The 576,716-nt window shown below is 42.9% G+C and overlaps 4 long non-coding RNA genes and 2 pseudogenes across 5 annotated transcripts, besides 24 other annotated features; 2 read left to right on the forward strand and 4 right to left on the reverse strand.

Annotated features, from left to right (window-relative positions):
• Positions 22,918-23,118: a silencer, noted in NCBI's record as "peak3419 fragment used in MPRA reporter construct". NCBI's record gives its function as "represses an SCP1 promoter by STARR-seq MPRAs in K562 erythroleukemia cells {active_cell/tissue: K562}" and the evidence as "EXISTENCE:reporter gene assay evidence [ECO:0000049][PMID:32103011]".
• Positions 23,139-23,339: a silencer, noted in NCBI's record as "peak3420 fragment used in MPRA reporter construct". NCBI's record gives its function as "represses an SCP1 promoter by STARR-seq MPRAs in K562 erythroleukemia cells {active_cell/tissue: K562}" and the evidence as "EXISTENCE:reporter gene assay evidence [ECO:0000049][PMID:32103011]".
• Positions 37,010-37,246: a silencer, noted in NCBI's record as "fragment chr19:28881947-28882183 (GRCh37/hg19 assembly coordinates)". NCBI's record gives its function as "represses an EF-1alpha promoter that drives an FKBP-Casp9 reporter gene in an ReSE screen in K562 erythroleukemia cells {active_cell/tissue: K562}" and the evidence as "EXISTENCE:reporter gene assay evidence [ECO:0000049][PMID:32094911]".
• Positions 45,877-46,531: an enhancer, noted in NCBI's record as "H3K4me1 hESC enhancer chr19:28890814-28891468 (GRCh37/hg19 assembly coordinates)". NCBI's record gives its function as "activates a minimal SCP1, AML or CMV promoter by ChIP-STARR-seq in naive and primed H9 embryonic stem cells {active_cell/tissue: H9 hESC(naive and primed)}" and the evidence as "EXISTENCE:reporter gene assay evidence [ECO:0000049][PMID:30033119]".
• Positions 46,532-47,185: an enhancer, noted in NCBI's record as "NANOG-H3K4me1 hESC enhancer chr19:28891469-28892122 (GRCh37/hg19 assembly coordinates)". NCBI's record gives its function as "activates a minimal SCP1, AML or CMV promoter by ChIP-STARR-seq in naive H9 embryonic stem cells {active_cell/tissue: H9 hESC(naive)}" and the evidence as "EXISTENCE:reporter gene assay evidence [ECO:0000049][PMID:30033119]".
• Positions 48,553-49,513: an enhancer, noted in NCBI's record as "H3K27ac-H3K4me1 hESC enhancer chr19:28893490-28894450 (GRCh37/hg19 assembly coordinates)". NCBI's record gives its function as "activates a minimal SCP1, AML or CMV promoter by ChIP-STARR-seq in primed H9 embryonic stem cells {active_cell/tissue: H9 hESC(primed)}" and the evidence as "EXISTENCE:reporter gene assay evidence [ECO:0000049][PMID:30033119]".
• Positions 65,678-65,878: a silencer, noted in NCBI's record as "peak3422 fragment used in MPRA reporter construct". NCBI's record gives its function as "represses an SCP1 promoter by STARR-seq MPRAs in K562 erythroleukemia cells {active_cell/tissue: K562}" and the evidence as "EXISTENCE:reporter gene assay evidence [ECO:0000049][PMID:32103011]".
• Positions 68,891-69,576: an enhancer, noted in NCBI's record as "H3K27ac hESC enhancer chr19:28913828-28914513 (GRCh37/hg19 assembly coordinates)". NCBI's record gives its function as "activates a minimal SCP1, AML or CMV promoter by ChIP-STARR-seq in naive H9 embryonic stem cells {active_cell/tissue: H9 hESC(naive)}" and the evidence as "EXISTENCE:reporter gene assay evidence [ECO:0000049][PMID:30033119]".
• Positions 71,784-72,303: an enhancer, noted in NCBI's record as "H3K27ac-H3K4me1 hESC enhancer chr19:28916721-28917240 (GRCh37/hg19 assembly coordinates)". NCBI's record gives its function as "activates a minimal SCP1, AML or CMV promoter by ChIP-STARR-seq in primed H9 embryonic stem cells {active_cell/tissue: H9 hESC(primed)}" and the evidence as "EXISTENCE:reporter gene assay evidence [ECO:0000049][PMID:30033119]".
• Positions 72,304-72,822: an enhancer, noted in NCBI's record as "H3K27ac-H3K4me1 hESC enhancer chr19:28917241-28917759 (GRCh37/hg19 assembly coordinates)". NCBI's record gives its function as "activates a minimal SCP1, AML or CMV promoter by ChIP-STARR-seq in primed H9 embryonic stem cells {active_cell/tissue: H9 hESC(primed)}" and the evidence as "EXISTENCE:reporter gene assay evidence [ECO:0000049][PMID:30033119]".
• Positions 73,532-73,826: a silencer, noted in NCBI's record as "tiled region #924; K562 Repressive non-DNase unmatched - State 14:Gen5'". NCBI's record gives its function as "represses a minimal TATA promoter and a strong SV40 promoter by Sharpr-MPRA in K562 cells {active_cell/tissue: K562}" and the evidence as "EXISTENCE:reporter gene assay evidence [ECO:0000049][PMID:27701403]".
• On the reverse strand, positions 81,358-373,664 carry LOC100420587 (SHC binding and spindle associated 1 pseudogene; annotated as a pseudogene). The gene is made up of 10 exons (NR_110759.1): positions 373,550-373,664; positions 372,264-372,307; positions 370,789-370,959; positions 370,174-370,288; positions 368,540-368,750; positions 112,372-112,750; positions 107,257-107,467; positions 83,455-83,688; positions 82,886-83,104; positions 81,358-82,785 (listed from the first exon to the last, which is right to left on the reverse strand). The product of NR_110759.1 is annotated as an SHC binding and spindle associated 1 pseudogene (transcript).
• LOC105372349 (uncharacterized) lies at positions 91,254-96,471 on the forward strand. The gene is made up of 3 exons (XR_935886.3): positions 91,254-91,467; positions 91,558-91,658; positions 91,752-96,471. It is a non-coding gene; the product is annotated as an uncharacterized LOC105372349 (long non-coding RNA).
• Positions 91,760-92,467: an enhancer, noted in NCBI's record as "NANOG-H3K27ac hESC enhancer chr19:28936697-28937404 (GRCh37/hg19 assembly coordinates)". NCBI's record gives its function as "activates a minimal SCP1, AML or CMV promoter by ChIP-STARR-seq in naive H9 embryonic stem cells {active_cell/tissue: H9 hESC(naive)}" and the evidence as "EXISTENCE:reporter gene assay evidence [ECO:0000049][PMID:30033119]".
• Positions 172,052-172,346: a silencer, noted in NCBI's record as "tiled region #12624; K562 Repressive DNase matched - State 5:Enh". NCBI's record gives its function as "represses a minimal TATA promoter and a strong SV40 promoter by Sharpr-MPRA in K562 cells {active_cell/tissue: K562}" and the evidence as "EXISTENCE:reporter gene assay evidence [ECO:0000049][PMID:27701403]".
• Positions 191,367-191,573: a silencer, noted in NCBI's record as "fragment chr19:29036304-29036510 (GRCh37/hg19 assembly coordinates)". NCBI's record gives its function as "represses an EF-1alpha promoter that drives an FKBP-Casp9 reporter gene in an ReSE screen in K562 erythroleukemia cells {active_cell/tissue: K562}" and the evidence as "EXISTENCE:reporter gene assay evidence [ECO:0000049][PMID:32094911]".
• Positions 235,381-236,023: an enhancer, noted in NCBI's record as "H3K27ac-H3K4me1 hESC enhancer chr19:29080318-29080960 (GRCh37/hg19 assembly coordinates)". NCBI's record gives its function as "activates a minimal SCP1, AML or CMV promoter by ChIP-STARR-seq in primed H9 embryonic stem cells {active_cell/tissue: H9 hESC(primed)}" and the evidence as "EXISTENCE:reporter gene assay evidence [ECO:0000049][PMID:30033119]".
• On the reverse strand, positions 247,603-266,955 carry LOC124904681 (uncharacterized). The gene is made up of 2 exons (XR_007067212.1): positions 266,694-266,955; positions 247,603-248,513 (listed from the first exon to the last, which is right to left on the reverse strand). It is a non-coding gene; the product is annotated as an uncharacterized LOC124904681 (long non-coding RNA).
• Positions 251,881-253,080: an enhancer, noted in NCBI's record as "CDK7 strongly-dependent group 2 enhancer chr19:29096818-29098017 (GRCh37/hg19 assembly coordinates)". NCBI's record gives its function as "activates an origin of replication core promoter dependent on BRD2, BRD4, P300/CBP, MED14 and CDK7 cofactors, with strong dependence on CDK7, by STARR-seq in HCT116 cells {active_cell/tissue: HCT116}" and the evidence as "EXISTENCE:reporter gene assay evidence [ECO:0000049][PMID:35650434]".
• Positions 252,658-261,199, forward strand: ERVE-5 (endogenous retrovirus group E member 5). Its single transcript, NR_135636.1, has 4 exons — positions 252,658-253,074; positions 256,230-256,301; positions 256,952-258,124; positions 258,409-261,199. It is a non-coding gene; the product is annotated as an endogenous retrovirus group E member 5 (long non-coding RNA).
• Positions 279,652-279,946: a silencer, noted in NCBI's record as "tiled region #736; K562 Repressive DNase unmatched - State 5:Enh". NCBI's record gives its function as "represses a minimal TATA promoter and a strong SV40 promoter by Sharpr-MPRA in K562 cells {active_cell/tissue: K562}" and the evidence as "EXISTENCE:reporter gene assay evidence [ECO:0000049][PMID:27701403]".
• Positions 313,592-313,886: an enhancer, noted in NCBI's record as "tiled region #5210; K562 Activating DNase matched - State 9:DNaseU". NCBI's record gives its function as "activates a minimal TATA promoter and a strong SV40 promoter by Sharpr-MPRA in K562 cells {active_cell/tissue: K562}" and the evidence as "EXISTENCE:reporter gene assay evidence [ECO:0000049][PMID:27701403]".
• Positions 326,755-328,879, reverse strand: LOC124904679 (uncharacterized). Its single transcript, XR_007067211.1, has 2 exons — positions 328,631-328,879; positions 326,755-327,816 (listed from the first exon to the last, which is right to left on the reverse strand). It is a non-coding gene; the product is annotated as an uncharacterized LOC124904679 (long non-coding RNA).
• Positions 390,999-391,199: a silencer, noted in NCBI's record as "peak3425 fragment used in MPRA reporter construct". NCBI's record gives its function as "represses an SCP1 promoter by STARR-seq MPRAs in K562 erythroleukemia cells {active_cell/tissue: K562}" and the evidence as "EXISTENCE:reporter gene assay evidence [ECO:0000049][PMID:32103011]".
• On the reverse strand, positions 436,580-439,040 carry MAN1A2P1 (mannosidase alpha class 1A member 2 pseudogene 1; annotated as a pseudogene).
• Positions 526,786-527,537: an enhancer, noted in NCBI's record as "OCT4-NANOG-H3K27ac hESC enhancer chr19:29371723-29372474 (GRCh37/hg19 assembly coordinates)". NCBI's record gives its function as "activates a minimal SCP1, AML or CMV promoter by ChIP-STARR-seq in primed H9 embryonic stem cells {active_cell/tissue: H9 hESC(primed)}" and the evidence as "EXISTENCE:reporter gene assay evidence [ECO:0000049][PMID:30033119]".
• Positions 527,538-528,287: an enhancer, noted in NCBI's record as "NANOG-H3K27ac hESC enhancer chr19:29372475-29373224 (GRCh37/hg19 assembly coordinates)". NCBI's record gives its function as "activates a minimal SCP1, AML or CMV promoter by ChIP-STARR-seq in primed H9 embryonic stem cells {active_cell/tissue: H9 hESC(primed)}" and the evidence as "EXISTENCE:reporter gene assay evidence [ECO:0000049][PMID:30033119]".
• Positions 529,038-529,787: an enhancer, noted in NCBI's record as "H3K27ac-H3K4me1 hESC enhancer chr19:29373975-29374724 (GRCh37/hg19 assembly coordinates)". NCBI's record gives its function as "activates a minimal SCP1, AML or CMV promoter by ChIP-STARR-seq in naive H9 embryonic stem cells {active_cell/tissue: H9 hESC(naive)}" and the evidence as "EXISTENCE:reporter gene assay evidence [ECO:0000049][PMID:30033119]".
• Positions 550,637-550,834: a silencer, noted in NCBI's record as "fragment chr19:29395574-29395771 (GRCh37/hg19 assembly coordinates)". NCBI's record gives its function as "represses an EF-1alpha promoter that drives an FKBP-Casp9 reporter gene in an ReSE screen in K562 erythroleukemia cells {active_cell/tissue: K562}" and the evidence as "EXISTENCE:reporter gene assay evidence [ECO:0000049][PMID:32094911]".
• Positions 557,144-557,643: an enhancer, noted in NCBI's record as "H3K4me1 hESC enhancer chr19:29402081-29402580 (GRCh37/hg19 assembly coordinates)". NCBI's record gives its function as "activates a minimal SCP1, AML or CMV promoter by ChIP-STARR-seq in naive H9 embryonic stem cells {active_cell/tissue: H9 hESC(naive)}" and the evidence as "EXISTENCE:reporter gene assay evidence [ECO:0000049][PMID:30033119]".

Consider the following 576,716-nt stretch of genomic DNA (forward strand, 5'->3'; position numbering starts at 1 on the left):
TACGGTGACTAACACCCACTTGAAGAAAGAAGATACATTTCAAATTAACAACCCAACGTTATACCTCAAGGAATTAGAGAACAAAGAAAAGCTAAGCCCAAGGTAAGCAAAAGGAAAGAAATAATAAAAGTCAAAGCAGAAATAAAGGAAATGAAGACTAGAAAAATAACAGGCCAATGAAAGTAAGAGATCGGTTTTTGAAAAGATAAACACAATTGACAAAACGTTAGCTAGACTGAGGAAAAAAAGACAAAATTATAAATAAATATAAGCATATATAATATAAATATAAATATATATAATTTATTTTATATAAAATATATATTTATATGTATATATATTTATATATAATATATTTATATTTTACATGTTATATAAATATATTTATATTTTATAAATATATAATATATAATATAAATTTATATAAATATATAAAACTGATACGACAGAAATACAAAGGATCAAAACAGGCTGCTATGAATAATTATATGTCAACAAATTGGATAACCTAAAACAATGGATAAATTCCCAGAAACATATAAGTAATCAAGACTGAATCATGAAAAAAAAAATCAGAACAGACCAACAGTAAGTAAAAGATAAATCAGTAATTAATACGTTTCCAGCACAGAAAAGCCCAGGACCAGATGACTTCACTGCAGAATTCTACCAAACACTTAAAGAATAATTAACACCAATCTTTCTCAAACTTTTCCAAAACACTGGGGAGGTGGGAACACTTACGTATACTTTTAATGAGGCCAGCATTACCTTGATAGCAATGCCAGACAAGGACATTACAAAAAAAAAGAAAATTAGAAGCCAATATTCCTGCAAGAAAAAGGGGGGGAGTTTGTCTGTCCCTTCCATCACGTAAAAACACAGGGAAAAAGCACCATGTATGAGGAAGAAGGCCCTTAGGAGACAACAAATTCTTCTGGTACCTTGGTCTTGGACTTCCCATCCTCTAGAACAAGGGTCCCCAACCTCCAGGCCATAGACCAGTACTGGTCACAAAGCAGGAGGTGAGTGGAGGGCAATTGAGCAAAGCTGAGCTCTGCCTCCTGTCAGATCAATGGCAGCATTAGATTCTCATAGGAGTGTGAACCCTATCGTGAACTGTGCATGTGCGGGATTTAGGTTGCATGCTCCTAATGAGAATCTAATGCCTGATGACCTGTCACTGTCTCCCATCACCTCTAGATGGGACCATCTAGTTGCAGGAAAATAAGCTCAAGGCTCCCACTGATTCTACATTATGGTGACTATGTAATAATAACAGAAATAGAATGCACTATAAATGTAATGCACTTGAATTATCCCAAAACCTTCCCCTCCCTAGTCTGTGGAAAAATCGTCTTCCACGAAACCAGTCCCTGGTGCCAAAAAGGTTTGGGGACTACTGCTCCAGAACTGTAGGAAATAAATTTCTGATGTTTATAAGTTGCCCAGTCTCAAATATTTTGTTATAGCAGCCCAAATGAACTAAGATAGACTTCAATCAACATTTCTTCAAAAAAGACATACAAATGGCAGCAGATATGTGAAAAGATAACCAACATCACTAATCATCAAGGAAATGTAAATCAAAACCACAATGATATGTCACCACACACCTGTTTAAATGACTATTATCAAAAAGACAAGTATTGGTTAACCCCAGGCACATTGCCTATGAGTTAGCCCTACTTTGGAAAAAAAAAAAAAGAAAAGATAAGTGTTGATGAGGATATCGAGAAAAAAGGAACCTTTGTGCACTGTTGGTAGAAATGTAAATTGGCACAGACACAAGGGAAAATGATATGGAGTTTCCACAAAAAAAAAAAATTGCTAATAGAACTACCATATGATCCAGCAATCCCATGTCTAGGTACATATACTAAGGCATTGATCAGAATCTTGAAGATATATTAGCACTTATAGGTTCTTTGCAGCACTCTTCACAATAGCTGAGACATGAAAACAATGTAAATTTTCATCAATGGAAGAATGAATAAAGAAAAAATGTGGTATTTACATTCAATGAAATATTATTCAGTCTTAACAAAGAAAGAAATCTTGCCATTGGTAATACATGGGCAAACCTGAAGCACATTATGCTATTTGAAATAAGCCAGGCAAAAAAGGACAAACACTACATGATCCCACTTATATAAGTAATCTAAAATAGCCAAGCTCACAGAAGTAGAGAGTAGAATGACGGTTGCCAGGTTGGGGTGGAGGGGAAATGGGGAAGTGTTGGTCAAAGGATACAAAGTTGCAGTTATGCATCATGAGTAAGTCTTGGATTTCTATTGCACAGCATCGTACCTATAGGTTAACAATTCTGGGCCGGGCACGGTGGCTCACACCTGTAATCCCAACACTTTAGGAGGCTGAGGTGGACGGATCATGAGGTCAGGAGCTCGAGACCAGCCTGGCCAACATGGTGAAACCCCGTCTCTACTAAAAATACAAAAAGTAGCCAGGTGTGGTGGCACATGCCTGTAATCCCAGCTACTCGGGAGGCTGAGGCAGGAGAATAGCTTGAACCTGGGAGGCAGAGATTGCAGTGAGCCAAGATCCCACCACTGCACTCCAGCCTGGGACAGAGCTAGACTCCATCTCAAAAAAAAAAAAAAATCTGTATTATATAGCTAAAAGTTTGCTAAGAGTTTAGATTTCAATTCCAGCGTTCTTATTACCAAAAATGAATAAAGAAAGAGAGAGGGAGATATGTTTTGGAGGTGATGTGTATATTTATGACCACTGATTGTATCAATAGTTTCATGGGTATATACTTATCAAAAAAAAAACTTGCATACATTAAATGTGTGTGGCTTTTTGTATGTCAGTAATAATAAAGTAGTTTGTTTTTAATGTAGCAAACAAAATCCAGCAGCATATTAAAAGATTATATACCATGACCAAGTGGGATTTATCCCAGGAATGCAAGGTTAGTGGTTTGATGTATTAAAATCAAACAATGTAACGCACCAGTAGGAGGAAGGCAAAACACATGATCATCTCAATGGATGTATGCATTAGTCTGCTTGCACTGCTGTAACAGAGCACCACAGCCTGGGTGGCTTAAGCAGCAGAAACATGTTTCCCACAACTCTAGAGGCTGGAAGTCCCAGGATGACAGGGCTGGCAGAGTTGGTTTCCGGTGAGGCCTTTCTTCCTGGCCTGCATTTGCCACTTTCTCACTGAATCCTCATGTGGCCTTTCCTCAGAGCATGTGCACTTCCGGTGTCTTCTCTGCTTTTTATAAAGACACAAATCCTATTGGAGTAGGGCCCCATTCTTATGACCTCATTTAACCTTACTTACTCTCTTAAAGGCTCTACCTCCAAATATGGTTGCATTGAGGGTTAGAGCTTCAGACTATACATTGTGGGCGTGAGGGGGAGAGCAACTAAATCCATAGTGATGCAGAAAAAATGTTTGATGAAAGTCAGTCTCCTTCACTATGAGAATCTTTCACAAGCCAGAAACAAAAGGAAACTTCCTCAACCATATAAAGGGAATCTATGAGAAACTCACAGCTAACATCATACTTAATGGTAAAAGACTGTAAAAGATTCTGTGATCAGGAATAAGACAAAGCTATGTGTTCTTGCCACTTCTATTCAGCATTGTGCTATAAGTTCTAGCCAAGGCAAGAAGGAAATGAAATAAAAAAAAGAAAGGCATTCAAATTGGAAAGGAGGAAGTAAAGTATCTATGTTAACCGATGATATAATTTTATATGTAGAAAATTCTAGAGACTCCATATGAAAACTATTAGAGCCAATAAACTCAGCAAAGCACCCAAGTTGCAACATCAACATCCAAAATCCAGCTTATTTCTACACACTTGCAATGAATAAGCCAAAATTTAAGGTAAGAAGACAATTCCATTCATTATGATAGCATCCAAAAGAGTAAAATACTAGAAATAAATTTAACCAAGAAACTGCGAGATTTATACACTGAAAACATTCAAAACATTATTAAAATAATCAAAGAAAATCCTTTAAAACTGGAAAGACATCCCTTCTTCACAGATTGAAAGAGCTATTGTCAAGATGGCAATACTACTCGAGTCTATCGATGCAATTTCTATCAAAATTTCAACTTTTGTTTGCAGAAATAGACAAGCTGATTCTTAAAAGTATATGAAACTGACAGTAAGCCCAAATAGTCAAAATAATCTTGCAAAAGAAGAAAAAAATTGGAGGACTCATACATTCCAATTTCAGAACTTACCTTAAGGCTATAATAATTAAAAAGCATGTAGAATAAAGAATAAAATTGTTATTTTACCTCACAGAAATGTATGTTTAAAAATTAATTCAAAATGGATCAAAGATCTAAATATAAGCTAAAACTCTGAAACCCCTAGAATAAAATATAGGAGTACATTTTCATGACCTTGAATTTAGTGATAAATTTTTAGGCATGATACCAAAAATACAACAACAAAAGCAAAGCAGATAAATCTGGCATGTTAAAAATTAAAGATTTTTGTACATTGAAAAATAATATCAATAAAATGAAATGAAAACCTACAGAATTAAGCAAAATATTTACAAATCATGTGTCTGATAAGGAATTAGTACACAGAATAAAGAGCTCTTACAACTCAATGACAACAAAAAAACAACCCAATTTTTAAATGGCCAACAAACTTGAATAGATATTTCTCCAAAGAAAATACACATGTGGTCAATAAGCACATGAAGAGATGTCTCACTTAACACCATGAGGCATGAGGAAAATGCATATCAAAACCACAAGACACCACTTTCCACCCACTAGGTTGGCTCTAATCCAGAAAAGAAAGGAAAGGAAAGGCAAGGGGAGGCTAGGGGAGGGGAGGGGAGGGGGAACAATTGCTGGGAAGGTTGTGGAGAAACTGGAGCCTTCATACACTGCTGGTGGGAATGTAAAATGCTGCAGCTGCTGTGAACGGCTTGGCAGTTCTTCACAAAGTGGAACATGGAATTACCATTTGACCGAACAATTCCACTCTTAGGTGTACACCAAAGAGAACTAAAAACGTATGATCACACAATAACTTGTACATGAATGCTCATTCATAGCAGCATTATTCAGATTATACTAAATGTGGAAATCACCCAAATGTCCATGAACTGAGGAATGGGTAAACAAAATGCGGTGTATCTATACAATGGAATATTATTTAAGCATTATACAATGTTTAAAATAAGCAAGGTATTAAATTCTCATGTATATTACAACACAAATAAGCCTCACTGAAAGAAGCCAGATATTAAAAAGCCACATATTTACAATTCCATATATATGAAATATCCAAAATATGCAAACCCGTTGAACCAGAAGGCATATTAGTGGTTGTCAGGACTCTGATGGTTGTTTCCTTGGAAGATGACGTGGGAGATGAGATGAACTCTTACACATTGTCATTCACCACTTTTTGCAGTAAGGACCATTTGTTTTTTCTTCCTTTTTTACAAAGAGACTCAGGAGAAGGCTATAAACCAGGCAGCGAATCATGCCTCAGCCTCCTGTCACTATTTTAAACAACAGCTTTGCAAACAAAACTAGAGGTTGAGGGTCCACTCACTCCACAGCAGCCCACATAAATGCCTGGGATGCACCATCTCACTCCTGCAGATGATTTATTGACTTTTTTCATCATTTGAATAAATGACTATATCACAAGGGCTCCTGAAAGGTTGCTGATTAAAGTACCCTCTATTGTTAAAAACATAATTAAATAATGTTTGGATTTATCACTTTCTTTGTAAAGATGAGACATAAAAGATATTAGAATCTCAAATGACACAGTTAGAAAGTCATCCAGTTAATAGTACTCTTTAATTATCACAGCTAGCCAGCACTGCAGCATGTCTGCAATGCTTTGTTATTTATGGACATTAAACTGCAAATCAAGTTGTGAAGCTCTCCCCTCTTATAAGTAGTACAAAGACTGTTAAACAAAACAGAATTTAAAACAGCATGGAGTTATAAATAGCCTGCTGTTTGGTATAGTTTGTCAATCTGTTACCACTTAACAGCTCTCTAATTAGCACTCACTTTTGATACTACTGTTCCTAAAATGTTTATGTTGGAAGTTACAAATTACTGTCTAATTATACCGGCTACTTTGTTTTGCATAAACAATAAATAAAATCCCATTTATGCCATAAAAATACATGCACTGTCATCACTTTTTCTATAGGATGAGTAATAAACTTTGCTAGCTTTACACTGAAAATCAGCAGTGAACAACTTTAATTAAATTTGACAGTGTGAGGATTCATGACTTTACTTCTTTAAGGGGTGAATTGCTTGCAAGCAGGAAAAGTTTGCACAGAATCAAAAGATACCATCCCAGTAGAATAACAAACTCAGCATCTAAATTGCACATTCCAGAAAAAAACTTTTTTTCAAATTTTCAGCTTTTTATCTTTTGCCCTGCACCAAGGAAATTGGAATATTTGTGCTTCTACAGACTCAGTCTGGGTGAATCCTAAAAATCAGTGCTAGGGAGAATCAGAGCATGGGAGAAACCTCTATTTGAGGAAAAAATAATCAAGGCAATGCTTTTGATAAAATTCATTTCTTGGTAGATTTACTTAAGTTCTTCCCATGTCATGATGTCTCCTTGTGAAATAAGCCAAATTAATCATCAAAACCAATCATTCTATCATTGAGAATTCCTCATTCAAACTCTCCTGTTGTTTATGTGAATGTGGATCATATTATTTGTTCAAAAAATTCACTGTTTTTACTATGAAAGAGAGGGAGTCGTCATAGGAGGCTTATACATCTTACTTCACTGACAGCTAGCATGGTGGCATGATTTGCTTTAACCAGTGGAATGTGAGCAGCCACGTCTGAACAAAATTTTGAGAGCCATCACGTGGTCTGTCATGGCACATGAAGCCATGCATGTACTAGATAAAGGTTGCTCCTTCTGTCGTGGTCCTGGAATGAATTGAACAGAGCCACATCAACCCATGATACATGTGAGCTTACAATGATGAAATGGTGGAAGTTATTTGTGCCTATAGCATAACTTAGCCTAGGCTGACTGATACATTCACTTAACTGCTATGGGCTACGTTAGCATTTAGTAAACATCCAATAAATAATAGATGAATAAACTAATAGATAGATGGAATGAAAGCTGTAAAAATTATTACTTAAATTATATCTGCATATGCAAATGCAGGTTCTCCATGTAACAGAAAATTATTTTACATTACATTGAGACCAGCTATATTGTCTAAACACAAGGCCTACACATCTATATTTTACCCAAAAAGTGAAAGTTGATCCACACCTGTATTCTCTGATTACAGATACAAAATTTCAGCTTTTTATCTTTTGCCCTGCACCAAGGAAATTGGAATATTTGTGCTTCTACAAACTCAGTCTGGGTGAACCCTAAAAATCAGTGCTAGGGAGAATCAGAGCATGGGAGAAACCTCTATTTCAGGAAAAAATAATCAAGGCAATGCTTTTGATGAAATTCATTTCAATACAAAAAATTGTATCCTATGTCAGAGGCCGGCTTGTTAGTTTCCTTTATAACCTGGTCAGTGGTGACAGTCTTTTCCTAACACCCTGTACAATCGTTGCAATACATCTCCAACACAACAGCACTGTGCAGTCTCATCAATGTGTTTCACACACTCTCTTATGTTGGAGACAGGGCCAAGTGGCAGCTCCAACACATCTGCACAATGAGGGTCATTTGAATTTGGAAAATAATCAGGGCATAATATAGGGCATAGCTGCCTCCCACATAAGCAGTCTCCTGGTTCAGCCTGAAAACACACCATTTTGGATTTGCTTGTATCCTAATCGCACTGACTTATGTAAGTACATAAAATATTCATACCCCATATAAAATCTCAAATCGCAATGTCCCTAGCAATCTTCACTAAGTGTCACATGTTGTGGAAATTATTCACTCTGGTCTGTCAGTGTTGGCGAACTCTACCTTGCTGGTAGAGTTTTGCTGGAATATTAAATTTCATAACTGATATGATTTCATATACTCCAAGTCTGCCACACAAGCCATAACTGAGACCAATTTCTCATGAAACCAAAAGCCCTCAGCAAAGCAAAGCACTGATCAACACTGCATCTCTGGCTGGACTTGTCTCAGCATTCTCTGCACGGTGGGCATAGAGCACTGTAGAAACAAGGAGCCCTTTCTTGCTGGTAGCAGGATGTGCAGACAGGCAAGACCAGCTGTGAGCCATGATCTGTCATTCTCCCTAAAACAAGTTTCAATATTTCACAGGGAAGGGACAACATTTTTTTTCTATCCAAAATAGTCATCCTTTCTTCTATTACTCCCTTACTTATAAACCACAATTACTGTGGTTGAAGGGATGAAGTCACAGTCAGTCCTGGCCAATAGAAACTTAAAGGTCAAGGTTTCCATGAGTGCAGGGCAAGTACAGCTGGAGGTACCCACAAAATGTTTAAACAGTCAAATTGCCCCTTGTGAAGGAACTAACCTTCCTTTTCTCCCTTCAACAGATGCACAGTGAGCTCCCACTATGTTCCAGGCCTCTGTGAGGTGCTCAGGTAAAGCAAGGAGCAAAGCTGACATCGTTCCTGATGTCACAAACCTGCAAGTTGAGCTTTTTCTTTACTGCAAGAGGCAAGTAAAGAAATCTTCACAACCACGAGTGAACAGCATTGCAATAGAGAAATCACAGGGTGCTGTGGAAGTGAGAGAGCAGCTCTTCACCTTGTCTATAGGACGGGTCAGGAAAGGAAGGCTTCCTTGGATTAGTCTAAAACATAACGGATGGCTCCAAGGTAGCCAGGTAAAGAGAAAAATGAAAGGAAGCTTCCAGCAGGAGAAAGAGCAAGTGTGATGGACTAGAGATGAGAATGACCACGAGGCCAGGAGAAACTGCAGAAGACTGATGGAGAACGAAACCAAGAAGAGAAATCGGGGAACTGAGCCTGCAGGGCAGTCAACAAAGATCTTTGACCAAATGTTGAAGACTTTGGGGTATATCCTGAAGGCGATGAGGAGCCATGGAAGGAGTTTCAGCAATAATCAGATTTACATGTTAATCACATACCTTTGGCTACAGTGTGAGGGACAGCAGGTGTGAGTGTGGAAAGTCTAGTTAGGGTGCTGTATTAGTTGTCATTGCCATGTGAGGAATTATTCCAAAACGTAGTGCCTTAGAACAGCAGCATTTATTGTCTGTCTCACGGCTTCTATGGGTCAGGAATCCGGGGGCAAATTTCCTGGATCCTCCGGCTCAGTCACCCTCAAGGCTGCCAAGTGTCATCCAGGACTGCAGTCACCTCAAGGCTCCACTGGAAAAGGATTTGCTTCTAAATTCAATCATGGCAGTTTGCAGCTGTTGGGCTAAAGGCCTCAGTATCTCACTGACTGCTGATCAGAGGCCATATGGGAGCTGACAGCACAGCTGCCTATGACCTCAGATTAAACAAGGAGAGGAGCCAGAGGGAGAGTTGGTGAGCAAGATGGAAGTCATGGTCTTTCATAGTCTAGCTTCAGAAGTTGCATCTTGTTACTTTTGCCGTATTCTGTTCGTCAGGAACAAGTCACCACACCCAAACCAAACTCAAGGGGGAGAATATGTCATGTGGGCATGAATTCCAGGAGACAGGGATCAAAGTGAGCCATCTAAAATGCTGCAAACCATAAGAGCTATTAAAATAACTCATGCATGAGATGCTGATGGCCTATATGAGGGTAGCAATAGTAGAAAGACAGAAGTGAACAAATGATAAATGAATCAAAAGGATTTGGACACTGGAGTTAGAAGACGGTAGAAGTCAAGAATGATTCTCAGGTTCTGGTTTGAGAAAGTAGGAGGATGATTATGCTACTTGCTGAAATGTAAACACTCAAGGAGAAATAAATTTTTGGAAAGAAATTTTATGCATCTTGTTTTGTAAATATTCACTTTGTGGTGCTTGTGAAACACTGAAGCAGAATTGTCAAATAAGTTGTTATCTTTCCAGGTCTGATTTGGAACAAGAGAACTATTTGTTTAAATGTATATATTAAAATGAATTCTACTCACTTGTTAATCTGGTTGTACAAAGCCATGGATGAATGAATGGATAGATGGATGGATGGATGGATGGATGGATGGATGGATGGACGGACAGATGGACAGACGGATGGATGGATAAATGGATGGATAGATGGATGGATAGATGAATAGATGGACAAATGGATGGATGGATGAGGTGATGGGTGGCCCATCTGGTCCAAATATGAAAAGAAGATCATAGCAGTAGTATCCATCATTCCGTAATTATCTAGTCAGAAAAGATATAGATCAGCCCAGAAAAATTTTTCTCCGGTTGCAATGTATTGAGATTGTACAAATCCTTCTGTCCTTCCTTTGGATATGACACATTGACTATGACAACCACGTTATGGAGCTGGTGCTCAAGCCAAATTTTAAGTTGTCAAGAATGTGAAAGCACCTGAAATGCAAAGGACTTGTATGACAGCTTTCAGTTGCAGATGTCTCTGACCAATAAGAGTAAACAGGATAGGCTCAGAGGATTGGAGTTGCAAAATCAAGGGCCATTTGCCTTCCGAGATCCAGAAAGGTCTCTCAGGATTAATTGATTTTGGGATATGAAGTCTGGTCTCACTAAAAAAATGCAGGTGTATGACGGGAATCAGTTAACTGTGTTTTAGTTTTATTGTTCAATGACATCTGTTTGTTGTAGCCTCCCATGAATGTTCATGAGACATAACTCTGAAACTTTATTTTATGACAAAGCCAAAAGATGGCAAGGCTTTTCAGAAAAGCCTTCTGCGAAAACAGGTAGAATTATCTTGAGCGAACAGATCAGTCCTAGCAAATCCTGGTCTTATTCATATTAATGATGGTAGGCCAGGCGTGGCGACTCATACTTGTAACCCCAGTGCTTTGGGAGGCTGAGGCAGGCAGAATACATGAGGCCAGGAGTTCCAGGCCAGCCTGTAAACATGGTGAAGCCCCATCTCTACTAAAAATACAAATATTAGCCAGATGTGGTGGTGCACATCTGTAGTCCCAGCTACTCAGGAGGCTGAGGCAGGAAAATCGATTGAACTTGGGAGGAAAAGTTTACAGTGAGCTGAGATCGTGCCACTGCAGTCCAGCCTGGGTGACAGAGTGCGACTCTGTCTCAAAAAAACAAAACAACAACCAACCAACCAAATTAATGATGGGGGGATAAAAAAGGAACAGCATGTTGGAAACAAATGTTCCTGGGTATCCCTCCACTAATTCACACATAGACCAAAATCCTGGATGTCATTAATGTGCAAGATGGTAGCAGCTTCTTTGGCCACACTCCTCCTTTCAGGAGCTCTGGAAACAAAGCCACATCCTTTTATTCCCATCTACAAAACCAAACCAACAGTCCTCCTTTAGTTTTTTCATTTCAAGGTTGTCTATAAATCTTTGCTAAGGAGAATTCTGGTGAAACTGTCAATGAAGGCCTGACTGAAAATCACAATAATTTCTTCTATTAACTAGGGGAAAACCAGCTATTCATTACGGATGGTTGCTAATTAATTTTCTAGGTGCAATTGTTAATTATAACAAGAATATATTATACCTGCTGAAGGTCTGGTTGAAGATAAAGTAGTCACCAGAATCCTATGAAGAACAGCAAAATATTAATAATTATTAATTATTAATTAATTTAGTTAAGTGATCAACTAAAAATCAGTATTACATGTCTATTGAGAATTTACAATGTGCCAGGCATGGCTCTAAGCAGTTTACATTGAACTTTACAACCCCACCATAGGGGTGGGTATTTTGTACACAAGGAAGCAGATGTACTAAAGGATGAAGCAGCTTGCCCAAGGTGACAGAAAGAGAAACTGATTTATTATGGGAGGTAGGGTAGAACACTTCAGAGCACTGTATTTTAACCTTTGTGTTCATTACAAAACTCATTCCATACAACAGTCCTGCAAGGCAGGCAGTGGAACCATCTCGTCTTATAGATTTGAAGCTGAGGCTCTGAGAAAAGAAATGACTTTCCTAAAGTCATGCCGCAGCAAGAGTGGGATGCAACTCAAACCCAGCATGAAATAATTCACAGTCCATGACCCCAGCTGCTGGGGATAGTACATGAATGGCAAAATAACCATTTTCCAACATAAGAGGATAAGTTCTGTTTAAGGAAGTTTCAAACATTCCACAAAACTCAGCAGTGAAAGATGAGCAAGTAAAGGGAAAACTAAAGTCACTCTACATGAAGAATCCTTTAAGAAGAGAAAGACGTATCACAGTGGTGTGAGCACCTCATCACTGATAGAGTTGGGCCCAGCCTGACTGGCCTTATGTGGAGGCTGATGAAGGAGGGATTCTTACATCAAGAAGAGGTTCAGCCATGAACCTGAGGTCCTCTCCAACCCCAGGACTCCATAATTCACATAGATAAAGCTCCTGTTTCTTTAATTCCTGGGAGTTTTGTTCTTTGTATTTTGCATTTCTTACTGTAAAGCGAAAAAAAAAAAGCAGATTGGGAACACAAATTTTCTTAATTTTCTAATTTTTTATTTTTCAGGGACGGGGTCTTGCTCTGTCACTCAAGCTGCAGTACAGTGGCACGATCACAGCTCACTGCAGCCTGGAATTTCTGGACTCAAGAAATCCTCCTGCCTCAGCCTCCAGAGTAGTTGGGGGTACAGGTACATGTTACCATACCAGAGTAATTTTTATTTTTTAATTTTTTTGTAGAGACGGGGTCTGGCTATGTTACCCAGGCTGGTCTTGAAGTCCTGGCCCCAAGCAATCCTGCTGCTTTGACCTCCCAAACTACTGAGATTACAGGAATGAGCCACCATGCATGGCAAATTTTTTTTTTCCATTTCAATCATCCAACAGAATTAGAGATCAGGTTAGGTGATATGAAAAATATAAAGAACTAAACTTCAGTGGTTGAATCTCTAAGAAGAAAAACAAGCCCTAACATTAGTAAGAGTCACATTTGAATTTAGCAGGGATATTTTATTTTTCACCTGCCACTGAAGTGATCTGTGTGGCAGAGACAGACACATTGAGCTGTGAGCAGCATGGGTGGATGGTTCAATGCAGACTGGATGTCCTTGGGTTTTAGGTTCGGTACTTGCTTTAGATAAATTTCTTTAAAGATTTTTGTAAATTTGACTCAAGGAGATCATGCAATAGGAATTCTTTTGCTGAGACCTTGGATGTTAGACACTTGGCTCACAGATCCTAATTCAGAATGTAAACCACCCAAGTGCTGTCAGCCTATTCAGTTCTGTGACATGAGAATGCTGTGCTTTGAACACCATGCTTCTTTCTTTTCTAAGAGCAAGCTTCTTTAGCCTGCCAAACTCATGAAACAGATTTTCAGCAAAGAATAAAAGCAGAAAATAAAAGAAGTTGGCAATTTGCACGTGTTCAGCTCAGTCTCCCTCTCTTACCCTATGCAGGCTGAACTTCCATGTTTCTGGACACATTGGCTCAGGGACATAACACTGCACTTGAGAAAGATGCAATCCTCAGAAGCCACTAAATAGAGACCCTTGTCATCCATCTACCAAGTCTATCAACCTTGCAGCATCACTGCCTCCTCTCTTTCTGTCCTCGTACAATTGAGGAAGGTCCTTCCACATCTGTGCGAAAGGCCCACTGCTCTGCTTGAGCTGTGCACCTCAACCCCTTCATCCTCATGAGGGACCCCACTGACTCTCTTGTTCTCTGCCCCTCCTGTATCTTCACCAACCCCTTCATCTTTGTATATATTCTGTTAACCTGCAAAATACTTCAGTATCTTCTACCTTTAAAAGAAGAAACTGTCTACCTCACACACTCCTTCAGAGTCTGTTCTATCCTTTCCCTCCTCTTCACAGCCAGTCTTCAAAAATATTTGAGTTGTCTACCTACCCACCTCTACCTCCTCCCACTCCCATTCTCTCCTGAATCCACCCTGAATTGGCTTCATCCTCATGTCTCCATCCAAAGAGCTCTTATCATGGGCACAAGAAGACCATGTTTCTAACTCCTATGACCTTTTCTTTTTTCTTTCTTTCTTCTTTCTTTCTTTTTCTTTCTTTCTTTCTTTCTTTCTTTCTTTCTTTCTTTCTTTCTTTCTTTCTTTCTTTCTTTCTTTCTTATTTCTTTCTTTCTTTCTTTCTCTCTTTCTCTCTTTCTTCTCTTTCTTCTTTCTTCTCTTTCTCTCTTTCTTTCTTTCATTATTTTTTTTTGACAGAGTCTTGCTCTGTCCACCAGGCTGGAGTGTGTGATCATGGCTTACTGCAGCCTCAACCTCCTCATCTCAAGCAATTCTCCCATCTCAGTCTCCTGAGTAGCTGAGACTACAGGCATGAGCCACCATGCTCGGTTGATTTTTTATCTGTTGTACAGAAGGTGTCTTTCCATGTTTCCCAGGCTGGTCTGGAACTCGTGAGCTCAAGTGAGCCTTCCAAAGCGTTGGGATTACAGGCATGAGTTACCACTCCTAGACCAGTGGCAAGATTTCAATCCCCGCTTCACCTGGTCTCTTGAAAGCATTTGCCATTTTTATTCAAATGCCTTCTATTCCTGGCTTCTGGCTTTCCTTGGACCTTTCAGTCTGTGTTCCTGGAACACCACCTTCCTCACCCTCCTTTACATATAGAAGTGCCTCCCACACGTAGACTCTCTAGTATCTTTGCTGAATTAATTGACTTGAGGCCATCCTGGAGAATGGTGCAGCCAGTGATGGAGCAAAACACAAAACTCACTAGTGTAAGCTTGGGAGTCAGATCTGGGTTCACGGCCCAGCTTTCTTCTTACCAATTCTGTGACCTTGAGCCGCTACTCTCTTTCCTTATCTCTGAAAGAGAGCTAAATGATAACTATAATAGGATTTTTCTGAGAATTTAATTAACACTAGAATTAAAATTTCATAAGGGCAGAGATCTTCATCTTTTTTACTCAATCAATAATCCATATCACCTGCATTCTAGAGGTGTTCAGCAAATAATACCTGCACACCAAATCTAGCTCTCTGCCTGTTTTTGTGTGGCCCCAAAGCTAAGAATGGTTTTTACATTTTTAAACAGTTGGTGAGGAAATGAAGATTATGTGATAGAGTCAGTGTGTAGCCCACAAAGTCTAAGATATTTACTACCCACCCTTCACAGAAAAAGTTGCTGTAAATCCTGACAGAAGTTAGATATTCAAAAACTATTAAATGAATGAGTGAATGAATAAAGTATGTGCGCATCTGAAGCACTGAGCAGTGAATGCATGGAGTGTATGCCACTAGCTAATGTATTGAGTGCTTTCCCAAAGGACATGCTGCCATCATCATCACTATCGCACACGTGGAACTTCTCCAGAGGAAGACCACTCCACGGCTCCCGATACTTGATACTTGTCAGACAACCTGCTGGAAGATGAAATATTCGGAATACCTCTTGGTCTTTCTAATATCAAACCACTCACTTGATGCTGCTTTAAAAAAAAACTGTTTACTAAATTGAGAGGTTGTTGTAGTTATTTTATATATTTGACGAAAAAATATATTTTATGAATAATTTATTTCAATTTCACTGCTAGTGACTCAAGCATGATGATGCCTTCTTTTTTTTTTTTTTTTTTTTTTTTTTGAGATGGAGTCTCACTCTGTTGCCCAGGCTAGAGTGCAGTGGCATGATCTCGGCTCATTGAAACCTCTGCCTCCCAGGTTCAAGTGATTTTCCTGCCTCAGCCTCCCGAGTAGCTGTGATTACAGACATGCACCACCACACCCAGATAATTTTTGTATTTTTAGTAGAGACAGCTTTTCACCATGTTGGTCAGGCTGCTCTCGAACTCCTGACCTCAGGTGATCCACAGGCCTTGGACCTCCAAAGTGCTGGGATTACAGGGGTGGATGTCCTTACTCTTAAGAACAATGGTTTCTATGCACTCAGGACCTTCTGATAACTTGTTTCAGGCAAAAGAAACCCAAATGTGATGGATGGACATATATGATTTTTGATACACTGCATCCATTCTCTGTTCTTTGGATAATTTTTCCCTGTTCTCTTGTAGGAAATCACCCTTTCCCACTCCCAGTCCATGAATGTCTGGTGGGACTGACTCTACCCTTGACTGCAGGAGAGGGCATGGGACACAGGACTGACCAGCCAGTAAGTCCCATTCCTATGGACATGAAAATTGGTTAAAGAACAGGCATGGCACGTTCGGAGTCAGAGAGAGACAATGAGACTTTAGTGGGCCCTTTGGGAAGAAAAGCATACTCTCTTTTCCACCAGGCTTAAACTGGAAACAATGAGGGATTTGAGCTACTGGCAGTCATCTAACAAGTGGAGTTTGTTCTTAGAGCCAAAAGAGAAGATAATAGCCACTGAATGAAGAGAACTTGAGCCCAGTGCCTTCATGGGAGCCCCTGGATCAAGAGTTCACCTAACTCTAGTCTTTTCAGTCATCATGTGACCAATAGATTTCAACTTCAGCCAAAGCCAGGGTGAGTTAGAGCTGTTTGCTTTAGAGGAATAAAAACCAAATGATGCACCTGTCCAGTTCATCACTTTCCATTCCATGCTTCAAGTTAGTCACCCAAATAAGAGAAGCAGGTAGCTTTTGATGAAGCACCATCAGGAAGCAGCCATTCCCTCAAGAAACATGGTACTGAAATCATCATGTCAGACACTCCATGTCTGTAAGAGGCCTGCTGCATGATCTTTTGAGACAGAATGGCAGAATTTTAAAGACAGATGGAACCTTAAAGAAGACCATATATTTAGGAGATTGAAAATCCAAAAGCACGCAAAGCCAAGAAGGAAATGTGATTGAGTGAAGGGATCAGGAATGAGAGAGCAGCAACACAGGTACCGTGAAAAATGGCAAATGACACTCAGCCTCAGGGACCAGGAGCGGGAGGCGGTGGTGGGCACAGGGCTGCCTGGGGGGCACCCATTCGCCTACCTGAGCAGCCTCTGTTCAGTGACAGCTGACCATGTCGAGGCTCAAAGATGCAAGATTCTATGTGAAAGCTATCTTTATTTTCTCATATTTTAAGCAATTTTTATTTGGTTCTATTATTTGTTTATTCATTTCAATAGCTTTAGAGGTACAAGTGGTTTTTTTGTCACGTGGATGAATTCTATAGCAGTGAAGTCTGAGCTTATAGTATACTGCACCCATCACCCAAATAGTGTACATTGTACCCAATAGGTGATTTTTCATCCCTCATCCTCCTCCCATGATCCCTCTTTTCTGAGTCTCCAATGTTCATTATACCTCTCTGTTTGCCTTTGCATACCCATAGCTTAGTTCCTTCATATAAGTGAAAAATGTGGTATTTGTTATTTTTATTCCAGAGTAAATTTACTTAAAATAATGGCCTCCAGCTTCACCCAAGTTGCTACAAAAGACATTATTTTGTTATATTTAATGGCTGAACAGTATTCCATGGTGTATATGTGCCATGTGTTCTTGATCCACTCATCAGTTGATGGGCACTTAGGTTGGTTCTGTATCTTTGTGGTTGTAAATTGTGCAGTGGTAAACATACAACTGCAGGTGTCTTTTTCACACAATGACTTATTTTCCTTTTTGAGATGAGGGTGAAATGAGAGAATCTCTAAACTCAGTTTCTCTGAAACTCAGGTCTCCTCAGGCTCATGGCATGCACTGTTGTGACATTATAAAATATGCAGGGTTGGTCTTTGATATGTCTTGTTTATGGTTTGTTTTGCCCCACCAAGTCTCAAGTTAAAATTTGATCCCCAGTGTTGGAGGTGAGGCCTGGTGGGAGGGTTTGGGCAGTGGAGATGGATTCCTCATGAATGGCTTGATGCCCTTCTTGCAGGAGTAAATGGGTCCTCACTCTTCATTCCCAAGAGCACTGGTTGTTGACAAGAGCTGGCCCCTCCTGCTAGCCCTCTTACTTCCTTCTCTCACCATGTGATCGCTCCACACACCACCTCCCCTCCATCTTCCACTGTTTTCATCTGAGGCCCTCATAGAAGCAGATGCTGGCACCATGCTTGTACAGCCTGCAGAATCATGAACCAAATAAACCTCTTTTCTTTATAAATTACCCATCCTCATGTATTCCCTTATGGCAACACAATCAGACTAAGAAAAATCTTCAACCCTGTTTCCTAGCATATGACCCCTAAATCCTTAATATTTCCAAAGTGATGTCTCTTGTATACCAATGAATTTGCTGATGGCTGGCAGCCCTAGGTAGCTTCAGGATGGGTGTGGTCAATGGAAAGACCGAGGCACGACTAGACAGTTTGGGATTTTCAGCCCCACTCCCAACCTCCAGGGAGGAGAGAGAGGCTGAAGAATAAGTTGATCACCAATAATTTCTTCAATCATGCCTCTGTAATGAAGCATCCATAAAAAACCAAAAAGACTAAGTTCAGAGAGCTTCCAGAGAGTTGAACATGTGAAGGTTCTTAGAGAGTGGTGCACTAGTGAGGGAATGGGAGCTCCATGCCCCTTCCCCCATGTATCCCATATGAATCTGTTTAGCTGCATCTTCTGTAATATTCTTTAAAATAAGCTGATAAACGAGTGTTTCCCTGACTTCTGCAAGTCACTCTAGCAAACTAATCAAACCCAAAGAGGGGTCCACAAAAACCCTGACTTATAGCTGGGCTGTCAGAAGCACAGGCAAAATAACCTGGGGCTTGTACCTGGGTTTGGAGGCAGGGGCTGTCTTGTGGTACAGAGCCCTCCTCACCCTGTGGAACCTGATGCTCTCTTCAGCTAGGCTGTGTCAGAACTGAATTGAATCAGAGGATACCCAGCTGGTGTCTACTGCAAACTGACTGCTTGCGTGGTATGTATGGTGAGGGAACCTTCACATATTTGGTCGTAGAAATCTTCTGTGTTGATTGTTGTGAGTGGGATAAGAGCACAGGAAAAACAGTTGGTGTTTTTAACACTCAACTGTTAAAAAGTCATGCACCTAAATGAAGGATTCAACTTCTTCAAAGATGAGTCATAATTTCCTATTTCCAAACATAGTCATTGCAAATTAAGAGCATTTGATCTAATTTCAAAGACCTCAGCACCACCCTGGGTAAATATGTTAAGTGAGTCCTAGAGAAAATGTGGACACTCCGAAACATGAGCTTGCCTCTGATTTTAAAACAAGCAGCACAGCACCAGCACAGCTTAGCTGGGATCTGTTCATCTGTGCATAGACAAGCAGGCATAAATGACCTTGGTTTTTTTCGAGCTGTTCTTCCCAGGGGTTCAAACCTCTAATTAACTTAGCTTCTCATTGTTTATCCAGGAAAAAATCCAGAAACATCTCCTTTATGTCCATTAAACCATCCAGTCTTAGGAAGCATCCAAAACCAGATTTTAGCCCTCCTGAGATGCCCATGTCCAGAAAGGGATTTATTTTAACTATGAAACATAACATTCCATTTGGTCCTAATTCTCTGGCACTATAATTTTTTGGACACATTGTTACTGAATATATTTGTTGCAGATGGTTATGTAATAGCAACATTGGAGCTCGGCACATAATCAGTCATGAAAATTGTGTCCAGCTCATGAAATAAAAATCAGCAATGCTTGGAAGTGGGGCCAGATACTTCTATTAACTTCCTAGACATTGGAGGGCTGGGAATTTGCTCTAGGTGTTAATGAAAAGGCAGAGAGGCCAAAAAAAAAAAAAAAAAAGATTTCCTCTCCCTTGGGGGTAGTTTGGCTCTTCTTCACCTCTTGGAATATGCAGAGCTACCAAAAAATATATACAATTACAGGAATACAGAGATAGCTGCCTGTTTACACAGTTAAAGAAAGGCTTCCCTCAGGGTGCAGCAACATTGTTCTTTAATTTTCTCTGGCCACAGCTGCCTGCTGTTTTACTCTGTATATAGTCAAGAATAGATTATTTCATTTCTGGAAAAAGTAGGATGATAGACTAAGCAGGGGTTCCACCTTGGGACCCTGGGTTCAAGTCCTGGCTCTGCCTCTAACTGGCAAGTCACCGAATCTCATGGAGTTTTGAAATATCTGATAAACTACATATGGACAGCTTTTATTCAAATAAATATGACCAGGAAAAATCTCCCTACTAAATGCATCTCTCCTTAGAAATCTTATCACGGTTGTCATTTTATAGGTTTTTCTGGGTTAATCTTTGATGAATGTTGGTCCCTATGGCAGACGTTGTTAGTGCCTCCCCTACAGCCTCTCATTTTAGGGGGTTCAACCAGTTTCTGTGTCTCTGGTTCTGAGACCTTTTATTGGAATCCCGGAAGGCGATTGTCTTGCAGGCTATAAATGCTAAAGAATTAACAGCCAGTGGCAGCAGCAGTAGACCAGTTATTCTCTGGAGTTGATGTATAAACACCCCAATCTCTTACCCTTTGGGAGGAATGATTCTGAAGTATGTATTTTTAAATATTTTTAGCTTCCCATGGGTTTAAGCTTCAGTAGTTCACTGTGGCATCTGGCTTAATAGCACCCCCTTTATTGACTACCTTCTCTTTCCTGTGTCACTACACCACTTCTCTACCAGTGTCACCTGAACCTACAAAGTAAACTACTTGCACTGGAATCCTTGCCTCAGGATCTGCTTCTGAGGCATCCCAGCCTAATATAGGCTTTTTCATAAGACTTTAAGCCTCAAAATCACTGTGTATGACTTATTCACCATCATCCAAAGCCTACCACAGCATATGGTAATAGGACCTCAGAAATAATTGAGGAAAAATGGAGGAAATGTTTATTATTGCTGCTGTTGCTGCTGCTGTTATTCAGTGTGTAACACACAATCAACCCTTCACTGAGCAGAGTCAACAATTCATCTCTGATTCTTGGAAAAAATCAGGTTTAGGGATTCCTGTTTTTCATTAGTGAAAATGAGAACAGGGTTGGGAATCCAGGTCTTTGGGGAAAGGCTGTCAGGCAAAAGGTCAGAATCCCAGAGGCAGAGGGGATTTGATCTTTAGTGTGAGAGCCTCTGCTGACAGATACTTACCGTCTAAAGGAGGTAATCCAGAATTAAAGTCAAATTGACAAGCCATTCCTGTAATTGAGGCTAAAAGCAAGATAAGCGAGAAGCTGTAGATATAGTTAGTGGCATGAAGGACAGGCATGTCACCTCTGGAAAAAGTACGAGTTAAGCCGGCACACCACCTCCTAGTGCCAGTGACTCAGAGGTTTCAGTGAAACATGCTTGGGATTAGTCTGCACCGAAGGCCGGCCTCACCCAGCTCCTGACAAGGGGTCATTTTTAGCTTAAAGAGGTGCCATCAGCTTTAATAGGCTTCAAATCTTACCTTAAAGTCACTGACTCTTCACAGGGCCCAGTTTTCCAGTATAGTTCCCACCTGCTGGCCCATTTCACCTCATTCAGGAATAAGCTTGAAAAGCAAAAGAATCCAAAGACTGTGCTTCAAGATCAAAAGAATCACATTAGCCCAGGAATCACAGATTGAAATGTCTACAGTCACCTGGCCAGGACCTGCTAAGTCCAAATGAATAACTGCTCTTCAGTTACAAGGCAGAAGTTCAGATCCAGTGTGGCCAGACTTTTTCATGAGAAGCTATATATCCGGGTTTATGAGTAAAAATTCTTCTGTTCTTCAATATTAACAAGTAATTACTATTTTAAAAGTAATAAAACCAAATAATAATAATAAAATTACTATTTAGGCAAAATTGGTAGTCAGTTGGTACTCACCAGCTCAGCTGTCAGGATTGTTAAATATTAAAATCATTCCACTTAAATTGGTAAACAGGCCAGGTGCAGTGGCTCATGCCTGTAATTTCAGCACTTTGGGAGGCCAAGGCAGGAGGATCACTTGAGCCTGTAAGTTTGAGACCAGACTGTGCAACATAACAAGGTCCCGTCTTTACAAAAATATAAATAAAAAATTAGCCAGGCATGGTGATGCATGCCTGTAGTCCCAGCTAGTCAGGAGGCTGAGGTGGGAGGATTGCAGGAGCCCAGGAGTTCAAGTCTGCAGTGAGCCGTGACGGTGCCACCCCATTCTAGTCCGGGCAACAGAGTGAGATCCCCCCTCATGATAAATAAATAGGTAAATAGTCATTATCCTAAACCCCCTAAATAACCTCCCCACCATCCTGGCTCCTGTGGTCTGCCCAAGAACCTGTCAGACTGCTCCATCATTCAGCAACTAAAGGGCAAACAACTAACCAAAGGATCCCCTCAAGAATCCTGTTTCATAAATCAACAAGCAAGAGGAAAATCCATTAAAAAGTGGGAAAAGAACATGAACAGACACTTCTCAAGAGAAGACATACAAGCAGCCAACAAGCATATTTTAAGAAAGCACATCATTACTAATCATCACAGAAATGCAAATCAGAACCATAATTAGATACCATTTCACACCAGTTAAAATGGCTATTAAAAGTCAAAAAATAAATATTGATGAGATTGTGGAGAAAAGAAAATTCTTATACATTATTGATGGCAATGTAAATTAGTACAGTCTCTATGGAAAAGAGTATGGAGATTTTTCAAAGAGTTAAAATAGAACTACCATAAATCATTCTACCAAAAAGACACCTGTACTATTATGTGTATTGCAACACCATTAACAATAGCAAAGACACGGAATCAACCCAGGTGCCCATCAATGGTAGACTGACTAAAGAAAATGTGATATATATATGTATATTATATATATATTATATATATTTTATATATATATATCCCAGCTATATATATATATATTTATATATATATATATATATCCCAGCTATATATATCCCATATGTATATATGCATGCTATGGAATACTACACAGCCATAAAAAAGAATAAAATCATGTCCTCTGCAGCAACATGGATGGAGCTGAAGGCCATTATCCTCAGTAAATTAATGCAGGAACAAAAACCAAATACCACATACTCTCCCTTATATGTGGACACTAAACATTAGGTGCACATAGACATAAAGATGAAAACAATAGACACTGGGGGCTACTTCAGGGGGGACAGGAGTGATACATGCTTTGAAAAACTTTTTATTGAGTACTATGCTTACTATCTGGGTGATGAGATCAGTCATACCCCAAACCTCAGCATCACACAGTATAACCATGTAACACACCTGCACATGTACCCCACCACATTTAAAATAAAAGTTGAAATTTAAAAAGAAAGAAAAAAGAAAAATTAATAAATATAAAAATCTCTCCACGTTAATTTAAAAAAAAAAAGGAATCCTGTTTCAGCACCATGGCCAGCGTCGCTTAGTCAGTGCCTGCACTACTCTTTTTTGTTTTTTGTTTTTTGTTTTTGACAGTCTCGCTCTGTCACCCGGGCTGGAGTGCAGTGACGAGATCTCGGCTCACCGCAACCTCCACCTCAGCCTCCTCAGTAGCTGGGACTACAGGCACTCACCACCACACCCAGCTAATTTCTGTATTTTTAGTACACAGGGTTTCACCATATTGGTCAGGCTGGTTTTCAACTCCTGACCTTGTGTTCCGCCTGCCTCGGCCTCTCAAAGTTCTGGGATTACAGGCGTGAGGCACTGCTCCCAGCCTCTTTTTTCTTTTCTTTTCTTTCTTTTCTTTTCCCTTTTTTTTTTTTTTTTTTTTAAGATGGAGTCTTGCTCTGTTGCCCAGGCTGTAGTGCAGTGGTGTGATCTCGGCTCACTGCAACCTCTGCATCCTAGATTCAAGCGATTCTCCTGCCTCAGCCTCCCAAGTAGCTGGGATTACAGGTACCCACCACCACGCCAGCTAATTTTTGTATTTTTAGTAGAGACAGGGTTTCACCATGTTGGCCAGGCTGGTCTCGAAATCCTGACCTGACCTGATCTGCCTGCCTTGGCCTCCCAAAGTGCTGGGACTACAGGTGTGAGCAACCGCACCCAGCCTTCTTTTTCTCTTTAAAAAAAACTTTATGGAGATGTGGTTGACATGTAAAAAGCTGTGCATATTTAATGTATACATCTCAATAAGTTGGTTGGATATGTATACACCTGTGAAACCATCACCACCATCAAGGCCACAAACACATCCATCACCTCCCAAAGATTCCTCCCACCCCCTTTATTATTATTAGTGTTAATTGTTGGGGGGGAGGTGGTAAGAACATTTAACATAACATACACCCTCTTAGCAAATTATAAACATAAAACACAGTATTGTTAGATACAGGCATTGTGCTCTTAGGTAAATCCCCAGAACTTACTCATCTTGCATACCTGAAACTTTGTTCCTTTTACCCATCACCTTCTCCTTTTCCCCTCCTTTAGCCCTGCCTGCACTATTCTTTGGAATTATCTTTAATATCATCTCTGGGCACAAGTCATGAATTGAAACACATATGATCCTACAGGAATCCAGTTTGAGATTCCTAATTTATTCCAATTCCCTTCATTTTATAGTCGGAGAAACAAAGTCCAGCACAGAGGAGGGTACTTACCAAAGTCATGAAGCAAGTCACTGACAGAGCCCTGACAGGAGCCCAAGACCCTGAGCTCCCAGGCCAGGGCGCTGTCTTTTAAATCAATGGCTACCAAACCTGTGGAGGGATATGGTTTGTTAAAAACAGATTCCTTCTCTACCCCACTGCTGCCAAAACTATGGGGTGGGACCCAGCCCACGCTGTTTTTAAGAGCTCCCTAGATAATTCTGATGATCAGAAGATTTGCAGAACATTGTTGCAAACTGTGCCATTGTCACGCCAGCGACACGTTAGCCACCCTCATCCCTATGCGGGAGAAATTTTGAAATAAGAGGAGAATCTCTGAACATATTATTCATATAATTTTTAACAGATTTTTACACAGAAGACATGCGTGTGTATATGTATGTGTGTGGATGTGTGTATGTGTGTGTGTTAGGATGGTAAAACGGTTTCTCCCAAGCCCCTGAAATGTGTCTTATTGCTATACTAAATAAATAAAATTAAAAAGGAAAGTTTCAAAGACTGATAGTGATGGATCTGCAGAGAAATGGAGATGTCATGTTATCAGAATGGGACAGGTCCTGGTTTAAACCCTAGCGCCACTGCTTAGACGATGTTGTCCTTCCTCAGGCATCTCACTTAAGGTTCTGCACTTTACATCTCCATCTATAAACTATGGCACCAACTCCTACCAGGCGAAGTAATTGTAGGTTTTGGAAATAAAGTTGTCAGTTCTGGATTACGCTAGCAGTGGATTCATCAGGAACAACAGGAGCCTCATCACAGAGCCGGGTGAACATGTGGCATCTGCTCTGCTCACAGCGATGGCAGAAGAGCCTTAGCAGCCTGTGTCCAAGCCCAGCTACAAAAGTGAGGGCATCCCAGGCCCCTGTGATCCCTTTGCCACCTCTGACGCTCACACTGATGAGGCCCAACTCACCCGCCAACAACTGATTCTGGGTTTCCTTTTTCTTTCTTTTTCCTTTTAGCAGTGATTTGGAGTTACCTATATATTTCTACTGTCACACCCTCCATGTAACTTTAGAACCAACCTTAGTCATAAAGCATTTTGCACAGTACTGGCATATAGGGGCAGCCACAATGAACATGACTATGGCTGGAAGGTGTGGTATGTTGATTGAGAATCCCACTGTAGACCAGACAGACCAAGGTGCAGCTACACAACTGTGGATGTTATTTTTAAACAATGTCTTTGAGTCTTAAATTCACTATCAGTGAAATGAAGACAATAATGGTAGCTCCTACATCACATTATTGCAAAAGCTAAATGAGCAAATCTAGGAAAGGGCTTAGCATAGTGCCTGGCATGTAATACATATTCAATAAATGTTGCTATTGGTGATATTACCATTAATGTCATCATTAATTTCATCATTCAACCTCAAATTTGAGGGAGGCTTGACAATAGCTTGTAAGATTTGGTGATAGGACTAGCAGCCTAACGATGGCTACCAAACCTAAGATAGACCCCCTCAAGTCTCTGAGTCCAGGAGAAGGGTGTTTGCACTATGGCTTCAGGCCACAGCCAGCTGAGGAAAATAGTTCCAGAAGAAGGCATCTCTAAGTCTGAAGGCTTGCTCCAGAAGGACTGCTGGAAAGCCATCAACCACTGTGAGCCTTGTTCCTGGGGCTCAGCTGAGGGATGCCAAGGAGGAGTTCTGGGAGATCTTGAGCTTCTGGTGGCCCACGGGTGTCTGGGAAATCTCAGATCTCCCAGATCTCAGATCTCCACCAGTTTTTATGTACAACGTGTAAGTTAGACAGGCAGGCCATCAACCCAGGATTCGAAGACAGGCTTCATGTTTCTTGATCTAAATGTTGACTCTTCCCTGAACACTCCAGGATGCAGCACAGAGCCCAGCAACAAAGAGACAAACTTCCAGACATAACAGCTGTATTCGGAGTCCAGCTCTCCAGCAGCCTCAGGGTGTCATTGTAAGGATCAGACACCATTATGTAAAGTTACTATAGAGTGTAAATCAGGATAATTATTATTAACATCATCACTACATGGGCTAAAGTTTTCATCACAATACTCAGTGTGCAAAAATGTAACTTTCTGTAACTGAACTCAATTTTTTACAGTTCACATTTTTGTCCGACGCAAAAGTGTCATATAGTTACCTCCAGATAAACTCATTTTCTTCTGGGTAAATGCAGAAGTTTCAGGATTAAAAGTGTTTCCTCCTCCCCCACCTTCTTCTTCTGGATGGGGGATCTCAGATAGCCCAGGTGGCGGTGGGGGACAGGGCAACTCCTCATCTGAGTCTTGGTATCAGGGAGGCGTCAGGTCCACAGTCATTCTGACATCCGTGTCTCCTTCAGATCCAGGAGCCTTCTCCTGGCCACTTCCAAACTGGCCTCAGGTGCAGAAAACTTTTGCCTGCTTCCTCCTGTCTCTACTTTGGGGGACTGTCTCAGGCCCTTTGGTACCTAGACACACAGAGCACCGTTTGTTTGCCTTGACTAGGGTAGAGGTGCTTTGGGGCTCCCTTTAAAGGCACTATAAAGGCACTCGTTTATAGCCGGTCCCCTGAAATACATGCGGGTCTCTAAGCGTTCAGCCACCAGCTGTCTTCAGGTCTCAGCAAGGCACAGACCCATGAGCAGAACAGATGCTGTATCTGCCCTTATGGGGCCAGCAACAGAAGACAAATAATAAACCAGTGTGCAAATCAATATACCTGGGATTGCAAATCAAGAAAGCTCAATCGAGGTAAAGTGGGAGGAAGTGGTAAAATAAACCAGGGTGGGGGGCCTCTTCTATAGTTATCGGGACCAGGGAGGGCTGCAGAGAAGGTGTTCGCCGCGCTGGGGCCTGCAGAGAGGAGAAGCCTCTGCGTGGAGAGGAGGGTGCAGGAGGAGGCAGGGTGGACACTCAGGTGGGAAAACAGCCTGTGGGGGAAAGGCCTTAGGAGGCCTGGGCCTGAGCTGGGCTTGGAAGCAAGGTCAGCATGGCTGGAACACAGTCAGTGGAAAGGCAGAGCCAGGCCTGAGGGGCACGGCCACAAGTGGAGTTTATCCTGAGAAAAATGCAAAGTCACAGAAACTTCCATTTTAGGGATTATTTTTAATTATTGAAGGATTTTAACCAAGGATGACATATATATTTTTGCCGGTAAAAATATTCTGTTAGCAACAGATCTCAACAGAGGCAGTCCGGCCACTCCCAGAAGACATGACAAAACTGTAGGGACATTTGTGGCTGTCACAATGCTTTGAGCACACTATCAGCATTGGGGATGTCCAGCGATGCTAAACATCCTTCAATGGATAGTAAAGTCCTGCACAGTGAAGACTGTTCCCCCCCAGATGCCACAAATGTGTTTGTGATGAGATTCACTGGGGATCTAGTAGCTGCTTGGAAACAAAGAGTAGAGGGAGGCTGGGCACAGTGACATGAGCCTGTGGTCTCAGCCACTCAAGAGCCTGAGGCTGGAGGATCACTTGAGCCCAGGAGGTCAAGGCTGCAGTGAGCTCTGATCTCCCTTCTGCACTCTAGCTTGGGGGACAGAGATCCTATTTAAAAAAAAAAAAGAGTAGTACCACACAAGTGGTAGCAGGGACAGAATTAGGACAGTACTGGAGTTTTCCAGGTGGGAAAAGATGATGCTGAGATGGGGCTGGAGCCTCAGAGACAGAGAACAGTGGGAAAGTAGGCAGACACTGTGAGCTGAGCACACGGTGTTTTGTGTTAGTGAGATGTGGTCCCAGAGTCAGCAGTGCTCCTGGTGGCCAGGAGCAATTGTCTAGAGGTGGCAGCTAAAGAGAACCTATGTGAAAAGCACGTGGCTCAGGCAGTCACTCAGAGGTGGCATAAAGAGGGTTTAGAAGGAAGCAATGGGAAGTTCATCTGGAAAAGGACCCTGTGGGCAAGTTTTTGCTGAAGGGCATGGTATCTATTCAGGAATGCTCCAGTGAGCTTCCTGAATATAAAGACACTAGCTCCTTCCTCTATGAGGGGATTCCCCCTAGAAGCCCACCAGACTTGCCACCTCCCTTCCTTCCCCACACCCCAAACTAAGCCTCACAACTGTAATTTGAGTGTTCTCCACAATGTTTTAAAGCCTCTGAATACTTGCCTATTACTCCGAAAATTAGCTGCCATACATAATTAGGCTAATTTGGTATAATATTCATCCGAAATGTGAACATGTTATTAATAATGAAAGCAAACATATGGAGCAGGTGTCCTTGCTCTGTCGAGAGATGGTGGCTAAGTCATGAGCTCTGCCCACGAATCCTTGCTGTGCCTCCCCCAGTCAAGAAGGCAGCATGACTAGGAAAGACCTTGCAGAGCCCCAGGACCTTGTGGGAGTCCTCACTGGTGGTTATTTACTGGGGCCCCATACTCTGAATGTAGCGTTAGCATTTATTCCAGTAGATTCTCCTCGCTTCGGGCAAATTCAAAAAACAATCCCATTCAGAAAACACTTATTGTGTCTCCTCTCTGCCTCTCAATCAGCCTTAGTCTGTATCCTCTTGTGGATTGACAAAGATTGCAGAAGAGACCCTAGAATGAGGACAACCCAAGGTTCATGGGGTGGACTGAAATATACTAGGTGAGAAATAGGAGGTGCAAATGATTGGGAATAATTAGGGTCTCTGCCCAGCTGCCCTGTCATGTTACAAATGTGCCCACACCTCATGACGCTTCCTGTGGGCCTGCTGCCCTTTTCCACAGGTGGCATGGCACTGAGCTGGACACCCACATGTACAAGTGTCCATGTGAGCTTCCAGACATCAAGGACAGTGTTTAAAACAAGCATACCTAAAGCCACGGTATTGAAACTAGGCTACGGTGGGGAAACAAACCATGCTCTCTCTCTCTCTCCCTCTCTCTCTCTCTCTACTCCCTGATTAACTCACTATAGCCAATTTGAATTTGGAAATTAGAATTTTTTTAAAAGTTTTCTAAGTTTTTAGGTCAGTTTATTCTGTCTGTCACATTAAATCACCAGAGAGAATGTATTTGCCATAGATCAGACTTTCTTTTCATTTAAGAGCATTCTCATCAAGAAGGCTTCCCTAATTATGTTCAATCATAACAACATGGAATGGGGAATCCGTGCATTAAAAGGCAGTCTCACAATGACACGTGGCTAGTAGGAACTAGAGATGTGCTGTCAGACGTTTCTGAACCATGCTGAAACATTAGATCTGAAATTGACCCTTGCCTTATCCATGCCACCATACCAGACTGGCTTGGGGAAAATTAGGTAAATCACTTTTCCATTCCAAATACATTTGGAGACCTGTGACTTTTTAGAATCATTTATATGGTTATAGCAGACACTGTTGATGGGACCAATCCCCTCAGTTCGCCTGAGGTCATGTGAAGATGTAATAGCTGGTTCCCAGCTTGGTGACAGCCTCCTGCCTCAAGTATTTGCACCTGTCTGCTTCTCTGCTGAACTTTCTCCAGCACCACAAGTATTTGCTCCACTAAGTGGGGACATATGCCAGAATTTCAGGGGCAGGGTACCAGGGAAAACCCTCAACCAACAGAGGTGGGAGTCAGTGAATAAATGCCTCCACCTCCCCACCTTCTGGTGAGACAATTCTAGGTGTGTTCCATGGAGTTTCTTAAAGGGCCTCCAGCCAGGTGGATTCCCAGTGACCACTCATATGCACAACCCTCATCAGCTTTCTCCGTCCCTGTCTCATTTCCCCACTCCCTCACTTGTGCTTCCTGAATTTGTCTACAAGAAGATAGAATCACATGTCCTCGAATCTGAGTCTGCTTCTGCAGGAACCCAAAATAAGATAGAGACAGAGATAGTTTCATAGACAAAATAATCCCCCCTCAACTGATAGGTTTTAGAACATGATGTTGCAGTAAACTCAGGCCAAGCTGCTCACCACCTGTCATGCTGAATACAAGAGGTGAGGTATGGGGAGAGGGAAGTAACTTTTATTCCAAATGCCAGCAGCTGGGGAGATGTCAGGGCTCAAGTCATGAAGAAACCATCTTCAATTGCAGGCTGGGTGAAGGGTGTAAGAAGGGAAACTTAGTATGAGAAACATGTGGGGTCCTGCTGGGTAAGGGCCTGCATGTCTCGTTCTGAGGGCTGTCTTGGGCGTCTGGAGGTCTGGTCGTCATTATCTTGACTGCAGCCCTAGTGGTGGTGAACACATTGTTCATGACTCCCCCTAAGTGGGAGGATTTCATAACAGGGGCCCATGCCTGGTTTAAGATGAGCCTCTGGGAGTGTTAAGTAACCATGCAGTTAGATAAGCATGCATGGGACAAGGGAGTGTCTGGTGGGAAAGAGAGAGGAACATGAATTTCAAAGCACACTTCAAGGCTATATTTCTAAGCTTAGGAAAAAGAGTTCTGAATGCATTTTGAAGATATTTGGTTATAGTATTTTATTGTAAGCTTTTGGAAATGTATGTGTACTTATTTTTATATGCAGATACATGCATAAACATTTTAAATAAATGAGATCAAATTATGCAATAAACAGAAAGATACACCACCAAGACCCCCTTACTTAGCAGGAAGCTTTCTGTCCCAGATGCTGAGAGTGCTGTGGAGGTCTCCTCCGAGACTGCCTACCCCAGAGTGCATGCAGCCCCTGAGTCGGTCCCCATATTGGGTTCTTGGCATTTGGAGGAGAAGCTGTAATGGGGAAGACCACGTGGAAGCTGCATCACTGGCCAAACTAATGAGTCTGAAACAATACCATATTCTAAGGGTAGGTGGGGAGGTGGGATTAGTGCCACCCTTAAAGGTCTTAGGAATGCAAGGGTAATGGTCCCTATTATATATTCATTTAACTCACTCATATGGCCCCTGAAGAACTAAATGAATTCTGAAAAATGGCTTTAGACTACTGAAGACATAACCAAGTAGTAGCCCATTTATAACTGAAATAAACTCATAAATAAGTATGTGGGACATTTGTAAAATAAGCAAAAAAAAAGTACTAAAGAGCAGAAAAGAAGACTTGAATAAATGGAGAGCCATACTAATGTTCCTGAAACTGAATATTTAATCAAAACCCCAGAGACTGTAATTCTTCCCATATGAATCCATCCTTTTAAGGGTCTTAATCAAATATCAAAAGATTTATTTTCAGAATATGAAGGCAGTATTCCAAAATTAACTTTGAAAAACAAATGAACAATAATAGTAAAAACTACATTCAAAAATATATTATTAATAAGAAGATAAATGGCAGGATGATTCTATTATTATTATATATAATACACTGTAAACTAAAATAATTTATACAGAGATAACAGAATTTTTTAAATTTAAAAATAGAATACAGAGTGACACATCCAAAATCTCAAAGACCTCTAAAACTCAATTCCTTCTTAAAAGCAATGAGAACACTGGGAAAAAATACCAAAATAACTCTTCCAGAACTCTAAAAATTAACTGAAGACCTGCAAAAATGTGAGCCATGTTTATTCAAGAACAGCAGGTGAGTCTTGGTAGGTCGGTGAGCTTTGTGGTTCTGACTTGTCCCATATCACCCCTCCCTGGCCCGCAGCAGCCTTCAAAACCAGAAACCCCACAACCATGTTTGTTCCCAAAACCAGCAGTCTTGTAGCAACTGGAGAGTCCCAGTTTAGGGAGCTGCAAAAAGCCCCAACCCCAGAGAACTGACCCTATTTCATCTGTTGGGCAGCACCTTGGAAAAGCCCCATGCACAGGTCTTGTTATCATCTCACCTGATCCAGAAACTCCTCAGGGAAAGTCTTCAGCCAGGGTGGGTGTGGAAAATGGTAAGTGACAGTTGTTTAACCTCACAGCTGCCTGAGAAAGTGATAGCAGTTGCAGCATGTAAAAGACTGTGCAGAAAACGTAACAGGAAGTCTTGAAAAAGAGATGTTTACAGGGGACTTCAAACACTCTGAGATATTCCTGTGACCCCACAGGTCGTGGGCATGAGCAAGGCTCTGGCCCACCCAGGAAAAGACCTGAGAAGCCCCAATCTCTCACTTCTGGCGGACCTCAAGTTCCTGCACCAACAGGCAGCAAAGGCTGAAGCTGAGCTCTAAACTGCCAGAGTGCTGGAGGCATCAAACCCTGACACAGAGAGAGCCCTCAGAAAGGTGTAGAAGATTCACTGGAGACATCACACCCAACACAGAGGAGAGAGAACCCTCGGCGAGGTGTAGAAGACTCACTGGAGACATCATACCCAACACAGAGGAGAGAGAGCCCTTGGTGAGGTGTAGAAGGCTCACTGGAGGCATCACACCCCAACACAGAGACAGAGAGCTCTCGGTGAGGTGTAGAAGGCTCACCGGAAGCATCAGACCCCAACACAGAGAGAGAGAGAGCCCTCAGCAAGGTGAAGAAGGCTCACTGGAGATATCACACCCCAACACAGAGACAGAGAGAGCCCTCGGTGAGGTGTATAAGGCTCATTGGAGGCATCACACCCCATCACAGAGGAGAGCGAGCCCTTGGCAAAGTGTAGAACACTCACTGGAGACATCACACCCTGACACAGAAAGACAGAGAGAGAGCCCTCGGCAAGGTGTAGAAGGCTCACTAGAGGCACGACACCCCAACATAGAGGGAGAGCACCTTTGGCAAGGTGCAGAAGGCTCACTGGAGGCATCCCACCCCAACACAGAGAGTGAGAGCCCTCAGCGAGGTATACAAGGCCCACTGGAGTCATCACATCCCAAAACAGACAAAGCTCTTGGCAAGGTGTGGAAGGCTCACTGGAGTCATCACACCCAAACACAGAGAGAAAGCTCTCAGTGAGGTGTAGAAGGCTCACTGGACACAGAGAGAGAGAGAGAGAGAGCCCTCAGCGAGGTATACAAGGCCCACTGGAGTCATCACATCCCAAAACAGACAAAGCTCTTGGCAAGGTGTGGAAGGCTCACTGGAGTCATCACACCCAAACACAGAGAGAAAGCTCTCAGTGAGGTGTAGAAGGCTCACTGGACACAGAGAGAGAGAGAGAGAGAGCCCTCGGCAAGGTGTGGAAGGCTCACTGGTTCAAGACATCCAAGGGATTTGTTCAATCATTTGCTGACCACTGAGCCAACCAAGCATAGATGTCAATGGTTTCACTGTATTTTACAAGAAACAAGGACCTCACAAAGTTAGTCCAGAAAAGTCACTAAACAGCAAATAGCAACAACAGATCCTAGGGAGAGGGAGTGACTCGTTTCCAAAGCTTTCAAGTTATATTATTTTAAATGTCCAATTTTTAACAAAAACTTCTGAAAGATGCTAAGAAACAAGAAAGTATGATACACACACACACACGCACACATGCATACACACATGCACACACACGTGCACACACATGCACACACATGCACACACACATACACACACATGCACACAGTCATCAGAAACTGTTTGAGGGACCCCAGATGTTGTCTTTACTAGAAAGACTGTAATCGGCTTTTACAAGTATGTAAAGTATGAAAACAATGAACACCAAATGGAGAATATTAATAAAGAGATATACAATACTTAAAACACTAATGGAAACTCTGAAGGTGAAAGAAACAATATTTTTTAAAAAAATCAATGGAGATCAAACAGCAGATTTTAGTTTAAAAAAAAGAATCAGAAAACTTGAAGATGCATTAATTGAGATTGTTCAGTCAAGAAAGAGAAAAAAGAACTATGAAACATGAACAGAGCTTCAGAGACCTGTAGGGCACCATCGTGCAAGCCAAATAAACATGAGTCACAGGAGGAGAGGAGACAAGAGAAAGAAGCTAAAATAGCTTTGCAAAAAGAATGGTCAAAAACCTCCCATATTTGGTGGAAATCATTAAGCACTGTGAAATTCAAAAAACTCCTAATAGAATAAATTCAAAATGGGCCAAACCCAGACACATTATAGTCAAACTGGCAAAATATGGAGTGCAGAAATAGGCAATCAGAGCTGGTCATTTAGTATATAGTATAAGCGGCATTTCAATTCACTGAGGAAAACTGCATTGTTGTTAATACAGTTGGGCCATCAGGTTAGTAATTTAGAAAACCTAATATGTATCTCCCTAGGTTCATCTGCATCATCACAAATGACATAATTTCCTTCTTTTTAAGGCTGTATAGTATTCCATTGTGTGTATATGCCACATTTTGTTTATACATTCATCCACTGTTGGACACTTAGGTTGATTCCATACATTGACTATTTTGAATAACGTTGAAATGAAAAAGGCAGTGCAGATATCTCTCAGGCATATCCATTTCAATTCATTTGGATATGTACTCAGGAGTGGGAGATACAGTGTGGATATTTGTCTTCTCCAAATCTCATGTTGAAATGTGATCCCCAATGTTGGAGGTGGGGGCTGGTGGGAGATGTTTGGGGCGAATCCCTCATGAACAGCTTGGGGCCCTCCCCACAGTAATGCATGAGTTCTGGCTCTATTAGTTCACATGACCTGGTTGTGTAAAAGAGTGTGGCGCCTCCCACGCTGCTCCATCTCCCACCATGTGACACCCAGCTCCCCTTTCCCTCTGCCATGACTGAAAGCTTCCTGAGGTTCTGAGCAGAAGCAGATGCTGGTGCCCTGCTTGCACAGCCTGCCTAGCCATGAGCCTCAGGTATTTCTTTATACCAATGTGAAACAGACGAACACAGTATATTGCTGGCTCAATTATATTGTTAATTTTTTGAGGAAACTTCATACTATTGTCCAAAATGGCCGTAATAATTGACATTCCCACCAATGGTATGTCAGTGTTTCTTTATCTCCACTTCCTGGCCAGCACTTACCTTTCATCATCTGAATCATAGCCATTCTAACAGGTGTTGAGGTTACAGCACAAGTTGTAAATCTCTCACTGAGGTTTTCATTTTCATTATGTGATGGTTAGAGGGGTTGAGCATTTTTTCATACATTTGTTGGCTATTTGTGTGCTTTCTCTTGAGAAATGCCTGTTCATTTCATTCGTCCATTCTTTCAGCAACTTATGTGTTTTCTTGCTATTATTTGAATTTCTTACATATTTTTGACAATAGCCCCTTATCAGATGTATAATTGAAAAATATTTTCTTCCAACTCATGGATTGTCTCTTTACTCTGTAGATTGTTTCTTTGTTATACAGAAGGAGGACATAAGTGAAGTAAGCCAAGCACAGAAAGACAAATACTGTATTACTGCACTCATATATTGAATCAAAGAAAGTCAATCTCATAGAAACAGCAGGTAGAAACGTGGTTACCAAGGCTGGGAGAAGGGAGAAGGAAGGGGAAAGGGGAGATGTCGATCAAAGGGGAAAGGGGAGATGTCGATCAAAGGGTACAAAGTTTCAGTTACACTGCAGGCATAAGTGTTTGTCATCTACTGCACTGCACAATGACCACAGTTAAGACTAATGTATATATACAGATATATATTTTTTGAGACAGGGTCTCACTTTGTCACCCAGGCTGGAGTGCAGTGGCATAAACATGGCTCACTGTAGCCTCAACCTCCCAGGCTCAAGTGATCCTTCCACTTGAGCCCTCACAAGTAGCTGGGGCTACAGGCACATGCTCTACCAACTTAATTTTTTTATTTTTTGTACAGAGTGGGTTTCACCATGTTGCCCATGCTGGTCTTGAACTCCTGAGCTCAAAGGATCTGCCTGCCTCGTCCTCCCAAGTTGCTGGGATTACAAGCGTGAGCCACTGTGCCTGGCCAATCATGTATATTTTAAAATCGCAAAAAGAATAGATTTGTGACATTCTCTCTACAGGAAATATGATAAGTTGTTGAGGTGATGGATATGTTGATTAGCTTGTTTTAATCTTTACACGATGTATCCAAACATCACATTGTACCACATAAAAAATACAATTATTGTCTGTCAATTTAAAAATAAATAAATAAGCCAGTTAAATAAATAAGGATATAACCAAATAATGGAATTCATAAAAGTTATATGATTAATTTACAGCCACCATAAAGATATGACACATATGTATTAAATATATTCTCTGTGCCAGGTCCTATTCTAACATGGCGCTAAAGATATAGCAGTAAAAAAAACAAAATTCCTGCCTTCTTGGAGCCTGTATTTTAACGGAGGGTGACAGACAATAAACACATAAATAATTGGAATGCATAAAATGTCAGATGGTGGCAGCTGTGATGGGGAATGATACCGCAGGAAAGAGGACTGAGGAGTCTGAGGAGCTGAAAGAAGGGAGGGTTGAAATTTCATATAAGGTGGTTGGAGAAGGCTCCAATGAGAGGATGATGTGTGAGCAAAGACCCAGTGGAGGTGATGAGCTAACAAGTTATGTCAATAACTGCAGGGAAAGAATCCAAGGCAGTGCTAAGGTCTTAGGTAGGGTGGCAGTATGCTTGGTGTGTTTGAGGAATGTCAAGGAGGCCAGGTGGCTAGAGGGAGTAAGGGGAACAGAAGAGTGGGGGCCAGATAGGCAGGAGCTTACAGGCCATGACAGGGATATTGGCTTTCACTTTATTATTACTATTTTTTTAAGACAGAGTCTCACCCTGTATCCCAAGCCAAAGTGCAGTGGTGCAATCTCAGCTCACTGCAATCTCCACCTCCTGGACTCCAGCAATTCTCAGGCCTCAGCCTCCCCAGTAGCTGGGACTACAGGTGTGCGCCACCACACTCGGCTAATTTTTTTGTATTGTAGTAGAGACAGGGTTTCACCATGTTGCCCAGGGTGGTCTCCAACTCCTGAGCTCAGGCAATCCGCCCCACTCAGCCTCCCAAGGTGCTGGAATTACAAGCATGAGCCATTGCGCCAGGTGGCTTTCACTTTAATTGAGATAAAGCCATGAGAGAGTTTTGAGCCAAGAAGTGGCATGATGTGATAATAAAATGTAAACTTCAAAAGTTGATACATTTCAAAAAAAAATCTGCTGGAATTATTTATTTTTTCCAAAATAAACTTTCTAAATGATGAAAGATTTAAATACAAAAAAGAAACCATAAAAGCACTAGAAAAAAACATAAGGGAGTGTATTTATTGTCTGAGAAAAAAAGACATTAGTTTTCACATCAAAACTAAAAATGAGGAAGAAAAATGCTGACAAATTTGATTATGTTATAAATTTTAAATTTCTGAATAGCAAAAATCAAAATTAAAAAAAGAGAGAGCTGTAAAATATTTACAGACGCATAGAAGCCTTACTACACAAACGTGTTTGCAAATCAAAAACAAAAGGCATTAACAGAAGAGAGAATAAAATAGCCAAAACCAAAAATTATGGTGAATGGCACGCACATTGGAAGATATAAAATTAAAACACAATCCAATGCTATGTTTCATATATCAGATTATGTTTTACCTTCTTTAAATCTGTCATTGTAAACAAAGATATGGTAACTAAAGTCAACCTGAAAGGAAGAAGCTGGGGTGCAAAATAATATTTATTTATATGAGATGGAATTTCACTCTTGTCGCCTAGGCTGGAGTGCAATGGCGTGATCTTGGTTCACTGCAACCTCCACCTCCTGGGTTCAAGCGATTCTCCTGCCTCAGCCTCCCGAGTAGCTGGGATTACAGGCACCTGCCACCACACCAGGCTGATTTTTGTATTTTTAGTAGAGATGGGGTTTCACCAGGTTGGACAGGCTGGTCTCAAGTCCCTTACCTCAGGTGATTCACACACCTTGGCCTCCCAAAATGCTGGGATTATGGGCGTGGGTCACAGCACCCCGCCCCAAAATAGTATTTAAAGAATTTACTGGAGCCAACGTGAGGACACCTGCCCGGGACACACTTCCCAGGTGCCTTGGGGAGTGTTTGGTCTGCCTCTTTCACAAGGTTTTTGAAGTCAAGGGGAACAGGGGGTGGGCTGGTACAAAGTTGTTTGACAGGAGTTCTCACTGGTTTAGAGAGATAACATTAATTAGAGATTGACTCTACATTGTTGACCTATAGGGTATGAGTTAAGGTGTCCTCCTAGGGCATTTTATGGCTATGGGGTGTCAGTTAGTTTAGAGCCCATAGAGGAAGTGGCTTCAAGAGATAATTACTTAGCTCCAGGGGTGATGGCTGTTGCATTTTAAATTCCTCTCTGGGTCTAAACATTTAAAGGGGCTCACATTTCTCACATAAAATGGTTTTTTGTTTTGTTTTGTTTTTTTGTTTCTTTCTCACTAAAGGCATCCCTGAACAGCAATTTGGCTGGATCTGTTAATATTTTAAAGTTTATCCTTTGGCCTAGCATTCCCATCTATAGCTATTTCACCCCGTAGAAACACCAAGTGCAAAAATATGCCAGGCTGGCCAGCCACAGTGGCTCACGCCTGTAATCCCAGCACTTTGGGAGGCCGAGGCAGGCAGATCACCTGGGGTCAGGAGTTTGAGACCAGCCTGGCTAATAAGGTGAAACACTATCTCTACTAAAAATACAAAAATTAGCTGGGCTTGATGGTGGGTGCCTGTAATCTCAGCACTTTGGGAAGCCGAGGTGGGCAGATCACTTGAGGTCAGTAGTTGGAGACCAGCCTGGCCAATATGGTGAAACCTCATCTCTACGAAAACGACAAAAATTAGCCCGGCCTGGTGGCACCCACTTGTAATCCCAGCTATTCGGGAGGCTGAGGCAGGAGAATCACTTGAACCTGGGGGGCGGAGGTTGCAGTGAGCCGAGATTGCGCCACTGCACTCCAGCCTGGGCTACAGAGTGAGATTATGTCTCAAAAAAAAAAAAAAAAAAAAAAAGAAAAAAAAAAAGCCCAGGCATGGTGGTGAGCACCCATAGCCCCAGCTCCTCAGAGGAGGCTGAGGTTGGAGGATTGCTTGAGCCCAGGAGTGTGAATCAAGCTGGGCAACATAGCAAGACCCCATCTCTAAAATAAACAAATTAATTACTTAACTAATTAATTAAATATATATCCAATTGGATGTTTATTGCAGTGAAGTAATAGTAAAACAATTAGAAAAATCTAAATACCCATCAACAGATTTTGATCAACTTATCTGTGAATGATGATAATATTTAATATTAGGGTACCTATATTTAAAATCATATAAACCTTAAATATGTTACCTCAGTGACTGTGTCATAGAATACAAATATAAAAGCTTTTTTTACTACCTTTTAAACTTTATGTTGAGGCCTCATCTCTAGAATCCAGAATATACAAAATGTTGCTAAGAGATTAAAGGCAACTGCCAACCTTAAAGAATGAAGTTCAGAAGATATGATTAAGGGTGGAGTTTATTTGGGCACACAGCTTGAGGATGCCCGTCTGGGAGACGCCGACCCCAAATGAATAGGGAGAGCTGGTGTTTGTTTCACTTCTAAAGCCAGAGACAGAAACATCGGTGAGATCAGGACACTTTCCACAGGATAACAGGGCAGAGCTGGAGCAAACTGATCAGTCACATATTGTTCCATTCCAAGGAAGATGACTCCACTCCAGGAAGAGGGTTAGTGACCTAAGGGGGTCTTGACACTGTTGGGTTATAATTATTTACGAGCAGAAAAAAGCGGAAGCCGCAGCTGCATTCCACGTGACTCTGCTGCATAGCCATGTTCCTCACAAGGCTCAGAATAAGGTAAAATTCCAATAACTTTAAGTTTAAATTATTTTAAGTTTGAATTATGTGATATCACAAAACCAAAATACTTCACCCCAAAATATGTGTCTTAGGCATATTCTGAGCTGGCTGTTCAGAGGGCCTGCAAACACAAGGAGCCCTGCAAAGCTGTCTTTTGTGGGGCAGATTTGCACCTGCAGAGGAAATAAAGGGAAGTAAACAACAGATGTGAAAGGCTTTCTCCGAAGTCCTCCTTGTCAAGGTCCAGGAAAGATTAACTGAGAGGCTGACACCTTTAAAGGTCTTGCAGAGAAACATTTACCAGAAGCTGCCACCCACCCCCTTTGAGGGCTGCCACCTGAGAGGCTCCAGCTGTGTACCAAGACTGCCTCTGCTAACCAGGCCTCTTCTCCTCTTCTCTCTCTCCCGTATCCTTTTTGCCATGATCCAAGCCCCTATTTTCTGTATATTCAAGAGGGCTAAAAGCATCAACCATCTTGACATTTGTTTGAGTCTTTATATTTTGTATGACTCCCAAGCCCATATGAATGCTAATAAAATGTTTACACCTTTTTCCCCTGGTAATCTGTGCATTACATTTATCTTACAGACTCAAATTACCAAAACTTCAGGAACAAAGTTAAATGTTCCTTCAAAATATAAGACTAGGAAATCAGAGTTGGGAGAGAAATTAGAGTTCATCTATCCTCTCACCTCCTTTTTCATATGGAAATTTATGACTCAGAGAGGGGGAGTAACTTTCTTAAAATCATGCAGCAAAAGACAAGGTACAAGATCTCAAGTTTTCTGACTTCCAGTTAAGCATTTTGCTCCCAGAATTTTCTCAGACTCCAGAAAATGATAAGCCCTTGCAGGGCTGGTCCTTTGTCTCATCTCCCTTTTCTCCTCTATGATCCACACAGTGCAATGCACAGAGCAGAGCCTCAACGAGCAGGTGACAGAAGGAAATTTAATCAGTGGTTAAAGTTAAGCACTTGGCTGAGCCTCACCAGTGGGTGTGCTTGGTCTGTCAGCACACAGGACTTCCCCTTATGGCTCCTCTGCCCTGATGCCATGAAAAACAGATCAGGTCCCATAAATCGTGAGGAGTACATCCCCTCAGCAAGGTGACTGGAGTCACACGGTTCACTCCTTCAGAGCAAAGATCTTCCCGTCTCATAAAGCAAATTCCATAAGGGGCCTTAAGAAGACTTTGTATGTAATTTGCTGAACCTTAAGCCCAACATTTGAACTATTTTCCATGGAGACCTGTCTGTTACGCGCCTGGTGCGGAGCACTGCCTGGATTTCAGAAATCCACCCCGGTCCTGTGCTTTCTCACCAGAGCAAGACCCAGCCTGGAGGCTCCATGACTCCTGATGCCATTTTTCTCTCTCATTCTCTAAGAAACAGATCCTGAAACAAAAATTCATGAATAAAAAATGTATCTGGGCCCAGGCGCAATGGCTCACACCTGTAATCCCAGCACTTCGGGAGGCCAAGGCAGGTGGATTGCTTGAGGTCAGGAGTTCAAGACGAGCCTTACCAAAATGGTGAAATCCTGCCTCTACTAAAAATACAAAAATTAGCTGGGTGTGGTGGCAGGCGCCTGTAATCTCAGAACCCAGGAGGCAGAGGTTGCAGTGAGCTGAGATCGCACCACTGTACCCCAGCCTGAGCAACAGAGCAAGACTCTGTCTCAGAAAAAAAAAAAAAAGTATCTGGAAGGTGATCCCAGGAAACACAGGTAAGGGAATAGAAGAGTGAGATGGGGCCAGGTGCAGTGGCTCATGCCTGTAATCCCAAAGCTTTGGGAGGCTGAGGTGGGAGGATTGCTTGAGCCAAGAATTCGAGACCATCCTGGACAACATAGAAAGACCCCATCTCTACAAAAAAAAAATTCTAAAAAAATTAGCCAGGTGGTGGTGCACACCTGTAGTCCCAGCTACATGGGAGATCGAGGTGGAAGGACTGCTTGAGCACAAGAGTTTGTGCCAAGAGCTATGATTGTGCCACTGAACTCCAGCCTGGGAAACAGAGTGAGACCCTGTCTCTTAAAAAAAAAAAAAAAGTGAATAGAAAGGCTGGGTGTGATGGCTCACGCCTGTACTCCCAGCACTTTGAGAGGCTGAAGTGGCAGATCACTTAAGCCCAGGAGTTGGAGACAAGCCTGGGCAACATAGTGAGATTCCATCTGGACAGAAAATTAAAAAAAAAATAGCCCTGTGTGGTGGCATGCAGCTGTAGTCCCAGCTGCTTGAGAGGCTGAAGTGGGTGGATCACTTGAGCCTGGAAAGGTCAAGGCCACAGTGAGCTACAGTCATGCCACTGCACTCCAGCCTGGGTGACAGCTAGACCCTCTCTCAAAAAATAGTCATCATAATGAATAAGAGGATTGCAGGAGGTAACAGTAAAGGATGGATTATCAAGCTAATTACCAATGTGGGCAACTGGAACTTGATCCTTCTGAGGCAGGAGGTGCAACCTGACTCCAGAAGCGGGACTAGGACGCCAGAACAAACTGAGGACTGTCTGAAACAGGAACTGCGCAGATGTAGCTTTCCATAAGACACGCCCACTAGTGAGCCGCGTCAGTTTACTGTTGCCATGGCAACACTGGGACGTTACAGTCCCTTTCCATGGCAATGATCTGATGACCCTGAAGTTACCACCCTCATCCTAGAGATGTCTGCATAGAGATGTCCTTTAATTTGCATATAATTACAGGTGGGATAAACGTGGCTGCAGAACTGTCCTGAGCTGCTCCTCCAGGCACACAGCCTGTGGGGTGGCTCCGCTCTGCGAGGAGCAGTCCCCCTGCTGCTGCACACAGCCGCTTCAAGAAAAGTTGCTGTCCAACACCACCGGCTCGCCCTCAAATTCTTTGCTGGGAGAAGCCAAGAATTCTCCCAGGATAAGCTCCAATTTGGGGCTCACCTGCCCTGCATCACTTCTGGGCATAGAACACACTCTTTGGAGTTAGCTCCCATGAGGACAGAGGGGCTGGGACATTTGTACTGACTCAAGGCAGCCTCCCATCATGGGCTGTCCATGGAGGCAGGGAAGATTATCTTGTTTATCAGATCTTCCAACGTGCAACAAAAAGATCCCGGGGTAGTTGGAAGTCTACACTACACTACACTACAGTGATAAGACCCAGGGAGGGATGAGTGAGGCACAGACATTATCTTTTAAATATATTTTGTCTGTAAAGTGATACTTAAATTTTAGTTAAGAGGAGAGACTGAATGAGAAACTATTGAAATCTTAGGACAGGGCTTTAAAGACTTAGCTCAAGTCCCCACCCAAGATTGTATTTGTTGCCCAAAACTGCCCACCTACCCATCCATTGACTTCCTTGCATCTCTCAATGCAAAGAGAGACTTAAAAACTGTTTCAGGTTAATCGGAAGTAAAATATTTTGGCTTAGCAAAATCACTGTGGATGGAAATTGGAGCAACCCCATGAGAGCGCGTGCCTGAGCTCAGAGCTGCCATGTGCACTTTATTGGCGCTGGGAGGAGGTAACTGAAGCGGAGAGGTTCCTCACTGATGGTGGGGAAATCGGCTTTAACAGCTAAGGCAGGAATTAGTCACCCGGGGACTATCTGGGCATGCTCCGTGAAAGAGGCCATCTGTGGCTGTTTATGAGGATGTGTTTGTGAAAAGCGCCTGGCAGGCTCTGCAAGAGGGTTCTGGCGCCACTTCTGAGTTTCCTTTTCCTCCCTAGCCCACCATGCCTTGTGACAAGAGCGCTCTCCCTGGCCATTGCTCAGCCAAGGGGTGGGCATGAACTATCCCATGTTTCAAGGTGGCACCTCCACCTCTAGGGCTCTCTCAGTCTTGGCCTGGAAGAGCTGTCAAAGGAAAATGGGGCCCTGAAGGAAAAGGAGGAGAACCTGACAATTCCGAGTTAAGAGCAAGGAGAAAACAATAAATTTACAAACCATATTAGTGGTTCGTAACTCACTTTGTGACGCCTGCTTTGGTCCACGTGAAGATGAGGGAGAGGCATGCTCATGGGGTGGCTCTTAGTGCTCTGAATGGGTAGAGGAAAATTGTGGCCACAGGGCCGCAGGGCACAGGCCTTGGCTGATCTGATTTTCCACCATCCCCCATTACATTGTTCTGCATTGAGACACTCCCTTTTGGAGAGTGGTCATACACTCGATTTGAAAGAAAATCTTGATGGAGAGGAGGCAGTCATGTGGTTCATGAACTGCTCAGGCAGCAGCAAATCTGGGCTTCCAATTCCAGTACATATTTGCCTGATGTCTGTGTCTCAGACACCTCATAAAACATTATCTGGGGGTCAGGGAGCGGACGAAGCCAGGGTGGGCAGACTCTGGCATCCAGTGTGACTGCTGGACCCTCCTATCCCCAGCCAGACACATTTTCACAGCAGCAGAAGGTCATCAGGAGATAATGAAGGAAACAACAGAACAAACAAGGAAACGTGAGACCTTGCTCCTCAGAGACATGGAGAAGCCACCAGTCTCAGAGCCAGGGCATGCATAATTCCTACAGTTCATACCAGAACAGAGTTAGAGGCTTCCGTCCAAGTCCTTTCCAAAGGCAAATTACCATGCCTCTCCTTGAGGCCTGTGTTCTTGTCAAGCCCAGGAGCCCTGCAGGATGTGATCCCCCAAAGCAGGCCACCTGCCACCATGCACGCCCACCTCCAGAGTCCCTGCTTTTCCTAGAAAGGCATCCAGGACTTCTGTACATGAACCTCAGCCTGCCTGGCTCACAGCATCCCTCCTCTCCCCTCCTATCAACAAGGCTGTTATCAAAATAATTTTTTTGTTTTTGAGGCTGAGTCTCTCTCTGTTGCTCAGACTGGAGTACAGTGGAGCTATCTCGGCTCACTGCAACCTCCGCCTCCCGGGTTCAATCTATTCTCCTGCCTCAACCTCCCGAGTAGCTGGGACTACAGGTGCCCACCACCATGCCTGGCTAATTTTTATATTTTTAGTGGAGATGGGGTTTTGCCATGGTGGCCAGGCTGGTCTCGAATTTCTGGCCTCAAGTGATCTGCCCACCTCGGCCTCCCAAAATGCTGGGATTACAGGCGTGAGCCACCGTGTCTGGCCCAAAATAAATTTTTAAAAAATTTTCATCAATTATTTATTTATCCTTAATTTTTCAACCTTTAAAAAATTTTCAACTATTTTAGAATCAGGGGGTACACGTGCAGGTTGTTACATGGGGATATTGTGTGATGCCGAGGTTTGGGCTTCTATTGAACCTACCACCCAAACAGTGAGCATGGTACCCAACAGGTGGTTTTTCAACCTTTGCCCCTTGTAGTCTTCTCCTTCTTGTAGTCCCCAGTTTCTATTTTTGTTATCTTTGTGTCCATGTGTAGTCAGTGTTTAGCTCCCACTTTTAAGTGAGAGCATGTGGTATTTGGTTTTCGTTCCTGTGTTAATTTGCTGAGGAGAATGGCTTCCAGCTGCATCCATGTTGCTGCAAAAGACACAATTCTATTCTTTTTTATGGCTGTGTAGTATTCCATGTTGGATATGTACCACATGTAAAACAAATTATTTTTGGTCTCTTGAAATTTCCCTGTATTTTCCTGCTCTCTCCTCTAATTAGGGTGGTTGCCTTCCCAGATCTCCACTTGTGGAAGGGGAGCTACTCCAGATTCAACTCAATGGCCTTCTCCCCAGAAAGCCATGCATACTTCTCCCATGCTCTCACTCTGCTTGGTTCATCCTTGTTGCAGCTTTATCAGCCTTTGCCTGGGCTGCACCTGCTGATGCACATGCAGGCCTCTTCCATTGGGATCCACACTTCCAGATGCAGGGCTCATTCCATTCACCCATGCCTCCTCCTGACCAGGATTTGGATGTTCTGTATATTTGTATGCACACACACACACACACATACACATATAAAGTATGTGTAGGCACTCAATAAATTCTTGTTGAATGAACAGATAAATGAATAGACATTTTCCTGAGTTTTCTAAGACATAATATTCTTTACCCCCCCTGAAATTGGAAACATGACCCTTAAGGCTGATGGTATTTGTTGAGCAACTGCTATGTGCCGGATGCTGCGGTGGTAACTTGTACACTTGCTCTCTCATGCAAAAGCTACAACTCTCTCATTCTAAGGCTGAATCACACTGTGGTTGGCGTGAGGTACAATCCCAATGCCATCTATCTGCTCCAGGCTGTGGATAGGAATAGAGGTCCAATTAGACTTCAGTTCAAGCCACCTGCTGAGAGAGGAGCATAGGCCTCCCAATATCCCCTCCCATTGTTTCTGAGTCCTGCAAAGACAGTCTCGTGAGCCACAGACCTGGTCCAGCTCCATCACCAAGCAGTGTGGGCCTGATTCTGCCTGCCATGGCCAGTCACCCCCATCAATGCCTGTGCAAGGTGCACCGCCTCCGAACATCCCAAAGCTCCCAGATGTGCTGGAGGTGGCACAGGATGGAAGAATCCTGTCCCCGGCCCATGCCACTCTCTCATGGCCTGCAAATACCAGCAGAGTGGCTTTGGGGCCCAACTCATAAAAGCTTTGGCTGGCTTCTGGTCCCCACCCCTATACCATGGGATTCACACCAGGGCCAAGGGCTGGGCAGGGCATGTGAGATGCTGCTCCTTGTTTATCCTTGTCAGCCTGTTCCAAAGCACCAACATCTCCTCCCAGCCTCCCAGTTATGAAACAAAATCCCCCCTGCATTCAATGCGTGCAGCAGATGCCATAGGTGGGAGGAGGGGCAGCAAGGGCAACCTTGGCAGCCTGAGCCCCAGCCCACCCACCAACATGCTCTGCCAAGATTCATTTACACTTGCCAAGCTCTGGGCTATGTACTCTGCCTTCATTATTTCATATTAACTCTTAGTTAATACAGTTTAAATATCTGTGAAGATACCTATTATTGCCTTCAATTTCTAGATTAGGAAACCCACTGCAAGGGGTTAAAAAAGTTGCCTAAGTCCTCAAAAATAGCGTCAGGATTAGAGTCTGAGTTCAGGCCCATCTCTATCCAAAGCAGTGCTTTTAATAAGGTAGATTTCTCATGTTAGTCTTTTTCTTCTAATTAATCTGTAAGTTTCTCCCCCTGCTGTTTGGATATTTACACCTCTCTTGTTCATGGGGCTTATCCCTGGGCTGAGTAGAAACTTGTTGAATTAGGTTAAAATCCTGAAGTCATCCTAAGCTGCTAAGGAAAGTTACTTTTCCCAGAAACCTATAACCTCTCTTGGGAGCTCCTTATCTCTTTCCTCAAAGCAGGGAATATGCATGAACAAGACATTTAATTACTCCTCGTGATCAGCTCCTACATTCTGTAATAATTATCTTTGGCGATGTTATCTTGAGTCCCCTGGGTGGTATGGACATTATGAACCATTAGAGGCTGTTCTGAAAGCTGGCCATCAGTCTGATTCATATTAGGCCAATTACTTTTACTAAAATTAAAATTTGTCAAGGATAGCTTGATCATGAGTCCTGGCAGCTAAAAGGAGCCCTTTAACCAGCCATGAAGCACTCTTTGGCAGAAGCACAGTGATTTCATCTCAAGCTGAAGGTCTGGTTCTTAGTGAAACTACCAGAGATCAAAGGGACCAACTTCCCTGGATTTGTCACCTTGGACAAAAGCCCTGGCTCCCGGTAACCACTCCCGCTGGAATCACGCAGTCAGTCATTGCTTAGTTCTCTTCTATGGCACTCAGAGGTCCTCAATAGAGACAAAGACCAGCTCATGGACTCAGCAATCATGGGTTTTATGGTGTAGTTGGTATAACAAATCTATGTGTTACCCACACAACACACATTCCCATGTTTCACTTGCCAATAGAATCCCAGTTTTGCTAGGAGCAGCAACAGGACGTGCTAAAAAATAATTATTTTCCCAGCCACCTTTTCAAGAAAGCTGGTCATATGACCTAGACATTAAAGAGACCTAAAAGGAAGTCTGCTTCTAGCTTTCTGGGAAATTTTTCTTTTCTGACAACAACAACAACAACAACGACAAAATGCATGTGCTTCCCGTTTTCTTTTGTCTTCTCCCTTCTGCTGCATGGAGTAAGCATGCACTTGCTGAAAGTGCAGCTGAGACAGGCCGGCTGGCTGATTTCCTATTTTGACATGGGCTAATGTTAAAGGATAAAAGCCCTTCACTCAAACTCTGGCTCATCTAACCCTCAGGCAATCAGTACAAAAGACCTGGGAACCTATTGACAGCAAATTTCTATCAGGGGGCTAAGGGCTTTCCTCAAGTACTGCGTGTGCAGTCAGACTTAAGCTCCAGCCTAAAGTTACTCTTTCCTCATCATGATGCTAAAATTCATGCCCAGAGTGGAGATTTAGAATGCTAATACTACATGCAATGCATAAAGAAACGTGCTGAGCCACTGTGCAAGCACTGGACAAACTCCTAGACACACCCTGACATAACCCTTCCCTATAAAAGACCCTATAAGGCTGAACTACACAGTCTCCTTGGGGGCCACCGCTCTTTTTTCCTGTCTCACGCTGGCTCCCCATTGCACAAGGTAATAAACTCTCCTTTATTGCCACGTCTTTCTTGACTTCTATCCTGGGAAATGGAAAAAACCCAGGGCACCAGTCTCATCTGCCACCCTGCAAACATGAGATGATCAACTTAAAAATGAAATCTGACCTGGTTAAGAATGGAAGAACGGAACTGTAAAAAGACGCTGGGTCCTTGGAGACACGGGAGCTGTTGCACAGCGTTGTGTGGCCCTCCTTTGAGCTAGGTTGAGGAAGTTAGGTTTCATGTCACTTACTGCTGAAAGTAACAGGTACAGTTGCAAAGACAACCAAAGAAAGATACATAATGACCCCAGCTGAGCAGGAGCATGAAACAGTGTGATGGGTGGTTCTATCTAAAGACCACTCAGGTCTGGTGTGGTGGGTGGTTCTATCTAAAGACCACTCAGGGCTGTGGCCGAGGATGGAAGGCAAATGAGATCAGCATGGGCTGAGAATTCTCTCTGCCCGCACCCTTCACAGCATGTCTTCATTCTCACGTGTGGAGCACCTGCTGTGCTTATGTGTCAGGCACTGGCTGTGTGATGCTATAAATATAATACGACTATTACATGGTTGCTTGAAAACATGAATATTTGTAGGTTCGGTATTTCCTAAGTACCCATGTCCCACTGCCGGCCATCCAGGCCATGTGAGCCTCCCCCCACCGAGCCCCTGAAGAGGGCTCCTTGCTGCACTGGCCGGCACACATCACCACGCTGAGCATGGGGCAGAAAGGTCCCGAGGAGAAGGGCTCACGAGATGCCACCCAAGGGCATTGTATGCTGTTGCTGTAAAGGCCCAGTTCTCACCTTGTGTCACTTGGCCTCATCGTCACATTCTCTGGCTGACCTTTCTGTAATAAATATGTTTCCGAAATTTTATGTTAAGCTGATTTACATTTTACATATGCTATGATGGTTTCCAATTTTACTATTATAATCAATCCTGAGTCTAAACTTTTCTGTAAAGTGATTACTTTCTCCATTTATCTGATTGTTGGAACTAGATAATCGATTATCAAATTTTTATGCAAAATGAAAAAATCAGAGATAATGTCAATAAAATATCACGGAAAATGCACCTGTGATGAAGTTACCAGCATGTCCCTAAAACCTGCTCTACCCACAGCTGTTACTTCCTAGCTGATGGGAAGTCCTCCTTCCAGGTATGTAGGCCAAAAGGAAAAAAGTGCTGTTCTAAACACGCATCTTTCCCTTACAGCCACATTCAATCCTTTAACAAACACTGTTGCTCCTGCTTCCAGAATGCACACAGAATCTGAGCTCCTCTCGCCACTTCCCTGCCACGACCCTGCTCCAAGCCACCATCATCTCTTAACTGAATTATTGCATCAGCTTCCTCACGGATATCCTGTTCCCACATTTACCTCCCCGCAGTCTATCATCCACCACAAGGATCCCCCAGGTCACTGTTGTGCTCACAACCTCCAAAGGCCCCTGCCTCTCTGGAGCAAAAGCCAAAACCCCACCCAACCAGTGGCCAACATGACCCACGTGTCTCTCTGCGGGCTCTCCCGGGGCTCTCCCTGGGCTGCCTCCTGCCTGGCTGGCTCCACCACACTGGCCTCCAGCTGCTCCTTGGGGCCTGTGCTCTGGCCACTGCCTCTTCCTGGAATGCTCTCCCCTCCGGATGTCTTCATGGTTCACTGCCTCTCTTCCTCACCTCTGTGTTCATGTGTCATATTCCGGGCTATGGGTTGGACAGGACCAGGGTGTACATGGGGAGGCTGGATGGGAGGGCCCTAGTCGCCTCTGCTCCCCATTTTCTTAAACCAGAGCAGCTTCACTTTTGTGGGCCTCATATACTGGAGTTTCACATACGATTTTATTTGAGCAAAGGATACTAACTACTGTCTCAACAGAAAGCTTGAAAAACCACCAGATCGAAAGGGGCATGGCAGGTGGTTGGGAGTCTTGTTAGATATTGTTGATGTATTTGTGGGAAATGATAATGTGTGGCCCAGGATAGTGGGGGAAATGAAACAGATGGCCTTGGGAAACACTGTTGAGGGTGAATTTACCAAGCATGTTTATTGATTGGCTGTGGAAACCAACAAGTATCTGAGGCGGGTCTCAATCAAATCAAAAGTTTTTTTTGTCAAGGTTAAGAACATGCCTGGAAGAAAGGACTACGGGATCCCAGAAACAGCCTGTAGTCTGTGCCCTTCTCCAGAGTTGACTTTGAGGGCTTCAATATTTTAAAAGGGAAAGTGGGTTGGAGGGAAAAGAGGGAGGGCATGGTCACATTACTGAATCCACATGTTGCAAGGGAAAAGGAACAGGTGGGGAAATAGTCAATCATGCATCCTTCCTGCACTCAGTAAATCGGCACTTTACACAGACAAGGTGAACGCAGAGTAGAGATATTAATAGTTAGCCTTTTATCTGTAGCTCTCTGCTTAGGAAGAAAAGAAAAGGCAGCTTCTTGCATGACTCAGCTTTCAGCTAATTTTTCCTTTTGGCAGGGTGCATTGGGGTCCCGAGATTTTATTTTCTTTTCATGGTTGTGGGACAGGAGAAAGAATTAGGGATGCTCTTTGCCTCTGACATGAATACTGGATATGTGGTGATTGTTCATGCCAGATACGCAGGTATCTTAGATGAGAAATTCATTTTTATTGAGTTTCGGGTGTTTGAGACAGTCCCAAGAAAACTATTTTCATTTCCTGGCTGTCAGGAAATAAAAATGTTTTTATTTCCAGTCAGTTTCAGGGATAAGGTGAGAGACAAGGTCAGATAGGACCAGGGATTAAGTAGTCATCATAAATAATAGTGGCTGCCATTTGTCGAGGGCCGGGTGTATGATAGGCGTCGTATTAAACACTTCCTCTCATAAGGAATTAAAATGACATTATAAACATAAAGAGTGTTTGTTCATGTCGTATTTCTGTTCTTCTCATTCACTTAAGTTAGTGAAAAGTGGGATATGCATGATGAAAGAGATGCTTCATAGAAATGGTGGGCAAAGGAGCTGCGGGGCCTCTGGGAGGAACTAGAAGCAGCCCCCGCACACCCTTAGCCCCGCTTTGCCATCTCTTGCCCGTCCTCCTCTTGAAAGATCCTCTTCGCCCTGCTCTCCAGCTGCACCGCAGCCTGCCCTGGGCCTCACCTCCTTCAGTGGAATCAGCGCGCCCAGGAAGACCGAGCCCCTGTTGCCCAGCAGCGGTCACCTGGTGACGAACACACCCTTTTTTGTCTTTCTTTCCTCCATGTCTCACTGTCCCACTGCCTCATCGTACTTCTCTGGAGGCTACCTCCACCCAAATTATTGTTTCAGGGTCTGCTTTGCGAGAGAACTTAAAATAAGGCAGAGAATGTGAGGGAAGTTTCTTGGACTGTGCAGACAGACCAGAGAAAAACAAAGAGGCCAGAAAACAGAGAGCGGAGGCCAAGACCTTCTGCTTCCCGAGGGACGCGGCGCCCTCCGGCGTAGCCTGAGGGGCATTAGCATCTTCGCAGTCACTAACCACGGTCATCCATCTCCTGCCTCCGCGCAGCTCCCACAGACAGCCTGAACGGAACCTGTTAATTACGCTCCCAATCAGTCCATAGATCAAACGTACAAACGAGCAGCCCGTTCCTTCCTTATTATTATTGCCACTGCCACACTCCTGCCCATAATCCCTGGCCCACAGCCAGGTCTTTGTGTTGTTTTGAAACCAGCAAAAGCAACAGCATGAATCTTCTGTTAAAACACACACACACACACACACACACACACACACACACACACACACACACACACAGGCACTCCACTAGGCTATTTTTATTTCCTGGCTGACAGTCCTTTTATCATCTCCAGTGGGTAAGAAATTAATTGGGGGCTTGAAAATACAATTTTTCTATAGGTGATTACTGTAAACCACTGGGCTGCCTTGCAGAGAGGGGACTGTTTCCATCTCAGGCTAGGAAAACTTGGTGCATTTTTTGCATTATTTCTAAGACATCATTTCCCAATTACCTTTGAAATGCTTCACTGGCAACCCTCCAAAACAAGCCCTCTCCTTGCTAACAGGGTACATGGGGGAGTTCTCCACATCATTTAGAGAGCCTTATATGCACAATCTCCCCTGACACAAGCACTCCCTGAAGGATTAGCGAGCAGCCACTTGGACTAATAACAATTCCCCAATATCACAGGTGAATAATTACCAGCTCTTCTTCTCTAAAAATGGGGAAATAAAAGAAGATGGGTAGGACAGAGGTACCCAGAAGAAGAAAGAGAGGAAACAGGACTAGTTTCATTTTTTTAAAAGAGCATTAGGTTAGAATTTCACCTTCAGTTTAACCTAAAACTATCTGTATCTGTATCTCTATCTCTATCTCTGTTCTCTCTATCTCTCTCTCTGTCTCTCTCAATAGATGATAGATACAGCTATATTTTAATATCTCCCTATTTCTCTCTTTTTTCCTATCTCTCTATCTTTCTCAGATAATGTTTCCAGTTTATCTTCAATGTGACATTTCCATAAATTGACGGGGCTCACAGGGTTTACAACAAAGGCATGTAATAAGCCCTGCAAATACTGGGGAGTCAAGATTCACACACCTTGAGTAATTGGGGCACCACAGAGCAGAATATGTAATCAAGTACAAAATGTTGTGAGCACAACAACAATTACACAACAAGTACAATCAAGTTGTGAGCAGGAAGTATTTCTGGAAAGGGAGAGATAAAGGAGGGAGAGGGGATAACAATCTCTGGACACTAGTCTTGGAAGCTCCCACCCTACGCAGGCTGTGACAGGCTCCTCATGACCCCACCAGTTAAGGCCTTGTTGGGTAACACTCATTCCTAAAAAGCTCCACCTTATCTTGAACTGAAAACTGGCTCCTAAAAGCCTTGTTTCTTCTTCCCTCTGAAGCCTCGGAACACTGAGTTTCTTTCTTATTCCTCAAGATATATGAAGGTAGTTCTTCCAAACTCTCAAGTCTTTAATGACCTCTAATTTTCTGACTCTAAAAAATCTTTTTTAAAGAAAAGGATCAGATTAATGTCACTCTACATTTAATTTTTTAAAAGGCATTTTCAAATGAAAGAAGCCAGACATAGTTTAGGATTTACGCTTGACAAAACCAAGCCCAACTCAAGAGAACTGAAAGCAGAGACTCAAACCTGTGTTTGCACACCGGCATTTACAGCAGCATTATTCATTGCAGGCAAAAGGTGGAAACAGCCCAAATTGATGGAAGAATGGATAATCAGAATGTGGTACACGAATACGACAGAATATTATTCACCTAAAACAGGAATGAAATTTTGACACATGCTACAAAATGGATGAGCCTGGAAAACATTATACTAAGTGAAATGTCAGACACGGAAAAATACTGTATCATTGCATTCACATGACCTACCTAAATAGTCTAATAAAAAACACAGAAAGGAGTGGGGTGGTTGCCAGGGGCTGGGGCAAAGGAAATAAGGAGCTATTGTTTAATGGCATGGACTTCCAGTTGGGATGATGAAAAGGTTCTATAGATGGGTAATACTGGTGGTTGTACGACAATGTGAGTATACTTAATGCCATAGAAGTGTACACTTAAACAGGAAAAATGGTTCAAATGATACATTTCTGTTGCAAATATTTCACCACCACCACAGAAAACAAGTCCAATGTCTACTCACTGACTTCCCCAGCCCCTCCCAGTAAAGTTTTCTGAATTACTTGCAGTCAATTCAGACTATACCAGATGAAGTGTTTCTGATCATCCCCTTGGCTCTTTGTAGAAGCAAATACCCAGAATGGCCATGTCACAGCTCCCATATGTTCTCCCACGTCCCCTGCCACATATGGTGACACATGGCCACGGACTGCAGGCCCGAAGGTTATTTTCATCATGGCAGTGTTCCTCTTTGGCCCACATCCCTAACCTGGGATCAAGTTACTGTGGTCTGGGTCAAAGCTGGCAGCCCACAAGGTTTTATAGAGAGATGCTGGAGTATTGAGATGCCAGAGCAGGACTGAAGTTAAAACATTACACAGGAGGCCAGAGGAAAAAAAAGGGATTTGTCCAAAATCACAGAAGAGAAATGAGATTATTTTCAGTCACACTCAGGAGCTTGCTGATCCTGACAATAACCCTGACGCTGTGCTTGGCAATGCCCTCTCATCGGGGGCATCGGGGGCTAAGCACAGAAGGCACATGTTCCTGAGTGTTGTCTGCATCGATGTGGTTACATGATTCCAGATGGAAACAAATAATCTATTCTTTAATAATCTGCCCTCTTTTAAGACTGGCCCTACTTGATCTCCTGTCCCCACTTAGAAGCTCACACCCCAGCTGCTCAGGAGAATGGCGTGAACCCGGAAGGCGGAGCTTGCAGTGAACAGAGATCGCGCCACTGCACGCCAGCCTGGGTGACAGAGCAAGACTCCGTCTCAAAAAAAAAAAAAAAAAAAAGAAGCTCACACCCCACCCCAGAGCAGCTCCATCAGGAAGAAGTTATACACTTCTTGTATAACTTCCTGGATTATAAAATGTGGCAGCTGCCTGCCGATACAGTGCAAATGAATGCAAATCAGTTGCCAAATGAAATTGGAAAAATCTTGCACCTTCTATAAGATTTGCAAAGTCAGTGAAAGTGACAAGGGAAATGCCTTGAATCCCACGCAAATCACTGACAAATGAGGATAACGCAGAGTTACGGTAGTTAGTGCAGAAGAAAAAACCACAAAGCGATGATTTGACCACAGGCAAGCTTCAGAAGCAAAAGAGGCCTGCAGGAGCTCTTGGAAAAAATGGAAAAGTCTTCAAACATTTGGCTGAGGAGATCCTCCTAGGACTGTAGTTACGAGTTAGGCAGTTGTTAATAAGACTTTCAGAAAAATTGATTTGTTCTGTAGTACATGATTGCAACTAAAACAAAGATTGTTTTAAACATAAGATAAAATAAACAAGTGTTTTTTTTCAACTTATATTTGAAGTTCAGGGACACATGTGCAGGACGTGCAGGTTTGTTACATAGGCAAATGTGTGCCATGGTGGTTTGCTACACAGATCACCCCATCCCTAGGTATTAAGCCCAGCATCTATTAGCTATTCTTCCTGAGGCCCTCCCTCCCACAAGTGTTTAATCAAATCTTTTTTATTAAACTTATTATGAAATATTGTTCCATTTTAAATGGATTCCCTTTTAAAAGACCTTTTCTAGTGCTGCTAGCCTGACAAGTGAGCCCACTGTGTGTGTTGTGTACGTGTGTGTGTGCGTGTGTGTTTGCACGCTTACACATCTTCCTGTGTGCAGCCTGCATGCAGCAGTCCCCTTGCCTTCCAGCCACATACCGTCAAGACATGGGCTGAGGTTACCGGCTGCATGTTATATTGAACAAATTAGCAAATGAAGCTGGTATCCACACAGTGCCATTTCTCAGTCACCATCCCCAGAAGAGTATTTTGTATTTTATTTCCAGGAATGGGGCATAAGTTCACAGGAATACTTTCCCCTCCTCCCCCAGTGTTCCTTAAAAAAATCATGCTTTGTGTTTGTACCTTGCACTTTCAGCTTTGCTGAAGGGCTTACCTGGCATTATCCATTTTTACCCCACAACAACCTTGTGAGAGTTTCCAGCAGGAGGTATCAGCCCCATCAGACAGGCCGAGGTAAAGAAAGGCTCTGTCCAGCAGACCCAGTTCCTCTCCACCCTCAAGGCTTCTGCCTCCCAGACCAAGCACCTGTGATCCTGCCCTGTCAGTCCTGCACTTAAACTGACAGCTCTGACGCTCTGGGGTCAGCTTGCATTACGCCTATCACCTCCATAGCTCAGCTCCATAGTGTGATGCTACTCAGCAACCCAACACGTTAAGATGGGGGCGCAGAAAACCTGAACACACAGAGAGAATCTACCGTAATGAAGAGCAGGACATTATAGTGGACAACAACAGGATTAAGCACCAAATTAGAAGCCAGAAGTGGGAAGTTCCCATTCCAGCCTCACTCCTCACTAGTTGTGTGACTGACTTCAGAGAGCAGGTCATTCGGCCATCCTCAGCCTCAGTTTCCTTGCATTTGAATTGAAAATCATTTTTAAAAATGTGTATCTTATTTAGTTCTAGAAAGGGCCTTAGTATTAAAATCTCAGCCCTGTATTGAATTATACAAGAGTATTTGAGGAGCAAATGAGCTCATGGAAATCTTTTAAATTATGACCCTAAAAAATGAGATGAAGGGTCATTGTTATCTACAAAAGACACTAAAAATCTCATTTATGCCCAAATAACCAACTCTTCTTTAAGCAAAAGCATATTTGAGACCCAATCATTTTATTAGCAATAGTAAAAATCAAATGAAAAGAAAACCTCCACTGTCATACAAACCCAGTCAATGCATCCTTTTCTTTTTGTACGTCTTCTATCTCATTCCCTGTTCACAGTTAATCTGACTTAATTTAATTATAATCGCAGCATATATTATATTGTGATTTCTGCATTTACCCATGTTGTCATATCACCCACCAACAAAAACAGAAAAAGGCAAAATATGTAAATATAATTTCTCATTTCCACATCTGATGCCCAATCTCTTTCCATAGACAAACATAGGGTAAAACGTCCTTGGAATTGATGTCCTATAAGACGGAGATAAGGAGAAAGGCCTGGTTGGCTATTGAACCTCTACAGCTATCTCATAAAACACTTTAAAATGGCAGAAATATTTTTATCCATATCAGCCCATGTGGCAGCCACTAGCCATGTAAGACCCGTGAGCACTTGAATGTGGCAGGTGCAACTGAGGAACTGGACATTTAATTCTATACACTTTTAATTTATTTACATTTAAATCAGCACATGTGGGTAGCGGCCACTCTATTGGACAGCACAGGAGTGCCTGGCTGAGCAGAGAGCTGGCTGAGTTTCAGCAGGAGATCCGAGCACAGACCAGGTTCCCACTCAGTGCCAGGGTCCCTGAGGCCCAAGACTCTGCACCCACCCAGGCATACTTGTCCTTTGTCACTTTCTGGCTGCCTAGTGTTCATTTCCCCTTCTAAAAGCAGCTGGATTTCATTTGGTGACCTACTCTTTTCATGTCATGTCCTTGAGGCAAACCTCCCCAGCATCTTGTCTCTCACTGAAGAGAGTAAAAGGGGACTCCTTACTCTTTGGGAATGGGTCTGTGGCCCAAGCCCCCTACCCAGATGGTTCCTCCAGGACTTTGAGTACTTAGAATCCAGAATCACTCGAGTTGTCCTCTGCAGTGGCAGCAGTGGCCACATGTTGCCAGCCACATGGAGGGGACGAAGATTTCCCATCCTTGGGCATCTTGAGCTTCCCAAACCCGTTTCTTCAGCCCACATTATATGTCCCATAAATCCCTTTTAACATAGATTATTCAGACACTGTTGTTTGCAGGGTAGGAACCCTAACAGGCCCCAAAGATGAGCCAGGGATGGTTCTGATCATTCTCCCTGTGTGTCCTCAACCCAGATGTGCTCCAGGAACTTCCTCACTCTCATTTCCATTCTTCCCCTGGTATAGTCTGCTCACCCAGAACTGATAGCATGGCTGTTTAGGTTTTCAGCCTGAAGCACACTGAAGGCAAATGGTGCGACAGGTTTTTCTTTTTGGGAAAAGTGCGTCTCCCCACTTTGAATCTCAGCATGACCAATATCTGTCTAGGGGCCTGCTGTTCATGGATGGATGTGCTAATTCAGAGTCAGCTGAGAAGCCCACCTCAACCTCCAAAAGCTTTTCACCTGGACTCCCCACCACCCCCTAGCACCAGCCCATAAACATCTTATTTAAGCCAAGGAAACTCTATACTGGAGGCTGGAGGGATCTCTTGAAGAGCTTGTACATCTGCTTGAATGCTCAAAGGATCAGCCAGGACCAAAGTATATACACTACCAGACGAAAGTATCCCTTCAAAGGACTCGCACTCTGCTAGAGGAGCACATTCCCAAGACTCCACTTCACTCATTTCATCTGCGCAGCAGAACCCAGCAAGGCAAGCCACTCCGCTTTTCATATCCTGACATTCTGAAGGCAAGTGCTGATTACCAACAGCGCAACCGTGAAACAGCACCACGGGGAACACTTTTTAACATATCTACCTAATTAGCCCCTTATAAAGTGTAATGTGATTTCTTGCCTCATCTTGTCATTAGTTTCATGAGAGTCTTTAAGAAATGACAGAGTCAGAAGGGAGAAGAAAGAGGCATGTCACACCCAACTCCATGTGCTTCCTGAATGGCCCAACTGTCCTTGAATTTAGCAAGGTGCACATGAAGCGCCCCCGAGCTTGGCACAAGGGCTTGACTGCTTTAACAGAGCTGTGGGAAGAGTTCCCCCAAGCAACTTACATGCTCATGAAGATAATGCATAGACCCCAATAACTGCATGCTCCATTCCAAAATAGCTTTGGAGAAATAAGCACCGATGTAGCCATAAGGAAAATTACGTTCAAGTCTCAGCCAATTCATTTATAAATCTGTACCTTGGGAAAGCCATACCCAGTAAGTCTACTCATGGGCCTACAGCATGTTGATAAGGCCATGAGAAGATGACCGTAAAAGTGTGTATCACAGTCATTGCTAATATGTATTGAGCGTTTTACTAGATGCAAAGCATCTTTGGGATGATTTCTTTATAACACAGTCAACATGGTCAAAACCATTCATTCATTCTGATTCAAATGTCAGGGACAGTCTCCCTAAAAGCAACATATTCGGAGAGGTCTTGCCTCATCCCCTGATCAAAAATTGGCCTCTTCTTTCATTCTCTCTTCTTAGTCCTTGAAACAGTTAGAGTCATATCTCATGTTAAGGATTTGGCTTTTTAATTCCCATCTCCCCCATCAGATTGTAAACTCTGCAAGGCAAAGACCACGTCTGTTTTGTTCACCCGATTTCTTAACATAAATCCTGCCATCTAAATGGTGATGAATAAATATTAAAATGATGACTGCCTGCTTTGTAGGCGAGAGAACTTCCAGAAGACCCCCACCATGGCAGATAAACTGTCTATATTTAAAGAAGAGAGCTGCAGAGTGAGACTCCTTAAACTACTGCCTTTTATTTCAAGCATTCCATACAGTAGGGACACAGCCATAAAGAGGACGCACTCTATTGATTGAAGAGTATATTAGTGGGAGAATTAAATTCATGCTCCTGGATTATGTTAATAATATTATTTCCTACTAACACATCTGATTACTGTAGATTTCAATATATAATATTAGTCTTCTTAGAATCAACATTAGGTATGATGATGTTAGCTATAATGACTTTAGCTAGATTCTTTTATTCGCTTAACACAGATTAATCAAATGCCTCGTGTGTAGCAGGCACCATGTTGGTCCCAAGTAGTATTTGCAAAAAAAATGACTGAACTTTATTCTTAGGGTTTTGCGGGGGGGGGGGGGGGGAGGACGGGTTGGGTTTTTTATTTTTTTGTTTTTTTTGCCTTTTTTTTTTGAGACAGAGTCTCGCTCTGTTGCCCAGGCTGGAGTGCAGTGGCATGATCTCAGCTCACTGCAACCTCTGCCTCCTGGGTTCAAGCAATTCTCTGCCTCAGCCTCCTAAGTAGCTGGGATTACAGGCGCCCACCACCATGCCTGGCTAATTTTTGTATTTTTACTAGAGACAGGGTTTTACCATCTTGGCCAGGCTGGTCTTGAACTCCTCACCACATGATCTACCCGCCTCAGCCTCGCAAAGTGCTGGGATTACAGGTGTGAGCCACCGCACCTGGCCTATTCTTAGGGTTTTGGATAACAGTCTGAACACCAATATCATATACCTTATACCACCTGCTCACCATCCCATTCTCACTCTGTTTTCTTTAATTTTTTAATTTGTTAATTTTTGTGAGTACATAGTAGGTGTATATATCTATAGCGTACTTGAAATGCTTTGATACAGGCCTGCAATGCATAATAACACATCATGCTGAATAGGGTATCCATCTCCTCAAACATTTATTCTTTGTGTTACAAAGAATCCAATTATACTCTTTGAGTTATTTTAAAACATATAATTAAGTGTAATTGATTACAAGTACCATTTTATGCTAACAAATAGTAGGTCTTATTCATTCTTCCTATTATTTTTGTACCTATTACCTGTCCTAACCTGCCCCCTGCCCCACCTGTCCCACTACTAATCCCAGCCTATGGTAACCATTCTTCTACTCTCTATGTCCATGGAGTTCAATTATTTTGATCTTCAGATCCCATAAGTACATGAGAAGATGTAATGTTTGTCTTTCTGTGTCTGGCTTATATCACTTAATATAATGATCTTCATTTCCACCCATGTTGTTGTAAAGAACAGGATCTCATTCATTTTTATGGCTGAACAGTACTCCATTGTGTAAAAGCACCACATTTCGTTTATCTATTCATCTATTGAGGGACACTTGGGTTGTTTCAAAATCTTTGCTACTGTGAACAGTGCTGAAACAAACACGGGAGTGCAGACATCTCTTCAATATACTGATTTCCTTTCTTTTGGGTCTATACCCAGCAGTGGGATGGCTGAACCATATGGTAGCTCCATATTTAGCTTTTTGAGGAACCTTCAAACCACTATTCATAGTGGTTGGGCTAACTTACATTCCCACCAACAGTGTATGAGGGTTCCCTTTTCTCCACATTTCACCAGCATTTGTTTTTGCCTGTCTTTTGGATACAATCGATTTTAACAGGGATGAGATGACATTTCATTGTAGTTTTTATTTGCATTGTTCTGATGATCAATGATGTTGAGCACCTTTTCATATGACTGTTTGCCATTTGTATGTCTTTTTTGAGAAATGTCTATTCAAATATCTTGCCTATTTTTTGATCAGATTATTAGATTTGTTTTTCTCTAGAGTTGTTTGAGCTCCTTATATATTCTGGTTATTAATCCCTTGTCACATGGGTAGTTTGCAAATATTTTTTGCCCACTCTGCGGGGTTACCACTTTATTGACTGTTTCCTTTGCTGTGCAGAAGCTTTTTAACTTTTTAACTTGATGTAATCTTTCATTTTATTGGTGTTCTTATTTACAATCAATGTTAATATTGATAAGTAAGAACTTACTCCCGCCATTGTGTTAACTTGTTTTCTAGTTGTTCTGTGATGTTCTCTGCCTTCTTTCTTTCCTTCCTTTAGTGAAAGTGATTTTTCTCTAGTAATATGATTTAGTTTCTAGCTTTTTACTTTTTGTGTATTCATTGTATGTTTTTATGGTTTGAGGTCACTATGAGGCTTGCAAATACTATCTTATGACTTTTTTTTTTCCTTCTGAAACAGAGTCTTGCTCTGTCATCCAAGCTGGAGTACAGTGGTGTGATCTTGGCTTACTTCAACCTCCACATTCTGGGTTCTCATGCCTCAGCCTCCTGAGTAGCTGGGATTACAGGCATGTGCCACCATACCTGGCTAATTTTTGTATTTTTAGTAGCGATGGGGTTTCGCCATATTGGCCAGGCTGGTCTCAAACTTCTGACCTCAAGTGATCCACCCACCTTGGACTCTCAAAGTGCTGGCATTACAAGTGTGAGACACCATGACTGGCTTCTTTATGACCTGTTACTTTAAGCTGATAACAACTTAACATTGTTTGCATAAACAAAGAAACAAAGAAGCAAAAAAAAAGGAAACTAATAAAAACTCTACGTCTTAACTTTGTCCTGATTTTAAACTTTTTGTTGTTTCTATTTATATCTTATAGTACTGTCTATGGCTTGAAAAATTGTTATAGTTATTATTTTTGATTGGTTCATCATTTAGTTTTTCTACTTAGAATAATAGTAGTTTACACATCACAGTTACAGGGATATAAAATTCTGTGTTTTTCTGTGTGCTTACTATTACCCATGAATTTTGTACTTTCGCATGATTACTTACTAACATCCTTTTCTTTCTGATTGAAGTACTCCCTTTGGCATTTCTCATAAGACAGGTCTAGTGCTGATAAAATCCCTCAGCTTTTGTTTGCCTGGGAAAGTCTTTATTTTTTCTTCATGTTAGAAGAATATTTTTGCTGGATATACTATTCTAGGGTAAAAGTTTCTTTCTTTCAGCACTTTAAATGTGTTGTGCCACTCTCTCCTGGACTTTAAGGTTTCCACTGAAAAGTCCACTGCAAGACATACTGGAGATCCATTGTATGTTATCTGTTTCTTCTCCCTTGTTACTTTTAGGATCCTTTCTTTACCCTTGATCTTTAGAATTTGATTATTAAATGCCTTGAGGCAGTCTTCTTTGGATTTAATCTGCTTGGTGTTCTGTTTTCTTGTACTTGGATATTGATATTATTATCCGGGTTTCGAAAAGTCTCTGTTATTATCCCTTTGAATAAACATTCTACCCTTATCTCTTTCTTTGTCTCCCCTTTAAGGCCAATAACTCTTAGATTTGTCCTTTTGAGGCTATTTTCTAGATTCTTTGACATGCTTCATTATTTTTTATTCTATTTTCTTTTGAGTCCTCTAACTGTGTATTTTGAAATAGCCTGTCTTCAAGCTAATTCTTTCTTCTACTTGATTAATTCTATTATTAAGACTCTGATGCATTCTTTAGTATGCCAATTCCATTTTTTATCTCCACAGTATCTGTTTGATCATTTTGAATGATTTCAATCTCTTTGTTAAATTTATCTGATAGAATTCTGAATTCCTTCTCTGTGTTATCTTGAATTTCTTTGAGTTTCCTCAGAGTGGCTATTTTGTATTCTCTGTCTAAAAGGTCACGTATCTGTTTCTTCAGGATGGGTCCCTGATGCTTTATTTAGTTCATTTGGTGAGGTCATTTTTTTCCTGGAATGTCTTGATACTTGTAGGTGTCCATTTGTGTCTGGAATTGAAGAGTTAGGTATTTATTGTAGCCTTTGCTATCTGGGCTTGTTTGTACCCGTCCTTCTTGGGAAGGCTTTTCACATATTTAAAAGGCCATGGGTGTTGTGATCTAAGTTGTATCTGTTTTAGGGGGCACCCCAAGCCCAGTAACACTGCAGTTTTTGCAGACTCAGTGGTATTGCCTTGATGATCTTGGACAAGATCTGGGAGAACTCTCTGGATTATCAGAGAGACTCTTGTTCTCTTTCTTACTTTCTCCCAAAGAAATGGAGTGTGTCTGTTCTGAGCCACCTAAAGCTGGGATAGAGTGACATAAGCACCCCTGTGGCCACCATCACTGTGACTGTGCTGAGTCAGACCTGAAGCCAGTGCAGCTCTGAGTCTCACCCAAGGCCGACTGTAACCGCTCCCCGCCTAGGGCTCAACAATCAGCAGACGGCAAAGCCAGCCAGGCCTTTGTCCTTCCCTTCAGGGCGATGAGTTACCCCCAGTTTCCAGGCTGGTCCAGAGGTGCTGGCTGGGAGCCTAGCTGGTGTTCTATTGTACTGTGGCTGAGCTGGCACTCGGACAACAGGATGCAGTCTTTCTCACTCTCTCCTACCCTTTCCAGAGGCAGGGCAGCCTTGCCCCATGGCCACCACCCCACAGGCCTATGCGGAGTACTTTCAGATTACCTTCTATGTCCCTTGAAGGCCCCCAGGGCTCTTCAGTCGACTGTGGCAAATGCTGCCTGGCCTGGGACTCACCCTTTAAGACAGTGGGCTCCCCCTGGCCCAGGGCAAGTCCAGAAATGCCTTCCAAGAGCCACATCCCAGAATCAAAGATTCCAAAAGCCCCCTTGGTGCTCTACCACCCTGTGGCTGTGCTGGTGTCTCAGATGCAAGACGAAGTCCCTTCTACATTTTCCTCTGCTTTTCTCAGGCAAAAGGAGTCTCGGCCATGGCCACCACAGCTGATAATGTGCTGTCTCCCCTGAAGCCAGTAAGTCTCAGAGGCTCTCAGTGTAGCAGCTGGGTATTACTGTTAACATGGGCTACCCAAAAGGGGCAAGAGAACTCAAATAATATATCACTAAATAGTAATAATACTTATCAATGGAAAGATAAAAGATTATGTCAAATGGAAAAATACACATGGTATTCTGCTAATGTGTAGAACATAAAGTTCTATCAATCCCAACACTACAAAATAATACTTATATAGCTAGGTTTGTCATAGTTGAAAGCAACCAGGCCAATTTCAACAGAAAAACAATTTAATTGAGAATATTCGGAAATTCACGTACATGTTCGGAGGCTTAGGGAACCAAAATGAGGGACAGCATAAACACTGCCCCAAATGACACAGAGAATGGTTTGACCTGCCACTGGCCCTGGACATCTCCACCATCATTGCTGCCTCTGAAAACCTTTCTTGCTAAAACTGCCAATTCTTCCAGAGAGAGGAGGCCCCCAGAGCCATGTTGTTGGTGGATGGGGGCTTCTGAGTGACAGGGCCCATGCACATGGCTGTGCCCTAGTGACAAGAGAGGCAGAAAAAATCAGGCACTGACTCATCTCTTCATAAAGTGGGGAAGAATGCAGACAAGGCAGAGACTCAGATGTGGGGTAGCCAAGGAGAACAACCAGTATGGATTGCACTGGCACATGGAGATGGGCGAGAATCCCTGGCAAGAGCAGCAATGCTTATTGGACTAGATGGGAACAGGGAAAGTTTGACCTTATATTTCTTTGTTATTCTGATATTGTTTTGCAATAAAGCCACTTAAGCAAATGGCTTAAGGAGGCTGAGTGCAGTGGCTCACGCCTGTAATTCCAGCACTTTGTGAGGTTGAGGTGGCAGGATTGTCTGAACTCAAGAGTTCAAGACCAGCCTGGGCAACAAAGCAAGAACCCACCTCTACACACACACACACACACAAATTTAATTAACTGGGTGTGGTGGTGCATACTTGCAGTCCTGGTTACTCGGGAGGCTTAGGTGGGAGGATCGGTTGAACCCAGGAATTCAAAGCTGCAGTGAGCTATGATCACACCATTTCTCTCCAGCCTGGGCAATAGAGCAAGACCTTATCTTTTTTTTTTTAAGGCTTAAAATAAGAGAAAATAAAGAAAGACAATAACCAAACCCCATTCAAGTGCTGCCTGCCCCTGAAGCCCAGCGTGGGTTGGTGGCAGGCGCCCTGAGCTTGAGGCCTGATTGTGGAGTGCAGGCATCAGACTCAGAGGGCCTGGGAGGCTCTGGAGCTTTCATCAGTTCACAAACCTCTGTCACAGCCTGATAACAAAGTTGTGGAAACTGCAACAAAGAATCAGAAAAAATGGGGAATTGGGAAATCACAGCAAATATTTTTCCCATGCTCTCAAATAACAGAAAGTTTACTGAAACAGATCACTTTCATCATGAAAACTGCAGTGAACTAGCTCAAGAGACATGCAGCAGCTCACAGTGTGTGCTTTGAGTAGACTTTCCTGGAAGAAGCAGCACCTCCTAGAACACAAATTCTAGCTTCATCGTCCTGGGTCAGCTTTCTTGGGACCCGGGGGACAAACTCCATTAACTTTTCCTCCTGGCTTTGCATTGCCAAACAGAACTTCTGGTCAACCTCCTTTCAGTCCCAGCGACCTCACAATGTCAATGGCCTCCAAGGGTAGCAGTGCTTGTTCTGGCAGCTTCTCCATGTGGAAATGGTCTTTAGAATCCTGGAAGGAAATCATTTTATGAAGCATGCATACCGTGAGAACACCTGACCCACAGTCCTAGGCTCAGTCAGAATCTACCCTCTGAAAAAAAATGTTTCTTCTCTGGAGCGTGGGTGTAACATAAGCATCTACTGAATGCCAGATAGTTTTATATTTTTTATATTTTAATTTTTTTAGAGACAGGGTATCACTCTGTTGCCCAGGCTAGGGTGCAATAGTGCAATCATAGCTCAATGCAGCCTCAACCTCCTGTGCTCAAGCGATCCTCCTGCCTTAGCCTCCCGAGTAGCTGGAATTACAGGTGTGTACAATCATGCCTGGCTAGTTTAAACTTATAAAAAAAAAATTAAAAAAAAAGATATGAGGTTTGGCTATGTTGCCCAGGCTGGTCTTGACCTCCTGTCCTCAAGTAATCCTCTCACCTCAGCCTCCAAAAGTGCTGTGATTACAGGTGTGAGCCGCCACGCCCAGCCAGCAGGCAGTGGTGACATATAGGAGTCAGATAAGAAGTGAACAAGACAGACTAGGATCTCCACGAGGTGGTGGCTTTGTCTGACTGACTGAGATTGATGCAGTAATGATACCCAAAGGGGAAACTGATGAAGTAAAATGAGGGGGGGTGGGCAGTTTCACTCACCTTGTCTCCTTCTGGCAGCCAAGAGGGAGAGGTGGGCAGCACCGGGAGGCCGGGATGGTTTTGCTCAGGGCCCTGACTGCCTGAACTGCTTCTCTAAATAACCTGAGGCCTCTTTCTGCACTCAAGGGCCCCATATCCTCTGATCCCTGTGTTGCTGCACCCGAATCAGCCCAGGCTGGGGCAGCATGGATTCCAGGTGGAGCAGCTGCTGAGTCCCTGCTAGTTTCTGAGAATAGCTCACAAGAGCAGAGGTGAGATTCTGCAGAGCTTTGTGGGTCTCTAAGCCAGTCATCCATCTTCCTGCCACCTTTGGAGCCCTCCAGGGATGAGCAGAACCCATGTTTCATGAACACATAAATTACTCAGTGCTCCGTAATGCACCCTGTAAGCCACAAAGGCCACAGATTAAATCATGGCAGTTGTGAGGACAGAGCCTGAGGCTGTGGCTGGACCAGTCTTGTGCAAGTGGCCAAGTGGAGAGGGGTTTCAGGCTCCCGGTGCCAGCCACAGCCTCGTCCCTCTTACCCAAGGCCCTTACAATCCCACTGTGTCATTTCCTTTGCACCTGTTGTCACTACACCCTCTCTACTGAGCTGTAGGCATCGCTACAGGGGCTGTGATGTGGCAGCCGTGTGAGCACAACCTCGCAGCCTGGAGGTGGAGGAAAGAGGACTGGACTCAGAGCCTGAGGACCCGGTCCCATTCCCACACTCTCCCCAGCTGCCTGTGTGACCTGACCCTCTGTGGACCTTCATTTCCTTGTCTATAAATGCAGGAAGCGGGGAACATAAAGGTCTGCAACACTGAATGCCTTCCATGGAGGATGCAGCCCCACCAAAGGGCACTTGAGCTCTCTCTCAGTTTGTGCCGCCAAATGACACTCTTCTGTGGGTGAAATTCCGCCAGCAGCCCCCAGCTACCTCGGAAGCTTTCCACTCCTGACGCTGATCTCAACGGAAACCTTCCTCCAAAAGCAGCATTTTCAGGGCTGGGGTGATCACTGCTGCGGCAGGGGCCCCACCATGTGACAGAGAGGCCCACGGTGGGCGTGGGGTCTACGGAGCAGTTATAGCTCCTGTCCCTCCAGCCACATCTTTATTCTGAGTTCAGCCCAACCTTTTCCATGAAGTTTCTATAAAGTTCTTCTGTCACCAGGACAGAAGTTTCTGTGTTTGACCTGGGGCAGATGAATCAGGCAGGAGGACTGAGGAAGACATCAGGGTTCTCCAGCCACCTTATGGGGGCTCCTGTGAAACAGGAATGGGGATCAACATGTCCCCCCACCTCCTACCCTGGATTGATAAGGGAATCACCTCTGGTTGTCACATGTCATACAGAGGATGCCTCCTCACTGAGATACCGGTGGAGGGTCTTGACTGCCAGGTTCTTGGCATTTTGAACAAAGAATTGGACAAAACGCACAGCAAAGCGAGGAAATAATGAGGCAACAAAAGCAGAGATCTATTGAAAATGAAAGCACACTCCACAGGGTGGGAGCGGGTCTAAGCAGCGGCTCAGTGGCCTTGGTTACAGGATCTTCTGGGGTCCAAATACCCTCTAGAGGTTTTTCTTTGTCCACTTGGTGTACACCCCATGCAAATAAAGTAGTAGTCTGTCATTAGTGTGATTGGTTGTGGAAAACAACCAATCAGAGGCTGAAGTGAAGTTACAAAGGTCACGTTCTATGTAAACATCTGATTGGTTGTGGAAAGCAACCAAGAAGCTGAAGTGAAGTTACAAAGATTAGACTCTATGCAAACGTCTGGTTGGTTGTGGAAAGCAACCAGTCAAAGGTACTTTTAATTTTCCATCTGCCATGAAGAAAGTAAGTCCGCGTGGTGACGGGGGAGGAGGGGAGGTGAAAAGGGAGTAACCTCTGGTTCTTTTGTTACTTAGGTGTGGAAAGTTGGGGTTTTCCTTTTGATACATATATTTTTTGCTTTTTAATAAGCTTTTTTTAGATCAATTTTAGATTTACAGAAAATTACAGAACTAGTGAAGAGTTCCCACATACTCCACACCCAGTATCTCACACTGTTAATATCTTATGTTAAAATGGCACATTTGTTACAATTAGTAAACCTATATTGATATATTATTATTAACTGAAGTCTACATTTTTTTCCAATTTCCTTAGTTTTTAACCTAATGTCCCCTTTTCTGTTTCAGAATCATTTGATTTAGTTCTAAAAAGTCAGCATAAATCGGCCTTAGGTTCCCTGTCTACAGCCCCTATTCTCCTGCCTCAATTGTGGCTCAAATACAGAGAACCAGGTTCCCAGGCCATTCAAAAGAAAACAAGCTAGCTAGGCATGGTGGCTTTTGCCTTTAATACTAGCACTTTGGGAGTCTGAGGCAGGAGGATAGCTTGAGGCCAGGAGTTTGAGACCAACCTGGGCCATGTTGCAAGACCCCCATCTCTACAAAAAATTAAAAATATTAGCCAGGCATGCTACAGGTGGCATGCACCTGTAGTCCTAGCTACTCAGAAGGCTGAAACAAGAGAATTATTTGAGCCTGGGAGTTCAAGGCTGCAGTGAGTTATAACTGCAGCACTGCACTTCAGCCTTGGCAACAGAATAAGACCCTGTTGAAAGAAAGAGAGAGAGCACCAAAGAGAGAGAGAGAGGGAAAGATAGAAAAAGAGAGAGACAGAAAGAAAGAGAAAGAGAGAGAGATAAAAAGGAAAGAAAAGAAAGCACACTACACGTGGTAGGATGGGGCACTCACACTCTAGGTTGGCGTGGGCTCAGACTCTTATGCAGCACAGTCATAGCAGAGGGATCCTGCCACGTCCCCTGGAGCTCCTTTGTGGATTTTGCACCACCTCGCATCCATTCGCGTTTCTCCCTGAAGGGAGGAATTTCTTAGTAGCTGTCTCTCTACTTCCCTCCACCATGCTCTTTAGAAGGGATCCAGCCCACATTCCAAAAAGGAGCCTGGCCATCTGCATACTGAAGGGGAGGGCATGTGACCCAGGCTATCCCATCACAGTGAATCCCAGGAACTGGGCAGAAGCAACTAGGGTCAAGAGAAGTTTTCTCTTTTTTTCTGAGGCTAAGACCAGAATGGTGGTGCTAAGACTAGGAGCAGATCTGTATCATAAAAATTGTTTATTTTACTTATCTTCCTTACTCTTTGTCCTTTTCTCCCTCCACAGATTACTTGCACGTACTCATTTTAATAGAGGGCAGTCACTCATAATTGATTAACTGCATAGCTGGACTCCTGGGTGCTGGTCGCAAGAGTAATCTTTGATTTTCTTTAGAAGAACAATGATCCTTAGGTCATGCAGACCTCCTTAATGGTATCTGGAAGTTTGATTGACTGAGGGACACGAACAGCTTCGGTCACCAGGAATCTCACCTCCTGCATACCTCCCTTACACATCAAAGCCCCAGTTGTGTTCAAAGACAAGTCAGATTGGAGTTTGCCTCTCCCAATCTCACACTTTGGTTGAATCAAATAAACCTTTCTCTCCTCCTAAGCACTGGTGTGTCAGTGTTTGGCTAACTGCGCATTGAGTACTTGAGTACTGGAACCTAGCGTCTGGGATCCTGCAAGACTAGAACCTACGTCTTCCGGCTGCCAGCAACACCTCTTCCTCTCCATGGAAACAGATGACTTCCTGCAATTCCAGACTCAACCTTTGGAAGACAAAGACCAACCCTGGGTGGCCCAGATTCCTTAGTGACTTTGGAAAGTTAGCGCCCAGCTTTTAGATCTGGAGACCAAGGAAGATAGAGCAAGCTGAGAGTAACATTCATTCACACACACACATACACACATGCACACGCACACACACACACACACACACCAGGCTTGAGGAAAAGAATCCCATGAGAAAAATAATTGCAAGACAGGCTTAATAGCTAACATTGACTGAGTGCTTAGTCTTTGCCAGGCACTCTGCTCAGCCATTTTACATGCATTTTTTTTTTAATTCTCAATAACCCAGTGATGGGAGCTATTACTGTACCTGTTTTACACATGAAAAACTGAAGCTCACAGACACTGAGCCCTTTCCCCAAAGCTGCACAGCTACTGAATGGTGTGGCCAGGCTGTCTGACTACAGACCCCACGCATATTTTTTCTTTTACAGAAAGAATAAATAGAAATCATTTGTTGAAATAGCACATTATAGACAACTTCCTGAGTTGCAAATTTTACCCCTCTTTTACTCAGAGATACTTTAAGACTTCTCTTTTAAGGATTTTAAGTTGCTTAGAGTGGAGCTTGTTAAGCTGTACACACACGTGAGTCACTGGGGATCTTGTTAAAATGCAGATTCTGATTTGCAGATGGGGATGCCCTGAATTCTTGGTCTCTGAGGCCCTCTCAGGTGGGATCTCTGATGGTGGTCTACACACACATCCTAACACAACACTCACACACACACGTACCGTAGTGCCAATACTGGGAGACTGAAATTCTATATTTTATATGCGCACCTAAGCTTCCTCAGAAAAAGAAAGAAATGCAAATACTTCATCACTAAGAATTTAAAGGAGCACATTGTGGCTTCCAGCGTCAGAAGCAGGAACCATTAATCTAGTGGGGATGACAGGAAATGAAATGTAAGAAAGCTGATTAGCAGCACCTTTAAAAATTAGACAGCTCAGCTCCAGAAAGGGAAATAAAAGTTTGGAATCTGAGCTTTCCCTGGCATAAAAGGGCAGAATAGCTCTTTTCAAAATCTCGAGTGACTTTTAGTTGTTTTGTTGTTGTTGTTTTCTCATCACCTCCTTAAAATCAGCTCTTACACTGCCTCTTGGGGGTGCAGATAATCCGAGCAGACTTGGACTGCTGCCATGAATACACAGTCTCACTCCTTTGCTGCTCCTCAATATTTTATTTTCTTTCCTGTGGAGAGGTCGGCGAAGGTGAGGTTGTGCTGCTGGTGATTAATTGTGGTAATAAACAGGGTGAGAGAAAGAACTGGAAACGCGAGAGGGGTTGGAGATTTATCTGAAAACATGGATCCTGGGTAAATAACGGGATGACTGTGAGATGATTACAGGCTGAATTGTGTCCTCCCCAAAAGATATGTGCATACCTCAGTGATATTGCGAGTTTAGTTCCAGACCATCAAAATAGAGTGAGTCACGCAAACTTTTTGGTTTCCCAGTTCATAGAAAAGTCATGTTTACACTATACCGTAGTCTATTAAATGTGCAATGCCATTAGGTCTAAAAAGTGTACTTACCTTAACAAAAAAAATACTGCTAAAATTCTGACACAGAGGAAGAAAGTAAGCATATGCTTTTGGAGAAATGGCACCGATAAGACTTGCTCAATGTGGGGTTGCCATAACTTGTAAAAAACACAGTACCTGTGAAACCCAATACAGCAAAGCACAGTATAAGGACATCTGCCTGCGGTAGAGATTTCAGCTCCTAGGGCCACAGAGTGCACCTTTGGTTGGGAACAGGGTCATTGCAGATGTAACTAGTTAGGATGAGGTCAGACTAGAATAAGGTGGGCCCTAATCCAAAATGACTGGGGTTCTTATAAGAAGATGACCTTGTGCCGGGCATGGGGGCTCATGTCTGTAATCCCAGCACTTAGGGAAGCCGAGGCAGGCAGATTGCTTAAGCTCAGGAGTTCAAGACTAGCCTAGGCAATATGGTGAGACCCTGTCCCTACCAAAAATACAAACATTAGCTGGGCATAGTGGCATGCACCTGTAGGTCCAGTGACCAGGGAGGCTGAGGTGGGAGAATCACTTGAGAGGAGGCAGAAGTTGCAGTGAGCTGAGATCGTGCCACTGCACCCTAGCCTAGGCAACAGAGCAAGACTCTGTCTCAAAAACAAACAAGCAAAAAGAAGATGGCCACGTGAAGTTGGAGGCACAGGAAGGACAGCCATGAGATAAAGACGGCAGAAACTGGAGCCCTGCAGCTGCCAGCCAAGGAACAGCACAGATTCCCTGCAAACTGGAAGAAGCCAGGAGGAGGCCAGGAAGCGTTCCCTGCAGAGTTCAGATTGGCCACGGCCCTCCCAACACCTTGATTTTTGACTTCTGGTTTTCAGGACACAAGATGATAGATTTCTCATGTTGAAGCCGTTTAGTTTGTGACACTTTGTTATTACAGCCCTAGCAAGCTAATACCATGAGGTTATCTTTCCACCTCTGACAAACTCCTAAATCCCCCTCCCAGGCCCTCCTCTACACTCACACCCCTCACCCCCCACCCCCCACCACCACAGTGATTGACCAAAAGGGAAGCAAGGAATGGGGCCAGTGTGGGAGGCAGTCAAGCAGAGCTTCTCGCCTCCAGTGAGGAGGCAGTGTAGGGAAGACACTGAAGAGCCTCGCAAGGCCCCACCTCCAGTCCAGCTGAGGGGCCTAAGGACAGGAGGGTGGGAGGGGTGGAGGGTAGAAGGGGAGGAGGGGAGGAGAGTGGAAAGGGGCAGGGGGGAGGGGGGAGGGTGCGAGGGGAGGAGTTGGGGAAGGAAGGAGGTGGGGAGGGTAAGAGGGGAGGAGGGCAGGCTCAAAGATGCTTCCCGCCTGCTGTCATCAGTGAGTCAGAGCACCAGAGCCTGAAAGGGGATGGGAACTGTAGGGCTGAGTTTGACTTTGAGCCAGAATTGACACCCCAGGGCCAAGAGCCTCTCACCAGGTGCCTGGAGATCTAATGAACAAATCAAGGAGGCCCCTAAGCAATAGAAGGACTGGAGATTTGGGGATGGTGAAGCTGAGGCTATAGAGTCCCACAGTGGACGTGAGGGGACCCTAAGGGATTACCCTTCTCTGAGTTCCCTGTCCTCCATGCCTTTATATTCCTAAAAAAGCACTAAAATCCTGGTATCCTCTGAGCCGAAGGCTCAGTTTTCCATCCCATCCCCAAGCCTCGTGGAGGCCGGAACTCAGCTACTGTTGGTTTATGCACTACTCATCAGCTCTCGGCATCTGTCCCACAGGCTGGGCAGCTCCGGGACACTGCCTGGCAGCAGGGGCTGTGATTCCAGCTGGAGTTTAAACACACACCCTCCACCAGTGCTCTCCAGCAAACAAGGACACCCATCCTCATACTCCCACCTGGAGACACTCGCACAGCACCACAAACATTCCCACACACACGGACACACCCATTCTCCAACATGCAGAGCCACACACCCTCACACAGACTCACACATGCAGCACAGTCACACACACTCAGCGTGGGTTCATAGAGCAGCCACCCTTGCTCAGAGACACAGACACACGTACACCCACAGCCACGTTCTCCAGGGCAGAAACAGGCGTCCCCTCTCCCTCCCTCTCTCAGACACATGCAGGACTCAGGAAATCCACAAAGGCCTTCACAGCAGAGCTGGGAGATTTTATACATCAAGGTCCTCAACTTCCAAACAGAACTAATTCATGCCACAAATAAAACAGTTACAGACAAATCTGCCTAGTGTGGAGTTCTACTTGGTGTTGGGTTTTGAGGAGGGTCACATGGCTCCTTCTCTTCAGGACCCCCACTTCTGGGAAAGCCTCCAGGCCATGCCCTCCTCACTGGGACAGGCAGGACCCTGCCTCCCCATCCTCTGAGCCTCAGGGCACCGAATGTCCACATCCCTCACGAGGCGCTTAAAACCAGAGAGAAATCCCGGCCCTCACCACCACACACCAAAGACAGACGAGAGAGGGAGGCCGTGAGAGGGGACCCCAGGGCAGTCATGATTAAATGTGTGGACACTGCCCTCCCCAGGGTTCCTGGAGGGCATCACATGGGGAGGGACCCTGGGTGCCAGCTGGTGAAGAAAAGGGTGCTTCCAGCCGGGCTCCAGTATGACATTGTCTACACTTGCATTCATCATCACGTGAAGGCTCAGACCCCTGGCTACATTGCCATTGCACCTAGCCCAATAATTATTTTATGTAGAAAATTAGTGTGTGAGCCAACTATGCATTTAAACAAAGCTCCATTTGAACACCAGATCTGTTTTCCTATAAATACCAGTATGCAACTGCTAAAACAAAATAGTAGGTCCTCTGTGCCATCTAGTAGCCTCTGTGATGGGAACTATTAGCACAAGAAATTCTAGGTTGGCCGCTTGGTGCTAACTGTGAAAGGGTGAAGGATGGGATCTGACATGCGCCAAGTTTCCAGCTGCAAACACCAGCACATTGTCAAAATGTGTTTTGTGCTTCTCCATCCTTCCATCACTCTTCCTAATGACAAAAATAATTAACACGTTCATATAAAAGCACAGAATGAATGGGAGTCCTAATTTATCCACCTATTTCAGGGTCATGCCTTTATCAATATATGACAAGTTAATGGGTCTTAATTAAAAAAGCAGCAGTAAAGCAATTTAGGAAACTGAAGGGTTATTATGAGTCATCACTGTGACAGCATGTTTTGTGCACCATGGAAGATAACAGATTTGCTTTCCATAGTATCACAGATCCATCATCCTGAAACTACTTGCTCTCGGTTGCAGAGAGCCATTTTCTTCCCTTTAAAAGAAGTGCATGAGCTGGTGGCTGCTTCCAGAGTGACAGCAGCAATGCATGATAGGAACCAGGAAGGCTATGGGAACCAGCGTGAGGGAGGGGGCAGCAGGCCTGACCACAGGCAAGGGTCAGGGCCCTGGGAGAAAGCATGAGCCAACGGTCAGGACAGGACCGCACATCAGGGTCGTTCCCAACCTGTTGCTCTTTCCCACCAAAAAACTCAGTAGTTTTCTAAGGACTGTCAGGATCCTCCCCCTCCACCCCGCCATGGCCACACTTCCTCCAGGTTCCTCTGAGACCTTTCCAGGTGGGCTTCAGCCTTGACCTATAGAGACTTGAACAAACACTCACATTGTTTCCAATGGTGCGAGGCCGCATTCCCTAAGATGACACTAGTCCTCTTCATGTGCCCGCATGAGAAAGCTCAAGGCTGCTAAAATAAGTTACCATTTCTTTCAGCCAACACCTGAAGACAGGGTCTCTGCCTCCCAGCCTCTGTGGGGGTGGGAGTCTAACTTCAACAGGAACACATTAGTAAACCCAGGTGGGTTTCACATGGACCACCCCACTTCCTGCTTTTGTAGTGTTTCACTTCCCTAACTCTGCCAAGCCCCTGCTCCTTCCCTCCCTAACCCATCATTCTCTCATGTTATCCTTTTCTCAGACAGAGTCTTGCTCTGTTGCTCAGGTTGGAGTGCAATGGTGCAGTCATAACTCACTATAGCCTTGAATTCCTGGGATCAGGCAATACACCCACCTCAGCCTCCCAAGTAACTGGGACTGCAGGTGGGTGCCACCACACACAGCTATTTTTTAAAATTTTTTGTTGAAACAAGGTCTTGTTCTGTTGCCCAGGCTGGTCTTTACCTCCTGGCTTCAAGCAATCCTCCCACTTCACTCCCAAAGTGCTGTGATTACAGGTGTGAGGCACTGAGCCTGGCCCATTCTCACTTTAAAATGCCCAGTGACCTCCACAAATCAAAGTTAAGTTCAATTTCTGCTGGGCTCTTTTCCCAGCTGCAATAGTTGTTACTGATTAAAATCTGTCCTTACCACTTTAGCGTTCATCTTTGTTCATCTTTGACAGGACTAAGAAATCTATTTCAGAAATATTTCTAAAATCCAGGTCTTCTTTGTCATTATTTTCTGGCCCTCACCATCTCGTCCCTGGAATGATGCAGAGGCTGCTTCATAGCCAGTCCCCCTACTGATAGCTCATCTTGTCCATGGCCATTTGGATCATGTCCTGCCTTTTTAAAACACCCTCCAATTGCTCCAATTTGCAAAGCAGAAATTAAAAACTGAGCATCTGACAAATGTGTACTTTGGCTAACTGTGCCTTTGTCATGATGTTAAATATTTTCCCTAAAGATGGGGTCTCACTCAGTTGCCCAGTCTGTAGTGCAATGGTGCAATTACAGCTCACTGCAACCTCAACCTCCCTGGCTCAAGCCATAATCCCACCTCAGCCTGCCAAGTAGCCGGGACCACAGGGGCACTGCACCACACCCAGCTAATATATCTATATATATATGGTTTTATTACCAACAAAAGCCCTTTGGAAAGCTGAGGAGGGAGGATTGCTTCCCGTCAGGAGCTCAAGACCACCCTGGGTCTTCCTATGTTGCCCAGGCTGGTCTTGAACTCCTGGGATTACAGGTGTGAGCCACTGGAATTCATTATAGGTGGTCTTGAATTCATTTCATGGGTAATTGAATGATTTTGCATAAAACTGTAGATTTCTTGCAAGACTGGCCTACAGTCCTGAATGGCAGCATTGAAACAGACTGATCCCATTTAGGCAGTGTGTGCACTCACCAGGTGGCCCAGTTCCCACCACTCCCTGCTACCCTTCACTATCCTCAGTTACGAACCTGCTGGCCCCATAGGCATCAGCGTTTGCCAGCCATCACAAGTAGGAGAACTGAGGCTGGAAAAATGGAAAATGAGACCCCAGGACACAGAAGGGTTCTAAGGAAATGTGAAGATGTTTCTTGCTAGCAAGGAAAACAGTCTCAGGGACTGAGCTGAACTCACAGTTCAGTGCCCACAGTGAGTGCAGTGAGAGGTGCATCTCCAGAGAAAAGCAAAGGCCACAGGAAAAAATGCAGGCTCAGGGCTCCTGGTGCCCCGTGTTTTGTCACAGAGTAAGAAGCCAAGCCTTCCTACAAAGAAAGGAAACACAGCACGTCTCCTCAGAACTAGCCCATCTTTAAACTTGACCTAGATGGCATTGCTCAGGGTGGCCCCTTGGAAATCCATGAAAGCCAGAAAAGAGGCCAAGGAGGAACATGGCATCTCTCACTTTCCCTGCCGTGCTTTGAGTATTGAAATGTCTGGGCAGGAATTCCTTTGAAATGCCTGAATCAGAGAGTGGATTTGCAAACCAAGTTTCTCCTTTATTTTTAAAGACTTTTAGCCTGACTTTTACTTTGAGAGTCAGGGACACGTGGAACATAAATTCCGGGTCCAAGAGTCATGTGATTCCTGGCCAATGGGAAACCACAATGGTGCCTCCCAGCCCTGGCTCTTAACAGCACCACTGCGCAGCTGAGCCAGCCTCAGAAACATGCGTTACCCTCCCAGACATGAGCCTCTGTGTGCCGCTTCTCCCCTCTGTCAAGTCGTGTCTTCTTATATTAATAAGAAAAATAAAATGAAATAGTGGTAAAGTGTTGGAGTGGCGAAAATTTTTGGGGATGGTATGGAGAGATAATGGGCGATGTTTCTCAGGGCTGCTTTGAGTGGGATTAGGGGCGGCGTGGGAACCTAGAGTGGGAGAGATTAAGTTGAAGGAAGATTTTGTGGTAAGGGGTGATATTGTGGGACTGTTAGAAGAAACATTTGTCATTTAGAATGATTGGTGATGGCCTGGATACAGTTTTGTATGAATTGAAAAACTAAACGGAATAAGAGAAGGAGAAAAACAGGTATTAAAGGTCTAAGAATTGGGAGGACCCAGGACATCTAATTAGAGACTGCCTAAGGAGATTCAGCATAGTCCTACCAGCAAAGATTATTTATTTACTTCAAGAGTTAAGAGTGGCAGTTTGGGGATAGCACCAGGAAATATCAGCTGTGATGGCTTGGAGAAACAGTGTAAACCGGCAGTGTAAACAAGAGCAGGGCATGTATGAGTAGTTGAGAATGGTGAATAGGAGTTTGACTAGACAGAAGATAGTAGGGATGACATGATCAGCAGGGAGACCATGTCATGTGTTTTTATGGGAACTATGCCAAGATAGGTAACAGATGAGGATGAAATTTGGGCTTGACTGAAGTAATGGGGGCTGTCTGTGAAGTCTTGCAGCAGTACAGCCTAGGTAATTTGCTGAGCCTAATGGGTGTCAGGGTCAGTCCAAGTGAAAGCGAAGAGAGGCTGGGTATGAAGGGTGCAAAGGAATAGTAAAGAAAGCATGTTTGAGATCCAGAACAGAATAATGGATTGTAGAGGGAGGTATTGAGGATACGGGAGTATATGGGTTTGGCACCAAAGAGTGGATAGGCAAAACAACTTGGTTGACAAGGCGCAGATCCTGAACTAACTTGTAAGGCTTGTCTGGTTTTTGGACAGGTAAAATGGGGAAATTGTAAGGAGAGTTTATAGGCTTTCAGCGAAGGGAGATAAGGGTGATTAGGTTTTAATGAGATGGTAAGGGGTGCATGATCGGTCACCAAGGAGGGAGTAGAGGTATCCTATACTTGTGAGTTAAGGTGGGGGGATACAAGAGGAAGACGCAAAAGAGGCTTTGGATTGGGAAGAAGGGTGGCAATGAGGTGTGGCTGTAGCCTAGGAATAGTCAGGGAAGCAGATAATTTAAAGTGTCTGGGCCTAATAAGGGAACTGGGCAGGTGGGGATAACTAAAAAGGAGTGCTTAAAAGAGTACTGTCTAAGTTGGCACCAGAGTTGGGGAGTTTAAGAGGTTTAGAAGCCTGGCTGTCAATACCCACAACAGTTACGGAGACAATGGAAACAGGCCCTTGAAAAGAAGGTAACGTGGAGTGGGTAGCCTCCATATTGATTAAGAAGGGGACGGACTTACCCTCCACTGTGAGAGTTACCTAAAGCTCGGCATCCATGATGGTCTATCGGGCTTCTGAGGCGATCGGGCATGTCAGTCTTCAGCCACTAAGCCGAGAAGATCTGGGAAGAAGTCAGTCAGACAGCCTTGGGCCAGAGTTCCAGGGGCTCTGGGAGTGGCTGCCAGGTGAGTTGAACAGTCCGATTTCCAGTGGGGTCCCCCACAGATGGGACATGGCTTAGGAGGAATCCCGGGCTGCGGGCATTCCTTGGCCTGGTGGCCAGATTTCTGGCACTTGTAGCAAGCTTCTGGGGGAGGTGGTGCTGGAGGAATGCCTGGCCACTGCGGTTTAGGCATTTGGAAATTCTTGTGTGCTGGAGATGTGGCTGGGGTTTGTCTCATGGTGGAGACAAGGAATTGCAACTCAGAAATATGTTACTACTTGGCTGCCTCTACTCTATTATTGTACACCTTGAAGGCAAGGTTAATTAAATCCTGTTGTGGGGTTTGAGGGCTGGAATTTAATCTTTGAAGTTTTATTTAATGTCGGGAGCAGATTGGGTAATAAAATGTATATTGAGAATAAGATGGCCTTTTGACCTTTTAGGGTCTAGGGCTGTAAAGCATTTCAGGGTTGCTGCCAAACGAGCCATGAACTGGGCTGGATTTTTATATTTGATGAAAAAGAGCCTAAACGCTGTCTGATTTGGGATAAAGAAAAAGGAGCATTAACCTTGACTATGCTTTTAGCTCCATCCACCTTTTTAAGAGTAAATTGCTGGGCAGGTGGGGGAGGGCTAGTCAAGGAACGAAACTGTAAGCCGGACTGGGTGTGAGGAGGCGAGGTGATAAAAGGATTACAGGGTGGAGGAGCGGAAGCTGAGGAGGAATTGGGACCTAGCTCAGCCTGGAGAGGAGGGGAGAGGTCAGATGGGTCTGTAGAAAAGGAAGATTAGAAAGACTCAGCGACACTTGGGGTTGGGACTGAGGGGACAGGTGGGAGGGAAAGAAGGAAGATTTGGGACGAGTTGCATTGGGAACAGAGACTAGGGAGGGACCAATGTGTAAAAGAATGCCTGGACGTCAGCACCTCAGACTGTTTGCCTATTTTACGACAAGAATTATTTAGATCTTGTAGGATGGAAAAATTGAAAGTGCTGTTTTCCGGCTATTCGGAACTACTGCCAAGTTTGTATTGGGATCAAGCGGCATTGCAGAAGAAAATAAGGCATTTAGGTTTTAGGTCAGGTGTGAGTTGAAGAGGTTTTAAGTTCTTGAGAACACAGGCTAAGGGAGAAGAAGGAGGAATGGAGGGTGGAAGGTTGCCCATAGTGAAGGAAGCAAGGCTAGAGAAAAGAGAGAGTAGAGACATGGAGGGAAGGGGTTCGGGGGTTCTTACCCTCCAGAAAAGTGGGAAAGAGGTGGGGGTGCAGAAATAAGGGGTTGGGGTGCAGAGATAAGAGGTCAGGGCACAGAAATAAGGGATCAGGGCACAGAGATAAGAGGTCGGGCTGTGGAAATAAGGGGTTCTTGCCTCTCCCCCAGAAAAGCGGGACTTGCCTCTAAGGGTGAAGGAGAAGGGGTTGAGAGGTTCTTGCCCCTCTCCCAGAAAAGCGGGACTTGCTGCTGACGGTGAAGGACAAGGGTTTGAGGGGTTCTTGCCCCTCCCCCAGAAAAGTGAGACTTGCTGCTAACAGTGAAGGACAAGATGTTGAGGGGTTCTTGCCCCTCCCCCAGAAAAGTGGGACTTGCCATTAAGGGTGAAGGAGAAGGGGTTGAGGGGTTCTTGCCCCTCCCCCAGAAAAGCAGAGAAGAGGTAGAGACATGGAGAGAAGGGGTTGGGGTTCTTGCCCCTCCCCCAGAAAAGCAGGACTTGCCACTAAGGGTGAAGGACCAAGGCAGGCGTCCCTGTGTGGTCCGACACCTCTGAAACGTGGGTGAATAATCAGAGAGGCATCCCTGCAATGATTAACACCAAGGGAAGGCTGCCTTCCCAGGCCGTGACCGGCGCCGGAGTTTTGGGTCCACAGATAAAACGTGTCTCCTTTGTCTCTACCAGAAAATGAAACGAATTGAAATTAAGAGAAGGGAGAGATTGAAGTGTGGCACCAAGATTGAAAAGAGAAAGAGGTTGAGGGATATTGAGGGAGGTTGGAGAAGAGAGTAAAAAGAGGCTGCTTTCCAGATTTGAAATTGGTGAGATGTTTCTTGGGCTGCTTGGTCTGAGGACCTGAGGTCGTAGGTGGATCTTTCTCATGGAGCAAAGAGCAGGAGGACAGGGGATTGATCTCCCGAGGGAGGTCCCCCTATCCGAGCCACAGCACCAAATTTCATGCGAGTCCCTGTGAAGAGACCACCAAACAGGCTTTGTGTGAGCAACAAGGCTGTTTATTTCACCTGGGTGCAGGCAGGCTGAGTCCGAAAAGAGAGTTAGTGAAGGGAGATAGGGGTGGGGCCATTTTATAGGATTTGGGTAGGTAAAGGAAAATTACAGTCAAAGGGGGGTTGTTCTCTGGCAGGCAGGAGTGGGGGTCACAACGTGCTCAGTAGGGGAGCTCTTGAGCCAGGATGAGCCAGGAGAAGGAATTTCACAAGACAATGCCATCAGTTAAGGCAGGAACCAGCCATCTGGATGTGTACGTGCAGGTCACAGGGGATATGATGGCCTAGTTTGAGCTCAGAGGCCTGACACCCTCCTATGCCTTGCCTGGCCCCTGACTGCCTAGGGACCTGCAGTCTATCTGGTCCTCTGTAAAGCTCTTTTTAGTTCCGTGTAAAACAGCAGGAGAGTAAAATTGGGGTCCAGATGAAACAGAACTATTCAGGCTGATATCCAAGAAGCGCCCTGGCTCCTTAACGTGTTTTCCTTTTCATTGGCCTCTTAGGACTCAGGTTTGCCAAGGCTCAGAAGCAAGAGCCAGGAGTGAATATTGCACATAACAGCGGTGAACCTGGCCTGCTTCTGAGTGTGCAAAAGCCCTTTACACAGGATTTCCTGAGGTCAGCCCAAGCCCAGGCTCCTCACCCTCCCAGAATGCCTCAGCTAGCTGGCAAAACATTGTAAGTGGAAGTAGAGATTTGTCCAGTGTCAAAAATCATTTCACACAATAGCAAGACACACCCTGGGTGGAAGTCACTGCTACAGAAACTGTGCCCTTCCTCCAGTCTTCATCTCGGCACATCTGTGACCACAAACGCTGTCTGTCTAAATTCACATCTTGTTCAATTTTAGATTCATAGTTTTCTCTACTCAAATACTTTACGCTTGTAAGACATGTTGTGTGGAAGTGGGTTAAACTTGTCTTTTAACATCACCAATAACCATCTTCTACATTTTTTTCAGTCATTAATTTGATATCTTCACTAAAAGAAATGCCAGTAATTTGAGGGTTTTCAGAGTAAAGTGCCTTGAGCTCCCCCAGACAGAGAAGAAGCAGAGGTGTCACTGTTATTATTCTGAGCTGATAGGAAACACATCATGGATTGGAGGCAAGGAATCAGCCACCACCTGCCCGGCACGCACATAGAGCAGGTGTTGGCTATAATTGCCTCTAGACTTCCTGCCATGGTCAGTTGAAAGTCAAACCTGTAAATGCTGCCTGACTGCAATAGAACTGGAGTCCACAGACATTTCTGCAACACTGCCTGGTGAAAATATACTGACTGGGTGGGATGAGATGGAGGGCGCGTATGGAGCAGACACGACTGGAATAGCAACCAACAGGCTGTCAGTCTTCACTGCCTTTTCTCGTCTTCCATTTTTTTTGATTCTATGACCAAAAGAGATGACAGACCTGTAAGAAAATGGATTTGGTCATTTCCGGAAGAAGCTTTTTCTTTGATCTGTCTGAGAGCAGGTCAGTAGAAGGTATTTTTGTTAACCTGGATCCTCACCATGGATATTTCCTGAGCTTCTACATGGCAGTTCTATGTTTTAAAGTTCCCTTTGCCGTGGCAGCACAACTGCACACCAGACAGTCACCCTTCTTCCTGAGAGCCACTGTGATTTCACTTCAGGCTCAAGGTGTCCTCAGCAGATCTGAGGGAGGACTAAAACAGATATACACGCTTTGCTTTTCTGCATCACCACCGTTCACAGACTCCCAGGAGCTCCTGCAGTCAGTAGAAAGGAGATCATTCAAGTGGCTTTCACCTAGTACCAAACCCACACAGCCTTCAGACCCAGCCCCTCCAATCTCCCGACCTCCTGGGCACCATCCCTGGCCAACCTGGTCCAGAATGGCCTCCGTCCTCTAGAGGCCCCAGGCACCAAGATCCACACCCTCTATTCCAGAGCATTCTTGGCTTCAAGTTAGGTCCTATTTATCAAACATTTGTCTAGAGAGCAGCCCCAGCACATAAGTGTGTGTGAACCGCAGAGTAGAGGCATGGCCCCTGCTCACTGTCCCCTCTGACTCTGGGCCTGGGTAAGACTGGGCTCCCCAAAAGCAATATAAGTGTACCAGGAATTTTCTATGGTGCTCCTGGGAGAAGTAGGAAGGAGGAGGGAGACGGAGAAATCAAGTAGGGGTGTGATTCAAGCCCCATTCTTGCTTGCACCTGCAGCGTGACTCCCAGTGTGAGCTGAACCTTAGAGCTTGTCCGGACTTGAATCAAAGCAACGAGCCTCAGGTATTGGTGTGGGTCAAGATGGGGAGACATAAACTCCCTGGAGCATCACTTCCAGCTTTCTGCACCTGTGAACAAAGCCCAAAGGTGGGTCACTGAGGAGAGACACAGGTATGGTATTAGTTGCTGAAGAACACAGATGCTGAGGAGTGGTCCTGGGTGGGAGGGGTTGGGCGGAGCAAACACCAGCTTCACGGCCACCTTCATAGGCCAGTCTCCTGCCAGGGGCACGAGACGCTCCAAGGAGCCAGAAATCAGAGCTTTCATTTCCTTTGTGACTCTACCAGGTACTCACAGAAGCAGGAAGGGAGAGGCATTGTTTAAAAAAGCAAACACTTATATAGCACTTACTATATGCCAGGCAATGTTCCAAGCATTTTATAAGCACTAATTCACTTAGTTTCTCAATGTCTCAATTTCCTTATAGGTAAAGTCAAGCTAATAATATTAGCTACTTCACAGGCTTGCAGGGAAGCTAAATAGCCTATGTAAGGTTACAGAGATGATCTGCCAAGAGTTGAACCTGGGCAGTCCAGCTCTGAATCTAAATGCTTAACCAAACCATTAAAATGAGTGCAGGCTCATAGGACCAGACAGACACAGGTGCAAGTCCCGGTTTATGTCAATAAAACTGCATATCATCCACAATGGTTGAACACTCCCACCAACAGTGCAAAAGCGTTCCTATTTCTCCACAGCCTCACTAGCAGCTATTGATTCCTGACTTTTTAATAATCACTATTCTAACTGGTGTGAGATGATTCCTCAAGGATCTAGAACCAGAAATACCATTTGACCCAGAAATCCCATTACTGGGTATATATACCCAAAGGATTATAAATCATGCTACTATATAAACATTCTACTATAAAGACACATGCACATGTATGTTTATAGCAGCACTATTTACAATAGCAAAGACTTAGAACCAACCCAAATGCCCATCAATGATAGACTGGATAAAGAAAATGTGGCACATATACACCATGGAATACTATATAGCCATAAAAATATGAGTTCATGTCCTTTGCAGGGACATTGGTGAAGCTGTAAGCCATCATTCTCAGCAAACTAACAGAGAAAACCAAACACCGCACGTTCTCACTCATAAGTGGGAGCTGAACAATGAGAACACATGGACACAGGGAGGGGGGCATCACACACCAGGGCCTGTTGGGGGTGGGGGGCAAGGGGAGGAAGAGCATTAGGACAAATACCTAATGCATGCGAGGCTTAAAACCTAGATAACAGGTTGATAGGGGCAGCAAACCACCATGGCACATGTATACTTATGTAACAAATCTGCATGTTCTGCACATGTATCCCAGAACTTAAAGTAAAATAAAATAAAAAATTTAAAAAACTGCATATCATCTCTGAGTCTTCACTTTCCTGTTTTTGAAATTGGTTTTTCTTAAAAAACAAAAAAGCCACTAATACCTGTATCTGTGTAAGAAATGTCCAGCAGGTGCTGAAGCCTTGCTGGGAACTCAGTAACTCTCAGGGATCATTACAAAAATCCTCGGTAAAATTGACTGCCTGCAATCTTTGATACAGCAATGCCTGTCCCCAGTAGCTTCCAGTGGCAGATGTGTTATGTGTGTGCATATGAAAAAACTAAACATGTAAAAAAACCCAAATCCAGGCCACCCAGTACATTCATATGGCATTACCCAGGTCTACACCCCTGGGGACAGTCGGCCATGCCTGGAGACATTCTAGGTTGTCACTGCTGAGGGAAGGGTGCTGCTGGCATCTCATGCGTAGAGGCCAGGGATGCTGGTAAACACCCTGCAATGGCACAGGACAGCCCATTCTGTATTCTTTCTTTCCAACATAACAATAATGATAAAAGCAGCTGCCAACACACATATTCAAGGCACAGGTCTGAGTATATTATAAAGGTGATCTCTAAATAACCTATCTCTGAGAAACGATCTCCTTTTAGCCCCTTTACAGTTAGGGAGAGGAGACTTAAAGAGGCTGAGTAATTTTCCAGGATCACACAGCAGACAGGGAAGCTTGGATTTGAATCATTGTCATGCAGAGTCCAGGACTTACACTCTTCACCATTATACATTCGTTCACTAAACTTTCCTAAGTTTGACCACAAATTAGAAGGCAGAAAATGAAAAAGCATGTAACTTGGTAGTTCTAGCAACTGATTTACTTCCATCAAAGGCCCTTTGGTTCTAGAAAGCTTTATCTATGTGTTAACGATAGCAGTATATTAAATTATGGGCTAAGTGTGGTATCAAATTGTAAAATAACCTATGAAATCTAAGCTTTACTTTTTCTCATAGTTATTAATGGCTGGGGTCAGACTCTCTTGGGAGCCCCTCAATTGGAAGAAAGACTGACAAGAACACACACACAGGACTTGAACCAAACCCATGTGAATTCAAAGGGAAGGCAGGTTTATTATCTTTCGCTCCCCAGAGATGAAGTCAGCCAGCTTTTCTGTTCATCACTAGGGAGGATATTAAACACAATTCTTTACACGTGGGGAAAAAAAAATAATTGATTCTGAGAACAGCTTTGGTGAAATGGGACTTTGGTTGGAACAGCACACACATAACCTCTCCAAGACAGCAGGTCATCCGCCCTGGAACCTCACCCTTGGTCTCTGGCTCTGAAACTCTGATCACCTTAGGGAGTGTACTGGCAATGACCAATAGACCAGGACCTTTTGCTGCAAATCTACTAATGTTCCCTAAAGGGTGACCTCTGGTGCTCAAGGTTGTTTCCCACCACAGGGCTGCAGGCTGCCACTCTGCAAAGTGAATAACTTCCTTAGTCAAGGCTGGTGGATACATGAAAACCTGTCATTAAAAGAAACACATGCTGGACTGGTTCTCCTAGAATTAGCCATTTGGAGTCTCCTCGGGAATCATTAAGGGGACATTTTGCCTGACTTTGAAAGCAATCTTTTTTTTTTTTTTTAACAATAGAAAACTACAAAGTACTATACAAAGGGGACTTTGGGCACCATCAGCTCCTCTCAAATCCCCTATGATGAGATTATTACTTAGAATAGCCTAGGCTATTCGACAGCAACATATTAACGCTGAAATCTCAGTGGCTTAAAAAATCTAAAAGTTGATTTCTTGCTAATGCATATTATGATCCTGGACAAACAATTCTGCAGGGCAGTCATCCTCCATGCAGTGCCTCAAGGACCCAGGCACCTCCACACTTGTGGTGCCACCATATCAAAAATTGGCTTCCAGGTCACCACAGCAAGAAAGCACAAAATTTGGGACTTGTGGATCACTTCCTAAATGCTTTGGCACTTCTGCTTATAGCCCATCGGTCATAACTAGTCATAGAGCCCCCCCAAGTGCAAGGAGGCTGAGAAATATATAGACGGCACATGGTAAATATCTCTATCATCATTTATTTGTGTTACACACTCTCCAATTATGCTCTTTTAGTTCTCTTACAATGTACAGTATTGTTGACTGTAGTCACCCCGTTAATCTCCCCCATATGTAGATGAGGAGCCTGGTGAGTGTGGCCTATTGCAAATATTTTTTCCCACCAACCCAAAACGTAGATTCAAAAACTAATGCTGATTTTTAGAGAATTTTAGGTGATACTTAATTTGGTAAAATTTATTGAAACTATACTTCTCCTAATCACATTATATCATTTTCTATAATCTTATAACTCTAACATCAAATTTAAGATAAGAAATATATTTATGCCCTATATCCATAAGCAACAAGATCATTAAATCTCTTTAGGCACTATTGTCTAGAAAAAAGAAGAAAAAACCTATCTAATTATTTTCAGCAGGAAAAAATTTACAGAGCTTACAGCCCAGCATTTTACCGCTTTTCTTTTTTTGCATTGGTGAATCATTTTGAGCTTATAATTTCAAAGTAAATATTTTTTAAAGCCTCAGGACATTCATTGTGTAATGATCATTTGAAAGATTTTTTGGTTATGGTGTTCTCAAATGAATAAAAAGGCTGTTCATAGCAACAGTTATTTCTATATTAAAAAGATGAAATTGTTCATTAAGTGGTACAAGTCAATTTCTTTCATCAGCCTAACTGCCCATTTTAGCAAAGATTCCATCTCTGAATTAAGCAAATAGCTACACATTTCAAAGTCAATAGCTATACTATGTTTCCTTTAACGTGAACATCTCAGACATATCAATGTTGTCAGCCTCTTTACTAAGCCTTTCTCTGAAAAGACTGAAGACCGTGTTTTGTTGTTATTGTTGTCATTGTGTGTTTTGTACTTTTGCTTTTTTTAAGGCAATATTTTTGTGTGTTAGCTACAGTCTGGCCGGTCATGACATGCACACTCAAAAGAGAGCCAGATATTTTTTAAAAAGTATGGTGAGGCTGAGTAGCCCATTTGACAATAAATGTAAAGTGCTCACATTTCCATTGGTCTGTTTGGAATTTCCCTAAGAAGAGTTATTTCTTTCTGTAATAAAACCAGAAGTCGAATGTAATAAACCATAGCTGGTCTGTGGGGGTTTGTGGCTAAAGTGAGTATGGAAAAGTCTGTGAACTTTCTGTTTATTTCCTTTTCCCAACCAAACCCTTGAAACTAGAGGCTGGAAGGAAGGGGTAGAGTTGAGGGCCATTGGACTAGGTGGAGGAAGTGACCTTGCAGATCCTTTCACATTCTGTAATGCATGCAAAAAATAATGAGAATGAGATAGCTGAAGTTTCAATTCTTTAGAGAGAGATTCAAATTCATTTGTCGGTTACAGGAAGCAAAAAAAATGCCATTATTAATTTAGGCAATTAGAGAACTTTGAAAGTAATATTTAGTACTTTTTTTAAAAAGCCTGTCCCAGGAGTTCAGCCCACAGCCTAGGAAAGCTTAATTTTTATAGTATTTCAAATGAAGAAAGGTCATTTCTTGGATGTGCTTGACAGAAGATTGTAATTATAAACTGGTAATTTTAATGAGAAGTGGGGTTTCCATAAAAACGGAATGAACTTTTGAGGAAGTAAAATTAGAGTGCATGTTCCATCCACTGTGGCATTTCCAAACAGGTCAGTGTTCCCAACATTGCCACCTGCTCTGCCATACTTTCCTGAAAAACGTTAATGCTTTGGTACCTACATCTGCTTCTCCTGCCTTCTCAATGCACCAAACAAGACATCAGACCTTTTTCTTGCATGGAGGCCTGCCTCCTGCGATGTCTGATCCACACACTTTTCTCTTCTCTGAATGCTAAACAGAGAGAACATTGCATTGTGATCTTCCCAGATTTAGGGCAGAGACAGGGCAGTCAGTCTGGGAAGGCACTTAGTGGAGTGAGCCCACAGTGTGGAGGGGTGAGTGCCTCCTGAGGAATCCTGCCCTCTCTACAGTCCACGTTTTCTGGCAGATCCAAGAGGTCACTTAAGGAGTTTTGAACAACCTGTACTGTAATGTCCTGAGGGTGCCTCAGCGTCATCTGTGCTCATCCCATTGTTATCTAACCAAATGGAGTCACTTTGCCTGTGTGCAATGGAAAGCCAAAAAATTGACACACTGGATTTTTGCAGAAAAACAAAAAAAAATTATTGCCGGTCAACTGGCAACGAGACAGGAGGAAACCCTCAAATCTGTCTCCCTGAGCTGGGGGCTGAGTGGGGTTTTATAAGCACAGGGTAATAAGGTGTGATCTGCTTGGATCTTGCAATGAGGTGATGCTGGGAGGCATAATCTCACTGATCCTGCCGCAGGACAATGCCAGGGTTTGATGTGCTTGAATCCTGGATCCTGCCATGTGGCATCCACTTTTAAATTTGGTCTCACTCCTCAGTTCGAGCACTTGGGGCTGCCCATCGTCGCGCACTTGGCTCATCTGGGCATGCTCCAGCAATGTGACCTTCGACCTGCAGGTCCATGGCAACTGAACAACAACTCACAACCTTGTTACGTGGAAGCTGAGCCAGACCGGTCTGGTGCAGTTACACATCCCTACAGGGTCTGATTTTACTGACTACGGGGGAGCTTGGGTATTGTTTTTTTTAAGCTCCTCAGATGATTCTAACACTCAGCAGGGGCTGAGAGCCACGGAGTTACTTTCTGAGAAGGAGTAAATATCAGCAAAGAAAGAGAGACAGGAAAGGCACTTGGCAGCAGCCTGGTGAGTAAGGGGTCAGGCAGCACCAAGCAAGGTTGGAGGATGAGCACAGTGAGGACCCACAGGGCCTATCAACTGTGTTAAGATAAACACCAAATCCTGCGGCTGGGCATGGTGGCTCACACCTGTAATCCCAGCACTTTGTGAGGCTGAGGCGGGAGGATCACCTGAGATCGGGAATTCGAGACCAGCCTGGCCAGCATGGAGAAACCCCGTCTCTACTAAAAATACAAAATTAGCTGGGCGTGGTGGCACACGCCTGTAATCTCAGCTACTTCGGAGGCTGAGGTAGAAGAATCGCTTGAACCAGGGAGGCGGAGGTTGCGGTGAGCTGAGATTGCGCCATTGCACTCCAGCCTGGGCAACAAGAGCGAAACTCCGTCTCAAAAAAAAAAAAAAAAAAACCCTAGAAAGCCCCAGGAAGTCAAAGAAGGGCGTCAGTGCAGAGCAATGCGCCAGCTCTTGGTTGCCGTATTCCTGGTGCTACAATAAAAGTTTGTTGACCATGTGCACTCAGGTGGGAATCAGAGGCTCAAGAGAAAAGCTAAAACCACCTGGAAGCTAAGCCTTGTCTAACCAAATCTATTGAGTCTCCCTCCAGCTAACTGAGGGGTCAGATGCCACTCATTTCTGTTTGGGAACAGTCATTTGCTTTAACTCTCAGCCTCTTGCTGCAGCCATGCTGCCTTCCCCTCAGTGTCCTCCTTCCTGCCACAGTAAGTCACTCTGGAGTGCCACGCTCCACTTAAAAATAAACACCTTCTGTCTCCATCCTGGCACAGTTTCAGCTTATTTAGCATTCTAACATATGTCGTCTGTTTTCCCAAACAATCTAACATGAGCATAGCACGATGGGGTTGATAATTTGGGCAAATGAGAAACAGCCTGCCATCAGCACAGACACAGTGACATTTGATTTGCTATCGGTAGATTCCATTGTGTTCTCTCTTCTCATCCTTGGATGATAAACACAGAAAAAGACTGCAAGATTTCCAGCCCTGGCTCTGTGGCAGAGAATAAGGTCTGGAGGCAGGGAACCTAAGGCTGCTTCAGGCTGACTTCTTAGAACTAAGTTGAAAGGAAAACCTTAACCTTCCATGCCTAAGTAACAAAAGGACCACAGGCTACTCCCTTTGACCTTTTCTCCAGGGCAAATGGGAAATTGGCTGTTCTGCAACAAATCAGACTGATTACCGGTCAAGTCTTCGTTTGCAACTTTGCAACTTCTCTCCAGCCTCTGAAAGGTTACTGTCCACAACCCATCAGACTGATTGCAGGCCGAGTCTTCATTTGCATAGAAGTATAACTTTGTAGCTTCATCCTAGCCTGTGACTGCTCCTTTAGGAACCAATCAGATGTTTGCACAGGAGGGTGACCTTTGTAACTTCTCTTCAGCCTCTGGTTGGCTGCTTTCTGCAACCAATCAGATTGATTGTGGGCTACCACTTCACTTACCTGAGATGAGCAAGAAGTGGCCAATGGGAAACTTCTAGGGGGTATCTAGACCCAAGAAGATTCTGTATCTGGGCTCTTGAGCCACTGCGGCTCAGTCCACTCCCACACTGTGGAGTGTACTTTCATTTTCAATAAATCCCTGCTTTCGTTCTTTTGTTGCTTCATTCTTTCTTTACTTTGCTGGGCATTTTGTCCAGTTCTTCGTTCAAAACACCAAGAACCTGGACAGCTTGCAGTTATGACCCTCTACCGGTGACGTATCTTGGCAAGCCAGCCAGGAGGAAAGGTAGGCCCAAAGTTTGGGATTTATTTTTCTCCTTTCCCCTTTTAAATCTTTCTCTCTTTTCCTTTTCAACTCGGGACCCTCTGTGGACAGTGCCTAAGCATGGAGACAACTGCAACTTTCTGGCCAGCGCCACTCTGGTGAAACTGAAAGGTTTCCACATGGAAGCGCCTTACTGCCGCCGCCCAGTTCGGGTGAGGGACCTGAGTCCTTTTCTTGTTTTCATTTTTCTGAGTCCTGTTCCTTTTTCCCTTTTTCTGAGTTATTTTCCTTTCCTCCTTTTTCAGTCTTTCAGCAGCTGTTTCCTAGTGGCTCCTTGGTAATTGAGAGGAACTGGCCAGGGCCGCTCTCCAGTGATCTCTGAAGTCCAGGGAGTGAACAGGGATGGCTGCCCTGCCTGGAAGGGGGAAAGACACTTTACTATCCTTTCCAGTTATCCTTTCACAACTGCATGTGACGCAGTTGGCAGCGGCAGCTCGTCCAGGGCAAATTCACACACGTTTCAGGTGACTTAAACTCCTTCTTTTCTTATGCTAAATTCTTCCCTAATCGTACTCAACTGGCTAAGGAACAAAACGGCCCACCCAGCATCCAGTTCTTATTACAGATCATGATTATTTTTTATAAAGCTCACAGTATGCTCTGGAGAGGAAAACCTGCATGTGGCGCCCCCTCCTAAGGCCAGAGACGTCTGGAACTCTTAAGATTGGACCCCGCAGGAGGACGTTCTTTGGGTTCTACGGACCTCAAACTCTCCAAAGGGGATGCCCTTGGCAGAGGTTCAGAGGTCTAGTATTAAGTCCTCCTTAGAATTTCCTCTCGGAGTTGAAATGCTGCTTGGACCGAAAAGTGTCTAGAATCTGAAGTTTACTGTCTAATGGAAAAGTGGGATGGTATTGCATAAATACAGGTCTTATAGGAGTTATTAAGAAGTTATTTTAGGCAGATAGAGAGGAAAAGGGGTCCTTGGGAAGTTTTTCTTTTAAAGCAGCTCCAGAAACCTTTCTTGTCTAGCAGGAAAGGCCCGGCTCTTAGATCCCGCCGACAAGCTTTGATATCCAAATCCCGGCCATTAGAAACTGGGTCCACCCAAACATGGTGATTCCCGCTGTCTTCTTGCCATTGCCCCGACTTGGGCCTGGAAACATGGCCACCCCCACATATCCACAGGTGTGTAGGACACCATGGCGCCCTGTATTCGCATATTAAAAGGTTAGGGTGGGAGGGCCAGGTTTTTGCGGGCCACGTGAGTGATATGCCTGGTCAAACCAATCCCCTGAGCCCTATGCAAATCAGGCACCACCTCCTCCAGCCTCCTCATATAAGCAGCCACTTTTCCCACCACACGGGTTTTCTCTTTGTTCGAATCCCCTCTCCCTCTGTCTCTGTACAGGGAGGCTGTTTTCTTCCTTCTTTCTTGCCTATTAAACACTCCACTCCTTAAAACCACTCCACGTGCGTCCATGTCGTTTTATCCAATTTGGTGCAAGATTAAGGACCCTGGTGTACCTCCATTCATTGGAGACTTATCACAGGCTTTTGTGCTGCCGTTCTAAGCAGGGGCCTGGTTAACGTGTGATGCCTTGCTTTGGTACTGTTTGGCCCCAGTGCTCCTTGGAGTCTGGGGAGGTTTAGCCTTTAAAATTCAAACTGCCAAGGAGACTGCTTTATCCAAAATTTTGGTTCACAGCCTTCCTTGGATTATCTATTGGGGCAAAGTAAAACCGGCAAGCTTGTACTGCTATCTCATGGCTAAGGTTCCGAGCTGTTGGATCTTTGTTTATGTGTGTGTATACATGTCTAGATGTGTTTATACAACAAATGTACACTTATTGTTGTATATTGTGTCTACAAAATTGGCTTATAAGTGAAAGAGCGCTCATGAAAACTGAGTAAGTCTAAGCAATTTTCAAGTTCATGTGACTTAAAGTATAACTTTACTAAACGAGCTAGCTTTAAAATTATTGGTGGAATAAAAATAGAAATGTTTTCAGAATTGTCAACATACATTTTGGCTGAATTTTATGTTTTTCTGTGCTAGATATTTTAAAATGTCAGTGTTAATTCAAGCTGGAAGCTGCTTAGGGCAAATCTGCCTCCCATTCTATTCAAAGTCTCACTGAGATAAATACATAACTAATTGCTTCCTTTGGAAAGGCTAATAAGAAACTCAAAAGAATGCAACCCTCTGTCTCCCACCTGTGATTGGAAAGCCCCCAGCCTCCTCGCCTCGAGTTGTCCCGCCTTCTGGGACCAAATCAATGTTTGTTTTACATATGTTATTTGATGTTACATGTCTCCTTTGTTAAAAGTCAAAATTAAGTACAGTGAGTGGGATAAATGTTTTAGGTAAACTTTTTGTGTAAATTAAAATCTTAGAGCTATTTTTAACACCCATTTGATATCTGGGCCATTTCCAATTGAGAAAGTGTTGTAATATGAGGAAATATGTTTCAAAAATTATGGAATTCATAATTCCATCTATTTTTCTTATCTGAAAATGCCCATATCTGATAGTTCTTATCTATAAATGCCCATATCTGATGGTTCAGGATTTCTTGCTTTTTGGAGTTTCACTAAAGTTTTAGGTTACTAAGGATAAAATTCTAGTTAACATGTAATTCTGTACACAAAATGTGCCGGAAAGGGTTATTTTATTAGAAAAAAAAGAATAATAATTTTGTCTAATCCAGAAGTTATCTAAAAGTTAGTTCAAATTACAGATTTGAAAAAGTTATTTATGAAACAATGTAGTAAGGACTCATTAAGTAGGGGAGAAAAGTGTGGAAAAAGTTAAATAATAAAATGTTCTTTCAAACCTGGAAACCTTGGAGACATTTGGCTAATTAACACTTTCATAGTTAAAGCCCTTAGTATTAATTAAAGTAAAATAAGAAGTATTGTAAAAATGCATTGGCAGTTTGATAATTCTTTTTTATAATATAGTTAAGCATGAAACTAAATTTAGTGTGGAGCCAAATTTCACATACATGTTTGCGTTGTTTCACACTGTTTACTGTTTTGCATGGATAGTGCTAGAGTACTTATTGGTCATGTGCCTTAAGTGGATTTCTTGATTGCACAGAATGTGATATTGGTAAACTTAAGGATATTGAATTGTGTATGGGGAATAAAATATTCATTATGTGGGTTTTTTAGGGCCCGGGATAACACTGCAGCCTCCAGGGTAAACTGAGTATAAAAATTTACACCTGGTTTCCTGCTTATTTGTTTTGGCTTCTAGTTTTCATTTCTTTGCTGTTTATTCTCCTGTGGCTTTGCTTGTATCCATATATATAAATAAATGATGTTTTCCAGTTCCTAGTGGAAGGTTTTATTTAGTTTTGTGATCCTATGCACTTCTTGCAAGTCCTCATTCATTTCATTTATCTGGAATTCCTAAGCTACCTTTGTTGGGCCTGCAGAAATTAACGGAGCACACCAGCTTTTTTTTTTTGTTTTTTTTTTTGAGATGGAGTCTCGCTCTGTCACCAGGCTGGAGTAGTGCAGTGGTGCAATCTCGGCTCACTGCAACCTTCACTTGCCAGGTTCAAGCGATTCTCCCACCTCAGCCTCCTGAGTAGCTGGGATTACAGGCGTGCGCCACCATGCCCAGCTAATTTTTGTATTTTTAGTAGAGACAGGGTTTCACCATGTTGGCCAGGGTGGTCTCGATCTCTTGACCTCGTGATCTGCCCGCCTCAGCTTCCCAAAGTGCTGGGATTACAGGCGTGAGCCACCGCGCCCGGCCCATGCCAGCTTTTTATCCTTTAACTAACTTTTTGAATTTTAGGGTTCCTGATAGTTTAAGTGTGTTGAGTATACTCTCACAAATAGAATTTGAGTCATATTTCTCTCTCTCTAATTTCTCCAAAATCTGTAAAGTATATGTAAACAGTCTAATTCATTGCAATGTATTCATTTGCATACAGTCAAGCAGGGTTGCCAGGGTTGCTCAGGGAGAGAGAACCCAGAAACCTGGCACGCCGGCAAAAGGGTAAGAATTTCTTACCAGTCAGTCTCTGGCCTCTTTCTTTCTGTGCAAACTGGTTAAATATAAAGTAGAAGTCACTATATATCTCCTGTGTAAAGTTCTAAATTAATTGGTTTAATAATAATAAAAGCTTAAATCAAACATTTTGTCAGAAAAGTGAAAATATAATGCGAACTTTCTTAGTTCATTTGACTTGAGTATTCTTTGGGAAATAAAGACAGTTTTAAAAATTATTGGTGAAATACAATTGTCTTCAAAATGTAAACGTGGTCTAAATTACGTTTGAATACTAGGTTTGCTAAACGCTTTAAGGTCATAAACTGCTTCTTTGGCTTTTGAAAATTATTTAACTTGCCTGCTTTCCAGCTAGTTAAGGCCTGGGGACATGTGGAGTTGGCCACACCCTAGCTATGCTGGAAACAGTCAAAGGTTATCAGAACATAACTTAAGAGGTTTTACATTAAAGTTAAAATTGCTTAAAGTCACCACTGTAACATGCGGTTAAGACTACTAGAAATAGTTTTACATGCAAGGTGTGTAAAAACAGTAGAAAGTGTTTTTTCAGTTTTTTTTTGTTTTTTGTTTTGTAAAAGGTTACAAAAGATTTTTACTTCTTTAAAATTTCTCAGTCATCATTTTGGCAAAATAAATAATTTATGGTAATCTGGAATTCCAAAAGCAAACTTTAGTTTTAAAATTGTCTTTCCTAATGCCCGGCTTTTTGGATGAATCAGAGGGCCCCTGAAAACATCCAGAAAGAAGGTATACAGGATTATTTGACTTGTTTACGCACATGGGATTGCCAAAATGATGTTCAATCTTCTTTAGGTTGTATTTTTGTGAATAATACTAATGTATGTTCCAAAAAAATATATGGGATTTCTAAAATTCTAATGTCTAAGTATATGCTATCAATGATAATTATGGTTATTATGTTAAGTTATTATAAATCATAGAAATAACTTGTCAGTGCTACGTACCTAATTTGGAAAATAAACTGGTATCAAAGAGGATATAAGTCTAATGTTAATTAAACATGGACTCATGAAAACCAGGATGTCCACCTTGTCCTTCGTGAATCCTTAAAGCTTTTGTTTCTAAAAGTTATGCATTCCATGACTCATCACGGAAAAGATAAAATAATCCAAATTAAATACATTGGTGCAATGACTTACAAATTGTTTAAAATAATTTATAACCAGTGCTTAATCCCATATTACTGGGAAAACAATTAAAGCTTCAGGTACATTTGGTCACCTGATGGGCCATTTAGACATTTTATAAAGGGGTTTCATTCAATTGTTATTTTCAGTGCATGTTTTCTAGTTGTATAAAAGCTTTCCCATGCAAGAGGGGTGATGTTGTAACAGTAGATTATTATGCTACAGTGTATTTTTACCGGGTAAAAAAGCTTTTTATGGCTTACATCTTCTAGAAACAGCAAAGAAGGACTGTTCTTGCCATCCACACTACAACAAAACTTCAGGACCTTGGACTTTGAGTTCATAGTCTCACAATTGAGAAGGGTCCCTCCACACTTTTGGAGCTGTGCACCCATTGGAACCCTAGAGGTAAACCTAACCAGGGAAATTTCTCCCAAGAAGAAGATGGCATCTTTGATGTGAACAGCTTTTTCAAATTCACAGATTAAGACTTCTACTATCATGAAATTCTTATCTTTGAATTTTTTTTTCTTATGGGGTGTACTTTTATTTGTGAAGGATTTTGCAGCCAGCCTTATACATGGGTAACCTTGTACTTTAATAGATAAAATATGAAGGCCCAATGTAGGTAAGAAACTTTAATCATACATGCACTGCCTCATAATCAGTCAAAAACAAAACATTGGTTTACTCCTCTTAACCCACATCATGGGTTAAAGAGAACATTGCCAGAAGGCCTTCACTTTTCTAAAAGGGCATCCTTTGTTAGGTCTTTTTTCCATGGTTTAAAGTAAAGAAGCAAAGATAAGAAATGTAACCCTCATGATAGGTTCTATAGCAAATTCTACTGTAAAGGCTACAGTTACACAACAGACTTTAAATTCTCTTGTGAACGTTATGCTAAATAATATAATTGGCTAAACAAAAAGTACCTATGCAGCTGCTGGCACTTATGGCCTATGGAGAAATACATCAAATGAAGATTATAGAAATTCAGTGGTAGAGAATTAATGAAGAGATCACTTAGTTAGGTAAGTAAATTCTTTATCCAGCTCATTCTTTGATCTATTTGATGTTAGGAGGTTTGGTTTATGGGAACCTTGGGTAAGGAGCATACTCCAAACTCTTGGTACTATCCTCCCAATAGTCATAATAATAGTCTCCCTGGTGCATTGTATTCTCTCAAAGGTTTTTAATGCTTGCATTTGGCCATCTCCAGAATGTCATACAGTCTCTCTTCAACTGGAATAACAGGAACTGAAAGAAATGTGCAACCATGAGGACACCATAACCTATAAATGATGTGCTGAGATTGGAAACTCAAAATCATGGTAACTGAGAGTGATGCTAAGGCCCTAAATTTTGGTCATGCTCTCACCTAAGTGAAAAATGGGGAAATTTTTAAACAAAATTCTGGGAGGCCATTGTTTTGGACTAAGCTCATGCACTAGGCCACAACAAACCAAACTGAACAAAAATGGAGTCACTCATGCTGACTTTAAGGAAACACATAGATTCTAAAACAGACCAGGTTTTGTTTTTTCTCCTGCAAATCTCTATGACAAACATTTCTGACAAAATAGGTATCAACCTCCTGAAGTTCCCATTAAATCTTTTTTTTTTTTTTTTGAGATGGAGTCTCACTCTGTTGCCCAGGCTGGAGTGCAATGGTGCAATCTCCACCTCCTGGGTTCAAGTGATTCTCCTGCCTCAGCCTCCTGAGTAGCTGGAATTATAGGTGCCCACCACCATGCCCAGCTAATTTTTGTAATTTTAGTAGAGATAGGGTTTCACCATGTTAGTCAGGCTGGTCTCAAACTCCTGACCTCAAGTGATCCACTTGCCTCAGCCTCCCAAAGTGCTGGGATTACAGGCATGAGCCACTGCGCCCGGCTGCCCATTAAATCTTTTAACCGAATCCATTTCCTCTAGCATAGAGACCATTGAGCTTCAGATGACTGTGCAACAAGGTTTCAGCCAGTTCCAGGTGAAGGCACCACCCCTGGCCATCAGGAAGCCACCCTGCCTCCACTAGACAGAGTAAGGTGAGAGTTCCATGATCTCCAACAGGTAGGGACTATGCCCCAAGTCAGCATGAAGCAGTTAGAGAAGAAAGACCTTCAGTGCCTCTGCCTCCCATGAAGACCTATGGGGATCATTTCTCTCAGCGGGGAGATGAGGCAGGAGAATAGGGTCTGGAGGCAGGGAACCTAAGGTTGTTTCACACCTGACTTCCTAGAACTAATTTGAAAGGAAAACCCTAACTTTCCATGCCTAAGTAACAAAAGTACCAGAGGCTACTCCCTTTGACGTTTTCTGCAGGACAGATGGGAAACTGGCTGTTCTAACAACAAATCAGACTGATTGCGGGTTAAATATTCATTTGCAACTTTGTAACTTCACTCCACAACCAATCAGACTGACTGCAGGCCGAGTCTTCGTTTGCATGGAAGTAGAACTTTGTAATTTCATCCTAGCCTCTGATTGGTTGCTTTGTGCAACCAATCAGATGTTTGCACAGGAGTGTGACCTTTGTAACTTCACTTCAGCCTGTGGTTCATGCTGTCCGCATCCAATCTGAGACATGAGGTGAACATAAAGTGGCCAATAGGAAACTTCTAGGGGGTATTTGGACCCAAGAAGATTCTGTATCCGAGCCCTTGAGCCCCTGCTTGGGTCTGCTCCCACACAGCGGAGTGTACTTTTGTTTTCAATAAATCCCTGCTTTTGTCCTTTTGTTGCTTCATTCTTTCTTTGCTTTGCTGGGCGTTTTAATTCTTTGTTCAAAACACCAAGGACCTAGACAACTTGCAGTCACCACCCTCTCCTGGTGACAGCTCTTCCAGTCAAAATGATTGAAACATCATTTGCCTTTAAATATCCTATTCATTTGGCAAGCATAGAGTGGACGCCAACCATGTAAGAGACACGTTGGCTCTGGCGTGAAAATGTAGAAACGGTCTCTGCTAGCAAGGGGCAGATAGGTTCATGAGCGAGACCGGATTACAGAGCATAGCGAGTCAGATCACAGCTGGCAGGAGGAACAAGAAGGAAACTCACAAGACAATGCATGGCCAATCCTACACTCAAAGATGAGGCAAAGCTTCACTGGTATCTCAGTCCGTGCGTGCTGCTATAAAGGAATACCTGAGACTGGGTAATTTATAAAGAAAAGAGGTTGATTTAGCTCACAGTTTTGCAGGCTGTACAGAAAGCATGGCGCCAGGATCTGCTTCTGGGGAGGACTCAGGCTGCATCCACTCACAGCCTGAGGGGAAGAGGAGCTGGTGTACGCAGAAATCACATGGTGAGAAAGGAAGCAAGAGAGAAGAGGGAGGCATCAGGCTTTTTTTTTTAATCCTCTACATTTATTAATTAAAAATAATTTCAACTTTTATTTTAGACTTAGGGGGTACAAGTGTATGTTTTTTAATATGGATATTTGCATGATGCTGAGGTTTGGGGTATGGATGACAGATCACTGAAGCAGACTTTTTAACAACAGTTCTAGGGGGAGCTAATACTGTGAGAAGTCACTCATTATTGCAGGACATCACCAAACCACTCATGAGGTATCCACCCCATGACTCAAACACCTTCCATTAGGTCCCACCTCTAACACTGAGGATCGAATTTCAACATGAGGTTTGCAGGGTCAAATATTCAAACTCCAGCAACCAGAACGAACTGGAAGAAGTTACCGCTGCTCTCAGTCAAGCCCAGAATTCCTGTCCCATGCAGACTAAGCATTTTCACACAGATCTTTCTAAGTCCTTAGGTCATTAGAGGAGTAACATTCCCTCTGGCTGAAAGGGAGACATCACCAGGAGGTCCCTCAGCCTTTTGCACAACTGATTGTCCAGGAGCTCTGTCCTGTTCTGATAGGGGCTGAGCTGAACCCTAAGGCTCAGGATTCCGGGGAATAGCACCACCCAGCCGGACCTCCCCAGGGACCCCAGAATCTACAGTGACTCAGACCCCTGTACAACCTGGAGCTTGCACATCTATTTTTTTCCTCTCACTTATCTGTTCACTGGGTCAATCAGTCCTTCAACAAACATTTACTCAGCCATCACTGCTCACCAGGCACAGAATAAAAGCAACACACAGGACCAGAGTATGGGCCTTAGAGACCTGCCCGTCTACAGTGCAAGTTTCTACCAGGGACATGGGAACCCAGGTATTGAAAAGGGCCTTGTGGATGCTTTATAGAGATGAGAGATGGAACAACTTTGCATTTCCAGAGGGCCCTGGGCTGAGGCCACATCTGCAGACCTTCCTTGAAGTGAGCAAGCAAAGTTGCTTGCCTTGGCTTCATGCCTGACGATGGCCCCTCTGTGGAAGGCTGCATGCTTGGACTCAACCCTGAGTCTTGGGAACCACTAGAGGAAGAGTAACAGGAGGTGGAACCCAGGGATGGCCACATGCAACCTGTTTGTCCCACCTCATGCCTCTTCCCAGCTATGGGTCCATTCAGTCATTCACTTATTCCCATAAAACCATACACTACATTTCTTCAAATTTCTTATGGGCCTGAAGCCCCCTTAATGCTCACCAAACATTTAATGATTTTTTTTTACTCTCTCAGAAATTAAATATGAACATAACGATCGTCACTGTTAACTATTGTCCTCAAGAAAGTTCCACATTTCTCAGATAGATAAATTTTACATTATTACCACAAATGGGCCATACAATGCTTGCAAAGTGCCAAGAGAAGTCTCTGGTCTACAATGGTGCCAGCTCTCTCTGCATGTTGGCACTGAGGAATGAAGAAGGAGCTGGAAAATATGCAGGAGCAGACCCAGACAGAAGTCAACAGGCCAGGCTGATTGGAGGGGAATGTTGGCGGTCTGAAAAAAACCAATTCTTCACCCCCTACTTTTCTTCTTCCTTTCTCAATATTTAGTCTCCTTAAGGAGCAGTAGGAGGCCTAGGTGAATAAAACCAGACATAGTGAATGCAGTAGAAGGAGACAGTCTTTAGTCCCAAACTAGAAAGAGCTGATAGACAAGGTAGCGATCTCCCTTTCCCTGGAGGAAAGCAAGCAGATAACAGACAATAAACAGTTGATAAAGCTATAGAACAAATTTAAGCAAGAGAAGGACTTTAAGGGAGAGAAAAAAAAATAACATTGCCAAGGCATCAACTATCAGGAACTCAGCTTGGCCTTTGTATATTACCTTATTTAATACCCACAACAATGCTAAGGAATGTATTACCATCTGCATTCGCCTAAGAAGGAGATATAGCTCAGAATAAGTAACATATTCCAAAGTCACAAACTGGATGTGGTTCTGACTCCAAAGCCCATTCTCTTTTCATTATGGTCACTGGCTCCCTGGAGGGGCAGGAACAGTGCACAGGAGTCATTTGTGCATTCAGCAGATGTTTGCTGAGAGTGAAGCTACTATGCTGGTGTGAAGATACAAAAATGATTAAACCCCTGGATTATCACATGGAATTCCAAAATTTTGGAAGGCAGCCTTGATGCCTAGGGAACTAATTGCATAGATTGGAATCCATAGGCCGGCACCCCTCCTTCTGTTCCTGCCCATCTGCCCCAAGCCTGGGTGGCCTACATCAGTACAGGGGCGTCCAAAGAGCAGGTGCTGGCTCTCCTGTGCAATTCACCTCTCCCAGAAGCAGTATTTCCCAAAGTGCATTTCTCAGAAGAGTGGGGCTGTGTGTTTTAGACTAAGAGCGTTCTCTGGCCCCAGGTGTTTGGGAGGCCTGCAGGATGCACTCATTATTAGAGGATCACAGTGCGTGCTAAAGCAGGAGAGGGTCTGCCCCCACCCACGCTGGAGCTGGCTCACTCATTCACGTCTCAGAGGGCTCTGCTGCTCTCTACAGAACAAAGGCTTTCAGCCCAGCAGGTGGCTCATGCCTGTGATCCTAGCACTTTGGGAGGCCCAGGTGGGAGGATTGCTTGAGGCCAGGAGTTTAAGACCAGCCTGAGTAACATAGTAAGACCCCATCTCTACAAAAATTTTTTGTTAAAATTAGCAAGGCATGGTTGCACACGCCTTTAGTCCCAGCTACCCATGAGGGCTGAGGTGGGGGGATCACTTGAGCCCAGAAGGTTGAGGATGCAGTTGTCTGTGATTGAACCACTGCACTCCTGCCTGGATGACCCTTGCCCCAGCCTGGAGCAAGACCCTTTCTCTAAAAAGAAAAGCAAAAGAACAAAGGCTTTCAGAATCTTTTGGACTGTGGCCCAGAGTAAGGTATAGATTTTACACTGCAACTCTATACAGATACCACACACACACATACATACAGATGAAGCCAAAGTTCAGTGAAACAATACTTGCCTTTACTATGTGGGTTGCATTCTAACCGTTTCTATTTGGTTTTCTTGTAATACTGAGTCATGACCCTCTAAATCAATTTCATGGCTCCACAGTTTGGAAAACACTCATCTAGAATACAAGAAGTCACTTGAGCTGATTGCTAAACTAGCCCCACTCTGAATGAGAGGGTCGAAAAACTGACATGAAACTGTGAACCAGGAGCCTCAAATCCCAGCGTCACTGCTTTTGGGTTGTGTGATCTGAGTCAGTGGCTTCTCTTTCCTGAGTGAATGTGAAAACCTAATGGTATCATTTAGCATGGATGCATGCTAGAAATACACTGGAAATAGACGTCACTCAAGTGGCGTTCTCAAGGAAAATTTAACAAAGGGACTGTCTGAATCATGTGTGCAGGGTTAAAGCAAGGAAAAGGAGAGGGAGCGTTTACTAGAACCTGGAGTGAGAGCTGTGAGAGAAGGTGCCCCATAGGACACAGGCAGAGAAGAAGCTTGGTGGTAAATACCCTGACCCCTTTTCCTTCCTCCCTGCAATCTCCTATTAATATTTCCATTAACCAACACCAACCAGAAGCCAGAGGGCAGAGGGGTCCATTGTTGAAATCCTTACAGGTCAGCTTCCTGGCACCCCAGCAGAATGAAGAGTGGAAAGTGGATCAGGAGGGCTGAATGGAGAAGAGTCCTCACCCCAGTGATGACAGCATAGTGAGGGACAGTGTTTACTGTGCTGCCTCCCAACAGCCAAGTGCCATTCAGAAAAGTGGTGCCCTCACTCCTACAGCCCTTACAGTTTGGAAGTGTTTCCCATCCATTTTCTTTTTTAAATTTTTCTCTTCTTTCTTTCTTTCTCTCCTTCCTTCCTTCCTTCTTTCTGTCTTTCTCTCTCTCTTTCTTCTTTCTCTCTTTTTTTTTTTTTTTTGACTGGGTCTCACTTTGTTGCTGAGGCCAGAGTACAGTGGTGCAATCTTGGCCGACTGCAACATCTGCCTTCCGGGTTCAAGCTATTCTCATGCCTCAGTCTCCAAAATAGCTGGGTTTACAGGTGTGCACCACCACACCTGGCTACAATGATGCCATTGCACTCCAGTCTGCGTGACAGAGCAGCCTTGTCTCAACAAATAAATAAATAAATAAATAGGAAGAGCCTCAGGGTTGGCACTACAAGGTGTAGACATGGATCAGGCTGAGGGTGGAGAGTCCTAAGGGAAGGCATGGGCCCCTGACATCTGGAAACTGGTCTGACACTGACAGCGAGACCATGTTCTTTATGCTAGACATACCTGATCTCACAGAACACCTACATCAAGTGAGGTCACTAGACAAAAACAAAATCACTGTGCAGCCCTCCTAAAAACCACCACTCTTGGTAAAAAATGAGTGACTGCTACTTCTTTACCAATTACAGCCTTGTCCTCGCTCTAGTCTGCCCTTCCTGTCTGTAACATTTATCAAGATACCAAACTACAACATCCTTCTCGCTTTCTGTCAGTACCCAATCCATGGCAAACGTCACCTTCTTACACCCTCCTCAACATTACCCAACCAAAGCCCAGACTCTAAAGCTTTCATCAATATCTTCTTCCTGAGATGCCCCACTACTTTTCTGTGGAGAGCATCCTTCTTCACCATATCAAGTAATAAACCCAGCTGGCCAACTGCAGGTGTGTTCCTGGTGGTCTGTGACTGGAAGACAGTGACATTCAGAAATAAGGGAGTTCAGAACATGTTGCCCCCAGATCTGCTGCTGTAGAATATTGACTATTTTGAGTTAAAAACGGATAAGAAAACAGCAGATGAAAGAAGACCACTCTGATCTGTTTCTTAAAAGCAAAAAATAATTCCCATGTGAAGAAGGCACTCTGTACCAGAAGCAAAGTCCCACTCCCATCAAGGATGGGGAATTGAGACCAAGAAAAATCTGCACATACAAACCTTGTTAGACTCACCCTTATCTTCCTGGCCACTTCTCCACCCAACTAACCATGTTAGCCCAAGCCCCTTTGCCTTGTCACATTTTCATAATGCACTACCCTTTGTCCAATTCACTATGTGTTTACTGTAACTGCCTTTTTGGGTCTTCATTTCCTTAATAAGGCCCCCGTGTCACATAAAACTTGTGTGAAATAAATGTGTATGTTTTCCTTTCGTTCATCTGTCTTATGTCAATGTAACTCGCAGGTGCAGCCAAAAATCCCTATGAGGGTAGAGGTGAAGTTGTGCCTCCCCTCCAACAGCAAGGATCCAGGGCAGGCCCATGGAGGGTTGGGATCTGGGGACGAGCAGAGGCAATAGCCCTGCTCTTCTGGGTAGTGGGGGATCCCAGGAAAGCCACCGAAGGCAAAGGTCCCAGGCCTGCTCTGGACAGGAAAACAGAGGGCTTGCCCAAACACCATAACAAATAGAACAAAGACCTTGCAGAGTCCAGAATTTACTTCAGAAAAGTTTATTTTAAGCAAAAAGAACATGATAAAACTACAGTTAAAAGAAAAAATCCAGCTGGGCATGGTGGCTCACGCCTATAATCACGGCACTTTAGGAGGCTAAGGGAGGATGACTGTTTGAGGCTAGGAGTTCAAGACCAGACTGGGCAACATAGTAAGACCCCATCTCTAAAAAAAATTTTTTTTTAATTAGCCAGATTGCTGATCTGTAGTCTCAGCTACTTGGGAGGCTGAAGTTGGAGGACTGTTTGAGCCTAGGAGGTTGAGACTTCAGTGAGCCGAGATTGCACCACTGCACTCCAGCCTGGGTGACAGAGCAAGACTGTCTAAAAACAACAACAACAACAACAAAAAAAAAACCATAAAAGAAAGAAAAAGAGAGAGAAAGGAAGCAAGGAAGGAAGGAAGATGTAAAAGAAAGAAAAAGAAAGAAAGAAAAGAAAAGGAAAGAAAAGAAAGAAGGAAAGAGAAAGAAAGAAAGAAAGAGAAATCGATCGAAAGAAAGAAACAAAAAAGAAAGAAAGAAATCCATCTAGTAGCTCTGTGTTGGGGGATTAAAGAGACAAATACTGGTGGCTGGGAGCCCAGTGAGGAAGCTGTGGGGAGGAAGTAAGTACATTGGGATGCTCAGAGACTACCCCAAGACCCTGCTTGGAACTTGGAGTCTTTCTCTCCTTCATTCTCTGCAAACTCAACGTATTCCTTTGAAGCAGAAGTGAAAGAACCTAAGCAGCTCCAGTTCTCAGAATTGCTTGCTGCTCCCAGAATGCAGCTGCCTGTCTCCTTGCTCCTGGCCAAAAAACACCGAGAGGAAGGCACTGGAGAGCAGATAATTCAGCTCCTCAGAGAAACACTACACACAGATGTCAGAAGAGAAAATTAACCCAGAGTTTGTGGACTAGATTCTCCTTCAGTCATACAAGATGCATGTCTAATTAATGGAAATGACTTTGGAGCAATGCCTTTGGTTTCATGAGGGGAAAATATTTGAGATGAAGGATTTGTCCAAATGTATTTTCTTGATGCCGCCTCCAAAGAACCTTGAAAAGGAAGGAAAACAAAATGCAAGCTAAGTGTCAGTGGTAACTGATTTGTAGCTTGCAATGTTTTATTAACAATATCTGGTTCATCTGCTGTTGGGGAGAGAAACTTTTAATTCTAACTGGTACCTAACCAGTCCTAAGCAGGCTCTCTGAATACCTTACTTAGCACCTATGAAAAATGTCTGAAGCTTGAAGTACAAAAGACTAAATAGTAATTTGGAAGTTTGCTGTGCTTTAGAGTGAAGCCCTTTCCTGTCCTGCACAGACAAAGATGTCTGCTGGGTTTCATGAATGTTGCATGGCACGTGTAATTACGCTAGATAATCACACCTCACCCAAGCCCCACACCTGATGATGAACAGGCTGTGGAAGGCTCTGTCTCCATCCTCATGAGGAATTATTCAGCACCTAGACTGTATTCCACTTCTGTTTGGGCCCATAAACATACATATTGATCAAAAGCTTTTGCAATTCTGACACCATCTACTCTAAAACACTATCTTATTTGTGGGTAATCAGCACCTCATGAATATTAGATTTCTCCCTTAATTTCGCTAGCGTGGCTTTCTTTTTGGCAGGGAAAGGTCAGGACTCAATCAGGTGAATGTTGCTAAGAAAAAAAAAAGCAGAACAAATTCCTGCTCTGGGCAGGAGGATGCTGTGGGTCAGGGATGAACGGGCCTCCTCCCTGTTTTTCTTCCGCCCTCTCCTCGGTTCCCAGCACTCCCCTGCCCCCACCACCCTGACCCAGCCTTCCTGTCTCATGGTCCAGAGATGGCTGCGTGGTTAAATGGCTCATCACTGAATAGAGGTAAAGAAGTATCAAAGGCATGAGTACCTGTATGTCAGAAGAACTCAGAAACAGATGATGGGCGAGTTGCCGGGAGATAGCTGAGCCTTGTACTGAGATCGTGAATGGAGATACATCTTCCTGCTCCCATCTACAGCTCGGAAGACCCAACCTTACATCCCAGTCCAGTCCTGGCTCCTCAAGACTCCAGACCCACGGAGAGGTGGCGCTGATGGTGAGACAGCCAGGAGGATGGTTTCTACAGTAATAACCCACAGAGTGCTCAGAACTCATTCCCCAAATCAGCCACTTTCAAATCAGAAACTAGAAAGAGGGAGATGGAATAAAAAATAAAGGAAGGTTGAGATAATCACACAGCTGGACCCTGGGAGGCAGTCCATGGGCTGGGCAGTATCTCAGTAAGGTTTAGGATCCAGGGTCACATCTGTGAGGCCTCCACCCCAGCCCCCCAACCTTCTATCCAGCCAGCCAGCCTTTAATTCATTTGGCTATCACTAAGTGAGCACCTACAATGTGCCAGACATGGGGCTAAGCACTAAAAGTGCAAAGACAAGCTGGACAGTGTCTAAACCTTTTAAATCCATTCATTCATCACTTCTTCAGGCGTGTACTGTCTCTACTAGGTAACAGATATTGCTAGCTGAATTTAAGGCAAAGGGCCAAACAGATGTGGTCACCATCCTTTCATAAAGCACAGTCTTCACGGGTGGACATATGTTTATTTTGTGTTTATTTGTTTGAAGATCAATTATAAATTGAATAAGTACTAGAGAAGCAATACACTGAGTTTTGTAGCAAGAAAAACAGGAAACACCAAATCTAGCCTGGTACCTTTGTGGAGCCTGCTCTGAGGAGGTGAGCTGAGGTGAGGAGTGAGGGACCAGGTCCAGGGGCTGAAAGAACATTCTAGGCAGCAGGGGCAACCAGGGGAGAAGACCCTGACTTAGGAAGCACTGAACGCATTCAAAGTGGCACTGCCATCCCTACACTTTGGGAGGCCAAGGCGGGTGGATCACCTGAGGTCAGGAGTTTGAGACCAGCCTGGCCAACATGGTGAAACCCTGTCTCTACTAAAAATACAAAAATGTGCTGGGCGTAGTGGTGCGTGCCCGTAATCCAGCTACTCAGGAGGCTGAGGCACAAGAAACGCTTGAACCCGGGAGGCGGAGGTTGCAGTGAGCTGAGATCACGCCACTGCACTCCAGCCTGGGCAACAAGAGTGAAACTCTTTCTGCAAAAACAAAACAAAACAGGACAAAAAGAAACACACAAAGTGACACTGCCAGAAGGCCAGGGGACTGGGCAGAGTAACAAGGGAAAGAGAGATGAAAGATGGGGTGGGAAGGCATAGGGAATGAGTAGGGGCTTTCCTTGGGGTCCAAAGACCCCACCAAGGGGTCCACAAATAGAATTCGGTGAGTCTGTGAAGGTGGATAAAAAGTGATTCTTTCTGTTTTTTTTTTGTTTTGTTTTGTTTTTTTGTTTTGAGACAGAGTCTCTCTCTGTTGCCCAGGCTGGAGTGCAGTGGCGTGATCTCGGCTCACTACAAGCTCCGCCTCCCGGATTCATGCCATTCTCCTGCCTCAGCCTCCTGAGTAGCTGGGACTACAGGCATCTGCCTCCACGCCTGGCTAATTTTTTTGTATTTTTAGTAGAGACGGGGTTTCACCATGTGAGCCAGGATGGTCTCAATCTCCTGACCTTGTGATCTGCCCGCCTCGGCCTTCCAAAGTGCTGGGATTACTGTGCCTGGCCAAAAGTTATTCTTTTGTGTTCACCAACCTCGAGCTGAAATTGAGCATGTCCCTAATAGTATTATTAGTACCTGGGACCTTGTCATCAATATAAGCCATAGAGGCCTCCATTTCACAGCACGGTTTTTGCAGATATCATGCTGTGTCATTTATACTGATCACAACGTTGGAATTATGATGCTTATCAGACCTGCTGCTATAATGTATTACTAGAAAAGCAAATCTGTTATTATATTACATTTTAATGTTAATAAGTATATTTCAATATAATTGATTTTGTTAATTCTGTGTATTTTACTACATGCATTTAAAAAATTGTTCAGAAACGGGGTCCACTGGCTTTGCCCAAAGGCATCTATGGTACAACAGAACTAAGGACCCCCAGCTAAAGCTCCCTGGAGGAGCTTGCAGTCTGGAGGAGAAGGCAATCTGGGGCCAGAATGAGCTGAACTATGAATGGGGCAGTGCCAGGGGCTCTGGAAGACCAAGGAGGCAATCCTTGCGCCACCTGGGATGGGTGTCAGTCATGTCCACAACGATGGTTAGAGGCATCTTCTCAGAGTGCATCCCACCCTGCCACCAGCCAAAGGCAGGCACAGCACAGGGAAGGCCACCAAGTCAGGCCCTGCCCAGCTGCTGTGACCTGGTCTGCTTCACCCCAGGAGGGGTGAGAGCAGCCTTCCCCAACCCTCTGCATCCCATCACCATGGAGACCAGGGCGCAGTCTAGCCAGAGGGAAGACAGTACTCTGTCCTTGTTATTTACTTACTCATATTCTCCCTCCTTCTCTTGTTCATTTACTCTCTCTCTCCTCTCTCATTCCCACTTTCTCTCCTCTTTGATTTTTTTCTCTGCCTCTTTTCCCCCTCTCTCTTCCCCTCGCCAACTTCCTCTCATCTCTATTCACTTCTGTGTTTTTCCTCTGCATTTATTCCACAATCCTTCACTTCTAACCTGCCACAGAGCCCCGAAGCATGAGGAACTGGGTGGGAACCCACAAATCTGATAGTCAAGGCTTCTCTCTGCCCTATTTTTAAGGTGGGAAAACAGGCCCGGAGAGTGGAGAACCACACCCTGTCTCTAGATGTGCCTAGCACATCCTAGTCCTAGCCCTGTGCTTTGGCCCCTGTGCCTGGAGAGGGTCTCAGCATGGCACGGGCCTCAAAGGCAGAGCTGGAAGGGCCTTGGCTTGCCTCCTCCTGGCAGCCCTCAGCAGTGTCTATGGGGTGGGGGGGTAAGCACCCTCTTCCTCATGCAGAATCCCTGCCTTGCCCACAGTAGAGCTGGTTCCCAAGCAGAAGAGCAGCAAACTGAATCCAAAGGCAGGGACCTTTGGAAGGCATTCTCTCCTCAGTGGAAATGAGCCTCTCTCTCTGCTCCACCTGCCTCCCCAGCACCTGCCCTGGGAAATAGAACCCCATCATCAGGGGAATGACAAAGAAGGAATGACGGGGTCCCTTGCCAACCTGCTGAGCTTGGCAAGGACCTCACAGCCTCTTCTTCCAGAAAAGACAATGACAGCAGGGAGGGGGAATGAGGTGACACTAATTCCTGTGGAGCCTGCCTGGGATGGGGAGGGCCAGGGCTGGGGGGTGACTTCCCAGGGTGAAGCTGGTGCCCCCAGCCCGACCCTCCCTCCCTCCTCTGTGCTTCTGAAGCGTTTTGCGCACTGGCTCGTCAGCACTGCAGCACTATCTGGTAGCTGCCAATTTACTTTATTATGACTTGTTGGAGCACGAGGCCTGGGAAAGCCCAGGCACTTGGTAAATTTCAGTTGAGGAAAGTGAAACTCAGTGAGCTTTAACACAAATATAAATGACTGTTGAAACATTTCTAAAGTTACAGAGTGAAGGGAGAAAGTGGCATAATTCATATCACACACCAAAGCATATGTCTAAACTGCTTTCTTTCCCTCCCAAGTCAGGAGAGGAGCAACGAAACGGGCAAATGGAATGTCAAAGTGTCTCCCCATTCGTGGCTGCCGGAAGGTGGCTGAGCATGATGGGCCAATCTTCATGAGATCACATAAGTGAGTCTCTGGCCAGGCCAGAGGGAAGTAACAGCCAAGAGCCCTGATGAATTAAAAAAATATATATATATATATATAAATATATAAATATAAATATATATAAATATAAATATATATATATATATATATATGAAGATTTGAATGGGGGCCCAAAGAGAAGGGGCCCTAACATGGGAGAGTGGAGGAACAGTGGGAGGGTTGAGGGGCCACCAAGCAGGAGCACTGGGGCTGCACAAAGACCTCTTCCAGCACTCCTCATGATGGGATCCCCCTGTCTCTCCAAAGCCCTCAGAGAAAGCGTATTTTGGGGTGAGCCACTGTCCATGGGAAGCAGGCGAAAGCCCACAGAGCACGTGTCTGAGCTGTGGCTGGAGTCAGAGGTGGGGCTGAGAGGATGCAGGGCAGGCACAGGAGGTGCTGGACAAGAATGTGTAAGTTATGAGTCAAAATGACTGGAACACTCTCCTGGCTCACTGCACCACCTCCTCCACTGCTCATGGGTTGAATGAGATGGGATCCCCCAGGAGAGGCCAGAGCCCCTGGGGCCCAGGTGCAGCTGAGGGGAAGGGGGCATCCAGCAGGCTTCCCTGACCAGCTGTCCATCTAGGCCCCTGGCCCTGCTGGCAGAGCTGGCTGCAGCCTGATGCCAGACTGGGTGAGGACATTATGCTAAGTGAGGTAAGTCAGGCACAGGAAATACTGCATGATCTCATTGAGATGTGGAGTCGACTGAGGTGTGGAGTCTGAAAAAGAAGAAGAAGAAGAGGAGGAGGAGGAAGAAGAGGAGGAAGAAAAAAAGAAGAGGAAGAAGTAGTAGAAGAAGAAGAACAAGAAGGAGAAGGAGAGAAGAAGGAAGAAGGAAGAAACAAGAATGAAGGAAGAAGGAAGAAACAGAATAGAAGAAAAGTGGCTCCCAGGGGTAGGGAAGGCAAGGAAATGGTGGGGAGATGTAGGTTAAAGAGTGCAAACTTGCAGTTATGTAGGATGAATAAGTCTGGGGATCTAATGTACAGCAAGAGGACTACACTTACTAATATTGTAGAGTATATTGAAAATTTACTGAAAGAGTTGATTTTAGGTGCTGTTAGTGTGTACACACTCAAGGAAACTATAGAAGGAGATGGATATGTTAAATTGGTCATCTGTAAATAATCACTTCACTATAAATATGTATATCAAAACATCTTGTTGTGCATCTTAAATTTACACAATTGAAAAAAAAAAAAGGCTGCCAGACCAAGACTCAGGGCCACTGCATTCCACCAGGGGGTGCTGTTTGACATCTGCCAACACCTTTCACAGCCTCCTCCGCCAAATATTTCAGAAACCAATTTCCAATAAAGCAAACACCCTACTCACCTGGCTGCAGAGTTGGAAAATATCTTGTTTCGTTGCAAATGAGTTTTACCATCTCCTCAGAGCTCTGAACTTAGCCATCATGCACAGTCTCTTAGTTGGGTCAGTGTCCCGGGATGGAATTTCCTGACCTTGTCACCGGTTCTTGGATCCACACCTTAGAGCAATTCATTACTGTTGGAACTGCCTGCATCTGGTTCTGGCCTCTCCTCTCAATTAAGGGAGAAACAAGACAGGAGGGAGGGCTGCAGGAAGCTGCTGTGCTGTGAGAAGCAGGTGCCCTTGGATGGCTTCTGCAAACTCCCCAGGTCCCAGTTTTCTCATTGGTGAAGAAACCAGAATGGGCAGACCAATAGCCTTACAGGCTTGCTCAGTGGCTATCCTGACAAAACAAAAGACCAAAACACAGGTTAGGAGGTGTTACCTAAAATGTACAGGAGGCCATTGATTTGGGCGGAGTTCCTGGCTGTGCATCTGGCCTGCGGTCACCCAGTACTCCGGGCTCTGACACACAGGCGGCAGCTCCTCCCTATGAAAGTGCCACCCAGGTTGGACATGTTTTTAAAAGCTGATCGTTAATGAGCTGGAAAGGAAAGGAATAGAAGCCATTATGATCACTCTAAGAAAGCATCTCTGATTCATGGATCATTTACTATTGATTATTGAAACCAATGCCATCGTGCACGCCCTGTGGCTGGTTTTAAAACCTCTATATCGTGGAGTTTGGGATTTATTTGGAAGCACTATAATAAGCAGCACATGACAATTACTTCCCTCAGTATTCCCTGTAATCAAGATAAATTATCCTGCTATTGATGTAAATGGGATATGAAAATCTATAGAGTCCTCCTGAGGAGAATAAACCCTACATTATGCTCACCTCATTTAACAGCAAAACCATTTTGGGGTCAATCAAAAATACATTCCCCCAAACTTTTATTGCCATCCATCCTTAGTCACCTCCAGAAACAATTAGCAAACAATACCAGTGAGGAAGCACTCAGCCTAGGGGCGCCTGTACTGCTGTTATTATATTCGCCTTATAGAGCCTCCATGTCCACAGACCTAGGGCATCCTTTGACACTCACAGGTGTCTTATCATAAATGTATTTACATAGGACACATATGTATTTAAAATTTGTTTTCCCCATTGCTAAACAACCTCTTATGAAAATTCAAAGTACGATTAATTATATATGAATTTTTTTATAAACAACAAATGGCCAGGCACAGTGGCTCACACCTCTAATCCCAGCACTTTGAGAGGCTGAGGCAGGTGGATCACCTGAGGTCAGGAGTTTGAGACCAGCCTGGCCAACATGGTGAAACCTCGTCTCTACTAAAAATACAAAGATTAACCAGGCATGATGGCTCATGCCTGTAGTCCCAGCTACTTGGGAGGCTGAGGCAGGAAGAATCGCTTGAACCTGGGAGGTGGAGGATGCAGTGAGATGAGGTTGTGCTATTGCACTCCAGCCTGGGTGACAGAGAGAGACTCCATCTCAAAAAAATAAAAATAAAAATATATAAACTCAATTTGCATTACTTCTCCTTCTCTGATTTTTGTCTCTTCTTTTCCATCAAGTGCTTGCCTTTTGAGCCAGCTTTCTGTGGCTGCTTTTCTTCTGCCAGAAAAGGTGCTGCCCTGAGCAGCTCTGTACTCTCTCTTTCTTTGATTTTCTCTGTTTTTCCTGTCCCTGAAACCCCATACTTTATTCATTCAGTGGGGATGCCACAGCCTTCTTTCCTAGGAATTCCTTTCAGTGCAGAACGCTTCTGGCAGTCTCAACTTCTTTTACGCACCTAACCTCTCTTTCTGAATTTGTTATTTAATATATTGTCCTTTTATTCAGCATCTTTACTATAAAACCTTCTTCTTTATAGCAAGACAAGCATAAAATCCTCTCTAAGCCATGTCTTTTCAAGCTATTTTATCTCAGTCTTAATTCTCCTAATCTCACCTGTTTAAATGAGGAGAGAGAAAAAGGAAGAGGAGGAGGAGGAAGATGAAGAGAAGGAGGGGAGAAGGAGGGGAGAAGGAGGAGAAAGACTCACAGTGACAATGATTTGACTATCACTGGATGTTAGGATTATGAGTGATTTATTTTACGGTCTTTATTTTTTCAGCATTTTGCAGACTGTCTGCAATGAACATGTACACTTTATTCCAGTTGCCCTAAAAAGCTGAGCCTACGACAAAAGCTTACAGGCTAAAGCTTTGTTGGAGGTGCAATCCCAAAGAAAGAAGCAGGAATGAGGAAGAAAGAGGGGCAGAGAAAAAGCAAAAACAAATACTGAGCAGTGCAATTCCAAGCCGGTCACAGTCTCACAACAAAACATAGCTGACTGCTCAGTCACTTAGGACCTCACCAGAGAGGCCACAAGGAGCTGTGAGCCACAGTCAGCCAAGGAGGGTCAGGAGGCACTGGCTGTCTCAGCCTCTCCTGGGCAAAGTCTGCACTGACTCCCCACACTGGCAGACCACGTGGCTCCACAGGAAAAGCCGGGCTGCAGGGGACCTGACCCAGCCATGCCCAGGTGCACCGTTCCTCCTGTCACTTAGCACCACACGTGGGGGCTCTTGGTCTGCAGAGCTGGTGGCAGCAGCGGAGGCAGTCAGGGCTCCTGGAACACAGACAGCTGAGCTATTGCTAGAGCTGCTCTGGCTGGAGGCAAGGCAAGTCTGCTGATCAAATGCTTTTATAGCTAAGAAAATAAGAATAGCTTGTTTTAAAATATTAGATTCCATTATAAAGTCTTGATCCTTTTAGCCTCAGCTTGCTGTAGGCTCATTCAAACCTTTTTATATCCCAGATCTACACTGGACACAGTCCTTTAAGACAGAGTCATAAACCACAAAGCCCACGGGGCCAGGCCAGGAACACGCACAGGAAAGTGAGCTGAGTGGAGGCTGCGGAAGTGCCGGCTGGGTGGAGGCGGAGCGCACACACCTCTAAGTCACGACTGCCTGGCTTCGGCCCACGGCTGTTACACCTTTTGACTTTGTTCCAAAATATTTTAAAATTGAAATTCACGACTTCTCTAAACGTGAGAAATCTCATTTTTCACTGTTGACAAGTGGACTTTTTTTCCCCAATATTTTGAGCTAAACAAAACATGTCAGCTCTCCACAGACAGTTTTTATTTGTCCACAAGCTTGTGACGTCTGCTAATAAAAAGACTATGGAAAACACTTCATTTTCCCAACCTCTGCATTGCCTCACATGATAGCTCATGTTTTCATGAAGGTTCCATGTGTAAGACACTGAGTGTTACACATGGAGTTCCTCATGTCGTTTTGGAGCAGCACTGTTACATAGGTAATATTATTAGTCCCATTTTATAGATGAGAAAACTGAGCCTCTGGAAGCTTAAGCATCTTGCTCAAGATCATTCGGATGGTGCATCGCTGGTGTGGACTTTGCACACCTTCAGGGGCCAGGCCTCCGTTGACTTTTCCACTGAAGATGTGCCCACACGTGTTAACCTCTCTGAAACTCACAACCCTGTCTAATTGCAGGCTGCTTGGCTATCACTATTCCGCCGATAAGGAACTTGAGACTCAGGGATGTAAAGTGACCCTCCAGAGGTTCCAAGCGTAAGAGGGGAGGCAGAATTCAAAGGCAGGCATGTGTGACTCCAGGCCCAGGAAGCCCCAGCCTGGGGATCCCCAGCCTGCTGAATTCACAGAGCTTCAGAGCGGTCCTGGGTGCTGGAGGCAGAACAGATGGAGATGGGCCCAGTACTCATGCTGGAGAAAGTCCTCTGGACACAACTTGCCAGTCTCATGCAGGTTTCCCTGGGGCACTCACTAAAAACAAGATTGGTTCTTCTGACATACCCTGAAGGTAGCCACTGCCAGGCAGCCTTCCCCAACTTATTTCCCCAGTGGCTTCATTTCCCAGCTTCCACACCCACCACTAACAGCCTTCCCCTCTGAGAACTAGACTCACTGAAAGCGCGGACTGCGTTTTAAGTGGCTGTGACTCCCCAGGGCTCATTTTACCTAACAAAGGAAGAGATAATCTGTGACACTGTGATATAATAAGAAATAGACATATATACATATATTTTTTAACCCCATGCCTCTTGCTTCTGGCACAGAGCTCTTAAGACCTTTGTAATTTCCTGAGCCATTGACTATCTAACACAGAGCTCCTAAATCCCTTGGAATTTCCTAGGTAACAGGAGTCTCTTTGGTTCTTATGAAGTGACTCTTGGTGGGCTCCTGGGTGGCCTCAGGATGGGGGCTGGTTGGCAGGGGAACCAACCATGTGATTAGGGGGTTGGAAGTTTCAGCCCCACTCCTTGATTTCTGGGAAGAGGATAGGAGGTGAAGGTTGAGTTGATCACCAGTGGCCAGTTGATTTAGTCAATCAGGCTTTTGGGCTGGATGTAGTGGCACACACTTGTAATTCTAGCACTTTGGGAAGCTGAGTGGGGAGGGCAGGATCCCTTGAGCTCAGGGGTCCAAGACCAGCCTGGACAACATAGTGAGACCCATGTCTCTACAAAAAAAATTTTTAAATAGCCAGATATGGTGATGTGGTGGTTCTAGCTACTGGGAAGGCCGAGCAGAGGGATCAACTGCTTGAGCCCAGAAGGTTGAGGCTGCAGTGAGCCATGACTGCACCACTGTACTCCAGCCTGGGGCACAGAGTGAGACACTGTCTCAAAAAAACCCCCAAATTATGCTTTTGTAATGAAGCCCTCCAAAAAATCCAAAAAGACAGTTTGGAAAGCTTCTGGTTGCTGTATGTGTGGAAGGTCCTTGAAGGGGGCACTGAAGCCCCCTGCCCTCCACACATCCTTGGCTGTATGCGACCCACCACCTGGTTGTTCATCTGCATTCTTCACCATATCCATTATTAATATAATAAACTGGTAAATGTAAGTGTTTCCTTGAGTTTTGGGAGCCATGCTAGCAAACTGTGGAACCCCAGTTAAAGCCAGTTGATCTAAAGTGTAGGTGATAACCTACTACCTGCAATTCTCGTCCAAAGTGGGGCAGTCATGTGGCACTGAGCCCTCATCCTGTGGGATCTGCCCTAACTTCAAGTAGATAGTGGCAGAATTGACTTGTAGGACATGCGGTTGGGATCCACTGAAAAAAAGTGTGGGAAAAGCCCACATATTTGCTGTGAAGTTTGGCTGAGTGGTTGTGGGAATAAAGAAAACACAATTTTATTGTCATCATCAAACTCATCAATTAGTAACATTTCTTAGCTTTTAAAACCCTTTGAAAGGCTGATAAAAGCTGTTGGTTCTCCCCTCAAAATAAGCACTTATTAAACCCAGTGCTCCATCTGATTTCGGAGACGTCCTGTGCCGCCTGAAGCCCATCCCTGCACTGAGGTTGAGAACTCCTGATGCAGTCGTGGTCCTTCTTCATCGATAAGTCACTTCCGGCCCACAGGCTTGTCCTCAGATCACTCATGAGTTTCTGGCAGGCCAAGGATTCCTGCTTCCTAAAGTTTATTTAGAGTTCATGGTAGACACAGACTAAAAACCTACTCAAACTGGCCTCAGAAAAGGGGAAGGGAGACATAGTTTCAGTGTGGAATGATGGAAAAGCTCTGGAAGTGGACGGTGGTGACAGCTGCATGACAACGTGAATGCACTTAAAGCTACTGGATTGTATGCATTAAAATAGTAAAAGTGGTAAATTTTGTGTTGCATATATATTACCACAATAAAAAAAATTCAAAAAGGTAAAATAAAAGGAAGAGTACATTTTAGGGGCTGGAGAGTACACCAGGGAAGCTGCTGGCTGCTGGACCTCAGGAGGTAACGAGAACATTGTCACACTAACCCCTGCCCCTCCCCTGTGGCTTCTCCCTGTCCACTCTTCCAGCTTAGGCCCACATCACAGCTCTCATGCTTTTATTCCCCTCCAGCAAGAGAAATATTTCCTCAGGCTGGGAGGCCACAGCTCATACCAAGACACAAACTCATTGGAGGAGGAATCTGATTGCTCCAAATTGGAGCTAACAATCCTGTCTTGGCAGCAGGCAAGAATCTGTTAATATAATCATGGCCACCAGAGAAGTGCCATCACAGGGGGAGGCAGAAGAAAGCAGTGTGGATGCACATCACAGAAACGAAGCCATGAGACGCACCAGAAGGCTACACGCAGAGCAGCACAGATAGAGCTGAACCGTCTATTACCGAGTAGAAAGAGGAAGAAACAGAAGATCTAGGTGGGAGCTTCTCCAGCTTGAATCACAGAGGAAATCACTAAGGGACCCTCTTAAAATGCAGGGACTGCTTCCACAGATCAGAAGCAGGGCCTAGGACTCTGCATTTCTAACAAGCTCCAGGCGAGGCTGCTGGGGCACACACCACACTTTGAGTAGCCAGGCTTTAGAGCCCAAGCTCAGCTTTTGTGTAAATCAAAAATGCATGCCGGAAGCAGCTCTACCTAGTTTACAAGGATGCATGCATTCTCCAGCACATTACCAAACACAAGATGAGAAGCAGGGAAGAGGTGAGGGTGTGGAAGTGCAATGAGAATACGGGAAAGAGAAATCTACAAAATGGGAGAGGGATCTTGCCCCATCGGCCAGTGAGAGCACGCTGAGAGCTGAGGGTGTGATTAACGTGACTCGTACCCACAGTCCACAGAAGGAGAAGGAAGGGCTCTCATGCGATGGAGCAACTTCCTGGACCCTGCTGGCTTGGCAGGTTTCCTGGGCCAGCCCCACCGGCTTCCTTAAGGGACATTTGAAATGGTGACTTAGCTTTCACCTATAAGCAGATGGCTTGGTGAGGGTGGTGAGATTTAAAATCCACTGCCCCTGAACTTCCCACACACTTCCCACACACAACTGCATTCAATGTGTCTTTCCAGGATATAGAAAAAATATTTGCTTAGATTTATGTTAACCATTTGATTTGCATGCACAACGCAAAAAAAAAAAATCAACATCAGTAATCAAGGAGGCTAATATGCAAATGTATCAAATCATCATCCCCAGAATTTTCTAATAAACAAAAGGCTGAGGAGCAACAGCCAGTGACGCTGGCAGAGCTGCAGGCGGGCCACAGCGAGGGGAGAGGGAGAGCCCCACAGCACAGCTCACGTGGCACAGAGCACATCACTAAATGGAAATGGTGTGATCCATTTCACCTGCCCCCAAAACACATGCTGCTATGGCTCAGCTGTGTCCACACCCAAATCTCACCTTGAGTTCTCATAATCCCCACATGTCAAGGGTGGGGCCAGGTGGAGATAATTGAATCCTGAGGGCAGTTTCCCCCATGCTGTTCTCAGGATGGTGAGTGAGTTTTCACGCGATCTTATGGCTTTTTTTTTTTTTATAAGGGGCTCTTCTCCCTTTGCTTGGCACTTCTTCCTGCCACCTTGTGAAGAAGGTGCCTGCTTCTCCTTCACCTTCTACCATGATTGTAAGTTTCCTGAGGCCTCCCCAGCCATGGTGAACTGTAAGTCAATTAAACCTCTTTCCCTTATAAATTACCCAGTCTCAGGCAGTTCTTTTCTTTATAGCAGTATGTAAATAGACTAATACACATGCTATCCAATAGATTAAAGAGACTGAAACACAAGTGTGTCCCCAAGACAGGAAGAGCTGGGAAAATAAAATACCTGACATGTGGCATGGTGCCAAGCGGAGGTCCCATGGTCTGCTTTCCCTCAAAAACTTTATTCCATCTCTGTTTCTCCACTTTCACCCTATTACCTGGAGAGTGGAAAAAATGCTCCTTCAAACAAATCACTCAAACCAAGGAACAAGTTTTAGCTCATGGAGTCTCACTGATATTGAAATATGGGCCTATAGTTTGAATTGCTTACAACACACTGATTAACTCAGGACTAAAATGATTCATCATACTGTTGGTGAACTTAGCAGCTTAGCTTCTGTGTGTAGTAACTAGATTGGCACTTACTGAGCACCTGCTGTATGCTGGGCAGTGTACTAGGCACTGCAACTGAGGAAAAAAAGTATTTTTTTTTTGAGACAGAGTCTCACTCTGTCACCCAGGCTGGAGTGCAGTGGCGTGATCTCAGCTCACTGGAAACTCTGCCTCCGGTTCATAGCTGGGACTACAGGTGTGTGCCACCACGCCTGGATAATTTTTTGTATTTTTAGTAGAGATGGAGTTACACCGTGTTAGCCAGGATGGTCTCAATCTCCTGACCTTGTGATTCACCTGCCTCGGCCTCCCAAAGTGCTGGGATTACAGGCGTGAGCCACCGCACCCAGCCGGAAAAAAAAGTTTTAAAGCCTGGACAACATGGCAAAACCTCATCTCTACAAAATATACAAAAATCAGCCAGATGGGGTGGTGCACGTGCCTCTGGTCCCAGCTACTCAGGAGACTGAGGTAGGAGGATCGTTTGAGCATGGGAGGTCGAGGCTGCAGTGAGCGATGATCACGCCACTGCACTCCAGCCTGCATGACAGACCTTGTCTCACAAAAACTAAACAAAAACATAAACAACACGGTCTTAGATGTGGGCATTGTCTATCATGTGCCACCCACCTATCTATCTAGAGAGACAAGACTAACATATACAGAATAGATTAGAGCAACAAATTGTGTTCCTATACGTCCAGTGGATGGACTTCATGCTTCAGGCATGGCTGGATCCAGGGATGCAAACAATGTCACCAAGACACTGCCGCCCACCCCCTGCTCCCTCAGAGAAGCTTCCTAGGCTTGAAGCTGTCATAGAAGGAAGCAGCCAGGAAGGAGAAGCAAAAAGAAGCGCTGGCAGGCCCCGGCTGGAAGATAGTGAGATGGGGGAGAAAACACAGAGCCCTTCTTTCTCTTGTGTCTCCATCAGTCCCTACATCAATTCTGCTTGGCTCTCTGGGTCACCTGCTCCTCCTGCACACACTAAGCACTGGGCAAGACTATGGCACTCTGGTTGGTCTTTCTGAATCCTGGACCCTTCCCAGAAGGGGAAGGGAGCTGCCTAATGGTCAGGTTCAACAAAGTCACATGGAGGGGCAGAGCACAAAGGTCACTAGAGAAGAATCTGCTGGGCAGACAAGCAACACAATATGATTGAGAATGCAACAATATCACACTGGAGACATCACCATGGGTTGAAATAAATTAGGCGAGAGTGGAGCGTTTCTAAAAATGCTTGCTGTAGACTGAATGTTTCTGTCTCCCCAAAATTCATAGGTTGAAACCTAATCCCCACTGTGATGGAAGCAAGAGGTGGAAACTTTGAGAGGTGATGAGGTCATGGGGCAGAGCCCTTATGATTGGGATCAGTGCCCTTATACACAAGGCCCTGGGAGAGCTTCCTCGTCCTGTTCTGCCACGTGAGGACACAGCAAGAAGCCGCCATCTGTGAAGCAGGAAGCAGCCCTCACAGACACCAAATCTGCCGGCCCCTTGACCTTGGAGTTTCCAGCTTCCAGAACTGCGAGAAATAAATGTCTGTGGTTTGTAGGTCACCCAGTCTGTGGGATTTCATAATAGCAGCCCAAGTGGACTAAGAGAGTGGTAAAATTAAACACAGCAATTACACACATTTGGGGTCTCCCATATGACAGGCAAGTATTCTTTGTTATCAAAATCCAAAATCCAAGACTCAAGGGCTGCAGGAGCCATCTCTGCCCATCCCCCACGTTCATCTTTTGGCATCTGTCCCCCTCCTCCCATGGGGCTTACTTCTATTTTTATTATTTCTGGCTCTTACCTCAGGGCCCTTGCACTTGCTGTTCCACTTGCCAGGAATTCTCTTCCCTGCTTGTCTTAAAACTGATTCTTCTCATCCTTCAGTGTCCATAAGAAGTGTGGCTTCCTTAGGGAGTGTTTCTCCTTCCACCCTTGATGAGCTGGTTGCCCCCCTCCCTCACTCACTACTGAGTCCCCAGGGTGGGGAACGCATCTGTACTGACCATTACTGCACCCCATTGCATAGTCCTAATGCACAGTAGAAACTTGATAAATGTTTCCTTCCTTCATTCAACAAATATTTACTGAGCACTGACGGTGTGCCAGGCATGACAACAAGTGTTTAAAATACATCAGTGCTCAAAACAGCCAAGATCCTCTACTCTCAAAAAGTGTAAATATTTTTTTCAAATCAATGACCGAGCCCGCTGACCAGAACCCCAGACACTGAGTAGCTAAGCAGAAAGCAGCTGCAAGGGCAATGCAGGTGAAGGGAAGAACAAGCCGATGGCCCAGAAGGCAGGATGAGAATCCGAGATCCACTCTCCATGATCTGCCATGAGTTCCACCAGAGGCCTGGCCATGCCTTGGTTTCCCCCAGCCCACAGCCTGCAAATAGCTCCTCGAAACCCTTGGGGTGTTATGGCCCCTGCTCATCCTCCTGAGGGCACAGGCAGCGAACTGAGAACCCCTGTGAATAGCACTCTGGAAAAGTCAAGTGCCCTCCACCTGCTGAATCACACTTGACTTTTGCTAAAATCAAGACAATTACAAGATTGTTCCTGATCCTATTTAGTACGGCTGGATGGCCCTTGAGCCAAATTAGAGGGAGGATGGGCCTGGAATGAGAGAGGATGAGATAGGTTCCATGAAGCTCCCATAAGAATTTCACTCTTGAGGCGATGCCACAGCCCTGGCAGGCTGCACAGAATAAAAGTCCACCTTGGTTAGATGCTTCACCTGTTTCTAAAGGAAACTGTACTCCATCATTGTTCAGGAACTTAAAGCATTCATTTAAAAAGTAATAGCAAACACTCAGTAAAAGCACACTTTGACCACCCACTCTTCAGACCAGGGCCCCACCCGTTTCAGAAATAACCATTCTTACCAAATTAGTGCATGCCTCTTCCAGAATTTTCTATGCATTTACATACACATGTATTGTTTAATTTTTTTCTTGGTTTTGTTTTATATAAATGAGTTATATTGTCATTTCGGTTCAAAAGCTTTTCTTCCTCTACATTACATTCTATCTTGAAAGTCTTATTAGTACATATATATGCTTTTTTTTAATTTTTAGAAATGGGATCTCGCTTTGTCACCCAAGCTGGAGTGCAGTGGTGTGATCATAGCTCACTGCAGCTTTGAACTGCTGGGCTCAAGCGATTCTTCCACCTCAGCCTCCTGAGTAGCTGGGACTACAGGCGAGCACCAACACACCTGGCTAACTTTTTAAAATTATTTTTTGTAGAGACAGGGTCTCAGCTCGCTATGTTGCTCAGGCTGGTCTCGAACTCCTGGCCTCAAGCAATCCTCCCACCTCGGCCTCTCAAAGCACTAGATTATAGGTGTGAGCCACACTGCTCAGCCTGTCTATTCTTGTCAGCTTGTATGTAGTACTCCACAGTAACTTTGTCATTATTTATTCAGCATTAAATCATTATCTATTCCACTGTTAATAAACATTTAGCTTGTTTTCAGTTTTTCCAGATTCCACATAATGCTGTGATGGAGAGCCCTGTTCACACCTTCTCCCTAAGGTACTGCTGAGTGTCTTCCTAGAGCAGATATCTACAAGTGAAATCACTAGTTCACGGAGCACACACAGTTATTTTAACGTATGCTACCAAGCTCCCCCATCGTGGCTGGATTCCCCCTCCCACAGCCGGGCATGAGCATGTTTATCCCTCCCCTTAATGTTTATAGGGTCCTCTTTTTTTCTCCAACCTAATTGATGTTTTTCCCTAAATCCCATCAGGCCTAGTATGACCATCAAATGCAGGGTGCCATTGGACAGCCCTGAGTAAGAACTGATTGCCAAGTAAAGGAAATCCTTAGACTGAATAGAAGAATTATCCTTCAATATTCCAAGTTTTTTCTCCAGGATCCATGACATGCTCATGGTCCATCCAGAAAAGACATCCAATGTAGAAGACAGAGAGCTGGAGTAAGAGGAAGAAACAGAAGCAAAAACACTGGGAGAGCACACTGGCTTTGGGCCTTAGAACAGCGTGTGGCCTTGAGCATGGCTCTCCAACACTATGCATCCTTGTGTCCCATGTCTGAAACCGTCCCTACCTCATACACTTACCATAAGACTTGAAGAAAATTAAAAATGCCAAAAATACCATACTGAGCTGCTGTCGAGGTTGTCGACTGCCTTAAACAAGAGTTCTTAAGCACAGTGCAAACCCCTTTTTAGGGATGACTATTTCCACCAAAAATGATTGAGGAAATCCTTCCCCATCTCATCAACACAGGATGGAACTCAAAGTCATGCCTAGGCAAAGGATATTTGGTCACAGAGCAGAGCTGAGCTGCAGCCTCCCACGAGCATTAATGATTAAGTGACCAGCTAGTTGCTTTTTACACACTCCCCTGGAGGGCAGTGGGGCATCTCTGGACATGGCACTGATGGAAACCAAGCCCCAGGTGAATGTAGAGGAGTGGATCTCAGTGTTGGCGGCGCACTGGGATCACTGCGGGGAGCTTCATAAAAAAAGGATGCCCAGAGATCCAGATTTAATTGGTCTTAGAGGTGACGTGGAGGTGAGATTTTGAAAAGCTCCCCCAGTGATTGTGAAATGCAGCGAGGTTAAGAACCACTGCCTTAGGGCAGTTACAGATATCAATTCTGACCATGCCCTTCAACTAAGAAGAAGAGCCGGGATCTGTATATTTCCTTTTTTTTGCAATTTCTTACTGTAAAAATTTTTTTAAAAGGAGAAAAAGTAGTGTCCTAACACAAGAGTCTCAGAATTGAGAACGTGTGAGACAAAGATAGCGTGAGACCAAGAGGAACAGTGGCAATACTTGAACGAAACAGCAGAAGACAATGGTGAACCATGCCAGGCTAACTGCCTCCATTACACCCTTAGTAAAAAGGAAGGGGATGTTGTAGTTTGCTAGGCATAATTATATGTGACAATTTTGAAGTAGGGTTTAATATTTGACTTTAATAATTCTCAGTGAATTCCTTGTGTGTCATCAGAGATTAGAGTTCAAGGAGGCTGAGGCTACTGGAATTTGCAGGGCAGAGAAGCAGAAAGGAGAAACATACACCAAGAAAGGATTCCTCAAGTCTGTTGCTGAACAGTAAATTTCACTTTTGCGGAAAAAAAAAAAAAAAAAAAAAAACTCCATAAAACTAGGCATAGAGTGACCAGAGAACTATAAGTTTGACCATTCCTAGAGCTCACTCAGGGCTACAGAACCTTCAGGCTCCAACCAGGTGGGGTGGAGAGTCTTTGTTAATATCCAAGGCATTCAGTTAAGAGCCCAGAAGGATTCTGCAGTAGTGGCAGAAATAAGCTTGCCTGGGGAAAAGGCTGCTGTAAACGCAAGCCAGGGTAGCTTCACCAGTCCCAGAGGAATCCAAGTAATCCCCAGGGAGCTCAAGCTCAGGCACTTGATTGCCTGGACTAAGTCAAACACCCTTTGAAGCAAGACAACTAAATCCAGCAATCAACAATGTAGATTCACCACATCCAGGGTTTCATGCAGAAATTACTATACATAGGTAGTAGATATGTAAAATGACAAACATCATAAAATGTGAATTGCAGAATCAAGGTGGTAGGTATATGTCTTAAATTTTTTTTTATAATAAAATGTAGGACTGGGTGCTGTGGCTCACACCTGTAATTCCAGCACTTTGGGAGGCCGAGGTGGGCAGATCATGAGGTCAGGAGATTGAGACAATGCTGGCTAACATAGTGAAACCCCATCTCTACTAAAAATACAAAAAATGAGCTGGGTGTGGTGGCAGGCGCCTGTAATGCCAGCTACTCATGAAGCTGAGGCAGGAGAATCAATTGAACTGGGGAGGCGGAGGTTGCAGTGAGCCAAGATCGTACCACTGCACTCCAGCCTAGGTGACAGAGTGAGACTCCATCTCAAAAAATAAAAAGTAAAAAAGTAGGAAAAACTACTACATAGGCATATAAAAGAGAAATATAACTAAAATAACTACAATAAAAGTTATTCAATAAAAACAGACTCAGCAATGACAGAGCCAATAGAGACAAGCACATAAATCAGCTACTATCTGTGCACATGTCCAGAAGCCATGTTAAGCAGAACTTGTTTTAAGTTGTTTATAATTTAAATTTGTGGATACATATTTTACTTTTTTTTTTTTTTTTTGAGATGGAGTTTTGCTCTTGTTGCCCAGGCTGGAGTGCAGTGATGCAATCTCAGCTCACTGCTGCCTCTGCCTCCCAGGCTCAAGTGATTCTCCTGCCTCAGCCTCCTGAGTAGCTGGGATTATAGGTGTGCGCCACCATGCCTGGCTAATTTTTGTATTTTTAGTAGAGACCGGGTTTCACCATGTTGGGCAGGCTTGTCTCGAACTCCCGACCTCAGATGATCTGCCAGTCTCAGCCTCCCAGAGTGCTGGGATTTCAGATAAGCCACCACACTCGGCCCATATTTTACTTTTCTTAGGGACAGGGTCACCCAGGTGGGAATGCAGTGGCACAATCATGGCTCACTGCAGCCTCAACCTCCTGCTCAAGCCATCCTCTTGCCTCAGCCTCCCAAGTAGCTGGGACTACAGGCGCAGGCCACCCTACCCAGCTAATTTTTAAAAAAAATCTTTCAGAGATGGGATCTCACTGTGTTGCCCAGGTTGGTCTTGAACTCCTGGGGTCAAGTGATCCTTTTGCCTTGGCTTCTCAAAGTTTTGGGATTATAGGCATGAGCCACCATGCCTGGCCAAGAAGAACTTTTTAAATACTTTTTTCTAAAAGAAAAAAAATGATTACAAAGCAAACAGAAATACTCTAACATTACCAATTGCAGGGGAGAGAGTCAAAGTACAAAAATGATTCACAAAGCAGAAGAAAATGAAAGTGATAAGCACATGAGGAAAATAATCAACCACACTAACATAAAACATTGTAAGTAGGATAATATCAGATTAGTCAAGATTTTAAAATTCTGTGTTCAGTGCTGGTGACCATGTAAGAAGACACTGATCCACAGCTAGTTGAAGGTCCATTCTGGGTTCCTGTTTCCTGGAAAGCAATGCTTAGTGGGACGGGTAACTTCCTCATGTGACACAGCTGGTAGCAGTGCTGGCTGGCTGTGTTCCATGTCTAAAGTCGCAGAGGCTACACCAGGCTGGCACCGTGGTCTACAAACCTGCCACTCTCTATCACCTTTTTATTTATAGAGATGAGATGGGTCACTCTCAGACAAAAATAAGAGGCACAGTTGTGGGCCACGACAGAGCAGCAAGCAGGGAAGGTAGGTCCCCAGATAGCGGCCTGAGAGGAAGGACATACATGTGTAGTGGCCCTAGCTTCACTCAGACGCTGTGTATAAGTTGGGGGCAGAGAAAGGTGTGTGGCAGAGGAAGGCCCAGCTGCAGTGTGTTCCCCCAGGCAGCTCTGCGGGTTGAGGACACAGCCAGGTCAGTCCTTTCTGCTCCCACATCTCTCCCTAATCAAACCTGTTACTGGGGAACCTCAGTGACAGGCTGGGTTCTAGGTGCATCTGGGGACTGCCAAACATAACATGGCCTACCACTTGGGAGGAATGCAATATCTGATAGTCCAGTGTTTCCAAAGGTTGGTAACTGAAACAGAGAAGTTAAATAATTTGCCCAAGGCCACACAGCTGAGTCAAGGAAGTGGGGCTTGTTAGGCATTTCGGCCACCTGCAATCCACCTTCCAAATTGCATCCCTATCTTTGTGTCTCTTCTACTATTATTTACCTTAAACAGTTTTAACTTGACTTTAAGTAAAACTACTTTCTAAAGATTTGGCTCAATAAAAAGGTTATAAGTTTTATGAAAAAAAATTAAGTTATAGTGATAGAGGTAGGAGGCAGCCAAATGCCTAGACAGATAGAGAAGGGTCCCCAGTGAAACCCACCTTCAAGTCTAAAACAGGCTAAGGACTGAAAGACGGGACCGCTGGTTTTGGATGAAACCCGTGACCCAGAAGGAGAACTTCTGCCTCCGTTTGCCTGCCCTTTCCTGATTGATTCTTTCTGAATAATGCCTTTCAACCAATCAAATGTTGCCTTTTCCGATACTACCTATGGCTTGCCTGGGCATGCCCACCTGTGTTCTAGGAGAATGGGTGGAGCCACCAGGAATTCACGTCTTATGCAGGGGAGGAGCCTGGGCCTCTTCACCTCCTGTGCAGCAGCCCTGGCATTCAACTGTGAAGGGAAAACCTGCTTGGAGAGCCCCTGTCTTTGCTGGGAGCTTTCCTTTTGCTTAATAAATTCCACCCTCCTCACCCTTCAATGTGTCTGTGTGACTCATTTTTTTCTGGTCATGAGACAAGAACCTGGATTTAGCTGAATGAGGGAGCAAAAATCCTAAAAAAAAAAAAAATCATAGATGTATATTTTGTATATATTTAAATTCACTTTAAAGTAAATATATAACTATTAAAATGTGTAAAAAAATCATCACACACACAACCAGCAGTAATTTTTGACACACTTAGGGGGCAAGGGCTCCCACGACCTCTGAACTATCCTGTGGGTATAGCTGCAGGGCTGTTTGTTCACACATGTGATGCGTGGCCTCTACTTGTTCACAAGAAACACAGTGAGAGGCAGACAATTTGCTCACTGTCAGCCTCAACTGGAAGAAGGCTCACTGCTGGATGCTCCTGTGTGGAAGTTTCCCCTCTCTCCAGGCAGGCAGGCAACAGATCCCAGCCCAACAGACAGCCCCCATGAGGCTCCAATGCACCCTCGGCCACAGTATTGAAGGATGCTGTTTGGACCAGGGCCTCTAATTTCCCCTTCATGAGATGTGCCGGGTTTATGATGTCTCTTTCCCAGCCCCTTGACTTCCAAGCACTGCCCAAGGACCCCAACCTCCACCTCTCTGTTTTCTGCTTTTCAGAGTGAGAACTGTTCGCCCCTGATGGTGAAGTCTAGTGACTGATCCAGAGGCTGCTTTCTGCAACCCTGCTGGGTGCTCAGATGTCCCTTCAGTTGTGTCCTTGTCTAAGCTGGAGACTAAAAAGCGGGACGAAGAGAGTCTTCCTCTCTCTCCTTTTTGTCCTCTCTATCCCCTCTGCTTCCTCTCTCCCCTCCTTCTCCTTTCTCTTCCCTCTGCCCTCTTCTCTCTCCTCTTTCTCTCACTCCAGTGTGTCTTAGGCCTATTTCCCAAATAAGAGTACCTGAAAGATGGCTGCTAGCATCTCAGGGCTGTCTGCATTATTCATTCTTCTACTCCCAACCCTCTATTTATAACCAAGCCTTCTGGCATCTGAAATAATGAAAACTATCCTATTAGCAGCTTTCCGATGGTCTAGACTGCTCTTTGGAACATCCCAAACACTTTTGTATTCAAGTTTCTCTTCTGACTACAGGTACTTCTCACTCTCCAAAATCTGACTGTCAGAGCTCAGGAACCAGCAGTGCCAGGGACACCCCTCCTTAGGTGAACCTCCCACTCTCTGAACCCTCAGGAACCAAACAGACTGAAGCAAGTTGCTTGCTTTTGTTGCCTGAACTCACCGTCCAAATTCTCACTCTCTGAATTTAGGACCTGAAGAGATGACAGCAAGGGACACTGTGTATTAAACTAACTCAGCTGTAACCAAAGCATCTGTCGACATAGTTCCACTGCAGCTTCCTCACAGCAGAACAACAGGGACCAAATTCTCACACAGCAACCCCCAAAGGCATTCTGGGACAGGCAGCATCCTTCAGAGGCTCACATTCTGGTCAGATAAGTTCGATAATGCGTCCGTGTTGAATGCAGCAGATGTAACCCTTCCAGCAGATTCACAAGGCCCACCAGCCCAAGCTGGGCTTCACAAATGCGAAGGTCTCTTTGCTGCAAGACTTTCTAGAGCTAAAATCTATTTGAACATACACCCTTTGTTCAAATAGCCCTTAATATCCGATGTATCTTGTATGCTTCCAAACACACCCTTGGAAATCCAGATTTGGGGTGCATATGCAGATTCGTGGGTTTTAACTAGCACTTTGTCCTAAGACATAAGCCTGCAGTCACCACAAACCAGGTCTGCAGAGGGGTCCAGTTATCTGAATTTTCAAGATGTTTCCCTGGTGATTCTAAGGTATAGCTCTGGTTAAGAAGAAATGTTATCTGTGACATTTTGTGCACAACAAGGACGTAAAGAAAATGAGTGCGTGTGGAGGCCGTTTGTGGGACTTCAGACACGTAACATATAACAGTGATAGAGTGAGATCCAGAATCTCTTGCCCTGAAAGGCAAAGGTCTTTTTTAAAAACAAGTTGGCCCAGCATGGTGGCTCACCCCTGTAATCCCAGCACTTTGGGAGGCTGAGGTGGGCGGATCACCTGAGGTCAAAGTTCGAGACCAGCCTGACCAACATGGAGAAACCCCATCTCTATTAAAAATACAAAATTAGCCTGGCGTGGTGGCGCATGCCTATAATCCCAGTTACTCGGGAGGTTGAGGCAGGAGAATCACTTGAACCTGGGAAGCGGAGATTGCGGTGAGCTGAGATCACGCCATTGCACTCCAGCCTAGGCAATGAGAATGAAACCCCGTCTCGAAATAAATAAATAAATAAATAAATAAATGAGTTTTTCTTAAGGTTTGAACAAACTTCTGGGTTTTTGGGTAAGGGAGGTGGGTTAGGGTTTCTGGGTCTCATTGCTAAGCTCCGAGATTCATTAGAACGAAAGCAGCAAGGCTCACCTACCCACACAGTCCACAGGAGACCCTCGCAGGGGAAAACCCTGATTCTAGACGTAGGTGGCACTTTCCTTAGTAACGTGACCAAGTGCACTTGATAGAGTGGTCCTGTTAGCAGCAGTGAATCCATATGATCTGAGACAACTCAATTCTTGCCTCCTTAGAAGAATTTGACTAAGGGGCATAAGGTAGAGGGAGAGACTGAGGCAAGTTTTATAGCAGGAGCCAAAGTTTATTAAAAAGTTTTAAGGCAGGGGCCAGGTGCGGTGGCTCACACCTGGAATCCCAGTACTTTGGAAGGCCAAGGCAGGAGGATTGCTTTAGATCAGGAGTTTGAAACCAGCTAGGACAACATAGCAAGACACTGTCTCTATTTTTTTTTTTTTTAAGTTTTAGAGCAGGAATGGAAGGAAGTAACATACACTTGGAAGAGGGCCAAGTGGGCAACTGGAAAGATTCAAGAGCACAGTTTGACCTTTGACTGAGGTTTTACACGTTGGCATGCTTCCAGGGAACTGCATCTCTCCTCTTCTGCTTCTTCCTTTGGGGTGAGCTGTCCGCATGCCCAGTGGCCTAAGCTCTTGGGAGGGGCCGCATGCACGGTGTGTTTACCAGAGCTGTGGCTGTGCGCATGCTCACTTGAGTCGTTTGGTCACCGACCGGTTAAATGCTATATTGCTTCTTAATGCACATACTTGAGCCCACCTGCCAACTCCTGAGATCTTATCGGGAAGCTGCTGATCACCAGTTTCAGGTTTTTCTATCTATTGGGAGACTGCCTTTTCTTGGTACTGCCTGCAATCAATTATTATTTTAGAGAGAGACAGTGTAACAACCACCTGACCCTCACCTGCTGGTCGCCTGACATTCCTGGTGGGGGCTCTCCCGCCCTGCTCCTGTCTGCCTAACTACCTGCTCTAACAGTCCAGTGGGAGGAGGTTGGTCCTAAGCCCACTAGCTGCTAGGGTAAATAACACGGTCTCTCTTTTTTTTTTTTTTTTTTTTGAGATGGAGTCTCACTCTGTCACCAGGATGGAGTGCAGTGGTGTGATCTCTGCTCCTCACTGCAACCTCCGCCTCCCAGGTTCAAGAGATTCTCCTGCCGTAGCCTCCTGAGTAGCTGGGACTACAGGCACATGCCACCATACCTGGCTAATTTTTGTACTTTTAGTAGAGATGGGGTTTCACAGTGTTGGCCAGGATGGTCTCGATCTCCTGACCTCGTGATCCACCCGCCTCGGCCTTGCAAAGTGCTGGGATTACAGGTGTGAGCCACCACGCCCGGCCAACATGGTCTCTTTTGGTCTCTGTGTCCTCTTCTGTAAAATGGTGACAGTTCCTGCCCTGCTCACCTTGAATAAGAACTTTGAGGATAAATACATTACTGAAGGTAAAAATGCATTATAAACTCTAAAAATACTACATACATGAGAGCTGATTTTGATTGCTTAAGGTGCAAATAAGCCCAGGCTGACTGAAGATGATGAGGTGACCCTGATGGCCGAACCTTTACGAATCCTTTCCTTATTAGCAAGTTGACTTAGTGGGAGCTTTGTTTCCTCAGATTCTGTGGCTAGAAAGACCCCTTATTTTCCTGCTGCCAGGGTCATCTGTCTAGAACATAAATCTGACCGTGTCACTCCCGCTCCTTCTTGTCAGATCTCAGACCAAGTGTCAGCTCCATAGAGAGGCTTTCTGCTGTCCTCCATCTGCAACTGCAGACCTTTCTTATACCCGAGAGACACTGCAGACTCCCTCCTGACAGGCACCATGACATCAGATGGCTTTATTTATTTCTTTTTCATCTCTCCCCTCTCAAGAGAAGGCAATCTCTCTGAAAGAAGGTAAGGAGATGTTTATGTTATTAACCACTCTTTCTAGGAAGGGCTAGATCAATGCTGTGCAGGTACCTGATGCTGAGAGAAAGAGAGAGAGAGATTGCAAGGGGAACCAGGAAACCATCAATGTTGAAGAGAGAGTTATCCTGATTTCCAGGCCCTGATTCCAGGTTCTCATGAGGCCTGGCTGCTTATGGGTTCAATAAAAGCAGCAGGATCATGGGTTTTTTCCAATACATTCTCACTTTTGCTTAAAGCAAATTAAAATGGTGTGTTGTTGCCTTAACCAAATACACCCTAAGCCACATCTGCCACTAGAGAAGAGGCCTGTGGCTGGCAGGGACTGTTTTCTGCTCACTCATTGTGAGTCCCCAGGGCCTGGCACAGTGATGGGCAAGGAAACACCTGTGAATGGGTAGAGTTTATCTTTATCTCTGCACTGCACAAAAGCTCAGTTCTCATTTTCCATTTACAATGTTCCAAAGTTTTCCAACATAATTCCACAGGTCAGAGGTTACAAACTGACTACCCAGCTGTTGAATTAGCCCATAGGCTTTTTTTTTTTTTTTTTTTTTTTTTTTTTTAAGACTGGGTTTTGCTCTCGTTGCCTAGGCTGGAGTGCAATGGAGTAATCTTGGTTCACTGCAACCTCTGCCTCCTGGGTTCAAGCGATTCTCCTGCCTCAGCCTCCTGAGTAGCTGGGATTACAGGCACACATGACCACGCCCAGCTAATTTTTAGTATTTTTAGTAGAGACAGGGTTTCACCATGTTGGGCCAGGCTGGTCTCGAACTCCTGACCTCAGGTGATCCACCCGCCTTGGCCTCCCAAAGTGTTGGGATTACAGGCATGAGCCATTGCACCCGGCCTTGTTTTGTTTTTTAAAACATTGTTTTTACCTGGACAGTTTTTGAAGAAAGAAAAGAAGGAAGCAAAGAAAGAAGAAGAAAAGGAGGGAGGAAGAAAAGAAGGAAGCCAACATTTTAAAATGGAGTGAGTTCACATGAAAATCAACATTACCAGCCCCTCTTTAAAAACTCGAATATTTTACAGCACTAAGCTCTAAAAGACCTTTCTACTTTTACATCTTATTTTTGATGGTTCAGAAGAAAGCAATCTGTTCTTGCATTTAAGGTAATAAAATCTGAGACCCCAGATTCCTAAAGGGAAATGAGTACAAACAGAAAGCTTACAAATGTGTTTTCCCTTTCTCTCTCTCCTATTATCTGTCCCAACAAGAAAACCCTGCCCCTTCCAGGGACAGATGCTGCAGGATTATAGAACAGTGGCTCAGCTGCGGACTCTGCCAGCATCCCTGCAAGAAATGCCTCTAAGTCCCCACAGTTGCAGCCACATCTTCTGCTGACTGGAGTCACCTGTGAAGCTGATCTGCATATGGCTTCTGGCCTTGTTTGTTGAGAAACCTGCTAAAACAAATGCAAGTGTCGGGAGCGGCTCATTAAAGTTTTTGCGCTGCTCTGCAGCACGGCCCTCACTTCCTGAAACTCTCATACCTCTCAGAGACTTCGGGTTTTTTTCTTTCTGAAAGTCTCAATCCTGGTGCCCCAGGGACAGCAGAAAAGCCCCTCAGAGCCCCCCAAACAGGGCATGGCCCACCAAAGGCCATGGCAGTATCCACCCATTGTTAGAACACACTTTCCTTTTTTTTGATGTGGTTTTCACTGGGAAAAGATGGGATGTGGTGGCGAAGAGACCAATAAACAAAAAGTTAAACACTTAAGTATACAATGGTTTTCTGAAAAATAAGGAGAGAGAGCATGCAAAAATGTTACTTTCAACAACTGGAAAAAAGCTCTGAAAGTCCATGCGTCGGGCAGTAGCCAAATCCATGTTCCATCTTAAGTAGGTTTCCCTCCCTCCCTGCCTCCCTCCTATCCTTCCTCCTCCCTCTCTTCCTTCCCTTTCTTTTCTTTCTCTCTTTCTTCTTTCCTTCCTTCTTTGTAAAATCTTGCCAGGTGCAGTGGTTCATGCCTCTCCCAGCATTTTGGAAGGCTGAGGCAGGAGGATTGCTTGAGTCCAGGAGTTCAAGGTCAACCTGGGCAATATAGTGAGACCTCATTTCCACCAAAAAAAATAAAAAATAAAAATTAGCTTGGTGTGGTGACACATGAATAGGAGGCTGAGTAGGAGGCTGAGGTGGGAAGATCATTTGACCCCAGGAGGTTGAGGCTGCAGTGAGCTAGGATTGTGCCACTGCACTCCAGCCTGGGCAACAGAGCAAGAGACCCTGTCTTAAAAAAATACATCATAAATAAAATCTGTCCCGAAACTATCCTGACTTTCATCCTCCCCAGATTGGGCTTTGTCTTCGGAGCCTCCATCCCCAGATTTCTCGGCCCAGAGCTTGCAGATGTTTTCTTTGCTGCAGGCTCAAAGTGCATTTTGTGATACATGGCTGTCTCAGGCCAGGTTCCCCCAGGAGCAGACACAGAGACAGGGGACTGAGAGCAACAACTGGCTGGGAGGTGGCCCAGCACCTCATCGTAGAAGAGTGTGGGAATGAGACAGGGACAGAAGGCAGCCAGCGGAGGGCAGGCTGTCACACAGGTCACCACTGTGGCCCCTAGAGTCCAAGCCCTGAAGAATCCTGGGAGCCTGTGGAGCAGGGGGAGCTGGGGTCTGTGTTTTCCAGCCCCATCCACCAGCAGCTGAGGGCTGATGCCACGCCTTTTCCCTCCCAGCACTTCTGGCTGGTCCCAAGCATGTGAGCCTGCAGCAGAGTGAGGTCAAAAGGCTCGCCTAGAACCCCAATCAGGGCGCCGCAGCACCTGCTCCAACTTGTCCAGCCCCGGGCCCACCTCAGTTAACAGAGCAGTCCCTCTTCCAGCCAGGAGGCCCTTGTGGCGAGGAGAATGTAGAGGTGGAGCACATGGAGGCAATGTACTTGTCTGGGACAATCATTTCCTTACTCTTATCACAACAAAGCCATTCCTTCACTGTACTTTAGAGACCTCTGTCTCCTCATGCCCCAAAGATGTTCAGCTGGGGTTCTCCTCAAGGAGACAGAAAGCAATGGACCTTAGATTCTGCGCCAGCTGCTCTCTTCTCCGCCAGGGTTTACTTGGGCACTGGCATGTTGAAATGCTGCGGTTTCCAAGCCAAAGGGCTTTTCTCTCCCGGCAGGCCTTTCCAGCTTCCTCGGCTGCGCGGTTCTTCCTTTGTGGCAGGAAGGCTGGGACTTACGGTGGGGTTAATTCTGATCGTGTATCACTGGAACATTCTTTCATTCATGTGCTAGTGTTCACAGCTCACTGTTGCTTCAAAGAAGCTCAGTGCGTGAGTATTTGATATTTTCTTTATCGAGATGCTCAGTTCTCTGAGTCGCTAGAGCGTCTCCCTTTACATCCAAATTCCAGCCCCACCACAGTTCTCTCCCTCTTCACAGCCACTGCCCTCTCATCTGTCAGTCACTCAGCTCTCATCAGAGTAAAAGAACAGCCCTGGGGCTGCCACAAAAAGGGCTCTTCACTGGAGCCCAGCCAGCAGATCCCAACTCCAAGTCCCTGGAATTAGACTCAGCTCAGTGGCCAGGCTAAGCCCCAGCTTGTGCCGGTGACAAATGAGCGCTGGGCAGAGCAGGCCAGGAGGGCTCCACTGTTGCTTGAAAGAAACTCCGATGAGGTGAGAATGATGGAAAAGCAAAAGAATGCCGTGCAATGCGTGTGTGCATAACAGCCCTCTCTGGGAGGAATCAACAGGGCTGGGTTACCAATTAGATGTGGAGGGCGAGGGAGACCTCAGACCCCTGGCTTGGATGAGGGGAGTGTGGGGAAGCAACAACAAAAACAGGGACTGGAGGGCAGGCAGCCTGTGGGGGCTGGATGGTGTGGGAGGGGCAGGGGAAGGCTGCTCAACAGACCCGTGCCATCTTTCATTCCACCGATGCCCTCCATGTGCTCTACGGTGTGCTGGAAACACAACAGGAAGCCTCACAAAGTATTTGTCTTTATGGAGCTGACATGCTGCTGTAAGAAGTCACAAAATAAACAAGATGCTAATAAGTCAACAAGATACTTTCACAGAGTCCCTTGGTTTGGTTGTCTTTGTGGCAATAAGACAGAGAGAGAGAAAGAAAGAAAGAAGCGCTGGAAAAGCTGTAGACACAGCTGCAGATAGCAGGAGTTCACAGCCCTGGCCTTGTATTAGAATCACCTGGGAAGGTTTTAAAAAATGTACTCATATCGGCAGGGCCCGGTGGCTCACACCTGTAATCCCAGCACTTTGGGAGGCCAAGGCGGGCGGATCACTTGAGGTCAGGAGTTCAAGACCAGCCTGGCCCAACATGGTGAAACCCCGTCTCTACTGAAAATACAAAATTAGCTGGGCGTGGTGGTGCATGCCTGTAATCCCAGCTACTTGGGAGGCCGAGGCAGGAGAATCACTTGAACCTGGGAGGTGGAGGTTGCAGTGAGCCGAGATTGAGCCATTGCACTCCAGCCTGGGCAACAAGAGGAAAACTCCATCTCAAAAAAAAAAAATACTTATATCTAATGATTTATTATATACAACACAAAGAATACAGTGATAAAAAACTTGATAAATTAGATTATATCAAAAGTCACATCAAATAGACATTAATAAAATCAGAATATCTGGGGTTGGGGAGTGGTTTGGTTAAAGGCCCCAGGTGCTTCTAAGGTGCAGCCAAGCTGGCGAACCACTGGGCTAGGCCCCTGCCCAAAAAGATCTGACCTGACTGGCTGGGGAGAAGCTTGGGGGCTTTGAATCTCCCCAGGTAGCTCTGATGGGAGGTGTCTGAGAACCCCTGGAGAGAGATGCTGAAGCTGCTGCCTCCACATCCATCCCACCACTCCCTCTTTGAGTAGCATCAGGGCAGTGTGGGTAGCTCAAGTCAGCTTGGGGGCTGTGCCTCATTGTGTTAAAGGTGGTCCCATTATGTAGACAGTGACCACCCCAGGAGTGAGCCAGTGACATACCAGCAGTGCATTGCCAAAGACTTTGGGGAAAGTTTTTTTCTCATTCTTAAGAAAGAACAAGAAGCCATGTTTGCTTCCCTATTAAACATTATATTAAGTGAAATAAGCCAGGCACAAAAAGACACAGTTCACATATTCTATATAATTTGTGGGAGCTAAAAATTAATTCAATTGAACTCGTGGAGATAGACGAAGGATGGTTACCAGAGGCTGGGATGGATAGTGGGAAAGGTAGGGGGTGGGAGATGGGGATGGTTAATGGGTACAAAATATAGTTAGATACCACGAATGAGGTCTAGTATTTGATAGCACGACAGGGTGACTATAGTCAGCAATAATTTCTTGTACATTCAGAATAACTAAGAGAGCACAACGGGAATGTTCACAACACAAAGAAATCATGAATGCTTGAAGGGATGGATGGCTGCCCCATTTCCCTGTGATCCGTGCACACTGCACATCTGTGTCAGAGTATCTCATGTATCCCACAAATATATGCACCTCCTAGGTACCCACAAATATCAAAAATAGATGTGACTGAAGGAGCTTGTAGCACAGGTGACACTGATGGGAAAAATAAGTCTTGGGAAGAAGCCAACACTATGGCTGCAGAAAACAGAGAACACAGGGGCCCTTGATGCTGTAATCAAGCTGCCTGGTCCTGAAACTCTCACTGCCTCTGCTGCCACATATGTGAGCCACTAGATTTGCATCCTATTTAAGCCAGTTTGAGTTGATTTTTCTATTACTGCCCTCAAGTGACACAGGCAGTCATGGAAGGTGCCTGTGAGAAAGTTCAACACCAGAACCAAGTAAGACCAATGGATGGAAATGATCCAGCCCTGTGAAAGCCTCACAGAAGGGATTTGAGCATGAGGAATGGAACCCATCCAGAAATAAGAAGACGCTTGGTGCATTGATGAAACAGGAAAAAATGTCATCGTTAACAATTCCAAGAGCTGGCCTGGCCAGTCACAGAATGCGACTCTGAGCAGGGAAATATCAGACACATTAAAGGGCATAAAGGTCACTCAAGTGAGTCACCCAGTATTACTGAGGAGCACTCCACATGGCACAAAAGAGGGCAGAAGTCCAGAGAGTAGTCCTGTTCTTGGGATGCAAATGGTGTCACTGGAAGAAGACGGGCGTGCTGCCTATAACAAGGGCGGGTCAGAGCTGTGATGACATTCGACCCCTCAGGTTGGTCCCGGGCAGCACACTCTGATGATTAAATCAGGAACAGGCAGGCAGAGGGGTGTGTGTGTTTCAGAGAAAGCTGGTGATTTGCTAACCAAAAATGACAAGGAGAAAAAAATCAGAATTCTTATAGCACATAAAGGACATTAAACATGGAGAGACTTTATTCTTCTAGAGCATTCATTTAAAGCTCATGCCTGCAGTCCTGAGTGTTTCCCTTCATCAAACAAGGATCAAGAAGAGAGGAAATATGGTCTTCAAAGTAAAAAAAAAAAAAAAAAAATGTAAAGGGTCGTTTCTGAAATTAGCCTGGAATGTTTCATTGCTTTACAGGGAGAGAGCAGCCTCCAAGAAGCTTAGCAGCATCTGCCTCTTGTCTGAGCTTCTATGTCAGTTTCTCCCAGGGCAGATTTTATTAAATAAACAGCAAAGAGTCCGGGCTCCTGAGCGGCTCAGAAACTCTTGCATCTTTGAGGAGCTTGCATATGCTCACGCCACTCTGGAAAACCAGGTAGAGAGGCACTTTTCAGGGAGTCCCCAGGGTGCTGAAGCAAGAAGGGCAATAATTTGGTTTTCTTTAAAATATATATATATGAGACATAGTTTCACCAGGCTGGAGTGCGATGGCGTGATCTCGGCTCACTGCAACTTCTATCTCCAAGGTTCAAGTGATTCTCCTGCCTCAGCCTCCTGAGTAACTGGGATTACAGGTGTGTGCCACTACACCTGGCTAATTTTTGTATTTTTAGTAGAGATGGGGTTTCACCATGTTGATCAGGCTGGTCTTGAACTCCTGACCTCCAGTGATGCGCCCGCCTCAGCCTTCCAAAGTGCTGGGATTACAGGTGTGAACCACCATGCCCGGCCAAAAAATTGAGGTAAAATCTTCCTATATAATTTGCCATCTTTATTTTTAAGTGTACAGTTTAGTGCTCATAAATATTTATAATGAGGGTAATGATTTGAAGAGAAATTCAGGACTCCCAGGCCCTCTGTGTTCCTGCTGACTGAGACAGGATCTGAAGCAAGGCTCGAATCTCTCTGCGATCAGTTTTCTTGTTAATAGAGTTGAGATGCACTTGTCCCTCTGCTTCCTCCCAGGGGCACAAAGGAATTACTGGCCTGGAGAGACTTGGAAACACACAAGGAGCGGCGCTGATGGGAGGAGCTGGTTTAGAATAAGGCAGAGACGGAACAAAGAAGGATCTTTCCTGGGGTAGAGGGAGGGTGGTGGGAGGACAATGGGGAGTGTGGGGTTGGGATTCTTTCCAAATGCTCAAAAGAGACTCAAAATAGACTCAGTCCATTCATCTCCTTTATGAAAACCCTACAATATCAATGGGATGATTGCTATGAGTAAAAATTAGGAAAACTAAGAGATTCAGTATTGGTCAAGGCTTATCAGCAGTCTTAATTGCTTTAATTTTAGTCAATAGACATCATCTTCTTGTATAAGGCAACGCTTTTGTCCTGGTGACTGGCAGGCCTGGTACACTAAATGCCTTAGCAAAGCAAGCTGGGCCCCTTGGTCATTACCATTGCAAACATCTGCACGTTCCCTCCAATGCTCCCTTGCAACCCTGCTAAAAATAAAATCGTCTTTTAATAACCTCAAGAGCCCACCACTGTCTCCTCTCTGGAATGTTCACTGAGGACCCCAGTAAGAAATGGAAATTGCCTCGAATGCTCTCTCCTCTGCCTTGACAGTGCTGCTGCCGGCCACGCACTCTGTTGGGGGAAGGGCAGTGTTGATCAGAAAGCGAGCTCCTTGACTGACGTTATCTCCTCCTGGGCAGAAACCAATTTCAGCAAGAACTTTGTAATTTGGAATTCAAGGATGTAAGATGCATTCAGGGAACCATTTTCCCCCTACAAATTACAGTTTGTCATTTAAGAGGTTTAATATCACAAAAAGGGCCTGCTTCTGCCTTTTTAAAAAAATTTTAAAAAATGCCACACCGATGCTCTCAGAACAGAGGCTTAGGAATGAGAAGAATGGCCTGTACTTCAAACAAACCCATTGTTCCTTACTAGAGGCAGAAGAATAATGTCAGAAAAAATAGTTATTTATTCAGCAAGCTCTTGAAGTGCTCAGGCAGAGTGGTGGACCCCAATGCCTGGCATATAGCACGTGGATCCCAATGCCTGGCAATAACCACGTGAAGGAAGGAAGAAGGGGAGGGAAGGAGGCAGGGAAGAAGAAATACGCAGACACTGTGTGGTAGGAATTCCAAGACATAGTACATTATTTTATCCAAACACAAACACAGTATTTAATCAAGATTTTCCCATGATGCACTGGGGCAAGACAATCATGTGGGGGGAGGAGCCCAGGCAGCAAATGTCTAGAATGAGAAGAACTGGGCCACAGGCCAGGCTCTCAAGTCAGAGTCATGCTGAAACCTGCTCCCTTTCTTTCTTTCTTTTTTTTCTATTTTTTATTATACTTTAAGTTCTAGGGTACATGTGCACAACGTGCAGGTTTGTTACATATGTATACATGTGCCATGTTGGTGTGCTGCACCCATTAATTTGTCATTTACATTAGGTATATCTCCTAATGCTATCCCTCCCCCCTCCCCCAACCCCATGACAGGCCCCAGTGTGTGATGTTCCCCATCCTGTGTCCGAGTGTTCTATTGTTCAATTTCCACCTATGAGTGAGAACACACGGTGTTTGGTTTTCTGTCCTTGTGATAGTTTGCTGAGAATGATGGTTTCCAGCTTCATCCATGTCCCTACAAAGGACATGAACTCATCCTTTTTTTATGGCTGCATAGTATTCCATGGTGTATATGTGCCACATTTTCTTAATCCAGTCTATCATTGATGGAAATTTGGATTGGTTCCAAGTCTTTGCTATTGTGAATAGTGCCGCAATAAACATATGTGTGCATGTGTCTTTATAGAAGCATGATTTATAATCCTTTGAGTATATACCCAGTACAAAAATTAATTCAAGATGGATTAAAGACTTAAATGTTAGACCTAAAACCATAAAACCCTAGAAGAAAACCTAGGCAATACCATTCAGGACATAGGCATGGGCAAGGACTTCATGTCTAAAACACCAAAAACAATGGCAACAAAAGCCAAAATTGACAAATGGGATCTAATTAAACTAAAAAGCTTCTGCACAGCAAAAGAAACTATCATCAGAGTGAACAGGCAACCTACAGAATGGGAGAAAATTTTTGCAACCTACTCATCTGACAAAGGGCTAATATCCAGAATCTACAATGAACTCAAACAAATTTACAAGAAAAAAAAATAACCCCATCAAAAAGTGGGCAAAGGATATGAACAGATACTTCTCAAAAGAAGACATTTATGCAGCCAACAGACACATGAAAAAATGCTCATCATCACTGGACATCAGAGAAATGCAAATCAAAACCACAATGAGATACCATCTCACACCAGTTAGAATGGCGATCATTAAAAAGTCAGGAAACAACAGGTGCTGGAGAGGATGTGGAGAAATAGGAACACTTTTACACTGTTGGTGAGACTGTAAACTAGTTCAACCATTGTGGAAGACAGTGTCATGATTCCTCAAGGATCTAGAACTAGAAATACCATTTGACCCAGCAATCCCATTACCGGGTATATTCCCTTTCTTATCAGTTGTATGACAATAGGCAAACTGCTTTATCTCTCTGAACCTCGTTTTCTTCATTTAGAAAACAGAGCTTATGCCTATTTTGGAAGACATTGTTAATTCACTCAAGACCCAGCCAAATGCAGTGGCTCACGCCTGTAATCCCAGCGCTATGGGAGGCTGAGGTGGGAGGATTGCTTGAGGCCAGGAGTCTGAGACTCATCTGGGCAAAAAAGTGAGACCCCAATGCTACAAAAAATTAGCCAGTTGTAGTGGAGTGCACCTGTGGTTCCAGCTTCTCAGGAGGCTGAGGCAGAAATATTGCTGGAGCCTGGGAGGTTGAGGCTGCAGTGAGCTGTGATAGCACCACTGCTCCCCAGCCTGGGAGACAGAGTGAGACCATCTCAAAAAAAAAAAAAAAGAAAGAAAAGCCATTCCTAGCCCTCTTTCTTTCTTGTCTTTCTCAGCTTTAAAGAGCAGAACACTCAGTGCCCCATTTCCAAGTGTGATGATGAGGGCAGTCGGCAATGGGGCCTACGAGAAAGCCATCATGTTCTTGGTAAAGGGAAGATGTTGGTTTGGTCTCCTGAAAAGCAAGGCTTCTGAGAGCAGAGGCCACGTTTTCTCCTGTGGGACCCCAACTTGCCAAACCCAGGGCTGAAAGTGTGGCTGGTGCTCATGGAAAACCCAACTTGAAATCAGGAATGGCCGGACCTGCCTTGAGCTGTATATGTTGCAGTCACCTTTGAATACAAAGGCCAAAAAAATTCTCTGTGGTTGGCTTTGGAGAGGTTGTCAGGAAGAGCTGTAAGAAAGTGATGATTCACAGCAAAGAAAACAATGGATGAAATAAAAAGGCAGCCTGCAAATAGGGAAAAACACATCTGCAAAATATCAGATAGGAGGTTCATATGCAAGATTTGTTAAAAACTCATACAACTCTGCCGGTGCGGTGGCTCATGCCTATAATGCCAGCCTTTGGGAGGCTGAGGCGGGTGAATCACGAGGTCAGGAGTTTGAGACTAGCCTGGCCAACATGGTGAAACCCTGTCTCTACTAAAAATACAAAAAATTACCTGGGTGTAGTCGCAGGTGCCTGTAATCCCAGCTACTCGGGAGGCTGAGGCAGAATTGCTTGAACCCAGGAGGCGGAGGTTGCAGTGAGCTGAGATGGCGCCACTGTACTCTAGCCTAGGCAACAGAGTGAGACTCCATCTCAAAAACAAAAACAAACAAAAAAAACCCCACAAAAAACCTCATGCAACTCAATAGCAAGAAAACGTGTAACCCAATTAACAAATGTGCAAAGGACTTGAATAGGCATTTCTCCAAAGATGAAATGAAAATGACCAACATCATTAGGAAAAAGCAAATCAAAACCACTATGAGAAAACACCTCCCACCTGTCAGGGTGGCTACAATAAAAAAACCAGTGATAACAAGTGGTGGTGAGGGTGTGGAGAATGGGAACCCTTGTACACTGTTGATAGGAGTGTCAATTGGCAAAGCAACTATGGAAAACAGTATGAAGGCTCCAGACAAAATTAAAAATAGCACTACCATCTGACCCAGCAGTCCCACTTCTGGGTACATACTCAAAGGAGATGAAATCACCATCTCGTCAAGGCATCTGCACTCCCATGCTCACTGCGGCACTTCACAGCAGCCAAGGTACGTACACGCCCTAGGGGTCTATCAATGGACAAATAAAGAAACCATGGTGTGTGTACAAAACAAAATGTTACTCAGCCTTAAAAAAGACGGAGATCCTGCCACTTGCCATAACAGGGATAGGCTTGGAGGACATTATGATAAGTGAAATAAGTCAGACACAGAAAGATAAATAATGCATAACTTCACTTCTATGTGAAATCTTAAAAAAAAGGTTACATATATACACACGTATATACACACGTATATATACACACATGTATATATACACGTATATACACACATGTATATATACACGCATATACACACATGTATATATACACGTATATACACACATGTATATATATACACGTATACATATATGTACACGTGTGTATATATACACACATATATACACATATATACACACACACATATATACTATATATACATATATATATACACATACACACAGAGAGAGAGAGAGAGAGAGAATAAAACAGTGGTTAGCAGGGTCAGGATAGGGGAGCAGGAGGAAACAGAGACATAGCTCAAAGGCTCCCACATAGCAAATATGCAGGATGAACAAGTCTAAAGATGGAATGCACAGCAGGAGGGCTGTGGCTGATAACAGTGGATCCTCTTCTTTGCTAAATGAGAAGATTATAACTGCTTTTGCCACAGGGGGAGGCAGATGCCTTAAAAAAATAAAATGATTATTGACAAAGTGATAAATAATAAGAGTGAAGGAAATTTGATGATTAAGTTTGCAAAGGGGAAATAAAACAATTTGTCCAGCACTACACCATAGCAAAACAATGTGTTTAAAATATAAAACAAAATAAAACTGGGTCAGATGTATTTATTTTTTGTTGTTGCTATTGTTTTTAATTTAAAATTCAGCCACTCTCTCAAGGGCCTGCTCATGATGAAAAATACATTCCAGTTTTTACAGCTGCCATAAGACCTCATAAGAGCAGTGGGGTAATTTCAAGGGACTTCTCTTGAACTACAGGGGGGCCCTTGGCTCTATGTTTAGTGAAGTCTTGCAGGAGACTTGATGATAAAAACCACACCTGTGGACAATTCCTTCTCTAGGTCCCATGCTAGGACAGAGCTTACTCCTCCAGCCCCTACTGGCGGTCCACTCTCCAAGCTGCCATTCCTTTACCCAGGACACTCACAGATACAACTCCAACCCACACCTTGGGTGAGACATGTCTTGGGCTAAAGCGCGAGCTATTATTCAGAACCCCAGGACTGAGAACCCTTCACAGTACAAATGTGAGGTTGTTTTTTTCTTCCTTCCTTTTTTTTTTTTTTTTTTTTTTTTTTGAGACAGGGTTTCACTCTGTCACCTAGGCTGAGTGCAGTGCCATGCTCATAGCTCACTGCAGCCTCAGCCTTCTGGGCTGAAGTGATCCTCCCACCTTAGCTTCCTAAACAGCTAGGACTACAGGCATGCACCATTATGCCCAGCAAATTTTTAAATTATTATTATTATTTGTAGAGACAGAGTCTTGCTATGTTGTCCAGCCTGGTCTCAAACTCCTGGCCTCAAGTGATCCTCCTGCCTCAGCCTCTCAAAGTGCTGGGATTACAGGTGTGAGGCACCACACCTGGCCTGATTTTTTTCTTTTAGTTAGCATCAAGTGTTCATTCTGGTCCCCAAAGTTCAGCAAATGTATAAATACTGAGCAGCAGTGTGCCCATGCCCCTCTCCCTGGTCAGCCTTTACAACACTGAACACGTGTGTTATGCTCCCAAAAACCCCTCCTTAAGAATGGGAATATGCAAGGGAAACACAACACTAAACCTCTTTTGTTAGCATTCCTGATAAATTCGCACTTATTACTCCAGTGAAAATTGTCTGTATGCAGAGAAAGTGCTTTAAACACAGCAGATTGGTCAGCCTCTGGTCCCCTCTGGCTCCTACAAACTTTCCAATCCTTTTACTTTGAAGCTGGGTCACTGCAGTGAGGTGCGTGTTGTTGTTCTGCAGAATCCAGTTGCATTTCATCACAGAGCTTTCATAAGAATCCATTTATCAAATTATTCCTTCGAAAACTGGAGTGGCACAGATCAAACCAACTGAGGAGCTGCGTGACACTTTAAGTCCCGATGTCAGTGCTGCCCAAATACAAGCTAGATTATCAAGTGCTTTTCAAGAACACTTTAATGCCTTGTTCTCATGAACTCTGACAGTCTGACGATTAGGATTAAAATGGGTCATTTGTAGGAATTGCATAAGGGCCGGAAGTTACAGCCCTTTCAGAAAGCACTTCTGCCAGCCCTCCCACCAGGAGTCAGGGGTGGCCCAGGATGGATGGGTGTGTCAGCTGGGCTCTGGAAGCTCACTGTGGCACCCTGTCTGCAGCAGATGTCTGTGGGGGCCCCACTTGCACCCCCTTGGTTCCTGGCATCTGCATTTCTGCTGACCAGAGGGCCAACAGCCTGAATGCACTTCTTTTCCTGCAGGCTTGCTTCTGTCCCTGGAACCCACTCTGCCCATAGATGTGGCAGGCCAGAAATGCCAGGGAATTCAGCTCTCCAGGAGTGACCCTTGGCCAATGGCTGACAGAAGCTAACGAGGTGTGCCCCAGATCTCTCATTCATTCGTGGGTAACCCTGAGTCCTGAGTGTAAGTTCCCCCAGAGTGGCTAACTCCAGTGGCCCCTGGCTGACTGGGTAGTTACTCACCTTCTGCTGCTGTCTTCCCCTCCATGCCTCGCTTCCACACTCCCCTATCTGTGCTTCCTGGGTTCACTTCCCAAGTAAACCACTTGCACTCACATCCTGGCCTCGGGGTCGGCTTCCAGGGGAACCCAGACTAAGACACTGCTATCCTTGCTGAGATTTAAGACGGAGCGCACATCTCCCAGGCTAGGGAGGGAACACCCAAAGCCACCGCTTTCCCAGAGACTCTGACCCAGCTGGGACCATTACCAATGTGCATCACTTGACCCTAGATGTGAAATCAAGAGCCGGAAGAAGCCATCACAGCAGACACAGCAGTGGCCACCCCATGAGTTTCCAGAAGCTCTCATGTGTGCTCCAAGGACTGGAGTTGAACAAATGGGAGGAGGAAGAATGAATTGTTTTCCTGCTGTATCTCCTTCTACAGGCAGCTTTCCGCTGGCTGTTGTCCCTCTTGTCATCTTCTGTAGGCTTAGAGAGAAAATCACAAGGCAAGAGAGAGGATCTTGCAAGCATAGAGCTGTGAGGTGTGATGAAATTGTCAAGTTCCTGTGAGCCCGCGTGTGAGAATAAAGGAAACTTGCATCTTTGTGGGTGACAGAAACACCAGTTCTGTTAGCAGAGGCCTCCCCAGGAAATTCAGTGTCTGTAATTCTCTTATTGTGAGAAGATAAATAGCATTCTTATTTTGTGAATTTGAACCCATCAAAGTTTTGTAGTTGAGAATGCCACATTCATGTCCATCCAAGGAGCATTCCCTGACTCTCCACAGTAGGGCTGGCCTGTGCTGAGAGTGGGACACAGGGAAAGAACACATAGTCCCGGCCTCTTCAGTAGCAAACAGAAGAGAGACATACACCAAGAAAAAATGGCATGAAATGACATTCGCCACAGTGAAAAAGCAATGGGCCATGAAATATGGGGCACAGATTCAGTCACTGAAATCGGGGAGGTTCCAGAAGCGAGTGACATCGAAGCTGAGTGTTGAGGGAGAACTGTTAGCAGAAGAAGGGGCATGAGCAGACAACATTCCAGGCACCATCAAAAAGGCAGAGAAGCAAGAAGAAGAGCTCAAAGTTTAAAGAACATCATCTTATTCCAAATAATTGAGAAAATGTTGCTGTTCACGCAAGTGCAAATGATGTGGCTATTTTAATGTATGTTCACATTTAACAGTGTTTTCTTTTTTGTATTAAGTAAAATACAGGACTCAGTAGACAACCCTGATGCTCCATCCTTAAGCTTCAAGTGAGCCTCCCCAGAGCTGAGAGCTGCAGGGTACAGGAAGTGGGGGATGCCATGTGGAGGTGAGTAGGGGAGGAGGAAGTGAAGGGCGGGAGCAGGCAAGGGAAGTCAGAGATGAGGGGCATGGTGAGTTGCGGAGTGTGAGAGGTGATGCAGGGAGCAGCAAGAGATGGAAATAGGAGGGTGGGGATGACCTGTTTATGTTTTCTTAATGCAATTGGTTTGGGGACCATCACAAAACATACAACTTGTCAAACTGCCCAAGGCCCTCCAGCTCTCTCCCTCTCTCTCTCCTCTCTTCCTGTAACATGCACACAGACATTCACCACAAGGAGCTGTATTCCTGGATGATCAACCAAATGGACTGTCTAGGGCCTGTCATTACATTTCCATGACTGTCTCTAAATCACTTTGTCCTGATTTCAGAACCAAGGCGGTAACCTCCCAACCCAATTTCCTTGAATCTTACCAAGGTGATGGTGAATTAGTGTTGATAGTAAATAAAGTCAGAGCTTTGAGACATTATTGAAGAAAAGACACAGGAAAATAAAAACAATAACATTAATTAGCTCCAAGTCAGTATAATTTCCTATCTAAAATAATAAAGAGGCTTTAAAGAAAATAACCACTAAAGCCTATCTTTGTGCCAAAAAGTCCACAGAGCCTTATCTTCTCACAAAGGCCCCTCCAAAGGTCATCAACCTTATTCCCATTTTGGAGAGACCTCAGCCTCTGGAATTGCTGCAAGAAAAGTATGACTGCCCCGAAGGACTGAAGCATTCAGATTTCATAAAAAACATCTGTTTGCCTTTTATGGCTGGTTTTACAGAAGATGGAGATGTTAGTAAATATTCCATTTCTTAAAAAATGTCAGTAATTTTAGTGACTTTGTCCCTCAGTAACACATGAAAAGTGAATGGATGATGCAAATCTTGAAAAGATAAACATCAGTATTTACATAAGGAGCGTTACCCAACGAATTGAGTGGAGCACAGAGGGGATTCTTTCTAAGTAATAAGAGACTGTCCTGAACCTCAAAACACTTCCAGTATTTGTGGAGACAAAATTCACAACAAAGAACACAGAATCTCACATGGCGTCTTGTGGGGTGGGCTGGAAAATGGTGAGAGCCCACGTGTTCTCCAGGAGGAGCAAGGCATGTATACTTAGAGGACTTTACAGTTTACAGATGACTTTCATTTTTCACGATCGCATTTAACCCCCCACAACAAGCAGGCAAGCAGTCTTCTGTTCTACACAAAGCTAAGAGGGGCCCAAGGCTGTGCAGCACTAGGAACAATTCTGGAACTTGAAACCGAAGTCTTCTAGGTCCAGCCCTGAGCGCTTTCTCCAGAAACTCTGCAACAGACCTCCAAGGTAACACCACACTGCTCTCACCACTCGGCACAGTGACCATCCTTAAACGAATGGATGAGCACTCAGAAGAATGAATGAGTGAACCCTGCCCCCACGGCCCTCTGGCTCACTCCACTCTCCTCATTCTCTAATCCCTAAAACTCCAGGCTTTTCACTATTCAGTGGCCGCAGGAAGACTCCGGGTTTTTCATATTTTATGCATACAGCTCCTCAGAGGGTCGCTTTCTAATAAAAGCACTGAGCATTGCAGAGAAAAATCTTTCTTTCTAATCAGGAGAAAAGGGCTTTCAAGGTCCGAGGCTGAAATCTGCGTTGTGAACGTTCAGAAATGAAATGCATGTTTCATTTGCAACTTTTGAAAAGGTCTGTGAGGATGCATTTGGCCTAGGTTTAAACGGAAAATGCCTTCATACTTTAATATTTACAACATAAAATTAATTAGTTTTTCTTTGATGAAACTTGAATCATTCAGCTTTCAGAAGCCAATTTAGCATTTCCATTTTGTTCTCTTCTACACACAAACATGCACACACACATATATGTGTGCTTACATATACATGCATACACAGTCACATCTGTATGCATCACATATATTCACGTGCACACCTACACACCTGCACATATGTACAGTCACACTTCATTCTTCTCATGCACAGACTGATTTAGTCAACACAGAAGAGTAGAAGGAATCAGTATTGGACTGCGCCGCCTGCTGTGTTTTAATATTCAACTATTTAATTCCAACTCTTAATGTACTTCCCCCTTGCTATTCTGCTGATGTTTCACTTTTAGAGACTCCACTCTGCTGAATCATTGTACCACAGAATTCTGAGTTGGGGCAGCTTAAGGCCACCTGAGGCTACTTCCCCTCTAAAGCATGAATCCTCTCCCAACAGTAACCAGACCAAGAAGTTCAGACTCTTTGGGATGCATCCAGGAATAGAGAACTTGCGCCCTGCTGAAGAAGTCTCATTCTTTTTCTCATGTCTCCTGACTGCAAAGGTCTTCAGGTCATAAAATTCAAGTCCTGTTTCTGCTTCTGACCCGTGGATTACCACAGACACATCAGATTCTGTTCTAAGCCCTAGGTTTAGCAAGAGGGTATTGGAACAACTGATCTTTAAGGTCCAACTAAGACGTTTTAATAATGCAGACACTTAAAATATCCTGCCTTATTTGGAGCCAAAAATCTCCTTCCTTACAGTGTCCACCCCCTGGTCCAAGCTCTGACCTCTGGGATTATACCTTCATCCTTGTGTAAGTGAGTGATAGCTGCACCATTTCCTCCAGGCGGGACTCCCCGGCTCTCTGCAAAGCTGTGTCCTGGGTACCTCTTGTGCCTGCCTCCCATCATTGTGGTCCACCTTTCACTCCAGCCGTTGCTGTGGCAACCAGCTTGTGAGGGTGGAGCCCAACAGCTCCTCATCTCAGCTGCACTATATTCCTCCCACCTTCTGCTCTAGAGGTAGCTCACCTTCTGATGCTCCATTGTGGAGTCTACAGGCCAGCCTGGACCAGAGGGACCAAACATCTGGGTGTTTTCAGGATTGAGGGGATTTTGGGGTTGCAGCAGGGCTTTTAGTTTGAAAATCAGGACAGTCCCAGGTCAAGTGGGACAAGTTGGTCACCCCAGCATGGGTTTAGGAGGGCCTTAACATCCACGGAATGACCCTCAGCAATGGGGGGCTCCAGGAGCTGGCAGCTGACCGCTCCCCTCCTCCTGCCCTGGACAGACTTGGTGGGTGCATTCTATACATACAGCTCCTCAGAGGGTCATGGAAGCATGAGGCCCCATTGCCCACAGTGGTGATTAATTTGGTAACTCCCCAATTAGAAAAGGCTTTTCCACCTATCTTGTTTTGTGCTCCTCAGTCCCCCCATGTCTGTTTTCTAGAATAGGATCTCACAATGAATGAACTACACACAAGTTCAGCTTTGGGTTCAGCTTTGGGAGGGGATTCCAGGCTCTGGCAGGCACCTGGGAAATTTGGATAATGAAAATGTCACAGGGTTGCACGTTTTGGATGCTGGACTTCTCATCCTAAGGTCCAGATGGCATTCTTCTAGAGTGAAGATCATGAGAAAGGGTCTTGGTTTCTTGACAGCTTCTCAGTATTCTTGCTTGCACATCAAGACAGCCAGGTTACTGCAGAAAATCATTTCTGTAGTTGTTGGTTCATTTTCTCAAAATACGGGATTTGGGGGTTACGTCTGAGAACCACACAGGGGATCTTGCCTCTGATCAAAATCAAATCAAAACACCTCCTGTGGTGACAGAGCAGGCATTTTATTTCCTGACAATATTTCTCCCATCTGATTCAATTTCAGCAAAGGAAATTTAAGTAGATGCAGGTGAAAGAATTGAGAACTGAGAGCTACCTGACTTGTGTTCCTCAGTAAAAAACAAACAAACAAACTGAAATATGTTTAACGGAAGAGGGGGAGAAGCCCACTACCCTCTTACACATATTCTGAGTCAAGTCGAGCTTTTCTGGGGACAGGATGAGGAAACCAGGTGACTGAGTATTTCTCCAGTACTCATCATGTGGCTTCTGCAGCACATTACACAAAGCATCTTACTTTATTCCTTAGAATGACCCCAAGGTGACCTTTGCCCTTGTGACCCCATTTTATGGCTGGAGAAACTGAGAGTCAGGAAGATGAGGGAATTTCACCAACATCACATAACTAGTCATCTGCAGACTGGGGCTCAAATCTGGGCAGTTCCAGCTCCAAAGTCTATAACCCTAACCAGTGCACTGTCTGGCCTCTCTAGAGAAGTAGAGTTCAGACAGGGTCAGGGGGCCCCTTTGTGGTATCATCCCCCTTCACCACATCTGCCCTTCTATGTCATTACTTGAGCTCTTTCCTCTAAGGAGAATTCCTTTCCTACCCACCCCCACCACCCCTCACCCCAGCCCCCTGCCCCACAGCTCCGGCTGTGAAAACCCTGCCAGTCCTTCTCGGCCCAGATCATGCCCCCCCGACCAAAGCTTCTTCAGCTACGTGCTGGGCAGCATCCCTTCCGCCACTGAATTCCCATAGTTGTTCACTATCGATGCTATGTAAATGCACACATCAAATACTTAATGAACACTTACTATGCACCAGGCCCTGCACTAAGCATTTTACACAGATGATCTCTACATCAACTCTATCTCAAGTTACTATTATCTTTCCTATTTTATAACTGAGGAAAACACCACCCAGAGAGGTTAAGTATGATGGGGCCCACTCTTTCACTCCCTTCTAGACTCCAGGCTAGAGAAAGGAGTGTCCACAGTGACACAGGCCACCAATGCAGTTTGTTGGCCAAAGGTGCTGCAGCACAATAAGTTTTCACATCAGCCTTGATGTCCAAAGCTTTTTACTGGCCCCTTGGTACTGCAAACTTTCCTCCTGGATCTTCCTCCCACTATGTCTAGCTTCAGCCTTCAATCAACAGAAATGTATTGAGTGCCTGCTACATTCTAGGTGCTGTTTCAGGTGCCCAGAAGGTTCTTTTTATTGGGAGATAGACATGATAGATAGGTATAAAAGAACATAGAAAGATACCAAGACCTACCACCAGCTTCTGTTTTGTTTGTTTGTTTTTGCTTAAGATAAATTATCCAGAACTTGATAAGAGACATCTGAATCTTTCTTTCCACAATCTATTAGGACCCAGGCATTTTAAAATTTTATTTATTAATTATTTTTTTAGAGATGGAGTCCTCTCTGTTGCCCAAGCTAGAGTGCAGTGACGTGATCTCAGCTCACTGCAACCTCCGCCTCCCAAGTTCGAGTGATTCTCCTGCCTCAGCCTCTGTAGTAGCTGGGATTACAGGTGTGTACCACCACGCCCGGCTAATTTTTAGTAGAGACAGGGTTTTGCCACGTTGGCCAAGGTGGTCTCAAACTCCTGACCTCAAGTGATCTGCCTGCCTTGGCCTCCCAAAATGTTGGGATTACAGGCGTGAGCCACCACGCCTGGACATTTTACGATTTTATAAAACTGTTAAGGTGCAACAAATAATTTTCTGTCTAGTAGTGACAATAACTTCCAAGGGTGGGATTTTATTGCCCTGCCTGGTATTAACCAGTTTTGATCTAATTTCATACTTCTATCTTAGCATTTATTTTTTCCCTGCTGACATTAAAATCCCAGTTCCTCATATTTCTCTTGTGAACTTGGCTTGTCATTAATGAATTAAATAAAATGAAGAGATATTTGAAAGTTGCAGCTACCAGGATAAAGTTGCTCTTGTCAGACCTGGATAAAATAGAGCCAGGAAGGCATAAAAAAGGAGGGAGGGAGGGTATGCTTTCCTGTCTGAGATGAGAACTGTTCCAAGGACTGTCTGAAAACCCCACAGGAAATCCCTCATGTCCTTCACACATCTCCAGCTCTGCACGGCTTGCATGTTTCTCACGTGTGCACGTATTTCTATGACAAGGTTTATCACTAGACAGTCTTTAGGACCATGGCAATTCAGATAAGATGCTCTCAAAGAACACCTGCTCAGGAATGGCATCTCCACCAACAAATTCATGCCAACTCAGGCATTGAGCCTCCGGCACCCATGAATTCTGTTTCTACACAGTGTAGGTAAACTTCCCCCTTCTGCCAATAAAGCCGCTCTTTACCCTTCCCTCAGCAGATATATCCGGGGCTTGCCACAGTGCAACCTGGATTACAATCCTCTTCTTTACTTTTTCTTTTGGAGATGGGGTTTTGCTCTGTTGCCCTGGCAATCATAGCTCACTGTAGCCTCAAACTCGTCAGCTTAAGTGATTCTCCTGCCTCAGCCTCCAGAGTATCTAGGACTACAGGCATGCACCACTATACCCAGCAATTTTTTAATTTTTTTTTTCGTAGAGACTGGGTCTTGCTATGTTGTCCAGGCTGGTCTGAAGCTCTTGGCCTCAAGCAATCTACCTTGGCCTCTCAAAGTGCTGGGATTACAGGTGTGGGCTATTGTGCCCAGACATCTTTTCTAATCACTGAATAAATTCAACATATTTGGACGTATTTTTCTCTGATGTCTTTTTTTAGGTTGACAAATGCATACTACAACCATATGGGAATTATGTTTTTTTAAATTTTTAATATCCTATTTGACAATCATATTCAGAGAATTAAAATGATTGATGTAATCATGAGTCAATGAGTGGTCCCTCTAGAATGTGTGGTCAGGAAAGACTTTTCAGAAGAGGGGCATGTGAGCTAAAGGCCAAAAACAACTGGGCCTGCGAAAATGAGGACAAGGTTATTTCAGGTGGAGAGAACAGCTAAGCAAAGGACTAAAGCAGCTGGCATGTTCAGTGGCAACCTGATAAATGCTTAGCAGCTGGCTGGGTCAGGGGAGCCCTGATCTGTGGTGTTTGCCCATTTCTGTGGCGTAAATACTCCCAGGATTTTGAGCGATGATGCAAGGTCACTGAGTTTGGAGTTGGAAAGCAGTGAAAATGAGCCAATCTGAGCTGGTTCCAGCACACCTCTTGGTCTGTTCCAAGAAAAGAAATAAAGCCAGAAGAGCAGAGGAGACAAAGGAGACAGTTGCAGGAGATGAGGTCAAAGAAGCAGGCAGGAGGCTGATCTTGGAAGGAGCCTAGACTGCATTCCAATTATAACAAGAAGCCACGCGGAAGGTGTTAAAGCACAGAGTGACACTCCCTCTTCCTTTCTACCTTCTTGGTGTTTTTCTCAAGAGGAAACAAAGGCAGAATAAGGAGTAGCGCAAATCCTCTCCTCGTCTTACGCATCAGCAGTGAACACGTCCTTGGCGTCTCACCTCCTACCTCCTGAGGCATAGCAACAAACACCATGACACAGCAACAAACATCATGGCACATCATTTTCCAGTTTTTCTCAATAGTGAGCACTCAATTGTTTTTGAGAGCAGGTAAGTAAATTCATTCTCTTAAGACTATACAGAAAAGTAACTGTTAAGTAAAATTGTTTTAAAATGGCCTTTACTGTTTCAAACTGTTAAAAATGGTCACAGAGGTAATTTAATGCCTTTTAAAAGGCAATTGCTGTCAGCCACAGCTGGTTGACTGCCTGCACACTGAAGCTGCTGGAAGAGAAAGACGACAGCCGTTGTGGTAATAACATGCTGCCAAGAGAGGTGACTTCGTCCATCTCAGGCGCAGAGCTGAAGGTGGATGCTGGGGAAGGGAGACCTGTTGCTGAAGCTGTTGGAGAGCTTCTTGCCTCTGTGGCTTATCCCATTTAATCTAGTGGGCTATTGGCTCAGGCACCAGGGGGCCTAAGGAATGGCTATAACCTTTCTTCTGAGTTTCACCCTAAATTGGGCGCTAGAGCGGCAGCCACAGAAAATGCCCTTTCCAGTGTGCCTCGTACTTTCTTCTCCCAACTGCGATCTCCTCAAGGGAAATGTTAAAGAAAAAGTTAGTCAGTGCTACTTGTAAAGCATGGTAGGTAAGACTTTATTTAGGACCATTGCAATAGGTATGGGATGCATGGGCAAGTAAGAATTTATGGCCAAGGAGAAGCATAAGGGTCAGCAGATGGAAAATTACATCGGGGTGAGGGAGGTTCTGGGTAAACTGACCTAACAGTTTCTTACTGAGGCATGGTGGGGGGTGATCCTACATCACCTGGGGGATGGCAGAGGATGAGGAGCCTGATCAGATATCAAGGGCGATCAGATATTGATGGTGGTGGGTGCTACCCTGACTTAGCAGGGATCTTTGCTAAAACTAGATCTTACAAGGCAGTGCATGAGTGAGCCCAGCAGAATATTCAGAAGCCGGACTAAACTGGCACAGCAAAGAATCTTTGTCAGAGGAGCCACATATGATTTATTCCTATACCCCCCACAGTGCCCAATGCGTGCTTGGTCAATAATGGATTTTCATTAAATGTCCATCCACCAGCAAGCAAATTTCACTGGATATTCCATATGTGCCTGGCACTAGATTAATTGACAGGGACTTGGAGATAAACAAGATACCACACCACCATCAAATGAACAGCAACAGTCAGAAGACAGAGAAATGAGGGGGCACACAGAGAGAAATAGAGGCAGAGAGAGCTAGAGGTAAAGGAAATAATACACCCTAAGGGTTCTACAAAGGATCTAACAGGGTTAACAGGTTTATAAAGACATCAACAATCAGAGAAAGAGAGCCAAAGAGATCTATAGAAACAGTGGGTGCTGAAATATCAGTTAATTAAAAGGTTATGGCCATGGCAAGGAAATAGTAATGGCTGCTTTAAATTTTTCCAGGTAACACTGTCTTGGCTGTGCCTAATAGTATAGAAATTCAGCAGGGCTGGGCACGGTGGCTTATGCCTGTAATCCCAGCACTTTGGGAGGCTGAGGCAGGCAGATCATGAGGTCAGGAGATTGAGACCATCCTGGCCAACATGGTGAAACCGCATCTCTACTAAAAATACAAAAATTAGCTGGGCATGGTGGTGCGCACCTGTAGTCCCAGCTACTCTGGAGGCTGAGGCAGGAGAATCGCTTGAACCTGGAAGGCAGAGGTTGCAGTGAGCCAAGATCGCGCCACTGCGCTCCAGTCTGGTGACAGAGCAAGACTCCATCTCAAAAAAAATCAGAAATTCAGCAGCCTAAATCACGTGTGGGAGCAATCCCAGAATGGTTTTCTGATGAGTGTTCAGGGTGGCTGTCACCCTGTACAGACTCTGAGGACCCAAAGTGCCATCAGCCCGCATGTGATGTGAGTAGGGATGTACGGGGATCAGGTGCTAAATGGAGTCCTGGCTCAAATATGTCTCACAGTGGAGTGGGTCCCCATGGCAGTCATTGCTCCAGCTCTTGAATTTATCATTGGAATGGCCAAACAATGGCTGCAGAACCCAAGAATTTGTTTCTTGACTTACGGAATAAAAGCTATCACAATAGGAACAACCAAATGGAAGCCTCTGAAGATGCCCCTTATCCTTTAATCCTGACCTGAAGAATAAATCAAACACACCACATCCTAAGGAGAGTGAAGACAGGTGCCACTTCCAAAGACATAAGGGATGCAGGAGCAATGGTCTCCGTTTAACTCACAAGTCTAACCTCTTCAAAAATAAGATAGGCCATAGAAGACAACAGCAAACTACTACACATTTGAGCAAGTAGTACCCCTACTCACAGCTACGCTGGGTGTTTGTTTTTACTAGAACATATGAATGCATACACATGTGGAATGCAGCTACTGATTTGGCATATGCATTATTTTAATACCCACCACAAAAGAGATTCAGAAACAGTTAGCATTCTTATGGATGGACAACAGTAGACATTTACAGGCTGTTAACCCTGCTCTCCATTATAATATAACCAGAAGGGACAGTCCAAAGAACTTCACACTGGTGCACTATGTTGATGACATCATGTTAATCAGACCTATGGACAAGAAGAGCAAATATTCTATATGTTTCATTAAGAAACACACTAGAAGGTGGGAGAGCAACCTGCAAAACCTTAGGGTCCTGCCATTTTGGTGAAGCTGCCTTTTGGGACCAGTAGTCTGGGGTTTTCTCAAACATCACTTAAAAAGTAAAGGACAAGTTATTGCTTAGCGGTAGCACCTTCTACCATTAAGAACAAAGCACATTAACTGGAGGTCTCTACAGGTTTTAGAGTAACACAAACCACGCCTGGCAATACTCTGACCCATTTATTAGGTGACATGGAAACTATTAGTTTTGAGTGGGCCCAGAGCAGTAAAGGCCCTGCAGAAGGTTTAGACTGCAGTGGAAATAGCTCTGCTTGGACTATAACCTGGAAGAATCCATGCGACCAAAGGCATTTGTGTTAGGAAAAGTGTGTAGTAGATGAGTTGCAGTGCAGACCCTTGTAGTTCCAGAAAAAGGCTGTGCCATCCACAGCAAAGAACTATGGGCCACTCAAAGCGAACTCCTGACATCCTGCTGGGCCCTGGCGGAATGAGTGTCTGACCATGGGACATCAAGAGCTTCAGGGAAGAGCTATGTAGATGGACACATGAGGGTGGGCATGGAGTGTGAGGATCTTAGTGTTGTAAGTTAACCCTCACTAGAAAGCATCCACTGCTGTGACAAGGAACCAAGTGGATAGAATGATCCAGCTAGTAGATGTCAGCCAGCCTCTGGCCCTGGCTACTGCTGCTCTTGTGAAGTGGGTTCATGAGTGACACAGTAGTGGAGGCAGAGATGGTGGCAAAGAATGAGGCTAACATGACCCAACATCATGGGGTCCCTCTCCCCAAGGCTGATTCAGCCACAGCTACTGATTGGTGTCTAACTACAGCCACAGAAGGTGGGTGTCTCACTAACCAGTCACTTGCAGGCAAGTTGATTATATTGAACCTCTTCTACACTGAAGGGACTGTGAGTCATCTTCACTAGAAATGGCATATATCTATGAATATGGGTTTGTTTTTTCTGTCCACAGGCCCTCAGCCAGTCCTGCAATCCTAGGGCTCCTAGAGTGTCTGTAGATCTACTCTATGCATTCTGTGACAGGATTCCACATAGCATCACCTCAGACCAAAGGGTCCACTTTACAGCAAGAAAAACATAGAGGCGGGCACACAGCCATGGCATCCACTGGTCCTACCATGTGCCACACCACACAGGAACTGCTGGGGGATAAGCAATGGGATAGCCTATTGAAGACATAGCTGAAGAACCAGCTTAGAGATGACACTCTGCAAAGAGAGTGGCACCCTTTAAAATGTGGTATACACTTTGAACAAAGGGCCATTATATGATGCTCGGTCCCCAAGAGGCAGAATGCTTGGGTCAGGAGAGTGGAGGCTAGCCACTGAAACCAATGGAAGTGCCAGCCTCACCAAGAGACAGGGAGATTCTGAAAGCCTGATGGAGAAGGTGGATGATGAGTATGAGGCATGGCTTCAGGAGTGGCAACAGTGGAGGGCTATGGTTTGTCCCTATTTCTCTTCTTATGAGTTTCCCCAGAAATGGTGATCAACCAGAAGCCTGGAGAAGCTGTGTGCCAAGGAGGAGTACTTGAAATATATATACGCTGGTGATTCTGATCTCCAAGGATAAAGTTAAAATTCCCAAGAACTTTTATAAAAGTAAAAGTTCAGGTTACCTTAAAAAGAATAAAAATCTGACTGCCATCAAACTGCTCATTTGCAACATGGTATTCTGGAAATAATAAAACTTTGTCTTCCAACTTTTTATGGAAAATTATTTTTACTGATTGATTGATTGAGACAGGGTCTCCCTCTGTTGCCCAGGCTGCCATGCAGTGGTGCAATCACAGCTCATTACAGCCTTTACCTCTCAGGTTCAAGTGGTCCTCCCACCTCAGCCTCTTGAGTAGCTGGGACCACAGGTGCACAGCACTACACCTGGCTCATTTTTTTTTGTTTTGTAGAGATGAAAATTTTTATGTTGCCCAGGCTTATCTCAAACTTGGATTCAAGCAATCCGTCCTCCTCAGCCTCCCAAAGTACTGAGATTATAGGCATGAGCTACTGTACCTGGCTGGGAAATTATTTTTAGCCCAGAATTCTATATCCAATATCAAGAATAAGGTTAAAAATAAACATATTAAACTCATAAAAATATCATAAATTCACCTTCTATGGGAAAATAAATTACTGAAGGATGTTCTCTGCCCCTCAAGTTCTGGGACCTCAGCAAAAGCAGCAGGAAAAGGCTGGCATCATCGGGACACACCTTCCCTCAGGTGTCTGTGGCTCCTACCAGCCCAGGCTGGGGCTTCTGCAGGGCTGTCAGCCACAACCTCTACTGTGGGCCCTCCATGTGACCCCTCCACATAAGCTAGTTTGATTCCATGGGTGAGCATCCCAAGATAACAAGCATATAGGCATGGCCTTTCACGGTCTGGGCTCAGAGGTCACATAGCATCACGTCTGCTGCACTCTGCTGATCAAGGCAGTCACCAAGACCCAGCCAGGGTCAGGGAGAGAACATGGTGTAGCTGTAAAAGCATGGGGGTTGGCAGACATTGTTGCAGTCATTTTTAGAAAATATGACCTGCCACGGCAGTGAGCAAGGGCACCAGTGACATCCATGGTCAAATCCAAGTAACTCTCAGTGGTGTGACTGTGAGACATAATGCAATTGACAAGAATGAGAATTTTTAAAGCTTTGGCCTATATAAAAAATTAAAAAATGAATGAAATATAGAACTAAGATTCCAGGTTATTTCAAAATAATGTGGATGTTAGGAGTAGAGGTGGAAAGGAGAGTATAATGTGTGCTAAGTGTCTTGTTCATTTGAAGTAGTTACAGGTAGAAATTAATTCTGGACTTTAAATTATGACTATATTCACATGGATTAGTAAAATGTTTAAAACTCTTGTATAATACTTTGGCATTAAAAATAATAACTTTAAGGCCAACCATTAGAAGACTAGACATAAGATGTAATTTCTAAAACAGTAAAATAATGGAAGTGACAAAAAACAATAAAACAAGAAGAAGATATTTTAAGGCCAAAACATGAAATAAGATGGTAGTAATTATGTAAACACATCATTAGTCACAAATGTGAATTTAATCTCCTTTTTAAAGAGAGAAATTTTTAAATTGGAATGTTTTAAATTCAGCTGTATGTTATTTACAAAAAAGCATGCCTAAATTTGGAAAAAAAAAAAAAAAGAGAGAGAGGAAAATTTGAAAATAAAAAAATAAATGAAGATATACCAGGGAAATGCTAACTAAAAGAAAGCAGAAATGTCAATAGCAATAGTAGTCAAAATGGACTTCAAAGTGAGAGGCATTAAATGCATTAAATAGGAATGAGACATATTTATATTATAAAAATTACAGTTGCCTCCAAAATATAACAATCATTAACCTTTATGAACAGAGCAATATTATATTGGTATTTATAGAGTTAAAACTCCTGGAAACATAAGAGAAACTGACAAACCACAATCTTGGCGAGAGATTTTAAAACCTCTCCAAGAAATTAAGATACCAACTAGATGAAAAAAAATTAAGCCATAGAGGACATAAATAGTTATTGTACTTTCATATAAACTTCCAGTTTCTAATTTAATTAACTATATAGTTGCATTGCTAATATGAATTGTTCTCAGTAAAAAGGCTGCACAATGTTTTCAAATACCTGTTGGATTTTTTTTGTTTGTTTGTTTATTTACCAAACCAGGGTATTTAGCATATACATTACCTCCTACAGTTATTATTTATTTGTTGTGAGAACATTCAGAATTGTCTCTTCTTGCCTTTTTAGAGTATACAACAGAGAAATGTTAACCACAGTCACCCTCCTGTGTAATAGAACGCCAGAACTTATTCCTCCTATCTAACTGTAACTTCGTACTCACTGACCAACCTCTCCCTGTTTCCAGTGGAACAACCTTTAACTACCCTTTTATTAGTCAAAATAAATAAATAAATAAGTTGCCAAAAGTCAAAAATCACACAGGTCACATTCAGTGATCCAATAAAAATAAGTTTCGCAAACACCTCGTTTCGAAATTAAAGCAACTCTAAATATATCTTAGTTTAATGTGAATATCAAAACTGAAATTACATCTCTTGCCTGAGACCTAAAATAGTAAAACACATGGAAGAACACAGCAGGATGGTGGCTACCATGGCATTGAAGGAATGTGATGTGGGGAGTTGTTGTTCAACAAGGATAAAATCAGGTTTTTTTGTTTTGTTTTGCTTTGTTTTGAGACAGAGTCTTGTTCTGTCCCCCAGGCTGGAGTGCAGTGGCATGATCTTGGCTCACTGCAACCTCTGCTTTCCGGGTTCAAGCGATTCTCCTGCCTCAGCCTCCTGAGTTGCTGGGATTACAGACACATGCCACCATGCCCGGCTAATATTTGTATTTTTAGTAGAGATGGGCTTCTGCCATGTTGGCCAGGCTGGCTCCTGACCTCAGGTGACCCTCCCACCTCGGCCTCCCAAAGTGCTGGGATTACAGGTGTGAGCCACTGCACCCAGCCAAGATCAGTTTTAAGATGAGTAAGCTCCAGAGATCTGCTATACAATGCAGCCCCTGTGGTTAAAAATAATTTAAAGGGTAGATTTCATATTAAGCGTTCTTACCACAAAAGTGGGTGGAAACACAAGGCAACTCTGAGAAGTGATGGAGATGTTTATTACCTTGACTGTGGTGAGGGTAGCATGATATAGACACATGTCCAAACTCACTGAAGTGTATGCATTAATTATGTGCAGTTTTTTGATACACCAATTATACCTCAATAAAGCTGGGACAAAAAATTTGCTTACACTAAAATTACAAAGTAAATAGAAATAAATGTCAGTGAGAGTACTAAAGGTAGTTACTTTTTTTGGTCACTTTTATTCTTTTAGTATTTTAGAAATTACATCTTATGTCTAGTCTTCTAATGGTTGGCCTTAAAATTATTTCTTTAAATGACGAAGTATATGGATGTCACCAAAGCCATATTTGATGCCAATTTTGGTCACATTTGCATTTATTAGCACACATGAAAGACCAAAAATAGAATAAGAATTATACTCAAGAAGGTAAATGTAAATACATCCTTAAAAAGTAGAAATTTAATAAAAATACAGCAGAAATCAGAAAATTCTTTTAAATGAATACTAACTCATAACCAAATGTGTCATCCTGAGAATGTAAGAACATGGCAACATTAGGAAATTTATGCAAAAAAAAATACACTATATAGAAAAGGGGATGCCACGTGGTCAGCTCAAGAGGCAGAAACACATTCTGTTCCCCCCCTCCCCCAATATTTTATTATCCAGGAAAAAATTTAAACTTTCTTAACTTGATAAAAGGTAGCTTTCAAAACCTACAATAAATAACATACTTAGAGTGGCAGCATTAGAAATCTATTAAACCCAATATACAGTAACTATCATCTTAACTATCCAGCATTATTCCAGAGGTCCTGGAAAACTCCAGAAAATGAAAACAAGAAATTCTATTAATATTCAAAAGGAAGGCAGGCTGGGCGCGGTGGCTCATGCCTGTAATTCTAGCATTTTGGGAGGCTGAGGCAGGCGGATCACTTGCGGTCAGGAGTTTGAGACCAGCCTGGCCAACATGGTGAAACCTCATTTCTACTAAAAAAAAAATACAAAAAAACTTAGCCGGGCATGGTGGCACGCACCTGTAATCCCAGCTACTCAGGAGGCTGAGGCAGGAGAATTGCTTGAACCCGAGAGGTGGAGGTTGCAGTGAGCCAAGATTGTCCCACTGCACTCCAGCCTGGGTGACAGAGCGAGACGCTGTCTCAAAAAAAAAAAAAAAAAAAAAAAGAAAAAAAATATGTATTCAATAGGAAGAAATAAAACCTAATCTACTGATTATAAACATGATTGTTTATACAAAAAATAATCAGCTAAAAATTGTTAGAATCTATGAGTTTAGTAAGGTGGCCAAATAAAACAACATTCCCAAACCAATAGGTTTCCTGCACACCAGTAGTAATCAATTAGAAAAAGTTGAATTTCAGTATTTATAGTTTTCTAGGAATTAGTCTATTTCTTCTAAGTTGTAGACATTATGAATATAGCATCATCCTTTTCATGACTGAAGGATCTGTAGAGATATTTCCTGCTTTATCTGGACATTGGTGATCTGTGTCTTTTTTTCTATTGTGTCAGCCTTGAAAAAGATAAAAAGAAATTGACCAGGAGATTTGTCAATTTTACTGATTTTTTTTAAAAAGAACTGCCTTTTAAATTTTATTGATGTTCTCTCATTGTTCACCTGTTTTCAATTTTATAATTGAAAACATCTTTAAAAAGCAGAAATGTATGGTATCTTTCTCATTTCTATCTGTTTGCTTTGAGTTTACGTTGTTCTTCTTTTTCTAGGTTTTTCGTGGAAAGCCTCTGAAACGTCTACCTGGAGCTCTCTGTGTAGTTGTATGGATACCTCCCCAGGTGTGCCTCTCTGAGAGGACAGGTCTGCCTTGAGCTATAAACATGGCATTTGTCGGCCAGGCGCAGTGGCTCAAGCCTGTAATCCCAGCACTTTGGGAGGCCAAGGCGGGTGGATCACAAGGTCAGCAGTTTGAGACCAGCCTGACCAACATGGTGAAACCCCATCTCTACTAAAAATACAAAAAAATTAGCTGGGCGTGGTGGCGGGCACCTGTAGTCCCAGCTACTCGGGAGGCTGAGGCAGGAAGAATGGCGTGAACCCCAGAGGTGGAGCTTGCAGTGAGCTGAGATTGCACCACCGCACTCCAGCCTGGGCAACAGAGCGAGACTCCGTCTCAGAGAAAAAAAAAAAAAAGGAAAAACAACCCTGGCATTTGTCAGCATGCATGCTGTTGAAAGCTGTGGGATTAGATGAGGTGATAAGGTGCAATTGTGTAGGCAGGGCCCAGGACAAAGCTGCAGTGTTTTAAGGTCTGGAGAAGAAAATCCAGCAAAGGGGACTGAGGGATGGCAGGAGCGAGGAGGAAGAGAATCAGTCAGAAATAATGTCACTTTGGGAGGCAAGGCGGGCAGATCACCTGAAGTCAGGAGTTTGAGACCAGCCTCGCCAACATGATGAAACCCCATCTCTACTAAAAATACAAAAATTAGCCAGGTGTGGTGGCAGGTGCCTATAATCCCAGCTACTCGTGAGGCTGAGGTGGGAGAATCACTTGAACCTGGGAGGCGGAGGTTGCAGCGAGCCAAGTTTGCACCATTGCACTCCAGCCTGGGCGACAGAGTGAGACTCCATCTCAAAAAAAGAGAGGAAAAAAAAAGGTCAAAAGAGCAGCACTTTTCAGAAGGAAAACATGGACAACTGTGCCATGCTGATGAGAGATCAAACAAGATGAAGTCCTAAATGGTTCACTGGAAGCAGCAACGTGGAAGCCCCTGGTGACTTTGACATGAGCAGTTTCACTGGAGTGTGGCAGACAGAATCTGACTGAGGAGCTGGGGGTCAGGGCGGGAGGGGGTGCTCAGCAGGCAAGGGTGTCACATTTGTTAATGAAGACGGTGTCACATTTGTTAATGAAGATGTTCTCTCCTTTGAATGAGATGATGCATTTAGTGTGTAACAGTGTCCGGCTCACAGTCGGGCCTTGCTAACACTTTGCTTTCACTCACTTCCTTATCTTTCATTCACTGACCAGAAAGGTTAATGGTGGCTGTTCCTCTTTTGAAAAGCGGATTGGGAACACCAGCATAGCTATTTTGACACTGGGATTTCTGTTAGAAAAGTAGATGTGACTTATTCCCTTTGGGTGGAACTCCTTTTCTAGAAAGGGAGGCAACACACATGTTGGGTAAATCTCAGTTTCTAGAGTCAGGCTGCCATAAGTTAAATCTCAGTTCCGCCCCCGAGACATGTAGCTATGGGGATTTTACATGAACTCCCGAGTCTCAGTTTTCTCACCATCAACCATTCATCAGAATAGTGCCTACCTCACCAATGCACACCTTAAGCACCTGGCGCCTCTGTTAGCTACCATTTAAGTTGAGAATTTCCCTGTGAGGTTTTTTCAGAGGAGGTTCCTTCTACAATAAACCACCAAGTACTTGGTCCCCTTTTGCAGAAATCCATCCACACCATGTGTAAACACAGGGGCTGGGAACTTGCATGGTAAACCAGGTCAGCCAAACACGGATTAACAATGCCAGGCCCATTTCACCTGCAAAGTATCAGCGACTCTTCAATCGGCAGGTCCCCAGCTGCCTTGCAGCACAGCCAGGGCCTAGCATAGCGCTGCCTCCTTCCCTTTCACTTGTCCTCAGGAATCCCCGGAGATCCAGGGTGAGGCTCCTTTAGTCTAATGAGAAGGAGGCATTCTGACTTTTTAGGTTATTTTCTCTTCCCAGCCCCTGGCAGATGGAAAAAGAAAACAAAACAAAACAAAACAAAAAAACAAACAAAAAAAACCCCGCCACAATAATTGCTGCTTGCATGAATGACCTCAATACGGGAAGAGTGCTGAGCGCCTAAGTCCTTGCACTGCTGCCAGGCCTGGCGTCATCATGATTAACACAGCAATCACCGGCCAGGGAGCCGGGCCGCTCTGCCTACCAGACACCCTGACTGGGTGACTTACGGCTTTATATTTTTAAATTGGCCTCTCTAGCACCGTCTGATAAATCAACACACAAGTCATTAAATGGTTCATTATCCCAGTAATATGATTCATTCTTTGTGCCAAGAAATGCAGGAGATGTCAGGAAACTTAAAAATATCTCATTTGAAGCCATGAGTGCCCATCTACATAACAGATTAACTGGATGAGAGAGAGTGGTTGGACATGGAGGTCAAAGAGAAGACTCAGCAGGTGGTGGTCTTACCTGCAGCAGTCCTTTACCTCCTGCTGAAAAATGTAAGTCACACTCTCACTAGGCAGGCTCTGTGCTGGCCACACTTTCTCCCTCATAGGCTCAGAAGGCGGTCATGCTGGCTGCAGGCACCTGCTAGAGAATTCACAGCCGAGGGCACTCAGCTAGGGTCATTCCTATAGGAAGAACACCAAGTCCAGAAGATGACGGGGCCATGTGCTATGGAAGAAAGAGCACTCGGTCCCAGTTCTGCCACCAGGTCTGAAACTCTGGGTACATTGCTTGAAATGAAATCACAATACTTTGTTGTCATCATCTGTCAAACAAGAAAGTCATTCTCCACATTTTTTCAAGTTCTTTCTAGCTCTAAGATTCTATGACTCTAGTGTGTTGGAGGAGAAGAGAGGAAGGCAGAGTTGAGAGCTTGGTCAGAGCTGAGTTCCAATGTATCTGATATGTGGATTATGTAGGAGACTCTTCCACCAAATCTACATACACTATTTTGCATGAAGGTTGCTAATTTATGTTGATTGTGTCAGTGATGGCTCCTTTAGTAGAAAGAAGAAAAAAAATCTAAATGAAACTGGCTTAAGCACTAAGGACATTTATTTGTTTGTGTATTCTGCAACCTCTGAATGTTTGCTTTGGTCTCCATTACAACACCTGGGACTAGAAGAGTCCCTAGACTCATGGAACTTAATTCTAGTTGGGGAAATAGATAATAAACAAAACATATGTAACTATATTATCTAATGTCAGGTAATGACAAATGCAATGAAGACAAACAAACAGGACAGGTGAATAGAGAGATCCTTTTTTACACAGAATGGTGATGGAAGGTCTCTTTAAGGCAATTAATAGCTGATACAATGTTGGTAAATAAAGGTATGACAAGAAGACTATGAGACCTTCAGAGAAGATTCCTGCCAGGAAGCACGACTACCAAGAGCACAGATATGTGGTTAAGCATACCAGGCGAACCCAGTGAACTAGATTTCTGTGGAGGATGGAAGGAACCAGCATGGTCCACCCTGTTGGGGAGCTCAGAATGGAGCTGACAGTGTTGGCTGAGAAGTTTGGAAGGGTTCCTATGACAGGGCCACATGTTGCTGTAACCAAGAGCTCAGCATCTGCCAAGGACTCAAGTGAATCTTCAGGCAGATTTCTACAGCCCCCACTTGCTCAGCTCCCTCTTCTCCAGTGGCCTCCCTCACAAACTCCAACAGTCCACAACCCTGATCTCTAAATACTCGGCTTAGTGAGATCAATGCTTTTGTTGAGTTTCTACCTCTCTGCATTTCAGAAAAAAACCCCAAAAAAACAAACAAAAAAAACGGCCCAAGAAAGAAAGCTGGGACCCCCTTTTTAGAGGCACGTGAACCAGAACAACTCCATCTTGAATAGGAGCTGGGTAAAATAAGGCTGAAACCTACTGGGCTTCATTCCCAGATGGTTACGGCATTCTAAGTCACAGGATGAGATAAGAGGTCGGCACAAGATACAGGTAATAAAGACCTTGCTGATAAAACAGGTTTCAGTAAGGAAGCCGGCTAAATCCTCCCAAAACCAAGATGGCCACAAGAGTGACTCTGGCCATCCTCACTGCTACACTCCCACCAGCAACATGACAGTTTACAAATACCATGGCAACGTTGGGAAGTTACCTTATATGGTCTAAAAAGGGGATGCAGGAATAATCCACCCCTTCTTTAGCATATCATCAAGAAATAACCATAAACATGGGCAACCAGCAGCCCTCAGGGCTGCTCTGTCTATGGAGTAGCCATTCTTTTATTGCTTTACTTTCTTAATAAACTTGCTTTCACTTTGCACTGCAGACTCAACCTAAATTCTTTCTTGCGTGAGATCCAAGAACCCTCTCTTGGGGTCTGGATTGGGACCCGTTTCCTGTAACATATTTCTCCGTCCTGCAACATATTTCTGGCCACCATGAACGTATGATACTGAGAAAACCCCCCCGACTTGGAGGAAATGGACTGCGGCACTGATTGGATGACTTCGGGTAAGTGGGTGGGGCACCCAAGTAAAGAATGGGATTGGGTTAGAGGCCCAACTTAGGGGAGTTAGTCTCTCCTAAGACAGAGTGGGTTAGAAGCCCCTCTTAATAAAAGGCAGAATGCTTGACGGACCTTGGGTTAGAGGCCCAACTTAGGAGGGTTAGAGTCCCTTCTAAGATGTATGGGGTTAGAGGCCCCTCTCAGTAAAGTCCCTCTTGGCTAAAACCAGGTTTGGCACCGCAGGTTATGCTCTTTGTATTAATCTGCCTCGTACTGTTTGCTGACGGCTGTGTGTGGGTGACAGGGTTAGGCATGTACAGGATTGTGGGACATGGGGAGCTTTTTCCTCCCTAAAAGGGGAAACTTGAGCACTAATAGGATTGCTGGAAAAGATCCATTGGCTACTGACAAGCAGCCGCCTGAACTTTTCAGTGTCGCTGCAATGGGTGGGTCTTTCTCTGGCCTCCCCAAGCATTTCTCGCCTTCCCCACCCTGCCCCAGGCAATGCTTTTCTCTCTCTCCTTTCCCTTTCCCATCTGTTCTGTTACTCAGGGTGACCATCTTGCCCAGAGACCACGTGTTGAAACTCCAATTTGGAGGCTGGATTAAAGGTGACGGGGTCCACCCATCTGGGGGCAAATTTAAGCCCTGCCAGTTTGACATTGCATGCTAAGCAGAGTGGCTAATGTCTATGTTTTATCACATGTATTTTGCTCTGGCCAGAACGAAAACAATAATTTTCCTTTATGATGCAGCTTGGCCCCCAGGGCGATGGTGCCGCAAGCTGGATTACTAGGGGCGCTCAGGGAAAGGGAATCCAGAAGCCTGGCACGCCAGCAAAAGGGCAAGAATTTCTTACCAGTCAGATTTCTGGCTTCTCTCTGTGCAAACAGTTGATGTATGGAAAAAAAACAAAATCAGTATTTATCTCCTCTGTAAAGTTTTGATTAATGCGAAAAAGAATTCTAAGGCTAGTCTTAACCTAGTGTGTTTGGTGCTATGAATTTGTTTTTCTGTGTCAAGGGGTACTTCAGGATAAAACACAGGCTTAGAACACCTGTCAGTCCGCTTTTCAAGATGACCCAGCAGCTGGTCATAACAAACTTGGCTGCAGGTCCCTGAAACAAACAAACAGACAAAAAAACTGGATGAAGTCTCCACCTTGTTTTATGTCCTTGGGAGCTTGACGTTTTAATCACGTGGTGATACCTTTTCTTGGTCTCTTCCTTGTCCCTTCCAGGGACAGGAATTTTAGGGTTCATGTAATAGCTCTAAAAAATCATACTGAATAAAATCATATTAAATAAAAGTCTTTGCAAACTCAAAATTAACTACTCTAGACTCCTTCTGGGAAAGAAAATGGAGACTGCCCCTTGCTGTAGCTCAGTAGCTAGGGTTTTGCACTTTCGCAGTGGTGGTCCGGGTTCAATTTTTCATGTAGGAAGTTATTTCTGGTTTAGTATCTGTGTGACCTTGTCTATTCTCTTGTGCTTCGCAGACTGTCTTAAATTTTCCTTTCTCTAAGGACATGGGAGGTTACCTGTGGTAAAGTTCAAAAGCTAGAAATATCAGCTATTTGGCATTAGAAATTTTAAAAGGACATTATTAAAGAGTGCTACGGTTAAAATCAATTTAATTAAAAGCAGATAGATTCCTCTCAAAATCAAAGGCTATTTTGTTTTGCATTGTTATCGACAGTTTTGAGTTTTGGGGGTATCAGAAATTACTTTACATTATGAGAGAGCTTTGGTGTGTAATAACTATGTAGGAAATATACTTTAAGGGATGGCTAATAGTAGTTATGGAAGGATACTTGACTCTTTGCACACTTGGATCAGAGAAGCATGCTCTTGGCCACCTGAAAGATGATTAAACATCCCCACCCCACACTGGGGGACGAGACTCCCATAAGGGATAGTCTAATTACAAAATAGGCTGATTGGCTTTGGGTTGCCTTGCAATGAAATGCAGGAGAGAAGCACTGCATTGTCTTCTCCCGAAATATTTCCCTCCTTTTGGGGATCCAGGAACCGGTATAAAATGACACTCTTAATTTGGGGGATCTGTCTTTGCCTTCAGCTGCTTATTTGGCCCTAGAAATGCATGCTTTCCTGGCCCTGTTCCTCCAAGGGCTCCACCCTGAAGCCAGTAATCCAGTTAAGAAAGGTGGTTCACACCTGTAATCCTAGTACTTTGGGAGGCCCAGGCAGGTTGATCACGAGGTCAGGAGTTCGAGATCAGACTGGCCAATATGCTTAAACCTGTCTCTACTAAAAATACAAAATTTAGCCGGGCATGGTGGTGGGTGTCTGTAATCCCAGCTACTCAGGAGGCTGAGGCAGGAGAATCACTTGAACCTGGGAGGCGGAGGTTGCAGTGTGATGAGATTGCCCCATTGCACCACAGCCTGGGCAATAGCGTGAGACTCCATCTCAAAAAAAGAAGGAAGGAAGGAAGGAAGGAAGGAAGGAAGGAAGGAAGGAAAGAAGGAAGGATGGAAGGGAGAAAATGGCAAATGAAAAATCTTACAAGTGCTGAATCTTCTGTCTGTGGATTTATATATGTTGCATGTTTATAGATAAAAGAGCTCTAATTAACTGGCTTAGAAAAATAGGCACTTAAATATTTTGTCAGAAAAACAGGAACTTTAATGCCTTTTTGTTCATGTGACTTTAGTAATCTTTTGGAAATAATGACAGTTCTAAAAATTATTAGTAAAATAAAATGTCTTTAAAAATGTAGACATTTGGTCTAAATTAACGTCAAATATCAGATTTGCTAAATGCTTTAAGGTCAAATTGTTTTTCTGACTTTTGAAAATTGTTCAATTTGGCTGGGCCCAGTGGCTCACGCCTGTAATCCCAGCACTTTGGGAGGCTGAGGCAGGTGGATCATCTGAGGTCAGGAGTTCGAGACCAGCCTGACCAACATGGTGAAACCCTGTCTCTACTAAGAATACAAAAATTAGCTGGGCCTGGTGGCAGGTGCCTGTAATCTCAGCTACTTGGGAGGCTGAGGCAGGAGAATCGCTTGAACCCGGGAGGTGGAGGTTGTGGTGAGTGGAGATTGCACCATTGCATTTCAGCCTGGGTGACAGAGCAAGGTTCCAACTCAAAAAAAATATAAATAAATAAATAAAAGAAAAAAGAAAAATGTTCAATTTACCTACTTTAAAGTCATTAGCTTCTAGATAAGGGCTGGGACATGTGGAATTAGCCATACTCCCTAGCTATACAAACAAGATTATAAAGAAAGAGATTTTACATAAGAAGGGATCTCACATGGTAAATTCTTGTCCTAAAGTAAAATAACTGGTTGTTTAAAAGGAGGGATGTTTAAGGCAAGTCAGAAAGTCCAAGAATGACTCAGATGGTCTGTGTAAGTCGTGAAAGGAACTGTGAAAGGGAATTTATGCAAGAAATGTACAATCCAAAGGTTCTTAGGCCTCCTAAATCCTTCATAAAATGCCACTATGACTCTTACTTAAGTAAGAGTAAGGCCTGGGGACATTTGGAATTAGCCACACTCCCTAGCTGTGCTAGAGAGTCAGCTCTTATCTGCACTTTTGCCTGGTGTGTCCTAGGCAGGCTACACACTAGTACACAATTAAAATCTCGAATTTACCAAGGTTTTCACCAAAAATAAAAGTTGCTAAGAGTTAACATTATAACATGTAATTAAGACTACTGAAGAAACAGTTTTACATGCAAGGTGTGTAAGAAAAGCAAAATGTGTTTTTGGTTAAAAAAAAAAAAAGATTATAAGAAGTCATGGGAATGTGGTTTTTTTTCTGCCTAAAATGTTAAAGGATTGTTTTAAGTAAGAAAAAAAAATTTTTTTAAACTAGTTGTGGAAGGTTTATAAAAATTAATTGTAAGAGATTCTGTGTTTGAACATATTGGCTAAAGTTAAAGGAATATTATTCACTAAACATTGGAATAAAAGCACAATGGGTTTTTCTGCTCTTTCACAAAAAATGTAAAGAGTTATAAAAGGTTTATAAGAATCTTTCCTTATGGTTAAACATTAAAATTGGGTAAATATGTCTATAAGGTTTTATATAAAAATTGGATTTAACATTAATAGTACATTAAAATAAAGGTAAAATTTGGCTTAATTGATGTAAAATTCATACAGGAAGCATTATCAAATGTAAAATGGTGTTTTTCTTTCTTTAGATATTTGCATAAATGTGTTATTGGCATATGTTCCAAAGTTATGGAAAACTTCTATAATTCTAATATAACTTAGTGTATGTTATTAATAATTATAATTGTTATGTAAAATTCTGTGTACCACATAGGTAACCAAATTTCCTGATCAATTATGGCTTTAATGGTGGCTGTCCTCAAACTTTTTATCATCCACAGGCAATTGCTGTCTTGTTTTAATCCCCTTTAAAAGATGGTTTGTAATCAACTATAAAACCCTGGCAGGTGTTAAATACAAGTTTTTCTAATAACTTTGGAAATTGTAATATTAAAATAAAGAAAACAACATTCAAAACTCTCATAAAAAGCTAAAATGTTTACAAATATCAAATACAACAGAAATTAACAGAACCAATAGGAAACTGAAGTAATCTTTTCAACTTTGCTTAAAACACTGCTAATCCTTTGTTTTGTTTTTCAGAGTCAAAAAAAAAACTTTTTTAAGCTATTTACAGCTTATAACAATTGAGTAAAGTATACTGCTGTGAAAAAAAAATGGAAACATATTTTTCTCTACCTAATTTTTCCAAAATTTAGGAACTAGTTGTAAGTATGCTTAACTTATGGCAATATAATTATTTGTATAAGTGCAATAAAAATCTGTTTTCTTTTGTAACAAGACACAATTGAAGAAACTGGTCATTTTACCAAGGCTTTAACTGGAATGGTGTGTTTTCCCTTAAGAAATTAAACTTAACTTGTAGAGCCAATAAAAGCCTCATGGGAAACTGGCCTCATACCTTGCCTACAACAGTGCCTGTACAGGGTTTCTGACCTGTGGTAAGTAAAGAATGCCACTTTCTAACAGGTCCAGAAGCCACAAGTTATCTTGGGACCTCAAGAGGAAAGAAATTTACCAAACTCATAGGTATTTGATGGTACAAACCCATGGATAAGCTTGGCCTTAAAAGCCTTATCTAAAATTCCTTCTATGGAACAGAATTCCATCAAAGCCAATTTAAAAAGAACCTATGTGAAAAATAATTATTCTTGCTGCACTTTATACAAATAATCAGGCCAAGTATAATAAAGCAAATTGGTCTTACCATAATTTGCATTTAGCAAAAATGGGAAACTGGAGAGAGAAATATTTTGTTTCAAAAACTATGGTATACTTGTTATTAAATTCTAGTCTCATCAGTCATTTTGAAGTTTGTTTCTGCAATAAGCAGGCTAACTCTTCTTCTTCCGGTGAACCAACCAGTGATGTCTGACTGTTGCTCAGAAGAAACAAGAGGGATGGGCAATGTAAAAATCTGGATTAGTATTCTAATTCTGGGCACATTACAATCAGCTAGCAACCCCATACCAGCTTAGTTCCAACAGTTGCCCAATTCATGAAAAGCCTTCTAATTTAGTTTACTTGGAATAACTTTACTTATTTTGCTTCACTCTTGTGGAATATATTGCTGTTATACTCTGTGTAGGAATATAAAAAAAGCTTACTAAATGTTTTCTTAAACACTTATTAATCTTCCAGATATCACCTCTTGTCAAAACTCAAGAGTCATAAATGGCCCTCACCATACTGATGTTTTCTAACTGAGCTCCTCTCTACCCTGAACACAATAGACCCTAACAGGCAGAAATATCATCACCCCTATTCAGCCTGAAGAAGTTACAGAAAATGAATCTTCATACCTCTGCGACCCTTAGGATTAAGGGTTCTCTTATAAAAGGGAAGGGGGAAATGTCAGAGGTTTGTGAACCAGAACAACTCCATCTTGAATAGGAGCTGGGTAAAATGAGACTGAAACCTACTGGGCTGCATTCCCAGATGGTTAAGGCATTCTAAGTCACAGGATGAGACAGGAGGTCGGCACAAAGTACAGGTCATAAAGACCTTGCCTATAAAACAGATTGCAGTAAAGAAGACGGCTAAATCCTACCAAAACCAAGATGGCCACAAGAGTGACCTCTGGTCGTCCTCACTACTACACTCCCATCAGCGCTAAGACAGCTTACAAATGCCATGGCAACATCAGGAAGTTACCCTATGTGGTCTAAAAAGGGAAGGCATGAATAATCCACCCCTTATTTAGCATACCATCAAGAAATAACCATAAAAATGGGCAGCTAGCAGCCCTCAGGGCTGCTCTGTCTATGTACTCGTAACCCATTCTTTTATTCCTTCACTTTCTTAATAAACCTGCTTTCACTCTGCACTGCGGACTTGCCCTAAATTCTTTCTTGTGCGAGATCCAAGAACCCTCTCTTGGGGTCTGGATTGGGAGTCCTTTCCTGTATATCTCTGTTCTGTAACACCTTGAGGCTCATTTTGTGTGTTTCCTTTCTCTCAACAATCACAGTTCTGCACTGTGTAATGTTCAGTGTCTGAAAACACCTGCTTCATGTTTGTCTAATTTAATAGTAGTTTTCTGTGGGAATGAAAGTCTAGTACTAGTTACACTGTCATGGCCAAAACTGAGGGCCTTTTGGGTGTCTTCTAATACCCTTGATTCTTATTGGCAGCTGCCTACTCTGAGTAAATGCCCAACAAAATACGAAACAGCTCAGCTTCATGTCTTCCAACCAACCTCAGAAAAAAGATAAAGTCTGATTTAAATTTCATATCAAAAGCAATATTTCAACTATTTAAAGCTACAATAAATATACAACCATACGGAAATCTGTAACCAAATATAAAACCCTCTAAACTAAAACATTTAACACAGCAGAGACCACCAATGTAACACTGGGTTAATTCATTTTTGTGTAAAACCTGTAATAAAGTGTACCACCACATTTATGTTTAATTTAAGAGCCTCTTTACTCCAGAAGTATAAGGGGCCCAAATCAGAAAACCTATTGATATAATTTACCACATTAACAAACCAGGAAATTATATGGTTATTTCAATAGGAAAAGAAACAGTATTCAATAAAATTCAATCTATACACATAATAAAACATATATTACAATAAGAAAAGTAAAAATGAAAAGCTTAATGAAAGATATTTAATTTAAAAGCCACAGAAAACATCATATGTAACAGTGAAATTTAAAAATCATTCTCATTAAAGTCATGCTCAACACTAAGGTGTCAAGTGTCTCTGCTTGTATTCAACATGTCATTCACCATTTTTTTTTTCCCTGTGGTATCTCTTGACCTGGTCTCAAGGCAGCCAGAACTCCAGAAACACAATAAGCATTGATAAAAAGATCTCGAAGAGAAGCCCTCTAGTTCAGGCTCAAGAAGAGGAAAAGGGGTCTCCTGTTAATACAAGTTGTGGCAGCCAGAACCCACAGCGCTGGGAACTCAAAGAAAGAAGAGCCTTCCTCTTCAGTGAAAAGAGCTACTGTCCAAAGGGGGTGAGGCAAGTTCCTGTTGATTTTTCCTCTCTGCCCCCTACTCTCTCCAGATACACACTGGTTGGCCTTGGATATAGACATAGTTCCAGAAAGAAAGTGCAAAAGCAAAGTAAATAAAACTTCAGGTTTTTGGCTAGAGGACTAAAAAAGGAGAATCCCAGTACCAAGACTGCAGAAAAGGAGGAGCTTGGGAAACAATACCATTAAGGTGTTTATGAACTCCTGAAATCAACCTCAAGTTTAGCATTCAGGTTCTGATTCAAAGCAGCCTACAAAGACATTGAGAACTAAACTAAGAGACCATGACCCATGTCCCAGATTGACCACCAGAGGGTACACATGTAGGACAAATTTAAATAGGACTGCAAAGGCTGTTAAAAGTAAACTAATATAGAGACTTTATCCCAGAGAAGGCCACTCAGAATTTACAATCTAAGCCCAATCAGGTCAATTGGCTGCTAAAACAAAAATGTCAATATTCTCCACAGGGTATATACAAGACCCAGTCCTGTAGTACACAATATTGAAAATGTCCAGAATATAATACCAAATTACATGGCACATGAAGAACCAATGAAATTACAAATTGCATGAGAAAAGACAACCAACGGATGACAACAGTCAGATATTGGAACTCATCCAACAGTAAACCTTTCCAACTGATGCTAAATTTGTCTGACAAAGGCTTTGATAATTATCCCACTAGTAAGGGTAAACGTATTTATTTTTATTTTTAATTTTTTGAGACAGAGTCTGGCTCTGTTGCCTAGGCTGGAGTGGAGTGCATGATCTCTGCTCACAGCAACCTCTGTCTTCTGGGCTCAAGCCATCCTCTCACTTCAGCCTCATGAGTAGCTGGGACTGTAGACAGATACCACCATGCCCAGCTAACTTTGGTTCTATGTATGTATGTATGTATGTATGTATGTATGTATGTATGTATGTATGTATCTATCTATCTATCTATCTATCTAGTAGAAATGGGGTTTCACCACATTGCCTGGGTTGGTCTTAAACTCCTGGCTCAGGCAATCCACTTGCCTAGGCCTCCCAAAGTGCACGGAATAAAGGCATGAGCCACAGCACCTGGCCTAAGCATCTTTAAAATAAATCAGGTAATAGAAAGTCTCAGCCCAAAATAGAGCCAAACATACATAAATGTATATACAATACACAAAAGAACCAAATATAAAATCCAGAACTAAAACATACAATGAATAAAATGTTAAAACTCATTAGGTGTACTCAATAGCATAATTGAGATGACAGAGTGAAAAGTTCACTGGAACTTGAGGATAGATCAATAGAAATATTCAACCTTAAAAACTAAGAAAAGATTGATTAAAAATTAATCTGGGCTGGGTGCGATGGCTCATGCCTATAATCCAGCACTTTGGCAGGCTGAGGCAGGAGGATCACCTGAGTTCAGGAGTTCGAGACCAGCCTGGCCAACATGGTGAAACACTGTCTCTACTAAAAATACAAAAATTAGCTGGGTGTGGTGGTGGGCACCTGTAATCCCAGCTACTCAGGAGGCTGAGGAATGAGAATCGCTTGAACCTGGAAGGCAGAGGTTGCAGTGAGCTGAGATTGTGCCACTGCATTCCAGCCTGGACAACAGAGCAAGACTCTGTCTCAAAACAAAACAAAACAAATTAATCTGTGGGATAAAATAGAAATGCCTAGCATTTGTTTCATCTGAGTCGTAGAAAGAAATAATAAAGACTGCAGTGGAGACATAATATTTAAAGAAATAATGTATAGAAACTCTTCAAGTTTGGGGGAAAAAATAAACCTACAGATTCAAGAAGCTCAGAAAATTGCAAACAGCGAAAACACAAATAAATCAATGCAAAGACATATTACAATCAAACTTTGAAAATAAAGACAAAGAAAAAATCTTAAAAGCAGCCAGACAAAAAAAGATGCATTGCTTAAAAAAGGAAAACAGTACACAAGACAGTGGATTTCTCATCAAAAATTTCTGATACCAAAATAATAATAATAAAAAAATTTCAACCAAGAATTCTAGGTCCAAGAAAAATACTCTTCAGAAATGTACATCAAAACCACAATAAGATACCACTTCACATCTACTAGGATGGCTATAATAAAAAAGAGACAATAACAAATGTTTGCGAGCAGGTGAAGAAATTGAAACCCTTACACATTGCTCATAGGAATATAAAATGATGCAGCTGCTTTGGAAAACAGTTTGGCAGCTCCTAAAAAAATTAAATATAGAGTTCCATATGCCCCAACAATTCTACTTCTAGGTATAGACCCAAGATAATTGAAAACACATATTTACACAAAAACTTATACATGAATATTCATAGCAGCACTATTCATAATAGCCAAAAGATACAAACACTCCAACTATCAATCAATTGATGAGTAGATAAATATAATATGTTATATCCATACAATGAAATGCTATTCTGCTGTAAAAAATACTTAAGTTCTGATACATGCTAATATGGATAAAACTCAAAGAAATTGTGCAAAGTGAAAGAAGCCAGAAAGAAACCGCCACATATTCTATGATTTCAGTTGTAGGCAATGTCCAGAATAGACAGATTCATAGAGACAGAAAGATTATTGATGGCTAGGGGCTAGGTAGAAAAGAAGAATGAACTGCTAATGTATACAGGGATTTTACGGGTGGTGGTGGTGATATAAAGGTTCTAGCTTTAGGTAATGGTGATAGTTGCACAACTTTGAGAATATGCAAAAAAAAAAAAATAAAAAACAAATTGTGTACTTTAAAAAGGTACATTTTATGGTATGTGAAGTATGTTTCCAAAAAAAAGGAGAATAAAGAAGTTCTCATTTAAAGTAAAACCAAGAGAATTCATTGTCAGTGGACCTGCTCTAAGAGAATTGCTAAAGTAGTCACTAGACACAAAGGAAATGGTACCAGAAAGAAACTTCAGAGCAGAAATTTTAAAAAAGCAAAAGAAATTTAAAATATACGAAAAAATTGAGTAAACTATTCTTCTGTTGAATTCTTTAAAATATGTTATGTTTCAAAGTAAAACAATATTTTTAAATGAAATTTCAAAGTATGTAGATGCAATACGTAATAAACATATAGGCCGGGCGCGGTGGCTCACGCCTGTAATCCCAGCACTTTGGGAGGCCGAGGTGGGCGGATCATGAGGTCAGGAGATCGAGACCATCCTGGCTAACACGGTGAAACCCCATCTCTACTGAAAATACAAAAAATTAGCCGGGCGTGGTGGTGGGCACCTGTAGTCCCAGCTACTCGGGAGGCTGAGGCAGGAGAATGGCGTGAACCCGGGAGGTGGAGCTTGCAGCGAGCCGAGATGGCACCGCTGCACTCCAGCCTGGGTGACAGAGTGAGACTCCGTTTCAAAAAAAAAAAAAAAAATCATATAAGAAATTACAACATAAAGGGGGAAGAAGGAACCTATAGAGAGGTAAGATTTCAAAACACATGATACAGTAAAATACTGATTCTGTGTAGATAGTGAACATTTAAATGAAAATATTGTAATTACTAGGGCTACCACTTTTTTTAATTTAAAAAAAGTACGTACACAATGAGATGTATTCAAAAACACAAGATATAGAATTGAATTAAAAATTATTAAATAAGCCGGGCACAGTGGCTCGCACCTGTAATCCCAGCACTTTGGAAGGCAGAGGCGGGCTGAGGTCAAGAACTCAAGACCAGCCTGGCCAACATGGTGAAACCCCGTCTCTACTAAAAATACAAAAATTAGCTGGGCGTGTTGGCGCCCACCTGTAGTGCCAGCTACTCAGGAAGCTGAGGCAGGAGAATCGCTTGAGCCAGGGAGACGGAGGTTGCAGTGAGCCAAGATTGCACCACTGCACTCCAGCCTGGCCGACAGAGCAAGACTCTGTCTAAAAAAAAAAAAAAAAATTATTAAATAACCCAAAAGAAGGCAGGAATGGGAACACACAGGGATGATAAACAGAGGAACAAGGAGATACAAAGAATAAAATGATAGAACTACATTCAAACACATCAACAATTACATTACAGGTAAATGATCTAAATGCACCAAATAAAGAGATTGTCAGAACAAGTTTTTAAAAATACATAATCCAATTATATACTCTCTATAAAAATTCTGCTTCAAGCATAAAGATATCAGTACATTAAAATTAGGAGAAAAGATACAAAATGCAAACACTAACCAAAAGAAAGCTCAAGTGGTTATATTAATATCAGACAAAGTAGACTTCAGAGCAAACAAATTTAGCAGGATATCATACAATAATAAAAGAGTTCATTTATAAGAATTACATAAAAACCCTAAATGTATATGGAAGCTAAAAACAAACCTTCAAAATATAAAAACTGAAAATTAATTTTTGGACAAATTGGACTACATCAAAATTAAAAACTTTAACTCTGAAACAACACTGCTAAGAGAGTAAAAAGAAAGGCTACAGATTGGGAGAAAATATGCGCAAATCACATATCCAACATAAGACTTGCATTCAGAATCTAAAAGGAAATTTTTTAATTCAACAATAAGTAAGCAAACAACCAAATTAAAAAATGGGCAAAAGAGGTGAACAGACACTTTACCAAACAGTATTTAAGGAGAGCAAATGAGCACATGAAAAGATATTTAACATCGTTAGTCATTATGAAAATGCAAATTAAAACCTTGTTGAAATGCAATTACACACATAAATAAAAATAACGACAATGTCAAGTGAGAGTGACCATGCAGAACAGTTGGAACTGCAAACATTGCTGTGGGAATGCAAAATGGTTCAGCCACTCTGGGAAACAGCAAGTTTCTTATAAAGTGAAACACACACTTACCATATGACAGAACGTCAATTCTACTCCTGAGTACTTAGAGAAATATAAATTTATGTTCATTCTAAAACTGGTACAGGAATGTTGATAGAGGCTCTGTTTATAATTGCCCACTGGAAACAACCCAGATGTTCTTCAAGGGATGAATGGTTACATAAATGAGCCAAAGATGGCCTCTGTGTTTTGGCCCCTATGTTTATTGTAGGTTGAGACCAGTTAGCTCAAAATCCTGCCCAAACCAAACTCAAATTTGTACATACCGAGTTATTTATAAAATTGCCTGAACAAGCAAATTTTTAGCTATTTAGAGCTTTCCTGCTTTGCATACTCCAAGAAACCTCACCCAACAGCTGTTACCTACTGATAAATAGGGCCTTGCAGTTATAAAACCCAAAATTCCTGCTGCCTTTGGTTTGCCTGACCCAAGACTTCCTGCTGTGCTGCTGTGAGACACCCTTGAGATACATACATAAGCCCCATATTCAACCCTCCCTCCAGAGTTCTCTTGCCTTATTCCCTTTCTCATTGGTGGTCTCATTAGACTGTCTCATGCAACCCTGTCTTACTGCCACTCAATAAAGTTGTGTGTTACTGCCTCTCATTGTCATATGTTTTTCCTAGCTCAGTCCCCAAATCCCTAAAACCCTTAGGTGAATACATAAGCAAACTTTAGTACATCCACACAATGAAACACTACTTAGCACTAAAAAGCAACAAACTATTGATACACGTAGCAATCTGAATGCTCAGTAAATGAGGCCAGAATCAAAGTTGATACTACAGATTTCATTTATATAACAGTTTCCAAAAGACTACAGTGATAGAAAACAGATAACTGATTGTCAGGGATTCGGAATGGAGGTGAGTGTGACTTACAATGGAACAGAATCAGGAAAGTTTTGGGGATGATAGAACTATTCTGAATTCTGACTATGGTGGTGTTTACACATGTGTTAATATGCATGTATCTGTATACCAATATACCAAAAGGGCCAATCATGCATATTAACAACATACATATGTTAATATAACAGTTAATATAACAGTATATATATAACAGTATTACTATAACAGTTAATATAACAGTAACAACATACGTGTGTTAATATGCATGCATCTGTATACCAATACCAAAAGGGCCAATTCTACTGTATGCTAATTTTGTTTTGTTTTTTTTTTGAGATAGAGTCTCTCTCTGTCGCCCAGGCTGGGAATTTATAAAATTGACTGATTAAACCAGAAAGAATAACATTGTATTATATCATTTATTATGTGGATAGATAACAAAATATATACAATGATAGCATAAAGGACTGTAAGAGGAGAGTAGTTTTACTGTTAGAAGTTTCTTGCATTGTATAAGTAGTGGCACAGTATGTACTCTAAGTAGACTATGGTAAGTATATGTGTATATAAATACTTAGAAAAATCTCTAAAATATACAATGAAGTTAAGCTAAATATCAGTGGATAAATTAAAATGAAACACTAAAAATATCTGATTAATCCATGTGACGGCAAGAAAGGAAGAACAAAGGAAAAAAATAGTTGGGATGACTAAAAAAACAAATAGCAATATGATAGATATACTTAAACCCAGCCATACCAATAATTACATTAAATGTAAATGTACTAAACATTCCTATTAAGATGCAGTAATAGTCACACTAGATATTAAAAGCAATATCCAACCATATGCTACCTATAAGAGGCATACTTTATATATAAAACTGCAGATTGTTTGAGAGTACTAAGATGCAAATAAATATTCCACACAAAGAGCAAGCCTAAGAAAAACAACTATTTGTTTGAATAACATTATTAGCCAATTTTACTGGGTTAACAATAAACATTGCATCCATACACTATAAATATGTAACTTGTTTATGTGCACATGAAACATATATTTTAGATACAATATGCTGGGACACAAAATAAGTCTCAATGTTTTTAAAGGATTGAGATCTTACATAGTAGGTTCTCTGACCACAACAGAATTAAATTAGAAATCAATAAAAATAACATGCCTGGAATTATGCAAAATATTTAGAAATTAAACAACTACTACCTAATGCATAGGTCAAAAAAAAAATCTCAAAGGAAATTGTCAAGAACCATGAAGGGTCTGAGTTCGTATTCTGTTTGCAAGCTAACAAGTTTGCCTGCCACAATTTCACAGATGGTGGCAGAGGACACAAAACTCCTGAGTCAGAGGTAAAGAAATTAATTGTCCATAGCACAGCAAGCAGCATGAGTTTCGTATTTACCCAAGTCCCTCTTACCCCTCCAGTCCCAGTGAGAGATGTGGAGCTGCCCAGATAAATGCTATACACACAGTAGTTTTGTATCACATTTAAAGAACCCTAAGCTAGGAAATTCAGTAGGCAAATCTGTCCAACATTTTCTCCAGAGGGAGATATTATCTTTATTACGTTAGGCAGCAAACAAGTCTTCTCTCTACTCCAGAGAAGTGCTGTCTCTATTTTCTAATGATATTTGTTATTCAACCTCCTTGAAATGTAGCCTAAAACTAAAGTTGCCAGTGCCAATATGTGTAAGACAAAGAAGAATTCTGTCTAAATGGAAATAATAAAATATTTTGAACTGAATGCTAAAAAATTAGGCATATAAAAATCTGTGAGATGCAGGTAAAGCAGTTTTTTGAGGAAAATGTATAGCTTTAAATGTTTAAAAGCAAAGTAGACTTAAAAACAATTATCTAAGCTTCCACTTTAAAAAGCTAGAGAAAGAAAAGCAAAGTATGCCCAAAATAAGTAGAACACTTTTTTAATATTTTACCTGAAGTGATATACATTTAGAAAAAAATAGTACGTTGAAGGACGAAAATAATAAAAATATGGCAAAAATCAATAAATAGAAAACAAGCAGTAAAGTCAATAAAACTAAGAGCTGGATCTTTTCAAAGATGAATAAAATTGATAAACCCAAGTGAAACAAATAAAGAAAAAGAGAGAGAAAACACAAATACCAACATTGTCAGTGAAAGAAGGGGATATCATTAACACAACTTACCAAAACTAAAACAAAAGAGATAAAAAATCTAATAGCCCAATATCTATTAAAGAAGCAGAATACATTATCAAAATAACTTATCATAAAGAAAACTCCAGGCTCACATTGTTTTATTAATGAAATCTATCAAGCATTTAAAGAAGAAATAGTGCTAATCTTACCCAAACACTTTGAAAAATAGTAAAGGAGGGAATATGTTATATGGACCAGCATAAGTTTTGACATAAAACTTGACAAGGTAATTACAAAACAAAACAAAACAAAACAAAACAAAACAAAACAAAACAACAAAAACTACAGACCAATGGTCTCTCATGACTATAGTTAAAAAAGTCTTTTTTTTCTTTTAAACAACAAAGAAGCCTATTTATTGAGGGGGAAAAAAGAGACAGATAGGTTATAGATGTTGTTATACATTATATCTTATAATTTACATTTTGCTTTCATAGGTCACAGAAAGATGTATAAAAACACCAAAAGCAATGGCAACAAAAGCCAAAATTGACAAATGGGATCTAATTAAACTAAAGAGCTTCTGCACAGCAAAAGAAACTACCATCAGAGTGAACAGGCAACTTACAGAATGGGAGAACATTTTTGCAATCTACTCATCTGACAAAGGGCTAATATCCAGAATCTACAATGAACTCAAACAAATTTACAAGAAAAAAACAAACAACCCCATCAAAAAGTGGGCGAAGGATATGAACAGACACTTCTCAAAAGAAGACATTTATGCAGCCAAAAAACACAAGAACAAATGCTCATCATCACTGGCCATCAGAGAAATGCAAATCAAAACCACAATGAGATACCACCATCTCACACCAGTTAGAATGGCGATCATTAAAAAGTCAGGAAACAACAGGTGCTGGAGAGGATGTGGAGAAATAGGAACACTTTTACACTGTTGGTGGGACTGTAAACTAGTTCAGCCATTGTGGAAGTCAGTGTGGCGATTCCTCAGGGATCTAGAACTAGAAATACCATTTGACCCAGCCATCCCATTACTGGGTATATACCCAAAGGATTATAAATCATGCTGCTATAAAGACACATGCACACGTATGTTTATACAGGCACTATTCACAATAGCAAAGACTTGGAACCAACTTAAATGTCCAACAACGATAGACTGGATTAAGAAAATGTGGCACATATACACCATGGAATACTATGCAGCCATAAAAATGATGAGTTCATGTCCTTTGTAGGGACATGGATGAAACTGGAAATCGTCATTCTCAGGAAACTATCGCAAGGACAAAAAACCAAACGCCGTGTGTTCTCACTCATAGGTGGGAATTGAACAATGAGAACACATGGACACAAGAAGGGGAACATCACACACTGGGGACTGTTGTGGGGTGGGGGGAGGGGGGAGGGATAGCATTAGGAGATATACCTAATGCTAAATGACCAGTTAATGGGTGCAGTACACCAACATGGCACATGTATACATATGTAACAAACCTGCACGTTGTGCACATGTACCCTAAAACTTAAAGTATAATAATAATAATAACAAAAAGAGTAATCTATAGAGCAATGAACATTACAGATTGTGTGCTGAATCAGGAAAGAGTTTGCTTTGGACTATAGTTAAAAAAGTCTTAAGCAAAATATTAGAAAATAAAATCTAGTGATATTTTAAAAAGTATAATGACCAACTATGATTACTCCAGAAATACAAGATTGGTTTAACATTTAAAAATCAACCAATGTCAAAATTCAACACATTTTTAAAAAGCTTTCAGAAAACTGGGACTAGAATGCAACTTTCTTAACCTTATAAAGAGTATCTGAGAAAAACCTACAGCTAAGTCATTTTTAAAGGTGAAACATTAAATACTGCCCCTTTAAGAATAAAAAAGTCAAGATATCCACTCTCATTATTCTTATTCAACATTGTCTTGAAAATCCTATCTACTTCAGTAAGGCAAATAAATAAAACAAAAATGCATAAAAATTGAAAAGAACAAAGTAAAACTGTTTTTATTCATAGACTTGATTGTTTCCATAGAAAATTTAAATAATCTACACAAATATTTAGCATGATCACATGATACAAGGTCGATATAAAAAATGTATTTCTGTGTACTAGCAGCAAACAATTAAACATTTCATTTATAAAATTTATAAAATGAACACTTCATTTATAAAAATTTCATTTATAATAACATCATAAAATATAAATATATGAGAGTAAATTTAACAAAAGACATGCAAGACCACTGAAAACGGAAAACATTGATGAGAGAAAGTAAGAAAAATTTAAAGAGATATGAAATAGTCATTGATTAGAAGACTCAATATTTTATTTTTTTTATTTTTTTGAGATGGAGTCTTGCTCTGTTGCTCAGGTTGGAGTGCAGTGGCATGATCTCCACTCACTGCAACCTCCGCCTCCCAGGTTCAAGCAATTCTCCTGCCTCAGCCTCTGGAGTAGCTAGGATTACAGGTGCGCACCACCATGCTGGGCTAATTTTTCTATTTTTAGTAGAGATGGTGTTTCACCATGTTGGCCAGATTGGTCTCAAACTCCCGACCTCAGGTGATCCGTCTGCATCGGCCTCCCAAAGTGCTGGGATTACAGGCTTGAGCCACCACGCCCAGCCAGAAGACTCAATATTATGAATATGTCAGTTTCCTATAAATTGATCTATATAGTTCATACAATACAAATCAGAATTTCAATAAGAACTTTAATAGAAATTACAAGTTAGGCCTAAAATTTATATCGAAATAAAAATAACCGACAATCATCAGAACAACTTTTAATGAGGAGGAAAAAATTGGAGAAGTCTCACTAACTGATTTCAACATTTACCATAAAACATATAGTAAATAAGACAATGTGATACTGGCATAAGAATAGACAAATAGATAACAGAAAAGAGGAGGGAATCCAGAAGGAGTTCTACACATGTTTGATTCATTCGGTTTTCAACAAGCTGCCAAGGTAATTCAATAGGCAGGGAGTTGATGGCAGCCCTCCTTGGAGACCACCGACCACAGCTCTTCTGCAGTGAGCAGAGTGGGAGACACCCTGGTCTTGGAGGCCAGTGCACAAGCCCCTGGGGCTGCTTCCACTTGAGAAGAGGAGACCAGTTCTAGGCCTTAGGGAGAAAAGCTCTCTCTGCCTTGCCTACTTCTCTGCCTTGCTTTTCTCTGAAACAGTATGTCTCCATCTTTGAGTGGTTACTGGGCCTGAGTCCATAAAGAGGGAAAAGACAGGCTCAGGCTACATTTGGTAATAGAAGCCCTCCCAGCAGTCCTGCCTCGATCACCAGAGGATGACTTTCGGGTTGGGGCCTAATGCTACTACAGAACTCACATTTGGTGTATCTTCCAAGCTCCCAAGAACCCAAAGCTTCCAAGAACACAAAGCAGGGGCTGTGCTGGAGCAGGGTTCTAGCATTAGGAGGTCCTAGGTCTCAGCTAGATGCTACTAGGACCTCAACATATCTGGGCTTCTGAAAATGGATGTGTTTGCAGGGACCGTTTCTGTTCTGCAAGGTGGTTTGATGGGGTGAGATGGAATATGGCTGCACTGCGTTGGCAGGGGAAAGCAAAGGGAAGCCTGGCTTTCCTCCTCCTGACCCAGAGCAAAGGCTAGGGGCTGGGCCACCTCAAACACTGTGTGCATAGCAGCCTCCCTGGATCTCAGCTAGGGGTATTCTGCACCCCCCAGGGGACTCTGGCAATGTGCACAGATCGTTCTAATTGTTACAACCGGGAGAATGCTACTGCATCTAGTGGATAGGGGCCAGGGACACTGCTTAACATCCTCTAGTACACAGCATGGTTCCTCACAACAAAGAATTGTTCAGTTCAAAATGCCAGTAGTGCTGAGGTGGAAATGTGCCCTGAATAACCTTCAATTTCCCCTTTTGGAAAATGTGATACATGTATGCGACAGAATACTAGTCAGACATAAAAAAGAATGAAATAATATCTTTTGCAGCTACTTGGATGGAAATGGGGGTTATTATCCTGAGTAACTCAGGAATACAAAACCAAACCAAATCCTGCATGTCCTCACTTATAAGCGGGAGCTAAGCTATGGGTACACAAAGGCAGATGGGTATGATGGACATGGGAGACTCAGAAGGGGGAGGGTGGGAGAGGTCAGAGATAAAAACTACCTATGGGGTATGCTACATTATTTGGGTGACAGTGCACTAAAAGAACACACTTTACTGCTATACAATTTATCCATGTAACCATAAAACACCTGTACCCCTAAAAGCTATTGAAATAAAATTTAAAAAAGAAAAATGTTTTAAAAATTCCCCTTTTGCCCTTACATAGCTACAGGGAAGCTACTTAGAAGCGGAGGAAAGGACCCTACATTAGAAGTGTGTTTACACGTTTAGCTAAATGACCAGGAAGGCTCATGAAGGCAGCCTGATTACTACTTCATCTCAATGCAAGGCTCTTTTGCTTGTTTCCATTTTACTATTCCCTCGGTCTTTGAACGTTGTTTCTGCTCTCCCATGACAGGCAGCACACGATTGCAGTAGGTTTTCATCTTTGTTTATTACCATTTCCCCTACACCCTCACCGATTTCCCTCCCCTATTAAAAGATCTGGTTCTCTATGAGAAGCACAAGCCAGGCTAGGGCTGCATTAATAATTGATTTTCTACTTCTCTCTCAGCAAGCTATGGTGTTTGACTTTGAGGAGTGGCTTTTTATAAAGCCACAGTGTCCTTCCAGCACAATTTTGAGTTGCAATGATCTTTGGTAGGTGATTTCTTTTTTCTCTTATTGTTTAGCTATTAGCAGAGTAATAATGATCATAACATTTTCATCCTTTCAGATCTCGTACAGGGGATGACACCTGTGAAAGGGCCTTGAGCTTCTCTGATGACATCTTTGTAATTTTTTTGAGCTCCACCACAGCAGCTCCAGCTGCTCATTAACCCGCCACTGGTAATGAGGTTTCACTGATGCCTCTGGGGAGTCTGATTTGTCAGGGGGCAGCAAACTGTGGCCTGGACGACATGAGCTACGCCCCGTCCTTCCCCTGATGTGACAATGCTGACATTTTCATGGCTGAGATGGCTTGCGGCTCTCTCCCCAAGCCTGCACTGGATTCTTGTCACTCACCTGCATCATTCCAAACCATGCCCCATGCCCAGCACTGATTAAACACATTAGGCTACATTCATTCCTGAGAATACCATACAGACATTAGATATGACAAAGCATATCTACACTAGTAAGGCAGTAAAATAACCAAGGTCTATGAAGTGCAACAGAAAATTGCCTAACAACATGCACAGATGATCTCACTGAACCATATTACCTACCATTCATATATTACCACAGGCACAGAGAGCACCTGGAGAAACACAGTAGCAACTGCTCACAGTGACTACCCCGGGGTTGGGAAGGAAGGGGGGAAAGTTACAAGGAACTTTCCTCTTCTGGGTTTTGTGGGGTTTTTTTGTTTTTTGCTTTTTTTTTTTTTTTTTGAGATGGAGGTTTTCTTTGAGATGGTGCAACCTCGGCTCACTGCAACCTCTGCTTCCTGGGTTCAAGTGATTCTTCTCCCTCAGCCTCCCAAGTAGCTGGGATTACAGGCGCCCACCACCATGCCCAGCTAATTTTCTGTATTTTTAGTACAGACGGCGTTTTACCATGTTGGCCAGGCTGGTCTTGAACTCCTGACCTCAGTTGATCCACCCGCGTGAGCCTCCCAAAGTGCTGGGATGACAGGCGGGAACCACTGCACCCGGCCTTCTACTGGGTTTTGTAATGAGCATGTTTGTGGTGGAAATGTGTCAACTGCCTGTCCAGAGACAGTTGTGGTGGCTCACGCCTGTAATCCCAGTAACTTGGGAGGGTGAGGTGAGAGATCGTTTGAGCTCAGGAGTTTGAGACCAGCCTGAGCAATGTAGTAAGACACTGTCTCTACAGCTAAAAGAATAAATGAGTACATAAATAAAGAAATAAGCTGAATTCTGAGGAGGCTTTTACTCTCCATAAGACCACCTGAAGTCAACCCTAGCCCTCAAGCTGTTCAGCTACAGCAGCCAATACTTTCTGTTCCCTGAATCCACTTTGGCTGGGATTTCTTTCATTGGTGGTCACTGGTTTCACTAGGATTCCTTATATCCTGTTTCTTTGTTCCAGGCTCAGAACAAGGAGCACCTCCTCCTGGAAGCTTTTCCCCAAGGATCACTCCTAACGACTATGCCTATGCCCCTCAATTTGGCCCCACAAGATGAGCGGCTTCATGTTAGCCTCAGTTTCATTCACACAGATATGGTTTGTCTGGAAGAAACCAAATCTTTAAGGATAAGAGGTAATAATTAGCATAACAGAGAACATCTATTAGAAGCTTCCTAAGGGTCAAGCAATGAACTAAATGTTTTACATGGATAATTTTATTTCATTTTTATAACATCCTTAGGAGGTAGATATCATTAGTTTCCTTGTCTGTAAATAAGATAGTAAGTCCGAGAGATGGTAAATGGCACAATTACCTTTTTTATCGTGCTGCTCAGCAATGACCATTCCTTTCAGAAGGACCACCATGCCCCTCCTCTGTAAGCTGTTGCTGGAACTGACTGCCCCACAAGTTTAGAGGCAGAGCTTACAACCCTAGCCTGGCCAATCAATGACCCCCTTCCCCCAGTGACATATGATTGGCTCAGGTGGACATAGAATTGAAGTCAGTCCATTCAGAGTGGATCTCAGAACATTGCTAGAAAGGCTAGATTTGTGCCCAGAAGTAAATGCTGCAAAAAAAAAAAAAAATGCTAATGGCCATTTTGCATTTTGCATGACAAATGTCAGGAATTGGACAGTTCTTTAAGAAGCAAAGTCATCAAATGGAGAGAGATTCCATTCTGTCATACCATTTGAGCCATGGATCAAGCTATATCTTAAACCACATCTAGCCCTAAACTGTTCAGTTGCCTGAGACCCTCTGATAGGCACCAGCCCCCTTGGAGGCCTTTCTTTTATTTGACCTTTTGTGGATGGAAGCTGGGATGGGGGTGGGCAGGAGCCCAGTGACTATGTAAGCACAGGACTGGCTATAGAAATGGAATGAAATAGCCCTAAAGGATTCTTTATGAAGATTATGGAAGAGAAGTATATAAAAGAATTAGGAAGCAGAACAACAAAACCGTAAACAAAGATAGAAATACAGCTGGGCGCGGTGGCTCACACCTGTAATCCCAACACTTTGGGAGGCCGAGGCGGGCGGATCATGAGGTCAGGAGATCGAGACAAGCCTGGCCAACATGGTGAAACCCCGTCTCTACTAAAATACAAAAATAAAATAAAATAAAATCAAAATAAGCCAGGCGTGGTGGCGCCACCTGTAGTCTCAGCTACTCAGGAGGCTGAGGCAGGGGAATCACTTGAACCCGGGAGGTGGAGGCTGCAGTGAGCTGAGATCGTGCCACTGCACTCCAGCCTGGCAACAGAGCGAGATCAGTCTAAAAAAAAAAAAGATAGAAAAACAATCCTCCCCATGGACCTTAAACACAGGCCACATGCTCATGCTTCACACACATGACTGTGTGCACACACATATCACACAGTTCTCACTCTATCCCTCCTCCCTCCCTTCTCCCCTCTCTTTGTTTGAAAGTACCCAAAGGCCTTCTAACCATTTCCTTCATTTCACACGCAGATGATTTTATAATCTCATCTAAAAACTGTTGATATGAAACATAACAACAGAAATACAAACAGTGAATCTTGATGAGGTGAAAACAAGGTGAGAACAATAAAATAGCCAAACTGGAGAAGACTTTGATTCCAGCACAAACCCTTGATGCAGAAGATCTTACAGCCTTCAGTTAAATAACCTGTGTGGTTCTGAGGACACAGAGTACCATGAGGACGTGGACAATGATCTAGCCAGTCTGTGAAGGGCTCAGCTGTCACCCACCCAGAGACGCCATTAAGAGACCTGCTTTCAGGCGGCTGCAGGGAGCTCTGGACTGGGCTCCAGCCTGTGCCCCAACAGGCTTTAGCCACGCAAACTTAAACACACCTTAGAGCGTGTCTACAAAGGAAACCTGAGGTGACTGTTCATATAATTCTCTCCTGGAAGATGAACACGCTCCAAGCACACTGACCTGAATCACCCCCAGGCCCCTTTCACCTCATTAGGCCTTGAAGGAAACTGCAATCCTCAGCTGCTCCCACCTCACAGAAGCCTGTTACAGGGACTGGTACAAAAACAGAGAAGCGGCTTGGTCCGGAGAGCTCCTCTGCACAGGGCTGATAAAGGGAATCCAGGAGGCCACACATGACCTTTCCCCCAGGTCCTGCAACAAGAATAGTTTTTGAATCTGATCGTTGCAGCCAAAGTCAGGACACAGCAGAACAGCATCCCTCCCTTCCCACTCCCTGGCTTTGCTATGAGCTACAATATCGCACCTTTCCAAAGAAAAGGATATTGGTCATCCAGGGGAAGAAAAATGGAAATCTCAAGGAAAGTATTTCTCCAGAATTATCATTTCCTCTCTATCTAGTAAGCATCTTCTGTCCTGCACGCACGTGTACCAGCGGCCACGCTCTTCTCCTCAACACATATTCTCTTGGCTTCTGGGCCCTGTGCTCTTCCTTCCAGCTCTCTGGTCAGGCTTTCTCAGTCCATCCCTGGCTCCTCTTCCCCTCCCTGACCCTCACACCTGCTGTGGTCAGGGCCTCGTTCTGAGCCTTCCTCTCACGGCACACACCCTCCTCCATTGCCCTCCAAGTCATCTCCTTCTATAAGGCCTCTCTTCTAAGCTTATTATGTTCAAATAAGTGGTCTCCCTCAGCACTGGCATGTCGTGGGAAAACCACTGGGCTGGAACTCAAAAGACGTGCATGTGAGCCCAGATCCCCTGATATACACTGTGAAACCCAGAGAAAACTCACCTGCCCTGTGATGATCCAAACTGTCTTCTGTAAACTGATGCCAGGCCACAGGATTGTGTGAGGATAGTGACATCACATGGCTGGGTCCTTCGTAAAAGAAAAAGGCCAGCCCTGTGGGGGCTACTCTTTGCGGTGCCAGGTAGTGGGCCAGCAGCCCCTGATGAGGGAGGTCAGCTGCGGCCCTGTCCTGGGCAGGGGACATTCTGTGAACCAAGTGTTACAAGTTACCGTCACTACTGAAAGACTCCCCACCCTCCTCTTCCAAATAATTCTGAAAACATTTTGAAACAAATGATTTTGGAAGATAAAATATTTATGCAAAGAAGATATTTTAAAACCCCTTTCAGGCCAATTTTCTAAAATATTTCTCACGGGAAAAAATGCCTTTTGAGAAAGTTTCAGGCAAGATAGAGCTTGGACATAGGCTGTCTGTGCTAGAAGGTTCTTCATAGAAACCCTGTGAGCTGCAGAAGTCTCGATGTTAAACAAATAATTTTCCAGAAAACCCCATAACGTTAAATGGGTTAATGTGAGCACTAAAGGTATGCCAGGGTCCCTGGACCCCTCCTGCTTGCCCACTTCCTCACTCCTTTAGTTCTGGGAATCCCTGGGGAATTCTTGGTTTGGGCAAATGAAGTTTGCAAACATTGCTCTAACTTACTCTCTCCTTTGTTGAGTTAAGAAAGGAGAGACGACCAGCCAGGAACTGTGGCTCACGCCTGTAATCCCAGCACTTTGGGAGGCCAAGGTGGGAGGATCACGAGGTCAGGACCAGCCTGACCAATATGATGAAACCCCATCTCTGCTAAAAATACAAAAATTAGCTGGGTGTGGTGGCGTGTGCCTGTAGTCCCAGCTACACGGGAGGCTGAGGCAGAAGAATCGCTTGAACCCAGGAGGCGAAGTTTGCAGTGAGCAGGGATCGTGCCACTGCACTCCAGCCTGGGTGACAGAGTGAGACTCTGTCTCAAAAAAAAAAAAAAAAAAAAAAAAGAAAGAAAGGAGAGACGAGAAGGAAGGTGTGTCCGTGGCCATATCGACAGTGGCTCAGAACAGATCAGCTGCATCCTGGGCCACCAAGCTCACATGCTACCTGCTGGGGCAGCTGTAGGACCTCTAGCATGACAGTCACCTATGGACTTCTGGCAGGAGTGATGCCCATCTGTGACCCCAAATGCTTCTCAGTCCTCAAGGGACAGTGTTTGTTTAATGGCACAGGACACTCATGGATAGAGGGCAGAACCCAAGATTTTTGCTCAGAAGCAACAGAAAGAGAGGCTAGAGATTTATATGGAAGATGAGGACCAACTAAAACAACAGGAACCCCAAAGAACCAGACTCAGAAAAAGGCCACAGCCTTGTCAGGGTGCCAGAGATGCAGGGAATGACCTCCAACTCCTTCTTCTATCCTCTAATGACCCCTACTCAAATGCAAAGTTCTTGAGTCATAAGTTCGTCTCTATGCAGAGAGAAAACCTTGACTGACCATCCCACCAAGAAGGAAACCTTTAAATGTATTATGGAGTTGATGTATTTTTCTTTTCTTTTTTTTTTTTTTTTTTTTGAGTTGGAGTCTTACTCTGTCACCTAGGCTGGAGTGTGGTGGCATGATCTCGGCTCACTGCGACCTGCAACCTCCACCTCCCAGGTTCAAGTGACTTGACTGTCTCAGCCTCCTGAGTGGCTGGGACTACAGGTGTGCACCACCACGCCCCACTAATTTTTATATTTTCTAGTAGAGATGGGGTGTCACCATGTTGGCCAGGCTGGTCTCAAACTCCTGACCTCAACTGATCTGCCTGCCTTGGCCTCCCAAAGTGCTGGAATTAAGATGTGAGCCACTGCACCTGGCCATTATTTTTCACACTTACATATTAAAAAGTGCAATGGGGCTAGGAATGGAGGCTCACAACTGTATTCTCTGCACTTTGGGAGGCCAAGGTGGGAAGGTCACTTGAGCTCAGGAGTTCGAATCCAGGCTAAGCAACAAAAGGAGACCACGTCTCTACAAGAAAAAAAAAAAATCAGCTAGATGTGGTAGCATGTGCCTGCAATCCCAGTTACTTTTGCCTCCTTTATCAGAATGTTTCAGGCAAACATGCACTTGGCCATCGGAAATATTCCAATAATTTTCTGGTAGTTAACTTTCTTAAATTTCTTAACAGCCAGGAAACTTCTTTACTTTATTCTAATAATTTTCCCGTTGCTACAACCTGATAGTTAAGGAAGTTCAAATACCTTCTGGAATCTAGGAATCCATTTTTGCCTCAGTAGATGTAATGACTGCATGAAACTGTTGGCGAATGACATTCTCTGAGTGTGGACTCCACGTCAATGCTGTTCCAGGTGCTTTGCCCATGTTGACTCCATGAATCCACTCAACATGCTGGTTTCTTATCCTCATTTTGCAGATGAGGGAACTGAGGCACAGAGTGTAAGTCACTTGCCCACAGTCCCAGAGGATGTAAATGGCAGAGGCAGGATTCAAGCCTGACAGTCTTGGCTCTGGAGCCTTCGTGCTTAGCCACTCTTTATCCCCAAATCGCTGTCAACCAAGGTGAGCAGCGACCAAAATTTGACAAGCCTGAAACCACTGCTTGTTGCCCCCGACCTAGGACCAGCTAGACCACAGTTACTGCTGCTCTGAAGACAACACTGTCACTTCACACCTGCTCAGGGCCCTTCTTGGCACTGATGAATAAACCCAGCCTGGGGTCCGAGAAATGGGCAGTGCAGCTCTGAAGACACGCCCGAAGTTCTCTGTCCCGAGGGAGGACCTGGAGCCGCTGTCCCAGAAGCGTGTTCCTGATGGAAGGCACTCATAGGCTCTCTGCAGGGGAGACCTGCCAGTTCTGTTTTTATTGATTTTCACTTTGCAAAAAAGCCTCTTAAATCAAATCAAACTCACTAGGAAATGTGGGAGGTTGCAGGCGCACTGCCCTTTGTTTGTCTCTAGTGCTTTAAAGGTGTGTCCTTTCTTCTAAGTGGCTCAGGAGGCCAAAAGCTGTCCTGAAAGCATACCTCAACTTCCTGCCTTCACCTCTGTCAACCTTAAGGCAATTCTTGATGCATTTGATGTTGTTGTTTCCTGCCAGCCACAAGTCCATGAACTCCTAGGACTCTAAGACAAACAGTGCTGCTGCTGCATTTCTTTCCTTGGCTGTCTGCCCTCTCTGCTGCAGTCTAACCTGAGGGGGAAAGGGATTTGTGGTTCCAAAGACAGGGTCCAACTGAAGGAAAAGGCATCCCAAGCAGAGGGGTCAGCATGGTCGCCTGAGATGCATGCCTGGGTTCCTGGCCCTCTCCTTGGCATCCTAAGCAGAGGGGTCAGCATGGTCACCTAAGATGCGTGCCCAGGTTCCTGGCCCTCTCCTCGGCATGGTCGCCTGAGATGCATGCCCGGGTTCCTGGCCCTCTCCTCGGCATCCTAAGCAGAGGGGTCAGCATGGTCGCCTAAGATGCGTGCCCAGATTCCTGGCCCTCTCCTTGGCATGGTCGCCTGAGATGTGTGCCCGGGTCCCTGGCCCTCTCCTCGGCGTCCCAAGCAGAGGGGTCAGCATGGTCGCCTGAGATGTGTGCCCGGGTCCCTGGCCCTCTCCTCGGCGTCCCAAGCAGAGGGGTCAGCATGGTCGCCTGAGATGTGTGCCCGGGTTCCTGGCCCTCTCCCCGGTGTCCTTTAGTGCTGAAATGTCACTTACTCAGAAAGGTCTTTTCTAGATTTCCACTGTAAGCCAAAAATAAAATTCTGAGCCCCTCAAATGACCGAATGTATCTCCCTTTTGACCAAGGGAATCCCAGAGAAATCTGGAAAACTAGTCCAGGCCATGATGGAAAAAGGGCATCAGACATGCCTAGCTTTGGAGTTTAGGTATAACCGACAAGCATGAACACTGAAACAGAGATATTAAGACTGACAAAATAGACTGCAGCAATAAGACACTGAATTCCGACCTGACTGTGGCAGAGCATCGCATGACAGATAACAGATATCAAAGTTTCTTACCCCCAAAAATGTTTCTCTGACATAGTCTGAAATGTTCCTGAAAAGCTGTCTCTTGTGGGGGAAATTTGCATTCTGTAGAGAATCTCCTTCCCTTAGTAGGTTTTTTTTTTTTTTGGAGAGTCTGACACCTTTTTTTTTTTAGACAGTGTCTCACTCTTGTTGCCCAGGCTGGAGTGCAATGGCACAATCTCTGCTCACTGCAACCTCTGCCTCCTGGGTTCAAGTGATTCTCCTGCCTCAGTCTTCCAAGTAGCTTCAATTACAGGTGCCCGCCACCACGTCCAGCTAATTTTTTATATTTTTAGTAGAGACGGGGTTTCATCATGTTGGCCAGGCTGGTCTCAAACTCCTACCTCAGGTGATCCAGCCGCCTCAGCCTCCCAAACTGCTGGGATTACAGGCGTGAGCCACCGTGCCCGGCCCAAGTCTGATATCTTTTAATGTCCAATAAGAGAAATTTACCATCTATTCTCTGTGATGGCTGCTACCTGGAGGCTTAATCCACATGACAAGAACCTGGGCTTTCACAACCCCCTTATTTATATTTGAGCATTTATTTCTGCTGACCTCAAACTCTTCAGGCAAGGCTTAATTCTTTCAACCAATTGCCAACCAGGAATCTTTGACTCCACCTATGACCTGGAAGCCCCTGGCTTCCAAAAGTCCACCTTTCCAGGCCAAACAATGTGTATCTTCCATGTATTGACTTATGTCTTTGCCTGTAACTTCTATCTCCCTAAAACGTATAAAACCAAGCTGTAACACAGCCATCTTGTGCACATGTTCTCAGGACCTCCTGAGGCTGTGTCCAAAGCCCCTGGGCCTTAACCTTTTGGTAAAATAAACCTCTAAATTGATTGAGACCTGTCTCAGTTACTTTCTGGTTTTCACACTCAAAAAATGCCGTATCTTTATGATCTTAAGGTAAGTAAAAATATTTAAACAGGGCACACACATGAAACATATAAGACAAACTCGACAAACTGGTCTATATTAAAAATAAGAACTTCTGTTTATCGAAAGAGATCATTAGGAGAGTGCAAACAGCAAGCATGAGAGCAGAGTGTATACTCATTATACACATGGCAACAAAGGCCTCAGGGCCAGAATGTGTCAACCAGAAATAATAACATCCTCCCCATGTACCTCAAATTCCATGATGAATGTGGACAGATTTTGAAACCTACAAAATGCTTCATCAGTATAAGGAATGACATGCTTGGTCTTCTTGGTGGGTCACTGCAACAGTCCCAGATGGAGCCGAGGCAGTCTCTCCCTTTCGCATGGCAAAACCAGGGATCGCCACCCTCCCACCTATGCCCATTACCTACAAGATGCCACCCAGGGTCCTTGGCATGTCTTTTACAGACCTTCATCCTTTAGTCCTTGCTGTCATCTCTCCCCTTATCCTCACCATTGGCCCCATCCATGCTGAGCTCCAGCCCCCCTGAGTTGCTTTGCCCCGATTACACCACACTCATTAACATCCCTGGGCCTTCCGCAAGCTCTTTCCTCTTCCCAAGATACTCTTTCCTCCCTGCACTGGCAAGCCACCACACTCAGCTGAGGATTTCAGGGGTTCAACACCACAGCTGCTTTGTGGCCTGCTTTAGAGAACCATACAGACAGGGACTGTATACCAAACACGTCAGCCCCACTCCTTGGTCTTGGGAATGGATACAAAGAAAGCAGAGATGCCACCGAAAGAAAGGAAAAAAAAAATAAAAAAAGCCTGGCAGGGAAGTTCCAGATGATGTTGTGTGAGAGGGTGGTCTCTCAGAATAATCCCAGCAGACGCACATGCACTTCCTGCCTTTCCTATGAGACTTCCCTGTGAGACTGTGACACAGCCCCGAATCCTGGCTTTGGCAGCTGACAGACATGGGTCCAAGTCCAAGCTCTGCCAGTTACTAGATAAATGACCTTGAGCAAATTACTCCAGCTCCCTCAGTTTCCCCATCGATCACTTGGGGTAACAAAGCCAACCCTGCCACTACAGACATCAGACTAAGCCACTCTTGTGGTTTGAAGATGGTGAGGGGAATCTGTTGGATTCTAGTTGAGCACGCTGATGACTCATCAGTTCAAATATCACGTGGCTTTCCTATTTCCCGTGTCAGTTGCAGGGCCTCTAAAATGGCTGTGACTTCCATCATATGCCCCATTCGTGGCTGTCCCCAGGCACTGGAAACACCCTACCTTCATCTGCTGTGCCAGGCATGCCGGCCTCCCCCAGGCTTTTCAGAGACTCTGAAGATTTCCCAGGCATGAACACCTTGCACATCCCAGACACAGCCCATTGCTTGCAGCAGATGTAGCATCAAACACCCTTTGTGATTCTGAGGATCATAAAAAACATTACCCAAAAAGTTTCCTTTTAAATACCAATGGTTTTCTCTGCCATGCCACCCAGATTTCAACCGTATGCAGCTTCATGCTAAGAGCTTCACTGAAAGTAAATGAAAGGGACAGCTTTAGAGTTGGCTGAAGACTGTTTGTTTGAAGGGAGACTGTATAAGCTGGTATAATGTTTAATTCTGGATGTCTGGTGGAGAGATCTCTTAGTAGCTATGGGAAGAAAAAATAGATAGGTATTTAAGGGTTTTGAACTTGGGAACAGAGTGGAGATAAACGGGCAAATGTGCTTTGGATAAGTCCAAAGTGACATGTTTGAATACACACACACACACACACAAACACACACACACACACAAAGTTATACTGAAGATTATAGCTGAAGATTCCTAAACAAGTCTAAAGCAAGCCTTTCTTAAAGAAGTGTACAGTTGGGATATATAACTGCTATAACAAAACTCAAGATTTCAACAGCTTAACACAATAAAAAATGGTATCCCTCCTCAGATCACAGTGGTTGAGCCACTCTCCTGGACAGCCCTCCTCCATGTGATGACACAAGTGCCCAAGTTCCTTCTGTCTTGCAGTTCTGCCTTGCTTGGACCTTCCACATCTACCCCATGAACCCACTGGAAAGGGAAGGCAAATGAGAGTTTGGGAGGTTCCATATGCAGGGCCTACGGGAGCCCATGACACTTCTGCCCACATTTCACAGACCCCATCTCACGGCAGCAGTCAGACATGAGTCCCCTGTGTACCTGGGCTTGGTGAACACATAACCGTCTCCGTCACTAGAATCACTAGAAGCATTCAAGCTACCAAAAATATTTCCCTTATCATTTGATGTCTAACCTTCACTGACCTTTTAACAAACCTGTTGAACATCTGCCCTGGGCCAAGCATGTTAGGGCAGGAGACCAGAGAAACACATGTGCATGTGAGAAGGGGCGGCACAGGAGTTTGGGGCCCAGGCTCTGAAGTTGGAATCCACAGGCTCAAATTCTGCCTCCATCCCTTTTTAAGCAAAATAATACCATGGGCAATCAATCTAATCTCTCTGTGTCTCTATTTTCTCATGGGTTTAGTGGAGACAATAGTGTTTATATCACAGATGATGGTGAGAACCAAACAGGAAAATACAAACAGGGTGTAAGCCCTGCCCAGAACTCCACAGTCCTACCTCCTCCTCCTGAGACCAAGGGATCCCCGCAGGTGGTGAGGGGTTTGCATGTTTGTTTTACCTTTAAAGGTGGGGAAGAAAAGCTTCCTCCAGGATGCTGGGCTATCCTAGAGACAGCTGGGCCAGGCCCTCCTAAGGCCAGCATGCAAAGGCCACAGTGAGGGGCCCTGTGTAAGTCACATATATCCAACTGGTTACCAGTTACCAACCAGTTATTATACCCCCAATCCACAGGCTTAGAAGCCCTGCTACCATTACCTGGAGAAGACTGCCCTACCCTGCTCCTCTCCACATGGGTGTCAGCCAGGATGCCCTGGCCCTGCCTCTCCTACAGCTTCTCTCCCCATGCCAGAAGCAGGCAGCCTGTAAATGTTAAGGCTCATCTTAGGATAGAGCTGCCCAGGTGGGCAACCGGCAGGACAGGCTTTCCCCTCAAGGACGAAGACAGCCTGGGAGGAAGGAATGGCAGCCATTCTCCTGCCTGCCTGGCCCAGGAAGCCCTGTGGTAGGAACCCACATAGACAAACTGAGTTCTCCTGTGGTTTTTCTCTGTCCATCAGGGAAAATGCCATTTTAGTTATTGTTGTTATCCACGCTATTAGCATAGGAAAAGGATAACATTTTTAACAATAACAACCACATGTAAAGCACTTTATAATTTTCAAATGATTTATGCCAGCATAGCGGCTTCATTCCTTGAAGCAAGATGTAACAGGCTGGGAATTTATGCACCAGACATTTTAAGTTTCCTCAGCAGAGGTGTCAGTGACTTGCCCAGGGGCCCTGGACAGAACTGCAAATAAGGGCTGCTGACTCTTCTGACCAAGGGCGGAATCAGGGCCAGAAGGGATATTTGGCCTCAGTATGGACTACTTCATCAGACAAATTTTTTCTGGTCCTTATATCCTTTCCACTCTCAGCACAGCTGTCCCTCAAGATCACAGATAAAAGGCACTGTCAACGCACTATTAGACACCAGGGGAGAAGTCAGTGCAAGAAGGTCAGGAATGAGGCTCTGGGGTCAAAGTAAATCAGGCCAAAGGACAATAGACATTGAACCTACCACCCTACCCGCTTCCCATCCCAAACGGATAATGAGAAAGTTGAATTAGGATAACCCTGGGTTCCTGATTCCAGCCAAACCTCGATCCCTTAACTCAGCCAAGTGCTACACTGAGTGCCAGGGACAGGGGCATAAGAGGACTGGGGGAGGCCTCAGCCCTGCCCCCAGGGAACTTGCAGTCTAGCACCGACTTTCTATTCCTGTGTCTATCATCAACGTTCCTCCCCAAATTTCCACAAACATCCAATCAAAATGTGCTAAGCTGTAAAACCTTAAGTAGAAATTTGCTCCTAATAGAGTCTGGAAATTTTGATATTGCCCTCAGCGCAGTCAGGCAGGAAATAGGAGGCTACATGGAGATGGAAGGTGGCTTGTGCGAGTTAACTAAGGAGCCGACTTGGCGCTTCTGATTTTCTGCAGGGACAAAACATCAGGTATCAGGGACCTTTAGATACACATGAGAGAAACCCTACCCCAAGGTGGGCCTTGCTGCCTCCTACAACGGAGGAGCCTGGAGGCATGCCGGCTTCAGGCACAGTGGGATGGAAGAGCATGTGTGTGTTTCAGGGAAGCCTCCTCTGTCTCTCCTCCCCATTGGCTCCCCTCTGAAGCAGACCCTCCTCAGTGGTGGCAGCAACTCCAGGGCACCCAACCTGTGCTGTTCCAGCAAAGTAGAAAAAAAACAAGAGTTTCTCTCCTAGAATTCCCAGCAAAACCTGGTGGCATCTTATTGGTCATAACTGGGTCATGTGCTAACTCCAGAATCAATCAAGGAGGGCAAGGGAGTGGGATGTGAGGACTGCCTCACACCCACCAGCCAGGCTCCCACTTCCCAGAACCTGAGAAGGGGTCACATGATCCAGACACAAGGAACAGTGTGGTCTCCCAGGGACCTCAGAGGTGCCTGAGCAGAGGCCACATGTCAGATATGTGGTGCTTACCCAAGGGGCAGGGTCTTCACCCATTCTAATGTGTAATCCTCTGAGTGCAAGGACTCTCTGAAAGTCTTGGCACACATCCAAAACCTTTCAGGGTTGTTGTAAAGAACCATTACAGCTGCAGGCAGCAAAACCCCTGAAAGAGGGCACATGGCAGGTTGGCAGCTCCCCTCCTATTCCTCTCCAGAGCAGGAACCCCATTTCATCTTCCAATGGAAGAGAATGCTGCAGGACCCCCATCTCCCCCCACAGCCTTCCCTGCTTATCAAACACATCATACAGCCATCTCTAAAAAGTCCACAAAACCCAATACACATCCAAGAAAATAATAATTAGATATCTGAATGCTGGGCTGAGTCTAAATGAGTCACATAGGTCTTGTTTGCATCACACAAAATAAAGTTAACTGTCTCAAAATAGAGAGGAAGAAAAAAAAAAGTTTGTGACATCTTTTCTTCTGGCAGCAGCCAAATATGATGAGCAAGTAATAAAACAATTCCATTTAAATTGCACCTGCTCTCAACTCCCTCGCCCTCTGTGCAAAGCAGATTACATTGTCTTGTTTTTTTTTTCTAAATCAATGCCCTGACTATAATGATGTTATGGAGTATTAATTAATCCTGATGATCACTGGGAGCCTAATCCTTAAGGCTGCTGGAGTTGGACCATTTCCTCCTATCCTGAAGGCCAAGTCCTTGCAAGAAGTCAAAGCCCATTGAAAGGATTAAATCAATTGTTGAAGCAGTGAGATGGTGGGGTTCACCAATTTTCTTTTCATGGAGGAAGATTCTGGAGAGAGGTAGTGAAACAGATGAGTCCTGGCCAGAAGGCCCCCAATTGCTAAACGTTAGCATGCAACTTTCTTTGGAACTCAGAACAAACAATCTCTCTCAACAGTTCTCTGCAATATATCTCTGCACGGCCCTTCAGCAATATATCAAGTGATTTCTCAGTGTGTTTTAAAAATAATTGAATCCAGGCATATTTTCACTTCAGTCTCAAAGTCTCATGGTAATCTCAACACAAATGCCAGATCAAGTCTAACATGAATGATTGCTGAATCTATTTTTTGTCATTATTTAAAATAATATTTGACAGCACCTTGCTGGGTGAGGAAAGGCATACATAGATATTTGGCTACCTCTGGTAAGTACACATTAGATATACAGGTGCTCAATCATTTTGCTGGGAGTTTCAACTGGCATAATGCTTTTGACGGCCACTTGGCAAATGCCAGCATTTTAAAATGCATTAACCCTTTGACCTGGTACCTTTGTTTCAAGAAATTTATACCCCAGATATTCTTGTAGGTATGCAGAAAAATAGTCTATACAAGGATATTTACTGTAACATCAATGTCTGCAGAGGCAAAAGACAAAGCATCCTAAATACCCATTACTGGGGGAGGTGTTAAATAAATCATAGTGCATCTAAACAATAATATATTTTACAGACATTAGAAACAAACAGTCTGCTTTGTATGTATGGATTTAGAACAAATTCTAAGATGTGCAACTAAATAAAACAGCAGGGTAAATAACTGTGTATAGGATGCTATCATTTGTCATGGGGAAAAGAAGGTAACTCATATACATTTATGCTTGTCAATATAGAGACAGTCTCTGAAAAGATTCACTAGGAACTATTTACTTGTGAAATCTTTGTCTTCTGATGGAGAAAGTAAAGAGACCCGGGGACTTGATCCAGGAAGATTTGCTTTTCACTCTATACCCTCATGTGCAGTGTGAGCTACCTGTTGAAAAGCCTAATTTAAACAAAGTAAAACAAACATAAAAATTACTGTTTTATTGAAAAATATCAATACATGTTCACTATAGAGAAATAATAAAATAGAGATAAACAAAAGAAAAGAAAAATTGGCCAAAGAGAATCCTTTCATATCCTTCCAGGCATGATTCCAAAAATTCTGAAAATGGTTTCATACTCTTCCAAAACTATTTCTATGCACTTTTAAACAAAAAGGGGATTATACTGGTAATAACATGTTTACATTATAGTTTTATTAAGAGAATTAAACAAGTGAGTAAAGATATAAACATGCTATTATCTGCTCCACACTGTCCTAAGTGACATAAATATAAACATACATATTTATAAGTATAAATGTATAACAGTAATTGGCTTTGTAAATTTTTTTCGCTTAAAACATTGCAAACAACTTTTAATGTTAGTAAATATTCATCTAAAACATCATTTTTAAGCGAATAAACTTTATTTTTCAGAGGAGTTTCAGGTTTATAGGAAAATCAAGAGGAAAATACAGTCTTCATATACCCCCTGTCTCCACACACACAACCTCCTCACTATCAAAATTCCCCACCATAGGGGTGCATCTGTGTTAATTGATGGACCTACACTGACACATCATTATCACCTAAAGTCCATGTTTACATTAGGGTTTCTCTTGGTGGTGTACATTCTGTGGGTTTTGACAAAAGTATGATGACATGTATCCACCACTGTAGTATCACACAGAATAGTTACACTGCCCTAAAAATCCTGGGTTCGTCTATTCATTCTTCCCTCCCTCCTAACTCCTGGATATCACTGATCTTTTTACTGACTCCAGAGTTTTTTCTTTTTCAGAATATCATATAGTTAAGTGATGCAGTATGTTGCCTTTTCAGATTTGCCTTTTTCATTTAGTAATGTGCATTCTCTTAGTAATATTCACTTAGTAATATCCACGCCTTTTCATGGTCTGATAGCTCATTTCATTTTGGCACCGAATAATATTCCATTTTCTGAATGTACCACACAGTTTATTTGTCCATTCACCTACTGAAGGACATTCTTGATTGCTTCCATGTTTCAGCGATTATGAATAAAGCTGCTATAAACATCCATGTACAATTTTTTGTTTGAATGTAAGTTTCTATCTCCCTTGGGCAAATACCAAGCAGTATGATTGCTGAATTATAGGTTTTGTTTTATAAGAAACTGTCAATCTGTCTTCCAAAGTAGCTGTACACTTTGCATTCCAACCAGCAATGAATGAGAATTCTGGTTGTTCCATGTAATCACCAGAATTTGTTGATGTCAGTGTTTTCAATTTTGGCCCTCCTAACAGGTGGGCAGTGGTATCTCAATGTTTTAGCTTGAAATTCTCTAGTAACATATAATATTGAACATCTTTTTATATGATTACTTGCCATCTGTAAATATTACTGGGTGAGATGTCTATTCAGGTCATTTTCCTAGGTTTAAATTGGCTGTTACTTTTTTTATTATTGAATTTTAAGAGTTTTTTGTATATTTTGGATAAAAGTCCTTTATGAGATATGTCTTTTGATAATATTTTCTATCTATGGCTTGGCTTCTCATTCTCTTTACATTGTCTTCCATAGAGCAGAAGTTTTTAATTTTAATCAAGCTCAAGTTATCAATTATTTCTTTCATGGATCATACCTTCAGTGTCATATCTAAAAAGCCATCACCATACCCAAGCTTACCTAGATATTCTCCTATGTTATTTTCTATGAGTTTTATAATTTTGTGTTTTACATTTAGGTTTATAATCCATTTTAATTTTTGTGAAGGGTGTAAGCAGATAGTGTCCAGATTCATTTCTTTTGCATGTGGATGTATAATTGTTCCAGCACCAATTGTTGAAAAGACTATCTTGACTCCACTGTATTGTCTTTGCTTCGTCAAAGATCAATTGATTCTATTTATGTGGGTCTATTTCTGGGCTATTTTTTCTGTTGATCTACTTGTCTATTCTTTTACCAAACCATACTGTCTTAATTACTGTAGCTTTACACTAAGTCTTGAATCCAGAGAGATGGCCTCCATATTACTTTAAAATCAGTTTGTTGATATCCAGAGAATAACTTGTTGAGATTTTTATCCAAATTTCATTTAATCTATATATGAGTTGGGAAGAACTGACATCTTGACAATGTTGACTCTTTTCATTCATAAATATGGAATATCTCTCCATTTATTTAGCTCTTTGATATCTTTCATGAGTCTTGTAATTTTTCTTGTATAGATCTTATACATATTTTGTTGGATTTTTCCTAAGTATTTTCAATTTTCAGGGTACTAATGTAAATGGCACTGTGTTTTTAATTTCAAATTTTACTTGTTCATTGCTGGTATATAGAAATGCAATTGACTTTTGCATATTAACCTTGAATCCTGAAACCTTACTATAATTGCTTATTCCAAGAGTATTCTTGCCAAATCTTTTAGATTTTTCTACGGAGAGGATTATACTCTGCAAACAAAGACAGCTGTATTTTTTTTTCTTACCAATGTGTATTGTATACTTTTTGTGTTTTTTTTTCCTGTCTTATGTTTAGCTGCACTTTCAGTACAATGTTAAAAAAAAGGTGGTAACATTCTTTGCCTTGTTCCTGATCCTACAGGAAAAATTTTGAGTTTCTCACCACTAGGTGGGCTGTATTTCTTTTACTCGTTTAGTGGTTGTCCTAGAGTTTTCGATATACATTTACGACTACTCCAAGCCTACTTTCTGATAACTCTGTAGCACTTCACAAAGTGCAGGTGCTTTATAATAACAAAATATTCTTAATTCCTCCCTCTACCCCTTGATACACATTTTGTAGTTGTCTCACAGTTTTTAGACACTCTGTTCTGTTTTTTTTTTTTTTCCTCAGTCTTTTTTTTCTGTTTGCTTTTGAGTTTTGGCAGTTTCTACTGTTATATACTCAAACTCAAAGAATCTTTCCTCAGCTTATATTATCCATCTGTTCTTGCATGTTATGTACTTTTTCATTAATACCCTTAGCATATTACTTATGTACATATTTGTAAAGTTCCTGGGCTGATAATTCCAACACTCTTGCCATACCAGACTCTGATTCTGGTGCTTGCTCAGTTTCTTCAAACCGTGTTTTTGCCTTGTCGTATGCCCTGTAATTTTTGTTGCAAGGTGGACATGGTATACTTGGTACAGGAACTGAGGTGCACAGATGTTTAGTACTGCAATGGCAAGGTGTGTGGAGAGAAAAACATCCTGTGATAAAGTCAGCTTTTCACTTGTTATTAGAACAAAGTGGAGACTTCTGAGCTCCAACCTGCCAGACAATAAACCAGAAGTCTGAAAAGCAGCATTTTAAATTTACATACTATACTTTATCCCCTTCTTTTATGTGTAATGTAATTCTTTTTTCTTTTAAACAAATTTAAAGACCAACTAAAGATTTCAAGCTGACCTACTTGAATTTGCTTCACCTCTTATTTTCCGCTCTTGTTTTTCTTAGGTATAGCTGATTTGATTTTGCTTCTGAAGTCTGACTTTAGAGCTGGAGACTTAATTTGGATACTGGGCTAACAAGCTTTACAAAGGAGTTAGAGGATTCAGCTAGCAGCCATTGAAATTCAATATATCTTGTCTTTCTGAATTCCCATAAAATACTTTAATGTTCCATTGATTGCCAACTCAACTGTTTTAACCAGTACCTAGGACCTACTTGGCAGACAGTCAGTTTTGCAAGATATTATGCCATTTAATTGCATGATAATATTACATTCATGATGGTAATATAAATGAGGCAGTAAAAAGCAGTTGTGAATAATTAAATGTCAAGGACTAAGAAAATACATTGGATGACACTGAAGCATGGTATAACTTTAGAAAGACACCCTTCAATTTCGAACACAGGCAGGCAGCGTATTTAATGAGCAGAACCTATATTCTTGTTAAGTTTCACTGCTAGAACCAAACCTATTTTTTCATAAAGGTTCACCAGTCTTTAGATTCTGCTAAAACTCAGTTGGAGAATTTCTTTTCACAGCTTCTACTGTCTAAGGTTTCACAATATAAGAAATATAAAGTTTCTCCTCTTCTAAAGTTGGAAAGTTTTATATAAGAATTTTCTTGCGTCTCCATTTTCCTCCTCTACTGATCACAACTCCCTCCTGCTACCTCATGTCCTTTGGTTCCCGGGCAGGGGAATTCTTCAGAAAATAATCCTTCCAATCACTCTCTGTCCTTTTCCCCTCAGGTCTAGATAAGACAAGCCCCCTCAGGAAGCCAGGACAAAGACGTGGGAGAAAGGCAGGTAGAGTGGTCAAGAAATGTTCTTTTCAGGCAGGAATTGGGGTCCTCAGCCTATCTTGGCAGAGACTCCAGCAAGAAAAATATCTAATTCATTCATCCAATTAAGTGGCTCTTAAGCACCTGCATAGGTTAAGAGCTGGAACAGAAGTGGAAGGGCAAAGATAAATACCTTCCATCCGATTTAGCAGAGAGGAAAAGCAAGGATCCAGGGAGTGAGGCAATAAAAAGGAGGAATCTCTAATTGCCAGGACTCCTCTTTGAGCAGTCAGAGCCCTGTTTTTTGTGGGGATATGCTCTGATGTGCTGCTTGAGGTTGGTGTAGGAATGAGGGTGACTCTGAAGGATCACAAGACTGACTTCCAGTGGGGTCAGGGTGAGCAAGATGGAGGCAGAAGCTCAAGTGAGGATAACTGTAACCTCCAGTATAGAAGAGAGAGGAGTCAGCCAAGGTAGTGCCTGCTGGGAAAGAGAAGAGAGAAAAACAAGCCCACTCACCTCCAGGAGGCTGGCCTAGCAGGGATTCAGAGCACAGAGACCCAAGACATGGCTGCATTGGTAGGCCCTCCTATGTGACAACCCTCCTCTTAGTTTCCACAAAATATCTTTGTATGAGTGTTTTCTTTTAGGAAACCACAAAATAGAATTAGATATAAACTCAAACAACTGCAAGTTTTAGTCAACTTGGGTTGCTCTAACAAAATGCCACAGACTGGGTGGCTTATAAATAACAGGAATTTATTTTTCACAGTTCTGGGGGCTGGGAAGTTCAAGATCACGGCGCCAGCCGACCCAGTGTGTGGTGAGGGCTGCTTCCTGGTTGGCAGCTTCCTGTCTTCATTGTGCTCCCACATGGTAGAGAGCAGAAGGAGCAGCTCTCTGGCTTCTTCTCATAAGGGCACTCATCCCATGCATGGGGGCTTTGCCCTTGTGACCTAATTACTTCCCAGAGGCACCACCTCCAAATACCATCACACTGGGGGTTGGGATTTCAACGTATAAAGTTTGGGGGAAACATAAACATTCAGTCCGCAACACAATACAAAGAGAATCATAAGAGTCACGAGAAACAGGCAGATAAAGAGACAGGCTACAAGAATTCAGGGGGCAAAGTGGTCATTTCCAGATGGAAGTTAAAGACAGCCTTCACAGAAGTGGCATTGAAGAACAGAGGAGTTTCGAGGCTAGGCAAGGGGAGGGTGTCAGCACTAGGAAGGGAATGCCAGGCATGGGGAAGGGTGTCAGCAAAGGCATCGAGGTAGGAAAGTGCAGACCTGGGCAGGTACCAGCTAGGGGTCAGGTGGTTTTGCACCAGCTCCTTCTGCCCCTTCCCGCAATTTCTGTGGAACAAGGTAATGGTCTATTGGCTTTGCACAGCTAAGGCAGATTCTCAGGTTATTCAGATATATCCTCCAGAAGGAATGTAATTAGGGGACAGAAAGGCACTGGGTAACTTTAATCTTTCTAAAGAGCTGCCCGTCCCTCCCTGGAGCCAACAGCTCATTTTTATTCCTCAACTACTTGGCTCCCAGAACTGATTGCTGATTCCGGCTGTTTGGCAGAGGGCGATTGTGCATGTCCTGGGAGTGCTGGCCAGCTTCCATTTATTAATGGAGACTAAACTTACCCCTGTCTACCTCCTCTCCCACTTCACAGAGAAAAGTTTTCTCAGTCTCTGCCACACACGCCACTGCTTTCAGAGCCCAAGACAGGGCTGCACCTTAAGATGAATTGGATTCTCACTAAACCACCACACTCTGTGATCACCTGTGGAGATCTTTGTTGAGGAATCCTGGGTTCCTGCAGCAGCCAAAGAACCAGCACCGATACCTAAATGTGCATAGTCATTGACATGCTTCATTTTTTATCAAATGAGACTAGCGGGTCTCACACCTCTCCCACTTTCTCAGCAGCCTCTCCTCTTTCCTAATCCAGTGCCCTTCCACACTCTGCAGTGGCACCTACCCAGTTCCACTGATAGCCCCAGACGCAGCATACTTGAGAATAAAGAGCAGGCCTAAAAGAACTGCGATCTGGTCGCTGTTTCTTTCCTTGCTGTATGACCTTGGGTGGGGCAACTAACCTTTCCGAGCCTCCGTTAGTTCATCTGTAAAATGTAAATAGAATGCAAAGTTATTATTTCATACCTCCCTTACAAGAAGCTTTTTCAACCGTGACACTTTCAGCATTTGGGGCCAGATAATTCTTCATCATGCGTGGCTGTCCTGTGCATGGGCTATTTAGCAGCACTGCTGGCCAGCAGCACCCCCTGAATTGCAGCCATTAAAGATGTTCTCAGGCATTGCCAAATGTCCCCTAGGGGGTAAAGTCACCCCCAGTTGAGAACCACTGTCTTACAACCACCTTGTGAGCCAGGTAGAATAAAGGGTAGAACATGTCCAGGTTTGGCAGGACAGACATTTGGGAATCAAAGAGAATGCTCTGGCAGTGGTGACATCCTACCCCACATGGCCCAGGGAGGGGGGTTCTACTGATAAAAAGCAGATCCAGGAAAGAGATACATGTGAGAGATGACAAGGGTTTTGAAACCAGTTAAGATTTTCTTTAGCAGAAAAGACAAAGGTCTTTGTCTTTTCACCTAAGGGCAAACCCTCTTCATTACTGTGAATATTAACCTTCTTCCAAAGACTCTGTCAGTCGAGTCTCACCAGAGGAGTAGACATTTCTCTTATTAACAAGACCTTGGCCCTGTTTCCTGCAAAATAATAACTGTAGCACCATTTGCCTAAGGAAAGAAAAGATGGTCTTGCCTTGAAGGAGCTTCCCATAATAAACTATTGAAGCTAAAATTTCTACTAATACTATATTGTTGTGTTATAGTATAATTTCAAAAAGATAAAAATTTGACTTTTATGCAAATATATGATAAATATGTGTCAAAGATTTTACTTAACTCATTAAGAGGCAACCAGCAAGACATCAAAACTCTATCAAATGAGAATCTGAGGAAGAGGGTATTTTAGGCAACTTAAAAGAACATTAGGATGAGTGCTACATGAGATGCAAAACTAGGTAATGCTCTCAGGGCCAGTACCCATAACCATTGGGGTTATCTGTTCTTTATTTTTTTCTTAGGGACAGGGTCTCTCTCCATTAGCCAGGCTGCAGTGCAGTGGTGTCATCATAGTTTACTGCAGCCTCAAACTCCTGGGCTCAAGCGATCCTTCTGCCTCAGCCTCCCAAATAGCAGGCACACAACACCACACCCAGCTAATTTTTAATTGTTATTTTTGTAGAAATGAGCTCTCACCATCTTGCCCAGGCTGGTCTCTAACTCCTGGGCTCAAGTGATCCTCCTGCCTTGGCCTCCTAAAGTGCTGGGATTACAGGCGCGAGCCACTGTACCTGGCCAGGGTCATCCTTTCTACCATTTAGAAATTATTTGTATCTCAACCAGACCAAAATCTATAGGTTCACTTCTGCCCTGTGGAACTGTAAAGTAGCCCTGTCAGTAGAAAATCAATGAGAGGTGTCAATCCAGCACCCCCCAGAAAGAACGCCCAGCAATCCCTTATTTCTAAGTTTGGGCTAATTCTTCTAATAGTTACATGAATATTGAATGCTGCCCTCCCAGGCCCTGGGCGAATCACCTCTGCCTCTGCCTTCAATAATTAAAGTCTAGGAGAGCAACAGACACACAAAAGTTAATCACAATTATGTTGCCAGATAAAAATATACATTATCCCATCTGGAATTTTTACACATTCCTGGTGAAAATCTACGTTGGTACAACTCTTTAGCAGAACAAGATATATATATATATATATATATATATATATATGAATGACAGGGTCTTGCTCTGTTACCCAGGGTGGAGTGCAGTGGTGCAATCATAGCTCATTGCAGCCTCAAACTTAAATTTTTTCTGTAGAGATGGGGTCTTGCTATGTTGTGTAGGCTGGTTTTGAACTCCCGGGCTCAAGCAATCCTCCCACCTCAGTGTTCTAAACTGCTGGGATTACAGGCATGGGCCACCATGCTTGGCCATACTTCTTTTTTTTTAATAGTATTTTTTTGTAATGTTTAATTTTTGTGGCTACATAGTAGGTGTATATTTTTATGAGATACGTGAGATATTTTGATACAAGCATGCAGTGCATCACAATCCCATCAGGGTAAATGGGGTATCCATCTCCTCAGCATTTATCATTGCTTTGTGTTATAAACATTCCAATTACACTCTTCTAGTTATGTTTAAATATAAAACAAATTATTTTTGATTATAGTCCCCCTGTTGTGCTGTCAAATACTAGCTGCTATTCATTTTATCTGACCATATTTCTGTACCTATTAACCATCCTCACTTGCCCCGCCAAGTAATAATTATTAATGGAGGGCAGGGCCCTGGCCCTCACCTCATGAGCTGTGAAAACAACATAAGTCACTGTCAGAGTTGATGCAACAAGAAATGTAGAGGCTTAAATATATAAAAGTAGTCAAATATAAAAACTAAACATAATAATAGGAATAGCACACAGAAAGGAGGAGAGAGGTACTTAAAATGCCATCTGTTGATACACTGGGGTACCAAGACATGTCTAAGAAAATTATATTTTATGTTGTATTTTGGAGGTAACCTCCAGCAATCAGAATAGAAATGGCTAGAAAGGCTGTCTGCAGGGTGGGCTTGTGAATAGCAAGGAGGGGATGCCCTGGCTATAGCAGGACACACAGGAAGCATGCTCATGTTTGGCTGCAGGAGTGTGGGAGGCTCCAGTGAGCAGCTGCATCTCAGGTAAGGCCCAGAGACTGATGGGAGATTGCTAGTTTGTCAACTGGACAGTTGGAGGAAAAGCTTTCAAGGTAGAAGGAACAGAATGTGCAGCAGCCCAGAGCAAGAAAGAGTAAGATGTTCAAGGCTGGGAGATGGGGCCAGGCAGGTATGGGCTGGACCACAGAGGCCTTATGTGATGTACAACAAAGTGTACAAAGTGTAATTTTACCCTGTAGGCATGGGACACCAAACAAATGTAATTATTTTTGTTGTATATCTTATTTTGCAGGAATGGATATAACGTCAGGAAACTGAGACACAAGAATACCCAGTCTCATGGAGGAGACAGAGCAGAGATGTTTATATATCTTCTGTCCTCACTTGCCATTTCTCAGGACTTATCACCCTATATGCTAGATACTAGGACCACAATCTGAATAAAATACAGTCCTTGCTTCTCAGAGACTCACATTCTAGCAAAAAAATAATTTTTAACAGGAGAGTTAATAGCAGTACCAGTGATTTAAAACAAACAAACAAATAAACAGACAAATAAAAACACCACCAGGCAGTTCACAATGAGAAGCAGAATGAAGCAGCAAGAGCCCAAGACACAAGACATGGGTGGGACTGACAGCAGGCCCCTAGATGCAGGGTGGGCTTCCTGGAAGAGGAAGGCCTTGCAAGATAGTCAAATACAGTCTAGTGCAGACAGGACCAGGGCTTCCAAGCCAGAGGCATGGCATGGGCAATGGCATTGGTCTATAGGACTCAACTTCCATCCCTCATCCCCAATTTCTCCTTCCCGCTTTCCAGAGCTTCTATAACCAGGCTTGATGGGATGACATTGTAAGACTTAATGGAGGCTTCTTCCAGGCCTTCAACTTTCTTGAATTTTCTGTCTGGATCATGTCTACCCTGAGGGCAGTGCAAAGAGTCAGTTCCTGACCTCTGAGCTTCTAGAACACCTTTTTTGTTTCTAAAACAGAGATCTTTCAGAGAAACGGCTGCTTGAGAATCAAGAACTAAGGCAGCAGAACGAGCACAGGTCTGAGGAGCATATGCTTTCCAGATCCTCCTGCACAGAGACAGGTGGTTCGAAAATAATAAAATGAAACGGAAATTAGAAAGAAACACCTCTTGAGTGGAAGAAGGGCAGATATTTTATCTAGAATTAAAATAGGTAAGCTTTAGGGTGAGTGTCTGAGGGTAAAAAGAGCCAGAACCCTTCTTATTCTGAGATCAAAACCCTGGGTGAAGCCGGGCACAGGGGCTCATGCCTGTCATCACAGCCGATCTGGGAGGCTGAGGTGGGCAGATCACCTGAGGTGAAGAGTTCGAGACCAGTCTGGCCAACATGGTGAAACCTCATATCTACTAAAAAACAAAAATATTAGCTGGGTGTAGTGGTGGGTGCCTGTAATCCCAGCTACTTGGGAGGCTGAGGCAGGAGAATTGCTTGAATTACTCCCAGGAGGCAGAGGTTGCAGTGAGCTGAGATTGCGCCACTGCACTCCAGCCGGGGTGACAGAGTGAGACTCCGTCTCAAAACAAACAAACAAACAAACACCCTCCCCCCAAAAAAACCCTGGGTGATAAGGGAAGTCCATAGGACCCCCCAGAAGTTTAGGAAACCTGACAGCATAGGCGACCTGAGCTTCCACTTTTGGGGTTGCAGATGCCAGAGCCTGCAGGCCCCCCATAGAGGCTTCATGAAGCTGGCTGGGCAGAGGGGGCTGTCTAGGCAGGTACCCCTTGCTAAGGCCCCCTGGAGAAAGAGAGAGATGGGGAACAGGCCAGGGAAACTTGAGAAGTTCTGAAGTTATGGAGAGGACACAGAAGTTCTGTTGGGCGGACCCAACAGAAACCGAGGCCCATACAGGAGATGCCAGCCCAAGTGTCAGACCCACTCTCATCTCAGGTGACAGTGCCACTTGCTCGTTCCTGACCTCCCTCCCTTACTCCTGCCCCACCCTGCAGCCTGCACCATCCACACCTGAGCTGCTCACAGTGATTCCCTGGGGGAGCCACAGAATTCTAAACAAGTTGAGGGATCAGAAGGAAGGAAGTTTAAGCTTCAAGATTCCCTGAGTCTACCTCACTGGGTACAATTAAATTTTAGGTAAAATGTGAGGATGGAAAACGAATTCTGGTTATAAAGAAAATTCCTTTTTTTTTTTTTGCATGCCCAACTTCCAGGCCCATGAAATCTTCACCTGTTAGGTACGAAGGTCTCTTAAATTGTGCTTTCACAATTCAGCCTCCAGCCCGGGGCCAAAATCAATTGCACTTTGGAAACTCCTGGGGTGGCTTTTATAAGATAAACCAATGCCAGGACCCATTCCAGATCAATTAAGTCAAGATTTCTGGGAAAGGGGCTCAGGAAATGTGTACTTTTTAATTAAAAACTCCCCAGTTTATTATAATGAACTATCAAAATTGATAACCAGTCTCCAACCCCAAATCCAAAACCAATGCTCCGCTGAAGTCCGTAAACTGGGCAGGCTGCCCTGGAGGCCCACTGCCCAGTGCTGCTGTTTGCAGGATTTACGGCTCCATCCTCCAGGAGTCTCTGGAGCACAGGGTAGCTCTGGTGTCACTGCTCTCCCATTTACAGCTGTCCGTCATTGCTTCTCCGCCTTCCCAGGTGCAGCCGTGATCACAGCAGGGCCCTCACAACCTGCCCCTTCCTCTATGCAATGTCTCTCATGGAAGCTTTCAAATTCTTGTAGCATTCTGACCCCTGAATTTATTGTCTATTGATTGCATGGGATTCATTACTTTCTATTGACTGCTCATGCTGCTGGTATTGTGGATAAATGCTAATTCCTCAATAATTTATACCATATGTGGATCATCCAAGGCAAAAAACACTCTTTTTCTCCCTTTTATAGATTTTGTTCATTTCCTTCTGGGGAACATCATGATCCACATGAAATCCGGAAAATGAATATGTCAAATTATTTTGATTTGCAGCCAGGCTGACAATGCAGCCTCGGCTTCCCATTGACACCATTATTGGATGGTAACTCAAGGAAAATTGGGGCCTTTAAGGAGATGAGCCAAGAAGTGGGGTGCTGTCCCCAAGATAGGGGCATCAGGCAGGGTTGAGATAGCCTTGAGTCTCCCAGCAAGCCCCCAGCCCTCTAGGCAGTTTCTGTTCTCACCCCACAGGCCCAGCTTTCTCTGTGCTGGAAATTAGAAAGGCAGTGAACAGAAAAGTTTTCTTTGCCCTAATAATAAAGACCCCCCAAAACCTGTGTTCTCATGTCCAAAATCCTTTCCCACAAACCAAGCTTAAAGAATACCTTTTTTAAAAAAATGGTAATAAACAGAAAGTCACGGTTTAGAGTACAGGCTCCAAAAAAGTCTACCTGGGTCTAAATCCTGGCTTCTATGTGAGCTGGGACACATTACTTCACCTTTCCACCTTTATTTCCTCAACTTTAAGTCGAGGATGCTATGGAAACGAGAAATGACCCACCTTAGCACAGCTTACCTAGGAGATAGTGAACCTGAATTCTATCCTCCCCAGCTTGAGCTGCGGAAGGGCCATGAACTCTGAGCATCCTGGAGTTCTAGACTCTGTACTGCACTTGTCTACAGTTGCTCTCCTGGGCAATGCCCATGGATTTTGTTTAAACCAATGATGTTCAGACATATGGACTTATTCCATCTAATTCAGAGTGCTGGTTTCCAATCCCTAATCAACAGAACTGCCATGAACTATATGCCCTTCTCTCCCAGCATTTCAAAACCACAGCTTTTCCCTCTTAGCAAACTGCTTGGTAAATTTCTTCATTGGTTTGTATTTCCTTCCTAACTCCCAGAGTTCAGAAATCAAGCTGCTTTGTTTCTGGGTGGTCTTTGTTTTCATCATTGACAATAGCAGCAGTACTTCTGCAAAGGAGGTTGAAAGAATTAAATAATGCATACGAAATGCTTAGCACAGTACCTGAAATAAGGTAGGGCTCCTCTCAGTGTTACTCATGAGCCTGGCATAAAGTAGTGTCTCATGTCTCAACAAATATTTATTGAATAAATAAAAATAGTCGTCTTTCTTTCTTTCTTTCTCTTTCTTTCTTTCTTTCTTTCTTTCTTTCTTTCTTTCTTTCTTTCTTTCTTTCCTTTCTTTCTCTCTCTCTCTCTCTCTCTCTGTCTCTCCTTCTCTCTTTCTCTCTTTCTCTCTTTCTTTCTTTCTTTCTTTTCTCTTTCTTTTTTTGAGACAGAGTTTCGCTCTTGTCTCCCAGGCTGGAGTGCAACGGCATGATCTTGGCTCACTGAAACCTCTGCCTCCTGGGTTCAAGTGATTCTCCTGCCTCAGCCTAGGAGTAGCTAGTATTACCGGCGTGCATCACCATGCCTGGCTAATTTTTGTATTTCTAGTACAGACAGGGTTTCATTATGTTGGCCAGGCTGGTCTGGCACTCCTGACCTCAGGTGATCCACCTGCTTCGGCCTCCCAAAGTGCTGGGATTACAGGCGTGAGCCACCGTGCCTGGCCTTTGTTTTTTTTCTTTTTTGAGACAGGGTCTTGCTCTGTGACCCAGACTAAAGTGCAGTGGTGCAACCATGGCTCACTGCAGTCTTGACCTCCCGTGCTTAAGCAATTCTCCCACCTCAGCTTCCTGAGCAGCTGGAACTACAGGCACACATCACCACACCTGGCTAAATTTTCAATTAATTAATTTAGTTTTCGTAGAGATTGGATCTCACAAGGTTGCTGAAGTTTATCTCAAATTCCTGAGCTCAAGCAATAGTCCAGCCTCAGCTTCCCAAAGTGCTGGGATTACAGGAGAGAGCCACTGTGCCTGGATAATGAAGGTAGTCTTTTATGCATTTCACATCCATTATCTCATTCGAATCTCCTCCAAAACTTAATGAAACAGGTTATATAGATAAGAAAAATGGAGGCTCAGAGGCCGAAGTGGCTTGCCCATAATTGCATATGTAACTGGGGTTGATTTAGAACTCAAGTGTGCACCCCAAGCTCCAGATGTAAGGTGCTCTCTCCTTCACAGAGCACTATGACTTCAGGTGGGGGCAAGTATGGGAGCAAGATCACGGTGCTCACATGGCACTTCCACACTCTGCTTTCCCTCCATCCCTTCCCTTCCTTTCCTTTTCCTCTCATCTGTCAAAATCTCCCTTATCTACCTTCCCCTCTCCCATTTTCCCTCTGATACCAGTTTCACCATGGGGAAAATGGGGGACTGGACAGATAATTTCCAAAGGGACCATCACCCTCTTTGACAGGACATAAGTTCTTGAGGTGTGGGTGGCTGATACCCAGGTGCCTTTCCTGGAAGCAGACAAAGTAGGTGACCTGGGAACACAAAAGACCCTGAATCCTCAAAGGTGATGCTAGAAGGTGCATTGGGCTGAGGAAAAAGAAAAGAGAGACTGAGGGCAAGAAAGAGGAAAGCTAAGCAGCAGGAGGTGCAGAGGTTAAGAGCAAGGGCTTTAGACCAGACAACACAGGTTCAAAACCCAGCCCTGCCACTTATTTGCAGTGTGACCTTGAACAAGTCACTAAACCTCTCTGTGCCTTAAGGTTTTTATTGGTAAAATGGAAATGATGATGATAACAGTACCCAGCTCATAAGGCTATCGTGGAGGTAAAAGGAGGTCATACAGGTAAAGGACAGAATAGTGTCTGGCACTCAACTGACGTCTATTTTTATTATTTCAAGTTTGCTCATGGCAGTGCTTTCCTGTCAATGATGCAATTCACTGCTTTTATCTGCAAAAAGAAAAGACTGCCAGGCATGCCCACACATTCAAGCCCCCAAGAATCCAACCCTTGACCATCTCTCCAGCTTCCATATCTTCACCTTATACAGCCCCCTCTCTGCTTCCTCGAGCCCTCAAACCTGGCTCTTGTTCTCTCTGGAGCTCAAGCCAGTTCCCCGATGTTAGTTCCTGTCTCCCTTCAGGTCTCAACTTCTCAGACAGGCTTTGCCTGACTCCCATAGCACCTTGACTCCCATGGCATCAGACTAAATGGCATCTTCCTGCATGAAAATGCAAACTCCAGAAGGACAGACAACCTGCGAGGCATGGTAACCTATGCAATAGTTTGGGGCTGAGTTGTTTTTGTATGTTTCTTCTTAAGGAACACACATTGACATGCTTGCACACCCATAGGGCATGTCTGAAGGATGCACAAGGACCGGAAGCAGAAACTGCACTAGGAATCACCTACTTTTCACCATAAGCCCTAGGTGCCATTTAAATTACATGTCATGGAGAATTAGTACTTAATCAAAGCAAATCCACAAATCCACATTAAAAAAAATTAAATTTGGAAGGCCAGGGTTGGTGGCTCATGCCTGTAATCCCAGCACTTTGGGAGGCCGAGGCGGGAGGATCACCTGAGGTCAGGAATTCAAGACCAGCCTGGCCAACATGGTGAAATCCCATCTCTACTAAACATACAAATATTAGTCGGGCGTGGTGGTGGGCACCTGTAATCCCAGCTACTGGGGAGGCTGAGGCAGGAGAATCACTTGAACCCAGGAGGGGGAGTTTGGAGTATGCCAATATTGCACCATTGCACTCCAGCCTGGGTGACAGAGCAAGACTCCATGTCGAAATAAAATAAAATAAAATAAAATAAAATAAAATAAAATAAAATAAAACAAAACAAAGTAAAATTTGGAAACTATGATCCTTCAAACAGGATAACAGTGGCAAAGGAATTTTTACACAATTGGTCAATAAAGAACAGAACAAAGAGACCAGAAAAAGACGTAGCAAGAGTTGCCTTGGTGTTCACACTGCAGCAGTCACCCAGATCCTTGCAAGCAGGCTGTTCCCAACTTCCTGACAACTAGCATTGCTCAGGCGATGCTTCTGTGCCTAACCTGCAGCAGCCACGGGACACACTAGTACACACTTGGCCAGGCACAAAATGGCCTCAAAGTCTCCAACCACAACACTAGAACCTTAAGACAAAGCAGTGTTGATACAGTTTCAGTCTGCATCCCCACTCAAACCTCATATTGAGTTGTAATCTCTAGTGTTGGAGGTGGAGGCTGGTGGGAGGTGATTGGATCTTGGGGGTGGTAGCTAGTGGTTTAGCACCATTCCCCTACTGCTGTCTCATGATAGAGTTCTCATGAAATCTGGTTGTCCAAAGCATGTGGAACCTTCCCCTTCGCTCTCTCCCTTCCTCCTGCTCCTTCCATGTAAGACGGGCCGGCTTCCCCTTTGCCTTTCACCTTGACTGTAAGTCTCCTGAGGCCTCCTCAGCCATGCTTCCTATACAGCATGCATAACTATGAGCCAATTAAATACCTTTTTTTTTAAATAAATTACCCAGTCCCCGGTCGTTCTTTATGGCAGTGTGAGAATAAACTAATATATATCTTTAAAATTCCAAAAGACAATTCTAGAATTCTATATACAACCAACCTATCAAACAAATATTAGGGTAGACTTAAGATTCTTTCAGAAATTAAATGCCTCCAAATATGCACAAATGAGACACGCCTCCTGAGCAAGCTAGCAGAGCTTGTGCTCCCCAGAATGAGGGGGTAATCTATGAAAAGGTAAGACATAAGGTTCAGGAAACATAGAATCTAGCAAAGGAGACAGGTGAAAGAAATTTTAGACGCCCGTCTTTTGTCTTAGCTTAGAGTCCCCCAAAGCAGACTCTGAGACAAGAACTCATGGGCAGGCAGTTAAATTTAGAGGCAATCCCAAGAATCTCAATGAAGGCATGCGGACGTAAGATGAGCAAGCAAGAACGGCCAGTGAGTGGCTGACAGTGCACAGGTTCCCACTGTGGGGAGTGAGTGGGTGACAGTGAACAGGTTCCCACTGTGGTGAATGAGTGGGTGACAGTGAACAGGTTCCTACTGTGGGGAGTGAGTGGGTGACAGTGAACAGGTTCTCACTGTGGTGAGGGGGTGACAGTGAACAGGTTCCCACTGTGGGGAGTGAGCGGGTGACAGTGAACAGGTTCCCACTGTGGTGAATGAGTGGGTGACAGTGAACAGGTTCCCACTGTGGTGAATGAGTGGGTGACAGTGAACAGGTTCTCACTGTGGTGAGTGGGTGACAGTGAACAGGTTCCCACTGTGGGGAGTGAGTGGGTGACAGTGAACAGGTTCTCACTGTGGTGAATGAGTGGGTGACAGTGAACAGGTTCTCACTGTGGTGAGTGGGTGACAATGAACAGGTTCCCACTGTGGTGAGTGGGTGACAGTGAACAGGTTCCCACTGTGGGGAGTGAGTGGGTGACAGTGAACAGGTTCCCACTGTGGTGAGTGGGTGACAGTGAACAGGTTCCCACTGTGGGGAGTGAGTGGGTGACAGTGAACAGGTTCCCACTGTGGTGAATGAGTGGATGACAGTGAACAGGTTCCCACTGTGTTGAGTGGGTGACAGTGAACAGGTTCCCACTGTGATGAATGAGTGGGTGACAGTGAACAGGTTCTCACTGTGGTGAGGGGGTGACAGTGAACAGGTTTCCACTGTGGGGAGTGAGTGGGTGACAGTGAACAGGTTCCCACTGTGGTGAGTGGGTGACAGTGAACATGTTCCCACTGTGGTGAATGAGTGGGTGACAGTGAACAGGTTCTCACTCTGGTGAATGAATGGTTGACAGTGAACAGGTTATAACTGTGATGAATGAGTGGGTGACAGTGAACAGATTACCACTGTGGTGACTGGCTAAGTCCTGCTGGGAACCTGCTATATGAGGCCATTTCTGCATTGCTATAAAGCAATACCTGAAGCTGGGTCATTTATAAGGTGAGAGGTTTATTTGGCTCATGGTTCTGCAGTCTGTGCTGGAAACATGGTGCCAGGATTTGCTTCTGGTGAGGCCCCAGGAAGCTTCCACTCATGGTGGAAAGCAAAAGGGGAGCAGGTGTCCCACCTGGTGGGAGTGGAATCATGAGGGTGGGGAGGTGTCACACACTTTTAAACAGCGAGATCTCATGAGCACTCACTCATTATTGCGAGGAGGGCACCAAGAGGATGGTGCTAAACCATTCATGAGAAATCCATCCCCATGATCCAATCACCTCCCACCAGGCCTCACCTCCAATACTGGGGGTTACATTTCAACATGAGATCTGGGGGAACAAATACTCAAACTACTGAACATTTAAGAACTCCGTAGAACACACTTCAGAATTATCCTGACAAGGTACCAAGGGCCAAGGAATCTGGATTCAAACCCTCACAATATGTCTGGGGGCTATCGCCACCCATTCCCATCCTTTATTGACTGAGGATTACTCTCTTAACCTCCCAGCCTTTTTGGGCTGAGCCCCATGGGCCACAGGCCATAAGCATTAATGGCAGAAAAAGTGCTCTGACAGACACAAGTGTTCAAGATAGGATGGCATCAGTAAGCATGGAAACTGCTGGTGGCCTCTGGTGTGTGCCAAGGGGATATGGGTGGTGCACTGGCAGCATCTGCTGCATCTGATAAAATGCAAGCTCCTGAGGATGGGCCTACACTACTCCAGCATCCAGCACAATGCAGTCACTTAGTCCTGGGTGGATGCTTGGATGGATGGATGGATGGATGGATGGATGGACAGTTGGATGGATGGACGGATGGATGGATGGATGGATGGATGGACAAATAAGCAAAAGAACATAGTTGAAAATAGGATGAACAGTAGGTGCCTGGGAAAGAAGGAAGTTGAAAATGGAGTTTGACCTTCAGGCACACCAAACTAATTGTCTTTATAATTTTGAGACAATTTTGCTAAACACGTGCCGCCCCACCCCACCCCTCACACACAGCTTCAAAGGTGATGGGGACACTAAGCCCCAAGCCATGCCACAAGCTTCACTCACTGTTGGCCTCTGTCCACTCACTTTAAGGCCATATTTTGGTTAGAAACTTTCTGTGGCAATGCTTGCATAAATCATATTAAATATATTCTTTGCTCAATGGTACTGTGCACCAGGGTAGCTAGCTGTGCCAAGACAGCTGCTAAATTAGAATGCTCTTAAATCAGCCGCAGATGCCTAAATGTTTATAGCTTTGAAGTTCCCCCAGCCATGACTCCTCCTTCTCCTCCCACCAGCCTGATCTTTATGATGCTTTTTAAAGCCAGCTGCAGGGTAAGCAATGTTTGAAACTCAGCACAGGGACAGAGGGCAGCTGTGCACATGTGGGGTCAACCACAACCCCAAGGTGAGTCCAGCCCCGGCCTGTGAAGGATGGCAGGAAAATGAGGGAAAGGATTCTTTCTCACAGCAGAGTCATGGAGAGTCACAGCAGAATAGGCCCCAGGGGATATCCAGGTCTAGAATTCTCCAGCTTTTTCTCACCCAAGGCCCTGAGCTCAAACACAACCTTAAGTAGAAAACATAAACAAATGTACCAACAGGGTGGAATGAAAAGTGATTTTGTTTATTTTCAAAAAAAGCGCCAGCAGCTTCTCAGGCTGGGTGGAAGAATGTCACCTTAGAGCAGGTCTCTCTGAGAAGTGTCATGTGAGCGGCCCCCTCTGGCATGCAGTGGAAGGTGGGGGCACCAGCAAAAGTGGGATAGGACATTTGGTGGCATCGTGCCCCCGGAGCGGAAGGGGAGGAGTGGGGGAGGAGGACACATTTGCAAAGGAGCCAAGGAACCTCCAGGAAGGAAAAGCATCAAGACCAACTCTTCCTTCTGGAGCTCTGACATGACGAGAAACTCTGGGGGGTTTGGATGGTCCTCACTGAGCCTCAGGGCCCCAGAAGAGAACCGCAAATGAGCTGAGTCCAGATTAGCGGTGGGGTGGGAGGATCAGTTCTAGGACATCAGGAAAAGAAGGCCACCTGGGCCCAGTGTTTTCTCTCTGAGAGGAGGAAGCATGGCAGTGACTGACAGGAGACTCCTGCTGCCGCCTTAGACTCTAAATGATGCTGGGTTAGGCCATCGGGAAGCACTGGGCTTCCCTGCCAGGCTAGACAGGTAAATGCTCAGAAATGAAGAGGAAAGAACTGCACCTGCACCTCAGGCTGATGGGTTACGCTAAACAGATGCAAGAGACCAGGTGGGATGGCTCACGCCTGCAATCCCAGCACTTTGGGAGGTTGAAGTGGGAGGATCGCTTGAGGCCAGGAGTTTAAGAGCAGCCGGGACAACATAGCAAGACCCCATATCTACAAATTTTTTTTTTTAAAAAGAGATGGGTGTGAGGGCAGGCACCTGTAGTCCCAGCTATTCAGAAGACTAAGGTTGGACGACTGCTCGAACCCAAGGCTGAGACTGCAGTGAAGTGTAATCGTGCCCCACTACACCCCTGCCTGGGCAACAAAGACAGAACCCAGCTCTAAAAACAAATAGCAAGCAAACAAACAAACAAACAAAAAACCCAACAGAGGCGAGGCTGAGTGTAGAAGAAGCAGACTTTGCCAAGTTAGCTTTAAGTTGGAACCCGAAGTCTAAAGGCAGAGGTTGCTCACTGGCACTGGTCATGTCACTGTTAGATGCCCACAAAGTATAGACACTTGGAAGAAAATAGGTTTTACTACTGGAGACCCTCCCCATGCACGTGGTGGAATGCATAAGGGTTCCAGTTCTTCCCCTTTCCTGTGTCCACATTTTTGCATCAAATCTGCCTAGGGGCAAAAGGAAATTCCCTGATGTTGGATGCAGTCACATGACTTGTTCTGGCCAATGAGACACTGGCAAGCATGGCCCACATGCTACACTTGTATGGTGCGGCTTCTCAGCCTGTGCCTCTACCATCACCTGGGAAGGGAGAGACTTAGAGAAGAGCTGCCCTGCCAGAACTCAGTGCCAGCCACGTGAACTGCAGGAACCAGTGGCTGGGGTTTCGAGCCAGTGGCTTTTGGGTTGCTTTGCTATGTAGCATTTCTGTGGCAATAGCTAATACAAAAATTCAAGAAGAAATGGGCAGACCAGTCGGCACTCCAGGGAGCACTGTCGCCTCTCTCAGCTGAAACAATGGGCTGTCCTGGAGCAGCTGGCAGCCCTCTCCTGAGGGCAGAACCATTAGGATGGTGTCTCCCAGGCCCTGCCCTTAACCCTGCTCCTCATCTCTGCCCCCTCTCCCCCAACCCCAGCCCCAGAATCCCTGTGGGCCACACCATCTGTGCACCCTCTTCTGGATATTGATCCATCCCCAAGGTCCCTGTTATTCCAGAGACTAGGCTGGAATTGCAGCTGCTTCCTCAGGGTATTCTAGCAGAAGATAATGGAAAAAACCCAACTTGATTCTCTAGGATATGGGTGTTATTAATGTTCTCCTGAAAGCAGAACTGAGCTGAGGACTTGGGTATAGTTGGTTTCTTTAGAATTTGATCCCAGGAAGCTGGAATAAGAAGTGCAGAGGGTGAGGAAGGAAAGGGAGAGAAGCTACGGTGGGTCTGCTGGGTTCGTTGCCACTGTGGGAAACTGAGGCTCCATCCTGCCGGGGACTGTCTGGGGAGCTGTAGAGAAAACACCTCAGACTCATCCCTCTAAGATATGGGAGGCTGGGGCATTTACCCACAGGTCCTATCCCCATGGAGAGCTGCTGTCCCTGGTATATCAATTACCTCCCACCAACCACAGCCATTCCCACCCTGCACCTGCCCTTGAGGGCTGAGTAAGTACACAGTTTGGAGAAATCCCTGAGAACCACTGAGAGCCTGGATGGCCTGAGGTGAGAAGCTTGCAGCCTGCAAATGAAGGCAGAGACAGGGCAGGAGGCAGCATGGGCACCAACTGGGGCTGCTACACTGAGGGCCCATAAGACAAGTATGTTAACTTTGCACTGTGATCTTGCTAGACCTTCACAGCAAACCCTGTCTTACGGGTAAAGAAACAGGCTCCAAGCAGTGAGTGACTTCACCAAGGCCAGCTAGCAAGTGATGACTTTTGTCCCCAAAGCCCTGGCAGCCAGATTCTGAATCCATTGTTCTTACCCTTGGCCTCAGGGCTTTCCCATTAACTAATTAATTTACTCAACAAATATTAATTATGATGTAGACACTGTGGTAGGTGATATGGAGGATTGCCGAGTACAGTTGTACAATTTGTGCACTGTGAAAAAATACCATATCTAGGTCACACCACAACAGCATAAAATGCTGTATTTATTATTCTAATTTTCTAGCAGATGGTAATAATGTGCCTTGTTCTAAAAAAAGTGTACTAAAACAATGTTCCAGTAGATATATGAAGAGTCCTGAGGAAGGGCCCTTGTCCACTTTGCAGAAAGGCACCATCTGGGCTCCTGGCAGCCCTGTGATCAGGGGAGTACAGTGTAAGAGTGAAACAGACACAGTTCCTGCTCTCATCAAAACTGTGGATTAGCCAGAGAGCCCCATGTCCGACTAAACATGCCGCAATTTGTATTTATGCATATATTTATATATACCGTGGATGAAAAGAACCTAGTAGTCTTTGCTCAGAAAGCCTTTCCTGGCCTATCTCCCTGGAAGAAAGAAGAATGAGAAGAAACTACTCAGGCAAAAAGTGAGAGAGAGTGTTTCATCAGGAAGAGGGAACAGCAGGGGTTCAGGCAGGAGGGAGCTAGATATGTCTAGGGAGCTTTTGGAAGGAGCCAGGAAAGGAGTGAGTTCAAGCGGGGGCGAGGGAAGAGGCAGACAGGGCAGGACACGCAGGGCCCTTAGAACAAGGTACGTGACTGAGGGCATGGGAAGCCACAGGAGGGTTAGAAGCAGCCTCATGGCACTAGCATCTGTACCACCATTTTTTTTTTTTTTTTGAGACAGGGTCTCATTCTGTCGCCCAGATTGGAGTGCAGTGGCACGATCTTGGCTCACCGCAACCTCCGCCTCCCAGGCTCAAGTGATTCTCCTGCCTCAGCTTCCTGAGTAGCTGGCACTACAGGTGGGCGCCAACACGCCCAGCTAATTTTTGTATTTTTAGTAGAGACGGGGTTTCACCATGTTGGCCAGGTTGGTGTTGAACTCCTGACCTCAAATGATCCAAAGTGCTGGGATTACAAGCGTCAGTCACCACACCTGGCCATGCACCAGCTTTTTTTCAAAGCAGCCTGACCTGCTAATTTGCAGGATAAGAGGGAAGCTGAAACAAGGCAAATTAGCAAATAGAAGAGACTTTTTTTTTCCCCTGGGGTAAGAAAGGGCCCTGTTCTTGAGTTCCATGCATTCCACCAGCTCTGTGGAGAGTCAGCAGTGGTGGGCAAAGTAGCAGGCGTGACAGGTAAGCAGTCAGTCTGGGAGAAAATTGGAGGGAAAGCGGCGGTGGTGTTGACTATTGTGTATGGGAGAAGAGATAGAGAAAGCTAACTAGGTGATGGGAGATCTCACCAACTGCAATTTCAGCTGTCCACAGCACCCTGAAGGCTGCAAAACCACTGAATTATGCCGAGAAACTGAAGGAAGGAGACCACAGGGGGTTCACACCCTCAGGTGATGAATCTACTTCTAGCCCTGAATTTTTTTGTTTTCTAACTGCTATTCAGAGTGGAGTCTGGAAAACTCCCATTTGCAATACTGAGATGCACCGCACACCCAAATAATACCTGGAGCAGGCACAGAGCAAGAGCTGAGTTGTTAGTGCCCAGCTCCCCTCACCTCACTTGGTCTCAGAAGAACTCTGGGAGGTGGCGATTCTCTACCAACGATGGAACTGAGGCGTGGGGGTAGGGTCATTTTCTAGGATGACACAGCCAGTGAGTGTTCCAGTTGGGATCTGTGTCAGTCCAGCAGGTAAGCTCTTGGGTAAACACTATATGACCCCCCGCCCTCACCACCCCCAGGCCTCCCCCTTAGTCTTCTCCGAATTCCAGCTTAAGTCATTCCTATTGTCTTCTACTGGAGCTTTTTCATCTCATCGCAGGTACATAAAATCGCCTTCCCTCTTCTGTCACAATTTGCCCTCCTCTCTTGGATTCAAAGGTCTCCCCTAGGAAACCTTCCCTGATCCTGTGTGATGGGGCTGTCCGCATAGTTCCACATGTGACTGTGTGTACACGCATGTGCATCTGAAGTAACATGCCCATTTTTCATGAACTGAGACTCAAGGAAGTCAAATGCAAAACAAGTGGCTGGCATGGTGGCTCGCACATGTGATCCCAGCACTTTGGGAGGCTGAGGGGAGCGGATCACTTGAGGCCAGGAGTTCTAGATTAGACTGGCCAACATGGCAAAAACCCTCTCTACTTAAAACACAAAAGATTGGCTGGGCCATGGTCGTGCGCATCTGTAGCCCTAGCTATTTGGGTGGCTGAGATACAAAAATCACTTGAACCCGGGAGGCAGAGGTTGCAATGAACTGAGATCCTGCCACCGCACTCCAGCCTGGGCAACACAGCAAGACACTGACTCCAACAAAACAAAACAAAATAAAACAAAAAAACCAAGTAAGAATCCACAAAGAAACATCCATGAAATTAAAAACAAAATGCAATTCTCATTGAGATGGAGTGTTTCTAAGACAGTAGGACCTTATGTCTTGTGGAAAAAAAAAGACTCAGGACCCCAATGCATTCTGCCATAAGGAAAAAATTAAGGTGAAAGCTGAGACAGGCAATAAGTTGCCTCTGCATTTGTTCCTGAGCAGAGCTACAGAAAAAAGGTTAAAGATGAGCTTTTCTTATGTAAACTGCTGATTTACTGAGCGAGAGAGGACTTGTGACTGACTACTCCCTGCACTACTCCTCCTTTTCCCTTGCCACATGTAGATTCAGTAACGTGACCATGCTCTTCCTTTTGGCTCTCCAGCCTGCTCTTCCCCTTTAAATAGTGAAGCCCTCAGGGTTATCTTTGGAGAAGGCACAGAGCACAGACTGTTTTTGGGATTCTGTATTCCTTTCTTCCAGGCATGTCCTTAACCTTGGCAAAATAAACTTCTAAATTGATTGAGAACTGCCTCAGATACTTTTGTTTGTCTGCCCTCCACTCTCCCACCGTATGGACATTTGAGAAATCAATCCCAATGAAATAAATACAGGCTGCTGTAATTGTGGCAGTTCATTAGGAATATAGAATTTTTTTAAGGCTTCAAGGCCAAATACCTGCTGATATAGTCAATAGCAAATACTAATAACTGCATGCAGAGAACAGCAGTGACAGACCAGGCAACTGCGATATACATGAAGGCATATTCCTCATGAATATTCAAGGCCTTCTTCTAGGAAGAATTAGGCACATGGTTGCCTGACTGGGTAAACAGGTGATCAGCGTTTGCAGCAGATCCGATGTAAAAATATGGCAGCTGATGTCAGCATTGAGGCCATATGCCAGAAAACAGTATGGGGAAGTCTTCCTGGTAAAAAAGCACCTCTGAAGATCAAAATGGCCCCCTAAGTGACAGCCCTGAGCAGTCATTTTGATATTTGTCCATAACAAAGTGGGGAATGTCAACCAAATGGCCTGAAGGTAATGGCAAACAGGCATAAAGGACGCAGCTTCCAGGCCTGGCAGGAGCCAGGAGGCCCAGGTCTGAGTCTTGCTTCTGTCAAAACCCTTTTCATCTCCTGCCCTCCTTCTAAGGCCACTGCCACCTCTGATGTTCCATGATTCATGCGTGGAGGAAATGCACACTCCTCTTCCGTAATGCTAATGCGGCTTCTGGCTGTGTGGACCGTGCACCAGATGTTGTGCTAAGCGCTTCACAGTGGAGCACACTGCTCTGACCTCGGGCTCCAGCTCGGTGTGGAAGATGCGGTTCCACTCTCTTATTTGATCTTCACATCAAGAAACAAGTCTATTATTCAAATTAACATTCAAGATGCTTATAGTAAAATGGAATGGCATAAACTCTGCAAGGATAAACAGCCATCTCCTTGCTCTCTTGGAGCAATTCAACGGGCCTCACAGGGGAAGAGGCCACCAGCTGCTTACTGACTTTGCTTGGCTCAGCACCATGTGCACAGGTATTGCCCTATAGCACTGCACAAACAAAGCCTGTATGCTATACTGGTGGTGACTGAAGGGATTTTTCGAGGCCTGATTTAGCAACCGGCATTATACCACTAGGCCTGGCATTTCATTCCAGGTCGGGGTCTGCAAACACCTTCAGGGGCAGTTAAGGCATGACTGGCTAATCCACCTGGAGGGTCACAGCTATGACTGCCTCACCTTTTCTAAACAGGCCAACAGTGGTGTGTATGAGGACAACACTCCCCCAAAGCTGTACCCTTACACACACACACACACACACACACACACACACACACACTTATACACACACGCACACAGTAATACACACACTCATACACACATGCACACACAAGCTCATATGGTACATACCTTGAGAGAAACTGTTCTTGACAAATCACTACTACCTCCTACCATCAATGAACTTGAGTCCTCACAACTAGGAGGAATGGAACCCCAGCCCACTGGGAAAGGTAGAAACTGAATATTAGAGCAGCAAGTAATTTGGAATAATCTTATGACTCATTAAACCTTCAAAACTTAAAGAGATGTTTATTTTACACTCCACCTAAAATTCAGCAGTTAGCACACCTTCCATCCCCTTCCTCGTGGGCAGGACAGCACAGCTAATCAGCACTCGGCTCTTGCCTCTGGGTGAACTAAATCTGTCTTCAGTCACAACGGACCTAAGCTTAATGAGTTCCATCTGGTCTTCGTGGAAAGCCACCTGCACCACACAAAAAGGCAGGGAAGTTTCCCTGGGAAGGCATTGGGACCTGAGGCTGGGGGGACCTCTGGGGCTGGCACCAACCCTCAGGTGGCCTTGATCTGGAGGAGACAGCACTGTCTCAGGGCTTGTAGGGGCACCACGTGGGCTCCTGACCATGCCATCCCTCACGTGAGCTCCATTCTGTTCCATTAGAAGCCTCTCTAGATGCCCAGCTCTCCAGTAGCCATCTTGACTTTCCCCTCTCCTCAGCTCCTAGACTGGTAGCCCATTGGAGAATTAGCTTGTGTTTCTAGCTGGTGCCAGGAAGATATCTGGGTCACCTTTGGGGGAAGTGATTGCAGGGTGGTGCAGGATATTCCTGGGGGGACTCGTTGCAAGGGTACTGCCTGAGGAAGCATCTCTGCTCCTTTGCAGACCACCTTAGGTGCAGCCAGGCGCCACCCTAGAGGAGAGAAGCATTATCATAGTTTCATTGGAAGAAGAAGTTTCCAGTGACGTTGGTTGCCCCTTATCCCACATCAGTCCTTTTGTGTCTGGAAGGCTTGGACCCATTGCAGGAACATGCTCTCCTATATATGGAGGGTGTGGAATGCCCAAGGGGCTTTGGGAGTGGTCCATGGTGGACCTGGGACTGGGTAGTGGGTGGGGAACAAGGTTCTGAGGTAACTGAAGCCCAGACCTCTAGGCAGAGAGGCTGCTCAGGGGAACGGCTGTGGGCATGATGAGACCCATCACTATCTCATGTTCTCAGCCTCCATCACCGCTGTCAACCCTGTCCCCAGCTCCAGACTGCTTCTCTGTTTCCAACACTCAGCTCCCTCCATAACCTCCTGTTAACTTATGCCTCAGTCTCTCTCTAAAACTCAGAGTACTCTCCCTAAAACATCTTTCCCTTTAGCACTGCCAGGCTGGAAACTTCAGGGGCTGCTCACTGATGCCCAGACGAACTCCACATGCCTTGGTCCTCTGCAATCCAGGTGCCCTCTGCTCCCACCGCCCTGCCAGTGCCTCTGCCCTGCCCCTTCCTATGCAGAACTTGTCACAGCCCAGCCCTGGGCCCACCACCTCCATGAAGCCTTCCTGGCCTCACCACTCCAGCCTACACCACTTCTCCCTCCCTAGGGCCTGTCCCCTGCACCCTTCCCTTGTTCCTGCCTCTTGATAACACTTCCGGGAGCATGTCATTATCACATGTCTTTGATTCTAAGACTCACATTTTTTTACACGTCAACCTCTCTGAAACAGGGATGCAGCAGTAAAAAGGAGGCCCACCATGACTAGCTCCATGTATGCCAAGCTCACTCTGGGACAAATTTTGTTTCTGGTTTAAAGCAAGGATGACCACAGCAGGGGTCAGTGATGTCTCCTGGCCTGAAGCAGCTTTAGGCTGCAACTCTCCTAAATGGCTCTGAGGGGGACCCTGCACAAGCCACCAGCCCCTCAAAGGGACAGCAGGGAGACATTGATGTGTCTCCTCTTCTCATCCTCTATTGTTTCTGGAGACAAAAGAAGCCCTTGAAATATTTATTGGAGTAATAAAATGTCATTTAATTCCTTGAGCCTAAGGAAGAGTGGATGAAGACCTGTTCCCAGGGGTTGTCCCTGAGCCTCCCCCCGGGACATGCCAAAGCTGCCTCAGATAAATTCTCTTAAAAGTGGAAAATGTCTCTGCCTGAGGCTGCAGAGTGATCGCTAATGGAAGAGGCCTCACCTGCTTCCTGTCACCACCAAAAGGTTCGTGATTTTGACAGCTCAGCCCTGGGGAGGAGCTGGATTCAGGCCGGGCTGCCAGTCCCTCGCATGCTAGATGTGCTCAGATGTGTCCCTGGCGATTAGTGTCACAGCAGGCAGGGGCATGAGTGTCTCCAGGAAAGGGCCCTTCCCCCTGCATGTATCAGGAGAAGTAGGACTGGACGCCAGATACAGCAAAACAAGCCAAGAAGCCAGGCCTGGGAGCACCATGGCCGTTAGATGCGGGCTCTTCCAGCTGGACAGACCGGCAGTTCTGGATCTTAACTTCAGGCGAGTGAGGCTTAGGGGAGCAGGCTGGCTCCAGGTCATGCAGGAGCAGGGCCACTGGCCCTTTACCCTGTGGGGTTAGGAAAGCTCAATATTGGAAACGGGGCCCAGAGGAGACAGCATCCAGGGGCTGTTCATGGAGACCACAAATCCGGCCTCGGGTAACAACACCCTCTCTGCGAAGAACAGAACCCACCTACCCAGGAGCCCTACAGCCAATTCCAATAGCAAATAGAAACCAGCATCATCAGAAAGGGCCAAAGGGTGAGGAAACAGCCACTTTCACTTGAGGTAGTCAGGAAGGCTTCAAGGAGGATTTTCAGTGCACAGAGTACAGGATGAGGAGAGTGAGTTTTCCAGGAGGAGCACGTGGCAAGAGCCAGGGCCCCATGATACGATGTCCCCAGCCCTGTGATATGATGTCCCCAGGGGTCCCCACCAGCCCAGCAGCCACTGGGGAAATATCTGCAGGTGCATCAGGGCCTTGGGGAGGCAGCAAGGTGGGAAAGATCAAATGGAGACCATGCTTGTTTGGCACCCACAGCCCATCTCAAAGTCCTTGCTGGAATGCTTCCCAAGACACCCATCAGTCTTCCAGAAAGTTCTCCCTCATGTCTATCAGCAAAAATCTTACACTTTGTCCTCATAGGTTTTCAGGGGCCTGAGGCCACTTTCTAGAATAAAAACTGAATAGATGCAAAACACAGTGGTGTATTTATTTTATGTTCACCTTTTATAAGTATTTTCAAATACATGTAAGTATCAGAGTATAATGAACCCTTTTATACCCATTACTCAATGTCAATAATTACCAACATTTTGACAGCCCTGTTTCATCTGTTATTCCCACCTCCATCGCCTTGAGGTATATTTAAAATTCAGCAAATAAAGACAGTTTTTAAGACCAAAAATAGGAAAAAAATGATCTATATAGCTGATGCTTACATGCTAGTTACAGAATTTGTAAAAATGGGTATGCATTCATGGTGTGCCTGAGGCAGTGCACGCCGAGAATGGAACGTCAATCTGAGCTGCTGGGTAAACATCTTCTTACTCTCCATCAGAGCATCCGTGAAACTGCCGCAGAGAGATGTGCATCATCTGAGTGTGGAGCCCTGCAGGGATGGGACCCTCATGGCTGGGACAGACCCTGCCCCAGCCAGCCCCCAAGTGCAGCCAGGACCACAGCTGGGGTGGGAGGACAGGGGCTGAAAGGGAAGTGGCAGTGCTTGTGACATTAGAACCCTCCTGGGCTGTCACTGAAAAACTCCTCCTTCCAGCTCTCCCTGCCCCTGCCAGCTCACTTGCATGGTACAGAACTTGGCTATTAGAGTCAACGCACCAATCGAGCCTTTCATCCAGTGGCCTGCAGACACTGGCATGGCAACAGAAGAAAAAACTGTGAAAGTCTCATTCGACTTGTCTTCCTTCTGTTTTGAAGGGAAAAAGAAAATGTGTCCTGGCAGTCATCATTACTGACTTGGTGAAATATCGTCTTTAATCTTAAGATCTGAACAACCCCTGTAGGTGGGCATTTTTGTTTTCTGTCTTCCCACAAGCAATTAGAAGTTTCTGCTAAGATAGTTAATTCCCTTTTTATTTTCACTCAAATACTCTTAACAGAATCATGCAGACTCCACATTGTCTAATTAGAGAGCATTTACAATGGTATCATGAGATTATAAAACAAATGTGTGATGAAATGTGTGTGAAAATCAGAGCACGGTGAGGCCTCAGAGTGGTGTGTGTATAGACAGTGCCAGCTTAGATGCGTATTTCCAAGGGGTCGTTGCCACCTAGCCCCTCCTGGAAGAAGCCAATGCAAAAGAAAGCTAACCCCCAAAATGTAGGGGGTTAGTGGTCCTGAGGACCCTGGAGCCAGGGAGAACAATGGCTTCCGTCTCATTACATCTTGGCCCTTCCTGCACATCCCATGCAACCCAAAAAGTTACCAAGACAGGTCTCAGTAAATTCAGAGGTTTATTTTGCCAAGGTTGAGGACGCACCTGGGAAGAAGAAACACAAGTCCCAGTAGGATTTGTGACCTGTGCTTTTTCAGGATGGTTTTGAGGACTTCAATATTTAAAGGGGAAAGAGCGATAGAAGAGAGGGAGGGATGAAAAAAGGGGGGAGGGTAGGCAGTGAGGCCAGTGGTTGTGTGCTCATGAGGCTTTGCTTAGTGCTCAGTGAATCTACATTTTACATGTGAAAAGATGGGTAGAGAAACAGTCAATTATCCACATTTTACATAAGATAAAGTAAGCATGTAGGCCGTGCCTCACACCTGTAATCCCAGCGCTTTGGGAAGCCAAGGAGGGAGAGTCTCCTGGGGGCAGAGGATCACTTGATGTCAGGAGTTTGAGACCAGCTGGGGCAACATAGTGAGACTCCAACTCTATTTATTTAAAAAAAATCATTAATAAATAATTTTAAACATTTAAAAATAATAGGAAGAGAAAGTAAGCATGTGAAATTACAGCTGTCTGCCTGGGAACATAAAAAAGAAGGCAGAATAGGTGACTCAGCTCCCAAGCTTAACTTGTCCTTTGGCATAGTGAATTTGGAGTCCCCAAAATCTACTTTCTTTCACATCCACATACCCCTTCCTGAAGACCCAGCCCCAGGCTCAGACACACCCGCTGGGACCCTGATCGTGGAGTAAGCACATGTGCCCCTGGACTCCCAGCCTGCCTGGCGCCGCCTGCCTCTCCATCCTCCTTTCCTGCTGCTCTTGTCTCGCTTATGCTCTAGGTTTGCACTGCACTGGGCCCATCTCTCTCCCTTTCAACAGCCAAGCCCTCTCCCATGGAGGGGGAGCTCCAGATCTTCAGGACACACTCCCCTGTTTTGGGGCTGACTTCTTGTCTTTCTGTATTTGGCTGAAATGTTGCCTCCTCAGACAGGCCACCTGTCAGCTTTTGTCATTCTCTGCCCCATTCTGAGTTACCTCCACAGCGCTCCCCATCATCTCTGTTTTCTCTGCTTTCACACATTCTGTATTCCACACTAAAATGGAGGCTGTGTGGAGAAGGGACCATGCTCATCTTACTCAGGCTTTGAGCCCTAGCACCGGGAAACCACAGGGCCCGGTACACAGGAGACACAAGGTGAAAACATGAAATGAACGAGCAAATGAATGAAAGCACAAACAGAGTGGAGGCCCCTTTGGGAGACTGCCACAGCCCCACAGGGGAGCACGCTGCAGGTGGGAAAGCCCCTTTGGGAGACTGCCACAGCCCCGCAGGGGAGCACGCTGCAGGTGGGAAAGCCCCTTTGGGAGACTGCCACAGCCCCGCAGGGGAGCACGCTGCAGGTGGCAAAGCCCCTTTGGGAGACTGCCACAGCCCCGCAGGGGAGCACGCTGCAGGTGGGAAAGGCTGCCCAACACTTGATGTGATCCTGTCTGGCGCTAGAATTAGTGAATAAAATTCAATTCAATTCAGAAAACCTTTACTGAGGCTTATTGGGGCCTGGGTGGTTAGAACTTGTGCAAGCTGTTATGGATCCAAGATCTCCTCTACGTAGGAACTGGAGCTTCGTAAGGCCCCTGACCAAGCCACAGAGAAGATTCTATCTTGGCTCTCTCCCTCCCCTTGGCTATTCTTTCTCTGATTCTTTTACAGCAGTTTCTCAACCTTGGCAGGATTGAGGCTTGGGGCCAGATAATTCTTTGTGGTGGGGTCTGTTGCACTGTACCTTGTAGGATGGTCACCAGCATCTGTGGTCTCCACTCACTAAATGGCAATAGCACTCCCATCTCCAGTGGTGACAACCAAAGATGTCTCCAACTATTGCCAAATATCCCCTGGGGCAAAACTCTCTTGAGAACCTCTGCATTACAGACTTTTCAACTCCTGATTTCTAAACATCAGAATGAACAAGACTCATGCAGATGGGTTTTAAAACCTTGAAATTGGATGAGATTCACCGGGCAGTGAGCGTAGACAAAGAAGAGTGTGAGGAGAGGTGACTCCTGTATACATATCTCCATTCTGGGCCTCTTCCCTTGTCACAACCAAACTGAGGCCCACTTGCCTGATGTGGTGCCCACAGCGAGGTTTTTGCCGTGATAGAAAAAAAGGTGCTTACTTGCAGGGTGCCAGGTGAAGACAACCAGGCAGCTATTGCTCAAATCCTGGCCTCCCTGACGGCTTGCAGGCGAGGGTTTTTAAAGGCAGGGTAAATTTCAGGAAAGAAGCTACAGGCAAAATAAAAAATCAAATACACCATGGAGGTTTTACATTGGTTAAAGCTTAAAAAGGTAATGTACCTTGAAGTAGGGGGCTTATAGGTTGTAGGTAGAGTCAAAGATTTTCTGATTTTGTAATTGGCTAAGGAAGAGAAGCTTTGTTGACAAATTTTGGGTTACTGGAAACATGTTAACTGGCTAAGAGTGATTTTCTTTAAGCCCCCCAGGAACAAACAAAGCAATGAAGCTTAGTTCTCACTTCCCCCTTGTGTGCATCTGGACTCGTTAGGTGGGGTCGGCACCTCTGAAGGACAACTCAGGGATACAGGTTAAGGAGCAGCCTTTAGTTTCTATAGTGAAACCAAACATCTCTGGAGCTTTAACTTCCTGGGCTACCGTTTTAGGCTACGATATACTTTTATTTTAACAAGTTGCTTATTTACTCCTGGGGCTTCTTTCACATCCACATACCCCTTCCTGAAGACCCAGCCCCAGGCTAGGTGTCTGAAATTTCTCTTGAAATAACTCAGGATTTTCCTTTATTTCCATGCTTAGGGTCTGCAGGCCCCTAAAAGAAGGGGTCCCTGCTTCATCTCACCCTGAACTCCAAGATCACATATCCGACATCCAAGCTGGCATCCCCACTTGATTTGCATCTCAAGCTCAGCGCTCCCACTGCTGAGCTCCTAATCCTCCTCTGCTCTCCTCGCCATCTCTCCTGGTCTCAGTCAACAGCAACTTCATCCCCAACTGCTCAGGCCAAGAGCCCTGTGGTCACACTTGACTCCTCTTTCTACTCTCAACACAACTATCCCATCACCAAGTAACCCATGGGCTCTGGCTGCAAAACTTCATTTATTCCCCCCAGAGTTGCCACCCTGGGTCAGGCCCAGTGATGGCTCATCAATGTCATTTCACGGCCACCTAACAGGTTCCCAGACTTTGAAGTGGCTGGGTCTCCAGGCGGCAGCTGCAAGGGAACTCCTAAAACACAGAGGAAACCATGCCACTCCCGCCTGTCAACCCTCTATCAGCTTCCCTTTACACCTACAAGGACATGCACACTCCTGGCCAGGGCCCGGAGGCCCTGTGTGATCTTCACCCTGCCTGCTGCCTGACACACTGGCCCTGTGCTCTCCCACTTTGCTCCTCAGTGTCCAGTACCTGCTGCTCCTCCTGCCAGGCTCCATCCTTCCAAAGATAGCCAGGTGCTTGCTCTCTTCCTTCCAGTGTCTGCTCAAATGGCAGCTCATCAGGAAGGCCTTCCCTGGCTACGTTACATAAAAAGCAACTTGCTGGGCTCCCTCACCCCCAGCTGACTTAACCAGCCTAACTGTTCACCATCGGACTATCCTGAACTCACTGGTGTATGTGTGATGCCTCTTGCAATAGGATGTGAGCTCCATGAGGGCAGGGACTGTATTGTGTTCACTCCCGTATCTCCAGCACTTGGAAAACAGTAGGCACTCGGTCAGGATTTGTTGATGAGATGGTCTTTTGCTTTACATACCTTGACGGAATACAACCTTCACAAGGCACTGGTCAACACCATTACAATGCCTCCAGCCTGTCTCAGAGACTCACCCACAGTTATGCTATCCTCTCCAATACCATATGAATTCTGTCTCCACCTGTCCAGGAGGGGCTTCTGGGGAATATTGTCTAGAATCTGATCTGTTTTTTTGATATTCTTGATTGATAATACTGCTAATTAATTCTGGATATGTCCAATTATTCCAGATTTTCCAGTACTCACCATAACTTATACCCAACATTATGCCTTGAAGATTCCAAATTTCCCCAATTTTATATGTCATACAGGGGAGACGGGGTTGTTTGAGGCACAGCCATAAATCACTATCGATAAGGAAATGCAAGATGAGTAGAACAAGTGTTTTTAAACTCTCGTTAGGCTCCATGGTCAGGCAGGACTAGGCGGTGTTGCATGCAACTAACAAACATCCCTTAGCACAGGGGTGCTTTGGTCTCCTATACTCATATCCAAAACCCACCCACATGTTGACTTCACTGCTGGAATCTGTAAAAGGTTGGTTCGTATCTCTGTAAGATACTGATGGCCAGGTGGCCAGCACAGGTGGGATGGCCCTAACCTGCCCACCTTTGTGGCCATAGTTGCTTGTTATTATATCAAGTTCCAATGGACAGATTTAACCCATAAAGGTTGACCAAAGGCAAGCAGGTCATGAGGTGCAAAATATGTTAAATACAAGTCTTTCCAGTGTTTCAGGGCTTTAAGGAGATGGTTAATTCAACAGAATATCAGTCAGCAGAAAATCAGTCCTTTCCTTTCAGGGAGAGTCACAAAAGGATACTGTAATGGATGACCTGGAAGGCCCATGGGAGAAACTATGGCCATAGCCTCCCAACTCTTCAGAGAATTTGGAAAGGAATTTTAAAAAGGAATAGCACATGAGTCAAAGTCATCTCCTTAGGGACTGGTCTATAATGTCCCTAATGATGGTTGGTTTCTTTAGAGTTCACCTTTCAAGAAACCTTTCCCCCACCACTATCACCATCACCACCAGTAAAAGGGGTTCACCTGCACATCCCCAACTTGCAATCCACAGAATGCACCTACCACCCCTTGACAGTGAAGCCTCTTCACCTTACTTGAAGAAGGATTCTCCTTTTGTAGAAGCCCCGCTATTAACCTCTCACATAAGGAACCCAGAGACTGTTCAAAACAGGGGTTGGCAAACTACAGCCCATGCATCAAACCCAAGGCTCTGCCTGTTTCCATGCATAAGTTCTACTGGATCACAGCCACACCCATTCTTCTACCCACTGCCCATGGCTGCTTCCTGCTAGGACAGCAAAGACCTGGGGCCCACACCATCTAAGACACTTACTACCCGATCCTTTATGAAAAAAATGTACCAATCCTTGTCTTAGAGCAGTCAGCCAAATCAACAGACACAAGAATGCCATTGTAAAAACACACAGCCACGCAGGACTGCTGTCCTGTCACCCACTTCCACAGTTAGCACACAGAGGAGAGTAGGCAAAGAAGTTTTGCCCATCAGCATTGTGGCAGATGCTGTGTGCCCCACAGCGTCCCCTGACTCCCACCTCTAGAATTGAAAGTTGCTTTCTGCAAACACCCTAGACTCTGCCTGAAATTTTTTTCTGGCCAAACGAGGCAAGCTGAAAGCTGCCCCACAAGGCTGATCTTCATCATAGATACATGGGTAGTTGGTGGATAAATACCTTAGCTCCTTCACTCTTCAGTTGGGCTAACACAGGTACCTCCAAAAAAATTCCTTTTTTGTTTAAACTAATTCAAACTGGCTTTGTAGCCCTTGTAATTTAAGAGTCCCAACTAATCTCAGTGAGCTTTTCCACAGCATCTTCTCCAGGAATTGATCAGGGACCAAGATGCCCAACACAGAGTCACTGGGCGCTCAGGGCTCTGCTGGGACAGAAACCCCAGGTAGGCCCGTTGAGCACCATGACAGTCAATACGCCTTGGCTCAAGAGAACAATGCTGGCCTCCCTACTCCCACCATTCAACCAGAGGCTCACACTTGATGGCAAGTCTCTGTGGCTTCTGGGGCTACGATGAGAAATGACTTCTGTCCTCCAGGAGCCTGCATGACCTGCCTCTGCCTCTCTCCATGCTTGAGGCTGCCCCAGCCTCCCCACTCATAACTCTGCAGACTCACTGCCTTTCTTCCATTTCTTTCACCAGGCCAGGACTTTGCTCTCCTGGGGGACTTTGCAGTTGCTCTTCCTTCTGCCTGGAACATAGTCCCTAAGATTTTTAAATTGCTGGCTCATTATGGTCATTCAGTACTCAGCAAAAATGTCACTTCCTCAGAAAGGTCTTCCTTGACTACCCTGTCTAAAGTGGGGCTGTCACTCCTGCCCCCACACTCTAACACATCACTCTGTTTTACCTTCCAATTAGCACTTGCTACTGTGAGTTCATCCTGCTTATATGTGTGCTTATATTATCGGCCTCTAACACAGCTCATGCTCCCGAAGAGCAGGGACTTGTCTCTTATTTACTACTGTTGCCCCCAGCACCAAGAGAGCACATTATAGGTGCTACATCAATGTGTGTTGGGTAGATGAGTGAGTAAATGAGTGGATAGAAGGAAAGAGGGAGGAAGAAAGGAAGGAAAAAAGAAAGGAAGGGAGGGAGGGAGGAAGGGAGAATAGAAATAAGATTGATTCCTCTCCAGAACTGCCCAGATCTTACAGCTTGGGGCTGGGTTGGTCACCACTTGAGCCAGAAATGTTTTCCCATAAAATACGTATCAATGAGAAATGTATTAAGCTGCAAAAGTCAACTACAATAGCTAAAATATATGAGATTCTTTTTCTTTTTTTTTCTTTTTGAGACAGAGTTTTGCTCTTTTTGCCCAGGCTGGAGTGCAATGGTGTGATCTCAGCTCCCTGCAACCTCTGCCTCCCAGATTCAAGCAATTCTCCTGCCTCAGCCTCCCGAGTCGCTGGGATTACAGCTGCCTGCCACCACATCCGGCTAATTTTGTATTTTTAGTAGAGATGGGTTTCACCATGTTGGCCAGGCTGGTCTCGACTCCTGACCTCAGATGATCCATCCACCGCAGCCTCCCAAAGTGCTGGGATTACAGGCTTGGGTCACCGTGCCCAGCCTATTTTTCTTACATAATAAGTGTCATGTTAGGCAGTTGCTAGCATCAGTTTAGCTGTTTAATGGTGTCATCAGAGACCCAAGCTCCTTTCCACTTCATTATCTTTAGTGTGGTGGCTCTCCCAGATGTGTCTTGCCTCATGGTCACAGGATGGCTGCTGCAGCTCAAACATCACATTTACACACAAGCAGAAAGAAGAGGAAGAGGTGATGACAGCTTTACCTATCTAATTCCTTTCAGGAAAGCAAAAGCTTTTGCTGAAACCTTCCACCAACCACATTATATCACATTAGAACCAGATCCCATGACATAGCTACAAGGAATTCTGGGAAACTGACTATATATCCCTTTCAGCCCCGATAGCAGAGAAGCAGGTGAGAAACAGGGGGTTGGAAACAGGTGTTCTGTTGAACCAAATTCTAGTTTGTCACTGAGCATATCCCCAGCAGCCATGACAACTGAAAGAGGGAGGACAGGAAACATCCAGTACTGACCAAGGAGGGTTAACAAGGCCACCAGAGAGAAATGTTTCTCACACCGATTCCAGCCACATCGACAACTTACAATGCAGTGAGAGTGTGCTGAACACAATGATTTGGGAAAACACACCCCAGGAGTACTGAAACCAAGTTGTTCTTATTTCAGTAATCTGTGGGCTTCATAATTAAATGAGATGAAATAATAATGGTGGGAAAATGTGTCAGTTTTTTTTTTTTTTTTTTTTAGAAAGGCTAAATAACTCACTACATTTAGTTAGGAAGTTGTTACAAGCTGTTAATTATTTTCAGACTAGGTAAAAGAAACAAACCTGGGAGATGTGTCTGGTGTGTTAACACATATTATTTACCCCGAGGTGACATTTTAATAGCAGGGAAAACACGGGCGGTCTCCCAGCCCTGTGCACATTTTGCCACAAGCCGCTGTGAGCGCATAAATCCTAGCTCTGTCAACAGTAATGAGGCCCAGAGAGCAGGCACCTGCTGGGGCCCTGAAATTTTTTCTGAGGAAAATGTACATAATTAAGGAATTGTGAGCACTCACCTCTGATTTATTATTAAAACAACACACCTAGGGCCACATTTGCTCCCTGACTCGTCGGTGCTAAACAGACAAGTGATTAAACATCAGCCTCACAGGGGGTCCCCCACACTCTCCCTGCAAGCTTTCCACATCCGGGCCCCTGTTCCCAGAGAAGGAAAAGAAGGTGCGTAGCAGCACGGCAGTGAGGGTGGGAAGTGCGTGCTGGGAGGCCTCTGCTGGCCCAGCTCTCAGAAGAGCAGGGCTCACGGTTAACAACACTGACTGAGATGGGCCACACTGGATTCAGAGTCCATCTCTACCATCTAATTCCTGTGTGCTGTTCTACTTCCGAATCTCAGTTTCCTCACTGGTAAAATAGAGTGGACAATGGCTCCTGCTTTATAAGGTTGCAGTAAGGATTAGATATAGCCCTGGGCAGAGTTTCCAGCAAACAGTCATTGCTCCTGGTCACAGGATGGCTGCCAAAACAGCTAACATATCCACATTCAAGGCAGGAAGGGCGAGAAGTGGGTGACACTAGCCGTATCTGTGCTATTAAATCTACCCAACCCCTTGCCAACAGCAGTAGGAACTGCTATGAGCTTTTCTGTGCTCCCTAAGGCCTAGGCAGTTTCTTCATGGTTTCTTCTATATCCTCCACCTATGAAGATTCTGTTCCTAAACCCACTGTCTCCTGCAGGAAGCCATCCCTGACCAAATGGGAGCTCGGTACTATGTCAACCTCAGTGAGAGCTACCACAGTGTATCTTCAAATCACAGTCTCTGTGGACACATAGTGGGAGGAGATGGCAAGCACCCACCAGGGGGGCCTTTCCCCAGTACTTTGTTATGATGCCTAATAGATGCCATGAAAAGACACCAGAGCGCCAGTGTAAAAGCAAGCCCACGTGCCAGGTGGAGGAGGTCATCATGGACTGCTCTATCGCCAGAGCCAGCTCCCCACGAAGGAAGGAGGGTGCCCCACCCTGCCCGACACTGAAGCCAGGCTGCTCCTCACAGTGTGTGGCTGGCAAGTGGGAGCTGGGGAGATTGGCAATGCATCAGAAAGAGTCTAGACGAGGGCACTGCTTCTGACAGAAATCGCTCCCAGGATGCTCTAGACAAGGGCACTGCTTCTGATGGGAATGGTTCCCTGGATGTTCACCTGGGTAAGGGCTCACAAAGGCTTCTCCATCTCTACCTGGGGCTCAGGGTTGGTGTGAGACAGAGAAAAACGCATGAGGCCTGATCCTCAGGGTATTGCTCCGTGGTAGCTGCGTGGCTCATCTCACACTGGGTAGCCCAGGAGGTGAGTGCTCTCTGAGCTGGCAGGACACAAAGGTGGCCCTTCAAAGGCTGGGAAGTGAGGGAGGGCTGCTAGGGACAGGAGGGACTGGAGGGACAGTGATTCCAAAAGGCAGGAGGAGGGCTAGGGAACGGAGGTAAACATGGGCAGGCTGGGTCCATAACACTGGATTTCCTCAACTCTAAGACATCAATTTGGGGATGATCTTTCAAAACTCATGCAAACTCTCCCTTAAATGACACAAGGGTAAAGTGCATCTTAATTCCAGAATCTCCTGATGTGGGGGTGGAGTCGAGAGTGGCCACACCTGCATCAGGCACTTCTTGTCCCCATCTCTGGTGCACGTGTGCCCTCATCTCATCTTCACAGCCACCCTATGAGGGACACCATTGCCAGTTCTATTTTACACGAGGAAGCTGGAAATTGGGGCTTGGTGATTTGGTCAAGGCCTTCTGTAGCCCTCGCTAGCTGGAGTTCCTGCAAGGCTCATGGGAGGCAGGGGCTGTGGATGGGGCAGGTCCAGTTGAGGGAAGAAGAAAGGTAGTTGCCCAGGCCCTGGCCATCATCATCACCCACCTGTCTCCTCCTCCACTCAGCAATCAGGGCAACCTGCCTTCCCTTTGCACTTGAAGTGAAATCCAAGCACCTTGCACAACTGAAAAGTTCTTATCCCACACGGCCTGGGCCGCTCCCCACCATGTCCTTTCTCTCTTGAAAAGAAAGGACTCAGCCTCTAGTCATTCAGCCCATGGCCTGCTGACCTTCCAATTACAGTAACATTAGTCTCCTCTATTTCCTTCTTAGCTCTCTGAAATTGCCTGTTTCATTTTTGTTTGCTTGTTGGCTCCCTCTGGCCACACACACACTGGAATGTGAGCCCCACCACAGCAGGGGCTTTTGTCTTTTTCTCACTGTTGTACACCTTGTGTTCTCCAAATGCAAAAGTCCACCCCACCCCCAGGGGGTAGCATGCCTTAACTTTGAAAACGTCACCCAAACCAGGGGGCCCAGTGGGACCTAAGTCAGAAGCAAACAGAGCTGAGCAGTGTCCCAGAGGCTCGTCCTGGCCTGTGCAGATGACCCATCTCTAAGCCCTTCTTCCCTGAGAATGAGACGCTTCCTAAGTGCTCCTTTCCTCCCTCTGCTCTGCAACTTCAGACCCAGTTCTTCTCTGTCTTGTCCTGTTAGGAGTGGAGCTCAGGTGCCTCTCCATGTCCATTTGTCTTACCACATCAGAGGCAGCCTCTTCATCAGCGATGGCATCCCAAGGCCGCTCAGCATTCCCAGAGTGATAGAAACTACTAGAAAAGTAGTTCCAGAACCTTCTTTCAGTGGAAAGCCATTGGAAGCTTGTGACCCTTTCAGGACATCAGTTAACATGTGCTTAGAGAGGCCTGGCCTGGCTCACCTTGGGGTTTATGAGAGAAGATGTAGTCCTGCCTTTGGAGAAGTCGGTCTCCTTAGAAAACCAAGACTGGTGCTTGCACAGCTACTAAAGATGCATTCAGAATTATGTTGCCTTTAAGGCTAAATTGTGAAATAAAAACAGCAGGTGGCTGAAGAGTTCACAAGCCACGGCGGGCTGGAATTGCCAGGAAGGGCTTCTCGGAGGAGGTGGGAGAGCACACAGCCTCAGCCCTCACAGACTTACAAGGATGAATTCTCTGGGAGAGGAAGGTGCTTCTGAGAGCATAATTGAAGTCTTGATGATGTTGAGGTTTTTCCAACTCGCCCATAGGTTTTTTGTTGTTGTTGTTTTATTTTCTAATACATTTTACAACTGCTACACATGTCGAAGTCAGAGATGAAAACTTACATTTCCCAATTAATGCCACTAAAACGTCATTCTGACAGTTCCATCAGGCATCTACAGTTTCAAGCCCCTCCCAGCTTCGGGGAGCTGGGAGAGAAGGGCAGGAGCATAGCCCACTCCCATGCCTTAACTGGCCCCAAGGATGGGTGGGGTTTGCAAACCATAATCAGAAGTGGAGAGACAGGAGTGCTTCCCGGGAGAAGGAACTCAATGGGTAAGGAAGGTTCCACAGATGGAAATGCATAAGGAATTCACGGGAATCTTACTGAACATACATGGAAGCAGCAATTCCTATTCACCAAGAGCCCTGTTGCAGGTGCTGGGGGAGAAGCCCCCACTGCTGCAGCTGTGTCACCGCACAGCGTTTTTCTCTAATTCCTCTGCAAATGCAGAGGCTCCGTCCTAAGATTACTACTCACTGTGATTACAGACAAAAACTCTAATGTGCATTCGACACTTGAAACCCTTTATTTCATCAGATCTTCAAAACAGCCCCATAAGGAGCAGAATCTATAAGCTGAAGAGACTGAGGCTCAGAGAAATTGGGTGGTTTGCCCTGGGTCACACAGCCAGCAAAAGCACTGGACTCTGCCTGGCATTCTTCTCTTCCAGCCCCCTCACTACGCTCCCCGCAGAGGCCTCATCCCGCTATTCTACCTGCAGTCCTCACCAGTGTACACACTGAATCCAAGTATCAGACTGAGGAAGTAATCTTTTTTTATGCAGTGTTTCCCCATTACAAAGTGATATTGCCTTGTCTTTTCATATTCCATTTTCCCTCAAAGCTCTATCATTAAGGAATATGTTCTGACTTATCCAGTAAAGTGTTTAACCTTTTTTAATGTTTTATTGATTCTTAAAGCTTCGGTTCCCCCAGAAGATCCTGATTGCTACATTAACAATGTCATTGATATTCTTTTAACAGGCCCTCTGCAACATAAAATGCAGCATGGGAAAGATGAGCCCCAACGACCTGTTAATCAATGAGCTAGTCTTGCATCCACCTGCTGCACGTAGCAGGAGAATGGGTGGTGAGAAGATCGACTCTCAGGTTCCGGCAGGGGCTGTGACATCCAAGGCCAGACAGCTGGGCTGCCCGAGTGTGGAGCAAATGCCCCCTTTGGAGGCAGTTGGTGGAAGAGGAAAGCATTTTTCTCCAGGCTGCTCCCTCCAACCCCTTACAACCAACCTGGTTTTCACAAAGCCAAATTCAGCTTCAAGGGCAGCCATGCATTACCCTTTCAGCAGAGTTGAGATATAAAGTCCCAATACTTTTTTTTCCTGAGACAGGGTCTCACTTGTCACCCAGGCTGTAGTGCAGTGGCACAATCACAGCCCTCTGAGGTGCAAGCGATCCTCCCACCTCAGCCTCCTGAGCATCTGGAGCTATAGGTGTGTGCCACCATGCCTGGCTTTTTTATTTTTTGTAGAGACAGGGTTTCACCATGTTGCCCAGACCAGTCTCAATCTCCTGGCTCAAGTGATCCTCCTGATTTAGCCTCCCAAAGTGCTGGGACTACAGACATGAGCCACCACACCCAGTCAAGTCCAAAATCTTTAGCAAGGCATGCAGGCCCTCATGTCCTGGCTTCCACTCCACCTGGCAGCCTCATCTTTCTTCACTCACCCTTCTCTGACATCTATGCTGCAACCACACCCACCTACCAGGATTAGGGTAAGGCAAGGGAAGCACTCGCCTCAGGGGCAAAATTAAAAGGGGCAACAAAAAACTCAGTGATCAAGACAAATGTTATTTTAATGCAATATTTTTTAAAAAATCAAAATCAGTGCAAAAGATCCATGGTTAACAGATACCAGAAGTTAAAATAAAGACATGATCTGCCCTGCACTCACATGTTCCAGCCTCACCTGCCACAGTCGAATCCTGGCCCCACCTACTCCTTCTGGTTTACCAAACTGTACTCTTTCTCACCTCCTGTGCCACTTTCCCTACCTAGAAGACTCCCCTGTAAATCATCCTTCAGGCATGAGCTGTGATGTCACCCTTTTCAGGCAAGTCTTCCTTGACATTCACAATAACTACCCACACACGCACATGCACACACCTGGGACTCAAGCCCCTACTCTGTGCTCCCGTAACACCCTCCTAGTATTCACTATATGCGATCACAATTGCCTGGCTGTCTCCCTGACCCATCTGTAAGCTCCATGAAAGTGGAGGCTGAACCTCTACTGTTGCTGTCACCACTGTTTCCAGAGCTGGTGGCAATGGTTGGGATTATGGCTGCAGCGACAGCTCCTCTGAAGGCTGCCTGCACCAAGTCAGGCTGGGCCCACACGGAGACAGATCCCTGGGAAGTCTTGATGGGCTGGGGACCTCATGCAGGCTGCTGGCTCCTCCACCTGAAACCGCATCTACAGATGCTGTGAGATTAGGGTTGATGGACCTGAAACACTGAAGGAGACACTGACAGACATCCAGGAAACACAGAAGTTTGGGTCCCGACGTGAGAGAGACAGCAGCCCAAAGGACCAGGTGTCATTTTCAGGGACAGGTCAGGGACGGCTATTTTTTTTTTGCCAGCCTTTCTCTGGGTGGTCTGTGCCTGTCCATTTATTCTTGCTGGGATATTTTCTGTCTCGCAGTGGTAGTGGTGAGGCAGTCGTGACAAGGAGCCTGGCTGGGTGGGGGGAGACAGAGTCAGATGCAGGTAGACCAGCAGGCCTTGTGCATTCCCCGCTTCCCCAGCCCACCTCCCTCCCACTCCTCAGGTTTGGGTGATTACAGCCAAGGATGACAGCTCTTGAAACGGAGAGGGACTAGGACAAAAGTGCCGAGACTTTAATAAGATAAGGTGGGAAGTCAAAGGGAGAATGGGGCTGATAAGCCTGGGCCATCTCTACCACAAAGCACCACCCCTTCTCCTCCTAAATCGCCTGCCCCTAGTCCTCCTACCAACCCCTTGCTAAATTTACCAGAAGAGACATGAGCTAGGGCTTGGGCTTTAGCCCAATATATACTCCATGGTATTCACTTAGCAGCCAAGGTGGCTGATTACCCCAGGGAAATATGAACTCTGGGAGGAAAGATAACGAGACACCGAAGGATGTTCCTCCATAAAAGAAAGAGTATGACACCCAACAACCTGCACTCCACTGACAAAGACTCTCTCCTCAGCCAATCTCCAGCCAGGCTCCTCTGAACCCTCTTCTCGTCCAGGCCTCAACCAAACGCTCACAGGGTTTCTTTTTTCTTTTCTTTTCTTTCTTTTTTTTTTTCTGGGGATGGAGTCTTGCTCTGTCCCCCAGGCTGGAGTGCAATGGCATGATCTCGGCTCACTGCAACCTCTGTCTCCCGAGTTCAAGCGATTCTCCTGCCTTAGCCTCCCCAGTAGCTGGGATTACAGGCACCCACCACCATGCATGGCTAATTTTTGTATTTTTAGTAGAGATGGGGTTTTGCCACATTGGCCAGGCTGGTCTCGAACTCCTGACCTCAGGTGATCCTCCAGCCTTGGCCTCCCAAAGTGCTGTGATTATAAGTGTGAGCCACTGCGCCCAGCCTGTTCACAGGGTTTCTAACAGCTCAAGGCCATATCCCTAGGATGACCCTGGGCCCACTTAAAGTGCCCACCTGAGAAAACTCAAGGCTGCCAAAAAGATTTACTGTTTTTTTCAGCCAACACCTGAAGACAATATAGAGTCTCTGTCTCCCGCTCTCTGAGGAAGGACAGGATCCTACCTCAGTAACTGCCAGCCTCAGCCACAGGTGACCTAGTTGCATTTACACAGTCTGCATTTTTCACTTCCCTAACTCTGCTAAGCTTCTGCTTTCCCATCCCTATGCCCTCTCTGTCTCTTAAAACACCTGTTCCCCTCTGCACAAATCAAAGAATCATTCAGTTCTTGCGGAACTCTTTTCCCTACTGCAATAGTTATTGCTGATTAAAATCTGGCCTCACCACTTTAATCAGTGTCCAGCTTTGTTTATCGTTGATATTCAGAATAATTTATGACAAGCATAATAAATAAACACAAAAACATGAAAGGCTACTGACTAAGCCATTATAAACAAGATCTAATTAGAAATTTGGAGAATGGAAATGAGAATGATGGAAATATAGAGCTCAATAGACGGGCTGATGGTAGAGTAGAGGGGCAGTGAGTCAGAAGGCCATGTGTTTCTTCAAAATAAGACCCATTGATCAGCATCCCCTGGGAACTCACCCCAGACCGCCTGAGTTAGATTGTGCCTTTAACACTACTCCCGGGTGAAGTGTATGCACAGTAAAGTCTGAGAAGCAGTGATATGGTTCTCAGCCTTGACTGCATACTGGAGGGATCTGGGAGCTTTAAAAAGTACTTACACTTTGGTCCTTACTGTCAGAGAGCTTCTGAGTAAGTAGCTTGGGGTATGAAACTGTAAACGTTCCCCTGGTCATTTTAACGTGCAGCCAAGTTTGAGAACCACTGACTTAGACTCTTAGAAAAGGGATAGGGATGCAAAATGTAAAAATTACAGGATGTGGGGCACAGAATTAGAAGAATCAACATATATAGGACAGAAGTCCTACCTGGAGAGACAAAAGAAAAAGGAGAAGAGGGAATACTTTCTGCAAAAAAAAAAAATGACTGAAAATTTCCAAGAATAAAGGAAATGTTCAAGACCGTATGATGATATATTGAAAGAACTCATAGAGTGCCAATAAGGAAAGATTTTTAAAAATTCACACAGAAAAATATAGGCTGAGTGTGGTGGCTCACGTCTATAATCCCAGCACTCTGGGAGGCCAAGGTGGGAGGATCGCTTGAAGCCAAGAGTTTAAGAAATATTACATTGATATTTGGGAATATTAAGGACAAAGAGAAACCTTTAAAACTTCAGAGTGAAGAGGTAGATACCAAGACAGGAAAAAGAACTAAATGACAGATGTCTCAACAGCCACACCCAAATGTCATTTTGGTCTTTTCATATATTTAAAGTAGTGAAGAGAAAAAAAAATTAACTCAGCATTTCTTATCCAGTTAAACTATCATTTAAAAATGAGGGTGGAATATCCACAGTGGTACAAGGCCTCAGAGGGTTTGCCATAAAAGACCACCTCTGAACCACCTGTGTCAGTCCGGGTCCATGGGTGAAACAGAGCTGGAAGCTCAAGTGCTGCAGTGGGGAAATGGAGGAGAAAGATCAGGCAGGGGCGGCAGGGGAGCAGCTCACAGACTGTTCCTTCGGCCCAGGCTCCAATATGGCTCAGCACAGTGCTGTTGCTGATGCCGGCTTTATTTAAATATGTGAGATTTGATTCATTATGGATTTTGCATTAATTTTGATTTTTCAATATTATTTGTCTTTGATTGCTCAGTTTTTTGATACCCCCTTAAATTTTGCTCCTGAGGCAAATGCCCCACCCACCTGACCCTCTAGGCCTCTACGATAGGGATATTTGCAAAAAAACCACCTCAGTTAATCAATGCTCCAACCCAGGCACCATCCAGGTTCATGGTTCTTCTCTGGTTGTGAAAATTAAAAACCGGGCCACCACCCACTTCTCAGCCTTATCCCCAGCCAGCCAGCAGAGCATTGTAGAATGTGAGCTTGCATTGTGAACACTCTGAAAATGTAGGCCAGAGAACCTTCTGGCTGGAGATGGCTCCTGCTGCGAGAAGGGAATATGACAGATAGCATAAGATATTACAGTAATTTTACTGACAAAGCACTAAGCATATCACAAAAGAAGTTCAAAATCAATTCATCTGCTTCCAAGCAGAAGCGAGTCTAACAGGCAGTGAAGCATCATCTTGATAATGTAGTTGTTCCAAAAGAAGAAGGAATTAACCAGGCTACCCTAAATGTGTCTGTATGACATGCTTTTTTGTTTCTGTTACCCTGATAAGGACTTAAAATTCCATTTGTATGGAAATAAACTAAGCTTCCGAAGTTATCTTCCTGTTCCGGGGAGTTATCTCAGGAGGTTTGCTGCAGAATTTTTCTCTGACTAAATGGGATCTTAGGCTCAGAGGCTGCAAGGTTTCAGCTTTTGTTGTTAAATAGTAAAGCACACTCTACTTCCAGCCACTACAACTGTGCTTCTTTAAGGGCGGTATCCATTAAGGTTGTTTGATTACAAACAAAGAAAACTGGCTCTAAGCAACTTGCTATCCTTCCAACAAGTTCTTTTTCTACTTAATATTAACTAAAGAATCAGCTGAGCAGGTTAAAATTAGAATGGGAACCGTGCAGCGCATTGGGTGGTAGAAAATAGTTGACAACTCTCTCAGAGTTTATTCATTCCAACAATAGAACCCGCTGCAACCATTCTTTTCTGCATTCTCTACAATTTTTTCATTTTTTTTTTAGTATGATGTTTTGCTATCTAGCATTCTCCCCTCAAGACTGAAAGTCCCAAGAAAATGAGTCCAATTGTCCATGCTTGAGTCATATGCCCATGCTAGGGTGACAATCTCACCAAGATGTTCCTTAGTGAGTGAGGAAAGTTTGCCAAAGAGACATGGCAGTGCTGTTCCAAGAAAAGAAAGAGCTGGGTGCTGGGTGGGCAAGGACCACAGAGGAACTAAGAAGAGAGGCTATTTCTCCTACTGTCCCATCTCCAAAGAAAAGGAGGAAGTAAAAACCGAAAAATAACAGACTGATTGGCGCCAGTGGCCAGGCCTGTAGGTTAAAGATTAAACCCCACCCAAACCGCTTGTGCTATCTATAGATCACAGACAACGGTATGAAGAAATACTTGCATTGCTCACCACCCCCACCTAGTCACGTACCCCATGCTTGCTGGATCTATCATGACCCTTTCACGTGGACCCCTTAGAGTCGTAAGCCCTTAAAAGGGCCAGGAACTCTTTCTTCGGGGAGCTTGGTTCTTGAGATGCAAGTCTGTCGACGCTCCCAGCAGAATAAAGCCTCTTCCTTCTTTAACCTGGTGTCTGAAGGGTTTTGTCTGTGGCTTGTCCTGCTACATTTCTTGGTTTCCTGACCGGGAAGTGAGGTGATTAAGGGACAGTGGAGGCAGCCCCTTAGGCGGCTTAGCCTTGCCCTGCGGAGCATCCCTGTGGGGTACTCCGGCCAGCTTGAGCAATGTGGATCCTGAGAGTGCTCCTGGGTAGGCATTTGCCCCAGTGGAATGCCTCATCAGAGTGGTGCATGGCAGGCCCCCACGGAGGATCAACACAGGGGCTGAACACTGGGAAGGAACTGGCACGTGGAGTCCGGACATCTGGAATATGGTAGGACCGGTCCCAGGAACTTACCCACCCCATTTGAGTGGAAGCATGGCCTGATCACCCATGGTGTGCCCTTATTGGCACTTTGGTCTCAGTTTTGATTTTGATTTGGCTCGGCTTGTTTGAAAAAAAGGAAAGTGAAAGTGAGTGAATGCTTGTTTGGGATGGGCAACAGATAGACAGTGGTTGCCGTCCGAAGTGAGTGTTGAGCCCTGAGCTGCAGTTCCGTAGGATACCTCGTACAGCTAAGTGGCGGTTCGTGCTGGTGCCTGGTACCAGCCTGCCTAAGAGGATCTGAGATTCCCGCAAGGGAAGTGGCCAGTGTCAGGCGAGGCAAGTGAGTGACCCCTTTACCCTTTCCCTTCTTGTGTTGTGAGCATTGTTTTTGTCTGGCGGGGGTGAGGGTGGTGGAGATGGGTGAGACGCAAAGTAAGCCCACTCCATTAGGAACTATGTTAAAGAATTTCAAAAAAGGTTTTAATGGAGATTATGGGGTTAATATGACCCCAGGAAAACTTAGGACCTTGTGTGAGATAGATTGGCCAGCATTAGAAGTGGGTTGGCCATCAGAAGGAAGCCTAGACAGGTCCCTTGTTTCAAAGGTATGGCACAAGGTAACTGGTAAGCCAGGATACCCAGCCCAGTTTCCATACATAGACACTTGGTTACAGCTGGTTTTAGGCCCCCCATGGTGGTTAAGAGGACAGGCAGCAGCAGTACTAATGGCAAAGGGACAGACAGCCAAGGAAGAATCCTGCTCCACCCGCCAAGGGAAGTTGGCTCCTAAAGTCCTGTCCGACCCAACATCAGAGAATTCATGGCAAGAAATGGTGCCAGTAGCCCCCCTCTTTCACCAAGAAGGAAGGCCTCCCCCTCCTGAGTCCACTGAGCCTGAGCTTCCACAAGACCTACGTACCCCTAGGCCACCCAGAGTAGAAAAGAAAGGATGCGAGACCTTGGGAGAAACCCCTCGGTTGGCAGCCCGTTTGAGGTCTAGAACTGGGATACAAACGTCCCTGAGAGAGCAATGGTATACTGGGGTAGACAAGGATGGGCATATGGTGGAAAGGCATGCCTTTGTGTACCAACCCTTCAACGCTGCCGATCTCCTCAATTGGAAAAACAATACCCCATCCTATACTGAAAAACCTCAAGCTATAATTGATTTGCTCCAAACTATTATCCAGACCCACAACACTACTTGGGCTGATTGCCACCAGTTGCTCATGTACCTCTTTAACATGGATGAAAGGCGAAGGGTGCTCCAAGCAGCAACTAAGTGGCTAGAGGAACATGTTCCGGCTGATTACCAAAACCCCAAGAGTATGTGAGGATCCAATTACCAGGAACAGATCCCCAGTGGGACTCAAATGAAAGACAGGGTATGCAAAGGCTAAACTGGTACAGGGAAGCCCTTCTGGAAGGGTTAAAAAAAGGGAGCTCAAAAAAAGGGAGCTCAGAAGGCCACAAATGTTAACAAAGTCTCTGAGGTCATTCAAGGAAAAGATGAGAGTCCTGCACAATTTTACGAGAGACTATGTGAGGCCTATTGTAGGTGTACTCCCTTTGATCCCGACAGCCCTGAAAATCAGCGCATGATTAGCATGACTTTAGTTAGTCGAAGTGCAGAAGACATTAGAAGAAAACTACAGAAACAGGCTGGGTTTGCAGGCATGAACACTTCAGTTATTGGAGATAGCCAACCAGGTGTTCGTGAATAGAGATGTGGTAAGCTGCAGAGAGAACCGCAGAGAGAGCGAACGCCAAGCCTGGTGAAATACCAACCTGCTAGCCGCAGCTATTAGAGGGGTCCCCCCAAAGGGGCGAGAGAAGGGGGCCCCGGGAAAAATACCCAGTCTGGCCATCCACGTTTGCAGTGTAACCAGTGTGCTTACTATAAGGAAATAGAATATTGGAAGGACAAGTGCCCCCAGTTGAAAGGGAAACAAGGTGGCTCTGAGCAGGAGGCCTCAGACAAGGATGAAGGGACCTTGTTCAATCTGGCAGGAGGGTTACCGGACTGAGGGGGACCGGGCTCATGTGCCCCCAAAGAGCCCATGGTCAGGATGACAGTCGGGGGCAAGGACATTGGGTTTCTTGTCGATACTGGTGCTGAACACTCAGTAGTAACCACCCCCGTCACCCCCTTATCCAAAAAGACTATTGATATAATTGGAGCCACAGGGATTTCAGCAAAGAAACCTTTCTGTTTCCCTCGGACCTGCACTGTGGAGGGGCATAAGGTAATTCACCAGTTCCTGTACATGCCTGACTGCCCCTTGCCTTTACTGGGAAGGGACCTACTTAGCAAGCTGAGAGTCACTATCTCTTTTATAAAGCACAGCTCTTTACAGCTAAAGTTACCTAGAATGGGAGTCATCATGGCCCTTATAGTTCCTTGGGAGGAGGAATGGAGACTCTTCTTATCTGAGCCAGGCCAAGAGATAGGACAAGCTCTGGCTAAGCGGTGACGAACAGTGTGGGTGGAAGATAACCCTCCAGGGTTGGCAATCAACCAGGCCCCCATACTCATAGAATTAAGTCTGGGGCCCAGCTGGTCAGGCAAAAGCAGTACCAGGTCCCCAGAGAAGCCCTTAAGGGCATACAGGTCCATCTCAAGTGCCTGAGGGCCTTTGGAATTATAGTCCTTTGTCAGTCTCCATGGAACACTCCCCTCCTACCTGTTCCCAAGCCAGGGACCAAGGACTACAGGCCAGTACAGGATTTGCGCATGGTCAACCAAGTTACAGTGACTTTGCATCCAATGGTACCTAACCCGTACACATTGTTGGGGTTGCTGCCAGCTGAGGACAGCTGGTTCACCTGCTTGGACCTAAAAGATGCTTTCTTTAGCATCACACTAGCCCCTCAGAGCCAAAAACTGTTTGCCTTTCAGTGGGAGGATCCAGGGTCAGGCGTCACCACTCTGTACACTGGGACCCAGCTCCCCCAAGGGTTCAAGAACTCCCCCACCATCTTCGGGGAGGCACTGGCTTGAGACTTCCAGAAGTTTCCTGCCAGAGACCTAGGCAGTCAGGTGCACCAAGGGAATGGATACCCTGTTTCGGCACCTGGAGGACTGTGGGTATAAGGTGTCCAAGAAGAAAGCTCAGATCTGCAGACAGCAGGTACGTTACCTGGGATTTACTACCCAACAGGGAGAGCGCAGCCTGGGATCACAAAGAAAGCAAGTCATCTGCAACCTGCTGGAGCCTAAGACCAGAAGGCAGGTGAGAGAATTCTTAGGAGCTGTAGGGTTCTGCAGCTCCTAAGAGCTGTGGATCCCAAAGTTTGTGGATCTCAAATTTTGCAGTATTGGCTAATCCCCTGTACGGACTCACAAAGAGAGGAGATAAGGAAACTTTCAAATGGGGGTCCCAACAGCAACGAGCTTTTCATGAGTTAAAAGAGAAACTCATGTCAGCCCCAGCCCTGGGGCTACCTGACCTAACAAAAACTTTCACACTGTATGTGTCAGAAAGAAAAAATGACAGTTGGAGTTTTAACCCAGATGGTGGGGCCCTGGCCAAGACCGGTAGCCTACCTCTCCAAACAGCTAGATGGAGTTTCTAAGGGTTGGCCCCCATGCTTAAGAGCCTTGGCAGCAACTGTCCTGCTAGGACAAGAGGCAGATAAGCTAACTCTTGGGCAAAACCTAAACATAAAGGCCCCCCCATGCTGTGGTAACACTAATGAACACCAAAGGTCATCATTGGCTAACAAATGCCAGACTGACTAGGTACCAAAGCTTGCTCTGTGAGAATCTCTGCATAACCATTGAAGTTTGCAACACCCTGAACCCCGCCACCTTGCTCCCAGTGTCAGAGAGCCCAGTTGAACATAACTGTGTAGAGGTGTTGGACTCAGTTTATTCTAGCAGGCCCGACTTCCGAGACCATCCTTGGATGTCACTAGACTGGGAGCTGTACGTGGACGGGAGCAACTTTGTCAACTCACAAGGAGAGAGGTGTGTGGGATATGCAGTGGTAACCCTGGATGCTGTCATTGAAGCCAAATCGTTGCCCCAGGGCACTTCAGCCCAGAAGGCCGAACTCATTGCTTTAATTCGGGCCTCAGAGCTAAGTGAAGGTAAGACTGTAAACATTTACACTGACTCTCAGTATGCCTTTTTAACTCTCCAAGTGCATGGGGCATTATACAAGGAAAAAGGCCTATTGAACTCTGGGGGAAAAGACGTAAAATATTAGCAAGGGATCCTGCAATTATTAGAGGCAGTTTGGAAGCCCCAAAAGGTGGCAGTCATGCACTGCAGAGGACGCCAGTGAGCTTCCACCTTGATCACCTTGGGGAACTCCTGAGCTGACTCAGGGGCTCAAAAAGCAGCATCCACCCCCTCCCGGGCATCAGTCACAGCCCCCCTGCTCCCTCAGGCACCTGACCTTGTACCTACTTACTCTAAAGAAGAGAAGGACTTTCTCCAGGCAGAGGGAGGGCAGGTGATAGAAGAGGGATGGATCCGGTTATCAGACGGAAGAATAGCTGTGCCACAACTGCTAGGAGCCGCAGTTGTACTGGCTGTGCATGAGACCACCCACCTAGGCCAAGAGTCACTTGAAAAGTTGTTAGGCCAGTACTTCTACATCTTGCATCTGTCAGCCCTGGCCAAAACAGTGGTGTAGCAGTGTCACCTGCCGGCAGCACAATGCTAGGCAAGGTCCAACTGTCCCACCCGGCATACAAGTTTATGGAGCAGCCCCCCTTTGAAGATCTCCAAGTAAACTTCACCAAGATGCCCAAATGTGGAGGTAACAAGTATTTGCTAGTTCTAATGTGTACATACTCTGGGTAGGTGGAGGCCTATCCAACATGGACCAAGAAAGCTCGTGAAGTAACCCGTGTGCTTCTCCGAGATCTCATCCCTAGGTTTGGACTGCCCTTACAAATCGGCTCAGACAACCGGCTGGCGTTTGTGGCTGACTTGGTACAGAAGAGAGCAAAGGTATTGGGATCACATGGAAACTACATACTACCTACTGACCACAAAGTTCTGGAAACGTGGAGTGGATGAATCAGACTATCAAAAATAGTTTAGGTAAAGTGTGTCAAGAAACAGGATTAAAGTGGGTACAAGGTCTCCCTATGGTATTAAGATTAGATGTACCCCTTCTAAAAGAACAGGATATTCCCCTTATGAAATATTATACCATAGGCCCCCTCCCATACTACAGGGACTCCGAGGCACTCCTCGAGGGCTAGGTGAAATTGAGTTACAGAGATAGCTACAGGCTTTAGGAAAAATTACACAAACAATTTCAGCCTGGGTAAATGAGAAGTGCCCTGTTAGCTTATTCTTCCCAGTTTACCCTTTCTCTCCAGGTGATCGGGTGTGGATCAAGGATTGGAACGTAGCCCCCTTGCGGCCATGGTGGAAAAGACCCCAGACCATCATCTTGACCACTCCTACAGTTGTAAAGGTAGAGGGAATCCCAGCCTGGATCCACCACAGCCATGTAAAACCTGCAGCACCTGAGACCTGGGAAGCAAGACCAAGCCCAGACAACCCTTGCAAAGTGACTCTGAAGAAGACGACAAACCCTTCTCCAGTCACACCCGGAAGCTGACTGGTCCACGCATGGCCAAAGCATAAGGAAACTCACCATGAGACTCATTTTCCTTAAATTTTGAACTTGTACAGTAAGGACTTCAACTGACCTTCCTCAGACTGAGGACTGTACCCAGTGTATACATCAAGTCACTGAGGTAGGACAAAAGGTTGTTGCAGTCCTATTATTTTATAGTTGTTATGAGTGTACCGGGACTCTAAAAGGAACTTGTTTGTATAATGCTACTCTATACAAGGTATGTAGCCCAGGAAGTTACCAGCCTGATGTGTGTTATAACCCATCTGAGCCCCCTATGACTACCGTTTTTGAAATAAGATTGAGGACTGGCAGCTGGGGAAAAGCTGATATGAGTAAATAACTGGAACAGAAGAGAAAGGAGCCCCAAAAAAATTATCTTAAAATTTGATGCCTGTGCAGCAATCAACAGTGACCTGTATGGAAATAGGATAAGATGTGGCTCTCTAGATTGGGAAAGGGGCTATATAGTAGAAAATAAGTATGTTTGTCATGACTTAGGAATGTGTAGTGATGAATGTAGTTACTGGTCCTGTGTCATTTAGGCCACCTGGAAAAAAAGATAAGAGGGACCCTGTCCACCTTCAAAAAGGAAAGAGTAACTCTTCCTGCACTAGTGGTCATTGTAACCCATTAGAACTACTAATTACCAATCTCCTTGATCCCTGTTGGAAAACAGGAGAGTACGTAACTCTAGGAATTGAGGGAACTGGACTGGATCTCCGAGTAAATATTTTAATCCAAGGGGAGGTCCACAGGTGCTTTCCCAAACCAGTGTTTCAGACCTTTTACGATGAATTGAATCTGCCAGCACCAGAGCTTCCACACACACACACACACACACACACACACACACACACACACACACAAAGACAAAGAACTTGTTTCTCCAGTTATTAGGAAATGTAGCTCATTCCCTCAATGTTACTTCCTGTTATGTATGTGGGGGAACCACTATGGGAGACCAATGGCCTTGGGAAGCCCGGGAATTGGTGCCTACTGATCCAGTTCCTGACATAATTCCAGTCCAGAAGGCCCAAATTAGCAACTTCTGGGTCCTGAAAACCTTGATTATTGGATAATACTGCATAGCTAGAGAAGGAAAAGACTTCACCATCCTTGTAGGAAGGCTCAATTGTCTAGGACAGAAGCTGTATAACAGCACAACAGGGACAGTCACCTGGTGGGGTCTAAACCATACTGAAAAGAATCCCTTCAGTAAAATTCCTAAATTACAGACTGCTTAGGTCCATCCAGAATCTCATCGAGACCGGACGGCTCCCTCTGGACTATACTGGATATGTAGACACAGAGCCTACACTCCGTCACCTGATCAATGGGGAAGTAGTTGTGTCATTGGCACCATTAAGCCATCCCTTTTCCTATTGCCCGTAAAAACAGGTGAGCTCCTAGGTTTCCCTGTCTATGCCTGAGAAAAGAGGAGCATATCTATAGGAAATTGGAAAGATGATGAGTGGCCCCCCAAAAGGATCATACAGTACTATAGGCCTGCCACACGAGCACAAGACGGCTCGTGGGGATACCGAACCCCCATCTACATGCTCAACCAGATCATACGGTTACAGGCCATATTAGAAATAATCGCTAATGAAACTGGCAGAGCTTTGACTCTTTTAGTCCAGCAGGAAACCCAAATGAGAAATGCCATCTATCAGAATAGATTGGCCTTAGACTATTTGCTGGCAACTGAAGGAGGAGTCTGTGGAAAATTCAACTTGACCAATTGCTGTCTACAAATAGATGATCAAGGACAAGTAGTTGAAAATATAGAGACATGACAAAGCCAGCACATGTGCCCATGCAGATTTGGCATAGGTTTGATCCTGGATCTTTGTTTGGAAAATGGTTTCCAGCTCTAGGAGGATTTAAAACTCTTGTAATAGGCATAATAATAGTGTTAGGACCTGCATGTTACTCCCCTGTATGTTACACATATTTCTCCAGTTACTAAGAGGCTTCGTTACCATCTTAGTTCATCAAAACACCTCAGCACAAGTATACATGAATCACTATTAATCTGTCTCACAGGAAGATCTAGATAGTGAGGATGAGAATGAGAACTCCCACTAGTGAGTGAGGTTCTCAAAGGGGGAAATGAGGAGAGAGGCTATTTCTCCTACTGTCCTGTCTCCAAAGAAAAGGAGAAAGTAAAAACTGAAAAATAACAGACTGATTGGCGCCACTGGCCAGGCCTGTAGGTTAAAGATTAACCCCCACCCCAACCGCTTGTGCTATCCATAGATCACAGACAATGGTATGAAGAAATACTTGCCTTCCTCACCACCCCTACCTAGTCATGCAGACAATGGTATGGAGAAATACTTGCCTTGGTCACCACCCCATCTAGTCGCGTACCCCATGCTTGCTCAATCTATCACAACTTTTTCACGTGGACCCCTTAGAGTTGTAAGCCCTTAAAAGGGCCAGGAACCCTTTCTTCAGGGAGCTCGGTTCTTGAGATACAAATCTGCCAATGCTCCCAGCCGAATAAAGCCTCTTCCTTCTTTAACCCGGTGTCTGAAGGGTTTTGTCTGTGGCTCGTCCTGCTACAGAACCAATTCTTCTCAAGTCAGATCCACACTTTTATGAACACTGAAGTTCTGAAGTTTCCCAACAACAAAATGTTTGGAAAATGCACTTTGTACAGTGTCTGATACAACACGCAAAATCTTATCATCTTCACCATCATCAGCTAATGTTATTACTTAGAAAATCTGGCCGAGTATTAATAAAGGTGGGGTGTTTACTGTGGGAAAGTGAAGGCTGTCTTGAAATGGCTTTTTTCTCAATAGAAGAAATAAAAAAGGGTGGCTGAGAGTGGTGGCTCATGCCTGTAATCCCAGTACTTTGGGAAGCCAAAGAGGGTGGACCCCTTGAGCTCAGGGGTTCAAGATCAGCCTGGACAACATGGCGAAACCCCATCTTTACAAAAAAATACACAAATTAGCTTGGTGTGGTGGCTTGTGCCCATAGTCCCAGCTACTCATGGGGCTGAAGTGGGAGGAATGCTTGAGCCCAGGAGGGGATCAAGAGGTTGCAGTAAGCCAAGATTGTGCCACTCCACTCCACCCTGGGCAACACATTTAGACTCAGTCTAAAAAAAAAAAGAAAAGAAAAGAAAGAAAGAAAATACAAAAGCGATGAAACTGGTTATTGTTGGTATCCGCTTCTAGAGAGCCCTGGATTCCTGCTGCAGCCTGTGGGTCACTGCCCCGCCACACAAAGGACCATGTATCCATTAGGCAAGATGGGCACACACTTAGGGGCACACAAGATTTTTTAAATTAGAAGAAAAAAAATGAATGTTTAAATTGAAGAAAATGCATAATGGTATATATTTGTCTTTATACCAAAGCAGTTGCAAAATTTAACCACAAAAGTCATAATGTAGCCCCAAGTCACCCCCCACCCACCGTGGAATTTGTATGCTCTGTACAGGAGAGCAAGGGCTAACTTTACTCCCATTCCTGACCAATGATCTTCCTCCAGCTCACATGGGACCTTGCTGAATCATCCCCAGTGCTTTTCTCTGAAGTGGGATCTAAAGTTGTTCACAAATTCTGCATTCTTTTCTTTTCTAAAAACTCTACTTCTGTGACAGACTACAAATCCTGCACTCTTTATTCAATAAATATTAATTTAGTATTTAGTATTACACATGCAGACGCTCTGCAAAATACTGGGACAAAATTGGCCAAGACAGGCTTAGTTTTTGTGCTTATGGAGATTAAAGTCAAATTGTAGAAACATGTAATCAATGTGCTTATCTTACTGGGCTGTAATTACTTAGTAAGTAGAGGAATATATATCTATGTCTAAGATTTTCTACATTTACACTGATCATAGCATATATAACCTACCCCCTGAACTTGACATTTGCACACACACACACAAACACACAGAGTTCAGACAAATATGTTGTCTCTTCTTCTGTAACTTTTCCCCCAAATGCCTATCCTAACTACCCCCATGAAGTCCCCTGATAAAAACCCTTATTCAAACAAGTCCAGAAGACAGAATTCTCATTGGGACCCCCAAGAACAGAGGAAAGAATAGATGAATGGATGGTGTTAAATTAATATGTTAAGACCCTACCCCCCAGATGGATGGTATTAAGACAGTGGGTCTTTAGGAATTAATTAGGTCATGAGGGTGAAACTTTCATGATGAGGTAGTGCCCTATAAGAAGAGACATGCAACAGCTTCCTCTCCACAATGTAAGAAAACCTGGACCCTGCTGGCACACTAATCTTGGACTTCTCAGACTCCAGAACTGTGAAATGTTTGTTTAAGCCACCCAATCTATAAGGTACTTTTGTTACAGCCGCCCAAACAAACTGAGACAAATGGATGGATGGATGGATGGATGAATAATAGACTGAATAGAGGAATAAGAGGTGGACGGGTGGAGGGAAGAAATAACAAGGATGAAAGAAGATGAACAGAGAGATCGAGGAGTGGATGCCTAGATAAATACATACATAAAAGAATAAAAAGAAGATAGAAAATGAAAGAAAAAAATGAATAACTAGAAAGATGGATAAATTAATATACATATAGAACTTTGACAGTAGGGATAAATAAATGGGTAGAATCCCAGCACTTTGGGAGGCCGAGACGGGCAGATCACGAGGTCAGGAGATCGAGACCATCCTGGCTAACATGGTGAAACCCCATCTCTACTAAAAATGCAAAAAATTAGCCAGGCGTAGTGGCGGGCGCCTGTAGCCCCAGCTACTTGGGAGGCTGAGGCAGGAGAATGGCGTGAACCTGGGAGGCAGAGCTTGCAGTGAGCCGAGACTGCACCACTGCACTCCAGCCTGGGCGACAGAGCCAGACTCCATCTCAAAAATAAATAAATAAATAAGTAAAAAAATGGGTAGATGGAAGGAGAAAGCAAGAACTGATTTGGGGAAAAAGGGAATGAAGGGATGTGTGAATATATATATTATTTAAAAAATTATAGAGAATTCAGTAAGCATGAACATAAGGGTGAAATGAGTAAATGGATGAATAGATGGACAATTAGATAAATGAACATAGTGATGGGCTACTAAATGGGCAGATGGAAGAATCAAGTAATGCGGTAAGAAGGGATAGATGTAGGGAAAGTCGAGCTGATATTTGGAAGGGCAGATATATAGATGAATAGGAGGGTGATGCAAGATAGATACACTGATGACTGAATGGATAAATGAACACACAAATAATGGGTGGCCAAAGTAACACGGTAGAAATAGACGGAGTTTCATTTGGTCAGGTACAGGGAATGGTAGATTTGTGGGTACATGAATTTATGAGTGGATTGCATGAATAACTGGATGAGTGGATAGATCAATGGATGATGAATTGGTGAATGAAGATTCAATAAACAGGTGGGCATATGAGCATATATGAGAAGATACTGTATTTAATGTGATATACTAGAATGTGGAACACAAAGTGTTATGTTATAGCTTGGCCTAATCCTGCTTTCAACTCTTTGGGGTCTGACTGCCTCAGAAAACATCTGAGGTAATTAGCTCTGTAAAACCTTGAAAGCAGATGTTCATTTGGACTGCAGTGACACAGGAAGATTTTATAGGGAGGGTGGCATATTCACCAAAGTGAAGAAAACATGGGGCTGAAGGGAGCTGAGGGCCCCATCTTTTCCTCCTCAGGATGAAGAAGTCCTCACCTCCTATTTCTCTGAGACAATTTGTCTGGCAGAGATTATCACTGACAAATTGTTTGTTGTTAATTAAATAACAAAACAGGTGGGGTGGGAAGATATTCTGCAAGTTCTCAGATATTCCCTTTTTGGTTGTGGCACATATGTATGTATTCATCCAGTTAGATTCCTGTTTAGAAGGGCCTGCTCTGTGCCAGGTCCTGGGCATGTCCCCATGTGGATGACAGGAAAGAGTAAGACAATCACTGCACTGCACTGAGTCCCAGAGCCTCTACACCTAGCAGCCACATGACCCTGGGCATGCTCCCTATCTCATGTCATTGTCATAGCAACCCCATGAAGTAAGTACTACGACCATCCAGTTTCAAAGACGAGAAACCTCAGGCACAATGGGATTGGAACACATAAAACACTCCCTGTATAACAGGCGCTGTTTTAAGTGTCCAAAAACATTAGATTTTTTTGTTACTTGCTGTAGGTTACAAAATTCGTCCCAATCCCCCACTCTCTCCCTGACTTTGTGATTTTGTAATGTCACTGCAGCAATTCCCATCAAGAGATGGCATCTATCTCCTTAATTCTTGAATCAGATCTGACTTTAGCCAACAGAATGTGGGAGATGTGATGTTGTGCCAATTCCAAACCTAAGCCTCAAGGGACACTGAGGGTTTTTCTGTCTCTTGGACCCTGATGTTGCCATGTGAAAAAATTCAAGCTAGCTCCTAGAGGATGAAAGGTTTTATGGATGAGAACTCTGGACAACCAGTGACAAATAGCTAACTTCCAGACCTGGGAGTGAAAGCCTTCTAGACCAGTCAGTCCCCAGATGACCCTCAACTGACTACAACATGTAAGTGAGCCCATCTGAGATCAGCTAAGCTTTGCCCAGATAAGCAGAACTGCCCAACTGCTCTCCAGACTCGTGAGCTAGACTCATGGCTGTTGTTTTAAGCCACTGAGTTTGGAGTGATTTGGGAGACATGACAGGAACCTATAAAGGCCACATAAGTTTGAAAGAGAGATAAACTTAAAATGACCAAGATACGAATATATGGGAGCACAAAAAAAGGAAGGAATTCTCCTCCACAAGGGAATCAGTGAGGTTCCTGGAGAGGGTGAAGTTGGGATCAAGCCTTGAGAAAAGTAGAGTCAAGTTTCTGCCAGGAGTGTCTGCAGGGAAACCTAAGCGCCAAAAACCCACCCAAGAGCCTCAGACAAATAGGTGAGTCGGGCTTTCTCCCAGCCACCAGAATCAAGACTTGTGTAGGCAACAAGCTGGTCAGGACAAGCAGCACAACATCTCTACTTCGGGGCCAGACTGCTGGACATCAAGCTACAATCTAAAACACCCAGCCAGGGGCTACGCCCTCCATCTCCCTGCTTCTCTCACCCCTGCACTCACCAAATCCCTTATCCTCCCATACTCCCATCAGCATTCATAACAGCTCCTGTCAAGAGCCATGCGCTCCAGACTCAGGGAAATGCTCAAAGCCATGTTCAGTATCAAAATGAGACAGAAGAAATTATGTTTAATTCAACAAGGAAGCAACTGGCTTTGGAGATGAGATGCGGTGGGCAAGAAGACGGGGGTAGCTGCCAGCTGCAGTTACCACAAACAGGTGCTCTGTGTGCAGTATATACCATACACCAGCCACGGGGCTACTGACTCTCTGGGAAGGAACACACAGCCAGCTACTGAATGGGCAGCTGCAGAGGGAGCTAGGCATGATATCTAAACTGGCTTTGATCAAAAAGATATACATACTCATAGTTTAAGAATCAAGTACACTTACAAGACTTGCTACAAAAATAGCAGCCTTCTGCCTCTCTCTATTCCTCCCACCCTCAACTCCCAGAGACAACCACTTGCAACGTTTAGCTGATTCATCTGATATTACCTTGATATCTCTGAAATATAAAAAAGGACCAATATAGTGTGCTTTTAGTTTTAGGTATCATCTCTGATCTTCCATAATTGGAACATTCTTCTTTCACAGCTCCCCTGCCCCCACCATACCTTACTTTCCTTCCTGCCAGCTTTCCAACGTGAGTCTTCTTGAAAGAATCTCTCCAGACCATTCGACTTGCTCCAGTCTGGACCAATCACCCTCATATCTGGTGCACAGCTGTTGCCCTGGGGTCTCCCTTCATTCTCTACCTGAGAATTTCCTTCACAACTCTCTTCAGTTAGATATCCTGCATTTCCATTCTCTGTTTTTCACACTCCCCTGATTTAAACCCTACTTTTGGTGGAGCACATCTCCTAATAATTTGATATCAAAGAGTACATGAGACTTTAATGTCTAAGAAAGCCATTATTCAGTCCTTACATTTGCTTGATAGCTTGGCTGGATGAAGATTTCTAGGCTGAAAAGTATCGTCCTTCCAATCTTCCAAGGCATTAAACCAACACTGTCTTCTAGCTTCCAGTATTGCTGCTGAAATGTTTCAAGCCATTCTGTTTCCTGATCCTTTGTATATGACACATCTTTTTTTCCTTCCTGGAAGCTTCTAGTATCTTCCCTTTGTCCTTCGTATAATAAAATTTTATCATACAACAAAAAAGCTATAAAAAGAAACATTCAGAGAACAAGAAAGTATTGAACATTAAAAATTGTAGAACATGAATAAAAATTCCTACCGAAGTGTTGGATGACAAATATTTAAAAATCTACAATAAAGGTCAGGCACAGTGGCTCACACCTGTAAATCCCAGCACTTTGGGAGACTGAGGCAGGTGGATCGCCTGAGATCAGGAGTTCAAGACCAACCTGACCAACAAGGTGAAACCCCGTCTCTACTAAAAATACAAAAATTAGTTGGGCATGGTAGTAGGTGCCTGTGATCCCAGCTACTCGGGAGGCTGAGAATAGCTTGAACTAGGGAGGCAGAAGTTGGAGTGAGCCAAGATCGCACCATCGCACTCCAGGCTGGGCAACAGAGCAAGACTCCATCTCAAAAACAACAACAACAACAATAACAAAACAATAAAACAGAGAGGAAAGGCAATCTGAGGACACTTCTGGTTGTGCTGACTTCTTTCATGTAACAGGCTTTCCTCAGCTGTCTGGAGATCCTGAGCTGTCTGTGTAATTTAAGGTCAGGACACTAACACACTGATTGGAGGCTCAATCGCTTGATGAGATCTATCAACTATGGGCTTTACCAGAGAGGAGTCATGGGGCATTCCCTTAAAGAACCTCCAATATCAGTATCTCTGGGGAAACCCACCAAAAAGAGAGACCTAAAAATTTCTCTAAACCCCTGCCTATAGAGTACAGGCCTGGCAGTCAGCATCCTGGAAGCTGAGTGTGAGAAGAAAACCAGGGGTCATTCAATATAGAAATGTTTATATAACCCCATTTTCAGTACAGCATCCCTGCTGTCTTTCATGCCTAGTGTTTCATCCTCTCTGAGAAAATATACTTTCTGCTTTTTCAAGCCTCATCTTTACCTCCACTTCCAGAAGTACCTGGAAGTGCCAATTTCCGAGCCTTTAGTGGTTCTTCAGTGTAAATCAGGTTGCTTCTCAGCAGACCAGAGAAAGCTGACTCCTAAGCCAGAGTGGGGAGAAGCAATCAGTTCCCACTTGTCCATGTGCTTTTCAACTCCCCAAATTTCCACGTTTTTGTTTCCTCTCCCTTTTTATGAGTTTACACATATCTATATTTTAAATCTTCTTACTTTCTGTTTACGCTCAGAACTGCACTAATATGCTAGTTGATGTATACATTCAATGTTTACGCTCAGAACTGCACTAATATGCTAGTTGATGTACACATTCAATCAGCCATCTATACCTAGAACCTAAGCTGGCTTTCAACCACCAAAGAAATCCATACTTCCCTTTTAGTTTCCTAAGACCAACCAAATACCCTTCCTATGGAACCATAAAAGAGAGAAAAGTTCCCACAATATCTCACTCTGGGCCGTAGTAGATGATAATAGCTATTGTTTGGGACTGCCCAGCTCCATTCCCTTTCTGTGGTTGGGCATATAATCCACAAATAATCAATCATAGCATCTCATTACCCAGGGCAGTGATTGGCTCAGGAGTGGACATATGATTCAACCAAGACCAATCAACATCCTTTCCTGGGACAAATATACAGATGTTGGGAAGAGCAACTGCAATATAAAAAGAGTTTCTAAGATGAAAAGTTGTTAATTTGGGGCTGCCAGGGGCTATCTTTTCAACACATAGAAAACGTCTATCTATAATGAGGAAAAAATAAAGCCAAGCAGAGATGTGTGAGAGAGAAAGTGCGTCCAAAAGAGAGGCAAAGAGAATGCTGATGGCATGCAAAGAGCAAAAACAGAAAGAGAAGGGGATCTGGAATAAGATGAAAAGAATTTTGTAGCATGGACATGGAGACTGGAAACAGATTTTTTAGAATGGGAAACAGGGGAAGAAGCACAAAACTAACAACATGAAAATAGATGAAAGTATAAAACTCACTGTAAAGGTAAAAATGTAGTCAAATTCAGAATACTCTAACACTGCAATGGTGGTGGATACATAATTTTTAACTCTAGTGTAAAAATTTAAACACAAAAGTATTAAAATAACTATAGCTACAATAATTTGTCAATGGGTATGTGACATATAAAGGTGTAAATTGTGACATTAATATAAAATATTGGGGGAAGAGAAGTTAAAAGTACAAAGCTTTTGTATGAAATGAAAGTTAAATTGTTATCAGCTTAAAACATAATGTCTTAACTATAATATGATTTAGGTAAGCCTTGTGGTAAACACACACACACACACACACACACACACACACACAAAAATCTGACATAGATACACAAAAGATAAAGAGAAGGGATTGCCCCTACAAAAAGTCATATCACATAGGAAGACAGCGAGAGAGAAAGAATGGAACAAAGGAAGTACAAAATAGTAAAAAAAAAAAAAAAAAAAAAAAAAAAAAATGGCAATATTAAAATCTTACCCATCAAAAATTAGTTTATATGTAAATGGATTAAGTTCTCTGATATAAAAATACAGAGTGGCTGAATGAATTGAAAAACAAGATTCAGATAAATTCTGCTTAAAAGAGACAGTTTAGCTTTAAGGACTCAAAGACCTGACTTAGGCTTTCAGTCCATGCCTGAAAGGGATAGAAAAATATATTTGATGAAAATGATAGTCATGAAGTCCTTGCCCATGCCTATGGCCTCAATGGTATTGCCTAGGTTTTCTTCTAGGGTTTTTATGGTTTTTAGGTCTGACATTTAAGTCTTTAATCCATCTTGAATTAATTTTTGTATAAGGTGTAAGGAAGGGATCCAGTTTCAGCTTTCTACATATGGCTAGCCAGTTTTCCCAGCATCATTTATTAAATAGGGAATCCTTTCCCCATTCTTGTTTTTGTGAGGTTTGTCAAAGATCAGATGGTTGTAGATGTGTGGTGTTATTTCTGAGGGCTCTGTTCTGTTCCATTGGTTTATATCTCTGTTTTGGTACCAGTACCATGCTGCTTTGGTTACTATAGTATAGTTTGAAGTCAGGTAGCGTGGTGCCTCCAGCTTTGTTCTTTTTGCTTAGGACTGTCTTGGCAATGAGGGCTCTTTTTTGGTTCCATCTGAACTTTAAAGTAGTTTTTTCCAATTCTGTGAAGAAAGTCATTGGTAGCCTGATGGGGATGGCATTGAATCTATAAATTACCTTGGGCAGTATGGCCATTTTCACGACACTGATTCTTCCTACCCATGAGCATAAAATGTTCTTCCATTTGTTTGTGTCCTCCTTTATTTCGTTGAGCAGTGGTTTGCAGTTCTCCTTGAAGAGGTCCTTCACATCCCTTGTAAGTTGGATTCCTAGGTATTTTATTCTCTTTGTAGCAACTGTGAATGGGAGTTCACTCATGATCTGGCTCTCTGTTTGTCTGTTATTGGTGTATAGGAATGCTTGTGATTCCTGCACATTGATTTTGTATCCTGAGACTTTGCTGAAGTTGCTTATCAGCTTAAGGAGATTTGGGGCTGAGACAATGGGGTTTTCTAAATATACAATCATGTCATCTGCAAACAGAGACAATTTGCCTTCCTCACTTCCTAACTGAATACCCTTTATTTCTTTCTCTTGCCTGATTGCCCTGGCCAGAACTTCCAACACTATGTTGAACAGGAGTGGTGCGAGAGGGCATCCTTGTCTTGTGCCGGTTTTCAAAGGGAATGCTTCCAGTTTTTGCCCATTCAGTATGATATTGGCTATGGGTCTGTCATAAATAGCTCTTACTATTTTGAGATACGTTCCATCAATACCTAGTTTATTGAGTTTTTAGCATGAAGGCTGTTGAATTTTGTCAAAGGCCTTTTCTGTGTCTACTGAGATAATCATGTGGTTTTTGTCATTGGTTCTGCTTCTGTGATGGATTACATTTATTGATTTGCATATGTTGAACCAGCCTTGCATCCCAATGATAAAGCTGACTTAATCGTGTGGATAAGCTTTTTGATGTGCTTCTAGATTCGGTTTGTCAATATTTTATTGAGGATTTTCACATGGATGTTCATCAGGGATATTGGTCTAAAATTCTCTTTTTTTGTTGTGTCTCTGCCAGGCTTTCGTATCAGGATGATGCTGGCCTCATAAAATGAGTTAGGGAGGATTCCCTCTTTTTCTATTGATTGGAATAGTTTCAGAAGGAATGGTACCAGCTCCTCTCTGTACCTCTGGTAAAATTTGGCTGTGAATCTATCTGGTCCTGGACTTTTCTTGGTTGGTAGGCTATTGAGTATTGCCTCAATTTCAGAGCCTGTTATTGGTCTATTCAGAGATTCAACTTCTTCCTGGTTTAGTCTTGGGAAGGTGTAGGTGTCCAGGAATTTATTCATTTCTTCTGGATTTTCTAATTTATTTGCATAGAGGTGTTTATAGTATCCTCTGATGGTAGTTTGTATTTCTGTGGGATCGGTGGTGATATCCTCTTTACCATTTTTTATTGCATCTATTTGATTCTTCTCTCTTTTCTTCTTTATTAGTCTCACTAGCGGTCTATCAACTTTGCTGATCTTTTCAAAAAACCAGCTCCTGGATTCATTGATTCATTCAAAGATTTAAAGTGTCGACTTTAAATCTTTCCTGCTTTCTCTTGTGGGCATTTAGTGCTATAAATTTCCCTCTACGCACTGCTTTAAATGTGTCCCTGAGATTCTGCTACGTTGTGTCTTTGTTCTCATTAGTTTCAAAGAACATCTTTATTTCTGCCTTCATTTAGTTATTTAGCCAGTAATCATTCAGGAGCAGGTTGTTCAGTTTCCATGTAGTTGTGCGGTTTTGAGTGAGTTTCTTAATCCTGAGTTCTAATTTGATTGCACTGTGGTATGAGAGACAGTTTGTTGTGATTTCTGTTCTTTTACATTTGCTGAGGAGTGCTTTACTTCCAACTATGTGGTCAATTTTGGAATAAGTGTGATGTGGTGCTCAGAAGAACGTATACTGTGTTGATTTTGGGTGGAGAGATCTGTAGATGTCTATTAGATCCGCTTGGTGCAAGGACTTCATGACTAAAACACCAAAAGCAATGGCAACAAAAGCCAAAATAGACAAATGGGACCTAATTAAACTAAAGAGCTTCTGTACAGCAAAAGAAACTACCATCAGAGTGAACAGGAACATACAGAATGGGAGAAAATTTTTGCAATCTATCCATCTGACAAAGGGCTAATATCCAGAATCTACAAAGAAGTTAAACAAATTTACAAGAAAAAAAAACTGCATCAAAAAGTGGGCAAAGGATATGAACAGACACTTCTCAAAAGAAGACATTTATGCAGCCAACAGACACATGAAAAAATGCTCATCATCACTAGTCATCAGAGAAATGCAGATCAAACCCACAATGAGATACCATCTCACACCAGTTAGAATGGTGATCATTAAAAAGTCAGGAAACAACAGATGCTGGAGAGGAATTGGAGAAATAGGAACGCTTTTACACTGTTGGTGGGAGTATAAACTAGTTCAACCATTGTGGAAGACAGTGTGACGATTCCTCAAGGATCTAGAACTAGAAATACCATTTGACCCAGCCATCCCATTACCGGGTATATACCCAAAGGATTATAAATCATGCTAATATAAAGACACATGCACACATATGTTTATTGTGGCACTATGCACAATAGCAAAGACTGGAAACCAACCCAAATGTCCACCAATGATAGACTGGATTAAGAAAATATGGCACATATACACCATGGAATACTATGTAGCCATAAAAAAGGATGAGTTCATGTCCTTTGCAGGGACATAGATGAATCTGGAAACCATCATTCTGAGCAAACTATCACAAGGACAGAAAACCAAACACTGCATGTTCTCACTCATAGGTGGGAACTGAACAATGAGAACACTTGGACACAGAGCGGGGAACATCACACACTAGGGCCTGTCCTAGGGTAGAAGAGTAGGGGAGGAATAGCATTAGGAGAAATACCTAATGTAAATAATGATTTAATGTGTGCAGCAAACCAACATGGCACATGTATACCTATGTAACAAACCTGCACATTGTGCACATGTACCCTAGAACTTAAAGTATAATTAAAAAAAAAAAGAAAATGATAAACAAAAAAGAGCCAGGGTGGCTATTTTTATATCAGACAAAATAGACTTTAAGTAAAAGAAAATGTCACAAGAGACAGAGAAGGTCATTATATAATGATAAAGTGGTTAATTCATCAAGAGGATATATGAATTGCAAATATATATGCATATTGGGTGCACATTGGAGCACCTATTAAATAAACCAAATATTAATGGTTATAGAGGGAGAAATAGACAACAATACAGTAATAGTAGAGGATTCCCATTTTCTTTCTTTCTTCCTTTTTTTTTTTTTTTTTGAGAGAGTCTTGCTCTCTCAAGGTGGGAGTGCAGTGGTATCATTTCAGCTTACTGCAACCTCTGTGTTCCAGGTTCAAAGGATTCTCATGCTTCAGCCTCCCAAGGAGCTGGGATTACAGGCATGCACCACAAGGCCCAGCTAATTTTTGTATTTTTAGTAGAGACAGGGTTTCTCTATGTTGGCCAGGCTGGTCTCGAACTCCTGGCCTCAAGTAATCCATCTGCCTCGGCCTCCCAAAGTGCTGGGATTACAGGCGTGAGCCACTGCACCAAGCCAGTACTCCCACTTTCAACAATTTATAGATAATCCAGACAGAAAATAAATAAGGGAACAGTGGACTTGGGGGGCTAATGGGCCTAACAGACATATACAGAACACTCCACCCAACAGCAGAAAAATAGAAATTCTTTTTAAGTGCACATGAAAAAACATCCAGGACAAATCATATGTTAGGCTACAAAACAAGTTTTAACATATTAGAAAAGACTGAAATCATATCGATTTTCTTTTCCAACAAAATGGTATAAAACTGGAACTCAAGAACAGGGGGACAGTTGGAAAATTCACAAATATGTAGGAATTAAACAACACACATCTAAACAATCAACAGGTCAAAGAAGATGTCAAAAGGGAAAACAAAAAAAATCTTGAGATGAATGAAAATGAAAAAATAGCATATCAAAACTATATGGCATGCAGCTAAAACAGTTCTAAGAGGACAATTTATAGTGACCAACACCTACATAAAGAGAAAACATCTCAAATAAGCAACCTAACTTTACACTTTAAGGAATTAGAAAAAAAAGAGCAAACTAAGGCCCAGGTCAGCAGAAAGAAGGAATTAAAAATCAAAACAGAAACAAATAAATGAAAATAAAGACTAGGAAAATAATAGAAAACATTAAGGAAATTAAGACGTGTGTGTGTGTGTTTTTAAGAGATAAGCAGAATTGAGAAACCATTAGATAGACTAAGTAAAAAAAGAAAACTTTCAGATAAAAAAATCCTTAAAATTAATAAAATTATAAATGAAAGAGGAAACATTACAACTGATATGACAGAAATATAAAAGATTTCTAGAGATACTATGAACAATTATATGTCAACAAATTGGATAGCCTAGAGAAACAGATAAATTCCTAAAAACATACAACCTACCAAGACTGAATCATGAAAAAACAGAAAATCCAAACAGACCAATAATGAGTAAGGAAATTAATCAGTAATCAAAAATCTCCCAATAAAGACAAGCCCAGTAACTGACGGTTTTACTGGTGCACTCTACCAAACATTTAAGGAAGAATTAACACCAGTCCTTATCAAATTTTTATCTGAAAAACTGAATAGGAGGAAGCACTTCCAAATTCACTTTATTAGGCCAGCATTACCCTGATATTAAAGCCAGACATTATAAGAAGACTACTAATCAATATCCCTAATGAACATAGGTGTAAAAATCTTCCACAAAATACCAGCAAACTGAATTTACCAGTACATTAAAAGGATCATACATTATGATTGAGCAGGATTTATTCTTTGAATGAAAGGATGATTCAACATTCAACATACACAAATCAATAAATGGGAACCCACATTAGCAGAATAGAGGATATAAAACATATGATTATCGGCCGGGCGCGGTGGCTCACGCCTGTAATCCCAGCACTTTGGGAGGCCGAGGCGGGCGGATCACGAGGTCAGGAGATCGAGACCATCCCGGCTAAAATGGTGAAACCCCGTCTCTACTAAAAATACAAAAAATTAGCCGGGCGTAGTGGCGGGCGCCTGTAGTCCCAGCTACTTGGGAGGCTGAGGCAGGAGAATGGCGTGAACCCGGGAGGCGGAGCTTGCAGTGAGCCGAGATCCCGCCACTGCACTCCAGCCTGGGCGACAGAGCGAGACTCCGTCTGAAAAAAAAAAAAAAAAAAAAAAAAAAAAAAAAACATATGATTATCACAACAGATGCTAGAAAAAAAACTGACAAAATTCAACATCATTTCATGATAAAAACTCTCAACAAGTAACAACCATATACGACAAACCCACAGCTAACATGACACTCAACTGTGAAAAGTGGAAAGCTTTTCATCTAAGATCAGGAACAAGACAGGGTGCCCATTTGTATCACTTCCATTCAATCTAATACTGGAAATACTACTAAGAGCAATTAGGTAAGAAAAAGAAATAAATGGCATCCAAAGAGGAGAGAAGAAAGAAATTGTTTATGTTTGCTGATGATATGATCTTGTATATAGAAAACCCTAAACATGCCACCAAAAAACTGTTAAAACTAACAAATTCAGTGAAGTTGCAAGATACAAAATCTACATACAAAAATCAGTAGCAACTATATATACTAACAAGAAAGTACCTAAAAACAGAAATAAACAATTCAATTTACAATAGCATCAAAAATAAAATAATAAATTTAACCAAGGAGGTGAAAACACTGACAAAAAATTGAAGATGATATAAGTAAATGAAAAAATATATTTATGAATTGGAAGAATCAATATTGTTAAAATGGCCACATAATCAAAAGTAATCTACAGTTTGAATGCAATTCCTATCAAAATTCCAATGTCATTCTTCACAGAAAAAGTAAAAATAATCTTACAATTGGTATGAAGCCACAAAATAACACCAAATAGCCAAAGCAATCATGAGTGAGAAGAAAAAAGCTGGAAGCTTCCATATTGTTTAGAAGTTAGAAATGAAACAAAACAAAAAACAAAGTTGAAGGCATCACACTACCTGATCTCAAAAATATATTAGAAAGCTACGGTAATTAAAACAACATGGTACTGGCAGAAAAACAGAAACATAGAACAATGGAACAGAATAGACAGTCCAGAAATATATCCATATGTTTACAGCCAATCTTCAACAAAGGTATTAAGAATACACAATGGGGAAAACATAGTCTCTTCTTCAATAAATGGTATTGGTAAAACTGTATATCAATATGGAAAAGAATAAAATTGGATTATACCATATACAATAATAAACTCAAAATAAATTACTCAAATATAAGACCTGGAAATGCAAAATGACTAGAACATAGGAGAAAAGCTTCTTGACATTGGTGTGGGTAATGATATTTTGGATATGACACCAAAAGCACAGGCAGCAGAAACAAAAATAGACAAATAGGATTATATCAAGCTAAAAAGCTTCTTCACAGCAAAGGAAACAGTTAACAGAAGAGACAACCTACAGAATAGGAGAAAATATTTGCAAGCCGAATATTTGATAAAGGGTTAATTTCCAAAATATATGAAGAACTCAACTCAATAGCAAAAAACAAACAAAAAACAACCAAATAACTTTATTAAAAAACAGGCAAAGGGACCAGCTGCAGTGGCTCACATCTGTAATCCCAGCACTTTAGGAGGGCAAAACAGCAGGATCTGTTGAGCCCAGGAGTCTGACACCAGACTGAGCAAAATGATGAGAAACTGTCTTTTCAAAAAAAGAAAGAAAAAAATATTAGCTGGGTGTGGTGGAGCACGACTGTGGTCCCAGCTTCTCAGGAAGCTGAGGTGGAAGGATCACTTGAGCCTGGGAGGTCAAGACTGCAGTGAGCCAGGATTGTGCCACTGCAGTGCAGCCTGGTTGACAGAACAAGACCCTGTCTCACATATGTAAACACATGGATATATGTCTCAACATAAAACAAACAAAAATCGGCAAAGGACCCAATAGACATAAAAATGGCCAACAGGTATATGAAAAAATGTTCAACATCACTAGTCATCGGGAAAATGAAAATTAAAACCACAGTGAGACACTACCTCACACTTGTTAGAATCGCTATTATCAAAAAGACAAAAAATTAGTATTGGCGAGAATGCCGAGAAAAAGGAATCCCTGTACTTTGTTGGCAGAAATGTAAATTAATACAGCCACTTTGTAAAACAGTAGTGACATTCCTAAAAAAAATAAGAATAGAACTACCATAGGATCCAGTTGTCTCACTTCCAAGTATTGTGAAAGTTGATTATAAAAATTGGGTCATTCTACTGAATGAAAACAGAGTTGAGAAGCCAGAGGGGGAAAACACTCAGGGTACATAACACCGCTCCAAGAATATAATTATTTGCAAGCCTGGCTGTGAAATTGCCTGTAGTAACCTGAAGCCAGTTTTATCTAATAGCTACTGACACAACCTGCTGCAAATCTAGGACTAGTTTTACCATCACCACCACTCACCAATCAGAGCTTTCTTGCTCCCCAGAACTTTACAAGTGCCACGAACTTTCTTGAAAAACAAATACATAACATTTCTCCTTGTTATAAAACTTCCGACCTTCTCTTTGTTCTTTGGATACACCAAAGACCACCCAGTCTGTGTATATCTTCCCAATTGCAATTTTTCCTAAACAAAACATGTTCATGTCAGAGATTCATCTCTATAGTTTATTTGACTTCAACAGTATATATCAAAAGGAAATGAAATTGGTATGTCAATAAAACATGTGCACTCTCATGTTCTTTGCAGCAGTATTCACAATAATCATGATATGGCATCAATCTAAGTGTCCATCAGTGGATGAGTGGATAGAGCACATGTGAGATTGAGATATATATATATATATACACACACACACACACACACACATATATATATACACACACATATATATACACACACACACATACATTTATGTATAATGGAATACTATTCAGCTTTTAAAAAAGGATAATTCTGTCACTTGTGAGAACATGGATGAACCTAGAGGAAGTTACGTTAAGTGAGATAAGCCAGGCACAGAAAGACAACTACCATGCGATTTCACTCAAATGAGGAATCAAAAAAGTTGTTGAGGTTTTAGTTCAAAATGGCTGACTAGAAGCAGCAAGCCCATGCCTCTCTCACAGACAGGAACCACAATGGCAAGTAAATCCTCACACTTCACATAGATCATCTTAAGAGAGCATGCTCGGATTCACCAGAGAACCAATGGGACCCAAGGAAAGCAGGGAACAGTGGAGCCAGGCAGCCTGCGGAGCTGGGACGGTGTGGAGTGAAGAGAGGCTCTTACTCCAAGGAAGGGGTGAATGAGGTGAGAGGCTCCGGGACCCACCTCTCCATCACAGACTTTTACAATCCTAGCCACAGGAGAGCCCCCATAATCCTCCTTAGGCCTCCAGCTGAACACAGAGCCACCCAGAAACTTTGCAGAGGCACCGCTCAAGCCCACCTGGAATCCCACAGTCAGCCTGGTGCCAGCTGCCATGCCAAGGAGGGAGGCGAGGCTCTTTGCACACCCCCAGGAGAGACAGCACAGCTGCTGTGCAGAGGAGCTGCCAGACCACACACCACACTACTCCCGGCCTCGGCTGCTTCCTGCGAAATGGGGCTTACCTGTTGCAGGCCCCCTGTACAGTTGACCCACCCCTGCAGAAACACTGGCCTTGGCTAGGTGTTTCTCTGAGACCCCGACTCCCAGGCCAGGGAGAGAGTGAGGAGGCCTGGGACCTCTGCATGACCCCAAGAACAAAATCCAGAACTGCTTCTGCAGGAGCAAAGTGTGAGTAGGTCATGTGCCCCCCAGGTGCCAATCTCCAGTGCCCTGAGGGGCCCTCCCTTCCCCCAGTGAAAGGCCACCTGGCTCCTGCCTGAGCATTTCCGCTGCAACCACAGCTCTTCTGAGAGCCCAGTCCCCACAGGCCTGTGCTGCCCTCAGGCTCCCACCACCTGGGCCTTCTGTCTGTCCCCTGCCTGAGGGTTCTATCAGCCTCTCAGGGACCAGCCAGCCCCTTCCCCATCACAGCCAGCTCCTGAAGTCTAGGGTGCCCCAACCCCAGTCCAGCCCCTTAACCCATTTATGCCTGAGGTTGCAATTTTTTAAATTTTTCCAATCAGACCTTGGCGATGATCTTGAGCAGTGGGATATAAATAAGTCCCACATGCTTAGTATTCCAGTAATGGAACACTAGGCATAAATGGGTTTTAAGGACCCATACTCTCTGTCCGGTAGGCCGTCTAAGGGCCTGAGAACTGGGGCGCTATGTAGACCAATCCAACAGTGCTGGCACCTAACCACTTTTCCCAGGGCCTGAGGTCAGGCCAGCCCAACCAGTTGACACCACCACAACTGATACCCATCCACAGGGGCTGAAAGGCAGAGTGTATCCCCTGGCCCTGACAATGCAACATCATTACCACATCAAAGGAAAGAGAGCCATACGCTGAAAAGGTTCTGCCCCAAAACCACTCCTGTGGAGAGTCTCAAGACAGGTGTGTTCCACAGCTCTCAACCCACTGTGGCTTGGATGTAGACAACAGTGAGGATCTGAACTGAGAGTCACGAGTTCCAGGACTGGTGTGATTGGGAATAGATCACTTTCCTGCCTATCTAGCGCATGGAGCTAGTGCAGCCCCTTCACCCGATGTAGAGACCTCAGCACATGTCACTGGGAGCTCCCAAAGCCATCTCCACAAGGCTTGGTGCCTATACTTGGCATTGGAGTATTTGTGGGCAAGCCAGGGGGTCCAGCTCTGCCCAGCTCTACCCACTCCCTGCTGAACAGAAAACTCAGGGCACCAGGCACTTCACTGTCCAGCCCATCACCAGAAGCAACAGAGAGCACCTCCCAGTAAACAAAGACCAAGTACCTACCCATCTGCTGTGCCACAAGCTGGCTCTTACCCGTCAGCGCCATCTACTGGCCTGCAGGTTGAACTGCACAGCCAAATATAAAGCCTGGCCAATGGAAGTGCGTGGGCTATAGAAGCAAAGCTTTAGCAACACAACGTACTCCACAGTCACTCCCTAGGGAAAGGGAGGGATGGAGAAAGAAAAAACAAATAAGAAAAAAAAAATCCCATCTGAACAAAAATAAATTCAAAAATAAGAGTGGTTTTCTGTGAGCAGCTGCTCCAGATGAGAAAGAATCAGCATAAGAATTCTGGCATCATGAAAAAATCTGAATGTTGTGACATGACTAAAGGATCATATTAGCTCTCTAGAAATATACCCTAACCAAAATGGAAACTGAGAACTGACAAAGAGTTCAAAGTATAAATTGCAAGGAAATTAAATGAGATTGAAGACAAGGTTGAAAACCAACACAAGAAACTATAAAAACAATCCAGGAAATGATGGGAAAGATAAATATATTTTAAAAAATGCAAAAGGACTTCTTGAAATAAAAAGCCTACTTAAGACATTTGAAAATATAGTTGAAAGCTTTAACAATGGATTACACCAGCAGAAGAAAGAATTTCAGAGCTTGAAGACTGATCATTGAAACTAATTTGTCAAAAGTAAAAATAATTTTGAAAACCAAAGCCAGAGAAACCATATTTCTCTGGTGAGAAATATGAATTATCTAAAGCAATAAAACCTATGACTTATTAGCATTCCTGAAAGAGAAAAAGTAAGCCACTGGAAAACATATTTGAAAATAACTCAAGAAAATTTTCTTAATTTTGCTGGAGAGTTGAACATCCAGATACAAAAAATTCAGAGAACATCTGTGGGATTCTATACAAGATGAACATCACCAAGGCATATGGTCTTCAGACTATGCTAAGTGAATGCTGAAGAAATAAAAAATATTAAAGGCAGCTACAGCAAAAACTCAAATCACCTAGAAAGGAAAATTGATCAAACACTGGACTTCTCAGCAGAAACCCTAGAAGCAAGAATAGATTGGAGGCCTATTTTTAGCCTCTTTAAATAAATGCAAACCAAGAATTTTACATTCTGCCATACTAAGCTTCATAAATGAAGAAGAAATAAAGTCTTCCCCAGACAAGCAAACACTAAGAGAATTTGTCACCACTAGACAGATCCTACAATACATGCTCAAAGGCGTTCTAAATATGGAAATGAAAGTACTATACTCACCATCAGAAAAAGATACCAAAGTACAAAGCTCACAGATCCTATAAAGCAATTACACAATTGAAACTCCAAAACAACTAGTTAATAACACAATGACAGGAGCAAAACCTCACATATCAACATTAACTTTCAATGTAAATGACCTAAATTGTACACTTAAAAGATACAGAGTGGCAAATTGGGTTATAAAAAAAATAAGATGCAACCATCTGCTGTCTAAAAAAGACCCACCTACTGGCTAAAGACACATTCAGACTCAAAGTAAAAGGGTAGAAAATGAGATCATGCAAATATCATGCAAACAGACACTAGAAACTCTTAAAAGGAAGGAGGGTGGAAGGGGAGTGAGGACTAAAATATTACCTGTTGGATACGGTGTTCAATATTTGGGTGATGGAAACACTAGAAGCCCAATTTCTATCATTATGCAGGCAATACCCTTGTAACAAACAAGCACATATACCACCAGTGTCAAAAATTAAAATTTTTTTAAATGAAATAAAATTTCAAACTCACAAAAGCAAAGAATGGTGTTTGCCAGGTACTGGGGATGGGGGAGCAAAATGAGATGTTGCTCAAAGTAAACAAAGTTTGGTAGACAGCATGAGTAAGTTCTGCAGATCTATTGCACCGAATGTACAATAATAATGTATACTTGGAAACTGCTAAGAGAATAGATCTTAAATGTTCTCACTGCAAAAAATGTGCTAGCTTGATTTAATATTTTCACAATGTATACTGTATCAAAACATCACATTGTACACTGTAAAGATATATAATTTTATTTGTCAATTATACCTTAATAAAATTGGCAGGGAGGGATGGGTGCAAGAAATAAAGGATATGAGCAAGAAATGAAAGGCATCTGTGCTGGGCTCGACTTTTCCAATGTATTCACTTGACACATCGGTGACAGTCTCATGTTCTGACTTTTCTGACACTGTAGTCTGGAAAAAACTATCCCCTATATGCAACACAGCCATTAAAACACACACACAGACACACATACACACACACACACACGCAGAGGAACTTAATACAGTAATATTCAATATCACCAACTTTGCCTGTTACCATGGTAACCAGCAGCATTAAGTCCTGCTGCTAAAATTTCAAGAGCAGATGACATGAACTATTTATGTATAATTGCATTTTATAAAGAGAAAGAACTTGTCTTTCATATAAAATATGACTCAGTCTCAGATGAGATGGGTGATTATATCACATTGCCGTCAGAACAAATGTAGCAAGTCCCTTGTCTCCACGCCCTCTACCCCAGTGCATGTTACTTCCATATGCAAGTGGAAAGCAAGATGGCAAACAAGGGTTAGCCTCCCACAGAAAGTGCCTGCCCTGATTTGAGCTGGCGTCACTGCAAAGACGCTCAGGGTTCAAGTATTCACTTCTCCAAATTGAGTTAAGGGGTTCTTTTTCATTTCTACTCTTACAAGCTTGTGCACCTGCTGTCTGTCCCCTGTGGTTGGCTTGTCTTGAGCCACAGCCACTTGTATAAGTCATCAGCATGGAGTGGACATAGACCAGGTCAAAAGCCTTCATCTTGTAGATAGAGATTGAGAGGGGTCATAACTAGATGTTTCTGGAGACAGGGTTGTGCTCAGTAGTGGCATCCATTCGCCAGCAATAGCACAGGCCTAAACTAGTTCAGCATTGGATCATGTTGATTTTTCCCTCATCCGGGGATTTTCTGCAGACATTCTAATGTCAATTTCGCAGACCATCATCCTTCCTGAGCCAAGCTATCAAGGAACAAAAAGAGTAGGTGTTACCTATGTGGTGACAGCTCCCACCCTTGAGCACTGAGCCTTGTTCCTGAGCATTGCAGCACTGTTCACAGCCAAGTGAACCGTCTTCAAGAAGCCTTCGTCACTCATGTGTTCAGGACCAGGAAAAAAGCTTATTCAATAACTAAGTAAGGTTATGTGATTATCTCTTTAATCATATCTTTAATAAGTTTTCTGGGAATGGTAGAGGTTTTAAATGAGAACGTATTCAACCAAATAACGTTGAGCTCCTTAAGGGAAGAAACAAATTCCATGTTTTATTCAAGGTGTGATTCCAATTCTGGGTACAGAGACCCCCACAAAAACGGCTCTGCTCTAATGTTTGTGGGATGGGTGGGAAGATGGACAACGCATGGATGAAAATTCCCAAACAGGAAAATATATCTTGAATGAAAGAATGAACGAAAATACTGGTTTTAGAAAGGAGGGACGGATGGAGAGATTATCAGGGCAGGGAAGATCCCGAAGGAAATGAGCAGGCTTTGCTGAAAGAGTTTCTTGGGCATGGGAAAGACCCAGATGGGGTTGGCCTGCCATTTACCCCTCTGCAGGAAATTCCTCCAGGCCACACCCCACCTTCTCTGATTTTCTCAGCTGCCGAACCTTGATTGAGCTGTGTTCCCTGTTACAATGCCAGAATTGAAAAAGAGAAAACAAATGAGAAAATAAATCACGATAATTTCCCCTGCCTTAACAAGACACTTGCATTCACGTACTGTGTGCCTAAGAAGGGCAGTTACCAGTGCAGTTCTGTAGTGAAAAGGTTTCTTGAGCCAGAGAAAGACCCAGAAATGGATCCTTGGTGGCCATCTGGACAAAGCCCTTAATCAGTCACCTATGATGCCCACTTGCTAGTCCTGCATCCAGGTTCATGGGAAGTCTGCAGCCATGACAGGCTCTGCCTGGGGTTGGCCCTCCACCAAAGAGCCTCCGGTCCCTGCCTCTTGGGGCACAGACCCCTACTGCCCCCAGCCTACTGACCTGCCCCAGGCCCCTGCAGTCTTTATCATCACCGCATCGTGCAGTTTGGGTGGCATCTGGTTCTAAAATGTTCCCAGGCTTCTGCCTTGCTTCTCAGGTGCACCAGTCTTTTCACACATGGGTGGGCTTCTCTGAAGCTGCTGCAGTTACTCCCAGTGGCCAAATCATTTCTTACTTCCCTTAATAAACAAGGCAACAGGGTTTTGATGAAAGAGTTTCTTCTTTGGAGGGCAGAACAGCTTCCTTGCCTTGATTAAAATGTTTGCCAGCTGTTTCTCATTCTGGTCTCAAGGTGGCTTAAATCTTCAGGAAAGTCAGACACTTCACTCACTGGTAATTATTTTTCCTTATTAAAAATCTATTTGCCTCCATGTGACCAACATGCTACTCTCCATCATGATGTTGAGCCATTCCCACCTCTTCCATCCATCTCCACTCCAATTTGGTTTTATCATCTGATCCCACCAGGTAAGAGAAAGCAATTAGCCCTCTGCCCTTGAAGTTTGACCCCGACAAGATTAATCCGGTTCCTCGGAGTGTCTGAGGACCTGGTGAAAACAAGCAGGGCCTTTTGTCAGGTCTCTCCTCACACCTGTGAAGGTCTCTGTTCATGACTATGGGGCATGACAGCATTCACAGCACAAAACACTTCATCAACATTCTAAGTATACCCTTGCAGCTCAAAATTGTCAGCACTTGAAGGTTTTCCTCTTCAGAGATGGTCTTATCACAACAGCACTGTGTGGTCATTCTCCTGAGTGCTGCTGCCCTGCAGATAGGTCCAAAGCCCAACTTGCAGAGTCACTTCTTCACGTTGCGGCCCAAGATGCACAGGACTTCTGAGGTGCTGAGGTTGAGGAAAGACCGGATACAAGAACACCTCAAGAATTTTGTACCCAGAGGGCAGAGCCCAGACATAAATGTTTTAAAAGAAAGACGATTTTCCATGATCTTGGAAATTTCTAGGTCAGACTGCTTTCACACCTATTTTGGAAAAGGGGCCTACTCCATCCCTGCATCAACCATAGCAAAGAAAGTCAACAAAGACCAAAAATATATCTGAATGAATGGGTTTTCATTCATTCTTTCAACAATTTATTGGTTGATTACTCTGCATCAGGCAAGGTTCTAGATGAAGGCACTAGAGCCTCTATTTAATCTGAATTTATCTTTTCAATACATGAGCCAAATTCTGCTGACTGGGAAGCACTAATGAGACAATTAAACAGAAGTCTAATCTAGAGTGACTGGGGCGGTGCTGGTTCACTTTGTTTAATCAGGGCAGGCTCTTTAAGGAAGCCCTTGAAGGCATACATGGGAGAGCCTGCTCTCCCTTGCTGGGCCTGGCCACCTCTACCCCATCCTCCTCTAAAAACAGCGTTTTCAAGATCAAAGAGGCTAAACTGACACCACTGTCAAAATCTAATTAAAACCTCTCTTCTTCTAGTAAAGATGTTAACACTGGATAAAGCAGATCTTCATCCCCAACAAAAAAAGAACTTGTTTTAATTAAACATCCAATTTTAAGTTGGTTTTATTGCTATTGTTGTGTTTTTGTTTCCATTTGTGCCAGACAGAGGACAGGAAGACTGTAATCTCTTACAAAACATACGAACATATGTCCTAGATGGCAAGATCCCTAGGCATCTTCCTCTGAAGTCCTCAGTCGCACTCTCACTCACAGACATCTGCTGGGGTGGAGGGACTGTCAAAAACTTTTTCAGGTAATCTGGTGAGATGTATTCAAAGACTTAAAAGTGTATCTTTTTTTTTTTTTGCACTTGTCTTTAATTATTTCCTTAATCTCTGGAAATGGAATTTATCTGCAGTGAGGTTCATTATAGTGCCATTTGCAAAGCTGAAAGGCTGGCAACAACCTAACTGTCCAGCCACAGGGGATAATGACGCATTCATCTACTGGGGCATGGGGCACGAGCCCATGAGAAGGTGACATGATTTACAAGAAATCTAGAATGTGCTGTTGAGTGAAATGGTATGGACCAGTATGATCGCATTGTCATTGATTTTTACCTGTACATTCATAAGCTCGAAGAAATCCAGACAGTTAAATCTCAAAATATTCAGAGGAGTGACATTGTGGAAGATTTTTATTTTCTCAGCAACATTTTCTTATTTTACAAACATCACATATATGACTTGAGTAATTTTTTAAAGTTAATGTTTAAAAGAGAACAAAATAGTTGCCCAGAGTAACCCTGTCTTTTAAGTATACCTCCTACCCCAAAGTGGGCAGTAACTGGCTTGTCTGGCACCCATGGGTGATCTTGTCTAAGCTTGCTGCCCTGTTCTTAGGGTCGGGGGCTACCTGGGTATTAACTTGAGTCTGTGGATTGCTGTGAAGTCATTGAGAAGGAACACAGGCCCTCCCAGAGTGCAGGCACACTTGACCATGCAGTGCCCACCCTGCCAGGACTCATGGGAGAACCAGCCATTCTGCTCAGCTCCCGGTTAGTCAGTCCCTTCCCCGCTCAATGTTTCCAAGCACCCACCCTCAGTGCATTTACTGAGAGTCCCCTGACCATCAGACAAGGACTGTCCACAGGCCGTGAGGGAGGGAGGGGCATCACCGAGGCTGCTGGGCCTGCTTTCACATTGCCTGTCCGTGGCATGGAGGTTCCTCCCTCCCTGATCCACCCCTTGTTCCCCTGCCCATGTGAACGCTGGGATTGGGCCTGAGAAAGAAGGAAAATTGCTTCGGCTTCCAAGACTAGCCTTTCTCATGTTTGTCTTGAGTGTATTTCTGAGCAGAAAAACAAGCTTCACAAACCTCATGACTCACCTTCATGTTTTCTGTATGCTTCCCTCTCCCCTGCCTTGTCTCACTGATCCCTTGAGGCTCTCCCTCCCCAGCCCACATTTACTCCATAGCTTCCAGTAGAGTTTTTCAGGTTCCCTGCAAAGTGCAAATATACACACAATTCTGTGAGTCAGGCAGTATCTTAAAGAGGTTCCATCACACCCGAAGGTTTGGAGTCACTAGCCTGTTTGTGACATGTCTTCAAGGATGAACGAAAGATTTGAACTCTTCAGCCTTAAAATAATAAATAAAACCTGAAAATGAAAAACCTCACCAAATTAAGCTTCTGCCCATTTTAGAAAACAAGGGCAACCACGGAGGAGATGACTCAGTTCTTAAAGACAAGGTTACCCAAATGGGTGCATTGTGGGATCCAAGAAGGATGCTTCTGAGCTTGTTGAGCTCAGCATCAGCACAGACATCTAGCTAGTCCGAGAACTCAGATAGGGACCAGGCTCTGTCCTGGTGGGTTAAATCTTAAATCTCTATGTAGCCCATTACTATCAGCAAATGGATCTTTATTTAAGCTCTGATCTTGTATTGTGTGTATATCCTTCTCCCCAGCTCTGAGCTCTCTGAGAGGACAGCCTACAGTTTTTCCATTTCTATCTCCAGGGCCTACTCCCAAAAGATGAACCTTCAACTGTCTACATTGCACGTCTGGGCCTTCAGCATCGCTGATGCGCCAGCTGGCACCAGCTTCAGCAGCCCAGCGCATCTGCTGTGCTTGCATCTGCCATGTCATCGTGGGGTCCTGGGCCCCTGAATGCAGCAGGCCAGCTTATGTGGTCCCATCCTCTGCATCTCTGTCTGCCTCTGCAGTGCAGACGGCTCTGAAGTCACACCAGCCTAACTTCCAGGCCCAGACCTCAGGGGGAGCCAGATTGCCATATCATTCCTGTATCCAGATCCAGATTTTTCCTGCTGCCTCTGTTCTTCCTAGGCCGCCCCTGTTATTCAGGCCATCTCGTCCCACTGCCAACATGAGCACCAAGAACTACATCATTCCATTGCTTTCAGCATTCCCTCCATCAATGGTGGCACCGTACACAGCTGTGTCTGTGTAAAACAAGAGTTCCCCTGCCTGAAGTATGTGGGGGGCCCTTTGCTGAAATATTTTAGCTCAGATTCTTTTAGAAGAAGTTTCACTCTTTTCCATGAGGACTTTTCTTTCATCCTCAGGCATCAAATGCCCGTTAGAAAGTTCTCAGTTTTGCCTGCATGTCAATGTTTCTAAACAGTCTCATTTTTATTCCTGTTGTTGTGAAATAAATGCCTTAATGTCCCCCTTGCCCATACTGACTGTTACAATCTGCCTGGCCATGCCTCGACCTTCCCAGATACCATGCACCTGTCCCCCTTGCCCATACTGACTGTTGCAATCTGCCTGGCCATGCCTCAACCTTCCCAGATACCATGCACCTGTCCTACGCCATAATTAAAATTTACTGCAATCTTAGCTTTGTCATCTGGACCGTGCCATATAAAAAGAAAGGCACAACCTCAGAATGTTTTTCCTTCTAAATTGCTGTAAAATTATGAGTTATGTCAACTACAATAAAACTTCAATTATTCAGATGCACTAGGGGAACATGACCAAATTTTGAATGAGTGAAGCAGCTTTACAAAAAAGCAGAAGGTGCGTAAGGAAAGAAGCGAGATTTCAGAGCTTCTCATTTCTGCTACAGGACAATCAGCCTCGCGCTGCAGCAGAGGACACAAGGAACCCACCTCGGAGTAAATCAGAGAGCACACCACAAATCAGCTCCCCTGATAGGGTAAGGTGGAAATACACTACTGGAGGGAGGCCTCTCTCCTGTGCCCATGTGAGATGTTGGCTATAAACCCCATCCTGGCCAGAGCAGTGATTTTCCACTAGGCAAATTTAAATGTGTGTTATTGTCTAGTATGTGAGATAACAAAATTGAAGATAAACTTTCACTCACCAAAAACTTGCCATATCTCAAGTAGAGTGTCCTCCCTCTTTCTTGCCCACATCTCACCTTCATTCTAGTCATGGGTGCTTATAAACCCTATTCTGTTAGAGACAGAAAGGGTTAACAAGCACCATGAGCCAACACAAGTTCAAGATATCATATACTTTTGATTGTCTGTTTTGAAAACGTTTATGCCGAGGGAAATGTTAAAGCAGGTGTCCGAATTAGAACAAGTGTCCATGTAATACAAGAAGATGGATTTTGGCTACCAAGAGCCACAAGAGCAGAGACGGAACCAAAGGCAAGATGACGTGTCATGAGTTACAAGGAAGCAGAAGGCAAGCCACCCACATCTCCTTTAGTTCTTTAGGCATTTAATCAGCTAGAAAAGCTGGTGCCTGCTGCTCCACTCCCAGTGGCCTATCCATTATCACTAAAATAATAATGACAAATTGAGAAAGGCACAGAGGACAGGCAAATGTGAAGCCAAGTGTTGAAGACGGCAACAGGAGGTGACAGCCAGCAGCCCTCAAACACCAGAAGGAGCCAGTGTCGGCCTTGGGGGCCTCCTCCTCTGGAGAGCAAAGCCAGCTGTCTACATTCATAGCCCACCAGAAAGGGCAGATGAGACAAGGAGGGCTGCAGGACAGTGACAAAGAATTCAACCCCGGAGCTGCATCAGCCCTAAAGCAGCCTTGCCTCATTTCTGCCTGAGTAAGAGCAAGCCCTGGAATCACAGTGAAGGGATTACATTAGACAGGACCTACGTTAGACAGGAGCAGGGGCTCTGACACCTGGGCTTAGCTGGGAGCTAAGGGGGAGCTGCCCTCTGCAGGCTGGCTCACCAGACTCACCTGCAGAGTTGGCCACTCAAATGGCTATCTAGAGCCCAGCCTCCGCAGCTGTCCAGCAGTCCCCTGCTTTTGGGTTGCAGACTCTAGCACCCAAATTCCAGAATCCTCTCTTGTCTCATGAGCTCATAGGTTAAGGTACAGCCTGGTTTATTATCCTGCACAAAATCCTAATGACTTAAATTAAACAACAACAACAACAACAAAAAACAGAAAGGCCCACCAAGCACCCAGAACTCCCTGGAGCTCCAGCTTCTTATGTCCTAAATATCAAAACATCATCTTGTGACTTCATTATTCTCTGTGTTTCCATTCTTTCTATAATTCCCTTCCCAACAACCTTCACCCAGGTAACTCCTGCTACTCCTGCTCTTCTGCAGAGACCACCTTGCATACCACCCCTCCTCTCCCGTTACATTAGAGGCCCAGTTGAGCATTTTATTTTACCTTTGGGACATTTATTCCTTTATTCACTCAGCAAATATTTATTGTGCATCTACTAGTCATAGGCACAGAGCTAGACAATGGGGATTCTGCCATGACCAAGAAAGAAACAAACAGTCCATGTCTTCTTGGAGCTTGCCATCTAAAGGGGAAGACATCATTAACAAGACAAAACAAACATCGTATGATAGCATATGATGCTAGATAGCATATTAAATGCTAGATAGAAATTAAATGCTAGATAGCATATTAAATGCTAGATAGAAACAGCACACTGAGCTATGAGAAAACAGCACATGCTGGACCTGAGGTGAGGCCACTACAACTGAAGCACTACTGTAAACTTACACAGTTTTCCTTCCCAGTCCCACCACCTCCTGACAGGAAGCACTCTCCACAAGGCAGGGCCCCATGACCAGCAGCTCACACCACAGCACAGGGCACCAGGCACGATGAAGGGTCGGCGAGGGCAGGGGCTCTTCACCCAGAAGACTCTGAACTCTGGCTTTCCTTCACCTTCCTCTGCACCCAGTTGCACAATTTGTTCCTCATAATTAATCCATTTGACAAGTGAGAAAACTATTTTCAAAGTAAACAAAATAAATCAAAATGGTGCTAACTTCTCTCCCTAATGTCCTCCATCAATCATGGATGACTCGAGCTTTTTAAACAGAGAAACTGGGGCAGTGGAGGGAGTGAAAAAAGTTTTAAACTCAACTGTGCTCCCAACTCTATAACATTAAGATGCTGGAATTGATTTGTTGTTAAAAGGAGAGTTGCAAGTACTATCTATGCCTAGAAGGAGGAGGGAAAAAAATCAATAGTAAACCATGTAATTGGGAGAGGGGTGAAGTAGAAAAGGGTATATTCCCTACTGACTCAGAGAAAAACGCAACAAAGAGTCAAAACACCCTGATTTAATGCCTAACTTAAGGCTGCACAAGGCAGAGCGACAGTGCCAGGAAGATGTAGAAGAAGGAAGTGTTAACTTGAAATGACTCTCACCAGCCTCTAAGGGCAGGAGCTGAACTGTTTGCTGAAAACCAAAAATTCACAAAGGAATAGTGGGAAAAGAGGAAACAAGGATAGCATAGGTCCTCCAGAGAAAGACAGAAGACAGAGCAGCCAGCCTTCCAAATCGGAAGTCACATGCTCACCTCCACAGTGCCTGTAAACAACTTTTTTTTTTTAAGTTTTTATTTATTTAATTTTGAGACAGGGTCTTGCTCTGTCACCCAGGCTGGAGTGCAGTGGTGTAATCATAGCTCACTGCAGCCTGGAACTCCTGGGCTCAAGCAATCCTCCTGCTTCAGCCTCCTGAGTAGCTGGGACTATAGGCACATACCACCATACTAGGCTAATGTTTTAATTTTTTGTAGAGGGCGGGCTCTCTCTATGTTGCTCAGGGTGGTCTCAAACTCACGGCCTAAAGTGATTACCCCAACTCGGCCTCCCAAAGCATTGATATTACTGGCATGAGCTACCACACCTGGCTCTTTAATTTTTGTACAGTGTATTGCTATGTTGCCCAGACTCAACTTAAACTCCTGGCCTCAAGGTATGCTCCCACCTCAGTCTGTCAAGCGCTGGGATGACATTCATGAGCCACCACACCAAACTGCTTAAGGTTTTGCCATTCAAATTAAAAATAAAGGCAGGCACACTAGGATGGCTACAGTAAGAAATATGGACAATTGCCAGGTGTTGGCAAAGATGGGAAGAAATCAGTGGGAATGTAAACTGGTGCAATCTCTTTGGGAAACATTCTGGCAGTTCTTCCAAAAGCTAAACAGAGAATTCCCATATGATCCCAGCAATTCCACGCCTGGGTATAAACCCAAGAGAACTGAGAACATATGGCCAGAGAAAAACTTGTACATATATATTCATAGCAGCATTATTCATAATAGCCAAAAAGTGGAAATAAACCAAATATCCATCAACAGGTGAATGGATAAACCAAATGTGGTACATGCACACAATGGAATATTCACATATAAAGAGGAATAATGCACTGATACATGCTACAATATGAAGGAACCTTAAAAAATGCTGAGACAGTAGCTGGACATAAAAGACAACATATTGTATGATTCCATTTATATGAAATGTCTAGAAGAGGCAAATCCATGGATACAGGAGTTGGCTTAGTAACTGTCAGGGCTGCAGGAAGGAGAGTGGAATGAGAATGACTGCTAGAAGTACAGGTTTCTTTTGGGGTGATCGACATGTTCTGGGATTAAACAGTGCTGATGACTGCACTCCTTTGTGAATATACTAAAAACCACTGGATTGAACACTTTAAAAGAATTTTATGATATATGAACTACATTTTAATAAAAAGAAAATAAGGGCAGAACATATATGGTAGGAGGTGGTTAACCTACTTGACAAATTTATCTCATCATCATAAACAATACAGTAATCATTAATAAGATATATATTTAATAAATCATGCCCAATTTAGCAACACCTTGAAGTAGATGGTTTGAGGTTAAGTATTATGGCCCTGAAAATGGTAAAAATATTACTTTTGAAACATTTTGTAGTATCAAACTTTTAATAAATTCTATCTGGCTTCCAATAGCTATGTACATTAGGCAGGTATTATGGGCTGAACTGTCTCCCCCACAAAATTCTTATGTTGAAGTTATAACTCCCAGTACCTTAGAATGTGACTGTGTTTGGAGATAGGGCCTTTAATAAAGAGGTAACTACGTAAAATGAGGTCCTGTGGTTGGGCCCTAATCTGATACGAGTGGTGCCCTTCTAAGAAGAGATTAGGATGCAAACAGGAACAGGGGAAAGACTACGTAAAGGACAGGGAAAAGACGACATCTACAAGCCAGTAAGAGAGGCCTTGGGAGAAACCACCCTGTCAACACCTTGATCTCAGACTGCCAGCCTCCACGACTGTGAGAAAATAAACCTCTGTGGTTTAAGCCACCCAGTCTATGGTACTTTGTCATGACAACTCTAGGAAACTAATACAGAAGGCGTTCATGTGTTAAATTCAGATTTAACTCTATATTTATTATATGCTGAAGCATATGATAGTGAACTAATAGAGTGAACTAACCATTACAAGAGCTATTCCATTTTCTAAAAGCCATCATTAAGCATTTAACTATAAGGGTCCACCGCCAAAGTAAAACATATTTTTTGTTTTTTTTTAGAGACAGGGTTTCACTCTGTCACCCTGCCTGGAGTGCAGTGGTGCAATCACGGCCCACTGCAGCCTTGAACTCCTGGGTTCAAGTGACCCTCCTGTCTCAGCCTCCCCAGTAGCTGGGACTACAGGTGCATACCACCATGCCCTTCTAATTATTTTTACTTTTTTTCTGTGGAGACACGGTCTTGCTATGTTGCCCAGGCTGGTCTTAAACTTGTGACTTCAAGTGATCCTCCTGCCTTCTCCTCACAAAGTGCTGGTATTACAGACATGAGCCACTATACCTGGCCTAAAATTCTTTTTAGAAAATTAAAATACTTTTGTGTGTGTGTGTGTATATATACATGCATACTTTAAAAGAATTTTATTATATATGAATTACATATACGTGTGTATATATACACACACACACATACATACACACACACACACACACACACACAGTAGAATATTACTCAGCCACAAAAAGAAATAAAGCACTAATAGATACTTTCCTGGGGTATCAACGTGGGTTGCTACAACCTGGAAGAACCTCAAAAACATTATGCTAAGTGAAAGAAGCCAGTGACAAAAGGGTACATACTGCATTATTCCGTTTAGATGCTCTATCAAGAACAGGCAAATCCAGAGACAGAAAGCAGATTAGTGGTTACCAGGAGGTGGAGAAGGCAGAAATAACGAGTGGTTACTTAATGGGTACAGGGTGTTTTTCTGGAATTAATAAAAAAGTTTTGAAACTAGAGACAATTGATGCTTGCACAACATTTAGTGAATATCCTAAACGACACTGAATTGTACACTTTGAAATGGTAATTGTATGTTATATGAATTTCACCTCATCTAAAAAATCATACTCCTACCAGTATAGCAGGATACCTCTTCCCACACAGGTTCTAAGAAAATAATCAGCTAAGTGTACAGTCATGCATGGGTAAAAGTGTTTGTTTTAGCATGTGTATTGTTAAAATGTTTTATAATAGTGAAAATTTGCCTAATGTTCATCAAAGAGTAGATAAATAAATCAGAGTTCATCTATATATTGGAATACTAAACAACCGATAAAAACAATTAGGTAGATCCACACAAAAAAGTCCCTTCACTTAGAAGCATATTAAATTCCTAAGTGCTATTAAAAATGTAACTGTTGGCCAGTGAAAATGATATTACACACCTGAGGACTTGCCACCTGTCAGTAGAAGGCAAAGCTGAACTGTGTTCTGTCCCAGCTTTATTTACATGGCTTTGTTCACGTGGCTGCAGTTCCCAGAGCAGTGCCTGGCACACAGTAGGTGCTCAATAAGTCTTAGATGGATGAATATCTAGGAAGAACCATTAAATTTTAAGTTTTAAGAGGAAGTTCTGTAGTTCATATATCACAGACATTGCACTTTGTCAATAAGTAGAAAGAAGATTACAAACAATGTATCTGGAAAGCTGCCATTCTGAGAAATATAGACATATACATATGTAATATGTGCCAAGAAATAAGTCCGGAGACATACACATTAAAAAGTTAACAGTGATTATCTTTACATGGTGATATTATAAATGATTTAAAAATTTTCCTTTGCATGTTGTCTGAATTTTTCTTTTAACAATAAGCATAGACTACTTTTCTAATCAGGAAAAAATTGAAAAAGCAATAAAGCTATTTCCATGTAGAAAATAAATTCCTTTTATTATCTATAATTCAATTCTGAAGACTATTAATTGGGCATGCTAGATGCTTTCACTGATCTGCTTTGGTTGTTCTGAGTTCTAAATCCATTTAGTTCTCTAAAATAAACAACTTACTCAAAGAAATCCAAACCTGCTCAGAAAATACCAACATTAGTAATGTCCAGCCACACCACAAGCACTGGTGGGCCACTGTTGGTCCAATTATTAAGAATCTGTCTGTTTTGGGTGCAATAAGCAATAGGCTCACTCAGTACCTATGAGGCACCAATAGTACCTGCTACTGACTAACTGGCCAAAGCCCCCAGAGTGTCATGAGAGGGGAGAAACCATCCAGTCAGTCAATAATCACAGGTTAATGAAAGAACACTCCACCAGCTTGCTATCCCCGAAGACCAGAAAGCTGCTATGCTCTTCAGAACTCTTAACAAAAACGACAATGACAAAAATTGTTTTCCTTGACTCTCACCTTGAGAACAAAAGACTAAACCCAAGTACAATGACACAATAGAGTTTCTTGTATACTGTTTTCATTTCTCAGTGTCACTTCTGTTTTCTGTGACTCTTACTTTGGGAGTAAATAAGTCATTTCCTCCAGGATCCTGAACTGGTCATACATAAAATCTTCCCGGCAGGACAAGCCTCAGGTGGGCAGGGAGTCTGTGAAGTAGGGAGTCTCAATCCCATCTCCTTCAGAGGCCAGTGTGGCTCAAACTTGGGGACCTCACTCATCGAAGGGATATGAGGCGAGGGGTGCGGGTGGGTAGCCTGCGCCAGACCTAAGGGTCCCACTGCCTGTCAGCTCCTGACATGCCTGACTCAGGGTCCAGGAGCCACATCCTCCAGGCTTTAAGCAGACAATGGAAATTCTGATTTTTATGTAAACGCCTGTTTTTGTTCTCTTAGCCACTAATTAGATTTTTTAAACACTATGCAGTCCAAACCAAGAACATCTATGGGCCACCAGTATGCGACACCTGAGCATTTGACCTTGAGTTTGATACTGACTCCAGGCCTTTCTACTCCTGGCAAGTCACCTAAACAGAGGACAGGTCATTATCTGAGGACTTTTGGACTTGAATTCCCTTTTCATCTTTATTTCATGAGTTTCCTCATAAAACTCTGGGGGAGACGCCCCTCTTAAGACTCTGCTGTTGTTTGGAAATCACATCGATTACAACCCACAATCAATTTTCCCCTCTAGTCAACTGCAAAATAGGATTATAGGTCCTATTCCTAGAAAGGGTGCTTAGAAAACCATTAGCAGATGTTCACAACCTGCATTCCCCTACCCCACATTATCCTGGATTCCAACAAAGACAGGGGAGCCAGAGTAGCTCTGAAACCAGGCCTGCTGGAGCGGGAAGTGAATCACTTCCCTTCAGTGGCCCAAAAACCTGGCAAAGAGGAATGATGCCTTGGCCCCAACAGCCACTGCAGAGGCTGGCTCTTACCCCACTGGAAACCTTCGTGTCCCTCCCCTACATGCCTACCCCTCAGTCTGCTGCCCTGCCTCTCCTGCATTTCTCTCTACTCCAAAGGTTCCCGTGCAGAGGGCACGGAGGCAATCCAGACTCCCTCTCTGGCCAGCCCCCCAGGCTTCCAGGGCACTAAGGAGCAAACACAAATCTCCCTCTAAGCTAGAAGGACGGGGCAGGATGGGTCCACCCTGCCCATCCGTACTGGATTCGGTAGAAATGAAGTCCATGCACATGTGCCATCTTCCTTGTAGTAGTCCTCATAAAAGCTCTGAGAGAGGTTTCATGTCCTTTTTACAGAAAAGGAGATGGAGGCTTAGAGAGGTTACTTTAATAAGAGAGAGAGAAGCCTTCTTAGAGAAGGTGAACTTCCAACTAGCATCAGAAGTCCCGGCAAGAACTTGAGGGGCACACTGGGAGAACAGTGAGTTTCCCCAAACTTAGCTTTCCCAAAGCACCCCTACTAGAGCCCACGAAGTCCTCAACACTCTAGCCACATGGGCTACCATGGGAGGCTCTAGGGAGTTTCGGCACAGAGGATAGGCTCCTTACACCACAACCAAAGACTTCAGAGCCGGATGAAAGGCATGATGGGAGAACACGGTCAGCCCCATAGCAGACGGTTGGAGATGACAGCCTGAAAACCAAAACAGCCCACAGGTGCTTAAAGAACACAGGCCCTGCCTAAAAAGAGTCCATTAGCCCTACTGCTCCTGTCCAGGTTACTTCACACACACATGCACATGCAGATGCATGCACACGTGCGTACACGCACGCACACACACATACACATACACACTCACACATATTTCTTGCAGCAGGCAAGAAATAAGGGAGACTTGAATGAAGTGCAGCAGGGGGCCTGGGAGAGATGCCTGCAGGAAATTGCTCAGAGAAGAATGCATGGGATTCAGCAACCCAGAAAGCTGCAGGTAGAGATTGAGGGAAGGCTGTCAGAGGGAGAATTGACTTTTGTTTAATAACAGCACATCCCTACAGAGCTGTTCTTCCTGTGTCATGTTTAGACATCTAGTTTGCCCTTTGTGTGGCTATCTGACCCACAAGCATCTCCATGTTTGGAGCTAGATGAAATGTCAGCGCTGGAAACATTGCTCTGAGAATTTTCTGCATAAGAATTATATTTGAAATTGTATATATAGATGTAATCAGCAAGAAAGAGGGTATAGAGGAGAGGGGGATAAAAGCAATGAATGATGCCAGCAGCAGAAACAGAGACTGAGTCTGGGAATCTCCTACTGAGTACCTTTCCAATAAACTCCTTTCTGCTTGTTAACGAAGGCAAAGCGGTTTGAAAGGAGAGGACCAGAGTAGCGGTGGAGACCTCAAAGCAGAAATCGCTAATAACCACTGCCTTTAGGAGAGCCAAACCCTCACCATTTTTATTCTTCAGTCATTCTGCTCAGGAACAAGCTTTCAGGGAGTTTGGCTGGGTGGCTGCAGTGATCCACAGACATGTCACTCGAAGTGCTTCCTTGGATCACAGGGAAGTGGCCAATGATTGTCCCATTTTACACAAGAAAATTAAATGGTCAGACCCAGATGACTTGGCAAGACCAGGGCTAACAAATCTGGGTCCCAGGTTCCACTGCTGAGAAGCAGGTCAAGGGCAGTGCGTGCTTCCTGGCCTGGGCCCTTGGGACACTGCCATAGGCTGCAGAATGGTTTTGTGTTACAGGGCTGGAAGTGCTATGATTTTTTTCTAAAAAAACAACATTACATAACTTCGCATGCTGTGAAAACATTCATTTATTTTACATCTTCATTTCACATTGTTGCAATTTAATTTTATTGTTACTGATATCCTTCTATACATTAATCTAATACTTCATTTGGTCCAAGAAGTCAGACACTGTGAATTATGCCCATCACCCAAAATTTTATCCAATTTAACAACCTTGATATGATTTAGAATATCTTTAAGATAATAATAATAAGAGATAAAAATGTTTGGAAAAACCCCAAGAAAAAAGATGCCAGGGTATGTTTGATAGCCTAAGTTTGCATCACCTATCTACCTCTTGGCCAGAAGAGAAAAGAAAACCTTCAGTGACCATCCTCCCAACACCGTATCCAATGAGAGAGGAAAGATATTTCCTCTTAGTAAAGTCAGGGTGCTTTACCACGTGACCTTAACCACTCATACAGAGACAGCTACACTGATTTTGGGGCCAGGGTATTATGTGTGAGCTTACCTGTGACTACTTATTCAAGAAAGCATTCTCAGCAGAACCCAGACTGCCTTCTCCTTCCCATCTTCTCAAATCCACATAGAGACAAGGGAAGGTCAAGTGTAGAGCAAACGCTTAGGGGATGTGTTGGGTGGGGCCATGCTCAAAGTTCAGTGCAACGCACAAAGAACTCATTAGTGATTGCCAAGTGAACAAGCAACAACCAACCATGAACTCAAAATACTCTTGGAAAGCTTAAAAATATACCCCCCTTGGGGATGAGGGATTCCAAAAACTCTTGGGAGGCAGGAATCCTGCTGGCACCCCCAATGCGCTACAGCCATGGCCCACTGTAATAAAAGATGGTCCCTACCGTGCATCTGCACTGCCTAAAAGCACCTGGGAGAGGAACTTTCCACCTTTGACAAAAGTAGGTAGGCTTAATGAGTTAATGTTTTCAAATGTTTTCTGAGCTCTTTGATGGGAGCAGCTGTGCCACTACAAAGCAGCCTTTCATCTCCAGGACAGAAATAGTCTCTCTCTTTCTACCCCCTCTATCCAGCTAAGCCTAACCAACCTCAGCAAAGCCACCCTCTCCAAGACAAAAGGAAAGGGAACAGCTCACGCAGAATGTAGGCTCTGATCCTGTCTTCCTTTGCCTAATGCACCCTGGCTAATTTTTCCCTAATGGTATCATCAGTGGCACATGCGGCCCTGCTGCAATGCTCTGTGCCATCTGAACAACAGGAGAAACCCTTCTGCTGGAAAGTGAATGCAAACAGATTCTAATCAATAGGAAGAGCTCAATTAGAGCAAGTTCAGCACACTTCAAAGGTGTTGCTACTTTCTCGCTGGCTTATCCCACACAGCCCTTTTGAGGGGCTCGACCTTGGGAGCTGGCTGGCAACAAGAGCTGCTCCAGACAACTCTGTAACTGGACCAGCAAACTTCCCACCATACTGGATGTCTTCTACAAGCCAGAAGAGGGGGAAAACTCCTTATTTCAGTTCAGAGCCACATTTCTCCTCCTGCACACCCCAGCACCTCCCTCAGGACACTGAGGGCAACTTAGTGAAGACCTGTGCCTTGGCCACTGGTCTGAAAGGCCCTGGGTATAGCAGTGCACAGATCATCACAACCACCTGCAGAAAGTCAGCTGCTTCTTCAATCTGCAAGGAAAAGACTCCTTCCCAAGAGACCTCTGGTAATGAGGTGTTAAGAGTATAAGAGCTGGGGAAGTGAGGCAGAACAGGAAACATGGCCCAAATGCCAGGCACTGTTTTCTGGGTTCAGATCTTGGCACTAACTACCTATCAGCTGTGGAATCTTGCAAAGGTTACTTAACAATCCTGCAGCTAGGTGCTATTGTCATCTCTGGTTTATAAAGGAAACAAAGGCCGAGGTGGGCGGATCACTTGAGGTCAGGAGTATAAGACCTGGCCAACAGAGTGAAACTCCATCTCTACTAAGAATACAAAAAAATCAGCTGGGTGTATTGCTGCACACCTGTAATCCTAGGTACTCGGGAGGCTGAGGTGGGAGGATTGCATGAACTCAGGAGGCAGAAATTACAGTGAGCCGAGATCATAACACTGCACTCCAGCCCAGGTGACAGCGAGAAGACTGTCTTCAAAAAAAAAAAAAGGACAAAAATCCTCTCAATATCTCAAAGCCTTAGGAAGAAAGAAAACTATTTAGCACAGTGCCAGGTGTACAGTAAGTGTTTGATAAATGCTGGCTAATGATATGCCTTCTGCTGCTGTTAGTAATACCGATGTGTTGGAAAATGTTGAGAGGAACTCTGAAAAAGAGCTAGCGGCCAGAATTTTCAGGAAAAGCTGCCTACATCCTCCTCTTTGAGTTTCATAAGGCACATTTCTGTGGTACTTTCTCAGGACTTTTATTGTGTTGAAGACAAGTTTGAGAAACACTGACTTAAATAAATTTATATATTTTTGCTACAAAGAATATCTGCAGATAGATCAAGATGGCCAACTAGAGGAATCTACCACTCATCTCCTTCACAAAAATGACAAAAACAACATAAATAACTGCATTTTGAGTAGAGTACCTAAAGGAAAACACTGGAAGTGACAAAAACCCTCTGAAGCACGAAAATCTGGAAAGCCAGCATAGGGAGGGAAGCGAAACACCTGACCAGGATCTGCTCAGGGCCAAGGGAAAGGTAAGCAGGGGATCCCCCATGGTCTCCATAGTTACTGAGGCTGCCTGCAATCCCAGCTACAGGCTAGCCCCGCAGTCCCCATAGGCCCTGAGCCCAGTGGAGGAAACTACCTGGAGTCCACAAGGTCACATTGCTCCAGAGAAGGGACACATGTTCTCCACAGTGGGACGGAGCCACTGGGGGAGCGTATTCTGCCCTGGAGGCCATTAGCCCCTATATATACATCTCCATGTCGCTGGGTCCCTGCCGTCATTCCACTGTGCCCACAAAAAAGGCTGAGTGCTGTGATCCCAGCTAGACTTGACGGTGCAGTCATCATCCCTGCCCCCGAGCCCATGCAGTGCTCTACAATCCAGGGAGCAGGCATAGCACAGAGGGGAGGATGCCCCAGAACTAGGGGAGCCAGTGTACATGCTGAGCAGAGACCTAGAGCTGACCACCTCACATCTGCCGCCACCAACAACCCCTCCAGGGGCGGAGGTGCTGCACATGTGTGCACATCCTCCGGGAACTAAAGTGCAGCCAGTCCAGTGATTGCCATCACAGAAAGCCATACCTCCTCCAGAGGTGGAGCTGTGCATGCCATGTGTCCACAAGGAGCGGCCCACCTGGTGCCCACCAATGCGAGTAACCCCACCCACTCCAGGGCCAGAGCCACCAAATGCCATGCACATCCCCCAGAAACTAAGGAGTGACCTGTTCAGCAGTGCCAGCAGCCCCACCCCCAAAACCAGTGGAGCCACTGTGCCAGGCACATCCCCCCAGGGCCTGAGAACCACCTTGTCCTGCAACCCCCCTCAATCACAAACAATGCTGCACCACTGCCTTTACAAACACCCGCAATTTAAGATTCTGAGGAAATCTCAGACACTGCTGGCATTAATTACAGTCAAAGAAATCAGACAGGGACTACACTATGATGCCCATCTAGAACAAAAGCCAAAGCACCCTACCCAACAGACACCATAGGAAACATCTATAGGAAAAGGTATTTCTCCACAAAAGTAACTCCATATATTTGGAAGGCAAGACTATACTCCACCAGATGTGCAGATATCAACGTAGGAATGAAAGAAACATGAAAAAACAAGTAAACATAACACATCCAAAGAGCACAACTCTCCAGTAACAGACCCCATAGAAAAAGAAACCTATAAAATGCCTGAAAAGGGATTAAAATAATATCAAGGAAACTCAGTGAGATATAAGAGAACACAAAATCAGAAAAACAATTTACAATCCAAATAAAACATTCAACAAAAAGATATAAAACAGAACCAAGCAGAAATCCTGGAGCTAAATAACTAAATGAATGAGATAATCAAGAGCTTCAAAAATAGACTGAGCAAAAGAAAAAAAATTTCTGAACTTGAAGACGAGTATTCTGAAATAACCTAGTCAGACCAAAGAATAAAAAGGGTGGGAAGGGAATTAAAAGAATGAAGACAGTGAAGAAAGCCTACATGACATATGGGACACCATCAACTGAATAAATATTCAAAATTTAGGAGTTCCAGAAGTAAAAGAGATTTTAAAAAGCTATTCAATAAAATAATAGCTAAACTTTTTTTTTGTTCCCGCAAGATGGTAGATTGGAGGCTTTTAACACGCCTCAGCCACTTGGAAATAGCAAAATAGTGAGTAAAGATCAACTCTGAAGAGTTTTAATTCAAGAAGGAAAATGTGAATTCACCAGAATAGTGAAGGATACCCCAAATCCCATTGAGAAAAAGGTAGGCAAGCAGCCCTTGTGATAGTGTTTGGCTGATAAACATGAGTGAAGCCCCTGTACATAAAAAGGGCAAAGAGTTTTCCTCTATGACTCACCTTTCCACTTGGGATCTGTGCAACCCATGCCAAGAAAGGGGACCCTGATTCTCCCAAACCCTGGAACTACCAGGAGGAGAGGCTGGGAGACACTGAGAGGGAAAGATATTGGAAAATGCTGCATGCATTTTCCCAACCTTGGACCACGGGGAAGATGTCATTTTTAATCCACACTAATACAAAGTCAGTCATTGTTTGGTGACCTAACAATGCAGCCACGCAGGCATTTTAGTCTCAGACTAGAGACTGGAGCACTTGCTTTGGAGTGGAGTAGAAGCCTCCCAGCTGCAATGGAGCAGCTAGTGTGGAAAATGCCCCAGCAGTAGGCACTGGAATTGGGCAATCTCCCACCACAGGACTAGAGTGGGAAGAGGGTTGCTGAAACTGTGGTTTCCTCTGAGAGGTGAGACTTGCAGCCAAGAGCAGCTTTGTGACCTGGAACTGGTCTGTGTGTCATTGCTTGGAGTCCCAGCATTCTCCCCCGAGACCATGGTGTAGCAGGGCCCTCTATGCTCTATGCCCAGGCAGATATCCAGGCATTTGAAGCACCCACTTCCCTACATTAGCAGCCTAAGCTGCCTCACGCTTGCTAAGCAGAGAATTTGGTACAGTGGGGCTCTGCTTCACACCCAGGCAGATTTCCAGGCTTAAGGAGTACCCATCTGCCTGGATTAGCAGTCTGAGCTACTTCATCCTTTCTATGCAGAGACCATGGTGGAGCAGGGTCAACTCCACTCCTTGCCCAGGTAGATCTCCAGGCATATGGAGCATCCACTTGGCTGGATCAGCAGCCTGAGCCACCTCAACCTTCTTCTGCAGAGACCATGGTGCAGCAAGGCTGTCTCTGCTCCACAGTCAGAGATCTCCAGGCACTCAGAGAACCCACTCACCTGATTTGCTTCTTGAGCTGCCTACCCCAGTTTCCTACAAAGACCTTATTGCACAACCAATTACTCCACTCCTCACCAGTAGATATATTTCCAGGCAATCAAATACCCACTCACCTAGATTAGTAGCCTGAGCTGTCTCTCCCTCCCACTGCAAAGACCTTGTTGCAGCGACAGTTTTTCCAGGGCGAACTCCCAAGTATGCAGCATGCTTGCTCCCCTGGATAAGAGCCTGAGCCACCCCTCTCTTCCCATGCTGAGATCTTGGCGCAGCAGCACATTCTCTTCCCCATGACGGGACATATCACCAGGCCTTCAGTGCACCTGCCCCCCGGAATAGAAGTATGAACTGTTATACTCTTACCACACAAAGAACTTAGTACAGCATCACTCCCTTCACTTCACATTCAGATATAACTCCAGGCATTTGTCACACCTGCTCCCATGGATAAGGAGTTTCAGCCACCCTTTGTCTCATGTAAAGACTTTGTAGTGGCAGCAGTCTCTCTGCTCCTTCCCCAGGCATATCATCTCACACGGGGCATACCTGCTCTTCCAGAGTAGGAGCTTGACCCACTCCTCCCATCCCCTGCAAAGACCTTGTTTGAACAGCAGTTTCTCCACTCCCTCCCAGAGCATGTGGCACATCTGCCTGCCTTAATGAGAAGCCTGAGCTGCCCTTCCCTTCAGGTGAAGAGACCTTAGTACAATGGCACTCTCTCAGCTTGATGTTCAGACATACTTCCAGGCATTTGGAGCACCCATTCTTCTAGATTAGGAGTTTAGGGCATTCCCCTCTCCCTTCCAGAAACTTGGGGCGGGGAAGGTTTTCCAATTCCACATCTAGACACATCTCTGAGTCCTTGGCAGCTTCCACTGCAAAAGCTGGTGCTTGTAACTGCCATTAGGTCTGCCTAGTTTGGCCCTGCCCATCTTGGTGCCCCTACCTAGGACTGAGCAGGGAACTCAGATCATTGTGCATTCCAAAGATCAGCCCCTTGCTTGAGGCAAGAGAGAGCTTCCTCCACTAAACAAGGATCAAGTATATTCCTGTCAAGTTTGGATGCAGCCAGCTGTTACCCATAAGCACCACCTACTGGCCCGGAGGTTGAAAGATAAAACATAACAAGAAATCTGAAACAGGTGCACAGTACTGGGGAACAAGATAAGCTTCCTAAGACCTCTACTACCCTGGCCAGAGAAGGAGGCAATGAGCCTGCTCATATGCCCAAAATATAGTTACTGCAACCAGCATTTAGCAAAGTTGCCAAATAAAAGCTATCTAAAACCAAGGAACTTAAAATAGACTATTTGGTACTGAAGACACCTGGAACCAAAGCCATAGGACCCTACATAACAACATATATTATGGATACCTTCCTCAGGGGTAGAAAAAAGATGCCATCCAAACAAAAGCAAACTCAAGAAAGGAAAGATAGTTTATCCACATGAGAAAAAACCAGAGAAACAATTCTAAAAGTATGAAATAAAAAAGTATTACAACACCCACAGAGTGAAACACTAACTCTCCAGCAACAGATCCTAACCAAGATAAAATCTAAATACCAGGTAAACAATTCAAATAATTTATTTTATTTTGTACTTTTTTGAGATGGAGTCTCGCTCTGTTGCCCAGGCTGGAGTGCAGTGGCACAATCTTAACTCACTGCAATCTCCACCTCCCGGGTTAAAGAGATTCTCTTGCCTCAGCCTCCTAAATAGCTGAGACTACATGCGCACACCACCACGCCTGGCTAATTATTGTATTTTTAGTAGAGACGAGGTTTCACCATGTTGACCAGGCTGGTCTTGAACTCCTGACCTCAAGTGATCCACCTGCCTCAGCCTCCCAAAGTGCTGGGGTTACAGGCATTAGCCACTGTGCCTGGCCTCAGATTATTGATTTTAAAGAAGCTCAGTGAAATCCAAGAGAAAGCTGAAAACCAACAGAAAAGAAATCAGATTAGCAAGTCAAGACATAAAAGAAGAGATAGGCTTCATTAAGGAAACAGAACTCCTGGAAATAAAAAATTCACTGTAGCAGTTATAATATACAGTTGAAAGCTTTAACAATAGGCTAGAACAAGTAGAAGAAATAATTTCAGAGCTGTATGATAGGTCTTTCAAATTGACCCACACAGATGAAAGAAAGAAAGGAAAGAAAATAATTTAAACAAATCAACAAAGCCTTCAAGAAATATGTTATGTAAACCAGCCAAACCTACGAGTTGTAGGTATTACAGAGGAAGAAGGAAAAAAAGTTAAAAGTATAAAAAATATATTTGAAGAAATAATTCAAGAAAACTTCTCTGGTTTTGTGAGAGATTAAGCCATCCAGGTAAAAGAAGATCAGAAAACTCCTGGAAAACACATTGCAAGAAGAAATACACTAAGACATAAAGTCATAAGACTATCCAAAGGCAATGTGAAGGAAAAAATTCTAAGAGTAGTAAAAGAGAAAGGTCTAATCAGCTATAAAGGAAATGCCATCAGATTAAAAGCAGACTATTCAGCAGAAACTTTACAAGCCAAAAAAATTGGTGGCCTTTTAGCCTCCTTAAAAAAAAATGGGCCAGGTGCAGTGGCTCACACCTGTAATCCCAGCACTTTTGGAAGCCGAGGCGGGTGGATCACGAGGTCAGGAGATCGAGACCATCCTGGCTAACACGGTGAAAACCCATCCCTACTAAAAATACAAAAAATTAGCCAGACATGGTGGCGGGCACCTGTAGTCCCAGCTACTTGGGAAGCTGAGGCAGGAGAATGGCATGAACCTGGGAGGTGGAGCTTGGAGTGAGCTGAGATCGTGCCACTGCACTCCAGCCTGGGCAACAGAATGAGACTCCAACTCAAAAAAAAAAAAAAATGCCAGCCAAGAATCTTATATCCTGCCAAGCTAACCTTCACAGATGAAGAAATAAAGTATTTCCCAAACAAACACGGAGGAAATTTGTAAAAATTAAAATGGCCTTGCAAGAAATACTCAAAAAGTTCTAGACATGAAAATAAAAGGATACTTGCTATCATAAAAGGCCATATAAGTAAAAATCTCACAGATTCTCTAAAGCAATTATACAATTTAAACCCCAGGGGCAACTAGGCAACAACACTATGACAGAAACAAAACTTCATATATTAATATTAACCTTGATTGTAAACGGCCCAAGTGCTCAACTTAAAAGATACGGAGTGGGAAACTGGATTAAAAAAACAAGATCCAACCACCTGCAGCCTATAAGAGACAACACCTCTGGGCTAAAGACAGCTACAGACTCAAAGTAAATGGGTGAACAAAGATATATCATGCAAAAGGAAAACAAAAGAAAGCAAGATTAGCCATCCTCATATCAAATAAAAGGACCTTAAACAAACAACAGTTATAAAAAAGACAAATAAGAGCATTATATAATAATAAAGAGCTTAATGCAACAAAAAGATACAACTATCCAAAATACACGTTGATATGACTTGGCTGTGTGCTCACCCAAATCTCATCTTGAATTGTGTAGCTCCCATAACTCCCACATGTTGTGGGAGGGACCCATTGGGAGAAAACTGAATCATGGGGGTGGTTCCCCCATACTGTTCTTGTGGTAGTGGATAAGTCTCACAAGATCTGATGGTTTTATAATGGAAAACCCCTTTCGTTTGGTTCTCATTTTCTCTCTTGCCTGCTGCCGTATAAAACAGGCCTTTTGCCTTCCACCATGATTGTGAGGCCTCCCCAGCAATGTGAAACTGTGAGTCCATTAAAACTCTTTTTCTTCATAAATCACCCAGTCTCGGGTATGTCTTTATCAGCTGTGTGAAAATGGACTAACACACACATGCATCCAACATTGGAGCACCTGGATTCATAAAACAAATACTACTACACCTAAGAAAACAGATTGATAGAAATATAATAATAGTGGGGGACTTCAACACCCCACTGACATGACAAGACAGATCACTGAGGCAGAAAATCAACAAAGAAGCTCTGGACTTAAATTGGACTATATAGACTAAATGAACCTAATTGTCACTTACAGAACATTATATCCAATGATCGCAGAATATCCATTCTTCTCAATTCTGCATGAATGTTCCAAAACTGACCATGTGCCTGACCACAAAGCAAGTCTCAATAAATTTTAAAAACCTAAAAATCATATCAAGCATCTTCTCAGACCACAGACAAATAAAATTAGGAATCAATACCAAGAGAAATGCTCAATACTACACAAGTACACATAAGCTAAACAACTTGCTCCTGAATAACCTTTGGGTAAACAACAAACTTATGGCAGAAATTGAAATCTTTTTCAAAACAAATGAAAATAGATACAATGCACCAAAACCTAGGGCACAGCAAAAGCAGTGCTAACTGGAAAGTTTATAATGTTAAACACCTACATCAAAAAAAAAAAATAGAAAGATGAAAATTAATAACCTAACGTGGACCCTCAAGGAACTAGAAAAACAAGAACAATCCAAACCAAAATCTATCAAGAGAAAAGAAAGATCAAGCAGAACTAAATGAGATTGAGATCAATAAAATAATTTATACAATGAACATTCCAACTGATAATACACAAAAGAGCATCAGAGACTAGTATGAACACCTCTACACACATAAAATAGAAAACCTACAGGAAATGGATAGATTCTGGGAAATATACAACCTCCCAAGATACAACCAAAAAGAAATAAAATCCTGATCTGACAATTAATGAGTAATAAAGCTGAATCATTACTTCCAACAACAATAACAAAAAGGCCCAAACCAGACATATTCAAAGCAAATTTTACCAGATATATAAAGGAGATCTGTTACTAATCTTATTGGAACTATTCCAAAGTATTGAAAAGGAAAGATCCCTCCCTAACTACTTCTATGAATCCAGTAACACTCTGATACCAAAATTAGGCAAGAACACAACAACAACAATAAACACGACAGGTTAATATCCCTGATGAACATAAATGCAAAAATCCTCAACAAAAATACTAGCAAACAAATCCAACAGCACATCAAAAAGATAATTCATAATGATCACGTGAATTTTATTCCAGAGATACAAGGATGGTTCAACAACTGCAAATCAGTAAGTGTGATTCTTTACATAAACAGGACTAAAAACAAACACCATATGAAAATCTCGATAGATGGAGAAAAGGCATTCAATAAAATTCAAAATCCCTTCTAAATAATAAATCCTCAACAAATTACACATCAAAGGAACATATCTCAAAATAATGAGAACCTTCTGTGAAAAATCCACAGCCAACTTTATACTGAATGGAGAGAGGCTGAAAACATTCCCTACTAGAACTGAAGGAAGACAGGATGTCCACTCTCACCACTCCTATTCAAGGCGGTACTGGAAGTCATAGCCAGAGCAGTCAAGGCGTAAAAAAAATGAATAAAATACAAATTAGAAAAGAGGAAGTCAAATTATCTCAGTCCCTTAATGATATGATCATATACCTAAAAAAACATAAAAACTCCTCTATTAGTTTGGCAGATTTGAGAAGTGAAGCTATCAGGTCCTGGGCTTTTCTTTGCTGGGAAACTTTTTTTGTACCCTGAGGTGCATCACTGGATTATTTGAAAACTTTCTACTGTTTTGATGTATGTGTTAATTGCTATAAAATTCCTTCCTACTGCTACTTTTACTGCATCCTATAGGTTTTGGTATGTTGAGTTTCTATTTTCATTTGTTTCCAAATTTTTTTTGATTTCCTTAATTTCTTCATTGACCCAGTGATTGTCCAAGAGCATGTTGTTTAATTTCCATGCATTTGTACACTTTCCAAAATACCTTTTGTTATTAATGTCTTTTGTATTCCATTGTGGCCTGAGAATAGACTTGATATGATTTTGATGTTTTAAAATTTGTTGAAACTTGTATTGTGGCCTAACATGTGGCCTATCTTGGAGAATTTTCCATGTGCTGATGAGAAAAATGTGTATTCTGTAGCTGTTGGATAAAATATTCTGTAAATGTCTGTTAGGTCCATTTGGCCTAAAGTAGAATTAAAATTCAATGTCTATTGATGGCCTGTCTAGAGGTCTGTCCAACGGTGACAGTAGGGTGTTGCAGTCTCTAGCTATTATTGTATTAGAGCCTAACTTCTTTTTTAAACCTGTTAATATTTGTTTTATATATCTGGGTGCCCTGGTGTTGACTGCATATATCTTCTTGGTGAAATGACTCCTTTATCATTATATAATCATCTTCTTTGTCTCTTTACAGTTTCTGACTTAAAGTCCATTTTATCTGATGTAAGTATAGCTACTTCTGCTTTGTTTTGGTTTCTGTTTGCATATTTATTTCTATCCCTTCAATTCAATCTATGTGTGTCATTAAAGGTGAAGTGACTTTCCTGTAGGCAACATGTAGTTGGGTCCTGTTATTTCCTTTTTTAAATCCTTTCAGCCAGTCTGTACCTTTTAATTGGAAAATTTAATCTGTTTGAAGTCAAGGTTATTATTTATAGGTGAGGACTGACCTCTTTCATTTTGTTAATTATTTTCTGGTTGTTTTGTGTATTTTTTGTTCCTTTCTTCCTTTCATTTTATTCTGATAAAAGATTTTTTTTAACTACAGATGCAATTCCATGACTTGTTAATGGTCTGATCAGGATTTCTATTTCTTCCTGGTTCAATCTTGGGGGGCTGCATGTGTCCTAGAATTTATCTATTTCCTCTGGGTTTTCTAGTTTGTGTGTATAGAGGTATTCATATTAGTTTCTGATGTTCTTTTGTATTTCTGTATTATCAGTTGTGATGGCCCCTTTATCATTTCTGATTGTAGTTGGAATCTTTTCTCATTTTTTGTTGATTAACCTGCCTAGTGGTCTGTCAATTTTGCTTACCCTTTCAAAAACCAACTTTTTGTTTCATTGCTTCATTGCATAATAGTTATTTTTTCATCTTAATCTCATTTAGTTCTGCTTGATCTCTTTGCTTTCTTTTCTTTTGCTAGATTTGAGTTTGAATTGTTCTTGTTTTTCTAGTTTCTTAAAAATTTTGAAACTTTGATCAAAGAAACTGAAGAGTTCACAAACACATACAAAAAATAGAAAAAATATCCCATGTTCATGGATTGTAAGAATGCTGTTAAAATAACTACACTACCCCAAAAGATACAAAGATTCAATGTAATTCCAATTGAAATACCAACAACATTCTTCACAGAAATAGAAAAAGCAATCCTAACATCCACATAGGGTTGCAAAAGATCCCAAACAACTAAAGCAATCTTAATCAAACAAAAACAAAAACAAACAAAAAACAAAGTTGGAGGCATCATACTACTGGACTACAAAATGTACTACAAAATGTTAGTACATACTGTACTAACCAAAACAGCATAGTACTTGCATAAAAACAGACACATACACAAACGGAACAGAATAGAGAACCCAGAAATAAATCCATTTATTTACAGCTATCTGATTTTCAACAAAGGCACCAAGAACATTTAGTGGGGAAGGAACAGTATCTTCAATAAATGGCACTGGGATTATCCATACCCAGAAAAATGAAACTAGACTACTATCTCTCACCATATACAAAATTAACTCAAAATGAATTAATGACCTAAATGTAAGAACTGAAACTAAAAAACTACTACAAGAAAACATAAGAGAAATACTTCAGGCTAATATCTGTAGAAATAAAACCTCAAAAGCAGAGGCAACAAAAGCAAAGATAAATGGGATTACATAAAAGTAAAAAGCTCTGCACGGCAAAGGAAACAATCAACGGAGTGAAGAAACAACCTATAGTATAATAGAAAATGTTTGCAAACTATTTATCCAACAAGGGATTAATATGTAGAATATACACAAGGAACTCAAACTACTCAACAGCAAAAAAAAAAATAATAAAAATAATCAAAGTAGCAATACAAATGGACAACTATATGAAAAAATGTACAACATCATAATAAGAGAAATGCAAATCAAAACCACAATGAGATATCATCTCACTCCAGTTAGAATAGTGATTATCAGAAAGACAAAAAAAAAAGCAGTTGCTGGTGAGGATGTGGAGAAAAGAACTTTTACACACTTTTGGTGGGAATGTGAATTAGCCATCATAAAAACAGTATGGAAGTTGCTCAAAGAACTAAAAATAGAACTACCATATGATCCAGCAATCCCACTACTGGTCTCAGTCATATGTAGAAGCTAAACAAATTGATCTCCCAGAAGTAGAGAATAGAATAGTGGCAACTAGCAGCTAGGAAGGGAGGAGAGATAGAGAGAAGGTAGTTAAAGGACACAAAAATTATAGCTTGATAGGAGTAAGTTCTAGGGTTCTACAGCATTGTAGGCTGACCATAATTAACAATAATTTACTCTATATTTTCCAATAGCTAGAAGGGAGGACTCTGAATGTCCCCATAATGAAATTATAATGGTTTGATGTGACAGATATGCTAATTACCCTGATTTGATCATTATAACTTACATACAGGTATTAAAATATCACAATATAAGCCATAAATATATACAGATATTATGTGTCAATTTTAAAAGAATACCTGTAAACATCAAGATATATGAATGTTATGAAGATCAAACTGAGAACTGCAAAATCAGCATATTCTCCACTCAGTCTCTTCTTCTCCCAAATAATAACATACATACCTGACAGACATACAAGACCTTGTGCAACATGTGAGCAGGAACGGGCAGGTAGCAGGCTGAGGTGTCTGCCCAGCTCAGTATTTGGATATTAACCTCCACTGTATTTCACTTTTTCCTTCCTCTAGACTGGATCATTCCAGGCTAGAGAACATTGTTAATTTATCTTCTATTTGCTTTTGAACTGAGTACATTTCAGGGTTTAGTTTTGTTTTTGTTTTATCTATATCTAGCTACATATTTCATCTCTTTAAAAAATAAAAAGAAAATTGAGCTGAGACAATTGGGTTGTTAACTCTATCAAAAAACTTTGCAGCCTTAAAAAAAAAATAAATTGGATCAGTCCATTCACTGTCCTAGTATCTGTAGCCCCAATTTAAAGCCTTCCTTTTTAATTACAAAAATCTAAATTGAGAAAATGCTTCTCCCCAGGAAGATTTTAATATACGGGAACAGGGCACAGTCACCCTAATACAAAGCCCTAAGCAGCATAGGTGGGCCCCAGGACCCCTATGAAATATTTCTTGCACTGTTTCTCGTGCGCAAAAAGTCCCCAGAGATGGCCAGCAAGACTCTGCAACTTTCAATTCATTATTCCATACCTGTCCTTCTAAACCTCTATGCTGGGACCAAAGTCCTACTCTACCTTACCTTACCAGGGATTGTAGGGTTTTCTTATGGTCAAAACAAAACAACAACAACAACAACAAAAACCACACACACACACACACAAAGAAAAACCCTTAGAAGCTTAGGTCCATATCCTATAAAAAGAATGTCACAGTTGCACTTTCAATCCCTATGTCTTGACCATCTGAGCTTTCACCCATAGCAGAAACTCAGACTTCTGCCCACATGTGACCTCCCTGAGGATAAGCTGGACTTGTAACAGATAGAGGTATGGTAAAGAGGCAGTCGCAATTAGCCCTTCCATTTTGTCCCCATAAGGAGGTAGGGACACAGTGCTTTAGTTCCTTCCCAGACTCCAAGATGCCCTCCTACAGCCAGATCTCACTCAAGTGCAAGGCAGTAAAAATGTTAGGAGTTCAGGCTGTAGAGTCAGCCTGCTCTGGGTTTGACTTCCAGTTGCATGATCCAAAGAAGGTGGCCTAACATCTCTGAGACTCATTGGCCCAGTTTAACAGATGAAGAAGCTAATAGTCGTCTCACAAGCCATAGTTTGGAGAGAGAGAGAGAGAGAGAACATAAATGAAGCTCTCAGCTTCTGGAACATAATTAATGCCAGCCAACATTAAGAACTTATCATGATAATTAGTAACTAATTAATGGGGAACGAATGCTCACAAAAAGGAGGGAAATAAAAAGCACAGAATCAATCAACAGGGAAATAGTTAAATGAACTTTGTTGCTTTCGGGTTTAGGAAGCACTGGCACACACATTGCCTCATTTTATTATGGTGAACATGTAAAAGAGGCAGGTACCATTATTCCCACTCCACATGTTGGAAGTAAAGCTCAGAGTTGCAAAGAAAACGAGTACTTAAACAAAGGATTTCTCAGCAAGGCAAAATTTACTTCTGCAGAAGGGTGCTGCTTGCATGTCTGGTCACCACAAGAGCACACCGAACAAAGTGGGGAAGGGGCTTTTATCCCTAATGCAGTTTGTCCCTGCTACTGTGTCCTGTATCCATTAGCTGGAGTTGGACTGCACAATTTAAGCTGAACCCCACTGGCTAACTTGAGAGGTGCAGGAACGTGGTTATACCAATGGGAAGGGCAGTTTTGGCAGGAAGAGCTGTTGCGACAGGAGGGGTAATTCGCAGAATGGGTTAGCATATGTGGTCTTTGCAGATAAGGACTGGCGGGAAAGTTGTTTACTGAAACTAAGACAGGGAGGCATAAGGGATAAGGAAGTTGGTTTGGGCTTGAAGTAGGGAACAAAGAACAAGGGCACTGAACAAGCTAAACCTTTGAAGAGGAACTTCTTTTGTATCTGACACACAGACTAGAAAAAGTGTCCTAGACTGGGCATGGTGGCTCATGCCTGTAATCCTAGCACTTTGGGAGGCTGAGGCAGGTGGATCACCTGAGGTCAGGAGATCGAGACCAGCCTGGCCAACATGGTGAAACCCCATCTCTACTAAAAATACAAAAAATTATCTGGGCGTGGTGGTGGGCACCTGCAATCCCAGCTACTTGGGAGGCTGAGGCAGGAGAATCACTTGAACCCAGGAGGCAGAGGTTGCAGTGAGCCGAGATCACACCATTGTACTCCAGCCTGGGTAATAAGAGTGAAACTCTGCCTCAAAAAAAAAAAAAAGTTCTAAAAATGTGGGTGGGTTTGCCAGAGGCCATATGACCAGGAGGTAGAGAATCCAGGACTTGAATCCAGATATTCTGTCCCTAAATCCACTAAGCTAAGTTGTTTCCCACGGAAAACTGAACTCCTTTTTTATAACCTTCTAAGAGGGCTAGCTTTTTAAGCAACCAGTTCTGAAAGCATGTTCGCTAATGAAGAGCCCTCGGGAAATGCCAAGGAAACCTTTGCATGGGTGACCCTTATCTTGCCTCCGTGTCCTGGCCACCAGAACTCTGCTGTTCTTCATTATTTTACGTTGAAACAAGATATGCCCCCAAATTTCCTGACACCTTTTCCATCCACCCTACTATATTTAAAACCACCAGCTCTGTGCAGGGGATGGGAACTCTGGAACAAGTTCATGGGACTACTTCTTAAGAAATTAAATGGTAATTTTTAAAAAGCCACACCCGAAGAAAAAAACACACACACACAAAAACAAAAACACCAGTGTAGTAACATAGATATGACAAGGCCTGAGTGACTTTTGAGATTAAAAGTGAAACATTTCTTAGAAAATGATGATTGACTTGATGCCTTAGACTCTCCAGCACAATTGCTGGCCTGTGGCCTCACTGCGGCTGTGTTCTCGAGCTTGGGTCCTTTCTGACTCACCCGTAGACCACAGTGACGCCTCCTAATTAAGACTTTACCTCTTCTTCTCGCCCTGCCAAGTCACTGTGCACCCAATAAAGTCTCTTTAGAATACTTTCAACGTCATTGCCTTGTGTTCAATGTATTTTGCATCGTATTCAACACTCTCTGTAGCCCAATCTCAAACTAACTCTCCGCTCTCTCTCTTACTGCTTCACTACACATACCATACTGTGGCCAGACAACTCTCCAAGGGAAGACCTCTGCTTAAATGGCAGAGTGAAGTGTTTCCTAAAGTCCTCTAAAATTCTCTCTGTCCTCCCAATCCCCTTCCTAAAAATCTGTGGTCAAGTTAAGAAATGTTGCTTGGTAATCCTTGATCTAGTTTCCTCACAGTTGTTACATTATTGCCTGGTGGCCATATTTGCAGAAAGCCCAGAACTCTGAATATTTAGAGTTGGGTGAATTTTTTTTTCCTGACCTCTCCCACCTACTAGTCATATGATCTTGAACATGTGAAAACTCATCTGTGAATATTTTCTCATGTAAAAAATGGGAGTAATACAGCTTTGCCTATATGCTTAGAGTCTACTTCAGAAGCGTTCCTTAATGTCTAAGTCTCTTAAAATTCTTATGAGAATGTCTGAGCATTCCCCAGTGGCATATCTGGACAGTGCTCTGTAGAAGGCATTCTACTGGGTGTGTGGGAGAGTGAAAGATACGTAAGATCTAGCTCCTGTTCCAATGAACCTTTGTAGGTGAGGAGACTCCTACCAAAAAAGTCTGTACTACTGCACATTAATAGTCAAATGATAAACTATGATGTACAGAGAAAAGAGAAGGCACTGTAGACTGGGTGGTAGGGGGATCAGCTCATCCTGGTCTGTCTGGGACTTCCCTTGTGTTAGCACTGAAAGTTCCATGTCCTAGGAAACCCTTCAGTTGTGGGCAAACCAGGAGGGCCGATCACCCTACAATGGTTAAGGAAGGCTTGGCAGTGATTGGAGTGTGTCTCAGAGGGGCATTTTAGGTGGTAGGAAACACACAAATTGCCTCTCTACTAAACAAACATACACCCACCCTATGACTCAGCAATTCTAGCGATATAACTGTGAGAGATAAGTTCATGGCAGCATTATTTATAATAGCCCCACTGCAACCAAGCAGATGTCCACCAATAGGAGAAGGGATATATAATTGTGCATTTATAGACTGGACTATTAAATACAACACAGGTGAATTTCTCAGGTATAGTGTTGAGTGAAAGAAGCCAGACTTATGAAAATCAGAATCTGTATGACTTCTTCCATATGACAGAAGAGAGAATAATTAGGAGCTATTGATTACAAGGGGACACAAGGGAGATTTGGTGTGCTAGAGAGGTTCTATGCCATGATCTGGGTGGTGGTTACATGGGTGTGTGTATATATATATAAGTTAATCAAGCTGTTTACTTAAAATTTGTGCATTTTATTGCATGTATTATTCCTCAAAAAAAAATTTTAAGCTGCCATTTATTAAGCCTATGTGCTCTGCACAGTGTTAAACATTTTTATCCTCACAATCCTGTGAGGTGTAGACATTGGCCATTTTATAGATTAGGCCCAGAAAAGGAAAAAGAAAATTTCTCATGACCAAGTGTTTCTCAAAAAGTGTTTCAAGGAATAGCAGTTCTGCAGGTGTTATCTGAAAAAAAAAAAAAAGAAAAGAAAAAAAAAAAAGGCTTGTGTTCAACTATGTTTGGGGAACTCTGGGAGTAAAAGGGTTAAATGTACCTTTTTACTGCAGGATTAATATGCCAATGTGCATACCTGATCTCTTTTGTAAAGCCTCCAAGGTGTAGTAAATACTACAGAGAAATACCTGTAGACCAACATTTACATTTTGAGAAAATGATTTAGCCTTATATTGTCAATATTTGCTTTAATATTCTGAGATTTTTGCCCTATGACATTATGCAGTTAATTTTATAGTATAAGCGCTGCACTCATCTAACATTACCAGCTCATATCAGCCCCTCCTCCAGAAAAGCTTTTAGGTGATACTGTTCTTCCCTCATCACAGCATAATGCCATCAGCAAATTAGTTATTACATTTCACAGAGCCTAGTGGAAACCTCTCCTGCCAATTACTGAGTAGTCAATTACATTCTGGACATATGCATTTTACACTGATTAAAAAAAGAATTACAGCCGTTGATTTTGCTTTTCAAATTAAGAGATAACATCTATGTAATATAGAATTACAGTGACTTGACTCAATAAAATAGTGATTTAAAAGAAAAAAAATGGGATTTGGAGAAAAACTGTAACCAACACATTATCCAAAAACAAGGAATAAGAAATGTTGTTAGCCTTTCTAAGCCCCAAAGACTGAAAGACCTCAGGGAACTGTAAGTTCTAACCTAATACTAATACTACCTTGAAAAGCCAAAATGTTAATTTCCTCCAGCACTGGAGAGGATTTGTCTCACTAGAAAATTTTAGATATAAACACCAAGTCAAAAATAATTCTTCAGTGACTCTGAGCATTCTGCCAATGACAACAGATTTAAAATGCATTTTAGAAGCAATGACAGGGAATTAAATAGATTTCTAGTGCTGTAAAGCTGTAAAGCTTAATATTACTTCACAAAGTGTTAAAGTGTCTGATCTTCCCTCAGCTCATTTGGTACCTTGTGAGCACTGAAGAAAAGCTAAGTGCAGGGGCACTTTATTAATGTATTGGAAGCCACATCAATGGTAGTATGCCTAACACCTTCCAAAAAGTTTTGAGAAATCTAAAGTAAAACGGCATGTGAGTTCCTAAAAGCCTTAACGGAAAATATTGTCAGCTATCACCTACAAAGCTGCCTCTAGCTAAAGGCCAGCTATAAATTAGAGATATTTAATTTTGCAGTAACACTCACAAAAAACTACAATGCATTATGCTTCCCCTGAAAATAATGCAAAGATTCTAATTAGTTTTTAATTGCTTGCTAAATTGTTCAGTTTTATTCAAAATGGCCTTTAAAGAGCTATGCACCAAAAATACTTCCAATATTTCTGTGAGAAAGTTGTCAGCCCTCCTAGCCTGAAGGCAGCAGAAATTGAACTCCACAAGTGCACAGGCATGGGGGGCTCACATGATTTTTAGTAAGGGAGGATTTTATTTCAACCACCTGTGACCTCACCAAAACAAACAGGTCTGAGTGCAGAAAACAACTTGATGTAAACAAATGGAATCTGGGTTGCCTGAGATTCTGGGATGTGAATGCGTTCACCTGGAAAAGATAATGTCCTGGGAGGTCACTCTACCCAGACTCCCCTTTATCTAAATATTCTCAAATGTTTCTATGGTCAAACACCAACCATTTTAGTTAAGATTTATACAGAAATGAGCCAGAGAAACTCTTATAAATTTGACCTGGTTACCCACTGGCTACTAACAGAGTCATCCACTTCCTTTGGAAATGGTTCCAATCCTGAAGATTCAAGACAACTTCAGCTTTCAGTCAAGATTGAGTAACAGTTATCAGATTTACCCTCCTGCCTTAAATAACTACAAAAGTGGACAAAATATATGAAGCAATGGTTTTCTGGACATTAGGTATCAGGCAACACAGGACTGTGATACGTAAGAAGGGAAATAGAAAAGGTGAACTCTACAATTATACCAGCTTCCTACCTGAAGGCAGTTTCCAGGCCTTAGTACAGGGAGGGGAAATGAAGCTCAGCTGATTCACCAATTCAGGGAGACAGAGTCAGAGTTCAGAGGACAAGGCAGCCAGAATTTGTAAGGCAGAGCACAGGAGATGAGGGAAATGCAGAGCCAGAGAGCACCAGAAACCTGCAGACGGTCCCCTCAAGGATTACTTGAGTTCCAATCTGTATGGTGTGAGAAGATAATACTCGAGGCTGGGAAAGAGCCACCAGAAAGGAATAAGCAGGAAAAATCTCACTCCTACCAGCCAGAGTGAAAAGACCACATAATACATGAGGGACCAGACAGATTTCTTTAAAATAAAGGGGAATCACATGAGGTATCTAAATAAGTCAAAATCATAGAAACAGAGGTTGGAAGATGGTTGCCGGGATTGTTGAGAGGAGACAGAATTAGTGTCTAAGGGGCATAGAGTTTCAGTTCTGCAAGCTGAAGCTCTGGAAACCTGTTGCACAACAATGTAAATATACTAACATTACTGAACTGTACACATAAAAATAGTTAAGGTGGCAAATTTAACTTTATGAGTTTATAACCACAATTAAAAATAAAATTTAAACATAAATAACAATAAAAATGAATAAAAAGGAAAGGAGGGCCTAAATTAGCCCAAGACTGCTCTGCATGTGCCCAAACGAAGCTTACAAGCAAGCACTGAAAGGATCCAACTAATCCCAAATAACTACTCCACAAAGAAGCCACATTACTTAAAGAAATAAAACCAATCACAGCAATAATATGAAATTCTTCGTATTCATCATCCAGTCAGAAAAAAGACAGCAAAGAAATGGAAAAATATGACCCATATCCAAGAGAAAAAGTAATCAATAGAAACAGAGCCAGAGGCAAGAGAGGTAATAAAAAGGGCAAATAAATATACTAAAATGGCTATTATAAATATATTCAATATGGTCAGGAGAGAAAAACATCATCATGATGAAGAGAGAGAGTAAAAACCATTTAGAAATGAAAAATACAATGTCTGAAATAAAAAATTCACGGAATGGGATTAACAGTGGTGTAAACAGTGCAGAGGAAAAGATGAGCAAACTTGAAAACATGGTACTAGACATTATCCAGAAAGAAAAAAACGACAGAATGAATAAAGCACCAGTGACATGTGGGATAAAATGAAAGAAGTAACATGCATGCAATTACAGTCAAGGAAGTAGAAAAAAGAGAAGGTGGAATAGAATAAAAATATGAAGAAATAAACTCATATGATGAAGTACAATAAACTCCTTGCAGAATAAAAATGAAGAAAACCACACAAAGACACGATAATGAAATGTTAACCAGTAATAAAATGAAAATCTGAAAAAACATCCAAGAGAAAAAGATACATGACAGCAGCATTGTCAGAAATTATGCGAGCCAAATGACAGTGGAGGAACATCCTTAAAGTACTGAAATAAACTGTCGATTCAGGATTCCCTACCCAGCGAAAGTCATCTTTCAAAATTAAAGACATTTTTCAAATTAAAGCTGGGAGAATTCAGTTGTCAGCAAAACTTAAGCAAAAGAAATGAATAAGATACTAAACAGAAATTTGAGCCTTTACCAAAGAGAAAAGAGCACTGGAAGTGGTCATTATATTAACACTATTAAAAAATTTTAAATCTTTTTAAAGGATAATAGTTTCAAACAAAAATAACAACAACATCTTGAGAAGTTTATAAACATATGTAAAGAGTACAATGTATGACAACAGCACAAACGATAGGTGGGAAATGGACCTTACACAGAAGGGGATAAAATATTATTTGCAGGTAGTACGTGCATGTTGTAAACCCTGAAGCGGGGTCAGCAAACTCTGGCACAGGCTAAATCCAGCCTGTTATTTTTGTATAGTTCAGAAGCTAAGAATGGTTTTTGCATTTTGGAAGAGGTGAGAGGGAAAGGAAACGTGAAAGCATCTACGTCACACAAAATCTAAAATATTTGCTACCTGGTTCTTTACAAAAAAGTTGCTAAGCCCTGTCCTAGAATAAAATTTCTCTACCTTGGTGCTACTGACATTTTGAGCCAGATAATCCCTTGTTGTGGGGGTTGTCCTGTGCACTGTAAGGTGTTTAGTGGGACTCCTGGCCTCTACCCAATAGATGCCATGAACACCCACCCCCAGTAGTGACAAATTCAAATATGTATCCAGACACTGACAAACGTCCTGGGGGTGAGAGAGAAATCTGACTGCAGTTGAGAACTACTGCACTAGAGTACATCTATTTTTTTTTTTTTTTAAATAAAAAAGAGGTAGAGCTGGGCCAGCCATGGTGGCTCACGCCTGTAATCCTAGCACTTCTGGAGGCCAAGCAGGGTGGATCACCTGAGGTCAGGAGTTCAAGACAAGCCTGGTCAACATGGTAAAACTCCGTCTCTACTAAAAATACAAAAATTAGCTGGGCATGGTGGCACTTGCCTGTAGTTCCAGCTACTTGGGATGATGAGGCAGGAGAATCACTTGAAACCAGGAGGTAGAGGTTGCGGTGAGCAGAGATTGCGCCACTGTACTTCAGCCTGGGTGACACAGTGACACTCCATCTCAAAAAAATAAACAAATAAATAAATAAAGGTAGAGCTGATAAGCCAATAGTAGAAATAAAATGAATTCTTCAAAAAAAATTTTTAAACTCTCATTCCAAAAGAAGTCAGAAAAAGAAAAAAGATTTTTCAGATAAGGCATAAGTATAAACCACAGAAAAAATATTGATAAATTAGACTTGATCAAAATTTAAACTTCTGCTCCTCAAAAGACACTGCTAAAAAAATTAAAAACCAAGCCACGGACAGAAGGAAAATATCTGCAAAACACACATTTGATAAAGTACTAGCTTTCTCCCACCGCCCAAAAAAAAAAAAAAAAATATATATATATATATATGTATGTATGTATGTATGTATGTATATGACTCAAGACAACCTGATTTGGAGACAATATAAAAAGAAGGCAAATATGCACATGAAAATATATTAAACATCATTAATAAGAGAAATCCAAATTAAAACCAAAATGAACTACCACGACACATCCACAGAACACTGAAGATTTAAGAGACGGACAATAACAAGTGCTGACAAAGATGAGGAGCAACTAGAACTCTCAGGCATGGCTGGTAAGACTACAAAATGGGACAATCACTTTGGAAAACAATTTGAAACTTTACAATGAAATAAATGTGCACTCACTATATAGCCCAGCAATCTCATAGGTATTTGCCCCAAGAGAAATGAAATATATGTTAAGGCAAAAATTGTTGCCCAAATATTCTTAGCAACTTTATCCATGATAATCAAAGAGCATGAACAACCCAAGTGGTCCATCAACTGGTAAATGAATAAATAGAAAGAAACAAACTACTGATACAAGAAACAACAGATGAATTCATCTTAAGGGCATTATGCAAAGTGTAAGAGCAACAGCAAAGACTATATACTGACTCATTTCTTTTCTATGTAATTCAAGAATAGGCAAAACTATAGTGACAGAAAGCACATCAGTGGTTGCCAGGTCGAACTATGGGCAGAGGAACTTGCCTGCAAAAGAAAATGAGGGGACTTTTGGAGGTGATACAAACATTCAATATTATGATTGTCATAGTTACACAACTGCATATATTTGTCAAGACCCAGAGAATCATTTAAAATTGGTGATATTTTTATTGTATCAAAAAAGATGATATAAGCTGATTTAAAACAAAAATAGCCAGGAAGCCTTTAGAAATAAGAATGGAGTAAGAGTGAGACTACATTTTCCCCTAGTCATTAGTAGGAAAAACAACTTGCTACAATTCAGGATGTCCGGGAAATAGTCCTTCTGGTCAAATTTGGTAGGGTGCTAGTGCTTTGGGTCCTTGTACAAGAATATACATTTAACTAAAATACTGGTTGAGAGTATTTAGGCCACAGGGTTAACAGTAGGCACACATGGGAATTTAGTATTATTCCCAGTAAACGGGGAAAGAATCAACTCTTCAATAGACAGTATCAAGAGAACTCCTGAGGCATTTAGAGAAAAACAGTTCCATATCATACAGTACACAAAATCAAATTACAGATGGAATACAAATGTAAATTTAAACAAGATTATAAAGTCACTAGAAGATAATATTAAATTTTTAAAATCTTGTGATAGATAAGGCCTATGTAAACAAGTCACAAGACCCAGAAGAGTAGATCTGACTACAATTAAAACTTAAATAAAATACCGTAAACCAAGTTCACAAGCTCAGACAGCCCAAAAGATACTTCATACATGAAAGTATAAACATTTCTATAAATATGAGTATAGGTTACTTATAAATATACTTATATATATATGATGCATTTGTTTAAATACTAAACGATTAAAAGCCACACTGTATACAATACCTATAAATCAGGAGAAGAAATGGATAAATTCCTCGACACATACACTCTCCCAAGACTAAACCAGGAAGAAGTTGAATCTCTGAATAGACCAATAACAGGAGCTGAAATTGTGGCAATAATCAATAGCTTACCAACCAAAAAGAGTCCAGGACCAGATGGATTCACAGCCGAATTCTACCAGAGGTACAAGGAGGAACTGGTACCATTCCTTCTGAAACTATTCCAATCAATAGAATAAGAGGGAATCCTGCCTAACTCATTTTATGAGGCCAGCATCATCCTGATACCAAAGCCGGGCACAGACACAACCAAAAAAGAGAATTTTAGACCAATATCCTTGATGAACATTGATGCAAAAATCCTCAATAAAATACTGGCAAACTGAATCCAGCAGCACATTGAAAAGCTTATCCACCATGATCAAGTGGGCTTCATCCCTGGGATGCAAGGCTGGTTCAATATACCCAAATCAATAAATGCAACCCAGCATATAAACAGAACCAAAGACAAAAACCACATGATTATCTCAATAGATGCAGAAAAGGCCTTTGACAAAATTCAACAACGCTTCATGCTAAAAACTCTCAATAAATTAGGTATTGAAGGGACGTATTTCAAAATAATAAGAGCTATCTATGACAAACCCACAGCCAATATCATAATGAATGGGCAAAAACTGGAAGCATTCCTTTTGAAAACTGGCACAAGACAGGGATGCCCTCTCTCACCACTCCTATTCAACATAGTGTTGGAAGTTCTGGCCAGGGCAATTAGGCAGGACAAGGAAATAAAGGGTATTCAATTAGGAAAAGAGGAAGTCAAATTGTCCCTGTTTGCAGATGACATGATTTTATATCTAGAAAACCCCATTGTCTCAGCCCAAAATCTCCTTAAGCTGATAAGCAACTTCAGCAAAGTCTCAGGATACAAAATCAACGTACAAAAATCACAAGCATTCTTATACACCAACAACAGACAAACAGAGAGCCAAATAATGAGTGAGCTCCCATTCACAATTGCTTCAAAGATAATAAAATACCTAGGAATCCAACTTACAAGGGATGTGAAGGACCTCTTCAAGGAGAACTACAAACCAATGCTCAAGGAAACAAAAGAGGATACAAACAAATGGAAGAACATTCCATGCTCATGGGTAGGAAGAATCAATATTGTGAAAATGGCCATACTGCCCAAGGTAATTTATAGATTCAATGCCATCCCCATCAAGCTACCAATGACTTTCTTCACAGAATTGGAAAAAACTACTTTAAAGTTCATATGGAACCAAAAAAGAGCCCACATCGCCAAGTCAATCCTAAGCCAAAAGAACAAAGCTGGAGGCATCACACTACCTGACTTCAAACTATACTACAAGGCTACAGTAACCAAAACAGCATGGTACTGGTACCAAAACAGAGATATAGATCAATGGAACAGAACAGAGCCCTCAGAAATAATGACGCATATCTACAACTATCTGATCTTTGACAAACCTGAGAAAAACAAGCAATGGGGAAAGGATTCCCTATTTAATAAATGGTGCTGGGAAAACTGGCTAGCCATATGTAGAAAGCTGAAACTGGATCCCTTCCTTACATCTTATACAAAAATCAATTCAAGATGGATTAAAGACTTAAATGTTAGACCTAAAACCATAAAAACCTCAGAAGAAAACCTAGGCATTACCATTCAGGACATAGGCATGGGCAAGGACTTCATGTCTAAAACACCAAAAGCAATGCCAACAAAAGCCAAAATTGACAAATGGGATCTAATTAAACTAAAGAGCTTCTGCACAGCAAAAGAATCTACCATCAGAGCGAACAGGCAACCTACAAAATGGGAGAAAATTTTCGCAACCTACTCATCTGACAAAGGGCTAATATCCAGAATCTACAATGAACTCCAACAAATTTATAAGAAAAAAAACAACCCCATCAAAAAGTGGGCGAAGGACATGAACAGACACTTCTCAAAAGAAGACATTTATGCAGCCAAAAAACACATGAAAAAATACTCACCATCACTGGCCATCAGAGAAATGCAAATCAAAACCACAATGAGATACCATCTCACACCAGTTAGAATGGCAATCATTAAAAAGTCAGGAAACAACAGGTGCTGGAGAGGATGTGGAGAAATAGGAACACTTTTACACTGTTGGTGGGACTGTAAACTAGTTCAACCTTTGTGGAAGTCAGTGTGGCGATTCCTCAGGGATCTAGAACTAGAAATACCATTTGACCCAGCCATCCCATTACTGGGTATATACCCAAAGGATTATAAATCATGCTGCTATAAAGACACATGCACACGTATGTTTATTGTGGCATTATTCACAATAGCAAAGACTTGCAACCAACCCAAATGTCCAACAATGATAGACTGGATTAAGAAAATGTGGCACATATACACCATGGAATACTATGCAGCCATAAAAAATGATGAGTTCATGTCCTTTGTAGGCACATGGATGAAATTGGAAATCATCATTCTCAGTAAACTATCGCAAGAACAAAAAACCAAACACCACATATTCTCACTCATAGGTGGGAATTGAACAATGAGAACACATGGACACAGGAAGGGGAACATCACACTCTGGGGACTGTTGTGGGGTGGGGGGAGGGGGGAGGGATAGCATTGGGAGATATACTTAATGCTAGATGATGAGTTAGTGGGTGCAGCACACCAGCATGGCACATGTATACATATGTAACTAACCTGCACATTGTGCACATGTACCCTAAAACTTAAAGTATAATTAAAAAAAAAAAAAAACCTCAAATCCAATAGAACAGGCAAAAGATGAACTGGCAATTTTCAGAAAAATAAACCTGTGAAAATATAGTAAATGATGAGATAATCAAATCAAATAACAGTAATCAAATAAATACAAATTACAATGTTTTTTTCATTCATCAGAGAAGCATTTTTTAAAATTATTAATATTCAGTGTTATGAAAGCATGTCAAACTGTCACTCCCATATACTGTGGGTAGGAGTATAAACCAGTGCTCTGTTGTTCAAGACACTCTGGCAAAAGCTATCAAAATTTTAAATCCACAACCCTCAATCCAAAAGTCTTCATCCAATAATCTAAACATAGACTATCTTAGAGAAGACACAAAGTGTTGCATTTTGAATCCTTTTTATGTATCTATTTGTAATAATGAAAAACTGGAAATTTGAATACCCATCAATACTGGGGAATAGGTTAAGTAATGACTCATCCATCCACAGCAGACATAGATGTTTTTGCCTGCAAAGCAGTTCTTCCATCTTCTTCTAGCAACAGAACCGCCCCCTTTCCCCTAGAAACTGCCCTTCCATCACCTGGGAGGTATCATTCATGAGGCTCTACCCACTCTCTATCAGGACAGAAATGTGATTTAATGGGAACAGATGACTTCATTTCTCTGGTTGTATAGTGAGTGGTCAAAAAACAAGCGGAAAATATGACCCAAGCAGATGCTAGAAGAAAGGAGTCTCTCTCTCCGAGTCCATAAAAACTGGGGCCATCTTTGGCACCACGTCGAACAAAGCCAACCTGAGAGTGACAGCCACACCAGAAAAGGCAGAACTAAAAAGATGGATCCACCAACCATGCCTAAAATCAGCTCTTGTCCTCAGACTTCCTAGTTCCAGGACCAAACCTCATAAGGCCTGCTTGAGCTGAGTTTCTGTAACTTATAACTGAAAGAATTCTGGCAATGGAGTAGAACACAAATACACAGGGATGAGGTGGATCTGTATGTACAGACATAATTTTCCACAAGGTGTTAAGGGAAAACAGCAATAGCAATTTTCAGAGCATTATTATATTATGCCTGGTTTGTTGTTTTTAAAAGATATACATTTTTCTGTTAATAGTGAGCGCTGGCAAAAGAGGAGAATATTCATTTTAACACTAACACATAAAAGACCTTGAAAAATATTATTTATACACATTTTTTAAAATCACACAATAAAATAAAACATCATGCATAAAATTTGCATCAAAGCCCAGTCATCAAATTTACCTTAATTTCCAAAGAAGCCCATGGAATATTTTTCCTAGAAAGGAGAAGAAATAGCAGCAGCAAACTGAATTATAAAGAAACAAAAGTGGTATTGCTCCCATGAGGTCATCAGTGTTTGATATATAACTTTCTTCATCTCCCTCTGGAAAGCCAAATCCAGAAAATAAATATTTCAACATCCTTCTACAACTCCAGGAAAGGGAGATATACTTGAGGTCAAATGATCTCTGGGCAGTTTTTAAAAATATATTCATGTTTACATCTATGTTGCAATGACAGACCAAGAAACCTAGGAAAGGTGATACTTGTGAAGCTCAAATGTAGTCAATTAACATACAGAATTTTGCTACCTGCCATATTCAGGTTACACTAAGGGAAGACCAGAAGGACAGGACACAGGGTAACTCAATCAACACAGAAGACTATCCTTTTTCCACATCAGTGTTTTCATCTAAAATGCCAAATCCATACCACTCCAGGGTGCTCTCAGTACTCCCTACACTGTGCTGAGATGTGTGACTCCCCATGACTGAGAAAAAAATCTACTCTCTGTAACTTAAACAAGAACGCATAAGGCCTATTCACTAATAACTAATTATGTGAATAAAAATTAATATTAGCTTAGATTTAAACTAAAATCAAAATAAACTCTGAAAAACTATCATGCTATAAACAGGAACAAGGATGGTATTAACTTCACTGACCTATCTGTGTATTGTCTTGACATTCTAGAAAGGTACAAAAGAATATATAAAATCTAAACTCCAAGATAAAGTGAAAATTCAATTGAAAAACCAACATGATTCTTTAAGATGAATAAATGGCTTTATCTTGAGGCATCATATCTAGAGGGAAAAAGAAAAAAGAATAAATGGTTTTTAAGTCAATATTTGACTGAAGCTGATGCAGAATTAATCAGTATTACATTTTAAAACTCTTTGCAACAGGATTTTTAAAAAGAAGTAAAAAAGAAACCTTTCAATGATCAAACAATAAATCTAACATATATCCTTCTACATTTAGTAGCATCTTAAAAATAAGAGTTTTTTTTTTTCAAATTTAAGAAACAAATATAACCACACTTAGGGAAAAAAAAATAATACTCTTTCTGAAACACCAAAAAGATAAAATACTGTGGGTTCTTAAGATAATTACATATGCCACACTGGCACTATGGTCCATAATGGGTTTGAAAAAATAACAAGATTTGATTTTATTATTTCATCACTATAATCTTAATCATTAGGCATATTAATGTCACGTATACTTTTTTAATATTTATTTTTAAAAGCTATGTCTCAACAATATGACACCAAAAACACACAGCTGATACAGGTTGTATAGGTAATCATTTTGACTGTGAAAAAATATGATCAGAATACTGTTACAATAAAGGAAAAATACCTTCTTTTTAATCATTCTCATTCAGCAACAGTAAAAATGCTCTATGTACACGGTGGCTCTGAAGGACACATTTCATCTCTTTTTCAGACCTGCTGTGCTATCTATTGCTGTTTTGGTGATTACACAGTTCAATATGAAAATGCGTCCCATTCAGATTCTCAATAGTAAGTCTGATTAGGCAGATAACTTTCCAATCATAAAAGCTTTTATTTTAGGACAACCATTATGCAAATCTAGGGTGGAAATCGGACTCACTGTAATTGGGATAAGAAGACACTCTGAGAAGAAGGCTGTACATGTGACACTGCATTTGGTGCACTCGTCTTGCATTCTCTTCCTTTCTTCCTCCTCTTTGAAGCCCCAGATTAAAGTATAATTACACTAGAGAGTTACAAATGGGCTTATTAGAAGAGAACTATATGTTTAAGACAGCAAGGCTTTCAGATAAGAAATCTCCAAATATTTTCTGTTATATGTTTTTACAGTCTTTCTTATAAAGAAGGAGTGTTTGATGCGCAACACCTGCTAACAGAAATAATTCTACACTCAAGCCCAGTAGAATAATCAAATATAAAATACAGACATAAAGCAAACTACAACGGCAACAGTGATTCTTGGGGCAGCATGTGCAAAATACAGTATTTTGCTATCTAATATCATTGTGATCAGAAAAGAAATGTGCCAAAACACTGTTTCTCATTCCACTTGAACTGGATCCCCATAATTCCAACAAACATCACTTGTGACATTAGGTTGTCATCAGCTTGCATGATCCCCAGTTCACTTAACCTTTTCTTCTTCATCTGGCCTTTTTGTGTAAAGGCAGAAACCAGTTCATTTACAATTTCCCTCAACTTGCTCAGAAAGGTCAGATCTTGCATAAAACTCCATTTTAGCAGGTGCACATTGCATCAGCTCCTCTGGATCTACTCTTTCAGCTACATCTGCCTTTCTACTTGTCTGAATTTTAAGTGCTTTATTTTCTGGATAAACAAACTATGACAAAGTTCAGTATGCAAGCTAGCCCAACTAAAACATAACATTTCTACACAGTCTGTTAGAGCTTTCAAGTGTTTTCTGCCAAGTATTCCTGCTGTCATCTAACTGGAGTTTACAAATTCCTTGCCATAAGAATCTCAATGAGTAGTTTTTTCCAATTCTGTGAAGAAAGTCATTGGTAGCTTGATGGGGATGGCACTGAATCTATAAATTACCTTGGGCAGTATGACCATTCTCACGATATTGATTCTTCCTATCCATAAGCATGGAATGTTCTTCCATTTGTTTGTGTCCTCTTTTATTTCATTGAGCAGTGGTTTGTAGTTCTCCTTGAAGAGGTCCTTCACATCCCTTGTAAGTTAGATTCCTAGGTATTTTATTCTCTTTGAAGCAATTGTGAATGGGAGTTCACTCATGATTTGGCTCTCTGTTTGTCTGTTATTGGAGTATAGGAATGCTTGTGATTTTTGCACATTGATTTTGTATCCTGAGACTTTGCTAAAGTTGCTTATCAGCTTAAGGAGATTTTGGGCTGAGACGATGAGGTTTTCTAAATATACAATCATGTCACATCTGCAAACAGGGATAATTTGACTTCCTCTTTTCCTAATTGAATACCCCTTATTTCTTTCTCCTGCCTGACTGCCCTGGCCAGAGCTTCCAACACTATGTTGAACAGGAGTGGTGAAAGTTCATATGGAACCCAAAAAGAGTCTGCATTGCTAAGACAATCCTAAGCCAAAAGAACAAAGCTGGAGGCATCACACTACCTGACTATACTAAAAGGCTACAGTAACCAAAACAGCATGGTACTGGTAACAAAACAGCATGGTACTGGTACCAAAACAGAGATATAGACCAATAGAACAGAATAGAGCCCTCAGAAATAATACTACACATCTACAACCATCTGATCTTTGACAAACCTGACAAAAATAAGAAATAGGGAAAGGACTCCCTATTTAATAAATGGTGCTGGGAAAACTGGCTAGCCATATGTAGAAAGCTGAAACTGGATCCCTTCCTTACACCTTATACAAAAATTAATTTGAGATGGATTAAAGACTTAAATGTTAGACCTAAAACCATAAAAAACCCAGAAGAAAACCTAGGCAATACCATTCAGGAAATAGGCATGGGCAAGGACTTCATGTCTAAAACACCACAAGCAATGGCAACAAAAGCCAAAATTGACAAATGGGATCTAATTAAACTAAAGAGCTTCTGCACAGCAAAAGAAACTACCATCAGAGTGAACAGGCAACCTACAGAATGGGAGAAAATTTTTGCAATCTACTCATCTGACAAAGGGCTAATATCCAGAATCTACAAAGAACTCAAACAAATTTACAAGAAAAAAACAACCCCATCAAAAAGTGGGTGAAGGATATGAACAGACACTTCTCAAAAGAAGACATTTACGCAGCCAACAGACACATGAAAAAATGCTCATCATCACTGGACATCAGAGAAATGCAAATCAAAACCACAATGAGATACCATCTCACACCAGTTAGAATGGTGATCATTAAAAAGTCAGGAAACAACAGGTGCTGGAGAGGTTGTGGAGAAATAGGAACACTTTTACACTGTTGGTGGGACTGTAAACTAGTTCAACCATTGTGGAAGTCAGTGTGGCGATTCCTCAAGGATCTAGAACTGGAAATACCATTTGACCCAGCCATCCCATTACAGGGTATATACCCAAAGTATTATAAATCATGCTGCTATAAAGACACATGCACACATATGTTTACTGTGGCACTATTCACAATAGCAAAGACTTGGAACCAACCCAAATGTCCATCAATGATAGACTGGATTAAGAAAATGTGGCACATATACACCATGGAATACTACGCAGCCATAAAAAAGGATGAGCTCATGTCCTTTGTAGGGACGTGGATGAAGCTAGAAACCATCATTCTCAGCAAACTATCGCAAGGACAAAAAACCAGACACCCCATGTTCTCACTCATAGGTGGGAAATGAACCATGAGAACACTTGGACACAAGAAGGGGAACGTCACACACTGGGGCCTGTTGTGGGGTGGGGGAGGGGGAGGGATAGCATTAGGAGATATACCTAATGTAAACGTGGAGTTAATGGGTGCAGCATACCAACATGGCACATGTATACATATGTAACAAACCTGCACGTTGGCACATGTACCCTAGAACTTAAAGTATAATAATAATAATAATAAAAAGAAAAAAAAAAGAATCTCGATGAGTGACTGTCTTGCTCTTTATGCCAAGGTTTCCTGATCTTCATACAGGATCACAAATTTTGAACTATTTGTCTACCCTTTTCATCCTACAATCTTCCCCACTCAACAGATATTTATTGGATATTTACTATCTGTTAAACATTGTGTTAGGAACTAGGATGCAGATTGGTAAGACAGTGCTACTTTCCTTTAACTCCCAATCTAGCAGCAAACTCTAGATGAGCCCCATGATCCCAGCCCCCGGTATTATTTTCATGACGATTAAATGGCAAAAGGAGTTTGCACTGCAATTTGCAATGTAATTAAGGTTCCTAATCAGTTTTCTCCAGCTGGTTGCAAAAGAGGAAAAGAGGAAGTCAGAGAGATTCAAAGCATGAAAGGTTTGCCTTGAGGGAGGCTCTCTTCTGCTGAGATAGAGGGGACCATGAGGCAAGAATCTGAGAGCAGCCTCTAGAAGCTAAGTGCGAGCCCCAGCAAATAGCCAACAAGAAAACAGAGACCTCAGTCCTACAACCTACAGAAATGAATTCTGTTGATGAATAACATGAATGTATTTGGAAGTAGGTTCTTCCAACTGAGCTTTTCTTTTTTTTTTTTTTTTTTTTTTGAGATGGAGTTTCATTCTTGTTGCCCAGGCTGGAGTGCAATGGCACGATCTCGGCTCACTGCAACCTCTGCCTCCCAGGTTCAAGTGATTCTCTTGCCTCAGCCTCACGAGTAGCTGGGATTACAGGCATGCGCCACCACACCCGGCTAATTTTGTATTTTTAGTAGAGATGGGGTTTCTCCATGTTGGTCAGTCTGGTCTCAAACTCCTGACCTCAGGTGATCTGCCTGCCTCGGCCTCCCAAAGTGCTGGGATTACAGGCGTGAGCCACTGTGTCCAGCCCCAACTGAGCTTTCAAACCAGAGCACTGTCCAGCTGACACCATGACTTCACCCTTCAGACCTGTGAAGAAATAAAGAACTTGCTCTTCAGGAGTGGACCCTGAAGGATGACAAGGAGTACTCTTGAAACTGCTTTAAACTTTCCTTAACTCGGTCAATGCTTAATTCTTCTCTATGACTGAGATTTAGTAGACTGAGATCTATGTCATCGCTTTGAAGTTCACAAATATCCAGTGAGTTAGCTCACCTTTGCTGCCAAGAAAGGCAGATGACAGGGAGGCACTTCCTTCTACCAATAAAAAATGGAGGCAAACTCCACTATTGGCTCCAGTAAACACAGCCCTCAACCTGGCACATGGATTACCCCACCTCCAACCTCAACAGATATCAGCCGGAGCCACCACTGCTATCACACACCCATCCTCATTCTATACGTTTATAGAAAGCCAACCACAGTAAGAAGGGAACTGAAGGACCACAGAAACCACAATGTCAAGGTTTTGAATGAACAGTTGAACTAGCTGACTTTGAAAGTTCCTTTCTCCCTCAGATTCTATAATGTTATAGCTTTACCAAAACTTCTCTTTCTCCATGCCCAAACATATTCTGGCAATCTTAAAAAAAAAAAAAAAAAAAGCAGGAAGACTCAGATCCTTAATCGGATTTTAATGCTGAAAAAAAAAGTAAATTAGGTCTGATTTTTCTATCTAAAATTCCTAAATATCGCATACCTTCAGTTTCATCTTGGGCACTTTCTTGGAGGTTAGAGAAAACTGTAGCTTTCACCAAGAAAACACCATAACCTTCATTTTATGATATTACTCACCAAGGATATTTTGGGAATGTCATAATGTTCATCTAAGAAGACCTGTGACACTGAAAACAAATGTTTCAAGGAACTGTCTTTTCAACACTGCCTGCTTAAAAAATCTTGCCTTTTTTCACACTATTCTAAAAATAAAGCAGAAAAGCTATGCTGCTATGCTGATTCACATGCTGTAGCACAGTGTGATGCAGCATTCCTCTGTCATTTCTGCAGATCTAGAGGCAACAAAGTATTCTTGCAAAAGACTTTCAATCATTAGCTACTGATATTATTAGAATTTATATACTATTTAGGCCTTTCAAAGTCGGAAAACAATAGGACCCAACATGGGAATGTAATAAAGCATAATTTCTTAGGTGAAATCATTCCAACCTTTAGAAAGCAAGTGTCTCGGCCAATGCTCAGCTTAATGAGGAGCCCTTCCTTGCAACAGCGGGTCCATTCTCACGCAGGGAACCCAAACTTACTCCCAGGATATATTTCTATGCCAGCACCCTGCAAGTTACAATTTGAGATAATAACAATCAGTTTCAAAAAGGCAGGAAGAATTTTATTACAATCACTTTTTAGGCTTTTACACAGTGCAAATGTAAAGCACAAAGATAAAGCATTTTACAGATAAGCTTTATTAGGTATTTTAAACCAACACTTCATTTGTTCCAGATTAGCAAGTCATTAGCATGTATCATTTTCAAACCACCCCCACCCCACCCCAACATACAGGCTGAGTGTCAACATTCAATTCCTGTTCCACTGTCTTTCATTCTAGATAAATCGGTTTTCAGATTCTGCCAAAAGTAGAAATCCTTTAACAATTTTGTTGAAAGATGCACTTAATCAAAATGACCATTCTCTCATCTACTCAATTAGTGAAGAACAGTATTTGAGTTTAGTAAAATATTATAATTTGAGACTAGAAATAAGGCCCTATATTTAAAAAATTCCAGTTATAAGATACCCCAATCCAACTTAAAAATCACTTCTACGAATTAAGCAATGGCCTTCACTGCTACACAGGTTAAAATTAACAACTAGTTCAAGTGTAATTTATATAGAGTAACCAGAAAGATTCAAACCTGGTCCAATTCTCTCACACTGTCTCCTCACACCACATGGCACCAACAAAAAAGAAACAGTAATAGGAATAATTTATTTCCTAATGTTATGCAAGGCACTTTAAAAAGCAAAATGAGTCACTCAAACCTCTATAGTTATTTAGGAAACCACTTAGGAATAATTTAATACACAAAATCATAGGTGAAGAAGAGCTGGTATAACTACTCATGACACATCTACTGCATGTATGATACTTTTCTAAGAGCAGTCATATACCATGAGAAAACATTTATTATTATTTTTCCCTTTGCATATGCCTGAACCATATATGTACACACTAACTTATCTCTTCTGTAGAGATGTTTTTAAAAATCTGCTAACTGGGACTTCAGAAAAAAAATTTTCAGCTCGGGGTTATGTGCAAAAAAGACACAGGAGTGATTATATTAAAAATACATATACAAATAGTTAAATATCGAACTTCAGGAATCACATAAAATTTAAAAAGAATGGGAACAGCAGCTATCTGGCAAATGATATGATCATATTCAAACTTAGTTATAAAGATGAACAAATAATTTGGCAATTAAAAAGTAACTGCCACTTGTGAAACAATAGAGATGTCTCTATTTTTTCTGCTAGGTATAACCAAAAACCATGGGCATTGTATATAAAATAAACATAAGATAACTGAAAAATGGAAAGAAGGTGGCAGACCAGCAGCAGACCTCAAGACCCAAGAAAGAACACCAACACAGTGGGAAGTTCCCAGGGTTTTCTTTTCACTTCATAATCCCCAGACTTGGAGCTTATGTAGCTGGCAATCCAGTATACAAACAGACAAAGACCAAAAATGCCCCCAAAATACTGCTTTGTCTAGTCAAAGGACTAGGCAACCTAGAAAGATGAAGGGGTGGGTTGCCCCTCCACACCTGTGGGTGTTTCTCGTTAGGTGGAACGAGAGACTTGGAAAAGAAAAAGACACAGAGACAAAGTATAGAGAAAGAAATAAGGGGAGCCAGGGAACCAGCGTTCAGCATATGGAGGATCTCGCCAGCCTCTGAGTTCCCTTAGTATTTATTGATCATTTGTGGGTGTTTCTCTGAGAGGGGGATGTGTCAGGGTCACAAGACAATAGTGGGGAGAGGGTCAGCAGACAAACACGTGAACAAAGGTCTCTGCATCATAGACAAGATAAAGAATCAAGTGCTGTGCTTTTAGATATGCATACACATAAACATCTCAATGCTTTACAAAGCAGTATTGCTGCCCGCATGTCTCACCTCCAGGCCTAAGGCGGTTTTCCCCTATCTCAGTAGATGGAACGTACAATCGGGTTTTATACGGAGACATTCCATTGCCCAGGGATGGGCAGGAGACAGATGCCTTCCTCTTGTCTCAACTGCAAGAGGCATGCCTTCCTCTTATACTAATCCTCCTCAGCACAGACCCTTTACGGGTGTCGGGCTGGGGGACGGTCAGGTCTTTCCCTTCCCAAGAGGCCATATTTCAGACTATCACATGGGGAGAAACCTTGGACAATACCTGGCTTTCCTAGGCAGAGGTCCCTGCGGCCTTCCGCAGTGTTTGTGTCCCTGGGTACTTGAGATTAGGGAGTGGTGATGACTCTTAAGGAGCATGCTGCCTTCAAGCATCTGTTTAACAAAGCACATCTTGCACAACCCTTAATCCATTTAACCCTGAGTTTGACACAGCACATGTTTCAGAGAGCACGGGGTTGGGGGTAAGGTCATAGGTTAATAGAATCTCAAGGCAGAAGAATTTTTCTTAGTACAGAACAAAATGGAGTCTCCTATGTCTACTTCTTTCTACACAGACACAGTAACAATCTGATCTCTCTTGCTTTTCCCCACAAAAGACAGAAAACAGACAATAATACCTCCATTCCAGCCAAACAGCACAAAATAAAAGAGCGACCCCATTCCCATCATGCCAGCCAAGGTTGAGAGGAACCTGGACTTTTGCCCTCTGAAGGCTGTAACCAGGTATCCCAACACTCCCACTGGGGTGGAATCAGTAAAAGCAAAACAGGGAGCCAGGACTTTCATCCCCACTAACTGGTGACAAGGCCCTCTCTGCAGCAGTATTAGTGAAGACTGAGGAGCCTGGGCTTGTACCCCCACCTAGCAGCAACAAGATGCCTGCCCCCTCCCCATTGGGGTGGTGTCAGAGCAAGCCTAGTGGAGATTACAACTTTCACAATTGGCCAGTGGTAAGAAGACCAGCCCCATATACCACAGTGTCAGTGGAGACCAAATGGGAAGCTAGAATTCCCACTCTTACCCAGCAGCAACAAGGAGCTCCTCCACCCAGCTTGAGTATCAACAGAGGCTAAGGGGAATCCATGACTTCTACCTCAACAAGGTAATGGCCACCTACCCCCATCTTTTATCTTTCTGCAGAAATGTCAGAGAAGTTAGAGAAGATCCAGACTTTCATAATGTAATACAAAAAATGTCCAGGATTCAAATGAAAATTACTTGTCATACCAAGAACCAAGAAGGTGTCAAATTGAATAAGACAATCAACTGATGCCAAAACCAAGATGTCAGAGATGACAGAATTAGCTGACAATAATTTGAAAGCAGCCAGGATAAAAATGCTTCAATGAGGAATTATAAACATACTTCAAACAAATGAAAAATGAGTCTCAGCAAAGAAATAGAACACAGAAATAACCCAATTAAAATTTTATTTTTATTTTTTATTTCAATAGCTTTAGGAGTGTAATATAGTTTGGATATTTGTCCCCACCCAAATCTCATATTGAATTGTAATCGCCAATGCTGAGGGTAGGGTTTGGTGGGTGGTGTTTGAGTCACGGAGGCAAATCTCTCTTGGCTTGGTTCTGTCTTTTCAATAATAAGTGAGTTCTTGTGAGATGTGGTCATTTAGTGTGTGCCCCCTCCTACCCCCTTTCACTTGCTCCTGCTTTTGCCATGTGAGGTACCTGCTCCCTTTTTGCCTTCCACCATGATAGTAAGCTCCCTGAGCCTCCCTAGAAGCTAAGCAAATGCCAGCATCATGCTTCCTCTAAAGTCTGCAGAACCATGAGCCAATTAAACCTCTTTTCTTTTTAAATTACCCAGTATCAGGCATTTCATTACAGCAATGCAAGAACAGCCTAATACAGAAAACTGGTACCAAGGAGTGGGGCATTGCTTTAAAAACACCTGAAAATGTGGAGGCAGCTTTGGAACTGGGTAATAGCAGAGGTTAGAAAAAGTGTGGAGGGCTCCAAAAAAGACAAGAAGATGAGAAAAAGTTTGGAATGTCTTAAAGACTGGTTAAATGATTGTGACCAAAACGCTGATAGTGATAGGGACAATGAAGCCCAGCCTCAGATGGACATGAGAAACTTACTCAAAACTGGAGAAAAGGTCATGTGTGTTATGCCTTGGCAAAGAGCTTGGCTGCATTCTATTCATGCCCTAGGGATCTGTGGAAGTTTGCACTACAGAGTGATGACTTAGGGTATCTGGCAGAAGAAATTTCTAAGCCACAAAGCACTCAAAAAGTGGCCTGGCTGCTGCTTCCAACAATCTACACCCAGATGCAAGAGCAAAGGAATGACTTTAAGTTGGAGCTTTAAAGGGGGGGCAGAGCATAAAAGTTTAGAAAATTTGCAGCCTGGCCATGTGGCAGAGAAAGAAAAAGCTTTCTGGGGGAGAATTCAAGCAGGCTGCGGAACAACTACTTGTTAGATACTTGCGTGACTAAAAGGGATCCAAGTGCTAATATCCAAGACACTGGGAAAAAGGTCTTGAAGCCATTTCAGAGCTCTTCTCAGCAGCCCCTCCTATCACAAGCCCAAAGGCCTAGGAGGGAAGAATTGTTTGGGTGGCCAGGACAAGGTTCCCAAAGCCTGCACAACCTCAGGACAGTGCTCCCCACATTCTGGCTGCTCTGGCTCCAGCTGTGGCTCAAAGAGTTGCAGATACTGCTTGTGCCTCCAATCCAGAGTGGGTAAGCCACCATAGGCTTTGGCAGCTTCCACATGGTGTTAAGCCTGTGAGTGCACAGAGCGTAAGAGTGAATGAGGCTTGCTACTCTCTACATAGATTTCAGAGGACATACAGAAAAGCCTGGATGTCCAGACAGAAGCCTGCTGTAGGGGAAGAGCCCTCATGGAGAACCTCTACTAAGGCAGTGCCTACAGGAAATGTGGGGATGGAACTCCTAGAGTCCCCACTGGAGCATTGCCTAGTGGAGCTGTGAGAAGCAGGTGACCAAACTCCAGATCTGAGAATGGTAGATCCACCATCAGCTTGCACCCTGAGCCTGGAAAAGCCACAGGCACTCAACAGCCAGTGAGAGCAGCTGCAGGAGCTGAACTCTGGAAAGGCACAGGGGAAGAGCTGCCCAAGACCTTAGGAGCTCACCCCTTCCATCAGTGTAACCTGGGTGTGGGACACAGAGTCAACGGAGATTATTTTGGAGATTTAAGATTTCATGACTTCCCTGCTGGGTTTTAAACCTGTATGAGGCCTGTAACCCCTTTCTTCTGCCTGGTTTCTCCCTTGTGGAATGGGAATGTTTACCCAATGCCTATAGCTCCATTCTATCTTGGAAGTACATAACTTCCTTTTGACTTGCCTTGTTCAGATGAGACTCAGATGAGATTTTGAACCTTAAACTTTTGAACTAATGCTGGAATAAGTTAAGACTTTAGGGGACTATCAGGAAGGCATGATTGTTTTTTGCAATGTGAGAGAGACGCGAGATTTGGGAGGGTCCGGGGCAGAATGATATAGTTTGGATATACATTTTTCCCTGCCCAAATCTCATGTTGAATTGTAATCCCCAATGCTGAAGGTGGGGCCTGGTGGGAAGCTCTTGGACCATGGGGGCAGTTCCCTCATGGCCTGATGCTGTCTTCATGATAGTGAGTGAGATCTTGTGAGATCTGGTCATTTAAAAGTATATGACACCTGCAGTCCCTCTATCTCTCTTGCTCCTGGTCCAGCTAGGAGCTGCAATGTGCCAGCTCCCCCTCTGCCTTCTGTCATAATAGTAAGCTTCCTGAGACCTCCCTAGATAGAAGCAGATGCCACTAGAAGCAGAAGCCACTATGCTTCCTATATAGCCTGCAGAACCATTAGCCAATTAAACCCCTATTCCTATGAACTACCCAGCCTCACATATTTCTTTATAGCAGTGTAAGAACATCCTAATACAGAGTACACATGCTTTTTGGTTACAGGATGAATTATAGAGTGGTGGAGAGTCTGGGATTTTAGAATATCCATCACCAAAATAGTACACATTGTACCCAACAGGTACTTTTTCATCCTTCACCCTCCTTCCAACCTCGCCTATTCTGAGCCTCCAATGTTGGTGATACCAGTCTGCAAGCCTCTGTATACCTAAAGCTTAGCTCCCACTTGTAAGTGACAACATGTAGTATTTGATTTTCCACTCCTGAGTTACTTCCTGTAGAATAATGGCCTCCAGTTTGATCTAAGTTGCTGCAAAAGACATTATTTATTTTTCATAGTTCATTATTTTCTGAGTAGTATTTCATGATGTGTGTATATGTGTGTGTATATATATATATATAAAACACAAAAATAAAAATTTTAGAACTGAAGAATAATTAAATACCTCAATGATAAGTTCAACAGCAGAATGAAAAGAACAGAGGAAAGAAACAGTGCATGGAAAGACAGAACAATAAAAATTTAAAAATTACCCTATCTGAACAATAGAGAGAAATTAAACTGAAAAATAAACGTAAACTGAGCTTCAGGGACCTATTGGACTATAAGAAAAGATCCAATATTTGTGTCATTACAGACCTGGAAGGAGAGGAGAAAAAAGGTGAGGCTAAAAAGGAAATAATGACTAAAAGCTCCCACATTTGGTAAGACACAATAAGCCCACAGAGTCAAGAAGCTGAGCAAACTCCACACAGGATAAACTCAAATGAATCCATGAAATGATATATCATAATTAAATTACTGAAAGCTAATGGCAAAAACAAAAAAAAATATTGAAAGCATCAGTGAAAATTTTACACCTTAGCCATTGGAGAGAAATTGTGATTGACAGCATCAGAAACCATGGATGCCAGACAAAAGAGGCCCAGTATTATTTAAGGGTGGAAAGAAAAGAACTGTCAATCCAGAATCCTATACCTGATAAAGATATTCTTCAGGAATGAAGAAATCAAAACATTCTAAGAAGAAGAGAAACTAAGATAATTAGCAACCAGCAGATCTACTCTAATGGAATGGGTAAAGAAAGTTCTCTGAACAAAAGAGAAATAATAAAAGAGGGAATCTTGGAACATCAGAAAGGAAAAAGGGGCAAAAGCAAGCAAAAATACCAGTAAATAGGCTTTCCTTCTCCTCTTGAGTTTAAATTATGTTTGAAATTTGAAATGAAAATATTAGTATCGTCTAATGTGGTTCTAGATGTACATAAAGGAGATATTTAAGACGATTATAAAAAGAAGAAAAAGAAATTGCAGGGAGCCAAAGGCTTGTGGGACGTGACCAACTCAGCATTCCACTGGAGGCTATATGATCAAACAACAAACTGTTTTTCATGAATGCAGGATGTGGGCAAACTCATGACTGCTCCTGCTGGCAGAAGGTTTGCTGGAGGCAATCACTCCCTGGTGCTGAGGTTATCTGCCGTGACATCTACAGCCTGTTGTTCGAGGACTGCATTCTTGCAAGCCTACTCTGGACCAGGCAGCTGACCCCTTCTTTCATCCCCCTTCTCACTATCTCTTTTGCCTAATAAATATGGAAGACTGTGTAAAGCTCAGGGCCCTTGTCCACTAGAGGCAAGGTGCCCCCTGACCCCTTCTTCCAAATATACTCTTTTGTCTCTTGTCTTTTATTCCCACATTCACCCGGCTTTGTTTGGTCCCCCTAGGTCTGTGCGGGTTACATAGTGGTGCCCCAGTCAGCGACAGAATCGGGTGCTCCACAAGAGATGTAAAAAAAGCAGAGTTTCTCTACTTCACTTGAACTGGTGAATGAAGACACCAGTAAACTGTGAGGCTATGTACATATATTACCTGAAGCGATCACTAAAAAAATAGCTACACAAAAAGATATATTCAAAAACAAATGAAACTATGAAAACTGCTCAGGTAATCCACAGGATGGCAGAAAAATGCAAATCAAGAAATAAAAAGCAGAACAAACAGAAAACAACAAATAAAATAGACTAACGACTAAACATCAATAATTAAATGTAAATGGTCTAAAGACATTAAAAGACACAGATTGGGAGAGTGGATTAACAACATGACTCAACTATATGCTATCTACAACCAAATTTAAACAGAATAATATAGGCAAGTTGAAAGTAAAATAGTGGAAAAAGATATATCATGCAAACATTAATCAAGGGAAGGCAAGTGTGGTTATATTAATGTCAGATAAGGTAGACTTTGGAGCAAACAAAATTACCAGAGACAGATAATGACATTACATAATGAGAAATATGTTTCACCAAAATGACAACATAGCAATCCTAAATGGGCATACAACAAATAACAGAACTGCAAGATACGTGAAGCAAAAACTAACAGAACTGAAAAGACAAACATATCCATACTTGTGCTTAGAGATTTTAGCAACCCTATCTCAAAAATTGACACAATTACTAAACAGAAAATCAGAAAGAATACAGAAAAACTCAATAATACCACCTACCAATTTGATCTAGTTGACATTTATAGAATGAAATACCCAAAAACAGCAGAATACATATTCTTTTCATAGGGCCACTTTACACATAACAAGACAGACCACATCTTGGGCCATGAAACAAACCTCAACAAATTTCAAAGAGTTGAAATCATACACAGTGTTTTCTTACAACCATGGAATCAAACTAGGAATCAACAAAAAGATAACAGTAAAACTCCCAATACTTAGAAACTAACACTTCTAAAATCTGCATGGGTCAAAGAATGAAAATACAAAATATAAAAATATGTGGAACACAGCTAAAGTAATGCCAAGAGGGAAGTTTGTTAACATTAAGTGTGCACACTAGAAAAGAGGAAAAGTCTCAGATCAATAACCTATGCTTTCATGTGGAAAACATAGAAAAAGCAAAACAAACCCAAAACAAGCAGAAGGAATGAAATCATAAAAACAACAAAAACCAAGGAAATTGAAAACAGAACAATTTTTAAACATCAATGAAACAGGGTTGGTTCTTAAAAGAGAGAGAACAAACGAACTACCAGTATAGATTACCAAACAGAGATTATCACTACAGACCCTGCCGACATCAAAAGAATAAGGAAATACTACAAAAAATTCGATATATGTAAATTTGACAACTTAGAAGAAATGGTCCAATACTGCTAAAAGCAAAAACTACCAAAATTTACTCTATATAAAATAGGTCATTTGAATAGCTCTTTACCTATTAAGAAAATTGAATTCATAATTTTAAAAATTCCAAAAGATAAATCTCCTGGCCCAGACGGTTTCATTGGAGAAATCTATTAAACATTTAAAGAATTAACAGTAATTCTACAAAATCTCTTTTAGAAAATAAAAGAGAAAAAATACTTCAGAGTTCATTTTATGAAGCTAATATTAGTGATACCCAAACCAGACAAAGACGGGAGTACAAAAAAAACAAAACTGCAGACAAATATTCTTTATGAATATAGATGCAAAATTTCCTCACAAAACATTAGCAAGTATAATTCAGCAAAATATAAAAAGATTATACACTATGGCAAAGTGGTATTTATGCCATTGAGGCAAGGCTGGTTCAAAATTTGAAAGTCAACCAGTATAACCTATCATTATTTTTTTTTCTAATAATAAAAATCAGGTGATCATCTCAAGAAATGCAGAAAAATACTTGATAAAGAATTTGATAAAGAATATCCATAAAAAAACTTGATAAAGAATATTCATAAAAAACCTAGTTAACCTCATTCTTAATGATGAAATATTGAATACACTCCCCATAACATGAAAAATAAAGTTAAGATATCTACTCTTATTCAAAATAGTGCTGGAAGTTCTAGCCAGTGCAATAAGGCAAGAAATTTAAAAAAAAAAAAAAAAAAAAAAAAAGCTTACTAATCAGAAAAAAAAAAACAAAAAAAAAACGCAACTTTTGATACTTATAGATAACATGATTGTCTACATAGAAAATCCCAAGGAATCTACAAAAACACTTTTATAACTAATAGGTAACATTCAGCAAGGTCAAAAAATACAAAATGAACATACAGAAATCAATTATATTTCTATATACTAGCAATAAACATATGAACATTGAACTTAAAAATATAGTATGACAATCTAATAATAACAAGCAATGGAGAAAAAACTCCCTATTCAATAAGTGGTGCTGGGATAACTGGCTAGCCATATGCAGAAGATTGAAACTGAACTCCTTCCTTTCACCATATTAAAAAATCAACTGAAAATGGATTAAGGACTTAAAAGTAAGATCCAAAAGTATAAAAACCCTAGAAGAAAAACTAAAGAGCTACTGCAGAGTATCAGCAGTGTAAACAACCTACAGAATGAGAGTAAATATTTGTAAGCTATGCATCTGACAAAAGTCTTAATGGCTAGAATCTATAAGAAAAAAAAACAGGCAAAAAACAAACCCATTTAAAAATGGGCAACGGATATAAACAGACACTTCTGAAAAGAAGATATATGCATGGCCAACAAGCATATGAAAAAATGCTCAATATCAGTAATCATTAGAGAAATGCAAATAAAAGCCACAATGAGATACCATCTTACACCAGTCAGAATGGCCATAATTAAAGTCAAAAAATAGCAGATGTTGGTGAAGTTACAGAAAAGGTCATGCTTAAACACTCTTGGTGGTACTGTAAATTAATTCAGTCATTATGGAAAGCAGTTTCAAGATTTTTCAGTGAACTTAAAACACAACTACCATTTGACCTAACAATCTTATTACTGGATATATACCCAAAGGAATATAAATCATTCTACCAAAAAGACACACAAACTCGTATGTTCATCGCAGCACTAGTCACAATAGCAAAGATATGGAAACAACCTAGATGCCCATCAAGGGTGGACTGGATAAAGAAAATGTGGTAAATATATACCATGGAATACTGAGGCAGACATAAAAAAATCATGTCCCTTGAAGCAACATGGATGCAAATGGAGGTCATTATCCTAAGCAAATTAACACTGGAACAGAAAACCAAATACTGCATGTTCTCACTTATAGATGGGAGCTAAGTACTCAGTACACATGGACACAAAGATGAGAACAACAGACAACAGAAGCTACTTTAGCGGGCAGAGAGGGAGGTGGATAAAGGTCAAAAAACTACCTATTGGGTACTATGCTCACTACTTGAGTGGCTAAATCATTTGCACATCAAACCCCAGTGACATACAATTTACCCATGTAATGAACCTGCGCATGTACCTCATGAATCTAAAATAAAAGTTGAAAAAAAAAGTACAAAACACAAACAACAATTGTATGCTGAAGACTACATAATGTTGATGAAAGAAATCAAAGATCTAAATAAACAGAGAAATATGTTCACAGATTGGAAGACTCAACATAACAAAGATGTCAATTCTTCCCAAGTTTATATACGAGTTTATTAAAATTCCTTTCAAAATTTCAGCATCATTTCTTGTGGATATAAAATTATTCTAAAATTTATATTGAAAGGCAAAGAACTTGGGTAGCTGAAACAATTTTCAAAGAGACCAAGTGGGAGAAATCACTCTATTTGATTTCAAGACGTAAATACAGCTACAGGTATTAGTGAAGAAACAGGACACTGATCAGTGAAACAGAATAGAGAACACAGAAATAGACCTATACAAATATTCCCAAACAATATTTGAAAAAAATGTAAAACCAGTTTATTGGAGGAAGGACAGTCTTTTCAAGAAATGGTAAAGGAGCAACTGGACATCCAAAGGCAAAAAAACGAACCTTGACCTAAACCTCACATCTTACAGCAAAATTAACTAAGAACTGGATTACAACTTTATATAAAATGTAAAACTATAAAAATTTTAGAAAAAAATAGGAGAAAATATTTGGAAATCTACAGCTAGGCAAAGAGTTCTTAAACTTAACACTGAAATGCTCAGTCCATAAAAGGAAAAATTGATGAATTGGACTTCATCAAAAATAAAAACTTTGCTCTGTAAAAGCCCATATAAAGAAGATAAAAAGACTAGCTACAGCGCAGCAGAAAGTATCCGCAAACCACATACCTGACAAAAGACTAGTACCTAGAATATATATAGAACTCCCAAAACTACAGTAAAAAAGGACAAACAATCCAATTAGAAAATAGGCAAAAGTCACAAATAGACATCTCACTAAAGAGGATAGAAGAATGGCAAATAAGCCTATGAAAAAATGTTCAACACCGTTAACCACTACAGAAATAATTAAAACCACAGTTAGTACTACACACCTATCAGAATGGCTAAAACAAAAAATAGTGAAAACACCAAATGCTTTCAGGATACGAAGAAACTGGATCACTTAAACATTGCTAGTGGGAATCGAAAATTGTATAACCACTCTGGAGAACAGTCTGGAAGTTTCCTTAAAAAACTAAACATGCAACTGCCATAGGACCTACAATTGTATTCCTGGGCATTTACCCCTAAGAAATAAAAAGTATCTTCTCAGCAAAATCTGTACACAAATGCTTACAGCAGCTTTACTGATAATAGGCAAAAACTGAAAATAATCTAGATGTCCTCCAATGGGTGAATAAACAAACTACAGAACCACCACACGTTGGACTACTACCCAACAATAAAAAGGAACAAATTACTGGTACATACAGCTACTGGGATGAGGCTCCAGAGAATTGTGTTAAGTGAAAAATGTCAGTCCCACAAGGTCATATCCCAAAAGGAATGTGATTTCATTTTTAAAACTTTTTTGAAATGATGAAATAACAGAAATGGAAAACAGATTAAGGTTTGCCAACAGTTAAGGAAGAGACTGATGGGAGAGGAAAGTAAGTGAGTGTGGCTATAAAAGGGCAACCAGAGGAATCGCTGTGGTGATGGACGTGCTCCTCAGCCTAACTGAATGTCAGCATTCTGGCTGTGCTACGATACTGTGGTTTCATAAGATGTCACCACTGGGCCAAACTGGTAAAGAGTGTACATACAGGATCTCTCTGTGTTATCTCTTACAACAGTAGTGAATCTACAATTACCTCAAAATAAAAAGTAATTAAATAAAAGCAACTGAGCTTTGACTGTTATAAAATTGTTTATAAAGTCATAATTTTAAGAGCCTAAAATTCTCTGAAAGTTACAGTAAATTGTGAGATTTATTATTTTTCTTACTAATCTATGTTTTGAAAATGCTACGTAAGAACCTTGTACAATTGAGCTTGCATGACTTAGTAGATATAAATGTCTGAAATTCTTTGAAGAAAGAGAATAGGAGTCTGCACTTACATCTTGGTCTCATATTTTATATATTTATTTACAACTTAAACTCAAACTATTTCCCAAAAAGAGCTCATCATATCTTGTCACCATGTAAATCCAAGTTCTTCATTAAAAATGTGCGTGCTGTGCCTCATGCTACTTCACATGGCAGCACAATTTTCTGATGGAGTCTCCTTATGGTGAGTGCCTGTGATGAAAACACACAGCTGACTGCTTTAAGAAGTAATGTACCTTTTCCAGTATCAGGGACAGCCTGGAGCTGACATTAGATATAGTCTAAATATTTAATAACTTCCATTTAAACTTGAATTCGAAATTCATAAAATACAAAACAATGACCGTTTTGAGCTATTTTCTCACATCTAAAAGTAACATTCTTAAAAAAGAATGACTTGACCTCAGAAATGCAAAAGCACTTTTCATTACCACAAAAGAATATCAGAGATCAACTTTGCTCAGTATCTTGGGGAAAAAAGATCTTATTCAAGAAAGAAGACACAGATCTTAGGAAACAAATACTACTGCAATGTGAAGATAGCTAGTTTCAGTCTAGTGCTAAATTGAAAACAATGAATACAGACCACTACGTTGGAAAGTATTAAAAGAAAAAGATGACTGCACCGAGAAGAAATTAATATTAAACTAACACATTTTCAAGAATAGGCTGAACTATTTTTTACTTCAGGGTAAGATTCCTAAGTTGTCATGCTGTGTACATAAATAATCAGCCTTCCAAGTACAGGCATACCTTGGAGATATTGTAGTGTAGTTTCCAGACCACTGCAATAAAGCAAATATTGCAATAGAATGAGTCACATCAATTTTTTGGTTTCTTAATGCATATAAAAGTTATTTTTATGAGAGAACAAGGCAGGAGGATCACTTAAGCCCAGGAGTTTGAGAGCAGCCTGGCTACATAGTGAGACTCTATCTCTAGAAAGACATAAAAATATTAGCCTGGTGTGGTGGTACGTGCCTGTAGTCTCAGCTGCTCAAAAGGCTGAGGTGGAAGAATCACTTGACCCCAGGAGATTGAGGCTGTAGTGAGCTAGGACTGCACCACTGCTCTCCAGCCTGGTTGACAGAGCGAGACCCTGTCTCTCCAAAAAAAAAAAATAAAAAATAAATTAAAAAAAAAAAAGGTATGTTTATATAATATTGTAGTCTAAGTGTACAAAAGCACTATGTTTTAAAAAAAAGTATAAACCTTAATTTAAAAATACTTTATTTTGCTAAAACATACAAGGATCATCTGACCTTCAGAAAATCATAATCTTTTTTGCTGGTGGAGGGTCTTGCCTCAATGTTGACGGCTGCTGACTGATCAGGATAGTGGTTGCTGAAGGTTGGGCTGGCTGTGGCAATTTCTTAAAATAAGACGAACAGTTTGCCGCATTGACCCCTCCTTTCGAAAAAGATTTCTCAGTAGCATGTAATGCGATGTTATGATAGCATTTTACTCACAGAAGAATGTTTTTCAAAATAGGAGTTGATCATCTCAAAGCCCTCCTCTGCTTTATCAACTACACTGACGTACTATGCTAAATCCTTTGTTGTCATTTCAACAATATTCATTCTCTTTACCAGGAGTAGATTCCATCTCAAGAAATCATCTTCTTTGCTCATCCGTAAGAAGCAACTCCTCACCTGTTCAAGTTTTGTCATAAGATTGTAGCAACTCAGTCCCATCACCAGGCTCCACTTCTAATTCTGGTTCTCTTAGTATTTCCACTCATCTGCAGTTACTTCCTCCACTGACTTCTTGACCCTCAAAGAGTTTGGGAGTGTTGGAATCAATTTCTCCCAAACCCAATGTTAATGTTGACATTCTGACCTCCTCTCATGAGTCTTGAATGTTCTTAATGACATCTAAGTGGTGAATCCTTCCCAGAAGGTTTTCAATTGACTTTGCCCAGATCCATCAGAGAAATCACTATCAATTGAAGCTATACTTTATGAAGTCTATTTCTTAAATATTAAGACTTGAAAGTTGAAATTACTCCTTGATCCATGGGCTGCAGAATGGATGTTGTGTTAGCATGAAAAGAATATTAATCTCCTCGCACATTTCCGTCAGAGCTCTCAGGTGACCAGGTGCATTGTTCGGTAAGCAATATTTTGGAAGGATTTTTTTTTTTTTTTCTGAGCAGTGCGTCTCAACAGTGGGCTTGAAATATTCAGCAAACAATGCAATAAACGGATTTGCTACCACTCAGGCTTTGTTGTTCCATTTCTAGAGCACAGGCAGAATAGACATAGCATAATTCTTAAGGGCCCTAAGATTTTCAGAATTGTAATTGACCACTGATTCAAGTTAAAGTCACCAGTAAGAGAATTGGCCTGTCTTTTGAAGCTTTGAAGCCAACTAATGACTTTTCTCTAGTTATGAAAAGTCCTAGATGCATCTTCTTCCAATAGAAGGCCATTTCATCTACACTGAAAATCTGCTGTTTAGTGTAGCCACCTTCATCAGTGACTTCAGCTAGCTCTTCTGGATAGCTTTCCGCAGCTTCTACAATAGAAACTACTGCTTCACCTTGCACTTTTATGTTACAGAGATGACTTCTTTCCTTAAACCTCATGAACCAACCTCTGCTAGCCAACTTTTTCTTCTGTAGCTCCCTTGACTCTCTCAGCCTTCACAGAATTAAAAAGAGTTAGGACCTTGCTGTGTAGGCTTATGCTTAAGGGAATGTTGTAGTTGATTTAATCTTCTATGCTGACAACTAAAACTTTCTCCATATTAGTAATAAGGCTGTTTTGCTCTCTTATTCATGTGTTTGGCTTTTGATGTGCCTTTCTCACTAGGCTTAATCATTTCTAGACTTTGTTTAATGTGAGGGACATGCAACTCTTCCTTTCACTTGAACACATAGATGTCATTGTAGGGTTATTAATTGGTCTCCTTTCTATATTGCTTTGTCTCAGAATAGAGAAGCCCAAGAAGAGGGAGAGAGAAGGGGGCATGGCTGATTGTTGGAATAGTCAGAACACACACAACACTTACTAAGTTCACCATTTTTCTATGGTGATGCAGTTCACATCACCCCAAAACAATTACAGTGGTAATATCAAAGACCACTGGTCACAGATCAGCATAACAAATATAATAATAATAAAAACATTTGAAATATTGTGAGAATTACCAAAATGTCACACAAAGGCATAAAGTGAGCACCAGTTATTGGAAAAATGAGGCCAAGTAGACTTACTCGAAGCAGGGTTACCACAAACCTTCAATGTATAAAACATTCAATATCTGCAAAGCACAATACAACTAGGTATTCCTGTACTCAACAGTGGCATTTCATTAAATTCTATCTTCCATAGAAAGTAAAGTTTTCCTTCAAAGCCTAGAATGAGTAAATACACCAAACAGTCAGACATTTAAGATTTCTTTTATAACACCATGCTGAACAAATCTTATGCCTGAGATGTTAATATCCTCATTCATGCAGTCCACAGAAGTGTCACCTTTTTCCCTCTTTTCTATCACAATATTAATTGGTAGACCATATCCTAAGGAAGAGAACAGAAACATTTAAGGTGGGTGAGGGGAAATGTCCAAACACAAAAATGTAGAACACATTTCTCTAGTGCAAGGGGCTTGAAATGATAATGAGACCAGTCAACCCAGATGCATTTAAATAAAGTCGATCTCCCCACATATCTTATTTAAACCAGGGCATCAAATTTTTAACAATAACAACTTCCCAATGTGTCCCCATACTAGCAAGACTACTCTATCAGCCATCTCAGAACAGCCCAGCACAAAATGCACATACAAAGCTGCCATGAAAGTTAAAAAATAATCCTAAGGATCTACAACTGGGTCAAAGGGCTTTAAAGCATTCAGCTCTCTTAAGCTTTTGTCTAACTGCATGGGTGCTGTGGAAGGAACCTTAAGTATCTGAGATTCTATGATTCTAATACAAATTACATTTGAATAAACCTAAGCAGTTCTCAAGATTACCTAATTTTAATATTCTCGTAGAAAGAATGACTTAAAATCTGACAAACTGACTTATGACAGTTTAGCTACAGGAAAAAACAGTCTATTTCATTAATCAACAAAAAGCATTAGCTCTCCATAAATCTTAATCAAATCAGTAATACAGGCCAAGCCTCTGAGTGGGCTTACAAAAACCTGGAATATCGGAAAACTAAAGAACTCGCTTGACTTTCATTATAAAACAGAAGACAAACACATAGACGAAGCTGTAAGAAAGAAAGACCTCATTGTCTAATGATAAGTCCTTGAGTACATGAAAGCAGTAACTGCAGTAAACAGGCAAAGCCACTGAACTTATCCATACTTGAAGGGTACAGACAAGCCTCTGGGGGCACTAGAGAAGGCAAGATGACTCCATACACTGGAATGCTACCAGGGTGGACTAGAAATGACTGAACAGTGAGTAATTTTGTTTCTGATTCTGTATGTGTCTGCCTGTACTTTGAATATTTTCTACAATAACCATTGTTTTTTTAGCATCAGAAAAATTATAAATAGAAAAAGAATTGCATATTGAAGAAAAAACAGATTTTTACACAAATTACGTATTCTTATCAATTTAAAACATAAAGCCATTACCTAAAGTGAACAGATTTTCTAAAGAAAGAGAAGCCCAACCATAAGTACTATTAATACCCTGCACATAGTAGGTACTCAATATATCTCTTAAGTGTTAGGTATAGATTACTATCAGATAAGCTTTAATTTACTCATAAGCTAGTGCTCCATATATTCACACCAGAGATACCATTTGATTCCTCAATTCTCAGAAATGTCCTCTGTTAGTAAATTTACAGTCATTTTTACACTCAACTATCAGAATTTGATAGGTTATTTATGACACTCTGGCAATTACATTGTAATTTCCTCACCAATCTAAGAACTCTTATCTACTATACAATTTATAATATGAATGTTATTTTTACTCTGCCAAAAAATAAAGTGTTTTTATTGCAGTGATTTATCCTGCACATGTGTTACTTATACATACACATCTATTATAAATCAAGTATTGGAGAGGAGAAAGAACAAAATTAACAAACATAAAACAAAAAAGGGAGTGAGATGATGTACTAGTGAACAGCAGGAAATTAAACTCCCAGCCTTGCTTCCATTAAGAAGTTTTGACAAGATAAAGATCAAGAACACAGCTTAAGCAGTTAGTGAACAGCTGCACAAGTCCCAAAATGATATATGATTTTTTTGCATTACAAGCTTCATTGCTAACTTGTAGCAGTTTTGGTAAATAGTTGAATAGGTACAACTAAATTTGACACATTACGGAAATATACAAGACCAAGATGAACAATTGTAAAGTAATCTGAACTTAGGAATTACTCCAAATGAACAAAAAGATTATAACTGGAAAAGTTATTTTTAATAGATATTGAAGATATCTATTAAAGCAGATAATAGTTATCTATTAACTATTATATATTTAATATTAATCTTTCAACATTAACGTTTTCAAAAGTATACTGTGTCAAGACACAAAGTGTAGCATTTGTGACACTCAGCAAACTTTTAGAGAATTAAGATAATTTTTGATACCAATTTCAAGTAAAACGCCCTTCACCATATCTCTCACAAAAATAAGCTAAATTTAAAACAAAAAACAAACAGCCATGCACTAAGATATCACAATATCTATGAGATAAGAGCAAGTAACAAACTAAAAAATACTGAAATTAAAAATAATATTGTTGGGAATCTTTTTTTTTTAATTCTAGAAATTTGACATCCTTTCCATAAATCACCTACGATCTGTATAGTTTGCTTCTTCCTCATGGTCTTTTTTCTATACAGCCCTGTAAGTATCTTCCCAACATATACACTGCTACAAAGAACCACAAGTCCACTTACTCAAAAACTGGGTCAACTCCTTTTAAGCTTCCAATGCCTTTAATGTTTCAAGGCAATTCAATAATTCATTTGAAGTGAAATAGGTTGAAATCACATTCTTGGAGCTTTGACAAGAACAGTCATTTATTGTTTACTTAATCATGTCATGCATGAGAGTTTGGTTGTGTCTTCCATACCCACCTTCCAACTCAATGGAGTCAACACTGCACTCCATTATGCCACATACCACAAAATGGTCAGGACAAACGATAACAGTGTCACCTTCATAGCAGGCATTTATAACAGATAATGGATCACCGAAGAACTAGAAAACAACAACATATTTGCAAATATACACCCACATATGGTGTGGATCTCTGTCCCCAACCAAGTCTCATGTCTCATGTTCAATTGTAATCCCCAGTGTTGGATGTGGAGCCTAGTGGGAGGTGACTGGGTAATGGGGACAGTTTCTAATGGTTTAGTACCATCCCCCTAGTGCTGTCTCATGACAGAGTTCTCATGAGATCTGGTTGTTTAAAAGTATGTAGCACCTACCCTCATTCTCTTTCTTCCTCCTCCTCCAGCCATTTAAGCCATGCCTGCTTCCCCTTCACCTTCTGCCATGATTGTAAGTTTCCTGAGGCCTCCCCTGCCATGTGTCCTTATAACCTGCAGAACTGTGAGCCAATTAAACCTCTTTTCTTTATCAGGTATTTATAGGCAGTGTGCAAAGTGACAAATATACAACCCCACAAAGCAACTCGAGTATTATTCCAAGTGCCTTCATGTCTCACTCTGAAAATGGAGCCAACACTGCACGCTGAAGCATCTCCTTTGGTAGTGGACTGAACCTAATGCATGCCTGGTAAGTGGCTACTGCTGATGAAAGGCAGGGTTCTCACTACTTCCTATTTAACAGAAAACCACCTCTGGGAAGCTCTGTGTAGAATTCATGAAAACCTATGGTGAATCAGAAGGAAAAAAGCCACTTGCAGCAAGACACTCTTCTTTTACCTGAATTTCTATATCTTCCCCCAAGGCACCTGGCAAAGCCTGTCCATGAGTAGGGTCCACAGCAGACCAGTCATCATGGTGGAGGAGATCTCATGGGTGGAACTTCTGACAACTGGATGGACACCCTTTGCTTAGATGTTAGAATTCTGATAACCAAACACATACCATGAAGAAACCAAACAGACCTAACAGTTCTCAGTAAGATAGCAAGGAAGAAAAGATGCTAACTAGCTAAGAATTACAAAGGCACACATACCTCAACAAAGGACTCTCCATGAGTTTTAGCTTTTGCTTCACCTGTTCAATCTCTGAATACAATTTTAACCCTTCAACCATGGAGATATTTTCCTGCTCAGAGCTACAATTTGCCAAACTGCTTCTCAGATTAAAAAATTTGCTGTAACTCTCCTCACATTGAGACAACAGATTGTGGTAGTCACGTCCTGAAGGAACTCAGTTTTCAAGAATGTCATAATCCCTGAGAGTTTAAAAGCAAACTGAAATCCATTGCCTTTCAGACACATTTTTTCTCATTAAGAAAGCCCATGGAGTCCTCAAAGACCCACTAAGAAAAGTGCTTTATAACTCAGGTACATGTTAAGTCTCTCTGAATAGTACTCTAAGTGGTAACTGTTGAAAGTTTCAAACACCACTTCATTGAAGTCATTAATTTTTCTTCTTTTGAGGAATTGTTTTTTCTTAGATCCAAACATTTGTGCTTTAGAATTACCTAAAGTTCATATTGTACAATTTGTAATCATTATTTAATAAGAAATTATTTTCTTCTCATATATTAGATTCAAAATCTTAATAAGGAGTGGGTGGCAAGGGCCAACTGGGGAGTAGGGGTATAGAGGGAAGTAAATTGTTTCACAATGGTTAAGACTGCCATGTTTTTCAGAGATCTGAATGTGATTTTAAAATGTTTTAAAAGATTACCATATTTATAGGATCAAAAATTAGAAATGACTCAAACTGTCTAGTCCTTCCTTACATTTAAAGCACTATATAGGCACAAAATTATGTTGAATATTCCCAGAGAAAGACCAGGGGATTTCAAAAAAATAAACCTTTGAGATTTTGAGGGGAAAAAAATGCTGTCATTATTAGAGAATGATTAACACAAAATAACCTTGTACTGGACCACCTTACTGGCACTTGAAATTTATTCATTTACATAAATTCTCAAATATAATGACAGAACAAAAAGTATGTCTCAATGTAATAAAATAATTTATAAATGTACAGTCAATAGATATTAAATTAATGGGTTTAACAATAAAATAAAATATTGCCATTACCTGTAGTTTTAAAATAATTGCTTTATTTTTCAGTTAAATGTATATCAACTAGCTGTGCCTTAGGTTAGAGCTTCTCAATTCTGATGAATATTAGAATCACCTAGGATCTTTCAAAAATACAGATGCTCAGGCCAACATCCAGAGCAATAAAAACGGGCCTCTGAAAGTGGAGAGGTATTTTTTAAAGTTCCCCAAGCATGTAATGTGTAGCCAAGGTTGAGAACTATTGTCTTAGATTATTATTTTTTTAACTTCGTCATGCTCTTAAGAAGATGGGGGGAGGGGAGAAAGCTGAACAAAATCCTAATTCATATCAAATTATGGTGAACACTCAATATTTAAAATGAACAGAAGATTTTATTTTCTTGCTTTTCCAAGTAAATGGATTGGGTAAAGCTTGAAAAAGTAAGGATTTTGTCTACTTTGGTTATCCACACTCATTTAAAGATACTCTAGAAATCTACTTTGCAAATAAGAAATTACGAACCAAACCACTGGTCTATTAAGTTGCGAAGATTAAGACTAAAATTTTAAAATAAGTTTCTTAGCATTTCCAATATCCATGCAAGTTAGCTTATTTCTTCTCATTAGATTGATACTTTACAGTCTAGAACCAGTGAACCAACATCATCTTCAGACCCCTAAGTTCTGAAGTAGTGTGTTTTGAATTAGAAAGGAAAAATATTTGCCACATGGTGCAAAATCAAGACAGTGATTTGATCTTGCCTGCTGATAGCTCTACTCCTATCTTAGCCCAGGAACCTTTTTAGAGTCTGCATACATGTGATAACATTCCAGTTTCTCCATCAAGTGCCACAGTTTCTTCTCCGTAACTAAAGACAATTCCTCCCTTATGCTGTCCCATCTGCCAGTGATGTACAAGGCATGTATGGAGATCATTACTTGTCCACACATGCAAGGCTCTCAAATCAGAATACAATTTTTTTTGTCCACATACAGATCAAATTTGCCAGATATGCATTATATTTACCTACCATTACATTCTACTTCAATCAAAACCAATCACTGCTCTTTAAGAGCAAGTGTATCAAACCTAGAAAATATTCAAGCTTTTTGATGTTCTGGGATTGTACTGAACACACTATAGAAAAATAGGAAATGCACAATAGAAAAATTAGAAAGGTAGAAATCACAGTCAACTTATGAAAGCTGAAATCAGACATACATAATTGTAAACCAGGTAGAACCATTAACCAGATTTTCATTTTTTAAAAAATTTTGTTATTATTTACTATTTAAACCAAGAGAAACTTACTAAATCAAATCAAACTGCATGAAAATGTAAAGGCCTTGTCTTATATAATGTCAAATCATCTTTCACATAGGAAAAACAAATTACCTTCTACAATTCTTTTTAGTGTGAGTTCTAATTTTATTGCAGCATTGCCTGTTAATTTACTGCTCAGGAATACAGGAGAAAATTACTGGTCTTACAGCACCATCTAGTGGAAAGATAAGTGTCGCATGTAACAAGATCAGCATAGAACAACTACTTAATTTAGGTTGCATGATTAATTTTGGTATTTTTGAACGGAAAAGCTTTTCCTTGTCAAAATATGATAAATTAGAAGAATGCGTTTAGGTATTTTTGATTCATCTGTTAGTTTAACCTAGTATGTTTTACTATAGGAACTTAGAGTAAAGCCATATACTTTAAAAAAAAAGTATTATTTAAGTTTCAAGCAAAAAAGTCTCTATAATGCAAATAAGTTCTTTGTTTTTCAAACAATTGTCATTAAATAGATGTTCACAAACCTCCTGATTTTAGGCTTAGTTTATAAACAGTTAAAGCAGGTTTCTCTGCACTTGTTCGTTTCATTTAATAACTTGAAAAGGGGCTGCACTATTTGTATATTGGTCTATTTCTGTCTATAGGCCCTTGGAGTAAGAGTATGTGCGTGTGTATGTGTGTGTGTATGTGTGTGTGTGCGTGCATTGCGCATGTGTGTGTCTCACAAAGGTAAAATTAAGCCATGGTAACTATTTTTTCAATATGTACAAGGTCAGTAATAAACACAATCTCAATTGAGGTTTAACACGTCTGACAAAACAATCATATGCATCATCCTTTTCTTCATCCCAACTCTTCCAAATGTTCTGGTAGAAAAACCTGAAAAATAACTTAATATCATTCAAATTTAATCACTGGCTCCAAATGTTAGGATTCTGGAGGGATGAGAGCTAAAGAATAAATCAAAGCAATTCTCATATCTCAGAGAATGCTGCATATTTGCTATGGTTATCAGTTGAGTCACACAAGATAAAGACCTTCTTTGAATCAGCTAGAGGGGTTTTTCTATAACACTCATTTTTTTAAAACTTTCTTTTTATCAGAAGTAGTATTTATTGACCATCTCTAACTGGGCAGGTAGTAGTTCCATTTGTTGAGATAGAAAACACTGGGAGAGAAACAGGTTTGGGGTTCAAAATGAAGAGTTGTGTCTTTGCCATGTTCAGGCTGAGATGCCTATCTGACCTCCCAGTAATGACGTCAAATGTACAGAGAAATATACAAGCCCAGAGATCCAGGGAAAGGTCAGGGCTAGAGACATAAATCTGGGAGGTGTCAGCATATTAATAGTTTTAAAGCAGTAAATGAGATCATCTAGGGACATAATATAAAGCAGCAGTTCTCAACCCTGGTTGCACATTAGGGTCCCCCGGGATACTTTAAAAAATTGATTCCCTATCCCAGACCAATAAATCAGATATCTGCGGAGGGAAGGGGGTTAGCATTCACATGTTTTTTAAAGCTCTCTAAGCACTTTAACAAATTTTTATTACAAAAAATTCTAAACATACAACAGATAAAATAGTATCATGAATATCATGTATCCATCAGCCAACTTCAAGAATTACCCACTTGGGAGAAATCTTATTTCATCTCTACCTCACCAACCTACCCTCTGCTCCTCTCCTCTCATCATCCTGACCCTGGCTTATTTTGAAGCAAATCTCAGATGTATCAAATCATTCACAAATTTTTAGTATGTAGCTCTAAAATAAATCCTTATGCCAAAAAAGTTTTAATTTCTTAATATTACCAAATATCCAGTCAGTACTCAAATTTTCCTAATTTTCTCTTTTGCTGTTGTTGTTTTACAGTTGACTTGTTCAAATTAGGATCCAAACAAGGCCAGCTGTGGCCCTTAATGGATGCGTCTCTTAAATCACTTTTATTCTATACATTACCCCTTGCTCTTTTTACCCTTGTAATTTATTTAATAGTTTCACACACACTGAATTTTGTTGATTACTTATCCATGGGGTCATTTAACATGTTTTTCTGTTTCTTTCCTTTCTAGTAAACTGATAGTAAGATCTAGAGCTTGATGGGCTTCAGGAAAGACTTTTTGGCAGGAATACTTCAAGTGAGGTATGATGTACTTGCATCGGGAAGCACATATAGCAAGTCCTCTAATATCAGCCTTTCATTGAATGCCTTTCACTATATAAGGGAATAAACATCAATTCCTGGCCATAGTCGCAGTCTGTGTGGAGTTTTCATGTTTTTCCTATGTCTGCATGGGTTTTCTACAGGTACTCTGGCTTCCCACATCATAAAGATGTGCATACGAAAGATGAGCATGCTAGCTGAACTGGTGTGTCGACATCGTCCCAGTCTGAGTGTGGGTGTGAGTGCACCCTGGGATGAAGTGGCATTGTGTCTCATGCTGGTTCCTATCTTGCACCCTAAGCTGCCATGATAGGTTTTGGCCACCTGCATCCCTGAACTGGAATAAGCAGGTTGGAAAATGAAAGAATGAATATGAATTATTGTCAAATAAAAAATCTTAAATTAGACAATAATCATACAAATGCACAACAATAAACAATGCAGTATAAAATCACTCAGCGAGTCCATCAAGTTGGTGACGGTTTGAACCACGTGGTGGTAAAGGGTACTCCTTACAATTTTTACTTTGCCGACATTTATTCCTCAATTTGACCAACCACCACCATGACTGCCGTGACTCACTGATTCACCAAAAATTGGGTAAATAATTATTTTGTTTTTATAATCTTTCTTATATGTATACAGGATTCACATTTATTTCAATGTTCAAGATTAAAATTGTTTTTGGTCTTTATTTAGAAGTTTGGTGATGTTTTTGTGACCAGAAATAGGCCATAGGAACTTTAACTTTTGTTTGTATCTATTAGCCTATGGTAACATTGGTTTTGTAATTTCGCTTAAAGTTGAAGTTTCCAAGAACCTGTCGACAACAGTAAGTGAAGACTTCTATAACGCCTAGCCATCTCTTTTTGTGAGGTTAAGACTGATCAATGGATTCAGGTGTTGTCAGCCTGATTCACCCACTATGAAGTTCTCTATTAGTTTTTCACCTAAAGATTACAGCAGTCATTGAGGATCACTGCCTACAACCTTTATTTCATTAGTGGTTACAAAATATGGATATTCTATCATTCCTTCTTCATGTAGTGGTTGGATGTGTCTATAAGGAAAATCCCCAAGTTATTATAATGTGGTTCCAAGGTAGAGTAGATGAGAAAAAGAAGAGTAATAGGATTGATCCCTTGGTAACTCGAACACTCTAAAAAGTTAGAGCATGAGAGAAGAGCTAGGCAAGATGACTAGAAAACCAAGCCGGTGAGACACCAAATGAATAGTGCTGTCGTAGAGGCTGAGAGGAGAGTGTGTTAAGATGGGAATGGAGGAGGCAGAGCAAGGTAGTGGAAAAGAAGGCTCCTCTGATCATTCTCTGTGCAAGGACACCAATTTAACAACTATCCAGTTCTTTGGTAAGAACTAAAAATCACGTGAGCACCTATAGCACCTGGTTTTAACTTCATATCACTGAAAAGAGGCATGGAAGAGATAGAAAAAACAGTCTTGAATCGCCGATGCCACCCCTCACCCACCATCCTGTGTGGTACAGAGAGCATATCTGGGTGCTGCAGGAGGGAGAGCACTGCAATTGTAAGGCATTAAACTGAGCTGTCCTGCCACAGCAGAAAGGAAAACTAGACCAAACTCAGCTGACACTCACCTATGGAGGCGGCATTTAAACCAGCCCCAGCCAGAGCGGAATCACTCATCCCAGCAGTCCAAACTTGAGATCCTGCAAACCTTGCCACTGAGGGCTAAAGCACTTTGTGTCTCTAAGTAAACTTGACAGGCACACTAGGCCATAAGGACTGCGACTCTTAGGTGAGTCCTAGGGCTGAACTGGGCCCAGAAACACAGAGACACAGTGGACTTGGTGGGGGCACACAACCTACTGAGACATCAGCTGGGGTGTCTACCGGAGTGCTGGCATCACCCCTCCCCTAAACCCAGACTGCACAGCTCACAGCTCTAAAGGAGACCCCATCCCTCCACTTGAGAAGAGGAGGGGGAAGAGTGGGGAGGTCTTCATCTTCCATCTTGGATACCAGCTCAGCCACAGCAGGATAGGTCACCAGCCAGAGTTGTGAGGCTTCCCCATGCCGCATTCCAGGCCCTAACTCCCAACCCCCAATGACATTTCTAGACACATCCTGGGTTACAAGGAACCCACTGCTTTGAAGGAAAGGACCCAGTCCTGCCAGCATTCATCGCCTGCCAACTGAAGACCCCTTGGACCCTGAATAACCAGCAGCTATACCCAGGTACTACGTCAAGGGCCTTGATGAGCCACTGAGACTTGCTGGCTTCAGGGGAGACTCAGCACATTCCCAGCTGTGGTGGGCCACAGGCCAAGTCTCCTTCAGCTTGAGAAAAGCAGAGGGAAAAGTAAAGGGGACTTCGTCTCTCACCTTAGGTACTAGCACAGCCACAGCAGGGTAGAGTACCCAGCGGGCTATTAGTGTCCCTAATTCTGGGACTTGATTCTTGAATGGCATTTCTGGACCTGTCCTGGGTCAGAGGGAGGGAAGCCCACTGCCCTGAAGGGTGAGTCCCAGGCCAGGCAGCATTCACCACCAACTGAGTCGAGAGACCTGGGGCCTTACAGGAACATCAGCAATAGTCTGGCAGTAGTCCTTGTGGCCTGGGATGGTGGTAGCTACAGGGTGAGGCTCCTCTGCTTTTGGAAAGCGGACAGAAGAGTGGGAAGGACTGCATCTTGTGGTTTGAGTGTCAGCTCAGCCACAGTACAACAGAACACCAGGTAGACGTCTAAGGCTTTGACTCTAGTCCCTGACTTCAAGATGACACCTCTGGATCCACCTGGAGCCTGGGGGACCTCATCACCCTGAAGGGAAGGACACAGGCCTGGCTGGCTTTGTCACTTGCTGACTGTTAAGCCCCAGGTTCTTGAGCAAACATAGGCAGTAGCCAGGATGTGGTTACAGTAGGCCTTGGGTGAGACTCAGTGCTGTGCTGGCTTCAGGTCTGACCCAGTGCGGTCACAGTGGTGGTGGCCACAGGGGTGGTTGTGTCACTCCACCCTCAACTTTAGGTGACTCAGAAGAGAAACTCTGCTTGGGAGAAAGTAAGGGAAGAGAACAGGAGTCTCTGCCTGGTAATCCAGAGAATTCTCCCGGATCTTGCTCAAGACCATGAAGGCAGTACCTTCGAGTCTTCAAACATTCAAAAAAACTGAGATAATATCAAGCATCTTCTCTGACCGCAATAGAATAAAACTAGAAATCAATAACAAGAGGAATTTTGGAAACTATGCAAATACATGGAAATCAAACAATATGCGCCTAAATGACCAGAGAGTTAATGAAGAAATTAAGAAGAAAATTGAACAATTTCTTGAAACAAATCATAATGGAAATACAATATAGCAAAACCTATGGGATACAGTAAAAGCAGTACTCAAAGGAAAGTTTATAGCTATAAGTGCCTACATCAAAAAGAGGAAGAACTCCACATAAATAATCTAACAATGCATCTTAAAGAACTAGAAAAGCAAGAGCAAACCAAACCCAAAATTAGAAGAAAATAAATAATAAAGATCAGTGCAGACATAAATAAAACTGAAATGAAAATACAAAACATCAATGAAACAAAAGGTTGTTTTTTAAAAAGTTACACAAAATTGACATTGCCAAACTAAAAAAAAGAAAAAAAAAGATACGAATAAATAAAATCAAAAATGAAAAACGAGACATTACAACTGATATTGCAGAAATTCAAAGAATTTGATTCCTAGTATCATTGTTGGATAGTATAGGCAACTATATACCAATAAATCAGAAAATACAGAAGAAATGGACAAATTTCTAGATATATACAACCAATCAAGATTTAATCAGGAAGAAATCTAAAACCTGAATGGACCAATAACAAGTAACAATATCAAAGCTATAATAAAAAATCTCCAAGTAAAGAAAAGCTCGGGACTGATGGCGTCACTGCTGAGTTTTACCAATCCTCCTCAAACTATTCCAAAAAATAGCAGAGGAGGGAATACTTCCAAACTCATTCTACAAGACCAGTATTACCCTGATATCAAAATCAGACAAAGACGCATCAAAAAAAAGAAAAGAAAAGAAAAAAAAGAAAGAAAACTACAGGCCAATATCTCTGATGAATACTTATTGAAAAATTCTCAACATTACCAAACCAAATTCGCTAATATATTAGATCATTCATCATAACAAAATGTAATGTATCCCCATGATGCAAGGATGGTTCAACATACACAAATCAATGTGACATATCATATCAACAGAATGAAGGATAAAAACCATATGATCATTTCAATTGATGCTGAAAAGGCATTTCATAAAATTCAACATCCCTTCATGATAAAAACTCTCAAAAAGCTGGGTATAGAAGGAACATACCTCAACATAATAAAAGCCATATACAGCAGACCCATAGCTCTTATCATACTGAATGTGGAGAACTGAAAGTCTTTCCTCTAAGATTCGGAACACAAGGATGCCCACTTTCACCAGTGTTATTCACCACAGTACTATAAGTCCTAGCTACAGCAATCAGACAAGAGAAGGATATAAAGGGCATCCAAGTTGGAATGGAAGATGTCAAATTACCTTGTTTGCAAGTGATATGATCTTATATTTGAAAAAAACCTAAAGACTCCACCCAAAAACTACTAGAAGTGATAAATTCAGTCAAGTCGCAGAATACAAAATCAATATATAAAAATCAGTAGCATTTTTATATGCCAACAGTGAACAATCTGAAAAAAATTTAAGTAACCCCATTTAAAATAGTTACACATAAAATTAAATACCTAGGAACTACCCAAAGAAGTGAAAGATTATAATGAAAACTATAAAACAGTGATGAAAGAAAGAGAACACCAAAAAAAGGAAAAATATTCCATGTTCATGGAATGGAAGAAGCAATTTTGTTAAAATGTCCATACTATCCAAAGCAATCTACAGATTCAGTATTATCATAAGGAAAAAGAACAAAACTGGAAGAATCACATTATCTGACTTTAATTTTTTTTATTTATTTATTTTTTTGAGACGGAGTCTTGCTCTGTTGCCCAGGCTGGAGTGCAGTGGCCCGATCTCGGCTCACTGCAAGCTCCGCCTCCCGGGTTCGCACCATACTCCTGCCTCAGCCTCCCGAGTAGCTGGGACTACAGGCACCCGCCACCGCGCCCGGCTAATTTTTTGTATTTTTAGTAGAGATGGGGTTTCACCGTGTTAGTCAGGATGGTCTCGATCTCCTGACCTCGTGATTATATTACAGAGCTATAGTAACCAAACTTCAGGGACTGGCATAAAAACAGACACATAAACCAATGATAAAAAATAGAGAACCAAAAAACAAATCCCCACACATAAGCGAACTCATTTTCCACAAAGGTGCCAAGAACATACACTGGGAAAAAGACAGCTTCTTCAATAACTGGTGCTGGGAAAACTGGTTATCTATATGCAGAAGAAGGAAACTAGACTCCTATCTCTCACTATACACACAAATCAAATCCAAATGAAGACTTAAATCTAAAACCTTAAATTATATATAAAAAAAAAACCCTTAAACTACAAAACTACTACAAGAAAACATTAGGGTTTTCCCTAGAACATTGGTCTGGGCAAAAACTTCTTGTGTTATACCCTACAAGCACAGGCAACCAAGGCAGAAATGGACAGATGGGATCACATCAAGTTAAAAAGCTTCTGCATAGCAAAGGACACAATCAACAAAGTGAAGAGACAACCCATGGAATGGGAGAAAATATTTGCAAACTACCCATCTGACAAGAAATTAATAACCAGAATATACACGGGGCTGCAAACAACTCTATAGGAAAAAATCTAATAATAAAAAAATGGGCAAAAGATTTGAATAGCCATTTCTCAAAAGAAGACATACAAATGGCAAACAGGCATATGAAAAGGTGCTCAACGTCATTGTTCACCAGAGCAATGCAAATCAAAACTACAATGAGATATCATCTCACCCCAGTTAAAATGTCTTATATCCAAAACACAGGCGATAACAAATGCTGGCGAAGATGTTAAGAAAAGGGAACCAGGCCAGGCACAGTGCCTCATGCCTGTAATCCCAGCACTTTGGGAGGCCAAGGCGGGTGGATCCCTGGAGGTTGGAAGTTCGAGACCAGCCTGACCAACATGGAGAAACCCCGTCTCTACTAAAAATACAAAATTAGCTGGGCATGGTGGCACATGCCTGTAATCCCAGCTACTCGGGAGGCTGAGGCAGGAGAATCGCTTGAACCTGGAAGGCGGAGGTTGTGGTGAGCAGAGATCGCGCCATTGCACTACAGCCTGGGCAACAGGAAGGAAATTCCATCTCAAAAAAAAAAGAAAAAAGAAAAAGAAAAGGGAACCATCCTACACTGTTGGTGAGAATGTAAATTAGTAAAATAATTATGGAGAACAGTTTGGAAGTTCCTCAAAAAACTAAAAATGGAGCTACCATATCATCCAGCAATACCACTCCTGGGTATATATCCAAAATAAGGAAAATAAGTATACTGAAAAGATACCTGCACTCCTACGTTTATTTGCAGCACTGTTTACAATAGCTGGGATCTGGCAGCAATCTAAGTGTCCATCAACAGACGAACGGATAAAGAAAATGTAGGACTTCTACACAATGGAATACTATTCAGCCATAAAAAAGAATGAATCATTTGCAACAACATGGATGAAACTGGAGATCATTATGTTAAGTGAAATAAGCCAGGCACAGAAACACAAACATTGCATGTTTTCACTTATTTGTAGGATCTAATAATCAAAACAATTGAGCTTATGGAGAGAGAGGATAGAAGGATGGTTACTACAGGCTAAAAGGGTAGTTGGGGGATGAGGGGAAGGTAGGGATGGTTAATTAGAAAGAATGAATAGAACCTATTAGTTGACAGTATAACAGAGTGACTATAGTCAATAATAACATAATTGTACATTTTAAAAGAACGAAAAGAGTCTAATTGGATTGTTTATAACACAAAGGATAAGCATTTGAAGGAAGGATACACCATTCTCCATGATGTGATTATTTCACATTGCATGCCTGTATCAAAACATCTCATGTAACCCATAAATATATAAACCTACTATGTACCCACAAAAATTAAAAATAAAAAAATAAAAAAATAGAAATGATCAAACACCTAGAATACAGTCAAGAGGTCAAGCAGGATGAGATCAGAGAAGTGTCAACTGGATTTGAGAACATGGAAGTCCTTGATAATCTTGAGCACAATTTTCATGGTGAAGTCAGAGTAGAAGTGTTACTGGGATGCCAAGAAGTACAGACTGTCTGTCTGTGACTATATATAACTCTTTCAAAAAGTTCTGTGTGAAAAGAAAGGAGCACTAAAAATGAAGCCAGCCATCTTTTAATTCTTATGGATTGGGCTGTCAGTCTCTTCACCCTCTAGAGTCTATTTTTTTTTTTTTTAATGAATCTAAGCATGCCTTTACTCAATTCAAAAAAAACCTCTGCCAGCTCTTTGCGGCCCTCAAAATGAAGTCCTAAACGTGATAATATAACATGGATTCATAATTTAACTCCAATTACCTCCCTTGCCTGAGAGCCCTTGTGGGTAAACTGTCAATTTCACAAGCTCTTTCTAACCTCCATGTAACATGTTGGTCAGCCTGCTGGAAGTGTCTTCCTTCTCCACCTGGTAAGCCTGTATTTACAACCCATGACTCAGCTCAGACATCCTCCTCACCAGTACCATGCCAGGCACTTACACATCATTCACATCTACACCTCCCCAGTCTTTATTCCTTTAAGCCAGAAACATGAGTATCAGCCTTGACTTCCACATCCACTCATGTCTCATCCCCCATAACTGTTCGACAACCAAGGCCCAGCTATTCTACTTTCTCAATAAGCCTCCATCCCCACTCTAGACCCCTCCATATCCCCACTCTAGACCCCTCCATATCGCCACTCTAGACCCCTCCATATCCCCCACTCTAGACCCCTCCATATCCCCACTCTAGACCCCTCCATATCCCCACTCTATACCCCTACATATCCCCACTCTAGATCCCTCCATATCCCCCACTCTAGTGCTCTCCGTATCCTGAATCTAGACCCCTCCATATCCCCACTCTAGACCCCTCCATATCCCCACTCTATACCCCTACATATCCCCACTCTAGATCCCTCCATATCCCCCACTCTAGTGCTCTCCGTATCCTGACTCTAGACCCCTCCATATCCGCCACTCTAGATCTCTCCATATCCCCACTCTAGACCCCTCCATATCCCCACCTCCCTATTCCATCTCCCTCCACTTGTTTTCCACACAGCAGCCAGAACGAACCTTTTAAAACACAAAGCAAGTCATATTGACCCCAGAATAAAAATCCCTCCATGGCTTTTCATGCTCTTACAAAATGATTCACTGGGAGACAAAGCCCTGCACCGTCTGAGCCCTGCCAACCTCTCTACCCTGGCTGAGAGTCCACAGGACTCTCCCAGCACTGTGTTCTGGCCACATTGACCTTGCAGCTCCTCAAAGCCACTGAGTTCCTGAACCGGTTCCCCCATCTCTGCCACCCCTTTCACCTGCCATTCCTTTCACCTTTTACACCCAAATTTGAATGTCATTTCCTCAGGAAATAAGCACAGAACAGCAACCTGACCCAGTCTTAGGACACTCTGCAATTCTTCACGGTGCTCACGGCCGCTTCCAATTGCATCTGCATCCTTATGTGACTATTCTATAAAGCTTCACCTCCCACCTTTAGACTGGCAGCTCCCCGACAAGGGTGTTGGTTTTGTGCACCAGTCATACCCCACCCTCAGCTGAGAACCCAGCACTCCACACTTATTGAATCAATGGGCAAATGAAAACCCTCATAATTTGACCTTCTCTAGGCACCGACCAGAATCTGAGTCCTCAACATGGAGAGTAAATGTAACCAGGCTCCTCTTCCTTAACAGGAACTCTTACCAGTTCCAGGTACTTGTCTTTCTACCAACTTCTATACCCATAGAGATTGGCATCCTCTCTAATTTCCTAAACTCATCAGTTATCCCTTCACCTTCAAATGCTTCAACTGACAGACTATTTTAAAGCAAGAGAAACATAACAGAGTCATTTTGGTCCTGGACAGAAACCAGTTCTTTAGATTTATATTGCTTGGCTTAATACTGAATACCCAGGGTTAAATGTTCTTGCATGCAATTAGAGATTGTCCATAAGATGTCGGAAGCGGCATCTGAGGCACTCTGCTTCTTTATCGAGTATTTAAACTAAGCTTGGCAAAACCAGGTTAACTGACAAATGGTATAGAAACAGGAAAGTACTTTCAAAACTACAAAACACCAAGCAACATTATTAACATTATGATCGTTGCATTAGCCAGTCTTCCACTTACTAGAGGAATATAAGTCCATTTTTACATGGCTAAAAGTAGACTTCTTTAGTGAATGTACTTACATATAGAAAATCCAAAAGAACTATCTGTATCAGACACTATCTGATAGAAGATTTATCTGAAAAAAATTTTAAATCATACCTATTAATATGAATCCAGGTGTGGGCTTTCTTTCTCATGTAAGGGACAAAGGGTCTGTTTGTACAGGTGGAAATAACTGCCAAATAGGCTGAATGGCAGGAACACAAACCCTAGGGATCCAGGAAGCAGCCTCAGAAAACACCTTCTCTGACCAGATACCTCCTTGAAGAAAATGTGTATTAGTTTAATCAGTGCATACATCATCATCATGGTACACAAACTTCTTTGCTTTCCTTCCTTTCCTCTTTCTGTCCTTTTAGACTCAAATATACCAACCATAAGCCTTAGCATCCATAACTTTTAAGTCAGTTTCTAAATATACACAAACCAAATTAAGAATCCCCTACCTTTTGTTAACATTTGGGGATACCAGGTAAAAGACAAACAGGAATGCTTTGTACTGTACTATTTTTGTTAACTTTTCTGTGAGTTTGAAATTATCCCAAATGATTTAAAACTTTTTTTTAATTTAAAAAGATTATCCTATCATTGAATATTTTAAAATATTGCCATGACCAAGTTTACAGTTTGAATTTTAAAGCTGGGTCTAACACAGACCAGAATTACTTCAATTCATCCAAAATTTCTGGCCACAAAGTTATTTTTATCAACTTACCTTCCTAGCTGACATGCTCAGTTACAAGTTACAAGTGCTGTCTCCAGAATCATCAAACACCACCCAGCTCCTTCAGGGGCAACTGATGTTCCTTCAGCTCGAGGAGCTCTTTCACACACTCCAAGGTGAAAGTACTCGCTCAAGATTCACAGAGGTATGGCTCAGCAAGCTGCACCACTGCCTTCAAGGCTGAAATGTCCACATCTGTGGCCTAAAATGTAAAATAATGTGACTTAACACGTGGAAATCAAAATTAAGCTCCACGTATAAAACACTACTGACAGCCTGATTTTTTTAAAGCATGCAATAGGGGCAGGGATGCTTCTTCCATTATGGAAGCCTATCCTTCCATAAAGGATAAACATGAGAGGCCTGGCTTTTAGCTCATGGAACTTACATTGTAATCAAGGGGGTAAATAAACAAGATAGTGATGAGTAGGTGACAGAGAGTAACTAGCAGGGGTGGTGATCTGGTTTTGCTGGGATGGCCAGGCGAAGTCACCTCTGCGCTGAGAATGAAAAGGAAGCAGCCATCCAAAGAGCAGGGAAGACGCAAAAGGCCTGTGGTCGAGAGGGGCTTGGCCACTGAAAGAGCAGAAAGGCAGTCCTTCTTGCTAGAGCCAAAGGGAGGAAACTGGGAGCAGGGGAGAAACAGTAAGTGATGAGGTAGGAGAGAAAGGCAAAAAGACCAGGACATATAGAGCATCTGGCGCTTGGATTTTACATGTTCTCCAGCACCATGAGAAGCCATAAAGCCAACACGGGACCCTCGGTAAATGCAATGCATTAGTAGTTTTAAGCAGAGAAATTGTACACTTCTCTTTTAAAACAATGACTTTGACTGCTTTTAGAGAAGTGATGGGGGCAGGAGGGGTGGGCACTATCATAACCCAATGAAAAGGCCAGAACTTCAACTGAAGATATCAGCATAATCCAAAACTTAAAAACTCACAAGGAACAGCTGCAACCCACTGCCTCGTTCATAATCACTGCAGTATGCAATGCCATTTTCTAAAGGAGCTGCAGCAACAACTTGTATACACACCCCCTGGTTTAACATTTTAGCTTAACAGGACTTTTTGTGGTTCAGTTAACAAACACTGAGAAAAATTCACAGCTGTAATTGGAGTGCAAATTTAATGTAAAAGGCCCAGTCAGTTGAAAAATAAGATTGTTTTTACTTTCTGCAATGAGACACATTATCAAAAGATTAACCACATATCTACAAATTTACTAGGCAAAAATGGGATAGTTTTAAAATGCCTCTTTGGTTTGAGTTACTTAATGGGCTACAACTAAGAAGGTAAAAAATTAATGGAAACTGTTGACTTCATAATTAGGCCTCCTCATTTTTTAAATGATCTCAAATACTTCCTCCACTTCATAGGTTTATAATCCAGTTCCCCTTGTCAAAGGACGCTGAAACTTAAGCCACTTTAATTCCCTGGTAGCTCCTCCTCAGCTGCCTTTAAAATTTGCGGAACACTTCCTACACCATAGCAATTAGATGTGAAAAACATGCTATTTCAATCAGCTCATAAACTTTAATTAAAAATAAGCACTTTGGCTCTAAGAGTCTGAAGTAAAGTGCTTATAGCTTGAGACAAATGTCTTAACAACAAAATTAACTTTACCTCAAGCAGCACCTTGAGCACATCATGTGCCAGACTGTCCGCCATCCAGATGGCTCAAGGACCTTCTCCAAGAACTCAGCTGTGAATTCCCGTGCCTCAGAGGCCTTGCAGTCAACTACAAACAAATTAAACACAGGAAGAAGTGAGAATGCATAAAGCAGAGGGAAGTTAATAAATCCACTTAAATCCATTTTCTCAGAACCAACAACTGGCAATCTGAGGGACTGAGATAGGCAGTCTGCTTATAAACTAAAAAGATAAAAGGAGCAAAAAAGGACAGGCACGGTGGCTCACGTGTGTAATCCCAGCACTTTGGGAGGCCGAGGTGGGCAGATCACTAGAGCTCAGGAGTTCAAGACCAGCCTGGGCAACACGGCAAAACCCTCTCTTTAGAAAAAATACAAAAATTAGCCAGGTGTAGTGGTGCATGCCTGTAGTCCCAGCTGCTCAAGAGGCTGAGGTGGGAGGATGGCTTGAGCCAAGAAGCAGAGGTCGCAGTGAGCCAAGATCGTGCCACTGCCCTCCAGCCTCGGTGACAAAGCAAGACTCTATCACCAAAAAAAAAAAAAAAAAAAAAAAAAAGCAGAAAAGAAACAAAAAAGAGAACCTACTCACCTAAAATGTAGTCTTGATAGGCCCTGGATTACTCACAGAGTAAAAGTTGATTTGTTTGCAAAATTTCTAGGTGAAGTGGCTTTTTTCCTTCTGGAATAAAACTTTGTAAACTACAACCTGGCTCATCAAGACAGTTACAATCACTGCGTGAATCTTCATTTTGAAAGAAACCTAAAAAAACAAAAACGATAAGCAGGCACAAGTATCCCAGATACTTCCAGTGCTCGTAGAGTGCTTCTGTCTTCACATCCTTGCTTGAAATTCCAAACCAACAAGGATTTGAGTATGAATGCTCTATTTATCTCTATTATTGTCAGAAGAAACAGCTTTACGAACTTAAAAAATATCTGAAAATCCAAGTTCTACTTAAAAACAGTAAGAGCTTAAGATCTTTCACAAGTTAGGTTTTTGTTGTTATGTGGGGATTTGGAGGAAAGCAGAGAAATAAGGTTGTTTTTTAATCCAGTGGAAACCACCTAAGTTCTTCTCCCTAGAAGTAACTATCTTTACTATAGTTAGTAAGTTATAACAGTCAAGTATCTGTTATTTTTTTTTCTCCCAAACACTTCCACAAAGCAGCATTAAAAGAGAGAGCTGATTTCCTATACTCCCTCTCCAACGGGCTGAAGCCTCTCTTTATTTTCTACAATATCAGTCTGCCAATGGCTCCTCAATAAACAGGGATGAGAGATTCTTAATAATGCATAAGGTTTACTTCACTAAGACTACTAGGTTCCTCCTCATTAATTTCAATGACTGTGTCTAAGGAAAAGATCAGAAAATGCAAATCACATTAGGTTTGGGCTGTATGTAATTATGTTTCATAAGGCATGATTCAGCCAGTGGCGTATCTAATTCTGTGTAATAAGATGTTTTTAAAAAACGAAATGACGGCTGGGAACGGTGGCTCACGCCTGTAATCCCAGCACTTTGGGAGGCCGAGGCGGGCGGATCATGAGGTCAGGAGATCGAGACCATCCTGGCTAACACGGTGAAACCCCGCCTCTACTAAAAATACAAAAAATTAGCTGGGCGTGGTGGCGGGCGCCTGTAGTCCCAGCTACTTGAGAGGCTGAGGCAGGAGAATGGCGTGAACCTGGGAGACGGAGCTTGCAATGAGCCAAGATCATGCCACTGCACTCCAGCCTGGGCGACAGAGCGAGACTCTGTCTCAAAAAAAAAAAAACAAAAACCGAAATGACCACTAAATAAGCAATGCTGAGGGTAGCACTTAGACTGGCAGAGTAGTTTCCGAAGGTGGTTTCAAGGAAGGTGTCTGAGACGGTAATTAGCAGCAGTCTTTCTTCCTCCACCACCTTTGATTTTCTCCTTTCCCTTTCTCCTTCCTTCCATTCCTTTGTCCCAGCTCAGGCCCCCAGAATTACTTGATCCCACACATGAGACGATCAAAGCAGGCAAGGGTCTACTACTGTTCACAAACACTGACACGCATGAGCCTTAGAGGGCATCAACACCTTACTGGCTGTGTGACAATCTCTCTGTGCCTCAGTTTTCTTGCCTATAAAGAGAAGATAAAAATAGTATGCTTACTTCAATTAAATTAAGAGAATTAAAGAAATTACTTGTTAACCATTTACTACAGTGCCAATTACACAGTATATATGTATATTTGTTAAATATACCTTACTTCGGCACCACTCTTTACAGCTATTTTGTTTTTCCAGCTTTACTGAAGTAAATAAAAATATTGTATAATCTAAGGGGTACAATGTGATGTTTTGATATACATTATGAAATGATTGCCACCATAAAGCAAATTAACATTTCCATCACCTCGCATTTGTGCGCTGAGAACACGTCTCACTCTCGGCAAATTTCAAGTACACAGTAGTGTCATTAACTACAGTTACCAAGCTGCACACTAGATCCCCAGAACTTACTCAACTTTGTACTCTTTGACCCACATCTTCCCCATTTCTCCCACTTGCAGCCCCTAGCAACCACTACGCTGCTCTTTTTCTCTCAGTTCTGCTTTATTTTCCACATAGGTGATATTATTTAGAATTTTTCTTTATTTACAGCCACTTTAAAAATATTCCCCTTCGCACAGTGTTTCACTGCGTCTTCACCACAAGGACAGCCACTGGCTCCGTCTTTAGATGGGAAAACTGCGGCCCGGCGACTTTTGCTAGTTGGAAAGGTGGGTCAGTGGTGGAATTAAGTCACACTTAGGCCTTTTCACTTCGCAGCGGCTCTTTCCACTACACGATACAACTGAACGTGTTAAAGTAAAAACGTGACCCAGTTTAAAATGTCGGGGGCGGGGGAACGGAAGCGGGGGGAAGGAATCTACCTGAGGAGTGAGGAGGCAGAAAGGACCGAGAACAAGGGGACCCGGTTCCATTTCTGGACCCCGTCCGCAGGCTGCTCGCCCGACTTGGGGTCGCTCTGCCCCGGACGATCAGGACAGCTGCGTGGGCCCAGGGTTCCAGCTGCCTTTATCTTCGGGAGAGCGAATGGCTCAGATCTCCGCGGAGATGGAGCTGGAAAAGCGGAGCCCTCGCTCCACGGCTCGCGGCAGTTCCTTGAAGCCCACCCAGGTGGGGAGCCCCTGGCGCAGCCCAACTCTCTGCAGTCTCGGGGAAGCTGAGGCAGAGAGGGAAGCCCCGCCCCGGGTCCTTCCCGACCCCGACGTCCTGGCCCGCCGAGTCCCAAGGCCCCGGCCCGGGCGCCCCCCGAGGGGCCGGACGCCCAGGCCTCACTAGGGAGCGGCTCCTGGCCCGGCCCGGCGGGCGCTCACCTTTCTCCCGGGCACTGGAGCCTCCCTGGCCGCCCAGGTGCACGCGACCCCGAGACTCCGTCTCCCGGCCACCCAGTCAGGCACTTCAAATTCCCGCGGACGGCGCGGCGCCTCTGATTGGACGGGCGGCCGAGCTCGTACCGGTGAGAGCCCCGCCCCGCCGCCCCGCCAAGCGCCCCCTCCCGGCAGGCGGACCGCTGCTCTCGCTCAAGTTCTGGCGTGGGGCTGCGCTGGAGCAACTGGGGCGAAGTTGAACTGGGACATCCTTGGAGATGATTTTTGAAAAACGAGCAAGCCATGCCTGGAAATGAGGGAGAGTGGGAAAGACACTGGATTGAGAGTCAGAAGACATGGTGTTTAGACGGACTTCGGCCATTCCTAGGGGCACTGCCTTGGGCAAATCATTTCCCCTTTCAGGCGCACCTCACCTGTGCCAGGATGCTGGCACACACACAGTGTATTTTCAAAGAATGTCAAATGTAGTATTTGTTTTTATTATTGATCAAAGGCAGCTGTAGCTTCCAATAATAATGGCTAACATCTACCGAGTACTGTGTGCGAGACACCCTTCTGCATGCTTTACCTGAATTACCTTATTTAATCTTCAAAAACCATCCCGTGAGAGAGGAACTATTATTATACCCATTTTACAGAGAACTAATAGAGACAACGAGAAGTGAAGTGACTTCTCCGATCTAACTAGGCAAAGCCAGGAGGTGAAATCAGCCAGACTCCAGAAGAAACCCTTTAGTGCCTCTGTCAGGCCCTCACTTGCCAGGCTGATGAGAGCAACCTGAGATGGCCCAGGTCACCAGGACACCAGGCGGGGTGAGTCCACAGGAGGCCAGGAGCCTGGACATGACACCCAGGGCAGCCTTCTCGTAGGGAAATATTTCCACTTAATGCTTTGACGGAAAACCTGGGCTACAGTCTCTCAGATCCCCTACAGCTGAAATAAAACGGAGCCAGGAGAGGTGATTGTGGAAACCTGCACTTAATTCAGCTAGCTTTGCCAGGAAACAAGATTTCTTTGACTTGTGTGCAGAGTCTGACCTTACATTTATTTGTTCACTGAACAAATATTTATTGAGCACCATAAGGTGAAAACACAAAACAATAAAATTAGGACTAACAACGGGCCTTGAGGACTAAGGTAGCTTTTTCATAATTTTCCCGTTTAACCCTCCCGCCCATAAACCTCACAAGTGGCAGCATTTCTCCTTACCCATTTTCATCATCACTTTAGACAACACAGCTCTCTTCTTATTCAATTACCAAATATTTCTTCAAACATCAAGATATTACTCAAACCAGTGCTTCTAGAAAATTATTTGAAAGAAACAGGAGGCAACAGGGTCAGACAGAATACCAATGCTATTGCAAACTCCATAAAGGAGAAACTATTGATTACATGGGATACATTTGCTAGACACAGCCCTTCTCATTTCCACACCGGTGTCACCACATATTCCCTACTTGTTCAGATTCTATCAGAGGTTTTTAGAGTCTCTCCCTAAGTGGAGACCTGTTAGAAGCACATATGTCTTGTGAGTTTTCTTTCCCTGCCCCTCCATATCCTAAAGAAAGGATTTTTCTTCTTCCTCCTTTTCAATCTCTTCCCTTGTAGCCTATCATAACCTTCTACTCGCCCTAAGGTGGACATCACCTACTGCTATTCCATCTTTTTTATATCTTTGCTCTTTTTATCACTACTGGGTCCTTACTGTGTTTAAACATGGGCTCACAAATACCTGCGCTCCCCCTAAAACCTTCCCAAAGCCCAACTTCAACCCTGAGAAACTGCCCTTTTGCTTCCCTTCTTGGTAGCCCCAGACTTTTCAGTACAGTGCCTCCCTCTCCTGCTTTCTTGAAGGCCAGCAGCCCCTCCTGAGGCCCCCAACTTCCACCCCACAGCACTGACCTGGCTGACCACCCACCTGTGCTCTTTCCTCCCTTGCCCTCTGCGTCCTCTCCCTTGATCTCCAGTCTAGTTCTCTGACTACAGTACCTGGGTGAACTGTGGTCTGAAAGGATTGAATGAAAAATTCCAGAAATAAATGATAAGTTTCAAATTGTGAGCTGTTCTGAGTAGCAAGACTCATTCCTTTGTCCACAAGTGCCCACACTGTATACGCTACCCATCTGGTAGTCACTGTCAAGGCCGAAGGAAAACTTCTCCTTTACCCTTGAAGGTTTGTTGAAAATCAACCAACAAAAGGCAGATTAATAAGAGAAAAGGCATACAAATGTATTCACATGCACGGGGTTGGGGATATCACACAGGATGACCGCACCAGGCAGTGGGGTAGAGGTGGTTGTACACCCTTCTTCTTAGGGCAAAGGGAGGTGAGGAAGTGTGGATGATTGAGGGGTATGAGGGGAGAATTCCATGGGCTTAAAGAACATACAATGACCTGGGACAAAGTCTGTTGAGCCCACAGAGCAGACAATGGTTTATGACAAAAGTCCGTCCAGGGGTATTGAAAAACTCCCGTCTTTCTTCCTGCAATATACATTCAGTTAATTAAAATTCAGGGAAGAAACCCAAGGTAATTGTTTCCTTCTTTGGTGGGTCAGACTTTAGGCAGAAAAAGGAACTTCAGAGAACTTCATCTGTGCTTTGTGAGAGACAGAGGATTGGAAGACAGGATAGTGAAGGTCAGAGAGACCTTGAGGCTGCTTCTTCAGCTCACCATGACAAAGCACTGTGGTTTGGGGTATCAGTTTCTGGGCCCCAATATCACTCAGTGGCCATCTCAATTATCAGATCAAAAAAGCATAGTATAGTATATACAGGGTTTGGTGGGTTTGGTACTATTTGTAATTTCAGGCATTCACTGGGGGTCTTGGAACAGCACAGTGGGAGTACAGTAGTGTTCCCAAGGATAAGGGGGCACTACTGTACTCTTTCTTGCCCTTGTTTTTCTTCCTGTCTCTCAGATTCTCTAAACCTAGGTGATTCCCAGGGGCATATACTACAGAAGTCCTAGTACAGGTTATGGTGATTCATGCAAGAAAGTAGATTTGCTCATTTATTTGTCAAATAATAAATATATATATAGAATAGACTGTGGGCCAGACATTGTTCTACATTCTAGGGTAACAGGGCAAATAAGACAGCCAACATCCCAGCCTGCACATGATGAAAAAGTAAAAAAAAAAAAAATCAATTCACAAGCAAATTTCAATTATAAAAAATGCAAAAAATAAAAGAAATTCAATGATGTGACAGAAAATGAAGGGGGAACAAATTCAGATTTTATGCAAAACACTTGATTTTAAACTGTTAGCAACTAATTTTTAAAAAAATTAAATACCATGTAAGCCAGAAAAACTTCACTTCCTGGGCCAAATTGGCCCATGGCCCACCAGATTGCAATTTCTGTTCCAAGCTCCAACTACTGAAAATGTAGTCCAGGGACCAGGAGATTGTTAGAAATACAGAGCCCCTCCCTCCCTCCCCAACCCATCCCCCAGAGCTGCTGGATCAGAATCTGTGTTCAACAAGTTCCACAGTCCCCAAGTGACATCATTCACATTTGATGCAAAGGCCTTCAGAACTCATGTCTTTCCTGAGGCTGTTTAATTTTCATATTCCTGCTGGAAAACTTGACCTGGGGTTCTTACCTGTGGTTCACCTCCACCTCCACAATGCTGCAAAGCCACACCTAAGCACAGCCCATCCTCCAGTTTAGATGTCTCTCACCATGTCCCACTCCCCAACCACGGCCTGTGTGGGCCGCCACCATCTCCCCTAGGGCTGCTGGGGCAGCATCTAGGAAGTCACACTCAAGCCTCCACCTGCCCCAGCCCTTCAGAATTGACTGCTCTCCTCTTGCTGCTCCTGGTCTAGGGGTCTCAAACTTAAATATCGAAAGTCTAGACCAAAGACACAAAGCAGAGAAGTGAGTGCTGCTCTTTCTCCAGTGGGCAGGAGATGAGCCAATGTTGCCACGTGGGCCTTCCAAGAGAAGCCATAAAGCTAAATGTAGTGAGACAATTTCCATATTAAAATGTTAACATCTAGTTTTTAAAAATTCAAACAGTATGCCCACCAAATAAAACCTATCTGCAGACCACCAGTTTGAGACATCTAAGACCTAGTCTGCATGGTGCATTGTCACAGAGGCTGTGCACTCTTTGAAGGCAAGAAACGTGTCATGTTCCTTATTGCGTTGCTGGCACCTACCACTAGGACGGATTTAGTAAAGGGAAAAACTAAATTAATACTGTTTGTATCTGTGTGTGTGTCTGTCCTTTTTCTTTTAAATTTTAGATTCAAGGGCACAGATGTGGGATTCTTGCAAGGACATATTGCATGATGCTAAGGTTTGGGTTTCTATTGATCCTGACACCCAAATAGTGAACACAGTACCTGTATTTTTCAGTTTTCGCACTGCTATAAATAACCACTTGAGACTATGTAATTTATAAGGAAAAGAGGTTTAATTGACTCACAGTTCTGCATGACTGGGGAGGCCTCAGGAAACTTACAATCATGGAGGAAGGCGAAGGGGAAGCAAGTCACATCTTACATGGTGGCAGGAGAGGGAGAGAGAAAGAAGGAGAAGGAGAAAGAAGGAGGAGGAGGAGGAGGAGGTGGAGAAGGAGGAGGAGGAGGAGGCAGCAGCAGCACATACTTTTAAACAACCAGATCTTGTGAGGACACACTATCATGAGAACAGGAAAAGGGAAATCTGCCCCTATGATCCAACCACCTCCCACCAGTTCCCTCTCTTGACACATGGAGATTACAATTCCACATGAGATTTGGATGGGGACACAGAGCCAAACCATATCAGTACCCAATAGGTAGTTTTTCAACCCTTGCCCTCCTCCTTTTCTTCCACTTTCTGGAGTAACCAGTGTCTATTGTTCTCATCTTTATGTCCATGTAAACCCAATGTTTTGCTCCCACTTATAAGTGAGAACATGCAATATATGCATTTCTATTTCTGCATTAGTTTGCTTAGGATAATGGCCTCCAGCTGCATTTATACTGCTGCAAAGGGGATGATTTCATTCTTTTTTATTGCTGTGTAATATTCCATGGTATATATGCAGTACATTTTCTTTATCCAGTCCACTACTGATAGGCACCTAGGTTGATTCCATGTCTTTCCTATTGTGAACAGTGCTGCAATGAACATACGAGTGCAGTTGTCTTTTAGGTAGAATGATTTCTTTTCCTTTAGGTATATACCCAATAATAGGACTGCTGGGTTGAATGATTGTTTTATATTTAGTCCTTTGAGAAATCTCTAAACTGTTTCCCAAAGTGGCCAAACATTCCTACCAACAGTGGATAAATGTTCTCTCTCTTTTTTTTTTTTTGCAACCATGTAGGCTGCTTTGGGAAGTATGGCTATTTTAATGATATCCACTTTTCCAATCCATGAGTATGGAATGTTTTCCATTTGTTTGTGTCATTTATGCTTTCTTTCAGCAATGTTTTGTAATTCTCCTTGCAGAGCTCTTTCACCTTCTTGGTTAGATATATTACTAGGTATTTTTTTGTGTGTGGCTATTGTAAATAAGATTTCAGTCTTTACTTGGTAATCGGCTTGAACATTATTAGTGTAGAGATATGTTACTGATGTTTGTATGTTGATTTTGTGTCCTGAAACTTTACTGAAGTCATTTATTGGGTCTAGAGTCTTTGGGCTTTTGGTGGAGTCTTTGGGCTTTTTTAGGTGCAGGATTATATAATCAGTAAAGAGAGAAAACATGACTACTTCTTTTCCTATTTTAATGCCTTTTACTTCTTGCTCTTTCCTTATTGCTCTGGCTAGGACATCCAGTACTGTGTTGAATAAAAGTGGTGAAACTGAATATCCTTGTTGTGTTCCAGTTCCTAGGGGAAATGGCCCAGCTTTTGGCCATTCAATATGATGTTGGCTGTTGCTTTATCATAGATGGCTCTTATTATTTTGATGCACGTTCCTTTTATGACTAGTTATTTGAGGGTTTTTATCATGAACAAATGCTGGATTTTATCGAATGCTTTTTCTGCATCTATTAGATAATTCTATAGTTTTTGTTTTTAATTCTGTTTATAAGTTGAATCACATTTATTAATTTGCATACATTAAACTAACTTTGCATTCCAGAAGTAAAGCCCATCTGATCATGTGTGAACTAAGTTTCTGATGTGCTGCTAAATTTAGTTTGCTAGTATTCTGTTGGGGACTTTTGAATGTATGTTCATCAGGGATATTGGCCTGTAATTTTATTTTTCGGTTGTGTCTTTGCCAGATTTTGATATCAGGATGATACTGGTTTCATGGAATGTTTTAGGAAAGAATCCCTCCTCTTCAATTTTGTTTGAATAGTTTCAGTGGGATTGGTACTAGCTGTTTTTTATGTGTCTGGTAGAATTCAGCTGTAGTCCAGGGCTTTTTTTGGTGAGTAGTTGTTTTTGTTTGTTTGTTGTTCTTGTTTGTTTGGTAGTGAGTTTATTTCCATGTTTAGAACTTCATTAAGCATCTCTTGTAGGCCTGGTCTGGTGGTGATAGATTCCCTCAGCTATTGTTTTTCTGGGAAAGACTTTACTTCTGCTTTATGAAGCTTAGTTTGTCAGCATATAAAATTCTTGGCTGGCATTTCTTTTCTTTAAGGATGCTAAATATGGGCCTCAATCTATTCTGGCTTGCAAGGTTTTTGCTGAGAAGTCTGCTGTTCATCTGCTGGGTTTCCCCTCATAGTTAACATGACCCTTTTCTTTAGCTGACTTTAAGATTTTTTTCTTTCACACTGACCTTGGATAGTCTGACTACGCGCCTTGGGGATAGGTGTCTTTTATAGTTATCTTGCAGGAGTTCTCTGGATTTCTTATATCTGCAGGTTGACCTCTACAGAAAAGTTGGGGAAACTTCCCTGAATTATATTCTCAAATATATTCTCCAAGCTGCTTACTTTCTCTTCTTCTCTCTCAAGAGTGCCAATATGTCTTAGATTTTTATTGCTTTACATAATCTCATGTTTCTCAAAAGCTTTGTTCATTAAACATTTTTTGTCTTTATTTTTGTTGGGGTTGATTCAAAGAACCAATCTTTGAACTCTGAGATTCTTTCATCTGCTTGGTCTATCCTGTTGCTAAGGTTTTCAGTGTATTTTGAAGTTCCTGTAGTGAATTTTTAAAATTTTCAATTCCAAAAGTTCTGTTTATTTCATAACATAATTATGTTGTCTTTCAAATCCTGAATCACTTTTCTGTTTCCTTTGTGTTGGATTTCAACTTTCTCTTAGATCTTGTTGAGTTTCTTTGCCACTCACACTCTGAATTATATTTCTGTCATTTCAGACATTTCTTTTTGGTTAGAATCCACTTCTTGGGAGCTAGTAAGATACTTTGGAGGTGACAAAACACTCTGGCTTTTTGTATTACTGGAGTTATTGTGCTGATTTCTTCTCATCTGAGAAAGTTGACACTTTATTTTTCAAATGTGCTACCATTTGGATGGGGCATTTTGATTTCTTATTGTTTTTTCCTTTGAGAATTTGACTGTGGTTTATGTTGTGTATGATCAATTGGCTTTATGTCTGAGAGCTATCAGAGGGCCTGGGTTCCTTGGTTGCAGACAGATTCATATGGTGGCTTTCTAGGAAACTGCTTGGTGTAGCAATGTGTTTTCATTTGGTGCTATAATTCAGACTGCAGTCAAGTCGATGGCACTTCAGGGCAAGAGCCAGCAGGAGGGTCTCACTTTGCCTGTGCTCACCCTCAGCAGGGGTGGAGGCAATAGAGACATACGAGAGCACCCTCCCCCAGCACTGCTGTTCTTCAGCAGAAGTAGAGGCCCTTGAGAAGCTCGAGAAGTGCCTCTTTCAGCCCACGCTTCCCGGGACCCAACAGGAAGATCTATGGCTGCATCCACAGCAAGGCACTGAGGAGAAACAGGGGCAATTAGACGACCTCCTCTCCAAGTTTGTTTGTAGGCTTTGGTGTTACCCCCTCCAGTGGTTGGCACTGCGCTTCCATTTCCTTTGACCCAAGGGAAGCTTTGACAGGCTGTGTTCTTACTTCCCTTAAAGGCTGTCCTCACCAAGGGTTAGGTCTCCAGCGCAGGTGTGCGGGGCAGGTAAGGGGGAGGGTGCCTCCCTTCCACTCCTCAAAGTTGGTGGGTCACACTTTGCCAGCTGATCAAGGGAGCAAACTGGGGCACCCAGCAAGGATACACACTGACTGGTTCCAGATCATAAAGCTGTCCTTGGCTGCAAGTCCTCCTGCTAAGGAGAAACCTCTTCTTCAGCACTTCTCCTGCGGCAGCCCCCTGTAACAAGAGAGTCTAATTTAACTGCCTGCTCCTGGAGTGGTATCCACACTCACCACTCAATTCTGGCTGTGGGGGCCCTTCCCCTGCTCCAGGGCAAATGGTCTACTCTCTGGCCTGAGACTAAAATGTCTGCAGAAGACATTATTGCCAGGTTGCCACACAATGACTGCCTTGGTATGAGCCCAGATTAAAAATAGTATCATCCTCTCGGTCCCAAGTCTGGGAAAATGCCAGCAGCTTTTCCCAGTGTCTTCCCTCCCTCCATCTCTCAGCCTCCCCCAAGCTAGCTCCGGGGCTTGAGAAAAAAGGGGTGCTCTGTCTTGGCCTGGGTTGCACAGACCCCTAGCAGAAGGATGAGACACAGAGGGAGACAGGCTGCCACCCTTGCAGACAAGGGCTTTACTCACTGGTCAGCCAAATGCTGTCATGGAAGCTGCTTGTGCGTCTTTCCCTCCCCAGAGTCTGGTGTGTCCTTCACTAGTCTGGTGAATTCCTGTCTTCCTTCTTGAGTGAAAATTCACAGAGTTGATCTTTAAGCACTATTTTTCTATTTCCCTGTGGCTGTGGCATGCGGAAAGCCTCTCATCTGCCATCTTCATCATTACCGGATTCTCTAATTTACTGCTTGTTTTCCCTTCCTTCCTTCCTTCCTTTGCATTCTCTTTTCATCACCAACATGGTCTCTAACCCCTAGTGGACCTTTCAGATAGTGGTTTGCCTATGGTTCTTTTTATATATAACAATACAATGTCATTAGCCGAATAACTTGGGTTTAGAGTCTAGCAGCCAGGGCTGGGGCCATGCTGGCTGCTTCTGCCCAGATGCTTCCAGGAAGCAGATTCAACATTGACATCATTACCCGAGTCAGGGTCAGTGAAGGCTGATTGTATTGGTGACCCTCTTCCGCCTGCAAATATCTCAACAGCTTCCCTAAGAACAGGAACAGCCTTTCGGGTGGTAACTAACAGCGTGGCTAAGGGCTTTGATTCCCTAGGAGACAAGTACTACTGTAAGTCATTATTGGACATTCATGTGAATCAATTTCAGAGAGCAAATATGGACCAGACAGACAGCACATATTCTGAACAGCAGAGAAAGGGAAAGAGGGCCCCTGATTGTAGGAGGGGTCCCATTGGGGTAAGGCTTGTCTCTCTATCTGCAGCTGTATAGAGCTCCACATGGGCCCAGGGTGGGCCTGAGCACCTTCCATAAGAAAGAAAGGTAGCCCACAACTCCCATCGGCTTCAGGGAGAGAAGAGATACTAGCTCACTGCTACTGATTTGAGTATCTAGGGCTTCCCATAATGAAAACGAAACCAAAGAAAAGCCAGGCCCAAATCTTGGCATGTATTTTCCACTAGAGGGCAGCTTAAACTTTCAAAATAAAATAAATCTTGCACACTTTGTAAAGTACTATATATAAAATTTGTATGTACACATCATGTAAAACTAATGTTCATATTCTAGTCTTTGCAAGCCTGTACAAGCAGGTCAAGTGTTCAATTCCATATGTCTGAATGTATGTATCCTAGGAAACTAGTCTAGGATACAACTGAAAAATTCTGAAGAAAGTTAAGAAGAGAAGTGCCAATGCCCAGTGATCTGCCCTCTCAGTCCAAGTCCTGCCCTGCACGACCCAGTGTTTATGTTTTTATCAGGCCTATGGAGAGAACACAGGTCAGTGTGTCTGCTTCTAGCTATGATGAGGAACTGAAGTTAAATTTACCTTCCCACTATAAGGAACTAGAAAACCAGACAAAATATATGAAACAACAGTTTTTAAACAATGATCACGGCAGGGCTGTGATCCCTAAGAGAAGACAAACAAAAGTTGTGAGTACTGTAATCCCCCTGGCTTTCTGCCTGCAGGCGCCTCTGGACTGCAGAACTGGAAGGGGGAGTTTCAACAGAGCACAGCATCTCACCGAGTTAGGGAAAGAGAGATCAGTTTGGAGAGACAGTAGTGGCTGGAATTTTTAAAAAGAAGAACCAAGAGAAAGAGCTGATTTCAAAAAGAGCTTGAGAAATGTTTAGAAGGTTGCCACTCTAGTCTGATTCTGAATACTGAGCCACATGTTACTAGGGTGAAACTGCATGGGCTGAGCCAAGAGTTAAACGATGACCACAACTCACACAGGGATGGGAGACATGGAGTTCAGACAAGCCAGAGCGGTGACCCCTCAAAGACAACTATCTAAAGTATATAAAGCACTCACAGAACTCTGAAAACAACAAACAATGAAAGACAAATAGGCAAAAAACATAAATAGACATTTCACTGAAGAGGATATAAGGATGCCAAATAAGTACATGAAAAATGTTCAACTTCATTAACATAAGGGAAATGACAAATGAAACCTGATGGCTCACGCCTGTAATCCCAGCACTTTGGGAGGCTGAGGCTGCTGAATCACCTGAGGTCAGGAGTACAAGACCAGCCTGGCCAACAAGGGGGAAACCCCATCTCTAATAAAAATACGAAAAAATTAGCCGCGCATTGTGGTGCACGCCTGTAATCCCAGCTACTCAGGAGGCTCAGGCAGGAGAATCACTTGAACCCGGGAGGCGGAGGTTGCAGTGAGCGGAGATCGCACCACTGCACTCCAGCCTTGATGACACAGCGAGATTCTATCTCAAACAAATAAATAACTAAAACCATAATGAGGTATTACTACACACATATCAGAATGATTAGAATAAAAATTAGCAGAAGTAGCATAATGCTGCGATACAGAGAAACTGGATTACTCAAACATTGCTGGTGAAATGTAAAATGGTACAAACACTCTGGAAAATAGTTTGGTGCTTTCTAAAAAAAATGAAACATGTAAGTACCATAAGACACATAACTGTATTCCTGGGCATTTATCCCTGAGAAATGAAAATTGTGTTTATACAATCACCTGTACACTAATGTTTATAGCAACATTAGTCATAATAGCCCTAAACTGGAAACAACCCAGACGTCCTTCAATAGGTGAACTGTCAGACAAATTGTGATGCCTTCAAGCCATGTGTATAAATTAGACTTCTCCAGAGAAAGAGAATTAATATAAGATTATGTTGGTGGGACTGTAAACTAGTTCAACCATTGTGGAAGTCAGTGTGGCGATTCCTCAGGGATCTAGAACTAGAAACACCATTTGACCCAGCCATCCCTTTACTGGGTATATACCCAAAGGACTATAAATCATGCTGCTATAAAGACACATGCACACGTATGTTTATTGCGGCACTATTCACAATAGCAAAGACTTGGAACCAACCCAAATGTCCAACAATGATAGACTGGATTAAGAAAATGTGGCACATATACACCATGGAATACTATGCAGCCATAAAACATGATGAGTTCATGTCCTTCGTAGGGACATAGATGAAATTGGAAATCATCACTCTCAGTAAACTATCGCAAGAACAAAAACTGAACACCACATATTCTCACTCATAGGTGGGAATTGAACAATGAGAACACATGGACACAGGAAGGGGAACATCACACTCTGGGGACTGTTGTGGGGTGGGGGGAGGTGGGAGGGATAGCTTTAGGAGATATACCTAATGCTAAATGACGAGTTAATGGGTGCAGCACAACAGCATGGCACATGTATACATATGTAACTAACCTGCACATTGTGCACATGTACCCTAAAACTTAAAGTATAATAATAATAAAATTTTAAAAAAAGATTATATATAGAGGGGGTGGGGGGAGAGAGAGAGAGAGAAGGGGGAAATTTTTAGAAATTGGCTCACACAATTGTAGGAGCTGGCATTTTTAAACTTTGTAGACCAAACAGGCAGACTGAAAACTCAGGTAGGAGTGGATGCTGAAGTCTTGAGGCAAAATTTCTTTTTCTTTGGAAAACTAGTCTTTTCTATTAAGGCCTTCAACTATTTATATGAGGCCCATGACATTATTGAGAGTAATATCTTTTACTTAAAATCAACTCATTATAGATGTTAACCATGTCTACAAAATACCTTCACAGCAACACCTATATTAGTGTTTAATTAAATAACTGGGTACTATGGCTTAATCATATTGACACTTAAAACTGACCATCACACCATATTCAGCAATTAAGAAGAGCAAACTATTGCTATACATAAGAAACTGGGCGACTCTCCAGTGAATTTTGCTGAGCAAAAAAGCCATTTCTAAAAGGTTACATACTGTATAATTCCATTTATATAACATTTTTGAAATGACAAAATTTTAGAAATAGAAGAGTAATTAGTGGTAGCCAGAGTGGGAGGAAGAGGTGGGAGTAGATAAGAAGAAAAAGAAGGAGGGTGTGTTTATGAAATTACAACATAAGGGATCCTCGTGATACTGGAACTGACCAGTATCTGAACTGTGGTGTTGAAGACATGAACTTATACAGATTCTAAAATAATATAATACTTAATCCACACACACAATGAGCACAGCAAAATTAGGGAAATTGGATTAAGGTCAGTAGATTATATCAATGTCAATATCCTGGTATAATAGATACTATATTATACTATATTATAGTGTATAATGAGCATAATTTTCATTTCTCAGGGATAAATGCCCAGGAGAACAGTTGTGGGTCACATGGTAGTTACAGGTTTTATTTGTTAAGAAAGTGACAAACTACTTTTCAGTGTAGTTGTACCATTTTACACTTCCAGCAGCAATGTTGGAGTGATCCAGTTTCTCTGTATCCTTGGCAGCATAACACTATGCCACAACATAGTATCTGCTATACTGTATTATAGTATATTATATATATACTATAGTATAGTATATATTAATGTATACTATATTATACTATAGTTTTCAAATGTTACAACTGGAGGAAACAATGCAAAGTGAGCGGAAATCTCTATTATTTTTTAACATCAACTTTATTCTTATAATTTACATAAATAAAATGCAGTCACTTTAAGTGTACACTTTAAAAGTTTCAACAAACATATACAATTGTACAATCATCACCACAACAAAGATATAAAATATTTTCATCATCCCAAAAGAGTCCCTTGTGTCACTTCCCAGTCAACCGCCTTCTCCTAAAACCCCTGTTTCCAGCCCCTGGTAAACATTGATCTGCTATCATTATAAATTTGTCTTTACTAGGTTTCATATATGTAGAATCATGGAGTGTGCATACTGTATAATTCCAACTACATGTCATTCTGGAAAAGGCAAAACTATGGAGACAGTAAAAAGATCAGTGGTTGCTGAGAGTTACGGGCAGAGAGTGGGATGAATAGGCAGAGTAGAGAGGATTTTTAGAGTAGTGAAATTTTTTGTATGATGCTATAATACTGGATACATATAATTACAGTATACCTTTGTCAAAACCTATAGAATGTACAACATCAAGACCGAACCCTAATATAAATTATAAACTTTAGGTGATAATGATGTGGCAATGTAGACTCAGTTGTAACAAACGTACCACTCCGGCAGACAATGTTGATAATGAGGGAGGCTGCGGAGGATGTATTAATACAAGGGAACTATCTGTACTCTCCACTTAAATTTGCTCTAAAAAAAAGTATTTTTAAAAAGAAAAAGTAAGAAAAGCTCAGAGCCTACCAGACTCATAAATGTTAGTGTTCTTCAGGGATGGCCTCACTTCTTTTATGTCTCTGTTCTTAAAAAAACTAGATAATTTTATCCAGTCAACCCAGCAATGTCCTTGTTGGGTATATGCCCAGAGCAACATACACTGTTCTACCAGAATGCATGCCCACACCAGCATTCACCATAGCAGAGACAGGGAATCAACCAAGGTGCCCATTAATAGTGGACTGGATAAAGAAAATATGGTAAATATATACCATGCAATACTACACACCATAGAAAATAATGAAATTATATCCTTTGCCACTGGAGGCCATTATCCTTAGTGAAACAGTGTAGAAAGAGAAAACCAAATACCACATGTTTTCACATATAAGTGGGATCTGAACATTGAGTACACATGGACATAAAGATGGGAACAACAGACGCTGGTTGCTACAAGAGGAGAGAGGGTTAGATGGGGGGCAAAGTTTTAAAAACTACCTATCAGGTGCTATGCTCACTAACTAGGTGATGGTATTATTCATACCCCAAACCTCAGTGACATGCAATTTACCCACGTAACAAACCTGCACACGTATCCCCTGAACCTAAAATAAAAGTTGAAGAAAAAAAGAAGCCAAAAAGTGTGTTATTATTGAATAAAAGAAGAATTTTGAAATGACTTATAGCACTCTTTCCAAGTTTTGGTCCCCTGTGTTAGACCTTAAGGTATCAATACGCTCTTAATATTATAAGAAGTTTTGATTTTTAACTCAGAGAAGTTCAACTTTTGTTGTGTCTTGCTGCTTTCAGCTTTCTATCCTCTTGAGAAGGCCTGAGAGGATAACTTTCTCTTTGTAACTTTTTCATCAGTGTTTGTAACTTTTTTCCCCCTATAACTCTAAATGCTGTTGAGGCCTGATGCAAAAATATTTTATCTTAAAGGTCTCAAAGGCAGTGGTTTCCTCCAGTATAACTTGATTCTGCACTCTTGTTTTTTCTTAATATATCTAAATTGTTTCATGAACAGGAAAACTTAACTCATGACTGGGAGTAATTTGAGTATTCTTTCCATCAGGTTTGAATTCCAGGTGATCTGAATAGGCTTCTCATAAGTGGAAGCCATCACTGCAGAGGGTCTTCCTTCGACTTTGGTAACTGGCCTAAGAAACAGATCTTATGTTTTATTGAGATAATTCCTACGTCATCATTATTAAATTTTTTATTTGCTTAGGAAAACTGAGATTTAAAGAAAAATTAAGGCTTTTACACCTATATAACATTCTGTATTGATTTTAAAATCCTTGTGCTGTTAAGTTACAGGACTTTGACTCCTGGGTCTTGAAAAGGCACCAATTCCTGTTAAATCTTGAACATTTAAAATGCATTTGTGAGACACAGGGCCAGAAATTAAACTTATTCAATCTCTCTCAGCCCAGGGACTACTATGAAAGAGGTGGGCATGTAAGATTATAGGGGCTTATTTTGAGAGACAAAATTAGTTCAGAGTTTCTCTGTAAATTAAACATTTTTATCAAAAGCACATTGATGCAAGGTCAGCATATAGGTCCCTGTGTTGGAATAGCAAGGTTTCCTTGAGGCATTAATCTGCTCCTTAACTTAAAAAAAAAAAAAAAAAAAAAAGCTTATAAAAGATTTATGGAAATTATATCTTATCAAGCTGACTAAAATTAGATTTGTTCATAAGGCTTATTTATATTAGCTTAAATATTAGTAATACATTATATGAAGGTAAATTTTAATTTTTAGTTTTCTCTTTTGAACAAAACGTTTGTGTAATATTAAGAAATAGTAAAATGTTTTTGTTTGCCCTTTGAGTAAACTACAAAAAAAAAAAAAAAAGAAAAAAAAAAACAAGAAGGGGGAGAGAGAGAGACAGACCCAGCTGGCCTCATGGTGTCTTTATTAGACCTTATTATTTGGGAACCTGAGTCTCTTCTATGTTAAGAGTAAAAGTTTCTGCCTTTTTGAAATTTTTGAGTTATCACTTTGGCTAACTGAATAACTTATTTTCAGTAACATATAATGCCATTTTGCAATTTTAAGTGTTTTAAACCTTTGTTATTTGACAAATGCTCCAAAATCAAATTCTAAATTCAGTCTTTTGGCCTTAAACTAACTTTTTAGAAGTCCAGCAAAGACATATTTGTCTTATTTGGTATAATAAAATCATACAGGAAGCATTGTCAAATATACGAAGGTGTTTAACTTTCTTTGGGTTATATTTATATAAATGTCTTATTAGTATGTGCTTCAAAATCGTATGATTCCTACAGTTCTAATATGTTTGAGTATATGTTATCAGTAATAATTATAATTATTATGTTAAATTGTTGTATGTTACAAAATAATCAAATTTCCTTGTCAATTGTATCTCTAACAATGACAGTTCTAAGATTTTGCCATCCACAAATATTGTATTACTTTAATCCTTTTCAAAAAGTAGTTTTTAACTTCAGTGAGTGCTCTTAAACACAGGTTTCTGATAATTTTGGAGACTGTGTTGTTGGAATAGAAAAATATAACTTCCAGGACTCTAATTAAAAAGTTAATGTGTTCATGAGAATTGTCAACACAATATCAACTGGAATGAGTTAATTGGGCTTGATGGTTTGAAAAAATCTAACCTGAGATTTATTGTATTAAAATGTTCCAGTAAAGCCAATTTTAAAAAGAAGCCTATATGGAGGATAGTTTTTCTTGCTGGAATTTATGCAAATAATCAGGCCAAGTATAATAAAACTAAAACATTTTTTTTTTCAAATAAATTAGTCCTGCTATGAGTTGTCTTTGGTAAAAATGGAGAACTGAAAGAGACAAATTATCTTTCAAAAGAAACTATAGTATATGTGTTATTACATTCTAGTCTTGTTCACTGTTTTTTCAGTTTTTATTATTTTCTACAATTTGGACCAAATCCTAAAGTTTTCCTGGCTACAAGTTTTCCAAACTAATGTTTTTAATTTTTTCCTTTCTTTTTTTTCCTCTAATTTGTCTAATTTGAAATCACCAGAAATTAAAGCTGTGTTTTTCTCAAAGCACTGTGAACTGAAGCTAAACAACTTAGGAAGAAATAACAACCTATTTATATGTCCTAAATCAGTTTTCCAGGATTCTTTTCCCTTTTTGTTGTTATGATCTTTCCTCCCTCCTTTTTTTCCCCATTTTATTTCTCTGTTCTTCTCAATGGAATGTGAGAATTCACAACCTGAATGAGCCTTCCTAACAATGTGGACTTATCCATCTAGGAATGAACTATCCTAGTGGTGAGAGATCAGACAAAACCCAATACCACAGATTCATTTTCATCTAAAATACTTTCTTTGAAAGATCCTTTTAAATAGGGGGAAAGTGATAAAGAAAAACTAGAATGTTGGAACCCCAAATTAATTATGCCAAAAGGGAAAAGTTAGAGCCTAGAAGCTGAGTTATTAAAAACAAAACAAAACAAAAAACTGCCTTTCCTTTTGTTCCTAAACCGATTGCTACAGATAGAATGCCACATGTCTCCACAAAGGGCCTCCCTCATCCTGACAATGTAAATTAACAGCTTATCTTCATGGACACAAAACAAGAGGAGACTGGAAACCGTCCCACCACCCACCCCAAGACAAATGCATACTTGACTGCTTCCTCTACTCAATGTTTACTTTATCTTATGTAAAGTGCACATTTACCGAACACGAGATGAATGCATAATTGACTTTTCCCTCTACGTCCGCCTTTTCACGTGCAACAGGTGGATTCAGTTAACCTAACAGAAGCCTCACAAGAATGTGACCATATCCTTCTCTTTTCTTTCTTTCCCTTTTTCCCTTCTGCCACATTTACCCTTTAAATATTGAAGCCATCAAAACCTTCCTCAGAAAAAGCACAGGCCCCAGATCCTGTTGTAGCTTATGTCTGTTTTTCCCAGGTACATCGTCAGCCTTGACAAAATACATCTCTAAAATGATAAAGACTCGCCTCATTTTTTCTGATACATATGAAAAGAGGGTCTATATTTACATTAATCTCTGAGTGTTCTTGGCCTCATTGAAGACCCACTTCCAAAAATTAGACACCTTCTCAGAAATTGGGAGGAATATAATTTTTTGCTTCAATTCTCACCAAACTGCCCAGAAACCTCCTGACATCTTGGAATGTCTTTTAAGAATCCCAGGTATCCCAGTAACCATTTTCACATACAATACAGCTGGACTGGCTGGTTCATGATGTAAATAGACCTGTTCTGTCACCCCTACTCCATCACTGCTGTCACACAGACATTCCTCCTCCCATTCTAAGGAAAGGTCTTTATAATGTGACAACACCTTCCTCAGGAAGTCTCCCAGTCCTTATTTCTGAGTGAGCCTCATATTTCATTATTTTTGGAGGATATTCCTGACCAGCTGGGGTGATGGTACCCTAGGAGAAGGTATCATTCCATACTAGTCTTGAGCTCAGAAGCAGATCCGGGAGGAATTGTCCCTTAAGCACTAAGGGTTTCTACTCTTCTCAACCCATATTCATTCCTTAGTTTATCCCACCCAGTCTCGTGGCTTTAAACTCCATCTACATTTTTCACTTTTGAAAGCATGCTCTGTGGACCAGTAGCAGCATCTGGGAGCTGGCTGGAAGTGCAGCTTTCCAGACCCTGCCCTCGTCCTACAAAATCAGAATTTGCATTTTAACAAATCCCCAGATGACTTACCAGCATGTGGTGGTGCGTTGCCCTATGCCTGGTACCTCCCAAGTTATCTCCTGTCCTGATATCTGCCCCAGCCACTCTGCAGCTGCTTACATCACAGTTCAGCTTGAAGGTCCACCAGACATATTAAACATATCCAAAATCAGATTCTTAGTTTCTGCTCCCTAACCCTGCCCCACCCCCTGCCTTCCCCATTCCAGCAATTACCCTTATCCAGTTGTTCAGAACAGCAATCTTGTCATTATCCCTGAAGACTTCCCTCATACGCTATCCAATCCCCCAGAAACTGCTTCCATCCACTTATTACCACTTGCCCTGCTGCCTGTCCAAGGCAACATGGCGTCTGACATAAAGTGATACAATTTCCTCCATCTTGCTACTTCCAGTCTTACCACCACAGCAGCCATCATGATCCTTTTAAAATGCAAGTAAGAACAGTTGCTCCCAGAGTCCCATCTCATGTTTTGGAGTGCTGGTCACAGGCGTCACTGTGGCCTCCAGGGCTCTGCAGGATCTGAATATGCCCTGAGCCCAGCTCATGGCCAGCCATTCTCCCATGACTCACAGCTCACCAGCCAAACCAGCTGCTTTGTGCTCCTTGAAGTGTGAACACATGGACACACTCTTGGCCACAGTGCTAGTGTGGCTCATGCTTCATCTGCTCATGTTTCTTCTTTATGGAGGTTTTCCTCACCACCTCATCAAAACGATGCTTCTGCCTATCCTCTAGTCCCATTTTCTGTTATTTTTTTCACAGCAGTTCTTGCCACCTGACATTTTTCACATTTATTTACCTATTTATTTATTTTCTGTTTTCCCAACTAAAGTGAACGTGGTGCTTTGTGGTTTTGCTGTCTCCAGTGCCTAGCTCAATGTCTGAAACATAGTAGATTTTTCTTAAATATTTGCTTAGTAAATGAATTTTACTGCTCAGTGGGCACCACTCTTACCCCTGAGAAAGAGTCCTATCATTTTTCTAAATAGGCCAGGAGAAGAGGTCCTGACTGCTATCATTAATCACTAGTTAGTCCACTACTTTTGCCTAATGGAGTAAACATATCCTAATAACTTTTTCCCAATGTTTGCTTACAAAGTCCCTTCTGGATCAAATTCTTATGTTAGAGAAAGAAAACAGTGTAAGATGCATTTGAAAGAAAGCATAATTCCATTTGCCTTTTATTGCCGCATATCACTATAGGCCTATGGAGTGACCAATACAAAATGAAAAATATTCTCCTAATATTTGTAAACTTTCACTTAGAAAAACTTCTCATTCCCTGAACTCTTTTCATACCCCGAGAAAAAAATACTTAATGGTAAATGTTTTAAAAAGCAAGCTTACATTTACTTGTTATGAGTGGATTTCTCTATAAGTCTTAGTATATATCAGAGAAAAAAACATGTTCTAAAACTTCTCAATGTTTGCTAACAAATTCCTTTCTGTGTTAAACCCTTCCAATCACTAAAAAATAGTTTATAATTCTTTTGATCAAAGTATAATTTCTTACAAATGTTTTTCTATATAAAAATTTTTCATTCACTTTAATAAAAGTTAATGATATATCCTAAGAAAAACTCTTTCTTACATTTGCTTTTTATTGCTGGATGTCTTTATTGGTAGATGAAGGCCAGAAGAAGTAAAAAGAAGTTCAAATTACATATATATATACACACACACACACACACACACGTATGTATATATACATACATATCATATATATGATATGATATAACATATATATGATATGTATATCCATATCATATATATATGTTATATCATATCATATATATATCATATATCATATCACATATATCCTATATCATATATATCATATATCATATCATATATCATATATATATAATTGATTAGAAAATAGTTTTCTTGTACAACTCGTTCATGCACTGAAAGAAAACAGTTGATAGTAAATTTTGATAAAAGCAAGCCTGACATTGACTATTTATAGGTGGATTGCTCTATCGTCCTCTAGGCCAGGGGTCCCCAATCCCTGGGCCATGGACCACTACTGCTCTGTGGCCTGTTAGGAACTGGGCTGCAAAGCAGGAGGTGAGTGGAGGGTCAGTGAGCAAAGCTGAACTCCAACTCTTATTGTGAACTGCCCCTGCGAGGGTTCTAGGTTGCACACTCCTTATGGGATTCTAATACCTAATGGTCTGTCACTGTCTCCCATCACCCCCAGACGAGACCATCTAGTTGCAGGAAAACAATCTCAGGCCTCCCACTGATTCTACATTATGGTGGGTATGTAATGATAATAGAAATAAAGTGCACAATAAATGTAATGAGTTTGAATTATTTCGAAATTATCTCTCCACCATATGTGGAAAAATTTTCTTCCAAGAAACTGGTCCCTGGTGCCAAAAAGTTTGGAGCCCACTACTCTAGATGGCTATTAGCAAAATGAATATGTTCTAATACATATTCCTCAATATTTGCTTACAAATGCCATTTTGTGACAAATTCTATTCACTGACAGGAAACAGTACATGATGAGTCCTAGGGGGAGGATGATTACAAATTTATTTTATATCTAAATATCTCTCTAAGTCTATAAGCACTGAATGAGAAAAAAATATATTCATATAACATGTTCTAAACTTTCACTTTGAAAAACATCTTATTCATCCAAATTTTCTATTAACTGAAAGAAAAGTTAACAAAGAATCATGAAGAATGCAAGCTTACATTTACTTTGTATGCACAGATTTCTCTATTGGCCTCCTGGCATAAATGGACAAGGACACATGTTCTAATAACCTATTTTCCAAATTTGCCTAAACATGCCTTCCTGTGTCAAACTCTTCTATGCACTGAAAAAAAAAATAACTTATGATGCATCCTCAAAGAAGTATAATTACATTTTCCTTTTATTGCTGGGCATCTGTGTTGGCTGATGAGGGCTCCAAAAACCCAGAAATATATTAGAATACTGTATTAGTCCATTTTCACGCTGCTGATAAAGACTACCTGAGACTGGGAAAAAAGAAAGGTTTAATTGGACTTACAGTTCCACATGGCTGGGGAGTCCTCAAAATCATGGCAGGAGGTGAAAGGCATTTCTTATATGGTGGTGGCAAGAAAAAATGAGAAAGAAGCAAAAGTGGAAACCCCTGATAAACCCATCAGATCTCATGAGACTTATTCACTATCATGAGAATAGCATGGGAAAGACCGGCCCCCATGATTCAATTACCTCCCCCTGGGTCCCTCCCACACATGTGGGAATTCTGGGAGATACAATTCAAGTTGAGATTTGGGTGGGGACAGAGCCACACCGTATCATTCCACCCCTGGACCCCTCCAAATCTCATGTCCTCAAATTTCAAAACCAATCATGCCTTCCTAACAGTACCCCAAAGTCTTAACTCATGTCAGTGTTAACTCAAAAGTCCACAGTCCAAAGTCTCATCGGAGAAAAGGCAAGTCCCTTATGCCTATGAGCCTGTAAAATCAAAAGCAAGTTAGCTAATTCCTAGATACAACAGGGGTATAAGCATTGGGTAAATACAGCCATTCCAAATGAGAGAAATTGGCAAGGGGATGCAGGCCCATGCAAGTCCGAAATCCAGCAAGGCAGTCAAATCTTAAAGTTTCAAAATGATCTCCTTTGACTCCATGTTTCACATCCAGTTCACGCTGATGCAAAAGGTGGGTTTACATGGGCTTGCGCAGCTCCGCCCCTGTGGTCTGGCAGGGAACTGCCTCCCTCCCAGCTGCTTTTATGGGCTGGTGTTGAGTGTCTGTGGCTTTTCCAGGTGCACGGTGCAAGCTGTCGGTGGATCTACCATTCTGGGGTCTTAGGATGGTGGCTCTCTTCTCATAGCTCCACTAGGCAGCACCCCAGTGGGGACTCTGTGTGGAGTCTCCCACCCCACATTTCCCTTCCATACTGCCCTAGCAGAGGTTCTCCATGAGGGCCCCAGCCCTGTAGCAAACTTCTGACTGGACATCTAGGTATTTCCATACATCCTCTGAAACCTAGGTGGAGGTTCCCAAACCTGAATTCCTGACTTCTGTGCACCCACAGGCTCAACACCACATGGAAGCTGCAAGGCTTGAGGCTTGCACCCACTGAAGCCATGGCCTGAGCTCTATGTTGGCCTCTTTCAGTCATAGCTGGAGTGGCTGGGACACAGGGCACCAAGTACCTAGAATGCACACAGCATAGGGACCCTGGGCCTGGTCCAGGAAACCATCTTTTCCTCCTAGGCCTCTGAGCCTGTTATGGGAGAGACTGCTGTGAAGACCTCTGACATGCCCTGGAGACATTTTCTCCATTGCCTTGGGTATTAACATTACTTATGCAAATTTCTGCAGCTGACTTGAATTTCTCCTCAGCAAATGGGTTTTTCTTTTCTATTGCATTGTCAGGCTGCAAATTTTCCAAACTTTTATGCTCTGTTTCCCTTTTGAAACTGAATGCCTTTAATAGCACCCAAGTCACCTCTTGAATGCTTTGCTGCTTAGAAATTTCTTCTGCCAGATACCCTAAATCATCTCTCTCAAGTTCAAAATTCCTCAAATCTCTAGGGCAGGAGAAAAATGCTGCCAGTCTCTTTGCTAAAACGTAACAAGGGTCACCTTTACTCCAGTTCCCAACAAGTTATGCATCTCCATCTGAGACCACCTCAGCCTGGACCTTATTGTTCATATCACTATCAGCATGTTTGTCAAAGCCATTGAACAAGTCTCTAGGAAGTTCCAAACTTTCCCATATTTTCCTGTCTTCTTCTGTGACCTCCAAACTGTTCCAATATCTGCCTGTTACCTAGTTCAAAAGTCGCTTCCACATTTTCAGGTATCTTTTCAGCAATACCCACTCTGGGTATCAATTTACTTTATTAGTCTGTGTTCACACTGCTGATAAAGACATACCTGAGACTGGGAGAAAGAGAAGTTTAACTGGACTTGCAGTTCCACATGGCTGGGGAGGCCTCATAATCATGGCGGGAGGTGAAAGGCATTTCTCATGTGGCAGCAGCAAGAGAAAATGAGGAAGAAGCAAACGCAGAAACTTCCAATGAACCTATTAGATCTCCTGAGACTTATTCACTATCACAAGAATAGCATGGGAAAGCCCGGCCCCCATGATTCAATTTCCTCCCCTGGGTCCCTCCCACAACACATGGGAATTCTGAGAGATATAATTCAAGCTGAGATTTGGGTGGAAACACAGCCAAACCATATAAAATACCATATACGAAATTTTTAGTTAAAAAAATTATCTCATTCATTCAACTATTTTATTCACTGAAATAAAGCAGTTAGTGACAGATCTGGAAAAAAGTTAACCTACATTTACTGTTTAAATTTATGAATATCTTTTCTGGCTGTTGGTGTCTATTGGAGAAAGAAACATGTCCTAATAATGTCTTCTCAGTGTCTAAGTACAAATTATTTTTGTGTTAAACTCCTCTATTCGTTATTTTAAAAAGAAGTTCTTGATGCATCTTATGGAAAGCATGCTTACATTTGCCTCTGATTGCGTGACATCTCTATAAGCCCATAAGAGCCCGATAGGGAATAAAAATGTTCAAATTATATAACACAAACCTTTACTTAGAAAAGGATCTTCTTCTTCAAGCTCTTTCATTCACTGAAAGAAAACAGTTAATTATGAATCTTAAAGAAAGCAAGCTTACTTTTACTCTTTATAGGTGGATTTTCTATTGGTCTCTTGCTGTCTACTAGAAAAAGAAACATGTTATAATAATTTCTTCTTTGTGTTTGCTTAAAGATGATTTTTTTTCAAACTCTCCATTTACAGAATGAAAGAATACTGTGATGCATCTTAAGGAAATCATAATTAAATTTGCTGTTTTTTTTCTGGATAGCTCTACTGGCCAATGAGGGCCCAAAGAAGAAAGAAAAATGTTTCAATAACATGTTCTCAGTTTTCACTTAGAAAATTATCTTGTTCATAAAAATCTTAGACTTACTGAAAGAAACAGTGAATGATGAATCATAAAAAAAAAGCTTACATTTACTTTTTATACGTGTATTTTTCTATTGGCCTATTGGTGCCTATTGGAGACAGAAATATGTTCTAATAACTTCTCAATATTTGCTTACAAACACCTTTCTTTTTGAAACACTTCAAATAAAAAAAGAGTTTATTATGCATTCTAAGAAAACCATAATTACACTTCTCTTTTATTGCTAAAAATGTCTTTAGGCCTACGTGGTTACAATGGGCATAGCAAAATGTTCAAATAACGTGTTCTAAACTTTTGGTTAGAAATGCATCTCACTTATCAAATTCTTCTATTCACTGAAAGAAAACAGTTAATGATTAATCTTGCAGAAAACAAGCTTACATTTACTTTTTATAGGTGGATTTCTCTATCAGCCTCTTGGTGCTCATTGGAGAAAAACCATGTTCTAATAATTTCTTCTAAATGTTTACTTACAAATGCCTTTTAGTGTCGAACTCTTTTATTCACTGAATGAAAACAGTTTACAATGTTTCTTATGGGAAGCATGACTACATTTGCCTTTTGTTGCTGGATATTTCTGTATGTCTATGAAATCTCAGTGGAAAGAGAAAAATGTTCAATAACATGTTCTAAACTTCACTGAGAAAAGCATCACAGTCACCAAACATTCCAGTTCATTGAAATAAAACAGTAAATAATCAATCTTGCAGAAAGTAAGGGTACCTTTACTTTCTATGGGTGGAGTTTTTTTGTTTTTTGGACTTGGCACCTATTAGAGAAAGAAACATGACCTTCTCAACATTTGGTTATAAGTTCCTTTTTTGTTAAACTATCATTCATGGAAAGAAACAGGTTATAACGCTTTTTATGGAAAGTATGTTTCCACTTGCCTCTTATTACTGCATATCTCTATAGGCCTATGAGGTGTCAGTAGGAAGAATAATGTTAATATGTTCTACAATGAGAACACATGGACATAGGGTGGGAACATCACACACCAGGGCATGTCGGTGGGTGGGGGGCTGGGGGAGGGATAGCATTAGGAGAAATAACTAATGTAAATGATGAGTTGATGGGTGCAGCAAACCAACATGGCACATGTATACCTATGTAACAAAACTTCATGTTGTGTACATGTACCCAAAGACTTAAAGTATTTTATATATATATATATATGTTCTAAACTTAACTGAGTAAAAAAATCTCATTTGTCAAGTGCTTCCATTTGTTGAAAGAAAACAGTTAATGGTAAATCTTGAAGAAAGTAAGCTTACATTTACTGTTTTTTTGGTAACTTTTTTTGAATCTTGGCATCTATTACAAAAAGACACAAGTACTAATAACTTATTCTCAATGTTTGTTTACAAACTCCTTTTCTTTCCAGCTCGTCTATCCACTGGAAAAAAGGAGTTAATCATGTACCCTTAAAAAAGCATTATTACTTTTTTTTTTTTGGAGATGGAGTCTCGCTCTGTTGCCCAGGCTAGAGTGCAGTGGCACTATCTCAGCTCACTGCAACCTCTGCCTCCTGGGCCCAAGTGATTCTTCCACCTCAGCCTCCCGAGTAGCTGGGACCACAGGCTCACAATGCCATGCCTGGCTAATTTTTTGTATTTTTTTTTTTTTTAGTAGAGATGGGGGTTTCACCCTGTTGCCCAGGCTGGTCTCAAACTCCTGAAGTCAGGCAATCCACCTGCCTCGGCCTCCCAAAGTGCTAGGATTACAGGCATGAGCCAACATGCCCAGCCGCATTATTACATTTTTTAAAAGCTGGATGTATCCATAGGTCCACGAGGGCCCAAATGGAAAAAAAAATGTTCAAATAACATGTTCAAATTTTTTTTAAAAAGATATTGGAGAGGAGAAAAGCCAAGAGGGATGACCTGACACGGTGAAGAGGAACTTCTCCCTGGGAGACCAGACAATCAAGAAGACCAGTACTCCAAGCAGATTGTCAGAAAGAACACATTGAGAGTGTGTGGAGGAAGGACACAGACACTAGGCTGAAGAGAGAGAAATGTGGAAACCCTGCAAAGGGTTGCCAAGCACCAGGACTTGTTCCTCGCCTTATGCAGCTCTTGGGGAAAGGGTGAGTTAAATAGGCATGGAGTGGTTCACTCTCACCATGGACCTCCAGAATCCTAGCTGCAGAAGACCCCATGATCCCCTGGACATCTCAGATGGCAGGGAGAGCTGTTTGAAGAGCTGGCAGAGAGGGGACTCCAGCCTTTGTGTAGCCCAAAGGGTTTGGCATGGGAACAACTGCAGTGTAGCATGGCCAGGGATGCCCATCCCCCAAGGCTCACCCCACTCGTTTAGGTAGCTTTGGCGTTTCTTGGCTGTTGGACCCAAGTAGAACAGAGCTACCTTGCCCATGGGATGGAGCCATTCTGATCTGAACACCCCCGTCTGCCAGTCTCTCCTAGAGTCCCTGCCTGGCCCCACCCACTAACAGTGCAGCCTCAGATGCTCAAACAAGGTGTTTCCCAGTGGCCACCACCATAGGTCCTTCACTGGAAGACCACACCTAACTATCAGAGAGCTTCTGTTCAAGGGACCCCAACAGCACACAACTGTCCACAGCCTGCCCTGACTGCTTCACTGGCACACACTTGCCTGCAGCATCCTCCCACCATTTTGATGGCATGTAACTGCCCCAAATCTGCCAACTGCTTTGCTGGTGCATGTTAGTGTGTGGGCCTCACCATCCTGGTGCCATCAGTGTAAATGTATGCACAGATCCTGCTGAGCCACCACCCTGCCACTGCTGGTGCACATGTGGACCCTGCTGCACCACTGTCCCACTGCCACCAGTGTGTGAACACGTGTGGACCCTGCCATGCTGCTGCCACTTGTGTACACACAGGCATGCACACAAATGCTGCCATACCATTGCCCTGTTGCTGCTGGAATGTACAAGTGCACGCCCTGCTGCCATTACCCTGATGAAGCCCTTTTAGCAGCACCCCCATCAAAGTGTTTTTGCCAGCAGACCCAGAACGCCTTGCTACCTCCAGTGAAGTGGATGTTTAACATTGAAGAGCCAGAGAACAAAGCCATGGGCCTGGTCCCAGGCCCCAGTGTTGGAGTATACAGCCCAGGAGCACTGAGCTGAGCCTCAGCCCCCTGAAATTATCCAGTTAAATAGCCAGCCAACTGAACCCAAATGTCACCACAGTAAAGTCCTCAAGGATATCAAGAATATAAGAGCAAAAAGCTCCATCAAAAGAATAGCAAATTCAAAAATTAAAGAAACATCACTCCACATAGATAAGAGAATCAGTGCTAGAACTCTGGCAACTGAAAGAGCAGACGTGTCTTCCTACCTTCAAATCCCCAAACTAGCTCCTCATTAATTTAGCCAGACAGAAATTACTGAAATGTCAGACATATAATGCAGAATCTATATAGCAATGAAGATCACTGAGATTCAGGAGAAAGTTGAAACCCAGTCCAAGGAATCTAAGGAAATCAACAAAATGATACAAGAGCTGAAATACAAGATAAAACCACTTTAATGCAAAACCAAACTGATCTAATGGAGCTGAAAAACTCACTACAAGAATTTTATAAAACATTAACAGCAGAATAGACCAAGCTGAGGAAAGAATTTCAGAGCTTCAAGACTGGTTCTTCGAACTGACTCAGTCAAACACAAATTTAAAAAAAGAACTTTGAAATAAACAAAATCTCTGAGAAATAATACATTTATGTAAAGAGACTAAATCTATCATGCATTAGTGTCCCTGAAATGGAGAGAAAGCAAGCAACTTGGAAAACATATTTGAGAATATTGTTGATGAAAAATTTCTCAGCTTTGCTAGCAAAGTCACCATTCATGGTCAGAAAATTTAGAGAACCCCTTCAAGATAGACAAGAAGGCCCTCCTCAAGACACAGAGTCAGCATATTCTTCAGGGTGAATACAAAATAAAAAATACTAAAGGCAAGTGGAGAGAAAGGGCAGGCCACAAACAAAGGGAATCCCATCAGCTTAACAGCAGACTTTTCAGCAGAAATCCTATAAACCAGAAGAGATTGAGGGCCTATATTCTGTATCCGTAATAAAAAATTCCAACCAAGAATTTCATATCCAGCCAAACTAAGCTTCATAAGAAAAAAAAATCTCTAATTCTTTTCAGATAAGTAAATGCTAAGGCAATGATCACCAGACCTTCCTTAAAAGAGATCCTGAGGAAATGCTAAACATGGAAATGAATGACTGTTACTAGCCACCAGAAAGCACATTTACGTACATAGACCAAGGACACTATAAAGCAACTACAAAATTAAGTCTACATAAAAACCAGCTAACAATATGGTGACAGGATTAAATGTACACATATCAATAAATTTTGAATGTGAATGGAAAAAATGGGAATAAATGCACCACTTAAAAGTCACGGAATGGCAAGTTGGATAAAGAAGCAAGACAACTGCGTGCTCTATTGAAAATACCCATCTTACCTGCTATGACACTCAAAGGCTCAAATTATAGGAATATATAAAAATTTACCAACTAAACAAAAAAAGCAGAATTTGCTATTCTTATTTCAGACAAAACAGACTTTAATCAACATTAATGAGAAAGAACAAAGAAAGGCATTACACAATGATAAAGGGTTCAATTCAAGAAGACTTAACTATCTTAAATATGTATGCACTCAACATCACAGCACCTAGATACATAAAGCAAGTTCTTAGAAACCTACAAAGAGACTTAGATACCACATAACAATACCAAACAACTTCAACACCCCACTGACAGATCATCGAGGCAGAAAAGTAAAAAAAAGACACTCAGGAGAATACCCCACTAAGATGGCCGAATAGGAACTGCTCCAGTCTGCAGCACCCAGCGTGAGCGACACAGAAGATGGGTGATTTCTGCATTTCCAACTGAGGTACCAGGTTCATCTCACTCGGGCTTGTCAGACAGTGGGTGCAGCCCATGGAGCAGGGTGGGGCATCGCCTCTCCCAGGAAGCACAAGCGGTTGAGGAATTCCCTTTCCTAGCAAAGGGAAGCCATGACAGACAGTACCTGGAAAATTGGGACACTCCCACCCTAATACTGCACTTTTCCAACAGCCTTAGCAAACAGCACACCAGGAGATTATATCCTGTGCCTGGCTCAGAGGGTCCCACACCCACAGAGCCTCACTCACTGCTAGAACAGCAGTCTCAGATTGAACTGCAAGGTGGCAGCTAGGCTTGGGGAGGGGTGTCTGCCATTGCTGAGGTTTGAGTAGGTAAACAAAGTGGCCAGGAAGCTTGAACTGGGTGGAGCCCACTGCAACTCAAGGAGGCCTGCCTGCCTCTGTGGACTCCACCTCTGGGGGCACGGTATAGCTGAACAAAAGGCAGCAGAAACTTCTGCAGACTTAAACGTCCCTGTCTGACAGCTTTGAAGAGAGTAGTGGTTCTCCCAGCACGGAGCTTGAGATCTGAGAATGGACAGATTGCCTCCTCAAGTGGGTCCCTGACCCCCGAGTAGCCTCACTGGGAGACACCTCCCAGTAGGGGCCAACTGACACCTCATACAGCCGGGTGCCCCTCTGAGATGAAGCTTCCAGAGGAAGGATCAGGCAGCAACACCTTCCGTTCTGCAATATTTGCTGTTCTGCAGCCTCCGCTGGTGATATCCAGGCAAACAGGGTCTGGAGTGGACCTCCAGCAAACTCCAACAGACCTGCAGCTGAGGGTCCTGACTGTTAGAAGGAAAATTAACAAACAGAAAGGACACCCACACCAAAACCCCATCCGTATGTTACCATCATCAAAGACCAAAGGTAGACAAAAACCACAAAGATGGGGAGAAACCAGAGCAGAAAAGCTGAAAATTCTAAAAATCAGAGTGCCTCTTCTCCTCCAAAGGAACGCAGCTCCTCACCATCAGTGGAACAAAGCTGGATGGAGAATGACTTTGATGAGTTGAGAAAAGAAAGCTTCAAATGATCAGTAATAACAAACTTCTCTGAGTTAAAGGAGGATGTTTGAACCCATCACAAAGAAGCTAAAAACCTTGAAAAAAGATTAGACAAATGGCTAACTAGAATAAATAGTGTAGAGAAGTCCTTAAATGACCTGATGGAGCTTAAAACCATAGCACAAGAACTACGTGATGCATGCACAAGCTTCAATAGCAGATTTGATAAAGTGGAAGAAAGGGTATCAGAGATTGAAGATCAAATGAATGAAATGAAGCGAGAAGAGAAGTTTAGAGAAAAAAGATTAAAAAGAAATGAACAAAGCCTCCAAGAAATATGGGACTATGTGAAAAGACCAAATCTACGTCTGATTGGTGTACCTGAAAGTGACGGGGAGAATGGAACCAAGTTGGAAAACCCTCTTCAGGATATTATCCAGGAGAATTTCCCCAACCTAGCAAGTCAGGCCAACATTGAAATTCAGGAAATACAGAGAACGCCATAAAGATACTCCTCGAGAAGAGCAACTCCAAGACACATAATGGTCAGATTCACCAAAGTTGAAATGAAGGAAAAAATGTTAAGGGCAGCCAGAGAGAAAGGTCGGGTTACCCACAAAGGGAAGCCCATCAGACTAACAGTGGATCTCTTGGAAGAAACTCTACAAGCCAGAAGGCAGTGGGGGCCAATATTCAACATTCTTAAAGAAAAGAATTTTCAACCCAGAATTTCATATCCAGCCAAACTAAGCTTCATAAGTGAAGGAGAAATAGAATCCTTTACAGACAAACAAATGCGGACAGATGTTGTCACCACTAGGCCTGCCTTACAAGAGCTCCTGAAGGAAGCACTAAACATGCAAAGGAACAACCAGCACCAGCCACTGCAAAAACATGCTGAATTGTAAAGACCATCAGTGCTAGGAAGAAACTGCATCAACTAATGAGCAAAATAACCAGCTAACATCATAATGACAGGATCAAATTCACACATAACAATACTAAACTTAAATGTAAATGGGCTAAATGCTCCAATTAAAAGACACAGATTGGCAAATTGGATAAAGAGTCAAGACCTATCAGTGTGCTATATTCAGGAGACCCATTTCATGTGCAGAGATGCACATAGGCTCAAAATAAAAGGATGGAGGAAGATCTACCAAGCAAATGGAAAACAAAAAAGAAGCAGGGGTTGCAATCCTAGTCTCTGATAAAACAGACTTTAAACCAACAAAGATCAAAAGAGACAAAAAAAGGCCATTACATAAAGGTAAAGGGATCAATTCAACAAGAAGAGCTAACTATCTTAAATATGTATGCACCCAATACAAGAGCACCCAGATTCATAAAGCAAGTCCTTAGAGACCTACAAAGAGACTTAGACTCCCACACAATAATCATGGGAGACTTTAACACCCCACTGTCAACATTAGACAAATCAATGAGACAGAAAGTTAACAAGGATATCCAGGAATTGAACTCAGCTCTGCATCAAGTGGACCTAATAGACATCTACAGAACTCTCCACCCCAAATCAACAGAATATACATTCTTCTTAGCACCACACCGCACTTACTCCAAAATTGACCACATACTTGGAAGTAAAGCTCTCCTCAGCAAACGTAAAAGAGCAGAAATTATAACAAACTTTCTCTCAGACCACAGTGCAATCAAACTAAAACTCATGATTAAGAAACTCACTCAAAACCACTCAACTACATGGAAACTGAACAACCTGCTCCTGAATGACTACTGGGTACATAATGAAATGAAGGCAGAAACAAAGATGTTCTTTGAAACCAAAGAGAACAAAGACACAACATATCAGAATCTCTGGGACACATTTAAAGCAGTGTGTAGAAGGAAATTTATAGCACTAAATGCCCACAAGAGAAAGCAGGAAAGATCTAAAATTGACACCCTAACATCACAATTAAAAGAACTAGAGAAGCAAGAGCAAACACATTCAAAAGCTAAGAGAAGGCAAGAAATAACTAAGATCAGAGCAGAACTGAAGGAGATAGAGACACAAAAAAAACCCTTCAAAAAATCAATGAATCCAGGAGCTGATTTTTAGAAAAGATCAACAAAATTGATAGACCACTAGCAAGAGTAATAAAGAAGAAAGGAGAGAAGAATCAAACAGATGCAATAAAAAAAATGATAAAGGGGACATCACCACCGATCCCACAGAAATACAAACTACGATCAGGGAATACTATAAACACCTCTACACAAATAAAACAGAAAATCTAGAAGAAATAGATGAATTCCTGGACACATACACCCTCCCAAGACTAAACCAGGGAGAAATTGAATCCCTGAATAGACCAATAACAGATTCTGAAATTGAGGCAACAATTAATATCCTACCAACCAAAAAAAGTCCAGGACAAGATAGATTCACACCCAAATTCTACCAGAGGTACAAAGAGGAGCTGGTACCATTCCCTCTGAAACTATCTGAATCAATAGGAAAAGAGGGAATCCTCCCTAATTCATTTTATGAGGCCAACATCTCCTGATACCAAAGCCTGGCAGAGACACACACACAAAAAGAGAATTTTAGACCAATATCCTTGATGAACATCCACGCAAAAATTCCCAATATAATACTGGCAAACCGAATCCAGCAGCACATCAAAAACTTATCCACCACGATCAAGTGGGCTTCACCCCTGGGATGCAAGGCTGGTTCAACGTATGCAAATCAATAAATGTAATCCATCATATAAACAGAACCAAAGACAAAAAGCACATGATTATCTCAATAGACACAGAAAAGGCATTCAAAAAATTCAGCAGCCCTTCATGCTAAAAACTCTCAATAAACTAGGTATTGATGGGACGTAGCTCAAAATAATAAGAGCTATTTATGACAAAATGATAGCCAATATCATACTGAATGGGCAAAAACTGGAAGCATTCCCTTTGAAAACTGGCACAAGACAGGGATGCCCTCTCTCACCACTCCTGTTCAACACAGTGTTGGAAGTTCTGGCCAGGGCAATCAGGCAAGAGAAAGAAACAAAGGGTATTTGATTAGGAAAACAGGAAGTCAAATTGTCCCTGTTTGCAGATGACATGACTGTATATTTAGAAAACCCCATCATCTCAGCCCAAAATATCCTTAAGCTGATAAGCAACTTCAGCAAAGTCTCAGAATACAAAATCAATGTGCAAAAATCACAAGCATTCCTATACTCCAATAACAGACAAACAGAGAGCCATAGCATGAGTGAACTCTCATTCGCAATTGCTTCAAAGAGAATAAAATACCTAGGAATCCAACTTACAAGGGATGTGAAGGACCTCTTCAAGGAGAACTACAAAGCACTGCTCAACGAAATAAAAGAGGACACAAACAAATGGAAGAACATTCCATGCTCATGGATAGGAAGAATCAATATCGTGAAAATGGCCATACTGCCCAAGGTAATTTATAGATTCAACGCCATCCCCATCAAGCTACCAATGACTTTCTTCAAAGAATTGGAAAAAAGTACTTTAAAGTTCATATGGAACCAAAGCTGGAGGCATCATGCTACCTGACTTCAAACTATACTACAAGGCTACAGTAACCAAAACAGCATGGTACTGGTACCAAAACAGAGATATAGACCAATGGAACAGAATAGAGCCCTCGGAAATAATACCACACATCTACAACCATCTGGTGTTTGACAAACCTGACAAAAAACAAGCAATGAGGAAAGGATTCCCTATTTAATAAATGGTGCTGGGAAAACTGGCTAGCCATATGTAGAAAGCTGAAACTGGATCACTTCCTTACATCTTATACAAATATTAATTCAAGATGGATGAAAGACTTAAACGTCAGACCTGAAAACCATAAAAACTCTAGAAGAAAACCTAGGCAATACCATTCAGGACATAGGCATGGGCAAGGACTTCATGACTAAAACACCAAAAGCAATGGCAACAAAAGCCAAAATTGACAAATGGGTTCTAATTAAACTAAAGAGCTTCTGCACAGCAGAAGAAACTAACATCAAAGTGAACAGGCAACCTACAGAATGGGAGAAAATTTTTACAATCTACCCATCTGACAAAGGTCTAACATCCAGAATCTACAAAGAACTTTAACAAATTTACAAGAAAAAAATCAAACAACCCCATCAAAAAGTGGGCAAAGGATATGAAGAGACATTTCTCAAAAGAAGACATTTATTCAGCCAACAGACACATGAAAAAATGCTCATCATCACTGGCCATCAGAGAAATGCGAATCAAAACCACAGTGAGATACCATCTCACACCAGTTAGAATGGCGATCATTAAAAACTCAGGAAACAACAGGTGCTGGAGAGGATGTGGAGAAATAGCAACACTTTTACACTGTTGGTGGGACTGTAAACTAGTTCAACCATTGTGGAAGACAGTGTGGCGATTCCTCAAGGATCTAGAATTAGAAATACCATTTGACCCAGCCATCCCATCACTGGGCATATACCCAAAGGATTATAAATCATGCTGCCATGAAGACACATACACACATGTTTATTGCAGCACTATCCACGATAGCAAAGATTTGGAACCAACCCAAATGTCCATCAATGATAGACTGGATTAAGAAAATGTGATACATATACACCATGGAATCCTATGCAGCCATAAAAAATGATGAGTTCATGTCCTTTGTAGGGACATGGATGAAGCTGGAAGCCATCATTCTCAGCAAACTATCGCAAAGACAGAAAACCAAATACCGCATATTCTCACTCATAGGTGGGAATTGAACAATGAGATCACATGGACACAGGAAGGGGAATATCACACTCTGGGGACTGTGGTGGGGTGGGGGGAGGGGGGAGAGATAGCATTGGGAGATATACCTAATGCTAGATGACGACTTAGTGGGTGCAGCACACCAGCATGTCACATGTATACATATGTAACTAACCTGCACAATGTGCACATGTACCCTAAAACTTAAAGTATAATAAAAAAAAAAAATACATTACTCCTTTCCGAAAAAAAAAAAAATAATAATTCTCAAATAACTTAAAATAGCACTACCATTCAACCCAGCAATCCCATTTTTTGGTTATATACCAAAATAAATAAATACTATTTTCCCCAGAAGACACATGTTTGTTTTTGTTCATTGCAGCGATATTCACAATAGCAAAGACATGCAATCAAACCTAGGTGCCCATCAACTGTAGCCTGGATAAGGAAAATGTGGCACATATACACTATGAAATACTATGCAGTCATAAAAAAAGAATGAAATCATGTATTTTTCCTACCAACATAGATGCAGCTGGAGGCCATTACCCTAAAGTGAATTAATTCAGGAACAGAAAAATCAAATACTGCATGTTCTCATGTATAAGTGTGAGCTAAACTTTTGAGTACACATAAACACAAAAAGGAAAACCATAAATGCCAGGGCTTACTTGATGGTGAAGGGTGAAAGTTAGAATCAGAAAACTACTTATTGGGTACTATGCTCACTACCTGTGTGATAAAATCATTTTTACACCAAACCCCAGTGACACACAATTTACTCATGTAAGAAATATGCACATGAACCCCTGAACTTAAAAGTTGGAAAAAAACCTTGGTCTTCTCTTAAAATTACTGGGTTTCTTTTGGAGAGACTATAATAAGAGTTTATAAAAGGCTTTTTAAAACTCTCTTTACACAAACTTCTTGGAAAAAAAAATTCTGTGTTTAATCAAAATAATTTATTGTGCTCTGTATTTTATTAGGTCTTCTGATTAGTAAGAAAACTGAGTCTTCCTAATATTAAAAAATTTAGAGTTTTTTGAGAACTATGTAACTTTTCTGTATTTGCCTCTTTTTTCATAACGTGATTCCATTAAGTGTTTTAAATATTTTGTTTGATATTTTTGACAAAGTTCTCAAAAGAAACTTTTAATTAAGTCTTTCTGACCTTGAATTAACTTACAATAACTACAGAGGGTCCCTGAGACATCTGAGATTTGAAAAAGAGAGATATTAAGCTAGTTTGAATTATTTGGTATGTAAAATTATATGTGAAGAAATGTCAAATAAGAAATGTTTAATTTTTTTTCAATATGACATTGGAGGCAATGTTAGCATGTGTCTCCCATGCAGAAAGGCAAAACATTTGTAAATATTCATGCTGTGAACCTTTTTCCAAGATGCAGCACAGAAATTTATCAGAAAAACTGAAAGAAAGCATAGACTGTTTGAATGAAGTGGTGGGCTGCAGCTTACACTGTGAGCCAGGCAGAAAACATCCAACAAGAGACAATGAACCTATTCATGAACCCAGCACATCACTACTACAACCAGAGTCTCAGAAAGCCATCACACAAAAATTCTCTATAACCAAGAAATTCATACAGAGTCTTTGCCACTGAAAGCACTCAGAGCTGGAACTAGGTAACAATAATCTGTAAACATTAAAATCACATTCTTGACCATGTGTGGTGACTCACACTTGCAATCCCAGCACTTTGGGAGGCAGAGGCAGGTGGATAACTTGAGGTCAAGAGTTCGAGACCAGCCTGGCCAACATCATGAAACCTCGTCTCTACCAAAAGTACAAAAATTAGCCGGGTGTGGTGACACGTGCTTATAATCCCAGCTACTCAGGAGGCTGAGGCAGGAGAATCACTTGAGCCCAGGAGGCAAAGGCTCCTGCACTCCAGGCTGGGTGACACAGTGAGACTTTGTCTCAAAAAAAAAAAATTTACGTTCTGAAGAAAAAAAAAACCAGTATAATCAACCACAAATTCAAAAGTAATTACAAGAAATAGTCTACACCAAAGAGAAAGAACCAAAAAACCAATTCTAGCAATATGAAGAAAAAAAAAAACCCCAGGATTTTCTAATCCTCTAAAAAGGTCACACTAACTGTCCAGCAGTGGATCCAAACTAAGATGAAATCCTTGAAATACCAGATAAAAAATTCAAAAAGTTCATTAATTTGTTCAAGGAGATACAAAACAAAGGTAAAAACCAACATAAAGAAATTTTAAAAATTCAGGATATTAATAAAAACTTTTCTAAAGAGATAGATTATTTTAAAGGAAACTCAATCAGAACTTCTGCAATCAAAGACACTTTTAGGGAACTACAAAATTCAGTAGAAAATTTTAACAACAGACTAGACCAAATATAAGAGAGTTTAAGAGCTTGAAGACAAAACTTTTGTATTAACCGAATCAGAAAAAAAAAATCAAAAATGATCAAATTCCTCAATGAATAGGAGATTATGTAAAACAGCCAAACCCAAGAACAAAAGGTATTTCTGGGTGAGAAGAAAAAACAAAATTTTAGAATACCTATTTGAGAGAATTATTGGTAAAACTTCCTTGGTGTTGCTAAATATCTAGATATCCAAATACAAGAAGCTCAAAAAACTTCTGTAAGATTAATTCCAACCAGTATATCACCAAGGCCTAAGTTTAATGTGAAGGAAAGAATTCTAAGAGCAGTGAGACAAAAGCATCAGGTAACTTATGAATTAAAACCTATCAGGTTAACAGCAAACTTCTCAACAGAAACCTTACAAGCCAGAAGTGATTGGGATGCTAACTTTAGCCTTCTAAAAAAAAAAAAATGACTGTCAACCAAGAATTTTATATCCAGTCACACTGTTACATAAATGAAGGGAAAAAAGTATTTCTCAGATAAGCAAATGATGAGGAAATTTGTCACTACTAGACAAGTCCTACAGAAAATGCTAAAAGAAAAAATTCAATTTAGAAACAAAAGGTTGATACACACTACAACAGAAACTCTTAAAAGCATAAAACTAACAGGGCTTATAAAACAATAACACAATGGAGAAAACAAAGTCACTTGATAACAACATGATGACTGGAAAATTACCTCACATCTCAATACCAACATAGAATGTAAATGGTCTAAGTGCTCTACTTAAAAAATACAGACAGGTAGAATAAAATATATTACAAAACAAATATCTGCCTTCTTCAGGAGACACACCTAATACATAAAGATTCTTTAAAATTCAAAGTAAAGGGGTAAAAAAAGATATTTCATGCAAATGGAAACCAAAAGCAAATAGGAGTAGATATTCTTATAACAGAAAAACAGACTTTAAAGAAACAACAGTAAAAAAGACAAAGAAGAACATTATACAATAATACAATAATCAACTATATGATAACATATGATAATCCTAAATATATATGCATTTTACTCTGGAGCTCCCAGATTCATAAAACTATTACTACTAGACTAATAAAAGAGATAGACAGCAATACAATAATAATGGGGAATTCAATATTCTACTGACAGCACTAGACAGATCATCAAGGCAGAAAGTCAATAAAGAAACCCTGGACTTACACTGTAGTCTAGAACAAATGGGCCTAACAGCTATTTAGAAAACATTCTACCCAAGACGTACAGAATATACACTCTTCTCAGCAACACATGAAACATTCTCCAACATAGACCATATAATATCCCACAAAACAAGTATCAATATTTTTTTAATATTGAAATTATATCAAGTTGCTTCACAGACCATAGTGGAATAAATAAAACTAAAAGTCAGTTACAAAAGGTCCCTTAAACCTATACATGTACATAGAAATTAAACTGTCTGCTCCGGAATAATTTTTGGATTAACAATACAATCAATAAAATTTTAAAAATATTTGAAATGAATGATAACAGGGAAACAAGGTATCAGGACCTCTGGAATACAGCAAAACCAGTGCTAAAAGGAAAATTCACAATGCCAAATACCTACATCAAAAAGGCTGAAAAGAATCTGGATGGCAAGAAAGATCATCGAGATTCAGGAGAAAGTTGAAACCCATTCCAAAGAAACTAAAGAGTCCAGTATAACAATTCAAAAAATGAAAGATATAATAGCCATTTTAATATAGAACCAAACTGAGCTAATAGAGCTGAAAAACTCACTATAAGAATTTTACAGCACAAACAGAAGTACTTTTTATTTAAATTTTAATTGAAGTTCAGGGGTACATAAACAGGTTTTATATAAGCAAATGCATCATGGCAGTTTGTTGTACAGATTATTTCATCACCCAGGTATTAAGCATAGTATCCATTGTTATTTTCCTGATCCTCTCCCTCCTACAAACCTCCTCTCTTTGATAGGCAGGGGGTGTTGTTCCCCTCTATGTGTCCATGTGTTCTCATCATTTAGCTCTCATTTACAAGTAAGAACATGTAGTATTTGTTTTTCTGTTTCTGCATTAGTTTTCTAAAGATAATAGCCTCCAGCTCCATCCTTGCTCCTGCAAAGGACATGATCTTGTTTGTTTTCATAACTGCATACTATTCCCTGGTGTATATGTACCATATTTTCTTTATCCAGTCTGTTACTGATAAACATTTAGGTTGATTCCATGTGTTTGGTATTGGGAATAATGCTGCATGCATGTATCTATATAATAGTAGAATGTTTTCTATTCCTTTGGGTATAGACCCAGTAATGGAATTGCTGGGTGGAATGGAAATTCTATTTTTAGGTCTTTGAGGAATTGCCACACTGTCTTCCACAATGATTGAACTAATTTACACTTCCAACAATGTATGTGTTCTTTTTTCTCCACACCTCTGCCAGCATCTGTTATTTTTTGACTTTTTAATACTAGCCATTCCAACTGATGTGAGATGGTATCTCATGGTGGTTTTGCTTTGCATTTCCGTAATGCTCAGTGAAGTTCAGCTTTTTAAAATATGCTTGTTGGATCCACATTTGTCTTCTTTTGAAATGTGTCTGTTCGTGTTTATTGCCCACTTTTTATTTTTTTATTTTTTATTATTATACTTTAAGTTTTAGGGTACATGTGCACAATGTGCAGGTTTGTTACATACATATACATGTGCCATGCTGGTGTGCTGCACCCATTAACTCGTCAATTAGCATTAGGTATATCTCCTAATGCTATCCCTCCCCCCTCCCCCACCCCACAACAGTACCCAGAGTGAGATGTTCCCTTCCTGTATCCATGTGTTCTCATTGTTCAATTCCCACCTACGAGTGAGAACATGCGGTGTTTGGTTTTTTGTCCTTGAGATAGCCTACTGAGAATGATGATTTCCAATTTCATCCATGTCCCTACAAAGGACATGAACTCATCATTTCTTATGGCTGCATAGTATTCCATGGTGTATATGTGCCACATTTTCTTAATCCAGTCTATCATTGTTGGATATTTGGATTGGTTTCAAGTCTTTGCTATTGTGGATAGTGCCACAATAAATATACGTATGCATGTGTCTTTATAGCAGCATGATTTATAGTCCTTTGGGTATATACCCAGTAATGGGATGGGTATATACCCAGAAATGGTATTTCTAGTTCTAGATCCCTGAGGAATTGCCACACTGACTTCCACAATGGTTGAACTAGTTTACAGTCCCAACAACAGTGTAAAAGTGTTCCTATTTCTCCACATCCTCTCCAGCACCTGTTGTTTCCTGAGTTTTTAATGATTGCCATTCTAACTGGTGTGAGATGGTATCTCACTGTGGTTTTGATTCGCATTTCTCTGATGGCCAGTGATGATGAGCATTTGTTCATGTGTTTTTTGGCTGCATAAATGTCTTCTTTTGAGAAGTGTCTGTTCATGTCCTTTGCCCACTTTTTGATGGGGTTGTTTTTTTTTTTCTTGTGAATTTGTTTGTGTTCATTGTAGATTCTGGATATTAGCCCTTTGTCAGATGAGTAGGTTGTGAAAATTTTCTCCCATTTTGTAGGTTGCCTGTTCACTCTGATGGTAGATTCTTTTGCTGTGCAGAAGCTCTTTAGTTTAATTAGATCCCATTTGTCAATTTTGCCTTTTGTTGCCATTGCTTTTGGTGTTTTAGACATGAAGTCCTTGCCCATGCCTATGTCCTGAATGGTAATGCCTAGGTTTTCTTCTAGGGTTTGTATGGTTTTAGGTCTAACGTTTAAGTCTTTAATCCATCTTGAATTAATTTTCGTATAAGGTGTAAGGAAGGGATCCAGTTTCAGCTTTCCACATATGGCTAGCCAGTTTTCCCAGCACCATTTATTAAATAGGGAATACTTTCCCCATTGCTTGTTTTTCTCAGGTTTGTCACTTACAAGGGACTTGAAGGACCTCTTCAAGGAGAACTGCAAACCACTGCTCAATGAAATAAAAGAGGATACAAATGGAAGAACATTCCATGCTCATGGGTACGAAGAATCAATATCGTGAAAATGGCCATACTGCCCAAGGTAATTTATAGATTCAATGCCATCCCCATCAAGCTACCAATGACTTTCTTCACAGAATTGGAAAAAACTACTTTAAAGTTCATACGGAACCAAAAAAGAGCCTGCATCGCCAAGTCAATCCTAAGCCAAAAGTACAAAGCTGGAGGCACCACGCTACCTGACTTCAAACTATTCTACAAGGCTACAGTAACCAAAACAGCATGGTCCTGGTATCAAAACAGAGATATAGATCAATGGAACAGAACAGAGCCCTCAGAAATAACGCCGCATATCTACAACTATCTGATCTTTGACAAACCTGAGAAAAACAAGTATTGCCCACTTTTTAATATCGTTGGTTGTTGTCTTCTCATAAATTTAAGTTTCTTATAGATGCTGAATACTAGACCTTTGTCAGATGCATAGTTTGCGGTATTTTTCTCCCATTCTGCAGGTTGTCTGTTTGCTCTGTTGATTGTTTCTTTTGCTATGAATAAATGCTTTAGTTTAGTTAGATCCTATGTGTCAATTTTTGCTTTTGCTGCAATTGTTTTTGGCATCTTTGTCATAAAATCTTTGCTCATGCCTATGTCCTGAATGGTATTGTCTAGGTTGTCTTTCAGGGTTTTTATAGTTCTGGGTTTTACATTTAAGTCTTTAATCCATCCTGTGTTAATTTTTGTATATGGTGTAAAGAAAGGGTCCAGTTTCAATCTTCTGCATATGGCTAGCTGGTTATCCCAGAACCATTTATTAAACAGAGAGTCCTTTTCCGATTGCTTGTTTTTGTCAGGTTTGTCAAAGATCAGATAGTTGTAGGTGTGTGGCCTTATTTCTGGGTTCTCTATTCTATTCCATAGATCTATCTGTTTTTCTACCAGTACCATGCTGTTTTGGTTACTGTGGCCCTGTAGTATAGTTTGAAGTCAGGTAGTGTGATGCCTTCAGCTTTGTTCTTTATGCTTAGGATTGCCTTGGCTATTCAGGCTCTTTCTTGATTCCATATGAATTTTAAAATAGTTTTTTTCAATTATGTGAAGAATCTCAGTTGTAGTTTTATAGAAATAACATTGAATCTACAAATTGCTTTGGCCAGCATGGCCATTTTAACAATATTGATTCTTCTTATCTCTTGAGCATGGAATGTTTTTCCACTTGTTCATGTTATCTTTGATTTCTTGGAGCAATGTTCCATATTTCTCCTTGTAGAGATCTTTCACCTCTCTGGTTAGCTGTATTCCTAGGTATTGTATTTTATTTTTTTGTGGCAATTGTGAATGCGATTGAATTTCTGATTAGGCTCTTGGCTTGACTGTTGTCAGTGTATAGGAATGTCAATAAATTTTGCACATTGATTTTACATTCTGAGACTTTGCTGAAATTTTTTAGGATAATGGAGCTTTTGGGCTGAGATTATTGAGTATTTTAGATATAGAATCATGTCATCTGCAAACAGTGATATTTTGACTTCCTCTCTTCTTATTTGGATGCCTTTTATTTCTTTCTCTTGCCTGATTGCCCTGGCTGGGACTTCCAATACTATGTTGAATAGGAGTGGTGAGAGAGAGCATCCTTGCCATGTGCCAGTTTACAAGAGGAATGCTTGCATCTTTTGCCCATTCAGTATGATGTTTGCTGTGGTTTCATCACAGATGGCTCTTATTATTTTGAGGTACGTTTCTTTAATACCTAGTTTATTAAGAGTTTTTAACAAGTAGTGTTGAATTTTACCAAAAGCCTTTTCTGCTTCTATTGAGATAATCATGTGGCTTTTGTCTTTAGTTCTGTTTATGTGATGAATCATATTTATTGATATACAAATGTTGAACCAAACTTGCAACCCAATGGATAAAGCCTATTTGATCTTAGTGGATGAGCTTTTGGATGTGCTGCTGGATTCAGTTCGCCGGTATTTTCTTGAGGACTTTTGCATCGATGTTCATCAAGATATTAAGCTGAAGTTTTATTTTTTTGTTGTGTCCCTGCCAGGTTTTGGTATCAAGATGATACTGGTCTCATAGAATGAGTTAGGGAGGAGTCCCTTCTCCTCAATTTTTTTGAAATAGTTTCAGCAGGAATTGTGCCAGCTCTTTGAACATCTTGTAGAATTCAGCTATAAATCTGTCTGATCCTGGGATTTGTTTTGTTTTTTAGGCAATTTATTACTGACTCAATTTCAGAGCTCATTATTGGTTTGCTCAGGTATGCAATTACTTCCTGGTTCAGTATTGGGAGGGTGTACATGTCTAGGTATTTATCCATTTCTTCCAGACTTTCTAGTTTATATGCATAGAGGTGTTTATAATATTCTCTGATGACTGTCTATATTCCTATGGGGTGACTGGTAATATCTCCCTTGTTTCAGATTGTATTTCTCTGAATGTTTTTCTTCTTTATTAGTCTAGCTGTGGTGTCTGTTTCATTTTTTTCCCAAAAAGCTAGCTGGAGAATTCATTGATCTTTTGAATAAATTTTCATGTTTCAATCTCCTTCAGTTCAACTCTCATTTTGGTTATTTCTTGTCTTCTGCTAGCTTTAAGATTTTTTACTCTTGATTCTCTAGTTCTCTTAGTTGTGATGTCACATTGTTATCTTGAGATTTTTCTACCTCAAGTTAGAAGTAGAAACTTCTTTCTACTTTTGAGGTGATAATTTAGTGTCCCAGAGATTCTGGTATGTTGTTTCTTTGTTCTCATTAGTTTCAAAAAACCTCTTGATAGCTGCCTTAATTTCATTATTTACCCAAGAGTCATTCATGAGCAGGTTATTCAATTTCTATGTAATTTTATGATTTTGAGTAAATTTCTTAGTCTTTCTTTCTAATTTGATTTCACCATGGTCTGAGTGATTGTTATGATTTCAGTTTTTTGCATTTGCGAAAGAGTGTTTTACTTCTGATTATGTGACTGATTTTAGAGTATGTGCCATGTGGCAATGAGAAGAATGTATATTCTGTTGTTTTTGGGTGGAGAGTTCTGTAGATGCCTATCAGGACCATTTGATCCAATGCTGAGTTCAGAGCCTAAACATCTTTGTTAATCTTTCATCTCAATGATCTAATATTGACGGTGGAGTATTTGTCTCTCAATATTATTGTGTGGGAGTCTAAATCTCTTTAAAGGTCTCTAAGAACTTGCTTTATGAATCTGGGTGCTCCTGTATTTGGTGCATATATATTCAGAATGGTTGGAATTTTTGTTGAACTTTTTACCATTACATAATTTTTTCCATTTGCTTGGTAAATTTTTCTCCATCCTTTTATTTTGAGCCTATATGTGTCAATGCATGTGAGATGAGTCTTTTGAAGACAGCAGCCCAAGGGGTCTTGGTTCTTTATCCAGCTTGCCACTCTGTGTCTTTTAATTGGGGGCATTTGGCCCATTTACATTCAAGGTTAGTATTGATATGTGTGGATTTGATTCTGTCATCATGATGTTACCTGAATTTTCAAACTTGTTTATCTGGTTGCTTTATATTGTGACTGGTCTGGGTCCTTCAGTGTGTTTTTGTCAGGAGCTCTGGGAAGTTATGTCTGGTGGTAACAAATTTCCTCAGCACTTACTTGTCTGAAAAGAATTTTATTTCTTCTTTGCTCAGGAAGCTTTGTTTAGCCAGATATAAAATATTGGGTGGGGATTTGTTTTCTTTAAAAATGTTGAATATTGGCCCCCAATCTCTTCTGGCTTGTAGAATTTCTGATGAGAGATCTGCCGTTAGTCTGATGGGGTTCCCTTTGTCAGTAACTTAACATTTCTCTCTAGCTGCCTTTAACATGTTTTTTCCATTTTGACCTTGGAGAATCTGATGATTAAATGTCTTACGGTTACCTTTTTGTGAAGTATCTTACTGGGGTTCCCTGCATTTCCTGAATTTGAATCGTGGTCTCTCTAGCTAGGTTAGGGAAGTTGTTATGGATGATATCTCGAAATACATTTTGCAAGTTGGTTCCATTCTCCCCCATCACTTTCATGGACACCAATGATTCACAGAGTCTGTCTCTACATAATTCCATATTTCTCAGAGGTTTTGTTCATTTTTTTTGCCATTCTTTTTTCTCTGTTTGTCTGACTGTCTTATTTATTTCAGCAAGCCAGTCTTCAAGCTCTGAGATTCTTTCTTCCACTTGCTCTATTCTGCTTTCAGCTCCATCAGGTTGGTTATGTTCCTTACTATGCTGGCTGTTTTGACTGTCAGTTCCTGTATTGTTTAATCATGATTTTTAGCTTCCTTGGATTAAGTTTCAATGTACTCCTGTAGTTCAGTGATCTTTGTTCCTATCTATGTTCTGAATTCTAATTCTGTCATTTCAGCCATCTCAGCTCACTTCAGAACCTTTGCTGGAGAGCTGATGTGTTCATTTGGAGGAAAGGAGGCACTGTGGCTTTTTGAGTTTTCAGGGTTCCTGCACTGATCCTTTCATTTTCGTGGGCTTATTACCTTCAATCTGTGAGACTTCTGACCTATGGATGAGTTTTTTTCTTTTATCCTAATTGATAACCTTGAGGGTTTGATTGTGGTATAAGGTGGATTCAGCTGACTGGCTTCATTTCTGGAAGATTTATGGTGGCCAACACTCAACTCCCAGCTCCTGGACTGCATGCTCTAAATCTGGGTGACTTGTATTCTGTCCCAACTTTGTTCTCTTGCTCTTTGAAGTCAGGAACCCACTGTGCTGGGGGCCAGGGGAAGGGAATATGCTCCTAGTCCACTGGTCACTACACTCTGATAGGCTGTGTCAGCCAAAGTGTTTTGAAGTGCAGGGACAGTGGGATCCATCCTCCTTCACACATGCCGACAGCAATGGTAGTGGTAGCTGTGGCAGAGTGATACCAGGTACTAAGGTATCTGCCTCCCTTCAAACCTCAGGTCCTCGCCAAAGCTTCTTATACCCTTAGTTGACTGCCAGGTTGTTGCAAGTGCCTAATAACAGGCACAATTTCAGAAAGACCCACAAGATGTGAAATTGGCTCAAACTACTGTGGTAAGTGTATCAGAAGTATTAACAGCAGAATAAACCAAGCTGAAGATACAATTTCAGAGCTTGAAGACTGGTCTTTGAATGAACTCAGACAAAAATAATGAAAAAAGGATTTTAAAAAATGAAAAAATTTAGAAATATAGGATTATGTAGAGAGATCAAATCTATGACACATTGGCATTCCTGAAAAGAGAGAGAGAGCAATCAATTTGGAAAACATATATAAGAATATTGTCCATGAACATTTCTCTAACTTTCCTAGTTGAGACTTAGCTTCACATTTCACCAAATGGACCTAACGGACATCTCCACGATACTCCACATAACAAAAACAAACATTCAAATTCAAGAAATTCAGAGAACATCTGTGAGATACTCTAATGACTAAGAAACATAGTCATTAGAGCCTCCAAGGTCAACATGAAACAATATTAATGGCAGCTAGAGAGAAGTAGCAGGTCACCTACAAAGGAACCCAATCAGGCTAACAGCAAATCTTTCAGCAGAATTCTAAGCCAGAAAAGACTGGGGGCCTATATTCAAAATTCTTAAAGAAAATAAAGTCCAACAAAGAATTTCATATCTGGCCAAGCTAAGCTTTATATATAAGTGAATAAGAAATGAAATTCTTTTAAGACAAGCAAATGCTAAGGGAATTTGTTACCACCAGGTCTGCCTTACAAAAGATCCTTAAGAGAGAGTGAAACATGGAAATAAATGTTCTTTTCCAATCACCACAAAACACACTCAAGTACCTAGACCATGGACACTATAAAGCAATATTTAATCAAGTCTACTTAACAACCAGCTAACAGCATAATTACAGGGTCAAATCTGCACATGTCAATATTAACCTTGAATGTAAATGAATTAAACTCCCCATTTAAAAGGCAAAGAGTGACAGGTTGTGCAAAGAAGAAGACTCAACTGTATGCTGTCTTCAAGAGACCCTTCTCACATGCAAGAACACCCACAGGCTCAAAATAAATGGATGGAGACAGACCAATCAAGCAAACAGAAGACCAAAAAGAGCAGGGTTTGCTATTTTTACTGCAGACAAAATTAACTTTAAGCCAATAACAATCAAAAAAGATAAATAAGGGCATTACATAATAATAATGTGTTCAATTCAACTAGAAGATTTAACTATTCTACATCTCTATCTATCTATCTATCTATCTATCTATCTATGTATCTATCTACACATCTAACACTGGAGCACCCATATTTATAAAATAGCTCTTACAGACATACAAAGAGACTCAGATAACATCACAAAAGAAGTGGGAGACTTCAACACCCCAGTGACTTTTGGACACATAATCAAGACAGAATACTAACAAAGATATTTGAGACTTGACATTTCACCAAATGGACATAACAGACATCGCCATAACACTCCACATAACAAAAACAAAATATTCCCTCTTCTCACATTCACATGGCACATGCTATAAAATTGACCCCATGCTTGGCCAAAAGCAGTTCTTAACAAATTAAAAAGAAAAAATCATACCAACCATACTCTTGGACCACAGCAAAACAAGAATAGAAACCAATACCAATTAGATCTCTCAAAACCATACAATTAAATGGAAATTAAACAATCTGTTCCTGAATGACTTTTAAGTAAACAAAGAAATTAAGGCAAAAATTAAGAAATTCTGGGAAACTAATAAAAGCAAAGAAACAATGTACCAGAATCTGTGAGACATAACTAAAGTAATGTTAAGAGGAAAGTTTGTACTGCAAAACACCCACATCAGAAACATCTCAAATTAATAACATATTATAATATCACACCCAGAGAAACTTGAAAAAACAAGAGAAAATCAACCTAAAATTCACATAAGAAAAGAAATAGGTCAGGGGTGGTGGCTCAAGCCTGTAATCCCAGCACTTTGGGAGGCCGAGGTGGGCAGATCACCTGAGGTCGGGAGTTCCGGACCAGCCTAATCAACATGGAGAAACCCCGTTTCTACTAAAAGTACAAAACTGGCCAGGTGTGGTGGTGCATGCCTGTAACCCCAGCCACTCCGGAGGCTGGGGCAGGAGAATCACTTGAACCTGGGAGGCAGAGGTTGCGGTGAGCTGAGATGGCACCAATGCACTCCAGCCTGGGCAACAAGAGTGAAACTCCATCTCAAAAAACAAAAACAAACCAACAAAAAAGAAATAACAAAAGTCAGAGCTGAAATAAATGAAATGGAGATGAGGAAAACTATACAAAAAATCAATGAAACAAAAATTGTTTTTTCTAAGAATAAAGAAGACTGATAGACTTCTAGCTAGACTAATAAAGGGATCAAGGGAGAAAATCCAAAAACCTACAATCAGAAATGAACATGGAGACATTACTACTGACCTTACAGAAATACAAAAAAAAAAAAAAAAAAAAAAACCCTCAGAGACTATTATGAACAATTCTATGCACAAAAACTAGAAAATCTAGAAGAAATTGATAAATTCCTGCAAAAATGCCACTTCCCAAGATTGAACTAAGAAGAAATTGTAACCCTGAACAGACCAATAATCAGTTTCAAAATTGCACCAGTAGCCAGGCACAGTGGCTCATTCTTTAATCTCTGAACTTTGAAGACTGAGGCAGGTGGATCACTTGAGGCTAGGAGTTTGAGACCAGCCTGGCCAGTATAGCAAAACCCTGTCTCTACAGAAAATACAAAAATTAGCCAGGCATGGTGGCACATGCCTGTGATCCCAGCAACTTGGTAAGCTGTGGCACAAGAATCACTTGAGCCTGGGACACAGAAGTTGCAGTGAGCCAAGATCATGCCACTGCACTCCAGCCTGGGCAACAAAGTGATACTCTGTTTCAAAAAACAATAATAATTGAAATAAATAAAAATGATAAAAAAATTTGCACCAGCAATATAAAATCTATCAACCATAAAAAGCCCTTGAACACACAGATCTACAGTCAAATTCTACCATATATGTATAGAAGAGCTGGGATGAATCCTACCGAAACTATTTCAAAAAATTCTGAACTCATTCTATGAGGCTAAAATCATTCTGATACCAAACTTCTGCAGAGACACAATGCAAAAAGCAAACTTCAGGCCATGACTCCGAATATCTGGAACAGCTCAGAAATCTGGGTGCAGAAAGCTAGGGACAAGCCTAGCCAGTCAAGTTGCCTCCAGGGCAGATGCCAGAGGCAGATTCACTGGGCTGGGAGAGTGCAAGCTGAATAGACCCCACAACCATCTGCTGAGCTGAAAACCCTGGGCCATGGGTGCCTTCCCAGTTGCATATCATTGGGTATCTCTGCCCTGCCAGAAACTCCTCCACTCCTTGACCCACTGCACCAGTAGACATACCCTACAACCCACTCGGACTCTCTCAAGCACAGGGAACTGGCAAGCCCCTGGGGAGTTGTGAATCTACTGGTGACCCAACACTTAGCTGGTACCACCCCTAAGGAAGGAGAGAGTGCATCCTACCAAATCTCCCATTGGGGCAAAGAAAACACAGGCATGGCACCAGTTTTTGAAGGGGATGGCACCAAGTCCTGCGAATGAAATTGGAGAGGGAGTCATCTCTTGCCCCTGCCTTCTTTCCCTGCTGCATAAGCACTGAAAAAGTTGTGAACAGCAGAGTTAAGAGCTTATCTGCTGGCCCTTACTCTAGTGGACTACATCCTAAGTTATACCACCAAACACAAGTACATTCCTCCAATAGGCAATGCCTCTGAAACCCACCAGAGTAACGTATATACAACCTAGGAACCCATAAGTACAGAGCCTTGGCCTTCTGAAAGCACTCAGAAATGAAGCCAATTGACTATACACTATATTCACCAGTCAAACTCTCAAGTGGAGCAAGAATAAAAAAACAAAAAAGTCCCATCCAAATGACAGCAAACTAAAAAAAAAAGACAGCTCTCTCAGATGAGAAAAAATTAGCACAAGAACTCTGGCAATCAAAAATGTCAGAATGTTTTGTTACCTCCAGAAGATCACACTGATTCCCTAGTAATTAATCCCAGCCAGATTGAAATGTCTGAAATTAAAGACACATAATTCAGAATGTGGGTGTCAAGAAAGCTCAAAGAGATTTAAGAGAAAGTTGAAACCAATGCAGGGAAGCCAGAAAAAAAGATCCAAGATTTGAAAGACAACATAAGCATATTAAGAAAGTACCAAATTGAACTTCTGGAATTAAAAAATTCACTACAGGAGTGTCAAACTACAGTCGGAATCTTGAACAACAGACTAGACCAAGCAGAGAAAAGAATTTCAGAGCTCTAAGACAGGTCCTTCAAATCAACCCAGTCAGACAAAAGTAAAGAAAAAAGATTAAAAATTGAACAAGAAAATCCAAGAAATATGGGATTATGTAAAATGACCGAACCTACTACTCATGGGCATTTCGGAGAGAAAAGAAGAAAGTGTAAGCAACTGGAAAACTTATTTGAAGATGTAACTCATAAAAATATTCCCAATCTCACTAGAGAGGTCAACATGCAAACACAAAAAATTGAGAAAACCCCTATGAGATACTATACAAGATGATCATCCCCAAGGCATATAGTTGTCAGATGTTCTGAGGTCAACACAAAAGAAAACATTTTAAAGGTAGCCAGAGAGAAGGGTCATATCACCTATGAAAGGAAACCCCATCAGGTTAACAGTGGACTTCTCAGTAGAAATGTTGCAAGCCACAGGATTCTATTCTATTCTATTCTATTCTATTCTATTCTATTCTATTCTACTCTATTCTATTCTAATTTTGAGACAGAATCTTGCTCTGTTGCCCAGGCTGGAGGGCAGCGGCACAATCTCGGCTCACTGCAGCCTCCTCCTCCTCAGTTCAAGTGATTCTCCAGCCTCAGCCGCCCGAGTAGCTAGGACTACAGGCACCCGCCAACACGCCCAGCTAATTTTTGTTTGTTTAGTAGAGATGGGGTTTCACCATATTAGCCAGGCTGGTCTCAAACTCCTGACTTCAGGTGATCAACCCACCTTGGCCTCTCAAAGTGCTGGGATTACAGGTGTAAGCCACCGTGCCCAGCCAAAATTTCATCCCTATTATTAGCATTCTTAAAGAAAACACATTCCAATTAAGAATTTCACATTTCACTAATCTAAGCTTCATAAGCAAAGGAGAAATAAAATCTTTTTCAGACAAGCAATTGCTAAGGGAATTTGTTACCACTAGGCTGGCCTTACAAAAGATGCTTAAGAACATTCTAAACTTGGAAACAAAAGAAAGATACCTGTTACTACAAAATACATGTAAATAAATAGCACACAGACCCTATAAAGCAACCACACAATCAAGACCACAAAGCAAACAGCCAATAACACCATGACAGGAAAGAAAACTCACATATCAATATTAACCTTGAATATAATGATCTAAATGCCCCCACTTAAAAGGCACAGAGTACCAAGTTTGATTTTAAAAAATCCAACCTTCTAATGTTTTCAAAAGATCCATCTCAGATTTAACTACACACATAAACTGAAAGTAAAAGGATGGAAAGAAAACTATTATGCAAATGGAGAACAAAAAACACCAGGGCTTACAATTCTTTTATCAGATAAAAGAGACTCCAACAACAGCAAAGGAGAAAGCAGGTCATTAGATAATTATAAAGGGTTTAATTCAATCATAAGCCTTAACTATCCTAAATATATATGCACTCAACATTGAATAACCCAGATTCATAAAACGAATACTTCTAGACCAACGAAAAGACCCAGAGAGCCACACAGTAATAGTGAGGGATGTCAGTATTTCACTGACAGTGCTATACAGATCACTACGGCAAAAAAAACAAAAACCAAAAAACAAAACAAAACAAAAAAACCTAACAAATTCTGGACTTAAATTTGACACTAGACCTAGACCAATCAGATATAATAGACATCTACAGAATACGTCATCCAAGAACCCCACATTATGTATTTATCTCATTCACACATGGAACATACTCCAAGATTGACCACATGCTTGGCAATAAGTCAAGTCTAAATGAATTTTTTAAAAAATCAAAATTATATCAAGCATACTATTGGACCCCAGTATATTAAAAGTAGCAATCAATACCAAAAGAAACTCTCAAAATCACAAAATTACATGAAATCTAAACAACTTGATCATTATTGAATTTTGGGCAAACAATGAAATTAAAGCAGAAATGAAGACTTTTTTGAAGCTAATTAGACACAGCAAACCTAAATCTCTGGGAGGCAGCTAAAGCAGTGTTAAGAGGAAAATTTATAGTGCTAAATCCCTTTATGAAAAAGTTAGAAGATCCCCAATAAACGACCTAACAGTGCAACTGAAGGAACTAGAGAAAAAAAAATCCAACCCAAAAGCTAGTAGAAGAAAAGAAATAACTAAAATAAGAGGAGAATGAAATGAGACTGAGATGCAAAAGGCCATACAAAAGATCAATGAAACCAGGAGCTTGCTTTTGAAAGGAATAGATTGGTACACCATTAGCTAGATTAATCAAGAAAAAAAAAGAATCAAAATAAGCACAATCAGAAATAAAAAAGGTGATATTAAAACTGATCCCGCAGAAATCTGAAAGATCCTCAGAGACTCCAAACCAAATCCAGTAGCAAATTCAAAAGTTAATTCACCATAATCAAGTAGGCTTTATTCCTGGGATACAGGGCTGGCTCAACATATGCAAATCAATAAATAAAATTCACCACATAAACAGGATGAAAACTAAAAACATGATTGTCTCAATAGATTCAGCAAAAACGTTTGATGGATTTCAGCTTCCTTCATGATAGAAACCCTCAACAAAGTAGGCATCGAAGGAATATAACTCAAAAGAATCAGAACCCTCTGTGACAAACCTACAGCTAACATTGGAATGATGGGTAAAGCTCAAACCATTCCCCTTGATAACTGGAAGAAGACAAGAATTCAGACTCTCCCAACTCCTATTAAACATAGTACTGGAAGTCTTAGCTAGAGCAAACAGCAAGAGAAATAAATAAAAGGTGTCCAAATTGGAAGAGAGGAAGTCAAATTATTCCATTTGCTGATGGCTTTCTATCCTGGGTTCTCTATTCTGTTCCACTGGTCTTTGGTGTGATTTATTTTGGAGAATATTTCATGTGCAGATGAGAATAATGTATATCCTGCCATTGTGTAAAATGTTCTGAAAATGCCTGTTGGGTTGATTTGGTCTGAAGTCTAATTTAACTGCAATGTTTCTGTGCTGATTTTCTGCCTCAGCATTGTCAACAGTGTTAATACCCCATTATTATTGCTGTCTATCTGTTCTCTTAGGTCTATCAGTATTTGTTTTATGAATATGGGTGCTCCAGCATTGGGTGCATATACATTTAGATAGTTATGTCTTCTTGTTGAATTGAGCCCTTTGTTATTATGTAATAATCTTCTTTTTTTAATGCTGTTGATTTAGTCTGTTTTATTTCATATAAGTTTGGCTATTTCAGCTCATTTTGGTTTTCCATTTGTGTGGTATATCTTTTCCCACTGGTTTTCTTTGAGGCTTGGCTTTTTACCATTAAAGCGTGTCTCTTGTAGGCAGCAAATGTTTGGATCTTACTTTTCTTATTTAATTTGCCAGTCTATATCTTGTAAGTGGAATATTTAGGCCAATTACACTCAGGGGTAATATTGAAATGCAATGTTTTTATTGCTGTCATAATGTTTTTACCTGGTTGTTTTGTAGCAACAATTGTATAATTGCTTTATAGACTCTGTGATCTTTTTACTTATGTGTGCTTTTATGATGGCAAATTTTGTCCTTTTATTTCTGTCTTTAGAACTCTTTTGAGCATTTCTTGTAAGTCCAGTCAAGAGGTGACAAATTCCCTTAGCATTTGCTTGTCTGAGAAATACTTTATTTCTCCTTCATTTATGAAGCTTAATTTAGCCAAAGCCAAAGGTTTTGGTTGGCAGTTCTTTGCTTTAAGAAGACAGAAAATCGAAGCCTGATCTCTTCTGGGTTGTACAGTTTTTGCCAAGAAGTCCACTGTCATTCTGATGAGACAGTCTTTATAGGTGCTTTGATACTTCTCTCTAGCTGATTTCAGCATTTGTTCCTTTATGTTAACTTTGGTTTGTCTGATGAATATATGCCCTGGTGAGATCCATCTTGCAGAAAATCTTTCAGGTGTTATTTGCACTTCTTATATCTGAATGTCTAATTCTGTATCTAGATCAGAAAAGTTTCTTGAGTTAACTAATCAGATACATTTCCCATGCTTTTTACTGTTTCTTCTTCTCACTCAGAAATGCCCATAGCTTGTAGGTTTGATTACTTTACATAATCCCACATTTCTTGAGGGCTTTTTAAATTTTTTATATTCTTTTTTTCCTAATTTTCTTATGACTGGGTTAATTCAAAGGACTGGGCTTTCAGGTCTGAAATTCTCCCTTCTGCTTGTCTGGTTTATTGTTAAAATCTTCAACTACATTTTATAATTCCTTCAATGAATTTTTCACTTCCAGAAGTTCTGTTTCTTTTTTAAATATCTCTTTAGTAAATTTTGTATTAATATCCTTAATTGTTATTCTGATTTCTTTATGTTGGTTTTCAACTTTCTCTTGGATCTCATTGAGCTTCCTTACAATAAAAAAAATTTGAATTTTTTTTTATGTGTCACTTTAGTTTTATTTGTTAGAATCCATTGCTTCAGAACTGCTGTGATCCTTTGTGGGTGTCAAAACACTCTGTCTTTCTGTACTGCTGAAGTTCTCACATTATTTCTCATTTATAGAAGCTGTCACTTAGTTATTTTCTATTTGCTTTCATTTGAAGAACATTTTCAATTTTCAATTCTTTTCTCTTTTGGGGGTGTGATTATATGTTGTGTGTAATCATTTGGCTTCAATTCTGGGTGCCTTCAGGGGGCTAAGGCTCTAGATGAGTTTCTTGGTTATAGATAGTTTTTGTGCAGTGGCTTTCTCAAATGCTGATTGTTGTACCAATATATTGGGCATATAATTTGACTCACTATCTTTTGCAGGGCTGGGAGTGCAGAAGCCTCAGGAAGATTATCTCATTCCCTAGTATCATGCCCTTCTGCCAACAGGTTTTGTATATGGTTATGCAGTTCAGTTTACGGTTTAGTAGTTGGCACTTACTAGCAGACACTGGCTTGTTGTTTTGACAATTTGATGACTAGCAAAAGCCCCTCCCCTGAAGGGGGTGGTGGGAAAGCTCACTGTGGGATGCACACAGGTCTCTGCCAAGTGGTAGAGGTGTGAAGGGTGTTGCACTAGCTCCTCATCCTAGGGATGTAACTTACATCCCTATCTACTCCTGTTCAAGGGCTCACAACCTGCAGTTCAGATAGACAATGTCCTTTATCTCCACGCTGCAATGCAACTAGGTTTCGTAGAAAACATTCATCCTGTGGCTACAGCTGAAAGGGCCTCTGGAAAAAACCTCTTCCCACAGCTTGAAATAGACAGCTGTAGCTGGTCTATACTCTGTAGCTGGTTCATTCTATGGTGCAGAAATGCTGCTGCTTTGTATGGGGAGGAAGAGATAAGTCCCACCCTTTGAGCAAGTCCAGGTTGGTGGGGACACTTTCAACTGGGGTGCAGCTGCCCTAAGTGTACTGAAAAGCCTGTTTCCAAGTGCATCCACACAAACCCCCAGCAGAAAACGTCATGATTGTGTCTGCAGCAGTGATGGAGACAGCAAAAGATGCCTTTTCCATTTCAGTTCCCAGCCAATGGTACCACCTGTCCTTTGGGACAAGACAATACTCCTAATTTTCAAAGATCAGCATTGCACCTGTGTCTCTGCTAGGAGAAATACAGCCATTTTCTGGTTATAAGTGGGGAGGGGGGCTCTCCATCAGGGAAGAATGTGCATTCCAGTTTCCTTTGTCCCAAAATGTGCTCTGGTGGACTACAATCCCCCTTCCCTAGTGAAGGCCTGTATCAAAGGCTAGGTCTCTAAGGATCTTGCAGCTCCCCAAGGTCCTGCTGGTTCTCTGTGGTTGCCGTAGGCAGAAGAGGTTCTGGGAAATGTTTGTGTGGGATATAGTCATGCAGAGAGACACAAGGGCTAAAATTATCTGGACCGAATAGAGGCCCCAAACAGATGTACAGTCTGTATGGTGCTCACCACCTCAGCTCGGGTTTGAGGGGGAGAGCAAGCAAACCTATGTGAACTCACCACCCAGTGCTCTGCCCTCCAGATGTTCCCCAATCACTGCCAACAGTGGTGCCTGCGTTTGCAAGGGCAGAGGGGCTCTCAGACAAATTGGTGGCAATGAGTTGGGTACAAGAGTGAGGATAAAAAGACACACTCCCATCTACACTTTCCATGGGACTCCAAGTTCCTCATGGGTCAGTCTCTGCCAGACATTTATGCCCTTTTTTTTTCCTGTACCCCCAACTTCTTCCTGTGGGTTCTCCAAAGGTTTCCGACACTTTTCCCTCAGCAGTCCACTTGGGCCATGATTATTCACCTGTAAGGTTAAATCTTCTTTCTAAGGAGAACTGGTATCTGATGTCTCTAGTAAGCCATCTTGAAAAAAATCACGATTTTCATTCTTTATTCTGTTAATGTGATTTATCACAATTATTTTTATTTAGCTTTATTGAGGCAAAGAAATAAGACAAATAAAATTGCGTATATTTAAAATGTACAACATGATGATTTGAAGTAAATATATATTGTGAACTGACTGCTGCAGTCAAGTTAATTATCATATTCACTACTTCAAGGACTTAATTTTTTTCTTTCATTTTGATGAGAATGCTTAAGGTCTACTCTTAGAAAATTTCAAAGTATATAATTTAGTATTATTAACTGTAGTCACCATGCTTTACATTATATTCTCAGAACTTACTTATCTTAGAATGGTAAGTTTGTATACTTTGGCCTACATCTCCCAATTTGACCCGCCCCTAGACCTTATCAACTACCATTCTACTTTATTTCTAAGAACTCAATTTTATTGTTTTATATTCCACAGTCACTTCTTTTGCTTTAAAATGAATTATGTAAATTACAGCACAGAGAAAAGAGGCAGAAAGAAGGCTAAAGGGTTTTACACTACTTAATCTTGGGATTGGGGTAAAAATTATGACCTGTGGGTCAAATGCAGTCCTTTACCTGTTTATGTAAATAAAGCTTTATCGGAACACAGCTATACTCATTCATTTACATAATATCTGTATCTGTTTTCACACTTCAACAGCAGAACTGAGTAAGAAGAAAGACTGTATAGCTCATATAACCTAAAATATTTATTATCTGCCCTTTGCAGAAAAGCTTTCTGACTAGTTGTAAATTAAAAAGAGCATCTTCATCATAATCTGAATGAGCTGAAGTAACACAAAATCATCTTCACCAATGTTCTTGAGCCAGAGTAAGTGGATTGATATATTTCCATATCATATGTGGTTTGTATTAGTCAATATTGTGTTGCTATAAAGGAATACTTCGGACTGGGTAATTTATTTTATTTTTATTGATTTATTGTTTTTCCAAGACAGGGTCTCACTATCACCACTGGTATACAGTGGCACAATTTTGGCTCACGTAACTGCCACCTTCCAGGTTCAAGCGATTCTCCCACCTCAGTCTCCCATTTGCTGGAACTACAGGAGCACGCCACCATGTCTGGTTAATTTTTGTATTTTTAGTAGAGGCGGGATTTCACAATATTGGCCAGGCTCAAACTCCTGACCTCAAGTGATCTGCCTGCCTAGGCCTCCCAAAGTGCTGGGATTACAGGCATGAGCCACCAGGCTCAGCCCCTATTTTTAAAATAGGTTAATTTACCTCACAGTTCTGCAGGCTATACAAGCATAGTGCCACTATCTGCTTTAGGCCAGGACCTCAGGAAGCTCCCACTCATGGCAGATGGCAAAAGGGAACAGGTTTGTCACACGGTAAGAGAGGGAGCCAGAGAGATGCCATGCTCCTTTAAGCCACCAGCTCTCATGTGAACTAACAGAGCAGGGACTTGCTCATTACCATAGGGAAGGCAGCACCGAGCCATTCATGAGGGATCCATACCATCACTCAAACACCTTCCACCAGGCCTCACCCCTCTGACACTGGGGATCACATTTCAACATGAGATCTGGAGGAGAGAAATATCCCAACCATATCAGGTTACTCAAACATTCTGCTTAGAATTTGTGCGGCCAAAACTAGTTACCAACTGTGTTTGTTAAATAAAAAATGGTATTAAAAATTTTTGTGTATAACTAAAAAATTATACAGATAGGTATAGAGAAAGAGAAAGGGAAGAGGGAGAGGGAGAGGGAGAGAGAGAGAGAGAGAGAGAGAGAGAGAGAGAGAGAGAGAGGAGCTATCCAATTTGAGTGTAAGGAAATCTAAAAAAAAATAAGAACTTAAAATCCTATTACTAGAAACTGCTTTTTGAAACCTAGAAATATTTTATTATATTTTTCTTTATATTTAACAGCATGGGACTGTTAGTAGGACCCCTACCAAAGACAATTTACAACTTCAAGTTTTACCCACCAATGATGTGACAAAAGCTTTTTGAATTTAAACTAAGCAGCACTTCTATTAAACATTGATTTTAATAATATAATTGAAGTGATATAGCAAACTAAAAATGTTTTTATTTCTAAAGTAAATATTTTAGTCAAAGTTGCATCAAAAATCAAGCACTTCTGTGACATTTTTCAAGACTTTAACCACAATTATAGTTAGTACTACATAGTACACATTATTTAAAATGTATTATAAACCTTTTCTCTTTATATGAAATATAAAATTTAAAATGCTGTAACATGATTCATATTGAAAAACATGTAAAATTGTATACACTGCTCTCATACAGAAAGTGCCACTGGAATCACATAAAACTTTCTAATGCTTTAAGGTGCCAGGCACAGTGCTTGGCACATATTACATACTTCATAAATGTTTGTTCACTCATTCTCTCATTTACTCATGTACTCAAAGAAATACGGGCTTAAGGAGAAACTGCATTATAATGAGAACTGAAAGCACAATCTTTTATCAACAAACTTGGAGTTTTGACAAAGACTTTGACAGAGAGTGGAGCAGATGAGAGGATGATAATCAAGATTTCAAACTCCTTGGTTAAAATCTACTAAGTAAAGCCCTGGGTTCACAAGATGACATCATAGAGAATCAGAGTCAATACTCCACAAAAAGAATGCATTCTTTCAATACCCAGGTTGGACTTTTATATATAACCATCTGCTTGAAGCTGGGAATAAGTCGTGTTAGAAGTAAAACACACAGTCCACCGGCAGGTAAGAACCACCTGATGGGGGACTTGTTTTTCTGCGCTGAGACTTCTTTTCAGGTAGGGTCTCATTCTCTTGGTTTTGACAACTTAATACAAGTTGAATTAAAAAAAAAAACTGGCTTAACCCAAAAAGTTTTATTTTAAAATAAAGATAAATAAATGTAGAAGGTAGAGGGGTGTTTAACATTCCTATTTTTTTCCTGTTATGCACGAACCAATCCATCTATTCTGCATATTTGTGCCAAAGTCACAATGTGAGGTGTCAACTTTTTGAGGAGCATTTCTGGGCTATTTGCGGAAGGTCTGATAAATGCAGTATTTTACCAGAGTAATAAGGTCTACAAAATGCAAAAAGCTGTAAAAAAGAGAAGAAAGTATGGGTACTAAGCAGAATATAAGATAAAAATTGATCTTGGAGGAAATTTACCTATTTTCTGTTTGCCCCAAGAATACCGTGCTGGCAGCAAGATGCACTTTATTTTTTCCTAAATGGGAAACGGGTTAAAAATCTGTAACAAAAATAAAACATAACACTGGCAAGTCACTTGCAGCTGGCCTGAATTGTCTTTGGTATTCAGAGAAGGGAAAAAAAAAAAAAAAATGGAGGGCCGGGCGCAGTGTCTCATGCCCGTAATCCCAGCATTCTGGGAGGCCGAGGTAGGCGGATCACAAAGTCAGGAGTTCACGACCAGCCTGACCAACATGGTGAAACACTGTGTATACTAAAAATACAAATATTAGCCAGGCATGGCGGCACACACCTGTAATCCCAGGTACTCAGGAGGCTGAAGCAGGAGAACTGCTTGAACCCGGGAGGCGGAGGTTGCAGTGAGCCGAGATTGCGCCACTGCACTCCAGCCTGGGTGACAGAGCGAAACTCTGTCTCAAAAAAAAAAAAAAAAAAAGTACTGTTGTAGGTCCAGTCTTGTCATTCCACAGAAGGTAGGGAGCGTAGGGAGAGGTGTAGAAAACCCTCTCAAATTCTTCGCTTATGAACTGACTCTGCTTGAATACTTCTCTACCTTCTCTTAACTCCAGTCATCTGAGTAATACAAAGAGAGCCGTTGGAGATACAGGTTGTATCTCCTCATCTCTTGAGAATTTCCTGGGAAACCAAGAAGGCCTCTTTACTCTGCATTCTTATAAACAAATTAAGAGTTTGGAGACTTCATTGCCATCTGCACAGCTTCTCTGGGTCTTTGCCAATTAAACTTTCTTGCCTTTTTTTTTTTTAGTGATTCCTAAGTGGGCTTGTGCTATTTTTAGCAAGGCTTTTTTGAGAACCAAGTACTTTCCCTTTTCTCTTCTAAAGTTATGGTCATCTACCTTTATCATTTAAACAATTTAAAGGTTTAAGTAGTAAAAAAATTACAATCTCAAAATATGTCCTAAAATTTGACTCTCTTAAAGACTTTATTGTAACTGGCTCTACATCCTTATTTTCTATGTTTACTAAAAACTTTTGTAGTGGTTGTCATTTATGCATCATTGGCTGGGCTGTGAGAACTGTTTAATAATTTGTGGTCTGAGATGATCAACCTTGGAAAATATTTAATTGTATTCATTCATTAAATCTTTTCCCAACTTAAATCTAAAAGCTAAGTTGAAAAGAAATGTTATCAAATACGGAAATAAGCCTTCAGAATTCCAAGTTGGATTTCTTGTATGAACTTTTTTGTCTCATTAAACTTTGTTTAATGAGACAAAATCTTTAAATTCAGAGTAAATATCATACTAGTTATACTGTTTCCAATTTTATTAATGTCAATGGACGATGTCTAAATTAAACAATAAAAAGTCCCTTCAGTTTATGTGACAGAAAATGCGTGAGCATTAGATATTTATCTTACACCATAGTTACTGATAATTTTTTTTGCCAAAATATAAAGAATTAGTAATTTCTTTAAAAAGAAATAACAATGCAAAACCTACTGATGGTAAGAGAAAATCCCTGAGATACTTACTTCAACACTTTTATCACTGAAAACGATTTTGAAGCTATTCTAATTATTTTGATTTCTATAAAGATCAATAGAAAAAATTTTAAAAACATAAAATATTTGTGAATGGCACACTCACCTGATAAGATAATAAAGGATATCATCCCAGATAGAATATTTAAGAAAGTTGCACTGTGTTTTGTTTTTGCTTTAATGAGTTGTAAAAGTAATTTAGCTTATCAAGACAAATTCAGAGCTACATAATAGTATCGTGAATTTTGCCAAGTCACATAAATAAAGTTGTGAGTTGGATGACTCTCCTAACGTTATTATGAGATTTAAGTGGATAAAACTTGCTCGGTAGATTTATTAGTTCAGAAAAATAATCTCCTACCAGCAAAACCAAGAATTTCTTTTAGAACAGGTTTCAAGGCAACAAACTGTGGCATTTTTCCGCACTTTTTGTCATGCTACCACCACTGACTGAACCACCTGAATTAAGTCTCAAACTCAGGCTTATAGGTAGTGGTTATGACAAATAGCAGTTTTAATGATTTCATATGAAGACAAAGACTTAAAGAGTATTTTTTGTGAGATCATGCCCCTAGAAGAAACTAAACTTAACCATGAAATTTAAATGAAATAGATTTTATTTAAACCGATTAAACAGGATTTGAAATGGTTGCCAGTCTGGTCATCCAATAGGGAACTTGAAAATTCAGACATGGATTGGCACTTCTGTTTGTTTTTTGAGTCTTCTTGTCACTGATGCAGTTATACTATATTTTTTCTTTATCTTAGTTCATTACATTACTAAAATGGAGAAAAATGAGACAATGTGGAATATTTGACAGTTGCTCCACTGTAGGAATATATAATAGGTTCCAAAGGCCATTCTTAACTCCTGCAATGTGCTCTATATTCTTGGCTTTCTCTTAGGAAGTCTAGCCTCCAGACTTCAGAGCTCTACAAACCATATATATGTGTGTGTGTGTGTGTGTGTGTGTGTGTGTGTGTGTGTGTGTGTGTGTGTGTGTATAAATATATGTAACTCTCTCTAAATATAAAACTCTCTATATAACTCTCTATATACATAGAGTTATATAGAGTTTTATATAGTTATATATATATATATATACATATATTTAAAATATATATGGTTTGTAGAGTACTTGGTGGTGTAAAAGTAATTGCGATCTTTGCTGTAACACACATCATTCTTATATGACCACTATCATGTTGACTTAGAGGTCTAGGTTTTCAGACTACATTCTATAGTGGTCCACGTAAAACAAAACAGGTGAGACTGGTCCTGGTCCTCGGAACTGCTTTTATCCAACAGCAGAATTACCTGAAAGTGTGGTGTTGGCTAAATGTAACACAGGCAGAGGGTGAGCCTCTGTATTAAACACCTAGTAGTCTAAAGGTAAAAGGTCACCACTGGAGAACAGCACATACAAATATTTTAAGTGTTTCAGCAAGAAAGACACCCTGCTCTACATCACCATGTGTAGGAGTAGAGAAATGTACATCTTTGACTCCAGAAAATCCACCACTGACTCAGCAATACTTTTCAATGGCCAGTGCTGTTCCCTGCCCCACTGCCTGTATTTTGGATTGTGAGAGAATCACCGTAGGTACCAACGGTTTCAATTACTTCTGGACACAGGATATAATACTTTTCAGCCTGACAGCCACAACCTCCACTGCACCATCAAACTTGACTGACTCAGGACCTAGCTTTAATGCAGTCTGTCATATGACTCATGACATGTATATGCAATTTCCACCCCAGCTCTAAATAATGACAGACTTATCTGTTCTGGAACCATCTTCTCCTAGTGCAAACATTACCCCAGCAAAGCAGGCCAGATGCCCCATCTTGTTTTCCAAGTGCCCACTGATCCATTCTTTACTAAAGATTAAGACATCCATGGGAGTTCTTGTTTTTTTGCAGCCTCAAGAGCATCACCACACATCTTTCTCCATTCATGGTCTGTTTTATCTGACATCAAACGTGCTCTCAGTAAGTAGTCATAAAAACTGTCTCCCGATCACCAAATGATGTGTGATACCGACCCCAGCACCCTGTTCTTGGGTTTAATTTGGATAAAGACCGTTTGGACAATCCATTTTCTGAAGCAGTTTCCGCATGTACATGACCTTGTTGTAGTAAACCAGGTCTTCTGTCAAGTAGCTGAGGTGGATGAACTCCATGTGCAGTGTACCAGATTCAGCCAGAATGCTGCTACATGCAGGCCCCTAGCTTCAGCTGCACCCTACTCCACTCTGCAAATGTACCATTGTCCAGGGAATCCCAGTACATGTGTGAAAGGCAGGAAGGAATTTCTTAGCCAGTTGCACAGCTTTAATCTTGAATATCTCCTTTCCTGAAAGGTGATATGCTGCAAGTAGGCCTTCAATAAACTGAATGTTGACGTCAAACACAAACATCTCTGAATTCACACTGACCTCAAGGTTGTCTTTAAACAATCTTTGCACATCTAGGAATTCAGCATGAAGTCCCAAGATATAAAGGGTATCCAAAGCATCTACAACGGTAGCACCCATTTGTGAATTTTCAAATGTTAGTGGCACATCCTTTCCTTTTAATAGGTCTGAGTTCATTATGCCCCCAACTGTATGTCCTATAATTATCCTAGGCATGTTTCATGCTTTAATTTTTTTCCCTTTTCTTTTTTATGTTGTCTTCCAGGTCTCCACCATTCATGCCTACAAAGTTTGGAATAAGGACTGGTGGCAGTGGCTTGTTCTCTGTCTTCATTTCTTGGACCCTATTTTTCTCTATCTGAATTTCTGCTTGGATTTCCTTGCTTGACTTTTCTTTTCTTTCCTTTTTTTGAGATGTGGTCTCACTCTGTCACCCTGGCTGAGTGTTGCAGTGCCATCAGGGCTCACTGCAGCCTCCACCTCCCAGGCTCAAGCAATCCTCCCACCTTAGACCCCAGAATAGCTGGGATTACAAAAGGGCACTACCAGGCCTGGCTGGTTGTTGATTTTTTGTGGAGACAAGGTCTCATCATGTTGCCCAGGCTGGTCTCAAACTCCTAGATGAAAGCCATCCTCCTGACTTGGCCTCCCAAAGTGTTGGGATTACAGGTGTGAGCCACAGCACCCAGGCTGCTTGACTTTCTCAATTTTTCTTTTGTCTCTTCCAGGGACTTGTCATGATTAGCTCGAACTTTATTTCTCAGAGGTTCTTCTTCTTCTTCTCTGTGTGTATGTTAATTGGGTGCATAGATCAGGAAGACTTCAGGGTTTTTAGCCCCTTTGCCAGCTACTACATGAGGAATTAACACATCGTCTAAACCCAGATCAAAGCGTTTGTGTTTTGAGAAGCCTAGAAGAAAAAAGAATGCCCCCAAACACAGGGTGATGAAGGCATTAAAAATAAGTGTCTTCTCAGAAAGTCTCAAGGTAGTGCTGTGATGTGGGGAGGGCGGCCCCAGGTTCAGAGGTGGGATCCCACGTCTGGAGAGGGCAGCAGGGCTGGGGTAGTCATCGTTTATGCTCTTGAAGCTTACAGCAAATGCACGATACATTGAACTGTCTTCAAAATCTTGGCAAAAATGGGAAAACTCAATTTTGCTCCACTTGAAGGACTGCTGCGCTTCTTCACAGGCACCTCTTTGACGCTCCTCCAATTCCATTCAGAAACGTGAGTGACCCCCCCCCCACCCCCTTAAACGATCACAAGCTTATGTCCTGCGAGATCTCGTTTGCCCTTTGACTTTCAGGGCCCTATCGGGTTATCAGAAGACTCTTCATTCCTAGGGGTAGATCAGAGAAGTCACACTGCAAAGGAGCTGCCCCTTGGGGAGGTGCTCAAGGGTGGTCTTCTGCCCCAAAAGGGAGTCTGGCTAACTCTGAGAATTGCAGAAGGTTCACCATCTCTGGTCCTTCCATTCCAGAATCTCTTAACCTTAGTGGTGGAAAAAATAAGGGTCTCCACCGAAATCTCAAAACAGGGAGGAAGGTTTCCGGCCTCCCGGAGGCCAAGGCAGAGGCGCTGGGGGAAGGAGCAAGAAGGGACCAGCCGCCCGCGCTTCCCGACGCTGCCAGGCAGGCTCCCGGGACGGGCAGAGCTCCGAGGCTGCCTCCGGGCAGTCACGTCCAACGTACCTGAGCCCGGCCAGCCGCTGTCGCTGTCGCCGCCGCACTCGCCTGTCCGGACGCACCTTCCTCCTCCTCCGCGGCCCCCGAGAAGCTGGGCGCGCAGGCAAGGGAGGCGCGGCGGCCCCTGCGGCTGGTCAGTTCACCAGGTGCCTGCTCCCGAGCGAGTTGCCACCGACCCCGCCGCGCCCGGCCGAGCCCCGCGCTCCGCAGCGTGGGAAGGAGCCGAGCAGAGACCCTTGCTCCGAGAGCCCGGGGTCGGCGCCTGCTCATTCCTCGCGCAGCCGTGGGGCAGCGGGTGGCCCCGGGCGCGCGCGAGCAGCCTCTTCTCTGGCACGCAGAGGCCGGCTCCGTGTCCTCGGCCAGCCGCCGTGGGGGCCTCCTCCGCGCTGCCTCGCGTGGTGCCCGGCTCGGCCTAGATGCGGCTGCTGAGAGATGGCGCCCACGCGCGGGGCTGCGGCCCAGCCTCTGCCTCCCCAGTACTGGTGGGCGCCGAACAGCTGCGGGGCGACACGCGCTGGGCGCACGCACGTAGGAGCCGGAGGGTGGGGCAGATGGGGCGCTTCCGGAACCCTCCCCGACTCGCGAGTGGGCGGCGCCGGCGGCGGAGCGTGGGGCGCGCTCCCTGGAGTCCACAGTTAAGTGACACAATCCTGGGTTTACCTTTCTCTGTCGGGATCATTTTTCTTAGCATGACGACCTCCAGGTCAGACACAAGGTCACAGGTGGCGGTTTCTGCCTTCCTCTGGCTGAATATATTTCATTAAATATATATTCCGCATTTTCTGTATCCAGTCATCCCTCTGTGGACTGATAGGTTGTTTCTGTGTCTTGGCTAGTTTAAATAATGGCGTAATAAACATAAAGTGCAGATTATCTCTTTAAGATACCGATTTCCTTTCCTTCAGACACATACTCAGAAGTGAGTTGTATTTTTAACTTTTTGAGGAACCTCTGTATGTTAGTTCATATGTCTGCACCAGTTTACATTCCCACCAACAGTGTACAAGGACTTCCCTTTCTCTACATGCTCTGCAACAGTTGTTCTCTCTTGTGAGGTGTTGGTGACTATTTTTAGTAATAGCCATTGTAACAGAAGTGAGATGGTATCTCATTGTGGTTTTGATTTGAATTTCCCTGATAGTGATGTCAAGCATCTTTGTGTATTTATACCTGTTACTGATTTTTTAATTTTCTTGAAAAAAATGCCTATTCGGAAGATATACCTGTTTTTATTTGGGTGTTTTTTGTTTGTTTGTTTGTTTGCTATTAGGTTGAGTACCATATATATTTTGAATACTAACCTCTCATTAGATTATGGTTTGTAAATATTTCTCCTATTCTGTGGGTTACCTTTTCATCTTGTTGATTGCGTCCTTTGCTGTGCAGAAGCTTTTTAGTTTGATATCATACCATTTGTCTATTTTTTATTTTTTTGCCCGTGCTTTGTGGTATATACAAAAAATCTTTGCCAAGACAAATGTCAAGGAGCCTTTCCCTGTTTTCTTCTAGGAGTTTTACAGTTTCAGATCCTACACTTAAACCTTTAATCCATTTCAAATTGATTTTTGTATATGGCGTAAAATAAACAGTCTAATTTCTTTTTCTTCCTCCTACCTTCCTTTTTTTTCCTTTTATTTCTTCTTCTCTTTTTTTATTCTTGCATGTGAATATCCAGTTTTCCAAACATCGTTTATTGAAGAGACTATCCTTTTTCCATTGTGTCTCCTAGGCAACTTTGTCTAAAATAAATTGACCTTAAATGTGTGGGTTTATTTATGGGCTCTTTATTCTGTTCGATTGATTGCTATGTCTTTTCTTATGTCAGTATCATGCTGGTTTGATAAATATAGCTTAATAATATAATCTAAAAACAGGAAGAGTGTTGCTTCCAACTTTGTTCTCTCTCAAGAGTGCTTTGGCTGTTTAGAGCTTTTTGTGTTTCCACACATATTTTAGAATTATTTTTATTTATTCAAAAAAAGGTCATTGGAATTTTGATAGGAATTATATTGAATTTGTATGTTGCTGTAGGTAGTATGGCAATTTTAACAATATTAATCATGAATGTGATACATATTTTATTTTTGTCTTCAGTATGTTTCATCAATATTTTATAGTGTTGAGTGTCTAGATCCTTCAAACCCTTGGTTAAATATCTTCCTAAGTGTTTTTTTTTAAATACTATTTAAATTGGATAGTTTTCTTGACTGCTTTTCAGGTAGGTCATTATGATGTAAAGAAGTGCAACTGATTTTTGTGTTGATGTTGTACCTAAAACTACTGAATTTATTCATTAGTTCTAACATTTTTTTGGGGAATTTGTTTTCTATGTATAGGATCTTGCTATTTGCAGGGATAATTTTACTGCTTGTCCTCTGATATGGATGTCTTTTGTTTCTTTCTTTTTTTTTTTCTCTTGCCTAATTGCTCTCGTTACTACTTCCAGTACCATGCTGAAAAGAAGTGGTGACAGCGGGCATTCTTGTCTTGTTCCTGACCTTAGAGGAAAAGTTTTAGTTTTCCCTGATTATTATGTTAACTGTGAGTTTCTCATAGATGGCCTCTACTATATTGAGGAAATTTTCTTCTATTTCTAATTTGCCAGGAGTGTTAGATTTTTTCAAATGTTTTTTTCTGTGTCTATTGAGATAACCATGTGGTTTTTATCTTTCATTCTTTTAATGTGCTGTATCATTTGACTGATTTGTCTATGCTGAAATTTTTGCTATAGGAAATGGAAAGCTATCAAAAGATTTTCATAAAGGATATTTTGGATAAGTCCCCTCAGACCACTGCTAGGCAATGGGTTCTCAAAAACTAAATATGGAGAAAAGAAAGTTTGAGATGTTGCTGTAGGAATGATGTTGGCTTGTAGGAGAGCCTATGGGTTGGGAGAGAAAGGGATGGATTTAAAAATTATTGGAATGGTAACCTAGCCTCAAGGAGAGGGGGATTCTCCGTGCTCCTTTCTTTTCTCATGTCTTTGATTTTTGCCACCTTGAAAGTTAATGTGATTGGTTAGATTTCAGGACAGAATAAAGGAATTATTTCTAGAGATTAATATTTTAAAGTATTCCAATTACACCGGAGTCAGGTTTTCCCCTCTCCTCCTCCTCCTCTCTCTCTTCCTTTTTTCCTTTTTCTCTTTGTTTCATTGTTTTTATTCCTTTTCTCTATGCATTAACACCACCAAAGAGGCTTGGAGAGTTAGTCTTGTTCTCACCCTCACACTCTGTGTCTTACAATTTTTTCCCTATGGCACTGTTGGAGGTGCAGACATGAGGTCGATTATATTCAAGAATCATGCTTGGGGAAGGGAGGAGAAACAAGATAAAGGGGCTTTGACTCAGGACTCCTTCAGTCCACTATCACAAGAAAAAGGAGATTTCCAAAGTATTCAGACCAGATCTCTAGTTTATTCAAACCTGAGTCAAAGCCTCATCTAATAATAAAGTTACTTTTCTCTGTCTCTTTTTTTTTACCTTTTTGTACCTACAGCTCCTTTAAATTAATTTTATAGAGAAATAATTGGTTTAAAAATAATTGGTTTGAAAAATAATTCAGATATTTTTGTGTCCTTTGAAACAATATTACCTTAAGAACACCTAAACATTCTTTGCAGCATTGAATTAAATAATGCATGCCTTATTCATAACATGTTATAAAACAGCCATTTAAATAAGATTTATATGCATTAAATTGTAAAAGGGCCCAGCAGATATTGTCATTTGACTAAAAATTGTAAAGTTAAAGAAATATAAACATTATAAAAGTCCACAAACCTTCACACCAAACTTTGAATGGTCAATAATATTCACTTAGGGGTGAATCCATCACTGGAAACAGTGATGGATTGTGACAAAGATCATTTTATATTTCACTTTATGGAATTCTTTTGTTTAAGTTATTTTGAGATATTGAAAAAATATTTCATATATAAAATTTTATGAGGAATATTAATATGATTATTATTAATACAATGTAATAGTAATATTAATATATTTCTAATGTACAAATATGAGAAATATATTAATATATTAATATATTTCTAATATACAAATATACAAATATATTAATATATTAATATATTTCTCATATAAATGTTAATATTCACTTTTATGTATAAGAAATATTTTATATAGATTTATATAAAATTTATATATTTATATGCATATAAACGCATATATTTATAAATAGTATAAATATATAAATTTCCATTTTTATTTTAGATTCAGTGGGTACATGTGCAGGTTTGCTACAAGGGTAAACTGTATGATGCTAAGGGTTTGACTTCTATTGATCCGATCATCCAGACAGTGAACGTAGTACCCAATAGGAATTCAGTTCTTGTCCTCATTCCTCCCTCCCTCCTTTTGGATTCTACAGGGTGTGTTGTTCCCATCTTTATGTCCATCTGTATCTAAGATTTGGCTCCCACTTATAAATGAGAACATGCAATGTTTGATTTTTTTTTCTGTGTCAATTTGCTTAAGATACTAGCCTCCAGCTTCATCCATATTGCTGCAAATGACATTATTTCATTTTTTACAGCTGTGTAGTATTTCCTGATGAATATGTACCACATTTGTTTATTTCAATGAGTTTTAGGGTACAGGTAGTTTTTGATTACATAGGTAAGTTCTTTAGTGGTAATTTTTGAAATTTTAGTGCACATGTCACCTGATCAGTGTACACTCTATCCAATATGTAGTCTTTTATCCATCACCTCCCTGTCAACATTCCCCACCAAGTCCCCAAATTTCATTATATCACTCTATGCCTTTGCATCCTCATAGCTTAACTCCCACTTATATGTGAGAATATATGATATTTGGTTTTTCATTCCTGAGTTACTTCATTTGGAATAATGGCCTCCAGCTCCAACTAAGTTGCTGCAAAAGACATTATTTTGTTTCTTTTTATGACTGAGTAGTATTTCATGCTCTCTCTCTCTATATATATATATATATACACACACACATATATGTATATGCACGTATATACATATATACATATATATACAGTCATATACATATATGTATATGCACGTATATACATATATACCGTCATATACATATATACTTGCATATACATGTATGTGTGTATGTGTGTGTGTGTGTGTATATATATATATATACACATACCACATTTTCTTTATCTACTCATTGATAAGTGAACACTTAGGTTGGTTCTATATCTTTGCAATTGTGGATATTGATCTTTCCTGCACAGACTAAAGAACACAGCTGCAAATGCAATGATGCACAAAGGAGCCATGCATCTGAGTAAGAACCTGTCTACTGCCCATGGCTCTCAAGTGCCAAATAATGCAAAATAGCCCAAACGACAACACCAAAAATAACTTTACTAATTATCACCTTCTGTAAACCAAAATCAGGAATTCAACAACAAACATTCTGTATGCAGCCTTATCCCTCTGAAATTTTCCAGGAGTGAAGTAAACTGACTATACTAAACTTAGACCACAGTTAAAGTAATACTGGCTCTCCTAGATGAGAAAGAATAAGCACAAGAACTCTGGCAGTTTAAAAAGAAAAAAAAACTGTCTTTTTACCTCAGACAAGCCCACTAACTCCCCAGCAATGCTTCTTAACCAATCAATTGTCTGAAGTGACAGACATGGAATTCAGAATCTGGATAACAAGAGAGCTCCTTGAGATCAAGGAAAAAGTTGAAACTCAGTTCAAGGAAGACAAGCAATTCAGTAAATTGATAAAGAGCTAAAAGACAAAATAGCCCTTTTAAAAGAGACCCAAACTGAACTTCTTGAGGTGAAAAATTAACTACAAGAATTTTATAATACAGTTGGAAGTATTAACAGTGGAATTGATCATGCTGAGAAAAGAATCTCAGAGCTTGAAGACCAGTTCTTCAAATTAACTCAGTCAGACAAAAATAAAGAAGAATTGAGAAAAATGAACAAAGTTTTCAAGAACTATAGGATTATGTAAAGAGACCAAATCTATGACTCACTGGCATTCCTGAGAGAGGAGAGAGAATAAGCAACTTGGAAAATGTGTTTGAGGTTATAGTTCATGAACATTTTCCCTAATCTTGCTAGAGAGGTTGACATGCAAATTCGAGAAATATAGAGAAGCTCCACCACATACTATAAAAGATGACCATCTCCAAGGCACATAGTCATTAGATTCATCAAGTTCAATGAAAAAAAAACAAAAACAAACTCAAAAAGCCAAAAATGTAAAAGCAGCTAGAGGGAAGCGGCAGGGGCAATTCCCGATCAGGCTAGCATCAGACCAATCAGAAGAAACCTTGTAAACCAGAAGAGATTGAGGATCTATTTCCAGTATACTTAAAAAAAAAAAAAAATTCCAACCAAGAATTTCATATCCTGACAAGCTAAGCTTCATAAATGACAGAGAAATAAGATCTTCCTCAGACAAGCAAATGTTGAGGGAATATATTTCAACTAGACTAGCCTTACAAGGGGTTCTTAACAGAAGTGTTAAACATAGATTAGAAAGAACAATACCTACTACCACAAAAGCACACTTAAGTGCACAGCTACAGGCACTATAAAACAACTACACAATCAAGTCTACACCACAACCAGCTAACAACAACATCACAGCATCAAAATCATACACCTCAAGACTAAATTTGAATATACATGGGCTGAACACCCCATTTAAAAGACATAGAGTGGCAGCCTGAATAAAAAGATGAGATCTAACCATCTGTTGTCTTCAAAAGACCCATTTCACATGCAATAACACCTACAGGCTCAAAGTAAAATGGTAGAGTAAGAACTACCCTGCAAACAGAAAACAAAAAAGAGCCAGATTTCTATTCTTGTGTCAGATAAAATAGACTTTAAATCAATAAAAATTGAGAAGGACAGTGAATGGCATTACACAATGATAACAATAAATGTATTCAACATTGGAGCACCCAGATTCACAAAACAACTTCCTCTTGGCCTATGAACAGACTTAGACTACCACGCAATAATAGTGGAGACTTCAACACCCCATTGACAGTGTTAGCCAGATCATATAAGTAAAAAACTAACAAAGAATCTCTGGAATTAAGATTGACAGTTGACAAATTGGACTTCATAGACATCCACAGAACACTCCACTCAACAACCACAGAATTATTCTCATCTGCACACGCAGTGTATTCTAAGTTCTCCCACATGCTCAGTCATAAAGCAAGCTTCAATAAATTTTAAAGAAATTGAAATTATACCAAGCATAACCTCTAATCACAGTGCAATAAGAATAGAAATGGAAACCAAAAGATCTCTCCAATCTACACAAATACATGGAAATTAAACAGCTTACTTCAAGTAGCTCCTGGGTGGACACTGAAATTAAGGCAGAAATAAAATTCTTTGAAATTAGTAAAAATGGGACACAACTTTCCAAAATCTCTGATATACAGCCAAAGCTGTGTTAAGAGGAAAGTACCCTTCAATGCCTTCAACAAAAAGTCAGAAAGATTTGAAATTAATAAGCTAACTTTGTACTTAAAGGAACTAGGAAAGAAGAACAAACAACTCCAAAGCTAGCAGAAGAAAAGAAATAATGAAAATCTGAAAACACCTTGAGACCAGAAAATCCATACAAAGGCTCAACAAAACCAAAAGCTGGTTGTTTGAAAGGATAAATGAGATTGATAGACTATAAGCTAGATTAAGAAAAAAAAGAGAGGGGATTCAAATAAACACAATACACCATCAGAAATGACACAGGTAACATTACAACCGATCCAAAAGAGATGCAGAACATCATCAAAGACTGTGATGAACCCCTTTGTGTTCATAACACACAAACTAGAAAATCTAAAAGAAATGGATAATCCCTGGAAATGCCCAACTTCCCAAGACTAAGTCAGGAAGAAATAGAAATCCCAAATATACTAATATCAAGTTTTGAAATTAAATCAGTAATAAATAACATACCAACCAAAATAGCCCTGGATCAAGTGGATTCACAGCTGAATTCTACCAGATATAGGAAGAAGAACTGACATCAGTCCTACTGAAATGATTTCAAAAAAAATCAAGGAGGATGGACTTTTTCTGTGAAGCCAGCATCAGCCTGATACCAATATCTGGCAGAGACCCAATGAAAAAAGAAAACTTCAGACCAATATAGATTATGAACATAGACACAAAAATCCTCAATGAAATACTAACAAATCTAATCCAGCAGAATAGCAAAAAGTTAATACACCATGATCAAGTAAGCTTTATTCCTGAAATGTATGGCTGGCTTAACATATGCAAATTGATAAATGTGATTAACCACATAAAAAAATAAAAAGCAAAAACCATATGGCTATCTCAATAGATGCATAAAAACTTTTGATAAAATCCAACATCCCTTTATGATAAAACCCTCAACAAAGTAGTCATTGAAAGAACACACCTCAAAATAATAAGAGCCATTTATGACAAACACACAGCCAACATTTTACTGAATGAGCTCGAACCACTCACTTTGAGAACTGGAAAAAGACAAAGATGCCCACTTTCACCACTCCTATTCAACATAGTACTAGAAGTTCTTGCCAGGGCAGTCAGGCAAGAGAAAGAAACAAAAGACACCCAAATAAGAAAAGAATAAGTCAAATCGTCTATCTTCACTGATATTATCATTCTGCACTTAGAAAATCCTAAAGACTCTTCCAAAAGGCTCCTAGAACTGATAAATAACTTTAGTAAAGTTTCAGGATACAAAAATCAATGTACAAAGAATTTGTATATACCAAAAATGTCCAGGCTGAGAGTCAAATCAAGAACACAACCCCACTTAGACAATAGCCAGACACACACACACAAATGCTCAGGAATATAGCTAGCCAAGTAGATGAAAGATCGCTATAAGGAGAAATACAGAACACTGCTGAAAGAAATCAGAGATGACAAAAATAAATGGAAAAGCATTCCATGCTCATGGATAAAAAGAATCAATATAAAACTGGCCATATTGCCCAAGGCAATTTACAGATTCAAATGCTGTTTCTATCAAACTACCAATGTCATTCTTTACAGAATTAGAAAAAGTACTATTCTAAAATTCAGATAGAACCAAAAAAGAGCCCCAAGAACCAAAGCAATCCCAAGCAAAAAGAACAAAGCATCACACTACTCAACTTCAAACTCTACTATAAAGCCATCATAACCAAAGCAGCTTGATACTGCTACAAAAACAGACGCATAGACCAATGTAACAGAATAGAAAACTCAGAAATAAAAACACACAGCTAGAAACCATCTAATATTCAAAAAGGCCAACAAAAGCAAGCAATGAAGAAAGGGCCCCCTATCCAATAAATGATGCTGGATAACTGACTAGCCATATGCAAAAGATTGATGGTGGACTCCTACCATTCACCATGTACAAAAATTAACTCAGAATGGATTAAAGATTTAAATGTAAGACCTCAAGTTTTAAAAGTCCTGGAAAAAAACCTAGGAAATACTCTTCTTTATTTGACCTTGGCAGAAAATTGTTTGACTAAGTCCCCAAAAGCAATTGCAACAAAACCAAAAATAGACAAGTGGGACCTAATTAAACTAAAGAGCTTCTGCACAGCAAAAGAAAATATAAACAGAGCGAACAGACAGCCTACACAATGGGAGAAGATATCCTCAAATTATGCATCTAACAAAGGCCTAATTTCCAGAATTTATAGGGAACTTAAATCAACAAGCAAAAATTAATTCCATTAAAAAGTGGGCAAAGGACATGAGCCTATACTTTTGAAAAGACACGAGTGTCCAAAAAACATGAAAACATGCTCGGCGTTACTAATAATCAGAGAAATGAAAATCCAAACCACAATTAGATACCGTCTCATACCAGTCAAAATGGCTATTTATAAAATGTCAAAAAACAACATATACTGGCAAGGCTTTAGAGAAAAGGAAATGCTTATACACTGTTGCTGTGAATGTAAATTAATCCAGCTACTCTGGAAAGCAGTCTGGAGATTTCTCAAGTAACTTATAACATAGCTACCATTTGACCTGGAAATCTCATGATTGGGTTTATATTCAAAAGAAAATAAATTATTCCACCAAAAAGGCACATGTACTTGTATGTCCATCGCTATGCTATTTGCAATTGCGAAGACATGGAGTCAACTCAGGTGCCCATTAATTTTAAGTTGGATAAGGAAAATATGATACATATTCTCTATGGAATACTATGTAGACATAAAAACTGAGATCATATCCTTTAAAGCAACATAGATGGAGCTGGAGATCATAATCTTAAACAAATTAACACAGAAACAGAAAACCAAATACTACATGTTGTCACTTATAAGTGGGAGCTAACCCTATAGCACACACAGACATCAATATGGGGACAATTGACACTGTGGACTACTAGAGGGTGGAGGAAGTGGGGGTGGGTTAAAAAACTACCTATTGGGTACTATGCTCACTACCTGGGTGATGAGATCCACACTCCAAACCACAGCATTACTCAATATTCCCACGTAACACACTTGCACATTTGCCCTTTGTATCTAAAAGTTTAAATGTAAAAAAGACAAATATAAGCATGCTTTCTTTTTTATTTTTAAAGATTTAGTGGGTAGAAGTGCAGATTTCTTACATGCATATATTGGATAGTGATGGAGTCTGGGCTTTAGTGTACCCATCACCTGAATACTGGACATTGTATCTGTTAGGTAACTTCTCAGCTTTTGCCCACCTCTCATCTTCCTGCCTTCCGTAGTCTCCAGTGTCTGTTATTCCACTCTATGTGTCTATGTGTGCCCTTCACTTAGCTTCCACTTATAAGTAAGAACATGCATATTTTATTTTCTGTTTCTGAGTTATTTTACTTGGGATATATAGCCTCCAGTGCCATTCATGTTGCTGCAGAAGACATGAATTCATTCTTATTTATGACTGAGTACTATTGTATGGTGTGCGTGTGTGTGAATATATGTGTGTGTGTGTATGTATATACATATATGTGCGCTGTGACCATACATACACATACATATATGTATATATACATGCATATATGTATACATTCACACATATATACCTATGTACATATACACACCTATATACATGTGTGTACATACACATATACATGTATATAGGTGTGTGTATATACATACACACACACCCAATCTGATTATTTTTCAGCAGTGTTTTGTATTTCTCCTTGTAGAGATCTTTCATCTACTAGGCTAGCTGTATTCCTGGGCATTTTTCTGGAAGTGTATATATATGTATATATGTATATGTATGTATATACATATATATGTGTATATGTATATGTATGTATATACATATATATGTGTATATGTATATGTATGTATATACATATATATGTGTATATGTATATGTATGTATATACATATATATGTGTATATGTATATGTATGTATATACATATATATGTGTATATGTATATGTATGTATATACATATATATGTGTATATGTATATGTATGTATATACATATATATGTGTATATGTATATGTATGTATATACATATATATGTGTATATGTATATGTATGTATATACATATATATGTGTATATGTATATGTATGTATATACATATATATGTGTATATGTATATGTATGTATATACATATATATGTGTATATGTATATGTATGTATATACATATATATGTGTATATGTATATGTATGTATATACATATATATGTGTATATGTATATGTATGTATATACATATATATGTGTATATGTATATGTATGTATATACATATATATGTGTATATGTATATGTATGTATATACATATATAGTGTATATGTATATGTATGTATATACATATATAGTGTATATGTATGTATATACATATATAGTGTATATGTATGTATATACATATATAGTGTATATGTATGTATATACATATATAGTGTATATGTATATGTATGTATATACATATATAGTGTATATGTATATGTATGTATATACATATGTATGTGTATATGTATATGTATGTACATATGTATGTGTATATGTATATGTATGTATATACATATATGTACACATTCACACATATATACATACATATATTTACACTCACACCAATATACATGTATGTGTGTATATACACATATGCATATATGTATATATACACATATGTATATAGGTGTGTGTGTGTATATATACATATATACATGTATACCCACTCTGATAATTTTTCAGCAGTTTTGCATTTCTCCTTGTAGAGATCTTTCGTCTACTAGGCTAGCTGTAGTCCTGGGCATACACATGTAAACACACACAACATGTACACATTTTCTTTATTCAATCATCTTTTGATCAACACTTAGATTAATTTCACATCTTTGCTATTGAGAATAGTGCTGTGATAAATGTACAAGTGTAGGTATCTTTTAGATATAATGATTTATCTTTTAATCTGATTGTAGTTTTATTTTTAGTTTATTTAGTTTATTGAGAAATCTCCATACTGTTTTCAGCAAAGTTTGTACTAATTTATAATCCAGTGAGTGATGTATAAGGATTCCCTTTTCTCCACATTGTCATTAGCATCTATTGGCTTTTTAATAATAGCTATTTTAACTGGTGTAGATGGTATCTCATAGTGATTTTAATTTGCATTTTTCAGATGATTAGTGATGTTAAGTATTTTTTCATATGTCTGTTGGCCACTTGTATGTTTTCTTTTGAAAAATAGCTGTTTCTTTCTACCGGAGGTACAAGGAGGAACTGGTACCATTCCTTCTGAAACTATTCCAATCAATAGAAAAAGAGGGAATCCTGCCTAACTCATTTTATGAGGCCAGCATCATCCTGATACCAAAGCCGGGCACAGACACAACCAAAAAAGAGAATTTTAGACCAATATCCTTGATGAACATTGATGCAAAAATCCTCAATAAAATACTGGCAAACCGAATCCAGCAGCACATCAAAAAGCTTATCCACCATGATCAAGTGGGCTTCATCCCTGGGATGCAAGGCTGGTTCAATATACGCAAATCAATAAATGTAATCCAGCATATAAACAGAGCCAAAGACAAAAACCACATGATTAGCTCAATAGATGCAGAAAAGGCCTTTGACAAAATTCAACAACGCTTCATGCTAAAAACTCTCAATAAATTAGGTATCGATGGGACATATCTCAAAATAATAAGAGCTATCTATGACAAACCCACAGCCAATATCATACTGAATGGGCAAAAACTGGAAGCATTCCCTTTGAAAACTGGCACAAGACAGGGATGCCCTCTCTCACCACTCCTATTCAACACAGTGTTGGAAGTTCTGGCCAGGGCAATTAGGCAGGAGAAGGAAATAAAGGGTATTCAATTAGGAAAAGAGGAAGTCAAATTGTCCCTGTTTGCAGACGACATGATTGTATATCTAGAAAACCCCATTGTCTCAGCCCAAAATCTCCTTAAGCTGATAAGCAACTCCAGCAAAGTCTCAGGATACAAAATCAATGTACAAAAATCACAAGCATTCTTATACACCAATAACAGACAAACAGAGAGCCAAATCATGAGTGAACTCCCATTCACAATTGCTTCAAAGAGAATAAAATACTTAGCAATCCAACTTAAAAGGGACGTGAAGGACCTCTTCAAGGAGAACTACAAACCACTGCTCAATGAAATAAAAGAGGATACAAACAAATGGAAGAACATTCCATGCTCATGGGTAGGAAGAATCAATATCGTGAAAATGGCCATACTGCCCAAGGTAATTTATAGATTCAATGCCATCCCCATCAAGCTACCAATGCCTTTCTTCACAGAATTGGAAAAAACTACTTTAAAGTTCATATGGAACCAAAAAAGAGCCCGCATCGCCAAGTCAATCCTAAGCCAAAAGAACAAAGCTGGAGGCATCACGCTGCCTGACTTCAAACTATACTACAAGGGTACAGTAACCAAAACAGCATGGTACTGGTACCAAAACAGAGATATAGATCAATGGAACAGAACAGAGCCCTCAGAAATAACGCCGCATATCTACAACTATCTGATCTTTGACAAACCTGAGAAAAACAAGCAATGGGGAAAGGATTCCCTATTTAATAAATGGTGCTGGGAAAACTGGCTAGCCATATGTAGAAAGCTGAAACTGGATCCCTTCCTTACACCTTATACAAAAATTAATTCAAGATGGATTAAAGACTTAAACGTTAGACCTAAAACCATAAAAACCCCAGAAGAAAACCTAGGCATTACCATTCAGGACATAGGCATGGGCAAGGACTTCATGTCTAAAACACCAAAAGCAATGGCAACAAAAGCCAAAATTGACAAATGGGATCTAATTAAACTAAAGAGCTTCTGCCCAGCAAAAGAATCTACCATCAGAGTGAACAGGCAACATACACAATGGGAGAAAATTTTCACAACCTACTCATCTGACAAAGGGCTAATATCCAGAATCTACAATGAATTCAAACAAATTTACAAGAAAAAAACAAACAACCCCATCAAAAAGTGGGCGAAGGACATGAACAGACACTTCTCAAAAGAAGACATTTATGCAGCCAAAAAACACATGAAAAAATGCTCATCATCACTGGCCATCAGAGAAATGCGAATCAAAACCACAATGAGATACCATCTCACACCAGTTAGAATGGCAATCATTAAAAAGTCAGGAAACAACAGGTGCTGGAGAGGATGTGGAGAAATAGGAACACTTTTACACTGTTGGTGGGACTGTAAACTAGTTCAACCATTGTGGAAGACAGTGTGGTGATTCCTCCAGGATCTAGAACTAGAAATACCATTTGACCCAGCCATCCCATTACTGGGTATGTACCCAAAGGATTATATATCATGCTGCTATAAAGACACATGCACACGTGTGTTTATTGCGGCACTATTCACAATAGCAAAGGCTTGGAACCAACCCAAATGTCCATCAATGATAGACTGGATTAAGAAAATGTGGCACATATACACCATGGAATACTGTGCAGCCATAAAAAAAGGATGAGTTCATGTCCTTTGTAGGGACATGGATGAAGCTGGAAACCATCATTCTGAGCAAACTATCGCAAGGACAGAAATCCAAGCACCTCATGTTCTCACTCATAGGTGGCAGTTGAACAATGAGAACACTTGGACACAGGGTGGGGAACATCACACACTGGGGCCTGTCATGGGGTGGGGGGAGGAGGGAGGGATAGCATTAGGAGATATACCCAATGTAAATGACGAGTTAATGGGTGCAGCACACCAACATGGCACATGTATACATATGTAACAAACCTGCATGTTGTGCACAGGCACACTAGAACTTAAAGTATAATAATAATAATAATTAAAAAAGTGGTAAAAAACTAAAAACTAAAAAATAAATAAATAAAATAAGTTATTAGAAGAAAAAAGCAAAAAAAAAAAAAAACAGCCCTAGCTGATGGTAATTTTCTTTATAGTATTTCTGTTTTCAATTTCATTTATTTCTATTAAAATATTTATTATGTTTTAATTTTTTTCTTCATATTTAATTTAATATTCCCTTTCTAGTTTATTAAGGTGGGAGCTTAGATTATTGGTTGTATATCTTATTTTTAATGTATGCAATCAATGCTATAAATTTTCCTCTAAGCACTGCTTTGCTGCATCCCACACATTTGATAAGTTGTGCTTTTTGTTTCATTAGAAATATTTTTAAATTTTTCTTGAGATTTCTTCTTTGACCTATTAGTTATAAGGGTGTTGTTTATTATCTAAGTATTTCGAAGTCTTCTTGCTATCTTTTTGTTATTAATTTCTACTGTAATTCCATTGTTGTCTGCAAGTATACATTGTATGATTTTCATTTTTTTATATTTGTTAATGTGTGTTTTATGGCTCAGAATGTTGTCTATATTGGTAACTCTTCCACGTGAGCTTGATCAGAATGTGTTGGATAAAGTAGTCTATGAATGTTCATGATGTTTAGTGGATAGATGATGCTGTTTCACTATGCACTTGATGGTTTTCTTTTTTCTATATCTGTCTATATCTGATGTGAGTGTTAAAGACTTCAACTAAAAAAATGGATTAATCTAGTCTCCTTGAAACACTGAGTTTTTACCTCTTGCATTTTGATACTCTGTTCTTTAGGTGCACACACATGAAGAATCCTCATGTCTATTCAGAGAATTGACCCCTTTATCATTGTGTAATTGTCCTTATCTTTGGTAATTTCCTTGCACTGAAGTCTGCTCTGTCTGAAATTAATACCACTACTCCCACCTTTTTTTTTTTTTTGAGACGGAGTTTCGCTGTTGTTACCTGGGTTGAAATGCAGTGGCGTGATCTTGGTTCATTGCAACCTCTGCCTTTGGTTTCAAGCGATTCTCCTGTCTCAGCCTCCCGAGTAGCTGGGATTACAGGCGCCTGCCACCACACCCGGCTAATTTTTCATTTTTTTAGTAGAGACGGGGTTTCACCATGTTGGCCAGGATGGTCTCGCTCTCTTGACCTCGTGATCTGTCCGCCTTGGCCTCCCAAAGTGCTGGGATTACAGGCATGAGCTACCATGCCTGGCCATTAAATTTAGAATTAAGACCAGAAATCAGGACAAATGTCCACTAATTAAAGCTCAGATGGAGCATTCAGATAAGGCATTATGACAAGTTAGGGCACAGATGATAAGAGATTTTGATCTAATTATTCTCAGAATCTTCTGTCACAGATATAAAATAATTATAACCTACGGAAGACATGAAGACACATTCCTGCCCCCACATCCAATAAGTAGGGTCATAACTATTTCATTACCCTTCCCCTCTGTTTCCACCCATAACTCCAATTCCCAGAAATAAAGTAGAAAATAAGAAAAAAACAGGTTTGGGGGATTTGGAAACAGGAAGGTTAGAACCATGGATGTAAAGAAGGACGCTGGAGAGACTGAACTGGAAAATACCGTGGAAATAATGCAGTCTAGGCTTAGAGTGTGTTTTCTCTTTCTAGCAATAAAAACCACACTTCTGGTGGCTCACGCCTGTAATCCCAGCCCTCTGGGAGGCCAGGGAGGGTGGATCACCTAAGATCAGGAGTTCGAGAGGAGCCTGGCCAGTATAGTGAAACCCCATTTCTACTAAAAATACAGAAATTAGCCAGGTGTGGTGGCACACAACCTGTAGTCCCAGCTACTCGGGAGGCTGAGGCAGGAGAATTGCTTGAACCCGGGAGGCAGAGGTTGCAGTAAGCCGAGATCATGCCACAGCACTCCATCCTAGGTGACAGAGCAAGATTCTGTCTTAAATAAATAAATAAATAACATAACCAATAACCACAATTTTAGTGAAGATCATGCCCATTATTATAAATTTTCCTTTAAAGCAAGAAAATGTATACCTATTAGAGGATTTAAATTGCTAGAAAAATACCTAGAGATTACACACATTAACCCAGTTATTCTTGTCATAAAACACTTAAAAAGTGATCACATTTGTTTATCACTCCAGAGTAAGTTTTGGAAAATACTTGAGAGCAGAGGCAATGCCCAAATCTCCCTGGCCAAGGTAAAAGCTCTTCTAGGCAATTTTTTATTCGAGTAGGAAATAAAAACTGTGTTGCTAGTTTATTTAGAAAGTGACAAAAATGTAAGCACTATGCATATAATTCTATGTATTATAGGGAATTAGTTACATAGCTAGGACTTTTCTCAAGGGAAAACTCTTGGCATATTTTTAACATTTAATAATTATATGAATATAGATGAAATATTTTAAAATATTAACAAATAGAACATCAGTATATTAAAAGAGTGGCATGTTATTCTCCAAATCAGAACCATTTTATAATAGTAATACAATAAATACTACTTATTATGCTAAATTTTTTTCTTACATATGCTGGACACTTGTATATGTACCTCACTTGTATTAATCCATTTAAAATTTAAAAGATTGGCCAGACACAGTGGCTTACACCTGTAATCCCAGAACTTTGGGAAGCGGAGGCAAGAGGATCACTTGAGGCCAGGAGTTTGAGACCAGCCGTTTGAGACCAGCCTGGGCACTATAGCAAGATCCTGTCTCTCAAAATTTTTTTTTTTTAAAAGAAAAAAATTTTAATGTAAAAGATTCCTAAGTGGAGTTGATGTTATCTCTAATGAACAATGAAATGAACAGAGATATAAGAGATACAGATAATTTTAATAACTTGTCCACAGGTGCACAGTCCAGGAACATCAGTAATCTAATAAACATTATATAAAGTCAATAGCTGCCCAAAAAGCTCTTAACAAAACTTTGGCAACTATTCTCAGTGCACTTTATGAGATCACTGTTAGAGGGGCACTTTTATAGAAAACACTGTAAGCTCATACCCAACACTCCGTGTGTTTTCTATACCTTCCACTTCCCCTTAGTCCAGGCAATGCGATTAAGTAGAAGTAATTTTTAAAAATCCCTTCCAGATTTGGCCCTTAAAATAATCTACACATAGGATTCTCTAACTTCTCTAACTTCTTCACTGCCTGATAACCTTTGAGAAGTTGTGTTCCAGGTGATGTAGCTACATGATGGTGAGGAGCTGCGGGACTGACCTTGGACTGTTTTTGAGTGGGTTTATTGTGTTAAACCACTGAAATTACAGAAGCTTTTCTTTTTTTTCTTTTTTTTTTTTTGAGACGGAGTCTCGCTCTGTTGCCCAGGCTGGAGTGCAGTGGTGCGATCTCGGCTCACTGCAACCTCTGCCTCCCAGATTCAAGCAATTCTCTGCCTCAGCCTCCCGAGCAGCTGGGATTACAGGCACCCGCCATCACGCCCAACTAACTTTTGTATTTTTAGTAGAGGCAGGGTTTCACCATCTTGGCCAGGCTGGTCTTGAATTCCTGACCTTGTGATCCACCCTCCTCGGCCTCCCAAAGTGCTGGGATTACAGGCGTGAGCCACCGCGTCCAGCCTCAAAAGCCTTTTTATTTCAGCAGTTAGAGGTAATTTCTTGGACAAATACAGTGAAAAACTACATCAATAAAACAAATATAAGAAAAAATTATGACTATCTCAAACTAATATTCAGTAGCATTATTAATGAGAATCACAAGATATATTACTTGACCGGCAGTAACAAAACAGAAATGCCAGCTATTTTTCAGAATACAAAGTAAAATAAACAGAAACATCTCTAAAGATTTCTTTTGCAATAGTAATAACTATTCAGGAAATATAAAGGAAGAAGAATCCCAATGTATTAACAGTAACATGCATATAGAATATTTAGAAATAAGCTAACAAAAATGTTCATGTTGAAGATGGAAAATAATATGACAAGATGTTACTATGCTGAATATAGGTGAAAGTGGGAAGAAAGAGGTGTACTATATTAGTCAGGGTCCCAGAGGAAAACAGGTGTCTACGCTAATCGGATAATTAAGAATTTAATGAAAAGACTAATTAAAGTATGGGAAAGTAAGGGGCACAAACACAAGTGTAAGAAACAGTGATGCACTCTGGGACTTGCAACACCAGGAAGCTGTTACCAGCTCTAGGCCTGAGGAGCATGGGAAAAACAAACAAACAAAAAACAAAAAAAAAAACAATTTACAAAACAAGGGGGGCACTGAGAAAAGTGGCTAACAAAACAACCTGTTATCTCAGGGGTTCAAGACCACCCTGGCCAACATGGCGAAACCCCATCTCTACTAAAAATACAAAAATTAGCCGGGTGCAGTGGCTTGCACCTGTAATCCCAGCTACTCCGGAAGCTGAGTCAGGAGAATTGCTTGAACCCAGGAGACGGTGGTTGCAGTGAACCAAGATTGCGCCATTGCACTTCAGCCTGGGCAACAGAGCAAGACTACATCTCAAAAAAAAAAAAAGGCCATTATCAGGAAAGCTGGGATATAAATCTCACTTCCCTCCCACCTCCCAGTCCTTGTCAGACCTGTACATGGGCTGCACCTAATTGAGAGTTGGAGGGCAAGGGAACTCGTGAGTATATTAATAAAAACTAGCTTCCTGGACATATAGCAGAATGCAAAAGGGTAAAAAATAAATCTGGGTGGGTAAATGTGATGGAATACTATACTGTTTCCCTAAATTGGAAGTTGAATGAAAAAAATGTCAGTAGTCCCACCATCATTTATAGATTTAATATGATTCCTTTTATAATACTAATAAGAATTGGGGACACATTATGAAATAATCCTTAAGTTCATCTGGAAAAATAAAGAGGTTAAAAATGATAATAATAAAACAAAAGACTGGCAATAATGGGGGAATTATTTTTACATATACATACATATAATAATAAAAGTCATTTGTACAAGTTTATACACATACATGTAAATTAATAGGATCAAATGAATGACTTCATCTCCAACACAATCATTTGCATGCATGGATAACTACATTTGTGTGTATGAAACAAGAGCTAACCTAGAGACACCTGGGAAGGCTAGACACTTGTCAGATTGTTTTTCAGACCTACATACTTAGTCTGTTTCTGTTGCTCTAACAGAATGTTACACACTGAGTAGTATTTAAATATATATATATATATATATATTTAATATATATTAATATAAATATATATATTTGTAGTTCTAGAAGCTGGGAAGTCCAAGGTCGAAGGTCCACATCTGGTGAGGGCCTTCTTACAGCATCATAACATAGTGGAAGGCATCACATTTTCAGAGGGCAAGAGCAGGCAGGCTAGTTCAGCTCTCTCTCTCTCCCTTTTTTTTTTTTTTTTTTTTTTTTTTGAGATGGAGTCTCTCTGTCTCCCAGGCTGGACTGCAGTGGCACAATCTTTGCTCACTTCAACCTCCACATCCCAGGCTCAAGTGATTCTCCTACCTCAGCCTCCTGAGTACTTGGGATTACAGGTGTGTGCCACCACATCCAGCTAAGTTTTGTATTTTTAGTAGAGATGGGGTTTTGCCACATTGGCCAGGCTGATCTCAAACTCCTGACCTCAGGTGATCTGCCCACCTTGGCCTCCCACAGTGCTCAGATTACAGGCATGTGTCACCATGCCCAGTCCCTCTCTCCTCTTCTTATAAAGCCACTATGCCATCATGAGGGCCCCCACACACATGACCTTAATTCTAATTACCTCCAAAAGCCCCCACCTCCAAATACCATTAACATACGCATTTGGGGATTAAGTTTCCAGCACATGAACTTTGGGAGGACACATTCAAACCATAGCATTCTGCCTCTGGCCCCAAAATCCATGTCTTTCTCACATGCAGAATACATTCATTTCATACCAATAGCCCCAAAGTCTTAACTCATTCCAGCACCAACTCAAAAGTCCAAAGTCTCACCTAAATCATGAATGAGTGAGACTGAAAGCACAATTTATTCTGAGATGAATTTCCTTCAGCTGCGAGCCTGGGAAGTCAAACAAATTATGCTCAAAATACATTAGTGGGACAGGCATGGGATAGAAATTTCCATTCCAAAAGGGAGTAATAAGAAGAAATGAGTAACAGGCTCCAAGTAAGTCCAAAACCCAACAGGGTGAACAACATTAAATCTCATACCACTTCCTGGTTGGAGTGGGGATGGGCCCCCACTGCCTCAGGCAGCCCTGCCCCTGGGACTTTGCTGGGTTCAGCCCATGCTTCCGCTTTCCCAGGGTGGATTTACATGCTGGTAGCTCTATACTTCTTAGGTCCTGGTGGTGGTCCCACTCCAATGGCTCCATTTGGCATTTCCCTGGTAGGAACTCAGCATGGCAGCTCTGCCCCTGCAGCAGGTTTCTGCCTGGGCCTGAATGCTTTCTATGACAGGTTTTGGAATCTAGATGGAGGAAACTGTGCCTCCGTAGCTCTTGCATTCTGCACTCCTGCAGTATTAGCTCCACATGGACACTGCTAAGGCTTATGGCTTAGGCCTTCTGCAATGGTGGTCTGAACTGCAACTGGGGCTGCCTGAGCCACAGCTGGGGCTAAAAAGTGCTGCACCAGAATGCAGTGAGCAGAGCTCTGAGGTGGCACAGGGCAGTGAGACATGGAGGGATCCCCTGGCCAGACCCGCAAAACCATTTTGCCCTCCTAGAGCTCTGGGCCTGTGAGGGGCCATATCGATGATCTCAGAAATGCCTTCAGGACTGTTTCCCCTTTTTCTCAATGATTAGCACCTGGTCCCTTCTATTCCTGCTCATCTCTAGTGACCAGTCACTCAGCCACACCCTTGCTGTGTTCTCCCTAACTTGTTTTTCTGTTCTTCACATTGCCAAACTGTGAATTTTCCAAATTTTTATACTTGGCTTCCATTTTAATTATTATTCTGCTTGAAATCATCTCTTTGCTCCCATATCTCACTGTAAGCATTCAAGAACAGCCATGCAGTATCCAGAACACTTTGTGGCTTAGATTTTTTTTTTTTTTTGGCCCAGCTCACCACTCTTAGGTTCCACCTTCCATAATGTCCTAGGACATGGACATAATGCAGCCAAGTTCTTTCCTGCTTTATAACAAGGATGACCTTTATTTCTATCTGAGACCTTGTTAGAATGGCCTTTCCTGTACACATTTCTACTAGCATTCTGGTCATGACTACTTAAGTGCTCTCTAATAAGTTCCTGACTTTCCCTCATTTTCTTGTCTCTTATGAATCTTCACAAGAATTACCCCTAATCCTCTGCTTCTGCCACTATGCAACACGCTTTTCTGAGCCTGTTGCTTCACATTCTTCCATTTTCTACCCATTACCCAATACCAAACTACCTCCAAATATTCAGGAATTTTTATAGTGACAATCCCACATCTCAGTACCAATTTTCTGTCTCAGTCCATTTTCTGTTGCTATAACTGAATAGCACAGATTGGGTAGTTTATTTTTAAAAATAGATGTTTATTTAGCTCATAGTCTTGTTGTCACCAAGTTCAAAAGCATGGCACCAGCACCTGGCAAGGGCCTCTGTGCTGCACCATACTATAGCATGAGGTGTTCTCATGGTAGGCAGGCATGGGTGCATCTGCTCATGACTTTATTCCTCTTCTTATAAAGCCACCAGTCTCATCATGGGGTCTCAGCCTAATGACCTTATGTTATCCTAATTGCTGCCCAAAGGCCCCATTTAGTCCCACCTCTTAATAGTATCACAAAGACAACTGAATTCCAACATGAGTTTTGGAGAAGGCACTCAAACCATAGCAGTACTCATACACTCATACCCTTTCATCATATGTAAGAATATTGCAATTATTTCATCTTTAAATCTGATTGTGGGGAAGATCTATTTCTGACACATGGAAAATCCATGTCCCAGTCTCTAAGATAAGAACCAAGTCCCAGGGATTTTCTTTTAAGTCAGCGTCTCTGCTCATATTATAATTTCATTCAGTGGATATGTATTCCTAAATCTACTTTCAATTTAACTGATATTCCCCCAAGATGGATTCAGATAAAAAGCTGGGCCTTATGGGACAGGATTCCTTCATGAATTCAGCACTAATTTTCTCCTCCTGTCACATCTTCTGCAGATATACGGAGAGAGCTTTAATATAGCATCCTCCATGCTGCCATCTGGGGAAATTCTTAATCAACACACCCTCCCAGACAAATGGGCCATCAAGTGTTTCACAGATGGATGGGACAGTCAGGCCGCCCCGAATTAGTGGGCTTGGCTTATCTGGTTTTTTTCTCTATTATTTCTGTTCCCCTTTTTGCAGTCTCTTTGCTGTAATTGAATTATGCTTATAACTCACGTCTTTTATGAGCATAGCTCAAACACACCTTACTGGGGACAAAGCTGCTAGTACTCAGCATGAATAGGTGTTTTGAAGCCAAAGAAGCACGCATTTCTGTCCTTAAAAATTCTTACAGTGCTATTCTGATGGGGAGACAGTCTGAAATATATATAGGTAGGCCAGATTTCAAGAGAGGAGATAGAGTAATTTGGAAACTTAAGCATTTTGGTGCCTCTCTAAAAGGGACAAGGATGCCATTCTACACAACTCTGGAGAGCATGGCGACATTTCATTCTTTGCCCCTAGCAAACTTAGAACATGGCGCCCTGGAGAGGCTCACATTCACTTAGAAAAAAATACAATAGTGAGCATACTTTTAAACTGCTCTTTTTATAAGACTCAACATATACTCAGAAAAATTCCAGTTGGGATCTGTGGAAGAGAAAAAGTTTCTGCAAAATTGGAGAAAATGTGTAGCACAGTATTGTCACTATGTGTGTGCAAGTGAAATGTAAGTGCTTTAGTAAAGTTCTTAAGCTCACCCTCCTCTATGTCTACCTTCAGGACTCAGCCATCTCTGAGCATAAACACATGAAAATATATGCTAACTCGTATGAAATTCAATATGAATATTTGAGAGCTTTCTGGGGCTGGGTGTGGTGGCTCATGCCTGTAATCCCATTACTTTGAGAGGCAGAGACAGAAGAATGGCTTGAGGCCAGGTATTCCAGACCAGCCTGGGCAACATAGCAAGGTCTTGTCTCTACTAAAAATAAAATTAAAAATAAAATTACCTATAATTGGTGGCTTGTGCCTCAAGTCCCAGCTGCTTGGGAGGCTAATGTGAGAGAATCACCTGAGCAAAGGAGCTCAAGGCTGTATTAAGCTATGATTGTGCCACTGTATTCCAGCCTGGGTGTTTTCAAAAAATAAAAATAGAAAAGAGTTTTCTGGGAAGGAAGAGATCCTAAATGAAGCCATCAGAAACAACTAGTTTGACTCAGCTGCAAAGGGTTTGCTAACGCAAGTGAGAAATAATTCTGAATACAGAATGAAGTCCAACTCCTGGGAAATTCTTTGGATTCTAGCAAGAGGACAAGAGACACAAGTAAACAGAGGTCAATGCCATGAGGATCATGTGAGATACAGGCACGCAAGCAGGATTAAGATGGGGCTAGAGAGGACCGCAAAGAAGATGAATCCATCCATTTCTTCACACACCACCCCCAAGACTGGGCTGCATCAGGGACCCAGCCTCCTAGTGATGCAGTTGGGAAGAGACCACAGTGCCTACTGAAACTGCAGTAACCGTTAGTGAGAGAAGGAAGAAGCAGGCAAGAGAATGTTGGTGTATTCAAAATAGACAACCTGTCAAAACTCCAAGGACTATGACGGGAACTTTTCAAGGAGCTGGGCCATGTGAGCATGTGGCTACCTGAGCTAGGAAGTCCATGCTATTACTGTCATTGTGACCCAGTCTGTACCAACTAGCTGGTCTGACCATGCAAGCACAGGGGATATACTACACAAAGCATTCCTCTTTTTATTGAGCCTCAAAAGAAACTGGAAACTGGTGTCTAGATCTCAATGGTGTGGAGATGAGAGCCAGATGAGTCCATGTCTCCCATCCCTTAGCCAGCACTGTCCATCTTGGAATGTTAAGCTGCAAGGGCAAATGATATCTTACTGTGGTCTTCTGACCCAGTATTCCACACCACATTTAAATATTGTCAGTGCCACTATTGATTTAGGCATGCAAAAATGAGATCCTTCAATTACAGAGAACAAACGTGCTGTATATAATGCATTTCAGAGATATTTATTGCAATTCTCATAGCAGGATCCTGATGGAGAACAAAGAAATTAAAGCTCAGAGCTACTTGAGCACTCTTCTCTTAAGAAACAGGGGATCTCCTACTTCCTGATGTCACTTGTTCTCTCTTCAGCTTCTTGACCACTGCATAGCCTAATCTGGTTGCCTGACACTTGTTAGATTCAGAGCTTCCTGCTAGCCACTGTGCAAAAAGAGAGGAACAATCCACACCAAGACAAGAAAACCTTGCTTAGGAGGAGAATGGAATGATTGCAAACACTATGAGAATAAAGACTACACCTGTTATATTTGTTGAAGTATTCCCACCATATGGTCCAGTGCTGAAACATGGCAGGCACTCAATGAGTTTTTAGTTTTTCACTCAAAATTAAATTAAAATAATGAGATGACCTTTATATCAGAGGTGAAAGGCTTAGTGAGTGGAAAGGAGGGAGAAACTAACTGTCTAGGTTGTGTGCATTGATGGAGAGTGGAAGACACTGGCAACTGAGTTGCAGACCTGGGCTGGAGCAAGTTGTCCTGACTCCTAACCAGTTGTCCATTCCCATGCACTGCACCACCCTGACTATGAACTTGGGTATGGAGGGCATGGGTAGTGGTGGCTCCCCTCAGGTATCTCCAGGCCCTCTGCCCTCTGTGCTGGCAGTCCTGACTGTGAACTCAGGCATGGAGGGTGTGGGTAATGGTGGCTCCCCTCTGGGTATCTCAAGGCTCTCTGCCCTCCATGCTGGCAGTATTTGCCAGTGCAGGTGAGGGCATGGTGAATGAAGCCCCTCATATCAGAGTTTGACTTCAGATGGTAGATTTTGTGTGAGTGATGCAGCAGGCACACATTTTACTCATTTTAATTTTTTCAAGCTTTACTGAGGCATAATTCATAAATATAAATTATATATATTTAATGTGTACAGAGGGATGTTTTGATATATGTATATACTGTGAAATGATTACTGCCATCAAGCTAATTAACATAACCATCACCACATAGTTACCGTGTGTGTGTGTGTGTATGTGTGTGTGTGTGTGTGTGTGGTGAGATCACAAGATCTACCCTCTTAGCAAATTTCCAGGATGCAATACACTATTATACATTATAGTCACCAAGCTAGCTATACATAAGACCTCCAGAATGTATTCATCTCATAGCTGAAAGTATGTACCCTTCCACCCAAATCCCCCAATTTCCCTCACCCCCAGTCCCTGTCAACCTATTTTCTACTCTGTTCCTATGAGTTGGACTTCTTTAGATTTTACATATAAATGAGATCATGCAGTATTTGTCTTTCTGGGGAAGAGGTTTTAAAACCAACAACCTGTTCCAGTGACTCCCCTCCTTTGAGTGTGATGGTGACACCTTGCGTCAGTGACAGTCCTCACAGGGAGGCTGAGGCTGGGCCAGCTGGAAAGTGATGGTCAGTGAGGCACTGCGTGGGACTCCCTGAAACTGATACAACAGTTTCATACAGTTTCAGCAGTACATGCACACCTGGAGTTGCCACCAGATTCTCTTCCTGAACTGTGGGCTCCTTGTGGGGGTGGATGGTGAAGTCTCCTGGTCATTAAGCCCCTGCAGCCCCAGGGCAAGCTCCCCTCTGGGTGAGGATGGAGACTCAAGACTCAGTAGGGCAGAAATACATCTCCATTCCTGGGTTCCTGCAGCTAGCTTTCCCTCCTGGAAATGAGTTTGGGCTTCACCAGTTCACTCTTTGGCCAGCCAGGTTCCCTTGATATCTAACACATTCTCATCACAATGACTGAGGTGACAGTGGGACTTAATGTTTTCATCTTCCGTGCCCTTGTGACTGACAGTCATAAAAATGTTCATTCAAAGAAACTAGCCATGTCCTGTGCCTGACCAACCATGAGGCCTTCCAAGCCCCACCCAGGCATCACTGACTCCTTCCAGCTTCCTTTGCTCCCCAGGCTGAGTTCAGCCTCTGCCTGTCCTGTATTGCAGAGCACCTTGTCATCCCTCCTTCATGTAGCCTAGGTCTACCTGTTGGGGGCTAGAATTTTCTGGTCCTTATTATCTTTCTTCTTGGTCTTAATCCTATGACCAAGGTGAAAAAAGCAGTAGGAGAAGTTGAAAATTGAGTACATTGAAGCCTTGACCAGCTGGTAAACAGATTCTATCTTCCTTGATGCAGAATCAATAACCTACAACTTTAGCTGAATTTCTCAGGACAGCCTTCTCTGGGACCCATCTCTGTCCCCTAAAAATTTCAGAATGTTCTATCTTCTAGCCCAACTGAACCTGTGTGTGTGCTTTGCAGCTGTGAGGGCCATTGCCATGAGCACCTACCTGTGAAGTAGGCGTAATGCTGTTCCTTCCATCCTCATGGCCCCAGAATGTTTTCCCATTGGGCTGAGTTGAGCCCAGTTGAGTGGAACCACTTCTTCTATTCAAGCATCTTGGAATAGAGGTCTGAGGAATCCAGACTCTCCTTACTTGGCTCTGGGCTGCCTCCTCAGAGCTATTAGCCAAATTAATGGCACATCTATAACTGGCACAGCAGCTTGTGTCTGGGTTCTGGTATATTTATCTGGTAAATGTTCTGTAAAATCATATTATGAAATTAAAACAAGATCTTAATAAATCACAGTGTATGAGATTTACCAACAGGATTAAGAAGACATTTCTGGAGGCAGGAATTGTGCTTGTTTCCCAAAGGTATGCCTTGCTTGGTACTGCTAAATGCTGCACTGGGGTCCCTGGAGTGGCCGAGAGCCCTGTGGCTCTATAGCTCAGCAAGGGTGTCCTGGAGTTGATCCAAGTTGTGAAATGTTCCTTACATCTCCTTGATTGTCAAGCTCTCACTCCTCTCCACAGCTCAGCAAGGGTGTCCTGGGGTTGATCCAAGTTGTGAAATGTTCCTTACATCCCCTTGGTTGTCAGGCTGTCACTCCTCTCTGAAATACATCCAGCTCTTGACCACTTCTCCACCTGGTGCTCATGCTTTAGTTCAGGTCCTCAAAATGGATGATTCCAGCAGCCTCTTTACTCATCACCTATCACAACATCACACGGGCTCTGATTTATCACACACTCAGCCCTGTCATGATGTGCTTCCCCAAAGTGCACCCCAGCACCCCCAAGCCAGACACCTTCCAATCAGCCTCCTACCCCCACACTCACCTCCATATTTCTCTCTGTTGCTAGAGTACGTGAGGCACATCAGAGGTCGCCCTTGTCCTTAGGCTGTGGATTGGATTTAACTAACTGGGAGTTTGAGAGATGCAAGGAGACCAGAATGAGAAAGGAGGATGAATTCAGTATTTATTTTGCCACTGCTTTTCTGTGAGGCCATCTCAGCCTGGTTGTTTCCCTCCAACAAAGGTCAAAGCTCCTCTTAAAGAGGCCTGCTCTCCATGATTCTGTCCTTCTGATGCTAGAAATAACTTTCTCCCCAAATCCCTTTGGGCCTGATACGGTCACTAGAACCATGTTACTGCCCTACTTATGGGCTTGCTGAACACTCCTTGTTAAAAAGTGATAAAAGAAAAACTTCAGCTAAATTAAATTTAAAAGAGTTTAATTGAGCAATGAACAACTCATGAATCAGGCAGCCTCCTGAGCCAGAGTAGGCTCTGACACTCCAGAGCAACCACATGGTGGAAGATTAATGGGCAGCAAAGGAAAGTGATGTAGAGAAAATAGAAGTGAGGTACAGAGACATTTGGGTTGGTTACAGGTGTTTGCTTTATTTGAACACAGTTTGAACACTCAGCAGTGTATGAGTGGTTGAAGTATGGCTGCTTGGATTGGCTGAGACTCAGCTATTGTTACAGGTACATACTCCTAAATTAGGTTTTCAATCTCATCTACCTACTAAGTTAGGTTGTGGTTAGTCCACAGGGACTCAAATACAGAAGTAGGGAGTCCTTCTCAGGCCACATTTAGTTCGCTTTCACTATAATAGTCCGTTTATTGAATTGTCCCTTTCTTATTCTAATTAGAGTTGACCATCCTTTTCCTGACCAGCCTTCAACTAGCACACTTATCTTTCTAAAACCATTCAGGGTTTCACATTAAACTCACAAACATTTTTCTCAAAGAGCAGAGCCAGTCCAGGGAGACTCCCCAGGAAGGGAGCCTCACTCTTTTGGTTCCTGCAAATTTTCTGCCATAGCTCTTTGTTGGTTGAACCCAACTAGATGTTGGAAAACAGGGGTTTGTGAATGTCATAGACACAACATCCTTCCTCCTGGAGCAGGGGCAGGGAGAAGAGTGGAGAGGGGGCATGGGGGTGGGAATGAAAGGTAGCACAGAATGGTTCCTGACAGAGGCTTCAACCTCTGGGTGATGCTGAGGAATCCCCTCTGGGTGTGTCACATACAGCTGCAGGGGGAGGACACGTCTAGCAAGAGGAAGACATCTGGGATGCCGGACTTGGAGCAGTTATGCTCATGATGCAGGGAAGATTCGCAGAGATTCCATATTCGGTGGGAGGGGTTCCTTGAGATCTGAGAGAGGAGGACAGGTAGGTTCGGAGGGAGAAACCGCGGCTCACACTTTCATCAACTCGTGAGCTCTCAGTGCCTGAAGGCAGAGCACGTCTTCCCCATTAGTCATCAGCATTCAGAAGCAGAAAATCAGAGCTCGCCTCCCTCCTAGGTGTGTGATCAGCTGCCAGACCCTGAGAGGAGTGTTTCCTACCCAGGCCTTTTCTCCACAGATGTGCCTCCTTCCTTCTCCTTACCTTCCGTCTGTCTCTCTTTCCCTTTCTCTTACTATGTTTCTTTGTTTTCATTCTTCCCCTGCTCAGTGTGACTGTTGCGATAGTGATCTCTCCCAAACACAGGTCACTTGGGCCCCTTCCCACCTCTATCTTCACTCCATTCTGCAGAGCAATTCCTTCCAAAGCATCAAGCATGTTCAAATGCAAATTGCACATCCTAAGAACTCCCTTTTGTTCCTAAGGAATGAGCCCAACACCCCGGGGAGACCCTGAAGGCCCTTCTCTCCCTGGCTCCAGTCCTTCTTTCTAATCTCCTCCCCACCCCCATATCTCCCTGTGCACATTACACACACCCAAGCAGCTTGTAGGCCCTAGGGACGCCCTGTGTTTCCACCCCAAATGCTTTCACCAGGAGATTCCTTCCATAGAACGTCTCTTCCCATTTTTCCTCCTAGCCCAACCACCATTTCCTCTATGTAATTTTCACTTCACTTCTTTACCGGTGTTTTCCCAGCATTTCATATTAATCATTTTCTCCTCCATAATTTATAATGTCTTCTGTATTCTCTTTATTGGTCAGGAGTGACACCATCTTTACAGGACTCTAAGGGGAAAGTGAAAACAGAAAACTGCCTTTGCCTGGTCTCTCCTCCTCCCTCATAACTAATCAGCCATCCAGATCTCACTGATTTAGCCTCTAAAGATTTCTCAAATCTATTCCTCTCTCCCTTCCTACCGCCATTGCCCTACTTCAGATGCTTGTCATTTCTCTCCCAGAACATCGCAACAGCCTTAAAATTGGCTTCCATGCCTCCGGTCTTTCTCCTCTTCAATGTATTTTCCATTCTGCAGTCACTCTGTACTCTTCCAATCTGTCTAAAACACACATCTGACCTTGTCCCTCCCCAGCTTAAAACACCTTCAACTGAGGAATACAGTCTAAGTTCCCTGGCCCAGATATGGCCAGAGCCCCATTCTCCAGCCTCATGGTTGACACCTGTGCTTCCACTGCTCCCTCCTGAGCACGTGGTGTCCAGTGCAGCCCAGGACATACCTCTCCCATCTGTCCTCTTGGTATATGAGGTCCCTGTGCAGGAAATGCCTCTCACTCTCCAACACACACACACACACACACTCAACACATGTTCATTCACACACAGTCTTGTTGGCTTGGTGAACTCCTTCTCGGCCTTCAAAACTCACTTCCATTCTTGCTCCACAGTCTACTCCTAACTGGCCGTCTGTAGCATAGGGATCTCCAAACTACAGCCCCCCGGTCAAATCTAGGCTAACTGCTTGTTGTTTTTGTAAATAAAATTTTACTGAAGCCAGGCACAGCGCCTCATCCCTGTAATCCCAGCTTTTTGGGAGGCCAAGGCAGGAGGATCATTTGAGCCCAGGAGTTTGAGACTGGCCTGGGCAAAAGAACAAGATCCATTTCTACAAAAAAAAAAAAAAGAAAGAAAGAAAGAAAAGAATTAGCTGGGCATGTTGGTGTGCACCTGTAGTCCCAGCTACTCGGGAGGCAGAGGCCAGAGGATCACTTGAGCTCAGAAGTTCGAGGCTGCAGTGAGCTATGATCACACCATTTCACTCCAGCCTTGGTGACAGAATGATTCTGTCTCTTAAAAAAGAAAGTTTTATTGAAACACAGCATGACTTTCATTGGTATATTATCTGCAGCTGCTTTTGCACTACCCTTGCAGAGTGGAAAAGTCGAGACAGAGACCATAAATATTTATTCTACAGCTGTTTAAGGAAACTTCTCTTTATATAAATATATTTAACCTTTATATATATATATATACACACACACACACACACACACACACATATATACACATATATATACACACATGTATATTTGAATATTTGAAGAAATCTGAGAAATATAATTTTGAGTGAAAAGCAAATTTCACAGTGATAGTCACAGCACGCACACAGCTTCTGCACATGTGAAAGCATACACAAATCAGCACTTGTAAATAAAAACATACATATAATACAAAAATTTACAAATAGACTGAAAGATACACATTAAATACATGGCAATTATTTTCTCTGAAGAGAAGAAAGGAAAAAATTTAGGCTTGTTGCCAAAGGGCTTTAGCTTTATTTTTAATCTATTTATTTTAAAAAGACTGGATGTAAATATGACAACCTATTAAAAACTGATCATTTGGGGCAGGCACGGTGGCTCATGCCTGTAATCCCAGCACTTTGGGAGGCCGAGGTGGGCAGATCACGAGGTCAGGAGTTCAAGACCAGCCTGCCCAATATGGTGAAACCCCCTCTCTACTAAAAAATATAAAAATTAGCCGGGCGTGGTGGCACATGCCTGTAGTCCCAGCTACTCGGCACACTGAGGCAGAAGAATTGCTTAACTCGGGAGGTGGAGGTTGCAGTGAGCCAAGATCATGCCACTGCACTCCATCCTGGGCGACAGAGTGAGACTCCGTCTCAAAAACAACAACAACAACAAAAAACTGATTATTTGGGATAGTGAAAATAAGGGCACTTATTGTTTTAGTTTTTTGCTTTCATATTTTCAGAGTTCTCAACATAAAAACAAACCTTTCTTCAGATATCACCCCCGTTCAGCCCTTCTCCACTCCTTAATTTCCACATGGAGATACTGGCCCCTCTCCCACACTTTCCTTCATTCCTTCCACACACTGAAGTGTGATATGATCAAGGCAGTTGTCAACATTGTCACTTGTATGATTGTCTTTCTCATTGGAATGAATGTGAGCTCACTGAGGACAAGTACGATTTTGAATTTATGCCCTAGTGCGTGTCCGAATATGTTTGAGATGAGTTTACCTCTCTTATGCCTGCAACAAAATTTTATTTTGTTTAAAGGGTAGTTATTTTTTTCTTACATCTCCCTAATTAGCCAAGAGCTCCTTGGGGCCAGGGATATGTTCTTACTGTCCTCTCAGTCCCTGTGGCCCGGCATCCAGCTATCACTCAAGGAAGGTGGAAATGCGGGATCAGGACCCAGGGCTTGGCTCCAGACAGCCCATCTCCAGTAGAGGCACAAGCAGTGGGCCCAGCTTTAACTTCCGTAACTGCCCAGGATGAGAACAGACAGGGAGCAAACTGAGTAATGGACTAAAAAGCAAGGAACTTGGAGAGAAGGTTAGAGGAGATCAGATTGTTTACCCAAAGCAGAGACTCAAAGGCAAGTGCACAAATCTCTGCCACATGCCCTTAATTTGTCTACTGCTCTCTGGCCACTGTCTCTGTTTTTTGTTTTTTTTTTTACTGGTTCCCTCTCCATACATGACCATGAACCACTAGCATAAGGAGGTGACTGTCAAAGTGTGGTCTCAGATCAGCAGCAGCAGGGTCACCCGGGAGCTTGTCAGAAACGCAAATGCTGGGGCCGACCCCAGAAACCCTGCTACACAGTTTGGTCCCCAGCCTTCCCCCTCTATGGCCTACCTTCACCTCTCACCTTGGGCAAATCCACAGTCTCCCAAATAATCCATTACTGTCCGGCACTGAGATCTGTAAATTCAGGGCTCTAGCACAGACTCACCCTTGAACTCCGGTCATGCCTGAGCAACCCTCTGCCCCCACTTAGCATCTCTGCTTAGAGCTCCTGAAGGCCCTGCTGACTACCACGTCCTGGGTGTGAACTACCCCCAAATCTGGCCCTCGATCCAGCTGCGTAACATTGTCTTCCATCTATATAACTTATCTGGAAAGCTCTACTATTTTCTCACCCTGTTCCCTTCCTTAATCCACCACCAATCCCCGGATATTTTACATTCTACGTGTCTGTTACATCCACCCACCCCTGTGATAACCATGGCACTTCTGTCTCAGGGATATTTAAACATGAAAAGGGATCCTGTTTTTCCACTTAACATGGCACTACCAGACCTTGCACAGCCTGACCATGCTCCTCTGACCTCACCGGGCGACAGCCTCTCCCTTGCTCTTTGAGGCCCAGGAACACTGCTCAGCTTCTCAAACAGGCCATGCTTGTGGGCGTCACGAGGCCTCTATGCGTGCAGCCCCTTCCCTTGGCACTGTCTTTTTACCCCAGCCCACCTTCACCTATATTTATTCCTACTTGCCTTTCGTAGCTCAGTTGTAGGATCCTCTTGGGGGAGACTTTCTGTCTGGGCATATACTTTTTGTTTGTTAGTTTTCTATAGCTGCAAAACAAGTTACCACAAACTTAGAGACTTAGAGCGAGACCCATTTACTGGCTCACTCTTATCTTAGGGTAAGAGTTTGGGCACCGCATGGTTGGGTCCTCTGCTTCGGGGTCTCACAAGGCTAAAATCAAGGTGCCAGCTGGGTGCTCCTTTCTGGAGACTCTGGGAAGGAATTCACTTCCAAACTCCTTCAGATTGTTGGCCAAATTCAGTTCCTTGTGATTATTTTTTCTTGTGAGCTGTCAGCCAGGGGCGCTCTCTGCTCCTAGAGGCCATCTCTATTCTTTCCTACCTTGTCCCCTTCATCTTCCAATCCAGGAACAAACAATCTCCCTCACATCAAATTCCACCCAAGCTTTACATCTCCATCTCCAGGGAGAATCCTGGTTTTTTTTTTAAGTGTTGCCTGGTTAGAACAGGTCCACTGAGGATAATTCTTGTATCTTAAGATCAACTGATTTTTGGGAACTTAATTACATCTGTAAAATCTGTGACACCAACACATAGATTCTTGTTTGACTGAATAACATGGAGAAGGTGTATACATGAGAAGGGGATCTTGGTGGCCACCCGAGAATTCTGCTGATCACACAGTCTTCTGACGTTTGATTCACAGCAGTCTCCTCCACCACCTTTCTAACTTTATCTCCACTGAGCACCCTTCGCCCACACTGGGCTGGAGGTTTCTGTCTCTGTGCCTTTGCTCACGCTGGCGCCTCTCTCTGGAATGCCCTCCTCTGTCATCTTTGCTTAACACCACCCCAGTCCCTCCTGTCCCCTCTTCTCTGTGTCCCTGTAGCACTCGTCACATCTAGGACAAAGCACTAGCACCGTCCAGCATGGAGTCACTGCTGCTGAGCTCATTAGCCCTGGTCAGCCTGGCAGCAGGTGGAGGACAGGAAGTGGTGCTCATTCCTCGTGGCCTGAGCCCACGGCACCCAGGCCATGGTGGGGTGCAGGTTAGATGCTCCATACGTTACAGAGTGAACTGAAGGAAGTGAAACCTGGAGACCTGCAGAGTGACTGCTGAGAGGAGGATGAGAGGAGAAAAGGGAGAGGGAAGTGGAGGATAATTACAGGAGAAGGCTCGGGACCTCCCCTACTATCTGCACATGGCTTTCGCTCCACTCACAAAAGGTCAGTAAAGCCGGTGCCACTGGAAGTCTTGGATAAGCTACCTAGGGTGGGGCTGAGGGGCTGCTTTTAGAGTGGGGGCCCCATTCTCCATGTCACACTCATTGACCCTCACAAAGGATCAGGCAGTCTGCAGAACAGACACAAGTTTGGATTTTAAAAATATTTATGCACAATAAGGTTCAAACTTTTAAAGCTGATATATATAGTTTAGCTAAAGTTCAAGTAGCTATGCAGAGAAAGAAAGGACATGATCCATGTCCCAGAAATTATCCAAGAAAATGTGAGTGGTGGTTTACATGTTTGGATTTGGGGAGAGATCGTTTGGGTTCAGGATGGGCAGGGCAGTGCCTTTTCTCTGGGAGCCTGCCTGGTGACCCTGAGGACAGGACCATCTAGAATGCTAAGAGAAACCCTCCTCATACCAGTGGGGATCTGAGGTCTCACAGAACATGAAGACCATGGTGGCAGAGGCTGGGCAAGCTCCTAGGCTGGGACTTGTCCACACATCCCCTGATAGGAGCATCATCACAAAGCAAAGCAGCTGCACCCACAATAAGTAGTCCCCAGGCATTTGTCCTGCTTTCCTTTGCTTGTGTGGTTGCAGGAGATATGCAGACTGCACTTTCAGGGAAGAGGGTGAGGTTGAAGGGAAGAGCAGTGCTGGGGTGAAAAGAGCACCAGACAGGGAGGAGGCAAGCTGAGGTCCAGCCCTCCCAGTCCTGACTAAGTAACTCAAGGTGAGCAGCTAATAAAATAGTGCAGCCAGCGTTAGAAAAAAACCAGACATCTTATTGTGTGAAATTATTTCTATTATCATAGACTAGAATCCATAAGCTTTAAAATTTTTAATTGCCAAAAAATTCTAATGGAAAAGGTATAGAAATGCTGAAATGTCTACTTTTGACTGTCATTTACCACTTCAGCATGGCGATGGCAATGGCTTTCGTGTATTTAGTCCCTCAACTCACTGTGCAGTTGCTTTGCAGAGGCAGCAGTCATCCTGCCAGCTCTTGGCCTTCCCTGCCACCCAGCAGAGTGCCTGCTGCCCAGTCGGGTCATCTGGCAGCCACAGCAGAACTCGCTACTCTTGGAAAATTGCTTCCCATACTCTAATGTGCCCTGTTGGCATCTGTGGAGACCTGGACCCCAAAAAACTGTTCAAGACTGACCATAAAAGATTTAGAGCTGGAGATATTACTTTGAAAATACTTCCTAATATATAAATTATCCGGAAACGGGCTCCATGCCTGCTCATTAGGGCAATGTTTTAACTTGGCTTCCATCCTAGAGTATTATCGGTCCCCACAATTAAACTAAAATATAAGTGAGGCTTTCATGGGGTGGGAAAGAAGGGAGTTTGAAATATCAATTGGTTCAGGATGCCTATGAATATATATTTTCCAGTGGTGGTGCTTGACTCTCAAAGCCAGGTCCTGGCAGCTGAGCCTGGCCAATAGCATTGGCTTTGTTCTGCGATGGCAGTGGTGAGACTGGTAGGATTCTTTATTTCTTTTATAGAAAATCAAGGTAATGATTAGAGCAGTCACTGGAGTGACTGAATGCTTCTTTGTGCTGGGAACTATACTAAATTATTTAAAGGGATTAACTTTTTCAGCTGTCGAAATGAACATATGAAATGGGTCTTATTAACAGACCCAGAAACTGAGGCAAAAAGCTAAAGACATTTCCTTTAGTCCAGGGCCACAAACCAGCAGCTCAGAGGGAATTTGGACATAGACTTTTCTTTTTTCTTTGGCCAAAATAGAAATAACAACGTGTGTGTGTGTGTGTGTGTGTGTGTGTGTGTTTGTGTGTATGTGTGTTTGTCTGTGTGTGTGTGTATTTTTCTATCTTTATCTCTATTTCTATCTCTTTCAATGTCTTTGGGCAGGGCATAAAATGCCCAATTTGCCACAGACCCCACCAGTCCCTAATGTCTTTCACCTTGCACTCTACACATATTTATTCTACCCGTTTGCCCCTTGAAGACACTGAGTTGTTAACTTCGCGTGGACCAGTCAACAGAGCTAGACTTGGTCAACAGGGTGGGGCGGTGTCTTGGGGAAACAACAGTACCCTAAATTCAGTTCTTCTACAGGAGGGGCTCACCTAGCTCCTCTGTCTTTCTTATCTCTTTTCTAGTCCTGTCACTGAAGCCACCTCAGACCTTTTCAGAGCTTTGTTTTTGGAAAGTGTCTCCTGTTGGGCTCTCCAGAAGCAGGTGCTGAGATAGAGGGGTGAGGGGCACGAGTTGTACGGAGATCAACAGCTAACAGGACTGGGAGAAAGCAGGATTGGGAAGAGGAGGTGACCGAGTAGTCAAGGGGAGCTGGGCCCAGGGAGTCCTGGCCAGGGGGGAGCAGCAGGTGGAGGACCTGGAGTCCTAAGTCCAGCTTCAGACTAAAGAGGTCAGGCCTTTTTAACCAGGCCCTGCTAAGTCCCTGCTAGGTGATATTTAGAAAGTGTGCACCAGACAGGCCCAGAAGCCAGAGGCTGTCCGCTAACCATACTCCAGTAGCTGGGCAAGTCCCCCCCGAAGGGCCCCTGGGCAGCCGTCTCCACGTCAACCACAGAAGGCATTTCCAACTCCAACTCCAGTTGGTGTTAAGGTCAGATCTCCTCTCTGGTGTGGCCTATCTGCCGGAGCAGGTGGACTCTCTCTGGGTCTGTGTGTCCTGGGCGGAGCCACCTGGGATCCAAAGCACAACTAGGAGAATCTGGAAGGGGGAGGGAGGACTGACCCCACATTTGCATGACAAGAAGCTCTAATGTCAACCTTCCTCAAGGCCATCTTTCTGTGCCTCAAAGAACCCTTTGTCTAAACCTAATCACCTCCCAAAGGCCCCATCTGTAAATGCCATCACATTGTGGGTAAGGACTTCCACAGATGAATTTGGGGGAACACAGTTTAGTCCATAGGAACCCTTACTATGAAAGGCATCAGAGAGTAAAGACATCTCTTAGGCTGTCTCTAGGCAGACAAAGATGACTGAGCACACCCATTTTCTACCTTCCAAACTGTACCATTTGTTTTCCTTATGGTCCTGTAGAGTGAGGTGACCAGTAGTATTTTGGTTTGATTTCTTAGAAAAAGCTCAAACCAAAATGAATTTCCTAACATTTTCACCTAAAAGCTGTAAGCCCAGGCTCAGCAGGGATGTGTTTTCACTCTCAGGAGAAAGATGTTAGGGATCTAGCACAACTTTCTTCCTCCCCAAATTCTCTTTCAGACACTCTGGGAGAACTTGAGCAAGGGTGAGGGCCTCGCCAGCACCCAGCCATGCACCCATGGGCACCCTGGCCCTCAGGCCGCCAGCCTCCAGAACAGTGAGAAAATAGAAAAGGGATTTCTGTTGTTTCAGCCAAAAAACATACCTTGCATGCACATTAGTTTTCTATTCGAGAGCCCTGATATCCCCCTCGGGGTTTCTATGTGAGCACTTGACCATGTGTGAGTAGGAGGGGTCCTTGCTCAGTGCCCAGGTGTTGCGCTGTACCCCATGGGTTCCAGTGGGGATGGCACTGTGTCTGAGGGGCTAAAGAAGAGACCTAAGACAGCAACCAAGACACAGGGTTTATTGAGGCGACTTGCATAGAGGGTAGTCCAGTAGCCGCAGGCTGGACAGGAGAACCACTACAGTTTGTAACAAGCATGCCATTCATATAGCATTTCACGTAGCACCCTACACTTAACCCAAAACAAAGGGCCTCGACTCCCCGTACAGACTGGGTTCCAAGGGATGGGCCAGGGGTTCAGATGTCCTTCATGGATAAGGAGTGGATTTCTTTCTTTCTTTTTTTTTTTTGAGAAAGAGTCTCGCTCTGTCACCTAGGCTGGAGTGCAGTGGCACAATCTCGACTCACTGCAACCTCTGCCTCCTGGGTTCAAGCAATTCTCCTGCCTCAGCCTCCCTAGTAGCTGGGATAGACACACATCACCATGACCAGCTAATTTTTGTATTTTTAGTAGAGGCAGGGTTTTGCCATGTTGGCCTGGCTGGTCTTGAACTCCTGACCTCAAGTGATCTGCCCACCTCAGCCTCCCAAAGTGCTGGGATTATAGGCGTGAGCCACTGCGCCTGGCCAGGAGTGGATTTCTGAGTGGAACTCAGATTCGTTAGCTCGGGGCTCTGAACACACATTCTTCTTAGACCATAGGGTCATTCTTGGGGTCGGCTTCAGTTATGGCTGTCAGGGGGCTCTGCCACACCCAGGGGCTGTTCGATGCTGCAGAGTGAAAGGCAGTAGCTGCAGTTGGGAACCTCCCTCCCCTCCATCCCCTACCCTGTGTCACTGACGAAGACGATGCCACTGACCACATCCCGCATAGGGGGAAGGCTTTCTGGGAATGTCACTCCTCCTTGACAAGGAGCAGGGGGCTCCCGCCATGTCTTGGGTGTATGTTCCTGAACATTGGGATGATGGGCAATCTTGGGCTGCACTTTTTCCAACTCTGCTCCTGGACCCGCCCTCGTGCTGTGGGTCCCATCCCCAGGCCCTAAGCAGCTGCTTAAATGGAGCTGCAGAAGAGCCAAAGCTTCCATCACTCTCACCCTCTCTTAGCTTCAGTCTTGACTCCTTCTCTGAGCCCCTGTACCCATCTTGTGCTGCCTACGTCCTACCTTGGGCTGCTCGGTATTGGCTGGCACAGGAGACCCAGAGCTCCGTGACATCAGGGACGGGGCTGGCTCTGTGGAATGATAGCTGCCAACCCAGCCTGGTGCCTGTGTTGTGCAGGATGCAAGAGCCGCAAGCATATGTGCTGCCACTCGGGGCACCTATGTAAGGGCAAGGACAGGACAGGCTCTGGGGGCTGCAGGTGATGTTCCCAGTGAAGAAAATGTTGTGGCATAATGTTGTCCCTGGTCATTTCTGGGGACCCACAGAACTACCTATTCTGTGTATATGATGTCTCACTTCATTATGCAGGAATTTTGGCCACTATGAATGAGCTATGAGGAAACCAGGTGGCATTTGTAGCATTTCAGAGCCATTCTCTAGTGCACTAGTTCTATTAGATAGTCTACAAATCAGCGGGGAGGGCACTGGAAGGGTGAGTTTTTAATACATTTGAAAATATTTCATAGTCTTTTTCCTCTTTGAAATTCTTACAGTAAATAAAACAAGTTTAACTCAGAGCTTCATAAATGTAAGTGGCCATGAAACTCTCCCTTTTGTGGGACAACCTCCTGCCACTGACACCCCCTTTCACGGGGGAGGTGGCCTGCAGTCCCCAGAGCCTGCCCTGTGATGTCCATCAGAAGTACCTGGGAAGGGTAGTTTGAGAAGCATCAGTCTGACTTTCTCTTTAGAAAATCAAGCCCATTCCACAGATATAGTCAGATATCTGTGATGTTATCAACTGGCCTGCCTTCCAATTCAGTGTGATAAACACTTATTAAGCCCCCACTGGGTATGAAATACTGAGACAGGTGGAGTGCGAAAGACAGATAAAGAATGCTTCTATGAAGCTTAGAGCCTATGACATGACAGAAGATAAGTTAGGAAGAAGAATGGCTCTACAACAAGGTAAATTGCTTTTCTTATTGATTAAGGTAAGTGTTATAAAATAGACAGAATGTCATGGGAGTCAAAGTTAAAAGAGAAAAAATCTGTATCCAGCTGGGACAACCAGAGAAGGCCACTATCCTGAGGTCCTGAAAGATCTTTCCGCCTGCCTGCCTGAGGTCTTGGCTTGGGTATCTCAAACCAAATTCAAGAGCCTGACCCTATAAACCCGGTGCTTCTCCCCTGTTCTCTCTCTCAGAAGGGTACCAGCCACCTGCTGCATAGGCAGACACCCTGAAGTCTTCCTTGTCTGACCCTGCCCGGCCATAGAGAAATGTATTCATGGTGTTTTTGTCTTTCTCTCCAGCACTTGTGTCAGCCTGTGGTGTCAAACCTATGCATGTGTTCATTTAATGAGTGTCTACCTCCCCCACTCTTTGGGAGCACCCCAAGAACACACATGTAATGTTCCTGCTCATCAGTGTAGTCTCAGAACTGGGTTAATTCCTGGCACCGAGGAGTCTCCAAATAAGTGACGCTGAATAAATGCCTGAAGGAACAAATAAACAAGCGTGTGGACTGATTTCAGAACTCACCCTTGATTGAGAGTTACAGTGTGTAGAAATGGAGGAAAAGCATTTTCAGGGTGGAAGGAATCAGAGGAGCAAAGTCACTGATGGCAGCATGGATCCTTGATAGAATCCTGGAATGGAAACAAGACACTGGCGAAAAAACTGGTGAGATCTAAATAAAGTCTGTAGTTTAGGGGAGAGTGACGTGCTAATGTTAATTTCTCAGTTTTGGCAGATGTGCCCTGGGAATTTAAGATGTCAACATTATGGAAAGCTGCTGAGGGGTAGATGGGGACTCTCTGTACCATCTTTGCAAAGCTTCTGCTGTAATCTAAAATTTTTATAAAATTGAACATTTATTTTAAAAAAATTAACTTTCTTTTTGCCCCAGAGGAAACAGAGACCATCCCAGTCAAATTAAAGAAAGTCTTGGTAGTTATGACCAATATCAGAGCTTTGGTCCTGGAGTCCTTGGAATTAATAAAAGGAACACACTTAAGGGTGTTTTTCTAAAAACAAAACAAAACGAAACAAAAAACGGGGTGAGATTCATGGTGGGCCACAGCAGAATGCTGGGGGTGTTCAGGGCATGTCTCTGACAGGTGAGGCACAGACCAGCAGAGCTCCTTTTCTCCTCCCCAAACTTTTCCTGCTGTTCCCTTGCCAGATACTGGCTTGAGGAAACTGACTCGGAGGTCCTTTTCAGTTGAAGGCTAGCTCAAACCTCCAGACTCCTGCCCTGGGACCCTGTCCTGCCAAAATCCCCTTAGATCCCTGTCACTAGCTCTGCATGCCAGTCCCACAGCTCTGTTCTTTGCTGGTCCTTCTTTGGGGGTCGGCCCTAAGATGCTAAAGTGGCCCTGCCCATGGGAAATGCAGGATGGCTCACAGCCAGTGACTGGCTGGTGTGAGGCTGCACCACACAGCTCCCCGCTAGGCTCAGGACAGACTCTGAGGTCGACTCATGCTCCAGTGCTCCCTGTGGGGTCTGCCTATGTCTGGGGCTTCTCCTGAAATCACACTCTTGCTTGGCTTCCTTCTTTCTGTTTTCTGTCCTGCTTCTTCCACACCCTTGGTGGTGGTGTGTGTGTGTGTGTGTATGTGTGCATGCACAGACATTTTTCAGAATTTCCGTAATCAGTCCTTGCTTTAAAATCTAATTCTAAAAAATCCAGAACCCAGACACTAAGAATTGGTTTTAGCATCACAAGACCTGCCCTCAAAATCTAGCTGTAATACCCACCAGCTGTGTGACCTTGGAGACCATCTCCCCGCCCCTCTTACCTATAAAGTGAAGATAATCACATCTGCTTCTTGGCTGATCGTGGTGCTTACACAGGTTAACTGGTGTCAAGTACCTGGCACCTTTCCTCAGTCCCTGAGTGCACAGTTCCTGAGCATCCTGGGCCCCTCTTCCATGTGAAGGCTGTGCCCATGGACCTCAGATAAACTCCCTGTGTGTCTCAGTCAATAGAGGATATTAGCAAATGCTTAGCCAAGTGTTCTGGCTGCGTTTACTCCCACATCCACCAACATAAAAAGTAAACAGCAGAATAAATTGCCCATCTGCTGCCATCAATCACAAATACAATCTTCGCCCACTGTAACACAAGGCAAATACAGTAATGACAAAATCCATAGCTGGGGAAATGATAGAGTGGTGGCCAGGATTTTCCTCTCTCCACAGCCCCAGTCCATGTTCTATTATTTAAATGCACAGGGAGCAACCACGGCGATCAATATGTTGCCTGCCTTCGCTGTCACAAGGCAGGCTGGTTGCTCGGGCCTCGAACTTAGGGCCTCTGGATGGCATGCTTCAGGCAGCTCAGTTCTAGGTCAGTGGACCCTGAGAGGAAGAAAAGCAAAGCCCCCAGTCCTCAGAGATGGAAGAAGTCACCAGAAGGAACAAGACAAGAATATGTCACAATGGTTCAGTACCTGCACATCTATAGAGTAAGTTTAAAATAAACGTTTCTGGTTTCAAAAGAGATAAGAATGTTCACAAATATGGAAAAACCCAAGGAAGAAAATCTTAAAAATGTATGATTTTACCTCTCCCCAAATAGTCACTGTTAAAATATTGCTCTATATCCTTTTAGACATTTTCTCATCCTGGTAGGCATATGCACACATATATACAAAGTTGAGGTAATGATAGGTGTCCAACTGTGCTCTTCCTACTCTCTCTGTTTGGTTCACTGCAGCCTCTGCCTCTGGGTTCAAGCGATTCTCCTGCCTCAGCCTCCTGAGTAGGTGGGATTACAGGTGTGCACCACCATGCCTGGCTAATTTTTGTATTTTTAGTAGATACGGGGTTTCACAGTGTTGATCAGGCTGGTCTCGAGCTCCTGACCTCGTGATCCGCCCGCCTTGGCCTCCCAAAGTGCTGGAATTACAGGCATGAGCCACCATGCCTGGCCGGTTCTATCTTTTAAAAAAGCCTGCTAGTTTAATAGATAAAAATAATACTTCATTATTCTACCTTGTGTTAAGTAATTTTACTAACAATATAATCTTAGTTTGTTTGCTATTGGCTCTGTTTGACAGATGAAAAAAATTAAGTTCAGAGAGAATAAGTTGTCAGCCAGCATCACAGAATTTCTGGCAAGACGGCGCCTGTGAGGGTGAAGTGTGCGCTTCCCGGCTCTAAAATCCCTGTTATGTCAGAATAATTGTTAATAAAATTCTTTATGAAATTGCCACATCATGGCATTTACACATCACACATTTGAGTTTAATGAAAGAGATTTGAGCAATGAGTTTGACAAAAGGGGAATGTAAATCTGGCCACAAGAATATGTCTCTTTTGTTCTTAGTGAAACCCTTGGTTGTTCAAGGAGGGGCAGGCCGTGTACATGTGTGCACATGTGGATGTGCACACATGCATATATGTGACTGTGTGTTTTAGGGGGTGCTGGTGTGAGCTCAGAGCACAAGAAGGGGTCCTGCCTTTTCCCACTGCTCACTGGTGTTTTTTTGCATAATTATAAAACAGAGCCTGCCATGTCACATAGGGACCGCTGCTGGAGCAACCAATATCCCTGGGATTGATGGCATTCATTCTACAGACATTTCTTAAACAGATGTGCTTGTCATTGAATGAAACTATGAACACAATAGGAATAGTCTCTTCCCTCACTGGGCTTCTGTCTAGTTGAACAAAGCAGAAAGACCAGCCACTGATAGATCACGACTCATGTACAACCTTGGGTAATCAGTAAAAGATCACTGATGTGGACAGATATTTACATGGACCAAACGCAAGTAAGCCAAACAACTATCTTAAAGTGGGTGTCTGGGCCTCATTAGCATGCTGAAACTAATCAAATGAGTGAGAAAATAATATATCTCCTGGGTTGAATTCAGCAAGGTCTTCTAGGGTCAATTACAAGTACAATTAGCAAATAAACTCATAGATTATTTCCTGTTTACACTTCAAACAAACCTGACTTTGCTGATTTACACGGCAGGTTGCACCTTGATTATAAATTATTAAGTGGTCAATAATGAATGGCATTACTGTTTTAATTTCCCCAAGTATGTTTGAATATCACAGCAAAGAGATGAGATCAGTCAACACATTTGCATATCGTCCAGAAAGACATAAAGCAGAATTAACCGTACTTTGGAAATAGATGGCTGAAGAGAAAGCTCACCCCTGAGTTTACATTGCAATCCTGATAAATCTCTCCCCAGTAACGCTGGCAATGAACTCTGAGAGGAAGGAGAGATCGGGTTTGTTAAATTGCATTGAGTCTCCAGCTCTCAGATATGGATGAGTAACAAAAGTTCCATGTATGATTCTTATCATGTGTGGGTCATTACAGCCATCCATTCACAGATGTAAGAGCTGTGCTGGGAATCTGGTGTATGACACTGAAATCCCTCCAGTCAGTTCTCATGGAGAGCTGGTTTCTTATTGAAGATCAGCAGATCCCGAAGACACTGTGGAGCCTCCTGGAGATTCAGACTCAAGGCTTCTGCCCACTCACATGTCCTCCTGCTCTCCCTTCAGCCCCCTCATTCCTTGGAAGCTCACTCCCCTCCTCCCACATCCCGTCTGTCCCTCCATGCTGCCCCAGAGCACTCTCTGAACAGGTGCACCCTGCTGGAGTCTGAGCACTGACCCAGCAAGGCAAGGGCTCCTCGGAGAGACACAAACGGACTGAGTGAGGCTGGCAGGAAGCCCTTTCACCCCCCAATTATTCTGGTGCTTGCTGTTTCTATCAAAGTAGCTACACTGAGGAAAGAGACTTGCCCTGTGTGTGCACTCCGGGGGACAGGCAGGCCACTGTCACATGCCCCCATGCTTGCCCTGGGCTTGTTGTGTGCAGCAAGCACTCAGTTTATTTCTGTTGAATGAGTGAATGATTGAATGAGAGCCTCCACTGCAGCTCTGGGCTCTCAGGAAACTGCGGTGGCCTCTGTCCTCCAGACACCCCTCATTCAGTGTTGGTTGTCATAGCCATTCCAGCCACTCTTGAAAAACATAATTTTGACCCTCATTTTATCTTCATGGGGTGCATGTGCAGGTTTGTTACATGGGTATATGTGTGATGCTGGGGCTTGGGACACAAATGATCCTGTGACCCATGTAGTGAGCATGGTATCTAACAGGTGGTTTTCCATCCCTTGTCCCCACCCTTTCTTTCTCTAGCAGTCCCTGGTGTCTGGTTCCCATCTTTGTGTCCACGGGTACCTGATGCTTAGCCCCCACTGATACACAGCTACTTTCATAAGCACCTCAACTTGGAAGCAACGGGATGCTGGGCTCCCAGTGGAGGGCATGACTTAAGTTTACAGAAGAGATTCACTTGTTGAAGGGACCTGCCGTCTTCTAAATTTGAAGTCCAATTTGAAAAACTGAAGTGCTCTTAGACATGTGCAGCCTTCCAGTAATTTCCCGCTGAGTTCCACTGCACTTCCCAGAGTCAGGCTCCTCCTCTCATCAGGCCTAAGCATTTAAGCACCAAGTGAGGAAGGAATTCAAACAGCTTCGGGACATGTAGGGAGGATGACGAGAAAAGGAGGAGTGTGAAATGCCTCCCAAATATGTAACAACTTGCCAGGTTTTTCCAGAAAATAAGCAATTCCCTCTGTCCCCCAGCTTCTAGGTGCAAAAAGAAAACAGCTGGATTTCCAAAATACAAAAGGCTCCTGCCTCCCAGTTCCCAGATTTGGGCAGCAGAGGGATCATATGTCCCCAGCTTTCTCCAAGATAGAGGCTTAGTTTGGGGATGTTTCATGTAAATGGGGACTAGCGCACCCGAGACGCCAAGGAACAGGATGGGAAATGTACGAGTGGCAAAGAACCCTGGTTCTGTGATTTACTGGACATGTGACTTGGGAAAATTGCTTCCTCTCTCTAAGCAATTTTTTTTTTAGTTCATAAGCTGTAGATATGAATACTGATCTCTTGTTGCTATAAATTATCTCACATATTAAAGCACTTGGCACATGGAAGTCTCCCAAAGATTTCACAGTCACTCTGGCTCAGGGTTTACTCCTGGAGGAAGGACTTTCTTCCCTTCATTTGCTCTCAAGTCCACTTGACTCCCTTGGTCCCACTGGCCTCCCTCTTGCACCTCTGCCCCTGTGCAGGCCATGAGCTTCACGAGGGTGAGGAAGAAGGCGCAGGTGTGTCTGTTCACAGCCTTGCCCTGCATGGCCCAATCCTGGCACATGATGGACGCTCACTGAATACGTATTGGGCGACTGACTCAACAAATCCTAGAGGCCATCGCAGGGCACAGGCGTCCTCTCTTTTTTTCTGCAGAACTATTCCACACTTTATGCTGTTCCTTGGGCTTCCTTAAGCTTCTGGTGATGAGATGAAAGCTTATTATATTTCAATCTATTCTCTTTCTACCTTTAAATATTGGCATTTTACTGTAAGAAAAGCAGACTTTATTTTCAATTCATATAAAATTCATTTTTTAAAATAAAAAACCCTAAGAATTTAAAGAAAGAGTAATCAGCCACCAGGACTTCTTTGTTTTTGTGACATGTGCCTCCCAGGCCCATGCCACGCATTCTTCAACTCTCTCATCTCTAACACAACTGAAATTCCGCTCCCCATGTGGCTGCTCTTGCAGTAAAATGACAATTGACTGCCAACTTTCCTGAGTCTTCAGCTTTTCTCTTACATTCAACAAGATAAAGAAGCATTGGACCAGGGGCCCAGAGTCTCTGAGCTGCTTTCTCCTCACCTGTATGTCTCCTAAGCCCTCATAGGAGCAGCTTCAGTCATGGAGGGCACCATGCTCAGGTTGTCCACAGCTCCCAGGTCATCAGCAACCGTCTGTGACTCTGTGCAAAGCTGAAGGGTGACGATCCTTCCAAGACAGTCACCAGAACACTGTGTGTGTGGGGAGAAGGTGGACAGAGGAAGGAAGAGCCCTCCTGGCATTCAAGGCTTCTGACCACAACCTCTCCCTCTGTCCAGAGGGGGCGGGGTCTCCAAGCCACAGGGACTGCATGCTCAGATAGGCAGTTTTGATGATGCTGCCTCCCCTACTCCACAGCTCCTCATCCTTCCTTCCCTCCAGGCCTTTCACACTGGGGAAGAGGGTGTTTTGCTTGATGCCTTTTGAAGCCTGACCTCAAAGCCAAGCCTCAATCCCCTTCTTCAAAAAGCCTTTCCTGGCCTTCCTGAGGCCTCCCCCACACCCCTCACCACAGTGAGTTTCACTGTCTGTCAGTGAGGTTGCACGCCTATGACACTTCTGTTTTCACAGTTTCCCTGCACAGAGCAGTGGGTAAGTCACAGAATCAGTGTCCCATCACTTACCGGCTATGGAACCTTAGCCATAAAAAAGGTCTTCATGAACTTCAGTTTCCACATCGGCCAAAAGGATGATAACACCTAACACATGGGGTTCTTGTGAGGGTTGAATTAGAATAATTCCTGTGGGCAGATGGCCTCTGAAAGCGTGCAATGAGATTTACAAGGATGTCAATGGCAGTATTGCTTTAGTTTTTTTTTTTGTTTGTTTTTTTGTTTTGTTTTTTTGAGATGGAATCTTGCTCTGTCATCCAGGCTGGAGTGCAGTAGTGCGATCTTGGCTCACTGCAACCTCCGCCTCCTGGGTTCAAGCAATTCTCCTGCCTCAGCATGCTGAGTAGCTGGAATTACAGGCACCCGCCACCATGCCTAATTTTTTTTTTTTTTTTTGAGACGGAGTCTCGTTCTGTCACCAGGCTGGAGTGCAGTGGCGTGATCTCAGGTCACTGCAACCTCTGCCTCCCGAGTTTAAGCCATTCTTCTGCCTCAGCCTCCCTAGTACCTGGGACTACTGGTGTGCGCCACCACACCCAGCTAATTTTTGTATTTTTAGTAGAGACAGCGTTTCACCATGTTGGCCAGGATGGTCTCGATCTCCTGACCTCGTGATCCTCCCGCCTCAGCCTCCCAAAGTGTTGGGATTACAGGTATAAGCCACTGTGCCCGGCCAACTTTTGTATTTTTAATAGAGACAGGGTTTCACCATCATGTTGGCCAGGCTAGTCTCGAGCTCTTGACCTTGTGATCCACCCACCTCGGCCTCCCAAAAGTGCTGAGATTACAGGCGTGAGCCACCGTGCCAGCCAGTATTGTTTTTAAGAGCCAAAAATTCAGGAAAACTTTTTAAATGCCACCAAAACAGAATTGATTAAATAGATTTTGATTACATCCCGAAGTGAAATATTATGCAGCTATTAAAAAGAATAATCTTCCTTCTCAGTCTTCCTCATGGTCCAAATTGAACTGCATTTCATAATAGGAAACAGATTGAGAAGATAATCGTAGTCTTCAAGATAGACAAACAGTAGGGTTTTCTAAATGTCAAACTCACTGTGAGAAATCCTAAGCTCCTATATACTATATATGAGTGAAGCATTTTGCTCAGTCATCAACTGACAATTTTTCTTCTAAGAAAGAGGCTGGGTTGGGGGGCTCAGTGGCTCACACCTGTAATCCCAGCAGTCTGGGAGGCTGAGGCAGGCAGATCACCTGAGGTCAGGAGTTCGAGACCAGCCTGGCCAACATGATGAAATCCCATCTCTACTAAAAAATACAAAAATTAGCCAGGCATGGTGGCACGCACCTGTAATCGCAGCTACTCAGGAGGCTGAGGCAGAAGAATCACTTGAACCCAAGAGGCGGAGGCTGCAGTGAGCCGAGATTGCACCACTACACTCCAGCCTGGGTGACAGAGTGAAACTCCATCTCAAAAAAAAAAAAAAAAAAAAAAAAAAAGAGGCCAGCGCACTGTCCATTGGATCCATAGTTCTCAGACTTTGTACTGGATGCTTGAGAATTGCTGGGATCCCCTGGGAAGCTGAGAGAATCCCACCATAAGGCTCCTCAACTTACTTACACTCTGACCTCATCTGCAAAATTCCTTCTGAAGCCTGTTCTTTTACCTTGAACCTTGGAATTGTTCCATAATTTTCACCCTCTGTATTTCCCCCAAATGCATTCAGAGGCTTCTCCTCACACAAGTGTCTGCCATTTATTGGTGGAGCATTTGCTGTGCTCTAACAGGGACTTAAGATAGGAATAATAATGAAAGTATAGGACCAGAGCCTGCTGCGTTGTGCAGAGCCATTCAATGCCAGCCTGCCGCAGAGAGGCATCATTGTGTCTGATTGGGGGAAATGATTATTTTTTGCCTTGTCTTCCACTATCACCTATGAAAGCCTCCTAGAGTGTCTTTGTCTTCCCCACACACATACCTCACACATCTGACTCACTGCTCTTACTATGTTTCGGGCTTTGGGAACTCAGTCCATTCAAATTCCATATAAACACTGATGAACCAGGGCCCAAGTGAGGGTGGACTGTGAGTGAGAAGCCTCTGATCCGGGCCTCTGGCTCTACAGGAGCTCATGGAGCTGAAGTGGCAATGCCTCCAGCTCTGCTGCTGGACAGACCTGAATGCAAATCTGAACCCTCTGCCACCCTGTTTGCTCATTTACAGAATGGTGTGGTATCACCCATCTCTTTGGCTGCTTGTGAGAATTAAGAGAAATGAGGCGTGTAAAGTCCCTGGAGCATGGGAAGTCCTCCCAAGAAAGCATTTCTTGAGCTGCTGGAAAAACATCTCCTAAGTCTGAAAGAACTTCGAGCAGTCAGGTGGTAAATTTTGTCAGTAAATTATTACAGAATAAAAGCATATGCGTGTACATTGCTATAAAGCATATCAGAGATTTCAATTATTAAAGCTTTTAAACTTCTGAAAACTGCTGCAACATTGCAAAGAAGATAACCACAGGATTGGAAACTGAACTTAAAGAACATCATAGTCAACATGAAAGAACACTATTTGCATATGATGTTTCATATAAAGTATCTCCTAACAAGGGAGCTAATTCTAAAATTATCTTTTATAATTTATCAATGTAAACATATGGTGATAGAATACATAAACAGACATTTAAAATTATGTACAAAGCAGGAAGTCCTTTCTTTTTTTGTACGATCTTCACCAATTTCAGGGAATTTCAGAGGACACATTAAAATGACATTGTATGAACTTGCCTTTAAAATTAAATTCAGAATTATGCAAAACCGATTGATGTGAAGACATAAAACCTCTTAGAAAATTTGTTCCACAAAAATTATCATCTTTAGTTTTACTAAAAACTTTTCAGAAATGTATCCCAATACTGTCACTCACAATTTTTAACGACTCCAATAAGAACTAAATCAGCCAAAAAAAATCGGTTTCTAAAATTAAAATTATCAAAAATTATTTGTGACCTTACATTTGCCAAGTGACTGACATTGCTTTCAAATATGTCAATTGGAAATTAAGTTGCTAAAAGTAAAATTTCTGATGACCTGATAAATGAATTTGCAAAAATATAAGCCCGAGAAATTTATCATCAATTAAGGTATTATACTGATAAATTGTTATTTGTTGTATTGTATGAATTATGACACAAAAATATTTTCTTAATTTTAAATTTATATTGTTGAATATCATGATTACCTTAATGTATTACAAATAACATTATTTTTAAAGGATAAATCTTTATATTTTAGTGCCTTTAACTACAATTTTTCTGCTTTTATATTGTGACAAAATACACATAGCATACAATGTTTCATTAGTGATATTTTGTACGTTTTTTCCTGCTTTTTGTATAAGGGACCCGAAAATAATGTAGCTAGTTTAGCATATCTTCACCCATTGCCCACCCCCTTCCCCTCTTCAACCTCTAATACAAAGGGCCAAGGATTAAAATTTCATTGCTCTTGAATTTCAACCAGGAAGTGGAAAGTGAAATTTCTAGGTAACAAGGACTTACGCAAGATGTAGGTCCAGTAAGTATCGGAATCAGATGCCAGCCCCAGAGCCATGCTTGTCTAGAGGAGCACACGTCTTGTTCACAGTGGGGATGAGATCGTCTGTCTGAGATTGAGGCTGAGTTAGCAGCATCTGTAGACTCCTGTGAGCAAGGCTGCCAAGTTTGGCCCTGGTGAACCCCTTGGCCTCTCCTTCACAAAGCCTCCTGCTACCATCTGCACATCCCCAACCCCTCCTTCACCTAGAACAGTCCTGTCCCCAGGCGTTCCCTTCTGCTGTTAGTGAGGCTGAAGCTAACATTCTGAGCCTCTGAGGGGGATGATGACAGCAGCTACGTCTTTGGGTGATGAGTGTTATGGCTGCAGAGGACCTTGCGAGGGCGGGGCTGAGTGGTTTGGAAGCCTATTTCCTAAGGCACCTTACACACTAGGGGGATTCCATGGTCAGAGTAATTAAGGAAGGGTGGATAACACGGTGCTTCCGAAGGATTTGTTCACAGAGCAGCACATTAAATGTCCTGAGAAATTCCAGTAAGACACCCAGGCCTTCCCAATCTTATCTGGCTGCAAGGCCTTAGAACTCCTAACAGTTCCTGGGACTAGGGCTCCGCAGAACACCCTTTAAAATATATGTTTTTTGTTCACTGCTCTAATTTTAAGGATGGGGAGCCAAGATTCAGATTCAAGGGAACACACTTAAGATCATAAAGTGAGATCCAAGAAGATAATGCACATTTTTATTCCCCAATTTTAGGTTGGTCTTTTAAGAGATTCAAAGGAAGGAGCCTCTAATGGTGACAATGTAAGGCTGATAATTCTGGAGTCTCTATTGTGCGTGTGTATGGGCTGTGTGTGTATGTGTGTGCATGTGTGTGTATATGTTTTGTGCGTGTATGTGTGTGTCTCTGTTGTGTGTGCATGTATGGGTGTGTGGGTGTGTGTTGGTGTGCATGTGTATATTGGTATGTATGTGTATGTGTTGTGTGTATGTGTATCTATCTGAATGGGTGTGTGTGTCTGTGTGTTGTGTGTAATGTGCATATGTGCATGGGTGTATGTGTGTGTATATGTATGTGTGTGTTGTGTGTTGTGTGTATGTGTGTATGGGTGTGTATGTGTGTATGTGTTTACGGATGTGTGTATATATGTGTGATGTGTGTGGATATGTGTGTGGATGTGTGTGGTGAGTATGAGTGTGTACAGGTGTATGGGTGTGTATATGTATGTATGTGTTGATGGATATGTGGGTGTCTATATTTGTGTAAGTATGTGTTTATGTTTGTGTGGGTGTATGTGTGTGCATGTGAGTGTGTTGTTTATGTGTGTATATGGGCATATGGATGTGTACATGGATGTACGTATTGTCTATAAATGTGTTTGTGGGTGTGTGTGTATATATATGTGTGCATGTATTTGTGTGTGTTGGGTGTATGGGTGTGTGTATGTGTATTATGTGTTTATGAATGTGTGTGTATGTGCATGTATGGGTGTGTGTGTGTGTGTATTTGGATGAGACTTTATCTGTATCTCTGCGGTGGTATGGGAGCTGGAACCCTTCCTACTGAGCTGCCCTCTCTGTTCCGGATTTACAGCAGGACTAAACAGCAGGAGAAACCAATGAAAATACAGTCCACTAATGCATCCAGTCTGGACGGGGCAGTGAATGGAGGTCAGGAACTTCTGTGGTGCCAGTCCCAGCTCTCAGGCTTTTTCAGCAGCTCTGAGGAGGTCTCAGGCATAGGTTCCAAAATCAGAAGCCTTCAGGAATGAGCCATTCTGGATAGTCATGTTTTACTGGTCAGTGAGAATTTGTTTCCTTTAAAATCAAAATTCTTCAAAATATATTAATCATTTTGGAAGAAAAATTTTTCATATTTTATAGTTTGCATTCTTTCTTGCACAGTAAGGAAATACACTCGGACATATTTTGGAGGTAGTTTTGAATTTTTGTTTTTGCTCTCTCGTGCCTGATGCACAGACCCTCAGACACTATCAGAGCCTGCCTTTTGGGACATAAAGGTCATTTTGCCCCTATACTAAGCAGACTGAAGTTTCTACATTTTACACCACTGTAACTGCTTTATATGTTTTCCTGGTTTCCCTGTGGCGCAAGTCTGCAGTCTCATTTTCGCTTCTTCCTCTGCTTCCCACATCACCATATTTAATTTCCTGCCAGACCTGCATGTGCGAGCTGCCTGATCTGGGAAAGTCATTTGATCTCTCAGAAACTCCTTTCCTCATGGTAAATGGTAGTAGCATTGCTTGCCCAACAGTGCTGCCATGTTGAGTAAGACACCGTGAGTGCCTTAGCCTCCCGCCCTCTTCTTCCAGGCTTTGCTGGAGCCCTGCTGAGGGAGCCTCATGGGCTGGATGCTCTCGCTCTCTCTCTCCTTCTCTCTCTCTCCTATGAGTCACTCTTGTACTGTTGTGTGATGCTTCCTTCTAGCAAATCACTGTATTGCTGAATAACACCCTCTATAGAGCTGCAAGAAACTCTTGCTTTATGATTTTTTTTTATTTTTATTTTTTGAGACAGAGTTTTGCTCTTGTTGCCCAGGCTGGAAGTGCAATGGCGCCATCTCCGCTCACTGCAAACTCCGCCTCCCGAGTTCAAGCATTTCTCCTGCCTCAGCCTCCCGAGTAGCTGGGATTACAGGCACCCACCACCATGCCCAGCTAATTTTTGTATTTTTAGTAGAGATGGGGTTTCACCGCGTTGGCCAGGTTGGTCTTGAACTCCTGACCTCAGCTCATTTGCCAGCCTCGGCCTCCCAAAGTGCTGGTATTACAGGTGTGAGCCACTGTGCCCGGCCTGTTTTATCAGTTTTTAAGGTCTTGCTTGATTTTAACCAGTTAGAGAATAAGGTATTTTCAATTAGAGAATAAGAGAAAAATTCTGCTGTTGCTGTTGTTGCTGTTTTTCCTATCTGGGCTCTTGGTATTGGGCTGCAGGGGAGAGAACGTTCTTGGTGTCTGTTTGGCTAAAATTCTATTGAGTGAGATGGCAGTCATGAGGCTAATGGTGATGATTCCACTCCTCCCTCCTTCAGAGCCCACGGGAAGACAGCACTTCCCCATCCCTCTTTGAAGTGTGTTGCTGCATGTGACATGCTTTGGCCAGTGAAATGCAAGTGGAAGTGATGTTTGTTATTTCCACACCCAGGTTGTAATTGCCCATGTGGTCTTCCCTGACTGTGCTAATCATGGAGAGATGGGTGGAAGTGGTGCCTGGGCTGCCCAAATCCCTGAATGGCCACAGGAATAGAGTTCCCCGAAAGCTTGTGTTTAGACACAGAGCATTAGCAAGAAATAGTCTTCTTTTATAATAAGCCACTAACTTTCAGGGATATTTGTTACTCCGGCATAACCCTGTATGCCCTGACTGATACAGCAAGTAAGTAAATAACATAGTTCTCTCCCAAGAGTCTTTATTAGCAGCCTGTGAAGTGCTTTTTTCCTCTGACTTCTCATTTCCTCTTCAAGGCCAGGACACCTAGCAACTAGTCTCAATAACCCATTCATTTTCTTTGTGGATAGCTCTGGAGGAGAAATCTACAGCCCTGCCCAGCTGTGCTCTCTGTTTCTGACCCTGCAGCCCTGGTTTAGACTCAGTCGAACATTTACCCATTATGTTCTAGACCTGTGTGATGGTGCATCTCCCCTCCCCCTCCATCACATTTTGGAGCACATGGAAGCTTTTCCAAGACTATTTCAGCTTGCCAGTTTCCTGTCAGATTTTTCATTGTATATTTTTCTAATTAAGTTAATTGAATCGAAAAGTCTCTTCATATAAATAACAGACCTCTCCTTTCTCTCACTGCTTGATGACTTTCAACTACAAAGTCATTTTTTTCCTCTCTTTTATTTGACTTCAGGCACCCTTTGCTAAACACTTATAATTGTCCTAATATAAAAGCAATGCAACTGATTTCCACACTATGAAAACATTTGGAGACTGCTGTGTGTGTGTATTCATATATTTGTAATTTTTTAAGCTCTAGCAAGAGCCTCATCTTTTTTCCCCTAAAATCCCTTTAACATTCTTAGCCTAGCTGAGTGAAGATAGCCACAATCCTGGCTCAGTATAGTCACTTGTAATTACCTTCAGGTGCAAAAGAGTTCTTAATGCTTCAAATTCTCTTTCCACTGTATCAAAGTAAATAGATGTAATTTATTATTGAAAGCGCTGCTGCTATGCCGATGTAGTGGGTGGGAGTTGACATTTGGGATATTGTGTAATGTATAATGAGTCTGAAATGAGTGGTTCTGATCCAGTCAGCATCACAGGCAATTTCCCTGGTAAGGAAAAATGCCTGCAAATTAAGTTGCATATCTTCACTAAGGCAGGGAATGGCATAAACTGTGGAAATATTGATTCTGATTCTGCTTTTCTTAGAAATTGCTCTGGATGTGTATTCAGAAACATGTTTTCTCTGAGACAGAACCCTATATTTTCAGCCAGAATGATGTTTGAAAGGCATCTTTGGTAAGGACTGTTTCTCAGATGCTATGAAAATGAAATCAATGGGGCTAATTTCTCCTTGTCGCTTTCTATGAATGCTGCATGAGGGATTGCAGACCAGCCACAAAATCAGGCTGAGGACCACTGTTCCCCGCCTGTCCTTTTCCTCTGCAGCCCAGGCTGTGCAGAGTGGCTTTGCCCAAAGGGAGATCCAAAGGTGGGGCTTGCTCAGAAATGACAGGCTGGGAAGTTATTTTGTGGCTAAGAGGAGGGGAGAAAATAGCTGGGAAAGAGAAATGACATGCATGGGCTGCCAGGAGAAGATGGAAGAGAGAGCCACCACCTGTAAAACAGCAACATTATGGAACTGGAAGGCACCAACCACAAGATGAAGAAGTGCGTAAATTTACCTGGAAATCACACTGAAACGAGGCCAGTTTTTTACACCACTTCAGGAACTAGCAGGTGCTCTGTCTCTCCAGCCTCACTGTCTCATTCTCCTTCTTACCCTTGCTGCCTCAATTGATTGCAGAAATTACATTCCAGACCATGAGTAAAGGACTCAATGTTGCTGCCCGACGAGTCTTTTCTGCTTTCTGACAACACTGTTGGTTTGCACAGATTCACTTAAAAGTGTTAAAAATGTCAGACATCTGTTAAAAATGTCAGCAGTGGTTTTGCTCCACTCTTCCCACATACCAGACAGGAAAACAGAGACACCAGGTGCCCTGCAAACTTCCCTTAGGGGGATGCCTGTTCTTCACACCATGGATTCAATCTTTGGAACAAAATCACCAGCTTTGTAAGGCCTCAAGGTACATCAATTAATTACCCCCAGGAAGAGCCATACACAGTCAGCTATCAAAGGGGGATGAGACCTCAACATACTGTGGGCTGTCGTCTGTCACCCCCAGCACTGAATTCAGTTCTTACCCTCGCTCACCTGTCCTGGGCTCAGAGGTACATCACTGTAGACCACAGCACCTGGGATTTCTTCCCTCTGCTTTTCTGTTTGATTTTAACAATGAGGTGCATTGTCAGGAGATGCAAGGGCAGAAAGAGAAAGAAGTTAAGGCATGTCTTTTCCCTACTCCATTCCTGCTTTATAACCATGTTTCTGGCAGTGGTTAATCCTTCCATGACCACAGATCCTAGATGGAGCCTGATGGTTCTAGCTCTCATTAGGCCCCAGTAATGCCATTCCTCCCCTCCTGTCTTTATTCCTAGGGGATGGAGAGCTTGTTGCTAGTATTTGGATGTCTCAGCATCTCTTTTTAGTTTTCATTATCCCTACCTGTAACTCTATACACTGTCCCTATATTGTAGTCTCTTCATTGAACCATCTGGGGTGCCTTCCATTTCTCAATGGTAACATGCAGTCTAAGTTCAATAGAGCTAAGGAGCCCTGAGGCTGAAGTAGCCAGGGAAGTCTTTCCAAGAGAGATGGAGCTTGAACTGTGGCTTGGAGGAATTGTACCTATCTGGACTCTGAGTTTGTGTTTTACCATTTGCAACTGAACCACTTGGCTTAAGCAGAGGAATATTTGGTTTATGTAACTAAAAATTTAGGGGCTTCAGGCATGTCTGAATCCAGGACCTCAAATGAAATAAATCTCCTTCTATTTCTTAGCTCTCTTTTTATTATCATTATTATTGTGTCATTCCCTGGCAAGTTCTCTCTGACACAAAATTGACTCTAGGAAGCTCCAGGCATAATTCATCCCATTAGCACAGAGTCTCTGAAGGAAAGAGCAATGCTATCTCTTCTAACACGCAAGGCAACTTCTTTTACAGAACCCCATTGGTCTTATTCAGGTCATACCCCTCTTTTCTCCTCCCCCTGCCCAGAAAAACCAGTCTCCAGAGAACTGGGGCATTCTCATTGGCTGATGTTTTCACACCTGTGGCTAGGAAGTGAGGGCCTTTGGGTTGAGTATGTCCTCATGCTGGAAAAGAACAACTTCCTGAAGGAAGGAACGTGAAAGACAAAAAGAGTCATCAGGCTAGGTGCAGTGGCTCATGCCTGTGATACCGACACTTTGGGAGGCGGGTGGATCACTTAAGCCCAGGAGTTTGAGACCAGCCTGGCCATGGCCAACATGCTGAAACCCCATCTCTACTAAAAATACAAAAATTAGCCAGGTGGCATATACCTGTGGTCCCACCTACTCAGGAGGTGGAGGCGTGAGAATCGCTTGAACCCAGGAGGTGGAGGTCGCAGTGAGCCAAGATCATGCTGCTGCACTTCAGCCTGGGTGGCAGAATGAGACTCTGTCTCAAAAAAAAAAAAAGAGTCATTGAGATCCACTACAGATCTCAACATTTCACCCACCTGGTCTCAAAGCCAGCCAAGGCCCAGTGGGATAATGGTTAAAAAGCCTCTTCCCTGAAAATGAGCTGATTCTGAACCCAAACATGGGCCTCTAAGTTGAATGGTAGGGTTTGTATGAGTTGTCATGACCTGGAAAGGCACTTTGCTGCATGAATCGCCTCTGTCCCTGGGACTATCTCTAAAACTTCTAGTCCATAGACCTGCTTGACACAGAGGCCCGCAATTCAACTCTGAAGGTCAAGGAATTGAAAGTAATGGCAGAAGATCAAGCATCTCTTCCACCCCCATCTTTTAGGATCACCCAGAGAAAAGTGTTGCTAATAGCAGCCTCTTTGTTTCTCAAAGACCAACAAAGCTTGTGTTAGCATATGGCCTGTACTTATGGCCAAATGCATCTCCCAAGCTTCTGCATCTTATCTTTATTTTAATAATTTTTATTTTTAACTGATCATGCAGTGACTTCCAGGGAAGTAGACTACGACTTCCTGGAACATTTGCATTTTTGTACATTTAAATTATTGTTAGCTTTGAAAGCAGGGCAACTGCCTTAGGACCACAAAGCACTCTACTCACCCTACTGAAACAGATAGTGGCAGTTTCTGACGAATTCCACCTAAAAATTTTAAGATAGAAAATGTGTGTGTGTTGTATTGTGGGGCGATGGGGAAATGGGGCACAGTGGCATGGATTTGAGAGGCTCAAGACTCTATTTCTAAGATGCCACAGCTTCAAAGGGCACTTTTCTAGGTAATCTTAGGAGACAGCAGGCCTTAGAACTCTATGTGTGTAACTACTAGTTCAACATCTTGTTTCATGAGTTTGTGTCCAACTTTGATTTTTTCTTAGTCAATTCACCATCATTATTGCACTCAACGAGATCATAATTCCACTTTGATCTATTCATGGTGTCTGTGTTTACCTTAAGGACTGAATTTTTAGTGGATTCTTAACTTAGCTGCTGTATTTAAAGACTCATCTTGGCTGAATTACATCATAATTCTGAGGCTTCTTTGTTTTTCCAGAACTATGAACATTTATTGCCATCATGGGATGCCTTCACCAATAGGCCTTGAAATTCAGAAAAAGTTAAAGAAAGATCAGAGACTTGGTGCCATGTAAAACTTGAAATTCATGACCTTCAGGCCTGGTGCAGTAATTCCAGCACTTTGGGGGAATAAGGCAGGAAGATTGCTTGGTGTCAGGAGTTTGAGACCAGCCTCAGCAACACAGTGAGACCCCATCTATACAAAAAATAAAAATAATTAGTCATAGTGGTGTGCACCTGTAGTCCCAGCTACTTGGGAGTCTGAAGTGAGAGGATTACCTGAACCAAGGAGTTCAAAGCTTCAGTGAGCCAGGATCACACCACTGTACTCCAGCCTGGGTGACAGAGAAACAACCTGTCAAAAAAAAAAAAATCATGATCTTCAGAATTCCCAAAGATGATTGGGGACTTGCTAAGAGAGATATGATCTCAATTTGCTATGCATCAGAGACTTGCCAAGGGATTGCTGCACACTGGCTCTAGGCCAGCCCCACACCAAGCCCTTGAGAGGGAAAACAAGATACTCTTAGTCTATATTGGACACCAAGAGCTACCAGGAGCTCTCATTTTCCTTAATCTTCCCTGAGCTCTTTGAGGCAGGGCCTATTGTTACTTCTGGTTTACAAGAAGAAAACTGGGGCTTGGAGAGGTGAAGGAAATTGCCTGAGGCTAATGAGCTGATAAGTGGGAATGTCAGAATTTGAATCCAGGCTTTGTGACTCAGCATCTTGAGAGCCCACTACTGTATTTGACTCTTCTTACAATCTAGTGTCTAAAGCAATTTGTGAACAAGGCCATATCTTCCTAGTTGATGGAATGCTGACCATAGGTGTAAAAAGCTTTGATTAACCAGAGCACTTGTCAAATGGGCTTTCCTAGTTAATGAAGACCTTTTGTTAAGAAAAGTGAGGGGGAGAAGGAGGAGAGCAGATAGTGGTGATAAGCATAATAGCTTTTATGGTTTTAATGTCTCCCCCAAAATTTATGCTGAAATTTAATTGTCATTGTGACAGTATTGGGGTGAATTCTTTAGGAGGTGATTAGGTCATGAGAGCAGAGCCCTCCAGAATTGATGAATGCTGTTATCTTGGGAGTGGGTTAGTTATTAGGAGGATGGGCTCCTGGTAAAAGAAGAAAGCTCAGCCCTCTTCCCTTTCTCACTCCTACCCTTGCTTGCCTTTCTGCTTTCCTTCAAGTTGTGATGCAGCACAAAGGCCCTCACCAGGTGCTGGTGCCATGTTCTTGGACTTTCCAGCCTCTAGAACCATGAGCCAAAAAATGTCTTAAAAAAATAAATTACCCACTCTGTGGTATTCTGTTATATTAAGGCAAAATGGACTAAAACAATAGTCAACCTCCATAAGGACCTACTAGGCTAAATGATGGCCCTGCAGAGACGTCCACGTCCTCTGATCCCCAGAACCTGTGATTGTGTTACCTTACCCAGGCAATGAAAACTTTGCTGATTTAAGTTAAGGATCTCAAGATGGAAAAGCTTCTCTGAATTACTTAAGTGGGGAAGATATAATCACAATGGCCCTCATAGGAGGGAGGCAGGAGGATCAGAGTCCATGAAGGAGATGAGATGATGCTGTGTCACTTGCTGGCTTTGAAGATGGGGGAAGGGGTCGTGGGCCAAGGAATGTGGGCAGCCCCCAGAAGACAACCAGAGGTAGGGAAACAGATCTTCCCTAGAGCCTCCAGAACAAGCCAGCCTTGCAGACACCTCGATGTTTGACTAATGACATGGATTTTGGACCTCTGACCTCCATAACTGTAAGATAATACCTGTGTGTTGTTTTAAAGTTTGAGATAATTTGTTACTGCAGCAATAGAAACCAATACAATGTGCTGTATATCAGTGCTTCTAAACCATAATGTGCAAAGAAATCACCCAAGGTATTGTTAAAATGCAAGTTCCTGTACAGCAAGTCTAGGTGGAACCTCGGAGTCATCATTTCCAACAAGTTTCCAGGGTTGCTGAAGATGCTGCTGTGTAAGTCATGCTTTCAGAAGCAGGGCTTTGCACAATAATATCTCCCTTAATTGTCATAACGACTATGAAGTAGCTTTTAATTTCCATTTTACGGTTGAGGAATTGAGACTGAGAGTTTAAATAAATGGTCTAAGGCCAGAAAGATAGTACATGGCAAAGCATGGCATTGAATCCAGTTTAATCAGAGTTCAAAACCTGTGTTCTTGCCACCAACATCCAAAGAACATGAAAAATGTAAATCAGGGAAAACAAAACAGCAACATCATCATTTTCACGTGGACACTGGCAAACTTTCTCTTCTCTAGGGTAAAAGTGGAGAAGGTTTGGGATGTGAATAGCAGTATTTGTTGGTAGCAGAAGGCCATGATATGATTCACACGTTTTCCTGCTCTCAGAGAAATGATCACTCCATTCACACATGAAAAGAGCCTGAGGCTCAGCACTTTTAACTTACCTCCAACAAAGGCAATGCTTAGTTTTTAATTGTGTGACTTCAAAGCCAACCATTGTGTTTGAGGGATTAAATTAGTTATAGAGAACACTGAAGGTTTTTTTTTTTTTTCCACTCTGCAATGTTTTGCAATGAGACCTTTTGGAATTCTTCTTCGGATTATTAAGAAACAATAGTACGTACATGGGAACTCTTCAGCTAAAAAGCCTTCCTTCCTTTCTTTCTTTCTTTCTTCCTTTCTTTCTTCTTTCTTTCTTTCCTTCCTTCCTTCCTTCCTTCCTTCCTTCCTTCCTTCCTTGCTTTCTTTCTTTCTCTCTGTCTCTCTCTCTCTTTCTTTCTTTCTCTCTCTCTCTTTCTTTTTGCTACCATCTCAGGGGAGCTTTGCTCACTGTAGTTTTCACTACAGTCACATCAAAAGTTCCTTGAAAGTACAGCTGCATTCTCATATTCACATCATCTATACCTGGGTTTTCCATACATACAATTAAACATGAGCCATCATTTGGGTTTAGAACATGCAGTAACTGTTTCTCCATGTCTTTGCAGTCTTCTTTTGGAAACACCAGGTTGTGAATCTCTGCATTTGACAGCAGAAGTTCACAGTTTAAACCTTGGATTTGTCACTTTTTCACTGAGTAGCCATGGCCATGAGGTTTCACTTCTCTGAGCCTCAGTATCCCCAGAGGTCATACACAGAGGAGCTAAGGACCGGGGAGATGTAAAAGTGCTTTGAAAGCTCTAAAGCAATAAAGAAGTTTGAGTTAAAACTCCCTCTAGCGTTTTGTCTGCAGTAAAGTGGCATCAAATGTGTTTATAAAGGTTGACCTTTTCGGGCCGGGCGCAGTGACTCACGCCTGTAATCCCAGCACTTTGGGAGGCCAAGGCGGGCAGATCACAAGGTCAGCAGATCGAGACCATCCTGGCTAATATGGTGAAACCCCGTCTCTACTTAAAAAAATACAAAAGATTAGCTGGGCATGGTGGCGGGTGCATGTAGTCCCAGCTACTTGGGAGGCTGAGGCAGGAGAATTGCTTGAACCTGGGAGGCGGAGGTTGCAGTGAGCCGATATTGCATCACTGCACTCCAGCCTGGGTGACAGAGTGAGACTCCATCTCAGAAAAAAAAAAAAAAAAAAAAAAAGGGTTGACCTTTTCCTGCTTGAGTTAGTGAAGCCCCATGAACATTCCTGGTTCTTTCTCTAACACCAGCATTTCTTACTAGGTTCTCAGAGCTCCTGATATATTAGTTTTTCACAGTCCTGAATTGAAGGAGAAGTTGAGGGCAGCATTCCAGAGGCAAAGTTAGGTCACCCAGATTTGCATCCTTGCACTGATGTTTTCTAACCATGTGATCATTAAGAAAGTAACATGTGCTTTGAGCCTGGGTGCTGCCGTCCACCTTATAAAGATAATATCAGTGCCAATCTTACCAGGCTATTTACATATAGTACTTAACACCATGGCTGGCAAAGATGACAGTCAGCAAGTGGTAGTTACCAATGGTGGATCACAACAACGCTGACTTGATTAATTGAGGTCTAGCTTTGTTTCTGCATCTCTGTTCGATAGTTTCCTCATCTGGTCCACACTCAGCTTCCCTAGGAAAATTTAAGGTCTAGCATCTTCTAAAATTCTCTAGCACCTCATTTGCATAAACCAAGTTTAAGAATTATTTGGGCAATGGGGGAAGACACAAAACGCTTCCTTATATTTCTACCTTAGTAGAACTGATGATGACAAACAGGAAAACAACCTTACTTATTTATTAATGCAGAACAAATAATCAAAACATTGAAAACCAACCTTACAGGAAGTTTACAAATGTAGAAAAGAAATAAAGAGTACTCTGGAAACATAGGAGGTGATGTCCTTGTTCCTTTGTCTGAAACAAAAATGTGCTGCCTGTCTGCAATTCCCTATTAGCAAACCATGTGGAGAGAGATGACCAGGTGAGTTCTGACTATTGACTTCCTCCCATTCCATTGAAAAGAAAAACATTTAGGTTTTTTTGTTGATATTCACGATTGGACTTTTTATGCACTTGAAACCTCCCCAAGGGGGTTAAAACCCCACCAACATTCCATGTCTAAAGCAAACATTTGTTCTTCTATGAAGGGCTCTCAGAGGCATGTTTATTGTCGAGGTCAATATCTCCTGCCCTGACTTTCCCTTGCCAAAACACGTTTCCAAAGCATCAGATCTGACACTTCGTTGTAGCATTTGCAGTGTGACAGTCCTGCTGCTTTCACCCATGGACAGCTAGCTTGCTAGTTTTATTTTGCACTTTGTCTTTTTTTTTCCAATCAATAAAGTTATATGAGTAGTGTTTAAGATGCTACAGTAGATACTGAGGCTGCCAGATAGTACATGCTAATTAATTTTTAATTATGGCTTTAATTTTATATGATGCCATTTAATTTTATTAGATGTATTAAAGTGAAGCTGTCAGATCACAGGATCTACTGCTTGGGCCAGGGTGAGAAATGTCCCAGGGGCTGCATGCAGGTGTGTGACATCATTAAGAATGTCGTAAGTGGGTGTCTGCTGCAATGTGCATATTATGCACATAAATGTCACATATGCCTGAGTGGATGAAGCGGCTTCCTCTCAGGCAACCTGTGAAGTTCTGGAACCACTTTGCTCAGTGCAGTTCAAAGACTGCCTGGGACACTGAGCTGCAAGCTGCAAGTTAGATCCTGTGTTGCCACCGACTGGCCTTGTGGCCTTGGTTAACCATGGTATTTTGCTTTCCTGAGCCTCAGATTCTCCATCAGTAAACTGATCACCTTATGCTTTTGCTTTTTGAAAAAAATAAAAAGCAATACACTAGCTATGATTGTTGGCATTAACCTCCCTGCCCCTAGAAATTGAAAGGAAAGAGGGAGGGAGGGAAAGAGGGAGAGAGGGAAGGAGGGAGGAAGGAAAGGAAGGGGAATGAGCTCTAAGGGCCGGTGTCGGTGGTTTGCTCCATCTCTTGGGATTCCCTCCCCTCGGCTTCCGTTTGCTTTATCTTCCAGCAGCCCAAATGCTGCCTTCAGGTTAGGGCCACTTTACCTTCAAGAGCAGAGGCTGGAAGTGTGTTTGTGCCACATCCACAAATTCCCAGGTGTAATTTATATAGCAGAGTCCTCCTCAGCATCAGGCTGCAGCTGTAACTTCTGAAGCACCATCTTTGCTGGGCTCCTCTTCTTTGAGTCCACTCCCCGACTTCCTATGGGGTCCCCCACAGCATATTTTCTTAGTAAATTCCCTGCATACAAATCCTTGACTCAATAAATGTGGAAAAGTGTGCCTAAGACAGGGAAAAAGAACTGGGAAGACAGATCAGGTCACAGGCCAAGAGAAACATTTTTTATCCAACCACAGCAGGAAAAGCAGAGACATTTTACACCAAGACTTCTTCATTAATTGACATGTTTGTGTGTGTGAGTGTGTAGATGTGCATGTGTGTGCTGAATGCTGAACACTGTTCTCTTATTGTAGCAGGCTTTAAAGCTCCCAACAAAGGAATCAAGAGGGATGGAATGGCATTGAGATAACATCCGACTGTCTGATGAAATGGTGCTGTCAGAGGGAATCTGTATTCCTGTGCAAGAACTGCTTGCCTGGATTTCCAGGACTGGCCACAAAAATGCTGCATGGAGTCAACCATTAATCAAACAGAAAGGACTCACCTGCATAGAAAATAGAATATGGAGCTTCCTATAGTGAAACATAAATCAATTGGTCAGAGCAATGGCATAAAATTGTATTGAATGTGCTTCAAAATGGCAGAGAAACGTGCAAGGTTACATACTATCTTAATTTCTACCTTGCTTCATTTCCATGAGGCAGAAGCAACACACTCTTCAGACGCATGGAATTTGGAAAGACTACTTTCAAGAGATCTTTGATAGTCCTCTGTGAGCATACTTATGTCTGCCTGAGAGACATCCATTCAAGGCTTGTTTTGCTGCCTTCTTTTTGCTGATCTCTTTTGATTCAGATGGATGATTCATGCTGTCTCCTCCAGGAAGTCCCTGATCTTCTGGATAGAATGAATGACTCTCCTGCCATGTGCCCTCCCACTTTGATTGCATTTTTCTGGAGGCACCCTGTCCTTACACTATTGACTGGGTACATGTGTGTCTCTTAAAATAAAACTCTTCTCAATTCATGCGTTCATTTAACTGACAGTTACCAAGGACACTGAATGGTAAACATGCAGACCCTTCATCCAGACACACTACTCTGTCAGCTGTGTGTCCACACACCTTCCAAGCATGGGGTTATCAGAGGTGAACAAGGCACTGAGGTTCCTGCCTGGGGAAACCTACTGAGGGGAGAAAGTCAGTAAATGAAATAATTCCTGTGGGTGATAAGAGCCACAACAGAAATGAAATAGTGATGTGATAGGAAGTGGCTATGAAGAATTTAACTGCTTGACAAGTTCTTCCTGCCCACTGCACCCACGAAACCATTCACCGAGACTGTGGTGTTGCAGTAAAGAAAGCTTAATAGACGTGAGGCCAGCCACACGGAAGAGGGAGTTATCACTTAAATCAGTCTCCCCGAAGGCTTGTGGAGGTTAGAGTTTCTCAAGGATAGTTCAGCGAGCAGGAGAGGGAAGGGGGAATGTTGGTTGGTTGGGAATGAAATCATAGGGGTTTGAAAAACAGTCCTCATGCACTGAGTTCTCCTATGGGTGGGGCCACAGGACCAGTTGAGTCATGAGTCGAGGGTCTAGGTGGAGTCAGTTGGTTGCCAAAACTACAAAAGTATGAAAACGCATCTCAAAAGGCCAAACTTGGGTCCTGCAATAGTGATGTTATCTACAGGAGCAACTGGGTAGGTCACAAATGTGACTTTGGAAACAATGGCTGGTTATTGTTTGACTATGCCTATGTCTTAGCAGAATTCAGTCCCTCATAATCCTAATCTTGTGGGCTTTTATTTTTTTAAAGGTGGCTTCGTTTTAAGAAAGGTTATTATCATCCTTGTTTTAAACTATCAACTACATTCTTTCCATGGTTAGCCTGGCCTATGCCCAGGAATGAGCGAGGACAGGCTGCAGATGAGAAGCAAGATGGAGTCAGCCATACTGTTTCTCTGATGGTCATATTCTTTGCAGAGGTGGTTACAGGAACTGGGGTTCAGGAACAGTTCAAGGAGGGGACATTTTAGCTGAGAATGAGGCAGCCATGAGAAGGGGGTGCAGGGGAGAGTGAGCCAGGGAGAGGGAAAAAGAATTGAAACTTCCTGGAACAGGGGAGGAACAGTATGGCTGAGGCCTGGGGGCAGGGTGAAAGTAACCAGGAAGTAAGGTCAGGAGGGTGGGCAGGGGTCAGCCTGGCAGGACCTTGTGTCCCTGGGGAGGAGCTTAGCTTGCTGGTGCCAAATGACCAGGCTGGACATCTTTTTTGTGTCCTTTGCATGATCTGTCCTTGAGAGATGACCAGAAAGGTGTGACCAAGTACCTGGATAGTTTCAAGTGCTGTAAGTTAACAGGTGAGGACAGATCAGAGCGTAGGCTACCCCTTCAAGCTGGCAACATTCCCTTGACTAAAGCTTTCAGCGGAGACCTATGATTTCCACAGTCAGAAGACACGCTAGACGAAGGGCGTCCATCCAGTCTCAGCCCAGAGTGTATAGCCTCCTCGCAAGGCTCTCACTCCAGGTCACACTCTCCAGACTCATATCCTAGCCTGAATTTTTTTTTTCCGTTGCTTCAACTCAGAAGTAGCGACTGCATCTTGCTGGCTCCTATGCCAGGTGTGCAGCAAACACTAAATCAGGAGGTGCAGACTCACATGCTGTGTGGGACCAGGTGAGTGGCATGGACGAGCAGGACCTGAGCATCTGGGAGGAAGACCCTGGCAGCAGGAGGAAGCTTGCCGACAACTCGGACATGTCAACCCAGCACTGGCAAAACTTCTGACTTCTCATAGAAGCTGGAAATCCATGTGATTACATAAGTTCCTTGGATTCGTAAATATTGATAATTAGTTCACATTCTTAACACTGTGTGTGTTGAATATGTCTATTTGCCAAATAGTAAGAAGAACAAACATAGTAGTAAGAAAGTGCCAGGCGTTCTTGGAAGCATTTCCACATATAGCAACCTAAATAACCCTGACAACTCTCCGAGGAGGCACCAAGAGTGCCTGGCACTTTTTAATAACTCTGTTTTCATGTTACTCTGCTGTTACTTAGGGCATAACATTTTCACTAGACTTTCTGGAGAATATAGTCAATTATGAATGCTCCAACGCTCTGCATCACTATCTAGACAAACTGAATGCCATTTCACATGTGCACTAGTCTGCATGGAGAAGTACTAAAATTTTAAGCTTGGACTTGTGTTCCTAATTTCCTATTTCTAGTGCATTAAGAGATGATGGGCATTTTAATTTTCCAAAAGCAATGCTAGTATTCAGCGGCAACATGCTACGTCTACCACACAGTACAGTGAATAGCAGAACTACAAAGGTGGGAGGTGTAAGTGAATTCCTATTGGACCTTCCCAATAAGTTGTCTTTTTTGTGCCCTGGGCACTTCTCTTGCCTCACCTTAGCATCTCCTCTTCTGTAGGAAACAACCCTGCAAGGTAGAAATGATTATGCTCATTTGCTGATGAGAGGATGAGCTTTGGAGAGTGGCTTAGCTCACCCAAAGACACAAAATTAGGTTCCCAGTCCTATGACCCTATCCACTGTACAACCCTTTTGAGATGTCTTTTTAGACGTTTGCAATTTTGGCAACCAACTGACCCTACCACCCACACCTCAGACTCATGACTCAGCTGGTCCTGTGGCCCCACCCAGAGGTGAACTCAGTGCATGAGGATTGTTTTTCACACCCCTATGATTTCATTTTCAACCAATCAACATTCCTCCTTCCCTCCTCTGCTCATCGAACTAGTCTTGAAAAACTCTAACCTCCACAAGCCTTCAGGGAGACTGATTTAAGTGATAACTCTCTCTTCCATGTGGCTGGCCTCATGTCTATTAAGCTGTTTTTACTGCAACACCATGGTCTTGGTGAATGGTTTCGTCAGTGCACTGGGCAGGAAAAACTTTTCAAGAAGTTGTCAAACTTAAATAGTAGCAAATGAGTGAATAAGGAAATTCCCTGCTGTCATACACATAACCTCCATAACATGTGACCTAGGACACATTTTCTAGATGGGGAAACTGAAGTACAGAGAGATTAAGGAATTTGCCTCAGCCATTCAGTGAGGCAGTGAGATCCTGGGATTTGAGGAAGCTATGTAGCTCTAGAAGCCTGCTCTTTGGGGCTAAACTGTCTGCAGGTTCAGTGTGGACAGCCTCTGCCTAGAGTGCATGGCACCCGTGTGGCAGGAAATCAGCCAAAAAACCAGAGCTGCATGAGCCTGGGCCAGAAGCCTCATGAGTGGAGAGGGGCCTTGGACACTCAGGTCTTCTCAGGGCCCAGAAAGACAGGTACATCACACAGGCTTCCCTGCCAGAGTCTGAACTCCTCAAAGCAAACACCTACTTTCTACAATTGCCAGGGCAGTGCCCCATTCACGTGGCATCTGTGCTGTTTCGGCAAGGCAACATGAGGCCATCATGAGCTCCATCATGCACCTGCAGAATGACCTTGGGTTGTACAGTGGTTAGGGACGTAGGGCTGGGAGGCTAACTCCAGGCTCTGCGACCTTTGTGTCCTTGGATAAACTAAGCCACTCTCCAAAGCTCATTTCCTCATTAGTAAATGAGTATAATCATATCTACCTTGCAGGGATGTTTTCTGGAAGGGGAGATGCTAAGGTGAGGCAAGAGAGGTGCCTGGGGCACAAAAACTGACAGTAGCCAGCCCTGCACTTGCAGGAGCCTAAGAGTGAGGGTCTCCTTACATTTCACACCCAGGGCAGCACTCTTGCCTTACCTCAGCAGGCCCTGAAAGTGGTGGATGATGCAGGTGGAGGGTACTTGGCATGGTGCATGGCGCACAATGGGAACCTGCAAAGGGCATTCCCAACCCCCTGGGAAGCCCTGAGCCTCCTGCCTCATGAACCAGGCCAGACCGTCATCAGGCACTGTGAGTGCCTGGAGTTGATGGCAGCCATGGCTCCTTTCACAGTGCGCTGCCGGCTCTGGGGATGCTGTTTGGCTGTGTCCTTCAGCCTGAAAAATAGCTCTGAGTGATAAGCCCTCCTGCCCGATTTCTTGCAGTTGACAAACAATGCTGCCTTGAAAACAGCTAATTTCGAAAGGAGAGAATTATACAGGGATGTGTTTCCTCCCTCAGAGCATTCTGGGAAAAGCCATGGCACCACTGCTTACCTAACAGGTTGAGGCAACAGGGAATACAGGTGGGGGGCTTGGGGGAATGGCTGTGATCAGTGCTGCCAATTCCCAGCTGCCGGGCTGCACTCCACCCCAAACTGCACACCCAGTACGTGGTGCTGTGCCCCAGAGAAAGTGCCCACATAACACCACAGACACCTTTCCCCATCCATTTGGCCCATATCTCTGGAGTGTGAGCTCTGCGTCAGGCAGTGGGCTAGGCGCAGAAACAGAATGGTACGGCCCTCGTCCCTGGGCAGCTCACAGACGAGACAGGCACTTAAATCAAGGCAGCACATGATTCACTGCTATGAGGGAGAGACAGACAGGTGCGTCACACAGGCTCTCCCCTGCAAGAGTCTAAACTCCTCAAAGCAAACACCTACTCTCTACATCTGTGCATGAGTAACGAGAGCTGAGGGCACAATAGACGGCCAACAAAAATCTGTCAATTAAAAATGCAGTGAGCAACAATGCAAGGGACTCCAAATTTAGAAACCACAATGCAAACAGTCACCAGATAAAGAATCATTTATAAAAAGAACCTTTACAAGTTTCAAGTACTTGAGATGTGGTCCCTGTAAATCCCCACCACCCTCACATGGTGTTTAAAAACAAAAGAGATACTGGTGGCATCCACAGCCTTCCAGAGCCTGGAAACTGGGAAATAAAGTTGCCCTTCCTGGTGGGGAGTCAAGGCCATGGTGAGATTTAGTGAAAATTCATACAAATTGTCTTGCTGTGAGACAAGGAATTAGCCCTTCTGGGGAGAGCTGTGCCTCCTTAAGGGCTTTAAAACAAAAACAAAAAACTGGGGTCAGAATAGTGGTAGCAACCAAGACACTCTGGAGGTGACTGTGGCTCCAAAGCACGGCGGGGAGACCAGCGGGTGGGGAATGACCTTCTGGCTGGGTTGGGTCCAAGCCTGCTTATTTCCTAGGACTCCGTGCAGGTCATTCCAGCTACGAGCTTTGGGCACATTTCCAAAGCTGATATCTTTGTGGCGGCTTGGGAAAGAGGCCAGGCTCTTGGGCCTCCTCTGCCAAAACAAGGTTGTAAAATGAGTCTGCTGGTTTCATACTGGGATGAGAAGAGGAGCGTGCAGGACGTAAAAAAAAAAAACAAAAAAAAATTAAAACTCTGAAGAACGTTGAAGAATTGAGCAATTACAAACATACGAATGGATGCATTAGGAATGACAGTCATAATTATTCCCTGAATTTATACAACCTAGACCACTTTGCATTTCACACATATTATCTCATTAATTCTCATTTTAATAGTTTAAAATTGAGTTTGTGTGCATGTGAGTTTTCCTGGAAGCTTCATAACCATGGTGGGTGATTTTCACAGGACCACGGAAGCCTTTGCAGAGGTTTTATAAAGATTAGTCCTAATTCATGAAGCAAACAAACATCACAGAGGGAAAAACATTAACCTACTGCTCCCTGTCCCCAGAAATCCATGTTGCCCCTCGGGGTTCCCGCAGGCTCTGCTTGGACTTGCCTTCCCCAAGACCCCAACTCCCATGCCAGGGCTGTGCATCTGCTTCTCACATCCTCAGGAACCCCAGCAAGACCCACGCCTTGTCATTTATTTCTGAGCCTCTGTGGCCTAGTCCAATGCTCGTTAAATCTACACATTAATAGGTAATAAGTGAGTGAACACAAATGTGATGAATGCTGTGGTGAGTGAACACTAATGTAATGAATGCTGTGGTATAAGTGAGTGGACACTAACATTGTGAATGCTGTGGTGTAACAAGAAATCTACTTGTGATCTTTTTCCAGTTCTTGTCTTAGAGCTCCTAAGACCCTTGAAAATTTCTGAGTGATAGGTGCATCTTTTCTTTTTCATAATCAGCCCCTTTCCATGACACCTGAATTTATGCTAATGAAGGACTTCTAGGGCCCCTAGATCTTCTCAGGATGGGGCTGGTCCCCAGATAGGCCAAATGAGTTGAACTCTCAGCCCCTTGAAGACCTCTGGGAAGGAGTAGGGGGCAGGCTGGAAACTAGGCTCTGTAAAAACTCTTCAGCAACAAGATTTGATGAACTTCTGGGTTGCTGAACCCTTGGAGGTGCTGAGAGGGGGGCACACCCAGAAAGGGCATGGAGGCTCCACCCCAAACCTTACCTTGTGACTCTCCTCCTCTGGCTGTCCATCTGTGTCCATGATGACATCCTTTATAATAAAATGGTAAACATGCTTCCGTGAGTTCTGTGAGCCATCCTAGCAAATTAAGCAAACCCAAGGGAGTGGTGGGAATCCCAACTTACAGCTGATGGGTCAGACGCATAGATGGCAACTTACTACTTGTAATTGGTATCTGAAGTGGGGGCAGCCTTCTGAGACTGAGCCCTTAGACTGTGGGATCTGAGTCTAACTCCAGGTAGAAGGAGTCAGCATAGAATTAAAATACAGGACACCCAGTTGGTGTCTGCTGGAGAATTGCTCGGTGTGTGGGAGGACACCCATGCATCTGGCCACCGAAGTGGTCTGCATTGAGTGTGAGAGTAGAGGAAAAGAGAACTTTGATTTTTCCTTGACAAATGCCCTTGCCATATTTTCTTCGTTAGGCAGTTTTTTTTACCTTTGAGGTGCTTAAGCCACACAGTCTCAGCTAGAATGTCTCCTGAGAGGACTAACCTTGTGTCACGCTTTCCCGTCTGGCTCTTTCTGCATTTGATAAAGTGACTGACGGATGCTAGGTGCTCAATAAACATCTGTTAAGTTAACTCTGACTTTCTCGTGGTTGGAACAGCTATCATCAGAGCACACCAAGAGACAGGTTTAGGAGCCTCCATCCTCTTGTATACGTAAGAGGATCTGAGTGGAGGTTCCCCAGAAGCAGATCTGGAGATGAAGATTTGAGGGCAAGTAGTTTATTTAGATGAAATTAGGAAGAAAAGGGAAAACCACCAGTCAGGTGCAGCTATGGAGCCAGCCACCACCATGGGCGGGTGGAGCTGAATCCCGTGGGGAACTCTGGGAGGGCACACAGAGTTTTCCCAGTTGACGGGCCAGCGAGCTGGGGTATTTCTCCACTGGCCCCTGTAGGTCATTTTTAGGCTACTCCTAAGGGTGCTGATTCTCAATCACTTCAAACCTGGTAGCATCCTAACAGCCAGAGAAAGGCTTCAGGCCAAAGAACGCAGGTCCTGGCTGTTGGAAGTCAGAGCAGAGAGCACCGGAATGAGGAGTCCTGTGGGAAGACGGGAGGACTCTGGTGGCATCTGCTACAACCACCCTTTAACTAGGACCCACGTGGTGCATGGGGCCCAGACCTTGACTGTGAGTCCAGGACTCCACCTCTGGGTAAGAGCTCTCAGGATTTTGCCTCTCTCTTTCCTGCCCCAGGACAAGCAGGGGACTCCTCATCTCTCTCTGGCTCCAGAGCTTCATGGCAGGAGTAAAAACTGTCTGCCAGGGCCCTGTGGTAGAAAGGGGAATACCAGCTCAGGATACAGGGGTCCTGCTTATGCCTTAGTCCTGCCTCTAATGAGCTGTATGGCTGGATCAATGGCTCACCCTCCCTGGGTAGAGACTGAAGGCAGTTGGTCTGGTTCATAAGAGCCCTTCCTTTTTGCCCTGGTCCTGGGCAGCAGACTGTATGGTTCCCCTCTCTGGATGGCCGTCTTTCTCCATAGATATTCTGTATTATCATTATTATTAATGAGGCAAGGTCTTGCTCTGTTGCTCAGGCTGGAGTGCAGTGGTGTGATCACTTGAGGTCAGGAGTTTGAGACCAGCCTGGCCAACATGGCAAAACCCCGTCTGTACTAAAAATGCAAAAATTAGCCAGGCATGGTGGCACATGCCTGTAGTCCCAGCTACTCGGGAGGCTGAGGCAGGAGAATGGCTTCATCCCAGGGGGCGGAGGTTGCAGTGAGCCAAGATTATGCCACTGCACTCCAGCCTGGGCAATAAAGTAAGACTCCGTTCAAAAGCAAATTACCCAGTCTCAGTTATTTCTTTATAGCAACAGGAGAACAAACTAATACCTTTAGGTTTTAAGATAAGCTGAAAATAAAATAACTCAAGTGGGATTCAAGGTGGTCTTTGGAAACTAAAGACAGAAATACCACTCGACCCAGCAATCCCGCCACTGGGTATATACCCAAAGGGAAATGATTCATTTTATCAAAAAGACACATGCATTCATGTGTTCACTGAAGCACTGTTCACAATAACAAAGACATGGAATCAATCTATGGTAAACTGGATAAAGACAGTGTGGGACATATATGCCGTGAAATACTATGCAGCCATAAAAAAGAATGAGATTATGTCCTCTGCTGTAACATGGATGGAGATGGATGCCATTATCCTAAGCGAATTAACACAGAAACAGAAAACCAAATATCACATATTTTCACTTATAAGTGGGAGCTAAACATTGGGCCCACATGGTCATAAAGATGAGAGCAACAGACACTGGGAACTACTAGATGGGGCAGGAAGAGAGGGGGCTGAAAAATCATCCACTGGGTACTATGCTCACTATGTGGGTGATGGGATCATTTGTGGCGCAAACCTCAGCATCGTGTAGTATACCCATGTAACAAACCTGCACCTGCGCCCCTTAATCTAAAATAAAAGTTGAAATTCTTTTTCTTAAATTAAAAATTAAATAAAATGGTCTTTGGCATTTGGGGCCTATTATATTAGTTTTTAATAATTTTTTTTTGTATCCCTAGTTTCTTAAACCAAAAAATAGAGATCTATGTGCTGGTTGCCAAAATACTGTTAAACACAAGGATAAACCAATTTAAAGGAACATTTAACCACTTAAAGCCAGAAACCGTCCTAGATTAAAACAGCAGGAGGAAGGGAAATCTGATCTGCATACTTAAGTGAGGGGCCTTGACCTGCCCTTTCTAAAGCACCACTTCCCCCTGTCCCCACCACACCTCACTCTCAGGGACTTTTTCCTACAATTATTTGGTGGCCTCCTCTCTCTTCATGAAATGCTCCCTCCCTTAATATCTCAGGTCCTGGCTCGGGTAACAGCTTGTCAGTGAAGCGTTTCCTGACAAGTGCATATAAAACACACACACACACACGCATGCACTCACAGGCGCTCACTCACACATGCACTCTCTCACACATACACACTCAACACACACAGATACATGCACACTCACACACACATACACACTCAACACAGTCATACACAGAAATGCACAAGCACACACACACGCACACTGTCTCTCTCTCTCACACACACACTTACACACGTGCACTGCGTTCCCTGCCTGCGTCATGGTTTTCCATGGTCTTTGTTTGGTTCCTCTCCCCGCAGGCTACACACTCCATATGGCCCAGTCTCAGGAATCCAGAACACTCCGGCACCCAAAGATGATCTTTATTATTGTTGCTGGAGAATGGGTGTCTCAAGCCAGGAGACGGGGACTCACTCTTTTCTCTATGGGGAACCCTGGAACCCTGGAAACACACCATTCTCTGTGAGGGGAGGTATGGGGACCTGCCCTTTTCTGTGAGGGGGACCCCAAGGACACGACCTCCTCTATGTAGGAAGCCCTGAGAACTCACTATTATCAGTGAGGGGAACCCTGGGGACAAGCCCTGTTCTGTGAGGTAAGACCTGTGGACCTGCTCTTTACTGTGAGGGGAACCACTGGGACCTGCCCTTCTCTGTGAAGGCAGTCTCAGAGACCCAAACTTTTCTGTGATGGGAGCCCTAGGGACCTGACCTCCTCCGTGAAGGAAGCCCTAAGGACACGCCCTTTACTGTGAGGGGAACCCTGGGGACCTGCCCTTCTCTGTGAGGGGAGCCCCCAGATCGGCCTTCTTTAGTAAGGGAAGCCCTAGGGATCCACCATCCTCTGTGAGGGGAATTGAAACCTGCCCTCATCTGTGAGGGAAACTCTGAGGACCTGCCCTCCTCTATCAGGGGAGCCCTGAGGACCCACGCTTTTGTCTAAGGGGAACCCCAAAGACTCGACCTCTTCTGTGAAGAAAGGATCCACCATTTTCAGTGAGGGGAACCCTGGAGACCAGCCCTCTTCTGTGAGGAAGGACCTGGGGACCCACCCTTTACTGGGAAAAGAACCCTGAGGACCCACCTGCCTCTGTCAGGGGAGCCCTGGGGACCTGCTCTACGTTGTGAGTGGAACCCTGAGAACCCACCCTCCTCTGTGATGGGAGCCGTGGGGACCCACCAGTTTCTGTGAGGGGAACCCCAAGGACCTGACCTCCTCTGTGAAGAATCCCTAAGGACCCACCATTTTCTGTGAGAGGGACCCCAGGGACAAGCTCTCTTTTGTGAGGAAAGACCTGGAGACCCACCCTTTTCTCTGAGGGAAACCCTGGGGACCCTCCCTGCTTGTGTGAGGAACCCCAGAAGTTCACCCTCCTCTGTGAGGGGAGCCCTGGGTACCCGCCCTTCTCTGTCAGGGGCTCCTAGGGACCTGCTGTCCTCTGTGAGGGAAACCCCAGGACCTGTCCTTTTCTGTTAAGGGAACCCCGAGGACCCACCTTTTCTGTGAAGGGAACCCCGAGGACCCGCCCTCCTCTGTGAGGGGAGCCCCGATGACCCGCCCTTTTCTGTGAAGGGAACTTGGGAACACGCCCTCATCTGTGATTGCCTCTGCCTGGCAATGAGCTTCTATAGAAGGGCAACTCCTCTTTGCCCTTCCTCATGACGTGGCCCTCCTGGTGAGGAGCCTTTTTTAGGATTTACCCTGGTCTTCTGCATGGCCCTTTCTATCTTGTCCTTCCCCTGGGCAGCCCCTCCTCAGTGACTCGATGTCCCCCTTGAACTTTCCTGTCAGAGTCTGCAGGGGTCACAGAAGGGGTGGACGCTATCCTGCCTAAGGCCAGGACCATGACCCTCGAGTCCAGGAGTCTTACGGCTGACAGTGGGGTCAAGCAGGGGAGGCGGGGGAGCACCTGAGGCTTGGACCTTCCCTTCATGGAGTTGTTAAAACTGCATGGGGACTTCAGGTGACAAATCCAGGAAGCAGCAACCGTCATTCAGAGCCAGCAGTTGGCACGCTAAAGAAATCTAAAGAAATCCTGGGGTCTCTGGGTGGTCTGGTATGGATTACCTCTGAAGCCCCGCTCTTTCTGTGTTGGTCCTGTTTAAACCTCCACACTGAAACTCGTTTTTGCTCTGACCATTATCAATATGGAACACAGGTGTGGGCTGAGCTGGGCGGGTTGATGAGAGCTGAGGGGAGGACATGCTGACATTAGAAAAGTCTCTGAGATTAGAACAAGCCCCTGGTCCACCAGGAAAGGAAACAGCAATGCCAGAAAGGCAGGAGAATCTGGATTCGGAGAGGACCTATGTCAGTTTCTAGATCTGGATTTGGGGAGGACCTATGCCAATTTCCAGGTGGACATAATGAAAACTGCAGGGTCCGCTTCTACATCCCTGGTGTTGGATCTCCACAAAACCTAGAACAGTGGCCTGGAACACTGGGATGGTTGTAGTCCCTCAGAGTTTAGGCTGGCCGGAACTGCACACACAAAATTGTCAATCGTCACTCCCAACTCAGGACTGGCAGGCACAACAGTCTCCATTGCCCAGGACAGTGCAGACACCACAGTCCCACACAGCCCAGGACAGTGCATACGCCACAGTTCCCCATGGCCCAGGACGGTGCCGACACCACAGTCCCACGAGGCCCAGGACGGTGCGGATGCCACAGTCCCACACGGCCCAGATGGTGCACACATACCCTTCCCTTATTCTCCAGGAATGGGCAGACCCCACAGCACCTCACAGTCCAGGCCTATGCACACGCTACATTCCCCACAGCCCAGGTCTGTGCAGATGCTGCCTCCCCTCATAGCTAGGACCAGGCAGACGTGGGAGTACCTCGCACTTTATGAGTGGGCAGACATTGTAGTGTCTTCCAACTCAAGACTAGGGCCAGAGGGATAAGGAAGTGGCTGAAAGAGGCCTTGTGATCAGAACTGCGAGCATTCAGAGTGTGTACATAATGGCTGAAGATCAGTCAGAACCCCGTAGCTCTGCAGATGTCAGTGTGGACAGAGGATGCCCAAAGGATAAATTTTTTTCTTCCCAAGACTAATATTTAAAAGTCACATGAGTCTTGCAAAATTAAATAACACTCTAGGAAAAATTTCTGGATTCATTGTATCTGGAATTAATTATGATGATCATTTTTGCAAAGATTGTTATAGAAAAAATAGATTTTTATCCTTGTGCACATTTGGATTTTAAGAAATTAGAAGAGCCAGTCTTCAACATCGTCCTGGGCTCCATAATCCCCTTGCATCCATGTTGGAAGTTCCCACTGGGAGCACACGGGGAAGGGTGCCCTGAATGTGCCTTTCTGCCACCTGCTCTGGGGACTGTCCCCATTGCCAGGGAACTTTGGGTTCTTTACCCCTCCATAGGCAAAGGAGAACCTTACACAGAAATCAGCCTTCTGTCCTCACACAGTAGCCTCATCACAGGGCTTCCAGGGGCCCTCAGGCAGGTGGGTGCTGAAGTTTCCCCCTAGATGATCAGCAGCCTGCTTCCACCCGAAATCCAGTCCCCCTGGCTGCCTGTGACAAGAGAGCCCTTCATGCTGAGTGCTGCTCTCATCGCACCTTTTTCTCTCCGTGTTTAGACAGAGAGAGTGGATTCATGTTTGATTAAACAGTGTGGGCCCAGGAAAATCAATTAGCAAGCAAAGTGATCCACAGTAATCAGGATCAGTGCCATCTACTAAGCTCCCACGATGTGCGAGGTCCCATATAAGGGCCTCACTGTATCATCTCCCTTAATCTTAATGAGATGAGATAGATAGTATTATCTTTCTCACTTTACCAATGAGTGAGAGGGCAGAGAGAGGTTAATGCAGAATTGCTAAGTATCTGATCAGGATTTGAAAGCAGGGGTTTGCAATTCTGTAGACCTTGCACTACACTTGTGGGGCAGAGCCAGGCATCCCTCACATCTTGGTGACCTCAGGGAGTTGCCAGGATTGGAGTCCAAGACCCACCCTTGTTGGGGTTGGGGGGCAGCTTGTGAGCAGCCTGGAATGAGCCCCATGATTGATCGCTGCACCTTCCTTCCCACAAGTGGGTAATTTGGTCTCCTTCTTTGTTGCAGTTTTTGCTTTTGTTTTTTAATTTGAAATAACACCATCCAGTTGGCAAAGCCTGTGGGGAGAACCATTTTATTACTTTTTCTAAATATAACGGGAAAAAGTTGCTGACCCAGAGCTCTGTGGCAGGAACAAATTGTGCAAGTTCTGTTAAGAAGAGGATAGATGTGCACCTGGGACTGCAGAGAGGGGCTCCCAGGATGGGCTTCTGCCAGAGGCTGATGTCCACATTGTGTTCTCTTCCAACGCAATCATCACGTTAGACGAAGCATGAGAATTTTTCATCAGCTGTGTTTAAACTTGATGATGCTACTTGCAAAGGAGGGGCTTTGAGTCCCAACTCAAGTCATACTTCCTCTGGGAAGCATTCCTGGAGTTTCATCTGCCCAAGCACCAGCATTCTGCATTCAGAGGTTCAGTATACACTGTCTCACACTGGCGCTGTCTTTAGTATCTAACTGTCTCTCCAGGTTGTTTTCCTGGGAGGCAGAAACTGGCTCTCACCTTCTTTTGCCCACACTGTCAGCACCTAGAAGTGCCTGGCATGTTTCAGCCCTCAGCAGTCACTTGTTTGGTAACAGTCACCTGAATGTCAAATCTTGCTCTGTAAATGAGAACAGTAATACATATACACCCTTTAGGGCTGTTGGGAGGACGAGGGACAAAGCATAAAAAGCATTTATCACTTTGCCTGTATGTAGTAGGCAATTAATTAGTGTTGACTATTATAATGTGTTTCAGAAATGAATAGCTGCAAACAGAGCTCAAGTTGTCATCCCTGTGGGAGTGGGATTATGTCTCCTGGAACTCTATGGAGGTCAGTCTCCTGTGTCATCATTTAACTTTCTTATCGATCTGAATCCACCCGCCGATGAGACCTTCTGGTGATGCTGCCCTGGAAGGTGTAATTAAAATTAAAGCAAAACCAAAGAAATACATTAGAAAGGAGAGAAGCAAGGGCTGGGAGTGACAGGGAGGCAGGTTGGAAATGCAAACGAGGCTGTGCTAAAATAGTCTCCACGGCTGGGAGAAGGAAGAAACCATCCAGAATCTAAGGGTTTTCTAAGAAACGGTAATGGCAATGAGGAGGGCCGCTGGGGAGGACTCACAGATCTAGGTGAACCAGGTCTGTCGGGAGCATTTGCCGTGTCTAGTGGCCCAACTCACTCATAGTATAGAAGGCAGGAGGGGGTGGAAGAGATGGAGGGGATGGCAGGAGATCCCAGAAGAGGTGAGTGTGTTGTGTTTTTCTATCTTCAAGGTCAAACATATGGTCTCCCAGAAAACCAACACCAACTCCAAGCTTAGTCCACACGCTCCAGGTAGGCTCTGGGGCCCTCTGGTTCAAGGCGCCTGGAGCAATCAGCCCTTCAGATACCCCTGGAGATGGTGATTACTTCATGGCACATCTTGTAACCCAAGCCGGTCCCATGAGAATGTCCCCAGGATGAGCACAGGTGCTACTGAGAGCAATGACTTTTTCCCAGTGGACTGGATGCTGGGGGGATGGGGAGATGGTGCCTTTTTAAATCCTTTATCCAAAAGCTGAAGCCCGAGACCTAGGCTGGGAAGCCGGGTCAAGAGATAGACATGAAGCTCCAGTGACTTTTTTTTCTGAGTCCCTGGATCAAACCACACCTGAAAGTCACATATGTGTTTGGTTTTCTAGTTTTATGAAGCAGTAAATCTGCTTTGTTCTTGACCAGTTTGTGGTGAATTTACTTTGGACACTAAGCGTTCTGAGGCCCCAGGCCCCAGGAGGGATACAGTAGATTGGTTCACCCGACATCTGTTCTAGTCCTTTCTAGTGGGTGTTCCTTTACTGCAGGGGTGGGGGAAGCAAAACTCCAACTCCAAGGCCCCTCCCAGCTAGGGCTCTGTATCTGATTGAGGTTCCACCAACCAGGTGTCCTATGAGACTTGACTTGCGGCCAAGTTGCATGAAAGAGGGGAGGCAGCCGTTTCGCTGGTGTGTTTGCAGCAGGTGCAGAGGCGCTGCTTGATCCCCGTATCACTGCCAAGCTGGTGGAACCTGGAGCTAGTGCTTAGGATAAGACATGACGATTCACCTCCTGTGTGATTATAGCAAAAGCAGCATGCAGTTTTCCGGATGGGCCAGTTCTGCGGTGAGGTCCTGGGTCCCAGTCCTACAGAGCCTGCCCCTGCAGGCCTTCCAGGGGTTTTGGAAGCGCCTCATTTCCAGTATTCGCCCCCTTTTCTTGAAATAGCTGGAGTGGTTTCTGATTCCTGCATCAGTATCCTGACTGATACAGCAGCAATTCTGCCTTTGGACACGGTGTTTGCTTTCCGTAGTCAGGCGTTAGCACGTCAGGCTCCCCCGACCTTGGGCGTCTTACTGCCTCCAGGTGGCAGGAGGCTAGTGACTGCTCCCTGAACCCCCAGAAGTATAGATGGACCATATTTGTGATGTGGTTCCCAGCTGACCCAGATTTGGAGTGGAGGAAGGAGAGATGAGGAATGGAGGTGGGTGCAAAAGGATAAATTGACTGAACTTGAAAAGAGAAAATGCTGCCATTAGCATGGGCCATTCTCCCCGTGTGCCTCCTCGGGGTTTGTGAAGAACAGGAATTAAGTCGTTCTGAGCAGCCTCCACAGAGTTATCCTAAAGGCAGATATACCCGGGGTTCTTTGGCCATGGTGCATGCCTGTCCCACTCCAGAGGAGGAAGACAGCAGGCTGGAGGTGGGTTTGGGTTGTTTCTCAGGAATCACAATTTGGGATCCCTGGTACAAAGCCAACTTCCTTACGATTTCACACTGAGTGATTGGCACCACCCATGCCCATATCAAACAGCTAAAAACACAGCCCCAGGTATGTTCCAGCTTTCTGGGTCTTCTCAGATATATGGGTTGTTCCTGAGATCAAGGACAGGGCACTGTGTTCTCTCAGTGTAGTTGGGCCCCTATATTTGACACTTCTTTTACATTTGATTTCAAGCTCCAAATAAAATCCCCTACATATAAAGGTTCTGCAGATTCACTGACTGGATGCCCTCTTGACTTCCTGCTAGCGTGCCTTACTGTACAGTAGGACAATGGTCTCTGAGAGTGGGCTTTGAAACAGCAGGCTCAGCATCACCACGGAACTTGTTAAAAATGCAAATATAGGCTGGGCGCGGTGGCTCACACCTGTAATCCCAGCACTTTGGGAGGCTGAGGTGGGCAGATCACAAGGTCAGGAGATCGAGACCATCCTCACTAACATGGTGAAACTCCATCTCTACTAAAAATACAAAAAAAATTAGGCAGGCATGGTGGTGAGCACCTGTAGTCCCAGCTACTTGGGAGGCTGAGGCAGGAGACTGGCGTGAACCCGGGAGGCAGAGCTTGCAGTGAGCCAAGATTGCACCACTGCACTCCAGCCTGGCTGACAGAGCAAGACTCCGTCTCAAAAAATAAAATAAAATAAAATAAAAATAAATAAATAAATAAGCAAACATATGGCCAGGTGTGGTGGCTTATTCCTGTAATCCCAGCACTTTGGAAGGTCGAGGCAGGTGGGCCATTTGAGGCCAGAAGTTTGAGACCAGCCTGGGCAACATGGAAAATTCCCATCTCTACACAAAAATTTAAAAATAAGCCGGGTGTGGTGGTGGGCACCTGCAGTCCCAACTCCTCGGGAGAATCACTTGAGCCTGGGAGGCAGAGGTTGCAGTGAGCCGAGATCATGCCACTGCACTCTAGCCTGGGTGACAAAGTGAGACCTTGTCTCAAAAAAAAAAAAAAAAGAAAAGAAAAGAACACAAGCCTCACCCCAAACCTTATGAAATGTTAGCTTTCTCACAGGGTTATTGCAGTGATTAAATTGAAACAAGATGTGTAACACATCTAGCCAAGAATCTGCAGTTACAGGGCTGACACTCTTTGGGTCTGTGTGTAAGGGTGCATGTGTGTGTGTATGTACGTGTGTGTGTGCATGTATTTGCACACGTGGGTTAGTGTCTGTGTGTGTGTATGTGTGTGCATGCGTGTGTATTTGTGTGTGCACTTATGTATGTGTGTGTATTTAGGTCACTGCGCACACCCTCAGCTCTGTCTGCGATGGCTCTCTTTGTCCATGATGGACCTGTATTCATCTTTCAGAGTTTTACTCAAGCATCCTTTGGTCTATTTGCCTGTGAGCTCTTGTCTTGTCTTACTCCCCCCGCTTGTACTAGCCCCTCTCCCAGAGCTTCCTCCCTATCCACATTCCTTGTTTGCATGAGTAGAGTAATCCCTGTGGCTAGTCTGGGACCCATTCACCCTTCTCCTGCTCATGGCATCCTGGTTTTATTTTGGGAAATTTTGTGCCACCCAGTCCTAATCCGTGTGGTGTGGTGGGATTGATCCTACAGCATATTGTCTGGGCTGACCAATCTTATTCTACTTCAAGGCCACAGTGATTGATTCACAAGTGAGCACGGGACATACGTGGGTCCAAGGCGGGTAGGTCTCTAGATCTGGGCTTGAAATATTGGCCCATTTTTGGTTGGGATGGGAGAAATCCTGCCCAAGCACAAAGCCAACTTTGAGTAAAGCAGAAGGAGGCAATGGAGACCAACTCCCGGCTCTGAATGCCTGAATCTGTCAGTGACCACCTTTTAGACCCTGTGAGTGTGTAGCTGTGTGAATTAACCAAGACCTCTTTTTGTAAATTTTAGGGGATTTTGTTCTTGTGTTGTTTTCCCAAGTCACTGTGATTGTGGTTTTTTCCCCTTGAAAAAGAACGAGTTGGGTTTCGTGACCCTGTTAAGGGACCTGGTCTTACAAATGCCTGGTTCCTGCAAAGTCCTCGGTCTATGGTAGACCCCCAGGAAGTGCTGAATGATGGAATGAATGTCTACCAAAAGAGAAGGGCTGAGATCTTTTCCTTCAGCCTTTTCTTCACCTCTTCAGCATGCATTCATGCGGCACTGCCCATGCTCCAGGCTTCTCTCCACTGTGCAATTTGCCTGGCTGACAAATTCCCCTGACCACCTCAACCTGCACAGTATCTGTGAGATCTCAGGGGATGAGCAGAAATGTCTGCACCCAAAGGCCAAGTAAGGCCCCTCCACAACCCTCTGGGCTGAAAGTTGTTGAGTTCAGATGGCTGTGCCATGCAGCTGTCTGCTAACCATGCCCCATAGAGTGGAGCAGACACTTGTAAAAACGTCCCTCTGAAACTGGCTCTGTATGGCCCCAGCAGGAATTAATTTGCTATTGTAAATGAGATTAACCAGCCTGTCTTCCAAAACTCATTTGTCCATCAGATGGTGAGGTGACTGGTGGCCAACCTACTGGGGGATGTTTTGGAGAGGGGGGAGCTCTCCACAGAAAACGGCCTTCTCTGCCCTTAACTTCTTTTTGAATTAGGATTCCTCTTCCACACAGCAAATGTTGGCTCAAGCTTTTGGGCAGCTGCAGGACTGCAGTTAGTTAGGGGTAGGAGGCCCACCTGGGATGGGCTTCTGGCAGCTCTCTGAAGGGTGGAGAACATGACCTGGATGTTCCTGCCTGAGGAAGGAACCATGGCCACAGACTGGGCCCTTTTTCCTGCTGCTGGTCAGGGGACTTAGAAGCCCTCCCCGAGTCTCTGGAAATCTTGGATCTGAACTCCAGGCTCTGGGCTTCTAAGCCGTGCCTCCCGCTCCCCTGTCACCTGGTGAGGAATATGGGATGAGGGAGAAGACAGGGTGAGGCTGGCACAACGGGGAGAGGGTCGGAGGAAAGGATGCCAGTGATGTGCTTCAGACCTTTTCTAAAACCACAGGTTGAATTGTTGATTTCTGGTCAGGTGTGGTGGCTCAAGTCTATAATTCTAGCATTTTGATAGGCCAAGGAGGGAGGATCACTTGAAATCAAGAGTTTGAGACCAACCTAGGCAACATGGTGAGACCCAATCTCTATTTAACAATAAAAATAAAAATAAAAAACTAAAGTGTTAATTTCCAAAGCCATGTGTCTGTCTCCTTAGAAAACCTCTCAAACTCACTGGAGCAAACAGCACCTGTAGACTCAGCGCGGGAGCGCCTCTTCCCTCTACAGCTCCACAGACATCACTGCACTCCCAGCAGCACAGGCAGGAGCCTGCACCAGGAAAAGCTCAGGGATGTGCTGGCCCACTCCTCTCCTCTGACCCTTGAGGACCCAGGTCTAGGGGGGATTAAGAAATATGCCATAGGAAAAATAAATGCAAGAGCTGAATGGAACTAGAATCTCTGTCGCTGGACTCCTAGCTCAGTCCCTTTCAAGCTGTTATTTAGGATTATCATCGGACTGCCCTGGGCCTCCAATTTTCAGGAGTTTTTCACCCCACCCAGAGTTTTAAGGCACTCATTGTGAATTACACAAATCATGGATGTAGCCCTGCTAGCGCTAAGCAATAAGTTGTCCTGCATCGCCCCCTGGTGGGCTTTTGAGCTATAGTCATATTAAATATATTAAATTTCTAGGAAGGACTGAAGTGGCTGGACCCTACCTCTGTGATACCTTAATTCCTCCAAGACTGTAAGACGGTCGGCTCCATCCACGCACTCCCTCTCTCCCACCTGTGTGGAGCGCCCTTCTCTTTTCTCAAACTGGATTTGATTATTATCCCAATCCTAGTTGCCTTTCTCAGGCACTCAGTTCTCTTTCACTGAAGCTCTCAGCAGAGTGTGGATCTAGGTGCACTGTGCTTCTATTGGTTTCCACCTTAGCTGGGCTGCCTTCTGGAAACAAGAACTTGGCTGTTTTAAAAAAATACATATATATATATATATATATATATATATATATATATATACACACACACATACACACATATACATATACATACATACATATATATATACATATATATATACATATACATACATACACACACATATATACAAGCATGCGGTGTATAATAATCCCATCAGGGTAAGTGGGGTGTCCATCACCTCAAGCATTTACCTTTCATTGTGTTATAAGCAAAATACTCTTAGTTATTTTGAAATGTACAATAAATGATTGTTAACTGTAGTCACCCTGTTGTGCTATCAAATACTAGATTTTATTCCTTCTATGTTTTTATACCCATTAACCATGCACACTCTCCCCTCCCCCAACCCTTCCCAGCCCCTGTAACCATCCTTCTGCTCTCTATCTCTGTGAATTCAATTGTTTTACATTTTTAGCCCCAACAAATAAGTGAGAGCAGGCAAAGTTTATCTTTCTGTGCCTGGCTTATTTCACTCAACATAATGACCTCCAGTTCCATCCATGTGGTTGCAAATGACAGAATCTCATTCTTTTTAATGGCTGAGTAGTAAGCACTCCATTGTGTACATGGACCACATGTTTTTTATCCATTCATCTGTTGGTGGACAGGTTGTTTCCAAGTCTGGGCTATTGTGAACAGTGCTGCAATAAAAATAGGAGTGCAGAGATCTCATCAATAGCCTGATTTTCTTTCTTTGGGGTCTATGCCCAGCAGTGGGATTGCTGGATCACATGGTAGCTCTATTTTTAGCTTTTTGAGGAACCTCCAAACTGTTCTCCATACTGGTTGTAAGTTTGTTGTTTTAACCTTATCACTGGATACTTAGCACTGGGCACAGTGCTAGGGCGTAGATAAGACACTCAAATATTTCTTCAAGGGAGGGAGCAAGGAAGACAAGGAGGCCAGAACACTTGCCTTGGACATCCTTGAACCCTCACCACACATGATGTACAGCCTGGAAGAATAGCATTAAATCATGGATGGACAAGCAGATGGATGAAGAAATGACTTTCTCCTGGGGCTCCCTCCTGTCAAACTCCCACTTCTAATCTCCAGTGGCACAGGCCCCTGTCCTGCCCTAGCGCCTGTCCAGGTCTAAAGTGGCAATCCTGGGACCCCATTGCCTGCAGTTTCCTGATGTGTTTTTTGCATATATTTTTAAAGACAACGGAACCCAGAGATTGGGTATCCTATTTTTTGGTTTAAAACTGTCAGAGATGTTTGAACCAGAGTGACTCCATCTTGAATAGGGGCTGGATAAAAATGGAAACTGAGATCCGCTGGCCTGTTCCCGGGAGGTCAGGCATTCTTAGCCACATGAGGTTTATGGTTAAAGGAATAGTTGAATTCATGTTGACCAAACAGACCCAAGACTTAACCGACCCAGGAAATGTCCTAATGTCCCGATATCTTAAGAACAAAAGCATTCTTAGTTTAAGAATAAGTTTCGCTTTAAAGATGCAGATTCTTGTGAAGATGGTAGTTACACAAAGATTAGCACTCCTTTGACACAGCCCTGGTAGTGGAGCACATCCCCCACAGCTTTTGCTTTGTTATTCTATATATAATCAAGCATTTCAGCTAAGATGGATGCGTTCCTCCTCTTGCCTTTGGGAGCGCCCTGCTGTGTCTACGAAGTAGCCCTTGCTTTATTCCTATACTTTCTTAATAAACTGGCTTTTGCTTTACTCTGTGGACTTGCCCCCATTTTTTTCTTGTGCAAGATCCAAGAGCCCTCTCTTGGGGTCTGGATTGAAACCCCTTTCCAGTAACAAAACCACAGTGGCCCTGATTTTCTTAGAGAGAGTTCCTGAGAGTTCATAAGAAAAGATTTGAGTTCTGATTGTATCCAGATCAACCAGCCTGACCTGGACATGTTGACAATTGTCGGTGCCATTACAGGAAAGTCTCCATCCAGGAGAGGTGGGGGACAGGGCCGGTGCCCATTTGCCTTCTAAGCAAATGCGTCAGAGACTGTTCTAATAGGGAAAGAAAGTATAACTAATGAAATTAAATTCAGGGAAAGAAGATGAGCTCTACTAATGATTAATGTTCAACTTAATAGATCAGCAAGACATGCTGAGTTGAGAAGCTGCCCAGAGGGTTCCAGCCCACTGCCCAAGCACAGGAGGAACAATGAGAGGAGCGACTTCCGCTCCCCGCACCCGCGGCTTGTCTCTGGGGAAACACAGTTATTAATTGCTCTAAAATGTCAGTCACTTTGCTTCAAAGTAGCCACTTCCCCGGCTGCTTTCTGATCTCCCCCTTGAAAATGACTTCCAGTGTGGACATTGACTCTAGCTTGTGTTTAAAACAGAATTTGGGGCTGGGCTTAGTGGCTTATGCCTGTAATCCCAGCACTTTGGAAGGCCAAGGTGGCCGGGTCACCTGAGGTCAGGAGTTCGAGACCAGCCTGGCCAACATGGTAAAACCTCATCTCTACTAAAAATACAAAAATTAGCTGGACATGGTAGTAAGCACCTGTAATCCCAGCTACTCAGGAGGCTGAGGCAGAAGAATCGGTTGAACCCAGCAGGTGGAGGTGGCAATGAACCAAGATCACGCCACTGCACTCCAGCCTGGGTGACAGAGCGAGACTCTGTCTCAAGAAACGAATTTGGGGGCTACCTAACCTATCAATGCACTAGGCTTTTACATCTTTTTTTCTTTTAAAGACAAGAGTCCCACTCTGTGGCCCAGACTGGAGTGCAGTGGTGCAATCATGACTCACCACAGCCTCCATTTCTTGGACTCAAGTGATCCTCCTGCCTCAGCCTCCCAAGTAGCTGGGACCACAGGCCCAACACCATGCCTACCTGAAACAAGCTTTTTACAAAGTGACAAATCAGCTCAGTTCAATACATGTGGGTGGGATCCTGCTGTTCTGCTGCCCTGCCCCTGTGGCTGCAACCTCAGAAGGCAAATACCCACAGGGAACAGACGCGCCCAGAACAGTGTGAGGCAGGGTCCGCGGGGGCTTCCAAAGAAGAAGACAGAGAGCTAGAAGGGGCCTCAGCTGAGGCAGTGCCCGTGGGCCAATGGTGGCCGCACTGTCTTCCTGGAGGGACAGGCCCTGGGCTCAGAGCAATGTGCCAGCTGGGGCTGGGATTTTCTACTCTCTCTTTTCCAGGCACCAGTGGCAGATAGGAAAGGACCACTCCCCCAGGGTTCCCCTTTGGGACACATGGCCTCCTTCCCTCTCCATCCCTTCCTCCTGGGGTTTCATGGAGCCCCGACTGTGTGCTGGGCCCTGCGGCAGCTAAGGTCACCAGGCTCCAGGCCCTGCTCTTGCAAGAGATCCAGACAAGCTGCCTGGGAAGTGAACAGTGGGAAGCCACACACCAGGAGAACTGGAGCAGGCAGGCGTCACGGTGCGGTGTGGGGAGGGGTGGACATCTGTATGACAACAAAATCCTCCCTCTGTTTTGAATCTCGCTGTATTGAACTCTGCAGTCTTTAAAATAATGTAATCTCTAGGACTCTGCAGCTTCCCAAATCCTATTGACCTGTGATTTGGATAAGAACTGATCTCATTTGTGTCTGAATGAATGAATGTTGTCTGTGCAAGCAGCTGACTTCAGGGCTAGGCTGGTCTCCAGCATCATAAGAGCAAAGGCATGCTTTGTGGTTACAGATTGGCACTGGAGCGGCCCTCCCTCCCTCTCTTTTGGGGACCTCGAGGGTCCAGGGGCGAGGGGAGCCGTGCCAGCAGCCTGCCTCAGTGTGTGTTCTCTGAGCACCTCGTGACCTTGCTGGGAGTGTGTCTGATCAGCCGCTTCCCTTGTGACCAAATATTTGGTCATGGCAGCAGGAGAGAATTCCATCAGTGGACAGCTCTATTTTTAAGGCTCTGGCTTTGTTTTCTCTTTCCTGAGAGGCAGTCCCTGCAGCAGGCTTGAGCCTCTCTCACTGACAGCCTGCCTCGCATAATGTTAAGCAGGCATCGGACACTTGCTGGAAGGCAGGGAATTGCAATGAAAGAGCACGGAGGTGAGAAGCTGTGCTCCTTGGGGTGAAGGCAGCTTCTGTGCTCCTGGGATCTACTGTTAAGCCAGGGTGACGCCAGCTTGCATGCTACCGGAGGGGTAAGTGTGTGTGTTTGCGTGTGTGTGCACGCATATTCTAAGATGACAGCATCCTGTCTGCCTATCACTGCCTGAAGCACCCCTTTCTCCAACCCCACTAATCAGCTCATTCGCTCACCTTCCCCTATGAATGTATCTCTTTGCCCACCCCTTTGCCTGGGACAACCTGTCAATTTCCAGCCCTCCTCTCTTTCCTTCTCTTTTCTGCAAAACCTCGTGGGATGCCACATGAGTCTGTTTTGTGTTGCCATAAAGAAATATCTGAGACTGGGCAATTTATCAAAAAAATGTATAATTGGCCATGGTTCTGCAGGGTGTACAGTAAGCGTGGTGCCCTCATCTGCTTCTGGGGAGGCCTCAGGAAGCTTTTACTCATGGCAGAAGGGAAGTAAAGCCGGCATCTCACAGAGCGAAACAGGGAGCAAGAGAGGTGCCTGGCTCTTTTATTTTATTATTTATTGTATTTTTTGTGTGATTATTTTTAACTTTTATTTTAGGATCAAGGGCACATGTGCAAGTTAGTTATATAGGTAAACTGTGTGTCATGGAGGTTCGATGTACAGATTATTTCAGATAATGGGCATAGTACTCTGTAGACATTTTTCCTGATCCTCTCTCTCCTCCCACCTTCCACCCTCAAGCAGGCCTCGGTGTCTGTTGTTCCCCTCTTTGTGCCCATTGGTTCTTATCATTTAGCTCCCATTTATAAAGAAGAACATGCGGGACTTGGTTTTCTATTTCTGCATTAATTCACATTGGATAAAGGCCTCCAGCTCCATCCATGTTCCTGCAAAAGACATGATCTCATTTTTTATGGCTGCATAATATTCTATGGTGCATATGTACCACATTTTCTTTATTCAGTCTACTGTTGATGGGCACCTGGGTTGATTCCATGTCTTTGCTGTTGTGAATAGTGCTGCAGTGAACATATGTGTGCATTTGTCTTTATGGTAGAGTGATTTATTTTCCTTTGGGAATTACCCAGTAATGGGATTTCTGGGTCAAATGGTAATTCTGTTTAAGTTCTTTGAGGAATTGTCACACTGCTTTCCACAATGGCTGAGTTAGGTCACCCTCCCACCAACAGTGTACAGGAATTCCCTTTTCCACGCAACCTTGCGCCAGGCTCTTTTAAACCACCAGCTCTTACATGAACTCATTGCTGCAGGGAGGGCACCACGCCATTCATGAAGGATCCACCCCTATGACACAAACACCTCCCACCAGGCCCCACCTCCAACACTGGGATCAAATTTCAACATGAGATTTGGAAAGGACAAATATCCAAACACATCAAGCACCCTCTAATCTAGTAGCTCAATCTCAGCTCTCCTGCGAGCTGGCCCTGTGGTTTTTGCACATGCGCTTCGTCAGTCGAGGGATCCTTTCTCCTTTGTGACAATGTGACCTCTCATAGGGGACATGCTGCCTGTCCAGAGCCCCATCAGAGGCTTAGCTGCTCTTGCTATCCAATCTCTCCAGGGACATCGCAACCCTCCTCTTGCACACCCGCCGCTCATGCCCTGAGTGATAGATGGTGTTGTGTGGGCTGTGCTCCTGTTACGCACCTGCCATTTGTGCCCTCAGGAATAGGTGGCGTTGTGTAGGCAGTGCTCCTGGTTTCTGCTGGAGAATAACTGGTCCATTTTGACCTTCTCCAACCCCACAGTTTTTACCTCTCTTGGACTGGTGCAGGGGAGCATGGCTGGAGGCCAGCCAAGTAGACATTAATTCTTGGTCTGTCCAACCCTTGGGAAATGCTCCTTTCAGCAGCGCCTCCAGGAGAATGTCCCCTAATTCATAGGGTCCCACCCTTTAGGCTTTCTTACTACCTACTCCTGGACACAATGGCTGATCCACACGTGAGCACTGGAGCCATTTGGGACAATCATGGAATCACCCGGGGATTTTTTGAATGGAGTTGATGGTGAAATATACAGTCTCTGTGCTATCAATAAATATCCTCCTGTTCTGGCCGGAGTCATCCTGGGAGAATGGGGCTGTCATGCGGGGAGGCAGATAGTGGGCTCCTGGTGATACCTGAACCTTGAGCCCTTCTCCACTGCCATTTGCTTCTGTCGGCACATCCACGTCCCTCTTGAACCACAGCAACCAGGAGGAGGCCAGGCAAAGACCCTGAGAGGGAGGTGAAGTGGGGCACAGTTGAAAAAACAACACGATTTGGTAACACACTTCAACATTGATCCCAAGGGAAGGTGGATTTTAAAAAAACATATAAGAACAAGACCTTTGCCACTGCTCTTGTAGAAGTGGAAGAACAGGACAGTGGGGCCAAGTGAGAGGCCACCTAATCCATGGGTAGTGCCTGCGAGGCGTCTGCAACATTGACCTGGGGCTCTCCCCACTGTGGGTGTGTTTCCTGTGAGTTCAAGGGTTAGTGGAAAAGAAAACAGCAAAGCAAGGTCATGTTAACTGGAAAATGTGATTATCTTCAAAGAGGTAAGACACCGTGTGGGCTTCTCCAGCTCACCTCCAAAGAAGACACATTCATTCAGATTTGCCTGGATCCCCAAAAGCCCCCTTTTTGTAAAGGTCAACAGGAAGAAAAGTCTCTGATGCACCTTAGTTCTGGATTCAAAAATATTTCTGACATTTGGGCTACATGGCACGTCTGGATGTTTTTCTACTTTCTCAGCCTTCCTGGATCGAAATCAAGCTTCTCACCTTTAAAGATCCAAATATCTAACCTTCACCTGCCAATGGTAATAGGGCGTTTTCAGGGTCTAAAATAAAAACAAACAAACAAACCCTAAAAGTAAGCAAGATAAAGGCAGTAGCAGGGACACCCTACAATCATTGTGCAGGCGCAGTCACAAAGCAGAGGCCCCTGTTGGGTCCAGTCCCACGGCATTGCAAAGTGACCCCAAAGTGGCAAGTCTCGATTGATTCAAAGTTTCCCTGGCCAGGCTGAGGGTGCACCCAGGCAGAAGAAACAGAAGTCCCAGCAGGATCTGTGGCCTGTGTTTTTTCTAAAGAGGGTTCCAGGAGCTTCAGTATTTAAAGGGGAAAGATCAAGTGGGAGGGGAAGAGGAAATGAAAAAAAAGGAAGGAAGGTAGGCAATGAGGGCAGTGTTACCTTCTTGAAAAGCCCGGATCTGTGCTCAGTGAACATTCATTTCACATGCGAAAAGGAAGGCAAAGGGTAGGGGGTGGGCAGTTAATGATGCTTTTGTCTGATGCCCGGTAAATCTACATTTTACATAAGCAAGCATGTGAAATGACAGCTATCTGGGAACAAAAGGATGGCAGTTTTTGCATGACTGGGTTCCCAAGCTTTACCTTCCCTTTGGCATGGTGAGTTTCAGGTCCTGAGATTCGGTTTTTCTTTTACAGCATTAGAAAAAGAAGATGGATTTCAATGTATTTAGACAAGGCAAGCTGGTCTAATTCCACCCACACTACACTTCTCTCTGCTGTCTTGGTCTAGTAGCTACACTCAGCAACATTTCCTTTTGGCTCGTGCAAGTACTTAAACATTAAAGTATCAAAAATTTAAATACAAATGTCAAATATTCACTTGAACATAAATTAATATCTGAATATCTAGAGGTGGACGTAGGGTGTAGGGTTAAGGGGAATTCTACTGTATTCTCATATCCCTGGTCACCTTCAAAGTTCATTCCAAGTAATTTACTTATTTATTTGTTTATTTATTTATTTATCTTTGAGACAAAGTCTCACTCTGTCACCTAGGCTGGAGTGTAATGGCGCGATCTCGGCTCACTGCAACCTCTGCTTCCTGGGTTCAAGTGATTCTTGTGCTCAGCCTCCCAAGTAGCTGGGATTACAGGTGCGCACCACTATGCCGAGCCAATTTTTTGTATTTAAATAGAGATGAGCTTTTGCCATATTGGCCAGGCTGGTCTCGAACTCCTGGTCTCAAGTGATCCACCCGCCTCGGCCTCCCAAAGTGCTGGGATTACAGGTGTGAGCCACTTAATGTAATTTAAATAGTAGTTTCTATAATACTAATTCATGAGAACAACCCCATTTTACTGATGGGAAAACCGAGGCCCTGAGATCTGAGATGCTGAAGCTATCAGGCTACAAGTGGTGATCTGACTCCTATAACAGTGCTCCTTGCTCATTTAAAAACATGATAGGCACCTTTTCTGTGAAGAGGGTGGAAAATTGCTTCAAAAGGGCTTTGAAATGTGCTACGTAAAGTGCCTTGGAGAAAAGGCCGCTAGAATACAATGTGAAATGCAGTGAATTTTGTATTTTAATTGACTCGAAGGCTCACACTTGTCAAGGTGGGGAAATAGCAAGTCAATGACTGTACTGCACACAGAAATTACACAACTTCTGAAAACAAATTGTGTTCCTCTAATGGATTTTACCTATGAATTAAAAATTGAAAATTCAATTTTCTCTTTGGCCAGCTGTGAGCTTTTGCCTGATAGGAACTGAGTTCCAGCTCACACAGAACCCCAAGGCTCCCTCAGGACCCTGGGCAAAGTCCGGCTCGCAGAGGAACCCTGGCTCCCTTAGGACCCTCACACAGGACCCCTGGCTCCCTCAGGACCCTGGGCAGAGTTCCGGCTCACACACGACGCCCCTGCTCCCTCAGGACCCTGGGCAGAGTCCCGGCTCACACAGGACCCGCCTGCTCCCTCAGGACCCTGGGCAGAGTCCCGGCTCACACAGGACCCCTGGCTCCCTCAGGACACTGGGCAGAGTCCCGGCTCACACAGGACCCCTGGCTCCCTCAGGACACTGGGCAGAGTCCCAGCTCACATAGGACCCCTGGCTCCTTCAGGACACTGGGCACAGAGTCCCAGCTCACGCAAGACCCCCGTCTCCCTCACACCCGCTGACTGATGAATTCCTGTGTGTTTTGTATCCGTGACCCAAATCAGGTAAAAGCTGCATAGAGAAATGGGAGGCGGTGGGCACAAGGATCGTGCGACGCCCCGCTGTGGGTGTGGGACCTGCAGCCTCAGGGGCATGCGGGCTGGCAGCCACTGTCTCCATGCCGGGTACGTAGATACTGCCATCACCTTGGGGTCAGCATCTAGGGCCCTATTGGAGCTCACACTCAGCTCTACTGGGCATCAGATTCTGTCTGGGATGCACGGCGGGAATTAGAGACATGGGTTGGAAGTGGGGCTCAGAGATCAGAGACAAATGTGGCCAACTGAAAATCAGGCTGGGCTCCAGCTCCGGCTGCAGATGGGTGGAAAAGTCAGAGGTGCAGCAGCTGCTCCCCAGCCGCGAACGGCTGGTGAAATGGGAATCTGATGGAAAGAGGCTGCACGGTGCTCACCTGAGTGGCCAGGCCTCCAGGCCCGGCGAGGGGGACTCTGAGGTGAGCAGGTCGGAGGTGCTCCTGGTTTTCCCATCAGCCCTGGTCAGTGTCTGGGGGATGCCCAGGAGAAGCAGCAGAAGCCCTGGGTCCCTGCTACCCATGGAGTCTAGAGGGCCGAGCCTTTGCCCTGGGATCGGGGAGCCAGGGCATCACAGACACCTCCTGCCTCATGCTGTCCCTGCGCCCCGGGGCATCACTCAGAGACTCCTCCATGGCAAGGGCGCTCTGTCTGGTGCCAGCCAGGAGCCAGGGGAAGATTCGATTAGGAGACTATGGGTGCCTTCGCAGGCTTTCAGGAAACTCTGATGGACTCATGAGGCCTCTCTTTCCTGGTAGTGGCTCAGGGGTGCTGCAGTGTGTGGCTGGTGTGCTCCACGTCTGTCTTGTCTTCCAAGGGGACTCCCTGGATCAGAGTTAGGCAGGGACAGGCGACCTGTTTCTGGGATCTCCAATCACTGCCACTGGAATCTAAGGGGACTCACCCAAACCCACCCACAGGGCAAGCAGCTCTCCTCGCAAATCAATGATGTTCCAAATGAGTTTTTCCAGCAGAGCACACAGAGACCCCTCTTCAATAACTGCTTAATATCTGTAATAGGTCTTATTAGTGTTTTCTAAGATAGAGTCCTGTTGAGAAGGCCGGCTGAGCTCCCGTGTGTCTGGCATCTGGCTCGGCAGAAGGGATTTCCATGTCTGCTTGCAGGCTGGGGCCCAGTCTGGCTCTGGATGGAATGCTGGCCTTGCACAAAGGAAGGGAGCTACAGAAGGCAGGATTCAGAGGCTGAGTCCCCCAGGGATGGAGGACACAAGATGTGGAATGCAGGTGTCCTGTGAGCAGGGGCAGGGAGCACGGAAGAGGGCAGTCTCAGGCTGTGCAGAAGGAAAGGCAGCAGCAGCTGCCCCGGCCCTCTAGGCTTCCTGGGTGAAACCCTTGGCTTTACAAAGACCCATCTCTTGAGGGGCATTTGGGGTGAGGCAGGATGGAGAGGCCCTGGAGTAATGATGTCAGGGCATGTGAAGGAAGAGAAGAAGTGGTTCTCTGTGCTGGGTTTTGGCAGAGAAGACTTGGAAAGGATTTGAGTTAATACATTTTAAACAATGAGTTTTCAAAGGTTGTTCCAGGCAGTCTCTGTAGATGCCTCTCACGGGAGGAAGACATCTCCAACCACATTTCAGGAGCCAGCCCTGCAGCTTTATCCATGCCAACAGCTGAAAACAGCGCCAGGCAGCAAATGTGCAAAGAAGCGTGTGGAGATGCCATGGGGATTCAGGCCTTCAGCCTTGCCCTCCAGGAGATGACCACATTGGAAAGTTCTGCTCCACCGAGCTTTTGTAGGCGTTGTCAGAGAGCAGAGCGGTTCCACACCCTGCATTGCAACGGAGGCTTAATGCAGTGGCTGTGACTGTTCCCTCCACTGGGGAGTTCAGCGCAGAGCTCCCCGCTGCAAGGATCTGTCTCTAAGCACCTGCCTCCCCGGAACAAGTCATCACGACAACCAAGAGAGCTTGCAACCGAGACTACACAGCCCTCATCCTTGTAAGGAAAAAAAGTGACAGGTATTAAATAGTGGCTATTTGAGGAAATAATAATAAATATCTTTGGCAGAGTAAGGCTGATGGCTGCTTGAGTCTCAATGGCTGAGACTCTGTCAGCCTTCCCATTATGAAACCCATTTTTCAGGGTTTATAACTTGAAAGTAAAAATGTGCTCCAAGCAGAAGAAACCTGGCACACGAGGTCTTTGACCAGAAAGAGGGACCTGAACAGATTAGTTCAGATCAATTTGAGATTGTAAAGAAAATCTGTCCTGAGTGTGCACATGGGTCTGGCACTGGGACGAATCACCCAATTTTGGTTGCAAGCAAGTTAACGGTAGGGGAATGTTCATGGAAATCTTGCCCAGAAAGTACCTGCCTGATGTTTAACTGGAAGTGCCTATAGGTGGGTCAAATTCTGGGCAAAGAGCATTGGCCCAGTGGCTGCTGGAGAGTAGAGGAGGGGGCACCTTTGCCCCTAGAAAGAGCTCAGATAGGATCTGAGGCTCTAGGAACTGTGCCCGGTTTCCTGACCTTTCTGAGGGAATCCATCGAACCTGGCATCTAAAGGCCATTCAGTGCTGACTGTCCTCTCGATGTCATAAGTCAGATTCCTGCTTCTAGGTCATCCAGGTCCCAAAAGAATTACTTTGCCTAATAAATGAGTACCCAAATGGGGAACCCTGGTTCTCCATCATCAGATGCCTCCACTCCATTTCCCAAAGCCCTTGACAAACAAGGTAACTGGATTCCTGTCCAAATGCAATGTTCAAGGTCTAGAAAATAATCAAATGAAATGAAATATCCTGTTCAACACTGAACAGCCTTTAGACCGTCAGTATTGCTAATAGCTCGTGGTGTCTTCCTGATAGAACTGTGGATTCAGCAGTGGGCACGCATGCCATTTGCATCGATTGTTTGTCATTAGAGGGTGGAGATAAGTGAGCTGTGGCAGCACTCATGCTTTCTGGGAATTCTCAGTTCCAGGGCACGTGGTCCAAACTCTTAGCTGGGTTTGGTTGGGAACCTCCACAGTTGAAGCATCTTATGGACCAGCTTAGCAGTTTAAAAACATTCTTCTATTTTATTTTATTTTATTATTTTTGTATTTTTTAGTAAGTAGGGATGGGCTTTACCATGTTGGCCAGGCTAGTCTCGAACTACTGACTTTAAGTGATCTGCCTGCCTTGGGCTCCCAAAGTGCTGGGATTATAGGCGTGAGCCACTGTACCCGGCCTAAAAGCATTCTATTTTTTTTCCTGTGGGAAATTTGGAAAGTATAGAAAAAAAACAGGTAGGAAAAATTAAATACCCAGGCTGCATCATCTGTCCATAATCTGTAGCTAGCCAGTGATAACATTTTTAAACTCCATCCAATCACTTCTCAGTGATACAGAGCAATATGCTTTACAAAAGTGAGATTCTATTGCATGTTTTTTACATTCTGATTTATGTACTTAGCATTGTATTAGGTGCATTTTTCTGCCTCCATAGATATTCTTAGAAAAATACCATTTAAAAATTAACTCCATAATCTTCCCTTGTATGGATTTTAAATATTCTATTTATGGACGTATTGTTGTTCTTATTTTTTGCTATTACAAAAAATGCCTTGATGGGCACCTTTACACATAAATACTTTTATGCTTCTGATTATTTCTTTAAAATGCACTCCTGGAGGCTCCTAAAAATGACTGCATCAAATAATGAACGTATTACAAGTTGTTCTGATACAAAGTAAGACACCAGCCCCACCACATACAGTATAAAATGCTTCTGCTTTCCTGAAGGCAGAGGGTTTCCAAAACAAAGCTGAAATTCTTGGATAGGTTACTATGGCCATGCCTCTTTTTGCTTTTTTTTTTTTTTTTTCTGTTGTGGAGGTAAAAATACCAAAATAATATTAGTCCACTTTTCTGTGTTGGTTGGTAATATTTCTTCATAATTCCTCCTTCCCTTCCTTTCCTAGTTTTGGTTCATTGAGAGCAGTTCGCAGTCCCACCCTCCTGCCTTTGACCATGACCATATGACTTCCTTGGCCAATGTGACATGAACAGACACGTGCCAGAAGCTTTAAACGTGTGTGTGGAGTTTCTGCCCATCCTCTTTCCCTCCTGCCCTCAGCCATGACGAGAGCATGCCCCGCGAGTCACTGGGCCCAGAATGAAGAGACATATGGGACACACTTAAGCCCTAGTGTCACTCTGGAGCCCAGCCGGCCGAGCAGCAGCTGATGAGCAGTAGCTTATCCATGAATGAAATCTAAATGAATGTGATTTCAGCCACAGAAATTTGGGAGAGGTTTGTTACACAGTATTATCACAACAAAACCTGATTTGAAGAGCTTTGTTTTTCAGAGGAGGAATATGAAGCTTAGAAAGATGAAGCAATTTGACCAAAGTTACCCAGAAATCAATCGAAGAGTCCTGTTGAAACTCAAGTCTGCCCTAGTTCTCCAGGCAGTGTTGCAGCGTGGTTGGTGCACACAAGCATGGTTTTATAATATCCTGTATGCTGGCTGGAGTTTTAGGGGTTTCCACTGATGCCTATGGCAGCTGTAGGCCTGATATCCTGCCCCACTCAGGAAGACAGCAGCTATCGTAGACGAGGTGACGGACAGGGCTAGAGCAGGGCCTGGGGAAGATGGCAGCAAAACAGCCGGTGTGAAATGACTGGCCCTTTAAGTTACTTATTACAACGAGTAATTCATTTAGAATTTGAGAAAACGAATGTCAGAATGTGGTGCTTCACACACATGTGGATTCATATGTGTGAACCTGAGCTAGGGAGTCACACTGCTCAGTGTTAAATTCTAGTTCCTTCGCTCCCCAGCTTTCTGACTTATAAGTTATTGGGACATCTGTGTGTTTCAGCTTCTTCTTCTATAACATGGGATGACAGGAGTGCTTTCCTCATACGAATGATGTGATGATTAAATAATACTTATAAATACATGGAAGAGTGCCTGGCATATAGTAGGCACTCAATAAATATTAACTAATTACTAGTTTTAATATCTGCCCTTCATAGCCCAGTGGACTTGATCTAAAGCACTGGCCACTTTAGCTTACTTTTTCTGCTAATTGAACCAATTAACCATCCCATGGTTAAGGTATGAGAGTTTCTGAACATAAAATCAGCCCTGATTATTTGGAGTTGTGTTCCTTTGATCATTAGTAAGTTTGGACGTGCAAATTGGCAAGTGGTGTGGCTGGGGACTTTGCCAGCAAGCAAGATGTTTAAAATCATATCTCAATCTCATCTCCAATTTTGCCTTTATCAAAATCCTCTGATTATAATCCAGTTGCACAGAGCACGAGACTGATGTGCATTAGGAATCCCATTGGCCCTGAAATCTCTAAAGCCTCTTTCTGTTTGGACTCCACACATGAACACATGCCATTTGCATGTTTCAAATATTGAGTGTCAGCTCCTTAAAAACCAGTCAGCAAATAAATGAACAGGAAAGAAAGATATGGATCTAGGCCTGGATATTATAGGTGATATGAATTTATGGCTGTGGCCAGATTGCCAGAGTCATCTAGGATTTAGCACAGTTGTCAGCAGCAGGTTAGCTCACAGGGAGTCTTCTGGAGTCTGGGATCCAGCCAAAGGCCAGCAAGACAACTAGGGAACAGAGGTGGAAAAATTGGCTAGCTCTGCTGATTGGTCAGATGCTTGGCCCCACCGCAAGTTAGTTTTGTTACTTTGAATGGATGATGCCGCTTCCTGCTGACTGAGCTCAGCCTGGTTCCTTTCTCCTGCTCCCTGCAAACTCCATTAACTGCTGGAGGCTGAGACTGAGGCCTGGGCCTCTCCTTGGACCAAACCTGCATGTGCTCCTGGTGATACATGAAACAGGAGAAGTGGGGTGGAGGTGCAGAAAGTGAAGAGTCCTAGACGTCAAGTGGAAACTTGGTGCCAATTACCTTCTTTTTTTTTTCCTGCCACATCCACCAAAGCCAGGAAATTCCTTTCTTTGTGGAATCTGCTTTTCCAATGGAGTTTCCCATATGATTAAACACTTTGATTATATATATATATATATATATATATATATATATATATATATATATATATATAGTTTGTTTGTTTTGTTTTGTTTTTGATGGAGTCTCACTCTGTTGCCCAGGCTGGAGTACAGTGGCACAATCTTGGCTCACTGAAACCTCCACCTCCTAGGTTCAAGTGATTCTCCTTCCTCAGCCTCCCGAGTAGCTGGGAGTACAGGCGCACGCCATCACACTTGGCTAATTTTTTGTATTTTTAGTAGAGATGGGGTTTTGCCATGCTGGCCAGGCTGGTCTCAAACTCCTGACCTCAGGTGATCCACCCACCTCGGCCTCCCAAAGTGTTGGGATTACAGGCGTGAGCCACTGCACCCGACCCAATTACCTTCTTATCCAGAGGAAAGGAAAATCTCCCAGTCAGTTGCCATCCTCTTGAAACCTGGAGGTGTCTGTTCTCTGTAACTGTTTCCCCTGCCTGTACCTATTATAGTGCTTACTGTATAACGAGTCCTCAATCATTGTTTACTTTTATCTTTTTCCAGGACTGATAAGTGTGTTGTGCTCAAAAATACTTAGAAAGAATTAAATAATCACATAATCTCTGAGTGAAGAGGGACTTTGTAGGCAGCTATTGCCTGTCTTCCGTGATGTATTTAACTGGCTTCTAATGCAATTAATTCCATTGATGGGCAGCCGTGATGCTCAGATGCTCTTTATTATTCTGAGTGGAAACGTCCCTATTTTTTAGCAGAGTGAGGGGAGAAGGTGGCCCAGGCCTTGTAGACATATCCTTTACCCCCTTCTCCATCCTCTCTCATTACAGATGAGTCTTTGGCTCAGCAGAATGGGCCTAGGTGGAGCTTGAAATTAATGAAGAGATGCTGCTTCCAGCTTTTTGAGCAAGAAGAAGTTTGGCCTCCAGTTATTACACCTTGAGGTCAGCGGGTATCTCAAGTCTGAGTAGTTATAAAAGTGAGCTGATGTAGAAACACCACCAAAGCAACGTTTTATCTAAATATTTCAGATCCCCCATTATAAATCATTTATTATGATTACCCTTTTGGTGTCATGGAATGAGATGATGAGCTTTTCTTAATGAAGTATTTCATAGACATATTTTTTCCATTTATCTTGGTGTTGGATGCTATGTGACCTGAATGGCAAATGAGGAAATATTTGTGCAACTCCTGAAATGCACACATCTCCCCATGCCAGAGTGCAGGAGCGGACAGGGCTTTCCCTGGCAGCAATAGGAGCCCGGTCCTGAGTAGGGCCTCTCCAGCCTGACTGCACCATAGCAGGTGACATCTGACTTGGGGTGTGCCATGTTCCCAGAGCTGCTTTTTTAAGGAGTTTGGTGGGAGCTGGAGGAAGCATCCACATCTTTAAAAACAAACCTTAACTCGTGAGAAGAAAAGTGGTAAACATTCAAACACAATTTGAACTTTTAATTTAGCCTTGTGAGTTCATCTATATCCATTTCCAGGAAAGGTCATGGGCTGAGGTGTGGTGCTTCACTGAAATAAATGCACTTTGGAGTTGACAGTAACCAAGCAAGGCCAGGGACCCTGAGGAGACCCCTCCCCACACTTGCAATGATCAAACATGCTACATCTTAGAAATTGGATCTGCCGGTTTATGGCAACTTGACGTAAAATGTGTATCTCAGGTCAGGCTGATCTGATTTAAATATCTTAGTGTTAGGCATTCTCTATCTGACATTGTGAAAACGCATATAATGGAACCAAGATTAGAATATCAAGATGACAAGAAGGATTGTACCTTGAAGACAGTAAAAGTCACTTGCATTCTGGGGTTACACATTTAATTTAAAATAGTTTTATTCCCTGTTCCTAGGGTCCTTGTAACTCTCTCCTCTGCTATATTTATATTAAATAAATAATTTTAAATGAGTCAAAGTGTCTTGCTCCTTGGCCCACTATAGAATGTCAGTGTTCCTTTTCAATATTTCTACTTCTTAGATCCTGCCTTCACCACAATGGGGGTTCATACAGGGTTGGAGTAGGTTGTTCTTCTCACCAAGTTCCCAAGCCCACATAAAATGGCAGCATCATATTTCACCGGACCCAGCTCTGCAGAAAGTAGTGGAAAAAAAAGTCTGTGATGGACTTAGGACCCAAGGAGGCAAAACAGAGTTTGGCTTTTCCCTTAGGGCTCTGTATATGTCAAAGAGGACCACACATGGGCCAAGTGACGTGCATATTGTGCCTGGGTGATGCTGCCCCAGCTTCTACCCACCATGGATGGGACCAACAAATGCTTCCCAGCTGAGAGGCAGTCACAGTGCCAGGGTGATCACAAAATTGCCCAGTTGGATGAAGACTACCCAGAAACTGGAGGATAACCTCACCCACTCTCAGCTACCAGTAGGGTCAATAGTAAGCCAGAAGTGAAAGCTTTCTTTCCATTGCCTCTTACTTTGTTTCCCCATGTCACAGTCAGCTATACCTTCCTAAGCCATAACTCTGATCATGCCCCCTGCCCCCGTTTCAGACCCTTCAGAAGCTTCACTTTGTCTCTGGAATGAACTGGAGCATCCGCTTCTCAGCCTCTGAGGCCCCACGTGCACTGCACCCGCCCTTCCTCAGCCTCCCCATCACATGGCTCTTTCCAAACCCATGGGCTGAGCCTGCTCTCAGGGCCTCCATGTGCCACCCTCTGCTCAGCCTCAGAGTTTCCACGTGTGTCTTAGCCTCCTGTTCTGTGCTGCAATAACAGAATACCTGAGACCAGGTGGTTTATAAATAATGGAAATATATTTCTTACAGTTCTGGAGGCTGGAAAATCTAAGATCAAAATGCCAACAGGTTTGGTGTCTGGTGAGGGCCCACTCTCCACTTCCAAGACGATGCCTTGAACACTGCATCCTCCAGCGTGGAGGAAACACAGTTCCTCACATGTCAGAAGAACAAAAGAGGAAAGAGAGAGCCCACTCTCAAAAGCCCTTTTGTTTAAGGTATTAAACCCACCATGAGGGAAGAGCCTACATGGCCTTACCACCTGTTAAAGGCTTCACCTCCCAAGACCATTACATTGGCAATTACATTTCAACGTAAGTTTTGGAGGAAAGAAACATTTAAAACATAGAAACATGTGTTGTCCTCTCAGCCTGGAACCAGGTCCTCATTCTTGTCTTTGTCGTTCTAGATCAACCTTCAGGCCTCCACTTAAGCGAGTTCTGACGTCAGTGAATACTTCTGCAGCATGGAAGTGCCAGGACCCTCGTTGGCCCCTGATGGCCAAATAGCCTCACTCTCCATTAGAAGAGAAAGCCTCACTCTCCATTAGAAGGCCAGGAGAGCGAAATCAGGGATTGCTTTCAAAACAAACAGTGTGGCAATAAAGAATTTCAGAAGAAAATAAAGAATTTACCACTGTTCAGTCATGAACGCTCATAACAGGCTGGGGTGTAGGAACTGTAGTTGTCACAACCCCTTTTTTGATAGAGAAGGGAAATTGTCCAGAATTATGCAAAGCGTAAGTGGCCAAGCCAGCATTTGAACTGGGGCCCCCACTTTGCTGTGCTGTCTCTCACGCCTTCTGCAGGGAAGTGTCCTTGGATAACCTTCACCCATCTTCATACCTCTCCCCTCCACCTAGGCCAGGACTACACGCTCTAATAGGCCCAGCTCCTTTTGCTTCATAATGCACAGTTTGCAATGTCCTAATCATCATGACAATGACCGTTTCCAGTGCTTCTTGCCTGCTGAATGGTTAAGTTCTTGTGGGCAGAGGCTTGTCTGTTCTCCCCGCTATGCGTGTCCCATTGCTTGGCAGAGTCTCTGCCCTGCGGTCACTGACTAGGCTGAGCATTTTTTTCTTCCACTGGGTGAGCATCTCAGCTGTCCTGCTAGCTGGGGATAGGCTGAGGGAGTGCTACTTCCAGATGTCTTGTCTGAACTTCTTTTTTTTTTCTTTTTCTTGAGACAGGGTCTCATTCTGTTACCCAGGCTGGAATGCAGTGGTGCAATTATGGCTCACTGCAGCCTAGATCTCCCAGGCTCAAGTGATTCTCCCACCTCAGCCTCCCAAGTACCTGAGACCCAGGGTCTGCTCCAAGGGCCTCAACCATGTCAGCTAGTTTTTGTATTTTTTTTGTAGAGACAGGGTTTTCCCATGTTGCCTAGGCTGGTCTCAAACTCCTGGCCTTAAGCAATCTGCCTTCCTCAGCCTCTCAAAGTGTTGGGAATACAGGCTGAGCCATGAGCTACCACCCCCAGCCTTGTCTGCACTTTTGAGTGGCTCCCTTGGCAGGGTTCTGTGCACGATGGCAGTGGGGAACAGAAGACAGGACTCCTGCCTCAGAGGGTGTCTGGGGGTATGGGAAGAGAGATGCTAACCCCACACAGTGGGCATGAGAGGCATCAGCTCTGCTCAGAGGGCCTCCCTGTGCACACCGAACTGCTGAGTCTTCTCTCTGAGGATCACACAGATGTGAGCAGAGCAGTGAGGAGGCACAGAAAAAAAGGGAAAACTGGGTTCCTTCTGAGATTCTTTCTTGCTACACTGTTTGTTTTTAAAGCAATCCGTGATTTGGCTCTCCTGGCCTTCTAATAGAGAGTGAGGCTGTTTTGCTACAGTATGGGCTGTTGGGGGACAAATAAGCCATTTCTGTTTGCTAACATTAAAAGAAGCTTCCCTGCTGAGGAGGTGCTAATGCAGCTGGCAGAAGCTCTGTGATGGGCATGGTAGGTTAGCTATTAGGCTGCCAGGAGCAGGCAGCAATCTCCCTATTTAGACATTTCAGAGGAGGCCTTCCAGAGGCCCTGGGTTCAAATCCCAGTTCCACCTCTTCCTAGCTCTGTGAGCTTAGGGCGAATCTCTGTGTCCTCACAAACAAATAGTGGGAAATAACACTTTTCCCCATTGCATTTACAGGTAAGTGTGGTGGTTTGAATGTTTGTGTTCCTTTCAAAATTCATGCTGAAATTTAATAACCAGTCTAACAGGATTAAAAGTTGGGGTGCCCAGAAGAAGATGATTAAATTATGAGAGTGGAGCCCTCATGGATGGGATTAGGTGCCCTTATAAAAGGGACTGATAGAGGGAGTCTGTCCGCTTTGCACTTCTGCCCTCTGCCATATGAGGACAAAGCATTCCTCCCTTCAGAATGATGCAGCAGTCAGGAGGTCCCCTTTGAGGCAGACACTAGGCAGCCAACCTGCCAGGCTGTGGTCTTGGACTTCCTAGCCTCTAGAACCATGAGAAGTAAATGTGTATTTGTTAAATAAATAACCCAGTCTGTGGTATTTTGTTACAGCAGTTTATGAACTAGACAGCAAGTTAACTGAGCCTGAACTTGGGAAACAGTTTAACACACGGTTCACTCATTCTCTTACTTTCACCCACTGGGCTGAGCATTGAAGATACGCTTGGTAGACACGAGGCAAATCTTACTTTAAGACAGTCTTCTTCTAGGACAGTTCAGATACCTATGAGGCCAGATTCTTCTTTTCACCCTTGCATAAGCCCTTTTGAGCAACTTGCTGGATCCCAACTCCAATTCCTTTCTCTTGTGGAAGACACCTGGCATTTTCACTGGCGAGCATCCATCCTCCCTCTGCAATACTTTCTTTTTTTAACTAGTGGAACTAAGGAAACATTACATTTTTTACGTCTCCAATTCATGTGCACAAACACGGCATCCATGGTGAAGGACACATTGTGGATGCTTTTCTAAGTTCTTTCATATGACTGGTAATACATGGGGAAGACTGCTGGGCCCACGGTGGGCCTCCCTGCTCCCCTAGACTGAGCCACTCAAAGCAGATCTCCACTTCTCTGCATCATTATAACAGCCTTTTAACTGATCTTTGGGCAAGTGACAGAGTCATGTCCTTCAAATTGGCAGAAATAACCGGAAAGTATTCTGTCTCTTCTACTGGAGGCTTCTTAGCTGGTGAATTGGAAACCTGGCACTCCTGGATGCCACCGTGTGACCAGAGCCAGCCTGAGAAAGAAGCCACAGAAGGAAGCAGAGGGAGAGATGGAGAGACGGCATTTGGGGTCCTGGCGTTAGACCCACCTCTCAATTTCACAGCTACATGAGCACCTAGATTGCCTTGTTTGATTAGCTAGTTTCAGGCTGACATTTAACTTTTAACCCAAAGTGTCCTAATACATCTTTTTCACTCATTCCTTTGTTGCTTAATTAGTAAGTTTTACCCTCTCTAAGAGTCTATCCTGGATGTATGTCAAAGTCGGGGGGATGAAGACACTGCCCTGCCTTTGGGGAACTTGTCTTCTTGTGGATAAGGCATGGTCAGGCCCCAATCAGCATAGCAGAAAGCACCATGAGTAAGTGTCCCGGGGCTAATGTAGAAAATAATGAATCTGGGAGGCCAAACAGGTGAATGGGTGAGAGTCTTTCAGACTGCGGAGTGAATGAGGGCCTGTGCAGGAGGTCACAGTGGAGCAGAGGCTCCTTCCAGAGCCCCCAGCTGGGCCAATTCAGTGCCTGTGCACTGCTCAACTGAGATGTTACCACATCCTCCTTCTCCCAGCCCTGGGATCCAGAAACCCAACACCCAGTAATTTCCAGGAATCTGATGGCAATCAGCTGGGCAAGGAATCACTCAGTTCCAGAAACAGGCAGTGTCAAAAAGGAGATTCAGGCTGGGCACGGTGGCTCATGCCTATAATCCCAGCACTTTGGAGTGGGCAAGACCGGCAGATTACTTGAGCTCAGGAGTTTGAGACCAGCCTGGGCAACTCGGCAAGACTCCATCTCTACAAAAATTAGCCGGGCATGGTGGCTCATGTGTGAAGATTCAGTGTTAGAATAGCAAGTTAAACTTTGATGGTAGTTCTGGATGTTTGCCTCCCACTTCTGCTCCAACAGGAAGGTAGTCAAGATTGCATGGGGCAGACTTTGAATTAGACAGTAAGCTTTCTGAGGACAGGGCCAATTCCTTCTCCTTTCTCTCCTGTGTACCTAACATTAGGACATACACATGTGCATGCACTAAAAATATTTAATAAAGATTTGCTGACTCATTTTCTAAAAACCTCTTTGTGATATTTCTCAAAATATTATAAACCAGAGAAATATAGTAAACCAGAGATACGAAATGAAAAAGAAAATATACTTTCAGTGTATTTCCAGATGTGGATTGTTAGAAGAGAGATCGTATAGCATATTGGTTCAGCCTGGTGCCAGATGTTCTGGGTTTAAATTCTCACTTCTTCATTTACTTGATATGTGACCTTAGGCAAGTTACTACATCTCTCTCAGCCTACATTTCCCCCTTGCTAAGATGGGGACAGTCAATAGGCCCTGTCCGGTGAAATTGCAGTGTGGATCATGAGGCAATGCGCAAAGTGCTGAGAGCAGCACCTGGCCCATGATAACCATCACGCATGTGTCAGTTGTTGCTGTCATTATTGCTATTGAAAGGGAGAGAGAGAGTGTGTTATTAAAGATGGAACCCAGGAGCACCAAGATTCCATGTTCTAAATAACAGCTCTCATAGACCTAGGGAAGCATTAATTCATAGAATGAAACTAGGAAGTCTCTCTGATCAACCTTTCACAGTGAGAAAACTGAGGCACAGAGAGGGAAAGTGTCTTACCCAAAGTCACATAGCAAAATAGCAGCTGACCCTAAGAAAATGCCAGAGCTCCTTATATCCAGTCTAGAATTCTTTCTGCTTCTGTTCTTCTTCTTCTTTTTTTTTCTTTTCTTTTTTTGAGACTGAGTCTCAATCTGTCACCCAGGCTGGAGTGCAGTGGCATGATCTCGGCTCATTGCAACCTCTGCCTCCCAGGTTCAGGTGATTCTCCTGCCTCAGCCTCCCTAGTAGTTGGGACTATAGGTGCGTGCCATCACACCAAACTAAGTTTTTTGTATTTTTAGTAGAGACAAGGTTTCACCATGTTGGCCAGGCTGGTCTCGAATGCCTGACCTCAGGTGATCTGCCTCCCAAAGTGCTGGGATTAAAGGCCTGAGCCACCGCGCCCATCCCCTGCTTCTATTCTTAACTCTTGGGTCTGACTATTGACCAAACATGTATAGATGCAAAAGCCACACCTCCCAATGGAAATCTGGACCTAAATCCCATAGTGGGCTCTTCCCTAGGAGGGTGACATGCACAAGAGACAGACCAAGAAAAGCACCAGGGCTGCAGCAGGCGAGGGAGTAATTTCCAGCAGCAAATAAATCTGCCCATTGCCGAAGGTCATTCCCGCGTTCCCTTGGAAAATGTGCACTTTGTGTTTATGCAGCTTTGAGGCAATTATTTCACAAGAAAGAAAATCTCTTGATCACATTACTTAATGTTTTCTAAGTGAACATTTGGTATTTAGCGGCTAAGCAAATTTACTTTTCTATAATGAACAGAGAGTGGATGATTGAAAAACATTTAATATACTGAGGTGTGGGTACTGCTGTCTAAAGGATTACTTAACTCACAGTTTAAACTCTCATTTTTTTTTTGAAAAGCAAACAGATTTCCTTTATACTGGAGAGTTGGGGATTAACTGTTTTGTTCCCATTAAAATCTGACTAAATACATGAATTGTGTGTTTTTGCTTATGAGCTCTTGGGGGATATACGGATATACTTTTGTCAATATTGAATAGCCTTACCATTTTGTCAGGATTTCCCATTGGTACATGCCTGCTGGATGGAGAGTCAGTTGGTAAGTGCTACTGATTTAGACAAAATCCTAGACTGCTAGAATTGCATTCAGGTTATAAGAGTTTTTAACATTGAGACTACATAAATGCATATTAACATTGTATTCATGGAAAGCAACAGGAACAAACCGTGGTTCTCTTCACAACTAGCAAACAAAGAATTTATTCAAAGAGAATGGAGTGGGAAGAAGAGCTTGAACAACCAGGAAGGTGAAGGAACAGGGACAGGACAGCAGCGAGACTCTCAGCCGTCAAAAGTTTACGGACTTTCTGCGAGATTCACGTACAGTGACTTTAAGTCCTTGTGTCTCCTTGTTTTAAATTTCAAATTCATAAGAGAGAAAGTTGGAGTGGCCCAGCTGGAGGCAGGTACTTGCCAATGAATTGATGAGCTAAGACCAGAGAGGCAGGGCCATGCAACTGTGTAATTGCTGGGGCCATTCCAAGGAGAGGAGTTGATTGTGAGTTAGGCAGCAATCCCCAACATGCATTCATTGAGCCAGGATGGAAATGTCAGCAAAAACCAAGTTGTTTTCCTTCTTTGACAGACACTGTCAGTGTCTCATCAACCCCTCCCGCCCATCACCCTTCTGCACTCCCTATTCCAGGCACGCCCATGAGTCCCTGCTTGCTTCTTTCCTTGGAGATCAACATTTAGATTTCTCATCCCTCAGATGCAAAGACCCCAAGTGGCTTCTACATCAAGTCCCATAATTCCCCAGGGCAGTGAAGCCCCCAGTTCCCTAGTGGTCCCCAGCAGTAACCTGCTCCTTAGTGTCCTTCCTTTCTTCTTCCACTTCCCCATCCCCTACCTGTGCCATCTGGGATCACGTCCCAAGAAAACCACCTGCCCCCTAATCCTTGTTTCAGCATCTGCTCCTGAGAGAGTCCAGCCTAAGACACATTCTCTCTAGAGGCAAACACCAATGTGCTTATAACTGATGGCTGCTCTCTTTTAATGGACTTAACAGCAGCCTCACTGCAGAGGGAGTCTGGCCGTCCCCTGGTTTTCCAGCTTCAGCATGACTAGGGAAGGGTCTGGTGGTGAAGAAATGCCCGTGCGCCATGCCTGGCCAGGGAGAGGGTCACAATTTTTCTCGTTTGGAAAAAGGCTGACTGCGCTGCTCACAGCCAGTTTTCAGCTTAGCGTCAGCTTCGTGGATTGTTTTGGGTCTGTGGATGTTGCCTTTCCAACTGCATAATGAGCTGCTTGAAGCCAGGGATCACATCTTCCCTTCTGTTTGTTTCTCCCACTGTACAAAACAGAGGGGCGGATACACTGAAGATGCTCGGAAGAGATGTGTTGCTTAATTAAAGAACCGAAAGAGGAACAGGCATAACCATTTCATTTTCTAGGCCGGGGGTGGGGGGCTCTGCTCGTGGAGTATGGTGATGGTCCGTGGAGTTTTGAGTGGGCTGTTGCAGGCACCCTCAGAGACGTTCCCTTTTCCCTTTAGCACTCACTGTGTGCAAACCAAAGGCTTCTTACAGCAAATACCAGTGGCTCCACACTCAATCTTGCACACAGGGCAGACAACAAGAGCCAGGGAGTAAATGTACCTTGGAACAGCTCTCCACCAGCCACCACTGGGATATGGCGGGTGAGCACTCCAGCTTCTTTGCCCCGCGGCTAGAACAATTCTGAAACGTGTTTCACAGCATGCACCAAATCCAACAGGATTAAACTCCATTTTCCCGCAAGGCAAGCTGCTCTAACACACCCTGCATTGGTTTTCTTTCCTCTCCATCTCCCAGCTCCCTGCTCCTCACTCAGTGCTCCCTGGAGTCGCTCCTGGCCCCCACATCTTCATCACGAGGTCTGCTTCTGGTTTAATCTGAGATAAAGGGAAACTGGTTTCTGCAGGTGCGGAAAGTTCCTTCAGAGCCCAGGAAATGATTAAGGGAGACTTAGTGTCAGTATCCATTTACTTTAGGTTAAATTCATTTCCTATGTGGACCAATTTCTGATAGAAGCCTCTCCTTTTTTGTTGTTGATTTTGTTTGTTTTTCATCCTCCAGTACGTGCATGCTTCCCTTCATGCAGAACATTCTTTTACAAGACAGACAGTATTTCCCCAGGCTGGTGTAAATTATTATCGAACAATGAAGCCCCTTCTCTAGTCATCATTCCGGTGCCACCTGGCCAGGCTCAGATAAATGGCCTATTCTGGAGGTGCAGGAAACCGGATGAATCATGACGTTATCCCAGGAACATGGCAGCCCGGCAGCCGGGGGATGGAGTATCTGTAAGTGTGGCCCCATGGAAGCTCCTGCAGGACAGAGCTTCACCATTATTAAAATCCATCCTATTGCCAAGTCCGGGAAACACTGTAGGCACAGGACCAGTGGCCCAGGTCTGGGTTTAGAAGATAACATTTTCCTCATGGCCTTTTTCCAAATACCTAAGTTTCATGATGAACAGGCCATCCAGAATCCAGTTAGTAGGGAAACAAGTGGCTTACGTTTCCTAATTTTACATTTAGTCTGTTGGTATTAAAACTCATGTGCTGAACTGGGCATTGCTGCTATTAACCTCTTTCTCAAGTTGATATTAGATCAGTTTTCAAATGGAGACTCTATTTGGAGATGGTCTTGTATATGTTTAGGTTATTTTACAGCCACAAAGCCTCAAATGGCTTCACTTAACAGGAGTTCTTAAACTTTGGAGATAACTTTGAGATTTGATAAAAGGCTGGTCCGCTTCCCCCAGACCAATATCATTAGGTCCACAGTCAACATTTTGCATACAGATATAGTGGGTAGACCCTCAGAGCCCATCCATTGAGTCACTAGGGACTTCTGGATCTCCAGCAAAGACAGCTGTTGGTTGTGACTGGTTAGTGACTGTGGTAATCTTGGGGGTGAAGCTCCAGCCTGAGTCATCCTTCTGATGACCGGGACGAATAGTATGTCTGATGATAAACATTGCATGTATGAGGACGCTGTGTGAAGAATGCCATACGCCGGTCTATAGGAAAATCCATCATGAAGTGTTTGGGGATAGATACTAGACTTGAACAGTGCGTCTAATGCATCTTCGTTCTGACCACATGGACTACTTAAAAACGTTAAATTCAAGAAGTGGAATTTTGAATTTAATAACTGTAGGTATTAATGTTTCGTAAGTTAGAAGGATGTTGGTACCACCAATTGCATTTAATTGTCTTCTGTGTTTGCTGTTATAATTTATGTTTATTTTTCTTCAAAACTGATAATGTAATACAATAGTAAGTTGTATATACCTTGAATATAGCATTGGACAGTATAGATTGTTATATAAAAATAACATTAAATTTATCTATAAATCTATAACCCCCTATTCAGAGGCTAACACTTCAAATAGTTTGATATTTTTCTTCTCATTTCCTCTGCATATATGTATACAGTTTTTATTACTTAGCTTAATATATTATTTGTTTTTACCTATCATCAGATGTTATTTTTAAAGTCATCTTTGAAGATTTAGTAAATTCTCTGACTGGAACCATTCTTCTATTGTTGGGGCTTTTGAAGTTCACAATTTCTCACTCTTTTTTTTTTTTTTTTGAGACCGAGTTTTGCTCTGTCACCTGGGCTCTCTGCAACCTCTGCCTCCCAGGTTCAAGCGATTCCCCCACCTCAGCCTCCTGAGTAGCTGAGATTACAGGCACTGGCCACGATGCCCGGCTAATGTTTGTATTTTTATTTGTAGAGACAGGGTTTCACCATGTTGGCCAGGCTGGTCTCAAACTCCTGACCTCAGACGATCCACCCCCCCTTGGCCTCCCAAAGTGCTGGGATTACAGGCTTGAGCCACCGCACCTGGCCACAATTTCTCACTTTTTCTATTACGCTTGATACCCAAACTCTTTTCTGTTCCTCCACGATGCTCTGACATGATCCTAAGCTTCCTGAGGTCACCTCCCAAGAAAATCACCTGCCCTCAAATCCTGGGCAATCCAGTGGCTTATCAGAGAATGTATTTTTTTTCCCCAAACAAGCATGGTCTTTCCTTGGAAAGACTGATGGTGAGTAATTTTCTCTTGCTCTTTACAAATGCTCTGTCTCATTTAACCTTCACAACAACCCAGGGAGGCAGGTACCACTTTCCCCATGTGGCAGGTGAGGAAGCTGAGCTCAGAGGGGTCACTGCCTTTCCCACAGCCACGTGTGGAGTGAGCGGGATTTGCTCTCAGCTCTGCCTTGGCTGAGTCCTGTCTTCTCGCCAGCGCTTCTCGACTGCCCTGGTCTGGGTGCCCCACCACTACCCTCTGTGAGTCCGTGGGTAGTTGATTCCTTTCCTCAAGGATCTACTTTCTCACCGCCCCTTCCATGTGGAAGTTTTAGAAACCTTGGGCTACTTTAAACAAAGAGCCGCTGGCTGACTGCTCCCTGCCCAGAGGGCAAATCCCGGTTTCGGAGTTGAGATAGACAATTATGTAAAATGAATTCTGGGTGCACCCAGTTGTCTAATTAATGACACATTATCTATGTAGGAGAAAATGTATCTTTTGGGGCTCAGCTCAGACTCTACATCTCTCCTCCTGGGCCTCCTTGATGAAATTAATTGGGGCAGGCAGGGGGAAATTGACATTTTAGAAGCCAGTTTTCATTCTTGGACTGAAAGAAACTGTTCCAGTGCCTGTTTACCTGGGCTGCAACACACACACACATGCACACACACATACACACACATGCACACACAGATGACATGAGCCCCTGAAGTTGCTGTAATCTAGGAGGCCACAGTCCAGAGCAATTGCATTGAAAGCAGCCACCCATCTCAACATTGCAGCCGACGAGAGTGAAATCAGGGAACACATTCCAGGTCCAGGCAATGAAGGAGAAAATGTGCCAGCTCTTGCCACAGCCGTTACTTACAAAGGTTTTCCACCTGTAATGTATTTCCCAATGCTGTGTTTCTCTGATGCTGGCTCTGCCTACACCCACAAAGCAAGATAAGAGGGAAAGTGGTGGCTGGACACAGTGGCTCACATCTGTAATCTCGACACTTTGAGAGGCTGAGGAAGGAGGATGCCTTGAGGCCCGGAGTTCGACAATATAGCAAGACCCCATCTCTACAAGATATTTAAAAATTATCTGGACATAGTGGTGTGCATCTGTAGTCTCAGTTACTTGAGAGGCTGAGGTGGGAAGATCCCTTGAGCTGGGGAGGTTGAGGCTGCAGTGAGCCAAGATTACACCATTGCACTGCAGCCTGACTGACAGAGTGAGACCTTGTCTATATTTAATAAAGAAAAAAGGAAAGCAGAGCCTTGGACATGGCTTGGCCTAGTACACACCTGTCTCCTTGGTGCATTCATCCTATGGAGCCCAGGGGGTCTTGAGCTGTGAACTTGTGAGGGTTGGACAGAGACCCCAAGCCTCTGCTGCTTTATTGTGAATACAATTTGCATTACTAGATTATGCTCCAGGCATCGTTACAACTACTTGCAGATATTAACTCATTTAATCCTCACTGATGTCCACATCCTGGTTTATCAATGAGGAGACAGCCATGGGGAGGTTAAGTATAGTGTGCTCAGGTCACATTGTCTGGGCATGGTGGGGTCGTCAGTGAGTGTCTTGCTCTGACTTGGAAGGGAAGTAAGGAGTTTCCCGAGGTTCCTCTTGCTCAACTGCACCCTCCCTCACCGCTCACCTCTCCAGGGTTCCGATTTACCAACAGACACCCTCAGGGCACAGCTTGGGAGTCATTCGGACAAATGAATGCTCAACTGAGAAATGGGTAGAAACACCAAATACATGCTGAATACCAGCTCTATGCAGATATTGAGCTAGACGCTTCTCTCAACATGGCTCATGTAGCCCTGCTAAAAACACAGCGGGAAGGGGGAAGAACGAAAGTAATGCATATAGACCATGCTACGCATTCCATCCTATATAAGCGAACTAACTTCTTAGCCTATGCTAGGGTTGGTGAACCATGACCTACAGGCCAAGTCTGGCCTGTCACCTGTCATGTGAGTAAAGTTTCATTGGAATCCAGCCACAGCTGCTCAGTTATGGTTGTCTATGGCTGCTTTCACACTGCAGTGTGGGATAGAGACCTCATAGACAGCAAAACCTAAAACATTTACTGTTTGGTTCTTTACAATAAAATGACCCCTGATTTATGCAGTCCTTATAACAACTTTGCAAGGTGGGTATAATTTTGGAGATGGGAAAACTGAAGTTCAGGGAATTCGAAGGGTTAGTTTGAGACCACCCAGACCATGGCAAAACCGTGACTTACACCTGCAAGTGGTTGCTTCTCTTGCTGAATGATAGGGTGACACAGCAGCCCAGTGTCCCTCAGGGAGTCGGGGGGATGGCCCCGCTGTGTTCCAGGGAGAGGGAGGGACTCTGGAGCTGCTGCACTCTGATCTGCCTGTTCCCTCGGCTCGGCTGGCTCAGCCACTGTGTCTTGTCTTGCTCTCTCCAAGAGCACAGTTGACCTTCCCTACAGCTGGCTTGCTAAAACCGTCTGACATGGGAACAACAATACATTCTATCACATTCAGCACAAGAAATGAGAGGCCACACAATTACTTCAAGAATGACCAAGAAGAAAGAAGTGATTAAATTTTTGGCCCCCACTTTTTTTCCTCCCCGAGATGATGGCGTTGATTTTGAGTTATCTCCCTAAATGGCTCGTTTGTGGGAACTTCCCCAGGCTAATCTGAAGAAGGGCGATGATTGCAGGCAGAAGCGAGTCCTTGCCCTGCAGCAAGATCTCACACCTCACATCCTGATGTGGGCCGCAGGGAGTCCCAGCATCTCTGAGACCGTAGGCACGAAGCTCAACTCCTCCATCACCTGCTCCTCTTGCCGGACACAGGAAAATCCCCCAAATGGGCTTCTTTCTCCGTTATCTCTGGTTCAGCTTTAATCAGCTGAACACTCTAATCAGTTATGACATGATTTGTTACTAAAAAGAGCACCACAGTATAGAAGTGTAGACATTTACAAATTGTTTACTTTCCTTTCTTTTTTCTTTTGAACTTTTGCTGAAGTACAACATGGATACAGAAAAATCCACACATTGCAAGCCTATGGCTTGAGGGATTTTCACAGACTTTTGGCACACATAAGTACACATTTTTGGCACACATAAGTACACATTTCTGTCAGGCATATGTCTAAGAATATAATGGCTGGGTCATAGTATAGGCATAAGTTTGGCTTTAGGAGATATTGATGAATGGTGTTTTTTAAAGTGGTTGCACCAATATACACTCCCACCAGCAGAGCATGGGAGTGCAGTGTGTTCCACATTCTCACCAACACTTGGCAATTTCAGTCCTTTAAAATTATTATTTTAGAAAGATTCAAGGTCTTTCTCATAATAATACCTTTCATACTACTTTTATCTATCTAATTTTTCAAAGAAAAGAAAGTTGGATTTAGAGAAAGTTCTCCAGGGTATGCACTGTTTTGGGATGAGCTATCCCACACCCAGGTGTGGCCCCCAGTGCAGATGTATTTGCTCCTATTGACAAAGTAACAAGTCACAGCAGTATTCTCCCTCCAACCTTTGAATGTCAGCAAAACATACCTGCCTGCAAGTGTCCCCTGTTGTGAATGCCAGGCCCCCCAGTCCCCGGCCCCAAGCTCCTCATCAGCCTCCTGCCTTGCATCTTCCTTCCAGACACCCTGGCCTAGGACAGACACAAGCCAGCCAGCTCTCTCCCTGCCTCCCCTGCCCCAGCGCTTCACACTTGTGCCCCTTCACAACTGGTGTCATGATTACCTTCCAGCTGTGTGCTTATTTATCTACATTGTCTAAATAAAGTCTGCGTTATCATGGGTGTGATATGTTAGATTCCTATTTTTCTAAGATACAGGAAAATAAGCGCATAGCCTCTGACATGTGTCTGTGTCGTATCAGATGTCATCTCTGGGCTGCCCACTTTGGCTGACATGGCTCTGGCCCAGCTGGTGCTGCTCCTTGGCCACGGAGCTGTCTCCACTTCCTCCACAGGTCGGGGCCTTCTAAGACAGCCGTTCTGGGCCCTCAGTGGCTCACAAGCCCACCCTAAGAGCATCTCGCCCCCTCCTGCTGTGCATATCTCTGGTTCCTGCCCTGGAGTTTCCCCGTTGCTGTGGAAGTGTGAGATACTGAGAAGTCCACCCACAGTGCCCACACCAGCCCCCAGGGATGGAGTGTTGGGGCGTTACACCCCATAGAGTGAAATTTGGATGAGTGGGAAACAGGGGCCTATGGCTGAATCCTTCCCCTTCCTATCCCACTCCCCAGCCTCTATGCTGTGTTGGGACCCAGCAGTTCCCCTGGCCTCCCTAAAGACTTGCTAAGATACTGAGCAGTCCACTTGTGACAAAGCCTCACCCTACTCATGATATTCTCACCAAACACGAGCAAGGCAGACACAGCTCCCCTCTGCCTGCCTCACTTTGCTTTCCTGGGACTGCACTCGACAGCAAAGTGTCAGTAAAGTCAGCTTCTGCCTCAAGTTCTGCTTTCTAGGGAACCCAGACCGCAACAAATGCGCAGCCTAAAATCATCTCCCAGCCCACCAGGGTACACACCACCCTTCGCCAGGTACACCCATGGCCTTTCCCATTGCTTCATGGTATTATCCCATCAAGGCTGCTACCCTGGGGGCCACCGTTCCCGGACCTGCAGCTCCTCTCTTCCACCATTTCTGAGGTGGCTCCCAAGCCTCCTTCCCTCTAGCCTGGAAGGGACCCACCTCAGGGTCCCTGTGGTCCCAACTCTGCACTTCCCTAGGGGCCTCAACCCTTTCTTTCTTGTATGTAGATAGTCACAGTCCATGCCATCCTCCTCTGATAGATGTGGTCCTCTCTATGGCAGGGACTCTTTGAGCCTCATTGCTTTCTGCTCCACAGACATTGGTAGAGGAAGAAATGAGTTACCAAGAGGAGAAAAGTGTTCATGTGTGTATAACAAGGGGCCATGTGATTTAAAACTGCACCAACCTATCCAGGAAGATGGGTTCTCTCAACTGGATTAGAATGTGATGGATGTTGATCTGCCCAGGTGAGCCTAAGCCAATCTTGAGAGCAGCTGTCTCAGGCCAGGCTGCCCTGGGAGCAGACCACAAACAAGGGAGGAGTGTAGTTGGTTTACCTGGAAGGCGATTCCCGGAAGTACCATTAGGGTTCTGGGAAGCAGGAAAAGCGGGGATGAGGAGCTAATTGGAATTGAGTTGTCGGCATGTTTGGGTTAGGGCATGGGTCTCTGGCCTGAATCCCACTGGAGAATGTTGAGAGTCAGTGTGGAACACAGCACAAGGTGGTCACAGCCAAGGAGTGAGGATTCTCGGGGTATCCACCTGTCGGCTTTCCTCCAGCATTGGTGAGGGCTGCTTCTGACGTGTGCAAGAATGGCCAGAAACAAAAACCCCTGGGAGGTGGAGTTGCAGATGTTGACTGTCGGCGACTCTGACTTCATGGAGGTGCAGTGGGAAACCAACAATCTCCGCCTCATTAGGGCTCCACCTCCTTCATTGCCATCTCATGGTGCACACAGAGTTCGGCAAAGGAGAACCCCAGCTCTCAGAAGCCTTGCTGCATACCCAAGCGAACCACTGTAGGCATCCAGGATGCAAACACTTCTCTGCTTGATGCTGAACTAGCTTGCCTTAGGAGCAGCCCAGCGTGAAATCCCCTCCTTTGCTGAGACAGGCTCACACGTTCTTCCACTACACATGCCTGCTGCCTTTTCTTCAGCTCCATGGAGAACGCTCTGGGCACCAAGGCCTAACTTCTCAGCCTCAGCTTACCAAAGGCATATGTGGTTTTGCTAATTTCTAAAGAAGAAAAACCACCCTGCTTCCCTTGGAGCCCTAATAGCACCAAGACCCGGCAAGATGAAGGCCCCCTGTCTCTCTGCAGAGCTGCCATCCCCTGCTGGGCTGTGCAGTGACAGTGGCAGCTGGGCGAATTTCCTCCTTGCTGTTCTGAAACAGAAATTCATTCTGTCTCCAGGCCAAGCCCTCAGCTCACTCACTGAACACCCCGACCCCCTGCAAGAGCTCCAAAGTCAGAATTGCATTTAGCTTAGGGTGTCAAAGCCCTGCACTGAGCCTTGGAACACTTCAGTTTCCTCCTGTCAGGAAAGAGCACCAGGAAAAGAAGAAGGGCCCCCAGAGATCCGTAACTGGGGCTGATCTGAGCTCTCAGGGAAACGGGCTTGAGAGTCTGGGGTTTGTGTAGGATGTTTCAGGAAAGCAGTTCTTGTGTGCACAGCTTCAGGGTTGCCTGGCATTTCATGTGACAATCACCGTGTTGGGACTGAAATGATGTCCCTGCCCCTTCTTAACTATAGGCAGCCAGGAGGACAATGTTGACCAGGTTATGCCAGACATTACCTGTAGAATAGACTAATGTGTTTTTCTCAGAGTTGTACTGGGCCCTACCCTCAGGCTAAAGAGGTTTCAGAAATGATGATCAGATGGCTTAGGCCGAAGGTTGGAGACACATGACACAGGTGCAGTTACCACGCTGCTCTTCCCCGGGGCAGACATCACCAATCAATCCTGAGCCTGGAAACGGCCTTTCCAGCTCACCCTTCTGGGCAGCCATGACTGTAAGTCAGGTTACGCACACAAGCTCAGCTGGGTCCCTGGTGTGTTTCTCATTGAAACTGGCACCTGTAGTGAGTGCCACGGGACCTGGACAGCACCCCTGACCTGCACAGCCTCTTTCTCACATATGCCACACATGTGTATTCATGAGAATTCACTCACTGGTTCATTGGATAAATGCAGTTTATTAAACATTTACTGTGTGCCAGGGATTATGCTCAGATGATGAGGATTCAAAGGGAGTAAACACAAGACCAGAGCTGCTCCCTGGGAGAAGCCTGCATAGCCCAGCCTCATGACTGAAGGTAAAGTGCTCTGTCTACAGGCCCAGGGCACACCAGGCATGTCACAGCCACCCTCTGAGCAAGCAGAAGCCCAGAGAGAGAGGGCATGAGTGCAGGGAGGAGAAAGGAGAAAGCCAGCAGAGATGGATTGAGCCAAATCATATGTTCTTTATGACATCTTGTTTCCCAGACACTTCCCAGGCAAGCTCCAAGATCTTCAAGGAGGAAAGGGACAAACTGGCCCTTGTTGGGAGGAGTGAGCAGGCTGGCCACCCCTGTCTCCCCAGCCCACCCTCACTCTTGGGGGGAGCAGCACAGGTCTATTCATACATGGGGTGATGTGATCTCTGGATCAAGGGTCAACACCTGCACAAGGGCAGCCATCCAGAGGCCAGCAGCCTAGGAAGGGCCCCACCAGGGGCTCTGACCAACTTGGGGAGGAGTTGACCCATCCATAGCTCTGGAGCCTGCACCTGAGCTTACAAAAAGGACTGGCCAGCTGGAGTATGAGAGGCATATACCAGCCATGAGAGAGGGAGAGTGAGCAGCTGCACCCAAAACAAGTCCCCTCCAGAAGGTCTTCTGGCGTGCCTCCAGTGGGCCTGTGTCCTCCTAATTACCTTCTTGCTTTCTTCTTCTTTTTTCTTCTTCTTCTTCTTCTTCTTTTTTTTTTTTTTTTGACAGAGTCTTGCTCTGTCGCCAGGCTGGCATGCAGCGGTGTGATCATGGCTCACTGCAACCTCCGCCTCTGGGGTTCAAGTGATTCCCCTGCCTCAGCCTCCTGAGTAGCTGGGACTACAGGCATGCACCACCATGCCCAGCTAATTTTTTGTATTTTAGTAGAGATGGGGTTTCACCACATTGGCCAGGATGGTCTTGATCTCCTGACCTCGTCATCTGCCTGCCTTGGCCTCCCAAAGTGCTGGGATTACAGGTGTGAGCCACTGCACCCTGCCACTTTCTTCTTAAAGAGTCTCACTCACTGTTACCATAGGAATCTCCCAGTAACTGGGATGATGAGCCCAGGAACCAATTAATAGGGGTCATTGCTCAAGGATCCAGGACTTTTACTCAGGACAGGAGGGTGGCAACCTGGCACTTGGCAAAGGAAAGAAATGAGATGAATGGAGAGAAAAGGAGGGGCCAGTGCATAAACTGCACACTGGGCTGGGCTCTCTACACCCATCCCCTCACAGTATTCTGAAAATAGGCTTGCGAAGTGGGTGTATATAAGTGCTATTCCTTTACTTCAAGAAATGAGGCTTAGTGAGCCACATCATTTATTCATGCTCCGTGGCTGATCTGGGATGCAAATTCAGTGGATGGCTTCAGATCAGAAGGAATCCAGCTGCTGTGGTTCAATGCTCTCCCTGATCTGCACAGCTCATTCTGCCTTCTGTGGCTCCCACAGCCCCTGAAACCAAGCCTCGTGTCTAGAAGATGCCCCGTAAATGTCCAAGGAAAGGAAGAAGGAAGAAGAGGCAAGCACTTTGGGTAGGGAAAAGCCAGAGGGAAGGAAGAGCAGACAGCCCAGTACCTGGAGTCTCTTATCATGGCAAGAGTGGGTTCCCAGGGAGCTTTACCTTGCCCTGTGGAGAGGCCCGCCATCGGGGCTCCCCCCACATTCCCTGGCCCCTGTCACCCTCTGGAACACACCCACTCGGTGCATGCCCACTCCCCTCAGCCTCCTTGGGTCTCTGTGCCAGCTGCCCTGACTGACCTTGTTTGCCTGCACTGAGGGCTAAAAATGCCTCAGGAGTTACATCACCCCAGGATCAGCCACCACTAACAAAGGGGGGGGTAGGTGTAAATGTCCCCTTGCTTCTTTTTAATTGTTTTTTCTTTTTTCATTGTTGTTTGTTTTTGTTTGCTTGTTCTTGAGACAAGGTCTCACACTGTCACCCAGGCTGGAGTGCAGTGGCGTTATCACAGCTCACTGCAGTCTTGACCTCCTGGGCTGAAGTAATCCCCCCACTTCAGCCTCTCCAACTACAGGTGCATGTCCCAAAGCCTGGCTAATTGTTTTTTATTTTTTTTGTAGAGACAGGGTCTTGCCATGTTGCTCAGGCTGGTCTCAAACTCCTGTCCTCAAGTGATCCTCCCACCTCAGCCTCCTCAAGTGCTGGGATTACGAGTGTGAGCCACGGCGCCCGGCCCCCTTGCCTCTGATCAGGCTAGCTCTCTAAACCTTCCAGAGCTCCCTCTTGGGGCCAAGCCAGCACCCCCTGGGGCCTGTTCTTGATGCTGCATCCTTGGGTGCCATTTTCCTCTCTGCCCCACTTTCTCACTCTTCTATTAGTCATTTCTGAATAATTGTGTTCACACAGATCCATATTTTCAGTTCTTTTTCTAGGAAATCCATCCTAAGATGAGAATCTCATCAGAAACTTCCCTTCCAGGCCTGAAGCCTTCCAGTAGCCTCTTTGTGGACATGTCAGAGCTTTGGTAGAGTCTGAGGCTCAAGTTCAAATCCTGAGCAAGGTCTTAAATATTCCTGCTCAGCCGGATTCACCCTTTGGGATGTGAGTACTAGTGGTAAGTCTCGAATTTTTTAAGGATTTTGCTCAAAATCTTTTTAGGGAGTTGCCAAAATGCCCCAACCAAAGCACCTTATTACCTGTCTTGGAAAATTCCAATCAGGGAGATTTGGGATAAAGTAGACATCAAAATAAAGCTTTTATGAGTAGAAGAATTATAACATATTCAGCATTGTTTTAGCCCATCCAGAATGCCAGACACTGTGAAGTTCTATTTGTGAGCTACCATTTATTCCTGCCACAACCCTGTGAAGAATGAATGATCATATTTCTCTTCCCTCTCACAAATGAAGAGGAGACTGGAGTCAAAGCCTTAAGAAATCCATCTTAGCACACCTAGAGTCCAGTGAAAGAGAGAGGCTGGCGGCTGGCATGGTCTCTCTTCCTGGAGTGGGCAATGGCCATTAGCAAGACCTGGAAGAAGTTAGCAAGTTCTCCCAGGAGTGGCTGGTTCAGATGCCCTGCCTTTCAGGCCAGGCTGAAGCAAGAGGCAGAAACACTGGTTGATGAGGAGTCAAGGACTGCCATTCACCAACCAGTGCAAAACCCCGTGTGCTCAGAAGCCCCTCCTGGGACCTGACCTTCCACCTCGGTAAGGACAGAAACGATTTGGTAAGGTACATCCACCTTGGAGAAGGCTGGATTTGCTTACTCGAAACCAGAGAGCAATTCCAATTTGAGTGAAGAGGACCACCTGAGTGGGGTGAGGAATAAGTGCGAGCCAGCACAGAGTGAGCACCAACAGCATGAAGGAGGCTCAGGTAGCTCCATTTCCTGGCACTGACTGTATGCTGGGCGTCACGCTCTGTCCTTTCTCTCATCTAATCCTCAGGGTGGCCCTACAGGGATGTTCTGCTCTCATCCCTGTTGGAGTGTCAGGAAGGGTTAGGGAAGATGAGGCCCTTCCCCAAGGTCACGGGCTCCTAAGTGGAGGCTGTGGGATGGGACCTCAGCTGCCCCTGACTGGACTCTCAGCCGCTGTGCTGCACTAGTCATGACAGGTTTCCAGGAGCCCACAGAACCTCAGCTGGGGAAGGGGCTCTCTCGGGGTGGGGCCTGTGATGACCTTGACCCTGTCTGCAGAGAAGAGGAGAACGGGAGAGGCGTGACTCATCCCCTGCCAGTATGGCCGGACTCACAGGCAGCCTTGCCTCTCTGGCTCTCTTGGGACGGGCCACTGCCATGGTGTCAGGATTGCCACTTTCCTGTCCTCATCACTGCTGCTGTTAATAACACACGAATAATTCAAGCCATAAACTTTGAGGCACAGGCTCCTCTCTGGCCCTGGGGGAGCTGCCAAAGATAGCTCAGGCTCGGCAGCCCCGCAGCATGGGGCGAGTGAGAGAAGCGTGTGGGGGAAGCGCTTGTCCCTCCAGGCTAGGCTCTCTCAGTGCTTCCAGATGCACTCAGGGCCTCCTTTCCTCCACGGCAAGGCCCCTCATGCCGTCAGCCCGTGGGCAGGAGGAACAGCGCTGGGCGGCATTGACGTTCTGTGTTAAAGCCTAGAAGAGGAGCTCTCTTCCTTTTTCTTCCCATAGGGCATCTGTCTGGGAAGCAATGGTTGGGCCTGGAGGGATCTCTGGGGACATCCTTCCTCATGAGCTGGGCGTAGAAGACCAGGTGTTCACCAGAGAAGAAAAGCCCTGGCAGCAATCCTGGGTGGTGCTGGGTGGTCCCTGTGGCTGCTCCTGGCCAGCTCTGAGAGAAATCATTTAGCAGAAATGGTGCTTTTTCCACCCAAAATGTTGTGGGGGGCCCAGGAAGGGCTAAATCTGCAACTCGACCAAGAGGCCCTCCAAAGAGGTGTGGGTTTTTTGTGCTCCCAGTGAGCAGCCTGTTGCTGGGTGACAAGCCAGCTGGGCTCCCAGGACTACTCCAAGTTGTATCCCTCAAAGTTCCACATTTTAGGAGACTTCTCTGACTCGGACAAAGCAGGATGGGGAGCCCAGAGCCAGTGGGGGCTCATGAATGAGATGTCCAGAAAAAAGCTGTTCTTCAAGAAAGATTTTAACTTTAATTAATTAATTTATTCATTCATTCATTTATTTCAAGACAGAGTCTTTCTCTGTTGCCCAGGCTGGAGTGCAGTGGTACAATCTCGGCTCACTGCAACCTCTGCCTCCCAGGTTTAAGCGGTTCTCCAGTCTCAGCCTCCCGAGTAGCTGGGATTACAGGCCCACGCCTCCACGCCCGACTAATTTTTGTATTTTTAGTAGAGATGGGGTTTCACCGTATTGGCCAGGCTGGTCTCGAACTCCTGACCTCGTGATCTGCCCACCTCAGCCTCCTGAAGTGCTGGGATTACAGGCATGAGCCACCACGCCCAGCAGATTTTAATTTTAAATCTTGAAACACAACAAACCCCAGCCATCCTCCATGCCTGTGGGGTGCATGAGGTGGATCCTCACACACTGCACCAGAAGCATGACTGGCAGCAACAGGCAGCTTAGAAATGTCTGATCATTTCACCCAGAAGCTTTCTCCTGTGGCTTCTTAAGAAGTTATAAGAAACTGTGGCACAAATCTTAGTATTACAATGTTCTCCTCTTCCTCACATATTATAAAAAAATAAAAACAAAAACAAACAAACAAAAAAACCAAGGGAAACAGATCACTGATCAAAATACACAATGATTAAAATCATTGTCCTTTGACCATGCACAGTGACTGATGACTGGAGTCCCAGCACTTTGGAAGGCAGAGGTAGGAGGATCACTTGAGGCCAGGAGTTTGAGACCAGTCTGGGCAACATAGCAAGACGCTGTCTTTACAAAAAAAAAATGTTTTAAATAGCTGGGTGTGGTGTGCACCTGTAGTCCCACTTACTTGGCAGGCTGAGGTGGGAGGGTCGCTTGAGCCTAGGAGTTTGAGGCTGCAATGAGCCATGATCTCACCACTGCACTCCAGCTTGGGTGACAGAGCAAGACCTTGTCTCAAAAATAAAGAAAGAAATAGATCTAAGTCTTTCATTCCTGGGCAGTATTTTCCAGCAAAGAATTACCTTGTTCTGTATGCCTGTATCTTTTCTTTTTCCTGTCACTGAATCAACTGTACATATGGTATAATCCTAAATTTGTAAACAAATATTAAAAATATGCACATAAACCTGTTTACATGTCAGAAAAAAGACTAGAACAAAATATACAAAAAAGAGATGACTTTGACATTTTAAGAGACATCACATCTTTTTTTTTTTTTTTTTTGAGATGGAGTTTCACTCTGTCACCTGGGCTGAAGTACAGTGGTGTGATCTCGGTTCACTGCAACCTCTGCCTCCCAGGTTCAAGCGATTCTCCTGCCTCAGCCTCCTGAGTAGCTGGCATTACAGGCGCCCACCACCACACCCGGCTAATTTTTGCATTTTTAGTAGAGACAGGGTTTCACCATGTTGGCCAGGCTGGTCTCAAATTCCTGACCTCAGGTGATCCACCTGCCTTGGCCTCCCAAAGTGCTGGGATTACAGGCATGAGCCACTGCCCCTGGCCCCTTTTTCTGTTTTATAATGTAAGCAATATTGAAATTCCAGTGGAAAAAAATTCTCTTTAAAGTTAAAAAATTCTAATTTCGAGCTAAAGAAAACTGAGAACAATAACAAATATCAATACCACCAAAAATTTCTAAAACAATTACAGTTTCTGGAGTGCTATGGCTCATGTGACAGTGAGAGGACATGGAGCAGGCATTATCATCTCCAATTCACAAAGGAAGAAACCCAGAGGCCGTGTGGCTCCCTCCGTGACAACAGCTCACAGGTGAGACCTCGTGGGCCGACCTCAGGCCTCCTGGCATCTAGCCCGTGCTCTCTGTGATCTGAGTTGCCTTTTTAGACTTCTAGGGCAGTCGCTCCTTCTCTAAAAATCAGCTAGAAGCTCCCCTGAGTGATAACGGGTTGAGTTTGCCTAGCACAGCCCTAATTTTTGCCTATTTTTCTGGCATACTTAGTAGTACCCTTTTTACTCTCAGAAATAGTCCAATGAGGAAAATAAAATGCCTGGCCTCCTTTTCAAGGCATATTAACCTCTTCATGTTTCTGTCGGAATTTCACAAAGCCACCCTCCTGGGGCCAGGAGTGGAGGCCCGCGAGCTCCCGCCCCACGCCTGGTGGGTGCAGTCTCCAGCTTTGCGCTTTGTTTGTCATTCTGAACAGCTCTGCTCCCATCAGCTGGGGCTCTGTGAATCAGAGACGCTGCAAAGAGCAGCACTCCCAGGAGCTCAGATGAAATGCGACTGAGGGCAACTCCTCCCAGCCACAGACAGCTGCTCTGCAGGGAGGCTCAGCAGCGCCCAGCAAAGTGCCTGCTGTGCACTGAAAGATCCTCAATGGGCCCTGATTTTCCGTTTGTCCTTTCAGCAGTCACACATTCAACACATTGTTGAGGAGCAGCTAAGCGCCAGTCTTGGGCACAGATTAAAGAACAAGAAAGAAAATGCCGCTGTGCTTACGGTACTAATATTCTAGTGGGGATTCAGGCAACGCACAAGAAATGCACATGAATACATACAAAAATAGACAGGTGCTATGATAACACAGAATGGTGGTAGGTCGGCTTCAAATGGTGCAGTCAGGGAAGGACTCCGGGGAGGGAATTCTATGGTGAACTCCAAACGGGAGGAAAAGGTGGGCCTGGAAGGATTTGGGCTGGAAGAGAGCCCCACTCTCCCAGGAATGTCAAGGGCAAAGGCCCTGGGGTGGGACAAGCTTCTGCGCATTTGAGGAGGATGGAAAGGAAGCTGGGTGGCTGACCTGTGGAGTGAGAGGCTGGAGGGTCAGTCCAGGCAGCGCACAAGGGGGATTGCGAGGATTTGGGACTCAGCTCTGACTGCAGTTAAGAAATATTTGAGCTGCTAAGTGATAAGCCTTGGCGTCATCCACACAGTGTTAATTCTGCAGGCGTGCAGATCTCAAGAGTGGTGGGGGCTTTCCTCGTGGGTCACCAGGCGGAAACCTGCCGCAAGGGTGGAGCCCCCCACAGAGAGCCCCTTCTAGGGCAATTCCAAACAGAAAGGTGGGGTCAGAGCTGCCACAGAGTCCCCACTAGGGTAATGCCTAGTGGAGCCATGGGAGGGGGTCCACTTCAGGGACCCCCAGACTGCAGAGCAGCCAGCTTGCAGCATCTCATGGGAAAGATTCCAGCCCATGGGCGCAGGAACATGGAGTCCATCAAAGCCATGATGGGGTGCGGGGGTGCAGGGTGCTGCCCGAGTCCTTGGGGGCCCAAACCTCCCAAAGTGCATTGGATGCTGGACTGGGAGTGAAAACAGGTGATTCTCCAGCTTCGAGATTTAGTGTCTGCCCTGCTGGGTTTTGGACTTGCTTGGGCTCGTCACTCTCTTCTTCTTGACTATCTCTGCCTTTTGGGGTGGGGATACCCTGCCCTATTCCCATCCCAGCATTGTGTCTTGGAAGCAGATGCCTTGTATGATTTCACAGGCTCACAGTAGGAGGATTTGCCTCTGGATGAATTGAACCTTGAATCTCACGCACATCAGATTCAGATGGGACTCTGGACTTAGCACTTTCAACTTAATGCTGGAATAAATTAGAACTTTTGGGCAGGCTGCCATGGCTCATACATGTAACCCCAGCACTTTGGGAGGCCAAGGTGGGAGGATCACTTCAGCCTAGGGGTTCAGCATCAACTTGGGCAACCTAGTGAGACCCTGTCTCTACAAAAAATAAAAAAAAAATAGCAGGGCATGGTGACATGTTTCTGTAGTCCCAGCTGCTTAGGAGGCCAAGGGAGGAGGATTGCTTGAGCCCAGGTATTTGAGGTTACAGTGAGCTATGATTGTGACACTGCACTCCAGCCTGGGCAACAGAGTGAGACCACTTTTTTTGTTGTTTGTTTGCTTTGTTTGTTTGTTTGTTTGGCTTTGGAAGTACTGAGATGGAGTGAATCTATTTTGTATGTGAGAAGGACGTGAGTTGTGGGCGGCCGGGGCAGAAGGCTGTGGTTTGAATGCCCCCTCCAAGTCTCATGTGCACACATAATCCTCACTGTAACCATGCTGAGAGGCAGGACCTCTGAGCGGCAATTAGGACTAGATGAGGTTATCAGGGTAGAGCCCCCATGATGAGTCTGGGACTTTATAAGAAGAGGAAGAGATGTCTAAGCTGGCACACTCAGCCCCCTTGCTGTGTGAAGGCCTGTGCCACCTCAGGACTCTGCAGAGAGGCCCCACCAGCACGAAGACCCTCCCCAGAGGCCGCTCCTCCGCCTTGAACTTCCCAGCTTCCAGAAATGTAAGAAATACATCTCTTTTCTTTATTGAAAGAAAGAAATATTTGCAGTGCTGAGTGCCATGAGCAGGTCCCCTGGTTCCTCTAAGGAGGACACACAGAAGGAGAGAAGGCATGAGTGTGGCAGAAGATGACCGGGAGAAGAATGCAGGGGCTGGGAGCGCCTTATGCAAGAGGGGCTGCAGTCTAGATAGAGAAGTGTGGTGTCAAGGCTAAGTTTGAAATCTGAATACAGTTTGCACATTAAAACAAAAAAGACAGGGTTGTCTAGGCTGGTGGAAATTGGGAGGGAGGAGCAGAAAAAAATAACCAAGGAGTACATTTCACCATTAGTTTAAGTGAGTGGTAGATGGTGTGCCATTCTCTGAGATGTGATAAAAAGGGAGGTAAAGGTTTGGGGGTTGGGGTGTCCTGGCACTGAGGGAGGGACTACAGAAGCTGTGTTTCAGACATGGTATTCTGAGGTGTCTCTAAAACATCTGAGTACAGATGTCAAAGAGACGGTCAGATATGCAAGGCTGGAGCTCACGGCTAAGGTCTTGGCTAGAGGCATAAACGTGAAAAGCATTTGCATATGTTGAAGGCAAGATGGTAAAACTCCTCAAGAATAAGAAAGTAGTCACTAGTGTCAAAAATTTGCAGAGGGAAAAAATATAAGGACATTTTGCTTTTTGTCCATACATTTGGCCAAAGTAAAGGTGATTGGTGACATTGATGAAGCAGTTTTCATGGAGCTATAGGGCAAGGTTCACATTGTGGACACGGAGAGCCCTTTATCAGTACAGCGGCCAACTAAATAAATAAAAATTATTGCTAAGGCTTATTCCAAAACAAACTCCCAATAATGCTGGATAAAATGCATAAAACAAACCAAGTTTTCAAATGCATAAATTAGCACACAACAATAAGACAAATATCCAGAAAATAAAACTAGGGCAGAAACTAAAACTAAAGTTATAACCATGACCTGCCAGTCTCCCCAGCCAGTGAGCTTAGGTTTTCATGGCTTCTGGGAGATGAAGCCATGGGCCTGAGAGAGCTGGGCAGTTGGAGCTAAGATTTTCTCCTGCCCACCCCACAGAAAGCCAGGAGCTCTGGAGGGGTGCCATCCCCATGAAAGAATGGCTAGAAACACTGAGGCCACTACACAGAGAGAGAATAGAGAAGCCTGTCCTCCTTGACGTAGGCTCCAGGACATGGTAATGTTTTAAAGTGGTATCCACCATACGGTTAAGGAAAACAGCCTCTGGCCCCTAGCCGCGACACCATGAAATATGTATGGCTTCCTTCTCTGTTCATCCCCTCTCCGTCAGATCTCCCCTGGGAACACAGAATTATTATCCCTGAATCACATGAGACCTTTCCATTCTCCAAAGCTATGGAGAAAGCTACCTCAAATGTCAATGTCCGCATATCCAGTGTCAGAGTTCAGGCTCACCTCTCCTTCAAGGTGTCCAGCTGAACAAACAGCCTTTCACTCCAACACTTTCATCCCAAACCATGGCAATGTGAATATAATTTTTAAAAAAGCAAGCCAAGCCCAAACAAATTCTATGTTTATACCTTCCTCCTTTTTTGGTTAACCTCTACTAAGGGACCCAATAGTGTTACTTTTGCATGAGAATCTGAGTTTATAATAAAATAGTTCTGCTATGCTCACAGTCTTTCTAGTCTTTGTAGTTCTAAATTATGAATCCCTGAGGAGCTTGGCTGGGAGATAATCTACATAACAGACAGCACACTCCATCAGAATTTCTCCTATAAAACAACCAAGATCACGGAGTGTTCTTACTGGGTGATCTTGCCATGCCTGGCTCCCTCTCCCCTATAGTGGGGACTCTAGCAGAAAGATTCTTGGAACCTTGAAAAATGGCCACGTAGGGAGCCCGGCTACCAGTTTACCAGTTGTACTTGGATTGCAGCTGTGCACAGTGCTTAGGCTCAGGCCCCATTCATACTAAGAATTCCTTTATTCCATCATACAGGAGCTCAAGAGCACATTTAAGTTTACTTTATTCATTTACAATTTGTATTCTGTTTATTTATTTACTTTGAGATGGAGTCTCGCTCTGTCACCCAGGCTGGAGTGCAGTGGCACGATCTTGGCTCACTGCAACCTCTGCCTCCTGGGTTCAAGCAATTCTCCTGCCTCAGCCTTTTGAATAGCTGGGATTACAGGCGTTCACCACCATGCCTGGCTAATTTCTGTATTTTTAGTAGAGACAGAGTTTCACCATGCTGGCCAGGCTGGTCTCAAACTCCTGACCTCGTAATCCGTCCCCCTTGGCCTCCCAAAGTGCTCAGATTACAGGTGTGAGCCACCATGCCTGGCCTGTATTCTACTTATTTTTTAAAAGATGAGATTAACTCAAAATTACATAAATGTATTAAATATGTTTTTAATCTCTCAAATAATGACATAAGCTATATATGCTATATATATATATGTCATTGGTTTGAGAGATTAAATATATTTAAAAGCAGAATTACAGTTGAGAGATTGAGATCATTTCTGTAATTGTACACTAAATATAACACAGCACTTCCTGGTAGCCAAGGCAAAATCAGAAACAAGTTCAGTTGCCTGGCTCTTTTTTTATCTTATCAAAGGAAGCATACCTGTTGTTTAAAAGAAAGACTTGATAATAAGTATGAAAACATTAATATCACCAGAGAAAATAAAGCAATTTTTAAAGGTAATGCATGTTAAAGATAAGGCATTATGTATATAAAATGCGTAAATTTTGTATATGTTGCTTATGCCTGGAACCCCAACGACAATCTTCCAGTTGTGTCGATGAAATTGTTCTTGTTGCATTTCAGTAGCTTCAGGTTCCCGGAGGGAGAATGTGAATATTCATTTATTTATGACTTCCTTGGGACACTGCTAAAATAAAAATTATCTGTTGAAAAAGGAGTAAACAGCAAAGAGAAAAAGGCAATCACAAATAAAATTATCATCAAATTTTAGAAGACAAATAGTTTTACGTAACAAGTTCATGAATGAAATGGACAGAGAAAGCTGCATTTTAGAAAAGCAACTGGACTGTAGAGGAGATGAAAGCCAGTCTGTCGTCCAGCACCCCAGACAAGACTGGGCTCAGGGTCCTTCAGGAGTGGCTGGGATCAAGAGAATTCTTAGAAGTCTGCAGTAGTACACCAGCAGGTTACCTTCCCCACCCACTGGTCCCCAGAGGAGGACACTCAGTAGGACAGCTTGCTTCTAGCAAAGCCCAAGATGGCTTTTCTCTAAAAACATTGAAAAGATACATGGTGGATGCAAAAGCATTTGGGGTGGACAATGGCAGCCCAGCGTGACACCCTCCTCATTCTGGCAAGGAAAGGGATGGACAGAGGCCTGACACTCAACTCTAATATTCTCCCCCACCCTACACAGGGCTCCTAGTCAGACACTGTATAAGTGGGGGGCCACCCAGGCATCACCAACTGTAGGAAGAGAATTGGCAAGCAGGAAGGGAAGGACCAAAATGCACAAATAGAAAACATGACCCCAGAGAAAGTAGTCAATTAAGGGAATAGAAAAGAAAAGAAAAGAGAATGTGATTCCGAATTTACTCAACAAGATTCAAAACATGTATTAGCTATAAAATAAAAAGAATAACTGAAATTGGTAAATCAAATACAGATAATGAGAAGGAATGAAAAATATGGCAAGTAAAGTTGGAAGAATCTTCCGGAATAAAGATCAAAAAGTAAAAAATAAATAGGGAGAGAAAACTGTGCAGAATATCCCATATCTAATCAAAGCCCCCAAAAGAAAAGAGACAATGGATGGGAGAAAATGATCAAATAAATATCAGAAAAGGCTTTTCTAGAGCTGAAACACTTGATCTTCAGATTGAAGGCAGGACGATCACTTCAGCCTGGGAGTTGGAAGCTGCAGTGTGCTATGATTGTGCCACTGCACTCCAGGCTGGGCAGCAGAGCAAGACTCTGTCTCTAAAAAAATTTAAAAAGTGTCTACCAAGGTCCCATGTCTGGACACATTCTCATGAAAGATAAGGAGACTATCTTAAAAGCTTTCAGAAAGACAAAAATAAATTCACCTATGAAGAGTGGGAATGAAAAAGCAGTATTTCTCATGAGTAACCTTAGATGTTAGAAAAGTTAAAAAGAGGCCGGGCATGGTGGGTTACGCCTGTAATCCCAACACCTTGTGAAGCCAAGGAGTTTAAGACAAGCCTGGGCAACATAGGAAGACTCAATCTCCACAAAATTTAAAAAATCTCTACAAAAATTTAAAAATTAGCAGTGTGTGGTGGTGCATGCCTGTGGTCCCAGCTACTCAGGAAGCTGAGGCTGGAGGATCTCCTGAGCCCGGCAGTTCAAGGCTGCTAGAAAAAAACAAAATAAAAATAGAATGGGATAGAGATTTTTTATTGTTATTGTTCATTTTTCTTTAAGTTTTTAATTGCCTATTAAAATATATCTGTGACTTTAAGTCCAAATATGAAACAAACCAAATGAAGCATACTTTTAAGCAATTAATAAAGAGGAAGAAGAAAGACCATTTGACCTTAGTGTTGGGAACAGCCGGTTGTGGTACAGGAGTGAGGTAGCTGGACCCAGGGAGAGTGACGTGCAGCCCTACTCTCCATAGCACAACACTTCTTTAAACCATTGCGTGATCCCCCTGTCTTTTCCCTTACTGTCTGCATCTCACCCCTCACTCCCAGGGGACTCCTCCTGTCTGTTCATCACAGTAACTTCAGCAGCTGGAGCACCACCTGGCACTTTTCAATGCATAAATGAGTGCTTATACTGCCTTAATATTACAAACATTGTTTATTAGATTTCAATTTTAGAAACACAGTTGGGCAAAGAATGGGAGACTTAATAGAGGTGGAAAGATGTACTAAGGCCCGGCCTGGTGGCTCAAGCCTGTAATCCTAGCATTTGAGAGGCTGAGGAGGGCAGATTGCCTGAGCTCAGGAGTTCGAGGCCAGCCTGGGCAACACACTGAAAACCCACCTCTACTAAAATACAAAAAATTTGCCAGGCATGGTGGCATGCACCTGTAGTCCCAGCTACTCAGGAGGCTGAGGCAGGAGAATTGCTAGAACCCCAGAGGTGGAGGTTGCAGGGAGCCGAGATGGTACCACTGCACTCCAGCCTGGGTGACAGAGTGACACTCCGTCTCCAAAACAAAAACAAACAAACAAATAAAAAAACCCAAGATGTATTAAAGTGTGAATGGCCTTCAGATGTAAAAGTAGAAACATGGCTGATGAAGGATGGATCCTGGAGGGGGAGGCTGGAGTTGATGGAAAAGGCAAAGAAAATGTTAGAAGTTCTGAGATTCTCATCCAGAAAGTGGAGGGCAGAGAACTCCTGGAGCAAGCAATAGCGCTGAATTATATTTAAAGTTAAATTAATTCAAGCTGTTGGCCGTTATGAATAATGCTGCTATGGACGTTTACTTACATGTCTTTTCGTAGACATGTGTTTTAATTATCTTGGGTAAATTCCTGTAAATGGAAATGTCTAGAAAAGGCAAATGTATGGAGACAGAAAGCAGAGTGGTGCTTGGCTACTGTTGGGATGGAAGTGATGTTGGCTTTAAATGGGTAGGAGAACATTTCTAGGATGTCAGGGATGTTCTGAAACTAGATTGTGGTGATGGTTGCACAGCTCTATAAATTACCAACACCATTGAATTGCACACTTACAATTTTATGGCATAGAAATTATATCTCAATATTATATTTTAAAAATATAATAAGTAAAACTTCTAAAAGAAAATTATAGGAGAATAACCTTATGACTTGGGCATAGGCAGACACTTCACACATACACATGCACACACAGACACACACACAAACACAAGTGCCAATAAACACACAAAAAAACACTTAACATCATTAAGTCATCAGGGAACTGCAAATTAAAACTATAATGAGACACAACTACCAGAACAGTAAGATATCAGCAAAGATATTGAGGAACTAGAATTCTGAAGCATTATTAATGGGAACATAAAGTCATACATTCACTTTGGAAAAATGTTCTGGTGGTTTCTTATAAAGCTAAATACACACAACATTTCTGCTTCTAGGTGCATATCTGCAAGAAATAAAAACATATGTCTGCCAATAACATACTTGTACAAGTATGTTTCTAGCAGCTTTATTTATGATGAGCAAAAACTCATGGAAACAGGCCATGAGTCCATCAGTAAACAACCAGATAGACAATTGACATAGGCAGTGTCATGAACCATCTCAAAAAACATTATGCTGAGTGAAAAAGAAATGCTGTTTATAAAACATTATTTATTTTACAGATTCTTTCTGTATGAGTTATGGAACAAGGAAAACTAATCTACCATGGAACAAATCTGAACAGTCATTGTCTCTGTGCTGGGGACAGTGTAGGGACGTGGAGAAAACCCTGGGGCAGTGGTAATGTTCAGTACCTCGACAGAGGCTTCGGCTACACAGGAATATGTGTTTGTCAAAACTCATTTGAGAGTACACTTAAGATCCGTGTATTGAATTTTATACACATTTCATTTCAAAAAGATAAAGAAGGAAAAGGATTGCCCTGAGAATGAGAGTGGTATTGACTATAAATGGGTATGGGAAAGTTTTTTTTGTTTGTTTGTTTTGTTTTTTTTGAGACAGAGTCTCTCTCTGTCACCAGGCTGGAGTGCAGTGGCATGATCTCAGCTCACTGCAGTCTCCACTTCCTGGGTTCAAGCAATTCCCCTGCCTCACCGTGGGGTGGTGGAATGTTCTAAGACTGGATTGTGGTGATGACTGCGTGGCTGACTGAACTCTGGATCAGTATTGCAGGCTGAAGTGTTGACAGGTGGAGTGCACTGATGTCTCCAACTTACTTTGAAACTCATCAAAAATTAATATGGATTGATGACAGAGGCACAGACAAATGAAAAGATGTGCGATAAAGCAAGTAGAGTAAGATGTTGATGAAATAATCTATGTGGTGTGAGTATGGGTGTTCTCTGTGAAATTCTTTGAACTTTGTGTATGTTTGAAAAGAGTCATAATAAAATGTGGGGAACAATGTAATCAAGGGAAGAGCTAAAAATAATACAACTATTAAACATAAAGAAGAGAAACAGAGGAAGAGGTACTGGTGAGCTAAGTCCTTATTTCTTATTTTTGAGAGTCAATAGATATTCTCTAAATTTAATAAATCTTTTAAATTATTTTTATTTTTTTCTTTTTTCTTAGAGTCATGGTCTCACTGTCACCCAGGCTGGAGTGCAGTACTGTCATCACAGTTCACTGTAGCCTCAACCTCCCAGGCTCAAGCAATTCTCCTGCCTCAGCCTCTCGAGTCATTAGAACTACAGGTGCACATCATCTTGCCTAGCTAATGTTTCAAAAGTCTTTTTTCTTTGTAGAGAAAAGGACTTGCTATATTGCCTAGTCTGGCCTTGAACTTCTGGCTTCAAGCGATCCTCCAGCCCCAGCCTCCCAAAGTGCTGGGATTACAAGTGTAAGCAACTGTGCCTGGCCTCAATTTAATAAATCAATACAGATATACATTCATATTATTTCACACAATGGAGGTAAAGAACAAAGGAAATAAGACAGAAACTATCTAAAGAAATTATCTCTGAGACATAAGATGGGGGAAGTGCATTAAATTTGGCTTTCATAATAACCTTTTGAATTTTTTTTACCATTCAATGTATTACTTTGATAAAAAAAAAAAAAAAAGAACACACAGAAAATGTCTCTGAGCCCACAGACACATTCATCAGCTAAAGGACTGCCGAGGACCTTAGCCCAAAGCTCTCTGCCCACTCTCTGGGTCTG

Source organism: Homo sapiens, chromosome 19 (assembly GCF_000001405.40).
Source record: "Homo sapiens chromosome 19, GRCh38.p14 Primary Assembly".
Lineage (NCBI taxonomy): Eukaryota > Metazoa > Chordata > Mammalia > Primates > Hominidae > Homo > Homo sapiens.